At 42.1% G+C, this 576716-nt stretch overlaps 1 protein-coding gene and 1 non-coding gene across 2 annotated transcripts; one reads left to right on the forward strand and one right to left on the reverse strand.

Moving 5' to 3' along the window:
- Positions 1 to 33149: 33149 nt before the first annotated feature.
- On the reverse strand, positions 33150 to 368508 carry LOC126100429 (scavenger receptor class B member 1-like). The gene is made up of 10 exons (XM_049911034.1): positions 367685 to 368508; positions 106195 to 106286; positions 95301 to 95464; positions 77031 to 77172; positions 74320 to 74520; positions 73716 to 73953; positions 56936 to 57088; positions 49719 to 49837; positions 37138 to 37263; positions 33150 to 35664 (listed from the first exon to the last, which is right to left on the reverse strand). Exons 1-10 carry the CDS (start codon positions 367893 to 367895, stop codon positions 35437 to 35439), a joined length of 1674 nt encoding a protein of 557 aa, XP_049766991.1. The 5' UTR covers positions 367896 to 368508; the 3' UTR covers positions 33150 to 35436.
- Positions 368509 to 474087: 105579 nt separating this feature from the next.
- Positions 474088 to 474194, forward strand: LOC126102809 (U6 spliceosomal RNA). Its single transcript, XR_007523074.1, has one exon. It is a non-coding gene; the product is annotated as a U6 spliceosomal RNA (small nuclear RNA).
- The last annotated feature ends 102522 nt before the right edge of the window (positions 474195 to 576716 follow it).

Here is a 576716-nt window from a genome sequence, read left to right on the forward strand (position 1 = left end):
CACTGGTGCACTCAAATCGAAGTCGACCCAAATAGTTAATTGCAACGCATGGCGGCTGAATCTCAGCAGTATAATAACTCGGTATTGCTCACCGGAAAACCTCCCCAACAGCAGTCCACCGAAGTGAACCACCACAACAAGAATAGACGTGCCTTGGGTAGTTGAAACCACTACTCAACCTAGACATCCTGAGTGGGCGAACCTCGAAGCTCGTAGCGATCGGACAGCTCCACACAAGCTCCGACACTGCCCAGGGACTGCCAGCGGCCCCAGCCGACTGCACCGCGCGGAGAACTTCCCTCTTCCGCGACAACCGACCGACTCCGTCCAGACCCCCTTGCCAGAGACTATGCACACCAAACCAAAGATGGTACACGGCAAAAATATCGATACACATCACTGCTGCGACACGTAGAAGGAAGAAGAGCAACGACGCAACCGCGACAAGGGCGGGAAACCAAACACAGATAGACAGCGAAGTTCACGAAAACGCATAGTTGGGAGAGAGCACGGTTCAGAGGCCTGAAATCTCGTCAGATTTCAGTGTGTGACACTCCCATCCGCCAGCCACACCATCGACTAGTTTGACTTACTCATACGGCAGGAGCTCAAACGTCAAGGTAGCAGACCTGATACGTATATGATTGTCCTCAGCACAGTGAATTATCCGAGATAATTGAGATCCAGACGGTCGTTACAGCTGAGATTTCACGACCGGCTCCCCATTAAAGACCAATTCGTGTGAAAGAGTGCCCCAATGTGCAACCCTCTTATCATAAGAGTCCTGTATTTTCTCTCCAGACGGGAGTCCTCTTTTTTTCCACGCGCCACCTTACCATCAAAACTCGTTAAACTTGGAAAGTGCATCAACCCAGCCGCACCTGCACAGTTTCGTGTCAGTCACAAGGCTCCATGAGAGCACATTTCCCCACTAGCTCGTCTGCTCAATCAGCAGACCAAACTAAAAATAATATTCTTTTCCCTGCTGGAGAGGCAACCAATCCATGATTCATAAACTTCCGCACAGGGAGGAAACGACATTATACTCCAGAACTGTGTTTCCCACAGGCACTTTAGGCAGCGTGTTTGAGAGTATTCGTTTAGTCCTAAAGTGAACAACACATTTATCACAGAGACGGTTAAACGCAACAGCATGTCGGACCAGGGGCCTCGGTTAAACTAAAGTGCTTTTGAGTTCCAACATGACCGCTTCAGAGTCACTTTATTGTTGTATTTCATTGTGAAATTCTTCCAAAGGCTCGAGGCTTCCCAAAAAAAACGTGGCACGTACAGAGACGACAACACCTAACGGCACCACCTATAGTGGCCGGTTCAAGGTGTACATGGAAACTCGTGTATTGTTATGGACGCCAGCTCAATACACAATGGGCGTTTAGGACACCGTTCAAACCGCTCGGCTGGGTGACGTACTTTCTTTTCTGCTCCACTGTCCATACTGTGGCCTAACAGGCCACGTAGGCTGTCTTTCGCCTCTTCAATTGAAAACACTGTCTGCACATCGGTGTGAGAAATTCTTGGGGCGAGTACCTCTCCCCATTAAGACTGAAATGTTACCCTCCGTAGCAGCTGCATATGGCCTCCAAGCCCTAAATGTCCACTGCAATATTTTCTGTTACAAAACCAAATAGCCTGCTTGTTGTCAACTACAGACAGTACTATTTGAAGAAGAGCTACCGTAAATGTCACACATGCAATGTCACTGTACATTCTCCCATCAAAGCCTGCCCATTTTGATAACTTCCTGTCGTCTCACAAAAACGATCTTCGAAGTGTAATGCCAACATTAAAGAATAGCACTGAACATGAAAAGTAAGTGAGAGAGTGACATTCCACTAGCCCCCACTTACGGTTGATTTCCGAATAGGTAGCGTCTAACCAGAATGGTATAGTGTGACACGGAACTAGGAAATCATCAGATACTATTAAGATATCATAATGATACCATAGGTGATAATAGAAGCGACTTTGCCAAACAAGACCACAGATGATAAAGGAATCCTAACTTGATCTCATTCAGCAGAGGGATCACCCACTCACGCAAAGCTGCATGCCTGCAAGAACATATGAACATTGCTGTGAGTAGCATGATTGACGTCAAGATCGTTAGCACACCAGATAAACAATTACGAAATGGCTTAAAAGGTTTTGCGTCAGTATTTTCACTCAACCATATAATTTCTGAGGTGAGTGACGATTAAAGTCCTTAACCAGATTATTATTCCGTGAGTTCGAACCGTTCTCTACCTCAGTAATTCACCCCTGCTAAGTCATCTACATGGTTTCAGTCATACTGTAAGATTACCGTCTCGTTCTTCTATATAAATGACTCAGTGATATTTTGTTTATTGGCTCACTAATAGTCTCGCTACACATTTTACCTCATGGTTAAGAACTCTATTTCACTTGTTCTCGGCAAACACCTGAGAAACTATAATAGAGGCCAACATAGACCTTTTGCATGGGTAACTGATAATATTAATGGCACGAGTAGCTATGAGCAACACGTAAACGTAGTAGGAGCTCGTAATCTTATCATTGGGACTGGCATAGGTTCATTCATTAACTTATTCATTGAACCCTGTTGCAATTATTAATTCAATAATTGTACGAATTTTTAAAATCCTGCTGTGAAATTAGATTCATCAGTATCAGACAAAGGGAGTTTGAGCAATTGGCGGAATTAAGTTTGCTGACAATCTGCATTTATTTGTCCTAAAACAGGCAAGATAAAAATTTCAAAATTTATAATGCGTTCTATGGAACATATTCTTCACATTTTGAACTACGCCGACCTGCAATTGAAGAATTTACGAGCAATGGTCTCACTAAGTATATGATTATGGTCACATGTGCCTCCTCTTAGAAAGTAATGGAAAGGGAAATAAACGATTCATTCAACTACACTGTACACATCAAGTCAACTACGTGCACATGCAGTTAGAACAACATAGAGTGTGGACCGAGATCTACTTGAAAGCGGTGAACAAATTTCTACAAAGTTATCAAGTTAATTGTTACGTTCATTGCCAGTAGAGTGAAACATTTAATTAAGCAACACATATGCAATTTGTTTTCTGAAGTGAACAATGCAATACTTTATTAAGTTGGGTGTAGCATGTGAGAACAGAGTTAAATCTAGGCTGCGGAACAAGTGTTACTGCAGGCTGTACTACGAAAATCGGGGCAAGGTCTGATTTAAAACATAACTTAAATTAGAAAAATTATTAAAACGCTACAAAATGGCATAAAGATGGGTGGAATGCTTGAACACACTCAGTTCGTTTCCAAACTATCTCTAAAATTACTAAGCTTCATGGCTAACATGAATCACTGATTGTGTATGTAGTCTCAAATAATTTGGATTGACACTACAATTCTTTACATTCGATTGCAGAAGGGGGCCTTGACTTTTGTGTGACATGACACGTGTTCACATACCAGGCACAAACGACACTACAAAAACAAAATTCTCATATTAAATCTCTCTCACATAGCTCGTATTCTCATAATTAAGTTTTGAGGGGGCTTGACATTAAAATAAGACAGCAACAGAGAATATTCAATGTGCCACCCTCGTGCTGTAGGGTTGAACACAACATACAAAAAAAACTGCACAAATAAACTAACGTTCTCTCACAAAATTACTGTTCCGAGAAAAATTTTGAGTTTATTTTACTTTTAATTAAAAGAGCTGCACCCAGCGAGTCCGCTCATGTCTCCAGGTCCCGCTAGACTAGGACATGGCATGCTCCCCGACAACACCTCTCCCGTGGTGGGCGTACGACCACCACCCCTGTGACCAACCTGAAAACTCCTGTCCTGCCAGCTAGGTTACCTGTAGTGTTACGTTCCCTTTCCTGAACTTGCCCAACAGGTACTTTGATATTGCCTCTACTTTACTTTGTCTAGTTCTAGTCCGTCCTTATTCTGTTAAACTCAGTCTGTACTCACTCTAATCACTCGTACAAGAATGGAGAAGGAGAAAAGGTAAAAACGGGAAGGCGGCACTAACACATAATAAATAAGACAATCCAACTTTTTCTTCGCCAGGCAAAGTATATCAGTGAAAAGTACGAAATGATTATTGATATCACTTATCTATATCAAAGCTATTATTACTTGAAAATAATTAAATGAACCGAAACAAAACTAACGCTTCAATACATAATACGTAAACAGATAATAATTTTAATTTAAGAAACACACTCTTTCCCAAAATCTAAACAAGCAAGTAACGTTTGTCATGTGTTGAGCTTATTTCCTAGGGCAAGGTAATATTGTTTCTACTACCTTCAAGACATTTGCCTATCACACTTTTCAAATTGAAATTACATATGTGATTGACAAATTTCTTTATAAGTATAGCTGCATCAAAAATTTAGTCAGTTTCACAAGAAAATGTACAGAATTACATTAAATCAAGAGTTACTCAAAACATTTTATCACTCCATCCGCAAGAGTCCCTGGAGAGTCAATTTACTTTTACAAAGCTACGTGGATAAAACACGGCACTAGACACACGCACAAATTCTCTCTGGACTGGCGGGGACATGAAGGTGCAGCGAGTTCGAGCAAGAGTAATGGTTGCCCTTCACTCAGCACCCTATGTCAGAGCAGCAGAGAATGGCTCTGGTCCCCCATCTTGTCCTTGGCAGTATCAGGACAGCACCTGAGCTGCTGGCATCATCTCGACCTGGCGTAGTTGGCACTCTGGCACGCTGTCAAGTATGATGTGCACGACATCTGGTGGGAGAAAATGAAACACTGGTGTAGATGGACAGCACCCGACGTCTTCAACTCAGGAAATGACATCTCTGCCCCTATCCTGTCTCTCTAACAGGTATATAAAGGAGTGCATTCTTCCCTCCGATTATTTGGAGAGACAGTGTTGGATTTGGTGCACAACATGTCTCCTAGTGGCGAGTTTTTGCCCCTCATTGTGACATTGGGTAGTTTGTGATGATTCCACAATTGACAACACTCGTCTGTGTCACAGTGCATGACTGCAGGAGAAAATCGTCTATAGAGGGGTGAGTCTGCTTGAAGGAATCCTCAGGAACTTGTGGCGCCGGCTTGTCTGCAGGTCCCTCGAGGGTGAGTCGTGATGGCACGGATGAGCCGCCTGTCTGGTGGGTCCCAGTAATCCAATCGCTAGCTGGATGGTTGCTTTCGGCTTCCGTTACTTGGTGCCAGGCCATCTGCAAGAGTGTCGAGAGTGTGGCGTGACGTCAACCATGGGCCACTCTTGTCCTGTGGGCCACACCCATTCGTAGCTGCCCAGGGTCAGTTGGATTATGGCGGCAGCGGCATTGACACGACTCCCTATCCACTCTCAGTCTCGTTTGGTTGCAAATGCAGCTGGCTGGCCCCCAGGTGTCCTGGCATTCATTCAGCACTGTTGACTATCCATCCGCCCAATGCTGTCCTGCGCTGCACTCGCCGCGGGTGTTCTTCAAGCTGCCTTGTGGTCGTCGTCCCGGCCCCAGACTGTTTCCTCGCAGTGCCCCACGGGGTATGTCAATACCAGCTTTGACAGCTCCAAACATCTGCACTGTCTTCATAGTATGCTTCAGTGCCATATCTTTACATCAGTGTTTACATATAGTTTCTTATAAACAGAACAACAACACAAAAATGAGCTCTTTTAAATAAATACTGCATGAACATATATGTGGTTATTTGAGTGACTGTAATAAAAGGAAAAGAAGAAATTTTATCATATTGATTAACCATGACATCCTTAACAGTTACAGTTATCTTAAGAAGGCGATGCGAATTATCTCTGGTCTGCGTGTCATTGTGTTAGTACCATTTCACGTCATGCATATCTCTATGTTAGACTAGCACTGCATCCACTCATAACTCAAACATGCTGATTCCACACAAGACATAGTATAAATTTATTTTCTTTACCCATCACCTGTCAGCTTTACCTCTAAAGCCTCTCTGCTCTTAGATTACGACAATACTACATACATTCCGCCTGTTCTTAGTTCTCCTGGTGGCCTTGTCACCGAATGCCAAAGTGGTCTCAAACCATGCTCCCGTTCGCCTGCATAGATGCTCTGTCTTAGGAAAACTGCTCCTCGATTCGCACATCTAAAACATAAGTGTCATTATTTCTCGCGTACATGTTCCTTAACATACTACAAAAATGCCTTCAGTCTTCCCCTTGTTGGATCGCCACATTAATAAAATATGAAAAGTTGAAATAGTTCCCCAATGTAGGCTGATCTACATCCTCACCAGTGATCCCCTTCTAACTACTGCATTCTTTATCCTGAGCCTGACGTACGCCACACCACCTCGACTCGCACTATACGTGCTCGTGCCTCATTATATACATTTCACCCGCGGCATTCTCATGGCGCCGTTAAAATACAAAACTTATACACTTGTACCTGAGGTTCAGCGTACAATGGCCATGTCTTACGCAAAAAGTTTCAGACCTGTTGAAACCAGTTGTCTTTAATAAATCTTGCCATCTAGACTGTCAAATTATTTTCAACAAACAAAAAGATCAGTGGAAAGGTTTCATCGATCGACTGGCGATGGCCCAGGATCCTAGCGGAAGTACCGTCTCCACGTACCTAATGCGTGGGCAGCTAATACCATTCATAACGCACTCGAAAATCGAGACAAACACGCGCAGTGGCATGACCGCAATCTCGTCACAGCAAAGCAGCAGAAAGCAATGCACACTCGCCTCTTGGGCAGTGTGTAAGATACATCGGAAAAAGGACGGAAATAATATCACAGACAACAGTGATATTGCCGGCCGTAATGGCCGAGCGGTTCTAGGCGCTTTAGTCTGGAACCACAAGACAGCTACGGTCGCAGGTTCGAATCCTGCCTCGGGCATGGATGTGTGTGATGCCCTTAGGTTAGTTAGGTTTAAGAAGTCCTACGTTCTAGGGGACTGATGACCTCAGAAGTTAAGTCCCATAGTGCTCAGAGCCATTTGATCCATTTGAACCATTTGACAGTGATGTTATAGAAAACATTGCGACAAAATCATACAGCTCAATTAGATGTTCGTAATGCGAATTTTCTCGTCTAATATTCTTCCTCTCTTTCGAGAGTGATATTAGACAACGATAGTCTGGTCTAAGGATACAATGGCATTTTACCATACAGGTAAAATGCTGGTTGGACAAAGAGTTTAGTTCAGCAACGTGCATGGGTTGTCATGCCACAAGAAAGTGCCAATTTATACGGGTAACAGTCAAAAATGGTTCAAATGGCTCTGAGCACTATGGGACTTAACATCTGAGGTCATCAGTACCCTAGAACTTAGAACTACTTAAACCTAACTAACCTAAGGACATCACACACATCCATGCCCGAGGCAGGATTTGAACCTGCGACCGTAGCGGTCGCGCGGTTCCAGACTGAAGCGCCTTTAACCGCGTGGCCACACTGGCCGGCGGGTAACAGTCACTTATGACGAATTTCTATTCAATCCTAATTTTCAAGTAGACAGTGAAAGCAGCCGCTCGGGATTAGCCGAGCCGTCTGAGGTGCTGCAGTCATGGACTGTCATGGCTGATCCCGGCGGAGGTTTGTGTCCTCCCTCGGGCATGGGTGTGTGTGTTTGTCCTTAGGATAATTTAGGTTAAGTAGTGAGTAAGCTTAGGGGCTGATGACTTCAGCAGCTAAGTCCCATAAGACTTTTTTTTTAAGAAAGAAAAAAAAACAGTGAAAGCATTAACACGATGGTGTAACAACCATACAACTCATTCGACCACATTCCACAAGGAGTCATACCTAAGCTAATACATGACAACAGCAAATACAAGAAATACTGACATACAATAAACGTATAATCTAAACGACGCTATGCAATATCTCCTAGTTCTATGTACAAATTGATTATTTAACCTAAATGAACTAGTGTATATACCTTTTCCACAAATGGTTTCACATGATAGATATGGTGAATACCGAGAAATTTCCTTGATTTCACGGTCTCGAGTTCCAGTGTGTTCATGTGAGCTGTCCTGCAGACTCAGACAGGTCCACAATAGGTAGGGTAGAATTTGTGGCATAGATGTTTCTGTCCGTTACACAGATGGAAACTTTTAACCAACAACTTTTCACCAATGCGGAATTCTTCTATCTATGCCTTCCTTTTCACTCCGGCCTCTTGCAATCTCCCAAATGCCAGGTCAACAAGTTGCTCGTGTAGCCCTAAAGTTCTCGGGGAAAGTCGACTTCACGGGATAGGTCTCTGAGATGCCTTTTCTTGACAATAGTCTCTGGTTCTGTCTTAGTCACTCAATGTGGCAACTCGTTCCTCATGTCCTGGAAATAGCGTAGGAAAACATCCCAGGTGGCATGTCATTTCACGCATTATATATGGCAAAGGTTTCCCAGACTTATCATTACCCTCTCTGGCGGGAACGATTGTGGATGCCACATGGATGCGTATATTCGTTTGATTCTGTGGTTTCTTAACACTGTTTCCCGCCTCTCTGACGGCACCTGGAGGTATATTGTCAGAAAAATCCCTGCCTACATGACCGACATGGGTCAAGCAATTTTTGCAGAAGAGTATGCACACTGTCTGTGTGGCTGCCTTTTTCTGGGGGTTAAGGTGAAATATTCTAATGTCAGCTCCACTACTACATCCTCCACCTGTGCAGACAAGAGGACTCATTAAATCAGTTGCTTGGGGATGTTTTCGTTTAGATGGAATTATTGGATGCAAAGGTGCATGTGATTTCTGACAGGCTTGACACACTGCCAAAAGTTTCCGAATTCTTCTGTTCACAGAATGTGACACAGTGGCCGTAATTTGAGGTAGCATTTCCTGGCCCCAAAATGTGCGTAGCTAAGGTGAGTGTGCCAGATGATCTTGTCCCTCTTCTTTGGAGCAAGTAGGACAAGGTTCTTGTCTTGTTCCCTGTTGATGTTCTTTAGGCTCATGGTGTTATAATTCTTATTTTTCCCCTATACAAGAAAAATCGAAATGTATAAAATGCATATTTGAACCATCAGTTGTTTTTACTTTAAACCCAAATTCTACCTGTTTCGGTCTTGGACCATCTTCGCGGATGAAAGTTTAAAATAGTTTAAGCCGTCATATCGCATTAGACACTACTTAAACTATGCTGTGCGTTTCACGAATATAAATATATTCTTGAAACGCACTACACATTTTAAGTAATGACTAAAGAAACATGGTGGCTTAAACCACTTTAGCTCTTCATCCGTGAAGATGGTCCAAGACCGAAACCGGTAGAATTTTGGTTTAAAATAAAAACAACTGATAGTTCAAATATGCATTTTATAAGTTATTTAACGACTGTCGGCAGTCATCTTCCAAAACTGTTTGAAAAACCGAAAATTTTTCTAAGCCAGGTGCGACAGCCAAAGCTTCCAACGTGATTACAGATCAGTTTCTCTAGCATTTACTGGGAATACAGCTTCTAAAAGTGATGTTCTTATATGCCTATTTTCCCTCTTGCTGATATCTCTGGAAGATCACTGCGACAAGCCAGAGTATGAGCACCACCGGGTTAGGGTGCGACAAAATTGGAGCATTAACCAGCACTGATTTGAGGGTTTGGAATTCATCTTCTGCCATGTTGCCCCAGTCTTCTTGCTAGTGAGTTGGCATAATCGTGCTCTACCTAATTTCTTCAAATGATTGAATCTCTTGCAGAAATTTGCAACACTGAGAATTCCAAGGAGTTGTTTCTTAGTTATTGGCGTTGTAAATTAGGCTATTGCCTCGATCTTGTCTGATGAGATTCCTTCCGCTGTGATGTTATGACAGAAATTTTACTCGTGAAGTCCCAATGCATGACTTCGTGACGTTTGACCTCGTGATGTTAGCAGCTACGCCACATTGAATGTCTGTAGTATCTCTCTTAAGATCACATTGTGTGCTCTCCACGTCGGTTCCGCAATCAAGTGGTCGTCTACGTATGTGGTGATTATTTGTTTTAAAGAACCATTTAAGACACTATAGAGTTCCCTAAGGCAGGCATCTCAGGACACGTTTAACGCGAGTGGTAGCCATTCGAATGGGTAACACCCATGGAAGGCGAGAAATGCAGTGTATTTCCTGCCGTCTGGGTGGAGTGTAGTTTGGTTGAAACTGTACCACAAGCCGAGGGACAAGAATACTGTTACGTCATGGAAGTTTTGTAGGAGTTCCTCCAGCTTCTCGGTACAATCAATTTCTGGTACTAAGATAGTATTAATCTAGCGTGAATCTAGCACCAAACGGTTTGAGCCGCCGGACTTTTCTACACCGTGAGTTGATTGTTGTATGTGGAGGATGCATTTTCAACGAAGTCGTCTAGTATGCTCTTTATCTCTAAGAAAACTCTGCGACGGTAAGCGAGTGAAATCTGGTAAGGTGGCATAAAGAATGTTGTGTGTTCGTGCACTCGGAATGCGTATTCGAAATTTGGGATTGCTACCGTTTTCGGTAGAAGTACATCAGCCTTTTCAAGAAATACTTCTTCTAGATCATCCTTGTCGTGCGCTGGAATAATCTTCTTGGCCATTGCGTCTGCGTTCACGACGCCACGGCAGATTTCTACCTTCGTCCCATTTTTCGGTGTAATTTAGATTGAGACATTCGGCAGGAGTTTGCTCACATATTGCGTGATCAGCAAATGTAATTTTTATGACTCAATCTCCTTGTAACGTGAGCTCTCCTCATCGCACGTCCAATATGGACTGATGGTTCAGGAAATTCATACCGCTACTGCTTTTGTTGCCAGCGAAGGGACGGCCATCGTCGTAGCTTTCGCTGTTCACCCGTGTGATTGACGTTGTCTTCGGGGACGAGAATAATGGGATGTTGACCCGGTCGTGTCGTTACTTCTTTTTCAACACGCAAGAGCTCTCTTGTGTCTTCGTATTCTAATATGTTGATGTTGCATGTTCCGATATTTTCTGCAGCCTTGTTTGGAGCTGTTTTTGCAACAGCCGAGCATCAGTTTTTATTTATACTTCTGCTACGTTTTCCCTGTGACAGGTTAGGTAGCCTCATCCGGGTATTTTTATCTTGTTAGTTATTTTGCTGACTGTTGTTCTCACAGTTGTTTCTTTGCTGCTGTGGTTCTCCAGTGCCCTGCTGGAACTGGTTTGGATATTGTGGCTGTTCACTGCAATTATTTTTGTTAATTGCGTCATCTACTTCTGTTCTCCAACAGCGGCTGGTTATTCCCTCTATAGTTCCAGTTGTTGTTTCCCTGTGATCGGTATTTTCCACCATTTCAACTGTCGTCGTTCCCTTCTGATGAGCCTTGCGAATTGCCTTTTCCTGTCTCTTACGTTTCGTATTTCGTCAACATGGTCTAATTAACATAGAGCACTCTTGAATGATTCAATGGAATCGTTGCACTGTCCGATTAGGAGTTGGTAGTGTAGAGGTAACCTGATATTGCAGTGCCTCATAATTTCCTTGGGACTGTACAGCTGGTGCAAAAATCGATTCTTCTTAACTACCGACTCAAAGAACTTCACCAGACTTAGGAAGTCTGACACTTCTGAGTCTTTGCCCAGCATAATCCCCTGGTTGATTTTTTCTTGCGTGTCCTGTGCTTAGGGTCACGTCCTTGATCTTTTTGTATGAGCGACCACACTCCGCAAAACTGCGCATATTATCCAGCTTGTATTTCGGTGGCCACGATTCTGATATCGTATTGAGCTATCCAACATTTGGATATAATGTATAATTATTCTCTTTATACACTTAAAATTTTGAATGGATAAAAACTGTTTGTGGTCGAATGGTTACATATTTCCTGCGAACTAAATTTCCCTCGTTTCTGGAGCACGCATGTCCACAAATCAGTATCCAATCGACCCTTGTGCACTGTTAAAGCCTCCTCTTGTGTCGTCAGATTTACTCAGTAATGTTTCTGATCGTAGAAGGCGTACTCAATTGTGTTCTGATTCGGTTTCTGCAATACGTTGCACCTCCTACGGGGTGTTCTCTGTCACCCTGTGAGGGCTGGAGAGTTCCCCTTCGGCATTCGCTTTTGTTCTGGTGCTGTAGCCTCATATTGAGTATCTAAGTATCGTAGTACATGCTCTTCTGTCCTACCATGATCACGAGTTAGTGCTGATGGCAGGACGTCTTTTGCTTGCTCGTCTTGCTGTGAGGCGATCCGGTTCTGCCCTCCTTTGTCCTCTGATACTTATCTCTGTTTGTTCACGATATGGTCGATGCGCTTTACGTTCTCGCTAATTCTTTCCAGCGGTTCCTGGACGATACTTCTTCCCTGATTATAGAGCATGGCAAGAACCCTTTTGGCTTTGCACATTTTGGTTTTGGCCTGCTTTACTTGTTCTTTAACTAACAAAACGTTCTGTCGTGCTCCTTGGGACTTCTAATGTCACCGCTCTGGCTTCGCATTTTGCATCGTTCGCGACCTTTCGTATCTATGTTGATGTTATCTTGATGTTTGCTACCTCTTCCTTAATACCTGCGACTTCCTTCTTAACCTGCTCTATACTTTCAGAAAACTGTTCAGCTACCATTCGTATCTCCTTCATCTAATTAGTGACTTCATCTCCTTCACCTCCTTAGTAGTTCTCTTTTGTCTCTCCTGCCTCTTCCTCACTGCTTCCTGTGTCTTCCTCTTCTCTTCCTACGTGATGATTTCAGCTGTAAACGGAAATAATAAAAAAGGTAGGAAGATTCTTCTGTTTGGCAACAGTGACAAAAAGCAGATTTCAGGGTATTTGACGGCTCAACACAAAAGTTTTGTCTTAAGTACAGATAGTGTTGAGGATCAGTGGACAAATTTCAAAACCATCGTACAATATTCATTAGATGAGTATGTGCTAAGCAAGATAGTAAGAGATGGAAAAGAGCGACCGTGGTACAACATCCGAGTTAGAAAACAGCTGCGGAAGCAAAGGGAACTTCACAGCAAACATAAACATAACCATAGCCTAGCAGACAAACAAAAATTACACTAAGCGAAATGTAGTGTGAGGAGGGCTATGCGAGAGGCGTTCAATGAATTCGAAATTAATGTTCTATGTACTGACCTGGCAGAAAATCCTAAGAAATTTTGGTCTTATGTCAAAGCAGTAGGTGGATCAAAACAAAATGTCCAGACACTCTGTGACCAAAATGGTACTGAAATTAGGGATGACAGACTAAAGGCAGAAAAATTAATTGTCTTTTTCCAAAGCTGTTTCACAGAGGAAGACTGCACTGTAGTTCCTTCTCTAGATTGTCGCACAGATGACAAAACGGTAGATATCGAAATAGATGACAGAGGGATAGAAACAGAATTAAAATCGCTCAAAAGAGGAAAGGCCGCTGGACCTGACGGGATACCAGTTCCATTTTACACAGAGTACGCGAAGGAACTTGCCCCACTTCTTGCACCGGTGTACCGTAGGTCTCTAGAACAGCGTAGCTTTCCAAAGGATTGGAAAAGGGCACAGGTCATCCCCGTTTTCAAGAAGGGACGTCGAACAGCTGTGCAGAACTATAGACCTATATCTCTGACGTATATCAGTTGTAGAATTTTGGAACACGTATTATGTTCGAGTATAATGACTTTTCTGCAGACTAGAAATCAACTCCGTAGGAATCAGCATGGGTTTCGAAAAAGACGATCGTATGAAATCCAGCTCGCGCTATTTGTCCATGAGACTCAGAGGGCCATAGACGCGGGTTCCCAGGTAGACGCTATGTTTTTTGACTTCCGCAAGGCATTTGATACAGTTTCCCACAGTCGTTTAATGGACAGAGTAGGAGCATATGGACTATCAGGCCAATTGTGTGATTGGATTGAAGAGTTCCTAGGTAACAGAACGCAACATGTCATTCTCAATGGAGCGAAGTCTTTCGAAGTAAGAGTGATTTCAGGTGTGCCGCAGAGGAGTGTCGTAGGACCGTTGCTATTCACAGTACACGTAAATGACCTTGTGGATAACATCGGAAGTTCACTGAGGCTTTTTGCGAATGATGCTGTAGTATATCGAGAGGTTGTAGCTATGGAAAATTGTACTGTAATGCAGGAGGATCTGCAACGAATTGACGCATGGTGCAGGGTATGGCAATTGAATCTCAATGTAGACAAGTGTAATGTGCTGCGAATCCATAGTAAGAAAGATCCTTCATCCTTTAGCTACAATATAGCGGGTCAGCAATTGGAAGCAGTTAATTCCATAAATTATCTGGGAGTACGCATTAGGAGTGATTTAAAATGGAATGACAATATAAAATTTATCGTCGATAAAGCAGATGCCAGACTGAGATTCATTGGAAGCATCCTAAGGAAATGCAATCCGAAAACAAAGGATGCAGGTTACAGTACACTTGTTCGTCCACTACTTGAATACTGCTCACTCGTGTGGGATCCGTACCAGATAGGATTGATAGAAGAGATAGAGAATATCCAATTGAGAGCAGCGCGCTTCTTTACAGGATCATTTAGTAAACGCGAAAGCGTTACGGAGAGGATAGATAAACTCGAGTGGAAGACTCTGCAGGAGAGATGCTCAGTAGCTAGGTACGGGCTTTTTTTAAAGTTTCGAGAACATACCTTCACCGAAGAGTCAAGCAGTATATTGCTCCCTCCTACGTATATCTCGCGAAGAGACCATGAGGATAAAATCAGAGAGATTAGAGCCCACACAGAGGCATACCGACGATCTTCCTTTCCACGAACAATACCAGACTGGAACAGAAGGGAGAAGATAGAGATACTCAAAGTACCCTTTGCCACACACCGTCACGTGGCTTGCGGCGTATGGACGTAGAAGTAGATGTTGAATCGTATGAGCGACTCAAATTGAGATCATCCGTAAATACCTCCAGGACCAGAGGTACGCAATTCCATTGCTATGTGACGCTTTGTTCGCGAGTCTGATCTGCCACTCTCGCTAACCGTACGTCTTGCTGTGCCTGCAGACTGCACATGGCGCTGTGCTGCGGTTTCACCTTCGCTCTCATTGCCTGACTGAATTATCACGTTATAATCAGAAAATTCTGCATTCGACATATCCGCACGCTATGCTACTACAATCGACCGATAATTGTCCGCAACTTTCTCTCAGTCAACACTAGCGGGCTGACGTTGATCCATTTGTGATGAGATTCTAATACTCACACTACTTTGGAGCAAACGTCTCTTGCTTCTAGCAAGTATGCATCCCGGTTCCTACTCCTGAGAGATTTCAATAATTACTCATAGCAATGCCATACAATTCTAGCTTGAAATTTGGTCTAGCGAGCCACAAATTCTGAATCCCTGACAACGCATATCAAATAAAAATAACACCCATCTACTACAACATACATGAGCCTCAAATAATATGTATTACACAAGTAAAAACAACGTCATTCTTTGTCAAGAGGAATCAACAACACTATGCCACTATTATACAACACTATAACATTATTATTCAATCATTCACCTAATTTATAAAAAAAATTTCTATTAAATTTGTCATAACGTAACTGTGATATGCAAAGACTACATCTAAAGTGTGATAATGTGATGTATAATTAACTAAATAAATATTTTGTCATATTTTAATGAAATGAAAACGTTTGTGTATGTAATTTTATATATTTGTGCAAGTTGTCATTTGTATCACATGGAACACGCATAGGGACAATGTGCAGAACACGTGTTATGCAAGGTTAATGTGGGAAGGTATCTTGGGTTCTTGGCGCTACCTGTAAAGCGAGCGGGAACGAAGGGGCCACAGTCTGCAGACGACAGTGAAAGAGGCAATACTTAGACGTAGCAGGCTATATCCTGCCCGGAAACTGATACACAATAGCCTCAGACGACGATTGCTGTACTATTACGGCCTTTGTATAAGTTTTTGTGTTATGTTACGGACGTTAAAACGACGCCAAAGAGAATTAATTAGTTCATATTTAGAGAAACTTGTACCCCGTACCATAACTAACCGCCACATCCAACGACTACAGCCAACAGTTACGAACTGTATAATTAGAACTGAAGAAACGTGAAACATTAACTCAAAATAAACCTTTTTGTTTAATTTCTATGATAATCATAAAGTTTGACGCACCTAATTATCCACCTACGTATTAACCTTTCCCGGTGTCTGATTTTTCCGAGTAATCCGGTTACAGAAACATTTGAAGATCCTTATTCAATCTACATGCACTTATTTTCGTCGTTGAATAAATGTCTTAAAGTGAAATGTTGCTTTAGCACTGAATAGAAGTTTTCAGACAAATTTAACGATTTTAATATTCTTACTCTCTTTGTGGTAATAAGTAGAGTGAAAGTGAGTGAATAAGTATTGCTAAAAGATGAACTTATTATGTGTAAATATTGAAGTTTTGCTAACTTAAGTTTCGAGTAATGTGCAGACAAAATTATTTTAGTTGTAAATGAAATTCAGCAAAGTACAAAGAGTTATAGGAAGAAAATTGTTTATGTGGCTCAGTAACACTGCAGTAGAGTTGCATAAGAATACTGAGTGACAATATACACGGACCACACAATACATTTAGCTTTTGACAGATCATTTGTTAAGAGACAGATGTAAACGCAGTGTTTTGATAAATTTATATGTGTGTATTATGGTATTAAAATATTTAAGTATTTAATTTGTTGGTTATACAACATGCAAAGATAGAGGTCCTCCTCCTGGCCAGTTTCCTTAGCACAAAGTGACGATTAAAAACTCGTGTCCTTTCTAGATAAAAACTATATACACTCCTGGAAATTGAAATAAGAACACCGTGAATTCATTGTCCCAGGAAGGGGAAACTTTATTGACACATTCCTGGGGTCAGATACATCACATCATCACACTGACAGAACCACAGGCACATAGACACAGGCAACAGAGCATGCACATTGACGGCACTAGTACAGTGTATATCCACCTTTCGCAGCAATGCAGGCTGCTATTCTCCCATGGAGACGATCGTAGAGATGCTGGATGTAGTCCTGTGGAACGGCTTGCCATGCCATTTCCACCTGGCGCCTCAGTTGGACCAGCGTTCGTGCTGGACGTGCAAACCGCGTGAGACGACGCATCATCCAGTCCCAAACATGCTCAATGGGGGACAGATCCGGAGATCTTGCTGGCCAGGGTAGTTGACTTACACCTTCTAGAGCACGTTGGGTGGCACGGGATACATGCGGACGTGCATTGTCCTGTTGGAACAGCAAGTTCCCTTGCCGGTCTAGGAATGGTAGAACGATGGGTTCGATGACGGTTTGGATGTACCGTGCACTGTTCAGTGTCCCCTCGACGATCACCAGTGGTTTACGGCCAGTGTAGGAGATCGCTCCCCACACCATGATGCCGGGTGTTGGCCCTGTGTGCCTCGGTCGTATGCAGTCCTGATTGTGGCGCTCACCTGCACGGCGCCGAACACGCATACTACCATCATTGGCACCAAGGCAGAAGCGACTCTCATCGCTGAAGACGACACGTCTCCATTCGTCCCTCCATTCACGCCTGTCGCGACACCACTGGAGGCGGGCTGCACGATGTTGGGGCGTGAGTGGAAGACGGCCTAACGGTGTGCGGGACCGTAGCCCAGCTTCATGGAGACGGTTGCGAATGGTCCTCGCCGATACCCCAGGAGCAACAGTGTCCCTAATTTGCTGGGAAGTGGCGGTGCGGTCCCCTACGGCACTGCGTAGGATCCTACGGTCTTGGCGTGCATCCGTGCGTCGCTGCGGTCCGGTCCCAGGTCGACGGGCACGTGCACCTTCCGCCGACCACTGGCAACAACATCGATGTACTGTGGAGACCTCACGCCCCACGTGTTGAGCAATTCGGCGGTACGTCCACCCGGCCTCCTGCATGCCCACTATACGCCCTCGCTCAAAGTCCGTCAGCTGCACATACGGTTCACGTCCACGCTGTCGCGGCATGCTACCAGTGTTAAAGACTGCGATGGAGCTCCGTATGCCACGGCAAACTGGCTGACACTGACGGCGGCGGTGCACAAATGCTGCGCAGCTAGCGCCATTCGACGGCCAACACCGCGGTTCCTGGTGTGTCCGCTGTGCCGTGCGTGTGATCATTGCTTGTACAGCCCTCTCGCAGTGTCCGGAGCAAGTATGGTGGGTCTGACACACCGGTGGCAATGTGTTCTTTTTTCCATTTCCAGGAGTGTATGTATCTGGGTGTACTAGGTGAAAGATTCCTGTGTCTTTCTTAGAAACATGTTCAGAAATGTTATAGTTATTTGTGATGTTATTTTAGGGAACTGCAGTAAAGTAGGCAAATTTCCTTCATCTGCATTTCTGAAACTTAACCATTTCTTTGGCTATATAGACTAGCGAAGGTAAATCCATTGGACGCAACACTTAATGAACTTGGTACAGAAAGGTACTAGATATGATATTATTCCATTTTCACTCCGTTTCTTTCTAACAACTAGAAAACTCTTAGGAGAAGAACTAACAGACTGATTTCCATGTCCATTAGTCAAACATCATGGACAAATCCCGTAAAAGTGGTTGTAAAGTTAGACGACAGTTGTGGAAAGTAGGCATATTTATGACGTGTATACTATGCGCAAAATTCCACTTAAAATAGTGTTTCAACAGGAGAAAGCTGAAACGTTATAACAGAACTTGCGTTTGACGATCACAGAAGGTGTCATCAATTCAGGATCATAGCCAGCAGTCGCCAAATTGCAAGACTACACTGTTCTTGCGGTTTGATTTGAAAGACCACAGCGACTGCAAGTTTACACAATGACAGCAGTCGCTTTAACTTGTGATCGGAACCACTTGTCTAGCTGGGCATGCGTCTGATAAATTGTATCTGCCCTCTGATAGTGGTTGTTATTGTTTTAAATAAAAATTGAATACTGAGTAAAATTAATAAAACGTTTACCCTTTAATTCTTGTACTCAGTTAGAGATGGCTGATATATGTATTCCAACTCAGGTTTAATATTTATAAAAATGGCAAGAGTTTATTAATCATAAACAAAAAACAAACAACACAAGTTAAGTGAGATGAGAAACAAACTATGAGCTTATAGTATTTCTGCCGGCCGGTGTGGCCGAGCGGTTCCAGGCGCTTCATTCTGGAACCGCACAACCGCTACGGTCGCAGGTTCGAATCCTGCCTCGGGCGTGGATGTGTGTGATGTCCTTTGATTAGTTAGGTTTAAGTAGTTCTAAGTTCTAGGGGACTGATGACCTCAGATGTTGAGTCCCATAGTGCTCAGAGCCAGTTATATAATATTTCTAGCTTTGTAGCCATAGTATTCGGCTACAAGAAGCTATTTCTTAGGGCAGTTGAGAAGGCAGCTGTGGCAAGATGACGTACAGATGACAGATGATATGTTCCGCACGCGCTTAGTGAGGAAAACCTCTTAAATTGTGGTCCTTCTCCGCGATTGGTTGCTGCGTTCGGCAAATGGGCGCCAAAATGACAATCTTCTGTTATTAATATTTAACTAGACAGCGTATTTACTTGCATTTTGTCTTACAGCATCTCTCAGTAGTGTTCTTCATTCCGTTATTTCACAAGTATTAGTAACCAGCAGAATAAAAAACAACTGAGTAACGAAAACGCAGACGAAGCACTTCTTCGGATCGAGCCTGCCGGACGAAGTTGTTCGGCTGTAAGACCAGAGCTGGTTCGGCGGTGTCGGAGGACAGATATGTCGTCTGCCGTGGTCGGTGTTAGTTAAGTCTTTGTTAATAACCATATACTTGTTAACAGAGCTGCTTCGGTAGTCTCGGAGGACGGACATCGTGTCCGCCGTGGTATCGGTTTGCAACCGGTTGGCAGATTTTTACATATTTTTCAAATTTCTGTATACGGTTGCTGCAAACGTCAGCCATGTTCAAAGTTGTATAGTCTGTAGCTGTGTTACCTGATTGGAAAGCCTTGGAGGACAGACATGTAGTCTGCCACGGTCAGTGCCAGTTAAGAATTTATTAGCAATGTAAGGTAGTTTGGAAATACAGTTGAGAGCAGTGTAATACTAATTACGGAAATATTCAGTTCATCAATTTGTTGAACAATATAAATGATTTGTGACTTTAAAAAATAATGTAATTGTGTAGTTTCTCGTGTTCTGCCAATAAAAATCGAATGGCATCCCCTATAAAGAAACTGATTGGAAATTTAATCATTTATAAAATAACAGTTCCTCGCATAGAGTTTCTTACAGCCTCGAGATTACGGATCCACGACCCTTACGTGCTGTTTTCTGCGCAGGGGACAACAATCATAGAAGGCTGCAGGTTGGTGAACACTTATTACAACTTATTCATTCCACTCAGTGCGGTGGAAACAAATAGGCACCTCGCGTGTACTGGAGTCTTGGTACAAATGGGATCAGTTACACATCATCTGTGGTAACACGGAGGAGGTACGAAGGAGAGAAATATTTTTGAGGGGGAAGTTTATCATACACACATATTTTTCAATTCTCCCTCACTCTCTCTTTCTTAACTTGCCTTACATGGCATCCCTTGTGGGGAGACTAGATTTTATTAGCGAGAACTGTGAACTGTAACGAACCAGCGAACAGTGTAAGGACCGTGATTCGTGTGAACCCTAAATGACCAGAGGATCGCATAACATCTGTGCTAAGTAGGCTTTACACCGTATTTGAACTGGTTTAAACCTTAGGTTAACTATAATAACTGATGCTGCAAGATAAATTTTCATTTACACTGAAAGTAATATCCACTCATGCTCATAAATTAAGGATAATACTGATACATGGTGAAGAAAGGCTCTGGTGGGCCGTTTGTGTGTTTAAATCACCTCGGGGTATGACCATGCGATGCATTTGACCTACGGTCAAGGCACGGTGGTGCTGGGACAATCCACATACGCAGAGGTGTGTTGGCGCATGTCAGAGTACAGTGCAGCGAGTAAGTGTGCAGACGTTTTCAGACGTGCTAATAGTGATTGTGTGTTGAAAATGGCTCAAACAACGCATATTGATGACGTTATGAGGGGTAGAATACTAGGGCGACTGGAGGCCCGTCAAACACAGAAAGTCGTAGCACGGGCCCTCCGTGTGCCACAAAGTGTGATCTCAAGTTTACGGCAACGATTCCAGCAGACAGGAAACGTGTCCAGGCGCTGCAGTACGGTACGTCCACAGAGTACAACACCACAAGAAGACCGATATCCCACTATCAGTGCCCGCAGATGGCCACGGAGTACTGCAGGTAGCTTTTCTCGGGACCTTACCGCAGCCACTGGAACAGTTTTCTCCAGACACACAGTCTACAGACGATTGAACAGACATGGTTTATTCGCCCGAAGACCTGCAAGGTGCATTCCACTGACCCCTGGTCACAGGAGAGCCCGTAAAGCCTGATGTCAAGAACACGGTACATGGTCATTGAAACAGGGGTCTCAGGTTATATTCACGGACGAGTCCAGGTGTAGTCTGAACAGTGATTCTCATTTTCATGTGGAGTGCACCAGGAACCAGATACCAACCCCTTAATGTCCTTGAATGGGAGGTCGTGGATTTATGGTGTGGAATTGGATTACGATTGGTGAAAGTACATCCCTGCATGACAGAGAAACTGTAACAGGTCAGGTGTACCGGGACGTCATTTTGCATCATTATGTCCGCCTTTTCAGGGGTGCAGTAGGTCCCACTTTCCTCCTGATGGATGATAACGCACGGCCCCACCGAGCTGCCATCGTGGAGGAGTGCCTTGAAACAGAAGATATCAGGCGAATGGAGTGGCCTGCCTGTTCTCCAGACCTAAACCCCATCGAGCACTTCTGGGATGCTCTCGGTCGACGTATCTCAGCACGTCTTCAAACCCCTGTGACACTCCAGGAGCTCCGACAGGCACTGGTGCAAGAATGAGAGGCTATACCCCAGCAGCTGCTCGATCATCTGATCCAGAGTATGGCAAACCGTTGTGCGGCCTGTGTACATGTGCATGGTGATCATATCCCATATTGATGTCGGGGTACATGCGCAAAAAACAGTAGCGTTTTGTAGCACATGTGTTTTGGCACGGTTTCTCAACTTATCACCAATACCGTGGACTTACAGATCTGTGTCGTTTGTGTTTCCTATGTCCCTATGCCATTAGCGTCAGTTTTGTATAGTGCCACGTTGTGTGGGACCACATTCTGCAATTATCCTTAATTTATGAACATGAGTGTCGATGTAAACCGAAGGTGGTATGTGGTTAAGTGAAGTGAGAATTAAAGTTAACATTGTGTTCGCGGTCCATAAGATTACGTTATTAGTAATCACTTCAAGATACTTCGTGCTACGAAGCGGTGCAACGCGCAGAGCAGAGTGAGGTGCGGCGGCAGCAGGCAGAGGCCGGCGCAGTTAACACTGCACAGCGTGTTTGGAGGGTCAGCTTCCGCACATCGAGGCCTGTGTTGCAGCCCACAGCAACGAGAATCAGCGGCAGTGCGTCGAGGGATAGAAGTGTTGCGCTGCTTATAGCAGTCTAAGATTTGTAATTCGAACATTAGGATGACTGGAGAAATAGAAATGAGATACGCTCTGAGAAGTATCTCACAGCAGTAGTGATGCACTGCTGGGACAGATAGAAATAAACGATGGTGACGTCAGATATGGTTTAGTGATATGTCGAATGTACTCACAAATAACCAACACGAGGATCTTAAGTCAAACTTTGGTGACGAGTCCGAAACAGAAAATCCAATAACCAATAATTACACTAATAATTCTGAAGTACGCATTAATGATTTCACTGAAAATGTGAAGTTAACTAATACTGAGGGCAGTGGAAACGTTGATTCAGTAGCAAGCAATGACAACGTGAACTCAGGATTTGTAGTACCAAGTCAAAACGAAATGATTCATGGGAATGACGCTGCTAGAGAACATGACTATGACGCTGACATTACTAATGAGCCAATAGTTGAGTTACGTACATTAAGTCATGGTACAGAATTAGCTGACACTTTACCAACTAGGGAAGATGAACAGGATCTAAGGTCGGTGCTAAAATTGAATTCGGAAGAACAAAGAGTGGTACGTAAAGCACAAAAGAGTAAAGAGGAATTAAGAAAATCACAACAGGAGATAGGTAAGGTATTAAAAGAAGTCAATGTAGGAATAGATCAATCTAATTTGAAACAAATCACATATCTTGAAGCTAAAACCGAGGGATGTTGCAGGAAAATAATTTATGAAACAAAATATTGGGGTAAAAAATTAGAAGTTTGTAAGCCAGAAATAAATCAAAAGGTGGACTATGAAATTAAAGTCACATAAGAATTTGCAGGATCAAAATGAGGTGATAGAAACAACAATTAATGAAATTAGTAGTGTAAGATAAGAGCAAAGCAAAGCTACCAGAGAATGTCAGGGTAAACGTACTATACAGTGCAATAATGTACAAAGTATCAAAAACGGCCATAAAATACTTAATCCTAATATTTCACATGTAGATCCTCTTGTAAAGGCAACACAATTGGGTTTCAAGACAAATTGAGAGAAATAGAGCAGCAGGTTCTTCCTTAGATGCAAGACAAAATAGAAAACGAAGTTAAACAAAAAGTAAAAATTTGGTGTGAACAAGAAAGAAGAAATGTGTTATCCAAGTAAATGACGTGACAAATATATACAAATTTCATCATCTCTCTAGTATGGGTACTATACACACAGTAGCCTCCATTAAACAATTTGATGGCATCTTTCCTGAAAATATGACAGAACAGTAGATAATAAAATTCGTGGCCAGAAGGTTAGAAGGCAAAGTAATATCGTGGGGTACAGATCAGTAAGACAAGTAAAACACATAAAGAATTCGTGCAAGCATTTTTGAATAATTACTGGTCTACTAGCACTCCAAACAGTGTTAGGAACGAAGTTTTTGAGGGCAGAAGCTATGCAAGTAGTCTTTGTACCTACTATAAGGAATTTTTTCATTATTGCTCGGAAAAGAACTAATAAATAACCGACATATTAAGAGAATCTCACCTAACAGAAATTATAATAGTTAAATTCCCAGTATCAGTACAAGAGAAATTAATCAATGTAAATAAAAGAAATGTCAGTCACCTAAAGCGCTTGCTGGAGCAATTAGACGCGTTGTCTGGAAACAGGCAACTACCGGAGCGTTGGAGAAAGAACAGGTTTCGGATAGACCGTCGTAATGACAGAGAGCAAAGTTGAAACAAAAGGAAGAACCTAAATGACGAACGGCGTAACTGGGAGGAAAACAGACAATCGCTTCACAGTCGCAGTCCGTCCACAAGAGGGAGCGGCAATTTTGAAAGGAGGTTGTTATGGCGGAAACAGGCAGTGGTGGTGGTAAGTTCCTATGGGACGAAACTGCTAACTTAAACTAATTTACGCTAAGGGCGGCACACACACGCACCCAAGCCCAAGGACTCGAACCTCCGACGGGGGGGGGGGGGGGGGGGGGGCGTGGGGGCGCGGAGCCGTGGGAACCGTGGCAAGGCGCCCGCCCAGACCGCGCGGCCACCCCGCGAGTGTGGTGCAATCGCAAACGGCCGAATGTAATGGACCATTAGTTTATGATGAAAGGGATGGAGTAAAAAAAAGTATGACGAATGAAGACAGGGAGGAATTGAAGGAAATGTACCAACCAACAATTGAAATTGGAGTACAAAACAAGAAAACTAATTATTGCTATCCTAGATTCAGGTAGCGAAATTAGTGCTGCTTCTAGCAATGTATATGAAGAAATGAAGAAGTATACAGATGTTCCCGAGTTATCAGTACAACGAGTTAAAATGGTCACAGCATGTGGATCTACAAGTAGAATGATAAAGAAGCAGATTTTAATAGAATCTGAAATGCAAAATGGATCATTTTCAGTGTAAGCCGTGTTGTTTCCAGGACTGTGCTTCAGTTTGAGTTTGGGGACAGATTGGCTAATAGCTAATAGGGCAATGTCCACCCCTGGTAGCAGAGTGTTCAACGCGATGGAGTCATAACTAAGGGCCCAGGTTAGATTCCCGGCTGGGTCGGAGATTTTCTCCACTCAGGGACTGGGTATTGACCTTATCATCATCATTTCACCCTCTTCGACACGTAAGTCGCCGAAGTTGCGTCAACTCGAAAGACTTGCACCAGGTGAATGGTCTACCCGAAGGGAGGCCCTAGCCACACAGCATTTCCATTAGAGGATGTAATGAGGATAAGAGATGAACAGGAGCAACACGTATTTAAATTTAGTGGAAATGAGGCTTCATAAAATATAGGTGATGATGCAAGAGTACAGATCATAAGGGAACAGATATGATCGAACTATGAACCAAAAGAAAGTGTAAGTTTGTACGTGGGGGTGGCCCGAGATGAAGAGGTAAGTATAGAGGTTAAAATCAAGGAAAAGTCGGAAGTATTGAGGGATTAAGTGAAGCAGAGGCACACAAATTTAAAAAAAAATTACTACAGCAACAAAAAACGTTTTCAAAGAAACCATGGTGCATGAAGTATTATGAATATTGTTTCCACTCAAAACCACATGATACAGTTAGGTTTGAACCGTGTTCCATTCCGTTGGCGAAAAGGAAAGCAGTAGATAAAGAGTTGAAGAAAATGATTGGATGGAGAATTAGCGAGCGATTTCAGAGTAATTATTGCAGTTCCCTTGTAATAGTGCCAACGAAAGATGGCTCAGTACGCATAACTTTGGATGCTAGAAGCTTAAACAAAGTCATTTTGCCACAGATGGATGGGCCTGAGGCACTAAAGGGAGCTGTACTGAAATTCAATGTCGTCAGGATATTAACACGTGTAAAGTTGACCGCCAGCTTCTGGCAGGTCCCACTAGCAGAAAACTGTAGGAAGTTTATCTCATTTGTTTACAGGGGATGAAGTTACCAGTTCAGAGTATTGCCATTTGCCTTGAAGATCTCGACAGCTGCTTTCATATGTATTTTATATAAGGTGCTGGGAGAGCAGATATTGAACCAAATTACAATATACATCGACGATATTTTGATTGCTGCAAAAACATGGTAAAACACAATGACGTACTGTGTTAAGTGTTGTGTAACTTTGAGAAGAGGATCAGTGTAGTCTGGACCGATCCGAATTTTGAAAAGGAGAAATTAAATTCTTAGGGTATATCATACTGGCTGAAGTTATTAAGCCAGACCCAGAAAAGTTAAATGCTATAAGAAAATTTCCAAGACCTAAGAATAAAAAGGATATGAAAGGCTTTCTCCGTTTAATGAGATTCTATCGCAAATTCGCGAATAATCAGCACTTAAGCCCTACCTCAATTACCGAAGAAAAATTTCACGTGGATCTGGACCCAGGAGTGCTAACGAGAATTTCAAAAAATTAAAGATGAATCATGTAATAGTATTGTTTTGTCACATCCAGACTTACATGTACCTTTTTGCATTTTATCTGGCACCAGTATTATTTCCCCAGTAATGTGTTGAGATGTTTCTCTTCCTAGCAGTTGCACGTGGCTTCCAAGCCCCGAATGTCCAGTGTAAGTTTTATTGTTAAATAACCAAGCCGCCTGTTTGTTCTCAATCCAGAAAGCCTATTCAAAGGAGATGACTTGTCCTCTCTTAATATTTTGTCTTGAACACTGACACAGCAATCAGCACACACTCGTATAAGGAAATAAATACACAGATTTTAGCTATGAAAGCAGGCTGGGTTCAGAGTTGTGTAAAGTTGCTCATCGTCAAGCCATATTGAGCAGCGTGATGAATACTAAAAGTCCTTGTACCATACCAACATAAAAGCATAATGGTGTTTCACATTGGCAGCATCAAAACATTAATCAAACAGTACTTGACATGGTGGACATAGCACTGGCTAATTTTTTTATTTCACATGATTGACAACACCCTGATGGAATTGTGAGACGAATCAATGTGGGGTTAGGGATGGCTCTGAGGACAGTAAACTTTGCTCATCTTTCTCTGGTGCCTGTTGGGACTATCAACAGATGGGGTTTCACTAGGCATGGCCTACATCTAAACAGGACTGGGAAGAGAAGATTGGTATAGCTAATTCATGGAAGTATAGTGGTGGATCTCGGGCCACACATGGTCAAAGACCAGTTCTCATAGGTAGGAAAAGTAGGTCTTCTTTAGGATAAATCCAGACAACAGGTTTCCCTGTCTAAAGAGTATCTACAGCACTTCAAAACATACTGAAACAATCACTCATAAGACAGATTTTAACACCTCAAACAGCACATATACCAGATGTCACAAAGAAAAACAAACCACTGGAAAGAGTAACAAGGGGCATTTCACAGACTTAACAGTCTATCAAAACATGCAATCAATAAAAAATAAAATACAACTATTAGAAGTTGAGCTCCAATCTTTGAACTGCACAGTTGTTTACTGAGCACTGGTGTAGAGACACAGAAATCCAGCATGTAGTATTATCATTGTATGAATAGGCAAAATCTTACTGCAGAACAACTTCAAGGGGTGGAGGATCATGCATTTATATCAGAAAAAGAACAAAGTTCAACTCAAGATATGACCTTAGTGCCGTAAGTGAAGAGAAACACTTTGAAATATCAGCTATTGAACTAACAGGGCTTGATATCACCAAGGAATTAATCATTTTGTGTGAGTATATATCTCCCAGTGGTAGGGTGGACACTTTTTGCAATAAGTTAACAGAAGTTCCAGATAAAGTCTCAAGAACAAAGGTCAATATAATTCTGTGTGGGGACATTAACATCAACACTAACTTCATAAATGAATCCAGCAACACCTTCATAAGCATTCTTCAAAGTGCGACAAGGGTTACCACAACGACTTCGTCAGTAACTGACCATGTGGCCACAAATATGGACAGTGAAAAATGTGATGTATCTGTAAAAGATCTCAGACTATCAGACCATCTCTGTCGAATAACAACAGTAAAGTCAGGCATCGAATCATTCCTTAAACTATGAGCCTGTAAACTACATCTATCAGAAATCAAAATAAAAGATTTTCCAAAATAACTAGAAAAACATGGCTGGGAAGAAGTGTATAAGGAAACCAATGTGAATATGAAATTCTCTAAATTCTCCACATTGTTTAAATTGAACTTTGGAAAGGCATTTCCAAAGTCTGTATCAACATCTCAACAAAAAAAAAAGATAGATAACAGCAGGTATTAAGAAGTCCTATCAAACACGTAAACACCTCAGTTCCATGAAAAAGATTCGCAATGATCCAGAATTCTTAAATTTATATCATAGATACCAAAAAAATCTATAGGAAGGTGCTGATTGCTGCAAAAAAGTCATTTAATGACAAAATAATATACAATGTAGAGAATAAAAGCAAAGTAGACTGGGATGTTATAAAAAGGGAAACAGGGAGACGCAAACAAACACAGAATAACATACTGCTAAGGGGGGGGGGGGTTAAAGTAATAAATGTTCAACAGCACTTAGCAAACTATGTAAAAGAGCATTTTTCAAGTATTGTAGAGAAGTTACAGCAAAAATTCCCCCAAACAAATATAACACCTGTTAATAATGTTGCACTAAATACAATGATGTTACTTCCAACCACATAGAATGAAGTCAGTAAAACAATTCAGAAACTGAAAAATAAAGAGCCAGTAGGCTTAGATGAAGTACCAATGTGTGTACTGAAACTATGCATAGGGATTATAAAAGGCCCCTTAACAAATATAATAAATGAATCCTTCACATCAGGAACTTCCAACCACATAGAATGAAGTCAGTAAAACAATTCAGAAACTGAAAAATAAAGAGCCAGTAGGCTTAGATGAAGTACCAATGTGTGTACTGAAACTATGCATAGGGATTATAAAAGGCCCCTTAACAAATATAATAAATGAATCCTTCACATCAGGAACATTCCCAGAGCAGTTAAAACAGGCAAGAGTTGTACATTTGTATAAGAAAGGTAATGCAGAAGACATAAAAAATTACAAACCCAATTCCCTGCTGTCAGCGTTCTAAAAAATAATTGAAGCAATGATGAAAGACAGATTAATGAATTACTTGAACAAATACAATCTTTTAAGCAAATCACAGTTTGGTTTCTGAAGTGGCAAAATATAGATTCAGCCATAGTAGAAGTCACAAATTTGTACTTGATGCTCTTGATAAAGATTAGTGTGTCACAGTCATATTTTTGGATCTTTCAAAGGCGTTTGATAAACTCGACCACAAGATTCTATTAAATAAATTAGAAGCATTAGGAATAGGAGGGGTAGCTAACGACTGGTTTTGAACACATCTAAAATATAGGGTACAAAGAGTAGAGATAACACATACTTCAAATAGAGATAAACATTTAATAAAACACTTATCACAACCAAAATACTTTAATATAGGCGTTCCACAGGGTAGCATATTAGCACCAATACTGTTCCTGATATACATCAATGACTTTGCCAGTAGTGTTACTCATGGTGAAAGAATCCTCTTTGCTGATGACAGCAATATTATAGTCACTGAGAATAGAAGAGAACTCTTGCTGAGAAAGCAAATGAAACTATCAACGATGTTTATGATTGGTCAATAAGTAAGAAAGTGACATTGAACATAAAGAAAACGAATGCCATGAATTTCAGTTTGAAGAGGAAAAATGACAATGTTATATATAGATGGCACCTCTATAGACTGTGTAACAAATGTAAAATTTCTAGGAATGAATATTGATTCTCAGATGGAGTGGTGTGAACACACAAAGGCACTTGCAAACAAAATGTCATCAGCATGTTATGCCCTTAGAATCCTATCATCAGTGTGTAACATGTAGTGTCTTTCCGTTACATATTATTCATATGTACATTCAATTCTTAGCTATGGAAATCTTTTTTGAAGAACAAATACACAAAATATGAACACAATTTTCAAACTCCAGAAAAGAGCCATAAGAATAAAACACTAGTCGAGCTCATTGTAAAGATGTGTTCATCACACTGGGGATTTTAACTGCTCCATGTGAATACATTTATCAGTCAGTTGTACACATCAAAAATAGCATTGGTAATTACTGCAAAAACAGCTCTGCCCATGACCACGCAACAAGAGATAGACTCAACTTACTTACCAAGACAAAATAAACATAAAACTCAAAACAGCATTTTCTACCAAGGAATAAAACTGTACAATAAATTACCAAAAGAGATTAAAGGAATTGCCAAAACACTTATTTAAAAAGGCAGCTAAAAAGTACCTTTTATGCAATATGTTTTATACATTGAAGGATTACTTAGCTAAAACAGAGTAGGGGTTTGATAAAGAATGTTATACAAATAAATAATAGTAATAATGATTATAAAGTATCCAACATTTCACATAACAACTTCGCTTTATGTTTTTTCTTCTTTTTTTCTTTTCTAGAAATACTTAGCCCCAAGTTATGCATAGCACAATACTAACACCTCTTCCTCATTCTGAGCACAACATCTCACTCATTATGGAACGATGCTGACTCAGGTTTTCAGGGTAGAAATGGGAAGTTGCAGTACAGAAAATGGCCCAGAGATCACCAGTGTGTGTGTGTGTGTGTGTGCGTGCATGTGTGTGTGTGTGTGTAGTGAGTGAAGTGTTATGAAACAATGTGTGCATAGTGTGTGCAGTGACTAAAAATGAGATATGAGTGAACAATGTGGCATTACATTATTTAATAAGTTATTTGTAAAAAAAATATATTAAACAAGGAGTAAATCTAATGATTGTATCTAAATAGAAGTCTGTAAATATATGTGTATACGAATTAGCTTATTTTAAATTGATCTAAATTTGTAAATACCTTGACATGTCCTATATCCTTGTTAAAATAGATCTACAGATGAACAAAGCTGCTACTACTACTACTACTACTACTACTACTACTAAAACCTTTGGGCGTTCCTTTGCTTCAGACAGTGAGTTACATGTATTAATCTTGTACAAACTAAACAGAGGATGAGGCGGATGAGGGATTGATAGGTGTGGAGGATTTTGGAGGTGTCCAGACCCCATGTGTGGCCAGAAAGGAGCTTGAGGAGGCGGAGTCGAGAGTGTGCCTTGGCATGGATCGTCCGGAGATGGGGGTCTAGGAGAGGCGACAGTCAAGGGTGACGCCAAGGTACTTGAGAGTGGGGTAAGGTTAATAGGATGGCCATAGATAAAGATCAGGGAGGCGGGAAGATGTGGAGGTTCTGCCCACAATGATCGCCCGGGTTATGGAAGGATTGACCTTGAGCAGCCAGAGGTTACACCAAGTTGTGAACAGGAGAAGGTGCTGAGAGCATTGCAGGGTGGGGGCGAGGGCAAGGAAGACTGTGTCATCGGCGTATTGGAGCAGGTGTAAGGGGGGTGAAGGCTGTGGCATGTCTGTTATGTAACGAAGGTAGAGAAGAGGGGAGAGGACAGAACCTTGGGACACACTAGTGGAGGAGTGGAAGGTGTAGGAATCCGTGTTATGGATGGTGACATAGGAGAAATAGGTGCTGACATGTTGCGGGTAGCTAGTAGCCATTGCCGTTCTTCTGTATGAGTACTATGTTTATAATATTGCAACTAGAAAAGTTCTTTCATGTTATATTGGTTAGGACGCATGTATGCTGTTAATAACAGCAACTCAGTGTCTTATTTTCATTGTACTTAAAATCTGTACGAAGTGGCACAAAGATCAGTACTCTCAACATCCGTCATGGATAGGTAAATCACACCAACGGCCTATCTTGGTGATATCTGGCACCATCTATGAACTATTCAATAAGTAATGTAACCCACTTACCTTCCCGCCTGATTATATACAGGGTGTTACAAAAAGGTACGGCCAAACTTTCAGCAAACATTCCCCACACACAAAGAAAGAAAATATGTTATGTGGACATGTGTCCGGAAACGCTTACTTTCCATGTTAGAGCTCATTTTATTACTTCTCTTCAAATCACATTAATCATGGAATGGAAACAAACAGCAACAGAACGTACCAGCGTGACTTCAAACACTTTGTTACAGGAAATGTTCAAAATGTCCTCCGTTAGCGAGGACTCATGCATCCACTCTAGGTCGCATGGAATCCCTGATGCGCTGATGCAGCCCTGTAGAACGGCGTATTGTATGACAGCCGTCCACAATACGAGCACGAAGAGTCTCTACATTTGGTACCGGGGTTGCGTAGACAAAAGCTTTCAAATGCCCCCATAAATGAAAGTCAAGAGGGTTGAGGTCAGGAGATCGTGGAGGCCATGGAATTGGTCCGCCTCTACCAATCCATCGGTCACCGAATCTGTTGTTGAGAAGCGCACGAACACTTCGATTGAAATGTGCAGGAGCTCCATCGCGCATGAACCATATGTTGTGTCGTACTTGTAAAGGCACATGTCCCGTATGAAATCATGATAACGTGCTTTATTGAGCGTAGGTGGACGAATCTAAAATGAGCTCTAACATGGAAATTAAGTGTTTCCGGACACATGTCCACATAACATATTTTCTTTATTTGTGTGTGAGGAATGTTTCCTGAAAGTTTGACCCTACCTTTTTGTAACACCCTGTATACAAGTCAATGTCAGTAGTTACAGCATACATCATTCGCCTTCTAGTTGTATTTAAATTTTGTATGTCTGATTTAGCCTGTGTTTTTAGAGATTAACAAAACAATTGACTCACAAGGGGTGAATCAAGAATTTGTATATCTTATAATGTTTACAGTTAAACATGGCATTAAGCTACTACAGCAACATCAACAATATTACCTCTATTTTATTTTATTCCTACGCAACATTTAAATTTTATTAGAGACCGGAATTGCTTTATTATGAAGGTTATGTATCGACAGAGGGCGTCACACAGGCAACTGATGTGTTCTCTGCAAAGGATACCTTCAGTACACAGAGACATTAATCAACTGTGGCAAGAACCTCAACAACAGGTGTACAAGTACTAGAGAATGCGTAACAGTTCCGAAATACTGGTGCATAATTTAATGCACAAGCTATGTAGGGTACTTCATGAGTTGTAATTTTTGTATACTACGCTCTCACTATGTACTTCTTGCATTCTTAGTGTTTATAACAGCTAGTTGCTAGCCAAAATTTGGATCTGTTACAATAAAGCTAAAATTTTGAGCCTTCCTTTCATGTTTTTTTTTTTTTAATTATATAACTGCTACTGAACGATAACTCCAGATTACATGTGTAGGAAAATCAAAATGCACATCTCTTACAAATTATTTATTGTCACCTTTATGAAGACAGGAATAAGATTTAAAAACATCATAAAAACTTTTATTAATGTCTTTCACTTGTCTTACATGAAGTATATAAATTCCTCTGAAAGTATAATTCACTTTTAATAAAATACATAATTATCTTAGAGTACAATTGACAAAGTAGATATTCGAGTAACCAGAGAGGAAATGGGTTCTCACCGTTTCCAAATCAGAATAATCACTTTTCTTTTGTCCAAAGATACTTTCTACTTTCATACAAATATTCACGCACAACATATAGGAACTTAGAGAAGCAAGTCCTGACTACACAGAAACTTGCCATCAGATATAATACAAGAGATGAGGACCACGTGACGATATGTTGCTATTGTGGTATCGAGGTAGACTGGACTTATTTATTTGAAAAGATGAAGCCATTGCAGACTGTTTAAAGTTATGTGAGGAAAAACGAACGGATCACGTTTTAATTGGAACATTTTCTTATTTCCTGTACCATCAACACAGTTCAGAAATTGATTGGAGGACTAGTCGGTATAGCAGGAGACTGACAGTGCACTGATTCTTTTACTAGGAACAACAAGATTCAGCGACTTAAAAAGAAAATGAAAGCATTAGTAAGCAAAATATGTAAGAAGCAGTGGAGCGATGGTTGGGTACAGAAAGGTCTCACCTATAAGAACAGGAGAGAGAACGTGTGCCAAAAGCAGGAAATAACATTAAGGAAAACTGACAGGGATAATCCGTAAATGGTGGCACTTACAGGACGCAGTGGGAACTGCTACTGGACGAAAAATTCAAGTCAGATTTTCGTGCGTCATCCATTACCAGTAATAATATTACTGCAACAAGTGCACTTCGTTCAGATTCATAGGCGCAATAATTAAAAAGAATAGGTTTGTCTCTTTCTCAGTGCGGAATGCTGACAATGATGAAAGTAAGTTGTTGGAAAGGGCACAAATAAAAAATCTACAGCATAAAAACTGTTTTATAAACATTTTAAGTCGGGTGATATTTACACTACTACTGAAATAATGTCAACACAGGACACTCAGCAATCACTAACTCACAGTGTATTAATTTCCAAGTCACAAAATTCAGTGTGATATCTACTACTGCGAAACAGAGCAGGATGATAATGTATTGCAATAAGCATATACAAAATATATTCTTTCTGCACTTTATAAGTGGAAATCTGTGTTGTATGAAGATGTACAGGAACGACTGTGAAACATAAATATTCTGTGGAATACAAGTAGTCGGTAAGAAAAAACAAAGGTACTATGTAGATGACCAATATGTCTGCCAAAGGTGAAGTGACTTTTTAAGAAGTGGTTGTCGATTATTGTTTGATAAGTCTTGACCACTGTGAATTGCGTGTGTTGTTCTTAGATAACAAAGAACTTCCGCGGCAGTTGAGTAAAGAGACTGCAAGTATGTTCTCTGTTTCAAAGTAAATTGGTACAGGCCGAAATATTTGCGCGCAGGTAATATGCTTGTAATTCATTAGATGCAATGTATTATGTACCTAAAACGATTCTAATCGGTCACTAACCAAACAATTAAATTCTGTCGTAAATAGTAAATGTGCAGTAAATGATAGTTGTGGTACGCCATACCGACACCCGCAACGTACGCAGAATAACAGACTGTTTTTCCTGCCTTCTGCACGTGAAAGTCCTTCAGTCCAGACTTTCATAGCTAACGATGTTAGTTCATATTGTGACAATCGGCAAAAAATGTTGTCTTACTAGTTACATACACATTACGCGCTCTTTTTTCCAATGTGACCATCACATGTGAAGGAAGTGAGATCATATAGGGACGTGGAAGCTACATGACAGTTTTCAAGTATGAAATATCGATTTAAGCATACGTTGATAAAATTCTTTCTAGAATATCGCGTTAAGGGCTTAACAACCCACCAGAGATTGGCGGGTGCTCCTCGGCCATTGTCAATTCTCCCATCCCCGTGAAGTCATGTACTCGTACACAAGCATAGGTTTGTAAATGCTGCTGTACAAATGTTTGAAACTAATATTCAGTACAGAGCATTACAGAAGTACCATTCACGTCAACACACGCTTCTATTTTCACAAGACATTGTCTGTCTGTGGTGAAGATTGCCGTCAGTGGTAACCGCTCACTAATAGAACGATCCAGCTGGACGGCTATAGATAATCTGTCACCGAATCAAATTCTAGGTGCACTGTTTCTTGGAAACACTTTGAGCACACTTTTTTGGCATATTCGTTGACTCCGTGAATCCTGAGGTCCTAAAGTGTCACCTAGAGCTTTTATCACAGTAAGTAACAGAGTCCAGTCAACACTCGGACGAAGACGTTGATGGCATTAGATCCAGCGAACTGTATGCGCACTTAGGTTTATGCGTCGTACGCCGCCTGTTGAAGATTACGGCAGTCACCCCTAGAATGAAGGCAGAGCCGCCTAGTGTCGTCATGAAGAAGCTCATCCACAGCTGCAGCTCAGGGAGGATGTTCACAGTGAAATACATCAGGTAGTAGATGTACCCCGGCAGGCTCACCTGGTGCTGAAACAAACGGGTTGTCAAAATTTAGGCTATAAATACGAAAAAACTTTAGAAAGCAGTAATAAGTGGCCGGGTTCGATTCCCGGCTGGGTCGGAGATTTTCTCCACTCAGGTGCTGGGTGTTGTGTTGCATCATCATTTCATCCTCATCGACGCGCAGGTCGCCGAAATGGCATCAAATCGAAAGACCTGCACCAGGCGAACGGTCTACCCGACGGGAGGCCCTAGCCACACGACATTTCATTTTTTTTTCAGTAAGAATGACTGTTATTTTATCCAATGTGAATCTAGTTCGCATCAATTAACGGTTGTCAATGAAGAATGCAACCTGCGACAAATAGGTTTAAAGGGTTTTACTGTAAGGAAATTGCTGGTTTCAAGCTATCGCGTCCATCTTGAGACAGCCAACTCTCTTATTACTGTAATGTATTCTTCAACAGTATGTCGGCCACTCCTGCATTGCATAGAAATATTTGATTATTTAGCGTCACTTTACACTATTCTATCAGAAATATACCGAAAGCTATTCGTGGCCATTGATATGTGTTGACTCCTGCCTTTTCACTTGTGACTGCTTGAACCTTGCTGGGGAAATCTTCTGTGAGGTGTTTGAATGTTTGTGCAGGAATAGCAGACCATTCTTCCTCAAGAGTCAAAACCAATGAGGGTAGTGATGGTGGACGCTAGGATCTGTAGTGAAGCCGAACGTTTTAGTTCGTTCGAAAGGTGTTCCACTGGGTTCAGGTCTGGAACCTGAATGGGCCAGTCCACTTCTGTAATGTTACTGTCCACAAACCATTGCCCAAGAGTTTCTGCTTTATGACAGGTAATGCACTGAAAGCCTGAAACAATCATCGTCTCCGCATTACTCCCGTCCCATAAAATGTGTTCATAACCTTTTGTATTTAACGTTTTCTCAAGCACTGTAATAGATAAGTAGATCTAATTACTAATGAGGGCGTACCGAATATAACTGGGGAGAAAAGGCAGTATTTGAGTAAAAGGTGGCGTAGGCTAAGGTATGAAGGAATATTTAATTTGGTAATGGAGGGAAGTATGATGGGTAACAATTTTAGGAGACTTAGCATTGACTAAAACTGCCTAATTCAAAAGGATTTATGTTGCAGAAAGTATCTGCAGATGAAGAGACTACCATGAGATAGACACGTGTAGAGACATACACCAAACAATTCTTCGGAATGGAAACCACAATGACTGCAAAATAATAAATTTGAAATTGTACCTCATGGCTTCTATAATTCAATTATGTCTGGGCTGTTGGAAATCCAAACGCTATTGCTTAACCACTGAAAAAAGTGCTAATATTCAGTGGTTTCAAATTGTGATCCAGTTCCTCTTTTAAAAGTTTGACAATTACAAACAGTAATATTCTGTTACTAATAATCCTCATTTTGTATTAAGCATTTACATCAGATGATATCAATTCTAATTTTATGGAGGCATTATACTTACATATTCTGCCCAGAACATTGGAACCGCGAGGTCGCTGAACCTTTGCAGCTTAGGCATCCCAGATAGTCGTCTTACAATTAAATTTGACTGACTTCTTGCACAACTTTCCATAGGTATCCCGGTAATCTGCAACAAAATATAAAGAATGCAGAAACATTTTCACATCTTACAACACAACCTCTCACCATGAATAATGCATGAAATATATATATTGTTTACAGCATAAGAAATATTGTAGTTCGCAAAGAAGACATTTGGAGTGATCCCTTCTGTTTTGAGAGTATTTTTAGTTATTTTGTTATGGACTGATACATGTTATCTTTCAACAGAGTAAGCAGACTTAACATACGTTTTTGAGTGGGGTCTGCCTTTAGCAAAATACAATTTTGTTTTTTGTTCCAGATATTTTTCACTGCAATTGCAGTGCATCAGTGTTTTTTTTATTATTATGGCTGTTAAACATAAGGAATGTTCTTCACCGTTTAAATACATATAAATATTAGTTTCTAAATCGTAAATAAAGGTTTTTGGAGAGCACATAAAATTTTATATTCACACCTTCTTAACAAATGGTTTGGTTTTCCTGCTGTATTACGTTTTTACAGTGACTGTTATCCTTTACACTTTTGTCACCTGCAACAATATACAACTTAATGTAGGCACAACATTTACGCAAAAATTACGATTTCTAAACTTTTGTGGCTATGCCTGAAATTAATAATTCATGTGAAAAGTTGTGTGTGTGTTTATCTATTTACATTGATTCACTTACGGTTCCTTTTTTCGTCATTTCGTCATCTTCTTCATTGTCAAATTAGATGTATTGACTTGTCCCTGTTACTGTTACTGTCACTGTTTACCAGTTGTAATAACAATATGGCAGACGGTGGAAGAGTAGAAGGTGTGAAAACGAGAGGGCAGAGAGTGGAACAGTTGAAGATGTCATAGGCGGAATTAGTGTGTGTGTGTGTGTGTGTGTTTGTGTGTGTAATTGTGTGTGTGTGAGAAGAAAGAGGGGGTGGGAGAGAGAGAGAGAGAGAGAGAGAGACAGAGAGAGAGAGAGAGAGAGAGAGAGAGAGAGAAGGAGGGAGAGAGTAGGTTTGAGGATTTATCATTATTATGCTTATGTATAAAATTCTCTTGTCACAGTGGTACTTGTCATACTCCTCTGGAACGGCTCGATAGATTGTGATAAAATTTTGCATGTATATTCGGTAGGTCTGAGAATCTGTTTTAATCTATTTTTCATGCCCCTAAGTGATAAGGGTGGTGCACCCCAAAAAAAAATTTCTAATTTTTTGGAAAGAACTTTTTATTATTATTTTTTGATGACGTGAAATTACAAAATACACACAACCCTAAATTTTTATCCTTCTACCACCAACCCTTATTTTTAATAGCGATTTTAGTAATTTAATAATTTTCAACCATGGTCGATAACTGATCAATTATCAGTTGTTTTATAAGTTGAAATAAGAAACTGAAAGTGAAACACACACACACACACACATACACACACACACTCACACTCACACATGAAATATTAATTTCAGCGATAGCCATAACAGTTTAGAAAGCGGAATTTTTGCTTAATGTTGTGCCTACATTAAGTTGTATATTGTTGCAGGTGACAAACTATAAAGGATAACAGTCACTGTAAAAACGTAATACTGCAGAAAAACTACACCATGTGGTAAGAAGGTATGAATACACAATTTTATGTGCTCTTCAAACACCTGTAATTACTATTTAGAAACTAATATTTATATGTATTTAAACAGTAAAGAATACTCTTTACGTTTAACAGAAATAATAATAAAAACCCACTCATGATGCTACCACTGCAGTGAAACATGTCTGGGTCAAAAAGAAAATTGTGTTTCGCTAATGGCGGACTCCACTCAAAAACATATGTTATTGTTAAAGCAAACACAAAAAATAGAGCTTCAACATCAAGATGATAGACTTTCTACAATTCATAAAACTAAGCCAATTGAAAATTATGTCAAAATACTAATATAAACTTTGCAAAAAAGTGGAAAAACTGTTAGAAGTGGACCTAGGATAAGAGTAGTTTACATTCTGGAGAAATGCAGGAAAATATGAGGGAATACTCTCCCTACAACTTCTATTTGAATATTGGTTAACCAGATGCAAACCTACATCAATGGCACTTGTGGTAAGTTTTCCAGAGTGTTGACTGAAATACACTCATTAAAATTCAGAAGGGAGCAGTTGCAAAATGCAGGGAGTGAAAGGTTCTTTACAAATTCTACAGAAAGATTCAAAAGGTGTGCAGTGGTAGCAGTGAGTGAGAAGGGAATGAGGCAGGGTTATAATCTAAGCCCAATGTTATTCAACCTGTATATTGAACGGTTAGTGAAGAAAACCAAAGGAAAATATGGAGAAGGAATTAAGTTTATGGATAAGAAATAAAAACTTTGAGATTTGAGAAAAACACTGTAATACTGCCAGAGACAGCAAATGACTTGGAAGAGCTGCTGGATGGAAACAGCAATGTCTTAACAGAGGGATATAAGAGGAAAATAAAAAAAAGGTAAAGAAGGGTAATGGAATGTAGTCAAATTCAGTCAGGTGATGCTTGGGGGAAATTGCTAGGAAATTAGACATCAAAAGCAATAGATGGGTTTTGCTATTGGGACAGTTAAATAAATGATGATGATCAAAATAGTGGGAGTATGAAATGGAGATTGACAATGGTATGAAAAGCATTTCTAAGGAAGAGCCATTTGTTAACATAGAATTAGATGTAACTGTTAGGAAATATTTACTGAAGTTACTGGATAATTAATTGTTATTGGATGATAAACAGCCCAGACAAGAAAAGACTTAGAAATTTTATGCTATAAAAGAATACAGAAGACTAGCTGGGTAGATAATGAAACTAATGAGGCAGTATTGAATAGAATTAAAGAGAAAAGAAATTCGTGACACAATGTGACTTAAAAAAGAGATCAGTTGATCAGACACATTCTGAGACATCAAGGGACCATCATCAGTTAAGTAATGGAGGGGTGTGTGTGGGGTAAAAATTGTAGAAAGAAATGAATACAGGAAGCGTGTTATAATCGATTTAAATTACAGCAGGTATTTGGAGATGAAGAGGCTTCCCTAGTATAGAGCAGCATGGATACTTCCATCAGACCAGTCTCTGGACTGGAGTCGATGACGACGACAACAACAACAACACCTTGAGATATAGAATGAAATGTTGAAAACAAAAAGAAGTATTTCATGGAACAGTATATAAAGATGACCAAGTTAATTTTATTGAGGTGATTTATGGGACAAAATTATTACTGTAACATTTTTGCAGAGCAGAGGAAATGTTTCAATCCAATCCAATCCCAAATAAAATGGATTGACACCTCGAAACAATTTGTTCTTACATTTACATTGATTCTCCAAATCAGTCCATGACTTTACTTTAGTTATATCCGCACTTGTCTCAGGCTTTGAATATGTAACAAATTTAAAACGATTCCTCCTACTGTACTTGCGCCAAGGAACGCCTGAAGAACGTTCCGGCCTTAAACTAAACGGACCTAACTTATTACTACAAGCAAGCCTAACTTTCTCCAATGCACCTTGATCTTCGAAAATTTTGTTATTTGCTCTGTCATCAAGTGTTAGTCTCTCTACTCTTACATTAATCCTATAGATTACTGGAATTTATGTTTGAAAGTATAAATGGTAGGAAAACTGCTTTAATATATATCACCAAGTCAGATGCACAACCAATATCAAATTGTAATGACTCTGCCTCATCATTTAATGTCCGGCTTCGTAGATGGGCAGAACAGACTGAGTATTGCTCCAGTAACTTACTGTCCATAAACAACTTAGTATACAATAACTATGAACTTATTAACGAGAATATTTCCAAAATATAGAGAAAGATAGAAACCTATATTAGGTAATGACATTTCTTAAGGAATGTTAGACTTTTCTGGGAATGGAATAATAAACATTTGTTATGAAAATAAAATACGTGAAATACTAACAGAGACTCATTGGATTAGTATTTCAGCAGGAAGTTCTTGATAACATCGAAAAAGTATTGAATAATCTGTGAGTATTAGAGATAAAACACTGAGAAACATAAATAGTTGTTATTGCTTATAAAAATCAAATGAGATGGTAAATATGGAAAATCGAGAAAAAATAGTTCTTGTTATAAAATTTTCTGCTACTGTTGTTACTGTTTCCTTTCAACTATTGTGGGTAAAGGAATGCTGGTTGCAAATTAGAGAAAGATTGTTTAACAAGGGAGCTACACATTGCTTCATTTTGCATCATTTATGAGTTTGACTAACTGATCAGTCTCATTAACACTTATTTCAAGGTCAGAAGAATGTAAACTTCAGATGTCAGTACTACTTTCGTTTCGAGTTTTTCACAAAGGTATCTTGAATTAATCAACATTTTATGGGTATAGGATTAATTAAGACATAATCCCAACTACATTTTATTCCTACTCTTGATTGTGTTGCTTAACGTAATCAGAATGTTCGGTACATAAAAGTGTGACTCCACATGTAACAGTTGCTATTTCTTGCGTTCTTCACTCGATGGAGCCACAGAGATGTTGTGAAGCATATAGTAATGATAGATAGCTGATCTAAATTTTCAGTGTTACATTATAATATGCAGTGAAAGTCGTCTAATTACCTTCTGAGAAACTAAAATATTCAGTATGGTATAAATAATGCGTTCGACAACTACAATCGATACTTGCAGTAAGTTTTCAATTTTCTAGAAAAGAATCCAGTTTGGTATTCGAGAAGCACAATCGATATCGATGGTTCCATTTTGGCTTTTTAGGGGTGCAGATGATTAAATTGCATCCAGATAGCAAAATTGTTAAAATTTTTTCTATTACTGTAAAAAATTACTAGGTCAAATGCCCACGATATTTGAACAGAAAGGAATCGCCACATCACTTATAACAGTAAGATATGCTATCAGTCACTTCTAGAAAATCAAAATCCATATTAAGATAGCCACTGAAGACCACCATCTTCCTTTCACACATCCCTCTCCCCTAACAGGGCACACACTGTTGAATAACAAAGTACTTTCTCAATATCTTAATAGATCTGGTATTTAAAGATCTTTTTAAATTTTCCTTATTGTTCATCTGAAAATGATTTTATCAGACATGAAAACTATGACTGGGAAGAGAAGACAATAAGAAATAATGTAATGATGAAACTGGAACTTCTCAATATATGTACTCTCTCTGAACCTTTTATTTTTAAGCCAAATAATTTGTGTGATGTGAATTTTAGGTGCAGCAGTAATTAGTGAATTAGCAAAGACAGAATAAAAATATTTTTAACAGGTAATCACCCACAAAAGTCGCATTAGTCATCACAGAGAACCTTCCATAACTGTTAAAATTCTGTGCAATACCTCTAGTCGAACCAGAGTTCTAATGTCTTCCAGCAAAAAGTACTATCTGAGTAGCTGATATCATGGCACATGTCCTCTATTATCAAATTTACACCATACAGTGGACGAATTAATAATATTTTTTCAGGAAACAAGGGTGATAATGGTTATGTACAAGAATTCCCTTTCTAAATATTAGACAAAAATAATAAAAAGAATGCTAATAACTTTTATCAAAGCCACCTCAGTGATACAAAAATTTTAGAAACAGCTAAGAAATAACTTAAAGGTGAAAATTTAGATACAATGGAAGAGTAAATAACTATCACAGCAAAAGCGCAACAAAACAAGCCTGCTGGGGTACACAAGTTAAATGAATATGTAGAGAACTTTGGAGCAAGATTAACAGTATCATCTAGCAATAAAAACCAGTAAATGATGCCCACACTGGTTAAGCTTAGCATTCATGACTATATGAAATAATTATTCGTATTTTTCTGCTATCAGTTTATTTCTACATGGATTTAAACAGTATACAGTTAATACAATGTGGCAGTCTTGTACTACATTGATGACACTCTCTTCATAACAGTGATGTATCTGAAACTGGCAGTTGGTAACTGGCAGCATTTGTTGCACACTGGCACGTCCTAAGTCTATTCCGTAAGAGCTGAAAAATTTTGAGTTTTTTAATTCAGATATCTTATTAAGAACATTATCCTAATTTTTCTGTATTATGCAAGAATATTTACGTTTCTGCCATGGTATCCATTCTCTTCCATTCTGGTTTTGCACAAAATTTCAAAACTGCCTTCGATTTTAGAACTGTGGACAGTGTCTGTAATTATGCTGCTACTGCTTATTTATTACAATTCTTCAGTATGTAGCAGTCTGTATTTTTCTTACATCAAGTTCTGAAAGACTGTCAGGCTTATTTGTCGCATTGGCTGCATGCAATTTGGTAAATGGTATATACTAATATGTGACCGGCGGTTTTATGTTGTGAATCAGCTTTCTACTTAGGAAACATGGAGGAATATGACTCAAGACAGCAATCAGCAAAGGAAGCTTGATAATTAATGAATGGGAAGCAAGCTACCTACGAATAAATACATAGATAAAAACAGTAACATCCATAAATTTTTATTACTAGTTCTAAATGCAACAGACATCTCATTAAATCAGACTGAAACAGCACTGCTAAATCAGGGCACGAAGCCTAGCGTAAATCCAAATAACAATCACAACAATACAAAATATACCATATGCTTACTAATATATCTACATTTCTTGCAAAACTTGATAACTCAGAACAAAGAGTGCTAGGTCACAAGGACAGTGAAAGAATACAAAAACACATAACATTAAAGCAACAAATGCAAATAATATTGAGATAAATGCACTTAAATCCATCAGTAACAATCTGTAGAATCATGAGGCCTTGGCTGCCATAGCTGATAAAGGCTCCAAAGTGGTAGTTATTCTGAAAAATAATTATATACTGGAAACAACTAAATTCTTTGCAAACAACCACATACCAAATTTTAAGCTGAAATAAACAAGTGCCTCAGCAGAAGAAACTTCCTCTCCAATAATAACGATGTATGTGGCCTTACTGTAATGAATCCCACAGCCTCTACGCTCAGACTACAACCAAAAATTCATAAGATCATCATAATGATCAAATCTGTTGTCAACACAATTAATACCCTATCTCACAAATTAATGAGAGGTTTACGTGACTTGCTAGTTGAAAAACACATACTTAATAATCTTATTCCATAAAGAGAACTAGACATATAATAGTAGGAATGAGCTGACTATACCATCTCAAGGTAAGTTTTTATCCCCACACATTGCAAAATTCTACGGCAGTAGAGTGGTGAAGCATCCATTAAGACTCTGAGGCTGAACCTACCCAAAAAATTCCAGATTAATTCGTCCAAATTTTAATTTAATCTAATCTGGTTACGTATCCTCGTAAATGTTTTCAAATATTTTACGTTTGCATTTCGGATATGCACCCACCATTAAACTGCGTTACTCCTCTACGTTCGCAACCAATAGCACATCGGAATTCCATGCTTGTTAGCAACATTTCTGTCACATGGCGGAATGAGGTTTCTACAGCGTGGATACATGTTTCAGAAGCTGGTGTTTCATTTTCATCTGCTTCTCGCTAGTAGGTGAATAAATGCCTAAGTGGAATGACAAGTAATTGAGCAGTTCCCTAACAGATAGTGCCCTTTCGTGACGTCCAGTACGTTAGCAGAAAACCGGTCAGAATGAGAGACCATTAAATCTTAATTTAAGTGATTATTTAAATCAGAAAGAAGAAAAAGACATTCACAATCCATAGAATATAAATGTGAATGTATCATTGAATGTTGCTGCAAGGTGATGGAAGATAATCTATATATTTGTATTGATCCTCAGATTGAAATTTAGTAGCCTTTCTTATTTCAAACTGTGATAGTTCTGCAGCGTATCTGTAGGTTTTCATATCAACAGTACTAGATGCGCTTGTGGTGAAAGCTGGAACATGAATTCTGTTGTTACAATGCAGTAAGCATTGGTAGTGATTAACTTATAAGTGTAGTATATTTCATTGTGCTCTATGATGTGTGAGGTGTCATCGTAAATTTGTCTTGTCGTTGTGTTTCTGAAATGAAAACTATAAGGTGTCTAATATTTAAATTATTATCTTGTAATGCATAATATTGCTGACTACCAAAAATTGCGTTTATTTCATCACAAGGTTCACTGAATTCTATAATTGAAAACCCTGCACTATTCTCTCGTCTTTGTTTGGAAGATGAAATCGTGTAAAAAGAACGAAATCCTACGCGAAGTCTGTCTATTAAAAAAATCTTACGTAAAATTTGTAAAACGTTTCCAAACACAATGTCACTTAGCAAAACCGTCTTTAAGTGATAGCATTGTAAGAAACAAACTGTCTTTGCTTTCTTTGCTTTTGCAGTGTACTATTTGGAATAGGTAATGACGGTTTTGTATGGAATAAGTGGGGGGGGGGGGTAGGCGAAGAGTGTCTTTAACATTTCCTTTAGACTTTGAATTTTCAGTTCACATATTATAGAAGCTATTCAACAGAATCATCTAGGTACAGTAAGTACTCAGAACGTTGTTTCAGATGGAACACTCCTGGAAATTTTGAAACATAATGGGAAGCTTGATCAAAACAGAAGTATAACGATGAGACTTATTTCGACTGCTTGCCTTTTAGCACGACAAGTTAGTTCCTCGAAATCATAACAAAGTTGAGGTATATGTAAATAAATGAAATTATTTACAATTTGGGATTTCTTGGAAGAAGAAGAAGAACCATACATGAATGGTCATTCAGTGTCTGATGGAGTATTTAAAAAGCACTTTCTTTGTCACACAGAATGAGTTAATAACTTGTATTATGGATGTTGTTAAACAACAAATTTCAAGTGATGTCAAAAGCATATGAGAGATTCGTAAGATTTTATGACGGATCCGAACACCGGGGTGCACAAGCCACAGCCACTGTTTTGTTGCAGGTGCTAAGCAGTTGGAATATTGACAAAACATATTAGTATCACAAAAGACAGCAGCAGTGCAATGGCAGGGAAACATTACGGTATCCATTCTATTGTGAAACAAACATATCCTCGGGATCTCTTTATCCACTGCTACTCACATCAGTTAAACCTAGTCGTCCACTCTGCTTGTAAAAAATTACGCAAGAAAAATTTTTTGTGGCAAATGTATTAGGTTTCATGGAATTTGTATCCGTTCCAGTAAAAGAAGCGAACTTCTGAGGGAAAGGGACTTTAAACTAAATCGTTTATAACTCCGGAAATGCATATTCTCCTACTTCCATCTATTGTACTGTAAATTTTTTCCTTATTTTGTTACCTGAAGAAATGACATTTCTGCGTCTTTATATGTTGCAATTGTTTTACAGTTACATGCTTTTATGTAGATGTATAATTGGTTTGTTTTGTAAATATTATTTGTATTTTTGCTCTTGGTCTTGCCTAGGGAAAACTATGCTATCGAACCTCCAAAGGTCCGAGGCATTTTGCTCTCATTGTTGCCAGCATCATATTTAAAGTATCAGGGAAGCAGGTTGCTAGCCTTACTTGCCCCGAGTCCCATTGGGTTTTACCCCTAACGGCTGAGGGACTAACCGGTGGATTTGGTAGTCTTTGCCGTATGAGCACAAAGGTGACCACGACTCAGAATATGTCCGAGATGCCCAGCCTTATTCCAAAGTAACTGGTATCCCGACTGTCGGGACCACTTACTTGGCCACTCATACGTTGCCCGTGGTTCATGAACTAGGACATGACTACAGGAACCCACACAATGAACCATGACTTTTATAATATAAAAATTTTGCGTTTGCCATGACTTTCCTAGCTCACTAAGGAGAGTACTGACAAAAGGAGGGGCTACATATTGAACGATGAATTACTCTTGCGGATGAGTAAAGGAACTCTGTTGTACGGTAAAAAAATGCATTCAACACAGTTTTAAACTGTTATACAATTTTAAAAAGGACACTGATGTAGACATGGCTTTAAAGGTGTGCTAGAAGAATGAAAACATACATCATGAAAAGTCATGGGATAATGTCGAACTGTAGCTTGTCACTGACCATTCATCCATGACAAAACATATAGTAGAATGTAATAGGAAATTCGAAATAAATGAATGATATTGACTAAATTGCTGACATTAAGCCAAAGCATAACAAGTTAAACATGAGAAGTTCTGGTCAGAAAGAAAAGTTACTTTGTGTGACTGCAGTTCAAAGTGAAGAATATCTCGGTATTTATAAAAAGAAACAAAGGTCTACACATTATACACTATGTGCTCAAAAGTATCCGGACACCTGGCTGTAAATGACTTACAAGATCGTGACGCCTTCCATCCGCAATGCTGGAATTCAGTATGGAGATGGCCAACTCTTAGCAGTGATAACAGTTTCCACTCTAGCAGGCATACGTTCAGTGAGGTTCTGGAGGGTTTCTTAGGGGAATGACAGACCGTTCTCCACGAAGTGCTGCACTTAGGAGAGGTATCGATGTCGGTCGGTGAGGCCTGGCACGAAGTCTGCGTTCCAAAACATCTCAAATGTGTTCTATAGGACTCATGTCAGGACTCTGTGCAGGCCAGCGGATTACAGGGATGTTATTGTTGTGTAAGCACTCCCCCACAGGCTGTGCATTATGACTAGCTGCTCGGTTGTGTTAAAAGATGAAATCGCCATCCCCGAATTGCTCTTCAACAGAAACAAGAAGGTGCTTAAAATATCAATGTAGGCCTGTGCTGTGATAGTGTAACGCAAAACAATAAGGGGTGGAAATCCCCTCCATGAAAAGAAACGACCACACCATAACATCACGGTCTCCGAATTTTACAGTTGGCACTACACACGGTGGCAGTTGACGTTCTCCGGGCATTCGTCATAAGAACACCCTGCCATCAGATCGCCACATTGTGTACCGTGATTCGTCAGTCCACGCAACTTTTTTCCACTGTTCAATCGTTCAGTGTTTACGCTCCTTACACGAAGCGAGCGTCGTTTGGCATTTAGCGGTGTGAGGTGTGGCTTATGAGCAGCCGCTCGACCATGAAGTTCAAGTTTTCTCACATCCTGCCTAACTGTCATAGTACCTGCAGTGAATCCTGATGCAGTTTGCAATTCCTGTGTGATGGTCTGGATAGATGTCTGCCTATTACACACTTCAACTGTCGGTAGTCTATGTCAGCCAACAAACGAGGTCGGCCTGTACGTTTTTGTGCTGTACGTGACCCTTTATTTTTCCACTTCACTATGACATCGGGATGTTTGAGAGTGTGGAAATCTCGCGTACAGACGTATGACACAAGTGACACCAATTACCTGACCACAATCGAAATCTGAGAGTTCCGCAGAGCACCCTGTTCTGCTCTCTCACGATGTCTAATGAGTACTGAGGTCGCTGATACGGAGTACCTGGCAGTAGGTGGCAGCACAATGGACCTAATATGAAAAACGTATATTTTTTTGGGGGGCGGGGGTCCTGATACTTTTGATCATATAGTGTATACTAATGTAAAAGAAAAAATCCAATGTTGTTGGACAGAAGAAAAGAAGACAGAGGCATCACACAAAAATGAAATATAAATTTCGTGTCATGTTTCGTCCTTATGAATTACAACTAGAGAACTTGGACACGTAACTGTCTGCGTGACACTAGGGTACCCCTGTCGCCAGCAAAGTCCGTGATACAAAATGTGTGACGCCAGTCTGGACGTCAACTGTGACTCCAGTGCCAATAGTCAGCATGTCAAGGACTATTTACAACAGCTGAGACCCATGTTGCCTCGGAAGAAGGTACAACACTTTTGTCACCCTTTCCAATCCGTGCATGGATCCAGGCCAGAGGGGGTCCTACGTCACGTAGATAAGAAGGATCGTACAGCGCTTTGAAAATTTGACTCCATTTTGCAATCCCTGAAATAACTTTACATAGGCTCTCAACCCTTGAACTTTCATTTCGTTTTCTCCTGCCTCTCCGGCTGCTTCACTTTTTTTGTTATGTAATGTACTGTATGTTTAAATTGTCATGGTTCAGTGTCAAGCAGAGTTTTTTTGATGGACATCATATTCGCCTTTGACTGTTACAGTTTCGGCCTTTGAGCCTTTTCAAGTCGTACTGCAAAAGATTTTGCTTTAACCTACTGCAATTTCAGCCTTTGGGCGATTGTCAAGTGTACTGCAAAAGATTTTGCTTCAGCTAGTCTGACATGCGCTGAAGGAAAATGTTTTGCAGTACCAGCTGAAAATGAGCCAAAGGCCGAAATTGCTTTAATGAAATGAACAATTTCTACAGCAAACGGCAAATATGATGATATTTAAAAATACTGTATGCATGTTGCTTTTTAAATACAGAATCACGAAATGATCAACATGTACGTTTTTTATGCAGAATACATATCTATAATGTAGCATATCGTTTATAGAACAGTACTTGAAAGACATCTGCTCAGCTCACGTGATTTCCACATTATTTCGATCGATATAGGAGGAAAGGAAGACATGAAAAGCATTTCAGAGACATGCTGCTAGATTTTTCTCTCCCTCTGAGGAGTGATAGACTCTCATTATATTCCAAATGTTTACTTACTGGTTCCACAACTGCGAAGGAGCCATGCAGCTCCTTATTTGGTGTAAGGCCTTCTACAGCGTCTAGTAATTTAGTTTCGGCACTGTAAAAGTGGGGATGCGAAGCTGCTATTGGGAAATCTAAAAATGAAGACAGAAATTTCATTATTATTTCTTGTTATGAACTACAATAAGTGAACTGTAGTAATAAGTTAACTTGATAACTACAATTGTAGAAACACTTCATTACTATATATGAAATCGAAGCGCATTTGTTGAGAACGAACAACTTTCTCTGCAGGAAGCAGAGGCTGCGTTTATCAGTTCTCACTCGCTACAACGAAATCTTAAACCTACATACACAGGGTGAACCAAAATTCCAGCACTGAGATGAAACAGTACAAAAATTTCTCTTACAAAAATTCGTCCCTTGCGTATTCTCAGTAGAAAATGTACGTAAAATGAAGGTCATTGGCAACAGTGTAATCTCGTGCATGACGAGTGTCTTCAAACAATGCAATGTGGCTGTGATACCCGAATTAGTGCAGCATGTGGGGTTTTTACGTTTGAATCCTCCAGTTCATGAATTCGACGATGGATGCCGGTGCGTTTTTTACCGTGTAAGTTTGATACGTGCAATAATGCTGCGGTATACTGATGTACACTGTTTCTTGGGTGTTACATAACACTTTCTCTTTTTTTGATTTAAACCGTGAACAACACTATTACTGATGAGAAATGTCTGTAACGTCTATGAAGAGTCATAATTACTTAGAAATAATACGACAGAAATAATTACAAAACTTACTAATGTGGAGACGTTAAGCTTACTACAAGCTGTAATACTTTAAACTGTTACCTGTGAATGTGCACACATATCAGGTATTCCTTTACGATGAGTTATGTCTGTACACGCGATAACATCAGTTGGCTTCATATGTGAGGATGTTCGGGTTAGCATAGCTCGAGGTGTACTTCTTGTTCCCCTCCCCCCCTCCCCCTCCACCCAAGCTCTCCCATTGCCCGATGCTTCAGTATGCGCAGCACCGCTGCTGAGCAATGCCTAAAATGGCCTTGGGCAGGAATGTCTGTCTATGAATTGTGCTATTGAATTAGCTGTACATGTACTACTTGAAGGTCACATTATGCAAAAAATAGAGTGAAATTACGGTTTAAACGCATTGAAGATTGTATGGGCATTGTACTTATTACTTTAAATCGTATCACATAGCACGTATTAACCAATAAAAGCGTCTTGCAAATATGATAAATACCAAAATCAAAAAGTAAGTAGCTTTTTAAAAGAGTAAATATTTATCCGTAATTTGCGTATGTTCTTAAAATCAGTAAGTACCTTGTAGCACACACTCTCTAATGTATTATGAGGTCTTGAAGCGAAATTACTGCACGGCACAAATAACAAGATGAAACATTCACACCATATTAATTCAGATACGTGCCCTTGCCAATTTTTAACAATAAATCAGTATCGTTTTACGCAGTTTAATTTTTGTGACATCATATCTACTGAATTATGAGACATACGGAGATACAATATTGTACGTGCATTCAGCGGCGTAGGTATACAATATTGCACGTACATTCAGTGGCGTAAGTGAATACTGTGTGCGTGCTGTGTTGCGAATGCCGTCAGTAGTAAAGAAGAAATAAACTGAAACATCATGCATGATGGGTCAGTTTTCCGTGCGTCTCAATGCTTACGACGGTATATATCCTGAAGTACAGTATATGTCGTACAATGATATTCAGAAGAATGGAAAGTAAAAATGAGGATGTGTTAGATGACTATCATTTAGGCTTTAGGGAAGGTTATGGGGCACAAGGAGGCAGTTTTGACTTTGTGCTTGATAATGACAGCAAGACTAAAGATAAGTCCAGAACTTGGCGACCTGGAAAAAGCGTTCGACATTGTCAAATGGTGTTCAAAATTCTGAGGAAAGCAGGGGTAAGTTAAATGAGGGACGAGTAACATTCAACACGTACAAGAGCCAAGAGGGAATAATAAGACCAAGAACGATGTGTTCGGATTAAACAGGGTGTACGACAGGGATGTGGTCTTTGGCCCCTACTATTCAATCTACACACCGCAAAAGTAATGATGGAGATCAAAAGTTAAAGAGTGGAATCAAAATTCAAGGTTAAAGGATACCAATGATACAATTCGCTGAAGACATTGCTATTCTCAGTGGAAATGGAGAAGAATTATAGAATCCGCGAAGTAGAATGAATAGCCTAATGAGTACAGAATATGCATTGCGAGTGGATCTAATAAAGACGGAAAGAATGAGACGCAGTGGAAATAAGAACAGCGCTAAACTTGACGTCATCAGTGGTGACCACGAAGTACATCGAGTTCAGGAATTCTGCTGCCTAGGCAGCAAAACAACCAATGACACATGGAGAAAGGAGGACATCAAAAGCAGACCAGCACTGGCAAGAAGGTCACTCCCGGCCAAGAGGAGTCTACTAGTATAAAATACAGGCTTTAATTTGAGGTAGAAATTTCTGAGGATGCACGTTTGGAGCACAGCATTGTTTAGTAGTCAAACATGGACTGTGGGTAAATCGGAACACACGTGGATCGATGCATCTGTGATGTGACGCTACATACGAATGTTGAAAATTCGGTGGACTGATAAGGCACACAATGAGGAGCTTATGTGCAGAATCGGCAAGGAAAGGGATATCTGTGAACCATTGAAAAGAAGAAAGAACAGGATGATACGACGTCTATTAAGAAATCAGAGAACAACTTCCATGATACTATAGAAAGCTATGAGTAGGAAAACGGTAGAGGGAGATTATACGCAGCAAATAGTTGGGGACGTAGGTTTGCAAGTGCTACTCTGCGATTAAGAGGTTGGCTCAGCACAAGACTTCGTGGAGGGCCGCGTCAAACCGGTCAGAAGACGACTAAAAAAATGCATAATTTTGCAGGTGTACAGTTAGTAGTACAGAAGAAATCAATTAAAACGTCGTACCTGATACGACACATTCTTTGCATAAAAAGCGAAAACGTTGTAAGCAGCAAATCTTTTTTTATTTGGTCATTTTGTGGGGGCTGCCAGCGAGAGACAGATTCTTAAAGGTCTGAAATTACATGTAAAATTTGTTGCAAGTCACTAAATGCTCTCATTCTCAAGTGTTGTATGAGTAAAGTAGGGTTACGCTAGCATCGTGGCCTACATTTCTCTTCGACCCCCACCGCTTTGGTATGCAGGGGGTTTTCATCCCAACTGCTACTCTTTTCGCACAGTAAGTGTTATGTGTACAAAGTTTGGTTGAAATTGGTCCAGTTGTTTCGGAGGAGCTGTGGAGGATATGTAGGTACTTAAATACATACGCTTTTACAATATGTATGGATACTTTTTTATCTTGTGATCCGATTTTCATGAAATAAACTCTATATGTCCTCCAAGGTATGCTCAAGTTACGCGTAAGAACCCTATCAAAATTCGTATAGTAGTTTTGGAGTTTAGGGAGTTCAAAAAACCAGACAGTATCAGTGACACGAAGTATTTCTCAAAACATACATTGTCTTCAGAGCAGGTGCTCAGAGCGCCTTCCCACGTCTCCATTTAGCGAGTCGCAGGAACATGGTTCTGTGATATCTTCGCATCCACAGTTATTAGAGCAACACAAAGTGCACGCTACCAATTCGCTATCTGTGTAAAAGCGTGCGTCGAAGTGGGCCGTTGTTCCTACGCACATTATAGCTATTGTTTTTTGGAGCATTCCCAAATATGGAGTCATGGTACTGAAATTTTAAGTTGCAGCGCATTCCATGACACCCGTGTGGAGTTGCTAGTCTCTCATCGGGCGTCTCCCCAGGTGGCGGATTCAGGAATGTTCACCAGATATGGTGGACACTGGGGAAATAAAATACCCGGGGCGGACCAAAACTAGCAAAACAATAACTGCTGCCTTGCAGTTGGGAGTTGGGTCTCCAAAGGTTAAGGGAAGAAAACCCTGATTAAAAATCACCCGTCCCCTGGTAGGGGTTGGACGCACGGTTGACAGCCTGCTCTGTAAAAAACAACTGTTGCGAAACTTCTACAAAGTAAAGTCGGACGGATGAAGGAAGACGGACCTGGTATGGAAAAGGACAAAGAGGATGGAATACAAGTAAATAAAGGAGGGAAAATTAGGAAGAAGAGAAATGTAAGGCGTAGATCAGATATATATATATATATATATATTGGTACTTGGAATGTGAGATTCCTATATCGACCAGGAGCAGTGAAACTAATGCTGGATCAAATAATGAGTCTGAAGCAAAGTATAACAGCACTACAAGAAATTAGATGGACAGGGAGTGGAGTTTTAGAAATGAAAGAGGCGAATATATTCTATAGCTGCGGTAAAAGAAATCACCAGCTGGGGACAGGATTTGTTGTACATCATCAATTAAAGCATTTGGTAATAGTGTTTACACCCATTAGTCCAAGATTATCAACACTGAGGATAAAGGGAAAATTCTTTACCTACTCCATAATTAATGCCCATGTACCAACAGAAGAATCCGAAGAAGAAGAGAAAGAAGTATTTTATGAATCTTTGGAAAGAGTATATGAGGAGTGCCAAGGGCATGATATTAAAATAATATCTGGAGACCTAAACGCTCAAGTTGGGAAAGAACAGATTTATAGACCAATAATTGGCCCCCACGGCAAACACGCAACAAGTAATGATAACGGAACAAAGCTTATATTGTTCGCAGCATCTAGAAATATGGTAATAGGATCAACACTGTTCCCACATAAAGAAATTCATAAGGGAACATGGAACTCACCGGATGGAAACACAGTAAACCAGATCGACCATGTGTTGATAGATCTGAGACACAAATAGGACCTGTTGGACGTGAGGAGTCTCAGAGGCCAAAACATAGATAAAGATCATTTTCTGGTATGGGCAGGGGTGAGGGCAAGGATATCTAACGCAGCGAAAGGAGACCGACCCAGGGCACAGAAATATAATATAACAACTTTAGAATCAGTGGAAGTAAGAGAACAGTATCGGGAGAAGATAACCCTGATTCTGGAAAACGCTGGAGAATATAACAATATTGAAGATCAGTGAGAAGCGATAAAAACGACGGTGGAGACATCGGCAAGAGAGATACCTGGAAATGGGACAAGACAAGTAAGACCATCATGGTTTGATACTGAATGCGAAATAGTAACTGAAGAAAAGAACAAAGCATATAAAAGGACACTGCGATCACACTGTACGAGGAGGATAGTAGAAGAATACAAAGAAAAACAGAGGATTGAAAAGAGGACTCACCAAAGAAAAAAGAGAAAATGGATGAAAGCAGGTGTCAAAGAATTGGAGCTCATGAGAAGCAAAAATGAAATAAGAAAATTCTATAGAGAGGTGAATGTGGCACGGAAGCCTTTTGGTAGCAAAACAAGCTTAATAAAAGATGAGACAAGGAATATAATAAGTGAAGGGAAGGGAATATGCGAAAGATGGCGCAGGTATTTTGGCAGTCTCCTCAACCCTAGAATAACTATACCAGAGAACCCAACAGACACCAATGGGGAAGAGGACCCAGACAACAACACTACCCCACAAAATATAGAAGAAGTAAAACTGCCATGAAGAAATTGAAAAACAACAAGCCGGCATGGACAGATGGTATCCCAGCAGCACTGTTTAAGCAAGGAGGCAGAAGCTGGAACAAAGCCTTCTGAAAATGAGATTAATACTGGCCAACAGAGCTTATTTTGCCCTAACAAGACTTCTATCCTCAAGGCTCCTGACTCGCACCACGAAATGAACTATGTATAAATCACTTATACGACCAGTGCTTACATATGCCTCTGAAGCCTGGACTTTAACAAGTAAATATATTGAAACACTGGATGCATTTAAAAAGAAAGGTACTTAGATGAATTATCGGCCCAATCTGTGAAAGAGGAAGATGGAGGAGAAGATACAACCATGAGCTGTATACAATATACAAAGACCAATCCATCAGAAGGATAGTGAAATCATCCAGACTGAGGTGGGCGGGACATGTGGCTCGCATGAATGATACAGAAGTACCAAAAGGAGTATTACAAGGAAAGCCAGGAGGGCAGAGAGGATGTGGTCGTCCAAGAGCCAGATGGGAAGATGGAGTAATCGGAGATCTTAGGAAGATGGGCTATAGAAACTGGAGAGTATTGGCAAAGGACCGAGAGAGATGTAAGGAAATTGTAGAAGAGGCCAAGGCTTATCGTGAGCTGTAGAGCCAAGAAAGAAGAAGAAGCATTCCATGAAAAAGTCAACGATGTGAAGATTTTCAAAACACTTTTGGAGTGGTCGTTAATTAACGTATCACAAAACAGACATGAACCACTAAAATGTCAGCCATGATGTCAAGTAGTTGTCTGCTCTGCGTGTGATTCACGAGTAACCGAAGTACAGTTTTGTTCTGCATTCATCAAACTATCAGTGTTACTCCTAAGAAGCCTAAGAGTCGAATTATGCCGTTTCACTGGCGGCAAAGCACAAGATTTTTTCAGGCCAATGTAGCCACAATAATAATAATAATAATAATAATAATGGTAATAACAATAGAATTAAAGGTAAAAGTCACAATTAATCACTACATCATGATGATACAAAAACAGAACCACAGACGAGTAAATACTTGTGAAGCGGGTTACTCTGCTTCATATTGATGTACTGTCCTCAACAAATGAGATGGATATGACAGTGATAAGCACGATGGACTCTTTACTAATCGACAATAACCAGTATCGGAGGGTATATCAGGAATTGAGTTCGAATGTTACTGTTGAAGTAAAGCAAAACAGTCAAGCTAGAGTGAAACACTTAAGCCAGACACCATATCACGCAGTTTAAAAGAAGAAACTGAAAAATGTACAGGACCTGGAATAGAATTCGAGTACTGTAAGGCAAAACTCTGCCTACTGCAATAACTAGGCAGCGTGACACAAAACTATACTATGAAGACACTTGTCGTGCTGGGCTTCATATGACGTCCGAAAATATGCATGGGACAAAGTTTTCTAACAGATATTTTTGTACTGTTGGTATACAAGGAATCGCGTTGGTTCATACCGTATAAAATAACACGTATGGATGCACCCATGCAAGCATGTTACATTTTTTGGAGCAAATGAAAATGACGCTGGAATATAGGTACTTAGACTTGACAACAAAGTGCTTATTATTCTGTAAGGAAGCTAACGTGGTATTTACCATGGTAGCACGGAGAAATGTCAGTCAGCCCTGATGGCAGCAGTGGTGTTCCCGGAGCTCTGTAGCATTCTTCTTCTGGGTTCGCAGGACGGTCGTACGTCTCTCCCGGGAGCTCGAAACGGAAAGCTGACACTCCATCTCTGGTAACGTCGCCTGTGGGAAAACACTCTGGTTGTAACAACTTCAAATACAAGTTCAAAACATCGGATAAACAAGCGTCATAGGATTTAAATAAGTTCACAGGACAAAATATTAGTCATCCCTACAGGAATCATTACAAGGGTCGTTTAATACCCTGTAATACCGCCCCTGTACTTGTTAACCGCCTGGATTTGGTTACGAAATGAGTCCAAAGGGCTGCATACGTACGTCGCATCAAATTGAGGCCACTCGCTGAGGATTTAGGCGCATTTCCACAAAACTGCTGGGATGCCGACGTCGGCGCTTTACTCACTGTCTCGGCATGTTCCGCAGATTTTATATGCGGTTTAAGTCAGGTGATTTTGCAGGGCAATCGAAAAGTAACACGGTTGGAAGTGTTAAAAAAAAAAACTTACATATTCTCCCACCCCGATGAAATTTTCTGTTATCGTCTTGAGTAGTAGGGTATCAGCAGTATGCTTACTAGGCAGAATTTTTAAATAAACATGCTGATTCACATTAATGTTCACTTTCGATATCGAGCCCTATTAATGATAAGAAAAACACTCTCTAAACATCACAGATCCACCTGCGGTATGAACCTGACGTTGTATACATATAAGATGAAATGTTTTATTAAGCCTTCGTTGCACTCGAAGACATGCGTCATTCTTCAGACTGGATCACATCCAATTTCGACGGCCTCTAGCCCATTCCAGACGTGCAAACGTATGTGCCTGTGTGACCGACTCCAAATATTCATTGTATGCCGTTAACGTCGCAATATTCTCTCGCTAATACGTAATTCCTGACAGGTTACGAAGCGATTTCGATTCACAAGCCGAGAAACGTTTCTCCAGTCCCTCTCCGTCAGGATGTATTTCGGATCACAATTCTGACGTCGTGTTTCGTGACCATGTGTGTTACGCCACTGCTTATAGACAAATTGATCAGTCCGCCGTGAAACACCAAAAAATCCAGCAACTTTGTACACCATGTGGGCACAGACACTGTGGAACACGACTGTCCCTTTTTTACCGCTCAGTCACATCCTTACATGTACCCATGTTTACGTACAATGTCCACTTGAAACATTAATGTCTCCCTGACCGCTACTTCCTTATGCTTACGTAGGGGGCAGGGCGCGTGTATTCTTCAGTTATAATGGAATATTTCAAGAGCAAAGCCTGTTAGTAATACGAGTACAGATCCTTTGTATGTGTAAATGTTAGGTCTTAATACCCTTACAGATTCAAAAACACTACAAGAAATGTTAGCAGTGTGCAGTAAATTCCAGTATGTCATTTTTTATCGGAAGCGTACATAACGGTCACATATACGTCAGAAACATTGCACTGTGTTCTATGGCATGTTCAAGGATGGGATACAAATTGGTGGTGTGGGAATAAAAGAAGGTTTCTACTATAAACAATTTGATCTAGTGAGGTTGATAAATTATGTACTGGACGAAATGCGAGGGAAGGTCACATGCAGATTGGAGACAAATTGTACCTGGATATGTCTTGCATTGTGATGATAATTTATAACCTCTGGTTCATACAGATGCTCGTCAGTGGTCAATATATGCTGTCGAGGCAACACGATGGTACCACTATTCTGAGTTCCCTTTCATTTGAGAAGGTAGTATCACAACATAGTGAATCGAGAAGCCTTTATTAAGGTGGTGTGTGTACGAGGGATCGGCAGTGTGTACATCGCTCACCGCTCCTCATAAGAGCGAGTTTTTGCAGGCGACTTTTAAGAAAATACGCCAAACTTCCATCAGTGGAGAACAAATGGATGGTGTTCACTATAGCTTGCCAAGTGATAACACTCATGATATCTCCAGACGTGACTTTGGCTGCTCTTACAAGTGCATTTGTGTTCTTAACAAACATATACCTAAAGAATGGACAATCTTAAAGGCCTCACCAGTACACATGAAATGGAATGAAGTAATTCACTGAATTATAGACCCATTGAGATCTATTTATAGTACAATTTTGAAACACGTACCGTGTTCCAGTATTTTGAAACATCTCGAGAAAATGATCTATTCTTACATGACTGTCTCAGATTAAGAAATTATCGTTCAGGTGAAACACAAGTGGCTCTTTATTAATTATAAGTAGTGATGACTCCGACAGGAAGTCTCACGCAGACTCCATAGATTTTCAGAAGAGTTGTGACACCGTTCCACGGCTAATAACCAAACTGCGTGTCTCTGGAGTATTACCTGAGTTGTGTTACTGCATTTGTGACTTCCTGTCAGAAAAATCACAGTTGGTAGTAACTCATGAAATGTCGTTTGTCGAAACCGGAGAGATATCCGGTATTCCTCAAGTGCTACAGCCACTTTCCTGTTTTTAAGCTATGTAAAAGATTTAGGAGAAAACCTGTTTAACCCTGTTAAGCTGCAGGCACAGACGCCATCACCAGAGGTCACCTGATAACTTCAGTCGTCGTCTTGGTCACTTTGCGTTCAGTCTCCTTCTGTCGGGGTGGATACAACGCTGCTCACGTGTTTAGAGACGAGTCCTGTATTGCGACTGTTGCAGCTGAAACGACGCCAAATGTATGTGAATAAACCATACCTCTCTCGAGAAGAACATGAAAAGTTCCATTTGTCTCATCTGCTAGAACAACAAGCCAACTTTTAGGAATATATTAGAATGAAGAGATAAACGTTCTACTACGAAATGATTCGTAGTGGCATTGAAAAATATATCAACTACAGAAAATGAATTTCAGCGGAAGAGGGGCTAGACATTTTCTTTTACTCCTTCTACGTGTATTTAATACCATGCATAAAAAGTTCTCAATTTACTTGTCGTACCAATTCCGGATACAATTCCAAGCTTTCAATGATTGCCTCCATCATTATTGTCGGGGCTAAAGCGGACTGTCCTGAACTGGCGAGGCTCCACTTTTACACCAACGGGAAAGCATCTGATTGCCTGTATTACATGATGACTAAACGGATATGGTGCGTATTGAGGTGCCGCACCCTATATCCAGAGATGTCGTTCGCACTCTCTATCCGTCGTTGCTTGCTGCAGCACCCAATCCCTCCCATCAGGCGGTAAGCTGTGGGAAGTCTTCCTCTGTGCTTTTTCTTTATCAAGTGCACGCTTCCGTGTATTGCTTAGTGCACCGTGCAGTGCTAAGTGCATATCTCGTACCTCTATTCACGTTGTTTTCACAAAGTCTAATTTCAATTTCTTCCGCAATCACAGAATCCCAATCAGTCGATATGTGAAAATACTATGCTTATTTAACAGGCCATGCTCTGCAACCACTGTTCCGGCTTCCTCTTTAAACTCTAGACTTCTGCAGTTCCCACAAATTACATTCGCCTCATGGCATCCTATCTTTCGAAACGCCCATCTTATGTCACCATCAACAACACCAAATCCCGTATCTTCCATCCCAATGCAGGTGTGCCCCAACGTTCTGTCCTCTCACCTCTCCTGTATGTCTCTTCACTGTCGATATGACAAAGCCCCCTCCTTCTCTTCATCTCCTCTAGTGTGCCGATGACACCGCCTTCCTGGTCCTCTACCCTACCCTACAGAATTTTCAGACCCCAATAAGAGTGTACATAATGGTGGATGGAAAATATCAGGTTTTATCAGAGGATAAGGAGAAGGTGCCGAGATGGTGTACATCTATTGGGACATCTTGCCGCATCATCATAGAAGAACGAACTACCTTCTTCCTACACTCTCGATATACCGTGACCATGTCGGCCTTTCCTACACAGGTAAATCCCATCGACCACTCGCGACCTACTGCTTGGAATGTCATACACTAACTAACTAGCAATTCGCAGTGCACTCAAGGAACATACTATCAGCAAACATAACAACATTGTATCTAGCAGGTTGAATGGCACAAACGAGTGTCGGTGCGGAAACTGCACAGTATGACGACTCACACTAGACTCTTGAAACACATACCACTAACATCCTAATTTCCCATACTGTTTGTTAATGTCAATAGGCATTGCTCCACTTAAAGAAGTGTATGTTTGCACCAAATTACACTTCCTAGGTATTGTTACAAACTGCTGATTGGCTAACTATGAACCACTGACTGCCAATCCATTCGGTGAAAACCGCACATCAATAGCACTTGCCATTTCTCATACAGATGCGCTGAAAGTTTTAGGGGATTCACCCTGAATACGTCGTTGTACCGTGTTAACTGTGAAAAATATGTCGCTATTGTTAAAAGAATGTTACTCTCTTATTATGCACTGGCAGATTTAAGTACAACAGACTTGTGTAACTCTTAAGACTTCTGATTCTGCTAAAAGATCTTTATCAGTAGTGCCATATGCATTCTGCGAATATTTTAATAAGTAATACAGAAAATTTAGATGTGGCAGTATTTAATTTTAAGCTTCATTGTGCTTGCAAAGTGTGAAAAATCTCACATGTATTACCATAAATGATAAATAATTATAATTTTTTCTGATATATCGTCTCTGACATTCATCTACATCTACACTGATACTCTGCAAATTACATTTAAGTGATTTCCAGAGGGTTCATCGAACCACCTTCACAATTCTCTATTATTCCAATCTCGTACAGCACGCGGAAAGAAAGAACACCTATATCCTTCCGTACGAGCTCTGATTTCCCTTATTTTATCCTGGTGATCGTTTCTCCTTATGTAGGTCGGTATCAACAAAATACACTCCTGGAAATTGAAATAAGAACACCGTGAATTCATTGTCCCAGGAAGGGGAAAATTTATTGACACATTCCTGGGGTCAGATACATCACATGACCACACTGACAGAACCACAGGCACATAGACACAGGCAACAGAGCATGCACAATGTCGGCACTAGTACAGTGTATATCCACCTTTCGCAGCAATGCAGGCTGCTATTCTCCCATGGAGACGATCGTAGAGATGCTGGATGTAGTCCTGTGGAACGGCTTGCCATGCCATTTCCACCTGGCGCCTCAGTTGGACCAGCGTTCGTGCTGGACGTGCAGACCGCGTGAGACGACGCTTCATCCAGTCCCAAACATGCTCAATGGGGGACAGATCCGGAGATCTTGCTGGCCAGGGTAGTTGACTTACACCTTCTAGAGCACGTTGGGTGGCACGGGATACATGCGGACGTGCATTGTCCTGTTGGAACAGCAAGTTCCCTTGCCGGTCTAGGAATGGTAGAACGATGGGTTCGATGACGGTTTGGATGTACCGTGCACTATTCAGTGTCCCCTCGACGATCACCAGTGGTGTACGGCCAGTGTAGGAGATCGCTCCCCACACCATGATGCCGGGTGTTGGCCCTGTGTGCCTCGGTCGTATGCAGTCCTGATTGTGGCGCTCACCTGCACGGCGCCAAACACGCATACGATCATCATTGGCACCAAGGCAGAAGCGACTCTCATCGCTGAAGACGACACGTCTCCATTCGTCCCTCCATTCACGCCTGTCGCGACACCACTGGAGGCGGGCTGCACGATGTTGGGGCGTGAGCGGACGACGGCGTAGGATCCTACGGTCTTGGCGTGCATCCGTGCGTCGCTGCGGTCCGGTCCCAGGTCGACGGGCACGTGCACCTTCCGCCGGCCCCTGGCGATAACATCGATGTACTGTGGAGACCTCACGCCCCACGTGTTGAGCAATTCGGCGGTACATCCACCCGGCCTCCCGCATGCCCACTATACGCCCTCGCTCAAAGTCCGTCAACTGCTCATACGGTTCACGTCCACGCTGTCGCGGCATGCTACCAGTGTTAAAGACTGCGATGGAGCTCCGTATGCCACGGCAAACTGGCTGACACGGACGGCGGCGGTGCACAAATGCTGCGCAGCTAGCGCCATTCGACGGCCAACACCGCGGTTCCTGGTGTGTCCGCTGTGCCGTGCGTGTGATCATTGTTTGTACAGCCCTCTCGCAGTGTCCGGAGCAAGTATGGTGGGTCGGACACACCGGTGTCAATGTGTTCTTTTTTCCATTTCCAGGAGTGTATTTTCGCATTCGGAGGAGAGAGTTGGTGATTGGAATTTCGTGAGAAGATTCCGTCGCAACGAAATACGCCTTTGTATTAATTATGTACAGTCCAAATCCTCTATCATTTCTGACACTCTCTCCCATATTTCGCAATAATACAAACATTGTCTTTGGAGATATCACATCTCTCACTGTTAGTGTTTTTGGTCATCTTTTGTCAGTATGTGTACAAACAATCCATGTCGTTCTGCAGATTAAGTGATATATCGTAATAAAACATCTTAGTTCTTCCTAAAATCGAACACTTTATTCCTTTCCGTCCTAAAAAAAAACTGTGCTCTGTGTGTGGTGATACGTTTATTAGATATTGGTGTAGTTGATCACAGGTTTTTTAGTGAGCCATAATCCAAAAGTAGGGACAGTTTGTTTGCCATATTTGTCATCGATTGAATTTTTTTTCCGTATGGTGCATCGAGTATGAAGTGAAACACATTTTTCTAGTGATATCTTCTTTCTCTCCTACCCTGATATATAATTTATAATGGTGATGGATATAATCGTATGTGGAATAATAACCTGATGCAAACACTGAGCTACAGCACACACCCCACTGTAGAGTGAAAGTTTCATTCTGGACTCCACCTAAGTACTGAACTTTTTGCACAAATCGAATACACTTTATGTATCTAGATACTGCTACAATTTAAACATTACATTTTCTGGTGCATTTTGGAATATTGTGACATTCTTGACAAGCATCACAGCTCAGGAAAAATAATTAATATGTAACTCACAACGTTTATTTGAAATTAAGCTCATATTCGTTATTACCAGTTATTACACCTTTTGGTGACAGTGACAAGAGCTCTTGGTGTAGTAATTTAACTCGTGACGCTTTAACAGTGCAGGCATCTTTTGGTGATGGTAAGCAACTGGGATGTAAGGAAACAATTGTTTTTAGTGGCGTCTTCTTTCTTAAGGAACAACCTTTAACGTAAAACTCATGTTTGACAACTACTTATTCCTATTTCTTTATTTATGTTCTACAAGCAAATATTGATTTTAATCATTAATAGGGCATATTTTATATACTAGGTACAACATTCCATATCGAATGATGTATTTACTCAAATGAAATTTACGTATGTGACTGGTTAACGATATTCTGGAAGTCAATAACGCAATATAGTTGAGAACATTTTCAGTGTATTAGACATTTCCGATCCTTTGACGTGTGTCTCAAGAAAAAAGTATTTTCTGTTAATATTAGTGCAGCATAACTGGGGTTCCATTGTAACCCTCGTCTGACTGAAAGAGAGAGTGGCATTTTATAGTTCACCTCATGTCCAAATGGGACTACTTGTAATTGGCTCTTGAATTTTAATACTAGGCTCAGACTAGAAAAGAGGAGGGGGTCGTGGAACATTGTGCAATGTCTGTGCGCCATTGTACGTGTAATATGCATGTCTTTGACCCTGCATCCTTTTAATACTTGGTCGGAGGTATATATGCATGCGTAAATAATGTAATTTCACATTATTTTTAAGTCAGATGTAAACTTCTTTCATAAATATAGACTGTCTCTGCTTTAATTTGAGGGTTACGTAATTTTTGCTTCTTAATTGTCATTTTTTAAGTACTTTGCTCTGACTAACTGGAGATTCGGAAGTTTATCTCAGAAATAATGTAATTCGACACCGTTTCTATGCTTCACTGGAGATACTGTACTTAGTAGTAGATAGGGGGAGGGGTGTTTAAATTTTTCACTAACAAAATAGGGGAAGGGTGTTTAAATTTTTCACTACACAATAGAACAATTTCCTCCATCTGGGAATTTTTAATACTTCTCAATGATTGGATGGTGATGTAAAGGGGAACGTGCCTATTCACTAACACGGATAATGTCACACAGTAACACAGTTGATGATATCATTGATGAGAATGACCATGTTGCTAGGTCATTGATCTAGGTCAAATGTCATAAATGTGAATATTGCATATTCCGACGCGTTTTAGTATATTGTAACATTCTTCACAAGTAAATGAAATTATCAGTCTAAATATAAAACCACGCACAAAGTAATACATATACAATATAATTTAATGACGAAAACAGTTCCTTATTTAGGAAGTAACCTACGACATATAATACGAGAGGCAGTTACATGAAAATGGGAGAGATGAAAAAAGTATGTAAATTGTTTATTATTCTAAAAGTAATCTCTGAAACCGTTAATATATATATCGTACTTTGAGACAAGCGATCAGTGCCATGGTTGGGTCCATACATTGGCACGGTTGTTTCGACTACGTTGTAGAAGTTTCACAGCGAAGCCGTTGTACATCCTCGATGCAATCCCGAACTCTCCCCATACGATTTACGTATTTTTGGAGTCTTGAAGGAAGACGTTCGAAGCCGTAGATTTGCTTCGGATGAATAGTTGGATACCAAGTACAGTCATGGTTTCGTAGGCAACCGCAAAAATTTTTCCAGGTGAACATTGACCGTCTTGTCCCTCAGTGGAATATTGATTAACACTTGCTGTTGAAATAATAAGCAACTTACTTACTTTCCCCATTTCTTATACGATGATATACTCGCAAAGGTTACAAGAAAAGTCGTAGAGGCAGCTAGGGAAAAGAATTTCAGACACAGTGACCAGAAATGTTATCATAAAAATATTCTCCAGTTACGATAAATGTAACGTAAACATTAACTACATATATTACGTGTTGTTCTCTTCCCTAGCTGTTTCTGATATTCTCAATGTAATCTTTGGGACTCTATCACTGTGCTTTCAGTTTCAGGTAGCTTTTATTATAATACGTTGTAGATAAGTAACTGAGATATGTAAGCGTTCGTAGTAGATGAAGCTAACATTCAGATTATTAGGATTAAATATGTCGATCTGTCTCCGGGCCAAGCAATTGATCGTATCCAGTCGCTCCTCATTCACATCACAACCTTGGCTAGATTAATAAAAAGATTTCGACTTTATAATATAAATGTGCTGTGTTGTTTTTGAGACGGTTCAGAATTTTGGTTGCTTAGCATAGGGGGTGATCAGAAAGTTTCCGTTTGAGGATGTTGCTGTTGCGCATATGCAACCCCGCGCGGCTCCGATGGGGTATGAAAGCATCGACATATAGGCAGGGGGTTCGAGAAGCTTTCGAACGCAAACCTTTTGCTTCCCCCTTATAGACGTGGACATATTCACAATTATTTTACTATGTGTAAATACTGTACACGCTGTATAACTTGATGTGTACCATTTTGTCGTTGTTTACATAGAACCTATTTAGAACGAAAGATTTACCAGTAATTTAGTAGTACGCGAATAAAGTATATAACATGCATAAGCACACATTATCGCTAGACGTCTGGATTATCGTTGAATTTATCTTTGCCTGAAGTTAATCAGCTGATTGCAACCGCAGTCTGTATGTTGAGTAGTTTGTTTTTCACACGTGACATAATGTGGTCTTGTAGTGAAAGGACAGTGTTTTCTCCCTTGAGTAATAGTATATATTAACTGTTTCATATATAGCTTCACATGTGTATTGGTAATCTAATCTGTATGCGCTATCGCGTGTGACATAGCGAACATTGTTAACCTATATGTAAGTAAGGAAGATTTCAGACGAAATTTATAATATGTTTGTGAGTTCTCCAGAATGTGTATCAGCTACGTAATATTATTCTATGTATGAGATGGCAATCGAAATTGGCCAATCGCGTGACAAATAAATGACATTAAGATTCAACCTATAACAGACAATATTTTCTTTAACGAAAGTTTTTGAGATTGTATTCGTGCATTTAAACAAGAACATCCAAGAAATAGTTTACATACCGTGAATTGGAATTTTCAACTTGTGGTTTCCAATAAATTAGTGACTTCAGCCCATAGATTCGGAGGTACGTCGCTGTTATGTTATTTATCATCTTCAAGATGCCACTAACTACCTATTTCCTGCACTAAAGTTATCACTTTTCCACAATTCATGTTTTTTGTGCGGGAACGAACCCGATTCGACTTAAGAAAAGAACCTGATCTGTATTACGACGGCCGCCATTTGTGCGATACGGTGCTGAGATAGGTTGCTCTTAGACCACACAGGTACTGGCGTACTGATTTGAAAAGACCGGCTGTCGTGGACGGTTATTGGTCGGCGTTTGAATCCGCCAAGGTCACTGCCACTGCCGCAGATAATATTGTCGTCACCCGTGTGCTGATGTCCTTAGTACACTTCTGGAAATGGAAAAAAGAACACATTGACACCGGTATGTCAGACCCACCATACTTGCTCCGGACACTGCGAGAGGGCTGTACAAGCAATGATCACACGCACGGCACAGCGGACACACCAGGAACCGCGGTGTTGGCCGTCAAATGGCGCTATCTGCGCAGCATTTGTGCACCGCCGCCGTCAGTGTCAGCCAGTTTGCCGTGGCATACGGAGCTCCATCGCAGTCTTTAACACTGGTAGCATGCGCGACAGCGTGGACGTGAACCGTATGTGCAGTTGACGGACTTTGAGCGAGGGCGTATAGTGGGCATGCGGGAGGCCGGGTGGACGTACCGCCGAATTGCTCAACACGTGGGGCGTGAGGTCTCCACAGTACATCGATGTTGTCGCCAGTGGTCGGCGGAAGGTGCACGTGCCTGTCGACCTGGGACCGGACCGCAGCGACGCACGGATGCACGCCAAGACCGTAGGATCCTACGCAGTGCCGTAGGGGACCGCACCGCCACTTCCCAGCAAATTAGGGACACTGTTGCTCCTGGGGTATCGGCGAGGACCATTCGCAACCGTCTCCATGAAGCTGGGCTAACGTCCCGCACACCGTTAGGCCGTCTTCCGCTCACGCCCCAACATCGTGCAGCCCGCCTCCAGTGGTGTCGCGACAGGCGTGAATGGAGGGACGAATGGAGACGTGTCGTCTTCAGCGATGAGAGTCGCTTCTGCCTTGGTGCCAATGATGGTCGTATGCGTGTTTGGCGCCGTGCAGGTGAGCGCCACAATCAGGACTGCATACCACCGAAGTACACAGGGCCAACACCCGGCATCATGGTGTGGGGAGCGATCTCCGACACTGGCCGTACACCACTGGTGATCGTCGAGGGGACACTGAATAGTACACGGTACATCCAAACCGTCATCGAACCCATCGTTCTACCATTCCTAGACCGGCAAGGGAACTTGCTGTTCCAACAGGACAATGCACGTCCGCATGTATCCCGTGCCACCCAACGTGCTCTAGAAGGTGTAAGTCAACTACCCTGGCCAGCAAGATCTCCGGATCTGTCCCCCATTGAGCATGTTTGGGACTGGATGAAGCGTCGTCTCACGCGGTCTGCACGTCCAGCACGAACGCTGGTCCAACTGAGGCGCCAGGTGGAAATGGCGTGGCAAGCCGTTCCACAGGACTACATCCAGCATCTCTACGATCGTCTCCATGGGAGAATAGCAGCCTGCATTGCTGCGAAAGGTGGATATACACTGTACTAGTGCCGACATTGTGCATGCTCTGTTGCCTGTGTCTATGTGCCTGTGGTTCTGTCAGTGTGATCATGTGATGTATCTGACCCCAGGAATGTGTCAATAAAGTTTCCCCTTCCTGGGACAATGAATTCACGGTGTTCTTATTTCAATTTCCAGGAGTGTAGATCAAAACGGACTAGACAATGATTTAGACAATTTATCTGTTTGTGTGAAAAGTGGACTTGATCTAAACAATAAGGTGTGAGGAGAGCTAAAAAAATCGGTTAAATCTTGATTATGCAATAAATCACACTACTTTAAAGGTTGCCCACTCAATTAGATACCTAGGGACTGCACTTTTAATTGGTACCATCACTTGGAAAATGGTGTGGAGAAAGCGAACCAGATACTCCGTTTAATGAAAAACACGTTATTCCACTAGTCTGTCTTTTAAAATATCTAATTTGTACTCAAGTTTTGGACATTGTCCATTCTCAAGAGCATCTGCACTAATAGATATGGATACATCGTTGGCAGTTCATTAAAAATTTACAAGATATGTACATTTCTGCACAGCGTGGAACGTGATTTTCTAACTAATTGACCAAGAGGTATCCACATCTGTTACTACAGGCACATTTACAAGTGGATAGTGTACGAACCTATTAATAGATTCAGATATTTTAAAACTCAGCCACATTCAATAATCTCCTTTAAAATTTATTGAGGCTGTTGGAGAAAACAGATGCAACAGGTCTATTAAAGAGGCTGCCTGTACTACGCGTTCCGGCCTGTCTGGGATTTTTATCACAGAAGATTGACGCAGGCCATAGGAAAAGTTCAAAGAAGGGCCACTCGCTTTGTATTATCGTGAAACTAGGAGATGGTATCACGGATATGACAAGCGAGGAGGGGTGTCAACCATTAACGCAAAGGCGATTTTCGTTGCAGCCAGATATTTTCCGACTATTTGAGTCGTTAACTTTCTCATCCGAATATCTAAATATTTTGTTGACTTCCAATAACAAAGGAAGGAAAACCATCGCTACAAAATGAGAGGAATCAAACGTACGTAAGCATTTCGGTGTACACTTTCTCCACGTCTTTTTCGAGAGTGGAACTCTTGAGAAATAGTACGAAAGTAATTCTATAAAAACTTAGTTCTGTGACCCCTCTGCCAAACACTCGAGTATGAATTGCAGAGTAATGATACAGATGTGAGTGAGAAGATGTTGAGACGGCGTTGTTTTTAGTCATATATGTCCTTCCACCTGTTCAGGAGGTGGTTTCATGCTAATACAGAAAGTCCACCCACGGAGAAATTTTGAGGTACACGAATACATTGAACAGCAACCCAAATCCCATTGAGCACGGATGTGGTTCGCTAAGTAGGTGTGTTGAATTTTTCCTCTTCAGAGCGCTGTTGTTCTGAGAGTAAGTTTCCTAGAAACCTATCATTCACTTCTTATTTCTCGTGGAATTCATGAAGGGCAACATTGAAGCATCACATATGTGACGGACAATAATCTAATGACGCTGTGGTATAGTACGAGAAGATTCGTCGTTGAGTTACTGTAGAAGAATACGAGGTGTCTTAGACAAAATTTTTATTTGGTGTGATGATTGGCAGCTTGTTACAAACGTCGAGAAATATGAGTTAATGCAAACAAGTAGGAAAAAATTTCTTAATGTTCAAATACTGCATTCTAGTGTGCTGCTTGAAAAGCCAGGTCGACTGAATGATATGAAATGGGACGATGACGTAAGTACGTTAGTAGGAGAGGCGAATGAGCGACTTCTGTTTATTGGAAGCATTTTACGAAAGTGTAGCTCATCTATAAAAGAGACCACCTATAGGTAACTAGTGCTACTTATTCTTCAGTACTGCTCAAATATTTGGGATTTCTACAAGGTCGGATTAAAGGAAGAAATCGGAACAATTCAGTGGCGGGCTGCTAGATTTGTTCGGTTCAATCAGCACCCGAGTTGTACGGAGATGCTTCGCGAACTCAAATGGGAATCGCTAGGGGGAAATCTGCGTTCTATCCGCGAAAAGCTACTGAGAAAATTTTGAGAGCCAGCATTGGAAGCTGACTGCAGAACGACTCTCCTGCCGACAATCTACACATCACGAAATGACCGCTAAGATAAGATGGCTCGTAGGCTCGTTTGGGGGAATATAGAGAGTCGTTTATCCCACGCTCTGTTTTTGAGTGGAACAGGAATTGGAATTATTGGTAGTGATGAAAGATACACTCCGCCATGTACCAGACGGCGGCTGGCAGATTACGTATGTAGATATGGGTATAGATGTTGTGTATATGAAGCAGATGCTTTCGTTATGTATATTTTAACACGTTTTATGGAGCAATACTACATCTGGTAGTGTTTCTTTCTGTTTTTTAATTCGGTGCCACGTGGTCAATACTTCAAGTTAACTTTGGATAGTTCTTCTTGGTTTACGAAAACCTATCTAATTCTATTCAAGGACAACATAAACAAAAGAAAACTTAAAATGAACTCTGAAATATTCAACTACAAAGTTAGAAGCAAAAATAATATCTATGTAGGCTATGCTAGGGTTCAGAAATGAGTTTATTCAGCTGAAAAGTACTAACAGATTGTCAGCAGAAATAAAAAAAGGGAAATCCCGAAATAGTCAGACCTGAAGAGAATTAGTAGGCTATTACTCACTCTTCCTATAGTTTGTCAGCATATGTCGGATGTGTAAACTCTGTTCAACACTAATTTTTAAATTGAAAAGGATTTTAATTTATCAAGATACAGATAGCTGATGATGTTCACAGTAATCTCATTATGAGCTGGTTATCTGTATTTCCTGTAGAAGTAGCCCAACTAGCTGCAGGTGCTAACTGATGTACTGTCTGTCTCATTCCACTTCCCTTTAGGCTCTCGTCGTCGAATGAATGGGTGACTGACAAAGCCCGTATACAGAAATACCTATGTTGCGCGCGCGCGCGCGCGCTGCGCGTTTGTGTGTGTGTGTGTATGTGTGTGTGTGTGTGTGTGTGTGTGTGTGTGTGTGTGAGAGAGAGAGAGAGAGAGAGAGAGAGAGAGAGAGAGTTACCAGTCACTTACGTGACCTTCCAGCTCCTCCCCCAGCCACCCCTCCCCCTATATGACCCTTCAGGTCCTTGGTAACCTTAAAGGTGGAAATTGTGATCAGATATAAAAACAGGTAAAAAGCGACAGGTGGTTAGTGACATTAATTTTTGTAAAACCTTCAGAAAAATTTTTGGAACAAACTCTGTAGACACTTCAAGAATAAACTTAACCTGCAAGAAATAATTTCTCGAGTACTATACTTTGTGAGAAATTCTTCATCTTCCAGTTGATACTCAATGTACACACCTGCATATTAATGTAGAGAACTTGGAGGACTCAGGGGAAAGGTGAACTATGGTAAGGAAGTGTCATTTGTTGAATTTTGACAACAAATATTAATACGGTGTGTGTATATAGCACCACATAGTAAAAATTATCCACAGATCTCCACATTTTACTATCTAGAGACCCCACATTTCTCTCTCACTTTTAGTGCCTGTTAAGGCGTAGGTTTCACAATAATGTATTTATTCTTGATCCTCATGAGTAAAGGTGGCAGGGGTAAAATACAGGGAGCGAAAGGCTATTTACAATTTGTACAGAAACCAGATGGCAGTTATAAGAGTCGAGGGACAGGAAAGGGAGGCAGTGGTTGGGAAGAGAGTAAGATAGGGTTGTAGCCTCTCCCCGATGTTATTCAATCTGTATATTGAGCAAGCAGTAAAGGAAACAAAAGAAAAATTCGGAGTAGGTATTAAAATCCATGGAGAAGAAATAAAAACTTTGAGGTTCGCCGATGACATTGTAATTCTGTCAGAGACAGCAAAGGACTTGGAAGAGCAGTTGAACGGAATGGATGGTGTCTTGAAGGGAGGATATAAGATGAAAATCAACAAAAGCAAAACGAGGATAATGGAATGTAGTCGAATAAAGTCGGGTGGTGCTGAGGGAATTATTTTAGGAAATGAGACACTTAGAGTAGTAAAGGAGTTTTGCTATTTGGGGAGCAAAATAACTGATGATGGTCGAAGTAGAGAGGATATAAAATGTAGACTGGCAATGGCAAGGAAAGCGTTTCTGAAGAAGAGAAATTTGTTAACATCGAGTATAGATTTAAGTGTCAGGAAGTCATTTCTGAAAGTATTTGTAGGGAGTGTATGAAAGTGAAAACATGGACGGTAAATAGTTTGGATAAGAAGAGAATAGAAGCTTTCGAAATGTGGTGCTACAGGAGAATGCTGAAGATTAGATGGGTAGATCACATAACTAATGAGGAAGTATTGAATAGGATTGGGGAGAAGAGAGTTTGTGGCACAACTTGACCAGAAGGAGGGATCGGTTGGTAGGACATGTTCTGAGGCATCAAGGGATCACCAATTTAGTATTGGAGGGCAGCGTGGAGGGTAAAAATCGTAGGGGGAGACCAAGAGATGAATACACTACGCAGATTCAGAAGGATGTAGGTTGCAGTAGGTACTGGGAGATGAAGAAGCTTGCACAGGATAGAATAGCATGGAGAGCTGCATCAAACCAGTCTCAAGACTGAAGACCACAACGACAACAACATGAGTAAATTAAAATGTTTTTATGATCAGTTTTCATTTAGATTAATTGTAATACGCTAACATTTTGCCTTTTTCATTTGTGCACTGTAATCTTATTTTTAAGAACACATAAATAAAACATTTTTGGATTTGCGGTCTACACATATTTAATTTTTTCCCTTTTTGATGGCAGATTAGGATAAAATGTGGTTAGTAATGTAAAGAAATTGTTATAGTTGTAACAGTATGAGAAATCGATAGAAACAACTAGCAACATGTAGTGGTGCTTATCCCTAAGTTTCTGTATCATTACTGTTCCTATCGAGTTACAACAACACCGTTATATACGTTAAGATTTTGATATTTACCTTTCTTACAAAAAATTCACAGGAATATACAAAAGACTACTTTCTAGAGTCTGTTTCAGTACAGATAGAAGAACTACTGCATAAGGAAGTGATTTTCGAAGCGGTATGACTACGACGAGCAACTCTTAATATCTCATGTATAAAATTTGTTGCTTATCGGTTTCAGTTACATAACAGATATGAGAGCCTTACCTGTATAATAGATAGGAGTGATCCTACATATTGTCTTGCGGAAGTATTTAAGGGTGTCATTCTTTGTCAGGTATTGAGGGTAAACGACCCCTTCGGTCGCCCCAGCAACTGCGTCGCACTTTTCGCCAGACCAGTACCCAAACCGAGGGCTACCATGAAACTGGTCCATTGTAAAGAACCTTCGAGCGTTTTCTGGACCTATGAAAACTGTAACGTTGTCTCGGAAATCACTGTATATCTGCAAACCACAAAGAGGATTTCGTTATCGTAAACAAACGGAAAACAATATAACAATGTTCACACAAATCCTACGTATTAGAGAGCTGTAACAAACACCTTCGTTGTTTCGCTCTTTTTTAAAAATTAAAATCACTGAAAAGAAATTTTTAATATTAACTTAAAGAGGTGGGTTATCAGAACGGGATTTAACACAAATAAAAACTAAGCGATATGGGAGTTCCACTGAAAATTTTTTAACGTTGACCTGTGTTATAATTCTTAAAGTTCACATAAAAAATAAGCAACTCTCAAATCTGCTATCGAACTGCAGCAACAAACAACAAACAGTATGTAATAGAGAACTGTAATTTAATATGTCTTTTACCATGTGTAGGATTCCGATATTTGTGACTGGGACCAGATTTGGGACAATAGTCTGAGCGAAATGAAGCACTGGATCTGTGAAATTCCAGAAGTAATTGTACACAGTCGTTTTGACGAATGGCTGAGAGTCTAGCCTTCGCATAAGTATGTTGTACCCCCATTTGATGAAAAATGAGGTATCCTGTAGGTACGAAGCAATGCCCTGGAAAAGACAACACAAGAATTTTAGTCCAACATAAACAAATATACACTCCTGGAAATGGAAAAAAGAACACATTGACACCGGTGTGTCAGACCCACCATACTTGCTCCGAACACTGCGAGAGGGCTGTACAAGCAATGATCACACGCACGGCACAGCGGACACACCAGGAACCGCGGTGTTGGCCGTCGAATGGCGCTAGCTGCGCAGCATTTGTGCACCGCCACCGTCAGTGTCAGCCTGTTTGCCGTGGCATACGGAGCTCCATCGCAGTCTTTAACACTGGTAGCATGCCGCGACAGCGTGGACGTGAACCGTATGTGAAGTTAACGGACTTCGAGCGAGGGCGTATAGTGGGCATGCGGGAGGCCGGGTGGACGTACCGCCGAATTGCTCAACACGTGGGGCGTGAGGTCTCCACAGTACATCGATGTTGTCGCCAGTGGTCGGCGGAAGGTGCACGTGCCCGTCGACCTGGGACCGGACCACAGCGACGCACGGATGCACGCCAAGACCGTAGGATCCTACGCAGTGCCGTAGGGGACCGCACCGCCACTTCCCAGCAAATTAGGGACACTGTTGCTCCTGGGGTATCGGCGAGGACCATTCGCAACCGTCTCCATGAAGCTGGGCTACGGTCCCGCACACCGTTAGGCCATCTTCCGCTCACGCCCCAACATCGTGTAGCCCGCCTCCAGCGGTGTCGCGACAGGCGTGAATGGAGGGACGAATGGAGACGTGTCGTCTTCAGCGATGAGAGTCGCTTCTGCCTTGGTGCCAATGATGGTCGTATGCGTATTTTGGCGCCGTGCAGGTGAGCGCCACAATCAGGACTGCATACGACCGAGGCACACAGGGCCAACACCCGGCATCATGGTGTGGGGAGCGATCTCCTACACTGGCCGTACACCACTGGTGATCGTCGAGGGGACACTGAATAGTGCACGGTACATCCAAACCGTCATCGAACCCATCGTTCTACCATTCCTAGACCGGCAAGGGAACTTGCTGTTCCAACAGGACAATGCACGTCCGCATGTATCCCGTGCCACCCAACGTGCTCTAGAAGGTGTAAGTCAACTACCCTGGCCAGCAAGATCTCCGGATCTGTCCCCCATTGAGCATGTTTGGGACTGGATGAAGCGTCGTCTCACGCGGTCTGCACGTCCAGCACGAACGCTGGTCCAACTGAGGCGCCAGGTGGAAATGGCATGGCAAGCCATTCCACAGGACTACATCCAGTATCTCTACGATCGTCTCCATGGGAGAATAGCAGCCTGCATTGCTGCGAAAGGTGGATATACACTGTACTAGTGCCGACATTGTGCATGCTCTGTTGCCTGTGTCTATGTGCCTGTGGTTCTGTCAGTGTGATCACGTGATGTATCTGACCCCAGGAATGTGTCAATAAAGTTTCCCCTTCCTGGGACAATGAATTCACGGTGTTCTTATTTCAATTTCCAGGAGTGTATATTACCTTATGGCAAACTAACTCTTTAAATTGAAACTCCACTGACAGATGAAGGCTGTTTGCCACACGGAGACGCGAATCTCTTTTCACAAATTTTATGCACAGTCTTTTTTTAGGATATTCTGGTGTATTTAGAGTGGGATGGTAATGGTGGTTCTAACGGAAATAGTTAATTCTCCATTTAACGAGTATTGAAAATTTCTGTTCAAGGTCTAAAACACACAAGATCCGTAATGAAAGATGAAAAACAAGTATTGAATAGGAGCAACTGCTGGCGGCCTTATTGAAGAATAACACGAGCTATGTGCTTCTGTACATATTAAACGTACTTCTGGCTGAGGCTTAATATGAAAACGTTGCTTTATTTAGTTCTGTAACAGCGCTTGATACGATACGAACCTCGCTTTAGTACAAATAATAAAATAATATGGTCTCTCTTTTTTAAACCACTTATTATGTAATTTCATATCGTAATTAGAATGTATTGGTAACCTCGTGACACACAATCGAATTTAATACATCTTTGTTTAGAATAATTGCTACTGTTATGGTTATTGTTTCATGAATCTTAGAGAAAATTAAGATGTTCTCATACTACATGCAGTGATGATAATACTAATCATCCATTCCAGAAACTTCGAATTAATTAAGTAATATCTGAACAAAGATACTGAATAGGAACAAGTCATATCCCAAGATATACGAGTTGAATTATAACATACTTTACAGACAATACTTACATCATATACTGTGCCATGCATGCCCGATTGCAGTGGTCGTGCCTTTTATTCGTTTCACATAGGCTTAAAGTAATTTTTTGCCAAATTGAATCCGAAAATGGTTGTTTTTTTCAACCCAAACTAATTACCTTATTACTGTTATCTACTTGCTGTCTAGACATTAACACGTTTTTTAAGTACATCGCTTCTTTCATCGAGACAGTTTCTGATAGTAATAAGGATAAACCTATTCGAAAATGCTTGTATCAGAATTGAACGTAAAATGAAAATACACTTTTTACAGTTGCTGACATACTTACTAATACAGCTATGTTTGGCACAATGATCGTGTCGTTGAGGCTGAGGGTGTTCTTTTCTGGCAGCCAATGAGGCGAGCGCACTCCCGTGTACGTCATCGTATTGTTGTCGTGGTGGGTGACATTGTGGTGTCTGAGCCTCTCCCTTTAGCAATGAAATACAATAAAGACAAAATCAAAGCGTTGATATTTTAAACTTTTTTGGCTGTGCGCTCAGCAACTGTGTATGCAAATATATAAAATCTGACAGTCAGCCAACCGGTTGCACACAACTTTAAAAAAAAAAAAAAAACATGATCAACGTTTCGATAGCTCAGACTATCTTCACCAAAATGGTAAACTTTACATGAACTAACATAACATTTAAATTTTCAGCAACAGTAAACTTGTGCCGCCGCTTGCAGCTATGACTGTATTACTCTTTTTTATTATGACCTACATTCTTGACTCATGAAACAAAACCATGTCTTTTGACGATAGCACTATAGCTGAACATTTGAAAGTTGTTATGTGAGTTCATGTAACTTTTCACATTCTGATGAAGATAGCCTTAGAGGTATCGAAACTTGGCTAATGTGTTTTTTAATAAAGTTATGTGCAACCTGTCAGCTGACTGTTACATTTCATATACAATCAAAGCGACTAAAACTATCAATCATACTTCAGTACGAATCAACCAACGTACCTCTCCAGAAGAGTAAAACGTACGAAGACGTGCTGAAAATTAATGTCTCCGAATTTTTTATGGAATATCTCTTAAAGCTTTTTAAATAAATCAAACGTTATTAGCATTCTACGTCTTTATTCTTCGTGTCTACATGTTTTCAGCCCTCTGCCACTAGAGGGCTCCGAATTGCAGCGTGTAACATGATGGTATATCACGTGACTATGTCGATGCGAGAGAAACAGCCTACTGTAATTAAGTTACGAATTCTAAGATTTCGTTTATGCACGAAGCGTCCTCCGCTTGAGCATTACATTGGCAGATCACACTGCTCCGGTTCACCGTCATCGAGCATCCTCCACGCAGTCCCGACTTGGCCTCATACGATTTCGTCTGTTTCCAAAACTTAAAGAACACCTTAGACGACTCACGATGGGAGAAATGTTTTCGTCGTAGGGCGACTATGTAGACAAGTAAATATGTAGACATGAAGAACAAAGTTTTGAAATGTTCATAAGGTTTTTTTTATTAAAAAAGCCTGAAGATTTATTACGTAAAAAATTAGGATGCGATACTGTTCAGCACGCCCTCGTATAAGTACTTTGTATATTCTTCGTATCCTCCGATTCTTCGCTTGCAAACGGAGAATTGCCCCTTATTTCCCTCCTTATTTCTCTTCTTTTTTCCTTATTTTGTAGATTATTAAATGAAATTTAATATTGTCCTGTACTACAGTATATCTGCTTCGCAAACATCCACTACAGTGACACAACTTTCACACTAAGCCAATCTCTTTTAATGGAATTAAATTTGCTGAATAAAATGAAATGATATCAGTGAAAAACATTCAGGATTCTGCTTCGAGTATAAAACCTAAAACAAACACTTTGAATATACCAAAGCATTTACAGTGTTCAAAGCGGAATGGGAACAAAATTTATACTTGGTCACTCAAAAACTACCTATTAAGGTGTGTTGGATTGAAAAACAAAGAATTTTTAAGAAAGAATAGGCCGTTTCGGGTGCAACCGAGACTGCCTATTCTTTCTTGGACATCTCAAGAGGTTGCTGTACCATTAGCCGAAAGATGGAGTATTGTCGTTTTAATAAAGGATTTTAATTGTGAGGCGAAGATGTTTCGAAGTTAATCCCTATGTAGATAATTTTTGTTGCAGTTTCGCAAATTCTTCGTGTGTTAACAAATAAATATTAAGTTAATTTCTTAATGTATAATAGATACTAAATGTAATAGCCTGTCGAACATAAAACAGACGCACATGGAAATAGAATTTTTTTAAATGTCACAAGTCACTTAGCAGCTACTGTATACCCATCTAGTTACTGTAAACGTCGTTTCTTTATAAACTATAAAAAGAAAAGAAAAAAAGAATTACGAGAGTTAATCATGAAAGTCATTCATCCTAACTCATATCCAACGTTAATAGCATTTTAGACACACGTTTTATTTCACTTCTTGAGAAAGTGACTTTATAGATGAAAGGTCATCTGAACTAACATCTTCTAACAGAAGTACACTAAAATAAAAACTGAATGGAAGTAAATGAACCACAAGAAATGAACCGCAAGACAGCTGTGATTGGTGACTTTTTATATTCATAACCTGTTTCGCTGCATTAAAACAGAATCCTCAGGTGAACTAGATAATAGGGAAAGGATCCCATATAATACATATGATCAAATTACTATAAAGAACTTTCTAAAACCGTTTTTAAAAAATTTGAATTGTAGAAATAAGACAATGTGGTATTTTTAATAACTTTGTCTAGTATATTTACCTTTCTTGGAATGACTATTTCATATGTCTAAGAAGTGGATTTCAATTTCATCTACTTTGTGATTCTATTTATTTTTTCCATTACTTTTTTCATCTTATATTTATCTTTCTTTGTATAAGCAATTGTTACCTTTAACTTTTTTATTGCTCGATCTTTGGATACATTCTTTCACTTTTAGGACATTACTCAACCCTCCGTAGTCAAAAATTCCGCCGCTTGTGGTGTTACCGTCGTTCACTAGCACCTCCAGTTGTATGTCAACATGGCATGTCAGTACACAATACACCGCCTTCCGTGGTGTACCCTTGCAGCGACCACAGGGTATGTATAGATTCCTGTTTATGTTACTGCAAATTATCTTAGTCCTTAGCTCTCTTATTATCTTACATTTCTGTCGTGGTTCGGTGTAACTATATCAGTATATTGCGGTTCGAAGCTAGCGTCATACATTTCATGGACTTCACATCGACACGCTTATCGGCTTGTACCTCCGTCAGCCTTACAGACTTGACATTTATTCATAATTGTGCGAAGGTTGGTGAAGGGGGGAGGGTGTGAGAAAGGAGCGATGTCGTGGAGGTGGGGGTGGGGGGGAGATTGGTTATCTAGCTTGCTGAAGGTCCCAGTTCTGATCATTCCTTACCAATGACTTTCATTTTCAATCATTGTACTTATATATGTTTTTCTTCTTGTAGTGCGCCACAACCCTATCCTCTCCAATGTCCTGTTTTATTTATATTGATAACTTCCCCTCTTTATAGGTTTAATTTTTGACCACGAAAGTTTTGGACTTCTTGGTGTGCTAATGTGCCTCTGTTGTAAGTAAAATTTTGTAATTTTGATGTTTTCTGCCATTTTAAACACGCCACATAGGATCTATAAAAATATTTAAGAAATTTCTTAGAATTTTCAGAAGAAACTAAAATAACCTCATTTTATTTTGATCATATGGATTACATGGGATCTTTACCTTGTTATGCAGTTCACCTGAGGATGTTGTTTTAATGCAGCGAAACCGGTAGTGACGATGAAACTCCAAAACCAAACTCCTCCTTCACAGTCCATGAAGGCCGACCGGCCGCTGTGGTCGATCGATTCTAGTCGCTTCAGTCCGGAGCTGCGCTGCTGCTACGGCAGCATGTTCGAATCCTGCCTCGGGCATGGCTGTGTGTATGTCCTTAGGTTAGTCTGGTTTAAGTAGTTCTAAGTTCTAGGGGACTAATGACCTCAGAAGTTAAGTCCCATAGTGCTTAGAGCCATTTAAACCAGCCGCCGTGTCATCCTCAGCCCACAGGCGTCACTAGATGCTGATATGGAGGGACATATGATCAGCACACCGCTCTCCCGGCCGTATGTCCGTTTCCGAGACCGGAGCCGCTACTTCTCAATCAAGTATCTCCTCAGTTTGCGTCACAAGGGCTGAGTGCAGCTCGTGTGCCAATAGCGCTCGGAAGACCGGATGGTCACCCATCCAAGTGCTAGCCCAGCCCGACAGCGCATAACTTCGGTAATCGGACGGGAATTGGTATTACCACTGCGGCAAGGCCGTTGGCTACGAGGCCCATCTAATGGCGTTCCGAGCCAAATTTTATTCAAGTTTGATGGGTTTACTGGAGAACCATATATGGTGCGTGCATGGGTATTGTCTCATTCGGCGTTGCGGTTACGCAGCAGAGTTCAAAAAGCGCTGGGATCGCCTGTAGTTCGGAAATCTTAGCAGCCGTATGGACTGTGGACAGCGCAATCAGACTTTTCATTCATCACATACCAAAGTCTTCTGACTCTGTAGGACATCCACAAGACACTGATACTGAGAACCTTCTCAGATTATTACGAGTGACGTGATGTGCATAATTCATCCTCGTAAGAGACTGCGTTTGAAACTTTTAACGATCGTGTATCATCTACAGTGAATAGCTGTATTCATTACATGCACTCTGATTCACCTATATTACCAGCTATCGATCATTTCCGCGAGTATAAGGTCGTTTCAGCCCACGAATTACGTCAGAACAGACGTCGAAGAAAGGCAGACCTAATTTAACAGCATCAGTCTATTTTGAAATTCTAAAGGTAGCAGGGAAAAGAAAACTTAGAACTTGCTCAAGAACTACACTGCGATTATAAGGGTCGGAGGCTAAGAAGGTTAAGCAGTTGAGTAGTGAGACAAGGCTATAGCCTCAATCCTCGATGTTATTCAGTTTGCATTGAATAAATAGTAATTGAAACACAGGAGAAATATGAGAACTGAAATAGAGAAGGAATAGAATTTTGAGGGAGAATGGCAAGAGGAGTGTTTCTGCTGAAAAAAGGAAAATTTGTTGACATCGAACGTAAAAATTAGTAGCAAGAAATTCTTTCTGAAAGTATTTATGAGCAGTGTAGTCATGTACAGAACTGAAATGCAGTTGATAATCGATTAGGCCACGAAAAAAATGGTTCAAAAGGCTCTGAGCACTATGGGACTTAACTTCTGAGGGCATCAGTCCCCTAGAACTTAGAACTACTTAAACCTACTTAACCGAAGGACATCACACACATCCATGCACGAGGCAGGATTCAAACCTGCGACCGTAGCGGTCGCGCGGTTCCAGACTGTAGCGCCTAGAACCGCTCGGCCTCCCTGGCCGGCTAAGTCAAGAAGAGACTAGAAGTTTTTTTTGAAATGTGGTCCTACAGAAGAATGCTATTATATATGTGTGGGTAGATCGGGTAACTGATGGCGGGGTACTGAATATAACATGGGAAAAAATAAATTTATGACAGAACTAGACTAAATGAATGGATCGGTACAAAAGCCACATATTGAACCATCAAAGAATCGGCTGTTTGGTACCGGAAGGAAGGGCGAGGGGTAAAAATTGCAGAGGGAGACCAAAGAATGAATACAGAATTTTCTCGCTAACGAAATTTTAATATTTACCAAACCTCTGTTGTACACTCATGCAACGGTCTAGGGCGCTGCAGTAATGGACTGTGCGGCTGGCCCCGGCGGAGGTTCGGGTCCTCCCTCGGGCATGGGTGTGTGTGTTTGTGCTTAGGATAATTTAGGTTAAGTAGTGTGTAAGCTTAGGGACTGATGACCTTAGCAGTTCAATCCCATAAGATTTCACACACATTTGAACATTTTTGAACACTCATGCTGATAAATTAAGGTTCATGCTGATACATGGTGAAACAATAATCTGGTGGGCGGTTTGCGGGTTTAAATCACCTCGGGGTATGACCATGCGGTGCATCTGACCTGCGGTCTTCGCACGGTGGCGCTGGCAGCAGTCCACATCCGCAGAGGTGTGTTGGTGCATGTCAGAGTATGGAGAAGCGAGTAAGTGTGCAGACGTTTTCAGACGTGCTAATGGTGACTGTGTGTTGAAAATGAGAAAACACATACTGATGACGTTATGAGGGGTAGAATATTAGAGCGGCTGGAGGCTGGTCAAACACAGCAGGTCGTAGCACGGGCCCTCCGTGTGCCACAAAGTGTGATCTCACGATTATGGCAACGATTCCAGCAGACAGGAAATGCGTACAGGCGTTACAGTACGGGACGTCCACAGTGTACAACACCACAAGAAGACCGATACCACACCATCAGTGTCCGCAGAAGGACATTTTTCCATTGGTAAAAGATTGTGGAATAATCTTCCTTTCAGATGTCTGTGAGAGTACTTCCAAGGAGGAGATAACCGTGAAAGAAAGGGTTACATTATAAAAGGTTAGAGCACGGAATGTCAGATGCCTTAGCGTAGTAGCGATGCTAGAAAAATCTGGGAAGCGCAAAGCTCAATACAGATATATTACAGTCAATGAAATGGAATGGAAAGAAGATAAGGGTCTCTGGTCCGACGAATGTAGGTTACTATCAGTAATATATGAGCAGGAAAGCAGGACAAAGAGTGATATACTGTGAACTGTTGAATGATAGGATTATAGACATCAGGCTCGACAGCAGACCAAGCAAATAACAACAGTTAAAGCATATATGCTGACGTCACAAGGAAAGAACCAAGATGTGGCGAAAGTATATGAGCATACTGTATTAAGTGTTTAATGGGAGGTAAAAATCTAATAATCATGGGGGATTGGAGTGTGGTAGCATTGGAAGAAACAGATTGCAAATTCCGGGAAGATATGGGCTTAGCAGAAGGAATGAGAGAGGAAAACTGAGCTCTGGATTAAATGTCAGACGTTAACAGTAAACACTCTGTTCAAGATTCAGAAGATAAGGAGATATACTTGGAATAGACCAGAAGACACGGGAGGTTTCCAGCTTTATTATATCGTGAAAGAGATTTAGTAGCTTGATTTTAGATTGTATGGCCCAACAAGAAGATATATATCAGCCAAAACATTGTGACCACTGCCCACTGCAGCGTTGCATGCCTCTTGGTGGCGTTGAGGGAACGTGACGCTGTAAGAAAACTATGTAAGCCGAGCAGAAAAGGAAAGGGGGATTACCATAGCGAAGAATACGCTACAAATGAAGAAATACCCTGCGATAAGCTAATTTATCAAAGGGAAGATTATTATTACGCAGAACATGTGAACGAATATCTCGAAGACGGCGAAGCTTGTAGGATGTCCACTTTCTACTGCCGTAAGCATCTACGGAAAATTGTAGAAGGGCAGTGGAACTAAGTGGTTGGATGTCCACGACTCTTCACAGAACGTGGGGTTTCGAGTTTTGTCGGATCTGTAAAGTAGAATAGATGGCGATCTGTGGCACCTCTGGCGAAAGAGCACAACGTCGGTGGGCGCACACGGGTTTCGGAGCACACCATTCAGAGCACAGTGTACGCAGCAGACGACCTCAGCATGTCCACACGTTGGCCCAACGACATCTTCAGTTGCGGTTGTCAAGGGCTCAGGATTATCAAGATTGGACCGTGTGTACCTGGAAACGTGTTGTCGAATGAATCACGTTCCTGCTACAGCAGGTTGATGGTCGTCTCCAGAAAGGCCGTCATCAAGGTGAACGGCTACTTGAAACATTCACTGCGACTCGAGCCAAACTGGTGGAAGCAATATTTTGCTACGACAGGCATTTTCCTGCAACTGCACGGGACCTGTGTAATAATCGAAGACACCACGTCAGCTACGGACCGCCTGTGCCCTTCGCGCTTGATGTCTTCCCCGACGATGATGTCATTTTCAGCAGTATAATTGCCATATCTCGAAGCCAGAGTCGTGCTACGGTGGTTCGAGCAGCATGATATTTAACTCACGTGAGGGTCTTGGTCACCAAATTCGCCCCTAATGTAAATCCGATGGTTCCGATGGTTCCAATCTGGGTAGCTAACGAGCGCCTTCATCACGTATGCAAATCAGCGGCCAGTTATTTACGGGAATTATATGACTTGTGGGTAGACACTTGATGGCATATAGCTCCATAAATCTACCATCGAACTGTAGAATCGACGAAAGGCAGAAACTGATAATATATTGTATTACAAAGATGGCCCAATAAGCTATTGGCAGGTGGTCATAATGTTTTGGCTCGGCAGTGTGTGTGTGTGTGTGTGTGTGTGTGTGTGTGTGTGTGTGTGTGTGTGTGCGTGTGCGTCTATAGGATGTTCCCTGCACAAACCTCTAGGAGATCTAGAGAGGAGTGAGTAGATAATATATAGGATTGAAACTCATGTCCGAAAATGTACGGTTCCCGTGCTACAACCATTTGAAAATATGTAGGTAACGCGACCACTTTTCCAAATAATTATTTGCCGTGGCTCATTACAGCACTTGTTTTACAGTTCCAGTCATTAATAGCCAAACTGCTCCTGTACTCGTTGACAGGTTCTCTTTAAGGCGATGCGGTATGGCCTCTTCCAATTCGGGTGCGCCGTCTCGTTGGGGCACCACAGTCGCGCCTGCTGTCGGGAAGGTACCTTTCCTAGAAGTCGTTGCATAATTGTGGCGAAATAGATATACGATAGGGTCGGACTTCGTGAAGATCGATCTTGATAAAGGCGACGAACAGCTCTTCCATTACCGTCAGCTTCTCCATTCAGAAGGATCAACTCGGTGTATTTTGCAAATGTGTACTCAGACATGTTGCTCTCATATTCACGTGAATGAGGCTCTAACCTGGCCAGACACGTAGGACATACGTCAGATAACATCAGCCAATCCGACGTAACTACCACCGCCCCCCCCCCCCCACACCGCCCACCATAACCACCGCCAACATCACCACCATGACTATCCTGTTGCCTACTCACCTAGCAAACGGCTATAGCAGGCAAACGGTACGTTTCCGGACGTGGATACCTATTCAGATGAAAAATACTGCCAAAAATTTCGCATGCCATGTGCTCCTGCACCATAGCGCTGTGTACAAACTGAGCTCCATGGTCAACCAGGTTCGCGACGTCCTGTCAGAGCCATTGCTGTCTCCGGACTTCTGTTTGGAGTACTAAAGGACAAAATGACAAAGCACAAAAGGTTAGAGTAACGATGCAAAGCTGTAGACGCATGCCTGACTAAGGAATGATACGAGAATTATAGAAACCATGGAGAAAAGAGGAGCAGGTGTCTGTCAAGAGCAGTGGCAAACAAGAACCTAGGATTGGAAGCCTGAAAAGTGAAAGGAATATATAGAGTGACTGTACAAAGGAAAGAGAATATTAAGTGCCGGCCACGGTGGTCTAGCGGTTCTAGGCGCTCAGTCCGGAACCGCGCGACTGCTACGGTCGCAGGTTCGAATGCTGCCTCGGGCATGGATGTGTGTGATGTCCTTAGGTTAGTTAGGTTTAAGTAGTTCTAAGTTCTAGGGGACTGGTGACCACAGATGTTAAGTCCCATAGTGCTCAGAGCCACAATATTAAGTGAGTGAAAATGGGAGTGGATAAAAATGAAAGATATGATAGTGCAATAAGAATCTAACAGAGCACTGAGAAACTTATGTCGAAAAAACGACTGAAGTGGATGACATTACCTCAGAATTAATGAGCTCCTTGGGAGAATATAGGCTGCCATGAGGAGACTATTCCACTTCGCAAGCAAGATGTATGAGATAAGTGACGTACGCTCAGTCTTTAAGAAGGATGTAATTATTCCAATTCGGAAATCGAGGGAATTAACAAGTGTCAACATCATCGAAGCATAAGTCCTGGTTGCAAAATACCGACACGATTTTTTGGTAGATTGGGAGATTTTGGTTGAAGAATGAAAATACTGGTAGGATCCCATTTCGTGGGAGATTTACAACAGGTAAACCAATATTAATAGCAATTATTGGTTTGCTGAAAGCTTTTGATAATACTGCTTGAAATAAGCTCTTTGAAATTATGATGACAGAAAGGATAAAATACATCTAAAGAAAGGTCAGATGAAATTAGATGAGAAACTAAAACATTAAAATTAATAAATAATATTTGTTATTTAGGCAAAAAAATAACTGGAGGTGACCAGGAAGAGACAATTTAAAACGCATACTGACAACAGGAAAGAAAACGTTTCTGAAAAAGAGAAAAATTGAGAAAGGACTAATATTTTTTAATGTCAGGTAGTATATTCGCAAGGCATTTGTCTCGGGCGTAGACCTATACGGATATGAAACGTGGACGATTAACAGTTCGAACAGACTAAAGGTTTCCATTGTGTGTGGAGCTCCAGAAAAATTCAGAAGGTTAGAGAGGTAGATCGAATAACGGATGAGGACTTAGTGAGTGGAATTGGAGAGAAAAGGAATTTGTGGCACATCTCGACCAAAATAAGGGGTTCGGTGATAGGACAAGACCTGAGGCATCAACGATTCGACAGTTTGGTAATGGAGAGTAGTACGGAGTGCAAACACTGTAAAGGGTGTCCACGCTTGCAGAGGGTGGTTTGGAAAACTTCATAACATCTACATCTACGTGATTCGTCTGCTATTCAAAATAAAGTGCCTGGCAGAGGGTTCAATGAACCACTTTCAAGATGTCTCTCTAACGCCGGATATTACTTCTGTTTTACTCGATGACTTTCCGTCTGTTACTACGAAATGTGACCTTCCTGAAAGGAAATTACGAATCCAGTCGCACAACTGAAGCGATACTCCGTAGGCACGCAGTTTGGTTAGAAGACGCTTGTGAGGAACGGTGTTGAAAGCCTTCTGGAAATATAAAAATATGGAATCAATTTGACATCCCCTGTCGATAGCACTTATTACTTCATGAGTATAAAGAGCTAGTTGTGTTTCACAAAAACGATATTTTCTGAAAGCGTGCTGACTGTGTCAATTAATCGTTTTCTTCGAGGTACTTTATAATGTTCGAATACAGTATATGTTCCAAAACCCTACTGCAAATCGACGTTAGTGATATAGGCCTGTAATTCAGCGGATTACTCCTACTTCCCATTTTAGGGTATTGGTGTGACTTGAGCAATTTTCCAGTCTTTAGGTACGGATCTTTCTGTGAGCGAGTGCTTGTATATAATTGCTAAATATGGAGCTATTTTATCAGCATACTCTGAGAGGAACCTGACTGGTATACAATCAGAACCGGGGGCCTTGCCTTTATTAAGTGATTTAAGCTGCTTCGTTACTCCGAGGATATCTACTTCTATTTTTCACATCTTGGCAGTTGTTCTTGATTGAAATTCAGGAATATTTACTTCTTCTTCTTTGCTGAAGGAGTTTTGGAAAACCGTGTTTAATAACTCTGCGTTAGTGGCACAGTCATTAGTGACTTCTCCGTTCTTATCACGCAGTGAAGTATTGATTGCGTCTTGCCACTGGTGTGCTTAACGTATGACCAGAATCTCTTTGGGTTTTCTGCCATATTCCGAGACAGAATTTCGTTGTGGAAATTATTAAAAGCATCTCGCATTGAAGTACGCGCCATATTTCGAACTTCTGTAAAACTTTCCCAATCGTGGGGATTTTGCGTTCTTTTCAATTTGGCATGCTTTTTTCGTTGCTTCTGCAACAATGATCTGACCCGTTTTGTGTACCATGGGGGACCAGTACCATCACTTGTTAATTTATGTGGTATATATCTCTCAATTTCTATCGATACTATCTCTTTGAAACCATTCCACAACTTTTCTACACTTATATGATCAGATCGGAAGGGGTGAAGAGTGTCTCTTAAAAAGGCGTTAAGAGCGTTTTATCAGCATTTTTAAATACATACACTTTGTGTTTCTTTTTGATGGTTGTAGGTGTTACGGTATTCAGCCTAGAAGCAACTGCCTTGTGGTCACTATTCCCTGTATTCGTCACAATACTCACTGTTTGTCCAGGACTGTTTATTGCTAAAACGTCAAGTATGCTTTCGCAACCATTTACGCTTCGAGTAGGCTAATGAACTAATTGTTCAAAATACTTTTCTGAGAAAGCATTCAGTACAATTTCGGATGACGTTTTCTGCCTGCCGCCGGGTTTAAACGTATAATTTTTCCAGCATGTCGAGGGTAGACTAAAGTCACCACCGACTATAATTGTATGAGCTGGGTACTTATTTGAAATGAGACTCAAGTTTTGTTTGAACTGTTCAGTAACTAAATCTTCTGAGTCGGGGGCTCGGTAAAACGACCCATTTAATAGTTTAGTCCGATTGTCAGGTATAACCTCTACCCATCTATTTCACACAAACTATCTACTTCAATTTCGCTACAAGGCAAACTACCTCTGACAGCAATAAATAGTTCACCACCAACTGAATTTAATCTATCCTTTCTAAACACTATTAGATCGTTTCAAAATATTTCGGCTGAACTTATTTCCGGCTTTAGCCGGCTCTCTGTACCTATAACTATTTGAGCTACAGTGCTTCCTATTAGGGCTTGGTGCTCTAGATCTTTCCCAACACAGCTACGACAATTAACAACTACAATACCAATCGTTTCTACAACTACCTTACTGTGTTTTACCTGCCCACTTTTAGACGGACTCCCTTCCTGTGGTTCCCTCAGATCCTCTAACCTAAAAAGCCGCCCAGTTCCTGCCACACAGCCCCCGCTACCCGTGTAGCCACCTCTCCGGACTAAAGACTTCCACAACAACACTATACTTCATGACAGTTTGAGGTTTGTCGCGTGCCTTCTTGATGCTATTGTAATTTTAATATCCAGTTGTACACATTGCTTTAGTCAACTGGGACATCTGCCTATATTAGTGAAAACTGTAAAACTGGTGACAGTTTTTACCGATTATTTTTTATATTATTAATTATCAATACACGACTCCTATTTTGTAACATCCGATTAGCTACGAAAAGCAAACCACAGTGAAAATCGAAAACGTTTATCTGCAAAATTACCTACACCTTCCAACTATTTTACGACGTAGTCGTCACTCTGACTTGGTCATTTGTCGATGCGTTGTACCAACTTTCCAATACCCTTACCACAGAAGGAAGCCACGTATGCTTTCCGCCAGTTCCCTACATCAGTCTGCAGTTCGTTGTCTTTGTCAAAATCATGTCCTCATAGCCAGCTGTTCATTTGAGCAAAGACATGAAAATCACAGGGAGCCAGGTCCGGGTTGTGTGGTCGTCCTAAGTCCACTTGCAATGTGCCGCCGAGCATTGCCACGAAGAACGAAACGCATGACCGTTACGTTATGTAGGCTGCATAAATTCTTGCGGAACCCCTCAGCAGGCACTTTACATTCTTCGGGAAAATTTGTTGTTCTAAGCATTCTTACATGCTCTCTGTGCAGAACTAAAGAGTATGACGTGACACGCTCGACGGGCATACTGGAGACACTATGCAATACATCTTTGCGAAGCTTCAACGGATGTTCTCTGTAGTTTTCATTTCGTGACCGATCAGAGATTGAAAAAATTTGCCCTTACAACAGCGTTTAGTGTAACAGACCTTCTTAGAAGGCAAACTACAGAACTAAAAACGAAATATATCTAAATAAAACATTTTGTATTGACTAAGACTCTCTCCAAGTCTGTGTATTCGAAAAAGGTACCGTGATTTCCATTTATTCTACTGTGTTACTCAGCGATAGGTAAGAATTGTTCTTCTTAAATCTTAATTCTCTGTGTAGAGTACTTATTTGATTAATCTTACTATTCTTATTCATATTGTAACAATCTGCAATTTGGAAGCGAATGCGAAATAATTATTTTATAGTCATGTAATATATTCTAAGCTACGAAGACATTAGGGTAGTGCTCCTTTTTCCAAAATTAGCTACATAGTGTGTAAGCTGCGTATCTCTGCATGAAACTATCGATGGTCTGCCGGTAGCGTCGCGTTTGTCTCGGTTGTAGTTTGGGTCGCTTGTCGGACACGGGTGTAAAATGACGTTAAAGTGTTTATTTAACCGGTAAAGACACCAATTATTTTGTGTTTCGTGTGTATATGTGCCGTACAATATTGCAAATGACCAATTTCAGTGTACAGTACAACAAAATTCGGGCGTGCGTTAATCGTTCGGAAAGGACACGTATAGGGACTAAGGAGGGTAAAGTGCCCACTTCATTCTCTTGGAAATGGCTGCAGCTTTGTGGCGATAGTTCTGAGCGATTCTCTGAAAACAAATATTTCGTGTTTTCTCTACGTCCGATGTAAGGCTTGTAACTAATTCGTTTGCATCTATCAAGAAATATATATAGTGACGATTAATTGCTATAGCGTTAGCAAACGCTATATATTTGAATGTATTTATCATATTTCAAAACAACACGATTACTTATTGGTACATCAGTGGGAAACACAATCAGTACCTCCAATGCGCGATACCAATGGTAATATTGCTGATGACAGTGCCACTGAAGCAGAGTTACTACACACAGAAAGAAGACGAGGTAAATATTTTAGAATTCGAATCGAGAACAATTGCCAACATGGGCAACTTAGGAACTGATATCCTTAAGGTAGCGAAGCAGCTCAATGTGCTTACTAAAAGTAAGTTTTCCGGAGCAGATTGCGTTCCAATAAGGTCTCTTTCAGAGTATGTGATACAGTCGTTCCATATTCAGCACATACACAACCACTCTCTCGAGAAAAGACTGGAAAGCTACACAGGTCACACCAGTACTCAAAAAAGAAAATAGTAATAATCCACTGAATTACAAACACATATCACCAACGTCGATTGTCAGTAGGATTTTGGAACACATGCTGTGCTCGAACATTACGAATTACTCGAAGATAACGGTGTATTGAAACAAAGTCAGCGCGAATTTAGGGAATCGTTCTGGTGAAACACAACTAGCACTTTATTCTCACGAAATAATGAATGCTATAAAGAGCGGATGTCAAATATTTTCTACAGTTTTAGATTTCCAGAACGATATTGATACCGTTGTTCACAATCGACTTCTAATCAAATTGCGTGCTTATAGAGTATGACTTCAGCTGTGCGACTGGATTGGTGATTTCCTCTCAGAAAGATAACAGTTAGTAGTAAGCACATTTCGTAGTAACTGACAGAAAGTCATCGAGTAAAACAGAGGTAATATTTGGCATTCCCCAATGAAGCGTTATAGGACACCTATTGTTCTAATCAACACACACTATTGAGAAGACAATCTGGTTCGCAAATGGCATTTCCCGTCTTGTAAAGTCGTCAAAAGATCAAAACCAATTCTAAAATGACGTAGACACGATGTCTGAATGGAGAAAAAAGTGACCGTTCTGTCTCAATAAGGAAAAGTGTTGGTTCGTCCACATAAATACAAATAGGTATCCGTTAAATTTCGATTACACAATAAATCACACAATTTAAAGCCTGTCAATTCGGCTAAATACTTAGGAATTACAATTACGAACAACGCAAGTTGGAACAAGCTACTTAGGTAATGTTGCGTGGAAAGAAAACCAAAGACTACGTTTTATTGGCAGAACATTTAATAAATGCAACAGGTCTACTACAGAGAGTGCCTACACTACACTTGTTCGTCCTCTGCTAGAGCCATACTTTTCGGTATGGGAGCCTTAGTAGACGGGATTAACGGAGGACGTCGAAAAAGTCCAGAGAAGGTCATCTCGTTTGTATTAAAGCTTCATAAGGGAGAGAGTATCATGGATACCATAAGCAAATTACGATGGCAATCATTTTAACAAAGGCGTTTTCTGCTGCAGTGAAATCTTGTCAAGAAATTTCAGTCACCAACTTTTTCCTCTGAATGCAAAAATATTTTACTGTCGGAAAATTATAAAGGGATAAGATGATCATCATAATAAAATAAGATTTAAGACTTCATTTTTATCACTTGCTGTTGCTGTTAGAGAGTGGTACACAGGGACATGTTCTGGAGGTGGTTCGAAGAACTCTGCCAGGCAGTTAAGTGTGAACTGCAGAGTAGTCACAGCTATACATGAGATTATAAGCAACTACCAAATTACCATTGAATGGGAGAAGAGACTTAACGTCAAATGCTGCCCAACAATGCATCCTGTGAAGAAAAGGCCGCCACCTAGTTTCAACCTCCCTCGCAGACAATGGTCCACACTAAACAGAATCCGAACCAACCATGGGAATTTTGCAGCCCCCCACTTCAAGTGGAACATAACTTCAACGCCTGAGTGTGACTGTGGTGCTACACAACAGACGTTCCAACACATCATCACCGAATGTAGGACAAGAAAGTATAGTGGCAGTGCTAGTGATTTTGCTCACGCGACTCCACAAACTATAGACTACATTCGTAATCTAGACATACAAGTGTAAATTTCAGTCATGACAGGTGTTGTATCTCTAGCCTTACGCTAAATGAATAATAAGTGAATCAACAGCTTGTTGAAAAGCTACGTTTCCTTATAACAGGTACCTGTTAAGATGGCGTCAAATTACGTAAGGCTAACAACAGGCATTGGGTGCTGCAAGAAAAGAAGAGATGTCGTTTGCTACAGTAGCCAGAGTATTCACTGTCTCACGAAACACACGTAAAGAATTTAAAACGTAAAACGCGCTGGAACTTCAAACGTGTATTCAACAAAGAGCATGAGTAAGAGCTCCTTAATAACATTTCTGGTATGGCATGAAGATATTAAGGCATTTGAGCCTGCTGAACGGAATAATCTACAACACCCATTCAACAAAGACGGAAAGATTGCAGGCATTGATAGGGTGACACAGTCTGGGAAGAGACATCCAAATATAAGTCTTGGAAAACCAGATTCCACTTCTCTTATTTTTCATTTTATCTCTTTGGCCACATTTTCCTACCTACCGAGCAAACTGGCCGTATTGACGGCTTTCACTTACAAGCACTTTTCTACTTCAAAATGAAGTTTCTAAAAATAATATATTTGTGTTTCAGAATGTATATAGTTTATACAAATGTACTTCATGTGCTTCTCTATGACATGATATGTCCAGCTTTCCCATACACATCCCGCACGGCGGTGATTGGACATTGATTGGTACCATAAGAATTAGCTGTGGAAATAGCGCGCCGTTTATTATACTGTAACAGTGCAAGTATCATTACCATGTTAAGAAACGAATTAAGTGAATGCCGCAGTAGGAAGAACTCGATAAGACTCACGAAAAAGCAATCGAGAGATTTGTGTAGCTCGCGAAAATTACTCCGTTTTACGTACGAGAACAGCGCCTGAACAGCACAGCCCTATGAAAGAACAATTTTCAGAACTGAGTTCATATTACAAGAACTGTATTGCTTTAATCGGTATAGTAGTGCCCCACTTCCTCTGAGTCTAAACTTTTGTATTGTATTGTAACATTTCAGAATTGCTACGAGTAACAGTGCCACGGAAGAAGGAGCGACATCTGTTGAAGTGCAACGTAGGCAACGAAGTTGCGTATGACCTACCATGTACTGGAGTGACAAAAGTCATGGAAAACCTCAAAATATCGTGTCGGATTTCCTTTTGACGGGAGTAGTACAGCAACTCGACATGGCATGGGCTCAACTAATCGTTCGAAGTCCCCTGCAGAAATATTGAACCATGCTGCCTCTATAGCAGATGTTTTGCCGGTGCAGGATTTTGTGCACGATCTGAACTCTCGATTATGTCCCATAAATGTTTGATGTGATTCATGTCTGGCAATCTGCTGGTCAAGTCATTCGCTCGAATTATCGAGAATATCCTTCAAACCACTTGTAAACAATTGTGACCCGGTGACATGGCGCATTATCATCCACAAAAATTCCTTCATTATTTCGGAACATGATAATCCCCAACTAGCCGAACGTAACCAATTCCAGTCACTGATCGCTTCAGTGTGACCAGGGGACCCAGTACATTCCATGTTCACATAGCCAACACCATAGTGTAGCCACCACCAGTTGTCACACTGCGCTGTTGGTAACTTCGTGTCTGGGCCAATTTCGAACCCTACCATCAGTCCTTACCAGCTGAAATCGAGACACATATGACCTGGAAACGGTGTTCCAGTCATCTAAAGTCCATTCGATATGGCCACGAGCCCAGTAAAGACGCTGCAGTCGAAGTCGTGCTGTTAGCAAAGGAACTCGAGTCGGTCGTCTGCTTCATAGCCCAAATTTAGCCTTACTGTCCTAACGGATGCGTTAGTCGTACGCATAGTCCGTGCAGAGAGATGATGCCTGGAATTTGGTATTCTGGGCAGAATCTTGACGCTGTGCTTCCCTAACGATTTCCGAAATAGAGTCCCATGCGTTTATCTCCATTCTGCGTTCAAAGTCTAATTCCCCTCGTCTGCCGTTATTTCACGTCGGAAGCCTTTTCACATGAATCATCTGAGTACAAAAGCCCCGGCAATGGATTACCCTTTTATACCTTGTGTACGCGATACTACAGCCATTCGTGTATGTGAATATCGCTACCCCATGATTTCTGACACCCCAGTTACTGCATATTCTTCCAGCCGTGCTGCTTACAAGAAAGGAAGATTTAGGGTTTATGTACGAGTAAGCAACTTACAGGTATACGTAAGGCCCAATTTCGTCCACCTTGAGCTTGTCGTCGTCACCGGCCATGAACTCCTCGCTGTTGGTGATATTGAAGACGCGCACCCTCAAGAGGACCTCATCTGGCGGCGTCTTCCACCACTCGAACGGCGGCAGACCAGGCATCATCTTCAGCCTCTGGAAGACACGAGTTGCAAATGAGTACAGCTAGACGGACTCATCTTCTGGACGAAACTCTACGAGGGTTTCGGTTATCACTTCGAGAAAGCAAAGTTGTACTGTGAAACCTGGTCTTACTCTTTCTGAATACATTCACCGTTCAATGCGACACGTCATTCCCAATGAGGAATGTGGCTGTTCAGGAAAAATTCCACGTTCCAAATCACGTCTTCATCATTCTGGAAATGCCTGGTTCGCTATGGCTTCTTCACTCGAATCAAGGTTATGGGGAGGGGAAGGGCAAAATTGTGGTAGCCCGAAGAGGCTGTATTTGTGACTACGTCCCCTGTCATGCAGCAAAAACACGCACTAGGCTAGTTTATTTATTTATTTAGTTTGGATCATTTCATTTCCGTCGCCCGACGTGGGCGGGAGGTGCCGTATGAAAGCTTTCCACTTCGATAGGGTTTAGGATCTCTCTCCCTTTTTAATAGATTTCCACTGCCGTAGAAAGTCACTTGAGCTCGTAAATTGGATATAACCTATTAAATGTAAAGCGCAAAGGAATTTGGAAATAATAATTACACATGACATCCAGGGAATGGGTTGCATCAAAATTCTCTATTCAAGACAGCGGCGTTGTTTCGAGTGATCTTACATTAGCAGTCCGAGGATCACAACAGACACGTGGGGGGACGAATGAACATTGAATTTCCTTCCTTGAGATTTAATATTTATCATTGTTCAATATCACTTTTCGGAAAGTAAGGTCCGATCGATCACGAAAAGGAAACCACTGTGAAAATCAAATCTGTTTCATTTGTAACAGTTAGCTACAGCTTCCAGCTACTTCCTTACATAGTCGACGCTCCGACTTTGGAAATTGTCGTAGCGTTGTACCAACTTTCCAATATCCTCGTCGCAGAAAGCAGCGGCCTGTATTTTCCATCAATTCTCTACGCTGGTCAGCAGCTCCTCGTCTGTGCCAAAATGTTGTCTTCATAGTCAACGTTTCATGTGAGCAGAGATGAAACAAGGGAGACAAGTTCGGGCGGTATGGTGGGTGCTCAAACACTTCCCATCGAAAAGGCTGCAGGGGTGTTTAATTGCCGCTGCAAAGTGAGGCTGAGATTTGTCGTAATGCAGGAAACACAACACAGTTATGTTATGTGGGGTGTATGACATCAGGCGAAATATTGCCCCAGGCTCTCATACTTGGTGGGAGACACTATTTTCTAGGAATCTTTATGTGCTCACTGTGCGCTCAGATCTGAAAAGATCGGCATGACGCGATCGACGAGTACGCTAAAGACATTGCTCAACAGATCTCTGCAAAGCTTCATCGGATTTTCACCGTGGTTTCCATTTCGTCCCCGATCAGACCTTACTTTTCAAATAGCTCTCGTAAAAAGCAAAACTATTATCATCGTTCCTTAAGAGGTGTGGGATGAACTTTCAAATAAAGTAAAGGATGGAAACTTGGATGCACCTGGGAAAGTAATAAGCTGAAAATGTTTGCAATATCCTCGCATTTACTTCAAATGGCCGGGCACTGTAGCCGAGCGGTTCTAGGTGATTCAGTCTGGAACGACGCAGCTGCTACGGTCGTAGGTCCGAGTCCTGCCTCGGGCATGAAAGTGTGTGATGTCCTTAGGTTAGTAACGTTTAAGTAGTTCTAAGTCTAGGGGACTGATGACCTCAGATGTTAAGTCCCATAGTGCTTAGAGCCATTTGAACCACTTTTTACTTCAACAAAACTACGACAGGAAAGGGCACAACTAGTGGATGATACCACTACAGATGAAGGAAATGAGGCCTGAAACTAAATTCCACGTAGTGGGGGAGGTTCTAGTGTTCACCACTGAGTCTCTCCGTGCTTGGCTGCATAGTGCTGGTGTAGGGAACTCCAGTATGTCAACATTATTAGCAAGCCGACACTCTAAGTTATTCTGCGAAAAAACAGAAATTCATAAATATATTAAATATATTCGCAATTGCGAATTGGACACTCATCAGCTGTATAATGGAATGACGACAACGAAAATTTGTGCTGGGTCGGGAGTCGAACCCTGATTTCCCGCTTCTCGTGAGGGGTCGCCTTACAATTTGGCTATCCGAGCCTGCTGACGACCAAATCCAACCTTCCATATATATCTACAAACCGTACTCGTATATCCGTTATGTATGTTCTCCCGTGCTGAGGAACATTTTACTTGAAAGCCGCTAGCCTGGTGTCTGAGGATAAACACGATATTTTAATGCCAATGTTATTCCAAATTACGATGCAATGTTCTGTCGGACACGCATGTTAAATACGAAATTGCAGTGCCTGTGTCATTCCGAATTCCGTTGCATGTCCGAGGGAAATTTGCATCGTAACTCAGAACAACATAGGCACTACAATATCGTATTTATCCGCTGACAACAGTCAAGCGCAAGCGAATTTCAAGTGAAATGTCTTTACGCGGTTATACATAATGGATGTAAGAGTACGGGTTATAATCACATGGTTTCCGGCATAAGAAAGTTTGGGACTGGTCGTGAATCGTGCTCGGATAACTCAAGTGTAAGGCACAACTTTTCATTCAATTACACAGTTGATGGTTGTCCTATTCGCAATTTCGAATACATTTCATGACTGCTGTAGCCGCCGCAGTGTCTGTTCCTGTGGAAATGCATGGATCTCCAAAGGAACATTTCATCGTAAATCTGAATAACACAGGTACTGCAACATCAGAAATTCATATATGTCGCCACACGCAGACTACATATCGATTGTAGTACACATATTGCTACGGAAGACGTGACAAACCGTTAGAGTGATAATTTGATCCATGGGAAGTGGAAAGGCAGCAGATCATATTAAAATTTTATACTCCATGAGCTACAAAGGAATTTAATTAACGAAACTGCATGAACACCACCTTTATCAGGTTAATGAATAACTGAACCGATACTGCAAAGGTCCGACTTAACTAGGAGCGCTCGTAAGATAATGTCTTAGAAAACCACTTAAGAGGCGTCTTTTTCAGGATTAGGGTGGTATTCGGCCAATCACAAAAAAGCCCTGGCGGCTCCAGAAACTCACCGAATCTGCAGGACGCCAGAAAACCGCCAATAACCTTGCGCTATGCTCCCACGGAAATTTACCGAGAAAATTCGAACAGGAAACTCAGTGGAACTTTCCACAGCTTTCAGCGTATGCTCTAAACTGGCATTTTACGGGGGATACCTTTTTAAAAAGAGCCTGAAGGTCGTTGCCTACGACTATCCCAAGTTACAAGCCAGATCTGAAAAATAAGATTCAAGTGAAAATAACGGAGCCTCTACAAATAAGAACCAAAGACGAGCTACCCTGTCTGTCTACCTACAAATAAATGCGCACTTACTTATTCATCCACATGTTATGAGGTTATTCTCGAAGAGAAATATGGTAAAAGAAAGGCGCAGGATGCTAATACCAAAAGTAATGAAATGCTGTACAATGGTTCCGTAGACAATCTGTCTCCTAGCTCTCAAATGGTTCAAATGGCTCTGAGCAGTATGGGACTTAACATCTGAGGTCATTAGTCCCCTAGAACTTAGAACTACTTAAAACTGACTAACCTAAGGACATCACACACATCCAAGCCCGAGGCAGGATTCGAACCTGCGACCGTAGCGGTCGCGTGGTTCCAGACTGAAGCGCCTAGAACCACTCGGCCACACAGGCCGGCTCTCCCAGCTCTCGTTTAACGTAAAGTAACACCAGCAGATTAGTCTGCTAGATTAACCGAACTTAATTTAAATTTTCCGGAGAAATATTATTCGAAAGGAGGCTGATACACTACCCTTTCATCTTGGATGCGTCCCATAAGCTCCTCAAGAGATTTCTATAGAATGATTCTGTAAAGGTCTACTTTGTACAAGCATAATCTGTTTGAACCGTACTAGGACAGTCCCAACAAACAGCATAAACTTAGCCGACGATGGTGGTGTCTTCTCCTCTTTTTGTCTGCAATCAATCCACATGTTTCCGCAGACTGCTTTACTCCGTAGTCTCGATGTCTTAGCGACACACTCAACACTCGTCCATGTCGATCAAGCAGCTAAACAAGTCTTCTGGAACGACTTGACACAGCAGCAACATTTTTCTTGGTAGCGCTATTCGGCTGGTTTTTTGAACGGGTTTGATCGGTATCTAAATCCAATGATTGACTACTCTGACGTGCTCTATACGATGTAAAGATTTTGAAAACTTATCAGTGAGTGAATTTGAATTTTTACATTTCCCATAGTGATGCGCCAATCTTCAAGCTCCAGGGGATCCTCTTGCGTTTCCTGGGTCTGAGATGGTGTTCGTCTACATTCTTCATCGCTCAGACTTGTTACGACTCACTCGAAGCGTCTACCCATCTAATCAATGTGCCATACGTTTTCTTCTGACTGGTGTGATACAGTCCACTATGACTTACTGGCATGTGTCAAAGTCCTACAGTAAGAGTAGCGCATACATCCAACGCCCTTTATTATCTGTAGGGTATATTATAATTTCTGTGTCCCCGTAAAGCTTTAGTCATCTACGGCTCCCTCTTGTAACACGGAAGTAATCTCTTTATATCTCGAAAGTATTCTTCCATTCCTTTCTTCTAATCAGTGTTTATCATAATATGTTTCCTTCCTACCCTATTCATGGAGAAGTTTATCGTATTATCAGCTCCTTAATTCTTCTGAATCCTTCTGTAATACCGGAAATCAACGCCTCAATGTTATTCTTCTTATATCGAGGGTTAATCTTCACCGTAAATGCAGCAATCACCACGTTCAGCGGAAAGTAAGTAAGTCGTCGCCTTGTTGGTAGGCATACTGCACTACTTCGGTGCATGCCGTGTGAACTGATATCCCGGCGAACGTCTCCATACTACGTGGGCTTACAAAGCTCACGCGACCTTCATACCAATGTAAATGGTAGTCAAATGATAACAAGAAAAATTACAAAAACTGTTTATCATTTCAACAGTAATTGCCATAATTGTTAACACATTTATCCCACAATGAGGCAAGATGCTTTCACGGAAAAATGTTTGTGATTGCCTCCGGAACCATGATCGTACCGCGGCGTGGACCTCTTTGTTCGAAGCCAATCGGCGGTCTTTCATGGCTCCAGAAATATGGAAGTCACATGGGGAGAGATCGAGACTATACGGAAAATGTGCAAGGACTTCCCAGCGAAAAGTCTGCGGCGTACTCGAAACTACCTTGGCAACATATGGAGTACCTTTTCGACTGTTGTGAACCATGTCACTTTGCTTTTCTTATCTTAAAAACAGCTTAAAATCCTTTAAGGTATCGTCGCTGGGGTCACACGTACCACGTCGCTATAAAATGAAATCCTTCATTTCCAATTCGTGTCACTTTCCTCTTCTATGTGTTTCTATTGTTATTATTGAAAGGTAGCGAAATTATACCGTCGAGGAAACACGTCATATCTCGAAAACTTCTGAATTCACTAGAATCTTTTTTTTATTAATTATCAATTAATTACCTCGGTAGCCTACAAACCTTTCAGAAGATGCTCACACCATTGCATTTGTTACGTATAAACGTCTATAAATGGTGTCGTTTTCAAATTTTGTGAATAAGTCGAATTAAGTACGAAGTTAAATCTCTATTTCTTACGAAAATCGTGTAAAGTTTCTAAAATTCACGTTTGGTATAGATCTCCACATCCTCTCTAAGCATATCAAAGCATCCGTTTCTAGTTTTAATTTTGGGGCCAGAATTAGGTTTAGTTTTGATCAGCTGAATCATTTGCGCCTAGATGTTTTGTGCTCTTGAAGTTGCATGACAAATACTTGGCGCAACGAAGCGGCAACACAGAGATAGCCGACAAGCCAGTACACCTCCCATTTCATTGTTGACGGTAACACACCAACCCGTTATCTGTCAAATGCCAGCTAATTTCAGTCTAACTACACATAACTGGATCTGACTGTTAGTGAAACGTTCTTACAAGTGGTTTTTGCAGACATCATCAAGAAAACCGAAACGAATAGATGACATACTTTATGAGGAACGATAATATTTAATAAACTTGTTGCATGTAAGAGAAAGAAAGCGGAAAATCATAAAATTCAATTGGTGACGGCAAAATTACTGTGATACAGCAAATAAAGTGTTTACCCACAAATCCCAAGTTGAGAATGATATGATGTATCCGAGGACTTCTAAGCCAGCGCACTTCATAGCTGGCGCCTTGCGGCAATATTCTTAAGCTGGTGTCATAGTACCGATTTTTGCCGCTAGAGTGAGTTGGGTGTGCCAGTTACGAACGAACTGTGGGTTCGCCGATGCTACACACACTTGATTAGCAGCGTTAACACGAAATTTATGTCCAGCAAATCTAAGCAGAATTTACTCAACACGATCTTTTTCCACAGTCAAAAATAATGTCTCATTTTGAATTCCGTAGGAATGTTGCAGTGACAAACTGGCTTCTAAGCAGTGTGGTACCGAGAGAGTAGCGAAGTAGGCCAGCGCCAAAGACTCAAATAAGAGTCAAAAACAAGCAAAAAAGAAAACAACTATAGGGAAGGGTTTAACAATTAAGTAGTGCTTAGAAGATGCTTATCCAAACTTAAAAATAGCGTTAAGGATATTTATGACAACGCCAGCTCCTGCTTCATCTTCTGTACTCAGCTTATGCAAATTAAAAGATATAAACAACTACTTAAGGTCAAGTACCTTGTCGACAAAATACGACACAGCTGGATAAAATCTTCTCGGTTTTCAAGCCGCGTCGATTCCAATTGGAATCGACGCGGCTTCAATACCGTGAAGATTTTATCCAGTCATGCCCCCGCGAAAGACGCCAAGGACAAATACGACACAGCTACTACATTTGACATAAGTAACGTAATTGGTAAGTTTCCTTAGCTTCAGGCAAAGAAACACAAAGCAAAATTATAATACGAATATAACTTCCAGAACGAGATAGTTTGTGAACTGTCAGTTATAGTCCCTAATCAGTAAATTAATAATTTATGAGGACTACGTTATTATACATTCTACTTTATTACACATTGTACTAAATCAATGTACTGTACAGAAGCTGCCATAACATAAGAAATAGAATTTGTTTTATTTTAATGTTTTTCGTTAAATTTATACTGTCTGTAATTTACAAAATATTTGATCACACGACCTTTATATAACAAAAATCCGTCTCAGTTGTCGGTAATTTCTAATTTATAGGACGAACGAATTTGAAGCTTAAAGCTTCATCCTCAGGTGTCATCAAGTAATTATGGAAATATACCTGTAAACGTGTTGCTGTTGGGCCAGTCAGATGGGGAGGGGGTCACATCCTCGACAAAATAAACGCATGGGAGCGTAGGAACAGAACCCCCCCCCCCCCCCTCCTGAACAGCACGACACGAAAATGAGTACAGCTGAAGATGAAGCTTTAGAAGTCGAAACTGGTCGTGTAATACATATTACTACCAGCTGATGAGAAATTCTATTATAAAAACCTGAAATTTATTAATCTAAGCAACATAGTGAAGCAGCCAGAATGGGAGAAGGAAATGGAATGATATTTATGAACTTGTAAGGCATGTCATGTTATTTCAGTTGTCAGACTGTTTGAAATAACGCAGAAATCTGTGTGGAACGTACGAAGAACGTATCCGGTAGGACAGTTTGGCGAAATTTGGTGTTAGTGGGCTACGGAAACAGACGATCGACCCGAATGCCTTTGGTACCAGTACCACTTCGCCTGCAACGCCTCTCCTGGACTCATGACCACGTCAGTTTGGCCCTAGACAGCTGGAAAATCATGGCCATGTCAGATTAGTATCAATTTCAATTGGTAAGAGCTGATTGTATGGTTTGAGTGTGGACCCAAGCTGTCACAAGGTACTGGCATGCTGGTGGTGATTCCTTAATGGTGTGGACTGTGTTTACATGGAATAGACTGGGTCCTCTGGTCCAACTGAAACGATCATTGACTGGACATGATTTATGTTCTGGTGCTTGTATCCGTACATCCGGGATATTTCACCAGGCGATTTTTACTTCCCTAGCGACCTGAAGAAAGGTATACTTGGAGGTCGAGGAAGTGCAAGAGTGAGTGTGGTTATGCATCCGCAAGCGCCCTACCGCGTTCTACGAGGCAAAGCATGAATTGACCGTCTCCCAGTGGAATCAATGTCTTCACGCGTGTGGTAATTTAATTTTGGATGGAGCCGTCTCGTGATCCTGTTGTGGCGGGTGTTCGCTTTTCATGTGAATGTCCCTCATATTGCAGTAAGACAGTGTAAAACACCTGTACCAACACTGTTACACCGCAGCCAATCTAGCACATGATGGCCGGCAACCCATATTACGCCACAGAGGACGAGGTTGTCTATATCCAAGGCGTACCAAAATCAGAATGGTAAACACCGGCTATTTACATACAAGATAATGGAAACAGACTTTCCGAGCACTACTTCCAGCAGGCGGAGCTCGAGCCACGGCCTGCAGGAAGTATCACTACGCCAAAACCTGATTGGCAGGAGACAGCTATTTAGGGGCTAGAACCAGCCCCGAAGTTCAGTTCACTCCGGATGCCGACCTCGTGTACTTCGACCACTGACGATTACACCTTCATCTCTGAACTGGACCCTTATTAGTGTGTGTGTGTTACCACGTACCTTTGTGAAAAATTAAAAGTGAACTTTTGTTTTCCTCAATTAGGAGACTTTTGCTGGCATCGTTATTGTTGCGTTTCTTTTGTTGATCAGTGTTCAACCTGATAGTGTTTGTGAAAAATTGGGAATTGTCAGTCACAACAAACACTACTCGCACAATATCTACAGAATGAAATCACACAGAACAATATAAACACATAATGGGAAAACATCAAGACCAGCAGTGGAAGCTGTAGGTAAGAAAAAAAATTAGGTACAAGAATGGTTTCAGAATACGGAATGATAAAACATTGAATTAGCTTGAAGGAAAATAAAAAGCTTACCTCATAAATCTACGTGATAATACCGAGGAGATTCGAAAAATATACTCGTATGTAAAAAAGCGTAACATACCCAAAAGATTAGTAAGGTAAGCTCATCAAGTATCGTAGTACAGATTTATGTCACCTATAGAAAATGACGCGCGTGGTAAATAAGAGGTGACCTATAAAAACAAGCTCAACAAGCAAGATAAATATGCAGCAAGAATAAATGACACAAATGAAGATACTTATAGAAAAAGCTACCCAAAAACTGTGGAGTGAAGAAGATGACAAAGAGAAAGAAACAAAAACTCTAGAGGATGAAGGGGACATACTTGTGTATCAGGGAGTGACATGACACGCTGCATGAGACAGGAGACGCCCTGAAAGCGGCAGAGACTGATGAAGTAAGCGTAGAACTCAAATGTAGTGGATTGAAGTTACAAATGAGGATCGGAGAGTTCTTAAACGAGTGTTGAATGACGAGGGTGGTGTCTGAGTCGTGGAAGACAGCAGAGGTAGTACCGGGAAGAAGAAATGTCGGTGAAAACTGTGGAGGAGTGAGCCTGCTAAATGGTTCTGCTAAACTCTATGCAGTAGAATGAGAAAGATATCTGACGGCATCCTAACGGAAGAACAAAATGGCTCTGGATAAAGACGATCTCGTAATAACGATGTTGGTATTGCACGTCAGTTATCGAGAAAGATGCGAGTACAACTAGAGACTCACATCACATTTATAGATTATGAAAATGGTCTCAACATGCTGAACCGAAGTGAGCTTTCGACATAAGGCTCGAGGTTATCCGAGACCCTCAATGCAAGTAATAAAAACTTTGTATCAGCGCACAGGAATCAGAGTAAATATGTATTACATTCGTCACATACTCAGCCGACGTTGTTAGACAGTGTAAACTGGAAACTAAGCAAGGTGTCATATTAGTACCAATACACAGAAGTAAGTACTCTGCTCTTTGCCGATGAACAAATAATTATTCAGAAGATAGACAATGGCCTCTAGTTTGCAACACATCGTTTAAAACAAATATGTTAGGACTACCATCTAAAAATTTCAGTAACAAAAACTGTAAAAACAGAAATTTTCAGCTCTCTCTAAAATAATACTAGATGAACACAAAAATACTGTCACCAATAAATTAAAAATGTTTCAAATGTTTTGTAGATCAATAAATAGAACGCTGGGTGGCAAGGAAAGGAAGAACTTAAAGTTAAAATTTTACAAGGTAATGGCTGTCCCTATTGTAACAAATGGAAGTGAATTTTGGAACTCAACTAAGAAATACAAAAGAATACTGTCGTCTGAAACGAAATCTTCAAGGAAAATACCCTCAGACATCTAACACAAAACAATACCAGCGCCGAATATGCTTCTGTTTACAAGACTGACCAAAAGGTGGGATACCAGCAGTCTCATTTTACCTTTCACAGTACCTTTAAAAATTTTGTCATTGTTGCCTACAAAACTTCAAGTTCACGTTAGAGTGGCCCAACTGAACGTACATATTACCATATTGTATCGTCCACAAGGGGTTGCTTAAAAGCGGGGAGGGAGGTGGTGGTTGAAGGGGGGGAGGGGTGTGGAAGGGTGTAGACATTTTGTCTTCAGGAAAGTTATTCCTATGATGTGATGTGTAAATACGTATTAAGAAAAGACTTTTAAGTACCCTGAATGTTTATGGCTTAAGTGTGTGGTGGTATGGACGTGCGTATCCAGACCACCAATGTCGCAATTAACTTTAAATCATCATCTTACCTCGTTCATCATAATGTCGAACGGCGTCCATATAAGACTTAGACAGCCAAACAGCAGGCTAAGTCCACCTCCAATGACGAGCCAAAGGATACCTGTAACAATGAGTGAATGGTTAATATCCATGAGTACGGCTAAATCTGTCGTTGTAGAAGTGTTTCATGTATCTATCAATTGCATATTCGACTACAGTGGAGGTATATCATTTAGGGGCAATAACTAGAGATTACAGTGAATCTAGAAAGGAAAACATGTGAGAATCATGTTCAACAGAATCAGTACATCGAAGTTTCGAAAATGTTTGTGAGTGCATCTGTGTATTGATATTATCACAAGACTGTTTATGAATCCTTGTACAATCGCGATGCCCTGTGCACTATCAGTGAACAGTAACCTGAGAAGTACATTTCGCTGTGAAATAATTAATATTTCTGAAAAGAGCAAGTTGAAAGATCTCCATCTATTGAATGCTGTTACTGTGTAGATAAAAAGCTGTTGTCAATAGATATATGTTACACTCTACTACTCGAAAAAAGTTGACAACAAATAGTAATCACCACTATGCAGACGCTGAACTGTTGAATTTCGGGAGGAACAGGCTTTAAATCTATTTTCGACTCTCAAGAATCGAGTGCTAATATTTTTTCTGCAAATAATGTGAGACGAATGGCAGCCATACTTTTACACAAAGAACATTAAGGATCAACCTCGATTATAAAGCGAGTTCGTTAGAGATAGACTGCAAGCTCTGAATGTGGCGTTTTCCAAAAATTGTTTAGAGAAATGACGAAAAACCTAACTATGGATTATAACAGCTACGTTTATGACGTGGCTCCGTATTTCTACAAGTCGAAGCAACAGCGAAACGAAGAACGTCACAAAAATAGACTTATAGACGTTCATCCTATTTTAACATATTTATATAATACTATTTTAATACATGTATTACATAGGAATCTGAAAGGACTCCGGTTGTGCTCTTCTAAAAGAGTCTATAAAAAACTCATTCGAAAACCATGCAATTCTGTTACGAATTAAGCTAATATTTATGGAACATCAAGTAAAATTTCACATTGGCGCGTTTCACACTTCTCGCTAATTTGACAGTTACAGTATTTTTGCATCAGATATATGTCTTCAGTCAACTGTTGCATACTGTCGTCTAAACAATTTAGTTTGTAGGCTCTCAATTTTATTTTGTACGAAGTATCTCAAGTGGAAGGAGATAAAATCTATGCATCACGTTATAACTTTTGAAGTTTGTGGTAGTTGTGGTTAGTTTAGCTACTACAGATTTTGAATACGATGTTCGTTACCAACGAAATTGAACTTAAGTGTCTCAGTGCCAATCTGGAGTTTCTAATCGTCCAGCAGAGTATTTTTTGTCCGTAGAAGGACCTGTCTCGGTTAGAATCCCAGTCGCCACCAATTTTTACAGCAAACGAAGAAAGTAATATAAAGTGGTCATGCTGAGATCTATAGCCCCATACGAACAAAGGAGTGCAGCAACTACAAAGGATACTACAAATAGTCAATAGCAATGAATACAATGTTCTGGATATGCTTGTCATTATAAAATGTGCAGATACGCAACATTCCGATAACCTTCATTATCACGATCTTCAGAATCAGCTAATTGATGTGACGACTACGGTGGTCTCCTTTTATGATCGGTAATCAATGTATAGCTGTTTAAAATTGCCACTAAAATCTCATTCAGCCAGCTACCGGTCAAGTAATGGTTGTAAAAGCGGATTTACTCTACTCGAAAAGCAAAATACCGACGCAATATCTGGTGTCACGAGGAAACGTATTTTATAAAGCGACGTAGAACGGAGAAATATGTTATAAAGTCTCCGTTATTATCAGAAGGTTTTAGTAGTATTAAAACACATGCTAAATTTTCGTGCATGTCCGGTATGAGGCGTCAAATTAGTTTTACATTATTTCAGCTTCAGATAACTAATCAAGCTTTTGATGACCCATAAAGTATTTTTTCTGTTAGTTACATGTCTTGCTGTAGCAGGGAAGCGAAGGGTACTAAAGACAAAATATTCCTTTTGGAACGCAAAAAAGCCTAATATGGTACTATTTTAAAATACTTCCTGAAACGTGGGGTACCAGGTACCTTGTAACTTACTCAGAACTTTCCAAAATCTCCCTACAAATTTTGGTATGCGAACATATCAGCACGTTTTTATGCTGAGAGTGGAGACAATGGTAATGGGAAAGTGACAGAAATGTAATAAATTTTGTAACATAGTAGACTGTGATATATAAAGACGGAAGGAGACAATGGCAATGTAAGAGAAAGAGAGGAGGACAGTGGCAGTGGAACTTTTTGACAGGGACAGAACAGTACTAGCAAAAGAGTGGTGGGGAGAGACAATGAGAAGGAGAAAGTTGAAGCGGATGAGAGTCAGTGGCAATGAGAGAGTCTGTGACAATGACAATGAGGAACAGAGGGATTGTGACAGTAAGAAGAGACAGCAGGAGTGGGAAGGAATGAATGAGATAGTAGCAATAAGAGAGAGCAAGAGGGAAACATTGTCTGCGAGAAGAGACAATAGTATTAGAACGAAGGAAACAGTGGCTGTGAGGTGAAGAATGACAGAAAGACACAAAGAAATAGTAGCAACTCCTTAAGCTGAATGAATGAGAGAGAATGGGCAAGTTGGAGTGGATGGATATGAGTGATTTACAGCGATGAACTAATCGGTGTGAGTGAGGTATAATTAGAGGTGCTTGTCAGAGTGAGATGTGAGCTGTATTTAAAAAGTGTGCAAATACGTTTGCATGTCAAAATTTCTGGGACAGTTTTTAAACATACTGAGGAGGATAGAATGAGGCAGCAGGTACCCCACTTTACAATCAGATTCCTTAAAACAGCAGTATACTAGCTTTTAAAGTGCACCGATTGGAGCATTTTTTCCCCTGGTAATGAATGCATCAAACGCTTCGTCCACAAGAGGTCAAGGGATGTGTTAAATAGTTCCAACATAATAATAGTAACAACAATTTTGTGGGAAAATAATGGTTAAAACATTTTATATTTCCGATCTTTATTTTATTGCATGGACAGGCCGCAAACAAGAACTAGCACTGTGCTGTCCTGACGAATACCACTTCAGCCGGCCGGTGTGGCCGTGCGGTTCTAGGCGCTTCAGTCTGGAACCGGGTGACCACTACGGTCGCAGGTTCGAATCCTGCCTCGGGCATGGATGTGTGTGATGTCCTTAGGTTAGTTAGGTTTAAGTAGTTCTAAGTTCTAGGGGACTGACGACCATAGATGTCAAGTCCCATAGTGCTCAGAGCCATTTGAACCATTTGAATACCACTACGGATTCGATTGGTCGCATTTAGTGTAAACATTCGCGAAAAGGTAAACACGCACAAGAGCAACGCAGTGGAGAGGAGGGTTCAGGGAGGCGGGCGTTACGCAACCGCCGTCCTTGCAGAGACAGCGAGAGTCGTCAGACGGCAGCGGCGTGCCTCACCTCTGTGACGTCACGCCACATGCCGTAGCCGGCCGGCGCTTTCACGGTCAAGGTGACGGCGGCGCCCACGGGAAGCGCTGCGTTCCCTCGCATCACGTAATGCTCGGCGGCCAACGCCTCTTGCGAAAGTTGTTTGCAACGGTACTACTAACGGCCGTAGCGTCGAGGTAAACAGCAAACTTTGCTGGCGTAGAGGACACACAGTTGCTGCGACAATCTAAGACGGGAATGACGGCCCGGCCTGCAAGGCGATTTCCCTGAGAGCTGAGTGACCTCTTCTGAAACTCGGAGGTGCAATTTCGGTCTGTTCGTGTCAGCTAGGTGGACGCGTTGCACCGCAATAACAAAGGCAGAAAATCAGACACTGTACCGGATCACATAGATCTGACATCGTACGCACTAGGCCAACGAAACCAACCGAACGTCAGTGACTACTAGGCCGAAAATTGGTCACCAGTGTTTGGCTTCTCATTCACTCTAAACGAAGGGCTTGAGTCCAATTGATTCGCCCATGTGAAATCGCAGTTGACTCTGGTGGCTTACAGACATTGCTCCTGTTTTGTTATTGTTAAAAACTAGCGTTTTAGTTACAATTTCACTGGCCAATATTATAAGGAAAGAAGAAGATTCAGCAGTCGCCGCATGTGCAGCATTTTTATTTTATTGAAAGAAGCTTATCAACTGTAAAAGAAGTAGATGAAGAAATATTGCTGGTGGAAGACGTCTCCCTTAAAAAGTAGGGAGCAGTGTGGTGGAACGAAATTAATGTCTTAAAGCTGAATTGGACAGTGGACTATTTCATAATTTTTTCTCTAATGAGAGCTACAGATTTCGAACTGTTATTTAATTGTGTAGGCCCGAAAATTTCCGAACGTAACACCTTTTAGGAGAGCTATAGCTACAGCAGAAAGTTATTAGTCACTCCCTGTTTTGTTTGTTTCTTTTTCACGGCGAGAAGATGTCAATAAAGATACAATTTTCTTTTTCACGCCGTGCGTATCACTTTCTGAAAACTAAGTTATTTTCCTCCAGGCGTGTAGTCTTTTCAGTATATTTTTATAATTGCAGTTCATAGAAGCCTATTGGTGTTCACTATTAAATTTTGTCAGCTTTAACTTCTTTCCATATTTCACACTAAACTCTAGTGTTTTCCAGAGTTACTGATGACGATCTTGTTAAATTAAAGACCGAAACCGATCAATAAAACATTCTGAGTGTGACATTCTGAATGCGACCTAAATTGACACCCGTTACAGAGACATAACAAAAAGCAACTGGACTAATGAACATTCAAAGCAGCGTCCACACCAGAGGACCAGTCAGAACGCCAACTAACTGGCAAGGCTTTGATCTTGCCACCAGCAGATCCAACCACAACCAAGATCAACCGTTCTTTGGCTCTGATTTGCCGCCCAGAATCTCGGCTAACAAAGCACTAGGCTGCCATTCGTTGGCTTAGTGTGTACATGCTTGGCTGAAGTTCGTCGGCCTGAACTGGCCTAGTGTGTACGTGGCTTTACAGAGAAAGATCATCAACTCGACCTCGTACTTCAAGGAGAAAAAAGTACATGTGTCACATATGAGCCCCAACAACCGATCCCTCGCGAAAATTTTGGCCACTATTCCTATAGTAGGCAATTATGAACTTCTAAAGTACAGCTTGTTTGTCACTGCTCTTCTCCACTGCCCCTGTTTAATGCCACGGTGCGAAGTACTATGCAGCTGAGTAAGAGGTTTGCATTTATAGTGTCATTGAACCAAGTGATAGTGCTGCATCTCCAGAGGAGGTACGGAACGACAGCCAAATTGCAATGTTAGCTATTCGGCATATGTACAAGGCAAACGAAAGGTTATGGGGCCTAATTTGTGCTACTATTTTCATATTTAAATTTCTTTAGAGAAACAGTAGACAACTTCACGAAGGAAGACGTGCTAGGTATAAAGCAAAATAGTGGACTGACATTCTTTGCTTTTTTGCTAGAGGACGGCGACGGCGACACCGTGGCTGCCATTTCAGTGCGGTCACATTCGTCGATCAGTGTCATTGCTACAGCGGGAGAGGGATGTGAGAATGAGGAAGTGAGGGATGATGATGCCTGCTTTGAAGATGTAATGTAGTCGGATGCAGCTTTGCCCCTGTCTGTTACAGAGCAGAATATGAAACGCTCTGTCGCCTTTTGGAAAAGACTCTCTGTAGACACACTTACTGTCATGAAACTTCCTGGCAGATTAAAACTGTGTGCCGGAACGAGACTCTAACTCGGGATCTTTGCCATTCACGGGCAAGTGCTTTACCAACTGAGCTACCCAAGCACGACTCACGCCCCGTCCTCACAGCTTTACTCCTGCCAGTGCCTCGTCTCCTACCTTCCAAACTTTACAGAAGCTCTCCTACGAACCATGTTGAACAGCACTCCTGAAATAAAGGATATTGCGGAGACATGGCTTAGCCACAGCCTGGGGGATGTTTCTCATTCTGGAAACACTTACTGTCACCTCCGGTTGAAGTTTTAAAAAAGATACCAGGACATTTGGGCCGCTAGTCAAACAAATTTTTCTTTCATGTGGATAATATTGTACCAGTCGCCTCATTTTCTGGTAGCGTCTACAACGTAAATACAGTATTTAGACAACCCTGTTGGAAGAACATCCGCAACTGAGCATTGTACTAGAGGTTGCAAATACCGCTGCGGTTATAAATTTCTCTTATAAGCCCATCCTCAGGTGTCGCAACGTGTACTAGGCGCGGTGTGCTACCTATGAGCGCAGAACAGGGAGACACCGCGTCTAGTACTGTAAGTAGGCTGTTTATGTTTTCTTTATGTAAGTAGGCTGTTTATGTTTTCTTATTGGCAACGTTACGTAGCGGTCTGTATGAAAGTCACAGGCTGTGCTGTGTGCAGTCTGTGGCTAGTTTGCATTGTTGTCTGCCATTGTAGTGTTGGGCAGGGCTGTTTACGTTTTCTTTATGTAAGTAGGCTGTTTATGTTTTCTTATTGGAAACGTTACGTAGCGCTCTATATGAAAATCACTGGCTGTGCTGTGTGCAGTCTGTGGCTAGTTTGCATTGTTGTCTGCCATTGTAGTGTTGGGCAGCGGCAGCTGGATGTGAACAGCGCGTAGCGTTGCGCAGTTGGAGGTGAGCCGCCAGCAGTGGTGGATGTGGGGAGAGAGATGGCGGAGTTTTGTAATTTGTCATGAACTGCTATATATATATTATGACTATTAAGGTAAATACATTGTTTGTTCTCTATTAATATCTTTCATTTGCTAACTATCCCTATCAGTAGTTAATGCCTTCCGTAGTTTGAATCTTTTATTTAGCTGGCAGTAGTGGCGCTCGCTGTATTGCAGTAGTTCGAGTAATGAAGATTTTTGTGAGGTAAGTGATTTCTGAAAGGTGTAGTTTAATGTTACTCAGGGCCACTCTTTTGCAGGGATCTTTGATAGTCAGATTGCGTTGCGCTAAAAATATTGTGTGTCACTTTAGTGAATGTTTGAGTACGTTCAGTTTTGCTCAGCTGTTTGAAAAGCAAATAGTGTAAGAGGTTTATCAGCACAGTCGTATATAATTGTTTCTAAGGGCACGTTACAGTACACGTCAACCGAGGCGCTCGGGGGGCCTCATCACAGTTGCGACACCTGAGGATGGACTTATAAGAGCTCGAAACCGGTCGTGATAAGAAAATATATTTACAACTGAAGTGGTAGTTTCAACCTCTAGGCAGATATACAGATGTGCAGGCAGAGTGTAGTTTCTAAAATCGTAAAAGATGACAGAAGAACAGTTTTAATTGCGGCTTCATTTTCCGGCCACAAAAGCTTGTCAGTGCATAAAGATAAAGGAGACGAAGATATTTCAGTTTTTGTATTGACGATACCATCAGGTGGAACAAGATAGTCTCAATGTAAATACATGAAACTGCAACTCTTTTACTCAGGTCTGGTAGATGGCCCGGCGCCAGCAGCCATACTATAAGAATTCCCTGCCATATTTATTATACAGGTGGCTGCCCATACAGCCTCAAGGAGATCGTATCTGCAAGCGGTAAGAAGACCACGAACTTTAGTACAGGTCAGAAGTCAGCACCGCTCCCAATGCCGAGGCCCACCTTACATTGTCCTCCACTACTAACCAAGTCAAGGAGTGGGCCGATGGCTCAGCCACTGTAACGGAGACATTGTCTGACGTAGCAGTATGTGACACACCACAGCACTCTTTTCTTAGAAACGCTTTGCCACCCACGTCGTGCTGAATACCGTGCCAGGGCACAGAAAAACCACTAACGAGACCCAAGTACAAATCAGCGTTCAGTTAATGGAAAAATATTGTGTTATAGAGGAACATCAAACTCCACAATCAAAATGCAAGATACATTTGCATATCATTACTGAGATTGTACTAGTAAAAACGCAAAAATTATCCCTTCATCCTTCGACTAAATAATTAGTTCTGTCCATGAGAATGAAACCGGCTCCAGCCTGACGCCTTTGAGATGCGACAAACCTTATTAGGCGAGCCGGTTTGCTCTCTACCACTACTATCACTCACGGATGTGGAGCATGTGGTTTTGGGTTGCTTGCTGTTACACTCGGTCACCTCTTCTTCGAGGTTGGTATGGCAAAGACGAATAAGGTCTTTGTGCTCTGTTCTGATGTCGAGAAGGAAGCTACCTTTGTCTGCTGGAGGTCCGCACTGTTGACCAGACATTGCACTGCGCCGGCAGTCTGGTGCGAACAACTCAACTGACGTACTGCGATGCAGATTAGTTGCACGTGGCAAGCCTTAGCATATACAGACATCAAAAAAAGTTTAGCATCACTCCGGTTCCCAGAACTGCTGCTACTATTGCATTGGATGACCGCTACCTGTGTATTATGGTTAGGAGGCACCCTGACAGCAACGCCACCACGTTGAATAATGCTTTCCGTGCAGCCACAGGACGTTGTGTTACAAGTCAAACTGTACGCAATAGGCTGCATGGTGCGCAACTTCACTCCCGACGTCCATGGCGAGGTCCGTCTTTGCAACCACGACACCATGCAGCGCAGTTCAGATGGGCCCAACAATATGTCGAACGGACCGCTCAGGATGGCATCACGTTCTCTTTATTGATGAGTGTTGCGTATGCCTTGAAACAGACAATCGTCGGAGACGTGTTAGAAGGCAACCCGGTCAGGTTGAACGCCTTAAACATACTGTCCAGCGAGGGCAGCAAAGTGGAGGTTCCCTGCTGTTTCGGGGTGGCATTATGTGGGGCAGAAGTACGCCGCTGGTGGTCATGGTTATACGAAAAATGAATGCCATCCTTCGACTGATAGTGCAACCATGTCGACAGCACATTGGCGAGGCATTCGTCTTCATGGACGACAATTCGCACCTCCATCGTGCACATCTTGTGGACTTCCTTCAGGACAACGACATCGCTCGACTAGAGTGGCCAGCATGTTCTCTATCGACAAGCCTGCGATAGATTGAAAAGGGTGTTTATAGACGACGTTACCCACCAACCACTCTGAGGCATCTCGGCGAGTCGCCATTGAGGTGTGGGGCAATCTGGATCAACAGCGGCTTGATGAACTTGTGGATAGTGTGCCACGACGAATACAGCCATGCATCAATGCAAGAGGACGCGCCACTTGGTATTAGAGGTACTGGTGTGTACAGCAACCTGGATCGCCACCTCTGAAGGTCTCGCTTTATGGGGATACACAATGTTTATGTTTATCTCTCTTCCAATTCTCTGTACAGGTTCCGGAACTCTCGGAACCGAGGTGATGAATAACTTCTTTTCATGCGTGTACTACTCCGTGTCTAGATATCCGTGTTCGTGTACAATGTAGTGCCATCACGAACTGCCTGGATGATGGTTGTTGCATCACATATTGCCTTAATGCACTATTGCCTGACTTGACTCATCGTAACCATAAATTCAGAGGTGTTAGGCGCTCATGAAATATAAAACGGAGCGCCTCGTATGCCCAATTAATACAAAGCACCCAGTGAAGGATTTTCTGATTCAAAAATTAAAAATCTCGAAAACTAAAATCGATAGTGCAGTGCAACAGAAGGTATTTTTAGTGTGAAAGCTGTAAGAATTTTACACAGAAATTTTGTAACCGCTCGATAAGCTTTTAATAGATGTTTCCGTACGCTCTGCAGCTCGTACAGTATCAGCTTCCATAATTAAACTCGACCTCTGTAAGCAGTCTTTGCAGTTACATCATAATCTTTTCGAAATGTCCATCAGTCTCAGTACAGAGGTGGTGGAAATGAACAATGAAATTTTCCGTGATTTTCTGCAGTGTCTCAAGGGAAATGGATTCAGATGATACACAAATTGTCGATTCAGGCTAATCCATCGTTGTGGAATGATTCTGATGGAATGTCTCTTTCGTGAACCGCAAGATGTGGACACACGGAGTCATATGTGGTGAATATGGAGACCAATCCATCTCTGCGCCAGTAAATTTGCAATAACCCAAGGCAGAGACTGTATTCACGAAGTATTCATCAAGAAAGGGAAACACAAGTTCGATGCGACGTGGTTTGGTGCCATGTTGCAATAACCACTCTCTGCCTAGTCGATCCTCCAATGATACCTGTGTGGCGACTAATTGTTGCAAAATCCAAGGTAACGTTTATTAAGAATCATTTATCGTGTCGAAAAATGCCAGTAATGCCTGCATACTGTAGCCCAAATGCGATCCAGTACCTCGCTTGCTCGACAAGGACCAATCTAAGCAAGCCAGCTGCGTTGCAACATTGTCCTTTTATGTTTCCAGTTTAGTTCCTCGAAACATTAACGCGATACTGACAGAAAGCGCAAAGTTTCTCGTTCTCTACTGCTCACACCAACTTGATGTAGCCACCAATGAAACTGCTATTATGTCGGACAATGTCAAATACAGCGATAGACTGTTTATATATAAGAAGCGGAATTAAAATACAGCGGTGTACCAACAGCACCTAGAGGAAAGACCAAACAACCTTACCGGGACATAATAGCTCTGAGCGCTATGCGACTTAACTTCTAAGGTCATCAGTCGCCTAGAACTTAGAACTACTTAAACCTAACTAACCTAAGGATCTCACACACATCCATGCCCGAGGCAGGATTCGAACGTGCGACCGTAGCGGTCACGCGGTTCCAGACTGTAGCGTCTAGAACCGCACGGCCACACCGGCCGGCTGACATCATAGCCAAGCGACGATCGCAATGAAAAACAGCCAACACCAAAAGAATTGTGTGGCTGCTAAAATGAGTTTTTCTGAGTTGATACTTGATTTAGATTAGTTAACAGAGAAAACACATGTAGTTGGAAACAAAACAAACACAATTAAGAATGCATAATCGCGATTTTTTGGTGTTCAGCATATTCAACATTGGTAGCAAATTTCTAAATACAACTGCTCACGTCTTTGAAAAATGCTTTGTTTTCCTAAGATCTCTTAGGAACGTCTGGAGCATTTTTAAATGTGCAGTAATTGTTCAGAAAACATTCACACATTTCCTATTAATATTTTTATAGAAAAACAGTGAGGCATGCACGTCACAGTCAGTTGTATTCACACAATTTGCTGTTACCAGCACAACTGCAAGAACAAATTCCATGACCAGATTTTTTTTAACGAAACTCATTTTGAATAGACCGCTACTTCTGATAGATTGTCAATATCAGTATACATTAAGTAATAGAACTGCACATATAGATCGATTTGCTTAAAAATGATACATTCTTCTCTCAATATTTTCACACATTTCTTTTGTAAAGATATAACTTTATCTATCAGTTCCTGAAGGCTGTTATATGATATTGTTTTTGATTGTTCGTTATGGCTGGCTACACCAATCTTGATGCCTCCCACAATGCCGCGGTCTCCAGTGTGTTCCTTTTTTCTTACGATTCCTCTCTGGATGGTCATGCAGCTGAAGATAGGTAGGCTAGGCAGATCGGTAAAATGTATGGCACGGCATTTGAATCAAGCCGTCGTTTTGAAACTGCGAGAGTTACAGTTTTTCAGTCTGTACAGGTAGTTCCCAAATAATGTCGCTAGTTTTGAAATGGCTATGGCTCACCTGAAGAGTGAGTAGTGAATTTTAATATATTCAAGCCAAATAAACCAGCAAACAATAATGTACCAGAATGAAATTTTCAGTCGGCAGCGGAGTGTGCGCTATTATGAAACTTACTGGCAGATTAAAACCTTATTCCGGACCGAGACTCGAACGCTATCCTTTGCCTTTCGCGGGCAAGCGCTTTACAAACTGAGCTGTAATTGCGCCAGTACGTCATCTCCTGCCTTCGCAACTTCACAGAAGCTCTCCTGCGAACCTTCCAGAACTAGCACTCCGGGAAGAAAGGATACTGGGTACTGGTGGAATTAAAGCTCTGAGGACGGGTCATGAGCTGTGCTTGGGTAGCTCAGTTGGTAGAGCACTTGCCCACGAAATGCAAAGGTCCCGAGTTCGAGTATCGGTCCAGAACACAGTTTTAATTTTCTGGGAAGTTTCAATTATGTAACATAACCTAAAACATCCATTAGCAAATTGTATTCAAACCCTATGTGAATGTTAAACTTACCATTGAATATTTAGTAACTGCGAAATCCATTGAAATTGAATGGAGGCATTTTTGTCTCATTATATATGTTTGGGAATCCATAACACATAGAACTTGTTTTCGCCTGTGTAATTTCATTTCTGTACGCAATACTTTGGATCCATAATGCAGATGAAATTGCACCAGCGTATTTTACATTACGCTAAACTCACACAAACACAACTTAGTAACACGTAATATGATTTCTGTGTACTCAAATAACAATTGCGTAACGAACACGTGGGACAACAAGTTTTTTAAGCCAAAACGTTGTTATACAGCACAAGACAGCTGTTTACTTTCTCCACTTCTCGCTGAGATCACAGCTTCGATTTCTCTGAGTTGTGTCTTCTCAGATAGGTGGTGTTCGTTGCACACGCCTTCAGATGGGGCAGACTTGAGTCTCGCACGGGTCACGTAGTGAATTCCGTAGATTACTGCTGGCTCACTCCAGGGTGGTCGTTTCAACAGGACCACAATCGTTGTGTTAGAAAGGTTTTGTAGAAAAGAATCAATTGCTCTGTCTTCAACAGATTTCTAAGTCTACAATTATATTTAACATATTCCCAAGAAAGCCAAACTTAGAACGAGAAGATAATATTCGATTAGTTTTCTGACTTGAGGCAGATTGTCCACTAAGTGTTTGTTTCTCAAACTACCACGGTTAAATAGCATTACGACTCACAACTAAATGCACAAATGGTTCAAATGGCTCTGAGCACTATGGGACTTAAACATCTCAGGTCATCAGTCCCCTTAGAACTACTTAAACCTAACTAATCTAAGGACATCACACACATCCCTGCCCGAGGCAGGATTCGAACCTCGACCGCAGCAGCAGCGCGGTTCCGGACTGAAGCGCCTAGAACGGCTCGGCCACAGCGGCCGGCTACTAAATGCACAACACTCTGAAGTATTGTAACAGTACAAGTACCACAAGTTTTTCTTTACACATACTAGTCAACAATGGTCCGCTCATCGATATTTAGGGATAAAACTGAGTCAGAATTCTGGTGCTGTAACATGGCCATACAGTATCTCAATCTTATCGTAAATTAAAATGAAAGCTGTTATTTCCGTAAAGAAATATGTTTTGATGTGCGTCGTGCTACAGAAGCTGTGAAGAGCGTTAAGAATGAGTGGAGCATGTCGAATTTTCCCGTTTGGTCAGGCAAATATTTGCAATGGAATAATTGCAAAGTCCTGTCACATTTGAGTAAATTTCGTAGAAGGACAACGGCGAGGTAATGTGTGTTGCAATTTTCTCAACAAGTTTCCTTTAGAATGAGATTTTCAGTCTGCAACGGAGTGTGCGCTGATATGAAACTTCCTAGCAGATTAAAACTGTGTGCCCGACCAAGACTCGAACTCGGGACCTTTGCCTTTGCGGGCTAGTGCTCTACCAACTGAGCTACCGTAGCACGACTCGCGCCCGGTACTCACAGCTTCACTTCTGCCAGTACCTCGTTTCAAGTTTCTTTTACACTGAACTATCGTTTTTGTATGTCACGTCACGCGGTTTGTAGATCTTTCAGTCTGGTGGCAGCATGTGTCCACGCGCCGTTGTTTTTGGATGGAAGCCAAGGAGTGAAGGATAAACTTTCCATACACGTTTCTTTTTTTCAAAACATTCCTAAAATGTCTTGAACACTTGATTTAGAGAACACTTTACAATATCGCAAGTTTCGCAAAAACAGTGCTAAGTTATTAATGAAAACACGTCTTACACGCTTCGTCATAAATGTCAAAAGACAGGATTAGATGAGTGTGATCTCCTGCTAGTTCTAATTTGCTTAAAATGTTTGGTCGCTTTAATGGATCAAGTAAAGTGTCTCGGAGGTGGCTGACGCTGTTCTCTGACCGACAGCTGGCAGCGTTCGCGGTTCATTTACGTATTTCTGATAGAACCAACCACGACATAATTCAGAATGAAACTGTTATCTGCTTGTTTGTTGATATTCACTGACCTTCAAGACATAGAGACAGTGTGGAGTAAGATTACAAGTGCGTCACGAGCACGGATCACGCCACTGGAATTGCGAGAAAATTACAAAAGGGCCGCCGAGTTAATCTCTGGGATACAAAAGAACGTGGTTCTTCTTCTACACGTTTGTAAAAGTACATATGTTTTACAACGTATGACACAGCTTCCTAGGCAGTTTTAATTATCTCAGATGGCATAATGAGAATGGAAGACGAAGAGAGAAATGTTCAGGTTAAAAAACTACTGAGGTAGGGATGCAGCTTTGTCCTCTGCCGTTCAGTCTGTAATAAATAAAATGTTCCAAACACTCTATAACTCCCAATTTTCGAGAATGGATTAATAAAAAAAGACAAAAGTTAATACGGTGGTTTTAATGCTGCAGATGCTCTTCGTGCTCCCGCTACACTTAAATACAACAACAGAGCGTTCATACAAGTACGCTCAACAGTCAGTAAATCCTTCGTTGGGATTTACGTGTTACAATCGCTCATTCTTCGGTCTTCGTGAACCATCAGAGAGTTTCCGCTCTTCACTGTTCTCACTTGTGGTAGTCTGGTATTGGTAACCCAACGTCTCGCCACACGTGATGATTTTTTTCCAGAAAAGATTTGTCCGCGTTCCTTTGTCTTCAGTCAGGTGCCAGCTTTCGGCCACGAGTCGTTGTTTTTGGTTGGAAGTCAAGGAGTGAAGGATAAACTTTCCATACACGTTTCTTTTCTTCAAAACATTCTGAAAATGTTGAGTTGGTAGTCCGTTACTCCATTGCGATTTCGATTTGCATCACAATGACGTTGACACACTACAGCCGCGCGTCCAACTGCTTCATACTCCTTGCTCATAACTGACTGGCCGATTTCACATCTTTTGTTTAGAGGTGTTAGTTCAAGCTGCCATCGTAGCTAGTGCGCTGACGTCGTTAACACTCAAGGACAGTTTGCATTGAAGGGACTATGAAGAAAATAAAAGTTCAGACGCAAGATTAAAATACAAGCTAAGAAAAAGCAATCTCAGAAATAAAATCAAGGATAAGCATCGGATTTATATTCATGATTCACTGACACCGATGATAAGAATCGCAGTTAATTTGGTACCTTTTGTGAAAGTTAGCAAGAACTGCAGGTCTTATTGAATGAAATGAACAAACAGCTGAGCACAGAACATTGATTACGAAGAGATCAGAGAAAAGAAATAACACACAAGGGTAAAGTTATGTTTGGTTTGGGACTGCAGCCTTTTGAGATGGGAAGTGGGGGTATTGCCTGTCACTGTTGCCCTATCAGTAGACAAAGTCATTGCGCCCCCCCCCCTCCCCCCACCAAGCTATCCATCTGTCACCTGATCACGGAGATAAACTTCACCATCTACAGCAGGGGTTCTATGGGCTGTATAAGTGAGTTAAATAATGAAGGGGACAGAGAAGAACTACAGACAAGTAACTGACAGTGAACGAAAGTTAAAACATTCACGATAAAAAGACATAAAAACGACGTAGTTTTGTCTCAGAAAGTAGGAATTAGCCATCCTACAAGTCTGGGACACATGGCGAGCTACCGATTTGCTGTAGGACAAGGTAAATACGCATAAAAACAATGAGAATCAAACGAGAGAAACAATAACTCGTCCAGGCCCTAGAAAGAGTGATAATTGGACGAGCTGAGATGAATTGTGGGAAATGAGAATCGTGAAAGAAATTATTTGACCATGGGGAGTCACATAATATGAACATATATAAAGGGGCAACACGACAACTCTTTAGTATCGATGGAATCATAATGCTGGTTGCCCACGGTCCTAGTAGCGTATTTGCATTCTAAACATGTCTAAAGTTGCCACGAGAATTCTAAGGCGAAACATCTTGAATACAATTGATTTGAATCTACATAAGGTTGCTCCTAAATGATGGAAACCTGCACATGTGTCCGCAACATCTACTCTACTACCAGAAACAAAAGTGAAGTTGACGAAGAACAGCAACAATATGTGGTAAGGAGAGAGCCTCTCTACGGTTTTTTAACCTCAGGAACATCACAGCATTGTGCCTCCTCCAAAGGATAGGGTCTCTATATTCGACTGGAGACGGCAATGAAAGGGTTTCTGCTGGTTTTTGTCAGAGGTGTGGGTCGGCCTCCTCGCACTCAAATTGGTGACTCTGTGGTTGTGATAATTCTCTACAGGTGAGCAGGGCCCGTGTTTTTATATGCCGAGGTGCCTGCAGCTTGCAAGTTTCTGAATTAACTGATTGGTGTACACAGAAATTTTTCCATCTCGACCATTGGATGGTCTTTTACTCAGCATTACCATCAATGGTATTAGTTGGCTGGAGAAAATTGATTTCAGTGCATAATTTAGCTGACTAATTTCATTACAGTTTCATAGGACAGTGACTACCATCACTGAACTCGTGGTTACCTAAGCAATACGAATCAGCGATTGCAAATGCGATTTTAATCTAATTCAGATCTCTTTCTTTGTAATGGAACTGGACTGGACAGTTGCTCAGGCTTCTTCACGTACTTAATACATCTCAGAAAACTCGCCGCGTTACATAGTGACAAACGTCGAAATTGAGAACCACTTAGTAGACGAACTGAACGAATTCTGCTAGAATAATAATAGCATCCGAAGACTGGAGAAGGTAAGAGGATTATTACAGGAAAAGAGTGAATTCCTCAGCAAAAGAAGTATTTTAGTATCAGACATAGGACTTACACTGTGCAGTCATATTAATGTGACCACCTGTCAAAATCCGGAACAACCACACTGTGCAACGTGGACTGCTGTGAGACGTGGAGGGAGAGTGTCAGTGACGTTCTGGAAGGTGCCACAAGGGATGTGGAGCCATGCTGACTGCAATGCCATGGCCGTTTAATTTCTCGCCTGAGGATCGATGGCGTGAACAGCCCGATCGAGGTGTTCCCATAGATTCTCTACTGGGTTTAAAGCCGGGAGTTTTGTAGCCAGTGTTGTACGGTTAACTCATACTGCATTTTTTTAGAACCACTCAAGTTCACTGCGAGCCGCGTGCTGATGAAAAACAAAGGGTGGACATGGACCCCAAGGATAGATGCATACTTGTGTTGCTACATTGTGCCTTTCAGACTGACTCAATCACCCAGGCAACGCACGAAAATGTTCTCCAGATTAAACTGCCCCGACTGGTTGCAAGGTGTTTCCTTTCAGACGTTTCACGCCGTACACGCCAACCAACGACCACCTGCCCGATTCGCCCGTACAACTCTGCGCAGCTGCCATCCATCCCTGTAATCAATTCCCGGTAGTGCTCCACAGTTATCTCGGCGCCAGTTTTCGATACTGCTATTTTGGCATGCAAGGTATACTTTAACCACGTTGACACTTAACCACTTTCGGATATGCTCCCACCCTTGGCCCGGAAGCAAATGATCATTCCCTTTTGGACGTCAGATAAATCGCTCCATTTCCGTTTCACGACAATAGCAGCATCCAGGTCATTGTCCACCCGACACACCCTATGTATATCCTTCACTGCTGAGATGCTATCTGCCGTTTGTGAGTGGTCACTGCACGATCACGTCGAACATGGGCGGTAATCATATTAATGTGACTGGACAATGTATTTTGAGAAGCAATTGCTGAGGATGTGTGTGCGGACCACAGCAGTGTATGGAACGGAATCATGGACAGCGGAAAAACTAGAACGGAAAAGAAAAGGCTCGAAGTGTCTTGGAAGTAGTGTTGCACAAGGATGGTGAAAATTAAGTTGTCTAATGAAACGAGAAATACGCTCTCCCCAAAATGGGCAAATAAAGGAATACATGGAGAGCACTGACACTAAAATTACTGACACAACTGATGCTACGAAAGCAGGTCGCTTTGCTTGGTTAGCTCAGTGGTCAAGGGTTGGTTGGTTGGTTGGTTGGGGAAGGAGACCAGACAGCGTGGTCATCGGTCTCATCGGATTAGGGAAGGAAGTCGGCCGTGCCCTTTCAGAGGAACCATCCCGGAATTTGCCTGGAATGATTTAGGGAAATCACGGAAAACCTAAATCGTGATGGCCGGACGCGGGATTGAACCGTCGTCCTCCCGAATGCGAGTCCAGTGTCTAACCGCTGCGCCACCTCGCTCGGTAGTTGTCAAGGGGAAGGATGCTATCTCAAGTCTAGGGGTAGCACATACAAGGGAGTTCACATTATTATGACAGGCCAAATGGAAGATGTAATTTGAGATGAAATACAGCAGCGGCACACAGGTTTCTGTTTACTGAACGTAGGCTACCGCAAATAGTTCAGCGACCATTGTTTTGAAACCAAGATATAGTTCATTTTCCTTCGTTTTCAAATACTTGACTGAGCAAATATACTAGAGCTTCAATGACGATTGACCCAATAACTCTGCTCATATGGGAACATTTGGCGTGAAAGTGTATTTTTATTCGTCATTGATGTTTCCTTTATATTTTAAAGGCTAACAATAAATTTACCGTAAACCAGTTCGTCTATATTACCCGTAGCTACAAGATAGGAGAGCGTCAACGTTTGTCGCTTCTTACAGAATGATTTATTTTTAATCACAGTCGCAAAAAGATTTTAACCTATATGGCAGAATTCAACACCTACGTCATCTTTCATTAACCTTCTGTAAGGAGAGCGTGATTAACAGTCATTAAGGAAACATAAACCTAAATGACAATCATAATTAAAAAGGATTCTCCTACTTTATCACGATTATTTTGTAGGTTTTTCCTTCCCTAATAGTTCAATATCTAGTAGAGATGATCTTGCGCTGTATAGAACAGGGTATCTGAAGATGTAACTTCTGAAACCGGTCAGTGCTGTTCTAGTTTTTTGTTATTACAATTGCAAATATTACTGTTCTGCGTAAACTAGTTCGTTTCTCCCATAAAGTCAAGTCTCTGAACGTGTTAAATGCTGGTGAAACTCATGGATTTGTTATCTCTAGATGAACACAATATTCATAAACTGGGCGACTAGACTCCAAATAGTTCATGAACTAATTCCAAATCCGCCTTTACCGCGTCAGCCAGTTGTAACTCTACTGGTGTTTTTGACTACATGTTATGTCAAAGCAGGGAAAAAAATCCAGGTCTCATGAAACATTTATGTATGCCTAAACAAGCATATGGTTTCGAGTGGCTCTAAGCACTAAAGGACTGAGGTCATCAGTCCGCTAGACTTAGAAGTACTTAAACCTAACTAACCTGAGGACATCACACACATCCATGCCCGAGGCAGGATTCGAACCTGCGACCGCAGCAGCCGCGTGGTTCCGGACTGACGTGCCTAGAACCGCTCGGCCACCATGGTCGGCTAACAAGCATAGTGCAGTCATTATTACGACATGTCAGAAACGGTTTGCTAAAAGCGTCATTCAGTACATATTATTTTGCAAAAGTTTGTCGAAAATATTTGATACTGTAACGCAAGTGGAAGCTCGAATCAATTCCGTGGGATATTCAGCTCCACTATCAAAAGAAATTTAATAATTTCGTACTCGGATTTACACACTTTGCTAAAATTATGCATCACGAGCTGTCACGTATTACTGAAAAATTTTGCCAACAAACGATTATGGTAAATTTCGTGAAAGCTTGCTGGTGGAGTAACTATCGTCAGAGAAAATCACTGATGAACTGTGGCGTTTTTCACAGACTCATAAGACGTCACATTACGCCGAACGAATATATTCGTTGCAGATGACGTTACACGCTGGGAGACACAGTAACTTTACAAAAATATCTTAATGTGATAGTCATCGCACACTGCAGCAGTCGAGAGCTCTGTAAAGCAAATAATATATCAAGACATTCCTGTTTCTTATACAAGTTTTATTGTATGTATTTCTTATTTTTGTACCGCCTTATTGTATTCTAGTAGGAACAATCTGGCATTTGAGGAAGTGTTAGAAACGAGAATAAGAATGAATGGATTAGGTAAACAATCCTAACTTCACAGGAGTGAACACTTGTTTCCACTATTTGAGTAATTCCTGCGAACGTTAGTTACCGTAATACACTCAAGCCGACTTAAAATACTCATAAATAACCGTATAATTCTACTTCTCAACTCATTACCGTAACGTGACTCAGTCGACAAAATAGATGAAAAGAATCATCTCGCCTGGACAAGTGCTTTGTCACTAACACCCATCACATTGTGTGGAATGATAATGAAAATGTATGTCTCTAAGTAGTTCACAACTTTTGAATAGTACTCTTACTCACAACTAAAGGACTGTCTCTCTCACTTGTGTTGATTTGCCTGCCCATACATGTAAAGGTTACAAACTGCATGCAAGCTACAAGGGGATTATTCGTCACAGTGGCGCCACTCTGTGATCATCGTCAATACAACATCTTTTATTGCAACTGACAATTAGCTGTCAACGAGATGATGTTTCTCTGGAAAGCATAACTTGTTATGACATTCTTTTTATGACCTAAATCTGTAATATCCAACATCGTAACGATATTTGTCTTCGCGGGGAAGCATTGTCATGTAGAACTTTTTAAAAGAACATTTTGTAAGTCCATCATTTTAGCAGGACGTCTCTGGTACAACGGCCGTTTATTATCGCGACAAATAAAAATATCTACAGCCGTCCTTATGATTTTATAAATGAAGCGTCAAAACTGGTAGCGACAAAATAAAATAAAATCGTAAGGGCGGCTGTAGGTGTTTTTATTTGTCACGATTTTAAAAGAAACTTCTGTCGTTTGAATGTAAATTACTATTAATTTATTTCACGCAATCGAGATTCTAGCTCTATGCCGTTCTCAAGTACAAACTGAACTGAAAATAAATAAACCGTACAAATCACACAGTGCAGGGCACAATGGGACAAAAAAGTAATTATATATTTGAGGACATTACTTACAAATGACATGTCGACGTCGAAAACTTCCTTGTCTTCTCTTTTTTGGCTCATCAGTCTGCTGACTATTTTGATGCCGCCCGCCAAGAAATCCCTTCCTAAGTCACCCTTTTTACGTTATCTCGGAGTAGCATTTGCTGCTTATGTCCTCAGCAACTCGCAGGATGTATTCCAACCTCTATCTTCCCCTTGAGTTTTTACTCTTTGCAGCTCTCACTAGTACTGTGGAAATTTTGCCTCAATATCTTAAAAGATGTCCTATCATACTGTCCCTTCTCCTTGTCAGTGTTTGCTATGTGTCTTTCTTCGCCGGTTCTGTGGACAAATTCCTCACTACTTACCTTACCACTTCACCTAATTTTCAACATTCTTCGGTAGCACCACGTTTCAAACGCTTCTTTGGTTCTGTTCTGTTGATACAAGTAGATTTCTTTTGCCCAGAAGTTCTCCTTTTGACAGTACTAGTCTGCTTTTTATGCCCTCCTGGATTCATCGGTCAACGGTTATTTTGTCTCCAAGGTGTATTACGTGACCACCTATTTTGACTTAAATTTCTCACTATTCTCATTCCTACGACCTCTCTTTACTTTCATCTTCGGTTTTACTCTCAATCCATATAGTGTTTTCATTACTTTCTGCTTCGGTTCTACCGTCAATCAGTATGACGTTCTCTTTACACTTTTCATTCCAATGAACAGATCATCTAATACTTCTTCGCTTTCACTAAGGATACCAATGCGATGAGCAAGTCTTATGACGGATATCCTTTCACGCTGAATTTTAATCCTACTCTTAAACCTTTCTTTAATGTCCGTCATTTCTTCTTAGATGTAGAGATTAAACAACAGGGGCGAAAGACTACATCCGTCTTACACCCTACGACCGTTTCGTTCTTGTACATTATATTCGTAGCTTAGTCATATTTTCTTAGAATTTCGAACATCCAGCACAATTTCACATCATGGAACGCTTCTCCTCTGGTGTCTATACTTTTCCTGAAATTAAACTGAACGCCATCTAACAGATCCTTAACTTTCCTTTACATTCTTCTGTACATTACTTTTTTCATCAGCTTACAAACATGTTGATGTTAAACCGAATGTGCAACAGGTTGCTCACTGTTCTTGCTATCTCTGGAATGGCATGGATAGTACTTTTGCGAAAGTAGCTCTCCAGTCTTACAGAATTTACACATCAGTTTGAAGAGTCATTTTGTTACCACATCCCCAGTACAATGGAAGTTTTGCCTTGATATCTGAAAAATTGTCCTACCGTAGTCCCTTCTTCTTCTTCTTCTTCTTCTTCTTCTTTTGATGGAATGCCTTATTTGATCTTAAGTCATCAAAAGCCCTTTTAAGTTCTGACTCGAATACTGACTCATCTGCCTAACCATATCGACTCTAACATCTTCTGTTAAGTCATACTACTTAACACAGCCAATTTGGCCTTCCTTGAAGTCCTTGAATCACGTAACTCTGTTGCACGAGGCAGTGCATTTTCACCGTACACTTCCTGCAGTTTTCCGTATGTTTTTGTGGCTGTATGATTTAAACAAACACAGAATTTTACTGCGCCGTACTTCTCCTCTCGCGTCACCCCCATTGTCTGGCGTACGAAATGCAAAGAACGCCTGCGAAATAGAGTACTACTACCATCCTTCCAGTACGAATGTGCTGCCACTTATAGGCATAATACCTAAACCCATTTCCTTCAAATATTCGAGATACAGATAAGGAACTATGTAGAAAGCTACAGGAAAAAGTCAGTCTCAATCTCTGTTGATTCGCCCTCGTACTTCTTTCCTTCGACATTCAATTGAAGTATTTCTTATGTTAGCCACGTCTTCTTCTCTCTTACATTACTTTTACCTATGTTTGTCTTCCAGTATTTCTTATCGCAGTATCCTTAGCCAACTTCAAATGTGGTTCATCACTCCTTAGTATTTCAGCGTCCCTTTTCCTTCCACGCTGATTCTTCCGAACGGTCCTCTTAAACTTCGATCTGCTTTTCATCATAAGTAAATGGTTACCTGAGTCTGAGGAAAATGGGGGGGGGGGGGAGGGGAAGGCAAGAGAGGTAGAATGATTTACTGCATTAGATACTTAACCACATATAGCGGCACCCTGTATTGAACACGTATATATTTCAATTAAATTTAATGTTACTATGGTCTCAATGTAACCCCATAATACAGAAAACCGTAGAAGATATAAAACAGTTTATATACAGTAATAAGATACCATACAGATAGTATCATATGGGTGTAGCAGGAAATACGACACATCAGTACTGACTTATACATGGCATGCCACACTCAACAAGAAGGGCTACTGGTTTAATAACATCATTACTTAAACAATACGGACCTTAAAATATCTAGAGCTTCTTACTGCACAATTCTAGTTCATAATTTAGTAGATAATTTAGAGAATTAATCACCAGTTATATATTTCCGTTTCCTCTATTACATTAATTTTCTTGATTTTTGGTAGCGATTTCGTAATTAGTATACCCTCATCAATCTCTTTCACTTGGTATTAATTTTCCCTTAAAAGGTCACTGAATGAAGTGCGGCTCTCTGTTTTCATAAAGTAGTCTTTGAACCTATAGTGAAAAGCACGCTCCGCTTTTCCAGTGCAGTATTTATTGCAATTGTAAGATATGATATTGCAGATACCGGATCTACTCATAAACTTGGATTTATTCATACTATATCTACGGATACATTTAGGAAGAGCAGCCTTTTTGTAACCTGTAAAAAATGTTTCCAAATATTATGCCTTGTTATTCATTTTCAGTTCAACTTGAACTTGAGAATGGCTACAAAGCCGAAACCATAACGGTTTGAAATAAATGAATAGTACTGTACAGCAAAAAATTTACTTCACTGTTTTTCAACAAAAAACATGGCACCGGAAATAGCTGCTACACTGAAAGGCGACATAAGGTGTTTTACAAGGATGGGAGGCCTCAGAATGAATCCCTGAGGAATACCTTCCCGCCCCCCCCTCACACACACACACACACACACACACACACTTCATCCAGTCATCCTTTCCCCGTTCGGATTGTGTAACAGTGTAAAGAAATTTTCTGCTTTCAACTACTCAAACATCATCTATATAGTTAATCTGTGCAGGAATCCACTAAGCGCGCTTCTTTTACCTGAATAAGCGTAATGCCGCTGAGTCACTAACAACTGTTAGGAGCATTGTGTTACATTATTTGGTAGAAATTATACGTGTAAGGATGTAGTTAGCCGTCACTGATAAGTGCGAGGTTAGTTATTATTTTACATATGCTGCTTCCGTAGTGATGATCTACAGCTGCTCTGGAAAATCCAGCGTTGGATGGAGAAGTGTTATTACTGTGTCTCATGTTTTGTAGTTGTTCTGATTGTATTTAATTTTGGGAGACGAGACTGAGACAGGACTGTAGCATATCCCCAACGTAATTAAAACTGTATTCTGAATTAAGGAAATTTAGGGGAATTTTAGAAAATGAAGTAAAGTTCGAGGAGAATGAATAACATTTGCCGGTATCACTGTAACTCTACGGTAGACAGCGAAGGATTCTGAAGATAAACTGAACCAGATTTGACAGTTTCTTGAAGAGATTATGAGATGGATACAAATAAAAGAATTACGAAATGTACTCGAATTAATACAGATGATTTTAACGGAATAAGGTTAGAAACTGAGTCACTGACTGAAAGCAGCGGACGAGTTTTGCTATTAGCAAAATGCGGACAGCAGAAGTAAAAATCATATACCATTTAAACTAGAAACTGAAAGAAATGTTTTCCTGAAAAGTGAAACACGTTGTAATGAAACATAACTCTAAGTGTTAGGAAGTATTTTCTAAAACATTTTACTTTTGACGTCGTAATTTTGCTAACTCGTCTGCTGCTTTCAGTCACTGACTCGGTTTCTAACTTCATTCGGTTAAAATCACTTGAATTAATTCATTCAGTAATTTTTGCATTTTTTATCAAGCTTATACTCTCTTCAAGAAGCTGTCGCATATGGTACATTCATAGCCACAAGCGTGTTACATGATTGATGCGTATTTCCAGAACATACAATTCACGCCCTTTGTCAATCGGAAGCACGAAATATCGTTCTTCTAGGGCAAGAGCTGTATTATTATTCTTGTATCTATGTTTCCTGAATCTGGTAGCAAAATCCATAACAGTCTGTCCTGCATAAATGCAAGATCCACATCTGATCTTATACACACCAGATTTTTCCAATTTTCCTGTGTCCTCACGCAAGGAATTATGCAAGATCAACCCGACTTCTTGTCGTATCTCCATGTAGTAACTTTTACATAAATAAATTACTACTTGCAGCTATTTGTTTTTCAGATCGAAACCTACGTTTCCCCTCAGCTGGTCCGCTCGCACACAAACTACACATAAACACATACAGAAATAGAGAGAGAAAAAGAACAGAAACGAACAGTCGTTAAAAGGTTTTACATCACGTGCTTCGTCAGGTGGGCAACGATTACATAAACAAATAAGAAAAAAGAGACAGCATGTGAACATCCACTTACCAAAGAAACCACACACAGTTCTCGTAAGAGAAATATGCAGTTAGTGCCAGGAGAGCATTGGTGTTCCACAACCATTAGCTTACAAAATATAACAACTACAAAGCAAAAAGGTGACAAGAAAATACGACGGTTTTTCATAAGTGACAGTACGCCCTTTATGACTAGATGAGGGGAAGAAAGATTCCTGCCGGAAAAACAAAAAGCTGTTGGTATCAATTAATTTACTGTAATCTATCAATATCGCATGTAAAAAAAACTATATTACTGCAGATAAAAATCCGCTCAAGATGCGTTAAAGTAAAAGATGAAACGCGACTGGAGCAAATAGAATACGTTGTAGCAAGACAAAGGTGTTTAAGTTTATAAAATGAATAGTTAGATGGTACTTATAAATTACACTCTTCTTAGCAGTAGAACTGAAAAGACCTATAAGTATCAAGCTGTGGAATTAAAGTACCTGATAACAAGGCGAATAAAACGGTCTTTTGTGATGATTGGCAATGTCTAAACTGTAATGTCTCGCTGCAAAGCTACCTATACGTTTGTTTTTGAGAGTTAATTTTCGTCAACACTCAGCGTGCTTTGACACGTCTTACAACGTTAAATCACCATTGATCTGATCGCCGAAGGTAAGACAGCTCAATTAGGTGTTGTGTCAATAGCTCAGCAAGCCGCCAGGCAGCCTGTTTACGACATACAGTGCATCACCTGACTCACATAGTGGTTATATAAAAGGGTAGTGAAAGTAGTCCCGCGTGGAAAGGAGTCGGGGCAGTGGAACGGAATAACGTAAGAGGTTAAGTACACCCAATTTCACGCCTGTTCCCGGACCTTCTCTTACACATCCGAGAAGGACAGAAGTAGCTGAAGAAACAATATGGGTCACTGGAACCGAAATCAAAGCAACATCACCAATATTTTCTCTTAGACACAAGCGAAATAGTGGTATTTCTTTGCCAACAACTGATAAATTCATTTACTTCTGAAGGAAAAATTCATTATATCATGTCACTGCTTACGGCAGAATTTGAATCAGAAAATAACGTATGAGTAGAAAATGACGACGAACGGTAAAAACGTGTGTTCTTAATTCTACAGGCAACAGTCTCTAATCTAGTGAGCAATATAGAGTCGTAGATCTATCTTCTTCTTAAGTAGTACATTCTTCGCTGTGGATTGCCACACGTCTTGAAGTAACATTTACTGCGAAAGTCATTAATTATACCAGTACGGTCGTAGGTAACTGTTTCCTTGTTGAACTGTACCATTATGGCTTACTTTTTATTTCAGTAGTTGAAAAGCCTCTATGTGGGGAAAAAATGAATAGCTGTGAGTAACATTGTGTCATACTATTTCTATGATAATATCTACTTGTGTGAATGTGTTACTGAGCAAAGCGAAGTGTTAATCTCGTCAAGCTTGGCGCTGAGCACTATAGGACTTAACATCTATGGTCATCAGTCCCCTAGAACTTAGAACTACTTAAACCTAACTAACCTAAGGACAGCACCCAACACGTAGCCATCACGAGGCAGAGAAAATCCCTGTCCCCGCCGGGAATCGAACCCGGGAACCCGGGCGTGGGAAGCGAGAACGCTACCGCACGACCACGAGATTCGGGCCTCGTCAAGGTTGTATCACCGTTGTGTTTTCACCGGAGGAACAGAGAGTTCAGTATGGCAGTACATTTCAGTATTGTTAAGAGATGAAGCTTTGTAACACTCGGCTCGTGTACCACTGCGTTTACACGCCACACGCTTTTCCGAAGACGTAAATCTAATTTCGAAATCCAAATGCGATGTTCGTTGCCTTATTCACATGTTAAGGTTGAATCTATGTTGCTAACCCGACAGAATATCTGTTTCAGAGTGTCACTTGTCTGAATGGATTATGTAAATCTGCTGTTCTGATTTAATGAAGTCTGTGAAGTGCGATTTTACCATCACAGACGTCGGTGTTTTTTTTTGTTTTTTTGGTTTTTTTTGTTTTTTTTTAAAGAACGAGATGAAGTTATTCAAGAAGAGACCTTTAACAGTCTGATCCATGTGTGAATGTTGTATTATTCCTGCCAGACTACGCGCATTATGGAAAATAATGCCGGACTGACGGCTGGTTGAGCACTATTGTACTCGAATATTTTAGACGCTTACAATGGCTAGAAATATTCCGAAGGGGTAAAGGCATTGCGAATAATCAACAAAAAATATTTTTCATGCTGCCTCTACAGCATTAAAATTGATGCTGTTGTCCAAAGCAGCGGCAAAGATTAGGGTTTAAGATATACTCGACACGTGGGGTTCGACTACCTTCAGGTGCTTTGAAATTTTTATTTCTAAATATCTATCAAAAAAACTTCTCATTATCTTCACTCAATTAAATGTATTTATTTTATTTCTAGTCCACTGCTGCGTCATTCAATCTTCGCATTAACTTTTTTATTTGCCGAACGCCTTGTAAATGGTTTCGAAACGTTGATTCCACTTTTCCCCTTGTGAATTACTGACTTTTATGTCACCTCCAAATTATTTTGGGCCAGAGCCTCTGCCAGCAAGTCTAATAATTTACAAACCATTCCGCGTATAAGGATAAGCTGTTTTCAATTAGTTTTGTTTTTGTAACTCAGGAGATATATCAGCACGTATGTATCATTCTTCCTTTGTGTGTCCATTCTGTCCGTTGTTGCTTTGACAATTCTTGAGGGTATTTTGGTTCTGTTGTTGCAACTACAAAAAATGCAGGTTTTTTTCACCAGACGCGTTTCACTTTATTGAGTTAAAGTATTATCTGTGGTCGCTAATTAAGTTATTTACATTTTTATTTGCTTTAAGGAACGAAAAACAGTTTGTTACCAATATGTTGGTTTTTTCTTGCGGTATGTATCACCTCAGTTGCAGAGATTGTGAGAAGATATACATTGGAATGACTGGTAGGACATTCGACACAAGATATAAAGAATATGTCACAGCATTTAAATACGGTACAAACCATGCAACATTTTCATGTCATCTATAACAAGAGCACCATAGTGCAAGCAATATTGAGAAAATATATGAAGATGATAAGAACCAGTAAAGATAGGCATCTCCTGCCTTTCCTAGAAAATTTCCACATACACAAAGCGTAACACAAAATAAACAGTTGCTCAATGTCCAAATAAATATAGGCAACCAGACTCTATGTAGAATAATTAATGAAATTACTAGAAAAAGAAAAGAACCTTTCCCATCCTTCAGTCCCTCCCACTCTCCAACCAAAAAAAGATGTCGATGACTGTTCCTTCCCTACCCTTACACAGTCTATAAATACACAGCAGCATAGTTAAACAGAATTATACACAACAATAAAGTAATATAAAAAAGAGTAAGGTTCAAAGACAAACCAGTAGCAAGGTTATGTTGGCAACACTACAAAACACAAACCACAATACACAGAAATATAAACAAACAGAAAGCAAAAGCGTGCGACAAAGTGTACTGTGAAAAACATAAAAAATGAATAGTGCTGCAGAGCATCTGAACATCATACCACAACTATCAGTGTCTAAGTAAGAAAAATATCATCGATGTGCTAGCAGACGCCATTTCCCGGCGTAGACGAGAAAGGAAGCAGAAATCACCGTAAGTAAAATGTCTCAAATGGATCTGAGCACTATGGGACTTAACTTCTGAGGCCATCAGTTCCCTAGGACTTAGAACTACTTAAACCTAACTAACCTAAGGACATCACACACATCCATGCCCGAGGCAGGATTCGAACCTGCTACCGTAGCGGTAGCGCGTTTCCAGACTGTAGCGCCTAGAACCGCTCGGCCACTCTGGCCGGAACCGTAAGTAAAAAGCAACGTATTGTAAACGAACTGTTTTTCGATCTTAAAGCAAAAAATGTTAATAATTTAATTACATACCATTGGTGATATTTAGCTCAATAAAGCGAAACGCGTCTGGTGAAAATACACGTGTTTTTTATAGTTGCAACGACAGAACCAAAATATCCTCGAGAATATGTGTATCATGTTTCGCCCAAGAAAGATAAAATGTGATTCGCCTTAAATAATAAAGACTTCATCGTCAGCACAATGCTATTTTCTTCACCCCACACAAAATCGCTTAACGTAAAGATTCGACAGTTTAAAAGCAGAGACCTTGTAGTTTAGCGTCGCAGGTATTTTGGTTTTTGATTCATATATAAGAAGTGAACCCAAAATGAAACCCTCATCACTGCCTACATGCAGAGCAATTATACTCTGACCAGCACTTTCATTCGACAATATTGGTCCCGTACTATCACTTTGCTAACATGTATTTACAGTGTAATGTGCGTGAATCCACTGGCCGCTTGAAATCTACTGCTTCAGTCTTCCGTTAAAACCTAATGTAGTGTGCCCGTTTTGCAACTGTGTCCTCTCGGTCACACATAACACCACGTTTATTTTGGTATCTTTTATAACTGAATCCCACAGACAGAACACTTTTTCTAAAAGTTTCCTTCCCAGCCTTGAAGTTCAGTACTGCTTGTTAAAAGCTGCGGTTTTCGCAGAGTTGGTATTTCTTCGTATTGTTTGTAACAGTGTCAAAAATTATCGATATCGTCAATGTAATACTTATTTTGTGCACGTTCATTCTCCTTCTTTGATGTAAAAGCTTAAATTTCACTCTTCCTGACTGCGTGTGCCTCCTTCCATAATTTGCAAACCATCAGGTCGCTCAACTTCAGCATTTTGGATGCAGGTCAAGTCGCCTTGCCTGCCGGCAGGATCACTAGCCGTGGAGCTGCTCGTGAAGAATTTTTCCGCTTTCATCTTCATGCGCGCACTGCGGCGTAACAAGGTCTACAACTTTAACCGGAATGTGGTCGCACCTAGTCGCGAGGTCACGTTAGTTCCTGATACAGCAGCATTACCACTTCGACTAGCAGGGCAACAGTATCTGCTCGCTGATATTTATGAATGAGACTGTGAGATTCTTATTCATTTGCTGCTTATGGACCCTTGATATGTAGCAGAACCGTACAATATAGCGTTCTTTGATGAAGCGTCTTATTGCTACGTCTTCTTATTTCTGCTATGATTGTATCTCGTGTTGTGCCATTTTGTTTCTGAACTATGTCTCAAATGTTTTATGCATCGTTATGAAGGAAGCATTCTATGATTTTCCCTATTGAAGTAGGCGCTGTGAATAATGAGATTATTTCGAGCTCATTCACTTCGATTGATGCCAAGTATTGGCGGGAATATTTAGCAGTGGGGTTAGCAGTAACGTGTGTCCATGTATTGTGTCGAATCCGACATGTTAGCAACGAGAGTGGCTCACTGTAAGTCGATCTTATGCGTAATAATACTACACTGCGATTTCAGTCAAAAATTCTGGGCCGAAGCGACCACTATCAACGTCACCCAGCATAGTTAACAATACCACAAGATCAATAACTCATTACAACGCTGAATGGAAAACTTGTAAGTAGGCTGTTTAGGTTTTTATGTTGGTAACGCCACGTAGCGCTCTGTATGAAAATCACTGACTGTGCTCTGTGCAGTCTGTGGCTGGTTGGACTCATTGTTGGAATATTCGCTTGTGTAGTGTTGGGCAGTTAGATGTGAACAGCGCGTAGCGTTGGGCAGTTGGAGGTGAGCCGCCAGCAGTGGTGGATGTGGAGAGAGGGAGATTCCAGAGTTTTGAGAGGTTACTAAAAGCGGATGATCTGGACGCGTGTCCGCCAGAGAAAGAAAATTTGTAATGATGGTTGTCATGAATTGATAGATATATATGATGAATTTTGAACATTATTAAGGTAAATAAATTGTTTGTTCTCTATCACAATCTTTCATTTGCTAACTATGCCTATCAGTAGTTAGTGCCTTTAGTAGTCAGAATCTTTTATTTAGCTGGCAGTATTAGCGCTCGCTGTATTACAGTAGTTCGAGTAACGAAGATTTTTGTGAGGTAAATGATTCATGAAAGGTATAGGCTATTGTTAGTCAGGGCCATTCTTTTGTAGGGATTATTGAATGTCAGATTGCGTTGCGCTAAGAAAATATTGTGTGTCAAATTAGTGATGATCAGAACAAGTAAAGAGAGAACTGTCTGAGTACGTACTGATTTACTCAGCTGTCTTTGTAATAAATAACATATAAACACAGGCATTCACATTTTTTCTAAGTGGACGTTTCAAACTGTAGGAGAATCTGCACGGTACTAAGAAAGTTACAGTAATACACTGATAATAAAGTGCAAATGCATCTTCAAGATGTCCGAAAACTTTAAGGTTCAAAATTACTATGATAGAGGCGTATACGACTGCTTTGAGGTAATGAACTAATGGCTGGAAGTTGTTTGTACTGAAATCAAACACTCCATATACCAATTATGTTGTAGTTTCATACACACAACCGTTTTACAACTCACTTATGAGTCATTGTCAACTGTGTTGTCAGTTTGCAACGACGCACATTTTTCCAACATATACATTTCTTATATAAGTGTGCTGTCCTCGGAATATACATTTCTCTGACTTGAGTATGACTCTCAGCTGTATGAAAACTAGCAGACAGACGACAATAGAATCTTTGGTTTCAGTAAACATCAGTCAACAGTTGAGGAAGAACCCTAGCGCTTCGAAAAGTGGTAACGCAGCAAGGACACATTGAAAATTCAGATAGCAATTCTGCAGAGGGACGAACAACCGTGCAGCGAGACTGTTGTTGCACTGCAACAAATTCCTTTGAGAGCGCTGCACTCTGTGTTCCAAATCATTTGGTCGCATTGCTTGCACATGTCACGTAATTAGATCCCCACCGGTATAACCGGAACACACTGCATTCTTTGGAATGTGGATTTCTTGGGTACATTGACAGGTACGTATTGATGAATCTCATCCCACACCTCTCGAATCTCTTCAAACTGTGATGTGCGAGCGTTATTGAATGATACGGGTTTGTTTTTTCGTATCACAAGCGGCATTATAAAAACGCAACACAAAATAGACTCCCTTATATTAGTAAACAGTATATGTGCCCGGCGTAACATAATTCGTCCTGTTGCTACAGATAACAGTAAACAAATGGAAACATAAGGAAAATGCACTCTGGTCACTTAATCAATCTTCTTCACACCACAAAGAGAAGGTAGATATGCTTCTCATTCTGACATAAATGTATAATATATAGCTTAAAAGTGCTTCGGTACTATGCAACGTGTACCCGCATTATAAGTAATAAAACATTAATGCAGTTACTTTTCCGCTAAATTACAAACTCCACAGATGAGAAGCATTTCAATTTTGTCTTCGTAGATGTGTATCGTATTCATAGAAACATTCAACTAAAGGGAAAAGTCGTATGGCATGCTTGACTGGGAGAGCACGAAAGACCAAAAATACTACCACCACTCTTCAGTAGATCCCACCATACCTTACACAACATATTCGTTTGTCGTTTGAAGGTCTTTGGTCTATTGCTAAATAATGTAACATTATTCGCTCAGAGCCAGAGATTTATGTTTACTGATGACAACATGCTGTTAATAGTCCCCAGCCAGATATCCGTATGAAGGAATAACTTAAATGACGAAATTGCATCGAGGAAGACATCATCATCATCGCAGCATACAGCTGCATGTACTCGGGAAGAACAACGTTCGTAGTTTCCCGCTGCTTTCAGCTGTGCGCAGTACAATCATGGGAGGGCCATATTGGCAATAGTTAAAAAACACGTTAGTCACTGATGCAGAGGTTTATAGGTAAATAACGTTGAAAGATTGTGGAACAAATAGATCTCTGTTCTTTAAAATCATATTTGTTCGGTTTTTACCATTCGAGTTGGAGCGAGCGATATAGCATCATGTGATGCATCTGAATTACAGCTTCCATTCAAGATAATTTGAAGCTGAAAATAGTAGCACAACTAATGTAAATACTTTTCGTGTTTTTCCTTGTAATAATTTCTGATTAAGTAACTAAAAACAAGATACTAGTAGTTTCGACTCATCTCATAATCACTTCAGAAAACAGAGCAAAACTTATCCCATGATATCCATCACGAATGGCGACGTAGTCCCATGAAAAAAGTATTCGTGCGAAACTTTGTAGACGACTTGAGTATGCGATTCCCAAGATTTCGGTGAAAGATAATTCCGTTACTTTATCGAGTACATTTAAATGCTGTGAAATAAACATAAGAACTTTTGTTTCCAGCTAGATTCGTTCTCACTAAATCCAACTGCAAAACACCAGTGCAGTGAGTGAAACTACAAAAGGGTATCGCCATCTGTGCAGGTTATCGTTGCAACCACCAGTGTGGTTGGGCCGGTTTTAACGTTCTGGAGGCGTGATCCAGTTTCACGATTAAAATCCACGCTCTGTTTCGCTGCCCCGCTATAATACTGTAAGCTGAAAGAAAAATATCATCTCTTAGAATCGGGTGCACTGCCGGTAGTTCGCATCTTCACATCTTTTTCGACGTCGTAACTCGACTTCTTCATCAGGTGTTTCCTGAGACTCGAAACGCCTGATAAAGAAACAATTACGACGTCGAAACATCACATCGGGAAGACGCGGGCCGCCGACCGTGCATCCGATTCTACGAGACGATAACGAACCGTCAAGAAACCCTAAGAAATTTTTTATGTCTCAGTTCGTGGAAGAAAGAGGGAACGAAAGTGCACTTTTCCTTTCTTTCTTAGAGGGGAAGTACGCTACAATTATGGTGAACTGTTAACGTCATCATGATTTAGCCCAGTCTCAGCCAGTACCATTCCTAGTGACTCTTCCAGCTAACGAACAATTTTAAACAGGTATCATACATATATGAACCAATACCAAAGGATTGCGCTCGACCAAACGCCATCATGGAAAAATGTTTGCTGTTGCTTATGGAGATATGATTGAACCCAGGGCCCCAAATATGGAAATCTCTGTATGATGTGTAAGGGCTTCCCAGCGAAACGTGTGCATCGTAGTCGAAACAAACTTGGCAACCTCTGGCGGTCATTATTTAACAACAGAATGAAGCCGTATGTCAACCCGCTCCTCGTTGACCTACTGGAACACTCCGCCATAATTAACGCACAACGGTACGTGGACATTTTGCAAAAATAGATTCGCGCCACCAAGCCAAAACGGCAAGAAATGGTGACGGGTGGCATCATTACGTTACAGGATAAGCCCACTTACACGTTGCCAAGACTGTTTTGACTATGCTGCAGATACTTCACTGGGAAACCCTGACACATCGTCCATACGGTATTGGTCTCTCCCCGCGGGATTTCAATATTTGTGGGGCCCTGGTGAAAGACATCCATGGGTGTGGTTTGGTTCGGATGAAGAGGTGCACGCTTGGAGACAATCATGGCTTCCTAGACATTTGTGAACATTTTTTCGTGAAGGCACAGGCCGTCTTCTCTCACATCGACATAACTGTATAAGCAATTTACTTGCCCTTTTCCATCCTTAACTTTTTCATCTGACTGCCACTAGTAGATGTAGGTGTTTCTCTACTAGCCGAGTCTGCGGAGTGCCTCCTCATTGCCGTTTTTAGCAGTCCATCCAACTGTGAACATCCTCGTACAGCATTTCACCTCAGACGCTTCAGCTTTTACCGATTTTTCCGCAATCCATGACTTACTTCCATATAATATTGTGATTCAAACGTAATTATCTTTTAACTTCAAATTAAGGGTAATGTTTGATATCACGCTGCCCAGTCTCTTTAACATGGCCACCACCTGTATTCGACGTCACCTTACAATAATCACTCACAGACAGCAGGTGAAATCACTAGCAGTGGAGGGCAACAAAGCGTGTCCGGAACAGTGCAGTCGTTGTCGTAAAGAGGAAGTGGAGCACTTTAACTGACGCCCCAAAGTCCAAGACCGCTGGCCGAGGGTGAAAGCATTTCCGAAACGACTGAATTTGTGTACTATTCTCATGTGGCCGTGGTTAAAGTATACCGTGCATGGAAAAAGGCACTAACAAAAACAGCGGCCGAGGCAGCTGTGGTGAACTACAGACCATTGCCTACAGGAGTGAAAGACGGCTGTGGAGATGTCTACGGGCGAATAGAAGTGCAACTATCGAGCAACTGTTGAGCAATTGTTGACCACCCAACTAAACCAAGGGGCAACCAACAATGTCTCCTTAACGACCGTTCAGAAAACGTTGCTGCTTAGGGACCTCCACAAAACCTGGTTCATGCACCCATGCTGACTCCTGTTCATCGGTGACGAAGGCTGGAAATTGCAAGCCAGTACCGAAACTGGACGCCCACTGAGTTGCGACAGAGTGGCTATTCACATGAATGACGTTTTATGCTCCATATGATAGACGACCATTGGTGCATATGGCTTAAATATTTAATTGTGAAGGGAACTGCAATTCGATAGCGGGAAAGAAAGAACAGCAGTAGGAGATCATGACCTAAGGAGACGAAAGAAAGTAGCCTAGCAGAGTGGAGTAAAGTAAAAATTAATAAATGTTAAAACTTGGGTCAGTAATTATGAAACAAATTTGTACGAATCATATCTAATTGGTTATTGAAAGAAGATTACGACTGAACAGAGTGCAGGAAAGATGGAATTAATTATATGGGACATCGATAAGTTGAAACAGTTTCAGAAGAAGCATTAGGCGATTGACCGAAATAGGCGAAAGAAATATCATTTAAAATGAATGCTTAGCTTTCTGAGATGAAATAGTGAAGGTACCAGAGGAGTAACTAGGCAAAAAAAGATTTAATAGGCATCCTCAACATTGCTGAAAATGTTAAATGTAATTTTAGACAGGAAGAAATATAAAACACAACAAAATGGAAAACATGCGTCTAACATATAAAATTCGCAGAAAGAGAAAATTAAAGGGTTAGAATGGTTATAGGAGGAAAGAAAATCCGACTAGCCGTCCCATCCTTGTCAAACTAGAGCAGTAAGTATCCGAGCATAACCCTGCCACATCTGTTAATAACTGCGCGGATGCGGGACAAAAGCACAAGGAAAAAAAGAATGTAATAGTACCAATAGCAAAAAGTAATGTGCTGATTGTTACATTCCGAACCATCAGTATAGTAAGTCATGACTGCATAATACTCGCCGAATTACTTACACAAAAATTAACGGTAGAAGCCGACTTCGAGAAAAAGCAATTAGGATTACGAGAAGCAACATACACCCTACAATTTATCTCCGAAGAAAGGTAATCGAATTGGAAAAAGTTTGTCTTAATGTTATAGAGTGGGCTCTCTGATATTCTGAGTTTATGATGAATAAAATACAGGAAGCTAAAGTGTTTTTACATCTTGCGCAGAAACCAGAGAGCAGTTAAAGATAAAGAAGGCAGTAGTTGTGAAGGGAGTGAAGCTCATTCCCTATGTTCTTCGATCTGAACACCGAGGTCTAGAGGTAGCGTCTTCGATTAATAATCAAAACCTCATCGGTCCCAGATTCGAAACCCGCCAACGCTTATTTCTGATTATTAATCAGCATTGGCGGCCAAAGACTTCCGGCATAAGAAATCACCCTCATTCTGCCATCGGCCTCACCAAAGAGGGCGGAGGGGCGGACAGACATTTAGGGCGCACTCCTGTCCTTGGGTTGGGAAACTGCCCCACAAGGAGGAAGAATCAGTAATGATCAACGGCATGAGGATGCAGAAGTCAATGGAATGTGTATCCAGAGGACATGTGCCCTGTAATAGAGAATGTATCATGATGATATCCCTAGTGGCAAAAGTTTCCGGACTAGTCCCCCATTTGAGGCTCCGGGAGGGGGCTGACAGGGGGGAGGTCACCATGAGAAGTATATTGAATAACCTACGAAAGGATAAAGTTCTACGAGTCGGAACGTGCAATGATGAAAGTTTGAACGTGGCAGGGAAGCTAGAAGATCTTAAAAGGTAAACGCTAAGTCTCAATCTAGATACTGTGGCGGTAAGCGAACTGAAATGGAAGTAAATATTTCTGGTCATGATGTAAGGAGAGTAGGATTCGTTATGCATAGGAAGGTGGTACTGAGAGAGTGTTTCTGTGAACAGTTCAGTGATAGGGTTCTTCTTATCTGTACCGACAGCAACTCAACACCAACAACAATAGTTCAGTTGTACATGCCGACGTCGACAGCTAATGATGAAGGGATAGAGAAAGTATATGAGGATGTCGAAAAGGTAATATAGCACGTAAAGGGAAATGAAAGTCTAATAGTCATTGAGGCTGGAATGCAGTTGCAGAGGAAGGAGCAGAAGAAAAGTTTACAGGAGAATATGGGCTTGTGACAGGGAGTAGACTAATTAAATTCTGCAATAAAGTTCAACTAGTAATAGCAAATACTCTGTTCAAGAATCACAACAGGAGGATATATACTTGGGAAAGGCCAGGTGATGCGGATAGATTTCATCATGATCACCCAGAGATTCCGGAATCAGATACTGGATTGTAAAGCGTACCCAGGAATAGATATAGGCTCAGAGCACATAATGCAAAGAAGTGGGATACGGAAGTACTTAGAAATGACGAGGTACGCATGAAGTTCTCTAAGGCTACAGATACAGTAATAAGGAATAGCACAGTAGGCAGTAAAGTTGAAGAGGAATGACTATCTCTAAAAAGGGTGATAACAGAAGTTGGAAAGAAAAACATAGGTACAAAGAGGATAACAGAAGAAATACTTCAGCTGATCGATGAAAGAAGGAAGTAAAAAAGTGTTCAGCGAAATTCAGGAATTGAGAAATACAAGTCGCTGAGGAATGGAATAAATAGGCAGTATAGGAAAGCTACGAGGAAATGGCTGCATAAAAAATTTGAAGAATTCGAAAAAGAAATGATTGTCGGAAGGACTGACTGAGCATATAGGAAAGTAAAGAGAACCTTCGATGAAATTTTAAAAGAAAGGATGGTGACATTAAGAGGGGAATCCCACTGCTAACTGCAGAGGAGAGAGCGGATAGGTGGAAAGAGTGCACTGAACGCCTCTATAAGGGGGAAGATTTGTCTGATGTGATAGAAGAAGAAACAGGAGTCGATTTAGAAGAGATAGGGGATGTAGTATTAAGAGCAGAATTTAAGAGAGCTTTGGAGGACTTTGATCAAATGAGGCAGAAGGGATACAGTCCATCAGAATTTCTAAAATCAAACGAGGCAGAAGGGATACAGTACATCAGAATTTGTGAAATCATTTGGGGAAGTGGCAACAAAACGATTATTGGCGTGTAGAATGTATGAGCCTGGTGACATACCATCTGACTCTCGAAATAATATCATCCACACAATTCCAAATACTTTATGAGCTGAAAAGTGTGAGAATTATAGCACAATCAGCTTAACAGCTCATGCATCCATGTTGCTGAAGTGAATAATATGCAAAAGAATGGAGAATAAAACTGAGGAGGTGTCAGATGACGATCAATTTGGCTTTAAGAAAGGCAAAGTCACCAGAGACGCAATTCTGACATTGCAATGGGTAATGGAAGCAAGACTGAAGAAAAATCAACCTAAAAAAGTGTTCGACATTGTAAAATGGTGCAAGACGTTCGAAGATAAAAATAACGGTAAGTTTTAGGGAGAGACGGATGACATACGATATGTACCAGAGCCAAGAGGGAATGGTAAGAATGGACGACCAAGAACGAAGTGGTCGGATTACAAACACTTTAGCCTCTACTGCTCAATCTGTACTTCGAAGAAGCAATTATGGAAATAAAAGAAAGGTTCAGGAGTCGAATTACAATTCTAAGTGAAAGGATATCAATGATGCGATTCAGTGATGACATTTCTGTCCTGAATGAAAGTGCTGAGTGATGTGCTAAACGGAATGATCAGTAATGGGTACAGTTCATGTATTGACAGTAAATCGAAGAAAGACGAAGGTAATGAGAAGTAATAGAAATGCGAACAGCAAGAAATTTAACATCAGGATTGATGGTCACAAAATAAATGAAGTTGAGGAATTTTGCTACCTAGGCAGTAAAATAATCAATGACGGACGTAGCAAAGAGGACATCAAAAGCAGGCTAGCAATGGCAAAAAGGGCATTCCTGGCCAAGACAAGTCTATTAATATCAAATATCGGCCTTAAATTGAGGAATAAATTTCGGTGAGTACGGCATTGTATGATGGTGAAACATGCACTATGGGATAGCCGGAAAAGAAGATTATCGAAGTATTTGAGATGTGGTCTACAGACGAATGTTGAAAATTAAATGGACTGATAAGGTGAGTAAGGAGAAGGTTCTGCACAGAGTCGGAGAGGAAAGTGATATGTGGAAAACACTGACTAGGAGAAGGGGCAGGCTGTCTGTTAAAGCAGCAGGGAATGATCTTAATGGTACTAGGGGAGATGTAGAGGGTAAAAACTGTAGAGGAAGACAGAGGTAGGAAGACTTCCAGCAGATAATTGTGGGCGTAGATTGCAAGTGCTACGCTGAGGCGAAGAATTTGGCGCATGAGAGGAATTCGTGGCGGGCCGCAACAAATCAGTCAGAAAACTGATGACCCAAAAAAAAAAAAAAAGAAATCGAGAAAGTATTAAGGAAAGCCTATGTGAAATTTGTTAAATAATTAAAAGGAGAAGAAATGGAAAACCTTAAGACATTCCAATGACTTTGCAATTCTGTCTTACATGACAAGGGATTTTCTAAGGCCAATTTAATTACAAGAATAATCTCTTGAACTATGTAACGGAGTGTAGTCCAGTTAATCAGACAATGATGAGAGAATTAGACTAGGACAAGCTATACTGAAAGCATGGATGAGTTTTATTATATGGGCAGCATACATAACTGAAGATAGCCGAAATTTAGAGGATATAAGACACAGACAGGTAACTACAAGAAAAGTGTATCTGAAAAAGTGGAATTTCTTAACATGGAATATAAATTAAATTATTAGAAGTCCTTTCTAAAAGTATAACGGCGATAAACAGTATATGGTATTAGAGAATGTTGCTGTAGATTAGATAAATAGAGTAACTGAAACGAAATGAGGAAAAAGAAACTTTTTAATTTGAAAAATAGGGATAGGACGATAGAACACATCCTGAGATGTCAATAAATCCGTACAGGGGAGCATGGAGTGACTATTCGAAGCAGGTTCAGTTCTGACGCAGTAGCTATGCAGAAATAAAACTTCTTGCACACGATAGACTAGCATGAAGAGCTGCATCAACCCAGCCTTCCGGCTGAATGAAACTACAACAATGAGATAAGTAGGCTCGATCAGTCCTCAGTATTTAAAAACATAATTCCCAGTTGTCACTGGTTCCTCGAATCCTGTTTCTGTTTACATATCAACATATTGTTGCACCTAACGTTTTTAACGCAACGTTTCTAATTTGCATCTAAATGATTACACTGCAATTTACAAGTAAGTGCCTGGCAGAGGGTTTATCGAACCACCTTCAAGCTATTTTCTATCGTTCCATTCTCCAACAACGGCGGGGAAAACGAAGACTTAAATCTTTCCGTATGAGCACTGATTTCGCTTGTCTTATAACGATGATCATTTCTTCCTATGTAGGTGGGCGGCAAAAAAATATTTTCACACTCTGAGGGAAAAGTTGATGATTAAAATTTCACTAGAAGGTCTTGCTGCAAAGAAAACGCCTTCGCTTTAATGACTACCACCCCGATTCGCATATCATATCCATGGCACTCTCTCCAATATTTCATGATAATACAAAGCAAGTTGCCCTTCTTTGAACATTTTCGATGTCCTCTGTCAATCCTATCTCACGCGAATCCCAAACCGCACAGCAATACTCCAGAGTAGGACGGACACGTTTGGTGTAGTAGACCGGCTGCATTTTCGTACTTCCATTAAATCGCAGTCTTTGGTTTGCTTTCCTAACTACGTTATCTATACTATCGTTTCCAATTAAGTTATTCGTAATTGTAACTCCTAAGTATTTAGTTGAATATATGATCTTTAGATCTTTGTGAGATCAATAGTGAAGAGTCTTTTTCTTTCGATCGTGCGGTGTGTCTTTAATTTTTGACGTCATCAGCGGCAGGTGTGACTTGTAACAAGGTTATAGCTTCCATGCTTTGAATGAAATTGCTTTAAATCATCTTATCCAAAACATTCTATTTTAGCATTCTAGTGCATACTTGTACCGCGCAGTTACAAACAAATGCTCTCTAGAGGAAAATTCTATCTACACATTGATATACAATAAGTATTTGCTGTCAGAATGGTTGTCAGAGGCGTTAAATCAGTCTACGAAATGCGAGATGTGTTCACACACAATATTTGAACCGCATTGCTTGCAAATGTCGCACGTTGGTGGAATGAGCACAGTTCATCACATCTCCAACTTCTCGAGTAGACTGACGTGGATCATTGAAGATTGATGCGTTTAACGGGTATCCATCAAACTTCCTGAACGTGGAGAGTCACTAATGTCAAAACTACTTTCCTTAAAACTAGAAAACCATTTTCTTGTCTTACTCTGGCCAACGACGTTATTCCCATACACGGTGCAAATGTTTCTGGCTACCTCCGTTGCCGTCATCCCTCTGCTGAACTCAAACAGAAAAATATGTCGGTGATGTTCTGATTTCTCCACACTGCATTCTATATTCTAGCGTTTACAGCTCCAGTCATGATCTCCAAATGACAAAATGACAGTATGTAAATCCATATAGCAACAGTGATCTGCAAAAAAAATAAAATAAAAAGAAGAATACTAGCAAGGGAAACAAACCTATGCAATACGAACTTATAGACTAATCTAATATAACGTAGCACTTTCGTTTGCTTTTCAGAAATAATGCATACACCAAACTTCATTTAATACGTTGTAATAATTGTAACCACCGTCATGAGAAATAGCCGTCGATCACATGTAACACGTGAGTTAGTTACCCACAGACAAATCGTAAGTGATCTTGATGGGCACATGTGCAAGGCGTTGTGATCTGTGATTTACAGCTGCTGGAAGACAACGTTTAACCTGTAATGATATTCAAAATAAGGAAGGCCCTACATTACACCTCAATAGCAGTCATGTAATTAACAAGTAAAACATGACGGAGCAACTTCACAGTGTGTTTCGTGCATCATTCGAATAAAGGGAAAGTGGACTCGAATTAAGTCAATATCTTGTACTAGAACAATTTCTGTAGATATTTTGCTTTATTCGACCGGAAGCTACAAGGACTGAGTACAATTACGAAAGGCATACTACGCAGGGGATATCTGTATGTATTCAAAGTCACGACCTAGACCCACGTACAGCGCAGTAACTTTTAATGAGGGAAACACGTCAATGATAAGTTCAGACATAACGCTGAGTCTTGATAAGCGTCTCGTACAATGGAATTTTATGCTGGCGCACCAGATCAATGATATTACGTCACGCAAGCGCTAATAAATGAAATATTCTCAGAATCAGTTCTCTTTTATTTTTGGAAGATGTTCTGGGGCAGACCTTGACCATCGATCAGTGACGCATCTTCGGTTTCGCTAGAGCTCTGCTTGAACTGAATCACTGACGAAGTTCACCGTAGGAGATAGGTACGTCGAACTCCTACTGCTTTTAGCCCCTTATTATACTTCTAATGGCATCGCAGATAACATGAATGCGCCGCTCCATTCCCTGCACGTCCGGGATGGACTTCTTTCAGGTGCTCCACAGGCGGAAATGTAAATGTTTAACAAGTTTGTTTGTGTGGCCATCCTCCGCAGCAAGCATATAAAGACTTGTTTTGTAAATAAAACTGCGTTTTCCTGCTGCTACTTACTTTATTTATCCCATACGCGTTTCCCCTTCTCCTTTCCTAAGGCATCATCAGTGTGATCTACAATGATACGATTTTGTTAGTTTTAGATTATTAAACAGTTAACTTCGCGATTTTCTTGTAAAAAAAGTAATTACTTACAACTTGCTGATCTGCGTATCCTCACATCTGGTCTGGAGGTCGCACTGCCACTTTTATGGTTTAAATGGCTCTGAGCACTATGGGACTTAACATCTGAGGTCATCAGTCCCCTAGAACTTAGAATTACTTAAACCTAACTAACCTAAGGACATCACACACATCCATGCCCGAGGCAGGATTCGAAACTGCGACCGCACAGTCTTGCGGTTCCGGACAGAAGCGTCTAGAACCGCTCGGCCACCGCGGCCGGTCTGCTTTTATCACTGCCATATAATCACATCTTTGCGTTCAGGCCTTCTTCATACTTTTCACCATGTTTCTCACTCTTTTCTGTGGTGGACTATTATTGTTCTTATGTCATTCGATACAACTATTTCGTTGTACACTTTTTTTCACAACGTAAATATTGCGACTCCACTACGCGTTTCATCTTCTTTGGTATGTTTACCCTTTTCTTGCCAACTTAACGAAGTATATGTTTGAGACTAACTTTTATTTATGATGTTTATAGCGTGTCTGTGTATGAATGAGAGAGATAGGGTGTACTAGTACACCCCAGCCTCCCACCCTCCTCCCCCCAAAAAAACAAAAAAGAAACTCGTCAGCTCTATCTCCCTCTCTCTCTCTCTCACTCATACACAATATGGTTCAAATGGCTCTGAACACTATGGGACTTAACATCTATGGTCATCAGACCCCTAGAACTTAGAACTACTTAAACCTAACTAACCTCAGGACAGCACACAACACCCAGCCATCACGAGGCAGAGAAAATCCCTGAACCCGCCGGGAATCGAACCCGGGGACCCGGGCGTGGGAAGCGAGAACGCTACCGCACGACCACGAGATACGGGCCACTCATACACACACACGTTATAAAAATCATAAATAGAAGTTAGTCTCGAACATATACTTCGTTAGGTTGGTAAGAAATAGGTATATATACCAAAGATGATGAAACACGTAATGGAGTCGTAATATTTACGTTGTGAAAAACAGTGTACGACGACATAGTTGTATCGAGTGACACAATAACAATAGTCCACCACAACAAGTATGGAAACGATTAAGTGCCACTACAGGGCAGTCTAACAGACTGGACTACATCCTCGGATCCATCGAACGCGTGAGACGTCGAGACGCCTCAGCACGGAAACGGGTAAGTGAGCTGGGGTAACCACATTACCTTTCGTACCACCCAGCAGCAGAGACCGAGCCACCTGCGTCACGTCTGTGAGGCGTTGTTGGAGGATGAGTGGTGCTATGAGGCGGTCGCCGACAATCCCAACTCACTGGGGCTGAAACAGTGCTGACGGTTTGCTGGCATGGGATTCTCTGTTGCCCTCGGGTAGGTGTTGTGAAACATGATGGCAATGCGCGTCGTAAAGGTTGTCTCATACATGAATAGGGTGGACGACGGAAATCCCAACACAATGGTGGCTTGCGCGACGAGACAGTGACAAAGACGTCGTCACGGAGACAAATCGGTAGGTAGTCAGCTCTGAAGGCATTGTAAGTAACGGATAGCGGCAGCTGTAATGGAGCATTTTACATAAGGTCGTTAGGCTTATCCCATGCTGTAGTGCCCCCTGCCTGTTGTGGATACCGGAGTCATATTCTACAGTTTTCATCTATTTCTTCAAGACCTTTATGTATACCAGGCGCTACCTCATTTATTGGCTACCCATTCCCGCAAACGAGACACTCTCACACAAGCGACTCAACTTTGTTTGCAAACTGTTTGTGGTTCGGTTGCTGTCGGTGGGGCTATTTTGCTCAGTACGGGCTGTACTTGCGCTCACTCGTCGTCATTTGCCTGTTCGTATTTGAAGATCGTGTCGGCCAGTTCCTGGTTTGTGTACTGGGCCACCGCCTTCAGCGCTGCTCTACATAACACACGCTCGCAGCAGAGATTGCCAGTAACAGCAGTGAAGCGGATGCCCCTAGCAACGGTGTGAGAGTGCACTTACGTTACGGCCAACATTACACTGCTCTTGAAAGTGAAGCTAAGAAACCACAGACAGAACATTCTCACTTGCCTGGTGTATTCTCATGGGTACTTTCAGTCACTGAAAACCCACAATGACAAACATCTTGTATCTCTACTTCGAGTGTGTGTACTTCCTTTAAAACGCATGTCTGACGATAGGTCCACATGACCTTTTTTGCTCCTTATCCTCCCAACGGCCGTTTCCTGCAATTTTTTCACCATTGATAAAATTATTAAACAAAAGTTCAAATGTGTGTCAAATCTAATGGGACTTAACTGCTAAGGTCATCAGTCCCTAAGCTTACACACTACTGAACCTAAATTACCCTAAGGACAAACACACACACCCATGCCAGAGGGAGGTCTCGAAGCTCCCCCGGGACCAGCCGCACAGCCCTTGACTGCAGCACCCAGACCGCTCGGCTAATACCGCGCGGGGATAAAATTATCCACTACAATAATTGCGACAACTTGTCAGAGTCCTGAATTACAATCCTTAGTAGCGCAGGCCGCTGTGACATACAAGAAGAGATTCAATGATGTTCTGCAAGGTGCCGACAGGGATGTGGTCCAATGCTGACTTCATTGCCGTGGCCAGCCGCCCTACGTTTCTCGACTGCGGATGCTTGGTTCCCAGATTCTCTATTGGGTTTCAATTCTTCAGGTATGATGGCCAGGGGTATACAGTAAAATCACCATGATTCTCTTCAAACCATGCACGTCAGGCTCTTTGACACAATGCATTGTTCTGCTGGTAGAGGCATCGTGCCGAGGAGAAACTGCATGTAGGGGTGGAGGCGGTCCTCAAGGATAGCTGCAGTCCTATGTGGATCTACTGTGCCTTCCAGGCTGCCGGAATCACCCAGGGAATATCACGAAAACATTACCCACACCTTAATGCATGCAAGATGTTCGCTTACAGATGTTCCACAACGTACACGCCATTGGCTGTGTGTCCAATGGAGGATAAAACGTGATTCATCTGAAAAGATTATCTGTCGCTACTCAGTGGACATTCAGTTGTGGTATTGGCGTGCAAATTCCAGCCCTGTTGCAGAGACCCATATGCCGCAGCGTTCCCTATATGCTCGTTGAGGAGACACTGTACACATCTCCACAGTCGTAGTTAAACCCTGCCATTTATGGCCTGTGATGCACCACAGCTGCATAGGCCTCTGTTTCGGATGCAGTCATTTTGCCATCCACGGTATACTTTAACCACGACGGCACGTGAACAGTTTACAAACTTTTCGGAAATGCTTCCACCCTTGGCCCGAAAGCCTATTATCATGCCGTTTTGGACGTCAGATAAATCACTCCGTTTCACATTACGATAAGGTCTGAACTGTTTTCCGCGTCCCCGCGACACCTGCCGTCTGTTAGCGGTTATTCCACGTTGACGTCTAACATAGGAGGTGGCCGCATTAATGTGACTGTCCTACCTAAGATAGCTATAGTCATTCTATGTTTGTTGTTCGATTTCTCACATTTTCTTTTGACGGTGGTTTTTGCTTGTTGTGTGTTTAGTTTCCAAGGTTACTGGCGACGCCACGTGCGTTATACAGACCAACGACGATCATCAGTCTTTTATCCTGACGTGCCGCAAGAAAAATTTACTTCATACGAAGTTTTGTTATTTCGAAAAGAGAGATCTCGAAGCTGCTTTATATTGCAAGCTTCAACAAAATTGAGATTGCTGGTCGCATTATAAAGGTTGTAGCAAAACGACACTAGCAATTTTTCACGGATAGTGGAGGGTGTATCTACAGTATTGGGTTTAGTGGATGGAAGAGCCGTTCTCCCACTTGTGCACTGTGAGTTCTTTTGGTGGTTTGGAGTCAGGAGCGACATGAAACCTGAAGAGACACTGAGGCGCGCCCTTCTCAGCTGCAAATTCCTCGAGATGATGATTTGAACGATCGTCTCCTTCCTGGGTCAGCAAGATCATTTTAAAACATGAGTAGTGATCACCAAATCTTTATCATAAATTTATAGCTTTTTAAATAATCAAAATGATGAGCGGGAATTTGTTTCGGTAATAACCAACGCACTCTTTAATGTTTAAGTTAAGAAAAAAGCTGATAACAGTTGAAAATTTCTGCTAGTGTAGAAGTTTAAAAGTGTAGAGGCTGCATATCATGTCAGTTGCATATCTGTACTGGGCTTGAAGCTGAAGTCCATTACAACGGAAACTCCGAAATATGTTTGATGTACGACAGCGATCTTGTGCTTATTGGGCTTTACAAGTATCGTATTTCATAGAGCTCACGAAGAGGGATCACTTGGATGTGGAAAGCAAATATACGCGTAAGTTAAGTAGAATTACTTCGCATTACTAAACACTATCGTATTACAGTATTGATTCTAATTATAAAATAATCTAAAACATTACATTTCAAAGCTTCTGTGAAGATGCTTTTCAGTGGAACAGATGGAGGTGTTCAAAAGAAATTTCTTTAACTCAGTCTTAAACTCCAGCAGATTACACATGTGATATATTTAATGTGTCCCCCTGTATTTGTGTCTTCTTTTTCTGTTCTAATGCCTTTCCAAAGGTTGTTTCTGGTCCTTGTGTTTTGTTCTTGTGTTTAACTTTCTTTTGACAACAATAAATTTAGGTAATAACTGTATATATGGTGAAGCAATTGTATTATTATTCTTTCTTTCTTTTCTCAGACATTATATGTGGTCAAAAATGGAAAGTGACGCGGACCTTGATCAAGCGTGACTTCCCTTTAACTGTACGGTATATGTTATATTGCATTTAGGAACTTTCGGGTAATTGAACATGTATCAATAATTACGGATTTCTGTAGTTGTACATACAAGTTTGGATGTAGCTGTATTGCATTGATGTACTGGTGGATATTGTGTGGTATGACTCCTGTAGTTGATAGTATAATTGGTATAATGTCAACTTTATCCTGATGCCACATGTCCTTGACTTCCTCAGCCATTTGGATGTATTTTACAATTTTTTCTCCTGTTTTCTTTTGTATATTTGTTGTATTGGGTATGGATATTTCGATTAGTTGAGTTAATTTCTTCTTTTTATTGGTGAGTATGATGTCAGGTTTGTTATGTGGTGTTGTTTTATCTGTTATTACGGTTCTGTTCCAGTATAATTTGTATTCATCATTCTCCAGTACATTTTGTGGTGCATACTTGTATGTGGGAACGTGTTGTTTTATAAATTTATGTTGTAAGGCAAGCTGTTGATGTATTATTTTCGCTACATTGTCATGTCTTCTGGGGTATTCTGTATTTGCTAGTATTGTACACCCGCTTGAGATGTAATCGACTGTTTGTATTTGTTGTTTGCAAAGTCTGCATTTATCTGTTCTGGTGTTGGGATCTTTAATAATATGCTTGCTGTAATATCTGGTGTTTATTGTTTGATGCTGTATTGCAATCATGAATCCTTCCGCCTCACTGTATATATTGCCTTTTCTGAGCCATGTGTTGGATGCGTCTTGATCGATGTGTGGCTGTGTTAGATGATACGGGTGTTCGCCATGTAGTGTTTTCTTTTTCCAATTTACTTTCTTCGTATCTGTTGATGTTATGTGATCTAAAGGGTTGTAGAAGTGGTTATGAAATTGCAGTGGTGTAGATGATGTATTTACATGAGTGATTGCTTTGTGTATTTTGCTAGTTTCTGCTCGTTCTAGAAAGAATTTTCTTAAATTGTCTACCTGTCCATAATGTAGATTTTTATGTCGGTAAATCCCCTTCCACCTTCCTCTCTGCTTAATGTGAATCTTTCAGTTGCTGAATGTATGTGATGTATTCTATATTTGTGGCATTGTGTAAGTGTATTGAGTGCTTCTAGGTCTGTGTTACTCCATTTCACTACGCCAAATGAGTAGGTCAATATTGGCGTAGCATAAGTATTTATAGCTTTTGTCTTGTTTCTTGCTGTCAATTCTGTTTTCAGTATTTTTGTTAGTCTTTGTCTATATTTCTCTTTTAGTTCTTCTTTAATATTTGTATTATCTATTCCTATGTTTTGTCTGTATCCTACATATTTATAGACATCTCTTTTTTCCATCGCTTCTATGCAGTCGCTGTGGTTATCCAATATGTAATCCTCCTGATTAGTGTGTTTTCCCTTGACTATGCTATTTTTCGTACATTTGTCTGTTCCAAAAGCCATATTTATATCATTGCTGAATAGTTCTGTTATCTCTACTAATTGATTGAGTTGTTGATTTGTTGCTGCCAGTAGTTTTAGATCATCCATGTATAGCAAATGTGTGATTTTGTGTGGGTATGTTCCAGTAATATTGCATCCATAATTTGTATTATTTAGCATGTTGGATAGTGGGTTCAGAGCAAGGCAGAACCAGAAAGGACTTAATGAGTCTCCTTGGTATATTCCACGCTTAATCTGTATTGGCTGTGATGTGATATTATTTGAATTTGTTTGGATATTAAGTGTGGTTTTCCAATTTTTCATTACTATGTTTAGGAACTGTATCAATTTAGGATCTACTTTGTATATTTCCAATATTTGTAGTAACCATGAGTGGGGTACACTATCAAAAGCTTTTTGGTAATCAATGTATGCATAGTGTAGCGACCTTTGTTTAGTTTTAGCTTGATATATCACCTCTGCATCTATTATCAGTTGCTCTTTACATCCTCGTGCTCCTTTGCAACAGCCTTTTTGTTCTTCATTTATAATTTTGTTCTGTGTTGTATGTGTCATTAATTTCTGTGTAATGACTGAAGTTAATATTTTGTATATTGTTGGTAGGCATGTTATGGGGCGATATTTAGCTGGGTTTGCTGTGTCTGCTTGATCTTTAGGTTTCAGATAAGTTATTCCATGTGTAAGTGTATCAGGGAATGTGTATGGGTCTGCAATGTAAGTGTTAAATAATTTAGTTACATGTGAATGTGTTGAGGTGAACTTCTTTAGCCAGAAATTTGCTATTTTATCTTTTCCAGGGGCTTTCCAATTGTGAGTAGAATTAATTGCTTGGGTGACTTCATGTTGCAAAATTATCACTTCAGGCATTTGTGGTATCATCTTGTATGTATCTGTTTCTGCTTGTATCCACCGTGCATGCCTGTTATGTTGTACTGGATTTGGCCATATGTTGCTCCAGAAGTGTTCCATGTCTGTTATGTTTGGTGGATTGTCTATTTTAATGTGTGTGTTATCTATTGTTTGGTAAAATTTCTTTTGGTTTGTGTTGAATGTTTGGTTTTGTTTCCTTCTATTTTCACTTTTTTTGTATCTTCGAAGTCGTTTGGCCAATGCATGTAATTTCTGCTTCTTTTCATCTAATTGCTCTATCGCTTCTTGTAGTGAGATTTTACCTAACCTTTTTCGTTTTTTTCTCCTGACATTTCATTTCCTATAAATTGTGTTAGCTATCCGATGTCTTTTCTCAGTTTTTCTATTCTGATCTGTAGCCTGTGTTCCCATGCTGGTTTTGTGGGTTTCTTCTGTGTGTTGGTTGGTTCTGATCTCTGCCTAGTGTGTATATTTAGTGTAGTGAGTGCTCCTATATAAACCAGTAGTTGTAACTCTTCCATAGTTGTGTTTTCATTTATTTTGTTGTGTATGATTGTGTTGATAGTTTTTATTGTTGTTTCGTCTTGTGGGTTATTTGGCAGTCTATGCAAGAATGGTCTAATGTCTGTATTTGTGTCTTTGTATTCTATATATGTCAGCTGAAATTTTTCTTCTATATCTAAGATGTGTGTTACTTCGAGTTCTATTTGTGCTTTTTCTGGTGGCTATCTTAAGATTTCGTTTTCCTCTGATTCTTTAATTGATGCGTGTTGTTCTTTGTTTGTTTGCTCTGGGATGTTTGAGTCCATTACTGTATTTTCTTCTTCTTCTTCTGATTGCACATTATTTTGTTCCAGTATTTGTTGTACTTGTTCTTTGATGTTTTCTAATTCTGACTGTGGTATCCTGTTATTTTTTATTATTACATGGATCTAATCAGCTAGTCATTGTTCTGTTAAAATTGTTAATTGTGGGTATCTGATAATAAATGTTGTGCATACTTGTGATCTGTATCCAGTTGTGTTGGTTCCTAGGTTTGTTGCTTGGTAATAACAGGACATGAGGTGTCGATTAACTTCATCTGACCATCTCATCCTCTGTCTTTGTTTTCCTTCTAGGGTGGTTGCAGGAAGCATATCCTGCAAAACACCTCTATTTGGATTTAAATCATTTTCCAGTTGGCTAGCAGTGTCGTTACCACTGTGGGCGGGCATAGGGTTCAAACGTCGTCCCCGACCATGACGGCGCTTGTCCGAGGCTTCTTTAGTTCTGTTCTGAACCAACTAATCATACTAAAAGGGTGGTTAGCCCTATTAGTGATTTGTTCTTTAATAGATTCACAGATTAATTAATAAGAACATCTTGTTGCAAAAAAAAAAAATAGAAAAAATCAAAAATCGAGGTCTTTGCGGATGTTCAAGAAGATGATTAAGTAACTCGTTAGCGAGTGGAAATATATAGAATAAATCAATTTTTTCATTTTTAAATTTCTTATAGCAATAATCAAGGGTACTAAAAATGTCACATATTTTAAAATTTAGGTTGTTATCTATAATTTCAAAAACTTAACACTTTCTACGTTTTTATCTCGTTCTTTAAGCAATGTATTTCTTATGGCTTGTGGTGTTCTACGATGAGTAATGACCTGTGTGTACGGAATATTGCTATAGTTTGTGCGTAACTCATTTTTTTTGAATCATCTATAGATGGTTTTTTCCAGTATTTCATTAGCTGCCTTTTTATTACTTTATTCCTTGTGTCATCTGCAAGAAAACATAAAAATCCTTTCCTGACTTTCTGAATATCAACATTGTTGTATCGGTTAACTTGTAAAGACACATACTGTTACGAAGAGCGGAAACTTAACGTACTGCAGTGATACTGCGAACAACAAACATTAACGGCTCGAAGTCTCATAGTGCCGTAAAGCCGAAACCGTAGACGATGACTGGCAGTCGGCTCTCCGTCACCGGCGGTCCGGTTCGGTTCTGTGTCAGAACGACGTGAAATCTGGAAAGTTGTAGATGTAAGCTGGTCACTGAACGGTCCAGGCGTTCTGTGAAAGGGAGGACCGGTTGGTTACCGGCAACGTTCTTTACCAGTTTCACAGTTTCGCGAATCTGGTCCCGCTGATCACGTAACACCCTAACCGTGCACACATACTTCGCAGTTTAACAGACACAACGAAGCAACACAGAATTCTGTTCACATATACCGTTATTAATTTTCTGTAACTACTTTCCTGGAGATAAATGATGATTTCATTACTTCAAGATTGACACTACCGGCAATTATACAATATCCTGACAGCAAACTTCGTTACGGTGAAACAACTTTTGGCAAAGTATTAAGTATTACAGTGCAAAAGGATATCTGAGGTGATACCTATTTTTGGATAATGTTTAATTTTGATTTATTTGAGATCTGTGGTATCACTGTCGTTTGCAACTGATTCCAACATATGATCAGGACTACTCACTGCTTGCTTGTCTAATTTGTGCGAGGTGTAGTGGTCAAGGTTTAATTATCACTTTCAAAAATTAAATATGGTTCATTTTCTAACTACCCTTGGCCGACATCCATTAATCTACTGAATCCATCCGCCCGCTTTTACAACTAATATGTAATTTGGATAGTGTCCCAATATTTGCAAGGTAAGTTGAAACGATTTTTTCTGTTTTTTATACAGTTCGAACACCGGTACTGTTACAATATTAACGTCATTGCAATACATGTGGTACACAAATAATGCGCATAGGTGATAAGTCTATTTTTTATGCAGTTCGAACACCGGTACTGTTACAAAATTAACGTCATTGCAATACATGTGGTACACAAATAATACGCAGAGGTGATAAGTCCTATTTGAAGTCCATTTGAACATTTGGTACATGCCTTGATTACATAATTACGATAACTCGGAAAAGGTCAGCCATCTAGAGATTTTTACCTTTAATTAAAGTAGAACTTGTTAGGATAATAATTGTAAACATTAATAGAAACCACGTTCTTTGGTAACACTTGAATTTCTGCATTTCAATGTACCTGAAAATTAATCAGAGTTTAAATTCTCATATCAATGTAACATATTTGAAAGTTATCTTCGATACATTATTGTCCCTGGTAGTATGTTGGCGCCAAGTGTTGCAGAGAGAATTGTTTTGGGTTGTAGTTAAGTTACGCACTGTCTTGGAAAGGTAATGAATACGTCATGATTAGTGTTTGATTTTAATATAATAAGATTTTGGGAAGTTTATGTGAAAAGAGTTGTCAACTTTTTGTATGTGGCAGAACAGTTTGTAGTAAAAATGTACAGTTCTAAGGAAAGTATTGCAGTCATTTTGCAGCAAGCCCAGAACTCATTTTCGGGAATTTAGCTATCACTGGACACTGTCGCAGCAAGAAAATGAGTCGGTCTTTTTATGTTTTCTAACACCCCTACTGTTATAATATTCACGTCATTGAGGTAAAGTGGTATTCACATAATATGGAAAACTGATAATTCATCTACGAAGTTCTTTACTAATGACTGTTCAACAGCACTCGTGGCTTTAGAGTTTCCAGGTACAAGTGTCCAGTCCAGCTGTGATGACCTCGCGCGACGATACTGTTGCAGCCGGCCGTTGTAGCCGAGCGGTTCTAGGCGCTCCAGTCCGGAACCGCGCTGCTGCTACGTTCTCAGGCTCGAATCCGTCCTCGGCCATGGATATGTGTGTGTCCTTAGGTTAGTTAGGTTTAAGTAGTTCTAAGTCTAGGGGACTGACGACCTCAGATGTTAAGTCCCATAGCGCTCAGAGGCATTTGAACCATTTTTTGATACCGTAGCACACTGTTAGGATTCCCAAAACGAAATGGCGCAGACCATTGGTTGACTGGAGTACCGTGCGCTTGTCCGTTTTGTGTATTTGACGGAGAACAACGCTATAATAATGTGTGCTATGTTGGTGGAACTCTACGGCACCACCGTAACCATAATGCGATACAGTGGTTAAGTATCGTCTACACTTTCAGTGTAGTCAAACAATTCTGAACGACGAAGAACGAAGTGGAAGACCACCTGCCTGCGAAGAACCACGAATCACAAGGGAGGTGGAGACCGCGCTGCTCAATGACCTGCGTACCACAAACGATGCGATAATGCAAAAAGTGAATATCGGTCATGGACCAGTCTCTGACAGCTTGCATCCTTGAAGATATCAAAGATCGCCGCCTACGGTGTTCCGGACCTCTCATACCCACTCGAGAAGCACACCGAGCGAAGGAAGTAGCGAAGACGTTGCACCTGCGTCAGGGCAAAGGATACGACTTTTTCAGCCGCGTATTCAGAGTGCTGGGTGTAGCTCGGAAATAGTCAATCACTTCAAACTCGTCTAAGTAGTTGGGTGACATCTCGGCAACATAACAGAAGGAAACAAGTGACGACAAAAGAGGGGGAAATTAATGTTCTTGCTGCTGTCACAGTTGATCCACACGTTAGTCCTCCAGCAATCGTACGAGGATGTGGCATTAGTCAGGCAAGTGTCCAAGGTATTGTCCACCGATGTAGATTCCATCCCCATCACAACCTTCTGACAAAGAGAATCATGTCATCATTTGTACAGGGGCATTAAGACAGAATTCTCCAGATGAAGCACGTATCTTGTTTAGTGATAAAGCCACATACCGATAATGGCCCGGTAAACCGCCGAAACATGGACTATTGGTCAGGTGGAACTATAGCGCCCATGTGGTTTGGGATACTGAACCATCAGATGGCAGGGCCAGTTTTCATAGACTGAGTACTGAATGCGCTCAAATGTCGCATCCTCATAACACACCACGTTCCACGGATGCTAGAAGACGTTCCTCTGCAGACTATGAGAAACCTGTGCTACCAACATGATGCCTGTCCAGCCCTTGGTACTACAGCATTTACTCAAGAATGGTCTCGAAGTTGTACTGAAGCAGAGAACCTGTACCATGGGCACCCTGTTCCCCGGATTTGGCGCCTGAAGACTTTTATCTGGGGGGAAAGCTGAAAGCGTCTACAAGGACATATCATCTACACCCGATCATATGCAATGACATACACTACTGGCCATTAAAATTGCTACACCACAAAGATGACGTGCTACAGACACGAAATTTAACCGACAGGAAGAAGATGCTGTGATATACAAATGATTAGCTTTTCAGAGCATTCACACAAGGTTGGCACAGGTGGTGATACGTACAACGTGCTGACATGAGGAAAGTTTCCAACCGATTTCTCTTACACAAACAGCAGTTGACCGGCGTTGCCTGGTGAAACGTTATTGTGATGCCTCGTGTAAGGAGGAGAAATGCGCAACATCACGTTTCCGACTTTGATAAAGGTCGGATTGTAGCCTATCGCGATTGCGGTTTATCGTATCGCGACATTGCTGCTCGCGTTGGTCGAGATCCAATGACTGCTAGCAGAATATGGAATCGGTGGGTTCAGGAGGGTAATACGGAACGCCGTGCTGGATCCCAACGGCCTCGTATCTCTAGCAGTCGAGATGACAGGCAGCTTACCCGCATGGCTGTAACGTATCGTGCAGCCACGTCTTGATCCCTGAGTCAACAGATGGCGACGTCTGCAAGACAACAACTATCTGCACGAACAGTTCGACAACGTTTGCAGCACCATGGACTATCAGCTCGGAGACCATGGCTGTGGTTACCCTTGACGCTGCATCATAGACAGGAGCGCCTGCGATGGTGTACCCAACGACGAACTTGGGTGCTGGAATGGCAAAACGTCCTTTTTTCGGAAGAATCCAGGTTCTGTTTACAGCATCATGGTGGCCGCATCCGTGTTTGGCGACATCGAGGTGAACGCACATTGGAAGCGTGTATTCGTCATCGCCATACTGGCGTATCAACCGGCGCGATGGTATGGGGTGCCATCGGTTACACATCTGGGTCACCTCTTGTTGCATTGACGGCACTCTGAACAGTGGACGTTACATTTCAGATGTGTTACGACCCGTGGCTCTACCCTTCATTCGACCTCTGCGAAACCTTACATTTCAGCAGGGTAATGTAGGTCCTGTACGGGCCTTTCTGGATACAGAAAATGTTCGACTGCTGCCCTGGCCAGCACATTCCCCAGATCTCTCACCAATTGAAAACATCTGGTCAATGGTGGCCGATCAACTGGCTCGTCACAATACGCCAGTCACTACTCATGATGAACTGTGTTATCGTGTTGAAGCTGCATGGGCAGCTGTACCTGTACACGCCATCCAAGCTCTGTTTGACTCAATGCCCAGGCGTAGCAAGGCCGTTATTACGGCCAGAGGTGGTTGATCTGGGTACTGATTTCTCAGGATCTATGCACCCAAATTGAATGAAAATGTAATCACATGTCATTTCTAGTATATTTGTCCAATGAATACCAGTTTATCATCTGCATTTCTTCTCGTTGTAGCAATTTTAATGGCCAGTAGTGTATTACTGCAGGATGCTCGGCATCTCCGCTGAAATTTTAACACGTCTGCAGCAGTTGTTCCAGACGGAAAGCGTGTATGTGAGTGCACGTGTGTTGTTCTTTAGTGTGTGCTACCATTGTAAAGTATCGCTGTGGGAACTTTTCAAACTACAATGTCTCGTAAATGGCTCTAAGCACTATGAGACTTAACATCTGAGGTCATCAGTCCCCAAGACTTAGAACTACTTAAACCTAACTAACCGAAGGACATCACACACATCCATGCCCGAGGCAGGAATCGAACCTGCGATCGCAGTGATCGCTCGGTTGCAGACTGTAGAGCCTAGAACCGCTCGGCCACTCCGGCCGGCTGTCTCGTTAACAATGCGTAATAGACTCCTGCAACAAACTACTGACATTCTGAGTTACCATACTTTTAGATTGTGAATGTCAATAGGCATTGTTCCATTTAGAAAAGTGTGTGCTTGTACAAAAATATACATTTCCTGAGTATTAATGCAATCTGTTTATTGGTTAGCAATATGGTTAGACGTAATGGTGTCTTCACTGACGTGTCTCAGTGAATGTGTGGCGCGGTGGGATTGATGACCAACTCACTGGTCAAGTTATTTTAGATAACCGTCTTAATAGAGTACGGTATCTTGATTTCCTTCAAAACGTCTTCCTTTGGCAGCGCTGTCGTATGAACGTTTAGTATGACAGAGCTCCTGCACATTCCGTACGGCCAGTCAGATATTATCTCCCTGAAACATATCCTGGCGTTTGACCTGTCGCCGTGAATATTTCTTAGTCACCGAGTTTATCCGATATTCCTCCATTAGGTTACTAATTGTGGGGTTGGCGTTAGTGCGGTCTACAAACACAGAGTGGACACAAAGGAGGAATTTCTCGCTCCTATTTTACATGCGTGTGCTCGAGTAAAGTAAAACTGGAATCAGCTCATATTATTAACACAGCAGCTGTCTACAAGAGCTGCAAAATGCAGTTGATGGTGGACTTCTTGAACACCTTTGTGAGGAAATGTATATAATTAAATTAATTATTAGATCACAGTGTTCCATTTACTGTCACCTGCATTTGTCCGATCCCTACTGTTTCCATTAATTTCTTGAAAACTGTTAAGAACAGGTAATCGGATGACGTCATTTGTTCAGAATCGCTAATAGTATCTTCTCTTCAAAGCATATACCTTCCCTCTCGACTCTCCACATATATTAACGCCCTGTCAGCCAGTAATAACTATAAACTATGTCTCTTTACAGAGGACGACGTCATCTATTAAGCATTATCATCTATTAACAGCTGTACAAATACTTTGCCTAATAAAATGTATTGCTGACACTATTGAAGACTTCCTTCAAATGCATAGAACTATAAAATAGTGGGTCTGGGACATCACAGAGAGTATAATCGAATAAATGTATTACAAAAAATCAGAATTGGATCAATAATGAATATGAAATGGAACAGTCACATAGGCTGTCATACGTAAAACAGGTGGCAGAGCTTGGTTCATTGGTAGGATAGTGGAATAATGTAATCAGTCTACTAGAAACATAGTTGGTGAGATCAATCCTATAATAGGTTGGTTGGTTGTTTTGGGGAAGGAGACCAGACAGCGTGGTCATCGGTCTCATCGGATTAGGGAAGGATGGGGAAGGAAGTCGGCCGTGCCCTTTCAGAGGAACCATCCCGGCATTTGCCTGGAGTGATTTAGGGAAATCACGGAAAACCTAAATCAGGATGGCCGGACGCGGGATTGAACCGTCGTCCTCCCGAATGCGAGTCCAGTGTCTAACCACTGCGCCACCTCGCTCTCAATCCTATAATATTTTTCACATGTGTGCTCCTACACTCAATAGGACCAACGTCGTACATTAAACTATACAAAGAAGGGGAGCAGAAATTGTCACTAGTTTGACACACCAACAGGACAGCGTCGCAAGAATGCTGAAACTTGAAGTGGTGGACTCTTCAGTATTATTATCATGCGAATATGTAATTACAAAGTTACAAGAAACAGTATTAGACCAAGAATCTAGAAATATACCACAGTACCATACGTATCACACTCGTGGGTGTATTTGCGAATAAAAGGGGAAAAGCTCTAATACAGTAGATGGTACAATCATATTCACACTACTTTGCAGAGCATCGATGTAAAGTAGATTCTGACAAATTTTACTTCAATCATGGAATCATTTAGATAAATATAAAAGAAATATTAATGTTTATAGAATTTAATGTAATTAGTTAAATAAAGTATCCTTAAGTTCGGGTCCATCAACAAGGAGTAAACTAAAGAAATACGGAAATTCTCTCGAGCAATAATGATGATGTAAAGCCAAATGAAAGTACAGCACAAGAGATAAACAGTTCTTGTAGATTATTGTAACCGTCTATCATAGGTATTTTAAATAGGCTAATCCATTATTCTTATCAGGATATCAGCCGTAAGCTGCTGACGCCTTCGCATGTTAGCTTGACACGTTACAGACGCTTGCTCAATTTTGTCGGTGGCCCGCGACACTGTGTATCTGAAATGAGATCGCTGGCGTGGGCACATTTTGGCCCACCCTGTACCAGGTCGGGGACGTAGGGGACCGTGCTCCTTCCCAACACCTACCGTTCCGTGTCTTTATTCATACACTTTTCTCAAAGTTCGCTGAGTCCGTCGCTGCCGTGGTTCCTTTCCTTCCTTTCATATCTATGTTCATACACTCAGACTACGGCAACTGAAGACGAACAAACAGAAAAAGAAAGTAATGGTAGTACGGAAGAACACGGGAGAAACTAAAACAAATATGAAAACTGATGGCGTCTGAATTGACAAGGTATAACAAACTTTTTATCTCAGTTGTATAATCACTGAAAACAATAGATGTTTGTATTCCATCCTTTTGACTGGAAATATTGGGGACCGTGGCCGTTCACTACCGTAAAAAGATGGAACACCTACAGCTGTTCTTATGATCTTGTTTATTATGTAGCTATTACCTTCGGCGCTTCAGTGCGTCATCTTTAGGCCTTAGTTGATGCCAAAGAGGTTATCACGATCCATATATACGTTACATCAGTGGCCAACGTAACTGATTAACGTAGACAATCTGTAACTGTGATGTAAGCACTCCAACCATCAACTGCCAACTGACTCGATGTTATGTTATTAATTGCTTTTATTCGCACGGTAGAGAACATGTCCTATTAAAAGGAATATTTGTAGTTTCAAACTTTGTTCTGATGTAATCCTGCGACTCATTCCCGTTCTGAATCTCAGTTAGTCAATGGTCACTTAATGACAGTCTCTTGTACAGTTTAGAAAAATAGAAATAATGACAGATTGAAGATACTGGAATATTAAGTCCTACAGTACAATAAAAAATAAATTCAGGATGATACTGGTTAGAACTGCAATAGAAAACGAATTACATGAAAACCTTACTTAGCGACGGTAGTCTTGGACACATTTTATAATAGTAACGTCAGCTACGATTTTAAATAAACAAGTACGTATATCTTCTACAGTCACATATGATCCCAAGTACGTATATCTTCTACAGTCACATATGATCTAAATTCGTTTGGGAATTGGACAAAATAATAAAACAAATTTAGATTTTAGCTATATAAATGATTTTTAATAAAATACAATAATTGCAAATGTCATTATTCCCACCAGTTTCCGCGCGACTGCTACTGTCGCAGGTTCGAATCCTGCCTCGGGCATGGATGTGTGTGATGTCATTAGGTTGGTTAGGTTTAAGTAGTTCTAAGTTCTAGGGGACTGATGACCACAGATGTTAAGTCCCATAGTGCTCAGAGCCATTTGAACCCACCAGTTTCTTCGTACGTTGCTCCACTGCCTTGTTGGTAAGACGTGAAAATGAAGTCAGGAACAATTGCAAGACCTGTTAAGTGAAATGGCGTCCAGTGAGCACACACTGAGGACTGACAGTAAACCGAAGAAAGGCGAAAGAAATGCGGAGAAGCTAAAAGCCAGCAAGCGATAAACTTAACATTAATGTCACCACAAAGCAGACAAATTTAAGGAATCCTGCCATCTTCGAAGCAAAATAACGCATGGCACATGAAGCAAGAAGGGCATAAAAAGCAGACTGTTACAGGAAAAGAGGGCATTCTTGGAAAAGAGAAGCCTTCTAGTATGAACCATCGGCTTTAATTTGAGGAATTTCTATGACCATATCAGTGTATGGAAATTATAACGGAAAAGTAAAGAACAGCAGCATTTGAGTTGTGATGCTGTAGACAGATGTTGAAAATTGGGTGGCCTGATTAGAAGAGTGGAGGTTATCTGCAGAATCAGCGAAGAGGGAATGTGGAAATCACTGCCGAGAAGAATGGACCTGATGATAGGAAATGCGTTAAGTCGTCAAAGAATAACTTCTACGGTACTTTAGAGAGATGTAGAGAGTAAAAACTGCAGGGGAAGGCAGAGACTGTAATATATCCAACTAATGATTCAGGAAGTTGTGGGTAATTACTGTTTTGAGATGAAGAAATTAGCACACGATAGGAATTCGTGGCGGACCTTATCAGATCAGTCACAAGACTGATAACAAAATTTCCAAGCGCTTCTTTAGGCATAAATCGGGCATCTCTTGTTTAAGAAGGTATGTACAGATTTTATTCCCGATCCTTCCTCACTTCGAGTTAGCATCCCATGTCTAATGAGTTCGTCATAGACGATAAACCCTAAAATTATGACCCATTTTAGTAAGTGTTTACAGGACATGCTGAAATAATGAAGCGTGCCTCTTTAAATACAATGTCAGATGTGTATATAGTAACATGGATGACTGACTAGTAATGAGTTTGTGACGATGAATACATACATATTCTAAAGGCTGATCTCTTCTCAGTGCCTCCAATATTTTCTGTCACTGGCTGTCCGTTCTATTCTTACCTTTCTGTTTCCTTTAATAATATTCTCTTTTCGTGTACTTCGCTTGACTTGCAGGTAGGTTTTCTGTTATTTCCAGGTCGCTCTTGCCATTTACAGCTGCATGCCCATTTCACCCGCTTCAAATCTGTTCATTTGCAGATTGCCAACAGACGAACTTTCAGTTCCATAGAAACGTGCACGCCGCACAAATGATTTTGCAAAGGACTTTCTGACATCTAAAATCTAGTGTTTGCTGGTTAAAATATTTACCTTATTCATAAATGCCTGTTTGCCAACACAATCATTTCCACTTCTACTAAGCCTCTATTGTCTTCTGGTAAGAAAATGAAATGCCTACAGCCATCCTTATGATCTTACTTGTTATGTAGCTACCAGTTCCGGTGCTTCAATGTGCCATCTTCAGGCATTAGTTGATGGTGAAGTGGTTGTGACGGTCCATATATACGATGCATCAGTTGCCAACATAACTGGTTTACGCAGACCCTCTGTAACTGTCAAGCCAGTACACCAACCATCAACTGCCAACCCCTGTTCAAAAATTTAGTAGTGTATTAAAAGATTGCTTTTACTCCACCTAATACTTCTTACTCGATATCTTTAGGGCAATGAATCACCAGTCATTAAATTTAGCGGGATGTGCTTAGGTCAATTAAATTTCAGGAATTCATTACTGAATTCTGTTGTGCAGTCATATAAATAAACTCGAATAAGAGATATTTAGTCTCCTCATGATAGCTAAACGTTCTCTGTCACCATTGCCGAAACTAAAAATCTTCTACAATCTATATGGTGTTTCCGTAAGAGGGTTCAAACATTGAACAGAACGTAGAGGATGCTACACGGAATAATTTGGGGTAGGGAACTTGGGGTCGGAGAAGCAATCTTAATGAGATAATAGGAACAGAATCACATTACTGTGTACTTTTTTATTTACATTAGTTATCTGCAAATACTATCATTAACACAAAGAACGTACCGTTTTTACTGTATCTTACGAGCTGAATGTTACGGCCATCAACCACAATGCGAGCATGGCATTGGCGAACAAAATAATCACGCACCCTGACAAATATCCGTGGCGTGTTTCGAATCACATCACAGACAGCTACAGTTGTGACTACTAAGCGCATCTCCGTATCCAGTGGGGTCTTATTCACAAGTGACTGTAGATATCCCCATAGGAAATAGTCAAAGGTATTCAGGTCAGTGGACCTCGCAGGCCATGGAATTATACCACCTCATCCAATCAAGCAATCAGGAAACACTGTACAGGTACATCTCCATCGTACTGTACTGTACGTCTCTAAATAGCTTTAAGTAATGAATGGGTCTGTCGTTGATTTATAGCACGTTCTGTCATGGAACAATGTAACTACGATACAAGAGAGCCACCTTATGCACAAGTAAAGTAAACAAAACCTGCATCATGACTTCCTGGTAATCATGTTAGTCCTCCTCGTTTCCTAGCAGGAAATAAAGAATGTTCATGTCATTAAACAGAACAGTATGTGTAAACTTATATGAATATTAGTTTTAAATAAGCTGTAAAATAGCAATGGTTGACAAAGCAGCAGACAAGTTTAATTCCATTACTCCTTAAGCTGGCTCCTCCGACCCCAAGGTCCCTACCTCAAATTGTTCAGTGGAGCATTTTCTACGTCCTATTACATTTTTCCACACTCTTACTGAAACACCCTGTACATTCAACGCCAATACTAACCTAAAAGGCGGAATAAATTGCTTTAGTCTTATGAGTTTCCATTCGCAGTCGACACGATGTATAATATTTCATAATGTTTCGCACGGCCTCTCTTTCCACATTTTTGTATCAACAATGGAAACGTGGTTCTCGAATCACGCTGTCCGTGCCGAAATATATGGACCCCTCTTTGACCACTGCTGTAATATTCTCATGGTAATGAAATGATAATTAGTGAAAATTAATTACGCTCTAAGGGGCCAATTTATTTGCCGGGTAGTGAGGCGTAAAGCAAAAACTGCAGTCGGCAAGTGACATCCGCAACGCAATATGTTACTCTGTTGAAGGACGTAAGTGAGTGGGTTGTCTGCAAGAAAAGTTAAATACCCCTTATTACTAAGTAAAAGACAAGGTTGGACGCCGTGTAGGATGATGCGCTGTCAAGGTTTTACTCAGCGCAGTTCTTTATGCAACTCGGATTACCGCCTTGCCGACGAAACCATCTTCCGGGTTGTGCAACAGCCACCCCACTGCCAGAGGTGACTTTTGTCCACTTCGTTCTCTGTGCATCTTTAGTGTACCAGTAATCTTTAACGCTCTACGTAATTGTTTACTGTCAAACTGAACAAAATCATTGTTATTTTAAAATAGCATTATCTGGTAAATTTAATATCCTGGGAACAATTGACATAGGCAGTCAGTGTTGCAACCATTGTTGCAGACTCTATGAAATTACCTAAGCGTGGAGAACTGCGAAGTCGTATCCGTGAAACTTGGGTTCCATCCTGCTCCATGGGCTTTTAGCTGATTGAGATATTTCGTGTAGTTTTATACATGGTTCTCCCAACTTCTGCGTGGCTACAATTGCTTTCTAGTTAACAGACTCCACGTGCATAAGAGCACTGGATGAAGAGAAACTGTAGGAGCGGGCTTCAGAAAACCACTCCTGATAGATAAACAAAAAAATATACGTCAATCTATGACTGAAAATTGATGTTTTCTATGATAAGCTCACGGGTTCAAGTATTAATCAGATTGAATTTAAGAAAGAGAAAGGATAAACAGATTAGTTTAGAAATATGAACTAAGAAGAACATTAAGAGCTATGCGTCATTAAAACTCTAGACACAGTTGTCTAGATGTTATTGTTTGGAGGACTGAGCAAAACTAGAATAGACTGGAGGGATAAGAAGTCTCTGATGATTTCATATGAAGACTGTTGGCAGCGTAACCTGATGATGTTTTCTTCCAATGAAACCATTCACGAGAAAATAAATGGTCCAGTCGCATTAATGAGACCACTTGTCAAGAACACGAATAACCACCTATTGCAGCACAGAAATGCAGGAAGAGAGTAAACGAGGTTGTGGAAGGTACCGACACGGATGTGGAGCCATGCCGACTATAGTGCGAACAGTAGGATCAAGGTGGACCGAAAGGTTCTCGATTGGATTTAATCCGTGGAGTTTGGTGGCCCACATACACAACGAGCTGTGTGACACGTTGCATTGTACTGCTGGTAGTTGCCAACGTGCCGAGGAGAAACAAATTGCATATAAAGGTGAACATCGTGCCCAAATATGCATTCATTCTTATATTGATTCACTATGACTTCCAGAATGACGAGGTCTCCGGGGGTAAGCCAAGAAAACATTCTGCAGACCATAACACTCCCTCATCCGGTCTCGACCCTTCCGACGATTGTTGCAGGGCCGTACACGCCAAAATCCTTCCGATGCCGCATCTGGAAAGGCTACCTGTCGCCATTCAGTGGTAATGGAGTGCAAATGCTAACATTCGTCGCCAATGGACAGCATTCGGCGTTGTCTCATGAACCAGGCGTCAGCCATCTCTACCACCTATGACCCATGGTGCACCGCAGTAGCCTGGGCACTGGTTTTCGATGGTGCCATTTTGCCACAATTTAACCACGGCGGCCCGCAAACACGTTAAAAACTTAGCCGTTTCGGAATGTTTCCACCCTTAAGCCAATCATCATGCCCTTTTCAACGCCCAATATATCTCTCCATTACGACAAAGACTGCACCGTTTGGTGCGTCTCCGAGGCATACTTAATATATCCGCCATTGCTAGTGGTACCACCTGCCGTCTGTGAGTGGCTATTGCACAGTGACGTCGAACAAAGGCTGTGGTCACAGTAATGTAACTGGACCGTGTATACAGGATGTCCGTAAATTCCCCTTGCAAATTTGTAGGACATGTAGAGAAGAGTGAGTAGATAATATTTTGAATTGAAATGTATGTACGGAAACGAAGGGTCTTTCAAATATTACGCAGTTTTTGAATTTAGTGGTATAATTTTGTTTTCAAGTATACAGCACTGTATTTATTACTTTAACTATCGATTGTCATTCCGATTACTTGATGAATCACTGTTTGTGTCTTTCAGGATCTCAGTTGCCATGGACCGGTTTACAAAGGAGGAACATGTTATCATTGTAGAAACCCTTAACAGAACCGGAGAGTGATAAAATCGCCCGGACGAAAAAGTACGGTCCGTACGGAACAAAACCCTGCATCGGTGAGGCATAGCGTGGTTGTGAGCCCTCACAAGCCGAGTGACGTCGTTCTCAGCAACTGAGAATTTCGAAAGTCTCTTTGCAAGGAATTCTGAAAAAGGATCTTCATACGCACTCATACGAGACTCATTATGTTAAACCCACAGATTATTTGAAACGGAGAGATTACACCGAATGAATTGTCGCAAGATAAGAAGACGAGAACAGCGTTGCAGAAAACATAATCTTCAGCAGGGAGGTACATTTTCATCTGTGTAGGTTCGTCGACCGACAAAATTACCCTATTTGAGTCAAGAGAGTCCTAAAGGGATCGAAGAGAGCCACGTGCATCCCTTACGAAACACAGTTTGGTGTGGCTTAAGGGCAGGTGGTGTGCCAGACCCCTCTTTCTTTTCTTATTTTTTTTCTTTAAGATATCGACGGTAGTGCAGCAACGGCAGTGAGCGTTATAGTGAAATGGTCAGAAACAACTTCTGGCCTGCTCGGAACGAAGTGAATACAGCCAATATGTGTTTTCAGAAGAACAGTGCAACGTGTCTCAAATCCCGCGAGACAACAACCCTACTCCCTGAAAAATTCCTTCAATCTATGCCTCGTGACGGCTTGGAATGGCCTTCCAGATATTGTTACCTTATTCCATGTGACTTATTTTTAAGGGATTATGTGAAGTGCAATGTCTGCAGGAACAAAGCACAAACAGTTGCCCAACAGTTATTCAACGACATCAACAGAGTTGTCTGTGAAAGCGTCATCACGAACTTCATAGACTGAGTATCTGCCTGCCGAGACAGTGGAGGTGGACATATGACTGATATAATTTTCTGCACTCAAATGTGGTTGTATGTAGATGAAAACAAAAAAAGAATTTTTTTATTTCCGTGCAATTTTGACTTAATTGTTGTACTTTTTAAAACTTTATGCTATATGAAAGACCCCGTACAACCATTTGAAAACATGCTGGTAATGTAAATAATTTTAGAAGTAATTGATTAGGCGTGATACAATATATTACTTGCTTTACAATTCCTTTCATTAATTGCCAAAGGAATTGCTCGTGTTCTCGTTGACGTGCTCTCTTCAGCATGAAGCAGCACGGCCTCTCCCATTACTGGAGCGCGGCCTTTCTTTGAAGCACCACAGCCGTACCTGACGACCCTGAAGGTATCCCTCTCCCGAAGCCGTTGCGTAATTGTGGAGAAAAGGGTATACGATCTAGTCGCACTTTGTGGAATGCGATCTTGATAAAGGCGACGAGCAGCGCTTTCATTACCTTGAGCATTGCTATTCAGAAGGAGCATGTCGTTGTATTCTGTAAACGTGTACTCAACCATGTTACTCTGACTCTCACAGAATGAGGCTCGAACCAGGTCAGAGATGTAGAACAGACGTCAAATGACATCAGCCGATCCTACGTAAACAATCCCCACCATGACTATCCTCTTGCATACCAGTGTAGCAAAAATGTTTCATACAGCTGTAGCATGGGAACGGTACGTTTTCAGACTTGGATCCCTATTCGAAATATTATGTACTCATTTCCCTATACAAGTCCTAGAAGACTGTAAAGGGTATTCCCGAACACCCTGTATATGTGTCAACAAAGCTTTTGTGGTTCTTATCAATATTACAACGAGAATTTCTTATTTCATAAAAGAACCAGATTACAGAAAGAGGCATTCATGGCTGCATTTATTTAGTTTGTTAATAGGGAGCGGAATAGAGACGTGACGGAATGAGTAGAAGGACTAGGTCGATGTGGGTCTGATAGGCCAGTGACATCTATTGCTTTCTGAATCTCGACCAGAGCCTCCCTCGATTAAACCACGGCCACCCAGCTCTTCGTCGCGTCCAGCGAAGTATATCTGATTGCACAACCCCCAACAACAACCTTAACACATTGGATCACTCTACGGCTGCCGCCACCGTTGACGACACCGAGCAAGGAAACAAGAACGTCCAGGGCTTGGAAACTGTGTTCTCTGGCCCGTAGGCCCCATCGATGTCGTTACACTGTAAGTTGAAAGCTGGAGCCGGACCCCGGAAATTACAGTGACACATCCGGAACCTCCTTACAGCAAAGAAACGCCGGGACTGGCACCAGACACGTGCACACCTCAACTCCACCCTCCCTGTCAACTCCTCCAAGTACTGGTCAGCCTTCCACCGCATTACCCTATTACCCACGACAATCGCCCTTTCCCTGACAGCCTCAGTAAGGCTAACCATTTTCCTTCCCTCTCTTCTGTCTTCCAAACGCATCCCCGCCCCTGATCTTGATAGCGTCACCTACCGTCACATCAAGGAATCCCCCCCCCTCCCCTACTTCCTGGCTGCCCTTGCTACCCTGTACAATGTCCTCCTTTCAACTGGCTTTTACCCCGACCAGTAGACTTCCCGTGTCCTGCTGTTCCCTAAACCCAACAAACCCCCCTCTGATACCTCTTCCTATCGTCGCATCTGCCTCACCTCTGTGTTCAGTAAGATCTTTGAGACCATCCTCTCCCGCCGTATTCACCATCACCTTAAGCAGGCTCACCTCCTTCCCCTTACCCAGAGTGGCTTCCAGCTTTCCTTCTCAGCGGACGACCAGTGACTTCACCTTACCAATCTTCTTTCCCTCCAACTTAACTGCCGTCACTCCGCTATCTTTGTTTTCCTTGACCTCAAGATCGCCTACGTCCGTGTCTGGTATCCCAGGATCCTCTTCAAACTCCAGACCTATGCTCTCCCCCATCAATTTCGTCCATCTCGTTACTTCCTTCCCCTCCTGTCACCCATCCTAAGTCACTATACACAATTGCAAATCCTGTACCTTCTATCCCTCCACTGGCATGCCCCAAGTCTCCACCCTTTCCCCTCTCTACTTACTGTTCACTGCTGATATGCTCAAACCTCCCCCACAGTGTTCAACTCCTCCAATTTTCTGATGACACCGCCTTTCGAGCCCTTCATCCTACCCTTGAACGGTCCCAACATACCCTCCAAACCCTCCTTGACAAGTTTACCGCTAGGTACAACCAATGGTTCCTTCGTATCAACCCCTCCAAGACCCAGGCGATCATCATAGGCCTCACCACCCATTCCTTCATGATTTTTACCTAAACATTTATGGGCATCCTATCCACCTCACTCCTAACCTCATACCGTGGCCTCACCCTTAAGGTGGTGACCTCACCTGGACTCCCCATCTCCTTACAATCCAACAAAAAGCTCACAACAGACTTCATCTCCTGAAACCTGTCCAGTCCGACATGAGGACTGCATCCTTCCACCATCCTTCACACCTACAAATCCTTGACCCACCCCAGCCTTTGTTATCCCAACAGTGCTTGAATTTCTGAACCTCCCAGGTTCTATAAAGCCCTCCAAATCCTAGAGCGCCATGCACTCCAACTCGCCTTCCATATCCACCTTCCTCCCCCATGCGCACATCCTATATGGCCTCATCCCCTTCCCCAACTTCTACTTTTCCTAGAACACTTTTGCTCCCTGCATATTGTCTGCCGACTCGATCCCCACCCCCTCCCCCACACCCTAGTCTCCCCCTTCCTCTCTGCCATCAGCCCATCGCTGAGCCTTTATTGTTTTGTCCCGCTATCTCTCTATCTCCACGTATTCCACATTAGTCCCAACGCAATTTCCAGCACATACGCCTCCCAGATGATAAGCATCGTAAGCCCCTCCTACCAACTCTAACCTCACCTTCCTCCTGTCTCCTCCTCAGGGCTCCCTCTCCTCCCCCTCCCTTCTCCTGAGTGCCTTTCCCCTCCTACAGCCCCTCTCTCCCATGTGTCCCCTTCATTGTCTCTGCACTCCCTATTGGCTTGTCTTCCCTCTTCATCTCCCGCCCTGCCTGTCTCCTGCCTCTTGGTGCACTTCATGCCACCTTTGTTTCCTCTTCCTCCCACCCTGTGGTGTCACCGCCAGACACCACACTTGCTAGGTGGTAGCTTAAATCGGCCGCGGTCCATTAGTACATGTTGGACCCGCGTGTCGCCACTGCCAGTACTTGCAGACCTAGCGCCACCACATGGCAGGTCTAGAAAGACGGACTAGCACTCGCCCCAGTTGTACGACAACTTTGCTAGCGACTATACTGACGAAGCCTTACTCTCAATTGCCGAGAGACAGTTAGAATAGCCTTCAGCTAAGTTAATGGCTACGACCTAGCAAGGCGCCATTTGTAACATTGCATGTACCTTAATGAGTCTCACTTGTATCATCAAGATTGCTGTATACCAAAGGATGCATAAAAGTTAAGTGTTCTAGTAGCTACGTTCTTTTCTTTATCGCATTCACTAATTATCCCGTTCCAGAAATCACGCCAGTCGGCGTGTGTGTACGCGTGCCTTTAAATCGGCTACCCGTCACTGTGGACTGGCTGCCTTGACAGTCCACAACACACCCTCCTAGCGGCCCCCCCCCCTACTGTACCTACCTCCCCTCTATTTCCCTATGCTCCAGCCTCCAGTCCCTTGATAGGTCCATTTCCAGTGGTTTTTGTAAGTGTCTTGCTCTGTATGATTTTTATCCTGTGGCCTGCTTTTAACTTGTGTTTGCCTCCAGTGGTTTTTTTAAGTACACTTAGATTTGCCAGCGGTGTTCTTTTAACTTTACGTCGACTTTTTAACTGTCCACCAGTGCCAGCCCTCCCCTGCCCATATGGGGCAGAGGAATGAAATTACAATAAGGAAAAAAAGTGTGCTATTGTCAATTCACAGCTGGCAGCTTCATTTAGGAGGCACCACAGTCACACTGGTCACGCAGCGAGGTGGTTTAGCACAGTGCGCCACAGTTCGATTGCGTTGCAACAGTGACGACTTTAGAGTTGGCACAAGAAAATATAATAGAATTATTAGTTACCAGATTAATTACATTTGTTTTCCAGATGGTACTGTAAGCACAGCACTGGCAGAAAAGGTGACGGATTTGCAGGTAAATTTTTTTAAATAATAGCCTCATACACCACGTTGTAAAATGTTTGCTTAACCGCATATGGAGACCCACCCTAAGCACGAAAATCATCCCCATACCGTAACATCACCGGCTTGGTACATCAGTGTTGGGAGTAACGTTCTCCAGACATTCGTCAGACCCAAATCCTTCCATCGAAGTGCCGCAGGGTATAGCGAGACTGATTACTACAAATCACTCGTTTCAAGTCATCCACTGTGCTGTAGTGTCGCTCTCTACACCCTATCAATCGATGGTTACAGAAGCGAGTCACTTACGAGGAGATACACGGAAATTGTACCCCATTCTTTTCAACTGCCTACGCACAGCCAATGTGCTACCTGGAATGCTGGTAGCACTTTGAAAATCAAGACTGATTCCTTCTGCTGATTCCATGCGATATTTTGCAAGCACCGTCTGCAACGTCCAGTGGTTACTTTCTGCAGGTACATGAGCCTTGTCTTGCTACTTTTTTGTTTTTAGTCATAAGTCATCTGGTTTGATACGATCCGACACGATTTCCTCTCCTGTGCCAACCTCTTCATCTCTAAGTAGCATTTGCAACCTACGTCCTCAATTAATTGTTGGACGTATTCCAGCCGCTGTCATCCTCTACAGTTTTTAACCTCTACATCCTCCTCTAGTACCAAGGAGTTTATTCTCACATGTCTTAACATATACCCTGTCTTCCTGTCTTTCTTCTCATTGGTTTCAATATAATCCTTTCCTCGCCGATTCTGTGAAGATCCTCCTCTTTGTCTACCTTATCAGTCCACCTAATTTCCAAGATTCTTCTGTAGCACCTCATGGCAAATGCTTCGATTCTCTTCTGTTCCAGTTTTCTCACAGTCCAGAATCCACATACTCTTAATGATATATGCCACAGGAGATAAATAACACAACGTTTTCCCCTTAGACAGTCTCGGAATCGCTTACTGGCAATCTCGTATTATTTCTATGCGGTGCTACACATACTCTCATGCTAAATGAAGGTCGCCGTCCTATGCTATTAGTTCTCTTCAACAATGCCTGGACATGTTTACTAACAGCTGCACAAATTTATTATTTGTTTTCTACCGGTATTGGTTGCAGTGATCATCTTAACAGGAAGAAGACATGCTGTGAATTGGATGGATATGCAGTTCCACTTTCGATTGCATATCCATCTAATGCACAGGTTCTTTTCATTCTGTTAAGATGGTCGCTACGACCGAAATTGATAGTCTTCTTTTTTACTAGGTGTTTCGAATGGTTATGCGGCCTGCCGCGAATTTCTCTCCTGTAGCTACTTCTTCATCTCAGAATAGCGCTTCGATCCTACGTCCTCAATTATCTCTGTAGTCCTCTACAGTTTTTACCCTCTACGCCCTTCTCTTGTTTCGTTGAAAGTTCTCCCTTGGTGCCTTAACAGGTGTCCTGTCATTTTTCTAGCATATGTTATCCCCTCACCGATTCTGCGGAGAACTTCCTCATTCCTTACCTCATCAGTCAACCTAATTGTCGACATTACTCTGTAGCACAATATCTCAAAGGCTTTGATTCTCTCCAATTCTAGTTTTCCCAAAGTCAATGTCTCAGGGCCATACAATTCTCTGCTTCAAACGTACATTATCAGAAATTTCTTTCTCAAGTTAACTATGTATGATACTCGCAGACTTCCCTTGGCCAGGAATGCCTGTTTCGACAGGGATAGTCAGCTTTTTATGTCCACCTTCCTCCGTCCGTCATAGCTTATTTACTACCTAGGAAGCAGAGTTCCTTAACTTCGTCTATTTCGTATTCCCCACTTGTAATGTTAAGTTTCTTTTGTTCTCATTTCTGCTACTTTTCATTACTTAGGTCTCTTTTCAATTTACTCTGAATCCGTATTCTGTGCTCAGTAGACTGCTCATTCCATTCAAATCATCCTGCAATTCATCTTCTCTTTCGCTGAGGATAGCAATGTCATCAGCAAATCTTGTGAATGATACCCTTTCACCCTGAATTTTAATACCACTTTCGGAAGTCTCGTACAAATTTATTCGCTTGGCGCCGGCAACGCTAAGTCGGATTACTTGGCTTGTCGCCGGCCGCTTGTCACCTTTCCGTTGATGACAAGCTTCAAACACAGTGACTTTTGCGCTCTTTAATTTTCCAGAAATCCTCTATTTTGCCGTATCGATACACAAACTCGAATTTTCTTGTCAATTAACTTCTCTGCAAGTTCTACACTGTTATAACAGTTATCCATGCAGAGGTGATGCCACTTTCCATCAGAAGGTGTCAGTAGTTCCGTCACCGTTTTTGCTAAAGGCTGTCCAGCGGCGGAATATATCTTGAATGACGAAATGTATCCCGTACTCGAATCACACAGCATCCGAATGAGTATGCCACATTTCGTAATTTTCGACTGATTGTAAACTTTAAAATTTAGCCGTCCATGTCAAGGTATCATTCCTTCATCAGTTGAGATGTATTGATTAAACGTTTCTTTAAACTTTTTGGAAAAATAATCAATTACGAATTGCACTTTGACATGCCGGTAGACATTATCCAGTTTGTTGTTGCTGTCGTAAAAATGTAAAAATGATAATATTTGTCTCAATCGGTTGCGGGACATCGTTTTGCGAAATATCGGTTATCAACGGATTCGTTGACCATAATCACTGATCCTTGCTTTTCTTACAATTCCCATAAGGATAGCAAGCCCAAAGCATTTTCTACGTTCGGGTCCCGCAACGTCGACAAATTTGGCATTCTTTTAATCCAGTTTCCTTCTATTGCAATTTTGACTGTAGTACTTTTGGGTTTCTTTGCTAATATATTCAAACAGATCGTTCCCAATATGTAATTGTACGATATCCTCGACGCTCTGTGCATCTTTGGAAAATATGTTTGGACCCGGGGATCCTTCAAATTTATCATTGGTCCTCAGAAAAACAAAGTCTGGCCACTGTGCACTGTCTTCTTTATCTGATTCAGCAGAATCAGTTGGCAACCGTAGCGTTCGCTGAAATCTTCTTCGACGTATTTCACTATCTTCCTACGATTCTGCTTTACTTTCTTTTTTTATATCCAATATCTTCTTCCCAATCGGCCAAGTTGTCCCGAAAGTCAGACAAGACGTCCGCTCATTCATCGTAAATAATCATATTGTCTCTATCGTCCGCCATGATGAAAGGGCACCTTACAAAGACGAAACACATGTTGACGACCGGCCGGGGTGGCCGAGCGCTTCTAGGTGCTACAGTCTGGAAACGCGTGACCGCTACGGTCGCAGGTTCGAATCCTGCCTCGGGCATGGATGTGTGTGATGTCCTTAGGTTAGTTAGGTTTAAGTAGTTCTAAGTTCTAGGGGACTGATGGCCTTAGAAGTTAAGTCCCATAGTGCTCAGAGCCATTTGAACCATTTTTTGAACGACATGTTGACGTGTGTAACTTATTGTTACCTAAACAAAACACCAACAGAACACAAAAGATACTAACGTGCTGTCGCTGGCCACTGCTCGATACTATGCTCACCACTCTGGTGTCGCCGGCCACTGAGCAATACTACGCACACGACACCACTGTGGTGTCCTCAGCCGTTGGCCGCTATTTCGCGCACTACACCGTCGTGGTGTCGCCGGACGGCATTGTGTTAAAATTCAGGGTGAATTTCCGTCATTGCTTCTTCTATGCATAAACTGAAAAGTATGGGCGATAAACTACATCCCTGTCTTACACCCTTTTCAATCTGAGCACTTCATTCTTCCGCTCCAATTGTTTTTGTTCATACTGTATATTACTCGCCTTTCCCTACAGATTACCCCTATTTTTCTTGGAATTTCGATCATCTTACACTGTTTCACATTTTCTAATGCGTTTTCTGACAAATCTTATGAACGTGTTTCAATACTTCTTCAGTCTCGTTTCCATTGTCCACCGCAACGTCACAACTCCCTCTCTGGTGCCTTTGCCTTTCCTTAAGCCTAACCGATCGTCATCTAACAGGACCTTAATTTTCTGTTTCATTCTTGTGTGTATTATTCTTGTCCACAACCTGGATGCATGAGCTGTTAAGCTGAATGTGCGATAATTCTCGTGTTTCTCGGTTCTTGCAGTCTTCGATATTGTGTGGATGATGTTTTTTTTCCCCAAAGTCTGTGATATTCGCTATTTTTGACGTCATTAAAACAGCAAATACGAGTAGTTAATACTTTCAGCCAGAAGGCAAATACTTGTTCATAAATAATGATTTATAATGAGGCGTCGCATGGCGACGGTGGAATTTTCTAGATAGTGTGATTCGTCGTCTTTGGGCGGCAATATAAACAGAGGGATGCGGATGGATGTGCAATCCTTCACTATTTTGTTCGCTGGAGAACAAATGAAGCCTTGAGCACTAAAATACTTGTACTGTTTTTCTCAAGTAAGACGGATGCAGATTTGTGGCAGTCTGATCTAATTTTTACTAAATGTATAAAAACTTGTTATGTCTAAGTTTGAGTGAAGTGTAAAGAACTGTTATAACTTACCGTGACGACGCTCGAGCGACTCAAAGAAGACAATGGCTATATAAAAGAGCGCTCAATGGACATGATACGGACATAAAAATCTACCGTCATTGTAGTACTAAGCTTAAGGTACGATATAGGTTTTAGTTATAATAAATATTTGTTCTGGGAAAACTCAATCATTTAGCAGTGCTCATTCCTATTATCTCCTCAGTATTATTTTCATTTTAATTATGCATTTTGCTAATATTACAGACACCAAGATCAGCAGTCCAATGTGCGTGTTACATTGATTAAAAGAAAACTGTTTTATCGTCTTCTTGCATAAGCTTTAATATTGAATTTCCCTTTTGTGTGATGTTACAGTGGTTTTTGCGCCCTTAAGAACTTTCTGGTCCCTTAGGAAATTTTTTTGTCATAACAATAACTTCATAACCGGGTATGATCGTATCTACGATCATGAAGTAATTAGAAAGGCGATAACTCAATTTCTTAATCAATAGCACGCTAGTTGTGACTGCCTCAAGCCACGCGAAACTGCAAGTAAAAACTACTCACATCTCATAATGCAACATTTTATGACAATGGTCAATCCATGATTCTTACGCCAATTGTGATTGATAAAACAGTAAGCTAAATCTCAATTTCCAACTTTCCTTTGAATAACAACATCACCTTTGTTTTGTAACATCACAAGTCTCACAGTTCTACACGTCAGCGTGAATAGTCGTATTGGTGACACTTCCACCAATGATTTTAGAAATTCCTATGGAATGTTATCGATCCCTTCTGCCTTATTTGATCTCAAATCCCCCCAAAGCTCTCTTAAATTCTGAGTCCAACACTGAATCTCTTGTGTCTTCCCCGTCGATTTCTGTTTCTTCTTCTATCGCATCAGACAAGTGTTCCTCTTCGCAGAAGCCTTCAATGTACTCTTTCCACCCATACGCTCTCTGCTTTTCATTTAAGACTGAAATTCCCATTGAACTCTTAATGTTACTGCCCTTGCTTTCAGTTTCGCCGAAGTTTCTTTTTACTTTCCTGTATGCTGAATCTGTCCTTACGACAATCATTTCTTTTCCGATTTCTTCACATTTTCTATGCAGCCGTATCGTCTTAGCTTCCCTGAACTTCCTACTTCGTTCCTAAGTGTCATGTATTTCTGTATTCTTGAGTTTCCCTGAACATTTTTGTACTTCCTTCTTTTGTCGATTAGCTGAAGTATTTCAACTCTTAAATACGGTTTCTTAGCGGCTGTCTTCCTTGCACCCATGGTTTTCTTTCCAGCTTCTGTGGTTGCCCTCTTTAGAGATACCCATTCGTTTCTAACTGTACTGCGTACTAAGCTATTCATTATCGCAATTTTTATAGCCTCAAAGAGCTTCAAACTATCCATTTCTTAGTACTTCGGGATCCCACATCTTTGAACATTGATTCTTCCTGACTAGTCTCTTAATCTACAGCCTACTATTCATTATTACTAAATTGTGAGCTGAATCTATATTTGATCCTTGATCCGCCTTACAATCCAATACAAGATTTTCAAAACTACGTCCTCAATTATTTGCTGGATGTTATTCAGTCTTCCTTTGCAATTATTGCCTCTACAGCTCCCTCTGGTGCCATGGATCTCAGTCTCTGATGTCTTAACAGATGTCCTGTAGTCCTGTCACTTCCCTTGTCAGTGTTTCCACATACTCCTTTCCTCTCCGATTCAGCGCAGAGCCTCCTCTTTCCTTATCTTATCTGTCCTCTTGATTTTCAGTATTCGTCTGCAGGAACACATCTCAAATGTTTCGATTCTCATCTGTTCCTGGTTTCCCACAGTACGTGTTTCACTGCCATAGAATGCTGTGCTGCAAATGTACATTTTCAGAAATTTCTTCCTCATATTAAGGCCTATGTTTGATACTAGAAGACTTCACTCGGCCACGAATACCCTTTTTGCTTTGTCTATCATTTTGCTGCCTAGGTAGCAGAATTCCTTAAATTCACCTGCGTCGTGACCATCAGTCCTGATGCCAACTTTCATATCTGCTGCTTGTCATTACTTTCGTCTTTCTTCGATTGCTCTCAACCCATATTCTGTGCTCATTCGACTCCATATTCCATTCAACAGATCATTTAATTATTCTTAACTTTCACTCAGTAATGTCATCAACGAATCGTATCATTGATATCCATTCACCTTGAATTTTAATTCCACTCCTGAATCTTTTTTTTTAAATTCCATCATTGCTTCTTCGATATACAGATTGAGCAGTAGGGGCGAAAGGCTACATCCCTGTCTTAGATCCCTTTTTAATCCGAACACATTGTTCTTGATCGTTCACTCTTACTGTTCCGTCTTGGCACTTGTACATATTGTATATTACCGGTCTCTCCTTATAGCTTACCACTCTGTATCTCAGAATTTTGAACATATTGCACCATTTTACATTGCCCGACGCCTTTTCCAGGTCGACGAATCGTATGAACGTGTCTTGATTTTTCTTCAGTCTTACTTCCATTATCAAATGCAAAATTAGAATTGCCTCTCTCGTGACCTCACTTTCCTAAAGCCAAACTAATTCTTATCTAACACATCCTCAATTTTCTTTCCATTCTTCTCTACATTTTTCTATTCAGCAACTTGGGTGTATGAGCCATCCACCTGATTGTGCAATAATTCTCGCACTTATCATCTCTTACCGTCTTAGGGATTGTATTTTTTCGGAAGGCAGGTGGTATGTCGCCAGACTCATACATTCTACATACGAAGCTGCATACTCAGTTTGTTGCCTCTTTCCCCAATGATGTTAGAAATTCTGATGGAATGTTATCTATCCCTTCTGCTTTGTTTGATCTCAAGTCCTCCAAATCTCTCTTAAATTCTGATTCTAATGCTGAATCCCCTATCTCTTGTAAATCGATTCCAGTTTCTTGTTCTATCACATGAGACAAATCTTCCCCCTCATAGAGGTTTCCAATGTATTCTTTACACCTATCCGCTCTCTCCTCTGCATCTACAGCGGAATTCATATCACTCTTGCTTCAAATTTCACCGAAGGTTGTCTCGACTCTCTAAAATGCTGAGTCAGTCCTTCCGACAATCATTTCATGCTACATTTATTCACATTTTTCATGCAGCCATTTCGTCTTAGCTTTCTCGCACTTCCTATTTATAACATTCCTCAGCGACTTGTATTTCTGTATTCCTGAATTTCCCCGAGCAGTTTTGTACTTCCTTTTTTCATCGATGGTTTCTTCCCAGTTACCTTCTTTGGAGCTATGGTTTTCTTTCCAACTTCTGTGATCGCCCTTTTTAGAGACGTCCATTCCGTTTCAACTGTACTGTCTACTGAGTTGGCCGGCCGGAGTGGCCGAGCGGTTAAAGGTGCTACAGTCTGGAACCGCACGACCGCTACGGACGCAGGTTCGAAGCCTGCCTCGGGCATGGATGTGTGTGATGTCCTTAGGTTAGTTAGGTTTAAGTAGTTCTAAGTTCTAGGGGACTTATGACCACAGCAGTTGAGTCCCATAGTGCTCAGAGCCATTTTTTTTGTCTACTGAGTTATTCCTTATTGCTGCATTTACATCCATAGGTAACTTCAAGCATATCTCGTCATTCCTTAGTACTTCCGTGTGCCACTTCTTTGCGTATTGATACTTGTTGATTAATCTCTTAAACTTCAGCCTACTCTTCATCACTACTACATTGTGATCTGTGTCTATATCTGCTGCTGGGTACCCCTTACAATCCAGTATCTGATTTCGGAATCTGTCTGACCATGACGTAATCTAACTGAAATCTTCGCGTATCACCCGGCTTGCGACTAAGAAGCAGCTTGTAAAACTAGTGACATTGTCACAGCTCTACGCGTCCCTCTGCTTACATATACCTTTATTAAATGTTGGACCTGTTACATTCATTGAAACATACTGAAAGGGATGAAAGCTTATACGTTACCCGGTGTACACTAAGCCACATTGTGTACTACAACATGCGTTGCACCGGTGTGAATGTGGTCGAGGCACGTATCGTACCTTGGTTGAATCTTCGCTGTCGCAGAATTGTTCGGCCTTACGTTTATCGCTTTTGAACCATTAACGACCTTACATCATCACGCTAATCCCCTCAGGAAAGTTTTAAAATTCCACCTACTCCTCCCCTCGTTGAGAAATCTCGAGAGAAACGTTCCCGGCGTAGTCCGAGCTGCCCTGAGATGCGTGTCGCACGCGATTCGTCTACGCTACGTAATTAGCCTGCACCGAAGTCCGCATAGGAAACGTTTACTGATGCTCCCGGATTTACTTTTTGCACGCTTACAGCTATGAAATAATTGTGACACGCGTCTTCAGGCTCACTTAGGTACGCGGGACAAGGTCAAATAGTTGCATCTCTTACACAACAGATTATAACCCTGCTGCTAACGTTTTGCTCCACTGAAAGGATCATGATATGGACATTAGACAAGAAATGATACAGAACAAAAAATGTCCTTCTAAGATGTAAATCTGATTCCCTGCGATGACGTCGGAATGTCGGAAAGGTAAGGAGAAAAAAGAAACACTACTGATATCTTTGGAGGATACGTACATCTGAAAACTGAAATTTGTGAGAAGTGATGAGCTAAGCAAAGGGATAGGAATGGAAAGAAGTTTACGGGAAACTCTTACAAGGGGCAGGGCATGTCAGTCCGTGTACAGGGTCAGCCAGGGGTAAAGTTCCAAGCTTTGAAAGGTGATAGTGATAGCGTTAGTGATTCTGAACAAAAAATTCCATTTGAACATATGTCCTATTACGAATGGCTTCCGAGATAGAACACATTTAGTACCACGTTTGTACGTTTCTCTTGAATAACTCGAGAATCATACTCAACAACGCTACGCTGTCATAGTACAAATTTCAACTATGGTAAATTTCCTACAAAAATGTGCTATCATTTTTTCTCTAGGATCAATAGTCTTCACGAAGAGAGCGCCGGAATACTTAAAATATCGCGCGACGCGCATGCGCTGTAACTTAGGTACTTTAAGTAGGTCAGTTTGAGGTAGTTTCCCGACTTGATAGATAGCAAGCTTTCTGTATAAAACTGTTCGTCTCAACTTCCCCTACACTACTGTGGTACGTTTTAAGCAATGAAAACGGCTGAATGATACAGAAAACAAATAACAGTTTTCTATCTCTGAAGCCATTCGGAATAGGGAAGCTTTTTGGTTGAGAATCACTAGCACTGTTACCTCTCAAAGCATGTAACCTTCGTCTTGACTTACCGCGCATGTTGCACTATGCAGAACATCAAGCCGTGTCAATACAGGGAAAACATGCAAAGAGAAGCACTAGAATGCACAAAACCTATTTTACAGACTGTTGAGTATAGTTATTGAGTAGCAACTTACAGATGTGTGAAAGACAGAAATATACAAAGGAAGTGAAACATTTTTACAAGGTGGTGCTCCACAGCTGTAATATGTTTAATGAAGGGCATGTTTATACTCGGCGATTCTGCCAAATTGGGAAAAAGAGCAGGAAACCACCCTTGAGATGAGAAGGAGCATAAAAGGTCGTATGGGCATACGAATGGAAATGCGTTCCAAGGTAAGTTCCCGACTTGAACGTGGTGATGCAGATCTTTGACATTGTAGGTGTCAATGAGTGGAAGCACACATGAGGGCATCACAGAAAAATGGGAATGTTCTGTTTGTACTGGTGCCTTAGCTCCGCACTAGAGAGGGCAATTGCTTGTATTATATGAATGAGCAGAGAGAGTCGGCAATAGCAGTGAGGCGAACGCCCCGAACACCGATATGTGAGCGTGCGTTTTGGACAACACTACTTTGAATGTGGAGCTAAAACACCGTTACAGATAGAACATGTCCATAATGCCACCCGCTGATGTTTGTGATTTTGCCACAGAGGATGCGATACCCACACACCCGACTTTTGAACCTTCCATACTAAATGCAAATGTCGCGCGGTGGTAGAATGATCGCAGTTCATCACATTTGCCAGTTCTCAAGTGTCGTGAATCATTGTGGATCTTCATCATATCCCGAAAGTCTTCCTGAACGTTGGAGTCCCTAATGTTAAAACGATTCCACTTAAGGCGAGGAAATCATTTTCATGCCATGCTATGTCCAATGTCATTATACCCATACACTTCGCAAATGTTTCTGGTTACGTCCGCAGCTGTTACCCCTCTATTGAACTAAATCAGAAGAATACGTCGGTAACGTACCGATTTCCAAACTTGGCACACCATTTTCTAGCGTCCACACCTTCACTCAGTACCTTCAAATGACAAAATGACAATAGGTAAATTCAAATAGCAACAGTGAACAAGTATAAATAACAATCGATAAATAAGTCCATAGCAACCGGAATATCAACATGCAAATCAAAAACGCAATGAATATGCACCTACCTAATAACAAGCACCGTCTGAGCATTAATGTTAGTCGTATGTGCCAACCACAATATTCCGTATGGATCACCAAGTTACTCTAATTACGCTCATATCGCAACTGTAGCTAAAAGATGGTCCACATAGGCTTAAATTATGAACAGATTTCAATAAAATTAATGCTAATTGAGCGACTCACAAACCAAACGAAATTTCTGCAGTAGCAGATGATCTCCATAAACATGTCTTTCAGCAAAAGGTAACAAAGCTATTAAATGACTGAGCTTATTAGCAGGAAAATATATGCTTAGGTGTCGGGAAAGACATTACCTGTCGTCTAATAGACCATCTCAGTTCCTCATCATGGAAAGTCCAGCTGTTCAGACAGGCAAGTCCGCTAAAAAACTCTACTCGTATTCCCAGTGCTCGCTCGCTGAAGACTAAAAGCATTTGACTGTCAAGGCGGTTTAATTACGTTGCAAAAACCGTACTTAATACCGTTGCGTTTATTGGGTGGAGAAATTTCGAGAGACATTTATCGCCCCATAATACTGTGTTATGCCGTCAGTTATAGCGAGGAAACTGGGCAATGAGGAACACACTCGACTCGTTTTTGTGAGGAGTTTGGTTCAAATCACTGTGTGGGAATTTGTTTACTGTGTCTTACCCAATTTCTTGATGTTTCCTCCCTTCTGTACCCTTATGAAAATCCGACTAAATACCCAATTAGGTTTAGATTCCTGGACGGACTTTCTTCGTCACAGTTTGTGTCGTTCACTCCCGACAGTGTTTTCTGTGTGTGAAAAATACAAATTGTAGCTTGAATTACTCGCTGTGTTAAACTGCGAGCTCCTAAATAGTTTATTGCCCACAGTCAAATTGTCAAGTGATCATCCAGTTTTCTATTGTTTAAAAAAAAAAAGTTCAAATGAGTGTGAAATCTTATGGAACTTAACTGCTAAGGTCATCAGTCCCTAAGCTTACACACTACTTCACCTAAATTATGCTTAAGACAAACACACACACCCATGCCCGAGGGAGGACTCGAACCTCCGCCGGGACCAGCCGCACAGTCCATGACTGCAGCGCCTGATACCGCTCGGCTAATCCCGCACGCCTCTATTGTTTCCCTAACTCGATTATGACATATACCGGGTTGGTTGCTTTCAAAAGGTTACAGCCCATTTCATTTTCAATCCTTGCCCAGTTTTAATTTTTTTATTTCCTGTTGGACAATTTCGACCTATGCGTCGTTTTCAGATGTTTCAAATGGCTCTAAGCACTATGGGACATAACATCTCAGGTCATCAGTCACCTAGAGTTAGAGCTACTTAAACCTAGCTAACCTAAGGACATCACACACATCCATGCCCGAGGCAGGATTCGAACCTGAGACCGTTGCAGCAGCGCGGTTCCAGACTGAAGCACCTAGAACTGTTCGGCCGACTACGTCGTTTTCAAGCACACACGGATAAACATCACAAGTTATATCACATTAGGCGTGGCACATAATTCAAATTATTTTTCGACACTTCGACATTTTACATGACAATAGATGTAAGCTGAAGCAACTCACTCTGAAAACTGCATAGCGAGTACCTACAGCTAACACGTATTTTTATATGGCCATGCAAATGTAATAACATGGTTTCACTCACATTTCATGTTGGATACGGACTATCTAATAAAAATGATTATAGCCTACTATGGGCCATGTGTTCCTTCACAGAATTTTTAGAGGCTGTGGCCCTACACGAAAGCAAAATTACAATATTGTCGTCAACGAAACGTAGCTTTTCGGGTAACACATTTCACATGACGGAGGAAGACTGTTGAAGAACTACGGTAATTTAAATCTTTTGCTACCTGCTGGCAGTCTCACTTTTCACGAGACCGAATTTCGAAAGTTATGTACGCCACATACATTCGTTCAGCAACAACGAGAACACGCTTAATCTGGTCGCTCTCAGAATCACCACCTTCCCCCATTTCCACATAGCAATCGACTCACATCGAACAGTATACATGGCCCGCACGCGGTATGGTCGCACAACAACGAGCACTAGGCCCACTCTGTGTTAAAGCAATATGTCCGCCAAAATATAAGTTTTGTAATTTAATTTTTATTCGGTTAGGCGCATACATCAAAACCTACCTATCTGTTGGGCGTGTCATAATAAAAATATAAGCCTCTGAAGAAAGGTTTTCTGTAGAGTGGTTATTCGAAATTCAAAAATAAAAATAATGACAATCAAGAACTACTTGAGACATAGATGTATATCACGTTATAAGAAAGCAAACTATCAAATGTTTCGGACATATTGGAAGAAGGGACTGTACTAGAATCACCAATAAAATTATTAATAATCCTTGAGAAAGATGGAGAACAAAGCGCTCAAGACACAACCAGTATTAGAAACAACTTAGTTATCTTTCTGGGGTTCTACGAGTCAGAACCAGTATCCAGGAAGGGACACCATTTGACTGAAAAGAAGAATGTAGAAACAAGCGTAATAATTATAGTATAAAAAATCAGAAACCATAGGAGTTATCCATATGGTAAGAAATTCAGTAAGTATAACTGCGTGGCGCTTTACTTCATTTTAACTACTAGTTTTTTTTCCCTTTTCATTGTTTGTGCCGAAGAACAGGTCGAGTATTTTTAGATTCTGCCCATTTTGGAGCTCGGTTCCATTCAGACAAATCCCAGAAGAGGTAGTAGTAGGACAGAGTAATCACTCTGTTCATCCTTTGTGGACATGGGACAGCGATTGGTCAAATATTATCAATGAAATTCTCCAAACAGCCGTGAAATGAAAATTTATTTTATTTGGTCTACCAGTTTCGCAATTCGTTATGCCATCTTCAGGCCCCATATGCACCTCTAAAAAATAAGCGATATTGGCATTTTGGGCCCATATGTTTCTGGATGTCGTGAATTCGTAGGTCAGGTGCTTCGATCGAAGATCTGATTGCAGAAACCTATGACCCCCGTATGCCAATACAGATTACTTTTGAGAGGTGCACATGTGGCCTGAAGAAGACATAATGAATTGCCGAAACTGGTAGCGAAAATAAATTAAAATAACTTTTCAATTGCACGGCTATTTGGCGAATTTATTTGTTAAATATGTGACCATCCGCTGTCCCATGTCCATAAAGGATTAACAGATATTACTGCTATAGATTTTCTCCGCAAATATGTGATATGGTGAGGATGTCAATGACCTAAGCGCGCCTGATGTTAATCCTATGCACTTTCTGAAAGAAACTTCCTGGTGAAAGTAATGTCGAAGAATGAATCCAAACTTTCTACTTTATATTCTGTATGTCACTCCGCACCCTGCAGCTAATAACAGACGAATTTATATTTAACTTAAAACTCCCCCATAATTTGTTCGATATTACAGGAAAACGACCACTTTGGTTCTTACGTCTGGGCACGTTTGAGTAACTGAGAGTGGCAAGCCCTTCCAAGACCCAACGCTTGTCCAAAGCTGCCACTCCAGACCACCTCCAAGTTTAATTGAAATGCGCTTTGTCAACTCATAACTAATCCACGCACCCCAGTTTGTGTTTAGGAACGGAAGCCTGGTTTCTTTTCATGAGCTGTAAAGAAGTAAATGTTACTGTTAACTGTTAGAACGTAGCAGCACCTGTCCAAGGTACAACAAACGTCAGTCAGTGGCATCCCACACGTTTCATAAGGTGTCCGGAAGCTGTTTAAAAGACTAACACGGATTCGGCCCTTGTTAACAAACAGGAGAATCATCGGCCATAGAAAATGGTGGAAACCGCCATTTCGTTGCACCAGTCGGTTTCTGACACATGTCTGCTCTGCATACGCATCTGCTGCATGCTCTGTCCCGAGTACTTTGCTGTATCACTACGTTTGAGAGGATCAGACGCGTGTGGTGACCAGTTGACTGCAACACAGGATGGAGTTGGAGATAAAACAGTGCGCGTTCATTGTTCAGTGTCATGCAATGCAGAGTCCCTGGAAAAAGTGTGAAAAAAAAAACTTGCGCAATAGTTTAAACCGAGATATGATTTGGCAATTTTACAGAAAAGTCTACAACCAAAAACTTTGTGGAATGGACTGTATAACTAAACTAAAAAAGTAGGGAAACATTAGTGAAAGTCGGTGGTAAGAAATGATTGTGTCAAAACATTGTCAAAAAGGACGTGCATCTACATGTATATCCGTACAGCTTTTCTGTCTGACGTCTAGACGAATTCTGGCATGTTCTGGTGATTGCTGAGTGAAGTGGAATCAGGGCTTTTGGATCCTCAGGTTTTCGTTTCTTGAGATTAGGCCTGGTTCAGCCTGTCACTGTATGGGACCTCACAGAGTACGTCAATTATGCATCAGAAAGTCTCCATTGGTACTTTGAAGAGCCGTTGCATAACATCAAGACTAGTGTTTGGTGCACAATGCCTGATATCCGCATTATGATTCGAATCTATCACGAAAGTTAGAAAACTTTTAGTCCATATGTGTATCAAATCAGAGAAGGTGGATGAGTGTGTGGATATGTGCTGGCGTAAGCACACTGGTCGGCAAAGATGAAGCGTGAAGTTCGATAGTAGGGGCTGGGTCAAGCGGGAGAGGCCAGAGACACACTGACGAGGAACACACCGCCAATGCCCTCACGACAGCATGTATTTAGCAGCCGCCGCTGACCAGAGGGCCTCACTGACTCACTATTCCAGTTTGGCGGCTGTCAATACCTTCTAAGAGCGGGTCACAGGCTTCGACAGTACATAGTGACAAGATTTGTGACTGCAGCAAAATTACCGATATTGTCTGCCAGAGGACTGTTACTGATGAGCATGTACATCACATGGACTCTGTTCAAGACAAGTAAATACTTCAAGTTCATGTAAATAGAGAACCATATCAATCCAAGTGTGCATTTGGGTTATAGATAGAGGATACTGGCCACCCATAACCACACGCTCTCCCTTCCTTCCTTATGGTACTATACAGGATATTTTCATCAGGATGGAGCAATAAACCACTAATGCAGGAAGAGAGAACAATTGATTAGGAGTCAACAATCAGCAGGGGCAGTGGGCAGGATAGAACAGCAGGGAGCGCTGCATCGAATCAGTCTTCAGACTGAGGAGCACAACAACAACAACAACAACATGCAGTGAATATTCACTTTTTTTAAACGTGTGAAATATGCACTATGCTAGAGAATGGATTTTTCGGCTACAACATGTACGTGAGTCACGGAGTATGAGTAACACAACTGAAAGCACTCTGCGAATTCACTTCCACCAATTAAGCATCAGCAGAGAAAGCAAGCAAGAAAATCCAGATGGTATCTGCATGGTCGCACTTCAGAGTACCACCAACCGTCTACACAGTTGCATAACGTGACAGGTGTCTCAACGAATGACCCAGTAACCTCCACTGCGCCTGTTTCTCCAGTTCTGGCATCGCTGTACAGGTTTCTTGTGGCGAAATGTGGCTCTCCTTCCTCTGCGTTCTCTTCCTTTCCTTACTGCCGGTGATGCTGTAAGCTTACAGACGGACTGTGATCAGCTACCTCACCGAGGGGGAAAGGGAGAATGATTCGTGGTAATCGGGCTTAAGATTTCACTGGTGCGGTATTCACATTTCTACAAGAGGGCGCGTTCCGACATCCTTACGAAAATCAGTAGTGTAGTTTATTTTTAATTTTTAACGTGAAATTTTTTAAATTTGAAAAAAATGATATGTGTAATTTAAAGTGAAAGAAAGCGTAATACTTGTGAAACATATATAAAGCACCTAACCAAAGAAGACATTACTAAATAATGAGTCTTCACACCAGCTTATTCTCCTTTGGTATATTTTCAAACTCAGTAGTACCATTTGAGACATTATGTCTATTTTATGCACAGTACGATATGGCCAGGGACTGTGCTTGTTATGAGCGGACACAAGGAGAGTTGGCTGCTGTCCGTTAACAGCTGGAAGCTGCGTTGGCTACCGTCGACAAGCTTCTAGCTAATGCTCGAAGTTGGTGTGACGTCGGGACACTAGTGACGAGACCCGCGACACCTTTGGTGCTACTGGAATCCCCTGATGACCCGGACGTTGCTGCGGCATCCGATACGCAACATCTGACCGGTCCACCGACACTCCAGAGTGGGTGGCAGACAGTGGTGGGTTCGCGTGTCACTGGGCGGAAGGCGAAAGAGGGAGCAGGTCGTGCGACTGGCTCTCTACGTCTTAGCAACAGGTACGAGGGGTTTCCCAATGTTGATTATAACTCACGGGATGCCTCTCCTGTTGAGCCAGCGGTCGATTTTCCTGCCCAGTCCAGACAAGTACAGAGGGTGGGTATGTTAGTCATTGGGAGCTCCAATGTTGGGCAGGTGATGGAGCCCCTCAAGGAGATAGCAGGCAAGGCGGGAAATAATTCCAGAGTGCATTTGGTATATTTGCCGGGAGGTCTCATCCGTGATGTGGAGGAGGCCCTGCCAGCGGCTATCGTGCTCACTGGGTGCAACCGGCTGCATGTAGTGGCACATGTCGGCACGAATGACGCCTGCCGCTTGGGTTCTGAGGCCGTCCTCGGCTCCTTTCGGCGGCTGGCTGATTTGGTGAAGGCAACTAGCAAAGTACGCGGGGTGCAGGCTAAGCTGTCGTACCAAGGGTGGATCGCGGTCCTCTGGTTTGGAGCAGAGTGGAAGGTCTAAACCAGAGGTTCAAACGGCTCTGCGGCGATATCGGATGCGTATTTCTCGACCTCACTCTCGGGTGCGGTTCAAAATGTTTCAAATGGCTCTGAGCACTATGGGACTTAACTTCTGAGGTCATCAGTCCCCTAGAACGTAGAACTACTTAAACCTAACTAACCTAAGGACATCACACACATCCATGGCCGAGGCAGGATTCGAGCCTGCAACCGTAGCGGTCACGCGGTTCCAGACTGTAGCGCCTAGAGCCGCTCGGCCACTCTGGCTGGCCTCGGGTGCGGAATTGTAGGGTTCCCCATAATAGTTCACACGTGCACTACACGCAGAAAGCGGCTACTTGGCTGGCGGAGTACGTGTGTCGTGTACATGGGGCATTTTTAGGTTATAGGACTCCTCCCTTGGGAGAAAAGACGATCTGCCTATCAAATCAGCCACAGCAACCCAGAGAATCTTCGTCCTCGAAGATCAGAGATAGAAAACATTGATATGATTTTAGTAAACTTCAGGAGCATCCAAAGAAAGGTCCCAGAATTAGTATCGCCTACTGAAGGTTATAATGCACGGATAGTATTTGCAACAGAAAGCTCGTTGAAGCCACACGTCAATGACAACGAAATCCTAAGTTCAGACTGCAATATTTATCGTAACGATAGGTTAGTTGCCAATGGCGGCGGCGTGTTTATTGCAGTAAAGAATTCGATAAAATCTAGCCAGGTTATCACGGATCCTGAATGTAAATTAATCCGACTGAAACTGGGTATCAAAGTACGGTCATAAATGGTGATCGGATGCTTTTATAGACAGCCTGGATCAAGATCTGTAGTTGTAGAGCGCTGCAGACAGAGGAGGAGGAGGAGGAGGAGATTAGTGTTTAACGTCCCGTCGACAACGAGGTCATTAGAGACGGAGCGCAAGCTCGGGTGAGGAAAGGATGGGGAATGAAATCGACCGTGCCCTTTCAAAGGAACCATCCCGGCATTTCCCTGAAGCGATTTAGGGAAATCACGGAAAACCTAAATCAGGATGGCCGGAGACGGGATTGAACCGTCGTCCTCCCGAATGCTGCAGACAGAACTTGGAGAATTTCATTAGTAATTCTCCTGATCATGCCGTTGTAGTAGGGGGTGATTTCAACTTGCCAGGTATAGATTAAGAATGTTCTGCCATCAAAACTGGTGCCAGAGACAGAGAATCGTGTGGAATCTCTTGTCCGAAAATTACCTTGAGCAGATAGTTAGACAACCAACTCGTCGGGGTAATATCTTAGACCTCCTGACAACAAACAGACCTAAACATATCGCGTCAGTTAACGTACAGGAAGGGGTCAGTGATCATAGGGCTGTGACAGCATCTATGACGACGGGTCCTACAAGAGACGTAAGAACATATATTTGCTCAGCAAAGGTGACAGGATACAAATTTCAGAATATCTGATCAATCAGTATCAAATATTCGGTGATGAGGACGAAGATTTGGAGAACAAATGGAAAAAAATTGAAAGGCATCGTTCAATATGCCCTAAACAAGTATGTAAGGTTTTTAAGGGTGAGAAGGATCCACCATGTTTTAATAGCCGTGTTAGAAAAGCGCTATGTAAACAAAGAGAACATCACAGATCAAGACTTAGCTGACAAATAAAAGCTGAACGAAGTGAAAATGAGCATAAGGAGAGCAATGAGAGAAGCGTTCAACAATTTTGAAAATAAGACGTTGTCAACCGACCTGAGTAAAAACGCTATGAGATTTTGGTCGTATGTAAAATCAGTAATTGGGCCAAAAACATCTATTCATTCTCGCAGCGACCACACCGGCACCGAAACGGAAGATAAGAGAGAGGAGCCCGGAATACTGAATTCGGTCTTCCGAAGTTGTTTCACCACGGAAGACCGTGACACTGCACCTCGTTTCAGTTGTCGCGCGAACATCGAAATGGCAGGTACTGAGGTAGCCGATCGCGGAATTGAGAAGCAGCTACGATCGCTTATTAGTGGAAAGGCTTCAGGACCCGATTAGATACCTGTAAGGTTCTATAAAGATTATGCGAAAGAACTTGCTCCCGTTCTAACAGCAATTTATCATAGATCGCTTGAGCTACGAAAGGTACCTAAGGTCTGAAAAAAGCGCAGGTCATTTGGGTTTATGAGAAAGGCCGTAAGACAGATCAGCACAATTATAGAGCTATATCGTTGACGTCAATCTTTTATAGAATTATGGAACATGTTTCATGCTCAAGAATTGTGACGTTCTTGGAAAATGAACATTTCCTCTATAAAAATCAACATGGATTCCGCAAACAGAGATCCTGCGAAACTCAGCTCGTTCTGTTCCTCTATGAGATCCACAGCGCAGTGGACAACGGCGCTCAGGTTGATGTCGTGTTCCTTGATTTCAGCAAGGCATTTGATACCGTCCCGCATTGCCGTTTAATTAAAACAATAAGAGCTTACGGAGTATCGGAGCAGACTTGCGATTGGATTCAAGACTTTTTTGCAGACAGAACTCAACACGTCGTTCTTAACGGAACTAAATCGACACATGTAAATGTAATATCCGGAGTACGACAGGGAAGCTTAATAGGATAGTTGCTGTTTACAGTATAAATAAGTGATCTAGCAGAAAGCGTCGGATGCTCCTTAAGGCTATTCGCATATGATGCAGTTGTTTATACCAAAGTAGCAACGCCAGAAGGTAGTGAGGATTTGCAGAACGACCTATAGAGAATTGGTGAATAGTACAGACTTCGGCAGTTAACCCTGAACGTAAATAAATGTAACATATGTGGTATACGTACGAAATGAAATCGACTACTGTATAGCTACGCTGTTGATGACGAACAGCTAGAGACAGCATCTGTCGTAAAATATCTAGGTGTAACTATTCACAGCGACCTTAAGTGGAATGACCCCAAGTAAAACAGATATTGGGAAAAGCAGACACCACACCCAGATTCATCGGGAGAATTTTAAGGAAATGTAACTCATCCACGAAAGAAGTGGCTTATAAGGCGCTTGTTCTTTCGATTCTTGAGTACATCTATCTGGGATTCCTATCAGATAGGACGGATAAAGGAGATAGAGAGATGCATCACTGAGAGATTTACTAGTGAAATTTCGGGACAGCACTTTTCAGGAGGAGTCAGACAACATATTACTTCCCTCACATACATCTCGCGTATTGACCACCACCAGAAAATTCGAGAAGTTATAAGCAATACAGAGGCTTACCGATATTCATTCTCCTCAAGCACTATTCGTGAGTGGAATAGGGTTGGAGGGATCAGATAGTGATACCGAAAGAACCCACCGCCACACACCATTAGGTGGCTTGCGAAGTATGATGTAGATGTAGAATACATACAATCACAAACGTAAGTGCGGCGCAGTTACAGCATTTAAAAGACGAACAAAAAGATCATTTTAAAATAAATTATTTTGCAAGCTACAAAGGAGATAAAAGATTTTTAAAGCGAACAATTCAAAAAAGCCATTACAAAGTACCTGTTAAGTGGAACACTCTATAGAGTCAAGAACTGCTTATGAAACATAGAGCCGGCCGTTGTGGCCCAGCGGTTCTAGGCGCTTCAGTCCGGAACCGTGAGACTGCTACGGTCGCCGGTTGGAATCCTGCCACGGGCATGGATGTGTGTGTGATGTCCTTAGGTTAGTTAAGTTCAAGTAGTACTAAGTTCTCGGGGACTGATGACCTTAGATGTCAAGCCCCATAGTGCTCAGAGCCATTTGAACCATTTTTTGAAAACATAGAGTGGCAATAAGGTAAAAAGTATCACACAAGTAAATAGTGTTCAAAATAGGATCCTGATAGTCCTGCATACTCGGGATCTATAAACGCTTGATTTTTAGAAGCTTTGTTTAAAAATAGGGTGTAAGCAAAAATTACACTGATGAGCGAAAACATTTTGACCACCTGTTTAATAGCGTGTTGATCCGTTTTTCGAAGAAAAAAAATACAGCAGCTATTCTGCTTCACATGGATCCGACAAGTCCTGGTAGGCTTCCGGAGGAATGCGACATCATTTGTCACCGCTCAGATCGGGCAATTTCCGTTAACTGCGAGGCGGTGGATTGTTTATGCACAGCTGACGCCCGATATGTATAACAACTGGTAAACATCAGGGGCATTTGCTACGCAAGACATTGGTGTCAGTTCACTGTCATGGTCCTCAAACTAGTAAATCACGATTCTAGCCTTGTTACAAGGACAGTCATCCTGCTACTTAATCGCCGTAGGGGAAGAAATCAAGGATGAAATGATGCAGTTGATCCTGAATAATGTTCACGCAGGCCACAGCTTTCATGGTACCTTCGATTATTACCACAGGTAACATGGAAACCCAACTCACCCCATCCTGTAATTCTGCCCTCACCGGCCAGCATCTGTGGCGCGGTACATGTTTCAAGCAGCCATTCTTCTGGATGACGACGTGTAAAGGCAAAACCATCGATCTGGTCTAATAAGAAGTGCGATTCATTTGGTAAGGTCACCCGTGTCTATTGGTCCATGATGGAAGCTCAGTAATGCTGTGCCCGCTGCATCGTAAGTGATGATGTCGTTGGGTCAACACGGGAAAAAGACGTCGTTTCGGGAACAAGTAGGGCTCGCGTCCTGAGGAGATCCATGCTCAACAATGGTCTGTGAACGGTGTGCTCCGAAACACGTATGCCTACTCCAACACTGTATTCTGTGGTCAGATCTGCCATAGATCTCTGCCTATCCTACTATACACAGTGGGCGACCCTCCGGTCTTCACGCTTTGTTATGAGGCGTGGATGTCCAATACTATAAGACCTACTCGTTATTTCATCATCCTTTAATCACTTTCCACACGTGCTCACGACAGTGGTACGCCAACAGCCTACCAGCTTCGCCGTTCCAGAGATTCTCGTTCCCTAGCTCAGGGACACAACAATCTGTTCTCAATGTCGCTTATATCAGTGGCTTTCCACCTTTCCGGTCGGTATCCTGTCTATAACAACTACCCATTCGTCTCTCATCCACTTATATTCTTTTCTTACCGCGTCACTTAATCATAGCCGGCCGTTGTGACCGAGCGGTTGAAGGCACTTCAGTCTAGAACCGCGCGACCACTACAGTAGCAGGTTCGAATCCTGCCTCGGGCATGGATGTGTGTGATGTCTTTAGGTTAGTTACGTTTAAGTAGTTCTAGGGGACTGATGACCTCAGATGTTGAGTCCCATAGTGCACAGATTCATTTTTTCACGTAATCACAACACTGCGATAAGGCGTTACTCGCGATGGGCAATGGTCATAATGTTTCGGCTCAGCAGTCTATATTTTTAATGTAGAGTAACAAGTAACTTTATATTAAACACAACAAGAGGGATTACTGTATTAAAAATTAAAATTAACTTTTACTTTTCAATAAAAATAGAATTGCATTAAAAGGTGAATACTGTACTGCTATGTTGAAGCGATTCATGGCTCAAAGTTTTAGAAAAATTTCCGTATATATAAGTAACTTTTTGTTCGTCAGTTACGGAATATAGTAAGAACATTGATTTGTGCAGATCGAGAAGAATCTACAAAAAATTGTTACCCAGTGTTTTGAGCAGTTTAATTCTAATCACTGTCGTTGGGAACAGCACAGATATCTGACGTGTCGAAGGAATCGAATATGTCGCTTTGATGGTTTACAAAGAGATGCTGACTCACTTTTCAGGCTAGCAGATGGGAGTCTGTGGTACATAGAGGGGAAACTGAACATTTTCGCTATGGTCCTGATTCCAGTTGACAGTATGTGTAGTCTTACACTATGAAATAACGTATGTGTAACGCATGTAATGTGTGCAGCGTCTATAAGTGAAAAATTAATGAACAGTGTAGCACTGGCCTTTTACGTTACTAACAACTTCTTTGCAAAAGAGTACTGTACAAGAGGATACTCTAGGGATAAATCGAATGAGGCAGGACTGTCTTAAACAGACTGGACTTGTATTTGGGAGCGTGGAGGTTCCAATCTTCGTCCGGCAGTCTTGATTCAGGTTTTCTCTCTGTTCTCTAAATCACTTCAGGCAAATGACGAAATGTTTGCTAATACAAGGCCACGGCAAACCACATGTGCTATTCTTGTCAGCCTGGACCTGTAATTACGTAAATCCCTGTGCATAAAAATTATTTTTTTTTGTTCTTAAACTATAATTTATTTATTTGAATGAAGTTATTCACACTGAAATAAATAAATAAAAGATTATGGCAAGTACTGAAACCTTAAGTTAAAAGAATAGATATCTGTTTTATACATTGCACCTTTTTATGAAAAACGCAGGTCACTGTGTGCCAGACATTCCAATACATCGGTGATGACATCGTGGATGTCTTGAAAGCATCATTGTAGTACGTATCGTGGCAAATCAGGACCAAGTGGCCAACTCTTTGATCTTCATCTTCACATCCGTCGCATCGTGGACCCACTGAATTACACTCTTGTTGAAGATTGATTTTTGTGAATTCTGTTGATGCTGCACCTCTGTCTTCGTGGAAGAATCCAGTTACCTTCAGAGTTGGGTCCGTGACAAGGTGGGTGCTCGTGACATTCTTATGTTGCCACAGTGTTGTTTGTCGACCGCTACAGGTTGATGTCTTGATTTCAGTCTCAGTTGATCGCTTGCTACCGTTTAAGGAAATCTGCAGTGACGTGAACGGGAAAAGATGGGATGGGGGTTCATTTTTTGAACAGTGAGTCGTCTAGTGTGGGGAAGGTGCGATATTACTCAGTGATGGTAGCAAATGGAGTGTACTTGTTCTAATATTTCCACTTATGGTTCACACTGTCTGGTTTAGCTGCGTGTCGACAAGGTTGAATGGCGGATATTGATGCAGACAGGTGCACAGTACTCTGCAATGGAATGTTCGAGGGCTATCGTGTTAATTCACAAAGTTTCGGGGGTAGCACCCCACGACGTATTGGCCAGCTTCTGAATTGGGTGAGTTGTAGTTTTGAGTTTTGCTAATAATTTTTTCAGGTGTTGTTTCAAGGTGATCGCTCTGCCGAGAGTGACACCGAGGTACATAGGGAACGGATTATGTTTCGTTGTAACTCAGTCTTAGTGAAAGACAAGAGTTCTTTGAGTTTGTTATTAAGGTGACACGACATAACTTTTGTTTGAATTCTGCTGAAGCCGCCAGTTTTGGAAATATGCACTGATTATGCTAGGGATTTTTGCTAGTACAATCTCAGTTTGGGCAGAGCTCAAACTTTGGACAGCAATGGTGACATTATCAGCATAGAAGAATTTCCCAGGTTTTCTTTTCGGTATATCTGAGATGTATATATTAAAGATTAGGGGAGCTAGTGCAGATCATTGTAATAGGTCATTTTGTAGTGTAATTACATGACACGTACCTTATCCTTGTGAAAGTGATCCAAGGATGAATAAAATCACTGCTACAATGACTACTACCACTGCTACTACCACCACTGTAGCTACCGGACAATAAAAATGAGCACAAGAATCTTTCTTGATCTGTTATTTTCGAGGACGATATACGCCAGGTGAATGCGTAGGCAAGTAAGTAGGTAAGTAAATAAGTGACTAATCGAGTACGGTCAAAAGAAGAGATATAGATTCTGTGGCAGTGTCTAATTTTAGGTTGTATTCGGGTGTTTAGCGATTGGAAGCTAAAGGAAAAAGAGGTTAGGAACGTATCCAACATCTTTTGAAACGAAGACCAGAACTGCAAAAAAGAGACGCAGTTAAGATTGCGTGTGCGGTAATTCCAGTGTAACTGGTCGGCTGTGTGCTAACCGACCCCGACAAGTGTGCTGTAGAGGAAAGCTGCCGGAGCTACAGCGGGTCCGGAACACTCACCACTACTGTGAAGAAACAAAACAGTGATTCAAGGACCAGCCAGCCTATTACATCACGGCTCAGCAGCTCTCCTGCAAACTTTAACGGTACGCAGGAACAAAAAGTTGATACAGAAGGTCAGGAAAATGAAATGATACTATATATCATGTTACCTCTTACAATAGCAATGAGGAAGTTTATTATGACCTTGTTTGCGGGATTTTCTAGCACAGACTACTTAGGTTCCAGTGAACATACACAGTTAGAAGAGCAGTTTGTGTGTGTGTGTGTGTGTGTGTGTGTGTATTTGTGTATGTATATTAGTCTTCTGGCTGTGTCATCCTGCGTACAGCGAGCGAAAAGAAGAGATTTGAGCTCACACGGAGGGTTATCAGCAAACGTTCGACCCCCGAACCATTCGCGACAGGAATTACTAACCAAAACGTCTGGGTACCGGGTTCGTGCACAGCCACTGCTTAAAGTTATCACCAATAGCGGCCGAGGGCTTGCGACATAAGAGTTCACCCTTGTTCTGCTAAATGCCTTGACAAGTGGCGGTGTGGGGTGGGGTGGGGTTGAGGGAGAAGTGGATGGTTGTTCAGGGCACGCTACTGCTTTTCGGAGCCGGCCGGTGTGGCCATGCGGTTAAAGGCGCTTCAGTCTGGAACCGCGTGACCGCTACGGTCGCAGGTTCGAATCCTGCCTCGGGCATGGATGTGTGTGTTGTCCTTAGGTTAGTTAGGTTTAATTAGTTCTAAGTTCTAGGCGACTGATGACCTCAGAAGTTGAGTCGCATAGTGCTCAGAGCCATTTTGAACTGCTTTTCGGGTGGGAAGAATCAGCAATGACTAACCTCCGCAGGCGCGACTACTGTTGTCACAGGAGCAGGTGCGCGTTGTAAAATTTACAACACGGTCATCTGTCAGTAACAACAAACTTATCTTAAAGTATTATATTTATTGAATAAATACGTTGACATTCGCTATCTTCAACATTTACAGCAAAAGCTTACTCTCTTTTCGTTCTTTAAATAACGATTTAGACAGTTTACTGACATCACTTTCCTTTCACAGACAATTTGTTTGAGAATTAATTTCGGCAATGTTCAGGAAAATGAAGAAGTAGCCAATGGCCAACACCTTGTAATTCTTGAAAAGGAGTATCAGGCACAGATTTTAGCTACAACGTCAACTCAATGCCATGTTGTATTCAGTTATGATTTTCGGGTTCGTTTGTTTCTTCATCCACTATCGCCATATCATGCACAGCAGTCACAAGTATGACAGTACAATTTTTACAAGGAACATATGAAACTGAGGTGTTATCCTACTGGCTGGCCATTTGTGGTCGAGCGGTTCTAGGCGCTTCAGTCCGGAACCACGCGGCTGCTACAGTCGCAGGTGCGATTCCTGCCTCGGGCATGGATGTGTGTGATGTCCTTAGGTTAGTTAGGTTTAAGAACACTACTGGCCATTTAAACTGCTACACCACGAAGATGACGTGCTACAGACGCGAAATTTAACCGACATAAAGAGGATGCTGTGATATGCAAATTATTAGCGTTTCAGAGTATCCACACAATGTTGGCGCCGGTAGCGACACCTACAACGTGTTCACACGGGGAAAGTTTCCAGCCGATTTCTCATACACAAACAGCAGTTGACCGGAGTTGCCTGGTGAAACGTTGTTGTTATGCCTCGTGTAAGGAGGAGAAATGCGTACCGTCACGTTTCCGACTTTGATAAAGGTCGGATTGTAGCCTATCGCGATTGCGATTTATCGTATCGCGACATTGCTGCTCGCGTTGGTCGAGGTCCAAAGACTGTTAGCAGAATATGGAATCAGTGGGTTCAGGAGGGTAATAAGGAACGCCGTGCTGGATCCCAACGGCCTCGTATCACTAGCAGTCGATATGACAGGCATTATATCCGTATGGCTGTAACGGATCGTGCAGCCACGTCTCGATCCCTGAGTCAACAGCTGGGGACGTTTGCAAGATAACAACCATCTGCACGAACAGTTCGACGACGTTTGCAGCACCAGACAGGAGCGCCTGTGTGGGTGCACGAATGGAAAAACGTCATTTTTTCGGATGAATCCAGGTTCTGTTTACAGCATCATGATGGTAGCATGCGTGTTTGGCGACATCGCGGTGAACGCAGATTGGAAGCGTGTATTCGTCATCGGCATACTGGCGTAACACCCGGCGTGATGGTGTGGGGTGCCATTGGTTACACGTCTCTGTCACCTCTTGTTCGCACTGACGACACTTTGAACAGTGGACGTTACATCTCAGATGTGTTACGACCCGTGGCTCTACCCTTCATTCGATCCCTGCGAAACTCTACATTTCAGCAGGATAACGCACGACTGCATGTTGCAGGTCCTGTACGGGTCTCTCTGGAAACAGAAAATGTTCGACTGCTGCCCTGGCCAGCATACTCTCCAGATCTCTCACCAACTGAAAACGTCTGGTCAATGGTGGCCGAGCAACTGGATCGTCTCAATACGCCAGTCACTATTCTTGATTAACTGTGGTATCGTGTTGAAGCCGCATGGGTAGCTGTACCTGTACACGCCATCCAAGCTCTGTTTGACTCGATGCCCAGTCGTATCAAGGCCGTTATTACGGCCAGAGGTGGTTGTTCTGGGTACTGATTTCTCAGAATCTATGCACCCAAATTGTGTGAAAATCTAGTCACATGTCAGTTCTAGTATAATATATTTGTCCAATGGTTTATCATCTGCATTTCCTTTTGGTGTAGCAATTTTAATGGCCAGTAGTGTGATTCTAAGTCCAGGGGACTGATGACTTCAGATGTTAAGTCCCATAGTGCTTAGAGCCATTTGAACCATTTGAACATCTTATCCTACTGAAATCCAAACATTAAAATTCCAATTTCTTTGTTTTGTTTGGGAGAAATTCTGGAAGAATTTCACGTCTGTTCGTCATTGTGCCAATGAAAGTGGTAGTCTTGTACAGCAAATATTCAGAAAGGAGTTAGCTTGTGTACAGATTGTCAGTTGTAACGTTCCTGTTAGAGTTTTGTGTAGGTACCACATATATTTTCACTATGTGCTCAGGAGCATTAGATACCAGATACTGTCCTTTGGTCACATGTCGCTAGAAACCTCCAGATTACTGCAATAAAATGTTTTTCCAATACACCGAGAAAACATATCTGTCCCATATTTAGCTGGTCTGCTGGGTGTGTACTGAATCCATCTACAGCGGTCTCCGTAGGAGTGAAGCATTTCATATAGTGTGGTGAATCCACCAGGCTCTAAGAACATTCACATTTATCAGCAAAAGTATCCAATACTGTAAAAATGGCAACCAACTTATCAGATTTCCTCCTGTCGTACAAGAGCATGCAGCTTAGAAAAAACAGAGATTTATTGTAACTCATTACAGTTCTAAGCATTAGCATTCCTGTCCCGTCTGCTGCCCATAGTTCGAGTACATTAGCATGATAGCGTTTTCTGCTTCATCTTCTTCTTCATCATCTTCAAAAAAAAAGAAAAACCCGTACGCAACCAGTATTTTGTCACTTTATTACCTCTTTTGTGCGAGAATTGATGAGTGTCTCGCTGTTTATTTATATAGGTATTTGTATAGTTTACGATTTCATCAATAAAGTAAAGGTCAATTACATTCAAAAAAATCACTAACTTCATCAGTTATACCCACCACCTTTCTCTTCGGATTTGGTGGAATTTGCACAATGTTTTTTTGTGTTGGTTTTTGACGTTTTAGCACACTCGCTTTTACACCAACGTGAAACTGTCTTTACAATAAAGAACCCTGTCTCTTCGGCATCATCACTATCCTCACCTTCAAGTTCAGATTCACTGCCCCATGGTCCCACTCAATGTTTTCGTCACTCTAATCTACTTTACTTTCTTCCAAGTCTGAAAAGTTTGCACGGACTTTATCATCACCTTCTTCGGGCAATTTGAAATTTCTTCGTCTGATACACCCTTTCAATTGGAGAAAAAACCATCAAAGAAATGAAATGAACAAGTACATTCTAATAACAGTATAACCAAAGTAACGGTTAATGTGCGTCAATAAAAAGTAAAACAATCACAAGCAAGTGATCTTAACTTTTTAGCACACTTTCTTCTGGACCTTGACAGCTCGAAAAATGCTTGCAACTGTTACACCAGCAGGTGCACGTTGTACTTTTTACAATATTCGTCACGTCGTTGCTTGCAATTCTGAAAAACTGAGAAAGCTAACGAAATGAACTGAAGTAGCTGTACCAATATCATGAAAATATCAACGATGGAATATATGGGAGCAATGGTGCAACAGTTTAAGGCATCGACATAAAAACTGCGTCTGCTATACTTTTTACAACAGTGCGCCTGCTCGAGGGTTAACGGCATCATGATGCAGAAGGAATCTGGAACCATTGTATTAAAGACACATAAAATATGACGATCTCTCCGTTCGCAAAACATTTCGGACTAGTCCGCCGTTCGGATCTTGGGTAGGGAACTGCCAATGTGGAGGTGACCATGAGAAAAAGATTGAATAACCAACGAAAGGATAACGTTCCATGAATCGGAGGATGGAATAAAAGTTTGAACGCAGTAGGAAACGTAGAAAATCTGAAAAGTTAAATACGAAAGTACAGTCTAGATAAGGTGGTCAGTAAATTCAAATGGAAATAAGATAAGGATTTCTGGTCTGACGAATACAGTGCAATATCAATAGCAGCTGAAAATGTAAAATGTGTAGGATACTTTATGGATACGACGGTAGGAAAGACAATAACCTGCTTTTAACTCTTCAGTGATGGTGTTGTTTTCATTAGATTCGACAGCAAACCAACGCCGCAAACGACAGTCCAGGTACAAATGCTGACGTAGCAAACAAAAGATGGACACACAGAAAAGTATATGAGGATACTGGACGGCTAATTCATTATCTAAAGGAACATTATCTAAAGGAAAATTAATAATCATGAAGGACTGAAATGCGATTCAAGGACAAGAAATAGAAGGAGAATTACGGACGGATATGGTACAGGCGAGTGGTTCCCAACCTTCCTGAGAACAATCAGATATTGGCTAGTAACCTTCAAACGCTTCAGTTCCCTTCTGTTACGGTTTTCCCACAGTCCACGATTCACTGCCATACAATACTGTGGCTATAAGGTGATGAAACCAAAAGCAAAAAAAGAACGAATGGAAGAAGCGATCGATAGCTCAAGCACTAGACAGTACGCAGTCTTTTCTAGTCTTATCTTTCGGCGTTGGTTTGCTGTCGAATCTAATGAGGACAAGACTGTGTATCGTTACTTTCCGGTGTTTTTAAATCACTATCTTGAATTTTTACATTTGTACTTAGATGACAAATAAGGGAAGACTGTATGACGACACAACAACCTCTATTTTCGGAAAGATGACACTGTGAGTGACATATGCATCAACATACAACGGTTGCTGCAAGTGTTTAGCATTTTGAAAAACTATGTCTCATTTATGAGTGCTATAAAATCTTTTGGTCATAACTGTTAGTTATACGGCATAGTTTTATCAGCGAGTTGTGCATCTATAGTCTTTAGATTGGGTAACTTTATCGACCGCTTTTTCCATTCGTTTTATTTGCTTTTGGTTTCATGACCTCATAGCCAACAATAATGTATACATGTCAGTGACAGCCATTAGTTCAAATGGTTCAAATGCCTCTGAGCACTATGGGACTTAACATCTGAGGTCATCAGTCCCCTAGAACGTAGAACTACTTAAACCTAACTAACGTAAGGACATCACACACATCCATGCCCGAGGGAGGATTCGAACCTGCGATCTTAGCAGTCGCGCGGTTCCGGACTGAAGCACCTAGAACCGCTCGGGCACCACGGCCGGCACAGCCATTAGTGTTTACATTATCTACGTATACATTTAACCACTAAAATAGCAAAAGCATAGTTTTCATAAAATTGTATTTGTACACTATGCAATATCGCTTATACTCAAATGCAGGGATTTGCAGAATAATGAGCGTGATGTGTACTAGCATAGAAGTGCCTCCATATTTTGAAATTAGTTTTGTTTGGTTTTAGGCATTCGGACTACGGTACTTCATTTACACGTATACAAGGCACTCCACATAATAGAAAAACCGCTAACATTACAAGATTAACTCAAAATATCTGAAATGTATTTGTTGATGAAATTACACGGAAGGGTTCATATTCGTATTCTTTATGTTTGTTTAGGTACTAAACATTAATTATCACTACTCTTTCCGTTAACTGAAAAAGAACTATTTACGGTACTTGGAAAGAGGCGTATACGGACATAAACTTTTAAATTTTGTTTTGTACGGCGCCAAGTACCGGAAAAATGATAAACTCTCACGCGGTTGGCACTGTTCCAACTAGTAGTCTAAACTGGTAGTACTTCCGCCGCCTGGAGTGAACCAAATCTTAGGCACACAATCGGTTTATCTGTGGGGCAGAGATGAGGGAGTTGAGGGAGTACGGAATTGATTGAGGTTGATTGTTGTGCCATTTGCCTCGTGTACACGCCGCCAGCAACTTGTTGAAATTTGAACACTGGGAAACTTTATATTTAGTGTTAGTGCCCTAGTGGGTCTGTAGTACGGAAGAATGTGAATGTATATTGCATGTGTAGTATGTGTAGTATGTGTAGCCTGTGGAGCCGGCCTGATCTGCTAAAACTCGTCGTGTTAACAGGTACTCGCCGGGTTCTGTGTTGAGTCCACCAGTAGACTGTGTTCATTTCTTTGAAGCTCAGGGTGTGTTTTTTTTCTGTTGACTCTGACACACTGCACGTTATTAACTGAATCCAGTCTTGGCCTGCGTAACTGACAGTTACTTGGATATGTACTGGTATATTTGCGGAGCCACATTTCTAGTGAACAGGAGACTTTATGAACAGCCTTGATAACAATAAAAATGATTACCCGTTATTAACTGCAGCTTGTTGCAGGTCTGATTGCCTATTGCATATAATTCTTGGATTAATCGATGAGCTCAGTGCTTATCACATATGGGAAGACAACTACGCCAGTGCGGCATGCAGTGAATAAGGGAAGCTAATTTTGTTAATATCCTTAAAGTAACCTAAATGTGCGGCAAGCCTTCGAATAATATTTTGTTCACATGAGTTGGACATGTTGGTAAGAGAATTTTCAGTGATTACTTTAACAGTAATCAAACGTTTCCTTGATTGTCATACTAATATATGATAATTTTTTTTTCTTATTGACCGTAATTATACTTTGAATATTGGCATATTTATGAAGTTATCCTTTTCCAGTTAAGTGTTACTCGCCAGCCTATTTTAAATAACTAAAATATTCTGTTTAGTCAATTAAGTGATGGCAAACCCGCTGGAATAATTACATAATACATTGCCCAATACCTTGCAACTAAGTACTACCTGCCAGTCTACTTTCAAGTAAGTATTTCTAGAATAACAGATCGATGTTTTGGCTGTTGTTTTTAATTATGTGTTACATGCTATCCTACTTTCAACAACTAAAAGTGTTTTCTGAATTAAGTGCAGCTAGCAAACCTGTTTGAATAAATGGCAGGTATATTGTCAAATGCTGTCTTAATGGATTGTTTCTTGCAAACCTTTTGAGTAATTAGAGAACAATAATAGTCTAGTGACAGTTACCAGCTTCTTCAAGTAACTGCAGAACTAATGTTTCTTAAATAATCACTGTTGTGTTTCGAACACTAGGTGTTTTTTAATAGTTCCTTACACTAGTCTATGAGTCCATGTTGAGTTGAGTTTTATTCTGTTGGGTTATGGTCATGTCAAATTTCATTAAAGTTTTCAATAAATGTGATTATGCAAAATGTGAAGCCCAAGCACAAACAGTCGCTCCTCCGTTTTATCCTAATGGCTCAATATCCTGCTACAAAATGTACCCAACGTTGAAAAAACGTCCTAATAGACCTAAAAGTTGATAAATCACATCACAGTCGATATTACATATTACATTTTTTTTTTTTTTTACGGTACGCTCCAGAAGTTTTGTTAGAAATGTGCAGCGAATTGCTCTGCACTCTCTCGATGCTGACTATAAAGTGACTGATAAGCAGTCATCACACTGCGGACGGATCCAAATTTTGCTCGTGTTCCACGCGCCATCCATTACGGAAGTATCTCGAGATAATTCGTATTTTCTACACGCTATCTGCAGATGCCATTTGCTGTGATATACACTCCTGGAAATGGAAAAAAGAACACATTGACACCGGTGTGTCAGACCCACCATACTTGCTCCGGACACTGCGAGAGAGCTGTACAAGCAATGATCACACGCACGGCACAGCGGACACACCAGGAACCGCGGTGTTGGCCGTCGAATGGCGCTAGCTGCGCAGCATTTGTGCACCGCCGCCGTCAGTGTCAGCCAGTTTGCCGTGGCATACGGAGCTCCATCGCAGTCTTTAACACTGGTAGCATGCCGCGACAGCGTGGACGTGAACCGTATGTGCAGTTGACGGACTTTGAGCGAGGGCATATAGTGGGCATGCGGGAGGCCGGGTGGACGTACCGCCGAATTGCTCAACACGTGGGGCGTGAGGTCTCCACAGTACATCGATGTTGTCGCCAGTGGTCGGCGGAAGGTGCACGTGCCCGTCGACCTGGGACCGGACCGCAGCGACGCACGGATGCACGCCAAGACCGTAGGATCCTACGCAGTGCCGTAGGGGACCGCACCGCCACTTCCCAGCAAATTAGGGACACTGTTGCTCCTGTGGTATCGGCGAGGACCATTCGCAACCGTCTCCATGAAACTGGGCTACGGTACCGCACACCGTTAGGCCGTCTTCCGCTCACGCCCCAACATCGTGCAGCCCGCCTCCAGTGGTGTCGCGACAGGCGTGAATGGAGGGACGAATGGAGACGTGTCGTCTTCAGCGATGAGAGTCGCTTCTGCCTTGGTGCCAATGATGGTCGTATGCGTGTTTGGCGCCGTGCAGGTGAGCCCCACAATCAGGACTGCATACGACCGAGGCACACAGGGCCAACACCCGGCATCATGGTGTGGGGAGCGATCTCCTACACTGGCCGTACACCACTGGTGATCGTCGAGGGGACACTGAATAGTGCACGGTACATCCAAACCGTCATCGAACCCATCGTTCTACCATTCCTAGACCGGCAAGGGAACTTGCTGTTCCAACAGGACAATGCGCGTCCGCATGTATCCCGTGCCACCCAACGTGCTCTAGAATGTGTAAGTCAACTACCCTGGCCAGCAAGATCTCCGGACCTGTCCCCCATTGAGCGGTCTGTACGTCCAGCACGAACGCTGGTCCAACTGAGGCGCCAGGTGGAAATGGCATGGCAAGCCGTTCCACAGGACTACATCCAGCATCTCTATGATCGTCTCCATGGGAGAATAGCAGCCTGCATTGCTGCGAAAGGTGGATAGACACTGTACTAGTGCCGACATTGTGCATGCTCTGTTGCCTGTGTCTATGTGCCTGTGGTTCTGTCAGTGTGATCATGTGAAGTATCTGACCCCAGGAATGTGTCAATAAAGTTTCCCCTTCCTGGGACAATGAATTCACGGTGTTCTTATTTCAATTTCCAGGAGTGTATTTTAACAACTTCATCTCCACAGGTGTAGTCAATGTGTGAAACTTGATTTCCTTTCTGTACTTTTTGCTTATTTAGTATTTTGATTCTATTTTGATATTTCAAAGAGTTTGTATTTTCGTCTTGATGTTTCTTGTGCTTTTAGAAATATATTCAGCAATCGGATGGAAATGAAGGAAGCTGCAATACTTTGGCAGGTTTTTGTCGATGATTCTTTAGATGTTCCTAGTGAGAATGAAGATTGAGGTGACTGCGTGAATTAATGATTTTATGGTTCTGAAGACAATGCCGGTGACAGGCACATCATCAGATTTGTATAGAAGCCTAAGGTGACAGTGTTTCCAAGTGATGCCGACTGTAACGATAATCGTGGTTCTGTTCTTCTGAACAGTTCGTTATGTCACATCATTAAGTGCGACTCACTCATAGAAAACCTGCAAATGTGCTATAATTACAGTTCCTTGTGGTGTCTCATTTTCAGATAAACACGAACATGATCAGAAACAAAAACTGTGCTTCGTGTGCGCCACTGCAAAAGCAGCAGACGTGGTTTGGAAAGGCTAACGGCCATGTTCCCAAACCAGTTTTATCTGCTGTCGATCGTTCGTGGATCATGAGCCGTTGTGAGAGATCTGACGCACTCTATTGCGTAAGTGTGTTACCTGACGATGGAGTCGAGTTCCTAAGTTTGGCAGTACGGTAAGAAAGAGAAGGACACCCTCTTCTGTCATGTTGAGCATGGAAGAGAACTGGAAGAGACCGTCCAACAGAAGAGAGCGCACTACGTATTGCGTTACAGGAACTCTCCCTCGGTCGATCGTTCAGTGAACTCGAGATTGTAATGATAAATTACACTCTTTCTAGGTCTTTCTTCGTGCCTAAGTTGTACACATTTCATACTTGACGTAGAAGAACTTTGCATGTGCTGATATTATCCAGAAACTACACCGAAGACCTAAACAAGAGGTGTCCTGCCACGGCCCGTGGCGTGCGACCCAAGAAGTGAACATCTGTACCAAATGATTGGTAAAAAATTTTTAAAAAGCATTTTCTCGACATACAATGCTATTTTCCCATTGGTCCATTCCCTTTTTTCCCTGTAATAGTGTTACATATGTTACGTGCAGGCCGAAATATACTAGTGTCTTTCCACTGTGGCCCACGTTAGCTAAAAGACTGGATACGTCTGACATAAACGATGCATAGTAATAACGGCAATATTCGTTTTCACCGTATACGCAAATACTGGATGGTTATAAAAGTGCAGCTACTCGTAAAGGTTCAGTGTGGGCTGCCATTATCGTATGGTAACGAAACTTGGTTCATATGCAAATGTGCTAATGCAAAACCGATTGACGTTTGAAAAAAAATAGTTCCAATTTAGGCCAGCAGATGAAAATCTGGCGCTGTACAGCAGCTCGCCGACGTCTCTGGTGCTCATGTTGAACAAATTTGTAAGCAGCGGTGGCCAAAATTGGAACTAACTTTTCCAGCGTAAATCGGTTCCACATTAACATCATGACCACGTGAAGTTGTATGCTGGCCGGTGGCGCCGAGGGTACGTGACGCGGAAAGTGAAGTATATAAGCGGAACAGAGACGAATGGGTATTCATTCTAGCGATGATAAGTGGCGAGAGTGTAGAAATACACTCCTGGAAATGTAAAAAAGAACACATTGGCACCGGTGTGTCAGACCCACCATACTTGCTCTGGACACTGCGAGAGGGCTGTACAAGCAATGATCACACGCACGGCACAGCGGACACACCAGGAACCGCGGTGTTGGCCGTCGAATGGCGCTAGCTGCGCAGCATTTGTGCACCGCCGCCGTCAGTGTCAGCCAGTTTGCCGTGGCATACGGAGCTCCATCGCAGTCTTTAACACTGGTAGCATGCCGCGACAGCGTGGACGTGAACCGTATGTGCAGTTGACGGACTTTGAGCGAGGGCGTATAGTGGGCATGCGGGAGGCCGGGTGGACGTACCGCCGAATTGCTCAACACGTGGGGCGTGAGGTCTCCACAGTACATCGATGTTGTCGCCAGTGGTCGGCGGAAGGTGCACGTGCCCGTCGACCTGGGACCGGACCGCAGCGACGCACGGATGCACGCCAAGACCGCAGGATCCTACGTAGTGCCGTAGGGGACCGCACCGCCACTTCCCAGCAAATTAGGGACACTCTTGCTCCTGGGATATCGGCGAGGACTATTCGCAACCGTCTCCATGAAGCTGGGCTACGGTCCCGCACACCGTTAGGCCGTCTTCCGCTCACGCCCCAACATCGTGCAGCCCGCCTCCAGTGGTGTCGCGACAGGCGTGAATGGAGGGACGAATGGAGACGTGTCGTCTTCAGCGATGAGAGTCGCTTCTGCCTTGGTGCCAATGATGGTCGTATGCGTGTTTGGCACCGTGCAGGTGAGCGCCACAATCAGGACTGCATACGACCGAGGCACACAGGGCCAACACCCGGCATCATGGCGTGGGGAGCGATCTCCTACACTGGCTGTACACCACTGGTGATCGTCGAGGGGACACTGAATAGTGCACGGTACATCCAAACCGTCATCGAACCCATCGTTCTACCATTCCTAGACCGGCAAGGGAACTTGCTGTTCCAACAGGACAATGCACGTCCGCATGTATCCCGTGCCACCCAACGTGCTCTAGAAGGTGTAAGTCAACTACCCTGGCCAGCAAGATCTCCGGATCTGTCCCCCATTGAGCACGTTTGTGACTGGATGAAGCGTCGTCTCACGCGGTCTGCACGTCCAGCACGAACGCTGGTCCAACTGAGGCGCCAGGTGGAAATGGCATGGCAAGCCGTTCCACAGGACTACATCCAGCATCTCTACGATCGTCTCCATGGGAGAATAGCAGCCTGCATTGCTGCGAAAGGTGGATATACGCTGTACTAGTGCCGACATTGTGCATGCTCTGTTGCCTGTGTCTATGTGCCTGTGGTTCTGTCAGTGTGATCATGTGATGTATCTGACCCCAGGAATGTGTCAATAAAGTTTCCCTTTCCTGGAACAATGAATTCACGGTGTTCTTATTTCAATTTCCAGGAGTGTAGATTGGTGTGGCCCAGTGCCTGGGAGCGAGAATCTCTGGAACGGGGAAGCTGGTCGGTTGCTCGCGTGCTACTGTCGTCAGCAACTATAGAAAGTGGTTGAAGAATGCTGAAACCATAAACAAGCGACGAGAAGTTGGATGTCCATACCTCATCATAGAACATAGGGATCGGAGGTCTGCCCGCCCTCTAAAGCAGGACAGAGGGCATTCTGTGTCAGATCTGATGACAGAGTACAGCGCTGACGCAGGCACGAGTGTTTGGAGCTCACCGTTCAGCGCACAGTGTTGAACATGGTGTTCCGCAGAAGAGGACCGTTACGTGTTCACATGTTGACCCAACAACATCGTCAGTAATGATTACAGTGGGCACGGGACCATCGGGATTGGACAGCAGATCAATCGAATCGTGTCACCTGGTCGGGCGAATCTCGTTTGTTGTTCAGTCAGGTCGATGGTTATGACCAGATACGCCGTCATTGAGGCGAACGGCCGTTCTAAACATGCAGTGCCCCACGGACGCACACCGGCAAGAGTAGTATTATCTTACGGCGTCATTCACCAGGACTTCCATGGGTCCTGTGGAAGTAACTGACGGCACCATGATTGCTGTCGACTACTTGTAACCACTTATGCTTGATGACTTTCCCAACAGCGACGGCATCTTCCATCAGGATAACTGTCCGTATCACAAGGCCAGTATAGTGCTGAAATGGTTTGGGGAGCATCATAGTGAAATCACGTTGAAGTCTTGGCCATCATATTCGGATTTTCTGAATCTGATGAAACCCAATTGGGATGCTGTTTGGCTCCAGCTCCGAGCACCTGGTAGGCGCCTGGTGTCACAGACTTCTGGAAACCTATTACGTATTTGTCGTATCCATGACATGTAGAATCACTGCTGATTTTGCGTTCCAGAGGTGCACCAACACACTCTTAAGTAGGTGATCATAATGTTTTGGCTCATCAGTATATCTACCAAGTTTTGCTGCCACATAATAGTTACAGCCCACACTGGACCTGTTGGAGTAGCTGCAATTTCATTACAATCACCCGATATCTGCCTCCAAAAGTTTTCTGAGCAACTGTTTTCACATCAGCGATGTCAGTGAAAGCGCCATCTAGAAAGATACGTAAGTTTTTGCATGACGAAAGTCGCAATAATTTCTTTTACCGAGTACAGTCGTCGTGTAGCAATGGTTACCGTTAACTGGAAAAGTTAGGCATCGTCACGTCTACTAAACGGAATATTTTTATTTTTCAAGTGCTAACAACGGAAACCTAAGTACAGGACTCTGTGTGTCTCACTCATCTCACTTGTTGTTACGCTGATAGCCATTAAAAATGCAACACTATAGAGGTGTCACGCAACTACTGTCAAACTGGCATTAAGTGTACTGCACACCTGGATCTGCAGATGATCAGCGTTTCAGTGCAAACGTAAAAACCGAGCGAGGTGGCGCAGTGGTTAGCACACTGGACTCGCATTCGGGAGGACGACGGTTCAATCCCGTCTCCGGCCATCCTGATTTAGGTTTTCCGTGATTTCCCTAAATCGTTTCAGGCAAATGCCGGGATGGTTCCTTTGAAAGGGCACGGCCGCTTTCCTTCCCAATCCTTCCCTCACCCGATCTTGCGCTCCGTCTCTAATGACCTCGTTGTCGACGGGACGTTAAACACTAACCACCACCACCACCAAACGTAAAACAAATAGTTGGCGTAACGGCATCTTTTATACAATGGAATATTACGCGTTGGTTTTCTCATACAGAAATCGCATGTGTCACTAAATTTTGATAAAACGCAGTGTACACAGTTCTGTACAGAAAGCGGCATAACACTATTGATAAATATAGACTTCGAAAGGAATTCTGTTGCTAAGGCAGATTATTCAAAATTTCTGGGTGGGTGCATCGATGAGAAATTGAACTGTAACAAATACACTGATCGTCTGCTGACTCAAACGTGTCAGCAGACGATCAGTGTATTTGTTACTTACGCTACTAGGCCTATAGCAAATTTTGGTGATAAACATATCAGTAAATTAGCCTATTATGTCAGTTTTCATTCACTGCTTTTATACAGCAGCACATTTTGGGATAATGTTTCGTTAACAGAAAAAGTATTCATGGCACAAAAGTTTGTAATCAAAATAATAGCAGGAGCCCACCCACGATCACCTTGCAGACATTTAAGGAAGTAGGGATATTCTCAGTGCCATCACAATACATATATTCGCTGATGAAATTTGTTATTAACAAGCCATCATAGTTCAAAAATAATAGCGAAGTACATAGCTACAACACTAGAAGAAAGCATGATCTTCGCTTTTCTGTCTTTGGCTCTGCCACTAAAGTGTTTGGTCATTTACCTTGTAGCATTAAAAGTCTGACAGAAAACCAATCAGTATTAAAAAACAAATTAAAAGGATTTTTGAATGACTAGTCCTGCTACTCAATACATGAATTTGTAAACATGAAGTAGCACTTACAAAAAAAGAAAAAAAAATCGTGTAAAGAAAACATATGTTAAACTGACATATTTCGCATCATTACGAAATGTCGAATTCTTGATCTATGGAACAAGTACTAATATAATGTAATGCAATGATTGTTTGTGACAGGTGATATTGCCCGCATCTCGTGGTCGTGCGGTAGCGTTCTCGCTTCCCACGCCCGGGTTCCCGGGTTCGATTCCCGGCGGGGTCAGGGATTTTCTCTGCCTCGTGATGGCTGGGTGTTGTGTGCTGTCCTTAGGTTAGTTAGGTTTAAGTAGTTCTAAGTTCTAGGGGACTTATAACCACAGCAGTTGAGTCCCATAGTGCTCAGAGCCATTTGAACCATTTGAACAGGTGATATTATGCCTCGTGGAAGAACAAAATACTTGCTATTTTGTCTAAAACTGACATGGTGAGACCGTGGCTGCGTACAATTAATGTAGGTTAATTCTTACAAAGAAGAAAACAGCTACCAGCCACTATTAGTGGCTGGTTGCTGTTTTCTTCTTTGTAAGAATTAACCTACAGGTACATTAACAAAATACGTCTTCCAGCAAGCGTCGGAATTCGACATTGACAAAATCACGCCTTATCGACAGTATGGTTTATCGTTCCATGTCACTACTGCTCACATTCGTCGGATCTTGCGACTGTCTTGCTAATATGCAATTCAATGTGCTTAGGAGAGCCATACTCAATGCCGTGCAGTATCTCGACTGTTCGTACGAGTAGCGCTCGGCAGAACAGACGTGGTGCTCAATTTCACGACAACCTGAACGAGTGAGTCCAAGTCATGGTACGAAAAACACCTTCAAAACATTACAGAATCACCTCTGTCCTGAACTTCACACTCCACACACTACAGGTGCAGGTTAATGGCCCCATGGGGCCACTGGAAAAGGAAGTCTGTCTAAAGGTAGAGCTACTATCAGCTACTGCTCAGTATGGTCTAGTGAAGACGTGCAGCTTTAACTGTCGTCGATAGTAACAGCCTTTTCTTACGTACCCGACTCCAAATGTCCATTGCTTGAGTTCCCTTGAGATTAACCTACTGTTCCTGTCGGTTAGGATCTTTCCACCACAACTATTCATACGCCACATCGCGTGGCTACGAGTCGCACACCATTCCTTGCAGACTGGTTGGAGAGTCCATTTTGACACAACAATTGGACAACTTCTTTGACGCTATGGTCACGACCACGTCAAAACACCACATCTCCTTTCTTTCATTTTGTCTCTTCTCTGCGTCGATTCATCTTTCGGCACTGATTCCATACAACCAACTGGCAGATAGACGCAATTTCATTGCCGTAACTTTCGTCGACGATGGAGGATAACATGACCGCCTAGTTCCACTTTTCATAATCAACATTGCTCAAAACCGACTGTTTCAACAGGCGTTAGTCTATGTGCTGTATGTTACCGGCCAAAAGTAAATCCAGCGACTGTGTAAAATCCTGATATCCTTCTTGGACGCCAGTATGAGTTACTGTGCCACGTTCAACGCTTTCACTTTACCGTCATGACGAAACTGGAAAGTCTTTCCGTGGAAGGCAATTTCGGAACTGTTAGCTTTCAAGGAACCATTTGTACCACGTGTCAAGGATGTAGGCGTCCTAGCCACGTGCGCCGGAATTTCCCACATTCAGCGCCCGGTCCCCGTAGAACCCGTCGAGCGATCATGCGCTCCTCTCTGACCGACAGCCACCAGACCGGCTGCTGCGCGTGACGTAACGAGTGTCGGCGAACTCGGGTTGGCTGCCCTGCCCTGGCGCGGTCGGCTGCTGCCCACAAGCTCCGCATCCTGTCTACACACCGGGAAGGAGGGCAACCCCGACGGCCAACAGCTGACGCCGTCACACTGCACCCTTCTTCTATACGAACACTCTGGAGGCTACGAATCTGGGTGCAGTGAACCACTCCTGCAGTTGATATACAGCCATACTATGCAGGGCTTCGGCAGAAATGTGGGAACAAGCGAGGCAATTTGCAGCTCTTTATGCTGTACAAGACTCTTCATCTCCGAGTAGCTACTGCAACCTGCGACTTCTGAATCTGCTTACCGTGTTCGTCTCTTGGATTCCCACTGCGATTTTTATCCCCCACCGTTTCCTCCAGTACTATATTGTTGATTGCTTGATGTCTCAGAATGTGACCTACCAACCGATCCCTTTCTCTAGTCAGGTTGTGCGACAAATTTAATTTCTTCCCAGTTCTGTTCTGTACCTCCACATTAGTTACATGATCTACCCACCTAATCTTCAACATTCTTCTGTAGCACCATATTTAAAAAGCTTCTATTCTCCTCTTGTCTGAGCTGTTTATCGTCCATGTTTCACTTCCTCTCATACAAATACTTACAGAAAAGACTTCCTGACACTTAAATTTACACTCGTTGTTAGCAAATTTTATATTCTCCTTACTTCGACCATCATCAGCTATTTTGCTACCGAAGTAACAAAACTTCTCTACTGCTTTGTCTCATTTGTTAATCTAAGGCCGGCTGCTGTGACCGAACGGTTCTAGGAGCTTCAGTCTGGAACCGCGCGACCGCTACGGTCGCAGGTTCGAATCCTGCCTCGGGCATGGATATTTGTGGTGTCCTTAGGTTAGTTAGGCTTAAGTAGTTCTAAGTTCTAGGGGACTGATGACTTCAGAAGTTAAGTCCCATAGTGCCCAGTGCCATCTGAACCATTTGAACCATTGGCGCAATTGTGTGATGCGCTGAAGCAGCGTGGTGTATGTCTCAACTGTGAATCAATATAAAGGTGAGTGCCTTCAACTGTGTTCGACTGATGTTCTCTCAATCTCTAAACTATGTAGGCTGTGTATTCCCACGCACTTCATTTATAATGAGGCCTGCGTGAGGTTTAAGTCCACAGGCTGAGAGTGGTTACCTGTCGTTCCAGCAAGAATAGGAAACCCAAAACATTGCCTTTTTATAAGCAATTGGGGACCTTGCACAATGTATCAGTAAATTAATTCAAAACACACTCATAACATTTCAGCGATCGTTATCTCAGTGTGTCAGTTCTCCTTCCGAAGACGCAGACGCACCACAGATGGTGTTCACTGGATCGGAACGTCGTTAATGGCCGAATATCGGTCTTTCCTGGCCGATGTCAAGCGATTTTTATCGATTCATCGACTTCCATCAGACTCCTTGCCAAGCATTTACTTAGAGTCCGCATGTAGTGACGCTGACTTAGGAATAGCAAGACATTCGTACAGTCGGAAGCCATCACCATCACAGGAGAGACGAGTAAGGCTAACAGACGGTCAGAGGAGTTGAGATTGCTCAGTCCATTAAAGGAAAAATGAAATAACAGGCAAGGTAATAATGAGTGATATTCGGTGAAGTGATGTGTTTCAAAGGGTCTGCAGACGATATGGAAGCATGGATATATCGCAGGACTCACCCTACCGTGTGGTCGACTTGCTACAGAACGTAAAGAGTAACTAATGAAATTCTTCAAAAATAAAAATAAATAAATACATAAAAAGACAGGTGCCTTCCTCAGATTAATGAGACCTGTAAGCGAGTGCAGTGGAGCAAGGAATTCTACATCCAGGGTTAATAATAAAATCAATATCCAAAGTAACGTAACTGATGATTAGGTAAAATAGTTATGTTATGGTGTTAGTAGTACCTGTGGATGTTACTCCAAGGTGCTGGTGTAGTAATAAGTCCCTTTACCATGATTGTTGGACTTGCGACAGTCGCACAATAAGTTGCTTCAGTCGCTATTTAGGTAATAGCACCGATAGTATAAAGTGAAAAAAATTTCTTTAAAATAAATAAAAACGGAAGGAAGATTGGGAAACACCATGACACACGTGACCGGAAAAGGACGCCCGACTACGAACATAAAGTAACGCATTAAAAAGCTCCATGTAAATTAGAGTGTAGGTATGAACAAAATTTTAGAATTGTAGTTGTAGGAGAAAAGAAATGCGACACATTCAATATGAAAAATATTGTAAATCAGGTTGTTATTTGGCGCAGAACAAGAAATACTAAATTTTAGATGTAATATTAGATACAATGAGCGTCTCAAATGTTCGGTGAATTGTCTCAGAAAATAAAGGAAACAGGAGTTGCAAACAAAATACCTTCATTAGAACCTCGACATAATCACCATTAGCTACAATACTCACTTGACATCGGTTGTAATGTGTTGGAAAGTGTCGCCAAAAGCTTCTTATGGTGTCTTTGGAAGCACCGTGGTCAGATGTTGTTGGATGTCAAAATCGTTACAGGAGATGAGACCTGGTGCAACCAAGTGACAGTCAGTGGCATGGGATTCATTGTCCTCCACAACTACCCCTGGTAGAAATTCTAGGGGGATCAAGCTCTCGCTCTCAAAGAAGGCGATCAACGTTTTAATCTTATGTTTTGTCAGCCGACTTGTATTGGGGGCGGGTAAGCCAAGGAGCACCACACCACGCCATCGTCTGTCACTTGGTCTGTGGATCGTACTCGTAGCACGAAGTCTCATCTCTTGCAATGAGGCGTCACCATGGTACTTCAAGATATTCGACAAGAAGCGTTTGCGGACAGTTTCCAACAGCCTTACAACGGATTCAAAAGTGTTTTGTAGCTAATGGTTATTACTTTTAAGGCCAGTCAAGGTTGTTTGTAACTCTTGTTGCCTTGATTTCGTAAGACCATTTGCAGTACTTCTCAGGTGCACCAAGTAGTTCATTGATTTAAACGATTACCTGGTATTATCAGTTCTTCAGGAGGCGAAGTGCAATTATCAGTGCTGTAGTCTTCATGTGGGAACAATCAATTAGCCAAAATTGCAAATATTTGTAAAGCGATCATTGGTAACAGCAAATTAAATTGCCAGCTTCATATGACTTAGTATAATATAGCAACGTCCACATACAGTCCTGTAGTTAGACAATTAGTAAAATTAGCGTGTTTTACAATTTTGCTCACAGCAAAAGCATAGTATTAGGGGGGAGGGGGCGGGCGAGGGTAACATAATAATACCTTTACTACGAGTAAAATTATAATATGCGGTATGATAAAGTCTCTGAAATATTTTTAAGATAAGGCCTTCAGCCGTCTTAAATTAAAATTTGAAGATTCATTTAATTAAAAGGATTTTTTTATTAATTTGCTCTGTCTGAAATTCTTGTTATCCAGGCCCTAAGCCCTGAGTTGTTTTCTTGTGTGCGGCCTTTAGCCGAGTATTTACGTGAAATATTTTTTAAGTAAGGCCTACAGCCGCGTGTATTCTTTAAAGCAATTTTTTATAATTTGTGTTCAGGTCTCCAGCCGTTCTTGATTTTGATGTGGTCTTGCGCCCTCAGCCTAGTAGATATCTCAAGTTTTCTTAACTAGGCCTTCAGCCATATTCTTTTATTTTGATCCTTTTAAGGTAATGTGTAATTAAGTGATTCTTAGGAAAATAAAAGTTTGGAAAAAGTTTGTGTGTTTTGTGCGACTGACAGTAACTGATTACGCCCCACGCCCCCCCCCCTCCTGCACACACACACACACACACACACACACACACACACACACACACACACACAGGCAACCATAACCTGATCCGCTCTAACCTGCGAACCAGATTTCACTCTCTAGTATCAAAGATCGACGTACACTACTGTTAGCTTGGTGCATAAGTTCGTAGCGTTTTCCCATAAATTTAATAAACTAACAGATACACATAACAGAGTATTTAATAATATAATCTCATTAACTGTTTACAACAGTCTTGCAACGCTAGAGTAGCTTTCCGATTCCGTCAATGTAGGAATAACGTGGTTTTGAGACGAAGAACTTGTCGGTCCATGTTCGGAAAGCATTTTCATCCAGAAAGAAAATTCCTTGAAGGCTGTTCGATAGGTAGCGGGAAAGGTGAAAATCTGAGAACACAAAAGCAGGTGAATAAGGTTGGTTCGGGCAGTTGCTGCTTTGTTGGGGGAAAAACGCTCTTTCCTTTTTCTTATGTTAGCATAAAGACACCATTTCTCGCCATCAGTAAAAATAAAGAATAGGAATCGATGGTGTCATTCACGAGGCAGTTGTTCACGAGCAGAGATACTCTTTATTCGCACGAAGTAATGGCCGCTATCGACAGGAGATCTTAAGTTGATTCCATATTTCTAGATTTCCGGAAAGCTTTTGACACCGTTCATCACAAGCGACTTCTAATCAAGCTGCGGGCCTATGAGGTATCGTCTCAGTTGTGCGACTGGATTAGTGATTTCCTGTCAGGAAGGTCGCAGTTCGTAGTAATAGACGGCAAATCATCGAGTAAAGCTGAAGTGATATCAGGTGTTCCCTAGGGAAGCATCCTGGGACCTCTGCTGTTCCTGATCTGTATAAATGACTTGGGTGACAATCTGAGCAGTTCTCTTAGGTTGTTCGCAGATGATGCTGTAATTTACCAAGGTCAGCCGAAGACCAGTATCAGTTGCAAAGCGATTCAGAAAAGATTTCTGTATGGTGTGGCAATTGGCAGTTGACGCTAAATAACGAAAAGTGTAAGGTGATCCACATGAGTTCCAAAAGAAATCCGTTGGAATTCGATTACTCGGTAAATAGTACAATTCTCTAGGCTGTCAATTCAACTAAGTACCTGGGTGTTAAAATTACCAACAACTTCAGTTGGAAAGACCACATAGATAATATTGTGGGGAAGGTGAGGCAAAGGTTGCGTTTCATTGGCAGGACACTTAGAAGATGCAACAAGTCCACTAAAGAGACAGCTTACACTACACTCGTTCGTCCTCTCTTAGAATATTGCTGCGCGGTGTGGGATCCTTACCAGGTGGGATTGACGGAGGACATCGAAAGGGTGAAAAAAAGGGCAGCTCGTTTTGTATTATCACGTAATAGGGGAGAGAGTGTGGCAGATATGATACGCGAGTTGGGATGGAATCATTACAGCAAAGACGTTTTTCGTCGTGGCGAGATCTATTTACGAAATTTCAGTCACAAACTTTCTCTTCCGAATGCAAAAGTATTTTGTTGAGCCCACCATACATAGGTAGGAATGATCATCAAAATAAAATAAGAGAAATCAGAGCTCGAACAGAAAGGTTTAGGTGTTCGTTTTTCCCGCGCGCTTTTCGGGAGTTGAATGGTAGGGAGATAGTATGATTGTGGTTCGATGAACCCTCTGCCAAGCACTAAAATGTGAATTGCAGAGTAATCATGTAGATGTAGATGTAGATGCGCATATAGCCATCTGCTTATGTTTGTGATTTTGCCTTAGCGCTTGTGGTACTTATACACCCGACTTTTGAACCTTCCCCACCGCCTGCAGATGTCACGTGATGGTAGAATAACCACTGATCATCATACTTGCCAGTTCTAGAGTACGCTACGTGGATTATTGTGGATCAATGCGTTTAAAGTATGTTCATCAAAACTCGAAGGTCTTCCTGCACTTGGAGAGTTACTAATGCCAAAACGTTCCAATTGATTCAATGCGGGCCACCACCAATTCCTCTTCTGTGGCAACTTCTTTGTCTCAGTGTAGCACTTGGGACCTACGTCCTCAATTATTTGCGGGATGTATTCCAACCTCTGATTTTCTCAAAATTCTTTACCGTCAACAGCTCCCTCTAGTACCATGGAAGTTATTCCATGATGTCTGAACAAATGCCCTATCATACTGCCCCTTCTTCTTGTCACTGTTTTCCACATAGTCCTTTCCTCTGGAGGACCTCTTAATTCCTTACCTTTTCAGTCCACTTATTTGTCACATTCTTCTGTAGCACTACCATACAATGCTGTGCCCCGAACGTACATTCTCAGACATTTCTTCGTGAAATTAAGTACTATGTTTGATACTACAGACTTCTCTTAGCAATAATTACCCTTTTTGCCAGTACTAGTCTGCATTTTTGTCCTCCGTCCGTCATAGGTTACTTTTTTTTGGCTAGGTACCAGAATTCCTTAACTCCATCTACTCCGTGATCAACAGCCCCGATGTTATGTTTTTCTTTCTACTTCTCATTACCTTCGTATTTCTTCAATTTGCTCTCAGTTCGTATTCTGTACTTATTCGGCCGTTAAGTTGAACGGCATGGGCGAAAGACTACACCCTGTCTTGCAGCCTTTTTAATCAGAGCACTTTGTTCTTGGTCTTCCTCTCTTATCTTTCCCTCTTGGCTCTTGTATATTAACCTTCTTCCCCTATAGCTTACCCCCATTCCTCTCTGCCGGCCGCGGTGTCCGAGCGGTTCTAGGCGCGTCACTCCAGAACCGCGTGACTGCTACGGTCGCAGGTTCGAATCTTGCCTCGGGGATGGATGTGTGTGATGTCCTTAGGTTAGTTAGGTTTAAGTAGTTCTAAGTTCTAGGGGACTGATGACCTCAGATGTTAAGTTCCACAGTTCTTAGAGCCATTTTTGAAATATTCGATCATCTTGCACTATTTGACATTGTCGAACGCTTTTTTGAGGTAGACAAATCCTATGAACTTATGTTGATTTTTCTTTAGTCTTGAGTCCATTATCAAACTTAACGTCAAAATTGTCTCTCTGGTGCCTTTACCTTTGCTAAAGTCAAACTGGTCGTCATCTAATACATTGTGTGACTTTAATGCGGCAATTTCCATTGCGTTCCGTATCCTCATGCCTGCCGCCTTTAGGAGCAGTATTCCACCTCACGGGCAAGAGAGTCTCCTGCGTCCGCTCTTGCGCCCTCTTGGCTGAATGAGGGCGACTTCTTATGACGAAAGTCTTCGACCGCCAATACTATCATCTGTACTCATAATACAGATAAACGGGACGGAGGACGTTTAGATTATTAATCAAAGACGCTACACTTAAATCACAGGTTAAAGGTATCCTCCTTAAAATGGAAAACTATTTTTTTGGCTGAGCTCCGTCTAATGGCATTATCTCCACACAGGTAGAAATGTTTCTGGCCTTCTCCGCTGGTGTCACCTATCTACTGAAGTCAGATAGAAGACTATGGCGGAAATGTTCTGATTTCTCCAATTGGCACTTTATTTTCTAGTGTCCTCAGCTCCACTCAAGATCTCCAAATGACAAAATGTCAATATGTAAACTCAAATAGCAAACTGACAATCCGTCAACAACCCATTGCAACCGGATTGCCAACATGCAAAACGCTACGAATTTATGCACCATCTAATACATTGTAGTAAGTAATATGAGAGATGTCGGTTTTATTTGGCGAAACTAGTTACAGATGTTCAGTTATTTGCATCTCGGATAATAACGTGTGCGCGCAAGAAGACTACAGCGTAGACTTAATTTAAAGTTGAAATAACATTTATAGAAAGTGGACTATAATGAGACAATAGACGTCGGAGTGTCTGCTGTCTCACAATAGCTCTGGCATTGCAGTGGCTGGAGGCCGTTCAAAACGAAGAAAACACCAGCAAAGCAAATTATGCATTGCTTCCCAGGTGCACTGGTTAACGTCAGTTAGGTGAACACTAAAATAAAAAGGTAGTAAAGCAGTGTAATTTAAAGCACTGGTCACGACAATGTGTTCCCACGACAGCATAGCAGTGAAAATTACCAGCAGAAAGGTAGACCTTGGCATGTGTGCATTCCGTGCAAGCATGCAGGCGAACAGGTCCTTGGGCGATGCTGGAGCGGCCTCGAAATTTTTGCTCTTAGAGAAAAACAGTAATCATTTTCAGGAGATCGTAATCGTTAGCCATTTGACGTTCCCACCCATTACAGTCTTCAGCTGCACACCATCTGATAAGTATTCAGAGAATGCTGTGTAATGTGGAAGTGACCACTAGATATCACGAGAGGCCGACCAACCAGTATAAAAGGCTAGGTGGGTTGCGTGGTCAATAGAGAGGCAAGACAGCAAAAGGGTCACTCAGAAGATCGCAGTGACTTTGAACGTGGACTAGTTGTTGGTTGTCACCTGAGTAATAAGTCCATCAGGGGCGTTATTACCCTTCCAAACCTGTCCAAATCGCCTGTTGGTGACGTGACTGCAAAGTGGAGACGTCACTGCTACACCACGCAGACGTCATCCCTTGATGGACAGGGACCGTCAAGCACTGACGGCGGGGGCGGGGCACGTTAAAAAAAGCGCATGAATTCAGCGAATGGAATCACTCTTGAGTTACAAAGGACAGTCAGCAGTCCTGTTAGTACAATCACAGTGAGTAGGCAGTTAAAAAGATTGGGGTAGAATGGTAGAGCAGTTCCCCGCCTTTATGTAGTGAATGCTAGGCAGCACTCGAGTTGATGTAACGATGCCACTGGACAGTGAATGACTGGGAACGTGGATGAATTATGTTTCTAAACTATCCTCCTAAGAATCTCAGTCTGGGATCTGCTTTCCCTACTATTTGTTTTATGTAGTCATTCTACTTAAGACCGGTCTGCATAGTTACTCCTAGATATTTTATGGTAGATACAACGATTTATCATCGATAGTGAATTTGTACAGTATTGGCTTTCTTTTCTTTTTATGTGCAGTATGTTACATTCAGAATGAAGTCTTCACTCTGCGTCGGAGCGTGCGCTGATATGAAACTTCGTGGCAGATTAAAACTGTGTATCGGACCGAGACTCGAACTCGGCGCCTTTGCCTTTCGCGGGCAAAAGCTCTACCATCTGAACTACCTAAGCACGACTCACGACCCTTCTTCATAGCCCTAATTCCGGCAGCACTTGTCCGCGACAAACAAAGGTCCCGAGTTCGACTCTCGGTGCGGCACGCACTTTTATCTGCCAGGAAGTTCCATCTTACATTTATTTATTCAACTGCCACAGCCCATACCATTCATCAATGCGGTGCAGGGCATTCCGTAAATCGATAGTGTCTTTTGGCGTTACTACTTTCTTATAGACAACACATCATCTGCGAACAGTCTTAAAAACTTCCGACGTTTTCTACAAGATCGTTTACATACATTATGAACAGTAGCATAGTATCACATTTCCTTGGGGTACCCCGGAAATTATCTTTACAATCGTCGGCTTTATTCCGTTGAGAGCTACATGTCGAGTTCTGCCTGCAAGTAAGTCTTGAATCCTGCCGCAAATCTGGTCCAATACTTGGTAATCACGTATTTTTCACTAAAACGAAGTATCGCAAAGTAGTAAAAAATACTGTTAATGACATAAAAGTGGATAACGATGTTGTTAAAGTGTGTCGTAACCTCAAGTACTTAGGAGTGACACTGTAGTCAAACAGTACAAGTATCGATGACGTACACAATAAAATTGTCCAGGACAAGCGTGCCATAAAGGAACAAAATGGTATCGCAGAGTTAAATGTGTCATCCACCATTCCATTGTTGAAAGCAGAGCGACATATGATGCAGAGCTGTGGAGTCTGACTCAAAGGCAAAAAGACAAATTGGTGGCCGTCGATACGGATTTTCTCAGACATTATGGATATCCAGGCTTGATCATGATAAAATGACAGAGTCGGAGATATCATGAAAGTAGAAAGTAAAATTCTACATAGCGTAGAAAGGACTACTTTGGTGTGGTCACGTACAACGTATGCAAAACACTGGATAGTCAAAACGAATGTAGCAGTGGACTCCACAACAAAGAATAAAAATGGCAGAGATGTCGGGAAGATGACGTCACACAAGCAATGGCGGTGAGAGCCTTAAAGAAGGAGGCTGGAACGACCTCAAGCGATGGAAGGTGGGATGCGAGAGGTGGCTGCCGTAGAAAAGTGATGAGAGCTTTAACGGTATTCTTTATGGAGCCTAATAATTTCTAGATACTTTGACCGCTTCAAAAGATTGACTTTATGCCTCCTCAGCGTAACATGTCACGTAATCGCTCCAGATCGGGAACTGAACCGCAGCACTATTGTTCTATAGCTTTACCTCTACATGGAGGTCACCATAACTAACCAATAAATGTTTATCCCGTATTAAATGTCGACATGAAACTGCATAAGATGTTTCTAAGCGAGTGCGTCTGAAGCAGAGTTATTTCAGAAGTAATACTTTGATGGGAAATCGTGAAAACAGTAGTTCGTGGACATTTGCGTAGTTGTGCTATCGATGATCGAATAAGGCAGGAAATGAGGCACTAAAATTATTAAGCGAAGAAAATCATTAGAAGAATAGGAGACTGTTTATTAGGCTACTACTACAGCACCCAGGAATAAGTCTCAGCAATGTAGGGCCCTTATTATGGGAATAAGCGTTTGGAATGATCATCTCATTCCCTTGACCTGAAGTACACAATAGTTTTGGATGGTACGTTGCTGCTACGGGTTCTCCCGATATTATCCGCAAGTTACTGAATAACAGCCTTTTCATACTATGAGACTAACAGAGACAAATAAAACTAAAACAGCCTGAATATGCTTAATAGGCTGTTTTAGTAGACCACGCCCTCGTTAACATTATACTATCAGCGAACTAGACTCTAGCCGGCGATGTTTCGTGGCGTTTAATTTGGTTTATGCATACGAACTCTCTACTCTACGAGGGCATGGTCTACAAATAAAACTGAAACAGCATGAATATGCTTAATAGGCTGTTTTAGTAGACGATTCTCTCGTAGACATGTTATAGTATCAGGTATATCTTCTGAAAAAGGCTCAATTACTTGGGCTGAAACCTAGGTAAAGGTTGGTTTCATTACCGCACTCGAGGCTGATAGTTTCTTATCTATTTTGGTTTAGTGTTAATCTTATTGGAAAAGGTTCAATTAAAGTTGCAGACACTAAAATATTGTTACCAGAACTGCTGTTACGCACCTTGCTGCTGTAGCATTCGAGGCGAAGTAGTTTAAAGAATTGTTAGTTCCACGGGTGGAAGTTTTCTCGGCGAGCCTCTGTACCCTAATAAATCTCTGAAAATGCTAGGATGAAAACGAAAAGTAAGGAAGAGGAGATGAGTTTAATACCTCGTCAATGGACGTCATTAGGGACTATGTTGACAACGAACAAGAAGAAAGGCTTGATGATCGTTTTACTGTATCTAGTATTATCATACTACAGATAACAGAGAAAGTTAATTTTAAGGCAAGCATAGGAAATTCAGTATTTCCTCCATTATTCTAATATGGAAATGTTTCTTGGAACGTGTCCATTCATGAACCGAGCACCTATACTTCCAAAATACAATTCAACCCCGGAAGTACTTGTTGTTCGGAGTTTTTTTGGATTGTTCCCGTTACGAATCAAATCACATGCTAATCACTTACCAAAACAAACTCATTTGCATAACGAGTCTTAGTATCCTCTCATGATTACTGTCATTTTCGGCATTGCGCTTTCACAGGGTAGCCAGGTGCTAATTACGAGCAGTACAATATCACATTGTTTCGAAAGTGAATAACTTTTAGTCACGCCCTTCTATGTTCGACAGGTACCTTAGAATTTATTTCGTCGTAAGCGCTCACACACCGCTGTTTTGCCACTACCTTGCATATGGATGATATTAATAAGCGATAACAATGCCTAATGTTTTCGCAAGCTTTGGCCCATGCTTCTTGTGTAGAAAGTTTTGATTGCCGGGTTCGGGTGACCTAATTACGACAAGCGAGACGCTGTTACTCATGCGTTACTGTAGCTGTACGTGTTACCCAAAACTGCCTTCAAGTGTCCGCTCTGTCAACGGGCCGTTTGCGCTAAGCATGCATCCTCTGACAAGTTACATGTATACGCATAATTTACAAATCGCTATACAGTGCATCATCAGTGTGCATATACAGGCTATCCAACAAATCTTACGGTCAAAGATATACAGATGGTAAAGGATTCTAAGATCGGTACTTTAGATGAAATATTGAACAGAATGGAATATTTAGTTTTTTTATTGCTATAACCAGCTATTACCTCAGTGTAAAATCTCTCGCTGCGGATATTCAATGTAGCGACGTGTATGCACTGCAATGTAATTCACCGAGAGAACTGTTGTTAAATAATTAAATGGTTTCTTTTTTATTTTACGACCAATTCACAATTACCTTTGTAGACAAACGGTTTCGAGCGTCTTAAACGGTCTTCTACAAAATCAAAATATAAACTTGTGTATAATATGAGACAACAAGATAATGAAATTTTAACTAGTATTTTTATGTCCCCGATTTTAATGAAGCAGTTTAACACAAGCAATTTTATTTTTATCGCAGTTTTAGCCACCATAAGACATCGATAGTGGCTGGATTTTTATTGTATTTTTATTTTCCGTTGTATAAGATGTAACAGAATTCTTTCATGTTAGCGAGAACGCGTGGTCTTCTTGTGCACCAAATGGGATGAGAATTTTTTTATCTTATTACCTTATGATAGCAGCTCGTGGTCTCGCGGTAGCGTTCTCGCTTCCCGTGCTCGGGGTATCGGTTTCGATTCCTGGCGGAGTCAGGGATTTTCACCAGCCCCGAGATGACAGGGTGTTGTTGTGTCGTCTTCATGATCATCATTATGCTCGGAGGAAGGCAACTGCAAACCACCTCTATTAGGACTTTGCCTAGTCGGCCATGTGGGCCTGCCGCATCGTACCCCTAAGCTCTGTCAAGAAGCGTGGGACTTCATTTCTTTGTCATTTTATAATACTAAGTATGCGCGACATGTATTCTCAAATTATACTGAAATTTTTATTTTCGTTCTTAAATCTGACGACGGCCGTCTGTGAGTATAATAGTGACGGCGTCAGAAAATAATTTTATCTACTTGACCCCTTAGCTTACACTCGTTGTTTATTATGCGGGTCTAATTTCACGCGCAACTCTACTCCGCACACTGTATTCTTCGAAACGTACGCTTTACTGGCAAGCTGATGGGAGCTTACTGCCAGAGCGTTTCTCACACACTTAACGTGTGTCTGCGAGTTCCGTTTCGAAGTAACCTTCCACGAACAGCAAACAGTAGTAAACTCCACCGCACATTCATCAAAGACAACTGTCTATTTATTTAGAAATAGCTTCACCAAGCTCGAAAAGTTTTTAAAGGAAATTTGCGTTCCATTTCTCTTCAAAAGAGTTGCCAGTCAAGACATCGCACCGCCTGAAATGTACCTTTCCTGCCATAGGTTTCTTGACTCAAAAACGATTACAGCCGTTAACACTACCACCCCCGAGTCTGTAAAGAATCGAACTCCCCGTTATTTTTTCAGGCATGTCGTTGCTTATGAAATCATATCCCCCGATCAGTGCGAAATGCAGTTGTATAATTTCTTAGGTACACACAGTGGCATACGCGGGTGCTGTCTATAAAATAATGTCGCGAATAGATTTAGTAGTAACTAAGTGATAAAGTAAACCGTCTTGCCTCCTGGTGAAGTTCTACTTCAGGAACAGTAAAGCGCTGTGAGAGAGACATTTTTTCATTCGATTATTTTTTAGGGGTTCAGTGAGAAAAAAAATTGTACAGGTCTCAAGGTTGGTTTAAAGTTTGTAGGAAGTTATTCTCAAATACCAGATAAGTATAGTAACTGGGAAACTTGCACGGCGTGGGTTAAGCTGCATCAAGACGTACAAGTAGTATCCAGGCGTACAAAAGACTTAAGCTAGTCATTGCACACCACTCGAGTAACAAATACATCATGGACATTTCAACCATTCTAAAGCTGCCCAAATCAAGTACTGGTCATGAGATAGAAACGTGAGAACACAATGGCACAACCATAGCTAAATAAAGCCCAGGTAGGCCTCATGCAATAGTGGACAGAGACCGAGGAGCGTTGCGGAAGATGGTTGTACAAAATCATACTATATCAACGAAGAATCACTCGTGAGTCCCAAAGTGCTTCCAGCACCCAGCTAGTACAATGCCGGTGCGTAAGGAGCTAAAAACAACGGAGTACAACGGGCGAGCAGCTCATTATAAACCACACGTTTCTCTCGTTATTCCTAAGCGACAATTGAGGTGGCGCAAAAAGTGACGCCACTCCGCACTAGATGATTGGAAATAAGTCAGTTTGAGTCGTGAGTCAAACTATACTATGAGGCAACGCGATGTAACTTTTTTGATATGGTGAATGGCTGGAGGACGTTACTTGCTATCATGAACAGTAGCGCCAAAAGTGGAGTATGGTGTTACAGTATGGGGGCGGTCTTCGTGGTTAGAACGAGGTCCCCATATTGCCCTTAAATACATTATTGTATACTGAATACACCAAAGGAATCGTTCGGGGACAATGATTCTTTGTATCAGATGACAAGACTCCGTCTCATAAATCAGAATCTGTGAGCCAATGTTTTGTGAACAATAATATTCGTGAAATACAATGACCTGCTAAGAGTCCCGATCTGAACCTAGTGCCATGTATCGGAATATAAGAACGTAGGTTTCCGCGGCCGGTGTCATAGTGATTAAAATTCTTCTGGCTATTATGCCGCGTCATTGCTAAAAACTAACAACAATAATAAACTAAAACCGACGTTTCGGCCGCATTGCAACGGCCTTCCTCCGGTCACGACTGATTTTGCATGGGGATAGGTGCTTCTATTTATTCCAGACTATCGATGTCTGACGTCACTGTTGTAAAGCTTTTAATTGGTCCTCTAATATGACTGGTTAGTCATGGACATCCACGAATAGCCTCTTTCCTTCCATCTTCCCATCATGACTAGCCAATCATATTAGAGAGGCAATTAAAAGCTTTACAACAGTGACGTCAGACATTGATAGTCTGTAATAAATAGAAGCACCTACCCCATGCAAAACCAGTCGTGCCCTGAGGAAGGCCGTTGCAATTCGGCCAAAACGTCGGTTTTGGTTTATTATTGTTTTTAGTTTTTAGCAATGACGCGGCATAATACCCAGAAGAATTTCAGTCACTATGAATCGGAATGTCGACTGCATTGCGGACCCCAGCGTCCTACATCATTACCGTCCCTTGCTTCGGCTCTTGAAGCAGAATAAGCTGCCATTCCTCCACAGACATTCAAACTCCTCGTTGAAAGCGACACCAGCAGAGTCCAAGACGTCATAATGACGAAGGATGGACACACCCAAATTAATGTAAACTAATAGGTGTCCGGAGACTTTTGATCAGATAGTGTGTACTTCTTGTGTTAAACTTGTAAGGTAAGACAGTGCGCTTTATAAGTAGATTATGACCATATTTTCTATTTTTAGATTCAGTGAATAATTATACGGAACACGGAAAATTAAATTTCTGTTGCCCCTGGAAACGCAACTGGGACCATTTTAGCTGTTCAGCAATTTAGATCCTCTTCTACATGTAAGGGAAGGGGTATGACTACCGGGAAAATAACACTCGTTAGCCACTGTGGCAGAACTTGGTGATAGAAATACCTGTCGTATACTATTGCCTCTCTGTTCTCGTTTGGCCTTCACGTGAGAAAGCGTTTTCGTTGGAGTCGAGAGTAACAAAGTTATGGATTATTTACTTAACACAGAATGGAGTTTGTCAAAAAATGTAACACAACTAAGTGATTATAGTAATAATGATGCTGCACAGAAGTACTAAAAATAAAAAGTGTTATGAAATATTTCAAGAAAAAAAAGAGAGGGCTAAAAGTGGAAAAAAGTGCGATGTAAAAATGACAATGCTCAAGAAAAGCAAAACAGTAAGATGAACTTCAAGCGAACAGAAAGGAACAGCAAGTATAATTAGAAGCACTAAAATAGTTCTTAAAAATAGGAAACTTGCGGAAATTGAGGAAAACTGTACAAAAAATACATTGTAAAATAAAAACGAAAAACAAAAACGAAGGAATTATCTGAATCGAGTGGAAATCCCCAGATGTGATGTATATGTGCAGACAAATAAATGCAATTTCAGGAAAAATTTCATGATTTATATAAAATAAAGAGCTTCACAAGCTGAGCAAGTCAATAATGCATTGCGTTGATTGCCTCAGTTGTTTGATGTCCTCCTGAGTGATAACGTGCCAATTCTGTCCAGTTGGCACGGTGGATCACCAAAATGCCAACTCAGACGTGTCCAGACAAACCTTCGCTGGTCATCTGGACTCAGTTGGAAGCGGGACTCATCACTGAAGACCTATTCCAGTCAGTGAGATTCCAGGACGTTTACTGCAATACAACTGAACTTGATCAGACATTTCAGAACGTACTGAAGGCATACTAAAGCCCAAGTGTATTTCATAAATGAAGCTGGCAGTTTAGGCTTAAGCAACACTGAAAAAAGCAGTATACTTGTAAAATATTTTGATTAGCTTCGTAATTGCCCAGGACCTATACGCAAGCTGGAATCCTCAAATTCTCATAAAAACCTAGAAGAAGAATTACTTTCGACTATCAAAGAAATTGGAGAAGTAGTTAAGTCCTTAGAAAACAACAAAACTAACAAAGAAGAGTCTTTTATAGCAGAACTTTTAAAATAAATCTTCGAGGAAAACTCGAAACGTGAAAACAAAATTCCAGGAGAATGCAAGAGTAGCCTCGATACATCCATTACATAAGAAAGGCAATAAACGTTAACAACTAAATTGGAATTTCTTTTTTCCCACTTTCATATACAACATTTTCGAAGATTTTACTAAACAGAATAGGAAAAACACTAGGCAGCCATTTAGATAAATATCAAGGGGGTTTCAGGAAGGCAGATCATGTTTCGAAAAGTATTTAATTTGAAGTGAATCCTTCGCCATAGATTTCTGAAATCAAAAGATTAATAATGTTTAATAATTTCAAAAAGGCCTTTGCTTGTGTTTACAGGCAAACCATAGATAAAATTTTCCGAACATTAGGTGCAAAGTATAAGGTAGAAGATATAGTTCGTGAAATGCTTACACAGGTAGTGTCTGAAGTGAAATTTATGGGACAAGTATACAGCCTTTCCAAATAAACAAAGGTAATGGCCTAGCCCCAGTTCTTCTTTTTGTGTTGTAGAAAAATAAAAACAGTGAGAATTTGGAATGAAAAACGGAAAGAATAAAAGATTTCACCGAGAAGGTTGGGAAGAGGAAACAAAAGTAATGGAATAAATTATATCGTATTTCTAGATGACTTGGCTATACCGGCTGAAAATCTGTCATCTGCTGTAGCACAGTCCTTTAGAAGGAAGAGCCAGTAGGATTAGCTTAAGAATCTCTGCAGAATAAACAATGTTTTTACAAACATTAAAAATGCGTCAAAATGCTTACACGGATATTGAGTGAACTGAAAAGGTTAAAAAATTTTGATATCTTCGGAAGATAACCAAGAAAATTGGAAAAAGCTTCTATAGATCAAAAGGCAGAAAACATGGGCAGGGCATGTAGTATAACCCCAGATTTGTATGACAAAAAATGCCTGTGTAAAAATGCGCAAATGCGGCATCATAATACAGTAGTGAAGCCACTGTCTGTATGCAAGCGAATGTCTAGATTTCAACTATAATTAGGATAAGTTAGAAATACCACATAAGCGAATCGTAAGGAAAATATTGGGCCCACAAAAAGCTATGGAAAGTTGTAAATTACGTAATAGTGACGAAATTCATAGAAACATAAAAAAGACAAGTCATGAAGAAATGGAGACCTTTTTTGGGAACTTATATAGTATGAAAAACAATAAATTAACCAAATAGAATGTTCAAATATTAGTTAATATGTAGACAACAACAAGCTAGACCCATGAAATAAAATGAGATTTTGGAAAAAATAGCAGAATAACTGAAGAAATAACTGATGGAAATATCCCAAGGGAAACATATTGAATATAGAAGAAGAGTAAAACAATAGTCTGGTGAGAAGACTGAAAGAAAACCTAGTGAACAAACGAAAGACTATTGGATGAAAGGAGATCAGTGAATGAAGAACTGAAATTGGCATGTGGTCCTTAGTCGGCCCATCGGGGAAAAAAAAGTCCATCATCTTTCACTTCACATAACACCATGTGTTTCTCCCTTTTTCTTTTCTTCCTTCTTTCTTTTCCTGATAATCTTACTTCCAAAGGTCAGCAACGTATAATGCTAACAACTTATGCTCTTGAGTTCAACATCTCACTCTTTATAGATGAATGCTGACTGAGTTTTTCAGGATAGCACACGGAAAGCTCGGCACACAAAATGGAAATCAAATATCATCGCTATGGTCAAAATGTCAACTAATAATGTGGGTAATATTAATCATGAAATAACGTGTGTACAATTTGTGTAGTGACAGTGTAGCGCTAGCCATTTACATTGCTAAATAGCTTCTGCGGAAAAATAGTTCAACATTAGTGATAAGTGAATGAGATAACTCTGTTTTAAACTGATTGACCTTATTTTACGTAGTGTGGTGGTTCCACTATTCAGTCGGTCATCAACATTTACTGTAGGCAATCACCTTTTAGATCTGCAGCTTTTGTTCTTTCTTCCCGCGTTTCCAGTTAAATTACAGGATATGAGTACCACCTCTTTGCAAACACAACCTAAGATATGCTCACTTTTTACAGTTTTCAATAAACAGAAACCCCCTAATGATGGCACAGAGGTGCGGAAACATGTTTGGGTAAAAATAAAAAACAGTGTGTTTGCAAAAAGGTCCAACCCATATCCTACAATTTACTGTATGGTTTCCGTGGCATCCATACATTACTTCAGGCATATGCTGGGACGGTTCCTACTATAAGGCCATGGCTGACTACCTGTCCCATCCTTGACAAACTAGGCTTGAAAGTATATAAGTATCTGTCCTTATGAAATTTGTTATTTTGGTTGTTCTTAAATTGTGATACCATAAAGTTTTCAACATCCTTGTAAAAAAACTGAACACATAAGAAAAAATTAATACTACTAATGCCTTGTAATTCATGCTGTTTTAACCGAACGGCCAACGGACACAGCAGTTTAATTTAATGTACTGATCCCTAGTCCACGAAGTGGCAGCTGTCATTTGGTGGACATACCGATGCATTTGCAACTAGGGAACTTTCGGGCAAGTGTGCTCACCATTGCGGGAGTTTATTCAGAAGTGCCTACTAACGGACAACAACAGTAGAGAAGGCATCAAAGACATGTGAAATAACGGGAATATGCCTTTACACTAGTGGTTATTCGCCTGGAGGATTGTGCCCTTTCCCGTGGAACAGCTAGAGAAGAAAAAAGCTGTTCAGATCAACGCGTAGAATGACACAACTTGACAGTGAAGGAAGCCCAGCCAGGAATTTATACGGATGTACTAGCAATCAGGTCCACAAGGGTCCAAACGCATACGGCCATTTCTGCCAAAATTGTCGTGTTGACAGAATAAAATTCGGAAATTCACTCTCCACCACAGGTGAATACTACTCCAGAACTGCACACTGTGACAGACATAAAAAATGATGACATGAGGCCTTTACGCACCGTGAAGTTGGAGGACATTATATCTCACACCTTTGATAAAGAATTTCAAGTGTGAACTCATTCCCAGCTGAATGGGTGCTCGTGTCCGCTTGTGCAAATCAGACTACACGGTTAACTCTCACATACTCTCACCCTAACTGTATCAGCCTTAACAGTAAAAAAGGAATTTAATTTCACAATGATTAATATGTAGAAGATTAGTGTATAAATAGTTAAATTACAATAAAGTTTGAAGCAGAAATCCACACATGTCCTTCAACTGTCAACTCTTACCCGAACATCCCTCATGACAGTTTTGAAACTTCTTGCGCGTTACAGAATGAATACAGCATTTTTGTTCGAAAAGTGACGGCGATCTGTCTTTCGAACGAAAATATAATGGTGCAGACCGTTACTCAATAACTAAATCCCACATTTTTGTACTCGCTTCGTCTTATGCTTTCCGCTATCAGTCCAGTGCCCCTGATACACAACTGGCCATTAAAATTGCTACAGAAGCGAAATTTAACCGACAGGAAGAGGATGCTGTGATATGCAAATGATTAGGTTTTCAGAGCATTCACACAAGCTTGGCGCCGGTGGCGACACCTACAACGTGCTGAAATGAGGAAAGTTTCCAACCGATTTCTCATACACCAACAGCAGTTGACCGGCGTTGCCTGGTGAAACGTTGTTGTGATGACTCGTGTAAGGAGGAGAAATGCGTACCATCACGTTTCCGACTTTGATAAAGGTCGGATTGTAGCCTATCGCGATTGCGGTTTATCGTATCGCGACATTGCTGCTCGCGTTGGTCGATATCCAATGACTGTTAGCAGAATATGGAATCGGTGGGTTCAGGAGGGTAATACGGAACGCCGTGTTGGATCCCAACGGCCTCGTATCACTAGCAGTCGAGATGACCGATATGACAGGCATTTTATCCGCATGGTTGTAACGGATCGTGCAGCCACATCTCGATCCCTGAGTCAACAGATGGGGACGTTTGCAAGACAACAACCATCTGCACAAACAGTTCGAGGACGTTTGCAGCAGCATGGACTATCAGCTCGGAGACCATGGCTGCGGTTATCCTTGACGCTGCATCACAGACAGGAGCGCCTGTGTGGTGTACTCAACGACGAACCTGGGTGCACGAATGGCAAAACGTCATTTTTTCGGATGAATCTGGGTGTTGTTTACAGCATTATGATGGTTGCATCCGTGTTTGGCGACATCGCGGTGAACGAACATTGGGAGAGTGTATTCGTCATCGCCAAACTGGCTTATCACCCAGCGTGATGGTATGGGGTGCCATTGGTTACACGTCTCGGTCACCCCTTGTTCGCATTGACGGCACTTTGAACAATGGACGTTACACTTCAGATGTGTTACCACCCGTGGCTCTACCCTTCATTCGATCCATGCGAAACCCTACATGACAGCAGGATAATGCACGACCGCATGTTGCAGGTCCTGTACGGGCCTTTCTGGATACAGAACATGCCTGGCCTGCACATTCTCCAGATCTCTCACCAATTGAAAACGTCAATGGTGGCCGAGCAACTGGCTCGTCACAATACACCAGTCACTACTCTTGATGAACTGTGGTATCGTGTTGAAGCTGCATGGGCAGCTGTACCTGTACACACCATCCAAGCTCCATTTGACTCAATGCCCAGGCGTATCAAGGCCGTTATTACGGCCAGAGGTGGTTGTTCTGGGTACTGATTTCTCAGGATCTATGCAGCCAAATTGCGTGAAAGTGTAATCATATGTCAGTTCTAGTGTGACATATTTGTCTAATGAATACCCGTTTATCATCTGCATATCTTCTTGTTGTAGCAATTTTAATTTCCAGTAGTGTATTTATATCGATCAGAGGCGCGAAGCCAGGACGCTATAAGAGATTCACTGGTTGCGGAAAATGCATGTAACTACAGACCAGCGAAGAAAGCAGCATTTCAAATCGAGAGCAAACTTAACCATAATAGAGTTTAAACAGTGCTATAACGTGTTTTCCCTCCAATGCAGTGGAGCGCCTTAGTCTGGTTGATGCAATGCTAGCTGTAACGCAAAGAGGGAATCCTACGTCAATCCAACGGAGCATGAGGTCAAGGCAAAGTGCCTAGATAAACAAGGTTCGCTGCCTATCTGTCGCTACTAGAGCTGACGGAATAACGCTTCAACTCTTGCCCTGTTATCAGAGATAACTTCAGCACTGCAGCTTCCGCGAGCCGGACCCTTTCTCGCTAACATTTCAACACATACCTGGAGTTGACACTCGAGTAATCAGTCAAAGAAAATTTCGGTCTGAGGCGGGTAACATTCCCGTCCCCACGCGAAGCAGAATAGTTCTGTATGGTACGATGTGCCACATCTTGAAGGTCACATCGGCTAGCAACACACGTTACTCCATGTCCGTAGTCTGGCAAGTTGAAGATTTTTCACGAGGCAACGTGCCATGATGGTACTACGAGAACAATCTTTTGGTTGAAACATTAGCCAAATGTGTCAACTGCTGCGTAGAGGACTGCAGTGACCGTCGAATAAATTTAATGGTATGATTGTGTGTGCGTGTGTGTGTGTGTGTGTGTGTGTGTGTGTGTGTGTGTGTGTGTGTGTGTGTGTGTAAATTCCTAAGGAACTGAACTGCTGAGGTCATCGGTCCCTAGACTAACACAATACTTAAACTAACTTATGCTAAGTACATGACACACACCCATGCTCGAGGTAGGACTCGAACCTCCGGCGGGAGGGGTCGTGCAATGCGTGACATGGCACCTCAAACGCGCGGCCACTCAGCACGGCAAAATTTAAATTAAATTTAATTGTAACTGCTGGTAGTTCATTAACAAATTGTTCATTTCCCATTAATGTAATCAGGTATGTAGTCAAATCAATAAATTTCGTAGCTATGGCGTTAGATGACGATCAGTTTGGTTTTTGGAAAGGTAAAGGAACCAAAGAAATAGTTCTGACGTAACGGTTGATAATACAAGCAAGACTGAAGACAATCAAGGCACATTCATACGATTTGTCGACTTGGAAAACGAGTTCGAAAATCTAAAACGGTGCAATATGTTCAAAATTGTGAGAAAAGTAGGTGTACATATAGGGAGAGACGGATATATACAACACGTACAAGAACTAAAATGGAATAATAATAGTGGAAACTCAAAAATGAAGCTCTCGGATTAAGCAGGGTGTAAGACAGGGATGTACTCCTTCGCCCCTACCCTACAATTTACACACCGAAGAAGCAATGACGGAAATAAAAGGAAGGCTGTAGAGTGGAATTATAGTTCAAGGTGAAAGAATATCAGTGATAAGTTTCGCTGATAATATTGATATCCTCAGTGAAAATGAAGAAGAATTACACGATTTGTTCAATGCGTTGAACCCTCTGCTGAGTGCAGAATGTGGACTGAGAGTAAATCGAAGAAAGATTAAATTAATAAGAAGTAGAACAAATGGTAACAGGGAAAAACTTTACATCAGACTTGGTGATCACGAAGTGGATGAAGTTAAGGAATTCTGATACCAAGGCAGCGAAATAACCCATGACGTACGGACCAAGGAGGACATAAAAAGCAGACTAGCACAGCCTGTCAAAGAGAAGTCTACTAATGCCAAACATAGGACTTAATTTTAGAAAGAAAGTTCTGAGGGTGTACGTTTGGACCACAGCTTTATATGGTAGTAAAACAAGGACTGTGAGAAAACTAGAAGAAAGAATCGAAGCATTTGAGATATGGTGCTACAGAAGAAAGTTGAAAATTAGGTAGGCTGATAACGTGAGGAATGAGGAGGTTCTCCAAGGAATCAGTGAGGAAAGGAATAGAAAACACTAACTAGAAGAAGGGAAAAGTTGATCAATTTAACAAGGCATCTGTTAAGACATCAGGAATTAACTTCGATAGTACTAGAGGCGGTTTTACAGGGTATAAAGTGTTGGGGAAGACAGAGATTGGCAAATAATTGTGGTCGTGGGTTGATATAAAGAGATGAAAAGGCACAGGTGAAGAATTCGTAGCGGGCCTTATCAAATCAGCCAGAAGACTATTCTGTCTAGAGGCGTGTGTCCTCCGCGTCTCTTCAAATTTGTGGTTTGTTTCCTTCTTACCTAACTCATTAAAAAAATAAATAAACGTTTAAAATACTTTCGTAAAAAAAAGACAAATAGTTTCCGGTAATGTATTAGTTTTAGTCTATGGTTCAATTTTTTTCCTTTGTCTGAATGTTTCGAGAAATAAAACATGGGAACTGGTTGTGTTGGCTAACCTGTCAGTATGTAGGAAATAAGCAACAGGCCCCAGTGAGATACTGTCTCCTGTTCGTTACCCTTTATAGAAATACAATTAAACAACAACTGGTATTATCCTGGGCCGAGGATGATCTAACAGATTGTCCTAGTCTTGAAATTGGACAAACTTCCGGGTCAAACCATTCCCTACACGATGATTAGCTTTATATCAATCTTAAGTAAAGTACGTAATGTTGTTGAATCCGTCCTCTTCGAATACACAAACAAATTTCTCGAAAAACGGTACCCTCTTACCATCCCCCTGAGTGGCAACAAACTCCACGTAGTGCATCTTCTGCACCAACTACACAAACAACAAGTGTAGTACTTCGTCTCCCTCTACACAGACTGTGTATGTCATTCTAAACTCCTGTAAAATAGCCATCGCTATGTGCCTCCAGTCAGTTGCAAGGGCCAAGCTGAACCCTTTCTAACGGTCCATCTGACGTTACAATAAAAACTCCCATTTCCGAATTGTTCGTCAAACTGGTGATGTGCCATTGAGGATTCAATCTTCCATCGCTCCTGTATGTCCCACACGCAGGAACTGGCTATTGCAAATACCAGCTGTGTCTCTCATGCCAGGCTCCGTAGTCACAGGCGCAGGAAGATAGATACAGTGTATTTCCCATTGAACCTGCTTCATACGCTACAGATGTAGGGCCACTTACGAGTGTTGTAAATGGAACTGCCTCTAACTTCCGGTGCATGTAAAGGAGCCAGGGAAACTATTCCAGATGTCTGTAATTACAAGTAAACGGTCGAAAACCTTGATGTAACAACCGAGCGTGATGTGACTGCCCGGCTTGGTGCGGCCAATTCCTGCCACCTTGCCAATTTGACGATCTTTCTCAGTTTCAACGCTAACATCAATAATCGGTGTATTACCGTACTCACGTTATCAGGACCCCTCGATATGTAAGTTGATCATGTTATTTTTATTTCTGTTCGTCATCGATGTGCACGTCAGAGAAAGAGCAAGTTACATTGCTGTTAAACAATCTTTGGTCTTGTTGTAGCATAGCATTTACCTCTGCACCCTCTGATACATTCTCAGTTGAAGTGTAGTAGGTGGTGGACTTATTCAGTAGTGCTGTGCTGGCTTTTTATGGTATCTCTTAGATACAGAAAGATTGTAAAATACAGCAGGGATGAGTAAGATGAATACATTAGAAAGCAAGAGAAAATAAATTTTGAATAGTTTTATTATTTTTGAAGAGAAGAAGTCAGGTAAAACTGCAACATTGCGCAGCTCGGAATGATTGTCGTCAGTTAGTTAACTTGCTCCGAATTGAGAGGAAGACCACCCAACTTCCCTGAGACAAAAAATCGTTGAAATGGCTCTGAGCACTATGGGACTTATCTGAGGTCATCGGTCCCCTAGAACTTAGAACTACTTAAACCGAACTAACCTAAGGACATCACACGTATCCATGCCCAAGGCAGGATTCGAACCTGCGAGCGTAGCGGTCGCGCGGTTCCAGACTGTAGCGCCTAGAACTGCTCGGCCACTCAGGCCGGCCCTGAGTCATGCATTAATAAATTAACTGATTAAGCTGATTGGTTTTTATAGAAACTCTCTGTTTACATCGTACACTTTTTAAATCAATATTCACTTTGTCAAGCATAGTATTGTTCAGACCAATGGGCATGTGTGAAGATCACGCGAAGTTTTATTGTCTTTTGGAATACATACTTCATTCTAAACTCGTTGTCTTAGAATATCATTTCATAGGAATAGGCACTCTCCCCATCCCACTTTTTATCAATACGCATTACCACATGCAACTGCTTGAATATGTATTTAGAAACAGAAATCTAGCTTAGGCGCTGTTTTCTTGTTGTCTGCTGTCGCTCTCCAGAAATCTTCAACAATGTTGTCAAGACGCGAGGTAAGCGGAAATTTTGATTAGGGCCAGATCACTGTTTTACTTCAGTTAAGCATATAATATAAAGAGAAGCTGCATTCAGATCAGTTACAGTTCAATTCATGTTAGGTTCTATTTAGTCAAAGTTAAGCATACGAGTTTGAGTTGGATAACAGTTTTTGTGGACATACTTCGAGTTTATAGAGTGGGAGATAAATTTGGGCTAAATTCCATGCAGATACAAAATATTGTGGGGAGGTTACAGTATCACTTTATTCGTATAATCAAGACCACTCGAATGCTGGTACAGAAGTATACCATTTCATTCGAAAAAACATACTTGTTTCAGATTTCTATTGACACAGGATATAAGACTACGTGTCCCTCTTCCAGCTAACATCTGTCGAAATCTTCTTTCGATATCTTGAATCACTGACGAAATAAAAGCGGTTCTAATTTTAAAGTGATTCGTGCTGCATCTCATACAGTGTAACGCTCTCTAATGGCCCTGAAGGCCTCACAGCCCGAGTGCGATGGCGCAAAGCTTCGTCTTAACCTGCAACCGCATTTTTTTCGTTCCTCTTGGAGTCCTCCTTTACGGAATCAGGTTCAAGGTGCCTGCACAGTTCTAGGTGTCCCCAATTACGACAGACAGCCCTCGTTGCTCACGTCTCTTTTCTAGCTCTTCATCAGCAGTCGTTCGAATTATACGCAACTGAATTTCCTCCTTCTGATTTGTAAAGAATTAAAGACATTGATGACGCTTTCTCAGACGTTACATATTGGATTCAATAGATTAGGCGTGGACTACAGTTCGTCTCAAAGGAAATTGAAATAAAAAGCTTTTAAATAGACCGGACAATTATTCAAATCTACAGTATATAGACGAAATTAGCTTTACCATCAATAGAAGTGGCTGTACGTTCGTTGAAGAAGACAAAATGATCCATTAACATTAAATATGAGGAAAAGTCTTCATTTCTTCGTTTCCCGTTGTTCCTTAATTGCTTCCAAATTCATATTTTTGCCATACGCGTTTCGCTTCTTTTATTTATGAAGTATCTTCAGTGGGCTCGAATACAGAAATGCGTTATGTAGTAGTTACAACTATCTTAATATTTTATGATTTCTCGTGTTACTTTCTTGTTTTTCAATTTAAAAACAGATTTTTGCAACGTAAGTTTCGTGACGTCAAATTTTCTTTTGAGGTTACTTACATTTTCCAAGACGAAACTTAAATACAATTCAAGAGCCAAGATCGCACAAAATATTTCTTATTGAAGACAACAGTCAAGACTGTTGAAAACGGTTAGTTTCTATAAAAATGTTTTCTGCGTTCTTGGTTATTGAATGGCTTTCACCAATTCAACAGAACATCCTTCAATACTTTAATAACGACAAAATTCAATCAAAAGACGAAAGATAAATAGAAAGAAGCAGTTGGCAACATTACACATTGCAAACACACAAACTTTTCACATACAGTGAAAAGAGCAAGTACTGTAGTAAATCTAGGCAGGAAACGGCGAAAACCGGCTATTGGTCTATAGAGACCGAGTAAACACATATCCAGGATGAATGGTTCAAATGGCTCTGAGCTCTATGGGACTCAAGGGGTGCCGGAGGTGCCTCTGCTGCCCATGTTAAAATCACTAAGTTTGAGGAACATTTATGAATAAACTACCAAATAGAAAAATTTGATTTTTTTTACATATAGAGTGGTTTAGTATTGCAGTTATGACAGAGGGATTTTGGAGTATCTTTTCTAGTTTCCTTTCAATTATTTTTTTTTATTAGTGACACAAATTTTTTTACAAATAATTGCTTTATAATTAAACTGAAATGAAAATACTGAACATATTGCCAAATGGCTGGGCTAAAATGTAAGTTAGACCACTAGGAGTGCTGCATAAAAATTTCATCTCTCTAGCTTCACTGGAGTTTGAGAAAATGTTCCTTATATTCGAAATATTCTAATTTACAGGAAATGGCTATCAAAGTTTCTCAATACATTCCTGCACTATAGGATGCATTATCAGGGTCTTCATACTCCAAAAGCTTCCTCTTCTGTCGTCTTTTCTGGCCTGTTGTTCCATCATACTTCATATGCCTTTCTCTTCTTTCTGCTCCTCTTATCCTTTCTCTGTCAATATTTCTTAGTGCTTGTACAGTGTTCACCCCAGCAGTAAATCCTAATGCCTTCAGAACTTCACACTTCACACTGTTCCCTTGGTTGTAGGTTGCTATTGCATCATAAATGCCAAAGTGCAGTGTTTTTATGCTTACAAACACCCTTTTAGGAATCAATTTCCAATTCAAATTGCTTACGCTCTCATTAGGATTCTGCGTCTTTCCGTGTAGACATTTGTGTAACAATTCTGACTGTGCTAAGTCATGAAAAATTGGTTTTATTGCATTTATCACAGCTGCTGGCAAACCATGTTTGTGATCATAGTCCTTTTTGGCATTATATTTGCACCAGGAATCTTTTGGGCACAGGCTGTGTTGAGGGTATTCATTGGAAGAGGTAGTATGAAGGAACAATACCCACACTGCTTTTCGCATGTTACTAACATTACTAGTATTTTGCCTTATAGCATACCCATAGTATCTCTGTAGACGTTCAATCACCTCATCAGTAAGCCTGCCTCTCCCTCCTATTGTCTTTCCATCACTGAGCTTACTTCAACCCAAAGTTTGTTTGACCCTTCGAAGCCGTGCACCCATACGCTTTTGCACATGCCCAATGCATTCCAACTTTTCAACTACAAATTCATTTCCATATGGTTTCAGTTCCTCTATAGTCTTGAAACTTTTGGAGTCACCATCCCCAAGATAGTATTTGTACCTTACGTTGTATCTGGGAACTGAACGTTCAAAAATTTGTTTCACTCCAATCACTTCCATTGCTCCACTTGATCCACTAAAATTTGCCTGACAGGTTCCACTGTGCTCTCCTTTGATTTTATTTTTGCACCTACAATGTTTTGATAATATTGCAACATCAATCACTTTTGCACTATCACCACAAGTAGCAGTTACAACCCCATTCAGGGATTTATGACCCCTCTTTTGCCAGGAACCATCTAATACCACTACCAAATCCCTAGAACCACCGTCATTTCTACAGATTCCTCCACTGCTTCCTTCATGGTTTTCAAAGCCACATCTTCAACAGAGGATCCTACCAGTTCACAGTAGTACCCAAATTTGCTTGGAGGCGATGGCAAGTTCATAAAACCACAAAACAGTTTACCAGCAGCAGACCCTTTTCCAATGGATCGAAGTCTATACACAAGTCGAACATTCACATCAAACACTGTAGATCGTCCATTTTCACCAAAGAGACTTGCATGTGAATTGTAGAAAGTCACTTGATACTTGCAGCATGCACAGATTATCTTCATCTCACAAGCTAAACCAAAGTGCTTTGTTATCTCTAGTCCCACTCCTACACTTGAACACATTTTGCACAGAACACTTTCTTTCAGCACAGAAGATAACAATCCAATATTCAGTACTTCGTTAATATCATCACTGTCACTAACATATTCACGAAATCTGTCACTTCCACCAGTCAGCTTCTTGCTAGAAAATGTCACAGGGCTACGGCCAGCCATGTGTTGCTTAGCAGAAGAACGCACTGTTTCAGTAATTGTAGTATCGCAACTTGGTATTAGTGTTAATTTTCTTTTCCCTACGTTCTTCCTCTTCTTATATACACGGTTACTAAAACGTGGCATCGTAACCAGAACAACGCTTTACACAAGAAGTATAGTACTACCAACAACAGGCGCAACACTGCACTAATTCGAAATGGTAAACAGCAAAGAGACGATGTTCCTCGCTCTTAGCGCTTTATTTGTCACAGGAAACAATGTAGCCAACCCTTGCACACTCGCTGTATGCGTAACATAAGGCGCTGTATGCGTAACAGGCCGAGAAAATCCCAAGCAGTTCGCCAGGAAGTCACGAGAGGGTGTTAGATGTATTCAGTGGCCGCCCATTTCCTCTGCAGGTGTGGGGGAAAATAGTAACAACTCCACTTCTAGGGCGAGTAGAACCATAATTCAAAGTTTACATTAAAAGGAATGTTCCAATTAATTTTCGGTAGCAAAAAAAAATCGTAATTTTTTGGATTTGACCACCTCCAGCTCCCCTTAACATCTATGTTCATCAGTCACCTAGAACTTAGAACAACTTAAACCTAACTAAGGACATCACACAACACCCAGTCATCACGAGGCAGAGAAAATCCCTGACACCGCCGGGAATCAACCCAGGAACCCGGGCACGGGAAGCGAGAACGCTACCGCACGACCTATCCAGGATGAAACGCATGAACTAACAACACTGGACATCGTAGGTTACACCAGACGATAATTAAACCACACGAAACTTGGTACTTCAAAAGTTATTTCTAATCTGGAAAACGAAAGAGTAACATGAGAAAGTGTAACATATTAATATACTTATATTTATATAATGCATCTCCATATATATAATTGCTACACCACGAAGATGACGTGCTGCACGCCCGAAATTTAACCGACAGGAAGAAGATGATGTGATTTGCAAATGATTAGCTTCTCAGAGCATTCACATAAGGCTGGCGCCAGTGGCGACACCTACAACGTGTTGACATGAGGAAAGTTTCCAACCGATTTCTCATACACAAAGTTGACAGGCGTTTCCCGGTGAAACGTTATTGTGAAGCCTCGTGTAAGAGGGCGAAATGCGTACCATTACGTTTCCGACTTTAATAAAGGTCGGATTGTAGCCTATCGCGATTTCGGTTTATCGTATCGCGACATTGCTGTTCGCGTTGGTCGAGACCCAATGACTGTTAGCAGAATATGGAATCAGTGGGTTCTGGAGGGCAATACGGTACGCCGTGTTGGATCCCAACGGCCTCGTATCACTAGCAGTCGAGATGACATGAATCTTGTCCATATGGCTGTAACGGATCGTGTAGCCACGTCTCGATCCCTAAGTCAACAGATGGGGACGTTTGCAAGACAACAACCGTCTGCACGAACAGTTCGATGACGTTTGGAGGAGCATGGACTATCAGCTCGGAGACCATGGCTGCGGCTACCCTTGACGCTGCATCACAGACAGGAGCGCCTACAATGGTGTACTCAACGATGAACCTGGGTGCACAAATGGCAAAACGTCATTTTTTCGGATGAATCCATGTTCTGTTTACAGCATCATGATGGTCGCATCCGTGTTTCGATACATCGCGGTGAACGAACATGGAGAGTGTATTCGTCATCGCCATACTGGCGTATCTCCCAGTGTGATGGTATGGGGTGCCATTGGTTACACGTCTCTGTCACCTCTTGTTTGTCATTGACGGCACTTTGAACAATGGACGTTCCATTTCATATGTGTTACCACCCGTGGCTCTACCCTTCATTCGATCCCTGTGAAATCCTATATTTCAGCAGGATAATACACGTCCGCATGTTGCAGGTCCTGTACGGGCCTTTCTGGATACAGAAAATGTTCGACTGCTGCCCTGGCCAGCACATTCTCCAGATCTCTCACCAATTGAAAACGTCTTGTCAATGGTGGCCGAGCAACTGGCTCTTCACAATTCGCCAGTCACTACTCTTGATGAACTGTGGTATCGTGTTGAAGCTGCATGGGCAGCTGTACCTACACACGCCATCCAAGCTCTGTTTGACTCAATATCCAGGCGTATGAAGGCCGTTATTACGGCTAGAGTTGGTTGTTCTGGGTACCGATTTCTCAGGATCTATGCACCTAAATTGCGTCAAAATGTAATCACATGTCAGTTCTAGTATAATTTATTTGTCCAATGAATACCAGTTTATCATCTGCATTTCTTCTTGGTGTAGCAATTTTAATGGCCAGTATATATATATACATGACAAACATGTATTACAGGCCACTGAAGATATATCATAAATAAAAGGCGCAAAACGCGTATGGCAAAAAAAAACTGCCTTTCATTTACGTGCATGGATGGAACATACCTCCATGAATAATGAAATGGTTGGCCACTTAGCGAAAAACCCAGCTCAAAACGGCACAATAAAAGAATTTTACTATCGCCATCAGACCGGAAGACTATATTATGCAGAAGAACAACGCTCCGACGGCAAGACGAATATCAAACATGGATACGCATTAAAGTGATTTATGATGGACAGAACAATTCTAACAATGCCTCGAAGCACAGGTTCCAAACAATTAAGGCGAATGAGATTTACTCATACATAATTCCCTAGCCATCTGCAAAGAATACACGTTCGAGAGTGTGATGGAGTAAGAACAGGAAATATCAATCAAGTTCTTTTCCAACTGTAAACTGTATCCAGATTAGCAAACTGATATCATAAAACAGTACATCAGATTCCATCAAGCACTATCAATTAATATAGCACACATTCTTGCTCAAAATAATATATTAAATTTAAAACTAATTAACGAAATTTTTGGGCAAATGTTAAATTTACTCTACAAAATTCCAAAACACATAATTTTAAAACATAAAACATAACTGAACGAAATTTCCATAGTTGGTATCTATGAAAACTGCAAGATGAACGTGAAGAAGTGAGATTCGTTCCGCGAGCGCTATCTGGTAAACGGAGAGCCATTCGTGTTACGCACGCAGGAAACTGAAAAGTCTCAATTGTCATTTGACATGTTGTCAGAAGGTATTAGAAGTGAGAAACCGTGGCTTTAGGGACCTCACGCTAAAACCATGTTATAACCGATCGAGTGGAAGACTCCACCACAATGACCGAAGAAAGCGAAAGAGAACTGACCTGGAAACTACACAGGTTTGTTATTTCGAAGTGGAAGGGACAGTCCACCATGAAGTTGCTACACATGTATCATAGTTGACCACCATTACTTCTATTTTGAAAGAACCACATCCGCCATTGTAGAAATCATTTATTTTCACTATTGCAGCTTCGTTCTTTAGGTCATTATCAAGTTGTATATTACCGAAGACTGAGATGCAACACATGTCGAACGCTAAAAATCGTCCGACATGTACACATGTCGACGCCGTATCTGAGCCTCTACAACGTTATCATCCTTAACATAAGTCCCACTAAATCGTTACTCTTGTACAAGAAGTTTCGCCCACTGTTCGTGGGGCATCATCATTGGATAAGTAGTGGAACAGACAGAGCAAGCGAGGATGAATTTTTATTTAATGACTAAATTCATACCGCAGATATAGCTCTTTGGTTGCTTGTACTCTGCGAGCAGTCTTCCTTGTTTGAAGAAAGACACGAAGCTGGAAGCTTAGAGCCTTCATCTCTCCTGGAATTGTATTCATTAGTAGAACCTTCAACTACTTCTCGAACTTTCTCTCTATAAACGTTGCATTCCTTAGCTAGTCCTCGTACGTTGTTGAGATCAATATCTTGAACGCAGTTGTCTTCAAGTTCCGCCACCGCACATTTCCTACTTTGTTTTAACCTCTAATACTCTTTTACTGATGCTCCAGTTTCACCACTTTAGCCACAGCCACACGCTCAGTCTGGGAGATTTATTCAGGAGAAAGAGCCCCAGCAACTCAACGCTTTCGATTGATTGATGAGAGTTGTTTTATATCCTGTTGAGAAATATCACTCCAAATTCTATCCAATTTGAGCCTTAGATCCTCAAAATCACTGGTGGGGCTGGAGGGTTCAGCCAATAATGCTCCAACCGCTCGCAATTACAGTTCCGGCGACAGAAACTCTCGCCGTGTAAAGGCGGGCATTATCTTGTTGAAATATAAGCCCAGGATGTCTTACCATGATGGGCAAAAAAACGGGCCGTAGAATATCGTAGATGTGCCGTTCTACTGTACAGGCACCGCGGCACATCTTAGATGGTCATAGTGACCCAGTTCGATGCGGGACTGACCACTGAAGATAATGAGATTCCCGGCCGAAGACATGTAAAGTGAAAAAATAGTTTTCATGGTCTACATATTTTTTTACAGTCTTTGCAGTCATATCGCGTTACTAATTTGATTCGTAGGTTTAAACATTGTGTTTGGACATGTTTGTTATTTAAGGGCATATTCGGACTTATTTTGATAGGTAATTCGTATTTAAAGACCTACCGAGAATCTTACAACCTGACTTCAATGTCAGTAAGCAATACGGAATAGTCTCTGACTTCAGTGTGAATGTCTTTGAACCAGCTCAGGTCAGTCTCCGTATGTCGCTAATGGTGGTTGAAGTGACGCAGCTTAGAGTCGAGCGGTAACCTGTAAGTTACGATGCTCATTTTACGCCTGCAATAGATTACTGCATTACTCGCACTTTTCAAGGAATAAAACGTTTGTTAAACATCTTTTGGTTGAAGATCTTTTGTCCGTGTTTGCTTTAACAATACGTAAGTTTTCGGATGGGGTCAGCCTTTACCAAAACACAGTTTTGTTTTTTATCCCAAACACGTTTTACTGCAGTTGCAGCATCATCAGTGGGCTTTTTTTGTGCCTGTTAAACATTAAGAATGCTCTTTATTGTTTGCATACACGTTAACATTAGTTTTTAAAATCTGTATAATAGTAATACAGATGCAGTAAATATTTCTGAAGTTCAAATCTGCTCACTAACAAGAAAAAAACTGCTCTCACGTAGTGACAGAAATTTCATCCATATCGGAGGGGCGTTCAATCAGTAATGCGACACAGTTCCTGAAAGCGAGTTGGTTTTATTCAGGATTCCTACACATCATATTTTCCCCACTCTTTTGGTTACCAAATCTTATTTTTCAACATAATCTACGTTCGGTACGACAGCCTTACGCCAGTTTAGCCTACTGGGATGGCCTGTATGCCCGCACTACTAGTCGGCGTGGGAGCAAACGTCTTGCTGCATATATCCCCATTATCCTCGTACTGCTAACCGTGCAGTGCTCCTTCATTGGGGCCAAACAGATGGAAGGTGTAAGATACAGGTTGTAGGGTGGAGATCGGACAGACATGCGCGATCTTGGTACGGTGATGGCAGTTGCCTCGCACAACGACTCTCCACGCATTTTTATCACTCCCGGGTCTCTGTACACATTTTTCAAGTGCCTATGGGCACCTGCGGTGCGCAAGTAACCCTACCCAAAGGATACAAGTAGATTTTGGTTAGCTTTAAATATATTGCACTCGATTTTTTTTTACAAGTGCCCTTACGGCCGTTAAGAATGTTGAATGTCCGCTTGAAAACAACTGAGTTTCATATTCCTGAATGAAACAGTAACAGACATACTAAAACTTGTAAATAAAAGTTCTATGGTTTTTTATGTACATTACAACGGTGAACCCAGATCTGTCGAGAACATCATTTCTGTCGAAGATATGACCCCTCCCTTCCTCCCTCCCACCCCCTCCACGATGGTATTTTGTTCTTTAGTTCAGCATTAGACAACAGCAAAACGCATGGCATAATTACTATCAAATTCGATCATATATGATGAAGTGGTATTCCAAAGACGCATTTGGCAGCAATAAGCTACATATATTTCTGTATCGATGTACGCGCCTCTGCTTCAACATCACAATCAAAGAACATTCTGCATTTTTCTTTTACCTGAATAGTTCTGTCGTCCCTCATTGTTGTTCAGATTTCCAATAATGTAACTATAATGTACAAACAATTTCAAATATAAACTAATTAAATCTGAAAAGGTAGAACTTGAAAACAAAAGAGATACGTCAAATTTTAAGAAAAATTAAACACTAATACTAATACAATATTTCATAAAATTAAAAGAAAAATATATATATATATATATATATATATATATGTGTGTGTGTGTGTGTGTGTGTGTGTGTGTGTGTGTGTGTGTGGATCTGGAGACTTATTCAAGAACCCAACATGACAATTGACATTGAAGCGGTCAGATATCGAGCACAAATGCGTCTTAGGAATGTCACTTCATTCTTCATTATATATGGTTTAATTTGGTATTAAGTATGTTATACGTTTTGCTGTTAGTCAAATGTCGACATGAAAATCAAATTGGAGGAGGGAAGGAGATTTCAAAAAAATGTCACTTTCGGCAAATCTCTGTTCACCGTTCTAATGTACATTAAAAACTATAGAACTTTTATTTTAAGTTTTTCTTATATCTGCTATCATTTCATTCAATAATGTTAAATTCAATTTTTTTAAAGAGAATTTTTCACCCCCTTGACGGACATATGGGCACGTATTAAAGAAATGTGTTTTTTTATTTTGCTTTACACTGCAACATATTCAAAGCCGATCAAAACGGAAATGTATCCTTTGAATAGGTTTACTTGTCAAGACAACGAACCTGCGTTACACACGCCATTTTGAGCACTACGAATAGCGGCTTTACCTACCGGAACTTCATGAAACTATAGGGGCAGAAGACGGAATATTCCACGACGTCCCACAACAAATGCCACATTTTTTCTACTGGAGTTGACCGAGAATAAAACACGTGTTGCATCACTTATGGAACGCCCTTCATGAATAAAATAAACATAATTGGTGCCAAAAAGGTGTACTTTATTTAAAAATTTATTAATGTTGTCTGTGTACCATTTTCTTAGTTTATAAGTTACTAACACAGGGCAGTAATGATGTACAGGATGTAAAACTTTAATTTGTATCTCTCAACAACGATTTAGCTTTTATTCCGTTTTCCAGTAAAAGTACATATTAACAAGGATAACGCGAAGAAAACGAAGAAGTATGACTTTCAACAACTACTTATGACAGCCTTCCTCAGAAAAAGCTTTTCCGCTTATCTAATACCATAATTTAGTGACAACAAGTGCTAATACCCACGCGAGGGATCGCGCGGTGCTAACTACATGCTGTGCAGAGCTCGCCAAGGCTGCTGGGTACACTCGAATATAATTACTCGCTTCGCTTGCACCATGTAATTGTCCTTGAGGACATACCGAGCCACAAGAAGAATAAAAACTAATTTCTAAAGACAAGAAACAAAGCTTCGCATTTACGAAACCGGAAACTGCGCCCTCTTTCGCAGCTGACAAAGAGGTATATAGGTTTTCCAGCGTTCCTTCCATAACTAAAGCTTTTTTTGTATATAGACGGTTATACTAATTTCAACAGGGATGTTTCTGGCTTCATACATCGACGTACTAAATACATAAAACGATGCCCCTCTCCCCACCACCATCGTTCCTCTTCCTCCCCCCCCCCCCCCAATAATACCCTCCACCCAAAAAAGAACTAGCATGAAAGTAAGGGATTCCAAACTAAATCATTCCCGCTACTTTGAAGCGATATATTAAAGTTAAGCACCAGACCTGGAATCGAACGCCGGCGCTTGCTTGCACGCTACTGTACATCTTGATGTGAATGAATGTCTTGAGACGCAGAACTATGGGTAACGTAAGACTAGGTCTCATTTATGAACTGTCGTCCGTACGAAGTATTTTCTGGCGGCAATAATCGCATTTTCAACCAAATTTTTTGGTGTAAGGTGGAATTTCAGGCTGACAGCCCTTTTACGCCTCCTCACCAAAGGTGGAATTATGTTAGGTTTGAATATAATAAACTTCCTTGAAATATAAAAGCTTCTGTCCAAAATCAACGCAGGTTTAGAAAGCGTCGCTCGTGACAAACGTAGCTTGCTCTTTTCTCACACGATGTTCAGAACGATGGATGAAGAGCAACGAGCAGATTACGTGTTCCTAGACTTCCATGAAGCGTTTGGCATAGTTGCTAACTGCAGATTGTGAATGAAGGCCCGGGCATATGAAATAGTTGGGTAACTAGAAGACTTCTGAAGTAATCATCTTCTATATGAATAAAAACGTGCGTGTTCGTTTGTAAAAAATGGTAAATATCCGAAAGCTCTTCACCGATCGCTTTGAAATTTGAGCATTCGAAAACACACCTGTCTTTATGTACTTAGCAACGTGCCACATATAATATTAAAAGCGCTCTAATACAAAACGACGCTCCGCGAGGGAATTATCCGAATTGGACGGAAATAGGTACATGTGTTGTACATGTGCAGCCAAAAAAAAAAAAAAAATACAATCTCAAAACAATTGGATGACTTATTCAAGAGAAAGAGCTTGACAAACAGGTTTACAACGGTTTGGTCCAGCTCTGACCATTAAGCAAGAAGTTATTTGTCTTGGCATTGATTGACAGAGTTGTTGGGTGTCTTCCTGAGGGATATCGTGTGTTTCTGTCCAGTTGGTGCGTTAGATCGACAGAATCCCGAGCTTGTTGAAGGAACCTGCCTATAATGTTTAGAGTTTCTCAATTAGGGAGAGATCCAGCGACCTTGCTGGCCAAGGTTGGCCTGCAAGCACAAGACCCTCGTCGTGCGTGGAAGGGTATTATCTTGCTGAAACAGGAGCTCAGGATCGCTTGCCAGGAAGGACCTTGTATCTTAAGATGACGTGTTAGTCTGTCCTGTCACGGAACTGAGCCGCATGTGATGCAACCCGGAACACCCTCGAATTGTAATCTTAGTATGAACGACCGTATTCAAGTAACAATAACGGAGGAACCCTGATCCTCTCCCCTGATCCTGAAACTTGCAATATTTAAGTTTTCCCAAGATTAAATTAACGTTGAGCTCACGCAGACTTAAATAACTAAGACGAGCAGTGATATCTGAATAACCGCAAATAGACTCACATTTACCAAATTCTAAAATTTCCCACTACCTAGATATTTTACGAAAGAGTAGTTGTGGTTGTTTGCTGGCGATAAGGTTAATAAAATAGTTCAAATTGCTCAGAGCACTATGGTACTTAACATCTATGGTCATCAGTCCCCTAGAACGTAGAACTACTTAAACCTAACTAACCTAAGGACATCACACAACACACAGAAGGTTAATAGCTGACACTGCACATGACGTGTATTTTCTTGACAAACGGCAATGATCAGAACGAAAATGGACACAAAACCAATGCAAATACAGTTAATAAAGCCCGTAAAACTATACATACGTAAGAAACAAAAGCGAATAAAGAAATGAAGACTATTGACTTCAGTATTACTTCTAAGTAATAGTACTCATATGCAATAACCAGGGCGGTATCGGAGTACAATAGGTGTGGGAAAAAAACATAGAAAAGTATTTCATGTAACGAAATAAAGTACTGAGAAATGCTGTTAAAAACAGAGTGAAATTTCTATTATTTGACTGGCAGTGACAGTGAGAAACTACACTACTGGCCATTAAAATTGGTACACCACGAAGATGACGTGCTACACACGCGAAATTTAATCGACAGGAAGAAGATGCTGTGATATGCAAATGATTAGCTTTTCAGAGCATTCACACAAGGTTGGCGCCGGTGGCGACACCTACAACGCGCTGACATGAGGAAAGTTTCCAAACGATTTCTCATAAACAAACAGCAGTTGACTGGCGTTGCCTGGTGAAACGTTGTTTTGATGCCACGTGTAAGGACGAGAAATACGTACCATCACGTTTCCGACTGTGATAAAGGTCGGATTGTAGCCTATCACGATTGCGGTTCATCGTATCGTGACATTGCTGCTCGCGTTGGTCGAGATCCAATGACTGTTATCAGAATATGGAATCCGTGGGTTCAGGAGGGTAATACGGAACGCTGTGCTGGTTCCCAACGGCCTCGTATCACTAGCAGTCGAGATGACAGGCATCTTATCTGCATGGCTGTAACGTATCGTGCAGCCAAGTCTCGATCCCTGAGTCAATAGATGGGGACGTTTGCAAGACAACAACCATTTGCACGAACAGTGCGACGGTTTTGCCGCAGCATGGACTATCAGCTCAGAGACTATGGCAGCGGTTACGCTTGACGCTGCGTCACAGACAGGAGCGCCTGCGATGGTGTACTCAACAATGAACCTGGATGCACGAATGGCAAAACGTCATTTTTTCGGATGAATCCAGGTTCTGTTTACAGCATCATGATGGTTGCATCCGTGTTTCGCGACATCGCGGCGAACGTACATTGGAAGCGTGTATTCGTCATCGCCATACTGGCGTATCACCCGGCGTGATGGTATGGGGTGCCACTGGTTACACGTCCCGGTCACATCTTGTTCGCATTGACGACACTTTGTACAATGGACATTACATTTCAGATGTGTATGACCCGTTCCTCTACCCTTCATTCGATCCCTGGGAAACCCTGCATTTCAGCAGGATAAAGCACGATCGCATGTTGCAGGTCCTGTACGGGCCTCTCTGGATACATAAAATGTTCGACTGCTGCCCTGGCCATCAAATTCTCCAGATATCACCAATTGAAAACGTCTGATGAATGGTGGCCGAGCAACTGGGTCGTCACAATACGCCAGCGATGAAGGGTGGTATCGTGTTGAAGCTGCATGGGCAGCTTTACTTGTACACGCCATCCAAGCTCTGTTTGACTCAATGCCCAGGCGTATCAAGGCCGTTATTACGGTCAGAGGTGGTAGTTCTGGGTACTGATTTCTCAGCATCTATGCACCCAAACTGCGTGAAAATGTCATCAAATGTCAGTTCTAGAACAATATATTTGTCCAGTGAATACCCGTTTATCATCTGCATTTCTTCTTGGTGTAGGAATTTTAATGGCCAGTAGTGTAAAATAGCATTAACACAAATGACAATTACAAAATTCTTTGCAGTAACATTTTGCTGGGGTTGAGCTTTCCTGGCATGTATAGAGTCAGTCTTTACTGCGACTGTCGTCGTATCGTTATTAATGTTCTTGGTACAGCGTGCAGTCCAGTAGTTACGACGGCCATCATGCTAATCCTCTTGATTTTGGCCGCCTGTTTTTGGATGCAGCAGAAACGCACGATGATTGTCGAGTCCTCTTTATTAGCATATTTACAACTAGCTACGTAGGTAAGACACCCTTTATTCACTTAACACGTGACATCAACGTTTGTTAGCCGTTTATAGCCACAGTTTTGAATTTGCTATTTCCCGTTTGATCGTGTCACGAAACATAAAATGTATGACAGCCCCCAATGAGTAAGTCTATTAATATATTTATTACTTTTATTTTGCAATCAGTGTGTCGCGCCAAACGGCCGACCTCTTCACAATGGAGACCGATCATCCACAGCAGTTATGCAGAGATCGGCACAGCGTATATTCAAGATTTACGTTCTGAATATCAGTCGACGATAAGAAAGCGCGTACCGTACACGTACAGCATTCACGCCCCTTGGCGATCTACATACCATAAAGATTAATGTCGCTAATATCAGCTCAGAATGAGAAGCAGTGCGACACGTTTGGTTATTAATTTGGGTTACTACGGTACACACCGATACAAAGACGCGAATCACTGACCAAACAGTTTTTTGACATCGGTCAAGGACCCAGCAGTCGCGCATTCAAACGCGACACGACAGTCAACTCTACAGCTCAAAATATCTCGCTTAGTATTAGACCGAGTACAATAATTTACTATCTCGTATAAATCCGTAGTAGCATGTTGCCTGGTTCATGAAAAATATTTTAACAATATGCTAATAAATGTACAAACACACATCAGTAAAAAAATAGTAGTGCTATAACTTATACGGAAACAGTGTTACAAAAAACACTGTAATAAATCTTGCAAGTGTCAAAAAAGAAAGCTAGAAAGACAAGAATAGGAGAAAATACGGGAAAATGGGAAAAAATATTATATCGAATTGTAGTGTTATCTACACAAAGAACGTGTTATAAAGATGAGCGGAAAAAGAAAATGATAACAATGGGAATAAAAACTAGTTCCCTCTGTGAAGTTGTTATCTCATACCTCTTCCACCACTATTGAAACTATTAGATTAACATTCTTCAGTACTGACAAGGCATTAGAAATTCATTAATCGTTTTCTATTAGAACCATGTCCGTAGTATCACACGTCATTTTCCATTTTCTTGTCGTACCTAATTTAAATCATTGGTGCAAGTTGCAAAAAAAGACAACTTACGTTGGTGTGTAGAATGTGTAAGACTGGCGATATATCATCATACTTCCAGGAAAACGTCATACTCACGATTTCGAAGAGAAACATCGCACAATCAGCTCCACCGTTCACGCATCGAAATTGCTGACACGAACAATATACAGAAGAATGGAAGAAACAAACTGAGGATCAGTTAGATAACGATCTTTGGCTTTAGGAAATGTAAAGGCACCAAAAACGCTGTTCTGATGTTGCGGTTGATAATGAAGGCAAGACTGAAGAAAAATCAAGATAGTTTATAGGAGCTGTTCTCCAAATACAGCGTTCGACAATGTCAAATGGTGCAATTCTGACAAAATATAGGGGTTAGCTATGGGGAAGGGCGTATAATATACAATATGTACAAGAAGCGAGCGGGAACAATAAGACTGGAAGAGCAAGAACTTAGTGCTGGAATTAAAGAAGGTGTAAGAGACTTACAGTTCTATCTGTGCATCGAAGAACCAATGACGGAAATAAAAGAAAGCGTCAAGAGTGGGATTAAAATTCAAGGTGAAAAGATATCAAGATTCAAGGATGAGATTGCTGTCCTCAGTGAAGGTAAAGCAGAATTACAGTATTTGTTCAACGCATTGAACGCTCTAATGAGTACAGAATATGGATTGAGAATAAATCAAAGAGTGACTAAAGTAATGAGAAGTAGAACAATGAGAACAGCGAGAAACTCACTTCAGGATTGGTAATCAGGAAAAAGATAAAATTAAGGAATTCTACTACTCAGGCAGCGAAATAACTAATGACTGACAGAGCAAGGTAGACATAAAAATGAGACTAACAACGCCAAAGAGGGCATTTCCGGCAAGAGAAGTCTACTAGTATCAAACATAGACATTAAATTGAGGAAGAAGTTTCTGAGCAAGTGCGTTTGGAGCAAGGCATAAGAAGACTGTGGAACATAAACTGTGGGAAAACTGGAATAGAAGAGAATCACAGCATTTGAGATGTGGTGCTACTGACGAATGTTGAAAATTAGGTGTAACGATAAGGTAAGGAAAGAGGAGCTCCTCCGCAGAGTCGGGAAAGAATATGTGGAGAACACTGACAAGGAGCACGGACAGCAGGATAGGGCCTCTGTGAATACATCAAGGAGTAACTTCCATGGCACTAGAGGACGCTGTAGAGGGTCAAAACGCTTGAAAGGCAGAGTTTAGAATACATCCAGCAAATAAATGAGGACATAGGTTACAGTTGTTACTCTGAGATGAAAAGGTTAACACAGGAGGAGGTACCAGTCAGACCTATTTTGATCCGTCAGAGTAATCTGTTCATGAGACATCTGGAAAATATAAGGTCGCATCCACTGCCAACTGTATTTTTTGCCATTTAAAAACTAACTTCTCCCTACAGTTTGCCATATTTTGACTTTTACGATGATCTGGGTCAGTACGCAGAGAGAAAGCGGTTTACTGTTCAGTATGTTGCATCGTTTTCCTGACAAATGGAAGATCAAACATTAAAATCTATCAGGGTCAATGCGGAACCAATTTTTGCTGATAAAAATGATCTAAAATTTTGTCCACCAGCTGCAGATATAGCGAGGTACAGCCTCTCATCAACGTCTCTGGTGGCAAATGGGAAACTGAACGTTCAAATCTCTCACAGTAAATGCTAAACCGATTTATGCTGGAAAAAAAAGTTAAAATTTGGACCACCAACTGCAAATATGGTGAGGTGCAGCATCTTACCAACGCCTGTGGTGTCTACACTGAACAAACTGTGAAAGCGGCGGTTTATAGTAAGATAAGCACTACACCTTTCTCACTTGCCATTTGTTTCTGTCCAAGTGCCGTTCCTAATCCATTACGTATGGAAAAATTTCTATACTTTTTTCTTACATCCGTAGTGCGAGATATTTGCACCTGGTTTTTTTCCTAGCATAAATCGGTTCCGCATTAACGCACTAGAATATCTTCCAAGTTTCGCTGCCATGCGATAATTACATCTCTGACGTCCTCTGTGTGTAGACGCACATTAATTACAACCAACCGGTACTACATGGGCCCCTTACTTCCCAGGCACGTCTTATTTCCCGATCTTTACGTCACCGGCGTTCAGCCAGTGTTTATCCGTTGATTGTCCAGACAGACAGCAACTACTCCACCCTGCAGTTCGGCAGCGCACAGAACGTTTCCTCTGCAGCGACATACCTCCTGCGACGCAGCTTGGGTGCTACACAGCCCTTCCCATTGTTCTCCGCTTTCAATGCTATATCCGCACCTCCTCCATTCATAAACCCAATGCGAGCCTTAAGCGCCACTTCCGCAGCACATTTACTCCTTCTTCAGATGTGTTCAACTACCGATATGCAGAAGCTTTTGGCACGGTTCTTGAGATTGGACGCTATCTAACTGGTTCAGGCTAGACATGGAACTAATTTCCCTTCGTTAACCTGAGTATTACACCGTTACTGTATACGAATTACTCCGAGTAAGTAGAGGATCAAATTCCAAACCTAATTTTGACGCTTATTCTAATATTTCACGAGTTCCAACTGTCGATTTTATTCCACTTACTGCCAAGCCCTTGAGCAGTTTTAGGTTACAGCCATAAGAAATGCGTGATCGACAAGGTTTTCCTTTCAGAACGTCTGAAATTATGTATCTGCTGTTAAGTTCATTTCCAGTTCCGTGAAAGAAGGAAAGAATGATGATCTCTAACAAATCACTGAAAGAAATCACTAAACTCTAACCGGTACAAAAACTTAGAAAAAAATGCAGTAGTTGAACTGGTTCTCAAGTCGGGAGATGCAACGTTATAACATTTTTAGCACGGCAATGTCTAGTAAATACTGACTGCTGAACTTACAGAAGAATACCAAAAATCATTCTTTCCGCCGCGAGGGGTAGCCGAGCAGTCTGAGGCGTGGCTCCCACCGTCGAAGGTTCGAGTGCTCCCTCGGGCATGGGTGTGTGTGTTGTGTTTGGCGTAAGTTAGTTTAAGTTAGATTAAGTGGTGTGTAAGCTTAGGGACCGATGACCTCAGCAGCTTGGTACCATAAGACCTTACCACAAATTTCCAATTTTTCAATTTTTCCGCCTTAATGCGCGAATGAAATAAAAAAGAGGAAAATGACGCTGGTAACCTTTCCAAACATGGAGAAGTGGCCAAAAAATAGAAATATTAGTCGATACATTATCAACCGAGAGTAGACACATGTCATTGACAGCATGTGAATGTTGATTGCTGTTAACTGCTTTATGCGTTGTGGTTATTAATCGCCAAAGTTTGGATCAAATCTAGCTTGCCAATTGCTTACAGGACCCGGAGGTAAGGAATGATTGTGTGTATCTAGAATCTCTGCTCAATGACACAGGAAAAGGTGATGAAGAAATAAATAGAAGAAACGTCGTAGGCCTACCCACAGTGATTAAACTCATGGATATCTGGCAGGATTGGGTAATATCCAAAAGAACAACGAAGCGCTGGATGTAATCAGTGGTGTCCTCCGCGTTCTTGTACGGCTGCGAGACCTTACTGTGAAAGCTAGTGAAAAGAGCCGAATAGATGACTTCGAGATGTTGGCGGAAAATGCAACGCGTACCACGAACGGAAAGAAAAACCAATACTTCTCTTACAGAAGAACTTGGCGTCGTAAGAAGTTTGTCTTCCCGGATCCGTCAAAGGCACTTTCACTTCCTTGGGCACATTTTCAAAAGGGAGAAATGTTCAAATGTGTGTGAATTACTAAGGGACCAAACTGATGAGGTCATCGGTCCCTACACTCACACACTACTTAAACTAACTTATGCTAAGAACAACACACACACCCATGCCCGAGGGAGGACTCGAACCTCCGACGGTCAAAAGGGAGAAGGATAATTCAAAAAAGGCATGTTGCATGGCAAAATCGAAGGCAGATGACCACGAGGAAGAACCACAAGCACGTGGTTAGATCAAACAAAGCAGATTGCCAGTATACCTCTAAATATGATATAAAGAAGAGTTGAAGGTCATTGTGTGTGGAGACGACTGGTCATTCGTTTATTTAAGAAATGACTGAAGAAATGCGGTCACGACACGATCATAAAGCGTTTCCGATAGAAATCTGATCTGCATGCCAGCAATTAAGTATCAAAATACGTTTCATGATTTTCATCCGTCACCTGAAAAATAAATAGTCTGATAGTCGTTTACTTCTGCTACGCTATACACTGACTCGAACTACATGGAAAGATTTATTGTGGAAGGCCACGTCAATCTGACAAAAAGGAGTGGGTGTGGTATAGCCAGATTAGTATTCGTCGGAAGTGTTCTACGAAAGTGTTATTCAATTGCGATGGTCAATTCCTCATCGACGTAGATTAACGGAAGGGAGAAAATCCAACGCGCGTCTCGTTAAGGAGTATGATTCGTCATAGAGCGAGCGTCTGAGTACTGTCCGAGAGAAGAATGACCGACGTACTGGAAAATGGTGGTTTTCAGCTTGGGAGGCTTATGTTCAAAGTGCCAAGAGCCTACGGTCCCATATGGGTCAACGAGCATATTCTTTCCTCCAACATTCTCCGCGCGTTACAAAAATAGAACAGGTGGCACCGACAGCAATGCTGCCCGCACATCGAAGGATTAATACGACTCCGATACACTATTCACCCCTTGCGAGTTGCACGTGCAGTACGTAAGAAGTAAATTATGCTGTCACCATTTATGACACAGACAGGTGCTCCCTTATCACATGTTTAAGGAATCATTGGACAACGATGTTGGAAGTGCATGCGGTCAGCAAAACCCTCTTCCGGCCGCTAATGCCGGATTTCGGAAAAGGAGCCGCTACTAGTTTTGACAACAGCGAATGGAAAACGTCTTGACGGTGATGTCTTCCCTGTGACGATACCCCTCAGCTAAGAAGGCGTACATCGATAATAAATAATGTATAACTCCTTTTCAAATGTATGGAATTTTGTAATCGTTCTCGTTTACATCAAACTTCACCTGTCACTGTACTTTTTAGGCACAGACGAGGAAATTCTTACAGTACAATGTAAGATGTGAAACTATCGGCTACGAGCCGAACTCAAGAAAAAGTGCTTTCAGTATTGTGATGGTTTAAGCAGAAGCCTACGATCTAGTTTTCGACTTTGAATGAAAATCTAGCCCAAGCGACACAGTTAGGGAAACCATGGGAGACTAGACAGCAATGGAAAATGCCGAATTTTTCAACAAAAAATGGTAGGTGAGCAACTGTTCCTTCTTAAAGGCAAAACTGGTAGTTGTGAAAAGAGCGAAACTGATGTAGTAATCATATACCTGTAGCACGGAACCTGACAATGGGGAACTGCATACTGCTTCACAATTTCGCTGTCAGCACGGAGTCGCCAATTACACATTATTTTTCTCAGAGATACTCAGAGCGTAACTGTGACTGAAAAGATGAAGAAAAGTGAAGTGTTGAGATGGGAGGCACATTTGTCACCCTAATACTGCTGTGTTACGTCTGTATATGACGCAGTACGTTCAGATAACCGTCGTGGGAAGTGCCTTTTCTTCATTTCCGGCCACCTGACTCTTGGAAGTTGCCAAGGACGTGCCGCTCTAGAACGCTGGAAACTCTTTCTCCCTAGGCGGAGCTCGCTTTCCTCGTACAAAATTTCAAAATTCTATTTCTGTTCTCGTATAAAACTGCGACCAGTTGTACATTTTTTGGAGTTCACTACAAAAATGGAGTCCTGTAATTGTCGTTACGCCCCATTTCAAGTGCTGTTCCAGAATGATGAAGTTTTATTGTGGCATCATAGCCAATGAAATGCAAGAGCTTGACACGTAAGTTAACGCCAGATAAAGTTACGATACGCTTGTCACTTAGGAACAGTCGTACGGAGTAAAACATACAATTATCAGCTGTAAATAGACATTAATGTATTCATTCATAAGTAGATATCTTTCTTTGTCTACTACTAAATGCGAACAAAATTTCGTTACTTCATCATGTGAGTTAAGCCTTCCTGCCTGTCTCATTAATAACAGTCTTCTGAGACAGACAGCAGCAGCAACAAAAACAAGGGCCAAACTGGCTTATTTTTAAATGTACTATAAGCCTGTGAGAGGATCTTTCGTAAGTTAAATAATCCTCTCGAAGAAGTAAGAAATGTAAGCATACTAAATTGAAGACGAAGACAACTGGAGCTAAGCTAGAGCTGCATCATGGAACAACAAAATGAAAATTAGGAGGAGGACGATGACGAAGAAGAAGAAGAAGAAGAAGAAGAAGTAGAACGAAACAGGCAGAGCAGGAGGAGAAAGTATAATAAGAATAGTAAGAAGAGAAATTAGAAACAGAGGTAGTGAAGAAAATACACGAAAAAGAGGAGGAAAAAGAGTAGGCAAAGGACTGGCAGCATAAGGTGAAGAAATAGTAGAACTATAGGCATTGTATTCGTCATGAGGCAAATCAGCTGTAGGCTATTTTTTATGTTAAAAATATGGTTCAGATTTTGAATGATTATAACATTCAAATAGTATTTTCGGTCAATATCCACACAAAACATCTGTTCATTTTATACAATAATAGATTAAAAATCAATAAAATTTCAAGATTCGGTCTCGCGGTCGAAAACGCTCTGTTACTGGCTGAAGATCTGTTGACGTCACAGGCTACGTGGAAGACGAAGCTATACGTCTATTATAGGAGCCATAACTGAAGTTACTAGTTATTCTCCGTATATTTTCTGCAAACACTTAGTTATTTAGCGATGGAACTCGCATTTACAACTTTTGAACAATAATGGAAAGGAATTTTGTAAAGGCAGATAGTGTGAAAACTTCCGAAATTTGATACAACTATGGTCTCTTCGTTCTACAAAAACTGCCCAGATTCTTAGGTTCCGTAAATAAGAAACGCGAAAACTGCATTGCATAGCGACTGGGACGGAAGTGCTGTGATACAGCATTGTTGTTGTTGTTGTGGTCTTCAGTCCTGAGACTGGTTTGATGCAGCTCTCCATGCTACTCTATCCTGTGCAAGCTTCTTCATCTCCCAGTATCTACTGCAACCTACATCCTTCTGAATCTGCTTAGTGTATTCATCTCTTGGTCACCCTCTACGATTTTTACCCTCCACACTGCCCTCCAATGCTAAATTTGTGATCCCTTGATGCCTCGAAACATGTCCTACCAACCGATCCCTTCTTCTAGTCAAGTTGTGCCACAAACTTCTCTTCTCCCCAATCCTATTCAATACCTCCCCATTAGTTACGTGATCTACCCACCTTATCTTCAGCATTCTTCTGTAGCACCACATTTCGAAAGCTTCTATTCTCTTCTTGTCCAAACTAGTTATCGTCCATGTTTCACTTCCATACATGGCTACACTCCATACAAATACTTTCAGAAACGACTTCCTGACACTTAAATCTATACTCGATGTTAACAAATTCCTCTTCTTGAGAAACGCTTTCCTTGCCATTGCCAGTCTACATTTTATATCCTCTCTACTTCGACCATCATCGGTTATTTTACTCCCTAAATAGCAAAACTCCTTTATTACTTTAAGTGTCTCATTTCCTAATCTAATTCCCTCAGCATCACCCGACTTAATTTGACTACATTCCATTATCCTCGTTTTGCTTTTGTTGATGTTCATCTTATATCCTCCTTTCAAGACATTGTCCATTCCGTTCAACTGCTCTTCCAAGTCCTTTGCTGTCTCTGACAGAATTACAATGTCATCGGCGAACCTCAAAGTTTTTACTTCTTCTCCATGAATTTTAATACCTACTCCGAATTTTTCTTTTGTTTCCTTTACTGCTTGCTCAATATACAGATTGAATAACATCGGGGAGAGGCTACAACCCTGTCTTACTCCTTTCCCAACCACTGCTTCCCTTTCATGCCCCTCGACTCTTATAACTGCCATCTGGTTTCTGTACAAACTGTGATTAGCCTTTCGCTCCCTGTATTTTACCCCTGCCACCTTCAGAATTTGAAAGAGAGTATTCCAGTTAACATTGTCAAAAGCTTTCTCTAGGTCTACAAATGCTAGAAACGTAGGTTTGCCTTTTCTTAATCTTTCTTCTAAGATAAGTCGTAAGGTCAGTATTGCCTCACGTGTTCCAACATTTCTACGGAATCCAAACTGATCTTCCCCGAGGTCGGCTTCTACCAGTTTTTCCATTCGTCTGTAAAGAATTCGCGTTAGTGTTTTGCAGCTGTGACTTATTAAACTGATAGTTCGGTAATTTTCACATCTATCTACACCTGATTTCTTTGGCATTGGAATTATTATATTCTTCTTGAAGTCTGAGGGTATTTCGCCTGTCTCATACATCGTGCTCACCAGATGGTAGAGTTTTGTCATGACTGGCTCTCCCGAGGCCATCAGTAGTTCAAATGGAATGTTGTCTACTCCCGGGGCCTTGTTTCGACTCAGGTCTTTCAGTGCTCTGTCAAACTCTTCACGCAGTATCTTATCTCCCATTTCGTCTTCATCTACATCCTCTTCCATTTCCATAATATTGTCCTCAAGTATATCGCCCTTGTATAAACCCTCTATATACTCCTTCCACCTTTCTGCCTTCCCTTCTTTGCTTAGAACTGGGTTGCCATCTGAGCTCTTGATATTCATACAAGTGGTTCTCTTCTCTCCAAAGGTCTCTTTAATTTTCCTGTAGGCAGTATCTATCTTACCCCTAGTGAGACAAGCCTCTACATCCTTACATTTGTCCTCTAGCCATCCCTGCTTAGCCATTTTGCACTTCCTGTCGATATCATTTTTGAGACGTCTGTATTCCTTTTTGCCTGCTTTATTTACTGCATTTTTGTATTTTCTCCTTTCATCAATTAAATTCAATATTTCTTCTGTTACCCAAGGATTTCTATTAGCCCTCGTCTTTTTACCTACTTGATCCCCTGCTGCCTTCACTACTTCATCCCTCAGAGCTACCCATTCTTCTTCTACTGTATTTCTTTCCCCCATTCCTGTCAATTGTTCCCTTATGCTCTCCCTGAAACTCTCTACAACCTCTGGTTCTTTCAGTTTATCCAGGTCCCATCTCCTTAAATTAGCACCTTTTTGCAGTTTCTTCAGTTTCAATCTGCATTTCATATCCAATAGATTGTGGTCATAATCCACATCTGTCCCAGGAAATGTCTTACAATTTAAAACCTGGTTCCTAAATCTCTGTCTTACCATTATATAATCTATCTGATACCTACTAGTATCTCCAGGATTCTTCCAGGTATACAACCTTCTTTTATGATTCTTGAACCAAGTGTTGGCTATGATTAAGATATGCTCTGTGCAAAATTCTACAAGGCGGCTTCCTCTTTCATTCCTTCCCCCCAATCCATATTCACCTACTATGTTTCCTTCTCTCCCTTTTCCTACTGACGAATTCCAGTCACCCATGACTATTAAATTTTCGTCTCCTTTCACTATCTGAATAATTTCTTTTATCTCGTCATACATTTCATCTATTTCTTCATCATCTGCAGAGGTAGTTGGCATATAAACTTGTACTACTGTAGTAGGCATGGGCTTTGTGTCTATCTTGGCCACAATAATGCGTTCACTATGCTGTTTGTAGTAGCTAACCCGCACTCCTATTTTTTTTATTCATTATTAAACCTACTCCTGCATTACCCCTATTTGATTTTGTATTTATAACCCTGTAATCACCTGACCAAAAGTCTTGTTCCTCCTGCCACCGAACTTCACTAATTCCCACTATATCTAACTTTAACCTATCCATTTCCCTTTTTAGATTTTCTAACCTACCTGCCCGATTAAGGGATCTGACATTCCACGCTCCGATCCGTAGAACGCCAGTTTTCTTTCTCCTGATAACGACGTCCTCCTGAGTAGTCCCCGCCCGGAGATCCGAATGGGGGACTATTTTACCTCCGGAATATTTTACCCAAGAGGACGCCATCATCATTTAATCATACAGTAGAGCTGCATGTCCTCGGGAAAAATTACGGCTGTGGTTTCCCCTTGCTTTCAGCCGTTCGCAGTACCAGCACAGCAAGGCCGTTTTGGTTAATGTTACAAGGCCAGATCAGTCAATCATCCAGACTGTTGCCCCTGCAACTACTGAAAAGGCTGCTGCCCCTCTTCAGGAACCACATGTTTGTCTGGCCTCTCAACAGATACACCTCCGTTGTGGTTGCACCTACGGTACGGCCAACTGTATCGCTGAGGCACGCAAGCCTCCCCACCAGCGGCAAGGTCCATGGTTCATGGGGGGGGATACAGCATTAAGTCACAGAATTGTCTTAAAACTGAGGGAATCTGGAACTGGTTTATTTGCCCGGACCACGCTGAAAAGATTTATCAGGACAACTTGTAAAACCAAGCACAATAAAACACTGCGAATATTTTTTTTCATTCAGAAGACAACTGTTTTTTAATGGCTGTGATTGTTGCCAATACTGATACCTTTTTTTTCAATTTTCCGACAGTGTAGTAACACTAACGGGAAACTGCAGAGAGTCATCGTTCTGACCTCAACAGCTTTAAACGTAGCAGTTTTTCTGTTCTTCCAGGTCTTTAATTTAATCCACCGGAAAATCATGTCCATAAGATATTCAGTTGACGCAGCAGAACCTTGAAGTATCTGTTGTTTTACTTAAGTCAAACTGATCCTCACAGAAATAAACATACAAATTGACCACTTTCTCATTTGGATCTATGCGAGCGAGTTGTAACCATATTTTAAACAACTTCTCATTCTTTGGAACACACGAAACAATTTGTTAGGAGTTTTTATAGGTGCATTTGTATTATGTGAAACGACACAGCATTAGAAACACATTTTTCGAATTGTAAATTTCAAAACTAGACATCACTGTGAAGGAGTTTTACGACAGTAGGAGCAACATGCTAGCTTGTGACGTTAGAAGCATCACATGACTCAAATGGAATTTTATAGCGGAGTTTCAAATTGAATTTCATTTCCGTTTAAAAAAAAATCACTGAAAGTCATGACGAAAAAAGCATCTTGTGATCATAAATTGACAAAGTTAAACATTTAAGACGATTTCCACAAAACAGTCAAATACCATAACGGTTTGCTACTTGAAACAAAATTATATATCGTTTATTTATCCAGTCTCAGCTGCACGTTTTTTACAGTATGAGAGTTTTCCACCACACGCAGTCATTCTCCAGTCCATATAAAGACAGTATTCTGGAGTGAAGTTCTATACAGACAGGACAAGTTGCCTAAGCAACTTCACATATCTGAAAATGGCCGAATGTGGTCGAAACCAGTCATATTACAAAATGTGAAACTGAGGCGGGAAAAATAATTGACGTATAAGAAATTTTAAATTAGAAATAATAGTAGGTAAATGGGAAGAGGAGTAAAATGATAGGAGTAGTGTAGGTTTTCTCCCGCCGTTGGTTCTCTTTGAACTGCAAGTGGTAAGCATTGTTTGAGCTGCGTGGATTTTGTCAATGGGCAGTGGTGTGGACGTAAGGCGCGTGGTCATGTTAAATATTAAAACGGACATAATAAAGTCAGTTAACACTACATTTACGCAGAATGCATTTCAAATGGTTCAAATGGCTCTGAGCACTATGGGACCTAACTTCTGAGGTCATCAGTCCCCTAGAACTTAGAACTACTTAAACCTAACTAACCTGAGAACATCACAAACATCCATGCCTGAGGCAGGATTCGAACCTGCGACCGCAGTGGTCCCGCTGTTCCAGAATGTAGCACCTAGAACCACTCGGCCACTCCGGCCGGCAGATTGCATTTCACAATGAATGTTTAATATAACCGGAAGTATGATCGATGGTAATGAACTTATGCGTACGAAAGGTAGTATTATGCAAGAAAGATGCGTGTAAGGACAAGAAATCTTATTAACCTGAACTGTTATTATTCCATATGATCACAGTCAGTAATATAACATACTAATAACAATCACTGTAGCTGTAGTCATATTGGTTACTTCTGTAATATGCTAATAGACCCTACACTATCGAATAAATGATTGTTTATTTCATCACAGCAATACGGCGAGATATTGTTACCAATGTGTTTATTTCATCAGAACCATATAGAGAGGTATTGTTTACGATGTAGCACTGGGACTATATTTGGCAACTACTTATATTTTCGCAGTCCAGTGACGTTGTTTTCATAACTTTTAAGTGTTTAATATTGAATTTTCCGGATATAGCACACATTTCAATTATTTTCTGACAAATTTTTGCGAATCATACCAGTTTTTAATTTCAGTATTTCAACCTTATTTTGCCCAAGAACAATGCATTGCACAACAATATAAACTGTACATTCACAAACTTTAGGCAGAGGACCGGAGATATTGTAATCGGGTGCGCACTGACAAGTTCTTTGTAAATTTGACTCGATTCTGCATTCAATGAAATAACTTCACACACCCTCTCGGCCTGTGAAGTTTCATTGTCTCTTCTCTTTCTGCCTACTTCACTTTTTGTGAGACAGTGTAATTAAATTATGATAATAATTTATTAGTATTGGCTACAAGAGGCAGACGTTGAAGGACAGGGTGAAGACGGACGAGAAGAAGAAGCTGTCATGGGACAACGTAAATACACAGAACCACCTTGTGGAGAAGTACAGTAAAAGAAAACGGCATCATGGCATCCGCGCGGGGTAGCCGCGCTGTCTATGGCGCCTTGTCACGGTCCCTGCGGATCCCCCCGCCGGAGGTTCGAGTCCTCCCTCTGGCATGGGTGTGTGTGTTGTCCATAGCGTAAGTTAGTTTGATTAAGTAGTGTGTAGGCTTACGGACCGACGACCTCAGCAATTTTGTCCCTTAAGACCATACCAAAAATTTACAGTTTTTTCGTCGTAACTTCCTGGTAATCAGGTTCGTGCTCCTCGTTCCTTGCAGAAAATAAAGAATGAACACATTAATAAATAGCACAGTACGTGTAAACCTGTACACATATTAGTTGTAAATAAGCTGGATAATAGCGCTAGACAAGTTTACTTCGATATCGCCTTACGCTGGCTTCTCTGACTCCAATTTATCTCGAATTTTTCAGTGGAACATTCTCTATGTCCTGTTACATTTTTGTAGGGAAACACCCTGCATAAGCACGTCTAAAATTTTCAAACTCGTTTTTGTGTGTGTGTGTGTGTGTGTGTGTGTGTGTGTGTGTGTGTGTGTGTGTGTGTGTGGTTTGAGTTTTGAGGTTTTCGGGAGCTAAACAGCGTGGTCATCAGCGTCCAAACGCATAGAAACAGGAACACATGCGGTGAAGGGACGAAGACGGACAGCGAACAAGGAGAACGGCTAAAAGACACAGGCCTGACGCAGTTCCAAATCCTCACATACAGAGGCAAAACAAGAGGAGAAGAAACGCACTAAAAAAGGAAAGGAAACACAAGGAAAAGAGGACAGAAATCGAAGTGAAACAAGTAGGTGATCGTGACTGGCGGATCTCTTACCTAAAACCTGGGTGAGCCAGTCACCCAGCAGCACATTAAAATCCTCTCCTTAAAATCCGAGGCAACAAATTGGACAGGACACAAAACCGTAAGACCTTAACCACAGTCGTTGCGTCGTCTTGCAAAATAGAGGGCAAATCCGGTGGCAAGGAAACCACCGCCCTCTGGTCGGAGAATAAAGGACGGTCAAGTAAAATGTGGCGGACAGTAATCTGGACGCCACAAGCACTGCAGATTGGGGGGTCCTCCCGCCGGAGTAAAAAACCATGCGTTAAGGGACTGTGCCCGATGCGGAGGCGAGTGAGGAGAACCTCATCCTGCCTGCACGACTGGTAGGACGTACGCCATGGCCGCATGGTAGCTGTTGTGGACTGTCAAGGCAGCCAGTCCACAGTGACGGGTAGCCGATTTAAAGGCACGCGTACACACACGCCGACTGGCGTGATTTCTGGAACGGGATAATTAGTGAATGCGATAAAGAAAAGAACGTAGCTACTAGAACACTTAACTTTTATGCATCCTTTGGTATACAGCAATCTTGATGATACAAGTGAGACTCATTAAGATACATGCAATGTTACAAATGGCGCCTTGCTATGTCGTAGCCATTAACTTAGCTGAAGGCTATTCTAACTGTCTCTCGGCAAATGAGAGGAAGGCTTCGTACGTCTAGTCGCTAGCAATGTCGTCCGTACAACTGGGGCGAGTGCTAGTCCGCCTTTCTAGACCTGCCATGTGGTGGCGCTAGGTCTGCAAGTACTGACAGTGGCGACACGCGGGTCCGACATGTACTAATGGACCGCGGCCGATTTAAAACTACCACCTAGCAAGTGTGGTGTCTGGCGGTGACACCACAGTAGCCTTGACCAAACGCAGCTTATTTTCACCGACTGCCAGCCACTCCTCTTCCCATTGACGCATAACACGAAAACGCAAAAGGGAGGTAACAGCATGGAGGGGGACGGCACCTTCAGCAACGTGAGGGAGGGAACATGCATCTTTGGCAGCCACATCCACCAGTTCGGTTCCCCTAATACCCACGTGCCCCGGCACCCAGCAGAAAGAAACCTCCTTCCCCTGCCGTTGCAGGTGGAGTAGGGCATCATGGATGTTCTGGACGACCGTATCCGTTGGGTACAAGTGTTGCATGGTCTGAAGGGCACTCAGGGAGTCAGAACAGATGAGAAACTTAAGACTGGGAACAACTCGTTTTTCTCGAAAACGGTGGAGAGTTGTGAGTTCTTGTTTACAAGCGTCGAAGAAGTAGTCGATCCCTGCAACATCCTGTCAACGTGAATCACATCGGTGAGGGGAAGTTCGTACTGTCCCATTGTAGTCGTTTCCCCACACTTCATAAGGGCACTGACGAGCCGATCGTGTCCAGTGTGGACAGTGTCGGAAGCGCCCGAACGGGAACGCCCGGAGAAAGCGCCCTGCGTTCTTCTGCGGCCCACCACGTTCCCGTCAGGCGGCGGCGCGTCCTTGGGACGGCCGTCCCCGCTGCTCGGACCTCGGGAGCCCACACATCCCACACACCCCGCCACCGCCTCATTCCGGCTCCGCCGCGCCTGCGCCACTCGGCTCCGAGACCACGCGAGACAGCTTAAGACCGATATTACTCTGTCACATTTCTTTAACAAAGAAGTATGATCAAATATTTATAAAAATTCTTTGACAAATATCTTCGAAACGGCGCTAAAAATGGGTATTACTCTGTCGTCATATTTTTCGTCAAACAACAACAACTTGTTTTTATGCGTTGCAGTTGCTTGTACCACAATTGCATTGTGTGTGCATTTAAAGAAAAGCGGCGGAAAAAAGGAAACACAGTTGGGTGCAACCATAGGTATGGTAAAAGCGTTCAGCAAAATTTATTCCGAGAGCTGCTAGTGGAGGACGTCAAATTTTATGTAAAATACTTACGAATGGATGAGGGTGCATTTGAGTATTTGCTCAGTAAAGTGGCTTCTCACATTACGAAACAGAGCACTCACTTGAAAAATGCTATCTGTGCAGAAGAGAGGCTTACCGTGTAACTGTTAATTCTTCGCCGGCCGAAGTGGCCGAGCGGTTCTAGGCGCTTCAGTCTGGAACCGCGCGACCGCTACGGTCGCAGGTTCGAATCCTGCGTCGGGCATGGATGTGTGGTGTCCTTAGGTTACTTAGGTTTAAGTAGTTCTACGTTCTAGGAGATTGATGACCTCAGATGTTAAGTCCCACAGTCCTCACACCCATTTGAACCATTTGTTAATTCTTGATACAGGAGAGAGCTACTCTAGTTTACAATACATCAATCGAATACGACAATGCACATTAACCAAAATAATTCCAGAAACGTGTGAAGCAATTTATAAAGCACTGAGGGCAGAATATCTGAAGGTAACTAATCATTTACTATACTCTACAGGCAATAAGAGCTATTTTTATTTTTTAATAATGTAAGTAACAGAAATTGCGCTCCAACAACAACAAAATTAAAAGAAAGTACGAAACAGATGACGTGCTTTTTAAATTGTGGCACCCAGAGTTCAAAAATAGGCAAAGTGGAATGGGAAGGTAAGAAACTTTTTTTTTTTAATTTTAGAGTGTGACCACATCCTCTATCCCAGCTTTCTGATAAGCTGCCTGGATATTCCAGATGTAGAGGTGGATGATTGTAGCTGTGATTGTGCATATGAAGTCCTAAACATCCACACATAATTGACAGCATACACTGTGCCCCTTGCTCACCCCGCCCCCCACCCATCCCCCGCCCCGTCGAACCAAGGTTATTACAAAGAGTCGAAGAATCACACCAACTTCTGAAGCAATGTTTACAAACGCAGATACGTCAAATAGCTGTAGCGATGCCAGCGCTCCAACCGATTACTTTACACATTGCAGACAACAGAAGCCGAACGACTTTTATGGTCAAATCTCAATTAATTGACTAACAGCGAGATTTGACAAAGTTCCCTATTACATTGTCAGATTTCTTTGAGTTAAACATTTGTCATGTCAACTTTGACAAAGAAATATGATAGTATGAGATTTTCACTCTGTAGCGGAGTGTCCGCTGATATGAAACTTCCTGGCAAATTAAAACTGTGTGCTAGATCGAGACTCGAACTCGAGACCTTTGCCCTGGAAACATCCCCCAGGCTGTGGCTAAAAAAGCCATGTCTCCGCAATATCCTTTCTTCCAGGAGTGCTAGTTTGGCAAGGTATGCAGAAGAGCTTTTGTGACGTTTGGAAGGTAGGAGACGAGGTGCTTGTTTAGCTCAGATGGTAGAGCACTTGCCCGCGAAAGGCAAAGGTCCCGAGTTCGAGTCTCAGTCCAGCACACAGTTTCAATTTTTGCCAGGAAGTTTCAAGTGTGATAGTGTAATATCGGCCTAAACAGTCCTCACAAGATGCGTTATTGGAGCTGTAAGAATTTGGTAACGTCGCTTCCTGTTATTTTGCATTGAGGAGACATTCCCTCGCGTGAATCACAAAATAAGTTTCCACGATATTTCGGCAACGCGCTACGAAAGGTTGAACCAGTCAGAAGCAAAAACGCTATCTACATCGCGGGCAGAACTTGCGACACACTATTTTTTTTATCGTTTCTCGTTGAAGCACATACAGGGTGGCTATGACTATCGCCACTTGAGATTGCCCCCATTGGAAACGAGCCATGGCAGGACAGTGAAACGTCGGAACACTTGTCATGACCTGCAGTGCAGCAATCGCAGCGGCAGCAGAGAGCTCCTCCGTTCACAGTATGCACCCGGCCGTTTAATCTGCAAGAGGTCACTGCGCTCGCCCACTTGCCGACATCAATGGAGGTACCGGGAAGCGAGCGTGTGACGTATGCGCCGCGTGAGAACTGGGCCGCAGCCCATCCCGGCTGCCAATCGCTGCCAATCACGAAACAGGGCCGCTGCTACTCGTGGCGTCACGACTCGGATCCCACTGCACCGTTTCGCAGCACTCAGAGTAGGTCTGACTCAGTGATTCCAGTTAGAGAATCACTTTCCATTTGTCACAGTGCAGGACTGTGTCCAGAAATGTACTCGGGCTAGTGCCAGTCACTTTGCATTTAGAAGTATCAGAAGCAAATAATACTGTTAAAAATCACCTCACCACTTATTTGTAACTGAACTGTATTCATTTCTACCTGTGGATTATCTAAGATAGGAAGAGTAATGTTATAAGGCCAATGGTACGTTACGAATCCTACGATACCAACGGGTATCAGTAGTTTCGTTTACATAACAAATATATTCATATAAATCCATGTTCGTAAATATTAGTTATTTCAAGTGTAAATATTTATGTTCCACGTATTTAAAATAAAGCTGAAGTATTTTTCATAAAATTTTCTCTATTTTTTTCTATTACTGTCAATAGAATTCTTCTGGGTTTGTCGCCGCATTTTCAATGTCTAAAACGTCCGGCCTTATATATGTATACCGGGTGGTCAAAAAGTCAGTATAAATTTGAAAACTGAATAAATCACGGAATAATGTAGATAGAGAGGTACAAATTGACACACATGCTTGGAATGACATGGGGTCTTATTAGAACCAAAAAAATACAAACGTTTAAAAAATGTCCGACAGATGGCGCTTAATCTGATCAGAATAGCAATAATTAGCATAACAAGGTAAGACAAAGCAAAGATGATGTTCTTTACAGGAAATGCTCAATATGTCCACCATCATTCCTCAACAACAGCTGTAGTCGAGGAATAATACTGTGAACAGTACTGTAAAGCATGTCCGGAGTTTTGGTAAGGCATTGGTGTCGGATGTTGTCTTTTAGCACCCATAGAGATGTCGGTCGATCACGATACACTTGCGACTTCAGGTAACCCCAAAGCCAATAATCGCACGGACTGAGGTCTGGGGACCTGGAAGGTTGCGGCTGAGCACACGATCATCACCAAACGACGCGCACAAGAGATCTTTCACGCCTATAGCAATATGGGTGTTGTGTACATAGTTCCGCGCAGTCAGCGCGTACACAACTTTCCCACTAGAGCGCGCCCCGCTAAGCACAACAGCACTCGTCCGTCTCCGCACTACGAGATGGCGCTGTCTTAGAGACGGACCAAATTCTGCTTCCGCCGATCCGCGAATTAATATGTAACGCAGCCAATGAGATTGTGGCTAACGTAGAACCTTTTCTCCTCACGGATCACACTCGCGCAGTGATACCTGAATGCGCGAGGTATTATAACGAGTGTAAAGACCCCCGATTAGTCAGTCTGCATTTGTCTGCATCAGTCTGAACCAGTCTATAGTCAAGTTTCAGCCTGCGCCTAATAAGATTACCATATTCCTGTACATAGCCATGAAGATAAATGAATAGACACTTTGCCACGTATCAGAGATATGTGAGAATAAGATTAACGTACCAAGACCAAAGGAACTTCCGATTGTCAATTGTAAATAGCATCCAGAACCAAGTTAAGTTATTTTTATGCTTGTTATTATTTTAATAAATGTGTGTGAAAATTAATCAAGTTCTGTTTAAAGTTCGTCACCGTCAATCTGCTACTCTAAGCGTGCAAGTGGCATTTCTATCGTCTGACCTAACGGCAGAAGATAAACACGCCACGATAAGACCACGAGACATATTGCAGACACTCGCCTACTTCGTTAGAGCGACAAGTCAAATAATTTGATGGTGTGTGTACCGAAGGTCTTACAGTACGCACACCACAATGGGGTGGAGCGCCGTCCTGCATCAGCATCGTACGTTCCAGCAGATGTTTATCAGCCAGGCTGGGGATGATGCGATTCTGTAACATATCGGCGTACCTCTCACCCGTCACGGTAGTAGTTTTGCTGTCCAGCGCCATCTGTCGGACATTTTGTGAACTATTTTTTTTGTTCTAATAAAACCCTATGTCATTCCAAACATGTGTGTCAATTTTTACCTCTCTATCTACATTATTCTGTGGTTTATTAAGTTTTCAAATTTATACTTCCTTTTGAGGAAGGCCACTTAAAATAGTGGCCAGAACTTCGGAAGTCTTACACACTGAAACTGCGGTTACAAACAGGAATTTTACTGGCTGTAACAATCGCCGCGGAAGCTCACGCTTACATTTCATTTTTATTTATTTTGCTGAATATGTGCAATCTATTATCTCTGACGAAGATGCAATCTTCTTGCTTTGTAATACATATCTGTTCTTCCTCTTTGTAAACATACGTGGTGGGAAGGGACTGCAAACCTAGTCGTTTGTGGGGCTCCAGAAAGCGGAACTATTATTGGCTGTGTTTGTTCAAATTGTGTCTTCATAATATCTGAAATGTTTCAGGATACAGACGTTTAGAAGTTCAAATACTTTACTTTGTTCAGTATTTCGAGAATTAGGTGAATTTCGCAGTCCTTTGATCAGTTAATTTTATCAGTTGGTTAACACACTGGACTCGCATTCATGAGAATGATGGTTCAAATCAGTCCCGATATCCAGATTTAGGTTTTCCATGATTTCCCTAAGTCGCTCCACGCAAATGCCGGGATGTTCCTTTGAAAGAGCATGGGTGATTTTATTTATTTTCCATCTTTGAAACAATCGGAGCTTGCGGTCGTCTCTCATGACCTCGATGTCGACGTAACGTTAATCTCTAATTTTGCTTCTTCCTCTTAATTTTGTCCGCAATAGAAGAGGACCAGCAGACATTATCATGCTTCTAAAGAAAAGAATGAAGCAATCATCAAGATAGTCAGTTAAGTGAAATTTCATTTTCTTCATATGAGGATGTGTCCTCTGACGCAACACATTTCAAAACTGCTGGTTTGGAGAGCCAAGTCACTGACTTTACAACATTGATATAATCAAAAACCTTGGGCTTACTTTCGACAGCAACGATGCGGAAAACAGCTTATATCATCCATCCATAAAAACCTGCTAATAGCCTACACTGGAACAGTGAGTATGTCCGCCTTTATACGCTCTAATACGTTCTATGATATAGTTAATCCTCAATATTCTGAAAATAAATTCTGAGAATTCAGTATCTTCTTTCTCATATGGAATACTCTTGGCGTTCCTCAGTCGTATTTGTTTCATCATCGTCATCATCCTGTCACTGTAACAAATCTTCTCTGTTATGTAATGCCAGCTTCAGTGCTTGATAATAATCACACCTTTTTAGGGTTCATTACCTCATTCGGTAAAAACAGAGCCGTTATAGGATCACTTTGTACTCCATCTGTAAAGACCAGTTTTTTTCCTCAGGAACGGGTAGAGATATGAAGCTGAAATTTAAGACCAATGCTAAGGTGTACGGTTGCTTGGTGGTGTAAAAACTTTAACCTTCTAAGTCTGTGCATTCAAAAGGTACGACCATTTATGTCACATACTTTGATACTCGCAAACTCATTCATCGAAACCCGTCAGGTACTTCGATTCGTCTAGAAACATGAAATTTGGCAAAAAGCAAGGTTTCATAATACAACTAAAGGAAAAATCTCAAAACTGTTTCTATGTATCTCAGATGAAAAAAAAAATTTATACACATAACTGAATTTGTATGGAACCCGCAGAGGGCTAGTCCACGTAGCCTGATATTTTTCTTCTTGTTTTTTTTTTTTTGTTCTTTCAAGAGATCTTCGATTATTTCTTTGTCTCCTCTTGCTTTTCTTTTACAATTGTTTTTCCTTCCAATATGTCGAGAATTGGTGCAAAAGTCGCTACAATGAGTAAAAGAATATAAAACTATTCAGCTGCAGAAAGGCATCAGAGCAGATGGTGACTTTCACAGCGTTAAGTATTTGTAGATGTTGGAGAACATTAAGAAAATAAACTCTGTACACTTGCAGCAGTTGCTGAGGAACATCATTAAAATCAGTGAGCATAGTTTCTAACATGAGGGAAATACACTACTGGAAAACGGAATGTACTGACACAATGAAAAAAAAAATCACAAAATAATAGGTCTGTGTAGTTAAAAGATAAGTTAGTAAATTAAAAAAGGTAACATAGCTAAACAATGATGAGTGTGAGTAATATTGCTTGTCTCTGTAATTATCATCTACCTCCATGGGTGAGGTTGGTATTGCGGAAACGCGCTTTCTCTCATGAAACTATTCAATCAGAGAAGCTTTCGTATTTGGAAGGATGGAAGATTAGGGTTTAAGGTTCCACCGACGACGAGGTGATCAGTGACGGTAGACAGACTTGGATGGGGTGGGAGCGTGGCAAGGGAAACATTCTCTTTCCTTTTAAAAGGACCCATTTCACTATCTGCCTTCAGTGAATTAGGGAAATCACGGAAAACCTGGATGGGTAGATGTGAGCCGTAAAGACTCTCCACTGAATCCACCGTCGAGGCGAACCACGCGCAATGTTTTCACCACCTTCTGCGGGGTGAACATACGGCCAGTGTGCCATTTTAATGTCGCAAAAACAGCACGTCACTCGCCATATTAAATGTATTTTTGCTCTGTTGTTTCTTTGTCACATCCACAAAAGATATCACTACGTCTCTTACAGATCTACTATTTACTCCATGATTTCAGCATGGGTCCGCGTTTTGCAAGTACGCAGTTATTTGTTGCTTTAATACCCAAACATGTTCGACCACAGTTGTGACATTTTCAGTGGGTATTTTCTTTTTTTTCTGAAATACGTACGCGACTTTTTTCCTATTTTTTGTTGTCCGATAGTTGGTTTAGAGGCATATGCCTATATTTTACCCTGATATGTAAAAGATTGGATTACAAACAAAAATTCCATACAGACGATGTCCTAGCATTCCTTACGCTTGCAGATGAAAGGATGTACTAATTTAGAACTGTGGCACATTTCGGTGAGCACACGAACAATGTAATTTAAATAACAAAAAATTCAGCGAAACATATTACCTTAACATAATCCTCATGAATGTATTTTAGCAATATAGAAGAAAGAGCCAACGGATGATGTTACAACGTTACAACTGTGGTAAAACGTGTTCGGGTATTAAAGCTAAACAATAATTGTGTACCTGCAGAAACGTGGACCCATCCTTAATTCAATATTACTTTCTGCAAGAAAGGAAACTGTGCTCAGAATTGCGAATGATAGAAGGCATGATGTTTATATCACTTTCGACGGGGTAAACTTACGGTGAATGCGCCATTCTAACGGTTGCCTTTATTAAAGGTATTTTTACGCCTTTTTTGTCACAGCTACAAAAAGTTATAAAAGTGTCTGTAAAACAGAAAAGAGTTGATGTCTCTGTGTCGGTGATACATGAAATTGTAGAAGTAAATCAGTATTTCTTTTGAGGTCTCGGCCAGTTTTCGTTTAGGTGAAAAGCCATTATAAAGATCTTGAAAGCATGAGAAGTTTTTTGAGGTAAGGAAGTTGAAGCGTGTAGCCCTACGGAGCTACTGCGGGAGGGAACACTTATCGCTCCTAGTATCGCAGCTACCGAATCAGATCCAAATTTATGCCACACTTCCCACAGTAGAACCCATTGGTAAGCTATTCCCCTAGTCCTACATAGCATAAGCTCATATAAAATTACATCACAGGCTCCGTACATAGTACGATGTTCTGTTTTTCCTTTTTTATGGAAGATCTAAAATGCTCAGCTCGCAGTTTGTGTCTTCAGATTATGCTTCTATTCTGTATTTGCGTTTGTGACAGTACTTGTGTACTGAGAAGTGTCAACCTGTTTCATACACAGTTTTCACGAAACATCTAAGAAAACATTGTAATAAGAAAATCGAACAATAATTGTGTCTATTAATATTTTTATAATGTTTTACGGTTTTGTTAAAACACGTCTGTTTTACTTGCCTCCGTACTCTTGGTATAGGTCTTACGTTCGAGCCTTGGCTTGGTCGCGAGTAAGAATTTTACACCTGCCGTTTATGAATGGATCCTCTAAATAGAGTCCACTGTGACACAGAAAAATGATTGGATTCGACCTTCAGTTGTTGAAGACTATCGGAATGGACAATGTAAGAAGAAATATAATTTACACTGGAGTTTTATAGTCCAACGACTGTAATTAAGTTTCCATGCACACTAAAATCCTAAAGGGCGATGTCGTTGTGTCAGTAGAAGGCATACGTATGTGTCGTCTACTCACCTTTATAGTGCAGACAGGTCTATGATAACCATGGCCTTTGGTAGAAAACAGACGTCCGAAACTTTGTCGTCTAAAAGACGGTTCACCGTTACTCTCCCTCTTTTGACAACCGGTGAACAGCCGACAAATCTCAGCGTCGTGTACAACCCCAATCACCGTGTCATCAAATGGCTCTGAGCACTATGGGACTTAACATCTGATGTCATCAGCCCCCTAGACTTAGAACTACTTAAGAATAACTAACCTATCACACACGTCTATGCCCGAGGCAGGATTTGAATCTGTGACCGTAGCAGCAGCGCGCTTCCGGACTGAAGCGGCTAGAACCGCTCGGCCATAACGGCCGGCCCCGTGTCATCGCAATGTGCGGAGTTATTAAACACAGTTTTCCGAAATTCGTTCACCAGGGAAGACGAATGGAATATTCCAGAATTTGAAACACGAACAGCTGCTAGCATGAGTTTCTTGGAGGTAGATACCTTAGGGGTTGCGAAGCAACTCAAATCACTTGATACGGGCAAGTCTTCAGGTCCAGATTGTATACCGATTAGGTTCCTTTCAGATTACGCTGATACAATAGCTCCCTACTTAGCAATCATATACAACTGCTCGCTCACCGATAGATCTGTACCTACAGATTGGAAAACTACGCTGGTCGCACCAGTGTTTAAGAAGGGTAGTAGGGGTAATCCATCTAACTACAGACCTATATCATTGACGTCGGTTTGCAGTAGGGTTTTGGAGCATATACTGTATTCAAACATTATGAATCACCTCGAAGGGAACGATCTATTGATGTGTAATCAGGATGGTTTCAGAAAACATCGCTCTTGTGCAATGCAGCTAGCACTTTATTCGCACGAAGTAATGGCCGCTATCGACAGGCGATCTCAAGTTGATTCCGTATTTCTAGATTTCCGGAAAGCTTTTGACACTGTTCCTCACAAGCGCCTTCTAATCAAGCTGCGGGCCTATGGGGTATCGTCTCAGTTGAGCCACTGGATTCGTGATTTCCTGTCAGGAAGGTCGCAGTTCGTAGTAATAGACGGCAAATCATCGAGTAAAACTGAAGTGATATCAGGTGTTCCCCAGGGAAGCGTCCTGGGACCTCTGCTGTTCCTGATCTATATAAATGACCTGGGTGACAATCTGAGCAGTTCTCTTAGGTTGTTCGCAGATGATGCTGTAATTTACCGTCTAGTAAGGTCATCCGAAGACCAGTATCAGTTGCAAAGCGATTTAGAAAGATTGCTGTATGGTGTGGCAGGTGGCAGTTGACGCTAAATAATGAAAAGTGTGAGGTGGTCCACATGAGTTACAAAACAAATCCGTTGGAATTCGATTACTCGATAAATAGTACAATTCTCAAGGCTGTCAATTCAACTAAGTACCTGAGTGTTAAAATTACGAACAACTTCAGTTGGAAAGACCACATAGATAATATTGTGGGGAAGGCGAACCAAAGGTTGCGTTTCATTGGCAGGACACTTAGAAGATGCAACAAGTCCACTAAAGAGACAGCTTACACTACACTCGTTCGTCCTCTGTTAGAATATTGCTGCGCGGTGTGGGATCCTTACCAGTTGGGATTGACGGAGGACAACGAAAGGGTGCAAAATAGGGCAGCTCGTTTTGTATTATCACGTAATAGGGGAGAGAGTGTAGCAGATATGATACGCTAACTGGGATGGAAGTCATTACAGCAAAGACGTTTTTCGTCGTGGCGAGATCCATTTACGAAATTTCAGTCACCAACATTCTCTTCCGAATGCGAAAATATTTTGTTGAGCCCAACCTACATAGGTAGGAATGATCATCAAAATAATATAAGAGAAATCAGAGCTCGAACAGAAAGGTTTAGGTGTTCGTTTTTCCCGCGCGCTGTTCGGGAGTGGAATGGTAGAGAGATAGTGTGATTGTGGTTCGATGAACCCTCTGCCAAGCACTTAAATGTGAATTGCAGAGTAGTCATGTAGATGTTTGTCAAAGTCTTGCTCTGCACACACTGTCGACTGAACGATTTCATTGTCGCGCCACATGCGTAACTCCTTTCCTGTCACGTGTGTCTCCGGGTGACCTAGGCGTTCTCATTTTCACTTTATGGAGGGGGAGGGAGTTGGGAAGGGAAGCGGAGGAGGGTGACCACTGCGTATCACGTTAAGGATCTTATTTTCCAGTGAGGTTCTTCAAGTGCTTCTTACGGAACCGTGGCCAGCTACTGATGGTCACCTGACTTCAGCCCGCCTCGTGTTGGTGTGGTATGTGTCATGTCGGCAGTGGTTGGGCAGCATCGGGCAGTGCGCGCCTTTCACTTACATCGAGGCTACCACCTTTCTTGCCGACGATAACCTGCTCTTACGAAACCCGAAACTCCCCAGCATCGCTGGTCACGTGGCCGGGAAGGCTAATGTAGCCACTTCAGCCTCTTTACAGAAAGGCGAACCCGTTGTGTGAGTCACTCGTAACCGCACTAATCACACACTCACGAAAGAAACAAGTCACCATCTTACGTGGTACGTGAGGTAAGATAATACGGGTGCTAATCTAGCATTGCACTTCTTGGTATAAAATGCAACAACAAAACTACCTTCTTTCACTAGAGACTCTTGGGTCTGACCTGTACAAATAATTGCATATGTCAGTGATATAATTTTCCTACGTCAATACGAAAGGCACGAAAGGAATCTTAATTTCTTAGTGTCGATTATTTTTCGTACGTTCCTTGTCCTCCGCTGCTTTAGTGTGACTTTAATGTCATAGATGAGACAAGGTACAAATATTTAAATTCCATTGCACTCCTTGTGGTAAACACCCACTGACAGTTTACTGAATATACGTATTATAGAACCGATGTAGAATTATATTATCTTGTGATGCTCACATTACAATTTTAGTATAAATTTCCTTTACTTTACGTCTATGGTCACAAACGTTTCGTCAACAGATTACCGGTTTCGGTCTATAATGACCATGTTTAGACCTGTTTTATAAAAACAGACCTGAAGATTGTCCTTACAGACCGAGACCGATAATCTGTTAACGAAATGTTTGTGAACATAGGCGTAAAGTAAACGAAATTCATTCTATATTTCGGGTCACTGTTTTATTCGAGACAAGGTCGCAGCTTGTGACAATTTTAGTATTTCGTCCATCTTCAGCAACTGTAGTATTATATAATGAAATAATAAGCAACAAGTTCCATATAAGAAATTTTATATATATATATATTAGGACAATGGTATTGTGTTGTATAAACTTTATTATTGACACTCGCAAATAATGCGTTAGGCATAACCTTCTGAAGAAGGGCACTAAGTGCCCAAAACCGGTCAAGAAATTAAATTTCTTATATGCTGCAGGTTACTTATAATTACGTTATATTATCTCATTAAAATGTATTTAAAAATAAATCAAGGATTATAGAGTTGGGGATGAGTGAATAGTTGGTTTCAGAATAGAAAAACTAAAGTTGCTTTACATTGTCGTATACCAGAAAACTACGTAGCATCCACAGGGAAAGAGTGAAAAAGGGTTTACGTCAGTGTTTCATACTAGGGCTACCTTTTTCTGTAGTAAATCTTTATCATCACTCGATGAATTTCCATTGTCTATGAACCATCTTGGAACAAAGAATTTCATGGCGAAAAGCAAACACATAACGATCAGTTCAAGGACAGTACACATTAAAGTAGTCCGCTAATACAGATGCACACTACTCCAGCTACTGGGCAATACTTACCAGGATGAACATAAAAGTTGATGAATACCAAAACCACATCTGTGTAACAGAAACATTTTAGTCTTGCGGTACTGCGTACACATTAAATTTCAGGCTTAAACTTCGGATTACAGAATGAAAAACTAATCAGATAATCATAAATATCTTCTGGATCTTCGTCTACATTTGCATCTATACTCAGCAAGTCGCCCTCCGGTGTGTACCACTTTCACTTGCCTCTTTTACGGTTCCAGTCGTGAAGAACGACTGAAAAGTTCAGAACTGAGACTAAAAAGATATAGGCCAGTCGCCAGTAGGACTAGCGCACTAAGGGCTCCGTAAGGGCTTGAGCCTCTTTAATGGTCTTTTCGCGAGATATAAGTAGGACTAAGCAATATATTTGTTGACTCTTTTAGGAACGTACTTTAACAGTAAACTACAACGTGATGCAGAACGACTTACTTGCAGTGTCTGCCAGTGCAGTTGGTTGATCGTTTCGGTGACGCTTTCGTGCTTACTAACTGAACCTGTAAGAAAAACATGCTGTTCTTCTTTGGACCTTTTCTATTTCCGGTATCAATCCTATATGATACGAACTTCATACTAAAGAGTGATATTAAAGTACTGGTCCAATGAGGGTTTTATAAGCTATCTCCTATGTTGACGGACTACATTTCCAGACGATTCTTGCAATGAATTGCAAATTGGCATCCACCTTTCCTGTGATTTATTTTACGTCGTCTAAACACTTCGAGTCGCTGAGTACTTACTCTCCTAAGTACTGTATGGAAGTAACTGCTGACCCTGATTGTTATGAAATCGTAATCATACAATAATGGATCATTCTTTGTACACGCAGTACGTTATATTTCTTTATGCCGAAGGTCAGTTGCCACTCCCTACACCAAACGTCCACCTTTGCAGGTCCTGCTTGCATTACGCTAAAATTTTGTTACGCCGCGAATTCTGTGCATAAAACAGTTTTATCCACGAAAAGCCTCATGGAACTTCCAATAGTGTCTATGACGTCATTTATACAAATATTGGGAGGTAATGAAGCTGTAACACTCCCCTGGGGTTCAGCCGAAGCTACTTTTATGTCTGAAGTTGTCTCTGCGCTCGGAGTGATATGCTGTGCTCTATTTGCTAAGAACTCTTGAACCCAATCACACATTTGGTCTGGTATTCCATAGCCTCGTATTTTCTTCAAAAGGCGGCAGTGCAAAAGTCTATCGAATGGCTTACGGAAGTCAAGGAACATTTCTTATTTTATCAGTGCACGTAATCTTTCTAAAAACCGATTTTAATAGTTTATCTTCGTAATGAGCGACAGGCAAGAAATTAACATGTCGTACTTTTTCACTCCCTGGCTATAACACCGAATTGTATTTGAGAACTTAAGAACTGTGACTAGAATGATATTGGTCAGGCGCCAGTAGCACTAGCGCACTAAGGGCTCCGTGCAAAATACTGTGTTTACAATATATGTAAATGATCTAATAGAAAACGTCGGATGCTCTTTAAGGCAGATGACGCGGTTGTCTATAACAAAAGATAGTAAACAACTGCAGAACGACCACATAAAACAATTAGTGGGAAAAGCAGATGCCAGATTCTGGTTCACAGGAAGAATCTTGAAGAGATGTAACTCATCCACGAACGGTGTGACTTATATGGCGCTTGTTCTACTGATTCATCTATCTAGGCTCCTACATGATAGGATTGATAGATGAGAGAGAGAGAGAGAGAGAGAGAGAGAGAGAGAGAGAGAGAGAGAGGGAGAAAAGATACAGCAAAGAGCGGCACGCTTCGTCACGGGATCGTTTAGCCGGCGTGAGAGCATCAAGGAAATACTCAACAAACTCCATTGGCAGACGTTACAAGAGACGCTGTGCATCAACGATGCTGATGAGGTCCCATACTCCGAGGAGCGTAGGGAACGATGCGGGAGACCCGCACCGCCTACTAGGCAAGATCCTAGCGGAAGTGGTTTGCCATTGCCTTCCTCCGACCGTAATGGGGATGAGTGATGGTGATCAACACGACACAACAACACCCAGTCATCTCGAGGCAGGCCCCCGACCCAGCCGGGAATCGAACCTGGGACACCGCGCGCGCGAAAAGCGAGAGCGCTACCGCAAGACCACGAACTGCGGACTGTGCATCAAGGAGAGATTTACTATTGAAATTTCTATAACTTTCCATGAAGAGTCGGACAACATATTACTACCCACCACATACGTTCCACGCAATGACCACGAGGATAAAATTCGAGAAATTAGAGCCAATACAGAGGCTTACCGACAATCATTCTTCCCACGCGCTATTCGCAAGTGTAACAGTGTTGAAGGGCTAAGTTAATGGTACAAAAAGTCCCTTCCGCCAGACACCATTAGGTGGCTTGAGGAGTATAAAATAGATGTAGATGAACACAGTTCATCCATCCTGGCAATCGAGGATTTTTGCCTGTTATCCACATTGACACTGGCAAGACATCGGCCCCATCGATTCCAAGGCTTTCGAGAATGTTTTAAGTCTGGAGTCGCATAACAATATGATGTAATCACAGATTAACAGTTTTCACATTTTTCTCTGATTACTTGTACTGTGAACCCTTTCTTCTTGTCAAATTTCATGATTATACTTCAAGTGACGTAATCTATAGGTTTTAATGAATCTGCGAGTTTCAAAATATGTGACAGAAATATTCTGAGGGCATTGACTTACAAACTAGAAATTTCTACATCGCCAAGAGACAGCAATTCTCAATACATAACATAAGTTTCCACTCAATACGTCTATCCATTCCCCAGAAAAAGGGTTTTGAACAGTCGGACATACAGACAGACAGACAAATGGACAATAAAGTGGTTATATAAAGGCTCCGTTTTTACCGATTGAGGTACGGAAATATATAATGAGTTTGTTTCAATATGTTTCTTATTATTCACAGTCCCAGCTATTGTGGGAAACATAAATGTTTCGTATATGATAGAACAGGCTGACGATCTGTTTGGTTTTAGGAAACGTAAAGCCACTGGGAAGGCAGTTGTGACTTCACACTTGATAATGGAAACCATATTGAAGAAAATTTAAGAGACACTCATAGGATTTGTCGACCTGCAAACAGCGTCGGACGGACCAAATTGGTGCATGAGAAAAATTGCAGTTCACTGTATGGAAAGACGCGCAATGCACAACAACGAATAGGAAACAATTATACTGAAAGGGAAAGAGCGAAGTGGTCGCATCATAAACGGGGTAAGACAGGGATAAAGTATTTCACGCATACTGTTCAATATATGTACCTCGGAGACGCAGTGGCAGAAATAAATGAAAGGTTCAAGAATGGGATTAAAATTCAGGGTGAAAGGACAAGAATGATAAGATTATAAGATTCGCGGATGACATTGCTATCCTGATAGTAAGGAAGACTTACAGGATCTGCTGAATGGAATCAGTAATCTTATGGTTTAGAATACATACTGAGAGGGAATCACAAAAAGATAAAAACAACGAGAAATTACAAAAATGAGAACGTGGAGAAACTTAGCATCACAGTTGATGGTTACGAAGTAGAAGAAGTTAAGGAATTCCGCTACCTTTGGAGCAAAATAACTCTTGAGGGGAGAAGCAATGTGGACATAAAAAAGCAGATTTGAGTTCCCTCCTGAGTAAGAAAAGTTTACTGGTACCAAAAATAGGCCTTAATCTGAGGAACAAATTTCTGAGGAAGAAAAGTTCTAAGAATGTGTGTTCGTAGCGCAGAGAACCGAAGCATTTTAGATGTAGTGCTACAGAACAATGTTGAAAATTAGGTGGACTGATAAGGCAAGTAATGAGGAGGTTCTCCGGAGAATCGGCGAGAAAATGAATACATGGAAAACACCGACAAAGAAAAGGGCCAGGATGATAGTCCATGTTAAGACATCAGGGAATAACCTCCATGAGTCTACAGGCGAAAAACAGTAGAAAAAGGCGAGCGAATTGGCACAGTGATTACCATACTGGATTCGCATTCGGCAGGATGACAGTTCAAATCCACGGCCGGACATCCTGATTTAAGTTTTCCGTGATTTCCATTAATCTCTTCAGGCAAATTCCGGGATGGTTCCTCTGAAACGGCTGACTTCCTTCACCATCCTTCCTAACACGATGGGACCGATGATCTCGCTGTTCGGTCCCTTCCCCAAATCAACCGACCAACCAACAGAGGGGGAAGACGGACTGGAATATATCCGGCAAATATTTGAGGAGATAAGGTGCAAGTTCCACTATGAGACGAAGAAGTTGACGCAGAGGATGGTTCTTGGCAGGCTGCCTAATATGCAAAGTCTGGAAGAGGGTGTGGAGGACGAGGAGGCGAGGCAGCTAGCTGAGCACCTGCGAGCGCTGGCCCACGGAGCTCCCGCTGTGTTCCACGGCGTGGCGCCTGCGCCATCCGCTCCGCCAGACGGGTCACGTGACTGCCGGCAACAGGTTGTTAGCCGGCATTGCGGTAGGTCGCGGCTGGGTGCGCCTCTCCGACCTCCGACCCCATTCTTACCGCAGCGACCCACGCCGGGTTCAGCGCCACGCCACGCCACGCCGATCGGCAGTGTGTTCCCAGTGCGGAAAAGGAATCCTCTTTTGAAAGCCACGCACTTCTTCTCAGGAAGAAAGACTCATGCGTTGTGTAATGCATTCTCGGTTTACTGGCCGCATCGCATCGGGGTAAAGTCTCGAGCGTTCGACGATATCCTCCATAGTTTTCGCCAGGAAAAAGCGCGACTGTCGTGGGTGTTTTTTGGTGTCTATTTATACCCAACTGATGGCTTGTGTCTGGTTGACTGTGAATGGTCACTACACTGCAGCCACGACAATCTGGGAGACGGCTTGGAACCATAATATCGATACTTTACTCATGAGTAGTATTGTAAGAAAAGTTTATCTTGAAACATCCCCTTAGAAAAATTATGAATTACTGTGCTGGTAAACTTCTTACGTTATTTGCTTTTCAAACAGCTGAGCAGAACTGAACGTACTCAGACATTTCTCTCTTTACTTATTCTGATCAACACTAAACTGACACCCAATATTTATAGCGCAACGCAATTTGTCTTTCATTAATCCCCACAAAAGAATAGCCCTGATTAACAATAACCTATACCTATCATGAATCACTTACCTCACAAAAATCTTCGTTACTTGAGCTACTGGAATACAGCTAGCGCCAATACTGCCAGCTAAATAAAAGATTCTAACTACCGAAGGCACTAACTACTGACAGGCATAGCTAGGCTATCAAATGAAAGATTTTGTTGGCGAACAAACAATGCATTTATCTTAATAGTGTTCAATATATACATACATACATACATACATACATACATACATACATATATATATATATATATATATATATATATATATATATATATATATATATATCAGTTCATGGCATCCAGTCTCACATATTTCCTTTTTCTGACGGACACATGTCAAGATCGTCCGCTCTCAAAACTCTGCCATCTCTCTCCCACATCCACCACTGCTGGCGGCTCACCTCCAAATGCGCAACGCTACGCACTGTTCACATCTAAATCCCCAACGCTACATTAGCGAATATTCCAACAATACCAACAAGCCACAGATTGCACACAGCACAGTCAAGTGATTTTCGTACAGAGCGCTACGTGGCGTTACCAACATAAGAACCTAAACAGCCTACTTACAAGCTTTGATAAAAGTTTCGACACCTTGAAGTATCTAGTTTGAGTCTATCGGTCCCAATCTCTACACTTCTGTTTTTAAAAACACTTTGCACTGCCTAAAAATAAAAGTAAAACAGAGAGTAGACATGGGCGAATGTTAATGTTGGAACGCTGTTCATTCATTAAGGTCCGACCGAGGACGAAATGGAAACCACAGTGCAAAATCTATGACATTTGCACAAATGTGTTACATAGTTGGTAGTGACTGACGGAAGTCTGCCGGCACAATGGTAGGTCACGGGTATCTACATCTACTTCGTCGTGATTATTCGGTAATCCACAGATAGGTTCCTGGCCTAAGGTTCATTGAACCATCTTCAAGCTCAAGCTAATTCTCTGTCGTTCCACTTTCGAAAATCATTCCGTAAAACGAAACTTACATGTTTTCGTGCGACTTCTGATTTCCCTTATTCTATTACGATGATCATTCCTATGAAGGTCAGCACAAACAAAATCTTTTCGCATTCGTAGGAGAAAGCTGGTGACTGATATTTCGTGAAAAGATCCTACAGCAAAGAGAAACCTCTTGGTTTTAATGATTGCCACACCAATTCGCGTCTCACATCTGTGACAATCCCTCGTGATACCACAAAACCTTTTGAAACTTTCCGACGTCTCCGCCAGTCCTATCTGTTGCGGATCCCACACCACGCAGCAGTACTCCAGAGGAGGCGGGCAAGCTTAGTGTGGGCGGTCTCTTTAGTAAACCTGTTGTGTCCTTTAAGTGTTCTGTCAATCAAACGCAGTCGTTGGTTCGCTTTGGATAGTTCCTTTGAAAGGGCACGGCCGATTTCCTTCTCCATCCTTCCTTAATCCGAGCTTGTGCCTTAATGACTTCGTTGTCGACGGGACGTTAAACAGTAATCTCCTCCTCTTCCGCTGCACTTCTAATTTGGCAACTGTTTTGGTTCGATTTCTATAACATTTACTTATTTATTTCGTAGTCTCTGGTAAAGGAATTTTAGAAAATCTTGTTTAGTAACTCCGATTTAGTGGCACTTTCATCGGTAATATTACCTTTGCTATTGCACAGTGAAGTATTTACTGTGTCCTGCCGCTGGCATACTTTACATAAGAACAGTCTCTTCGGATTTTCTGTAACATTTCGAGCTTGTTGCGGAAGCTACAAGAGGCAGTCAAATGAAAACGAAACAGAGGGAAAAAAGTAAGACTAGAGGTACACTATCAGACTTTCAAAAAAATAACATCCACATAATATTGAAGGTAGCGAGAATCAGCTTAGCAGCTCAGATATCAAAACTCCTGACAAGAAAAAATACATAAGTATGGAAAAGAAAATTTAGGATGTCTTAGATGACAGTTAGTTTGGGTTTAGGAACGTAAAGTCACCCGAGAGGTAGCTATAAGGAAATTCCTGGCCGATGTCAACCAGTATGAACGTAGGCCTTCATTTGAGGAAGATATTTCTAAGAAAATGCGTTGGAGCATAGCACTGTATGGTAGTGAACTATGGAAAGTGAGAGAAGTGGAGAAGAAGTATTTGTGATGTGGTGCTACAGAAGGATGTTGATAATGAAAGCAAGACTTAAGAAAAATCAAGACACTTCCATATAATTTATCGACCCAGGTAAACGGCAGTGCAAAATGGCGCAGGATATTCGGAATTCCGAGAATAATACGAGTTAGGTACATGGAGAAACGAATAGTACACAATGTATACAAAAAAAACAAGAGAATACAGTAAGCATGGAAAATGGAGAACGTAATGCTCGGTTCAAAAATGGGTGTAAGACGCGGATGTAGTCTTTCGCATCTCCTGTCAGATCGAAACAGCAGTGCACTTGTGTAATGTAATAGCGACAATGAAAGCTTTTGCCCGACCGGGAATCGAACCCGAATTTCCCGCTAATCGCGAGTGGTCGCCTTACCAGTTGACTACCCGCGCATGACTCACCGTCAGACTCATACCTCCATATCTCGTCAACAATGTGTCTACAACCTGTACTCGTACATCCTTTATGTATATTCCAGTACATGGGAGACATATTTACTTAACAGTCGCTTGCCCAGTGGATGTACAAGAACACATTGCAGACACATGGTTGACGACATGCGCAAGTTTGGGTCTGTCCCTTAACCATGTTCGGATAGCCAAATGATAAGGAAGTCACTCGCGATAAGCGAGAAATCAGTTTTCGAGTACTGGTCCGGCACAAATTTTCACCGTCTCTATTGCATTATACAACTGAGGATAGCTCATATTCGTAACTGCGAATACATTTCATGTATTTCATAACGCCTGGAGTTGCCGCAGTGCATGTTCCTTCGGAGAAACATGTATGTCCGAAGGAATTTCGAATCGTAATTCACAGTAACACAGGCACTGCAATATTGTATCGTATCGTATTTACAGGACCTGTTGACTGGTGTGATCTAATGAGTAAATCGAAAAAGACAAAAGTAATGAGAAGTAACAGAACTGAGAACAGCCAGACACTTACCACCAGAATTGGTGATCAGGCAGTAGACGAAGTTAAGGAGTTTTCCTATCTATGCATCAAAATAAATGACGGACCGAGCAAGGAGGTTTTGTTGGCAGAAGAGCTAACATCTCGTTACGAGAGGAGGCCGAAATGCACGCGTTTTAGCTCACGCAGGCTGGCGTGAGGAGGGAAGAACTATACTGTCGTGAAGTCTGGAACATGACAAGGAATTATAATTCAGAAAGCGCACGTAATTAGTTTGATACTTGAAACTTACTGGCAGATTAAAACTGTGTGAAGACGGGGCGTGAGTCGTGCTTGGGTAGCTCAGTTGGTAGAGCACTTGCCCGCGAAAGGCAAAGGTCCCGAGTTCGAGTCTCGGTCCGGCACACAGTTTTAATCTGTCAGTAAGTTGCATATCAGCGCACACTCCGCTGCAGAGTGAAAATCTCATTCTGGAGTTTGATACTTAACTTTAATCCGTTAATGATGAACGTCGCTCTTGACGGTACATGATTCACAATATTATCTGTTCAGAATACATTCATAGTAATTGAATATGGCGCCTTGCTGGGTCGTAGCAAATGACGTAGCTGAAGGCTATGCTAAACTGTCGTCTCTGCAAATGAGAGCGTATGTAGTCAGTGAACCATCGCTAGCAAAGTCGGCTGTACAACTGGGGCAAGTGCTAGGGAGCCTCTCTCGACTAGACCTGCCGTGTGGCGGCGCTCGGTCTGCAATTACTTATAGTGGCGACACGCGGGTCCGACGTATACTAACGGACCACGGCCGATTTAAAGGCTACCACCTAGCAAGTGTGGTGTCTGGCGGTGACACCACAGAGGACATAAAAAGCAGACTAGCATAGTGAAATGGGGCACTGCTAGCCAAAAGAAGTCTGCTGATAGTGAAAGTAGGCTTAATTTGATGGTTGTTTGGTTGGTTTGGGGAAGGAGACCAGACAGCGTGGTCATCGGTCTCATCGGATTAGGGAAGGATTGGGAAGGAAGTCGGCCGCGCCCTTTCAGAGGAACCATCCCGGCATTTAATTTGATGAAGAAATATCTGAGACTGTACGTTTGGACTGCATCATTGTACGATGGATAACACTGACAAGATGAAGGGACAGGTTAACAGGACATGTTTTCAAACATTAAGGAATAAGTTACGTGGTAATAGATGGGAAAAGCTGTAGTAGGAGACAGAGACTGGAATACATTCAACAAATACGTAATTGCGGACTTTGGGCGCAAGTGCTATTCAGAGATGAAGAAATCGGTACAGGAGAGGTATCTGTGTCGGGCAGCATCAAAACAGACAAGACTACTGGATAAAATGACAAGTACAAGGCAGATTTCAACATTTTCTGTCCCACGAGAGCGTTTAACGTTGGAATGATGTCGCTGTGGAGTACAGTAATTCAAAGGGAAACCTCCCATGCTGACAGAACTACGTGTACACTGTGCGAATGAACTGACCCTTCGAGGCATATTGATGCATTTTGTACACAGATTTCATTGCCCCTGGAGTCACTACACTTTTTGCTGAACAGCACTGACAATGCTGGCTGACTTTAACGTCCATTCCCTGGATGAAATTTCACAGTCAAAAAGTATTGAGAAGTGAGATAAAGGTTCACGATAACAAATATTATGGGGATGCTCCGAACCATTTCTTTACTGCAGTTGCTACTGGATTACTTCAGTCTTATTTGAAATGTCATCAGTTTTACTGGTTCTCTCCAGGTCTCTCGAGCCACGAGAAAGCAGGAGGGATGAATTTCAAAAGAATTCTGTGACATTGGAAGTTAGTGGTAAGTTCTATGGGACCAAACTGCTAAGCTCATCTGTCCCTACACTTACAGAATACCCAATCTAACTTAAACTAACTTACGCTGAGGGCAACACACAGACCCATGCCCAAGGGAGGACTCGACCTCTGACGGTGTGTTCAAATGGTTCAAATGGTTCTGAGCACTATGGGACTCAACTGCTGTGGTCATAAGTCCCCTAGAACTTAGAACTACTTAAACCTAACTAACCTAAGGACATCACACACATCCATGCCCGAGGCAGGATTCGAACCTGCGACCGTAGCGGTCGTGCGGTTCCAGACTGTAGCGCCTTTAACCGCTCGGCCACTCCGGCCGGCTGACGGAGTGTGCTGCGCCAACCGTGGCAAGGCGCCTTTGAACGCATGGCTAAGAACGCTATGAAACAGATAAGGCTCGCTGTCGTCATTCGTTACAGGATAACATGTAACGCCGGAAATGCATATCCTCCTATTTCCATCTATTATACTATAATTTTTTTCCTTATTTTGTTACCCTGAAGATATGACTGTTCTGTGTATTTTATATTTTGTAATTGTTTTACAGTTTGTACATATATATTTATGCATTTATGTAGATGTATAACTGGTTTGTTATATAAATATTATTTGTATTTTTATGCTGGGTCTTTCCTAGGGAAAACTATGATACTGAACGATTACATCGATAGGTCGTGTGGAGAACCAAAGTGTTTAGGATCTTCGGGAGTGTTAACTCTACCGCGTGGAGCGCGGGCAGAGCAAAGTCTGGCTGGAGTAGGGCGGTGGAGCAGGTGTGTTGAGTGACGCTGCCGCGAGTTGCCGCGCTTTCGGGGTTTGGCAGCATGTAATTGCGCTCGATTTGCTATGATAGTTTCTGGCACGGTGTCGCGGACGGGAAACATTAGCTGGCACATATCAAGAGCCCGTTTCGCCTGGAGACCGTCTCGAGAAGAAGGCGCGCCAACATCCAGCTCCTGCAACAGCGACGGCCGCCAATAAGTGATCCTCCTCGATCGACGACTTCAAACCTTCAATCGACCAACAAGGTAGACTGAAAGCACGTAAAGTTTTAGAACTGTATGGCGCACCTCAGCTATTCAAACTGTTCCATTTGCATCACTAAAATACAGCAACTTAGCATGAACCTTTGTTGCTCATTCACAAAATTCCATTGCCAAGCTGGGTCCCTTCCTTTTCTGAAATGAACCCGAGTGTAGTTGAAATTCAGACGCCAGTATTAAAGTAACATCATTCCATTTCACTGTTTTAATTTCACAGTTCAGTTGAAGTATTCATAGCTGGCTACAATAACCAAACAGAACAATATTTAGGTTAAGCAAAAATTAAATGTGCGAGTTTTGTTACCATATTTTGCCTTACCAGTGACTGCAGCTCAGCTTGGTACGTACTAAATTTTACCATTATTAACTGTTCAAAATCACTTAATTCAAGTTCATAGTTAAATCTCTTGTTTCTAAATTGCGTAGATTCAAGTTTGCTTTTGAGATGATTGTTGAGGTAGCCGAAGACCAACATTATTTAATTTAATTTCGTAGTGCTTCAGAAACAAAGTTCACTATTAATTTCGGTCACTAAATTAACTTTCAATTTTCTGGTTTTATTAATTCTTTTGCTAAATTAAGTCAGAGTGTAGCGAAATTTATTACTTCTGACAAACATTCAGTTTTCACACAACACGTGTCAACTTTCAGTTGCCATGCTTTTAGTGCTAATTATATGTGCATTGACCTTTCTTTTTCAATTATTATAGTAGTTGTCCATAGTACTGGCGACCGTAATTTTCCCCAAATTTCTAATATCCAATTAGTGCCAGTTAATTTTTAACGTAACGACCGCACATTTACTTCCTTTATTAACTTTACCCTTTTTCAAAATTAATTTCCACCAATTTCATTCGCATTTTTCCTTTCATTTACATGTAACCCTTCCTCCCTCTTTACTGACAGATTAATTTCGGTGACGACTGCTTTTCCCAAATTTCCATTAGCTACACGCGGTTTAATTTTTCACTGTGATTAAGGTCGATAAGTGACGGAGGGAGGTTACAAATAGGGGCAAGTAACAGAGGGAGCTTGACAAGTCGTTAGTATGGCAATGAGAATGGGAAACTGTACATTCCTCCCTAAAACAGGGTACAAAATAATCTCTGTGGAAGGCAGTTTTGCTCGTAAGTGCAAAAAGACTCAATCACTGCTTCTCAGAACCGTTACATCTGTTAGCTGTTAAACGTAATAGGTGCCTTTTAGCGGTGTACGTTGTCTGGCTGTTGCGACAAACACGTCACGCAAAAGGCGCGCAACACCGTTCCACTCACCTCATTCCTCACGAGGTGGACCATCCGCTTTTTTGCTCTGCTCCAGCGCAGTGCGATCGATAGAGCGATGCAGATATTACGCTCAATTTACGTCGTCAGGTGGCTGCCCGGCTGCTTGTATAACACACAGCTGCAAGCTCGACAACTTTCATCCAGCTTCTCTTTGTTAGCGACTAGTTTTTTCTAGTTGCGCTCGTTAGTAAGATTGCTTCGACCTGAAAGCTTGAAGTTATTTCGTAATATGGAATTACGTTTCCAGACAAGACAGGAACCGTAACTTCGCCTCTTCACGATGCCGTAGTATTACCTGGAAAATTAATAATAGGAAAATACGTCTCGCCTTGAAAATGACCTCAGGGTTTGTGTTTAGCTTGTGAAACAGGAGCTGCTGCTTTCGAGCCCCAACTGCTAATAGAACTTTTTGCTCACTTAACACCACATCCGGTTCCGGCAAAACTTTGTGAAGCTAAACAAGGAGCATTTGTGATGCATTTACTTATTTTTCACTTTCTAACACGCAATCGCTATCTAGTCATGAAGGGTGTAATATAAAAGTATGTTCAAATATTCGGGATTCACTGCTCGCATACTTAAGGAGAAAATTAATCACCGTATGTTAAAAGCCCTTACTCATTCGAGAAAACTAATAAGAACGTAATTATATATCAAAGATTCTTTATTTTCTATTGAAACAATATGAGTAATTCCTAACATTGGCGTGAAAGAATAAAAATTATGGACATAAAATAAATTTAATAATAGATGCCTTATGTCCTTTTAGAAAATTTAGAGGTTTCTTATAGCAGTTACTGTTTGTCAACATCAGGTTTAGTAATAAGCATAAATTACAAATGTATTACAAAATATTGCACTGGAGTTGTATGTAAAAAGCACCATATTACTGATATGAAAGTGGATTTTTTTGTCTCCTTGAACACTTCTACTGCGAGTTCCAACTGAAACACTATCTTCTTGTAACATCGCAGTATATATATATATATATATATATATATATATATATATATATATATATATATATTTTCTGCTTTTGCTGGAATTTCCTATGAGGTTTGTCAGTTCATGTATAGTATAGAACCTGCCATACTTTGTAAGTTCTTTTTGATTGTGCTGAAATTCCTATTACCGGAAAAAAGCCCCTGACAGGGCAACAGTTTTCAGTTTTCTCAATCCTGTTACAGTCAGTCATTGCCAATGACAGTGTCGATACACTCTGTGTTGCGTTGTCGGAATATGAATTCAGCTCTAGAGAAAAGCGCATAGTTCGTTGTACCGTTGTTTTCGATTGCCCTTATGATATATACATATACAATTGTGCATTTTTGTAATTGCATGAATAGAAAACATATGAGGTATCAACTGTGGCGGATGAAATCCGTCTTTTACAGGAATCTGTGGAACTAGGACATTTTGCATTTAGTCTAACAGGAAGCGCATGGGACTCATCTGTCGTTTTAGCTTCTTCTGTATGCATAGTATAAAATTTTTGCGCCCTTCTGTTGTGAACCATTAGCTCTCCAGTGGCACAGCGCTCTACAACAACATTAAGGTGAGGGCTTCTCATTTTCAACTTCAGCTCTCCACATGTACAGCAGCAATCTGTACGAGGGCGTCCGAAATACTGAATAATATGATCCTTTTTGGGATGTTCCTTAAATAACTTATACATCAGTAGAATGTTATGTCTGGCATCTAAGTATTTTATATCCTTGCAGCATAATGACTCCTTTTTACCGGAAACTGTTTCAGTGAGTTGCCGGATAGATTCTCGTCTATAAGGGCTTCAGTCAGTGACTGATGCTCTTCTAGTATGTCAAGGGAGCCCTTCCAACAGAAATAGTTTCTGTTGGAAGGGCTCCCTTGACATACTAGAAGAGCATCAGTCACTGACTGAAGCCCCTATAGACGATAACAAGATGTAACTCCTTTCCTGCTGCAGCCGAGCGTCTAACTTCTAGCATTACAATATGCGACTATCCTTCAGTATCACGTCAATGTACTTAAATCCATTTTTGATATTTCCTAGGCGAGGCCCTTTCAGCATGTGACGATTCAATTATGTTATAAGAATATGTGTCTGGAAACACCATAGTTCGAGATGACAATTCAGTTTCTGCAACTGTTGGTAAGGCGACAACCACGGAAACGTGGAGGAACAAAACGTAACAGTATACCACATGAAACTCTTTGTTACATCAAATATTTAAAATGCTTCTGTTAGTATTCATTCATACCTAAACCCACTGTCGCAGCGAATACTGCATGTGCTGATATTGTTCGGATTATTGCCTACGGTTTTTTAGTCTTCTACAATGCGAGCACGAAGTGTCTCTTTATCTTGTACCGCATTATGACGCACAAGAGCTTTCAAATCCCCCTTGCAAATAAGACTCTAACTGGTTCTGGTGCGGCAAATCTGAAGACCATAGAATTTTTCCATCTTTTCATAGCAGTTTGTTATCTTGATGAGCCTAAACATTATGATAATTGGCTGTTGCTAGACAGAATGCCTCCCGCTGGTGCTACAGGACGTTGCATGACAAGGAAAGTTTACAGGTTTTTTGTGGCATAACTGTAGATATTTTTATTGGTGACTCACTACAGTGTACTGAACAAGAATGAGATTTTCACTCTACAGCGGAGGGTGCGCTGATATGAAACTTCCTGGCAGATTAAAACTGTGTCCCGGACCGAGACTCGGACTCGGGACCTTTGCCTTTAACGGGCAAGTGCTCTACCGCGAAAGGCAAAGGTCCCGAGTTCGAGTCTCGGTCCGGCACACAGTTTTAATCTGCCAGGAAGTTTCAACATTACATCAGTATTTACTTCATTGACAGACTAATAATTATAGCTGTTAGGACTTTTTACTCTTGTTACTACCACCAAGTACATGTGGGTAGAGCAAGTCATTCCCTGGGCAGTGGGTGCGGCGTTGAAGTGCAGTCGCCTGGACGCAAAACGGTTAGTCTATACCGACAGGCGTAGCTCAGTCAGTGGTGTAGTTACGACAGAGCATGAAACATCATGTATTAAATTATGTGACTTGTTTGCGGGAAGACTGCTAGGCACAGAGAAGTGGGTACATATTAGAGTACCAACAATCGCAAAATCTGCACTTCTAGCATTAACGCCCTATGCAGAGAAGAATGGTAAACCATTGTAGGAACGACACGGGCCGCTAATGGGGAAATACAGTGATGTACGCATCTCTGACAAACAGCTGCTGGTTATGGCCCGGCGTCTGTGAATGAACATCTCAGAGAAGGTGAAGCTAGGCGGCTGTTCGCGTGCTATTGTCGAGAGCACTTAAGGCAAGTGTTGAAGGTTACAAGGTGTCACATGAGTGGGTTACGAGGTGTTTAACGTCCTAACCATCATAAAACGTGGTAGGAAACAAGCTCGTTTTGTAAAGCAGGCTATGCGGCGATGTCTGGCAGACGTAATGGCAGGGTACAGCGATGATGCAAGCACGAGCGTTTCGGAGCGCACAGTTCAACGTACTCTGTTGAACATGCTGTTTCGCAGCATAGGAGCCCTGTATGTTCTTATGTTGACCCAAAGACACCATCAATTTACGATTGGAGCGGGCACGGGACATGGAGAGAAGACCGTGGATCTACGGAAACTTATCGCCTAAATCACGTTTATTGTTACTCTTGGTCGATGACCGCGTGTCCGGTCACGCAGTCATCCAAAACATTCTCCGCGCTACGGACGCAGGCGACGGCCGAAAAGGGGGGGGGGGGGGGGGCGGATGGTTGGGTGGTTGGAGGTGTTCCTGTCATAGTAGAGCTTCCGTGCATCCAGTAGTAATCCATGGCAGCATAACAGCTATGGACTGCGTGAACTTTATTGCATCCGTTAATGCTTGTCTTCCTGCCGGCAAATCCGTCAGTAGAACAACTGTCTGCGTCACAAGACGAGAATAGTGCTACAGAAGTCTGAGAAGCATGTTAGTGAAGTCAATGTCTTAAGCATCTAGTTCCCTCTGGTCTGAATCCGACTGAACAGATCTGCGACTTTGTCGGACGCCAGCTAAGGGCCCACAAACCACCAGTCCACAATGTACTAGGTTTGCTTGATTTACGCGTTAAACATCAGTTGGCGCATAGCTCAGGAGACCTATCAAGGACATTTCCAATCAATGACAGACAGAATATCTGCTATGTGGCTCTCCAAATACACCGTTATGCAAGTGGAGATAATATTTTGGCTCGCCGATGAATTTATAAGCTGATGGGCTTTAACTCAGAAATGATGCGTTAGGCCATGCATGAAGTACACGTTTTGTCGCACTAATAAAGGCATACGTTCTGCCACATCAGATACAATATATTAATAGCAATCAACATAACTACGTTCTATGCGACTGTGGTTCAGCGATGAGAAGTTGTAGAAAATTCGCTGTATCTCCAAAATAAGTTTCCGGTTTCGGACCATAACTTTTTTTTCTGCTGAAAGAGTGCCCATTTAACTATATTAAACGTTACAAAAGAAGTAACTGCAAAACGTAAAAACATTTCACAAGGAATACAACATGAGATTTCAACGTCGGATTGTCTGAAGTCTAAATCTAGAAGATTTACGAAATCTAACCAACTTGAGAATAAAGCGCATACCCTGGAATCGATCCCGCTCGAAACGTTTGGCCATAATTAAGACAGTACATATTTACGACCCAATGGAAGTTCCAATTTTATACTTTCGGGCAATCCGATTTCATGTCACTCGGTGGGCCCCACTGCAGCCACCTGATGTTCGAGCTGGATATATTGTACAGAGGAGTGAGTAAGCCGTTTGTCAAACAGTATTTGACATTTCTAACATGCTTGGTTCGCAATGTTAAAGTGTGCTGTTTCCAAACTGAAGCGGATATTTGAGATCTCTTTGCTTTGAACATTTTTATATTCAATTCACAAATGCAGTGTAAAGGAATGAAATGAACAAATGTGTCATGCTACTTAGTTATTAAAGTCGCTGTTGTGTGTTATTTTCTATGAATTTTAAAAGTACCTCTTTTAAAGTGAATGACTTTTGCATGAGATTCTCTATCTTCTAAGTGATTGACATGATTAAATTGTAAAACTGAAGTCGTCACGTTCATTTGATGATAATTCTTTGTTTACTTAGGTTATTCATTTCGATTTTGGGACTTACACTACTGGCCATTAAAAGTGCTACACCAAGAAGAAATGCAGATGATAAACGGGTATTCATTGGAAAAATACATATTGTACTAGAACTGACATGTGATTACATTTTCAACAATTTGGGTGCATGGATCCTGCGAAATCAGTACCCAGAACAACCACCTCTGGCCGTAATAACGGCCTTGATACGCCTGGGCATTGAGTCAAACAGAGCTCGCATGGCTGCCCATGCAGCTTCAACACGATACCACAGTTCAGCAAGAGTAGTGACTGGCGTATTGTGACGAGTCAGTTGCTCGGCTACCATTGACCAGACGTTTTCAATTGGTGAGAGATCTGGAGAATGTGCTGGCCAGGGCAGCAGTCGAACTTTTTCTGTATCCAGAAAGGCCCGTACAAGACCTGCAACATACGGTCGTCCATTATTCTGCTGAAATGTAGGGTTCCGCAGGGATCGAATGAGGGGTAAAGCCACGGGTCGTAATACATCTGAAATGTAACGTCCACTGTTCAAAGAGCCGTCCATGCGAAAAAGAGGTGACCGAGACGTGTAACCAATGGCACCCCATACCATCAAGCCGGATGATACGCCAGTATGGCGATAACGAATACACGCTTCCAATGTGCGTTCACTGCGATGTCGCCAACCACGGATGCAATCATCATGATGCTGTAAACAGAACCTGGATTCATCCAAAAAAATGACGTTTTGCCATTCGTGCATCCAGATTCGTCGATGAGTACACCATCGCAGTCGCTCCTGTCTGTGAAGCAGCGTCAAGGGTAACCGCAGCCATGGTCTACGAGCCGATAGTCCATGCTGCTGCAAACGTCATCGAAATGTTGGTGCAGATGGTTGTTGTCTTGCAAACGTCCCCATCTTTTGACTCAGGGATCGAGACATGGCTGCACGATCCGTTACAGCCATGCGGATGATATGCCTGTCATCTCGACTGCTAGTGATACGAGGCCGTTGGGATCCAGCACGGCGTTCCGTATTACCCTCCTGAACCCATCGATTCCATGTTCCGCTAACAGCCATTGGATCTCTACTACCGCGAGCAGCAGTGTCGCGATACGATAAACCGCAATCGCGATAGGCCACAATCCGACCTTTATCAAAGTCGGAAACGTGATGGTACGCATTTCTCCTCCTTACACGAGGCATCACAACAACGTTTCACCAGGCAACGCCGGTCAACTGCCGTTTGTCTATGAGAAATCGGTTGGAAACTTTCCTCATGTCAACACGTTGTAGGTGTCGCCCCCGGCGCCTCTACTACCGCGAGCAGCAGTGTCGCGATACGATAAACCGCAATCGCGATAGGCCACAATCCGACCTTTATCAAAGTCGGAAACGTGATGGTACGCATTTCTCCTCCTTACACGAGGCATCACAACAACGTTTCACCAGGCAACGCCGGTCAACTGCCGTTTGTCTATGAGAAATCGGTTGGAAACTTTCCTCATGTCAACACGTTGTAGGTGTCGCCCCCGGCGCCAACCTTGTTTGAATGCTCTGAAAAGCTAATCATTTGCATATCACAGCATCTTCTTCCTGTCGGTTAAATATCGCGTCTATAGCACGTCATCATCGTGGTGTAGCAATTTTAATGGGCAGTAGTGTATATGTAGGTGCGTACATCAGTACGAGAATATGGTTCAAATAACGTATATGAGCGTGAGGCTGACATATTACATGTTGCTATTACATATTATTTTAAGTGTTGAGTGACATGTATTCCATGTCATGTATGACCTGTGTATCATATTTCAAAACATGTTGGACAGATGTGAAGCCCTACCCCATCGCCCTCATCCTCCCTCGAAGAAGAGGGCTATGGCTGTGAGTCCGCTGTACAATACCTCGCGCTCGGACATTAGCTAGCTCCAGTGGCGCGGAGCCAAGTGATACAAAACCGGTACGCGGGATGGTCTAAAATCTGTACTTTCAGAAAGCCGTAACTGCGATCTGTCATAACTACGGCCCGAATTATCGCGCGGGGTCAATTTCTGGGGCTCATATCTTGCACGGAGCTCTTTCCTCCTCAAAATATGAGGTCAAGATTATGATGTTTTATTAACATGGTTATGCAACGCAATTTAAACTAAGTATTTCTCTCCAAATGGCGTCCACGAATGTGTTGACAGATCGTATCAAATTTGCGACCTTCGGCTGCTACAGTTGGACATCTCTCGGGGTAGCCTGTATCCTGCGTTCTCTGACTCCTCAGCCGAATCACAGTGCTCAAGCGAGCAAAGACCTCCTTTGTGCGCAAGCCGAGCGATAAAAGTGGTCGCGACCCGAAGCTGTGCAGATAAATACGCCCCGACACGTGGTGCGTGCCGCTGAAGGAGGAAGGCGAAGGGCAGATACCGGGAGGCCATCGCCCTGCGCGTCAAGCGACGAAGGTCAATGTAAATGCTGCGATATGGCGACTTTCGTATCGCTCAGCAGCTGGCTCGCGTCCATCATGCACTGGATGGATGAACGTCAGCTTTGCGATCGTCGGTACTCGTGACCTCACGAAGATTTTCATTAGAAGTCCCCTCGGATAACCTGTGGCAAAGAAACTGCGAGAGAAAGTCATATGAGGTGTCACACGTAACTGTGTGCGAGAGTAGGAAATAATTTATCTATTAAGAGAAATATTTCAACAACAACCTACACCGAGGCCTAGCGATAGTCAATGTAAACACGGAATTGTTTTGTATGGCAGAGGAAAGGATCGCAGTGTACCTATCGGGGTTGCGCCGAGCTTCCCTCCCATTCGTACAAAGGCCTCGTTCAAATAATTACTCAAAACAATGAATGCATATGCCGCCGACAACAGAAATAGGATTTTTAGCTTTGAAGTATCAATTATTAAATGTTTGTTTGGGCAATGGTTTTTTTTGTATCTATTCAAATGGTGTAGCTTTATTGCAATGTAATGTTAGTGAGATTCGGCGACATGTAAACATCGGAGAACTATTCTGCTGCACATGTGAATGCTCTGTGTTACCCTCAAGGTGATGGATAAGTTCCTCGTGAATGCGAGACTTTTTCTTGTAGTTGATTCGTAGGTAAATAGCTAAATAAAAAGAGAGAGCTACAGTTATTCATTTTGAATTATAAATTATTGTTTCCACTTTGTTTTACGGTACTAACAGTTACCATACCGCCGGCCGAAGTGGCCGTGCGGTTCTAGGCCCTACAGTCTGGAGCCGAGCGAGTTCTAGGCGACTGATGACCTCAGAAGTTAAGTCGCATAGTGCTCAGAGCCATTTGAACCAAGTTACAATACCATTGAGTGCACCGCATTTTTTCACTATGTGTTGAAGAATTAAAACTTTATCTACAATTTACTTTTTCGGATTAAAAAGGGGTAAAAGAGGGATGCAGTCTTTCGCTCCTGCTGTTCAGTGTATCAGTCAGAGAAAATAACGGAAATAAAAAACAGTTCCACAGTGGAATAAAAAGGCAGGGTGAAAGTATAGCAATAACAAGGTTCGCTGATGATATTGCAGTCCTCAGTGAAGTTGAAGGAGAATTATACCATCTGTTGAATGGATAGAACAATCTAATGAATACGTAATATGGACCGAAAGCAAACCGAGAGAGACGGAGGTAATGACAAGTAGCAGAAATGAAATTAACGAGAAACTTAACATCGCAATTATTGATTACGAAGTAAAGCAATTCTGCTACCTGGGAAACAAAGTAAGCCTTGACGGATGAAGCAAGAAAGACATAAAAAAGCGGACTAACACAGGCAAAGAGGGCACTGCAGTTGACCGGCGTTGCCTGGTGAAACGTTGTTGTGATGCCTCGTGAAAGGAGGAGAAATGCGTACCATCATTCCGACTTTGATAATGGTCGGATTGTAGCCTATCGCGATTGCGGTTTATCGTACCGCGACATTGCTGCTCGCGATGGTCGAGATCCAATCACTGTTAGCAGAATATGGAATCAGTGGGTTCAGGAGGGTAATACGGAACGCCGTGCTGGATCCCAATGACCTCGTATCACTAGCAGTCGAGGTGACAGGCATCTTATCCGTATGGCTGTAACGGATCGTGCAACCGCGTCTCGATCCCTGAGCCAACAGATGGGGCCGTTTGCAAGACAACAACCATCTACACGAACAGTTCGACGACGTTTGCCGCAGCATGGACTATCAGCTCGGAGACTATGGCTGCGGTTACCCTTGACGCTGCATCACAGACAGGAGCGCCAGCGATGGTGTACTCAGCGACGAACCTGGGTGCACGAATGGCAAAACGTCATTTTTTCGGATGAATCCAAGTTCTGTTTACAACATCATGATGGTCGCATCCGTGTTTGGCGACATCGCAGTGAAATCACATTGGAAGCGTGTATTCGTCATCGCCATACTGGCGTATCACCCGGCGTGATGGTATGGGGTGCCATTGGTTACGCGTCTCGGTCACCTCTTGTTCACATTGACGGCACTTAGAACAGTGGACGTTACATTTCAGATGTATTACGCCCCGTGGCTCTATCCTTCATTTGATCCCTGTGAAACCCTACACTTCAGCAGGATAATGCACGACCGCATGTTGCAGGTCCTGTACCAGCCTTTCTGGATACAGAAAAAGTTCGACTGCTGCCCTGGCCAGCACATTCTCCAGATCTCTCACGTCTGGTCAATGATGGACGAGCAACTGGCTCGTCACAATACCCCAGTGACTAATCTTGATGAACTGTGGTATCGTGTTGAAGCTGCATGGGCAGCTGTACCTGTACACGCCATCCAAGCTCTGTTTGTCTCAATACCCAGGCGTATCAAGACCGTTATTACTGCCAGAGGTGGTGGTTCTGGGTACTGATTTCTCAGGATCTATGCACCCAAATTGCGTGAAAATGTAATCACATGTCAGTTCTAGTATAATATATTTGTGCAATGAATACCCGTTTATCATCTGCATTTCTTCTTGGTGTAGCAATTATGATGGCCAGTAGTGTAGTTGTGGCGTCTTCTTGAAGAATGTGAAACTGACTGAAAAGGAAGAGGAAGGACGAAAGCGTGTGTCCGCTCCGGTGTTCTGTTCCAATTAACTTAAAGGCAGAGCCGGGTAGCGTTTCTTCGTATCCGACAAGTTTGCTCGCGAACGGCGGAAGTTCCGCTGCCAGCCAACGAAACTCGTTCCTATGTCGGATGAGGAATTGCACACTTTCTGCCGGTTTATCAACATGGATGTCCACCACTATTTTTAACCAGGAGTAGGCTGAATTAAGGAAATTATGGAATGACTGATACACGGATCTATAGCAAACTCGGTCACAAGTTCGAATCCTGCCTCGGGCATGGTTTTGTGTGATGACCTTAGGTTGGTTAGGTTTAAGTAGTTCTAAGTTCGAAGGGACTGATGATCTCAGAAGTTAAGTCCCATAGTGCTCAGAGTCATTTTCATGGCAAAATGAGGCACTGTATCAGTTCTTTGCCCCTATTACGTAATAGATTTATGTTTTCAGCGGTGTAGACAGTAGAACCATGCTTGAGCCTGTAGCTCAAGATGTAATTTGTGACGTGCGTTAGCAAGGTAAATGTAGAAGAAGCCATTCTTCAAGTATTTCGCTCATGAATAGTGGAAGGAATTGATCCTAGCTGCAAACAGGGACGACACTGGAATCTGCACGAGACGGGCAGTATTTCTGAAACCCTGAAATGTACTGTTCGTATGCCTCCATGGTGAAAGTATACCGTGAATATACTAGTGACAACATTAAACTGCATGTGCCACTAATGTATCAAGGGAATTACGAATCTGACGCTGCATGGATGCCAACCGAGATGCGACTGCGGAGCAGCGAACAAGTGAAACAAACAAGGCCGTAGGCCCCTCTTCCACACACACACACACACACACACACACACACACACACACACACACACACACACACACACACACACCTTTTTCCCGTGAGAGAGTGAAAGCCGGCCGCTGTGGCCGAGCGGCTCTAGGCACTTCATTCCGGAACCGCGCTGCTGCTACTGTCGCAGGTTCGAATCCTGCCTCGGGCATGGATGTGTGTGACGTCCTTAGGTGAGTTAGGTTTAAGTAGTTCTAAGTCAAGGGGATTGATGCACTCAGATGTTAAGTCCCATAGTGCTTAGAGCCATTTTTTGTTAGGTGAAAACCAGAGTTAGAAATTCCTTTCTAATATCTCCCAGTTGGCATTCTTCTGCTCGACACCCCGTCTACAACCAGAATGTACCACAGCAATTCAGTGAAACATATTGCGTAGGGTACTTCTAAACACTTTGGTTGTGTCTGCATCTATCCAAACAACAATTAATAATTGGAAATAGACTATTGAACATTAAATGTGATAGACCGTAAGGAATACTAAATCACGACGCTTTATTTAATGTATGCGCAGAATAGTAAGAAGAACGCATGCTTAAATATTTGGGCTGCACGATGTGAGAAATTAGAGCTGCCACATCTGGCAACGAGGGACATTAGGTCGAATGGAATTTCGTTGACAAATAAAATGAGAATGGCCTTCCACGCTGCTTAGTGTAAGAGATGAAGTACATCATTTTTATTTACTGGTACTAAATCTGTTAGTTTTCTACCTATCACAGTTGTCTATGACACTAACCACAACTGTTTTTTTCCTATTTTCTTTATGGTTTTCATCACTTTCATCTATACTAGTGTGACTCCAATATACCAATAACAGCCTTAAAATATATGTAATGCAGGAGTGGTCAGCATTCAGAGATATGACAGAAAAGATTCGAACCTCGAGTCTGAAATACGAATCGTGAGTGCTACGAGCACGTCATCTTCAATCTTGTGAAAAACATCTCTTCTATTGCCAGCTTTTGATTGCCATATTTTGAGGAATAAGGAACAAAACAGAAAAAACTTTCCAGTAGACGTACAGTATGTTATCAAAAGTATCCGGAAACCTGGCTGAAAATTTGTAAGTTCGTGGTGCCCTCCATCGCTAATGCTGGAAGTCAGTGTGCTGTTGGCCCACCCTTAGCCGTGATGACAGCTTCCACTCTCGCAGGCGTACGTTCAATCAGGTGCTGGAAGGTTTCTTGGAGAATGGCAGCCCATTCTTCACGTAGTGCTGCATGGAGGAGAGGTATCAATGCCGGTCTGTGAGGCCTGGCACGAAGTCATCGTTCCAAAACTTCGCAAAGGTGTTCTGTAGGATTCAGGTCAGCACTCTGTGCAGGTCAGTCCATTAGGGGGTTGTTGTTGTCGTGTAACCACTCCACCACATGCCGTGCATTATGAACAGGTGCTCAATCGTGTTGAAAGATGCAATCGCCGTCCTCGAATTGCTCTTCAACAGAGGGAAACAACAAGGTGATTAAGACATCAATGTACGCCTGTGTCGTGTTAGTGCCACGCAAAACAACAAGGGGTACAAGCCCCTCCATGAAAAAGACGACCACACCGTAACATCACCTCCTCCGAATTATACTATTGGCACTACACACTTTGGAAGATGACGTTCACCGGGCATTCGCAATACCCACACCCTGCCGTCGGATTGCCACATTGTGTACCGTGATTCCTCGCTCCACACAACGTTTTTCCACTGTTCAATCGTCCAATGTTTACGTTTCTTACACCAAGCGAGGTGTCGTTTGGCATTTGCCGGAATGATGTGTGGCTTATGATCAGCCGCTCCACCATGAAATCCAAGTTTTCTCACCTACCTCCTAACTGTCGCAGTACTTGCAGAGGACGCTGATGCAGTTTGGAATTCCTGTGTGATGGTCTGGATAGATGTCTGTTACACATTACGATATACTTTAACTGTCGGCGGTCTCTGTCAGTCAACCGACGAGATCTTCCTGTACGCGTTTTTGCTGTATGTGTGCCTCCACGTTTCCACTTCACTATCACATCGGAAGCAATAGACCTAGGGATCTTTAGGAGTGTGGAAATCTCGCGTATAGATGTGTGACAAAAGTGACATCCAATCACCTGACCGCGTTCGAAGTCCGTTGAGTTTCGCGGAGTGCCCCATTATGCTCTCTCACGATGTCTAATGACTACTGAGGTCGCTGATATAGAGTACCTGGCAGTAGGTGGCAGCCCAATGCACCTAATATGAAAACCATATGTTTTAGTGGGTTTCCGGATACTTTTGATCACATAGTGTACATTAAGTGCATACCTTAAGAGCTACGATTACTTGTTTACATTCGGTACTCTGAAACGCATCTCTTCTACTGAACAATTTCACTTTGAGATGACGAATGATAAATGGTCAATGGTGGAATTAAATTGATGATAAGAACTCATTGGATAATAGTATTCTGTGAAGAATGCTTATAGTGAAAAGATTAGCAGTAACAATCAAAATCAAAGTGTTCCCCTACTCAGGAAATGCGCTTACGGTAGATGATGCAGGAATCCTGCATCGCCGTTCTAGGCGTGGTATTGGGGTAATGGTGTACCAATGCCTTCCTATAACCTGTTACGACGAATCCAGTGTATATCTGTGCCGTGTGGATGACTGTGGTAAGTGCGTGTACAGTGTAGTGCCTGGTCTGTGTTGTTACGGACGAAAGAAAGAGAGAGGGTCGACACATACCTACATACCCTGCCGCTCTCGAATAGTACCAAAGGGGCCGCCAAGCTCAACGTCCTTTCCGACGGACGGATTATCAGAAACAGTCTCATATGCCCTCACTTCATAAGACGCTGCGGAGAGGTCCTGAATTTAATTCAGGACATTGGCGCAATGCCTGCTGATCAGGAACTTTAAGCCCGCCTGCACCTCTCCTCCCCTCGAGGGCCGAATACTTCAAGTGAACTTTTCCCACCGTCAGGATTCCCATCGGCTTATCTCCGAAATGAGCTCCATTACATAGGCTTGCGTTAGAGACGGATATAATATTAACAATAAACTGTTACTATCAATGTGAAACCTCGTGTAAGACGTTTTCATTCATACCAGATTTTGCTTTGGGCAAGAGGGAAAGAAGAGAACTTGGAGACGGCAAACAACGCGATTATAACGTCTAGAACCTTACACATGGTCTAGTCCACCACCGCATTGGTGGATATATAAAGCGAATCAGGGGGACGCGGTAAACAGTACAGTCATTGTCGTAACGCTGAAACGGAGCGATTTATCTGACGTCAATGGATTTCGGCCCCAGGGTGGAAGCTCTTCCGAAACGGTCACATTTGTAAACTGTTGACTTGCTCTCTGGTTAAAGTTTACTGTTCACGGCGAAACGGCGCTATCCAAAACGGACATCGTGACAACTGTGGTGCAACACGGGCCATAGACGACAGAAGTGAATGGTGGCTGCGGAGATTTGTAAGGGCGAATTGACGTGCAACTCTTTAGCAGCTGACCGCAAAGATGAACCAAGGGGCTACCAACAATGTCTCCTCAACGACCGTTCAGCGAATGGTGCTCCGCATGGGCGTCTGCAGCGGGTGCCTGGTACATGCACTCATGCTCAATGCTATTCGTCCGCAACGCTGGCTGGAACTTGCACGCCAATACCCGATGAGTAGCGAGAGGTGGCCTTTCAGACGAGTCCGTTTCATGCTACATCGGACAGGTAGCAGAAGCCCTGCAGCGAACTTCGGAAGGATCCAGGCCGGAGGAGAGAGCGTTGTGCTCTGGGGAGTATTTTTGTGGGATTTCCAGGGCGCGCTCGTCATTCTGGAACGCACAATCGATCAACACCAATATGCATCTATTCTTGGGTACCAGGCACACCTCTGCGTGCAGTGTGTCTTTCCTTGCTACAATGGCATGTATCAGCAGGATAATGCTAAGTGTACGCTGCTTACAACGAACCAGGCTACCAAAATCCACAGATTAAAAACTCTAACTAGGTTCTGTGGGACCACTTCAATCGCGCTGTTCGCGCCGCGGATTCTCAGCAGTGAAACGAAGCGGAGCTGGCCACAGCAATGACGTCTGCATGGCACCACATCCCTGTCGGTACCTTCCAGAACATCAGTAACTTTTTTCCTGCACGTCCACGCTGCAAAAGGTGATTCTTTAGGCTTTTAACAGGTGGTCACATTAACGTGAACAGACTGTGTACCATCTACTAATATTTGCACTTTGTTGTGGGCTAGAAACATCATTGTGAGGATTTACTTGTTTACTAAACAGACACGGAATGGCGATAACTGCAATACTGCTTATAAAAGGGCGGACGCTAAAGAAGAGGAAGGAAGAAATATTAGGGTCTGTCTCCCATGGACGCTGTCGTTACTGGCAGAACACAAGCTCGGATTGGGAAATAATGGGAAAGGAAACCTGCAACGTCTTTTCAAAGAAACCATCTCAGCATTTGCTTTAGGCGATTAAAGGAAATAGCGGAATATATTTTTTTGTGGATAGCAGGAGGAGGATTTGAACTGACGTACTCACGAGCAGGAGTTCAATGTCTTACCACAGTGCCATCTCGGTCGGTGAAAAAGTAAATGTTTGCCATGAACACGTGTTACTGATTAGTAGCTCACCAGTCAAAAGATATTCTGCTGAAACAAAGTGACGCCGAATGAGTACGGCTTGACGGCGAGAGGTGGATAACTGGGATGTGTGCAGTCCGTGACGAAACAAGCTGTGCGGTGTGCTCCGGCAACCAGTTTGCCAGCTGGCTGCTGTGCCTGCGATCGTAATAGGTCAGCTCTGCAAGTAGTCTGGGTTGCAAGATTGCTGCAGGAACGTAGAGCCGCCCCTCCACCAGCACGCGCTATCTGAGATTGGCCCTTTCCCTGAGGTCGGCCCTTTCCCTCACGTCCACTGGTTCCACCCCGATCGCAACGATGTTCCGCTCCGTTACTGCCGATGGAGGTTTATCGCTCTTCGGTGGCGCAAACTGTTTGGGATGGCCGCTGTCAGATTACACGAAATATCTAGCCAATTGCCGTAGGTGTTTCTGAAATTAGCTGTCAAAATTACTAATATGGAAATAGACACTTTCTGTATTGAAGCAAAAGGAAGGAACTTAAAATTGAGGATGTGGTAGACGACGATCAGTTTGGCTTTAGAGAAGGTAAAGGCACCACCGAGGCAATTCTAACGTTGCGGTTGATGACAGCAGCAAAATTAAAGAAAAATCAAGACACGTTCATAGGATTTGTCGACCTGGGAAAAACGTCCGACAATGCAGAATGGCGCGGGATGTTCGAAATTCTGCGAAAAATATTTATATGGGGAGACGGGTAATATACAATACGTACAAGAGCCAAGAGGGAATAATAAGACTGAACGACAAAGAACGAAGTGCCCGGATTAAAAAGGGTGTAAGACAGAGATGTAGTCTGTCGCCCCTTACTGTTCAATCTGTACATCGAAGAAGCAACGACGGAAATAAAAGAAAGGTTCAGGAGTAGAATTAAAATTCAAGGTGAAGCGATATCAATGATACTATTCGCTGATGATGTTGCTATCCTGAGTGAAAGTGAAGGATTACATGACATGCTGAATGGAACGAAGTCCCCAAGTACAGAATATAGATTGAGAGTAAATCGAAGAAAGACGAAAGTAATGAGAACTAGCAGAAATGAGGACAGCGACAATCTTAACATCACGATTGATGGCCACGAAGTAGAAGAAGTCCGTGTGATGGGAAAGTCAGGCTACGAGCTGCTGTTAGAACAACCCGAGTGGAGTATGTCGTGGAATGACTACACCTTCGCTGTGTTTTAGCCCCCAGACGTCCTGGTTTTTACCGGTCGGTTTTTCCTCCCCTAGCCTGGCATAAGCAGCGCAAAAAGGAATATGCATTATTAATCGTTTATCAGACCATGAGGCTGTTAGGGTATAGTTTAAAATTAGACTACGAGCCTTTACTACGTTTAATCCGCTTTTTCATCAACACAAACACGAATCTGCATTATTCACTTGTTAATCGTGACACCGACGTTGTTCAGTTAAGGATCCGACACAGTACAGACATACAAGACGCTGAAACGGCGTCCAGTCGAAAGTTCACGCCCAATTGCGAACCACACGGAAAACGAAGCAGGAGGCACAATACCTAATACTTCCCATACGAGTTAATTCGAGAGCTACTTGGATGATCAATCACGCTTGCATATGCAAGGAAGAGGCAGAAAAATGGTTGTACTACGAAAATTTGTTATAATTCAGAAAAGGTAAACGCACGTGGACTTGGAATTAAGTGCTTAACAGTGGTAAGACTAGAAAGAACTAGCAGATCATAAAGTAAGATTAGGTAATGTTAGGAGGAACAATACGTTTGAAATCAAGAGCAGACTATGGATGAAGCACAAAGAGGAGCTGTAAATTAGAAGTTTCGTAGAGAGAATAATAAAGCATACAAGGAAGACAGATTCGTGTTACGAATGTCGAAAAGTAGGATTGCATCTTACCGCAACTTCTATTTAATATACTTCAAAGACTTCTGAACGAAGTGAAAGAATTTCAAAAGATGAATATATATACAAGGAAATGTATATCAACGCTCAGTTTCGTAGACGCCTTAGCACTTCATGGACGAAAATACGAAATTCTTGAAGAGAGATGTTCAATGGAATGGAAAATTGACTTTGCAATCAAAATATACCGTGGCTGTGAAATGTAAGCAATGAAGAGCGACAAAACGGAGAACAGTTCCTCTCTTATAACATCACAATTGTGACAGACACAGCAGTAGAAGAAGTCGAAGAAATGTACCATCTAGATAGTTAATTTACTCCAGACAGCAGCAGCTGGAAAAACTTCAAAAGCGGGTTGGCGCAATCAAACCATTTCGTAAGAAAAGCGCTCTGTTTAGCTCGTATACTCATGTAAAATTGAAGAGTTAACTCTAGAAAGTGTCCTCCTGCAGCATACTATTTTACAGAATCTCGGTGTGGGCAGTGAAAACCCAATTCATATGTATTGCGAAATATGAGGTATGAACTGAAAATAGGTTTAGAAGGAATTATCGGGGGAAAAAGTCTATCAAAGCCCTAAATAAATGATAGGCTTCCGGGAGATGCTACACAACATCTACATCTACATCTACAAACCTGCCCCGCAAGCCACAACAGGGTACATGGCGGTCAATGGAGAGTGCCTCCGTAAGAGCCCTAATTTCTAATGGGAAAAGTACGTTGACGGTGGTAGAATCGTACTGCAGCCACCTCTCCCTAATTTTTTCTCATAGCGCTTGGCGAAAAGAGCATCAACTTCCCTCCAGGGATTTCCTTTGAATGTCATGGAGTATTTTCTTAATACTCGCTTGTTGACGGAACTGACTGGTACCCAACGTAGAAGTATGCCTCTGATCTGCTTCGATGAGTTCCTGTAATCCGACCTTGTGGAGATTCCAAACACTCGAGCAGTACTCAAGCATGGATCGCAGAGCTGTACCTGGTCTCCTCTACACATGAACTCTTCTCCTAGAACTCACCCTATAAACCAGACTACCACTCGCCTTCCCATTTATCGATTTACTTGCTTATTCCACCTCACACCGTTTTGCAGCGTTACTCCTAGGTATTTAGCAGACGTGAAAGTTACAAGCTGCACACAACTAATATTGTTTGTTAACATAAAAAGTCTATTTTCCCACTCATCCGCGTTATCCAGAACTTTTATACATCTAGATTACGAGCTGCCATTCGCCATACCAAATATACATTTTGTGTAAGTCATCCTGCATCCTCCTACAGTCGTCCAACGTTGACACTGTCCCGCACACAACAGCACCATCAACAAACAGTCGCAGATTGCTACTCGCCCTACCCGTCGGATGTTTTATGTGTAAAAAGAACGAGAGTTATCCTATCACACTCCCTGGGACACTCCCTCCTTGAAACAGGAGTGGCTTGGGCTGTCTTCCAATCACATGGAATGCATCGCTTGCTGCAGCGATCCACGATAAAATGCAGTTAGGAGTTGTGCCAGGTCTGTTACATATTCAAGGAAGCATCTTAGAGGTCAACGTCCTGTCCAAATCGAGTCCATTAGAGAAGCAATACTAGCTCACCTCTACAACGACAAAGGAGAAAAGTTGCTGCAACTTAGATCTGACGTAGGAAACTACGAGACGTCTATATCAATACGGTCGCACAAAGGCTTGAAACTGAAATAAGACTGCAATGCTTTAACAACAGCACCACCACGCTGATCCAATAGGGAATGAGGTGATGAAGTGGTTTGCACAGCACTCACCTTCGAGAGAAGAATTGTTTCAAACATTTTTCTTCCATCTTAGGTAGTTTTTCGCTACTATTTAATTAGATGACAGATGATTTGCAGATAATACATATCAGTAACAAAGGCAAGGAAATGGACCTCCTAGAGGTCAGATATACAGTGACGAAAAAATCGCAACACTCAAAAATGGCTCTGAGCACTATAAGACTTCTGAGGTCATCAGTCCCCTAGAACTTAGAACTACTTAAACGTAACTAACCTAAGGACATCACACACATCCATGCCCGAGGCACGATTCGAACCTGCGACCGTAGCGGTCCTGCGGTTCCAGATTGTAGCGCCTAGAACCGCACGGCCACCCCGGCCGGCTCGCAACACTCAAGTATTAATTAATGTAGGGTAATGAAATTTTGTAAATACATTTTTGCAGGTGATTTATTTAAGTAATTAACATTGCAAGATCACAGGTTAATGTAAGTGCGAGATAGGCCAATGTAAATGTGAAATGCTGGTACATTAGTAACTGGTGTAACTGCCAGAACGTTTAACATAAGCATGCAAACGTGCCTGCATTGTGTTGTACTAGTGTCGGATGTCAGTTTGTGGAATGGAGTTCCAAGACTGTTTACCTTTGGTCGGTCAATACAGGGACCGTTAATGCTGTTTGTGGATGATGCTGGAGTTGTCGTCCGATGATGACCCTTTCGTGCTAGATTGAAGAAAGATCTGGTGATCGACAACACGTCGACACTGTTGTTGGGTTACAACAGCGGTATGTAGGCGAACGTTATCCTTTGGCCCCCTAGAATGCTGCTCTTGAGTGGCACAGGTCAGGGTGCATGGTATAACCAAAAGTGTGCTCCTGCTGTCATAGGAAAACGTAACCCAGACAATAACTTCATGCCTAGGCACCGAGGCAGACACAGCTTGCATCAGAAAACACAACAGACCTCCAACATGTCCTCCAATCAGCTCTTGCTTGACACCACTGGAGTCGCAAATGGGGATGGTTTGGGGTTAGTGGAATGTATACTAGTGGGTGTCTCACTCGGAGCTGTCATTGAAATAAACAAGTTGTAACAGGTCGTTGTGTCTCTGTTGCGCCAGCTACTGCTCACATTGGCGCAGCAAGATGCGCCAGAACTGTAGGCCGAATACGACGGTCTTCGTTCATGGTAGTGACACATAGCCAGCCGGAGTCCGAACTTCTTGCGACCCTACATTCACGTGTTCACTGCGCCAGCAATCAAGTTCATTGGCTACATTCCTGCCAAGTATTTCTGCAGTACTGCAGAAGGAACATCCTACTTCTTGTTGAACTGTTACACAACCCCGTTCAAACTCAGTGACGTATTGATAACGGCGTCTTTGTCGCCTTAAAGGCAATTTTGACAAACATTAACTCACCACGTCCAGCCTCAAAGGCCGTTACAGCGCGTATTTAATGTGTACCTGATTTGATCCTCGTAGTGAAGCTACTAGGCGACAGGGGTGAAATTTGAATAGAAGTCATCCTTCAGATGTAGAAATACAGCCGTACTTTTCGTTTAATGTAGCACAACTCCTTGTTGGTGCATCTCACAATACGTTCTAAACCAGCAGCTGGAGCTAGCTAATAAATAGTTTATAACTTCCTTAGGTTGTTAACACGAATAAAACACAATATAGACCGCGAAAAGTTAGAAATCAGTACAACAATATCCTAACCGCAATTGAAAAAGCCTGCGATATGTAACATCCAAACATCTGGTGTAGAAGAAATCAAGAAACACAGAATAGCCTAACGCAATTTTTTTAAATTTAAACGCTGCCAAAAACATGCTACGAAACTTGCAAATATGTATATTTGTAGTAACCTGGATATGTTAACACTATAAAGTTGCGTAAATCGAAACTCTGGTGTTGAGGAAATGTGTTTGCCCTCATTCCAACCTCCGTCTTCTTAATTTCAAACTGCCGTCAACTAACATATAAATTATAATGATCAACAAAAATTGTGTATATATAAATGGGTGTACATATATGTCTAATTTATAGTATGCAATCTGACGGCTTTACAATATTTCCGCTGTCAATTGTCGAAACAATAAAACCTGAAAACAACTTGTCCTACAGTCCTTTCAAAAGCTCACTTTTAACTGCTATTAGGCTGTAAATAATATTGACAATATTTCCCGGGTGCGCACTAATACTGACCGTCTGGGAGACAGATTCAGAGGTTGCTCGATAATACTGTTAACTTTGGAAATATATTACACTACCTGCAAATAGTGTGTCGTCTGTGGGCAGTACTGACAAATCCTTGATGTTCTCTCGCATGCTATCAGGACAAAGGTTAGGGTTTTTGTTCTGTCGAAAATGAGTTCAAAACAACACGAAAGAGCATTATTACTAGAGTACATCTAAATGTATAAATTATTGCCGACATTGTGGAATGTAAGGAAAGATGAACGCAAAAACAAAAATGTTGACACTGATGAATCATATGATTTGTTGCTCAGGAATTAAAAATACCGTAGGAAAAGTTTTTATACATTTATTTTACTTAATGTAAAGTTTTGAATAGAAGTACTATGTGATCAAAAGTATCCTGACACCCCCGAAAACATAGGTTTCTCAAGTTAGGTGCCATGTGCTGCCACCTACTGCCACGTAATCCATATCAGCGACCTCATTAGTTCAAATGGTTCAAATGGCTCTGAGTACTATGGGAATTAACATCTGAGGTCATCAGTCCCCTAGAACTTAGAACTACTTAAACCTAACTAACCTAAGGACATCACACACTGCCATGCCCGAGATAGGATTCGAACCTGCGACCGTAGCAGTCGCGCAGTTCCGCACTAGAATCGCTCGGCCACCGCGGCTGGCACCTCATTAGTCATTACACATCTTGGGAGAGCAGAATGGGACGCTCTGCGCAACTCGAGGACTTCGAACGTGGTCAGGTAATTGGGAGTCACTTGTGTGATACTTCTGTATGCGAGATTTCCACACTTGTAAACATTCCTAGGTCCACTCATTGCGATGTGTTAGTGAAGTGGAAAAATTAAGAGACACGCAGAGCACAAAATCGTACAGGTCGACTTCGTCTGTTGACTAACAGACAGCGCCAACAGTTGAAGAGGGTCGTAATGTGTAATAGGCAGACGTCTATCCAGACAAACACACAAGAATTCCAGACTGCATCAAGATCCAGTGCATGAACTATGACAGTTAGGTGGGAGGTGAGAAAACCAATTTCATGGTCCAGTGGCTGCTCATCCCGCCTGTAAATGCCAAACGATTCCTCGTTTGGTGTAAGGAGCGTAAACATTGGATGATTTAACAGTGGAAAAACGTTGTGTGGAGTGACGAATCACGTTACCCAAAGTGCCGATCCGATGGCAGGGTGTGGGTGTGGCGAATGCCCGATGAACTTCATCCTCCAACGTGTATAGAGCCAACAGTAAAATTCGGATGTGGAGGTGTTATGGTGTGGTCGTCTTTTTCATGGAGGGGGCTTGCAACCCTTGTTGTTTTGCGTGGCATTTTCACAACACAGGCTTACATTAATGTTTTAAGCAACGTTTTCCTTCCCACTGTTGAAGACAAATTCGAGAATGTCGATTGTATCTTTCAACATGATCGAGCACCTGTTCATAATGCACGGCCTGTGACGGAGTGGTTCCCTGTAATGGACTGGTCTGCACAGAGTCCTGACCTGAATGCTACAGAACACCTTTGTGATGTTTTGGAACGCCGACTTCGTGCCAGGCCTCACCAACCGTCATCGATACCCCTCCTCAGTGCAGCACTACGGGAATAACGGGCTGCCATTCCCCAAGACACCTTCCAGCACCTCATTCAACGTATGCCTGCGAGAGTGGAATCTATCACCATGGTTAACGGTGGGCCAACACCATATTAAATTCCAGCGCTACAAAGGGAGGGCACCACGAACTTGTAAGTAATTTTCAGCCTGGTGCCCTGATACTTTTGATCACATATTGTATATGTAGATATTTGTCTCTGTGGCTACGTCACATACCTCAATATAATTCCTTAGTGCACATACTCTTCCATGATACGTTTCCATTATTGCGCCTGAAATACTGTAACGCGAGGCTGCACCTAAACTTCACACGCATTTTTCAAGTCTTCGAAATAATTGCCAGAATCAATGTATCATAGCGTGTTGTACAATTAGTGACTTCGTGTATCGTTCTGTTTTGTTGTGACAGTGGGGATATGTGTGTACGCAGACATTAATCCGTCGCAGCAGGTGTGGAACCGGGGTGGGAGGCGGGGAAGTGGCTCTGTATGGAGACACCACGTGTGGGGAGAACCATTTCCAATAATGTATCAAGCGTTGGATCATCAAAAAACAAAACGTTTTCGTAATCTTCTTCTTTCTCTCAAGTTGAATAGTCACGAAAAGTTTTGGTTAAAGGCGTTTGATGCTTGTTGAACCAATTTTTCATTCACCTTTTCTTCTCCTTGTAACGTAGTAGAGGAATTATCACAACAGAAGCGTCTTTATTGCCCAGCATACCGAACCACACGCTGCTGCTTTCATGTTGCTCAATGTTATTGACAGCATTATTGAAGTCTGCGGAGTATGTCCATAATATTTCACAGTATTATTTTGCAATATTATGGACCATCCAGGGCCACTTTAGAGAACAAACGTTTTTCTGTGATTAACACGTTGGACATCCCACACATATTTTCTTAGTTTACATCTTTGCTCAGTAGGAGATAAATGAAATGTTCATATCTTTGTGTAATCGACGGGCATGTCGTTGAAATTGTCAAACAGAAAGGCTTGCATCACGCTGCCGAACAAATCCAAACTGTGTCTCCAGCCAATAGTCATCAACATCGTCATCATTACCATCATCATTGCCCAAACTGTATAGAAATTGCACACAGACTCATCGTGTGTAAAGCACAGGTGTGAAGCTCAGTCTGACGTAAAGAATAGTACGAAATGTGCCACAGTGATTTAATTACAATGCGTCTGCTGTTTGAAGTGAACCAGCTTATCCCTCGTCCTGGAAAACTATAAGGACCACAACAAAACAAAGCGCCATCCACTGGAATAAGTGCTTACAACTACACTCCTGGAAATGGAAAAAAGAACACCGTGAATTCATTGTCCCAGGAAGGGGAAACTTTATTGACACATTCCTGGGGTCAGATACATCACATGATCACACTGACAGAACCACAGGCACATAGACACAGCCAACAGAGCATGCACAATGTCGGCACTAGTACAGTGTATATCCACCTTTCGCAGCAATGCAGGCTGCTATACTCCCATGGAGACGATCGTAGAGATGCTGGATGTAGTCCTGTGGAACGGCTTGCCATGCCATTTCCACCTGGCGCCTCAGTTGGACCAGCGTTCGTGCTGGACGTGCAGACCGCGTGAGACGACGCTTCATCCAGTCCCAAACATGCTCAATGGGGGACAGATCCGGAGATCTTGCTGGCCAGGGTAGTTGACTTACACCTTCTAGAGCACGTTGGGTGGCACGGGATACATGCGGACGTGCATTGTCCTGTTGGAACAGCAAGTTCCCTTGCCGGTCTAGGAATGGTAGAACGATGGGTTCGATGACGGTTTGGATGTACTGTGCACTATTCAGTGTCCCCTCGACGATCACCAGTGGTGTACGGCCAGTGTAGGAGATCGCTCCCCACACCATGATGCCGGGTGTTGGCCCTGTGTGCCTCGGTCGTATGCAGTCCTGATTGTGGCGCTCACCTGCACGGCGCCAAACACGCATACGACCGTCATTGGCACCAAGGCAGAAGCGACTCTCATCGCTGAAGACGACACGTCTCCATTCGTCCCTCCATTCACGCCTGTCGCGACACCACTGGAGGCGGGCTGCACGATGTTGGGGCGTGAGCGGAAGACGGCCTAACGGTGTGCGGGACCGTAGCCCAGCTTCATGGAGACGGTTGCGAATGGTCCTCGCCGATACCCCAGGAGCAACAGTGTCCCTAATTTGCTGGGAAGTGGCGGTGCGGTCCCCTACGGCACTGCGTTGGATCCTACGGTCTTGGCGTGCATCCGTGCGTCGCTGCGGTCCGGTCCCAGGTCGACGGGCACGTGCACCTTCCGCCGACCACTGGCGACAACATCGATGTACTGTGGAGACCTCACGCCCCACGTGTTGAGCAATTCGGCGGTACGTCCACCCGGCCTCCCGCATGCCCACTATACGCCCTCGCTCAAAGTCCGTCAACTGCACATACGGTTCACGTCCACGCTGTCGCGGCATGCTACCAGTGTTAAAGACGGCGATGGAGCTCCGTATGCCACGGCAAACTTGCTGACACTGACGGCGGCGGTGCACAAATGCTGCGCAGCTAGCGCCATTCGACGGCCAACACCGCGGTTCCTGGTGTGTCCGCTGTGCCGTGCGTGTGATCATTGCTTGTACAGCCCTCTCGCAGTGTCCGGAGCAAGTATGGCGGGTCTGACACACCGGTGTCAATGTGTTCTTTTTTCCATTTCCAGGAGTGTATTTCACATTGCATCCAAATAAACGCAGGCACATTAGCATATTTTTAATAATAGTTCTTAATATTAAATTATTCTTACGTACTGCAAAAGCAGACTCTATACTACTGGCCAAAACATCAATATAATTGCAAATGTTACCTATCTGAAGATGGACATGATAGTTCGATTATGGCATGAAATATGCCATTTGAAAAGTTCCATTGATTGATGGAAACCATCTCAGCTGTATTATTACGCATTTATTGTACTTTGACCTGTTTTGTTCATAGAACACCTTCAAAAGTATTTGTGGCTGGTTGCGATATCGACCACCAAAACCACGAAAATTCGAGAAGATTGAGCAAGGCGCTTTAGAACTGCGCTAAAGGAAACTAGACAAGTCCTTTGGAAGCTCTCATATTTCTTTAAGTGTGATGGGGACATCAGTACGCAATGCCTGCCGTGCGTTTACCTGTTCCCACAAGAATCTCGCAGCACCATTTACGGTCAGCGGCCCCTGCGGTGTTTACCCTGACCCATCGGCGTTACGAGTCACGTCGCCGCGGGACCATGGAAGGTCGCAGTTAGTTTCAAGAGTGAACTCGCGTCGTGTTGTGTTACCTTCTGAATATAGCATCAGTCCTGGTGCAAATGGCTGTCGCGCCGATCCAGCAGCAGCGCGTGCAAGCAATAGATCGCGCGCGCCTAGCGTTAGTTCTGCGTGATGGGCCTGAACTGCAACTACCGCTTCTGTCATTTACTTCTGTGGTGTCCATGCATATAACAAAGTGGATGTACACTTATCAGCCAGAACATTATGACCACCTATCTAATAGCCGGTATGTGCATCTTTGGCACGGATAACAACGGCGACGCTTCGTGGCATGAAACCAATGACGCCGTGCTAAGTTGCTGGAGACAGTTGGCACCATATCTGCTCACACCAGTCACTTAATACCGTAATTTCCGGAGAGGAGCGTGATGAGCTCTGACATCACGTTCAATTACATCCCAGTCGTGTTCGATCGTGTTCAGATTTGGCGAGTTGAGGAGCAAACAAATCAACAGAAATTAGCCACTGTGTTCGTCGATCCACTCCATCACCCTCCTGTCCTTGTGACATGGGACATTATTTTGCTAAGAAATGCCACTGCCGTCGGGAAACACGATCGTCATGAAGGGGGTGTACGATACTCCATGGCCGTCATGGCACCTTGTACTAGCTACACTGGACTCATGGATTCCCACGTGAATGTTCCCCACAGCATAATGGAGCCGTCGTCAGCTTGTCAGGTATCAATTAGCTGTTCCCTTGAAGGCGACGGATTCGCGCCCGCCCATTGGCATTATGAACAAAGTGTAGGGATTGATCAGACCATGCAACGCTCTGCCACTGCGCCAATATCCAGTGCTCATTTCATTCGTAGTTGCCGATGTCGTGAAGTTACCATTAGCATTAGGAGTGTTCGATGCACAAACCAATACTCTGATCAGCATTAAAGTGTCTGCCGAGGTAGCTGAGTGGTTGCCAGCGCGGTAGCTCAGCGTGTTCGATCAAAGGGTTAGCTGCCTTCTGTAATAATAAAAAAAAAACTGAGTTGATGAATCAACGACGGACTGAAACGGGTGTCTTGCGACGTCCGCCACGAGCAGATGCAACGAACTAAAACGAACAAAATGAGATTAAATAAACAATCTTTAAGAAAGTGGTCAGCGTGACAGATTGCCAATCCTACGGGCGCGGGTTCGATTCCCGGCTGGGTCGGAGATTTTCTTCGCCCAGGGACTGGGTGTTGTTTTGTCCTAATCATCATCATTTCATCCCATCGTCGCGCAAGTCGCCGACATGGCGTCATATCGAAAGACTTGCACCCGGCGAACGGTCTACACGACGGGAGGCCCTAGTCACACGACATTTACATTTTTAGCATTAAAGTCTGATGTTAGTTTCGCCACAGTTCGCCGCCCTTCCTGTTTTACCAGTCTGCCCAGCCTACGACGTCCGACATCTGTAATGAGGGGTACCCGCCCAACCCCACGACGTCTGTACATGGTTTGACCTTGCTTTCGCCACGTATTGAAGACACTCACCGCAACACTCGAACACCGGACAGGTCGTGCAGTTTCCGAAATCCTCGTTCCCAGTCTCTGGGCCATCACAATCTGCCTTCATTCAAACTCAAATAGAACGCGCACCTTTACCATTCTGCGCGCGGACTGCACACTCACTGATACCACATGCACCGTGTGAGTGTCGGACGAGCAGTCATTCCTCGCCAGGTGACGCAGTTACCGTCTGGACGGGTTTATATCAGTAATAGGTTGATAGTCATAATGTTCTGGCTGATCAGTGTATTTCAACCAAACTTGGTGTACGTAGCACTTACTGTCTCGAAATCACCGTTGTGAGGATAAGAATCACCTAGCTGTAGAAGTGACGGGCGTAGGAGTGAAAAGGCAGTGTGGCCTACGACGCGCGAATACACATAATTTAGTCATCCAGTATTTCAGGGCGAGAGCACTCAGAGACTTACAACATACTTTCAACATAGTTTGAAACATTTACGGAAATTTCTGTCGATGACGACTCCCACAAATGATGAACTGAAAAAAGGTTATCGTTTACTATAGTCTAACTGGTCATTTAGTAAAACTGCAGCATGAATCTTGAAGTTCTAATTTATTACTTCATTACTACTAATTCTATTCACAACGTATTCTGCAGGCAGTAGCCATACATACCACTGGATGTAGCTGAAAAATTATGTAATTTTACAGCACATAGTTCATGAGATACGATGCTATAAACCTTCAGCTGCATGAAAATGAAACTGTAGGACGAATTTCCAACAGGTTAAGCTGCTATAAGAGCAAACCAATACATTGCCCCCAGCTACGTATAACTCGTGAAACAACTATGAAGGTACGAGGATTATTCGGAATGTAAGGAACGATCGGTCGCGAAATGGAAACCACAGTGAAAATCCGTCGAAGTTTTGCACAGGTGTGTTGGGCAGTGTTTCTAGTATGAACGTCGATCGCGTTACGTCTTTCTTTTAATTCTGAGCACACAGGGAGCACATAAAGGTTCCTAGAACAATAGTGTCTCCCGCCAAGTACGAGCGCCTGGCGAGAAATTTCGCCTGAAGATATGCAGCCAACAATACGTAACTGTCGTGCGTTTTCTTCTTCAAGACAATTCTCAGCCGCGTTCTGCAGGATCAATGAAGATGCTCCTGCATCGTTTTCAGTTGGAAATGTTTGATTACCCACAATAAAGCCCGTAATATTTTCCCTCTGAGTTTCACCTCTGCTCTCGTGAACCGCTGGCTATGAAGACAACATTTTGGCACAGACAACGAGCTGCAGGCCAGCGTAGAGAATTGGCGGAAAGTACTGGCTGCTGCCTTCTATAACGAGGGTATTGGAAAGTTGGTACAACGCTACGACAAACGTCTAACTCGGATCGGCGACTATGGAGATAAATAGGTGGAAGTTGTAGCGAACTCTTGCAAATAAAACAGTTTTGATTTTCACTGTGGTTTGCATACTTTCTGTATATCCCTCGTAAAATCAGAGAGGTTCGAGCTCACAGACAGGATCATCAACAAGCGTTCTTACCGTGGACCATTAGCAACTGGAAAAAGAAAGGGATTAAGTGAGAGTCATAGCAAAGTACCCTTCGCCACAGACCGTATGGTGATCTGGAGTGTGTACACGTAGATGCATATGTGGATTTATATTATTTTGGATGAGCAATAAGGTTAAAGAGAATAAGGTCGCGTGTAGAAGCACATAATCATTCTTATCTGGCTCCATACGCAAATTGGTATTATTAGTAGGACGTACTCCTCAGCTATGCATTTTCCACTGCTTTTCCAAGTATAAACATAGGTAAGAATTTCTACGTGGAGGATGCATAGTATTTAGTCCAATAAAACTGTATATCATTCAACTACGAAGCTCATTACACAGGAAAATGACGAGAAGTGAGGAGGGAAGTGGGATGTATAAGCTAGAGACTTCTACGTTACTTGGCCGCGGCTAGAACCTTTAGTCATCATCTCTATTGAAATTTTGCTGGAAATCTCAAAATGTTTCCCTGCTTTCGTACTATAAATGTTCCATTCCTAGGTTAGCATTCTTTATTGTTGAAATCTATGCTCCGTTACTGCAAACACACGCCCGTTGCGTCCGTGCTCCACGTTGCTTTACTGCCCTTGCAGTTTCGTCCATATGCAGTCTACCGTAACCGAACGCAGCTTGTAGACTCCCGCAGTGTGTACGTGATCAGGTTCGTCCATTTTGCCTTGGAAAACGCCTTTCATTTTGTTCCGACCGAGAAATGTAGTCTTTATCCCACGTTTCCGAAGACTTCTGCTTATGTCATCAGTAACTAGAAAAAGACAGCAACCTAAGAGAGTAAGGGGCGGTTCCTAGCTATTCTTAAGCATAATTAATGCTGTTTCATTTGAAATTCTTATCTGTGCACAAGCCATCATAGCTGTTGGCATTCAGCGTCTCCTTTAGAAATTCAGCTGCGGTTCCAAGTTGTTATTGTAACTGATACGGAAGACATAGGTAAACAGTGTGTTGAGCACTGCTAGCGTCCGTACTGTGTGGCGGTGCGGAGCGGCAGCTAAATATATCTTTGCGTTAATAGGCTTTCATACACTTTATGCCCTAGAATATTATCAGATCTTCTATACACCAATACATCTTGGAATGGAAGACCGACCTAACTCTAACCTTGAAGATGACCACGGGTCCTAAATACCGCAGACTCACATAAAAGGGATGTAATCAAACTCGTGATGATATCAGAGGAGGTTCTTGAGTGAGAAGTAAAGCGTTAAAAGTTTGGAAAGCTTATAACAGGTGGAAGTGTAGTGTGCTGGCCACATATCCCTTAATACCATATATTGATGGCACAGTTGGCATAGGACAGCGTAGCGTTCGGTCGCCATATACGGATTCATCACTGGACACACGGAATTTGTGTTTACTTTTATTTATTTATTTATTTATTTATTGAAATTCACCATCTACGTGGTATAATTTTCAATTTGATTGTTCCACATTGCCTCTGCCCTGTGGCTGACCAGTCGCGATTTTTGCTGGGCAGGTGGACATTGTCCAAGTCCATTCTGTCTCACAAGTACTACTAAGCATCTACAGAAAGGCATCGTTAACAGTTGAGAGAGGTGACGCACCAGGGAGAGTCGATTTTCGATTGTCGTCGAATTGTGTTTAAGAAAGAAGAGGAGACAGTTTGCGCTCCGCATTGGGAGAAATCTAGAGCATGTTTGTGCCGTTAGTTTTAGTTACCAATATTTGTTCAACTCGCTTCTTCTCTTGCTACATACTGGAATTCGAGCCCTCTAGTTGGGACGATATTGCCAATATGTATTATCATATCAATAGTACCCCGACAAATTTATGTGATGCGGGATTGACTGCCGGATGTCACAAGAATCGTGCCCGGGACGGGGAATTTGTTGAGAGAGAAGCAGTAACAGAAGAATTAGCAGCTCAGGAGAGGTCAGTGATATTGTTTCTCACCTGAGTGACATACACTATGTGATCAAAATTATCCGGACACCTTGCTGAAAACGACTTACAAGTTAGTGGAGCCCTCCATCGGTAATGCTGGAATGCAATACGGTGATGGCCCACCTTTAGCCTTGATGAGAACTTCCACCCTCGCAGGCATACGTTCAATTAGGAGCTTGAAGGTTTCCTGGGGACTGACAGGCCATTCTTCACGAAGTGCTGCACTGAGGAGAGGTATCGATGTCAGTCGGTGAGGCCTGGCACCAAATCGGCGTTCCAAAAGATCCCAGAGGTAGGATTCAAGTCAGGACTCGGTGAAGGCCAGTCCATTACAGGGATGTTATTGTCCATTATAATTATCCGGGCTGTTATGCCGTGGTCGGTTGATGAATTCTGTGTCGATTCCCAACGTTTCGTCTCCGACTGCGGGAGACATCTTCAAAGGGGTCCGTAGCTCAATGGAAGGTCCCACACACCCACTGGCTCGAGCAGTGGCACGAGCACTGGCACGAGCCAGTGGGTGTGTGGGACCTTCCATTGAGCTACGGACCCCTTTGAAGATGTCTCCCGCAGTCGGAGACGAAACGTTGGGAATCGACACAGAATTCATCAACCGACCACGGCATAACAGCCCAGATAATTATAATGGACATGATATTTCCGGCCGTGAAAGTCTACATTTTAGGGATGTTATTGTTGTGTAACTACTCCGTCACAGGCAGTGCATTATGAATAGGTGCTCGATCGTGTTGAGACAATCGCCATTCCCGAATTTGTCTTCAACAGTGGGAAGGAAGAAGGTGCTTAAAACATCAGTGTGGGGCTATGCTATGATAGCGCCAAGCAAAACAACAAGGGGTACAAGCCCCTTCCATGAAGAAGACGACCACACCATAATACCATCGCTTCCGAAATTTACTGTTGGCACAACACACGCTGGAAGATGAGGTTCATCGGGCATTCACCGTACCCACACCCTGCCATCGGACTGCCACATTCTCTACCGTGATTCGTTATTCCACACAACGTTTTTCCACTGTTCAATCGTCTGATGTTTACGCTCCTTACATCAAGGGACGAGTCGTCTGGCATTTACCAGCGTTATGTGTGGCTTATGAGCAGCTGCTAGACCATGAAATCCAAGTTTACTCACCTCCCGGCTGACTGGCAAAGTACTTACAGTGGGTGCTGATGCAGTCTGGAGTTCCTGTGCAATCGTCTGGATAGATGTTTGCCTACAACACATTACGACTCTCTTCAAGTGTCGGCGATCTCTGTCAGTCAACACACGAGGATCGGCCTGTACGTTTTTGTGCTGTACGTGTTTCTTCACGTTTCTACTTCACTATCACATCGGAAGCAATGGACATAGGGATCTTTAGGAGTGTGGAAATCTGGCATACAGAAGTATCACACAAGTGACACCCAATCACCTGACCCCGTTCAAAGTCCGTGAGTTCCGCGGAGCGCCCCTTTCTGCTCTCTAATGATGTCTATTGATTACTAAGGTAGCTGATATGGAGTACCTGACAGTAGGTGGCAGCACAATGCATCTAATTTGTAAAACCTATGTTTCTGGGGGTGTACGGATACTTTTGATGACACAGTGTATCCATCAGAGACATTTAAGTCTTTCTGAAGGTGCCCAAGTCGACTGTTCCTAATGACATTTGAACCGGAAACAGCACAACACATCTTAACCAAGACCATGGCCGTCGAGCTTTAAAGAAATCTTATTAAATCAGGGCAAGAAATCCCAAGTGAATTCCTAAATGCTAATAGCAGTGTAGTTAGCACAATGTGTGTAGGGAGTTAAATGAGTAGATTAGCTACTCATAAATGACACATTTCTGCAGTCAATGTTAAGCGACACTATACTGGGTGTTTTCGTAAGGGACTGCAAAAATTTAACACGACGTAGAGGATGCCACACTGAAAAACTTGATGCAGGAAACCTGGTAGAAGGCAGCTTGAGTACGTAACTACAAATACCATAAATGACACAATGAACCTACCATTTGCACTCTATCATACAAAATGTGCTGATATTGACCGCCGTCAATCTCAATGCAGGCGTGACTTTAGACATCCTCATAGAAAATAATCAAGGGTATTCAGGTCAGGTGACTTTGCAGGAAACGGAATAGGACCTCCCCTTCCAAGACAGTGACCAGGAAATACGTACCGTTACTGCTTTATCGCTCTACGTCTCTGAAGAACACTGAGTAACGAATGGATCTTCCGCTGATTCATAGCACGTTCTGTCATGGACAATATAAATGCGATGCAGTAGAACCACCTTATGGACAAGTAAAGTAAACAAAACCTGCATCATGAATTCCTGGTAATCAAGCTCGTCCTTCTTGTTTCCTTGCAGGAAATAAAGAATGTATACGCAAATAAAGTGCACAGTACGTGTAAACTTGTACGCATATTAGTTGTAAATAAGCTGAGAAGCAGTAATGTTAGACACATTATTAAATAAGTTTACTTCCATGTCACCTGTTGCCGGGTTCTCTCACCCCATATTCTCTACTTCAAATTGTTTAGTGAGGGATTCCCCATGTCCTGTTACATTTTTCCACGTATTACGGAAATACCCTGCAGGTGGTGTAATGAGAGACGCCAATGGACAGTAGATGACTGTAAACAAATGATTTGAAGTTACGAGTCACGCTATACCCTGAAACAGTCCGAGAAAAGGGTTTGGGTTTCGTGAACGTCTGGATAACGTTACTTGCTACCGTCTGTAGTGCCAACAGTGAAGTGCAGAGAGGATCTGGTATTGTACTGGGGCTTTCTTTGTGGTTACTGCGCTTGACAAAACGCTATATGCGGAAGGGCGTCAACATGCTTTACAGCAATGTGTACCGAATACATTAGAGTAACAGTTCTGAGACGATGATTGCTTGTAACAGCATGGCAACGTACCCTGCCACCTGTTACACTATACCCCGTGGCAATCAGTTCGAAGGATCTGAGTCTTCCGAACACCTGGGGTGTGTCGGTGTGGGGTATTTTTCGTTGTTACAATACTGAGTTTAAGAAAATGCTAAACGTGGAAGGATATGAACACACTATATATCATTGCTTTTTGTGTGCAGTAGAGGAACAGTTCAGAGACAGTGATATCAGTATGATAATGCACTAAGTCATGAACAGCATCTGCGAGGCTTGTGCACTATAATATTCCTGAAACGGATTAGCCCTCCCAGAGCGTCCGACATTGTTACGTTCACTAGATTCGGCTTTTGAGGAAGAACAGGCTACCATTTCACCACAGACATCCAGAGACTTCGCCCCAGCATTCAAGACGTCTTAAAGGCGGAACTGGACATACCCCACATTAATGTGCAATAACACACAGCTGTCCGAACAGCTTTGATCTGAAATTGTACAAAACCTTGCGTATTACTGTCATTGCAGACTGCAAATTGCAAGCGGAAGCGTTCTTCTGTTTCAAGTTAGTTATCTGCAATAATTACCACCAGCATGCAGAGGTGGCTATATTGTGAAAAACTGCATGCACGCTTCACGCAGCCAACGTAAATAGCGATAACGACGTACTAATCTGAGGGCAGATAGCAGCTGCGAAAACAACGTCCGCGCGAGCTTCATTACTGTCGACATTTGAGCATCAATCGACGCTGACTGCGCGTCTAATCAGTTACTCACGCCTGCCAAGGCAAAGAGTCCGCCCGGCGGTTCTAGGCGCGCGACCCTGGCGAGATAACGGCGCGGGGGAAACTTCCTAGGTTAGCGCCAGAACGGCGGCGTTGCGAGGCTGCGCACACAACAGCGAAGGGGATGACGACTGAAGGGAGAAGTAGTACCTATGTAACGTAGAAAAATTACTGAATTACTGTGCTGATAAACATCTTAGGTTATTTGATTTTCAAACAGCTGAGCAAAACTGAACGTACTCAGACATTCACTAAAGTGACACACAATATTTTTAGCGCAACGCAATCTGACTTTCAATAATCCCTACAAAAGAATGGCCCTGACTGACATTAACCTATACCTTTCACAAATCACTTACCTCATAAAAATCTTCGTTACTCGAACTACTGCAATACAGCGAGATCCACTACTGCCAGCTAAATAAAAGATTCAAACTACTGAAGGCACTAACTACTGATAGGCATAGTTAGCAAATGAAAGATTATCATCCAGTGTTACAAATGTACTGTCTCTGATGGACACACGTCCAGATCATCCGCTCTCAAAACTCCGCCATTTCTCTCCCCACATCCACCACTGCTGGCGGCTCACCTCCAACTGCGCAACGCTACGCGCTGTTAACAGCCAACTGCCCAACACTACAATAGCAAACAATAACGAAAACCAGCCAAAGACTGCACACAGCACAGCCAGTGATTTTCGTATAGACCGCTACGTGGCGTTACCAACATAAAAACCTAAACAGCTTACTTACACCTAAAAAGATAAACTGCATCTGAAAAGAAATATAAAGAGGTAGTAAGTTCGTGTTCGAATTGAGACAACTTTTTGTTCATCCGATTTCCAATTAGTACATCACACCGAATAAGAAGACTTCCTAAAAAATATACAAATGTCTTAGTTATGGAGGTAATACTATGTTATTAGAATTTCTTTCTAGATAGCCCAAATTTTCGGTGTAAATCAGGAAGAATTCTTCCTTAACCATACAAGGAAAATAAAGAGAATCAGGAACCGACCTAAATCGAAATGAACTTTCGACTAATGTCACAGCTTTTGAAAACTTATAATGTATCCGGCACCATCGGAACTTCTGCTCAAGTAATGTATTGCTGGATGTCATCTAAATTTTAGCCAGAGTCGAGTTGATTCGCTTGTGTAAATTATATAGTTCTAATCTGTGGATGTTCATAAAGATTTCTGATTTTCAAATTCATTTTTTTCGTAAATCTATTCTACTTGTATTTCGATACATCAGGTACCGATCTTACACCGTGAAAATTAGTATTCATAGTTTTAAAAATGTCTGATCTGAAATGAATTCTACATTGGATACAATAATTATTATACTTCAGTCTTATCTTCAAAAAATTACCTGTCTGCATTTACAATTTTTTTAATATCTAAAATTAAAAAGAGTTTATAAAATAACAGGAAGTTTCTATTTTTCATATGTTCAAAATTTTCAGCCCTTGTTATTAATCATTAGGCCTATAAATCTTCATTGAAACAATAATTTCCGGAAAACATATGAATTAAAGCTAATAACACTTTAATAAAAAATCTACCTGAATAGTAATCTAGTCTACTTCCTATTATAAAAGGTTCGGGAACCTGAGTCCGTAACATATATATTAATTTTTTAGGCCAAATGCGCCGGAGTGGGATTTGTTTGGTTCATGTTGTTCGCATCTTATGATCTGACAGTTTTCAATGGAAGTATTTGAACTTCATGAAGAAGATACATTTTTTACATTTTGCATTTTAAAAAGTGTATACAGTATTTGGGACATTATGTATGCTCAAATGAGAAGATTAGAATAAGCAACTGTTGTGAACTGCATTCGTTAATTCTTCAGATAAAGTTAACGGTCACACCCAGCACCTCTTTAAATAGAGTATGAAGCAACAGAAGCAGAGTCCTAGATTCTGAGGCCATCTTGAAAATGAAAGTTCCTTAACCTAAGAAAGAATTTTCTGTCAAATGAGAGACGTTACGTAGTGATGTTATTACGAAAGTTTAATTCAACGAATTATTGTAAAATATTTAAGGGTGGGTTCGTTACAAAATAGAGTCTTTCCCGGGACCCCATCCGACAAATTCTGCCACAAAGAATTTACTGTGCATTCCGTAACATCACTTAACGGTTCGTGTTTGGAGCATGCGAAGTTCGTAACACTCGTGAACCTTTGTAAAACTTCTCCTGCTATTTAAGATGACAGTAGTTGTACCGGTATAGTGCTCCACAACACGTTCATGACCAAGAACAGATGTTGCCTCCGGTTACAAACGAAGCACTGAATACATTCAATAGATTGGTGTTTGACAAAAAATTATATTCCTGCAGAAAGTCTTCCCCATCGCGAATTTAAACGTCTGTGTACGTATTTGCTGTGTCCCTAGCATAAACGTAAATTTGTTCGACTGGGATGAGCGCTTGTGACATCTAGTTTATCGTCTTTGATGTGACGTTTTGTAAACAACGGAAACTCCCAATGGCAAGCACTTTGCCTCTTGCGGGGGGAACGAAGCCATACTGACAAACTTCCTTCAACACACTCGGTTTCTTTTTTGTTACGAAATGCTTCATCACGTATCCCGTGGACCATGCGAACGTTTTCAGAGCACAAAACAGCATTAAGAGCCGTTTCTTGGCGTTCATCTTAGCCGGAGATATTACCCTTTAGGTACATTGCTAAGGTTCACAGTGTCCACTAATGTCCTCTTCGGAACGTAGACACAATATCACGAAAATGCCAACTTTAAAATAAATTGTACCAGTTGCTTTCTACACTAGTAATAAGTTAGGACCCTCGCTAGTCCAGAACGTGGAAATATATAATCAAAAATTGAACAGCACTGGAATATATAAACTATTATGTCCATTTTCTCCTGCCTACTACGTAGGGAAAACATGCAGAAATTTCAAAACCCATTTCCAAGACCACATAAATGCCTTCAGACTCAACCATTTTTAAAAAAATCAGCTATTGCACTGTCTATACTAGAAATCAAATACGTGATCAACATGATAGTAGTATTATCAATGAAGCCATTAGTAAGATCCTAAATCTCCTAGAACAATTGAGAATACACCTGCACAAAATCAACAAGCCTGAATCTATGATAAATTAACAATCAAATTTTGATAGTCATAATTATTTTAGTAATTTTAAAGTCTTACTTTAAATTTATTCTTTGCACATATCAGGTTCTTAAAACTCAGATCTCTGACACTGTGCGACAAAATTCATCTTTGATCACATCAAATTAAACTACATATGTTAAGTGTTTTTAAATAGTTGTAAACAAGTGTGCGCCATGAGTGACATAACGTGACGTGCGATGTCAATATGAATATACGAAAGTAAGATGGCCTCAAAAGATTAAAAATGTGCTTATGTACTTTTTCGGTAAGTATTTCACTGTTTCTTCCATTGTTTCTCGCATATTTCAATATTCGATTCAAGATATATGAAACCCACCATCCAGCTTTCTCATGCAGGAAAATAAATGTCACCTCATTTAAGAGCAAATTGAAATTATGTATTAGGCGACTTGCACCCAAATGCATCGTGTAATTTAATAAAACACGAAAAAATTGACTCGTTGTGTTTTTATTGAAACTTCCTGTGTATAAATACACTTATCAGACTTATGTTACTTCACATCACCAGTTGCAGCACGTGCATTTAGACGATGTGCTGATGGTCACCGGTTGGGTGAAAGCGGTAGCTACATTTTGAAATTCTTATTTGGAATATTGTAGCAAGAACATAAAAGAAAAGAGAATAGTGTTGTGTCGAAAAGTTCTTTCGGCATTTAGTATGAACATAATCTAAAGAGCAGGCAGATGACAAGGAAACAATGCGAACACCAAAAACACTGCTCAAGTGGAGTAAACTACATATTTTTTTTATCGACAAATGTCTTCATCGCATTTGCCAGATTTATGAGTATCCGTTTTAAGTGACTTCAGTGAGTGCTGTTTGACGACCTTGACTCTTTACATTAATGACAAGATACCGATTGTGGTGATTGCTCGTTACAGTCTAAAATGATTAAGTGCCAAAAACTCGCCAAATGTGATCAAGAAATATGTGAGTAAATGAAGATATTTCAAATAACTTGTGTGTTCTAGTTTGATAATGTTAGTTTTCACTGGAATTAGGCGGCAGAGAAGTCCAAGAATATCGAAACGCCCGTTATATGTGCAAGTGGGAATTGTAAGATCGTCATATCACAATAATATCAAAACAGACTTACAGATTTACGAATGTTCTGTTGCACGTGATTGAAAGCGTTTAGATCAACTTGCATTTACTTAGTTTGCCAGTGGTTCCTGAAGAAAAGTCTCTGGACGTTGGAACCACCCGTTTTTACCGTTTCACACTGTCCGTATTTGTGAATTCAGTGTACACGTCTCGTTTTGCATCAGAAAGTCCTCAGGAGAGCATTAAATAGCCGTTGCACAGTACTAATAAAACCATACAATGGGAAATATTTCGAGCAAATTTTACTTTGATGACCTGGTAATTAAATGAAAATGTAAGTTACTCAACACCTAAAATTTCAGTTCTAAATTTAAATTGGTTTCGAAACAAGAACATAATTATTTACCATATAAAAGCAGACTATGTGCTATATAGTATTAATTTTGTATTACGCCATCATAATCACAAGACATACAAATTTAGTGAGACGTAATTCGAACAGACAAGTACGGTCAGGCATTAATATAGGAAATAAAATGCCAAGACAAGTAAATGAATTTTGCTATTTCATAAATACAATAACAAAATTCAAAGAAATATAACCGATATTAAAAGAATTTCAACGATGAAACAAACATGCAGAAATAAAAGTAATTCATTAACATGTAACCACTTTAGTACAGAAACAAGAAATAAATTCGTCAAGACATGCATTTGGAGCATTTTACGAAAAGGATGTGGAGGATGTTCTCAGAGCAAACAAGAAAAGAAAAAATTAGAAACAATGTAGAGCGTCCTGGGCTGAAAGAATATCTAATGACCAAATAGCCAAAGAAATTAAAGAGAAAAGCACATTGAGTAACATGACACAGAGAAGAAAAACTAAATTAATTGGGCACATCGTTCGACGTGGCGGCTTCAGTAAAACATATTGGAAGAAAGAAGGCTAAGGAAAAAATCTTGAGGCAGGTCCAAAACACCCACATTGCGAGGTCTTATGGGTGGAATGAGCTGTAGCAGCTACGACCAAAGGGTAGTTATGCCCAAGTACAGAGAAGGGTGCCTGCATCAACACGACGCTACATTTAGTGTCTGATGAGGGTGATGATAACAAGTCCAAAATATATCTTAATTAGTGAGTAAAATTTACAGAGGCGTAAATAATTGGCTTGCGTTTGCGTTGTTCGTATAATCTGGTTGCTAACCTGTCTAGGTCTGCTCATATTCCTCGAAGAGTTTCCCAGTCATTGTCTTATATACTCTTATCTTTCAACATACGCACTCTCTTTGCGCTGTAGTGCCAAGAGAAAAAAATACTCTCTTAAATGAGGTTACACGACAAGAAAATAAGATAGCGTGAACTGAATGCCTCGGCCGATTACTCACAACTGCGACAGAGTCCTTATTCAGTTTCACCTGTTCTGCTAATATCGAATGATTCTAGGTCACAGATGTGAATTGTGGCTGCTTTCTGGTACCTTGTCCTACTTCTTTCTGCTGAATTCCTAATGGCCACAATAAGTGGCTGCGAAATGCGTAGAGGTGCCTAACTCCCTCGTAGCAGACTTTTCTCGTAAAACAGCTAAGCACGCACGTATGCGCTGACTCACACACACGTATACGCACATACCTGCGCTCGAGCGCACATATTTGTCCATACACAGACGTGAAGTGTCCTTACGTGACTTAGTCACTTACAAGCGACTGTACCCCCGCCGCGCCTCAGACTTCTCTGTAGGAACTATGACGGTATTCCTGACTGCACCGCATTCGAGCTGTTAAGTACGCAGTATCAGGAGAAATCTTGCTACTTGCGTTTAGGCTAAGAGGAACACGTAGCTACTTCTCTGTGATACGAATGGCCGCAATTAGTAATATTAATTCTGGATGGCACAACGGATGGTGCAAGCCTTACAATTGCTCACTACTTCGCTGACCTGTGCATCTCTGTAAGCCACCGCAATAATACGTTCGGGGAAAGGAGACCTACAGCATAATGTGACATCCAAACCAGATGCCAATGAGACGTGAAGTTAAATGTAGGTAAATGCACCGTTGTTCGACCAGGATTAGATCCCGCGGCCGATCGATTTCCAATTGAACTGAGTATTGTGTGTTAGACCAGGGACCTATAAACGATGGAGAGGCTTCGTCCCGCCGTAGCCCTCAGTGGTTCACAACCCCACAACGGGCCACAGCAGTCCACCTACCCCTCCGCCGTCCCCCCCCCCCCCCCCCCCGGAACGTCTCATACCAGACGAGTGTAACCCAAAATATTTGCGTGGTAGAATAATTACGGTGCACGCGTACGTGGAAATGGTGTTTGCGCAGCAATCGTCGACACAGTGTAACTGAGATGCTGTAAGGGGAACCAGCCCGCATTCGCCGAGGTAGATGGAAAAGTGCCTTAAAAACCATCCACAGGCTGGCCGACACACCGGACCTCGACAGTAATACGCCAGGCGGATTGGAACCGGGGACCGGCATGCCTTCTCACTCGGGAAGCAGCGCGTCAGACTGCGCGGATAGCCGGGAGGGCTGATTTCCAGATAATTCGGAAGTTCTATCCTCTTTGTTAATGAAACGAAATTGTAGTAAGACAGGACCAGCGAGTACAAAATTATCCCTGTACTGGGCCACTGCGCCGGTGGGGCAGCGAGAATACAGTAGAGTGAACCAATTCGGTGTGCAAAAGATTATATTCGTTTTCAATGGATCGCCGGAACAAGAGAAGTTGTAGGACAAGATAAAGGACCTTAGAATCTAAGCCAAGACTGCGATTAACAGTCATTTATTTGTTCTGACCATTGACATAAATCACAATAAAATAGAGCAAAGTTATAATATGACAATAACACAGCTTGGAGATTCAAAAAGTGTGGATGAAGGTCGCACTTGCAATGTAGCCGCCACGAAACACCCCTTTTTTCTTTTACCAGGGCAAAGGCTCCGTTTATAGTTTCAAGGCTTTTACGGTACAGTGCATATGCTACCTGTGACACATAAGTAGTGTAAAACATTTATCCATTATGGATGAGGAACACTGTGACTGTGATGAATAAAGGTTTCTTGAAATTATTGCTACCAGTCACATTTTGTTCTCTTATTGACAGATTCCCGGTTTCTAATCGCCTAGCTATTCATCATCGGATGTTACATATTTGTTTTTTGTCTGCAGCGGTGTAGGAGTCCTGTAGTTGTGATAAGACGTATAAACGAAACATGTAAGCACTGAGTGTGGTGAGAACTATCCACATTATGCGATAGATTTTGTTGCTTTACTTAAAGTTATTACTATCCATATCTATCGCCTAATGTAAATAATTATCGCCACACTCAGTGCTTACACGTTTCGTTTATACTTCTTGCCACACCTACACGACTCCCACACTGCTGCAGACAGACGCTAAATACCTTCGTTGGTCCATTATGGATGGTGGGACGACGGCTGGCATGAACTTCTTTACCAACGGCCGTATTATTTGTAGAAGTTTATTTTATTTTATGAACTTCTATGTGCTACCAGTTTCGGCATTACATTGATGCCATCTTCAGGCCCCACTCGTCCTAGCGATATTACGACTATGACGAGTGGGGCCTGAAAATGGCATCAATGTAATACCGAAACTGGTAGCACATAGAAGTTCATAAAATAAAATAAACTTCTACAAATCATACGGCTGTTGGTAAATTATTGCATCAAGAAAAACGATAAATATGTACCATCTGATGATAAATCGCTTGGCGGTTCGAAACAGGTAATGGGACAATAAAAGAATTGGAAAACAAAGTCAAAAGGTGAGTAGTTGCAGTAATTTCAAGAAATCTTTAAACCATAAGTAGTGTATCAATTAAGTGCAGCAGGGTCTGCATTTATGGGCACCTCGCAAAATCAAAGTTAACTTCACAATAATAAACCACATGTTATAACCAAACGAAGCAACAAAAGTTGCATAGCGAAGTAAGCAAGTAAAAAGCTGGACAGTGTACGACTCGTGCTAACACTTACAACAGCTGGTGCGCGCCAATGAGCACCAGACAGCAGCCAGAGATGACTCCCTCACTGCGGCATCCCGAAACAGAATGGCTCTACTTTCCATAAACTCCACATGGAAGGGACTCCATATTGTTGCCAATGTGACGGGTGAGAATTGTTGCTTTCGTGTATAAGACGCAAAATTTGAAGTACTATGTAGGAACTGGACCAAAGCAGTGTCTTCATGATTGGTCAGCCTTAAATGAAAGGAACGCTGTGCAGGACGATACTGTACTATTGGCTGACCCGAATTCTTTCAAAGTACAGAAAGGCAAAAACGCCATGCTCAGTCATTCTCCGGGGGTTGTAGGGCGGCCGAACATTCACTGACGACAGAGGATGTAGGCGCCTGCCCGGCATTGTATAGCCGTGGAGCGGATCGCTTCCTGAATTCTGCAAAATGTCCATATCCCAGAGGAGGCCCTACTGACCTTCACAGACTGCCTTCTACTGGGGACGTTTCTGGTGACGCGACATCCCATTGTGGCAAGCAGAATGCTTCCTTTCCAAATACAGTACTCCAGTATCATCACTAAAATAGCTTTGAGATAGCCACATAAAATCTATCAATATCACATAGTCAATTATAAACCAGATTTTTTCTTGCTATTCGTTTCAGATATATACTGTTGACTTTACTAATTGTCAAGTGTTCTTATTACCAGCGTGCAGAGGCTGGATGGTGAGTGACATAAAGATCCTTAACTGTTTTCATTTTGCTTGTATGGGCTCAGAAGCCACCACTCCCTGATCCCCATGTCTTTTTATCACATTCACTATGTGAAAGCGTCTTTCTCACCTTTCGGCGAAGCATAGAAACAGCGTCAGAGTCGCCTTCAAACATGGTGTCCCAGAAATGCAGCAAGAAATGTCTAGGGGAGATTGGAGAACATCGTAACATAGTCATGACCGAAAACGCAGTCGTAGGCCGCTAGGTGCTGTACAACAGAGTATTCGAGGGGAACGCTGCTTAGTTGAAGCAAATGTTAGGCGCGGGACGTGGTTACACCATGATAGAATACGTCCTCATTTTGGACTAGCTGGTCGTAAGCATTTCAACATGTCATTCCCACATCAATGGATTCCCCCCGCCCATGCTCAACGATTTGGCGAGCCCCAATTTCTTTGTTTAGAAAGTCATGAAATGCCTCATGTGTCGCGATCCGGTAGAGTTTGAAATGGATCCAGTTGCAAGACTCATCTGCGCATCTGACACAATCAAAGAACTTCCAGGTGTCTTCCAGCGTGCCCGGCAGAAAATGCTCCGTCGGTCTCACACATGAACAGCGTCTGACGGAGCAAACTACGAGCGTCTTTTGTAACATTAGAGCTGTACACATGACGTACAACAAGTGTACTCATTGTTGTTGTTATTGTTGTTATTGTCTTCAGTCCTGAGACTGGTTTGATGCAGCTCTCCATGCTACTCTATCCTGTGCAAGCTTCTTCATCTCCCAGTACTTACTGCAACCTACATCCTTCTGAACCTGCTTAGTGTATTCATCTCTTGGTCTCCCTCTACGATTTTTACCCTCCACGCTGCCCTCCAATCCCAAACTTGTGATCCCTTGATGCCTCAGAACATGTCCTACCAAACCGATCCTTTCTTCTTGTCAAGTTGTGCCACAAACTCCTCTTCTCCCCAATTCTATACAATACCTCCTCATTAGTTACGTGATCTACCCATCTAATCTTCAGCATTCTTCTGTAGCACCACATTTCTATTCTCTTCTTGTCCAAACTATTTATCGTCCATGTTTCACTTCCATACATGACTACACTCCATACAAATACTTTCAGGAATTACTTCCTAACACTTAAATCTATACTCGATGTTAACAAATTTCTCTTCTTCAGAAACGCTTTCCCTGACATTGCCAGCCTACATTTTATATCCTCTCTACTTCGACCATCATCAGTTATTTTGCTACCCAAATGGCAAAACGCCTTTACTACTTTAAGTGTCTCATTTCCTAATCTAATTCCCTCCGCATCACCCGACTTAATTCGGCTACATTCCATTATCCTCGTTTTGCTTTTGTTGGTGTTCATCTTATATCCTCCTTTCAAGACACTGTCCATTCGGTTCAATTGCTCTTCCAAGTCCTTTCCTGTCTCTGATAGAATTACAATGTCATCGGCGAACCTCAACATTTTTATTTCTTCTCCATGGATTTTAATACCTACTCCGAATTTTTCTTTTATTTTCTTTACTGCTTGCTCAATATACAGATCGAATAACATCGGGGGCAGGCTACAACCCTGTATCATTCCCTTCCCAACCGCTGCTTCCCTTTCATGTCCCTCGACTCTTATAACTGCCATCTGGTTTCTGTACAAATTGTAAATAGCCTATCGCTCCCTGTATTTTACCCTTGCCATCTTTAGAATTTGAAAGAGAGGATTCCAGTCAACATTGTCGAAAGCTTTCTCTAAGTCTACATATGCTAGAAACGTAGGTTTGCCTTTCCTTAATCTATTTTCTAAGGTAAGTCGTAGGGTCAGTATTGCCTCACGTGTTCCAACATTTCTGCGGAATCCAAACTGATCTCCCCCGAGGTCGGCTTCTACCAGTTTTTCCATTCGTCTGTAAAGAATTCGCGTTAGTATTTTGCAGCAGTGACTTATTAAACTGATAGTTCGGTAATTTTCACATCTGTCAACACCTGTACTCATTACGCCCAACAAATGTTACAAATGAATTACTCTCTTGTTTCCTTTCCGACCTTCGGCCTCTGCTACCAATTACCCCTGACGCGACCATTGGTTGCTGTGCAGTCTCTGTGCTTTTGATGTGCCCCACCGCCCCTATAAATTTGGTGCAACATTTCTGGGATACCGCGTACAGTAAACACGCCGAAGAAATATCTGCCAAATATCTGGCAGAATTAATAAAGTATTTTCTGGGGCACTGTGTCAACAACATGAAGAGCCGTTACGATTTTCGGAAAATCCAGAAAGGCACCCCAATCGGCAAGGACCACTGCCAGGTGAGCTTTGGCTTAACGTCATTATTCACCCGAGCAACTCCAAAAACTTCGCTGGCGTTACTGGCCCCACATAAGGTGAGACTATTCCAACCGGTTCCGACTGCCACTGACTTTCAGTGCGACGTGTGTCGTTACGAGTAAGCGGAAGGAAGGTCTATGGGAAATACCTTAGTTTCAAGAACAGACAACGAATATGTAACAATAGAATGTTCCCGAACCAATAGGCAACAATAAGAATGGAAGACCAAAATAAGAGTGCTCGTATTAACGAGGGTGCAAGACAAGGATACAGTATTCACCTCCTAATTTTTAAAGAGTACATTACAGTCTATTATGTAAAAAAATGTTCAACGGTAGGATGAAAATTCAGGCTGAAAGACTTTTAAATGAATGATTCGCTAAATGCATTGTTATCCTCAGTCAAGGTACGGAAGTAGAATTACAGGATTCGTTGAATGGAACTAATAGTCTAATGAAGTGGACTGAGAATACTTTTAGCGTATAAAACGGACATTAACAAGCGAGAGACTGGTACTGGCTAGGAGCAACGTCCCACCAATTGGGCAAACTATAAAAAAAAAAAGCAGCATTATCAGATATCCACGGAACCGATCGCTGAAATGGGTTTTCAGGTCCTGCCAACCCACTGTATCCTCCTTATTTGGTCCTTTTAACTTCTGTACACCCTTCTCGAACCACCTTTCTGGAGTCTGTCGCACCCACCTCGGGACAGCTGCTCGCTATTCCTGGATGTGTGCAAAATTCGCGCAGAGGTTTCTTCATCGCCCCAAATAGGTTGCAACCAGAATGTGGCATGTCAGGTGAATACGGTGGTTGTGGCACTGCCTGGAATCCGATTTCAGCGATGGTAGTCATGGTTTTCCGACTCGTGTTTGAACAAGAGTTGTACAAGAGCAAATTTTATGATGGTACACACTTTCCACACACTGCTAGCAATCGCCTGTGAAGAGCCTCAGTATTTATACCTTCCTTCCGATAAAACCACCTTATGCAGCACTGTCTTTTCTTCCAAGTTGTCCTCTCACTGGATGCCTATTGTTGGGAAAATGGGTTGTGCTATACAGGGATCGCACTTTTAGTAATTTTTCTTGCCACCTACGGTCAGACCAAAGTACTACACATATACAACTGAGATTATGAGTCAAACACGCAAATGTACGCTTTGGAAAGTGTAAATCATTATGTAACTCTCCTCATAGTTCATTTCAGTGCATTTTAGGTTCTACTTTTGCTCCTCTGTTTAACTCCCTGAAAAGCAAAATCCTTTCCTTCTTCGGTTGTGCTGCAGTGCGATTCTGTTCGTATCCTGTTACTGTTGTCAGTTTTGCTTCACTTCATGGGAAGATCAGTTTGGATTCCGTAGAAATATTGGAACACGTGAGGCAATACTGACTCTACGACTTATCTTACAAGAAAGATTAAGGAAAGGCAAACCTACGTTTCTAGCATTTGTAGGCTTAGAGAAAGCTTTTGACAATGTTTGCTGGAATACTCTCCATCAATTTCAGAAGGTGGTAGGGATAAAATACAGGGAGCGAAAGGCTATTTACAATTTGTACAGAAAGCAGATGGCAGTTATAAGAGTCGAGGGACATGAATGGGTAGCAGCGGTTGGGAAGAGAGTGAGACAGGGTTGTAGCCTCTCCCCGATGTTATTCAATCTGTATATTGAGCAAGCAGTAAAGGAAACGAAAATTCTGAGTAGGTATTAAAATCCATGGAGAAGAAGTAAAAACTTGGAGGTTCGCCGATGACATTGTAATTCTATCAGAGACAGCAAATGACTTGGAAGAGCATTTTAACGGAATGGACAGTGTCATGAAAGGAGGATATAAAATGAAGATCAACAAAAGCAAAACGAGGATAATGGAATGTAGTCGAATTATGTCGGGTGATGCTGAGGGAATTAGAATAGGAAATGTGACACTTAAAGTAGTAAAGGAGTGTTGCTATTTGGGGAGCAAAATAACTGATGATAGTCCAAGTAGAGAGGTTATAAAATGTAGACTGGCAATGGCAAGGAAAGCGTTTCTGAAGGAAGGAAAGTTGTTAACATGTCAGGAAGTAGTTTCTAAAAGTATTTGTATGGACTGTAGCCATGTATGGAAGTGAAACATGGACGATATACAGTTTGGACAAGAAGAGAATAGAAGTTTCGAAATGTGCTACAGAAGAATACTGAAGATTAGATGGGTAGATCAAATAACTAATGAGGAGGTATTGAAAAGAATTGGGGAGAAGAGGAGTTTGTGGCACAACTTAACAAGAAGGGATCGGTTGGTAGGACATTTTCTAAGGCATCAAGGGATCACAAGTTTAGCACTGGAGGACAGCGTGGAGGGTGAAAATCGTAGAGGGAGACCAAGAGATGAATACACTAAGCAGATTCAGAAGGATGTAGTTTGCAGTAAGTACTGGAAGATGAAGAAGCTTGCACAGGATATTGTAGCACGGAGAGCTGCATCAAACAAGTCTCAGGACTGAAGACCACAACAACACAAAGTTTTCCACTTAAATGCTTTTGACTGCTGTACCATCGTGATAATAATAATTATTTGATGTACTAAAAATACCAAAATAACAGTAATACATGAACTAGAAACTCATTCGAATGCACTAGCTTGGTAATCTGCCAACAGCTTCCGCATAGCCACTTCCTCCCATCGCGTTTAGGACCAATTAAATTTCTGACAATGACGTTAGTTCTCTTAAGAAATCCATAGAGGTGCAATATGTGACAGTACTAGTTTCCAGCAGCATCAGTCTACGCAGTGAAACAAGGCTATTGCAATATCCCCAAACCGCTGGTTACTTTAGTATCGCAAGCAGTACACGCGAAACTTCTGTGGTGAGAAGTGGTGAGCAAACCGATGTTGCTCATAATTTTAGTATTGCCTTCGTTAAATGTAGCACCGAGAACGTTACTCATCCGATTCGATAATTTATTTTTTCTTCGTTCACAGCTCGTATAATTCAAGAGCGGTATTTTCATTACCAGTTGTTATTAATTGTCTTCCTGTTACATGTCGACCCTTGAATTCCATGAGATCTAGAAATACACAGCTGGTGTGAAACATGTCACTGCGTATAAGTCGCGACTTATCGGAAAGCTCTCAAAGTAATTTTACCATAATTTGTTGCCCGTATTTTTACTCATAACCACACACTATCTTTTAATACCAACAGTGGATATCGGGGCCAATACCTTGTTTCTGCTCGTTCTCAAATCTGAGAGGTAAAATGACGAACAAGCTGTCATGGAACGTGACGACTCATCCATTTACGCTTTCACAACGAGAGTTGAACACGTGACGTGAACGGTGATAGATCTCTCCTGACACGGTGACTCAAGAAAGGGGGCCAATTTCTGGCTTACAACGTTTTACCATTGGATGATTCTTTTTTGTGTCAGTGGGTCCATTAGCATCGGCTAGCGTGTCTTACGCAATAGCAGGTATGAGACGCTGTGTTAGAACTTTTTCTCTACGTTTCGAGTGCAACGGTCGGGCTCTTTCCATATGGGGATATCATTTCAACTGTTGCCGAATAGTAGTCTAACTGCACTCAGAAAACGATCATTGGTCATTCTACTGCATCACTTGAGCTTTTATTCGCTTGTACGGAAGTTAAAGATCACTGACTCTTAACATGTATTCTAAACGTTCTATACGAAACAGTTGGTGCTAGTATCAGTCGTTTAGAACACATTTGACCCATTACAAAGGACAGACTATATTGGAACTTACTGTCTCTTGTGTTTATTCAATTCACATACTCTCCGTTCATAGTTGCAACAGGTTGTCAAATCACCGCTGCATCTTTTTCTTTGCCTGCTCATAACTGTACAGTACTGAAAGGAATTGCTTTTGCTATCACGTCACCGTCTCCAGAGAGTTCTGCACGAAAACAGTGAACATATCGACAGCAATGGCCACCGATCTTGGACAGCGTAATACAACAAGAGGATTTTATATTCTCGAACATGAAGGCAAATGTTGGAATATATCAACATTCATTATATTTAGTTTCATTTGGTCGTACCCCATGGTTGTCATAGAATCATTATTTATTACACAATACACGATGCTGTTGTATAAAGAAAAGTCACAACACTAGAAAAATGTAGTGAAGTGTATGGAACCTGCAGACTATCGACCCTTTATGAAGCTAATCCTTTTTGTAAACAAACGTAACGCATTCCGCGTACACATTCGGAAAGATCCGTTATTACTTCATTACACGACTGCCGAACAAACACTGGAAATAGTTACGTTCATTAAATATCTGGGACTATGGGTACGGAGCAGATGGAATGTGGAGTGACCAGATAAAACTAATGGTAAGAATAGAAGGTGCCAGAAACTCATTGGAAGAATTCTAAAGAAGTGGCGTCCACCCACGAAGGACGTGGCTTCGTCTGGTACGTTGTTTTACTCTGCGGTCTGGGACCCCTACCAGAAGAGACTGCTGAAAGAAGCAATGACCAACATGAGGGTAGTATAATCCGTGATTGGTTCGTTTGTTAAGCGTTAAGGCCTCAAACTCAAGAGGCGACTGCTACAAGAGAGGCGTTGTGCATCGCAGTTTGTTTTAGTATCCTAATTATGAGAGCATAGATGCATTGAAGAGTGGACCATAATTTTGATTCCTCTCATACATATATTCTCTCCTATGGAACATGAAGGAAAAATACTGCACCAACGAGCCTGCATCCGTGGCACGCTGCGCGCTTCGAGTCGCCGTTCACCTCGGTGACGGCGTTTGTGCAGACGATCATCGAACTAGTGTAGCAAAACTGTGATTCACCCTAAGAGCCGACATGTTGCCATTGATCGACAGTCGAATCCCTATGGTCTTGTGCCGACTGCAATCGTAACTGACAATTTCGTTGGGTCAACCTGTGAACACACAGTAGTGGTCTGCTGCGCAGCTCCACGTTCAACAATGTACGATGAATGGTGTGCTCCGAGACATTTGTGCGTGCTCTACCACTGTGCTGTTTCGGCAGAGATATGCCACATATCACCACCTAACGTACTTTACACAGCAGGTAGTCCTCCGATACCCACATTCTGTGAAGAGTCGTGGACATTCAACCATTTAGCTCCTAGTGGTAGTTTCACTGTCCTATCTCTTTCCGTAGATGCTCACGACAGTAGCACGTGAACATTCGATAGGTTCGCCGTTTTCAAGATGCTCCTTCACAAATCCTGAATAATAATAGTCTGCCCTCTGTCAAAGCCACTTGTCTCAAAGCATTTCCCTATTTGCAGCCCATATCTCCACTAGGGTGATCCCCCGTCCGTGTGTGCTCCGCTTACACACTCTTGTTACGTCACGTGACCGCGACGCTACTAGGCGGCATCCTACGTCGCGATGGGCAGTGGTCAATGTTTTGGTCTATCAGAGTAAATGATAATATTACACTCCTGGAAATTGAAATAAGAACACCGTGAATTCATTGTCCCAGGAAGGGGAAACTTTATTGACACATTCCTGGGGTCAGATACATCACATGATCACACTGACAGAATCACAGGCACATAGACACAGGCAACAGAGCATGCACAATGTCGGCACTAGTACAGTGTATATCCACCTTTCGCAGCAATGCAGGCTGCTATTCTCCCATGGAGACGATCGTAGAGATGCTGGATGTAGTCCTGTGGAACGGCTTGCCATGCCATTTCCACCTGGCGCCTCAGTTGGACCAGCGTTCGTGCTGGACGTGCAGACCGCGTGAGACGACGCTTCATCCAGTCCCAAACATGCTCAATGGGGGACAGATCCGGAGATCTTGCTGGCCAGGCTAGTTGACTTACACCTTCTAGAGCACGTTGGGTGGCACGGGATACATGCGGACGTGCATTGTCCTGTTGGAACAGCAAGTTCCCTTGCCGGTCTAGGAATGGTAGAACGATGGGTTCGATGACGGTTTGGATGTACCGTGCACTATTCAGTGTCCCCTCGACGATCACCAGTGGTGTACGGCCAGTGTAGGAGATCGCTCCCCACACCATGATGCCGGGTGTTGGCCCCGTGTGCCTCGGTCGTATGCAGTCCTGATTGTGGCGCTCACCTGCACGGCGCCAAACACGCATACGACCATCATTGGCACCAAGGCAGAAGCGACTCTCATCGCTGAAGACGACACGTCTCCATTCGTCCCTCCATTCACGCCTGTCGCGACACCACTGGACGCGGGCTGCACGATGTTGGGGCGTGAGCGGAAGACGGCCTAACGGTGTGCGGGACCGTAGCCCAGCTTCATGGAGACGGTTGCGAATGGTCCTCGCCGATACCCCAGGAGCAACAGTGTCCCTAATTTGCTGGGAAGTGGCGGTGCGGTCCCCTACGGCACTGCGTAGGATCCTACGGTCTTGGCGTGCATCCGTGCATCGCTGCGGTCCGGTCCCAGGTCGACGGGCACGTGCACCTTCCGCCGACCACTGGCGACAACATCGATGTACTGTGGAGACCTCACGCCCCACGTGTTGAGCAATTCGGCGGTACGTCCACCCGGCCTCCCGCATGCCCACTATACGCCCTCGCTCAAAGTCCGTCAACTGCACATACGGTTCACGTCCACGCTGTCACGGCATGCTACCAGTGTTAAAGACTGCGATGGAGCTCCGTATGCCATGGCAAACTGGCTGACACTGACGGCGGCGGTGCACAAATGCTGCGCAGCTAACGCCATTCGACGGCCAACACCGAGGTTCCTGGTGTGTCCGCTGTGCCGTGCGTGTGATCATTGCTTGTACAGCCCTCTCGCAGTGTCCGGAACAAGTATGGTGGGTCTGACACACCGGTGACAATGTGTTCTTTTTTCCATTTCCAGGAGTGTATAACTGTAGGGTCAAATGGCATAAAATCAATCATACGTCAATGTACAACTAGGAGCGTCTACATGCAGTCCGATTCAAACATTTTGGCTAGGGCATTCAATATACACGTGACTGAGCAGCTGATTTATGTTTCCAAAACGCAGAGACTCTTTACATGCTGATGACTACGCAGTGGACTTACGTGGAGTGGACAGTATGTAGACTGCTTCCATACAAAGTCTTGGATTCTGACCATACGTAGACGGAGATTAACACTGGTGGGCACATTTTATTGTTCACATTTGACGTATGATAGATTTTACGTTATTTAATGCCACTATTACTATATCGTCACATAAGCTGTTATAAATGAGTTTAACATACCTGACGATGATCTGGAAACTGAAGCCAGTTGCCGATGAAAAAATTATTAGCTGCTCTTGGTGATTGAACTGTTATGTTCCATAAATAACAGAAATCTATACGTATTACAAAATTTAATGACAGTTTATTTGGAAAAAGTGGGAAGTAGATATTTTTCCTTTTGTAAGCTGCATCACCAGTCACCTTAAACAAAAATCATCGGTAATCGCTCGTCACTGAAGGGCTCCAACTTCATTGAATCAATGTTCAGTGGTAAGATAGACGTCGTGGAAAAAATCGAGGATAAATGTAAAAAGTGTATTTTAGTGACTTTCTAGAGCTCAGTTCTTTGTAGTCATCGAACAGTTTAATCACTATGGAAATATAATTATCTCCTAGTTCCCAAAGAACCATGTGAAATTGTTTTGAAAGATGTGCAAGCATGTAACTCAACATTCGTTTGTTTGGCATCATGGGTCTCATCTATAAACTGTTTTGTGAATTGTGTTCAGATGAAGTCGTCTTTCTTGAACTTGGTCTCACTGGTCTTGGAGTCGGCTTTTAAATGTTTGGAAGCTTCTAACAATTATTCAACAGGCCTAACTTTATGTAAAGCAGAGCCACTGTGACTTTATTTGGTGAAACTTAACATATTCTTTCCCTGGAGTATATTTTTATCTCATTGGCCGATCCATGACATTCTAGTGGTTTTTAATGTCGTAGCCATCCCATAAGCAAAGAAAGCAAGAGAAGGCTATGAGGCCAGTTTCTACATCCGTAATTAGTGTGAGAACTTTTAAATTGCGGTGGATCATCAACTCATGATCTGTATATACGATGGTCTCAAATTGCAGGACCTTGCTCTTCTTAATGAGTGAATGGGCCAAATTTACTAATGGAAGTTTATTGTCTTATGAAATAACATCTTTCATCCGAGTCAGAGACGGCTATGCACAGCAAATGACTGCAATTTTTACGATGTATTCGCAAGACCCCGATCTCGAACAGCCTTGAAAATTGTCTTCATATCTTTATCCGTTTCCGAGACACAGATATCCTACATATACACGTAAAATACGTACGTAAAATCCGGCGTGAGGCGAAAACGTAGTTTATAAAGTGGCATAACTCGGAGAAATATGCTGTAAAGTATCTCCTTTATCAGCGGGGAACCGCATGTTGTAATACTGAAGGGAATGCCTTTTATATGTAAAATTGGGTCTGAGGTTTAAAACTGCTTTTGAGTTATTTCAGCTTCACGTTAGTAAAGTACCTCAACTTTACTGACCAATACATTTCTTTTCATATGAGTTCCTCGTCCTGCTGCAGCAGGGAAAAAAGGGCCCAACGGAAAAATTCTCCTATCGGAGCACAAATAATGCGAATATTTTCCTGTTTATTTAAAAGACTTTGAACAGTGGGGCACGAGTTGCCTCAGTCTACCCTCCTCGGCACCTTTTTAAAATTCCCAAAAATTTTGACATACGAACATGTTCGCGCTTTTTTATGTTGAGAGAGAAGAAGAACACAGTGGCAGTGGCAAAGAGACGAAAAGTAATACGTAGTGGAAAATAGTAAACAGTGTTAATGTTACAGAAAAGGCGAAGAAGACAAGGTAGTGAGAGAGAGAGAGAGTGACACAGTTGCTCTAGAGCACAGTTGATGGTGATAGAACAGTGCTAGGAAAAGAGTGGAGGAGACTGTGCCATGGAGTTGGGGGGGGGGGGGGGAGCGGGGAGGTCGGAGAAAGAGAAGGAGAAAGTGGAAGTGGATGTAAGCCAGTGACAATGAGAGACCGAGTATATGACAATGACAACGATGAAGAGAAGAAGTAATGCGATATTAGCCGTAAAAGAGCAAAAGGGAGATAATGACAGTGAAAGATATTAACAGGACAGAACGAAAGGGGCTGTAGCTGAGACACAGGAGACAATAATGGACACAAAGAGTAATGTCCATGAGCTGGGCTGAATGAGTTGGGGCTAGTGGGAGTGTATGGGTATGAGCGACTTACGGTGGTGGACTAGTGGATATGAAATACGTTAAAGGAGAAGTGGGAGTTTGAGGTGAGCTGAATGTTAAAAAAAGCGTGAATATCCAGAATGAGATTTTCACTCTGCAGCGGAGTGTGCGCTGATATGAAACTTCCTGGCAGATTAAAACTGTGTGCCCGACCGAGACTCGAACTCGGGACCTTTGCCTTTCGCGGGCAAGTGCTCTACCATCTGAGCTACCGAAGCACGACTCACGCCCGGTCTCACAGCTTCACTTCTGCCAGTATCTCGTCTCCTACCTTCCAAACTTTACAGAAGCTCTTCTGCGAACCTTGCAGAACACAGTTTTAATCTGCCAGGAAGTTTCATATCAGCGCACACTCCGCTGCAGAGTGAAAATCTCATTCTGGAAACATCCCCCAGGCTGTGGCTAAGCCATGTCTCCGCAATATCCTTTCTTTCAGGAGTGCTAGTTCTGCAAGGTTCGCAGAAGAGCTTCTGTAAAGTTTGGAAGGTAGGAGACGAGATACTGGCAGAAGTGAAGCTGTGAGACCGGGCGTGAGTCGTGCTTCGGTAGCTCAGATGGTAGAGCACTTGCCAGCGAAAGGCAAAGGTCCCGAGTTCGAGTCTCGGTCGGGCACACAGTTTTAATCTGCCAGGAAGTTTCAAAGCGTGAATATGTTCGCATGCCAAAATTTTTGAAAAAAATTTGGAGGTGCTGAGGAAGGTAGAATGAGGCAGCCGATAACGCACTTTTAAATAAACAAAAACATTTTCGCATTTATTGTGGTCCAGTATGAGCGTGTCTCTCTCTCTCTCTCTCTCTCTCTCTCTCTCTCTCTCTCTCTCTCTGTGTGTGTGTGTGTGTGTGTGTGTGTGTGTGTGTGTGTGTGTGTGTGTGTGTGTTGTTGTTGTTGTTGTTGTTGTTTCTCGAAGATAAGCTTCCCAAGGCACTAACACATGTAACCAATAGTACAGAACTTAAATTTGAAATCACTGTAGTAACTACAAAAGCCCAGGTACGTTATAGTTCAAACCTTAAGTAAGCTGCTACGGTCGCAGGTTCGAATCCTGCCTCGGGCATGGATGTGGGTGATGTACTTAGGTTAGTTAGTTTTAAGTAGCTCTAAATCTAGGGGAGTGTTTACCTCAGATGTTAAGTCCCACAGTGCTACAGTGCTTAGAGCCATTTCAATTTTAAGTAAGTATCACTAAAGACGAGCTAGGTGTGCTGAAAGTTAGATTATGTGTACTGTGTGTACCATTCCCACTTCTCCTTTTCCTGTTCCAAGGGTGGGTCGAAAGAACAACAGCTGGTAAGCCTCCGAGTGAGCTCGAGTGCCCCTTACTTAACTTTCATGGTCTTGTAACTAGGAGGTGGCAACATACAGGTTGACTCTTCTAGGAACATGGTGGGCGGACTAGATATCCTGAGAATTCTTCCAATCAATCTGTCTGGCATCTACCTTTTCTGGGGTCGGTGTTTTTGCGGTTATTCCAATTTAAGTTGCTCCTTACGCATACTTACGGATATTTTATGAATCGGATTCCTTCCACTGAGTGTTCTGCAGTCATACAAAATGGGTCATTCCTCTCATTTATGCATAATGGCCGGCCGCTGTGGCCGTGCGTTTCTAGGGGCTTCAGTCCGGAACCGCGCTGCTGCTACGGTCGCAGGTTCTAATCCGGCCTCGGGCATGGATGTGTGTAATATCCTTAGGTTAGATAGGTTCAAGTAGTTCTAGGGTACTGATGACCTCCGATGGTAACTCCCATAGTGCTTAGAGACATTTGAATCATTTTTATGCATGATATGCTTCACTATGTGTAGGTCAAATGTTAATCCCGGTACCAAGCTTCAATCATCTGGAAATCTTTCTGCATTTCGTTACGGTTTTGTAGCCCTGCGACATCTCAACACAGAACAGAATTATCTGCAAAAACAAGCTCATTCAGCTTACGACATTATCCTCCGGGTCATTTATACATACTGTGAAAAATCATTATTCTACAGCACAGCCTTGGGGCACATCAAAAGTTGCTTTCGTCTGAAGATTTTTCTCTGTTAACAATGATTACTTCCGAAGGTGGGCGCAAATAAGTACCATACTCAATAAAATTTATACGGGAATACGACTGTCGAGTCATGTTGTTACAGTGACCAAGGTTTCGGACAATGTTGCAAGTGGCCTTCCTCAGGGTGGTGTGTTTGCTACGCAGTGTTTACTGCATGCCTCTCTGATATAGGCCACTTACAACATTGGCCGAAAAGGTGACCAGCATAACAACATGACGACGCTGTCATCTATCTGAAAAAGCTTTACTGAAGATGAGAAAGGCCGAGAAAGCCTACAACTACAGCTGCATCTACATTCCCGCTCTGCACAACGCTGTAAACTACATATCAGAGGTCACCTCCCATTGTACCAGTTATTAGGGCTTCTACCCGTTCCATACACATATGGATCGCGGGGAGAATGTTTAAATGTCGCTGTGCGTACTGATCTAATACTGTCTTTACGATTCCTACGGGAGCGATAACTAGGGGTTGTGGTATATTTCTAGAGTCTTATCTTAAAACCAGTTCTTGAACTATTGTAAGCCGAGCGGTATTAGCCGAGCGGTCTTGGGCGCTGCAGTCCTGGACTGTGCCGCTGATCCCGGCGGAGGTTCGAGTCCTCCATCGGGCATGGGTGTGTTTGTTTGTTCTTAGGATAATTTAGGCTAAGTAGTGTGTAAGCTTAGGGACTGATGACCTTAGCAGTTAAGTCCCATAGGATTTCACACACATTGAAACATTTTTGAACTATTGTAAGCAGGCTTCCTCCGGATTGTTTGCGTCTATCTTCACGTGTTTGCCAGCTTAGTTTCTACAGTATCTTTGTGACATTCTCCCACTGGTCAACAAAATCTGTGACTATTCTTGCTTCCCTTCTATTTGTCCTATTTGGTACGGGTCCCTCACACGTGAGCAGTAATCTAGGATGGGTCGCACGAATGATTGCGTTTCCCTCGTATTGTAGCAGTAAACTAAAATCAGCCTCTTGCGTGATCATGACATTTCATCCTGGTATTTATATGAGTTGACCGATTCCAACTGTGAGTCGTCGATACTGTAGACAGCAGCATTACTTTTTGGCTATGTGAATTGAACTATTTGACATTTTTGATTTAAATTAACTTGTCAATCCTAGCACATCTTTAAAATCTTATCTAGGTCTCACTGATGTTTGTGCAGATTTTATCAGAACGTACTTCATTGTAGTCGTAAATAGCTGCATAATTGGCGAAAAGTCTGTACTGGCTATTAATATTTTCTGCTGGTCATTAATAAACAACACGTACAGCAAGGGTCCCAACACATTTCCCTGGGGCACACACAAAGTTACTTCTAAATCTGTCGATGATTCTCCGTTCAAAATAACATTATGCTCCCTCCCTGTCAAAAAATTCTCATCCCGGTAACAAAATTTCGTTTGATATCCCATACTATCGATCTTTTGACAATAAGCGTTCTTGTGGTATTTAGTCAAATGTTTTTCCTAAATCGGAAAACACTGCGTCTAGCTGTGCGCCTTGATCCGTGGCTACCCTGATATAATAAATATTGTATACATTATGTGTCCTGTCAAAATTTCAAGGGTAGTTAAGACTTCTGCCCAAGGTGTCATTTTTGTATGGATGTTCGTCAGATGAAAAAATAGTAATGGCATCCCTTCTGAATATTACGTATGGATGTCGCGGTACGCGCAATTGCTAAGCCTACGTTCGAAAATGGCATTCGTGACTGTTCTATCCCGTCGAGAAGTAAGGTTATTTGTCGCACCAACTCCTTTTTATGTGATTTTCAGTTTTATATGTGCATGCGAACCTAACTTATAATGCGCAGATCATCTCGCTACGTGTGGTGGAGGATATTTCCAATATCATTTCTGCTTTTTTATGTTGAACTCTCAAACGAGGTAGAATTAATTTGATTTTCCCGCCGTGATGATTTCTCGGAATGCTAGTAGGAGATAATATGTTACTTGACTCCTCATGTAACGTGCATTCCAGTAATTGTAAGAGATTAAGGGTAAACGGTAACTCATCGTGCCTCCATTGTAGCTTCCACCGCTGGATATGATCAGCATCTACATTCCTGTGGTTACTAAACGAATTTCTGACAAAATGCCCTGTTCTTGTCTGGATCGTATCCATTTCCATTATTAATAAGGTAAATATAAACTGTCACATACAACATTTAAATCTACGATGCCAACGCTTCGTGGTGGTTACAACACGTACATGTCTTGTAGCTAGACATTTGTTAAATACTTGAATTTGTGTACAGAGATTGTAGAACTCCTGGAACCATGCATTTATTTCCGTTAGCTCTTCACTCCACAAACAACTTACGTGTTTGTAGTCATGCAAGCGTGCTTCTCGTAATGTGGACAATGCGAAATATCCTACAAATGGTTCAAAATATAGAAACAGGGTTGCCGACAGGAAAGCATTTTTCAAAGAGACAAATGATTTTTTGACCATACTTTTTTGCGCTACCTACATTTATTTTGAGCGATTATTGAGAGCCCTTGAAAAGAGAACAGCTATACGTCTCATTGGGTGAAACTTGTCGCAGAAAATGTTGTAAACGTGATAGTACGGAGATTTACGTGGAGGTGGAACTGTAGTCTGTAGCCGGCCGACTATCATAGCTACCATTTTGTCTACCTTTCTCGTGATAAATTTAACTTCGAACGTTAAGAGTTTTCATATTTCCATCTACTGTGTAGTGCTGTTATAAACGTGCATAGATACATTTAAAATATTGTAAGTTATATATGTCGCCTAACAAAGTTACGATCATAAAACAACAGCAAAATATGTGTCAATTTACGCACTTCGAAAAAATTGTTTCAATTTACTGAACAAACTTTATCTACTAGGATTATTCGCCATGCGCGAAGACCCTGTACATAAAGAAAAATCGGAGTCAAGTTCATTCCGATATCCTACGATATCTATGATTAACAACTGCTCACGGTAGCATTAATGTTATGATGTTCTAGAATTCTCTAAATTAATTTAATATTATTGTTGTACATCGTTACCATTTTTCTTGGTGGGTCGACAGCTGTAGATAACTATTCTTGGTTTATTGGTCGATCTTAGGTCCCAAATTTTCTCGGTGGAATTGATAATCACCGAATATCCCAATTTTCAATCGATTTCGCCAACAATATTTCGACAGCTTCCATAGTAGGGAGCATATGTCGGCTAACAGCTTTCTGTCTACCGTGGAGAAAACGAGAAAACTAAATCGAATAGTATAACTGCGTAGGCTTCCGCGACCAGAGTCAGTCTAGATAAACGTTTTCTGGGTATGCGTCAGACCCAGAAGAAAACCGCTTCAACCGTGGCCGAAACGTTGGTTTTTCTCTAGCAGCAGTAGTTTTACATATTATGACGCGGTACCATACCTAGAAAACTTTTATGTTGACTAAATCGAATAGGCTGCAAACACGAAAATCTGGAGCCTTACACTGTCAGGTCGCAACCCAATCGTTTTCGATGTATTTACTTCAGCGATAGTAATCTATTTTTACCTTTCTCACTTCAATTAAATTATTCTTTAACTTGTTTGAAGGAAGAACAAAAAGCAACCGTCGCATTTAAGCGCACCAACTAATCCTTAAGTGATCTAGACCGCTGGACGAATCACATGGATTGCCTTTCAGTTGCAACATCTCCGCTGTTGCCGAAATCCAATTACCATACACTACTCTACTTTGTCAGTAGTCTGCGGTGAGTTGTTTTGTCTGGTCTAGCGGCGTCAAACGGTCTTGTGGCGAGGCTATTTCGATGTGTACCAGGACTGTAGACACGTGTCTGCTAACAAACCAAAAGTAAGTTACATAACATTATTTCTTTGAGGTGATAGTTAAAATTTTCTGACTGTCTTTCAGAAATGTGTGCTTTCCAAAACTCAGACGGACGTTCATCGGAATTGAGAACTTCGTTGTTTGGTTCAGCTGATGACACATACCCAGATTCCGTAAAACCATCATAAGCAGTTGTTAGAAATAATGTACAGTACGAAAACTAAAAATGAAAGAGTACTATGCAAAACGTAAGAACGATATGGATACAAAGTAACTCCATGGAAATAAATGGAAGTGCGGGAGCATGTTTCCAGTAGTGCAGAAAAAAACGGACATCACATACCGTGAGGTCTGCGTGACTATAGCGTCAAATGGGTCTGGCCACTCAACACGAGGCAGTTGCAGGAACAGGAAAAGACAGGGTGTGCCGATCAGCGAGCAGTTACGGTTCACTGTGGTGGTTTCTTCATTACGACAAGGCCCGAAGACAATATTTGGATGACTATGTACGGCGAAGAATCATCGAGAAGCTGGAAGAAGAATGTAACTCAGGTCTCAGAATTATTTCACCTGCATGCGGAGGGTTCCAATCCACAGGCCACTGCTGCCCGAATGAGAGAAATCGGTCAACCACGAACAACTACACCAGTAGATTGAAGCTAACCAAGGAACCAACCTCCAAGTCTTTGAAAGCTTTGGATCCCCCTTGTGAGTGTTTTCAGGGGTTTATTAGGGCCTGACTTCATTTTTAAGAATGATAAAGAACGACCGCATTGAACAGTGCTGGTGGAGGATCATGTAGCAGAACGCGTACTGCTGTGCGTCATTATCACACACCTTTTGAAGAACCATTTCCCGCCTTTTGTAATTTACAGGGGACTGCCATAAATCGCGGTGACTGCAGTGTGATTATCCTTTTTGAATAAAAATGTAATTTCTGTTCGTCTCGTTGTTGCTCACCAGTGTGGAATTTATAAGAAACGTGTCTTAGAAGCAGCACTATTTAATTTGGAAGGAAACGCAAGTAAAGACTGAGATTTTTTGTACCTCTGTATCTAGATTTATTCACTACAAGTCACATTACTATGCGAATCAGAGATTACGTCGTGCACCACTTTAAATCGTCCTTCGCCTTTTTTCTGTTAAAGTCACGAATAGGGCGCAAGAAACCTCCACGTGAGCTCGACATACTGTCACCAAGGTAAACGGCGACTCGAAGCGCGCAGCGTGCCTCGGATGCAGGCTCGTGGGTGCAGTATTGTTCTATGGGAGACATTCTCCTGAACTTACGAGCAACCTATGGTATAACTTCATGTTTGGTGTATTCTCCGAGGGCGATCTTATCTTTCAGCAGTGTCTCGGAGTCACAGAGCCGTGCTACAGTGGTTTGAGGAGCATTAGAGTGAACTCACGTTGATGCCTCGGCGACCAAATTCGATCGATGTAAATCCTGTGGGACCAACCTTGGTCGTTATCGCGCACCATCACCCCGTACACAAATCAGCGGCCCGTTATTTAAGCGAATTACAAGATCGGTGCGTAGATATGTAATACCACATACCTACACAAACCTAACAACAAATGTATATGCAGAATCAGTGATGTGTTTCGTTCCAAAGAGGGTCAAACAAGCTGTTAAACAGGAGGTTATCAGTAGAAGCTGTAATAAATGACTGATTGTGGTACAAAGGTTGAAAGCGGATTTAATAAAGAGATGCTTGTTAGTTCCTCTTCGTTGTTTCTCGCTCGCAAAGTGTGGGGCATCTCCGTCAAACAATATAGTTTTACTTACGATTACTGGTTCAAATGGCTCTGAGCACTATGGGACTTAACTGCTGAGGTCATCAGTCCCCTAGAACTTAGAACTACTTAAACCTAACTAACCTAAGGACATCACACACAATCATGCCAGAGGGAAGATTTGAACCTGCGACCGTAGCGGTCGCGCGGTTCCAGACTGTAGCGCCTAGAACCGCTCGGCCACTCCGGCCGGCTACGATTACTGTTTTGTGTAATACGTTAACTAAATTCGTCTTTTACGTAGATGTTTGAATAATTTACGGCTTTTATGAATGTTCGCCACATTCTGGGGATGGGGGGAGACCGTAACCGCCAACGGAGCGTGCCCAGGATGGGGGAATACTCGTTAGCGGCAAACGCAGCTGAAGAGTAGGAGGGTAATAGAATGGGCGCCTTGGGTGGTCGTTAAATCGTCTATAAAATAAAGAAAACAAGAGTTACAAACGAAATACCTTTACTGGCCTTCAAAGTAACTACGATTAGCAACAATACATTTCTGAAATAGGTTGTAAAGCAGTTGGCAGCTGTCAGCAAACGTTTCTTGTGGAATATCTCGAAACACTGTGGTTGTTGTTCGATAACGGCATAGTCTGCGAATATTCGTAAGCGATAGCGCTTGCAGTGGCTTCGCTTATCTTCAACTCTTCTGCTGTTATTCGCAAAGATAGCCACCGATCGTCCGCAAGTATCCGTGGAATTCGTTCGATGTTGTATGGGATAGGCTGTGCTGACCTGAACGAGGCTCATCCTCAAGACTATCTCTAAAGCGTTTAAGTCACTCAGACACACACTTTTTTGCTCACCGCTTCAACAACGTACACTTGCACTGACATTCCATGAATCTCAGTCGCCGTTTTCCCTAATTTGATGCTGAACTTCATGTTAGCTGATTGCTTCCATTTTGCGCACAATTTTGTAGTAACATGAGTTCTACTGGTGCCTGCGGGTGACCCGCTGCTGTCTTTGAGAATGAGATCAGAATAGTTGAAGACAGGCAAAGACAGCGTAAGCACTTTCGTTCACGAACGTTCGCAGACATTGCGTATATCCAGAGAATCATTTTCTGACAGTTTCTAGCAGCTTTAAAACGATGTCAGATGTGTACTGAAGCTAATGGTGATTAACTTCTCTTCGTCGGGGTTCAGAGTCATGCATAATGTTTTATGAGACATCATATACACCGCTGACGGTAGAAATTATTCATTCCCTGTTGCAATTGCGGCCTTTGGGCCATTTTCAACAGGTAATGCAAAAGAATTTGCTTCAGCACATGTCATAGATTTTTAAGTCTGACATGTGCTTAGACAACATCTTTTGTAGTACCACTTGAAAATGTCCCAAAGGCCGAAACCGCAATAGTGACACAAATAATTTCTACAGTAAACGGAGAATCTAATGTCCTTTAAATAATAGTGGTTACTTTGAAGGCTAGTAAAAGTCTTTTGTTTGTAGCTCTTCATCCTTTACTTTCTGAATCCATTCACCGACCTTTGCATTCGCATCTTGTAAAATACTTACCGGGGACGACAAAAGCCGAAAGAAACCGTCGATACCCAATTCAAGTCCGAAGTTTTCTAGATATGTCCGCAGAAAAGCTTCAAAATTGTGATAAGGGTTTTGGTCAGAGAAACCATTAGAGATGGCGGTGAATGAGACCACGGGTGCTCAGCGGCGGCTTTAAAAACGTTCCAGGAAGATTTTCAGCTTTAGTTTCAAGTGCAAAAAGAACGTAAAACTTACGCCAACAATTGATACTAATCATTGAACGTACACCACATCTCGAAAATATTGTATCTCAGAAGTATTAGACGGCATAAAAAATGTAGTTGTATCTCTGAAAACAACACCCCAAGTATAGGTGAAACCAGACACAGAAAAAAAGTTGGCAAGGCACGGGTATTACTCGCCCACTGACGGTTCAGTACGGACTTAATTGTGTATATCTACAGGCAGATCATCCAATCTGGAAATCAAGAATCTCACCGATTTTTGCCTGTTATCGACATTCCACTCGCGAGATATTTGTCCCAGGGATTCCAGGATTTTCTTTTGGCATAATTACAAATGAACTATTTCGGTTTTTCCCTTTACTGGTACTGTCAGACTTTGCTTCCTGTCAAATTTCATGATTCTAGACCAACAGGAAGTCCCCTATAGCATTTGATTACTGAGTTTGCCAGAGACAAAACAAGTAACATAAAGGGCCGTATCTTTTGATTCCGTTGACGTACAAGCTAACATTTATTACGCCCCCAATGAACCATGGGCCTTAGTATGTCACATAAATTTCAATTTGTTATGTCTACCAGTTCCCGAGAAAAAGTGGTCTTAAAAGACAGACAGATAGATGATCTGATAATGAATGACAAAAAAATTATTGTCAAGTGGTACAGTTACGAATTGATAATTTTTTTATATTTTGTTATGGTTTCATTGCGAAACCTTGCTTCTTACCAAATTTCATGATTCTAGACCAAAACGAAGTACCCTATATGTTTTGATCAGTGAGTTTGCGAGAGTCAAAATATGCAACATAAAGGCCCGTGTCTTTCGACTGCATTGACTTAGAAGCTGACATTTATTACACCGCCAGTGAACCGTAGTCGTTAGTATGTGACATAAATTTCAACTTGATACGTCAACCTGTTCCTCAGAAAAAGGGGTCTTAACAAAAGAACCAACAGATAAACAGCCGGATAAGAAGTGAAAAAAAAATTTGCGTGTGATATACAAGGACTGTTCCGAAAGTCAGGTCCGATTGGTTGCGAAATGGAAATCACAGCGAAAATCGAAAATGTTTTGTTTGCGAGAGTTAGCTACACCTTCCAACTACTTTTCTAGACAGTCGCCGCTCTGTCTGAGACATTTGTCGTAGCGTTTTACCAAATTTCCAGTAACCTCGTCGCAGAAGGCAGCCGCCTGTGTTTGCTACCAATTCTCTACGTTAATGTGCAGATTGCTGTCTGTGGCAAAATGTTGTCTTCATAAGCAGCTCATCTTGTGAGCAGACAAGGAACTCAGAGCCGTGCTGCGTGGTGGGTGGCGAGACCCTTCCTATCGGAAACGCCGCAGGAGCCATGTCATTGCCCCTGCAATGTGCATCCGAGGATTGTCATGAAGAAGGAAATGCATGGCAGTTACATCATGTGGGAGCCGGCCGCGGTGGCAGAGCGGTTCTAGGCGCTTCAGTCCGGAACCGCGCGATTGCTACGGTTGGAGGTTCGAATCCTGCCTCGGGCATGGATGTGTGTGATGTCCTTAGGTTAGTTAGGTTTAAGTAGTTATAGGGGACTGATGACCTTAGATGTTAAGTCCCATAGTGCTCTGAGCCATTTGAACCATTTTGAACCATTGCGAGGACTGTATGCAATCAGGCGAAATCTCTCACAGTCCCTCGTACCTGGCGGGACACACCGTTGGCCAAGCTTCATTACGTGCTCACTGTCGATCAGAATTGAAAAGAGCGACGTGATGCGGCCGACGGTCATACTAGAGACAAAGTCCAACACATCCATGAGAAGCTTCGTCGGATTTTCACTGTGGTTTCCATTACGCGATCGATAGAACCTTATTTTCTGAATAGCCCTCGTAATTACAACTAAACAATTTTCGGATTTTTTTCTTTGATTGTACTGCGAAACCTTCCTTCTTGCCAAATTTCATGATTCATGGTTAACGGGAAGCGCCCTATAGCTCCTGATGGGTGAGTTTGCGAGTAACGAAAAATGTGACATAAATTTTCGTATATTTCGATTGCGTTGACTTAAAAGCTTCAATTTGTTATATCGCCAAGGGACCGTAAACCTTAGTAAGTGACGTAGATTTTCTCAGGAAAAGGGTTTTCTGCAGATGGACCACAAAAACCAATAAGGGTTCCTTTTCCACCGATTGAGCTCCAGAACCCTAAAATTTTTTCAGTTATAAGAGTAATGTTATTAACAGCAGATGGCGCTGCGACTAAACATGACAATGGTCGTACATAGTAGCAAAAGTGGGTTCGCACGAGCAGACGCTGCTGTACTTACGTTTGGTGCTGAGCGACCTCTCTTGCCGGTTACGCGGTGGCAGCGGCGGCGGTTGCTTGGAGACCTCGTCGTCTGGGTCGCGACTCACCGGCGACGCCATGAGGCTGACGGCGGCGGCATCCAAGGGGGACGCCTTGTCTGCGGCCGGCGGCGGCGCGGGCTGGCGCCTCTGTTGGCCGTCTAGGCACAGGGACTTCCCCAGAACCCTCATCTCGCTACGTCGGTGTCTACCTCTTCCCTACCGGCAGTGCGTTCGCGAGCCTTCGCGACAGACGATCGCACCTCACTGGAACTGTCGACGCACGACAAGGCGGAGCTGGCAGAATCGAAAACTTCTTTCCCTCAGTCGGCCTCCGATGCAGCGAACTTCACCGGCGAAAAGAATCTTGGCCCTAAATGTGTCTATGCAGAGCACAAAATGACGCGGAGTAGGGTGCAGCACCAATTGAATGTCTAGTATAGCACTGTCTAGTTTGCGGAAGGATATTAGCCCACCAGAAAGTGACACGATAGAACTGTAGACACGGTGCAAATGTCGGGTCTCCGTTTAAGGCACCACAACAAGTGTTCGAAATAATCAGGCCGTACCAATTGGATATGTCCTAGCTACTCCTAACTTTTTTTGGATATAGAACAGTGTTAAGATTCGTATTGCAGAAACAATTTGTCTATTTTTTTAGAAGTTTCGGTAGTATCGAAGCGTACACCGAAACCGCCGGCGTGTCCTGCGGAGGGAGTGGAGAGCGGTGGGTCGCCGCGCGGTGCGCTGGTCCAGCTGCTGGCGCCCCGTGCGTGTCTGCGGACGTGCCGTCGGAGCCAGCGGCGAGTGAGCGACTGCGACCCAGTGGCGGCGGCAGCGGCGGCAGCAGCAGCAGCGGCTACCACGCGGTCCCTCCGAACCGACCCACAGCCGCCCCTCCCCCAGCTGCAGGCAGCGGGCTGCAGCCGGAGGAGGACGCCCGCAAGGCCGTACGCCACGCAGACTGGCTGGACCCGCCCGCTCCTGTGTACACGGGCTACGTCTCTATCTACCGCCCGCGCAGCAGCGTAAATAGTGTCACAGCCGCGGCGCTTGCCCTGGGTGCCGTTTCCGTGGTAGCATCTGTGTCAGTACTCCGCAAGCGGCTTGACGGGTTGTGGCGGAGGGTACTTCTCGTATCACTAGACCATTCGCGTATAGCACGTGGGAAGAATGACTGTCGATAAAGCTCTGTATTAGCTCTAATTTCTCTCGAATTTTCTCGATGTCGTCATTTCGCGAGACGGATATGGGAGGACTACCTGAAGTAATCCATGGAGAAGAAATAAAAACTTTGAGTTTCGCCGATGACATTGCAACTCTGTCAGACACAGCAAAGGACTTAGAAGAGCAGTTGAACGGAATGGATAGTGTCTTGAACGGAGGATATAAGATGAACATCAACAAAAGCGAAACGAGGATAATGGAATGCAGTCGAATTAAGTCGGGTGATGCTGAGGGAATTAGATTAGGAAATGAGATAGTTATAGTAGTAAAGGAGTTTTGCTATTCGGGGACCAAAATGACTGATTATGGTCGAAGTAGAGAGGATGTAGACTGGCAATGGCAAGGAAAGCGTTTCTGAAGAAGAAAAATTTGTTCACTTCCAGTATAGATTTAAGCGTCAGGAAGTCGTTTCTGAAAGTATTTGTATGGAGTGTAGCCATGTATGGAAGTGAAACATGGACGATAAATAGTTTGGACAAGAAGAGAATAGAAGCTTTTGAAATGTGGTGCTACAGAAGAGTGCTGAAGATTAGATGGGTAGATCACATAACTAATGAGGAGGTATTGAATAAGATTTGGGAGAAGTTTGTGGCACAACTTGACTAGAAGAAGGGGTCGGTTGGTAGGACATGTGTTGAGGCATCAAGGGATCATCAATTTAGTAGTGGAGGGCAGCGTGGAGGGTAAAAATCGTAGAGGGATACCAAGAGATGAATACACTAACAGATACAGAAGGATGTAGGTTGCAGTAGGTACTGGGAGACGAAGAAGCTTGCACAGGATAGAGTAGCATGGAGAGCTGCATCAAACCAGTCTCAGGGCTGAAGACCACAACAACAACAACCTGAAGTAAGTAAAGGAAGAAGGAACAAAGATCAAATTTCCGTCATCTGATGAATTATGAAGAAGGCAAGAGAATTCCAGAAGGATGTATATCTTCTTTATTGATTACTAGCTCTTCCTTCCTCCTCCCTTCAGCCATCTCTTCCTCCCATCTCCACCTATTCATCTCCTTCCCTTTCGTGTCTATTTCCTCCTCCCCTCTCTCCATCTCATCTCTTCCTTTTCTCTGACAGTCTGTTCCTTCCCCCCCTGCCCCACTGCTCCTTGCCCCGTTGTTCATCTGTTTTCCCTACAATTCTCTTCCTCCACCACTCTTTTTCAATCTGCTTCTCCCCCTTTCTGTGTCCATATCCTCCTCCCCCTCTCTGTCCAGCTCCTCCTCGCCCCCTCTACATGTTCATCCCTTTCCACTTTCTGTCCGTCCCCTACTCTCCCCTTTCTCTGTCCATATACTTCTCGCCCCTTTCTCCATCCATTTCCTTCTTCCCCTCTGTCTGTCCAACTACTCCTCATCAATTTCTCTGTCCGTTTCCTTCTCCCTCTCTGTCCAACCACCCCTCATCCAACTTCATGGCAGATTAAAACTGTGTGCCGGACCGAGACTCGAACTCGGGACCTTTGCCTTTCGCGGGCAAGTGCTCAACCAACTGAGCTACCCAAGCACGCCTCGCGACCGGTCCTCACAGCTACAAATCTGCCAGTACCTCGTCTCCTATCTTTCAAACTACACAGAAGCTCTTCTGCGAACCTTTCAGAACTATCACTCCTGGAAGAAAGGGCATTGCCGAGACATGGCTTAGCCACAGCCTGGGGGATGTTTGCAGAATGAGATTTTTAGTCTGTAGCGGAGTGTGCGCTCATAAGAAACTTCCAGGCAGATTAAAACTGTGTGCCGGACCGAGACTCGAAATGAGGAACTTTGCCTTTCGCGGACAAGAGCTCTACCAGAATTGAAGCTGTGAGGACAGTTCGTGAGTCGTGCTTAGGTAGCTCAGTTAGCAGAGCATTTGCCCGCGAAAGACAAAGGCCCTAGTTCGAGTCTCGGTCCGGCACACAGTTTTAATCTGCCAGGAAGATTCACATCAGCGCACACTCCGATGCAGAGTGAAATGTCATTCTACTCCTCATCCATTTCTCTGTCCGTTTCCTCTTCCCCCTGTGTCTGTCCAACTCCTCTTCATCCATTTCTCTGTCCATTTCCTCCTCCCCCTCTCTCTCTGCCCATCTCCTCCTCTCCCTCTCTTTGTCCATTTCCAGGCCCCCAATCTCTGTCCATCTCTTCTACCTGAGCTTGTCTCCTCCTTCCCCGTCGCTGTCTGTCTCCTCGTCGTTCCCTCTCTCTCCAAGTTACCACAGTCATAGCAGTAGGAGCCGGATGGTTCTTACCTGCCACAGTATTTTTTTCCAGATTGTAACTAATAGGTGTTGAGCTTTTTACAAAGGCTTAGCCAGCATACGCACATGTCAGCTACATTTCACATATATTTAGCATTTTCACACGTATTTGTACACATATATCATCTGTGTCTCTAGGAATTTCGCCCTGCAGTTTCGTTTTCAAGCACCGCTATTGATATGACGATGTATTAGTTCAACTATTTTCTGTGCAACGATATGATTATGCAGGTACTACAATTCTCAGAAGTATCCAGACGACCTGAAACGCGCTTCGCCTGATTTGCATGCATAACTTAACTGTCTTGCAGGTCCATTAATCTCTTTGCAATACAGTCATTTAACTCTGCAAAGTGCATACCACAAGAGATCTGTTCTTTGCTATAATGAGTCAGCATTTAAGGCAACACCACGATGTTGCAAATACTGGGAAATACGTCATCAGAGATGAGACAATCGTTAACGATTGTAAACACACTTTGTTACAGTGAGTGACATTTCAGAATCACTACAGAATTAAGTAACTCCGTCACATCAGTGATTCCAGTAATCTTTGGGCACAATTAAATATTTTTATGAACAAGATATTTTCAGACAACATCTCGACTCCTTAACAAGTTTTTGGAAATTTGTGGTTAGATGTTATGGGACCCAACTGCTGAGGTCGTCGGTCCCTAAGCTTACACACTACTTAATCTAACTTAAACTAACTTACGCTAAGTACAACACACACATCCAAGCCCGAGGGAGGACTCGAACCTCCGATGGGGGCAGCCGCGCGGACCGTAATAAGGTTCCCCCAGACCGCGCGGGTACGCCGCGCGGTTCGACTCCTTATCCAAATCGAAGTATTTTAGCTCTCTAAAAGGTTTTCCACGTCTGTGAAACGCTTTTCCTGATAAGAGTGGTTCAATCCATTAATCATTTGAAAGCAAAGTGATTAACAATGGCGTCGGCCAGGGTGGCCGGGCGGTTCTAGGCGCTAGTCTGGAACTGCGCGACCCCTATGGTCGCAGATTCGAATCCTGCCTCCGGCATGGATGTATATGATGTCCTTAGTTAGGTTTAAGTAGTTCTACGTTCTAGGGGTCTGATGACATCAGACGTTAAGTCCTATAGCGCTCAGAGCCATTTGATTAACAATGGCAAGCGCTCTAGGGAAATCTGGAAATAAACGTCGTATCACCAACAATTTTTCTGTACTCACGATTGAGCAATTAATTGTTCACATTTCTGAACCTAAAACGACATGGTGACCTACTGTGTTCTGGATATGAATTGAAACCAAGCACCAATAGCCATTGTAAATAATCAAAGGATTTATGCCTGATCGATAACAGCAGTGTTCGTCATTGGTAACTAGGCATAAGGAATCGTGAAATATCGAAGTTCGTACCATTGTCAGTTAGCAAATCTGAACCAGAAAATTTGTGTGGTCCTCCTGGAATCATGTCAAGCCTCTTAACTCCTACATAATCCGACATACATGATAGACACAGCTACTAACGTACGTCAGATTCATAGGGAGATTACCGAACAACCCAAACCGCAGGTTGCTCTAACCCGCCCCTAGTCCACAAGAGAAAAACGGACCACCCAATTCATAAATAACCACCTTCCCGCGGGTGGGCTAACGGAGAAGAATCGTGGGACGACCCCATAACAAATCGGCTGGTGACCTAACCAAGAAAACAAGTAGAATTTAACAAGAAAATGAAACAACATATCAACGATTACTTAACTTCTAGCCGCGCAGGATTATCCGAGCGGTCTCAGGCGCTGCAGTCATGGACTGTGTGGCTGATTCCGGCGGAGGTTCGAGTCCTCCCTCGGGCATGGGTGTGTGTGTTTGTCCTTAGGATAATTTAGGTTAAGTAGTGTGTAAGATTAGGGACTGATGAACTTAGCAGTTAAGTCCTATAACATTCGACACACACACACACACACACACACACACACACACACACACACATTTAACTTCTAATAAACTGCGATTTCTGAAGAAGACCTGGCACAGCAGCCACAAAACGCTCTCCCGAACCGTCCTCTGCCAGCCGCTTCAACGGACGCAGGAAGGCGCGCCGATATACCGTCTCATGGCGTCGCAGCTCGCACCGGGCAGGCCGATGTCGTGGGTTGACTCCTGTTGCTCTCGTGTCGACCGCGAAGCCACTACCCCTCGCTATACGGCGCGGCACACCGGACTCACGTGGCGACCTCACATGCGCCGACGCTCAAGACGGAGAAGTCATGTTGTGTCTCAGTGCGCGACCGACCAACCGATCGATCCAACCACCAATGACCGTTGCCTGAGCAAATTCGAGCAGACTGGCGGCCTAACGCGCAGACTCAGATGCAGGAATTAAGCCCCGATCGGGCGACCACTCGCTGATTTCTCTTACTGGCGGAGTGGAAAGACTCTTATTTTGCCGGCTTTAAAGGTTTATCCGAACGAGAGACATACTAGCTCTCCGTACGACAGACAGGCACTAACTGCCTATCAAATGTGGATGAGAGACAGACTAGCAAGCTGGGGACGAGAGACTGACCCAGACTGACTCAGACTGACCAACTGGTGAGCTCATAGCGCCCCTTAAATGCACGTGGACAGGCAACCTTTCCCCTTTCCCACCATAGGGAGACACCAAAGCAGTGATTGCCACAGCGGCGCCACCGCCAGAAACGGAGGGCGAGTGACTCACACAAAGCGCTGCGGCGCGCTCTTCAAAACAGCAATTTTTACCGCGGCTCAGACGGGAACTCGAACCCAGCACGTAATCAGATCGTTAACTACGTAAAATAAGACGTAAGATATCGAAATTTTTCTGCAATAGCAACATATTCGAATTGAAAAACACTTCTTGCCTGACCCATAATCGAACCCAGCACCTACTCCCGTTGCTTTCTGTCCACAAATTGCTTGCTCATCAGTAGTGGCATGTGTGATGTTTGACTAGAAATAACAGCACCTATAGTTATTGGTGACAATACATGAGGAGACATCAAAAATAATTTACAGGTAGTAGTTCGGTGTGAATATGCTAGGGCTTAATATGAAACCATGAATACTTTTGTACTGAACCAGGATTCGAATCCTTAAACTGCGTTTCACGGAGATCTACAAGAGTTTGTAATATTGGGAGAAAAACTAAATTACAAAAACTATAGCATTCTATGTGGGCCAGATACCGCAAAGAGGAGATCCGAATTCGAATCCCAGTCCAGAACTAAATTTTTCAACGTCTGAAGTTCAAATAAAATAAGAGCCCTGTGTCCTGAAGTGACCATCGGCTCATAAATAAAATACAGTTTCTACTGTAATGAAGCTCACTGATGACAGAGTTTCTGATTGCCGCGATTTTCGCCGCTGTTATGGCCCAGCTAAAACCGGCTATTCCCCAGTTGCTAGCGAAGAGATACGACGTTTATAATACGGGTTTTGAACTATGGTGCAACCTCAATTTCTTCATGTGGCATTAATTGACCTAAAGGAGATCTGTTCGTGTGGGTTTAAAATACATAACGGAAGGGGGATGCGATCCAGATCTGTCGCCAATCCATCGTTGGGTATTTAAGCTCGACAACATTGCTGCTCTCATGACGCCTCAAGTATCGATATATCTCATGGGTTGAAGAGATTCTCGTGGAAGGTATTTGTAACTGAACATAACTAAAATCAAGAAAGAATCTCGTGATGTGAAAGAAGGCGATATTGTCCTTACCACCACCGGCGGTTCAAAGGACGATAGTAGAAGAACGTCCAGGATCGCCGACGTCATAGCGTGTTACCGTTGGTACCAGGTCCGTAGCGTTGCTCGTAGGTATAGACCGAGAGACTTGTTTCCCACATTCGTGAAATTAAGTACTCCAGAAAGGTATGGGAGAGTATTTGACCAACAGCCTCCCTTGGCTGACATAGTATCCAAAGACCGCCATTAACTTGGCAGCAATTTCATGTGGCATTGACAGTACCTGTGCCAGGTGTGGCAGTCGTGAGGCAAGATTAACTTTAGTACATTACACCCTTTGGAGTTGGTCTTGGATTCGGAGTGAATTATTGCCTACGTGCGGTGAGACGTGATGGACCACTCGTCGGTAGCTCTCCGCCGCTGATTGCAATATCCATCGGGTGGACGAAACTCCTAAGCATCGCATAATGTCCACCGTAGTAAATGGACTGTACGGAGCGCCATTCCGTATGTAGTAAGAAGAGCAAACACCTTATGTACTTCGTTCTCCGATCGGACGAGTCTCATAAAGTCGCCGGCTTATGCGCGATACGTGAAGGAACTGGCACAGAGTCGGACGCCTTTAAGGGGCCGGCGGAGAGTTTGCATCAATGGTTCGAGCGCTATTGCAAACAACATCATCGACAGGGGACATCCTTGCCTAACTGAACTACAAACAGGAATCGTTTCTATCTCCCTGCTATTGACTATCGTCAAAACAGGGCCACGAAGGAGGCAATGAGGACTGTAATGAAATCCTGGGGCATTGCCACGCATCACATGTTCGGGTCAAGGCAATGATGCTTGATCCTTCAAAAGGCACGATCAAAATCCACTGATGCGAACACCGCTCGCATGTAATATGCTTCCATTAGTAAAACGATGTCACGGTATTCACCGAAGATAGAACGTATATTCCTCCGAACTCGTAGACAAGCCTGGTCTATGGTAATATTACAGTCTTAAGCGTTGCCGCCAACATTCACGCAAAAGTATTGTAGTTAGTATTGAGCATCGCGAGCGGTCTGAACTGATGGGCGCTGATTCTGTCTGCCCATTTCAGTATTAGTATAATGATTTCCGCCATGAATTGCGACGGGATGTCCGTGTCAGAGCGCAATAACTCATTATACATCAGCACCCATTGGGACATCAATGGATCTGCAAATTCGTGACAAAATTCTAGTGTCAAACCATGTGGCCAGTAAATTTATGCACCGCACTCTTCGTGAGTACCATCTGTATGCCAATAACGCCTCTGCATCGGTACCATCCACCTCTTTTTGCATCCGTCGCAAAAGACTAGTGCTATTCTATCGTCCGTCTGCGTCCCCGTGAAAAGGTAATGTTCCGGAAACCCAACAGCTGTGTCCTGTTGTGACGTCAAGGGCCGATTATTCCCATCGTGAAGCACTGTGATCGAGGAATGGTGATTACGCGCATGTCTCCTGGACATATGTGGCGTGGCAATACTTTTTCCACCGTCGTTGTCGAAGCACCGAGCACGGATCTAAAATACCTCCTATCGACGCCACGTGGCAGATAAAATGCACACCTGAATGCGATGGACCTCCGGTTGATATTCGGGCGAGGGGTCCCTGAAGGACAGGTCACGAAGCAGCGTGTAGTGGTATTCAAGTGTGTCTCGGAGCCATCTCGCTTTTTCTTTGCCTTAACTTATAAGAGTTCTTCGAGTCGCCGGTCTTGCACATTGCATCCAACGGTTCAAATGGCTCTAACCACTATGGGACTTAACATTTGAGGTCATCAGTCCATTACACTTAGAACTACTTAAACCTAACGAAGCTAAGGACATCACACACATCCATGCCCATGGCAGGATTCGAACCTGCGACCGTAGCAGCAGCGCGGTTCCGAACTGAAGCGCCTAGAGCCGCTCGGCCACAGCGGCCGGCTCACATTGCATCCAACGTGAAAGAACCATGCACTGGGCGACGGCAAACGCATGTCTGCCACGTTCCGCTGATCCCCTGGCGATATTAGTGATACACCAATGAGTATGAATTAAATTTCCACAATCTACAGTTCCACCAGACATGCTGCCGTGGAAGCGTTAACGTAATAAATATGCAAGGAGATCCGTAAGAGCTGTGTGCCAACGTTCAGCATCTAACAAGTGATCTCATAATCTGTCAGAAACATATAGTAAATCGGATCGAGTCTGCTCGCCGAGTGGCTAGTAAAAAACGTGTAGCCCTCATGCGGCCCATGGATTTTTTCCCACATGTGCATTAGTGTCATGTCTCGGCAGGTCGAGCGCAGTGTATAGCAGGAGTTAAAATCTGGGGTTTGATCCTTCGGTGTGAAAAAACAATTAGAATCCCGTCCTACCAAGATATCATCATATCTGCTATGGAATAGGGGCGCAATCTCCTCCGGGTAGAATTGCGCACTCGATCGTCGATTGCCAGATCCGGAGGGTGAATAGATGTTGACAACACCAGTTCCATTCACGGTCATTGCCAAACCCTGAGCCGAAGTGAGGTAATCGAAATCACACACCGGAATCCCTTCACGGACTAATATCGCTCTGCCACGTCCTGCGTCTGGAGTCGGCGCTAGGTAAGTGTTGTAGCCAAGCAGGTTTATTGCACCAGTAGAATATCCAAGTCCGTGGCATATATCGTGTCCTGGAAAAGTTAATGTCTACTGTTCCCACCTTATATGCTTGGTTCGTTGTCATCCTCATGCTCGAGTCATGTCATTGTAATCTCCAAAGCCTTTAGTCAACTATTCGTGCTTAGAGGGTTGCCGCCAACGGGCGTCCCTCCGATGTGTTCGTTCTGTGGTGTGAGGCTGCAAGTGAGCCATCATCAAGTGTGAGTGCCAATTCCAGCCTTTCGACTTGTTCTGCCCAGTCACATTGGTCATCAATTTCTGAAACGCCCTCTCCTAGATTTCGATGTGGCTGCCGAGACACTGTCGCTGACTCCTCCATCGGCAGTATCGGGTCAGTCGGTGTCAATGAAGGCGAACTGTCTCAATGATAGGACATCCGGTCACCATCTTAAGGAATCCTCTAAATGGCCTCTAAAGGCACGTGTTCCATATCAAACGTCTCATCGGCTCGAGGAACTTCCATGTACCCCTGGTTGGCAAAGGGCGTCTTACCCGAACTACGGCAGCGGTTTCTGCGGCGCTCGGGCGATCGTTGTTTGCACGCTCTCCCTCACATTGTTCAGCGAGTGCTCGTTGGTCTGCTACTGCCGCCACAGTCTCGACCTCCACTTCCACGCCGCGTGCTACTCGTGAGGGTGCGCAAGGTTCCTCCCTCATCTGCCATGAGGTGGGTGCAAGGGCATTCTTCGTGTCACGTCTCTACTCCCCGAACTCGGTCCGCTCCTGCATCAACGCGTCCGTTTCACGCTCCGAACTCGGCAGCACCTCCCGGCGGGCCACCGACACGTACGTCATCGCCAGCTGCATGGGAATTTCTCGCTGTGATGCTTCTTCACATGGCAGTTGAATGACGCGCCGTTGTATGCACTTGAAGCAGATATGTCCTTCTCCACCAGAGCCAGAACATGTCCGCAGCTGGCCACTGTAATCACAATAGCTCCACATCCTCCAATACATAAATATTAAGGTTTGTTAAGGACAATCCACACCTGTCGAATGCTGTTTAGCACGGGATAGGTACTAAAACTCGCCCAGCGTTTAGGCGAATGACTGAGTACTGTTCCACATGGTTGCAGCGATTCAGCAACCATCGGTTCTGGTACGTCAAGCAGTACTACAAAGACCTGAACGACCCTCATTCCCAAGCCTGAAGGCGCTAGGTCCACTGATATGGCCATCAGAGTGCCAAAATCCCCTTTGCGCAGCGGCCATAGTTTTTCCACATGGAGCTTCATCTGTCATCTTCACGTACACTGTGCTGCTTGTGATGAGTATGTGTATCCGAACTACATCTGTAGCAGGTAAAGGAACTTTCTTCTTAAAAAAAACGTCGTTGGCAAACGTAAATTGAATAATAGTCTTTCTACAATTATGTGTCATGGCGATCAATTCTGACAAAAACACGCGTATCAGCCGAGTAAAAACTTCCTTTGCCATGCCATGCGCGCCCGCGGCCGGGGCATTAAGTCCGAGTCGGGCCACGGCCTAAGGCAGACTGTGCACTTGTACGAAGCGCTGTTACACGCTTGTGGTGCAATATGTAAGTCACACAGTTAAGTAAAATACGATATCCGGAACAACATATCCTGCATTGCAATGTGAAACTATATTTTACATTTAATATCTGAAAGCGGCATCATTATTATTATTACGTGTGATGTTTGGAGACAAAACATAATTACACGATACTCTAAACAATACTCTCAAGAAACTATTTGAGTTAACTTTTTTCAAACCCTGAATTCGGGAATTAATTTGACTTTTGAGGGGCACATAGTCTCCTCCTGCCTTGTTACTACTGATCTACTTATCTGAGAAATGTCACAGGTTGTATTCTTGCACTTTATTTAGATGGATACTGCATCAGTGCAATTCCACGTCCTTTAGGATACAGAAAATCTCCTATACATCTCTTGGAGAAGAGAATGGTAGAGGAAGGTGACGTCAAGCGTCGTCGTCGCCCTGGACGTCCACAGACTACCACAGAGGATCAGAACAACACACTCCACATAAGTGATGAAGAGCCTTTCAGAACTAGCGCAGAAATTAGAAGTGTGAGCAGGTCGACCATATGTCATTGTCTCAAGGAGAAGGGAAGGTATGGACGCAAATCAGCGGTTAAGGAAATGTTTACGGATCAACGGGGGGCTGCCAGATAAAACTGCTGTCACAGTTCGGGGATGGATATTAGCAAGTGGCTGCGACGTTCTGTAGCAACAGGACCGTCCGTATTCTAGACGTTAGTACTGCCAAATACTGGAGAACGTAATCGTTCTTCCTCCTCGCCTGGAATGTTCGGGGCCCAGAATTCTCTTCCAGCATGCCCTCATCTTGTCCAAACAGCGAAATGTGTAAAACACTGGTTTCAAACGAACGGAGACGAATAATTAAAAAAAAAAAAACATGAGGAGCACATTGTAGATACAAACTAGGTCGTCTATTTCACTATTTTAGTCGTTAAATATACTCTTAATTTTAAATTATTTTACGACCATTGCTGAAAAGAGACTGTGACAAACATGAAACAAATTTTTTGTCGTATGGCGCATGACATCTAAAAAAATCATCAGAGTAATTTGCGTTCTCTTTATTTCCATTGAGGCAGGTCACCGGTCCCGTAGAAAGCACAAAGGAGATATTTTCTTTTAATTCCTAGCAGAAATCACCATACATAAAGTAAGAAATTGGTGCAATACTGGCGCTGTAGACGTTATTCAAAAAATGGTTCAAATGGCTCTGAGCACTATGGGACTCAACTTCTGAGGTCATTAGTCCCCTAGAACTTAGAACTACTTAAACGTAACTAACCTAAGGACATCACACACATCCATGCCCGAGGCAGTATTCAAACCTACGACCGTAGCGGTCTCGCGGTTCCAGACTGCAGCGCCAGAACCGCACGGCCACTTCGGCCGGCTGTAGACGTTATTGAGCGTCAGAGTCCACTACAGCCTCAGTTAAATACTTGTGAATTCTCGAGTTCCTTCTAAACTACTACCTCTTATCCCGTATTAAGATTCATGTATGTGACAGTATTCGATCCAACTTTGCTCACTGTGCTCCTCTATCAAAACGCCATTCCACCAAACGCGCACGCTGTACTTACTAAATGGTACGATATAGTCTGTGACGTCACAGCTTTTCCACGAAGAAAAAGTGATACTCTGAGTGAAAGCGGTGCACTGCGTCTTCGGTGGAAGTTGAGGCAGTATTCAGTTCCATGAACGGAGCTATGAACAACATACGCCCCATCGGAAGTGACACGGTAGATGCGTTGCTAGGTTTTATCAGATCTGCTTGTTTTGGAGAATCTATGTGTGAGAGACTGTGAGAACTTAATAGCTCCTAATCAAGTGTCATAAAATTTCGCCGCAGTAGTGGCAAAGTTAGTCATGAGGCAATTGCTAGTGCAGAAAATAGCTTGAGAATATTTCAAGCATATATTCTATTATCATGTTTGAGATGTTTTAGAAACCACAGTTGAATTATTCACTTACGAGTCTATCTTACAACGTAAGTTGATGTAGTGATGCTGTATTTCTCAGTCATAGTTGTGAAATGATTCAAGCATATCACAAACTAATCAAAATATTTATTTACAAGGAAAATGTATCTTTTATAATGCAGATACAGGAAGAAATACATGTAAAAGTGCAAAATTTCGCTATTCAATACGTTTTTCACCTCCAGCATCACCTCAGTATGTTCATTGCTTCCTTAACGTTTGTCTCTGCCGATGGTTCCCTAAATGGCAAGAAACACAAAAATTACTACCATTAACTGCACCTTTGAGCCGTTTCTGAGTGTTGCCATCTGGTTTCAGTCCAAATTGTAAATAGCCTTTCGCTCCCTGTATTTTACCCCCGCCACCTTTAGAATTTGAAAGAGAGTATTCCAGTCAACATTGTTAAAAGCTTTCTATAAGTCTACAAATGCTAGAAATTTAGGTTTGCCTTTCCTTATTCTTTCTTCTAAGATAAGTCGTAATGTCTGTATTGCCTCACGCGTTCCAGTATTTCTACGGAGTCCTAACTGATCTTCCCCGAGGTCGGCCTCTACTAGTTTTTCCATTCGCCTGTAAGGAATTCGTGTTAGTATTTTGCAGCTGTGGCTTATTAATCTGATTGTTCGGTAATTTTCACATCTGTCAATACTTGCTTTCTTTTGGATTGTAATTATTATATTCTTCTTGATGTCTGAGCGTATTTCGCCTGTTTCATACATCTTGCTCACCAGATGGTAGAGTTTTGTCAGGACTGGCTCTCCCAAGGCCGTCAGTAGTTCCAATGGAATGTTGTCTACTCCGGGGGCCTTGTTTCGACTCAGGTCTTTCAGTGCTCTGTCAAACACTTCACGCAGCATCGTATCTCCCATTTCATCTTCATCTACATCCTCTTCCATTTCCATAATATTGTCCTCAAGTACATCGTCCTTGTATAGTCCCTCTATATACTCCTTCCACCTTTCTGCTTTCCCTTCTTTGCTTAGAACTGGGTTTCCATCTGAGCTCTTGATGTTCATACAAGTGGTTCTCTTATCTCCAAAGGTCTCTTTTATTTTCCTGTAGGCAGTATCTATCTTACGCCTCGTGAGATAAGCCTCTACATCCTTACATTTGTCCTCTAGCCACCCCTGCTTAACCATTTTTCACTTCCTGTCGATCTCATTTTTGAGACGTTTGTATTCCTTTTTGCCTGCTTCATTTACTGCATTTTTATATTTTCTCCTTTCATCAATTAAATTCAATATTTCTTCTGTTACCCAAGGATTTCTACTAACCCTCGTCTTTTTACCTACTAGGTCCTCTGCTGCCTTCACTACTTCATCTCTCAAAGCTACCCATTCTTCTTCTACTGTATTTCTTTCCCCCATTCCTGTCAATTGTTCCCATATGCTCCCCCTGAAACTCTGTACAACCTCTGGTTCTTTCAGTTTATCCAGGTCCCATCTCCTTAAATTCCCACCTTTTTGCAGTTTCTTCAGTTTTAATCTACAGGTCATAACCAATAGATTGTGGTCAGAGTCCACATCTGCTCCTGGAAATGTCTTACAATTTAAAACCTGGTTCCTAAATCACTGTCCTACCATTATATAATCTATCTGATACCTTTTAGTATCTCCAGGGTTCTTCCATGTATACGACCTTCTTTCATGATTCTTAAACCAAGTGTTAGCTATGATTAAGTTGTGCTCTGCGCAAAATTCTACCAGGCGGCTTCCTCTTTCATTTCTTAGCCCCAATCCATATTCACCTACTACGTTTCCTTCTCTCCCTTTTCCTACTACCGAATTCCAGTCACCCATGACTATTAAATTTTCGTCTCCCTTCACTATCTGAATAATTTCTTTTATTTCATCATACATTTCTTCAATTTCTTCGTCATCTGCAGAGCTAGTTGGCATATAAACTTGTACTACTGTAGTAGGTGTGGGCTTCGTATCTATCTTGGCCACAATAATGCGTTCACTATGCTGTTTGTAGTAGCTTACCCGCATTCCTATTTTCCTATTCATTATTAAACCTACTCCTGCATTACCCCTATTTCATTTTGTGTTTATAACCCTGTAGTCACCTGACCAGAAGTATAGTTCCTCCTGCCATCGAACTTCACTAATTCCCACTATATCTAACTTTAACCTATCCATTTTCCTTTTTAAATTTTCTAACCTACCTGCCCTATTAAGGGTTCTGACATTCCACGCTCCGACCAGTAGAACGCCAGTTTTCTTTCTCCTGATAACGACATCCTCTTGAGTAGTCCCCGCCCGGAGATCCGAATGGTGGACTATTTTACCTCTGGAATATTTTACCCAAGAGGACGCCATCATCATTTAATCATTCAGTAAAGCTGCATGCCCTCGGGAAAAATTACGGCCGTAGTTTCCCCTTGCTTTCAGCCGTTCGCAGTACCAGCACAGCAAGGCCGTTTTGGTTATTGTTACAAGGCCAAATGAGTCAATCATCCAGACTGTTGCCCTTGCAACTACTGAAAAGTCTGCTGGCCCTTCTTCAGGAACCACACGTTTGTCTGGCCTCTCAACAGATACCCCTCCGTTGTGGTTGCACCTACGGTACGGCTATCTGTATCGCTGAGGCACGCAAGCCTCCCCACCAACGGCAAGGTCCATGGTTCATGGGGGGAGGAAGTCGGTGTCAGATCTAATTTAAAACGACTAAAATCAAAGGGGTGACTATTAACGCGTTTTTGTTTCATCGTCATCAGTTGGTTCACTGAGAACTCCAATACAACATTCCTACAAATTACGGTGTCTTTGTGTTACCTCCTTAAGAAGAATTAATAGCTGAGCCCTAACAAAAGGCATATACTCGAGCAAAGAGCAGTGTGAACATAATATTTTGCCCCTTTGGCTCAAAAAGGTTGATGTGCATTACGAGACCCTCCCCAGCGGAGAGAATACCGACACCTAAGACACGTATCAGTCGTAATGCAGGAAAAACGACCTTCAAAACATAATCACGTTCAGATACTACACGATAACGCGCTCTTCCAATTTCACTTGACTAACCGAAGATTGCGTTTTATTGGCAGGACACTTAGAAAATGTAACAGATCTACTAAGGAAACTGCCTACACTACGCTTGTCCGTCCTCTTTTAGAATACTGTTGCGCGGTGTAGGATCCTTACCAGGTAGGACTGACGGAGTGTACCGAAAAAGATCAAAGAAGGGCAGCACGTTTTGTATTATCGGGAAATATGGGAGAGAGAGTCACTGAAATGATACAGGATTTGAGATGGACGTCATTAAAAGAAAGGCGTTTTTCGTTGCGACGGAATCTTCTCACGAAATTCCAATCACCAGCTTTCTCCTCCGAATGCAAAAATACTTTGTTTAGTCGGGCCTACATGGGGAGAAACGATCAGCACGATAAAATAATGGAAATCAGAGCTCATACGGAAAGATTTACGAGTTCGTTCTTTCCGCGCGCAATACGAGATTAACATAATAGATAATTGTGAAGGTGGTTCGATGAACCCTCTGCCAGGCACTTAAATGTGATTTGTACAATATGGATGTAGACGCAGAACTTTCCAGGAATTTGAAAAGTCATCCCACACCCACTTATTCTTCTGATCTAATGCCTTCAAATGTTTACCTTTCAAGCTCCTCACTGAAACATAGTCAAAACAGCTTCTTTCTTGACGACATCTGTAACTCAGTACCAGTAGGTTTCTACCGGATGGACTTGGCAAACAGAGCGGAGCGCTGTCAGACTGTTTTACATACTGCAAGAGAATATACTGTTAATGATTAACTTTTCTCTTAGGTTTACTGTTTAATAAAATAATGGAGAATGCTACTAAAATGTGCAGTGTCCTGATTCAAATGAAATTCAGATTACCTTGATATCATTACGACGAAATTCTATTTCAATAAAATTTAACGTATCTGTAACAAGAGTGTGCCTATATCAGCACGAATTAATAAGATATTTCTCATTCTGGGCTTCGAAACGGTCTGTGTTTACTTGCTGTCCGGTGTCACAATGAAGTAATATGTTAATGTGGCACTTTGTAAATGAAATAAATAAAATATAGTTACTGATTTTCCATCTGACTGCTTGTACCTATGTCACGATGCGATTAAATATGTACCCTTCAACGAGACTAAAACTGGGAAACAAAGCAGTCCCCACTTTGTTCTTACATTACCTGACATCCAGCAGAATATTGTAGCTCTGCGCTCTCCCTTATTGCTCCAGTGCTGCCTAGGTCAGATGGTTCAAAATGGTTCAAATGGTTCAAATGGCTCTGAGCACTATGGGACTTAACATCTGAGGTCATCAGTCTCCTAGAACAGAACTACTTAAACCTAACTAACCTAAGGACATCATACACATGTATGCCCGAGGCAGGATTCGAACCGACGACCGTAGCGATCGCGCGGTTCCGGACTGAAGCGCCTAGAACTGCTCGGCTACTGCGGCCGGCGCTAGACCAGATAAGAATGCGATGTAAAAGACAAGATTAAGCGCAAATTCTACGTCCAATGACTTTACTGGACTCAAAACCACAAACTGATAACTTCGTATCATGCATTATTTGAAAATCACTCGGATTATTTAATAGATGTGATACGAATATATCAAGTGCAGTCTGTAGACTAATTCTGTGTCATCCAGGAAGTAACTTGTCAGTCACATGGCTGCTAGACATATCCTACATTGTGGTGAAGCCTCGGTTATATGTCTAGCAGGAAGAACGGCAGCCTTGTGAAGTCCAGGAAGTGACTAAAGTTTGTGACTTAGCGGTAACACGCTCGATTTTCAATGGTCTGGCTGAAACGACTGTCGGATCAGAACTCACTGGAGAAATGTAGCGGTTTGGAAGTCATTCTCTCGCTTTCTTTATTCGATCTGCAAACGGCCAGAACGAAATTCAGTGACAAAATCAGAAGTCCTGCGTAATAGACCATCTCACAACTTCCATTCAGTACGTTGTAGGAATGAAGAGAAGAGTCTGTTTTGGAAATACTGTGTTAATTGAAAAGCAAGGCTCAGAAACGGTTCAAAGCGACATTTATTTACGGTAGTTTTTGTGTTTCTTGCCATATAGGGAATCATTAGCAGAGACAAACGTTACGGAAGCAATGAACTCTACAGGTGAGAAACGTATTGAACAGCAGAACTGCATGCTTTTTCACATCTTTCTTTTTGTATTTGCATCAGAAGAGATACATTTTTCTTGTAATTAGACATTTTGATTAATGTTTTATATACTTGACTCATTTCACAACTGTGACTGAAGCGAACTTTTTTTTCTTTACATCAAATTTTCCTCGTAAGGCAGATATCATTATATAATTCAACTGCATTTTCTGAGACGTTTCAATAATGATGTTAGAATATGTGATTCAAAGATTCTCAAGCCATGTTCTGCACGAACAAGGGGCGCATGTGTAACCTTGTCAATACTGTACCGAAATTTCATGGCATTCCGATAGCAGCTATTAAGTTCTCACACTGGCCCACATACGGGATCTCTAGAACAAGCAGATCTAAGACCTAGCATAATACCTAATGTGACACATTCAGTAAGGTTGTGTTCTTCATAAACCTGTTCATGGAATTGAAATCAGATGGACACTCTGCATTTCCGTCGAAGACTCACTGCGCCACTTTCACTCGGAATATCGCTTTTTTTCATGGGAAAGGTGTGACATTACAGACCATACCATACCATACCATACCGTTTCACAGCTAAAGCGTACACTATTGGCGGAAGGGTGTTGTGGTAAAGGAGCTCACTCTCTAAACCGCAGATAGTGAGGTCGAATCTATCACTTCCATGACTCTTAATTCGTGGTAAGAGTTATTGGTTAAGAAAGGAAACGAGAATTTCAAGTATCCGTAATTTTAAAGAATTCATAAATATATAATTGAGGATGTAGTTGACTCAGACGCTCGACTACATCTGCACCGCCAGCCTTGCACCAGTTTTTCTGCTGTATTTTGATTTTTGATTGTCATAAAAAAATGATATCTCCTCTGTGCTTTCGTCGGCTTTGGCGTCCTGCCTGCGTGTAAATAAAGAGAACATAAATTTATGTGATGCTGAGACGTGCGTGGCTCGTGTTCCCGCCATCATGTATTTTACACCCAGTTTTTAACGTACTTCCACCTCACTACGTTAATTTAAATTACTACTGTCACTGAGTTGCTGCTTTGCCTGACCGTGAGCGGCGTTAGTAACTTTGCTCGACTGCTATTACTTCCCGGTCGTTATCTGTCGTAACGGAGTTCAGGTCGCGAGTTCGGGATGCCAGTCGGAACGTGTCTGGAGCGCCGTCCGGACCTGCCAGTCAGGGAGTTGCAATGCGGCACTAGTGCAGTCGGGTTGGAACGTTGAGGTCAGCGCCGACATGGCTCGCACGATTATTGCCGCCACGCATCACTTGAGCCGGGCCACGGTCTTGGTGGATCGTCGGTCGGTCGTCCTACCGGACGACGCGTTTTGGCTCGCCGATCGTTCAGGAGTCGGCTGTGTGTATGTGTGTGCATCGACTCCCGATTTGTCTTCGTGCGTGCTTAGTTACTGTTTGGTATCGTTCAAGTCTTCGAGCAAGTGTTTGTCCAGTTGTGTGTGTAGTTGGCGTTATTTCCACTGACGATTATTTCAGATGTTGTCGGCATTCTGAGAGGAGTCGGCCGGTTGCTACGGACCAGGGAAGATATGTCTGCGTGATGCAGTTGGCTGGGTCCTCTAGCGGTCCCTGTGCAGTGTCAGATCGTGTGTGGAGCTGTCCGATCGCTACGAGCTTCATGGCTCACCGACCCAGGACGTCAAAGTTGAGTCGTGTTTTAAGTACCCAAGCTACGTCCATTTGTGTTGTCTGGTTGGTTTCGGTGGTTCGCTGTTGGGGAAGGTTTGCTGAGAGCAACACCGAGTGTTTGTATTGCTGAAATTTAGCCGCCATGCGGTGGAATTAACTATATTGGTTGACTACAATTCAAGTGCACTAGCGGAATTTTCTGCCTTGTGGCCGTTAGTGTTCCGGTTACCTGCCTGGCCACTAACGTAATTTCAGGCAGGGTCCTTTTCTCACCTGTTATCGCTGTCCAACATGGTGTGTAGTTTTGACAGCTTAATACATATTTCATTGTGGATAATCACGTTCGTAACGTTTGGTGTTTGAGTTCTCATGTACCGATTGGTGGCAAGCAAGTCGTTTTGCTTGTCAGTCCGTGGAGGTCCCTTGGTTGGTTTTCCGACGGATCAAGTGTATTTGGGCTCACCAACCCGTCTCACCTAAGTAAACGAGGGCAGACCGACCCCCTGGAGGCTTCTGAGTGCTGTTGTCTTTACTGTCTTTCTCACTGGTGTTTAATTGTCTGTTTATAATCTATCATAGGCAATGATAAAAGAAAAATTCTTGGTTTTAATGTGTTTTGTGCAAGTAAGTTTCAATTCCGGCAAGTTGACATTTGCTCAAAGGTAATTGCCGGTGTGTTGTCTTTTCTTTTAGTCCGGTTTCAGCTACTTAAAACTTAGGTTTATGGTTATATTTATTTAAAAAAAACTTTAGAAAATTGATTGTGAGCCTTCAGCCTTGGAACCTTGATCTTAAAATTACCTTTCAACCTTAAACATTGCAGCTTTCTGCCTTTGAAAGGTTATGGTAATTTATTTTAAAATCTTGAAAATTTCACTGTGGGTCTTCAGCCGTTTGTATTGCATCTTGTTTATATATGTATATATTTTAATTATTTTATTTGTAACTGTAACTGCGTGTCTTTAGTCACTAGAAATTACCTTGTAGATTTTTTAAGATTTCTTGTTTGGAGGCCTTCAGCCCTGAAAGATTTGGAGTTTGATGTGTTATTAAATTACAATTTTAAGGTGAAACTGACCCCAAGCTTATTTCGCCCTTTTGACAATCCTAATCACCTGTTCTGCCCAGCAGATTTAGCGAGCGTTTCAGATGCCTTCATCGGTATTGACGTATGCGCCATGTGACAAAAAATTAGTTTCATGTTTGTCTCATCCATTTTGATTAACTGTTATAAAATAATCTAAATAGAAGAGTCTATTTTACAACTGAAAAGATTGAAATAGATAGGTCGGTGTTTCAGTGTAAATTGCTCGGCATTGTTTTCAAAAAACGAGTTAACACAAAAGAATTTTCGTCGTCTACGAGGGAAAATAAAACTTTCATTTGTCATGACAAAACGTTGCGTCCTTGCAACACAGTAATTCAGTTCCGTGTCCAGTTACGGTCCTTCTCTACATCTGAACATAGCAGCCATGGGCTAGAGGCAACAAGTTTCCGGATGAATCTGTGATTCTGTGACAACTCTTCCCATGCGATATGAACTGCTTCGGACAGCACTAGCTTAGTTGGCGGTGCTGTTCTCCTACACATGAATTTTTCTCCATCTCTGCCCATACGTGTCCTATGCGACTATGATCAGCACCTCCGGGAGTCCAGTTCGATAGCTCTGTTCATCTGAGACCAGTGTTTTACGCAGTTCACCGTGTGCAAGGAGAACGATCATATTGGAAGATTATTCGGCCTCCAGAAAATCTCAGACGAACTGAAGGAAGCGTTGCGTTTTCCGTTATTTCACGGTAATAATGACTAGAAAACGGACGATGCTGTTGCTACAGAACGTCCTAACCAGTTTCTGATATCCATCCCCAAACTGTGATAGCAGTTAGTCCATCTCTCTGACGGATATATCTGCTGTCGAATCTCACTCCGCTTGGTCGATATCCATGGACTGCAGTATTTGGCGCAGTAGCAAACATTTTCCAGGTCGTAAATATAACTTGCTAAAAGTACTAAAGCGATTTCCACCAGTATACCAGTGCGAAGTTTAACCTGAATGCCTCCTTTTGGTCTTTAAACATTTCCTTAAGTGCTGATTTCTGTCCATACCTTCCTTTCTCGTCGAAACGACGACGAATCGTCAACATGCTCACACTCCTCTGGAGGATGTTCGTAATTTCTGTGCTAGTCTTGAAAGCTCTTCATCACCGCAGTGGAGTAAACTATTGTCTTGATCTTCCGTGGTAGTCCTTGGACGTCCAGGGCGACGACGATGGTTGACGTGGTCTTCTTCTGCCATCCTCCTCATGTAAAGATGTATCATAGATTTTCTGTATCCTCGGGCACGAGAAATGGCACTGATACGGTATTCATCTTAACAAAGTAGAAGAATGCAATCTTTATCAAATCTCTTGAGCTGTGACATTTATCAGGTGAGGATCTACTGACAAGGCAGGAGGAAAAGATGTGCGATACAATAAGGTGAGAACTTTCTTCGCCTCAGAAGTCAAACTCCTTCCCGATTCTATGCTTCGAAAAATTGTTCAATAAAATAGTTCCTTGTGAATATTGCTTAGAGTATCTTTTAAATGTATTTTGTCACTAAGCATCTTGAGTAGTAATAATAATGACGCCGTTTTCAGAGATAAAAGATAAAATTTAGATTCACGTTGTTATGCAGGTCATCTTGCTCCAGGTATCGTATTTTCGTCAGCCGCGTTACATCACACGTTACATCACAGGTCTGTAATAGCGCTTGATACAAGTGAGAGGATAGTGGAATAGGTAAAGCGGTGAGTTCGTAATGTCTTGTCATCAGTTTTGAATCCTGCACCTTCTGCTGATTTTAAATAATTGCAAACAAAGAATTGTTAGTTTAGGAGAAGAAGGTCAATTGTAATGTTCAAAATATTCATAGTATTGTAGACCTTTTTGTATACGGTTTCCAACTCTTGTGGAACGAGGACGAGGACAAAAAGTCTCCCATGATATCCATAATATAAATACAGCTCACTGTGAGAATGAACTCAGCCTTCTGTTGTTAATCGTTTTGAATTTTTAGTAGTGCCATCAGGAACACAACCCTCGATACCATCTAGGTAAACTATAATGCAGTGCTATCAGGCAAATAGATCGAATTGCCCACACTGTGCGGACTTTGAATTTAGACCTTTACCTACGTAGACAATAAGTTTCTCTTATTCAGTAAATTTGTGAACGTTGCTGCTTAAGATGTTTCAAGATTAAACTAAATTGCTTCACCGTTGACTTTGTTGAAAGCCATTTTCTTAACAGCACTAAATAGAGGTTTGCGAAATGAATACTGGCATAATTTCGCTAGTTAGATTGGAAAACGCTTACTGACCAGAAAACAATGTTCCAGAAGGAAAGGAAGAACGAAACGAAATTCTGTTGTTGAGAGGTAACGACTTTTATTTCAGTGATTACAAAATCAAGCAAAATGAACCATAATCTTGGGAATACAAGCACAGTGTTGGTATCAATGTGACATTGAAGTACATGAGTCATCAAATGATGAAGATCCAGTTTAAATCAGGAATATACAGAACTGGAAGCCACAGCACTACTAAATTCTGCAATTAGGTATGCACATCTTGAACACAAAATTATTGTTTCAGTATAGTTACAGAGCCCAAAATTTAGCTGCGAATTTTCCGATGAGGAAGTGCAGTGGTAAACTGATACTGACGTACCACAGAGTTAGAATTTCTGGATAACGACTAAGCGTAAGCACTCTGAGTTGAATGTCAGTTTTGTAGCGTTGATACATTAATCTACTTGTTGAAGTGGATACTACAGTTAGAGTAATTCCGAGAAGATGTGAACTTCGACCACGTAAAACGAGTTTGTTGCAACGAAAGCAGTCGATCTTGTGTAATATTTTCTTCCTTGCACTACTTCAAATAGATGACGTCTACCGAGTCATCTGGAGAGAATGATTGGGACATTTAATAGAAGACTTTAATATCACCTGGCTTTTAAAGCGGTTTTTACGGCCAGTTTTTGCATTTTACAAACGTTGTTGCTAAGCACTTCTGTTATGAAGTAACGTCTTCATCACTTAATTTAGTTTTAATGTAACCTTCAAGTAATTTGAAATATCTGATATTAACGTGAAAAATATTCCCTAGACATGGAAAGAACAAAAATAACTTCTTGTTGTGGACCAGTTGCCAGAGAACGACACAAACATTTACTACGAGCTAAATATTTTCGTTTATGGCAACTGCTTATAACAATGACTAGGAAGCATTAAGAGCTTCCTTGAAACACGCGTGTAGCAGCAACAGAACGAGGGAGTCAATAATCATAATGACAGTAATAATCATGATAATTGGTAACGTCATACTCTACGACGGTATTTCTCGAGCTAAGAAATTTCTTCAAATAGTGAAAATTTCAAAATGGCTTCGAACTGAGGCTTCGCTGACTAAAAGCGTCTTTACGTCCCACTGACCAGGACAATTTCCGTGTCAGACACCTGCTAATAATTAGACAGTTAATAGAGAACTGGATTTTTTTACCTTGTCTTATTTGTAAGCTAAGCGCTTCCTATGTTAGAACACAGTTATGAACCTAACAAATGCAGGCTTCAGTGGTATGGTGGAATGAACCTAGATTGCTGGTTGCAAGTTATGTTATGGATCACAGTTTCCGCATATATTCTGAACACAGACGAATAGATTTCCTTCATCTCTAGAACGTCAGGTAGCATCATAGTTCAGAATCCGCATTATAACCCCCATATCTCTTCTTTACTATCTGGGCCATAGTTGAGGCGGAAATCGCGTCAGTCTTTAACTCTGTCGCCAGTGAGCTTCCTTACATTAGAAACTTTGGAAATTGACTTGACACGTTAAAAAATTTCGTGCTGGACTGGGATTCGAATTCGGACCTCCTCTTTTGTGGTATCCGACGAACACGGAAGGCTATACTCCGATTATTTGGTTGTTTTTCCCAACATTGCAAACTCCTATAGGTCTCCACGAAAGGCAAGCATGTGAGTTCGAATCCTGGTCCAGTACAAAAATATTCATGGTTTCGCTTCAAGCCACAGCATATGCACTCAGAACTACAGCTAAGAAATAATGTTTATTTTTAATATGTGTTCATGTGTGTCAACAATACCGACAGATGCCGTTATTTCTAGTCAAACATGCACTATTCTCACTGGTAGGTGTCGGGTTCGATTCTCGGTCAGGCAAAAATTGTATCCTCATTTCAGATTTGAATATCTCTCTACTGGTGAAAAAATTCGATATCTATCATCTGATTTTGCTTCGTTAACAATTTGATTACGTGCTGCGTTCGAGTCCCCATCACAAATCTTTACATCGTAACACTTACTTTTAAACACGCGCTACGTTTGTTTGTTCAAATTATATTAAACGTTTCTAGTAGTTAGTTAACATGGAGGTAAGGTTCTAGACAGGATTCCAGACGGAACACAAAAATTTTCAATTTCACTTACTAACTGATACTGGTGAAGGCTTCGATATTTCACCACCGTTGCTGTTGTTGGCTCTCGGTCAGGCGCGAAAGCCTTGGTAAGTTACAGTGTCTGTAGGTGCCTGGTTTCAATCCAGATCCAGAACACAGAAGTTCGTCATGTCGTTTGAAGTTCAGACATGTGCGCAAATAATTGCTTCATCACGAGTCCAGAGAAATTACTGGCGCTACGATGTTAATCTTGAGGTTTCCATACAATACTTGCTGCTGCAAATCGCGTTGCTTTTGGTTGGTTTGTTCAACATCCAGTTTATGATAAACCACTCGTATCGGGAACGACGTTTCACAGATGTGGGAAAACCTTTTAAAAAGCAAATTTACTTCGATCTGTCACAGAACTTTAGATATTGTTTCAAAATATATTGTTCATAAAAATATTTAAATATGCCCAAAGTTTGCTGGAATGACTTATGTGACGGAGTTACTCATTTCAATTTCTAATGAGTGTGGTAGCGGGTTTGAAATGTCACTTGGTCTAATAAAACTGAGTTTACAAGGTTAAAGGACTGCCTCTTCTCTAATTACGCATTTCCTTGTATTTGCAGCACCGTAGTATTGTTTTACATCGTGATTGTTTACCTTAATGAACAGTGTTCGGTAGTGATCTCTTTTGGTATCCCCGAGCACGGGGTCCCGGGTTCGATTCCCGGCGGGGTCAGGGATTTTCACCTGCCTCGAGATGACTGGGTGTTTGTGTTGTCCTCATCATTTCATCATCATCCAGGAAAGTGGCGCAATTGGACTGAGCAAAGATTGGGTAATTGTACGGGCGCTGATAACCACGCTGTTGAGCGCCCCACAAACCAAACATCATCATCATCATCTTTTGGTATCGATTTTGTACCTTTAAACCACCTTTCTGCTAAGGGATTAGAGGACATGCAAGGAACGTACGTTATGTGGGTTGCATACAAATCAGGCGAAACGGATTGCAGGTCGTTGGATACTTTTGGGTGTGATAGTACATGCAGTGTCATGTGTGGATACTGTCTGTGAAATGTGTTGCGAATAGTAAGTAGCAACGTAGTAATATATTTAAACGTTTTGCATGCTGCGGCAGTTGGTCACGTCGTTTCTCATAACTATGTGTTCTACAATGATATTATATTTTTCTAGGTACATTCTACGGCAACTGTGGATACGGTCCTTGAAATTTGTTGCGAATAAAATTAGTAACAAAGAAATAATAAATTATAGATTTATGTATGATGCGGAAATTTTTTCACACAGTTCAGTATTTTACGTCATTATCTACTGATAGCAGACATGGTTATGGTCTGCGGAAAGTGTTGCGAATTGAGTTAGTAGCAACGAACTAATAAATATAAACATCTTGCATTATGCGGTAATATTTGACGCATCTCAGTATTTGTGACGTTATATATCCTAAGCTAACTGTCGCACAATGATGTAATTTTTCCAATACCAGAATGTGGTATATTTGAAGAATGTCTCAAGAATGTGTCACGAATATAGTTCGTAGTAAAGACGTAATTAATTAAAACGTCATGCTTCATTTGGCAGTTTTACTCCAGGACCAGCGAAAATGTAGTAAGCGATAAACTCTCTTCCTGTCTCCATTTTGTGAGGGTCGTCAGCGAGAGTAAGTTTTGTAAAGGTTTGAAATTATGCCTAAAGTTTGTTGCAAGTCTCTAACTGCTCTCATCCTCGAATGCTGCATGACCAAAGTATGGCTAATCTCACGTCGTGTGCTACACTGCGTTTTCACCCCCATCTCCACGGCCCCGTTAGGTGGGGGGTTCACAAAAAAAAATGGCTCTGAGCACTATGGGACTCAACTGCTGAGGTCATTAGTCCCCTAGAACTTAGAACTAGTTAAACCTAACTAACCTAAGGACATCACAAACATCCATGCCCGAGGCAGGATTCGAACCTGCGACCGTAGCGGTCTTGCGGTTCCAGACTGCAGCGCCCTTAACCGCACGGCCACTTCGGCCGGCGGGGGGTTCACATTTCCATAGTAATTCTTACCACACAGAAAACGATATGTGTACAAAGTTTGACTGAAATCCATCCAGCGGTTTACGAGATGTGTAACACACATATATACGTAAATGCATATATAAATACATATTTATAATTTGTATGGATGATAACAACGTGCAAGTGTGCTGTAGACAACATGGTTTATTCCTTAGAACAGAGGATTTTTCTGGTGTTGGTATTCCACCGCCTAGAACACAGTGTTGTTGCAACAAGACGAAGTTTTCAACGGAGGTTTAATGCAACCAAAGGGCCGAAAAGCGATACAATAAAGGATCTGTTTGAAAAATTTCAACGGACTGGGAACGTGACGGATGAACGTGCTGGAAAGGTAGGGCGTCCGCGTATGGCAACCACAGAGGGCAACGCGCAGCTAGTGCAGCAGGTGATCCAACAGCGGCCTCGGGTTTCCGTTCGCCGTGTTGCAGCTGCGGTCCAAATGACGCCAACATCCACGTATCGTCTCATGCGCCAGAGTTTACACCTCTATCCATACAAAATTCAGACGCGGCAACCCCTCAGCGCCGCTACCATTCCTGCACGAGAGACATTCGCTAACGATATAGTGCACAGGATTGATAACGGCGATATGCATGTGGGCAGCATTTGGTTTACTGACGAAGCTTATTTTTACCTGGATGGCTTCGTCAACAAACAGAACTGGCGCATATGGGGAACCGAAAAGCCCCATGTTACAGTCCCATCGTCCCTGCATCCTCAAAAAGTACTGGTCTGGGCCGCCATTTCTTCCAAAGGAATCATTGGTCCATTTTTCAGATCCGAAACGATTACTGCATCACGCTATCTGGACATTCTTCGTGAATTTGTGGCGGTACAAACTGCCTTAGACGACACTGCGAACACCTCGTGGTTTATGCAAGATGGTGCCCGGCCACATCGCACGGCCGACGTCTTTAATTTCCTGAATGAATATTTCGATGATCGTGTGATTGCTGTGGGCTATCCGAAACATACAGGAGGCGGCGTGGATTGGCCTCCCTATTCGCCAGACATGAACCCATGTGACTTCTTCCTGTGGGGACACTTGAAAGACCAGGTGTACCGCCAGAATCCAGAAACAATTGAACAGCTGAAGCAGTACATCTCATCTGCATGTGAAGCCATTCCGCCAGACACGTTGTCAAAGGTGTCGGGTAATTTCATTCAGAGACTACGCCATATTATTGCTACGCATGGTGGATATGTGGAAAATATCGTACTATAGAGTTTCCCAGACCGCAGCGCCATCTGTTGTTGACAATTGTAACTACTGTAATTTCGAAAGTTTGTCTGCCTGAAAATGTACTGTTGTCCCAAGCATATTGCAACAAACGGTGTATTTCTATCGCTGCTCATTTAGTTTTTATTACCGTTTCAAATATACCGGTCATTTTTGAAACACCCTGTATATATATATATACTACTGGGCATTGAAATTGCTACACCAAGAAGAAATGCAGATGATAAACGGTTATTCATTCGACAAACATATTATACTTATTATACTAGAACTGACATGTTATTACATTTTCACGCAATTTGGGTGCATAGATCCTGAGAAATCAGTACCCAGAACAACCACCTCTGGCCGTAATAACGCCCTTGATTCGTCTGGGCATTGAGTCAAACAGAGCTTGCATGGCGTGTACATGTACAGCTGCCCATGCAGCTTCAACACGATACCACAGTTCATCAAGAGTAGTGACTGGCGTATTGTGACGAGCCAATTTCTCGGCCAACATTGACCAGACGTTTTCAGTTGGTGAAGGATCTGGAGAATGTGCTGGCCAGGGCAGCAGTCGAACTTTTTCGGTGTGCAGAAAGGCCCGTACAGGACCTGCAACATGCAGTCGTGCATTGTCCTGCTGAAATGTAGGGTTTCTCAGGGATCGAATGAAGGGTGGAACCACGGGTCGTAACAGATCTGAAATGTAACGTCCACTGTTCAAAGTGCCATCAATGCGAACAAGAGGTGACCGAGACGTGTAACCAATGGCACCCCATACCAATCACGCCGGGTGATATGCCAATGACGATGACGAATACACGCTTCCAATGTGCGTTCACCGCGATGTCGCCAAACACATGCGACCATCATGATGCTGTAAACAGAACCTGGATTCATCCAAAAAAATTACGTTTTGCCATTCGTGCACCCAGGTTCGTCGTCGAGTATACCATCGCATGCGCTCATGTCTGCGATACAGCGTCAAGGGTAACCGCAGATGTGAGCTCCGAGCTCATAATCCATGCTGCTGCAAACGTCGTCGAACTGTTTGTGCAGATGTTTGTTGTCTTGCAAACGTCCCCATCTGTTGACTCAAGGATCGAGAGGCGGCTGCACGATCCGTTACAGCCATGCGGATGCCTGTCATCTCGACTGCCAGTGATACGACGCCGCTGTTATCCAGCACGGCGTTCCGTATTACCCTCCTGAACTTCTAGCCAGTCACACGTGATAAATCGAAAGAAGACGAAATTTCACGCCTTCAGTGTTACATGCTACGAAATGGTATAGCAACCACGCAACCAACTACACAGAGAGTTACATTTTCAGACTGATTCTAGAAGCTTAGATTACTTTTACTATGTTTATCTCGTCTTTACAGCATGTGTGTGATATAATATCTGATTCAGTGTCTTTGTTTGTATGTGTGTCGTTCACTGTGTATTGCTCATCTGTCATATGTGTTATTCTAGTATGTGGTTGCTCCTGTTTTATTTCGCATGTAGTGCTCGCGACACTTCGCCTGGTATGTTGTTTAGAGAGTTCCGGTCATTTGTGTATTAACTGTCCTATGTCCTGGTTCCTTAAACTCGGTCTTATTGGCCATAGCAGATGAGCACTAAGTGCTCAGGTGTGTCATACTCTCCATCGCACAAGTAAGAGTCTTGGGTCACATTTGTAGAGATACACAGGATACGGGTCGTGGCCCGTGGGCAAGTGCTCCATGGTCCGCGTTGTTTTTATATACTTCAAATTCATTCGCTCTCGGATACTTGGGAAGATAGAGTAGATACAGCTTGTGTTATCCGTTGTGTCCCATTCTATTTGGCATGTATCAGTTCTCCACTTGTTTAATTTCCGCTTGTTGTTTATGTCTTGTCATGTTATTTCTCTCACTTTGACGCGTCCTCCCCTCTTCAGCCAGTAGGCCGCTGCACAGTGGCGAATTATAATATCTACAGGGAAAACTCCCAAGATCATACGCAATGCCTCAATAGAGGTCGTCGCGAAAGCCCCAGAGATTCTGGCCGCGCCTCACAATGGTTTTATGCGCATCTAACCATAATCGACTAGTCACAAAACAAATTATTGACGCAAGAGTGCTGTGTCATATATCATCATTATCTGTAGGGGTAGTCTGTACCTTAAAATGTTCAGTCTTGCAAATTTATGAGTAAGTTTCTTCGCTTTGTTAATTGTCAGTCTGTTAAGGTGTAAATGTTCGTCAGTATAAATGCTGAGTTATCCTGTCATAGTTTTCCTTTTTATAGATACGTTGTTTAACACTATTATTGAATTTTTTTCAGTTTTCCTCTTAGGGCTGTATTTTCTAGTCATTCGGGTCTTTGTTCTCTGCTTTCTTGATTATAAACGCATTTCTATCCACGATATATTCGGTATTCGTTCTTCTAGTAGAGCATCATTCAGTAAGTCTACCAGGTATAGTGTAAGAGGAGCAGCTTGTTTGGTGGTTTCGAGATGGATGCCATCAGTGCCTGAAGCTTTTTTGTTACAGCCTCGAGCGACCGACGAATGGTGCACGGCGCAGAATGGGGACGCGAAGCCGCCAGGCGGGGGAGCCGCACCGTTGGAGGTATCGGTAACAAAGAACAGACAGGACAGACGAACAACTAGGGGACGACAGACGCTACGACCGACCAGGGCACAACACGAAACGAGCAAGCAAGAACTGAGGTGATGAACATGACGAGACAACAACAACACCGTAACGCTCCAAACAACGACGCTATGTCTCTCAACACACGGAACTGGAATGCAGTACAGCCAAGATACACACGCAAACTACGGCGAGTACCAGACTGCCTGGGTAACGCCGAGTGGCCGGCTAAGTACATGACTGCGGGGAACGCGATTGGCCGCCGACTTCACGTGGTACGGTTTGTTTGGTTTGTGGGGCGCTCAACTGCGTGGTTATCAGCGCACGTGGTACGGTGAGTGGCGCACTCGCACTGCGAGGTTCGCTGCCCAGGCGCGCGCCAGAGTACAGAGACCCCTAGTGCGTATCAATGTCCATACCCTCCGGTGTGAGTTCAACTTCTGCGCCATCCGACACCAGGTTTTGTCCCCTTTATTTTGTGTATTGCCAATGCAACTTCCTTGCGAGCAAAGGGGATGGCGATACCTTTGCTTTAGTATTTGTCGTAAAGTAGTCTGTGATCCAACACCGATAACGATAGTTCAGGTATACATGCTGACGTTGCGAATTGAAGATGAACAGACAGAGAAAAAGTATGAGGATATTGAAAGGGTAATACAGTATGTAAAGAGGGATGACAATCTAATAGGCATGGGGGACTGGAATGGAGTTGTAGGGGAAGGAGTAGAAGAAAAGGTCACAGGAGAATATGGGCTTGGGACAAGAAATAAGAGAGGAGAAAGACTAATAAAGTTCTGTAACACGTTGCAGCTAGTAATAGTGAATACTCTGTTCAAGAATCACAAGAGGAGTACGTACACTTGGGACAGGGTGATACGAGAAGATTTGTTAGATAGCATCATGGTCCGCCAGAGATTCCGAAATCAGATACTGGATTGTAAGGCGTACACAGGTGCAGATACAGACTCATATCACAATATAGTAGGGATGAATAGTAGGCTGAAGTTTAAGACATTAGTCAGGAAGAATCATACGCAAAGAAGGGGGATACGGAAGTGCTGAAGAATGATGAGATACGGTTGAAGTTCTCTAAGGCTATAGATACAGCAATAAGTAATAGCTCAGTAGGCAGTACAGTTGAAGAGGAATGCACATCTATGAAAAGGGCCATCACAGAAGTTGGAAAGGAAAACATAAGTACATAAAACGTAACAGCGAAAAAACAATAGGTAGCAGAAGAAATACTTCAATTTATCGATGAAAGAAGGAAGTACAAAAATGTTCCTTGAAACTCAGAAATACAGAAATACAATTCGCTGTGGAATGAAATAAACAGAAAGTGGAGGGAAGCTAAGACGAAATGGCTGCAGGAGAAATGTGAAGAAATGGAAAAAGAAATGATTGTCAGAAGGACAGACTCAGCATACAGGAAAGTCAAAACAACCTTCGGAGACATTAAAAGCAAGGGTGATAACATAAGAGTGCAACGGGAATATCACTATTAAATCCAGAGGAGAGAGCGGATAGGTGGAAAGAATACGAAAGAATGCACAAAGCCTTTATGAGTGGGAAGATTTGTCTGATGTGATAGAAGAAGAAACAGGAGTCGATTTAGAAAAGATAGGGGATCCAGTAATCGAATCAGTATTTTAAAGAGCTTTGGACTACTTAAGATCAAATAAGGCAGAAGGGGTAGATAACATTCCATCAAAATTTCTAAAATCATAGGAGGAAGAGGCAACATAACGACTGTTCACGTTGGTGTGTAGAATGCGCATGTGTCTGGCGACATACCACCTGATTTTCGGAAAAGCATCATCCACACAGTTTCGGAGAAGGCAATAGCTGACAAGAGAGAGAATTATCGCACAAACAGCTTAATAGCTCATGCATTCCAGTTGCATAAAAGAATATTATATAGAAGAACGGAAAAGAAAATTGAGGATGTGCTAAATGACGATGACTTTGGCATTAGCGTAGGTAAAGGCACGTGAGAGGCAATTCGGACGTTGCGGTTTATAATGGAAGTAAGAATAAAGAAAAATTAAGATACATACATAGGATTTGTCGACCTGGAAAGAGCGTTTGACAATGCAAAATGGTGGAAGATGTTGGAAATTCTAGAAAAAGAAGGAGTAAGCAATAGGGAGAGAGGGATCATATACTATACAATATGTACAACAGCCAAGGGGTCGTGCGGTAGCGTTCTCGCTTCCCACGCCCGGGTTCCCGGGTTCGATTCCCGGCGAGGTAGGGATTTTCTCTGCCTCGTGATGGCTTGGTGTTGTGTGATGTCCTTAGGTTACTTAGGTTTAAGTAGTTCTAAGTTCTAGGGGACTGATGACCATAGATGTTAAGTCCCATAGTGCTCAGAGCCATTTGAACCATTTTGAACAACAGCCAAGAGTGGACGACGAAGGAAGAAATGCTCGTATTAAAAAGGGTGTAAGACTAGCATGTAGCCTTTCACCCCAACTATTCAATATGTACATCAAGAAAGCAATTATGGAAATAAAAGTATGGTTCACGAGTAGAATAAAATTCAAGGCGAAAGGATATCAACGGTACGATTTGCTGATGACACTTCTATCTTGACTGAAAGTGAAGAAGAATTACATGATCTGCTGAACGGAATGAATAGACTGATGAGTACAGAGTATGAATGGAGAATAAATGGAAGAAAGGCGAAGGTAATGAGAAGTAGTAGAAATAAGAACAGCAAGAAACTTAACATCAAGATTTATGGTCACGAAGTAGATGAAGTTAATGAATTCTGCTACCAAGGCAGTAAAATAATCAATGATGGATGGAGCAAGGAGGACATCAAAAGCAGAGTAGCAATAACAAAAAAGGTATTCCTGGCCAAGACAAGTCTACTAATATCAAATATCGGCCTTAATTCGAGGAATAGGTTTCTGGGAATGTACGTCTGGAGTACCGCATTGTATGGTAGTGAAACATGGACTGTGGGAAAACCGGAACAGAAGAGAATCGAAGCGTTTGAGATATGGTGGTACAGACGAATGTTGAAAATTAGGTGGACTGATAAGGTAAGGAATAAGGAGGGTTCTGCACAGAGTCGGAGAGAAAGGAACATGTGGAAAACACTGATAAGGAGAAGGGACAGGATGATAGGACATTTGTTAAGACATGAGGAAATGACTTCCATGGTAGTAGAGAAAACTGTAGAGCTTTCTAGAGGAAGACAGAGATTGGAATACATCCGGCACAGAATTGACTGCGTAGGTTGCAAGTGATACTCTGAGATGGTTAGCACAGGAGAAGAATACGTGGCGGGCCGCATCAAACCAGTCAGAAGACTAATAACCAAAAAAGAAAGACTGCGAAGGGCGGTGTGGAGCCTGTTGTCCTGAGTATAGGACGTCAGGATGTTGTTTGTTGATAAAATACTGTGCTGTACATCTCTAGCCTCTTATAGTAGTACCATCTGGTTTCTTCAGTATTTACAATACTGTAGAGGTCTTGATATGTTCCGTCTGCAGTTTAAATGGCTCTCCCCCCTTCCCCCACCCCCATGTTCTGTAAGTTTGTCCTAACATATGTGTCGTAGAGGTCTTTCCTGGTCTTACGTCTTTGTATCGTGTTTTAGCATCGTTATAGTGTTGAAGTCTAATTTCTCATTCCTGTGCTTTCTATGAGATTCGGTAATATCGTCGTTTCTCACGAGTGTCTTTTCTTAGTTCAAATGTTGAAATGTGTATGAATTCTTAGGGACCAAACTGCTAAGGTCATGGGTCCCTAGACTTACACACGACTTAAACTAACTTATGCTATGAACAACACGCACACCCATGCCCGAGGGAGGACTCGAACCTCCGGCGGGAGGGGCCGTGAAAACCGTGATAGGACGCCTCCAACCACGCGGCCATTACGTGCGGCCTTTTCTTAGTCTTGTTAATATTGCTGACCATGGTGCCGTTTGTTTGGGTGCGTCGCATTTTGCAGGTATTGCTGTAGCTTGCGCTCTAAGTAAGACGTCTGTAAGTACGTGAGCTCTTTAATCTATGCTTCCTTGAATGAAACATGGGCAATGAGCCGTGTGCTGGTCGCGTTGTGCCGTTCATAGCTTGGCATCTTGTAATAGCGATAGTGGCGTCTCGTTTGCTTATTGTGTTGACTGACGCCACTCCGTCTGCTCAGCTTGTCTGTGCGTGAGTGGCAGCAGTGCTTATCGATAGCGCTTACTGTGGTACCATCTTTGGAGCAGCCTCTAGTATTCCTGGGTCGTCGTGTGTCGAGCGAGTTGGAGTTGGGAGAGAGCAGCAGTGAGGCCCAAACAGCCAGTACTCGCTCGACCACTGGCGACATACATACACTGTCCGAGGGAAAGATGTGGTCGCGAGAGTGCACGACCACGTCTAGGACCAGGTTCAGCGAGTTTTGGTTGACTGGACCGTGATATTCGAGTTGTGCTACCTTCACCTGGGTGTGTGTGTCGGCCCGTCGAAGGAACCCATAATGAATTACTATAATTTCGAAATTCGATTTTTTGTTCTTTGAAAGGCATATCTGTTTTTACTTGTACGTTTTCTTTACAACATATTTCATTAACCTCTAAGTTCAAATTGTCTTAAACATCTATCACAAAGATAAACTCTTCCATAGTGCTTCCTTGTTTGTTCACTAATTAGTCTAGATAGATTTTTATCTAACAATGATGTGAATTGTCTTCATCACAAATTAATAGAAGATTAACATGTTTTTCTTGTTTATTTTGTGTATGTTAAAAAGTATATACAACAATTTTATCTCTTTTTTCACCACGTGTTTCATATGCATAAACGTTAATTGAAATTTTTAATTTCTTCTCAAATTTTGGGATACCTGTTGACTGGAAAATTAATTTTCTCTTTTCCAAAAATTTCGTTTAATTCTAATCCAATATTTTTATAAATATTTACTATTTGTATGTGGTCACTTGCTGGGTATGAAGCTATTTTTGTTGCCCGCAGACACATTTTTTAACTGTGTTTTTCACTTTAGTTACTGCTTTTTGTCTTTAATGAATTTTGGTAAATCGATATATGAAGACTCAAAAATTGCGTTGTTTCTATTAACATTTAACTCCAAATTGTTTATATAAAATAGAGACCAACCAGATTGTTTTCTTTGCTTTTCTTCCATTTGTGTTCTTAGTTTATTTGTTGGATTTTGATAATATTCCTCAAAATCTGTTGTTCTGAGTAAAAGTTTATTAAAATTTTATAACTAAATTCTTGAATTACTTATTGTCTTTTAAAATTACAATGAAGTTTCATGTTAACTTTAATTGATCATGTTTGTAATAAAATATTCTTTAATTTGGTGATTATTACTTCTTTAATTTGATTAAAAGTTCTTGTAGTTCCACAATATTATCATTATTGTCAAGTCCATAGGTTATTATCTGTGAATTAAAATAGACACTTTTCTATAAATTTGTCTAGGTGATGTGAAAAAATCGTCATCATCTATAAAATTGAAACCTGGTAAATTTTATGTTAATTTTCCTGTCTACTTTCTTGTTATTTATCTATTACAAATTTTTGAAAATAATTTTCATGATCGTTATCAATAATTTTCTCGTCAGATCTATTGATGAGATCGATTAATTGTTATTTATTAAGTCTAGAATAATTTTTTAAATTTTTCATGTTGCAAATTTGATGAAGATTATTTAAAATTTTTTTACTCAAATCATCATTATTAATCTTAATCTGTTGATAAAAACAATTATCTTTTCCCAAGCTTAGAATATTTTTTTTATATTTGTAGCTTTAAGGATCTCAATAAGTTCTATAACAGACTCTCTACTCAAATCTTCGTTATCAACATTGCTTTTATTTTTAACTTGGCTTCCAATAAGATCAATCAACAATTACATTTTAAGATTGTAATAATTCTTCAATTTATCTGTTTTAGCGATTGATCCAAGTTATTTTACTGTTTTAAATTCTAGTTCTTCCTTCTCATTTTTCTTCATTTCTTCCTTGTTAAAATAGTTAATAAATTTCCAAAAATCGTTTCTAATTACGTTGGAGTAGCCGTTTTTTTACAATAAGTTTCTAAATATTTGAAAGCTAATTCTCTCTTTCCTTGACAAAAATTTTCCAACCGGTTAAATAGCTCAGTCTTGTTTGTCATAGTTTCCCCATCATGTTTAAAGAGAATAAATACGATTTTTTTAATTTTATTGTTCGCTATTGAAATGTGTTTTTCAGGTTTGAAATTTGTTGGTGTCCATTTATAGTGAATAAAATGTTGTTTTGAAGCGATAAAAGAGAATTTTTCTGAGATGAACTAATGATTTTGACAGCTCTAATTTATAGAGAACAAAATCTAACAGTGCTGAGATTCTTAAAAACGATAAAATTGAATTTTATTTTTTCTATGTAGGCAAATGAGGTTTGGCTGCTCTGATTTGTAGAGAACAAAATTTATCAGTTCCAAAAATTTTTAATATGTTTGAACTGATTTTTTTTCGAGATAGGCGAATTGGTTTGACAGTATGATTTTTTTGCTTTTTCGAGATGGCAAAGCGAGATTTTTTTGATTCGGGGGTGGGGAATGATAAATTTTTATTTGTGGAACGAGATTTTTTTATTTGGAGGAACCAGATTTTTTTTATTTAGGAGAACGAGTTCTTGGTTTTGAAACTTGAAATTTGACGCAGAGATGTGTTTTGGTCCAGAACTCTAAGAGAGATACTGCTATTCTTAATTTCATTAGATATACGTTAACATACTCATATAGCCACCTGGTCTCATTAGTGTGAATCCGAAGTGGCAGTAAAAATGATACACACAGCCTGTGCTTGTGAAATTAACTTAAGAAGCACGTCTTGTATAAAACTACAATTCCACACCTGCGCTTTGTTTGAGAGAAATAATTCTTACGTAATCGTGATTGTTAATGTGGAGATAAATGCATAACAACAAACAAGTTGTACTTTAACTGAACAGGAAATGGTTCACATCTTACAGACTAGATATGTAATATTATAAGCAACAAAAAGAAAACACTCTCTTGCTTCTTGCTCCAACAACTGGCAAGTCACGGTTCCTGCAATGTATGTGCTTATTTGTATCATTGAGTACCAGAGGCTAGCACCAATCACAAAAGGCTAGCTCTCACAGTTAAAGACATATTGACGTGCGTCACTTTACCTGCTGCACCAAATTCCCACACTTTCCCCTGCTTGGTCATCGGCAAAGAGCTGCATGCTGGTATTAATCAGAAACCGTTAACTTCTGGTACGTTATTAAATTTTAAGGTGGTCTGAAGACACAGAGGGTGTGAAATTTAATTCATAGACCTGTCACCTCTTGCAACAACGATGGCTGTAATCCAGTTTGGGCATCGAGTCGAACTGAGCTTTGTCGCCATATAGGGGTAGGCCAAGGTAATTCCACATTCCTTCAATCCTACGCCGTGCTAGCTGAGAAGCTTCCACAAATAGTAATAATAGATTTAGATACGCGTTCTTATGCAGTTTGGTCTGCTATGAACAACTATCGAACAAATCTCTTAACAGCTCATGCAGCCAAATTGATGAGAACATTAATATACTGAAGAATGAAAAAGAAAACAGAAGGTCTGTTACATTATGATTAGATTTGCTTTCGTGTCGCTCTCGGCAAGGTCCCGAGACCAGAGAAACAGCAATGATGTTGCAGTAAATAATGGAAGAAAGGCTTAAGAAAAGTTCATAGGATATGTCGACCTAGGAAACACGTTCGACAGTGTAAATCAAGAATTCGAAATTCTTAGGGAAACATGAGAAAGCTGTAGGGGAAAATGAATAATATGAAATACACTCCTGGAAATGGAAAAAAGAACACATTCACACCGGTGTGCCAGACCCACCATACTTGCTCCGGACACTGCGAGAGGGCTGTACAAGCAATGATCACACGCACGGCACAGCGGACACACCAGGAACCGCGGTGTTGGCCGTCGAATGGCGCTAGCTGCGCAGCATTTGTGCACCGCCGCCGTCAGTGTCAGCCAGTTTGCCGTGGCATACGGAGCTCCATCGCAGTCTTTAACACTGGTAGCATGCCGCGACAGCGTGGACGTGAACCGTATGTGCAGTTGACGGACTTTGAGCGAGGGCGTATAGTGGGCATGCGGGAGGCCGGGTGGACGTACCGCCGAATTGCTCAACACGTGGGGCGTGCAGTCTCCACAGTACATCGATGTTGTCGTCAGTGGTCGGCGGAAGGTGCACGTGCCCGTCGACCTGGGACCGGGCCGCAGCGACGCACGGATGCACGCCAAGACCGTAGGATCCTACGCAGTGCCGTAGGGGACCGCACCGCCACTTCCCAGCAAATTAGGGACACTGTTGCTCCTGGGGTATCGGCGAGGACCATTCGCAACCGTCTCCATGAAGCTGGGCTACGGTCCCGCACACCGTTAGGCCGTCTTCCGCTCACGCCCCAACATCGTGCAGCCCGCCTCCAGTGGTGTCGCGACAGGCGTGAATGGAGGGACGAATGGAGACGTGTCGTCTTCAGCGATGAGAGTCGCTTCTGCCTTGGTGCCAATGATGGTCGTATGCGTGTTTGGCGCCGTGCAGGTGAGCGCCACAATCAGGACTGCATACGACCGAGGCACACAGGGCCAACACCCGGCATCATGGTGTGGGGAGCGATCTCCTACACTGGCCGTACACCACTGGTGATCGTCGAGGGGACGCTGAATAGTGCACGGTACATCCAAACCGTCATCGAACCTATCGTTCTACCATTCCTAGACCGGCAAGGGAACTTGCTGTTCCAACAGGACAATGCACGTCCGCATGTATCCCGTGCCACCCAACGTGCTCTAGAAGGTGTAAGTCAACTACCCTGGCCAGCAAGATCTCCGGATCTGTCCCCCATTGAGCATGTTTGGGACTGGATGAAGCGTCGTCTCACGCGGTCTGCACGTCCAGCACGAACGCTGGTCCAACTGAGGCGCCAGGTGGAAATGGCATGGCAAGCCGTTCCACAGGACTACATCCAGCATCTCTACGATCGTCTCCATGGGAGAATAGCAGCCTGCATTGCTGCGAAAGGTGGATATACACTGTACTAGTGCCGACATTGTGCATGCTCTGTTGCCTGTGTCTATGTGCCTGTGGTTCTGTCAGTGTGATCATGTGATGTATCTGACCCCAGGAATGTGTCAATAAAGTTTCCCCTTCCTGGGACAATGAATTCACGGTGTTCTTATTTCAATTTCCAGGAGTGTATGTACAAGAGGGAACAATAAGAATATGTACAAAATGTACAAGGGGGAACAATAAGAATGGAAGACGAAGAACGATGTGCTCGGATTTTAGGGTGTAAGACAATGACGTAGTTCGCCACTACTGTTCAGCCTGTACGTCAATAGATTCATACTGTCACCTTTTTCTGTTCGAGGCCCGAATGGTGTACTGGAAGCACGACTGTTAGAAAACTTCCGTATTAGGACCAAACTCTATATCTTCATGAACTTCCAGCGTGATGTACTGTATTTAGGAGGGAGGAATATGTTGTTCAAATAACTTACAGGAATGCAACCATGTGACGTCGACGATAACCGACGATATTTTGACAATGTTATACCCATACCTTTTCAGTTTTGCCTTGAAAATGACAGGCTATGACCCCTGTTGAAGTATCAGCGGTTGTCGACCACGTCACCCGGCTGCATTCCCTTACGTAATTCGAATATTGTATATGCCGGGAGAAATGCAGGTCTCACACGGAATATGTTGGTTGCCTCTTCTAGGAATGCACGCTTTCAGTATTTTATCAGTAGATCACATTGTGGTGCGTAACGCCTATCTTGTAGCGTCTGCCACTGAAACCTCATGAACAACATAGTTACGCTCTAACAATTACTACACGAACCTGTGACGAAATGCGCCGATCTTCTTTCGATCTATTACCTCTATTAATTCTGCCTGATACGTGTCCCAGCTGAGAAGCAGTTCTCAAGTATTTTCTGACCGAGAGTATATAGCCAAAATATACATTGTGTATGGACCACACATGGGAATTCTTCCAGTTGTTCATTCTGGCGTCTCCCTTTCTTACGATTAGTTTTATGCGAGAGCTTTAAACCGCTCCGTACGCATGCTTCGTGATATTTAACGGACGTGACTGTTTCCACACCCTACGGCCTTGCCGCAGTGGTAACGCCAGTTGCCATGAGGCCATCGAAGTTACGCGCCGTCGGACGTGCCTGGCACTTGGGTGAGCGACCGTCCGGGTATACGGATTGCTGTTGGAAAGCAGGGTTCACTCAGCCCTATGTGAGGTCAATTGAGGAGCTACTTGGTTGAGATGTAGCGTCTCTGTTCACGGGAAGGTTTCAGTTAGATTACATCATGGTCAGACAGAGATTCCGAAATCAGATTCTGGATGAGCAAATACGGACTCAGATCACAATATAGTAGTGATGAAGAGTAGGCTGAAGTTTAACATATTAGTCAGGGAGAATCAGTGCGCAAAGGAGTGGGATACGGAAGTGTTAAGAAATGACGAGATACGCTTGAAGTTCTCTAAGGCTATAGATATGGCAATAAGGAATAGCTCAGTAGGCAGTACTGTGGAACAGGATTTGAAATCTATAATAAGGGACATCACTGAAGTTGGAAAGAAAAACAGAGGTAACTGCAAAGGAACCATGGGTAACAGATGAAATGAAAGGAGGAAACACAAAAATATTCCAGGGAACTCAGGAATACAGAAATACAAGTCTCTGAAATATGAAATAAATAAGAAATGCAGGTAAGCTAAGACGAAATGGCGGCAACGAGGAATGTGAAGAAACGGAAGAAAAAATTACTGTCGGAAGGACTGACTCGGCATACAGGAAAGTCAAAACAGTCTTCGATGAAATAAGAGGCAAGGGTGATACCATTAAGAGGGCAATGGGAACTCCACTTTTAAATGCAGAGAAGAGCCTTTAGGTGGAAAGGGTGCATTGGAGGCCTCCATGTGGGGGAAGACTTGTCTGATGCGATAGAAGAAGAAACAAGAGTCGATTTAGAAGGGTTAGGGGTTCCAGTAACAATATCAGAATTTCAGAGAGCTTTGGAGGACTTAAGATCAAATAAGGCAGAAGTGATAGGTAGCATACCGCCAGAATGTCTAGATTCATTGGGGGAAGTGGCAACAAAACGTCTATTCACGTTGGTGTGTCGAATGTATGAGTCTGGCGACGTTCCATCTGACTTCCGGAAAAATATCATCCACACAATTCCGAAGACGGAAAGAGCTGACAAGTGCGAGAATAATCGCACAATCAGCTTGATAGCTCTCGCATCCAAGCTGCTAACAAGGATAATATACATAAGAATGGAGAAGAAAACTGAGAACGTGTTAGATGACGATCAGTTTGACTTTAGAAAAGGCAAAGGAAACTGAAACGCAAGAAAATTCTGAGAAAAATAGGGGTAAGCTGTAAGGAGAGACGGGTAATATACAATATGTACAAGAGCGAAGAGGTAATAATAGGAGTGGACGATCAAGAACGAAGTTTTCGGATGAAAAAGGGTGTAACACGATGATGTAGTTTTCGCCCCTACTGTTCATCGAGGAAGCAATGATGGAATAAAGGAATGATTCAAGACTGGAATTAAAATTCAAGGTGAAAGGATACCAATGATACGATTCGCTGATCATACTGCTATCCTGAGTGAAAGTGAAGAAGAATTACATGATCTGCTGAATGGAACGTTCAATCTGATGAGTACAGAGTATGGATTGAGAGTAAATCGAAGAAAGACGAAAGTAATGAGAAGTAGCAGAAATGAGTACAGCGGAAACTTGACATCAGGATTAATGATCACGAAGCAGATGAAGTTAAGGAATTATGCTACATAGGCAGCAAAATAACCAGTGACGGACGGAGCGAGGAAAACATGCTGTGCCTCCTTTCTCCTGTTCAAAATACTATTCTAGTCCACAGTTAGTATGTTTTTGTCGTGAGACTGGTCTTCCACAAAGTTCTAGTAACCCAATACCTGTTTAGGACCCTTATTACTCCCAACTTTTTTTCTTTATAATTCGCAGACTTTCCTATCATCTGAATATTATTTCTGTGATTGCTAGTGTGCGGGTGGAGAGAGAGGGATGGAAGTCATAACATCTGTAAATGGCAACAGTACGTTACGTAGTGAGCTTCCCCCAATGAAATGATTGGTAATAGCTGGAACTAGGTTCGAGTCTTCTGTGAACCGCCGAATATCACCAACTGCATTGTGTCTACGATTCGATTACTCGTACGCCCCAACAGGATATACTTCAAGTTCGCAGTATGTCAAGTTTAAAAAATTACATTTTGCCGGCGTAAAATTCGAAAGACAGTATCTTCCATATGGATAAAGATAGAAACTTGACGTAAATTACAGCTTACGCCTCGAAACTAAAGCGCTATTTGTAAGTTGCCTGTTCAAATGGCTCTGAGCACTATGGGACTTAACATCTATGGTCATCAGTCCCCTAGAACTTAGAACTACTTAAACCTAACTAACCTAAGGACATCACACAACACCCAGTCATCACGAGGCAGAGAAAATCCCTGACCCCGCCGGGAATCGAACCCAGGAACCCGGGCGTAGGAAGCGAGAACGCTACCGCACGACCACGAGCTGCGGACGTTGCCGGTTCATTTGGTTACCAGTAAGGATCTACATGGTGAAACTACATCGCCCACTCCTTCACTGCACGATCGCGAGGAAGTCGAAAATTCCACTTTTCACTCTATTGAGGTACCACCGCACTGGCACCTGCGTGTGAGAACACTTCTTAGCAACCAGTTGCCTGATCGTCAGACCGGCTGAAAGGTGTGCACGAATCTCATATTGCAGTACTGGCCTCGAAAGTCGACAGACTTCAAGGTAAATAATTTTATGTGTGTGTGTGTGTGTGTGTGTGTGTGTGTGTGTGTGTGTGTGCGTATGTATGTGTCTGGGGGGGAGGGGGGGTTGTCAGAGGCCCTATGTGTCTTCTCCTTCCAACAAGTTTGAGTTACCTGCGATGCCGCGTGGCAACATCGGTGCACGCGCACATGCACGAAAAAAATGCGACATAAGTTTGAAAGTCACCAGGTGGTTTGTCTTGCGACATATGGAGGGAAAATTGAATATGTGTGAAAAGCAGATACAGACTTTTCCTCTACACGCAACTTAAAAAGTAGCCCAAGTTTATGTATGTATGCTTGTTAAAGATATACTTCAACGTTGTGTTCGGGTTGAATAGGTCCTGGTAAATAAATATACTAAGTCGATCCTAATGGGCATGAATCATCAGACGTAACAGTAGCTTCGCACATACCTCAGTGGGCTGTTATACGACGATTACGCTTCACCGGATGTGTAATAAATCTGGAGTATAGCACTGGAGGCTCCATGAGTATGTTAGTGGATAATAGTGCTTGAAATTTTATTAATAATCAGCATTGGCGGCCGAAGACTTCCGGAATAAGAAGTCTCCCACTCTGGCAACATCCTTCTCAAAGAGGGCGAAGGTTCAGGACACTCTCTTGGCCTAGGGGTGGGAGACTGCCCCTGAAGGATGAAGCATCAACAAAGTTCAAGAGCATGAGGATGCAGAAGGCATTGAAAACCACTGAATTAAAGACACATTAAAGAAGTGTCATGATGATCTCCCCTTTAGCAATAGATTCCGGAATAACCCCCCATTCGAATCTCTGGGAGGGGACTGCCAAGGGGGAGGTTACCATGAGAAAAAGATTAAATTATCAACGAAATAATAACATTCTACGAGTGGAGTGTCAGAAGCTTAAACGTGGTAGGGAAACTAGAAAATCTGGAAAGACAACTGAAAAGACTATACCTAGATACATTTCTGTGAACAATTCAGTAATAGGGTTATTCCTATCAGAATAGACAGCAAACCAACACCGACAACAGTAGTTCACGTATGCATGCCGACGTCGTAAGGTGAAGATGAAGAGATAAAGAAAGTGTATGAGGATATTGAAAGGGTAATACAGTGCATAAAGAGATATGAAAATCAAATAGTCATGGGGGAGTGGAATGCAGTTGCAGGGTAAGGAGCAGAAGAAAAGGTTACAGTAGAATATGGGCTTGGGGCAAGGAATGACAGAGGAGAAAGATTAACTGTGTTCTGTAATAAACTTCATCTAGTAATAGCGAATACTCTGTTCAGTTATCCCAAGAGGAGGAGGTATACTTGGAAAAGGCCGGGTGATACGGCAATATTTCAATTAGATAACATCATGGTCAGACAGAGATTCCGAAATCAGACACTGGATTGTAAAGCGTACCCAGGTGCAGATACAGACTCAGATCACAACACAGTAGTGATGAAGAGTAGGCAGAAGTTTAACACATTAGTCAGGAAGAATCAGTATACAAAGAAGAAGGATATGGAGGTACTAAGGAATGACGAGAAACGCTTGAAATTCTCTAAGGCTGTAGATACAGCAATAAGCAATAGCTACGTAGCCAGTACAGTTGAAGAGGAATGGGCATTCCTTAAAAGGGCGATAACAGAAGTTGGGAATTAAAACGTAGGTACAAAGAAGCTAACTGCGGAGAAACCATGGGTAACAGAAGAAATACTTCAATTGATCGATGAAAGGAGGAATTACAAAAACGTTCTGGGAGACTCAGGAATACAGAACTACAAGTCGCTTAGGATTGAAATAAATACAAGGTGCAGGGAAGCTAAGACGAAATGGCTACATGAAAAATGTGCAGAAATCGAAAAACAAATGATTGTAGGTAGGACTGACTCAGCATAAGGGAAAGTCAAAACAACCTTCGGTGACATTAAAAGGAACGGTGGCAGCATTAAGAGTGCAATGCAGAGGAGAAAGCGGATAGGAGGAAAGAATACGTTGAAAGCGTCTATGAGTCGATTTAGAAGAGACAGGGGACCCGGTATTAGACTCAGAATTTAAAATACTTTCCGAGGACTTTAGATCAAATAAGGCAGAAGGAATAAATAACATTCCATAGGAATTTCTAAAATCGTTGGGGCGAGTGGCAACAAAACGACTATTCTCGTTGGTGTGTACAATGTATGAGTCTGGTGACATACCATCTGACTTTCGGAAAAACATCATTCACACAATTCCGAAGAGGGCAAGAGCTGACAAGTGCAAGGATTATCACACAATCAGCTTAACTGCTCTTGCATCAAAGTAGCTGACATGAATAATATACAGAATACTGGAGAAGAAAACTGAGGACGTGTTAGATGACGATCAGTTTGGCTTTAGAAAAGATAAAGTCAACAGAGAGGTAACTCAGAAATTGCGGTTGATAATGGAAGCAAAACTAAAGAAAAATCAAGACACGTTAGTAGGATTTGTCGCCCTAGAAAAAGTTTTCGACAGTGTATAATAGTGGAAGATGTTCGAAATTCTGAGAAAAATTTGGGTAACCTATAGGGAGAGATGGGTGATATACAATATGTACAAGAGGCAAGAGGAAATAATACGAGTGGACGACCAAGAACGAAGTGATCGTATTAAAAAAGGTGTAAGACAAGGATGTAGTCTTTCGTCCCTACTGTTCAATCTGAACATCAAGGAAACAACGATGGCAATAAAAGAATGGTTCATAAATGGGATTAAAATAGGTGATAGGGTATGAATGATACGATGACACTGCTGTCCTGATTGAAAGTGAAGAGGAGTTACATGACATACTGAATTGAATGATCATATGGACTGAGAGTAAATCGAAGGAAGAAGAAAAAAATGGTTCAAATGGCTCTGAGCATTATGGGACTTAACTGCTGAGGTCATCAGTTCCCTAGAACTTAGAACTAATTAAACCTAACTAACCTAAGGACATCATGCCCGAGGCAGGATTCGAACCTGCGACCGTATCGGTCGCGCGGCTCCAGACTGTAGCGCCTAGAACCGCTCGGCCACTTCGGCCGGCAAAGATGACGATGATGACAAGTATCAGAAATGAGAACAGTGAGAAACTTAATATCAGGATGATGGTCACGAAGTAGATGAAGTTAAGGAATTCTGCTACCTAGGCAGTATAATAACGAGTGACGAAAGGGGCAATGATGATATCAAAAGCAGATTTGCAATGGCAAAAAGGACATTCCTGTACAAGAGAAGTCTACTAATATAAGATATTTACGTTAATTTGAGGAAGAAATATCTGAGAATGTACGTCAGTAGTACAGCATTGTATGGTAGTGAAACACGGACTGTGAGAAAGCCGGAACAGAAGAGAATCGAAATCATTTGAGATGTGGTGCTACAGAAGAATGTTGAAAATTACTTAATAAATGTTGTTCGACTGATAAGGTAATGAATAAGGAGGTTCCGTGCAGAATCGGAGAGGAAAGTAATACGTGGAAAACACTGATGAGAAGGACAGGTTGATAGGACATCTGTTAAGACATGAGGGAATGACATCCATGGTACTAAAGGGAGCTGTAGAAAGTTCAAATGGTAAAACGGCTCTAAGCACTATGGGACTTAACATGTGAGGTCATCAGTCCGTTAGACTTAGAACTAATTAAACCTAACTAACCTAAGGACATCACACGCATCCATGCCCTAGGCAGGATTCGGACCTGCCACCGTAGCATCAGCGCGGTTTCGGACTGAAGCGCCTAGAGCCGCTCGGCCACAGCGGCCAGCGCTGTAGAAGGCAAAAACTGTAGAGGAAGACAGAGACTGGGAATCATCCAGCGAATAATAGAGGACGTAGGTTGCAAGTGCTACTATGAGATGAAGAGGTTAGCACAGGAGAGGAATTCGTGGCGGGCCGCTTCAAACCAGTCAGAAGACTGATGATCCAAAGAAGAAGAAAAAAAGAAAGGACAAGAGAGTGCCCTGAAAATCTGTCCGCTTTTCCGCCCATTTTGACATGGCTGTTAGCAGAATGAGGGTCTCTTCCTAAGCCGGAAGTCTTCCGTAATACTGATTGTTAACCACAATTTAAGCAGTGGTTGGTGTCGAACCTAGGACCGAGAATGCTTTTGATTACTAATCAGAGACGATTCCCCTGAAACACGGTTATTGTAATTACTCAATGACCTATGAAAATCAGAGTTGGCGCAATGAAAATATTGTATCAAAATACACAGCATCGTGTTTAGGACGGTGCAATGCTGTGAGTTACAGTTCATCCATTATATTTTATGTTTAGTCAAAAATGCACTGAAGCAAGCAAAACACAAAATAGAACATGAACAGAGTAGCGTGGGAAACAACACTAATGAAAAATATAAACTTCGCCCAAACGAGTCTATTAAGACCCAATGACACCGACCGACCGCCATGTCACCCTTAGACCATAATGTCACTGCATGAGGATATGGAGTGAAATGTGGTCAGTATATTGCACTACCGGACGTTGCCACTTTTCGTGACCAGATCCGCTACCTTTCAATCACGTAGCTCCTCAATTGGCCTCACAACGGCTGAATCCGCCTCGCTTGCCAACAGCGCTCGGCAGATCCGGGCAGTCAACCATCTAATTGCCAGCAGAGCCCGAAATCGCTTAACATCAGTAATCTGACAGGAACTGATGTTATCACTGCGGCATAGGCGTTAGGCACTAATGTTAAAGCCGGCCGAAGTGGCCGAGCGGTTCTAGGCGCTACAGTCTGGAACTGCGCGACCGCTACGGTCACAGGTTCGAATTCTGCCTCGGGCATGGATGTGTGTGATGTCCTTAGGTTAGTTAGATTTAAGTAGTTCTAAGTTGTAGGGGACTGATGACCTTAGAAGTTAAGTCCCATAGTGCTCAGACCCAGTTTTGAACTAATGTTAAAACTTATCGGAAGAAAGAAACGCAGACTTTTAAGAACTGTTCACTAGATTATTTGCGTACTTAGCACTGAAATAAATTAAATATAAACGAAAATTAGAAACAAGAATTCTGTCTAGTATCCAATACTGGTGTGGGACTGAGTTATTTGTTTCCAAAACTATACGCCTCGACCTCAGAAATGTATGGAATTAAAGTGGAACGCTGAAAAATTAAGAAAAAATGAAGCAAAAAGCGTTTGTTGTGTAGTAGAGATATTTTTAACCTGTAAAAAGGAAATATCAACGATGCAAATTTAATTTCTAATAAAAATGACAAAGATTGTTTAGGCATGAGTCTGGGGGTTAATAATAAAATAATGACTAATAACAACAATTACTATAGTCAATAAAAACATTGTATCGAAAACTTTCGATGTAGAGGTGCAACCGCACTTTAACTGCAAGGTGCAATTTAGACGAAAAGCTTCGCTGACAGATGCCGCTTGTTTTGAGCAGATAGCGTCGCTTGGTTTAATGGTGCCAAGATCTAGCGGAATGATGCCAAGACCGAGAGGCTAAAGTACCATCGTGATGGATGCAGGCCGTTTTATCACTCGCTTGTGTCTGGGCTTGAGACGTCTCCTTGTACTTAATACATTGTTCTTTTTTTACTTTTTTTTAGAAGACCTTGGACCTTCTCAGTAGGTCGCTGGAATTCAACAGCCTTTGATCAGAATACTCTTGTCAGTCGACAATCAATCAGCCTGTAAGTATTACAAGTGCGACCTTATCTACCAATAATTTAACTTACCGACTCGGGAACTAGTACAGAGAATTTATACTGCTACAATGACTGATATATATAAAGAAGATATCCTTTATCCATCGGTCAGCGGCAATCCAAATCTCCGGGAGGGGCTGCCAACGGGTAGTTACACATGAGAAGACGAACTGAGTTCTGCAATAAATGGTCAGCTGGTGACAGCGAACACACTGAGGAGATGGAACGGCAATATTCCAGCTGGATTACATATATGGCTCAGACAGCGATTCCGAAATCAGATATGGACTGTAAGTTTTACCCAGGAGCAGCTATAGACTTAGATCACAATTTAGTGATGATGAAGAGTAGATCGAAGTTTAAGAGAATCGACGTGAAGAACCATTGCGAAAAGATGAGGGTTTTGAAGTACAAAGGATTGATGAGACGCGTTTGAAGTTCTCCAACACTGCAGATAATGTGGTAATGGGTACCCCAGTAGGCAGTTGAGTTGAAGTGGAATGGACATCTCTAACAAAGGCAATCACAGAAGTTGGACTGACATAAGCACAAGGAAACTAAACGCAAGTAATACTTCATTTCATCCGCGAAAGGAAGAAGTATAAAAACATTCAGGGAAAGACAGGAATGCAACCATATAAATCACGTAGAAATTAAATAAATAGTAAGTGCAGGGGAAGTCATGGTGGAATGGTTGTGGCAGAACTGCGAAGCAATGGAAAAATGATGGTAACCCGAAGGACTGATTCACCGCAGAGAAATGTAGAAGTAACCTCTGGTTAAATTAAAAGCAAGGGCGTCAACATTAAGAGTGCAGAGATAATCCTACAACTGAACGCAGAGCGAGGACAGGTAGAGGTAGAAAGAGGACACTTAAGACTCTTAAGTGCGGGGGGAGGGGAGGGGAGAAAGGCGGACGTGGAGAGTGCTTGTCTGATGACATGAGAGATGAGATGAGAAGAAGAAATGGGGAGTCGGTATGGAAGACTTAGGTGGCCCAGTACGAGGGCTATGCCGAAAGTTTTTAGCAGCCCTTGAACAGTAAGGCGGAGGACCATGGGGTTGTTTTCATTCGAAAGATAGATGTTTTTCGACCTTGGGACGTGCGCGCGCAGCCCCTGGCTAGCGGTGGTCGCCCCACAGCGCGGTAAGGAAGCACAGGCAGTGCTGAGTCAGAGACGGTGCAGAACGGAGCTGTTGCGCCGCGACTTTCGCGCCATGAATTTTTACGATTATAAAAAGGGTTTAAGTGCCGACGAATGCCATTCTTCTTTGCTGCGTGTTTTTGGTGAAGCTTCCCCTTCTAGGGCCTCAGTTGGAAATTGGTTTCGCGGGTTTTCGAGAGATCGGCAGTCAATTGAAGATGAACCTCGTCCCGGTCGGCCAGCAACAGCTGTGACTCCTGAAAACATTGATTCTGTGAGGAAAATGATCAAAGAAGATCCACATCTTACATTTTGCGACACTGAAGGGACCCTAAATATTGGATCAACAGCACCACAGACCATAGTTCATAGTCACTTAGGCCGTACTAAGAGATGAGCCTGTTGGGTGCCACATAACCTGACAGAAAGACAAAAGGAGGCGAGAGTGGACTGCTGTCGTTCCATGCTAGAAAAATTCAATGGAGGGAAGTCCCAAGACACCTACAATATCGTCACAGGTGATGAAACGTTCTGTGCTGTGCTTTCCAGGGGAGGAACCACCTACCAAAGTTCGACGAAGTCGGAGCTCTGGAAAAAAGATGGCGGCAACTTTTTTCACAAAGATCGGGCATCTCACCTCTGTGACCTTGGACATACGTCGTACAATCATTGCTTAATGATACGTGAACGATTGTCTTCCAAAAGTCATCACCACGTGGAAGTCACTGCATCCAAAGTCCAAGAGTGGGCACCTTCTGCTGCATCACGACAATGCATCTGCGCACAGGGCTGCCAGAACGATGGACTTTCTGGAGAAGGAAAAAGTGCGAGTCTTACCCCATCCCCCCTATGCACCAGACCTGGCACCCTGTGACTTCTTTCTCTTCCCTAAGCCTAAGGAAAAAATTCGAGGGCAGCGGTTTCCATCAGATGAACAGGCCATTGCAGCATATGAGAGTGAGATCCCAAAAGAAGCTTGGACTGACACATTTTCTAAGTGGTTTCAGAGAATGGAAAAATGTATACATGCTAATGGAGATTATTTTGAAATTTGTAATCGTTTTTTTGCAAATAAATTTTTTTTCACACATTCTGCGAAAAACTTTCGGCATAGTCCTCATATTAGAGACAGGGTGTAACATGGCTCTGGAAGACTTGTGATCGAATAAGGTAGAAGTGATATATTCATTCCTTTGGAATTTCTAAACTCATTTGGGGAAGTGGCAGTTAAACGTCTATCCAATTTGATGTGCAGAATCTATGAGACTGGGGACATACCATCAGACATTCGGAGAATATACACTGAAGAGCCAAAGAAACTGGTACACTTGCATAATATCTTGTAGGGCCCCCGCGAGCACGCAGAAGTGCCGCAACACGACTTGACATGAACTCGACTAATATCTGTAGCAATGCTGTAGGGAACTGATACCATTAATCCTGCAGGGCTCTCAATAAATCCGTAGAAGGGGTGGGGATCTCTTCCGAACAACACGTTGCAAGGCATCCCAGGTGTGCTCAATACTGTTCATGTCTGGTGGCCAGCGGAAGTGTTTAAACTCCGAAGAGTGTTCCTGGAACCACCCTGTAGCAATTCTGGACGTATGGGGTCTTGCATTGCCCTGCTGTAAATGCCCGTCGGAATGCACAATGGACATCAATGGATGCATGCGATCACACAGGATGTTTCCATACGTATCACCTATCAGAGTCATATTTAGACGTATCTGAGGTCCCATGTCACTCCAGCTGCATACGCCCCACACCATTACAGAGCATCCACCAGCTTGAACAGCACCTGCTGACAGGCTCGGTCCATGGGTTCATGAGGTTGTCTCCATACACGTACACATCCACTTGATACAATTTGAAACGAGACTCGTCCGACCAGGCAACATGTTTCTAGTCATAAACAATCCAGTGTCGTTTCGATGGGATCAGGCGAGGTGTAAATCTTAGTGTCGGCAGTCATCAAGGGTGCACGAATGGGCCTTCGGCTCCGAGAGCCCATATCGATGATGTGCGTTGAATGATCCGTACGCTGACACTTGTTGATGGCCCAGCACTGAAATTTACAGCAATTTGTGGAAGGGTTGCACTTCTGTCACGTTAAACGATTCTCTTTAGTCGTCGTTATTCCCGTTCTTACAGGATCTCTTTCCGGCCGCAGCGCTGTTTTATGGAATTCATGATGTTCATGGTACACTCGTGGAATGGTCATAAGGGACAATCTCCTCTTCTTCGCTGTCTCGGAGATGCTGTGTCCCATCGCTCGTGCACCGACCATAACACCACGTTCAAACATACTTCAGTCTTGATAAACTGCCATTTTAGCAGCAGTAACCAACCTAGCAACTGCGCCAAACACTTGTTGTGTTATATAGGCGTTGCCGACGGTAGCGCCGTATTCTGCCTGTTTACATATCGCTGTATTGGAATACGCATGCCTATATCCGTTTCTTTGCTCTTCAGTGTAGAAAGGGGATACAGAGCAGAATCTGCTGAACAACTCATGCACCAAAATTAGAGACAAAAATAATGTACACAAGAATGAAAACAAAAACTCAGGCTCTGTTAGATGACAATCAGTTTGGTTTAATGGAAGCTAAGGGCAGCAGTGGCACAGTTCTTACATTGCGTCTGATAATGAAAGCAATTCGTTGACGTAGAATAAGTGTTCCACAGTGTAAAATGGTGCTAGACGTCCGAAATTCTGAGAAAAATAGAATTAAGCTGTGGGGTAAGACGGACAACATAGCCTAGAATATATACAGGAACTAAGAGGTAAAAATAAGAATGGAAGACCAAGAATGAAATGCCTAGATTAAAAAGGGATAGATTCATCTTTCGCCCATTTTCTTCAGTAAATCGAAAAAAACAATGAACAAAGCAAAAGAACTGTACAAAAGTGGGTTTAGGGTGAAAGAATATCAATGATTTGCTGATGACAAAAATGGTTCATATGGCTCTGAGCACTATGGGACTTAACATCTGAGGTCATCAGTCCGCTGGAACTTTGAACTACTTAAACCTAACTAACCTAAGGACATCACACTCCTCCATGCTGGAGGTAGGATTCGAACCTGCGACCGTAGTGGTCTCACGGTTCCAGACTGAAGCGTCTAGAACCTCTCGACCACACCGGCCGGCTGCTGATGACATTGCTATTTTGAATGAAAGTGGAGAAGAATAACAGGACCTATTGAATGTATTGAACAGTTTAATTAACATGCACTATAGGTTAAGAATAAACCGAAGAGAGAAGAAAACAATGAGGAGTACCAGATATGCGATCAGAGATTAACTAACACGGAAATGGAGGACTGCAGTGTAGACTAAGGTAAGGAACCTCCTTTTTGAGAAGCGAATCAACACATTCCGATGTAGCAGAATTGAGATTAAACGTGGCCTAGCACAGTCAAATGGGGATTTTTGGCATCTTTGACCAAAATAAGTGACACAAAGGCCTTAATTTGAAAAATAGTGTACGTTTGGAGAACAGAATCGTATGGTGTTGGAAGAATGATTTTGGAAAAGCAGGAAAGAAGGGATTCGAAGCATTCGACATGTGATGCTAAAGAAAGATGTTAGAACTAAGAGAATTGATAAGATACGGAATACGGAGGTTCTTCGTAGAATTGACGCATTAAAAAAAATTAAAAACGGTGAAAGCAGAAGGAACCGGATTACAGTAAATCAGGGAATACCTTCCACGGTGCTAGGAGGAGCTGCTCAGGGTGAAAAATGTAGGGTAAAATAGAGATTGGAATGTATCTAATAAATAACTGAGGAAGTTGTCACAAGACAGAAATCTGATGCGGACCGCATCCAACTGTAGAAGAATGATTAAAAAAAATACTCGTTCCTCCACCAGAGTTACTGTAATTGAAAAGATAAATTTATTTCTAGAATTATTCAGATTTCCCGAGAGAAATTCAGTTGATCTCAGAACTCGAAGTGTCATCTGATTTTGTACCAAGTCTTGGAAGTGCCTCGTCAATAACTAATACAGAAGTTAGTGACTGTTCGCATGGCGGTACTCCTTTACATAATCCATCAGTAATTTTTCCTTCTCTGCAGACATTTACAAGTATACCCTCTCCTCTTCTGATTTCAGAAGAGTATATTAGCAGCGACTAGCTGACTTTATTGCAAATGCCAATTCATTTTCTCGAGGTTACCTCTCCGTTGGCAGCCCCTCACTGCTGTCCGAATGTGGAATTAATGCGGAATCTTTTGCAAATGGAGGTAACATCATCGTATATCGCGTGTTCCATGCAGTGGTTTCAATTATCTTCAGCATCCGCATGCCACTAACTATCGCTAATTCTTCTGCCTTTTGGGGGTTATTTACCACTCCAAAGACAAGAGTGTCCACTCCTACGCCCTCTTTGGCAGAAAGGGAATGGCTCCTACAGTGAAAATTTTCAGTAGCCAAAGATGAATTGTACTCAAAATTTAAACAGTCCCTGGGAATGAATCTAGGACCAAGAGCGTTTTGATCATTCGCCAAAGACGCTACTCCTAGACAACAAAGTAATACGTTTTTGTAACTCACATTTCACACCTATAGTTGATTCGCGTCTCCTTCGAGCAATCTTAGGATTTGAACTTCACGTTCAGTGACACAGGAATTTTCCTCTTCTTGTGCTCAAAATTGTTGCTGCTTTTGTGAGGCTTTTGGCTTACTAAGGTGTTTATTAAGTTCGTGGACGATGCAGACGTCGCTACACACACCTGTTAATGTTCTCCATAAAATAACTTACCTTCCGTAGCTTTAAGTATTTCAAAATTTCAAACACCATAAGGAACATAACTAAGAAAAACAGTTATTCAGTATCCACAACTAAATGAACTTGATGTACAACACTAACAATTTAAAGCATGAAACTCAGCAACGAACATAGGGAACATCATCAAAATAACTATTTATACGGTGTCCATAAGAAAATACAGTTGCGTTAAACATAATAAATAACAGTGTGAACATAACTAATTATTCCGCCCGCATTACAAAATGTTCTTTATACATAACGATGACCGGTCATAAAGGAACGAGCCATATAAACATATTTTAGGTGATTATATGTTAAATACGTAAGCTCATGCTGGTTAAGTACTTTGATATTATTTTATGTGCGTTCAGTTTTCTTGAATGTAGAAGAAAGTTACTGCACACAGGGAAAGGGATGAGGCAGCGTGATAAGTTCTTGAAAAGCTCTTCTTGTCGAGAAAGTAAAACGGCAACGAGGAAAGCAAATGGTGGACACCAGTCACTGTTCCCTCGGTTTACTTGTAGTATGAAATTGCGCAAACGTCAAGTCTGTTCACTTAACTAGGGAAAGTATAGTGGTGCAACTTCGTTCAGATTTTCCTGCTGTAATTGGTTTTGATACAACGAAGTACCGAAAGAAATCGTATATTGAACTGTCCATATCGACTGCCCTTCACCTAATGCGGAACATTCCAGTCTTATTACTATAACTTTCTACAGCAGGTTATTAACGAAGTTCAATGTGTCCGTGTAGGGGAGCAAAATGGATAAAGAAATCGCGTTATATTAGCATCTTAAACAGCGCTGCTCACCATCTATATGACAGAAGACTACTTATAAATTCTAATCCTATAAACACCAGCCCAACTGCTCTCAAAAATACTTTAATTTCCATTAACGCTTAAGCACATTGAACACGCTCAGCTGACGGGTGACAAATGTTGAGGGATGCTTTAGCACACGTGAGAACAACTTAAGCACTAGGCGGTTTTATGCCAAACCACAAGCTGGAATACTAACAAGCACAGTGTCACTTTTTTTGTTCGCCTTCTATCATGAGGCTTGCATAAACCGACAGACTATTACTTTTCCATGTGTACCAAAGAAATGGACATGATTCTATGCATCTGTAATCTGGTGGCAATGGGAAGAGTCACATCTTGGAATAACAGTCTGATGTTTATCAAAAAGTGTGGACGCGTTCATCACAAAACGTGTATGAACTAATTACTACTTCTTCCCATTCGGATATGATGTACTATCGTGTCCAAAAGTATCAGAACGGCCTAAATTAGGTTTCGCCTGATTTGTATGCAACCCATATGTCGTAACTGTCTTGCAGATGATGTAATCTCGTTTCAGTACAGTCGCATGACTGTACGAAATGGTTACCACAAGTGACCACTAAAATTCGCTGCTCGGTATGCCCTTGACTCCAGATATAAACTAGTACCTCTATACTACAAATATCAGACAATACCTCACCCTGTCATTAACTCTTTTAAACTCAAATTTACTGTAGCTCTAACACATCCGTCGTTCTTGTGTTCTTGCTCTCTAAAAGATTTTCGAACTATATATTAATCGTCGTTCACTTGGCGAGTGCTTTTAGGTTAACTGATTTCTGAACTAAGCACGATTAACAGCGTCAAGTGCTCCATCGAAACCTCACCGTCAACAACGTATCACCAGCAACTTCACTTTATTCATGATCGCACGTTGGCCTATGTTCAGTATGAAAACTATCCATCGCACTTGTTATCTAAACGAAGTGACATTAGAAATGAAAGTTATTCATATGTCTTAAGATTCGACCAGAATACTAATCGTCATTGCTGACTAACAATAAAGAGACGAGATTTAACGCATTTTAGTCAGCATCAGTTAACAAATCCGAACGTGAAGTATGGTGACATTATTATCAAATGCGCCCAAACAGGTTTAAAGTGCTGTTATTCTTTTCTTTGTTACCGAAGGACAAACAATAGTAGCCGGCCGAAGTGGCCGTGCGGTTAAAGGCGCTGCAGTCTGGAGCCGCAAGACCGCTACGGTCGCAGGTTCGAATCCTGCCTCGGGCATGGATGTTTGTGATGTCCTTAGGTTAGTTAGGTTTAACTAGTTCTAAGTTCTAGGGGACTAATGACCTCAGCAGTTGAGTCCCATAGTGCTCAGAGCCACAAACAATAGTAGAGGACAATTATGGCGAAACTTCCGGAGAACTGCGAGAACGAGTACTGCTGCTTCATGATAAAGCACGTCCACATATCGCAAAGTAGCGACACAGAAGTGATGCCATCTCAAGCGGATTATGGACTGTGCGGCTCTCCAATGGATACTTTTTGATCGCCATTTTTGTAACCGAGCAGTGAGTTTCCATACCATCCGCCTGGGGGGAGATGATGATAGACTTAACCAATCGCCCCTTTTCTTTTCACGTAGTAAACAAGCGGTTTCGGAAGAACTCGTCCCGTGATATACGTGTACAGTAATTCGTCACTCGTTCCCTTTTTTTCCGTGCTTGTGAGCCCTAAAATACGTTTAATCTCCAAAACTGCTGCCCCCGTCAATAGTCCAATGAACACTTCATGCTATGGTATAAAACAGTCAGGACTTAAAGGCAGAACAAAACTTCTGCTTTGTCAGCCACGGGACACTAAACGGAAATCTGAGGTTTCTTTTTCCTTTCGCGCGGACAGAGTAGGTGGACTGGCGCCTAGGTTATCACAAACAGTGACCACAAGTGCCATGTGAAGCCATAACTTCTGCACACTGTTAGGAGGAGATGGATCTTAACGTTATGGCTGCGCACAGCTTGTTGTTCTCCGTCAAGGAATTAGCAGTTGCTTTAGACTGTTACCCTCCTATCCACTGCTACAGTCCATGCCGGCCGCGGTGGTCTCGCGGTTAAGGCGCTCAGTCTGGAACCGCGGGACTGCTACGGTCGCAGGTTCGAATCCTGCCTCGGGCATGGATGTGTGTGATGTCCTTAGGTTAGTTAGGTTTAAGTAGTTCAAAGTTCTAGGGGACTGATGACCACAGCAGTTAAGTCCCATAGTGCTCAGAGCCATTTGAACCATTTTTGCTACAGTCCACAATACCTCGACGGCAAGCACTGACTCAAATAGGATGTTTGCCCACGGCAAAGGACTCTGGAAGCGATGGTTTCCCTTGAATTCTCGCGATACACCTTTGACAATGAGGCACATGAAAAGCCCTGGTTCTTCAAGACCTTGTAGAAACTCTGTCCTATGCGCCGACATCATGCTGTTCCTCCATCTTGCGTTCGTCTGTAACACCGGCGAGCATTACACTGACTGGTGACACCCCACCTACGTCAACAAACTTATTGTTCAAAGCAATGCATCTTTTCAGTGCAGAAGCTACCACCAGTTAGTAACCGTTGTATACAAATGCATACACTACTCTTTCTACTTAGTGTTAAAGAATGGGTGTCTAGGTGTACCCTCAGCGATTTTTCTCACAACTACAGAGGAAAAATCGTTGGGAAACTAGTCTCGGAATAAGATATGGTGGAAATATTCTTCGAAGATGAAAATAATGTACAGCGATTTTCATCAGTTGTGCCTTTCAAATGGAGGCTGTGGTGTAGCAGAATAAGTTAGCTGTCACACGCCGAAGTATGCAGGTAAGAATGTAATGTATTATAATTAGCCGTATAGTATTGTTTAATTGAAAAGTTGTTTACTTTCTTTTTTAATTTATTGTGATTGTATATTACATGATTGTTTTATTTTGTTACGTCCTGAGATCCAGTACGACGCAGAGCGCCAACTGACGTATCTTCGTTGCTGCGGCCAGAGATACAGTGTTACAGTGCCGCGTGATGTCGTCTGAAGATCGAGGTACCGTGACACAGTTGGTACTTCACCAGGGAACCACAAGTAAACAGAGTCGCTGCCAGACGCAGCGATGAATGAGAGAAGGCGTTGACACGCCCTCAGGAGCTTCCATTCGCTGCTTACTTACTGACTTACTTGCTTACTTGCATAGTCATATGTCAGAGCAGAGTGCCGTTCAGATCACTGCAATCGTCGCCGAAGACGACATAAGTTTTTCATTACAGAGCCAGCATGGAGAGAGTTGTATTACACAGAACTGTATGCAGCAAAGTTTATAGTCAATTGCACACTGCGTAGGATCCTACGGTCTTGGCGTGCATCCGTGCGTCGCTGCGGTCCGGTCCCAGGTCGACGGGCACGTGCACCTTCCGCCGACCACTGGCGACAACATCGATGTACTGTGGAGACCTCACGCCCCACGTGTTGAGCAATTCGGCGGTACGTCCACCCGGCCTCCCGCATGCCCACTATACGCCCTCGCTCAAAGTCCGTCAACTGCACATATGGTTCACGTCCACGCTGTCGCGGCATGCTACCAGTGTTAAAGACTGCGATGGAGCTCCGTATGCCACGGCAAACTGGCTGACACTGACGGCGGCGGTGCACAAATGCTGCGCAGCTAGCGCCATTCGACGGCCAACACCGCGGTTCCTGGTGTGTCCGCTGTGCCGTGCGTGTGATCATTGCTTGTACAGCCCTCTCGCAGTGTCCGGAGCAAGTATGGTGGGTCTGACACACCGGTGTCAATGTGTTCTTTTTTCCATTTCCAGGAGTGTACTTTAAAACTTGCAACTTCGGAGCCGGGCCATAACACCGCAACATAAGTCTCTTTTCCTGTCATAGACTTCGCATAGTAGTAGAAGATGTAGAAGTGCAAGACGGTAGTTCATGTCTAACATAGTCTTATACTGAAGCATATTTCTTCTTTGTACAGCAAGTCCGATGAGCGGGTAAAGATGAATGAGACTGGTCAGTAGAAGCAGAAGCAGCTGTTACCGCCAACAGTGGATGAAGAGGATTCGGCAGACAGCGTAAACACCTTTGAAAAAGGTCAGATTGTTCTGATCCTGAGCCAGGGAACTAGAATCTCTGAAACGGCGAAGCCGGTCGACTATTCGCGTACTGTTGTCATGATCATCTACGGGAAGTGATTGAATGATAATGAAATAATGCGTAGCCCACATGGTGTTGTACGCCCATGTCTTATCACAAGGCGCGGAAACCGGAGGATCACCCACTGTGTAAAGTAGGTTAGGCGGCGATATGTGACAGATCTGACCACAGAATACAATGTTGGTGTAGGCGGCACACGTGTTTCGGAGTACACAGTTCAATGGCCATTGCTGAACACGGAGCTCCTCAGCACACGCTCCCTACTTGTTTCAGTGGTGGCCTAACGACATCGTCAATGATTTCACCGGGCACAGCATCTCTGAGCTTCCAGCATGGATCAATAGGCACGGGTCGCATTTTTTGTTGCAACAGGTCGAATGGCTGCGTGAAACATGCACCACGCTTCAGATTCAGGCCGGTGAGGGCAGATTTATGCGATGGGGTGAGTTGGGCTTCCATGGGACGTGTGGTAATAATCGAAGGCACCATGAAAGCTGTGGCCTGCGTGAACATTATTGAGGACCAACTGCATTGCTTCATGCTTGATTGCATCCCTACGACGATGACATCTTCCAGCAGGACAACACTCCGTGTCAGAATCGTTTTGCACTGGTTTGAGGAGCATGATAGTGAACTCATGTTGATGTTATGGCTAGCAAATGTTCGTTGGAACTTCCAAGTATAGGTCGTGCTCAGTGCTTGTGAACCGTTGCTCCACTTCGTTTCCACAGCTAACGCTGTCAACGCTGCCTGTGTGACAATGTTGGTCACCCACATGTCTGGACCACTTGTCACTATAATTACAGGGTCCACCCACCAATACATTTCCTTACACGCAGCAGTTCTAGGCGCTTCAGTCTGGAACGGCGCTGCTGCTACGGGCGCAGGTTCGAATCCTGCTTCGGGCATGGATTTGTGTGATGTCCTTAGGTTAGGTAGGTTTAAGTAGCTTTAAGTCTAGGGGATTGATGACCACAGACGTTAAGTCTCATAGTGCTTAGAACCATTTGAACCATTTGAACATTACACGCATTTCTCCTTCTGACTTCCACAATTTAAAATCCATACTAACAGAAACAAGCTATTACATGCAGATAACATTTAAATGCTACTTTTGTTCGATTCATGCACCATCATACATCGTATTTTAAGTAAAAATAGCTATTTATAAAGTAACTGATTTTAAAAGGTATAGACGACCACAGTCCTCACTTGCTGTTTAAATGCATAATAACACCACATACAATTTAGACTCACCTGCTATCACGTGTCGATTGTCACAAATTAAGAATGACTGTCCTGTCTCTGAAAGACATTTATCGTTCACTCAGAGGGTTGTGTCATTTTCATAATTTTCCGAGACTAGTTTCGCAGTTAAGAATTGCTATTACAATAATAATACAGATTCTTCGTGCTTTGGAACAGCTACGTAAAGGTGAAAAACGTAATACAAAATCATATGTGGTAGAATTCTATCATGTTAAGGGTATTCAGAATACGCTCTGTGGAGCTAATTAACAGTATTTTTAAAGCGGGTTTTATCGTACATATTGAACTAGATTTCTTTTGTGAATAAAATCGCGCTTTCTTGCTGCAACTTATTTTTCCCAGACGCGTTTCACCTTTTTCTTACTCAATGGCATGTTCAGTGGGATCCATAACGATGTAGTTTTATTATTTTTAGATTATCACAGTTCACATCGCGCTTTTTTAACCAAATAAGTAATTACTTACAGTTTATTGACATCTACGTCTCCTCTCATCTGGTCTGGATGTTGCACTATCACTTTATTTCCGAAACATAAGAACAATTTTCTGTTCTGAACGTTTTCTTGCACTGTACACCATGTTTTGCCTTCTTGTTTGTGATACACTATTATTCTTTTGCCACTAGTTGTAGCTATTTGTTCGAACACTGTGCTTTTAACCATGTGCATTGTGTGTTATAAAGACACAATATTCATGTCGTTAGAAGCACAATGAAGTGGCAAGTTTATGAACTCCTCCTGATGATCCGAGGCCCTTAGAACATGGCTTTCGGGGGTGGTGGCTTCAGTTACTGTTCCATATGAGTGCGTACAGTATACATTATGACTGAGGGTACAGGATTTTCATCATAGACAACGCCAAGGAAGGCCATGGAATGTCTTCTGTTACATCCATCGTCCAATTGATATGATTATGGAGGGTACTAAGAAGTTCCAACTCTCAGGTTTCTCTTGTCCGAGCGGCCAGATCGTGTGTATCCTTCACTTTGATGAATCTTGTTCAAGGCTACAAGTTATTGCAGATGGTCTGAGCATCAATGACGTCGCAGCCCCTAGCATGGCTACAATCAGATCAGGCTGGCAAATACCCGACCATCAGGTACAGCATGACAACGAAAGAGGACCACTCAGCCAATAGCTCAAACAGAGATGAGTTTATACAAACGTTAAGAGAATTTAGGCACTTTCGGTATTGTCAAGAACTTGATGGCAAAACCTAAGATAAAAGTTACGTACAGCTTTAGACAAGTAAAAAGTAAGTCAATATAGCACCAGCAATATACTGTACACAAAAAGTAGGCCATACGCAGACATTTGTAAGAACAGGAGGTAACAGCGTCCTTAATAATATTCAACAAATACATAATAGGTATTGCTTAAACTACCAATTTATTTAATAATACCAAAGGCGCCGAAATTACCTAATCACTTAAGAAATAAAATATTATTTCCAATTTAAAATTCCTGCCTCAAGGATGCAAAGAGACTTCTTGAGATATCTCTCACATGTCATGGGCAACGGCACGTAAAATGGCAACTTTATCGCCCGTATGTGCGGTGAGTTCTTGTGGATGAGGTGAAGTTCCCAGGAGATACGTGGGAACACATCTGTGTTCTCACGCCTGCCAAAGATCTGCTGCTAGGGGAAAAAAGACGGCTACATCCCATCGACGGCGAGGTTATTAGCGTCGGGGAGGACATCCGCCTTGTGGTGGCGCAGCCGACACACTCGCCGCCGCAGCGTGCTGACGTCACAAAGCCAGACGAGACACCACTTTCTGGGCAGGAGACCGCGGCGTATATACTGTTGCCGTAACATTGCCGTAACGTTGCCGTCACGTTATCCTGACACTAACGTCAGCAGAGTCGTCACTGACTGACCGCCCTTCAAAAGAGACTATTATTTATAATAAGCAAATTGTACTAAGCATTCTCATTCTGGGTTTAAAGCCTGTTTATAAATGAGAGGAAGGATAAGACTGAGGTGGGTATAGTACTTTCCTTGAAAACACATTACATTGAAAGGAAAACAACAACATCCAATGTCACAACTACAATAATTAATGAAATACACAATAGTAAAACAAATTAAGTAAAACCAGTTATACTCCTCTGTTATCCATACACGGAAAAATACTGCTGTGGCATGAATAACGTTAAGACTCAATTATTATATAACTTGTCCCAAATCTGGGCATCAGCTAAATGCAGCAACGAACAAGACCACCACAGAGATGAACGTAAGACAGCCTTCTTCTCTGTAACCCATCTTCCCTTTGGCCAGTCACACTGATGGTTTCTGAACCACGACCAAAGCCTTTCTGGGTAACAAACAAGCCTCCCAGCACTGGTAGGCTCCTCCGTTGTGTATCTGAGCCAGAAAAAACAAACATGTGCGGCCAGGATGCCAGTGGGGAGGACTCTGCCGATGGTCGCTGCATGTTTCAGGCAGGTGGTGGGAGAGAACTCGTCTAGCCACTCCGTAGCTTTGTTTAGGAGGCGCCACAGTCACCAGGCTTATTCCGTATCGTTCACATCGATCGGTACGGTAGGTTAGCCTTGGTAGTGAGGTCATTTTCGGTTCGTTAGCCGAAGATGCTACTCGGCAAGCATCTGAGGTGTATTACCGATGCGTCTTTATGTCATTTGTCCAACAACTGTGCCAAGAGGTTGTCACGTTTTAGTATGGCCACTCATTCGGTTCAGTGCGATTTGTTTGCAGCTAGAATTTGTTACTTTAGAAATATTGAGAGGTTTTAGTTTCGGATTTGGTGATTATGTTTTCCTAAACAATCATCAGGATGCATCTGAGAGGAAAGTGAATTCATGATAGACTGTTTTCCTTTGTTAGCGGTATGGTTTGATTGTTGTTACTGTGAATGATTATTTTGGTCAACATTCTTGCAAAATACCTGTTACTTTTATGTAATTAAGATTTTAAAAATTATTAAATACCAAGACGTCGGCTCTGCTTACATATATTACATGAGTTTATAACTTTTAAGTAGCAATGAAAAGGAATTCTGTGACGCCCAAGAGTGGAAATCTTCCAAAATTTCATGCATTTACGGCTTACACCTCATCGTTTGGGAACGAAGTCAGCCTGCATCCCTTTCCATTAAAATCAACAGGAATAGAGAGCCCGCTGTGTAATAGCTGTCATGAACACCTGGTTTGACTGCACTGTAGTTCAGCGTGTTCAGTCAAAGTGCTGGCTGCACTCTGTAATTAAAAAAATAAATAAATAAAAACACCTCAGTGGAAGGATCAACTCACTAAATGCAACGAACGACAACAAAGAAAACGAAAAAAAAGTGGTTAACGCAAGAAACTGAAATGCTAAAGGTCGTACTTTCGCATCCCACTGAGTATAAACATTTTTTCCTCTTTGTATGTTTAACCCATTCTGAGACTTTTTTATCCGTGGAATTTAGGTATTTTTCTGCAATATTTTATTTACATGTAAGAGGACGCTTTCTCAGTAATGAGTACCTTTTATTCTGTGACTTCTCTAAGTTGAAAAATCGAAAGATGAAAGTGGTGCGGATTAAGTTGCTGTGCGTGAAACAACTGACAGTGACATTTATGTGTTTTCTTTTCTAAAATAATATACTTTTTTCCCTGATATGTAACGATTTCCGAACATATGGTTAAACAGAAATCTAAGAGCACAACATAAAATACCGCGAATGGAACTAGCATAAATCATCTTTACACTTTTGCTTGTCACACATACGTGGCTATTCAAAAAGAAGTAACAGATTTCAAACACTTATTGCTTCCAAACTCCAAGAAAAGGAAACACAATTCCACGAGATTTTCTCTAATCATTACCTGAATGACACCATTCCAGGACGATGGACTGGGAGAGGAGGAGCAGAAGATGAAATTCATCACCGGTGGCTTCCCAGGTCTCCAGTTCTAATAAACTGTCACCTTCATCGGTGAGGTTACGTAAAAGACCGCGTTTTTATTCCTCCTATGCTTGACACTCTTGAAAGTCTGCAACATCGCATTGTTACAGCTGTGAATTCGATAATGAGAGACGAGCTGCTTCATTTATGGCAGGAAATGATCCACCGTTTTGATATTTCTCTAGTCGCACATGGTGCTCACACTGAATACATAAAAATTTGAACTTTCTTCCTTCCAGGAACCTTGGATTTGTCCTTCTATGGCTTGTAGTTTGGAAGTAAAAAACGTCTGAAACGTCTTCCCTCTTTTTGAATACCCGTGTATTTATCTGCGATCGAATCCTTAACAAGTGTAGACATACATGAAATATCACCGCCATAATATTTTTAGCCTGTACCGCTATATATGAAACATTTTCATTCATGAGATGCATGTTATAAACTAGGACGAACTTCAAAAGCTGCACTTGCCACAAGCCCCGAAAAGGCGTTCTTTAAATTTTGTTTTTAAGTCCCAAATCGTTGGTGTCTCATATAGGGAAGTAGGTTACTTCATGATTTGGATCTCTAGGAGCGAGTTGCCACCACACTCTTAAACAATTTTCGGATGTTTTTATATATGTACTTGTACAATGTGGTACTAAACACCATTCCTAACTCATATTACGAAACGTAAAATCCAAAACAAGGTGTCAACGCGAATGAGAATAAAATGACATACACTGAAGGGCCAATGAAACTGGTGTAGGGCCCCTGCGAGCAACAAGAAGTGCCGCAAAAGGACTTGGCATGGACTCAACTAATGTCTGAAGTAGTACTGGAGGAAAATCACACCATAAATCCTGCAGTCCATAAATCCAGCCTAAGTGTACAAGGGATGGAGATCTCTTCTAAACAGCATGTTGAAAGGTATTCCAGATGTGCCCAATAATATTTGTGTCTGAGGTGTCTAGTGGACTGTGTAAGAGTTTACACTCACAAGAATGGTCCTGGAGCCACTTTGTAGCAGTTCTGGACGTGTGGCGTGTCGCATTGCCCTGCTGTAAATGCCCAAATCCGGTGGAATGCACAATGGACATTGAATGGATGCAGGATTTTTACATACATGTCACCTGTCAGAGTCGTATCTAGACGTATCAAGGGTCCCATATCACTCCAACTGCACACGCCCCACACCATTACACAGCCTCCACCAGCTTCAACAGTCCCCTGCTGACATGCAGGGTCCATAGATTCACGAGGTTGTCTCAATATCCGTACACGTCCAACTGCTCAATACAATTTGAAACGAGACTCGTTCGACCAGGCAACTTGTTATCATCAGTCTAGTGTCGCTGCTGACAGACGCAGGTGAGACGTAAAGCTTTGTGTCATGCAATCATCAAGGGTACAGGATTAGGCCTTTCGCTCCGAAAGCCCATATCGATGAAGTTCGTTGAATGGTTCACATACAGACACTTGTTGATGGCCCAGCACTGAAATGTGCAGCAGTTTGCAAAGTGTTGCACTTCTGTCACGTTGAACGATTTTCTTCAGTCGTCGTTGGTCCCGTTCTTGCAGGATCTTTTTCCGACTGCAGCAGAGATTTGCTATATTATGAGATTCCTGCTATTCACGTTCTCTTCATGAACTTGTCGTAAGGGAAAATCCCCACTTCGTCAATACCTTGGAGGTACTGTGTCCCATCACTCGTGCGCCAACTGTAACTCCCTTAAACCTTGATAACCTGCAATTGTAGCAATTGTAGAGAGAGAGAGAGCCTCTATGAGGGTGAAGATTTGTCTGACTGATATAAGAAGAAACAGGAGTCGATTTAGAAGAGATAGACGGTCCAGTTGTTGTTGTTGTGGTCTTCAGTCCTGAGACTGGTTTGATGCAGCTCTCCATGCTACTCTATCCTGTGCAAGCTACGGTCCAGTATTAGAATCATAATTTAAGAGAGCTTTAGAGGACTTAAGATTTACTACTGAAATTTCGGGACAGCACTTTTCAGGAGGAGTCAGACAACATATTACTACCTCCCACATACATCTCGAGTATTGACCACGAGGAGAAAATTCGAAAAATTAGATCCAATACTGAGGCTTACCGACAAACACTATTCGCGAATGGTACAGGGTTGGAGGGATCAGATGTACCGAAAGGGCCCTCCACCACACACCAGTAGGTGGTTTGCTGTGGATGGTGTAGAGATAAGGCTGAAGGAATGGATGACATTCCGCCAGAATTTCGAAAATCATTGGGGGAAGTGGCAACAATACAGCTATTCACATTGGTCTGTAGAATGTATGGGTCTCGCGACATATCATATGACTCCCGGAAAAATGTCATCCACACAATTCCGAAGACTGCAAGAGCTGACAAGTGCGAGAATTACCGCACAATCAGCTTAATAGTTCATGCATCCAGGTTGCTGACGAGAATAATATACGGAAGAACGGAAAAGTTAACTGAGGATGAGCTAGATGAAGATCAATTTGTCTCTAGAAAAGGTAAAGGCACGAGAGAGCCAGTTATGACGTAGGGGTTGATAATGGAAACAAGACTAAATAAAAGACACGTTCAGAGGATTTGTTGAGCAGGAAAAAGAGTTCGACAATGTAAAATGGTGTAATATGTTCGACATTCTGAGAAAAATAGGGGTGAGCTATAGGGAGAGACGGGTAATATACAAGAGCCAAGAGAGAATAATAAAAGTGAACGACCAAGGATGAAGTGCTCGGTTTAAAAAAGGGTTAAGACAGGGATATATCTTTCGCCTCTGTACATCGAAGAAGCAATAATGAAAATAAAAGAAATGTTGACAAGTGGAAATAAAATTCAAGGTGAAAGGATATCAGTGATACGATTCGCTGATGACATTGCTATCCTGAGTGAAAGTAAAGAATATTACATGATCTGATGAATGGAATGAACAATCTAATGAGTACAAAATATGGATTTGGAGTAAATCGAGGAAAGACGGGAGTAAAGAGAAGTAGTAGAAATGAGAGCAGCGAGAAACTTAACATCTGGATTGATGCTCACGAAGTAGCACAAATTAAGTCTTAGTAATAGTTATCCCTTTCCATAATGAATGTCATATCCAGTATTTCAGGTTCAAGCCGTTGCTTGCACGTCAATACCTGTTCTTTTTTTTTTTACGGTGGGCAGAAAGTACCGCCGTCGGTAGTACTCGTTATTAGAAGTTCTTTATTATTGGTAAGAGTATGCCGAAGTATATTTCCAGGTTCTGGACCTTAATTACACATCAGTATCTCTATAAAAGCATGTTTATAATTTGTCAACAGTTAACGAACTGTTTTATATTTTATTGCGAGCATAAAGAACAGCCCCTCTCATTCCCCTCCCCCCCCCCCACAACAGCCCACGCCCCCACAATCCTGCCCAGTACATGTCATGGAAAACCCGCTGGTATTGCTAGGGTTAACTAATACAGTGTTTGTGCTGTAGTGTTTACAAAAAAGCGATCGATATTAGTCATAGAAATCGAAGCTGTGTAAGCATTCAGTAATTTTGTCGTGAATGATACCTTATATAATCAAACGTATCCAAGCTCCCAGTACAGAACATTAATATGAGGCGTCGACACCCTTTCCCTTTTATGACGCCTTGAACTGTGGTGGAGACACTTTCATTGGGAATGTGTTTGGAGGAATGGTTGGCAATCCTTCCTCAAGAGCGCAAATCAGAGAGGGTAGTGACGTCGGCCTCTGGGGTCTGGAAAGAAGTCAACGTATTAACTCATCTCAAAGGTAATTTTTACCTGTAGTCATATCCTGTAATAGGACGTTGTTTATAAAAACACACACAGCATTTCGACCATGATATTTTATGCAGGTCTGTTAGAAATTTTTTGATATTTCTCCTTGCAGTCCGCAGCTCGTGGTCGACGGTAGCGTTCTCGCTTCCCACGCCCGGGTTCCCGGGTTCGATTCCCGGCGGGGTCAGGGATTTTCTCTGGCTCCTGATGACTGTGTGTTGTGTGGTGTCCTTAGGTTAGTCAGGTTTAATTAGTTCTAAGTTCTAGGGGACTGATGACCATTGATGTTAAGTCCCATAGTGCTCAGAGCCATTTGAACCATTTTTCTCCTTGCACTTGAAAATGGCGACAAAGCCGACATCGCGATTGTGTGGAATAAATTAATAGTAATATACAGTCAAGTTGCGGAAATTTCATTCCAAAAAAAATGTCCCAAAGAAGTTCCATTGGGCGCTGGGCAGGACTCTGGGCAGGTCAAATCATTTCAGGAATGCTATTTTTTTTTTCCACAAACCATTTCCCCACAGATGCTGCATGATGACAGGTTACCATTGTTTCCTAAATATTCCTCTCTTGTACGCAGTACGCACTGCTGTAAGATGCTTCCGTGTTTAGCGTTTTGTTAAGCGTAATAAATTTATCACACTCTAAATATGGAAAACACCCGCGGACTGTGACACAGACTCCTTTGTACTTCACCGTTGGTGCTATAAATGATGGCACGTAACGTCATACCGGCATTCTGCAACCCCATACTTTTGCATCGGATTGACACAGAGAATAGTGTGACTTGTCACTTAGTTCCAGTCACCCACAGTTCAGTGTCGTCTCTTTTTACGCCACCTCAAGCGTCGCTTAGCATTCACTCCAGAAATTGGCGGCTCATGACGCACCGCTCGACCATCGTACCCCCTACATACAATCATTGCTTCCGCTGATGTCATGCGGCTTTTTTATCACGATTCTCTGCAATTCTTGACGATTACGGTCCGTCAGCACATGTGGACTTCCTGGGCTTGGTTCAGCTGTGTTTATTGCTTCACGTGTAAACTTCACAGTCGTGTCACCAACGGTGGACTTGTGCAGTTTTGGAAGGGTTTAAATGTCCCTGATGGATATTTTACACAGGTGATATCTAATGAATAGTCCACTTCGAAGTCACTGGAATCTCCTGACCAACCCATTTGGCTGTTGTTGCTCCCATATTGACAACACAAAATAGCTACGGAATAGTACTTGGGCGTCTCTGGTGCAAGACTGAAATACAAGTACAATCCTTTCTGCTACCCTTTCTGAAACTGGCACTGGATAGATAAGGCTACGCTGTCATTCAGTTTGTCTTTGTGTGTTCTGCAAATTATATTTATATTGGCCGCAAAGTTTCCTTTTATATTATTATTATTCGTTTCCTTTTATGCTATTATTATTATTATTATTATTATCATTATTATTGGACAATTCTCACGAGAAATGGAAGACGTTAAGGGGAGACGGATGGCAATTTTTATCCCTAATCTGTCAATGCTATTTTCCCCTTTGAATAGCTACACTTTTCACAAGAACTATAAGTGATGGAACAATGAAATCTTTACTGCAAATGTGTAAAAAACATATATGACTTAATTTACAAGTAAAATGAACATCATATCTCTCATGGTTTTGAAGAAATAAATTTTATTCTTTCACTAGTAAAATTTAAATTTTGTTCAATAGTTATTATAAAACAGTCTCTGATGGTTTGGTGGTTCGCAATTTACTTGTAATAACTTATTAGCAACCGCAATACAAACACACCCAATTTAATGTTTCTAATCCCATTAGTTTATCAAATAATGGCACTTCAAAGTAAAAAAAAAAAGTAGTTTTGAGAAAAATCCATTTAAAATTTAATAATGCTATTCTAGTATAGTTATTGATCGGAATTTCTTACCACTAATATTTTTCTGTGCCATTGTATTGTATTATAGGTGAACCGGGGACCTAGAAACGACGGAGAGCCTCCGTCCCCGCCGCAGCCGTCCACAACCCCCCTCCTTCGCCCCACACTGAAGCCAGGGTTATTCTGCGGGTCGACCTCCGGTTGACCCCCCCAGGGAACGTCTCACACCAGACGAGTGTAACCCCCATGTTTGCGTGGTAGAGTAAACGTTATGTACGCATACGTGGAGAACTTGTTTGCGGAGCAATAGCCGATATAGTGTAACTGAGGCGGAATAAGGGGAATCAGCCCGCATTCGCCGAGGCAGATGGAAAACCGCCTAAAAACCATCCACAGATTTGCCAGTTCACCGGACCTCGACACAAATCCGCCGGGAGGATTCGTGCCGGGGACTAGGCGCTCCTTCCCGCCCGGAAAGCCGTGCGTTAGACCTCACGGCCAACCAGGCGGGCTTCCTGTACCATACTGAGCGTCATCTGCATCATACTGGTCTTCCTTTCTTCTCTTGGTCCCTCTTCTTTCCTGTGTGGCTTCTTTTGTGCATTTTAAATTAGCAATACGTGCTTTGCGGATTCACTCTTTATCTATTTGCACCAAGGAGTTTGCAGTATTTCCACTATTTTTATGCCCAATGCACTCTAATTTAAAATTGTGACAGTAGGACCATAGAGTTGTTCTGCACATACCCAGTCATCAGCCTTGCTGTCACCGTCCCCAGACTGCACAGAACGTCAAGAAAACCATCATATCTCACGAAAAGTTTTACATAAAACGCAGGAAAGACCAGGCAATTCAAATACGTTAAAATCTAAAAATCTAATTTTTAAAGCCCACTTGCCTTCCGTCTCCCCTTACGCAAATAACTCGATCAATTTTTCTTTGAGTTGTTCATGTTCTTCCAATAGGCTTTTATTTTGTTTTTTGTTTTTTTTTCCTTTCCGAAAAGGCATGTTTACGCTCATCCGACCACTCTGGCCTGCACTGTTTTACTTCTGACAGAACTTCCCATTTGTCTACTTTGTGCGTGTGGGATTAGCCGAGCGGTCTCAGGCGCTGCAGTCATGGACAGTGCGGCTGGTCCCGGCAGAGGTTCGAGTCCTCCCTCGGGCATGGGTGTGTGTGTTTGTCCTTAGGATAATTTAGGTTAAGTAGTGTGTAAGTTTAGGGACTGATGACCTTAGCAGTTGAGTCCCATAAGATTTCACACACATTTTTTTTGTCTACTTTGTGTCTGAAGGTGTCTCTTTCTACAATATCGTCTGGTCTTATGTTTGAATTATTTAGATACTTTCAAATTTCATCTATCCAAGGTGTGGAGTTCTTAAGTGTGGTTACATAATCTATTATTCTCTTCGTCAATCGATAATCTGGTAGTCGGTTGAGATGGCCAAAGAAATTCATTCGCTTTTTCCTAATATCAATTTTGATCTTTGAAAACTACTCTGTTGTTTTAATTGATTTAATTATTTTGTTTAATTATTATTATTATTATTATTTTCTTTCCACTCACACAGGCATTCAAACATTCACACGTTCATTCAGACTACAAAAGTACACACAGGTGAAGTACACTGATTGTTATGTGTGTGTGTGTGTGTGTGTGTGTGTGTGGTTTGAGGTTTTCGGGCGCTAAACAGCGTGGTCATCAGCGCCCAAACGCTTAGAAACAGGAACACATGCAGTGAAGGGACGAAGACGGACAGCGAACAAGGAGAACGGCAGACCTGACGCAGTTACAAATCCTCACATACGGAGGCAAAACAAGAGGAGAAGAAACGCACTAAAAAAGGAAAGGAAACACAAGGAAAAGAGAACAGAAATCGAAGTGAAACAAGTAGGTAATCGTGACTGGCGGACCTCTTACCTGAAGCCTGGGTGAGCCAGTCACCCAGCAGCACATTAAAATCCTCTCCCTAAAATCCGAGACAACAAATTGGACAGGACACAAAACCGTAAGACCTTAACCACAGTCGTTGCGTCGTCTTACAAAATAGAGGGCAAATCCGGTGGCAAGGAAACCACCGCCCTCTGGTCAGAGAATAAAGAACAGTCAAGTAAAATGTGGCGGACAGTAATCTGGACGCCACAAGCACTGCAGATTGGGGGGGGGGGAGGGGGTCCTCCCGCCGGAGTAAAAAACCGTGCGTTAAGGGACTGTGCCCGATGCGGAGGCGAGTGAGGAGAACCTCATCCCGCCTGCATGACTGGTAGGACGTACGCCATGGCCGCGTGGTGGCCTTGACCAGACGCAGCTTATTTTCACCGACTGCCAGCCACTCCTCTTCCCATTGACGCATCACACGAAAACGCAAAAGGGAGGTAACAGTATGGAGGGGAACGGCACATTCAACAACGTGAGGGAGGGAACATGCATCTTTGGCAGCCACATCCGCCAGTTAGTTTCCCCTAATACCCACGTGCCCCGGCACCCAGCAGAAGGAAACCTCCTTCCCCTGCCGTTGCAGTTGGAGTAGGGCATGGATGTTCTGGACGACCGTATCCACTGGGTACAAGTGTTGCATGGTCTGAAGGGCACTCAGGGAGTCAGAACAGATGAGAAACTTAAGACTGGGACACATCTCATCTGCTCCAATGCCCGCAAGATCGCAAACAATTCGGCATCAAAGATGGTAAACGCTGCAGGAAGCCGTAACTTGACGACTGGATCAGGGAAAACAACAGCACAACCAACAGAGTCCCCCTGTTTAGAACCATCCGTAAATACTGGTACATGGTCGGCATGCTGGTTTAAAATATCGTAAAATAAGGAGGTAAAAACAAACGCAGGAGTGCAGCTCCTCCGGTACTCTGACAAGTCTAAAAGGACACTGGGCCTCTGGAGCAACCAGGGAGGCAGGCGGGTAAAACCCTGGAGTTGGGGTGCCACACGCTCCACACCAAGGGACTCAAGCAAATGCTTGGCACGAATCGCAAATGGTCTCGTTGCCCTTGGACGACTGGAAAAGAGACGTTCCATAGGCGGTCTGGCAACAGTAGGGTATGCAGGGGAGGTAGGACAGGCAAGGAATTGACACAGCCGTCGCACCATGAGGAGTTTACGCCGGATGGCGAGCGGCGGTTCCCCTGCCTCAGCACACAGGCTGGGGATGGGACTGGTACAGAAGGCACCAGTAGCCAGCCTGATACCCTCATGGTGTACTGCGTCAAGAATCTTCAGATACGCAGGCCTCGCCGACCCATACACGGTGCATCCATAGTCAAGACGCGACCGGACGAAAGCCCTGTAAAACTGCAGCAGACGCGCCCGATCTGCTCCCCAGGACCGATGGCTCAGACACTTCAAAATATTCAGCGCCTTCAGGGCCCGCATCGTGAGGTCTTTAAGGTGCGGCAACCACGGCAACTTGGAATCAAAAGTGAGGCCCAGGAACCTCACAGTGTCTCTAAAAGGAAGAATGGTGTCCCTCAGACGCAATTCAGGGGAGGTAAAAGCACGTCGAGAACGATTAAAATGAACACACACACATTTGTCTGCAGAAAAGGTAAAACCCGTCTTCGCAGTCCATGCCTCTAATCGCTTTATCGTAAGCTGCAGCTGCCGACTAGCAGTGACAAGACTGGAGGAAGAACAAAAAACAGCAAAATCGTCCACAAACAAGGAGCACTGGGCAGGACTCCGGACAGTGGACGTGATACTGTTAATGGCGATGGCAAAGAGGGTGACACTTAAAACTCTTCCCTGAGGAACACCATTCTCCTGCACTTACAAATCAGATAGCACATTACCAACCCGATATCGAAAGAGGCGGCGGGAAAGAAAGGACCGAATGAATATGGGGAGATGGCCACGAAAGCCCCACTGATGGAGTTGATTGAGGATAAGGCGGCGCCAAGTAGTGTCATACGCCTTTTTAATGTCAAAGAATACACCTAGACAATGCTGGTTACGTAGGAAGGCCTGCTGGATGGCCGCCTCAAGCAGGGTCAAGTTGTCTATAGTTGAACGACATCTCCGAAAGCCACACTGAGACTGGCTAAGGAGCTGCCTGGTCTCGAGCAGCCAAACCAGGCGATGGTTGACCATGCGTTCCAATGTCTTCCCGACACAGCTCGTCAAAGCAATACTCCGATAACTACTGGGATGCATTCGGTCTTTTCCCCGTTTGAGGAGGGGAATCAAAATCGCCTTCCTCCACGAGTCAGGGAACGTGCCGGATGACCATATCATATTAAAACAATTCAGGAGAACTTCCTTGGATGGCAGCAACAAATTCTGCAGCATGCTGTACAGGATTTGATCATCACCTGGCGCAGTATCATGGGCCACAGACAGCGCCGAATCCAGTTCCCACATTGTGAAGGGGCAGTTGTAGGGTCCAGAATTTGGAGACCGGAAGTCCAAGTGATCCCTCTCGATGGTAGTGCGGTAGCGGCAGAAATCTTGATCACAGTTAATAGTGGCAGTAGATTCGGCAAAATACATGGCCAGTGTCTGGGCAATGTCTCTCGGCGCCGTGAGTAGACAACCCTGATGCAGCAATGCCGTGACAGGTAGTTGGCTGCGTTTCCCGGAAATCCTCCTGATGGCTTCCCATACTTTTCTAGAACTAGTGGAGCGGGAGATGGAGTTAAGGAACGATTGCCATGACCGTCGTTTGCTCTCTTTAATCACTCGCCGCGCCTTGGCCCTTGCCACCCGAAAGGCCGCAAGATTGTCAGTTGAGGGACGGCACTTGAAGCGGCGCAGAGCTGCACGGCGGGCTCGGATGGCTGAGCGGCACTCAGTGGTCCACCAAGGGACAGGGCGCCTCTTGGGATGACTTGAGGACCGTGGGATCGACAATTCAGCAGCATGGGAGATCACGGCTGTAACATGGTCGACCCATTCGTGGACGCTGGCACGGTGTTCCAAAACAGCTAAATCGCTGAAAAGTGTCCAGTCAGCTCTGCAGAGGTGCCACCTGCGCGGCACTGGTAATGCCACAGTCTCATCCAGGAGGCGAATCCAAAGGGGGAAGTGGTCACTAGAATGGAGGTCAGCGGCAACCTCCCACAGAGCAGAATCCGCGAGTGCTGGAGAGTAAAAGGTAAGGTCAATAGCTGACTACGACCCAGAAGCAGTACAGAAATGAGTGGGAGCACCAAAGTTGAGGATGCACAGTTCTTCGGATGCTATGAGGCTTTCCAGAATGCGACCCCTGGGGCAAGTAGTCGTAGAGCCCCATAAGACATTATAAGCATTGAAGTCCCCCAGAAGGAGAAATGGGCGGGGTAGTTGGGTAATAAGGTCTGTGAGAGCCTCAGAGTCTATTGCATCCTGAGGCGGTAAGTAAACGGAACAGATTGTGAGCCTCTGCCCAACAAGAAGGTCAACTGCAACTGCTTGCAAGTCCGTAACGAGAGGGAGCTCAGATGAGTGGTGCATGTCATGGACAAAAACCGCAACACCACCCTTTGCCCTTTCCCCCATCAGATCATCTTTTCGATACACGGTATAGCCCCGTAAAGAAGGAGCATCAGTGACCCGGAAATGTGTCTCTTGGAGACATAAGCACAAGGGGCGCTCTCGTACAAGGAGTTGTAATTCGGCCACATGCTTCCTGAACCCATTCAGGTTCCACTGTAATATGGGAGCCAGTGATCAGGGTGGCTGAATTTTCACCCTGCCCCTGTGCTTTGGAGGAGAGCCCGTACTGGCCGGAGATTTATTCCTGGGGCGAGAATATCGCCCCCGGTCGACATCAATGTCCATCAGCTCCGATGGCGACCCAAGGGAGATGTCAGATACTACGATGGCATCGTCATCGGACTGACCCTGACTAGTTTCCTCAAGTGGCAAAACCTTCACCTTCGGCGTCTTCGTCTTGGGGAGCTTAGAATGCAGAACCTTGTCAACAGTTGGAGCTTTACTCGCCTGGGCAGAAGGCGCCATATGGGGAGGGGCAGGAAGTACCCCAATGTCAGCAACCACGGCCTTGTCCGACGTTGCGGGGAGAGCTGCAGGTTGCAAAACAACCGCAGCAGCACAAGTGCACTGGCAAACGCAGGTATTAGTGCTGACACTAGCAACCTCCGTTTGTGTAGCAACAGTGGCCAACTGTACCGGTTTCTGCAGAGTGGAAGCGAAAGATGTTGTAAACATAGGAGGCTGCATGGCCTTAAAGAGCTTCTTGGCCTCACCATAGGGGATGCGCTTAGATGTTTTGATCTTCTGTATCTTCCGTTCCTCGAGATAGATGGGGCAGACCCGGCTCCTGACAGGGTGACTCCCAGAGCAATTCACGCACTTCACAGGCGATGAACAATCGGCTCCTTCATGGGCAGGCTGACCACATTTACCACAAGTGGCTATCCCATTGAATCCCAACGTAGTATGCCCAAAGCGCTGACATTTAAAACAGCGCATTGGGTTGGGGAAATATGGCCGTACTGGCAAACGTAAGAAACCTGCTTTAACATGCTCTGGGAGTCTCGGTCAATTGAACGTGAGAATAAACGAGTCGGATTTGACTAGGTCCTCATCGACTCGTTTCATAATATGCTGCACGTCGACAATACCTTCGTCAGCCCACTCAGATTTCAACTCGTCCTTGGGGATATCCACCAAGTCCCTACATGTCACAACACCCTTATTATAGTTCAAAGTGGAGTGGAGCTCGGTCTCGATAGCGTACTCTCCGAAACAGGTTGCTTTACTAAGAGAAGTGACTTGACAGGAACTAGAAGTTTCAACTAACAGAGTTCCATTGCGCAGGCGCTTCACAGATTTCAGTGTTCCTACAATTCCCTCAAGACCCTTGTGGATGTAAGAGGGAGAAACTCTCTCAAAGCTACCTTCCTTCCATTTGACAATCAAAAACACATTCTGGTTATCAGCATGTGCTCCTTTACGACAGTCTGATAAATCTCTAGTAACACCAGGCGCTGGAGGACTCCCAGCACGAAGTCGCTTTTTCGATTGGGTGTGTTTTCCTACCAGTGGCCCACCGAATCCACTGGTAGGGGGAAACGTAGAGGTCGAAGGTTCCATTGTGGTCCCACGAGCAGCTAGGGAACTAAAGGTCCGCTCAGACAGCGCCCCGCGTGCCTGAGTAAGCCTTATACAACTTGGGTGCGGCAGGTGCCCCAGAGGTTGCCCGCTTGCGACTGTTCCACCCCAACAGCCATGCATCTTATAGGCGCGCAGCACACCGTAAGATTGAGGGGTTTTTATAGAGGTGTACCTTCCTCGCAATCCAGGCGCTCAAGCCAAGATTACCATTCCCCGCAGCACACAACATTCCACCGCCGCGCCATGCGGTGGTCGCTGAAGCATGTCCGGGGTGTACGGTGACAGGAGACTGGCGGCGCTGAGCAGTCCCCAGCTCAGGACCCCGGGGTCGCCAAGCCCGTACTCAGCAAATGAATGCTGAGTCCCTGGGAGGACTGATTGTTATCGTAGTCCTTGTAAATCTTTAACAGCATTTGGACTGCGGAAATACTTTTTGCTGTCAAGGCTGGTGGGATGATATGAGCGATGCAGTAACTAACTTATGACTGATGGCACGGTTAGCCCCCGAAACGTAACTATAGTAAGCTATTCTGGTGATTGTGAAAGTCGTTTGGCAGGGTTTGTACAACAGCAATCATTTGGCTCTGAAGGCTGATGGGATGAGATGAATGAGGTAATATCTAACTAAGGAGTGTGGACATGAATGTCGTAAATAACTTAATTCTACGAGATTTTGTTACGGAGGTATAAGACATATACAAAAGATATAAATAGAGATTATTCTATAGAGGAAATAATACTGGCAAGGACACAGATATACACTGAGTCAGATAATACAAGCCTTCATGGGTTCACATATTTTACACATACGCTACTCCACATGGCCACCTTGCCGCGTCACTCGCAACACAACACTCCCCGCCTCCTCTTATACTGACGGTCCCTCATGTCGTGATATCTAGTGGTCAGTTTCGCATTACAAAAAAGTGTCCGGACACTTTTAATCAGATCATGAATGTTCCAATGCTTTAGAAACAGTGGATTTATGGTGACAGGTCAGTATTAACAAGGTCATTGTGGATTTTCCATGGTATGGTATATGTTACACTCACAAGAGAAAAATAACATAAAGGGTGTCCCAGATGGAATGATCAGTATTTGGCGATATGACAGGAACGATCTTCCGAAGCAAAAAAAAAGTGGGCTCTAAGACGCATTCTTCAAGCACCTATTCAGCAGAAATGTGGTTCATAATAGCTGAGATGAAGCAAGAGCTCGTTGCTCTCAAGGTGACCACTGGACGTTTTTGTCTTGTTTTGGTCCATCTATGACCTCTCTAAACATGAAATGCAACGAGTTTTCAGCATAAGGCATTTTTTTCACAGTATCGAAAATGACGAAGAGCTCATAACTCTTAATGCATGCATTTTAGATCCCTTGCTTGCTACACATTTTGCTGTGAATGGTCGTTGCTGAGATGTGCTTGAATATTGACCATGCCTCCTGCGACATGCAGTGCTTGTGTGTGTGTGTGTGTGTGTGTGTGTGTGTTTTGTGCTTGTGTTCCATGCTTTCTGTAACATTCTCGGTCACTGTTATGCTGATATCGTCGTTGCCTGTTGCTTTCGAGGACAATTTACGGATTGCTTTTCTTGTCGTATTTATTGTTACGTGTTTCTGATTTAAAGCGGCATTGTTAGTTATGTAGCCTCGGGATTCTTTCGGGAGACAGTTCTTTGCACAATGAGCACCGACTGGTGCTGAGTAACATTCATGGGTGGATTTCCCGTATGCTGGGTTAATAACGGGACAACAACTTCTGTTAACTAGTTTGATGCTGGAAACAGCCAAATTTGCAAACAAAGAGAACTGCATCTTACAACTTTGGGTGTTTTCTACATCAAAATTCTGGTTAACCGAGACCTGATTTTTTTCCAACACCCAAGCTACAGAGATTCTTCCACAGAATCGTGGGTGTCTTGTCGTTTCGCCAAAAGGAATGAGAGTGTCTGATTTTGGCCTTGTAACTTCCTGCACTTTTCTTTGCTTTCCGTATTCGAATTTTTTTTGAAACATCTGTGAGCAGCATCCCTGTTGTTCATAATTTGACGTTCGTGTATTTTTCCATAAATTGTGAACTTTCTGTTTATTTCTTGCCACTGGGTTTCCGAGTAATCAGCTGCAAGAACTTCAAAATCTGTATGCTTAATGTTCAAACAGACTGTGTTAAGCGATTTCAGTTTTAGAGACTATGAGAAATAGACCAGAAACATTACGTCGTGTGCTGTGAAGCCTGTAGCTGAGATCTCGTCTGTATGCCTTACTTTGTCAGTGTTTTTCATTTGTGCCGTGTGGTGTGTGGATTTTCATAGAATACTCACATTTTGCAACTAAATAACCTTCTCTTGTTTGTTGTGTAGGGAGAGTCACTCAGCAAGTCTATGTTCACATCCTCCATACGCTGACGTACAACAGTGCCACAAAGAAGGACCATAAACCAAGATATCGCATTGTCCCGTTGCAACGTTTTATATGGTTTCTAGACCTTCATGTAAGTCTTAGAAGAGTTGGGTTTTTATAATGTAACTGTGTTGAAAGAGTGTTCACTTGGCGGAAAATTCCCATGCCAATGAATGCTTCAACGGATGCTGCTTTGGACTAATAACTTTTGTGGAATGGTGACTGGGTGGGCACATTGGACTGCCCATGGCCAGTATGGCCATAACTGTGAACAGTATGGTTACTGTCCCCGTCTGCTTGTCAGTGCCTACCTAATACGAACTAAACTCCTTTTACCTCCATTTTCACTGACATTTATGTGAATATTCATTTCATGTAGTCTATGTGATCTAAAGTATCCGGACACCACCAAGAACATACGTTTTCCATATTAGGTGCATTTTTATGCCACCTACTGCCAGGTACTCCATATCAGCGAACTCAGTAATCAGTAGACATCGTGAGAGAGCAGAATGGGGCGCTCCGCGGAACACACGGACTTCGAACGTGGTCAGGTGATCGGGTGTCACTTGTGTCATATGTCTATACGAGAGATTTCCACACTCCTCAACATTCCTAGATCCACTGTTTCCTATGTGATAGTGAAGTGGGATCGTAAAGGAACACATGCAGCACCAAAACGTACAGGCCGACCTCGTCTGTTGACTGTCAGAGACCGCCGGCAGTTGAAGAGGGTCGTAATGTGGAATAGGATCAATTCAGACCATCATCACATAGGAATTCCAAACTGTACCAGCCTCCAGTGTACGTACTGTAACATTTAGGCGGGAGGTGAGAAAACGTGGATTTCAAGGTCGTGTGGCTGCTCATAAGCCACACATCACGCCGATAAATGCCGAACGACGCCTCGCTTGGTGTAAGGAGCGTAAACATTGGACGATTGAACAGTTGAAAAACGTTGTGTGGTGTGACGAATCACGGTACACAATGTGGCAATCCGATGGCAGGATGTGGATATGGCGAATGCCCGGTGAACATCGTCTGACAACGTGTGTAGTGCCAAGAGTAAAATTCGAAGGCGTTGGTGTTATTGTGTGGTCGTATTTCTCATGGAGGGGGCTGGCACCCCTTGTTGTTGTGGTTGTCAGTACCACACCACAGTCCTACATTGATGTTTTAAGCGCCTTCTCGCTTCTCAATGTTGAAGAGCAATTCGGGGAAGTTGATTGCATCTTTCAACACGATCGAGCACCTTTTCATAAAGCACGGCCTGTGCCGGAATGGTAACTCGACAATAGCATCCGTATAATGGACTGGCCTGCACAGAGTCCTGACCTGAATTCTGTAGAACACGTTTGGGATGTTTTGGAACGCCGACTTCGTGAAAGGCCTCACCGACCGACATCGATACCTCTCCTCAGTGCAGCACTCCGTGAAGAATGGGCTGCCATTCCCCAAGAAACCTTCAAGCGCCTGATTGAATGTATGCTTGAGAGACTGGGGGTTATCAAGGCTAAAGGTGGGCCAACACCATATTGAATTCCAGAATTACCGATTTAGGGCACCACGAACATGTAAGTCATATTCAGCCAGGTGTCCGGATACATTTGATCATTTAGTGTAACTACAATAAGTGAAGAATCGTAATGAATAAAGATAATATTAGAAATTAAAACAGATATAGTATTTACCCATTAACAATAAATAAAAATAAAATTTAAATAATGAAAATAACATGGGAAGAAGCCAAAGAACAGATCCTCGAATTACAGAAACAAGCAGAGAAAATAGGCCTTAAAATTTCTTTTGAAAAAACCAAAATAATCACAAATATAAAAAAGCCAATGAAGTATCTTAAAGTAAGAGACCAAAAGATCGAAATTGTTAAAGAATTCAAATATCTTGGTGAATGGATTAGCTGGAACGCCCTTGAGAAAAAAGCACTAGAATTAAGAAGAAACAAAGTTGAACTAGCCTTTCAGCTTACTAAAAATACTTATAATAAAAAGTCCCTCTCATGGAATTCAAAAATAAAACATTACAACACTGTCATTAAACCAGAAGCACTATATGCAGCTGAGACATTATCTATCACTAACCATGGCCCAATTGAAAGGCTAGAGATCAAAGAAAGAAAAATGTTGAGAAAAATTTTAGGCCCCAAATTTCATAACGACAAACTAATTCATACCAAAAATGAAACACTCTACAAAACCACAGAAAAACTCTCGGATACAATGAGGAAAAGAAGAATTGAGTTTTATGGGCACATTCTCAGAATGAACCCAAATAGACTTACAAAAAGAATGTTTGACTACTTCAGGAATAAAAAATCCAAACCAAATTGGTTTATCCAAACAGAGAAAGACTTAAGAGAACTACACATCACAGAAAAAATGCTCACAGACAGGACCGCAAAAATGATAAGCAAAGACAGAAAAGAGGGATTCCAGCTCCAAAATAGAAAGAAAAGAACGATTGTCATCTCTGATGAGGAAAGAAAAGCAAGATCAGAAAGAATGAAACAGTACTGGGCGAAAAGAAAGGCACAGAACACACAGAAGTGATTGATTCAACGTACCCCAAAGTTGGGTGAAACGAAGAAGAAGAAGAAGAAGAAAATAATTTATTGTTCTCCACACAGCGAATGTGTACAGATATAGGCAGAAAGAGGACAGTCAATCATGGAATCCATGTGACATGGAGACAGCAGTACTGACATTGGAGGACGGTATGGCTTTGAAAACCGCTGCACTCACTCGTCGCGTTCCAAGGGATACATTGAAGAGGGGTGTTTTGAAGATACTATACAGGGTTGCAGAACACTTTCACTTCAAAAAAATAAATAAATAAATAAAATAGAAAATAAATAAAAAAGGGGAATTTATGACCATCTTCTGCTGTTGACGAGATTTTTCAGCGCAACAGTTAAGGATCTGTAATGAGCAGCAACTCAACTGGCCCTAGATAAATTATTTTCCTCATAATTTTAGTAAGTAGGTCAAAATGGCTGGAAAGAGGTAGATTGTAGTCTCCCGGGAAAGGTTTCGAAGTTTAAGGCTGAGAGCGGCTGCTGAGGATATGCGATGTGCAGCCACAGACAGGCCGCCATTCTTGCTAACGACTGAAATGACTGTTTGTGCAAAAACCACGCCACTATTTTTTGAATCACTTTACTGTACTTTATGTTGTTCCTTATCATCAATATTTTCTTAAAAAGAAAAAGATAATTAAGTTACATAATTAATTTTTTACGCTCATCTTGTAACTCGTACTTTAAATAATTTTTCTCTAGCTACAGTTTTCAAACTTAAAACCCGTTTCCTCAATTTATGTAATTGTTAACTATGTTCCAATTTTGCCTTACCCCGTCAGGCAAAATGGTCGCTTCGGTATTTTCGGATTACTGATCACTTACATGATGCTTTCCTTTTGTACTGTAATAAAAAAATGGCCATGTGAGAGGGTAGTCCGACTGCCCAGCCTATGATTCCTTTGGAAACTGGCATCTTTTCAGAATAACACAGGTACTACAATATCGTATTATGTTGGAGTTTCTTGATAGATTAAAATTTAACTAAGAAAATCGCCAGCTCTTAGGGTAAAACTTGTGCTAGGTCTTTCCCTGCGTTTGGTGTTGCGATTGCTGTTCCTAGCCGCCGGTCAATGTCTTGTTGAACCCACAGTACGTCAAGGGTCAAAGGTAAACGTAGGTCAAGGGCAAATGCATATTCTGTTACATTTGATATCATATCTTTGTGGACTATCACTAGAAAGATGGTGCAGCTGAGGAATCCTATTACGCCTCTCTGTGGCAGTCTCCCATAATTCACGTGTCTTGTTACAGAAATTAGGGAAGATTAAACTGAGATTAAACAGTTTGGGTTTTCAAAGTTACTCCTTACATGAGTGAACACATAATCGTCTATTCAAACCAGTCATTGAGATCAAGCTTACTGATCCCTTCTTGTAATTCTGGAATCCTGAGTACCTCATCGCACCTGGACCGACACACATTCCTTGCCGGACAACAAAAGACAATTTTGCGCGCCTTTCAACACCTTGAGTTATTCAGAGTGTGAAGGACGGAGCTGTGTTTGTGAGATGTATATAATTTCCGATTTTAGCAGTTTATTTCGATCACTTCTACATCTACATCTACATCCATACTCCGCAAGCCACCTGACGGTGTGTGGCGGAGGGTACCTTCAGTACCTCTATCGGTTCTCCCTTCTATTCCAGTCTCGTATTGTTCGTGGAAAGAAGGATTGTCGGTATGCCTCTGTGTGGGCTCTAATCTCTCTGATTTTATCCTCATGGTCTCTTCGCGAGATATACGTAGGAGGGAGCAATATACTGATTGACTCTTCGGTGAAGGTATGTTCTCGAAACTTTGACAAAAGCCCGTACCGAGCTACTGAGCGTCTCTCCTGCAGAGTCTTCCACTGGAGTTTATCTATCATCTCCGTAACGCTTTCGCGATTACTAAATGATCCTGTAACGAAGCGCGCTGCTCTCCGTTGGATCTTCCCTATGTCTTGTATCAACCCTATCTGGTACGGATCCCACACTGCTGAGCAGTATTCAAGCAGTGGGCGAACAAGCGTACTGTAACCTACTTCCTTTGTTTTCGGATTGCATTTCCTTAGGATTCTTCCAATGAATCTCAGTCTGGCATCTGCTTTACCGACAATCAACATTATATGATCATTCCATTTTAAATCACTCCTAATGCGTACTCCCAGATAATTTATGGTATTAACTGCTTCCAGTTGCTGACCTGCTATTTTGTAGCTAAATGATAAAGGATCTATCTTTCTGTGTATTCGCAGCACATTACACTTGTCTACATTGAGATTCAGTTGCCATTCCCTGCACCATGCGTCAATTCGCTGCAGATCCTCCTGCATTTCAGTACAATTTTCCATTGTTACAACCTCTCGATACACCACAGCATCATCTGCAAAAAGCCTCAGTGAACTTCCGATGTCATCCACCAGGTCATTTATGTATATTGTGAATAGCAACGGTCCTATGACACTCCCCTGTGGCACACCTGAAATTACTCTTACTTCGGAAGACTTCTCTCCATTGAGAATAACATGCTGCGTCCTGTTATCTAGGAACTCCTCAATCCAATCACACAATTGGTCTGATAGTCCATATGCTCTTACTTTGTTCATTAAACGACTGTGGGGAACTGTATCGAACGCCTTGCGGAAGTCAAGAAACACTTCAGCAGGTTGTCGTCGGTTATCTATGGTCTTGCGAGAAAAATAACAGCGTTCAAGTCGCCACCGGTATAGGTCTGTTTGCGTTATTTTGTGTATTTATCTATGTAGTCAAATCACGCTCGAACGAGCTACCTACTGGACATCGTGTCTTGCCGCTGTTCTTGAAAGCTGTCACGAGACACAATTTACCTTTAGGGCGCAACACGGGGAGAGTGATAAGCTTTTATTTCTATCAACAATAGATGTGTTCGAGATGGTGTAACTGGGGAAACGTCATAGCTGGCTCTAACACTAGCCATGGTTGGAGTGAGCGCATTCGCTATTGTCGTTTTCGCCATCTACTACCTTGTTGGGTGGTAAGTTGCTTCAGAGCCGTGTATGATTTGACTGTTGATCAGGTCTTTAGCTTTATTTGGCATTTTCTGCTTTAGAGCCGTTGTAAGGAGAGAAGTGGACTCCAATAAGCATTTTCCCCATTTTGAAGTAGCTTTGCTGACGATGGTTGAAGTTACGAATATGTTCTTAGTTTGTCAGACACATTGAGACAGCCACAATCTAATCTGTAAAATAACTTGCAATGTGGTGTGAATTGTGACAGTCACAAATAATAAGTAATAAAATTGCTCATACGTGTAGCTTTGCAGTTAGTTAACTATGTATTTCCGTATTTAATATTATCCGTATGAGATTCCGTACAATATATTTGGGTCAACTGAAGAAAGGGATACAGCCCGTCAGCTTTGACCGTTGACGTCATAGGATGCTCATAGATATCAATGTATTTACTTTCGAGCCACAGATCATTACTTTCGAGCCATAGATAATAAATCGGTTGTCTGCTGTGGATAAGCGCTATCAGTGTAAATTGAAATAAATGAATGTGTTTTTAAAAGACTGCGATAGACATTAGGTAAGATTTCTTTTAGTTTGCATTTCTTTAAGTAATTGGTTCTTTCCAGTTCTTTCGGTACTTAATTTCATTCTTAGTGAATTTCAGATAATTTGGACGAATAGCTTTTCATTTAGAAGAATTCTTAGTCTTTCATTTTGGTTTCTAGTTATCGATTTATCTATTCCCATGAATATGGAAGACTTAAAGCAGCCTTTTGGCGTAGATATGATGGCAACCATTCGATTTTTGCAAATGTCTCATCTTCTTGCTGACTACGTTCGATGTCGTGAGTGCGGCGAACATAAGCGCCTGAGAACATATTTGTCTCCTCGTCGTACTCACGATTTATTCATATGGAGGTGTAGCAATGGTTGACTATGACGCTCAATTAGACGAGGAGTACGGTTTGAGATATCGAAGCTGGACTTGAAAGATATAATAAAAATGACAAACTGTTGATGTTTGAGGTATCCTGTGTCGTTGTGTGTGCATGAATCTCGTGTGAGTGAGCGTACCGTTTTATACTGGTATTCGTTTTATAGAGAAGTTTGTGGGGAATATATAAAGCATAGAGGGTCTTTGGGGGTGTTGTGCTATAGCCGAAATCGATAAGTCTGACTTAGGTGAAACCAAGTACAACAGGGTGTAAGCTGCGGTGGGATTACGGGTTTGGAGGGGGAGTGGGGGCTGTAATTTCAGGTCCACACTGTGATGATTTAGTTTTTAAAGTAGTTCCTAACAGAACGAGGAAAGTGTTGGTGCAATTAATTGAAGATCATGTTACAAAGTGTTCTGTAGTTATTTCCGATGGTTTTTCTTCGTATAGGGATTTGGAGAATAGGGGTTTTCAGCATCTTGTCGTGAATCATAATATTGAATTCACACTTCATCAATTGGAGGTTGTACCAATAGTATGGAAGGTTATTGGTCAGCCATAAAATCTGTCGTAGGCAGGGGGACGCGACGCATTTCGACACTGCAGAGCCTTTTAGATGAATATACATAACGTACCCGATACATATTGCCCGATTAAGTGTCACCTTAAACGTGTTGGGCAAATGTATCGTCCAAAATTTGTTAGTTAATCTCAGGTAGGGACGGCGGGCAGGGGGTGTAACTGATAATTAAGGAAAAGGGTTGGTTTGGTGGGGATCGTAAAAACATTGTTTTGAAATTTCTGCTATTCATCCACGATTCTTCATATTCTTATGTTAGGTAATTTTCGTCTCTGGACATTTTTGTATTATTTTACTTCATTTCGTTGATGTGAACTTTTGGGTTTATATATTTGTATGTCTGTTTTTTCGTGATATTGTGTTTCTTGTGTATGTGAATAAGTGATTTTTCTTGACGTCTTTCAAGGCAAGCTTTGGTTTTTCTTTGCGGAGTAATTTCTTTATGGTAACTTTAGTTTTCTATTGTTGTACTGAATTTTTCTATTTTGATGTATTTCTTTGTGGCATTTCATTGTTACACATTAAGTATGGGTTCTTCAGCTGCAGTACGGAATACAAATTTTGCAGTCGTTGCTCTTTTTCCTCGTACCACTACGGCTTTTTCGGTTCTATACAGGGACTACTGAAGGCGAAAAGACCGACATACGTAAAAGTTGTATCCCATACTTCAGTTGACGAGTACAGGCCAACTGAAGTTCGGGATACTGGTGCTAGATAGACGAAAAAAGCGACATTTGTAACATTGATGTCATTTACCTAAACCGGCCAACTGAAGAAAAAGATATAAATGTAAGGTATGTCACTATTTTTTGCATTCGCTAGCACTAGTACCCAATTGTGCAGTTGACCTAGATAAGTTAACTGAATTACAGGCGAAAGAAACAATACCTGCAAAATTTGTATCCCATACTTCAGTCGACCTATATAGGTCAACTGAAGAATAGGATACTAATGATAAAGAAAACGAAGAAGTTAAGGTAGGTTAAATTTGTATCCCGTACTCCGGCTAAGCTATACAGGTCGACAGAAGTTCGAGATACAACTCATATATATGTCGACTGAGATATTCCATGCTACCGTTACTTCTATCCCTTTATTTCTTTCACTTTTTACAGAAGTACTAGAACTGAAACAAGTGATATCCTTAACATTATGTTCGAAATATTACTGGTGTGATATATGCCTACCATGTGTTTTATCTCTTGCATTCCTTTGTTTACGAACCCTCGTATTCGCTGTTAAAGCTGACTAATAAATCATCTCTGGCAATTTCTGGCGCTATTGGTCAAAGTCGACGGGTTGTGTTTCGTTCTTCAGTAATCCCATATATTTTCCGCTGCTAGTTAGAATGATTGTAGCATCACAGTTACGAACGCCTGAATGTTGTATGTTCAAAACCCGTGGATTATATTTCAGTTTCCGGCGTAAAAATTTAACTGTTTTTTATTCATGTGAGAACGTACAATGCTATGTCACTTACGTCCTCAGACAACGACAGATATTCGGTATTGCAGAAACCTCTAATATTCCAATGCAAATTGTAACTTACTCATAGCACCGCTGATGAATGGCTTCTGATCCATTCCGATGTTGTTAGTGAAACACCGACTGATAATGCCGCGAAGGTATAATTTAAGCTGAAAAACACTCTTTCTCGCTCTCTCTCATTATCTCTCTCCCTACCCCACCCCCACCTCCCTCCACCCCACACAAACACACACACACACACACACACACACACACACACACACACACACACACACACAAACGCGTGCACGCGTGTGGAACATAGAGGTCATTTCAGAATTAGTGGTTGGTTGGTTTAAAAGGGAGGGAAGGGACCAAACTACTTGGTCGTCGGTCGCAGAATTAATGATAAACTGTTACAGTTGCTTTTCTAGAGCTTTATTTAGTTCAAACGACCGATTTCGGCCTTCACTATAAAAACGTGCATTCCCAATAACTGTAAACATGCTTTAGCTTAAAATAGTTGTATTCCGACGTGTTTCAGAATTACAATTGTAAGTGCTTCAAATAAAAGCTGAAAGTAATTATCTGTAATAAATAAAAGCGTAAAATAGTTACAATGAACGAGGTGCCGAAGACGAGCGGAAATGCTCGACCTCTAACGAGTAAAATTTTAACCACCGGGAACTGTTGAGGACTTCAGCATGGCTTGGGCGCACCGTGGAGTACTTTGAAAAATATTTTTACAAACAACTAGCTACGGTTGCTAACTTACGGAAAATCTTTAAAGGAAGTTGTCAGTAGCTGGACGGCACATATTCAATAAATAGCTATTCCTTACTGTACTTTGGTCACTAATCGTCCTTTTCTTTGGCTTTTTTTTTTCAAGTATGCGTAGGTTTCTACCTCTTTATAAATGCCCATAAAGTAGCCCTTCTTTGTTGTATCACAAGTTTGTTTTCAATAATGTGTACCGTATGAGTATCTTGTATAAGGTGAACTACGAAAGTTGATTTCCTTCCTATGCTTTTTTTCCCTTTAATTCCGTTCCTCCATATATCGTTGAAATTTCTTCCGCTTTGCCAGATGCAACGAATGGTTATAATTAAAATGCAGTACCGACGCAGGTCCATTGTGGGCTGTAGTTATCGTACGGCAGCCAAACTTGGTAGATATTCTAATCCGTTAATGCGGAACCGACTTACGCTGAAAAAACCTTCAATTCAAATTTTGGCCATCAGGTGCAAATCTGGCCCAGTACACTGTATGACGTTATCACATGCACTCTCATTCCATATCTCATAACGTGAGTGAACAGTACTGAGTAGAGAAACCGTACGCTGTTAGTGAAACTGTTTTATGTAAACGGCAGCAATTTTAGTGCTGCATTGAAAGAGTATCGCCGACCGAAATGTCTGAGGAGAGACCCGACGTATTAAATGGGCAAAGAGAATGATAATGAAATTCGAGTGAGTTTTTTGTGACACCTGGAAGGGGGAGGCGTCCTTTCCTGTGGAGCTTATTGGCGAGGTTGCTGTTGCTGTAATTAACCATGCGGCATGTTGGTTAAAATTGCTCTGAGCACTATGGGACTTAACTTCTGAGGCCATCAGTCCCCTAGAACTTAGAACTAGTTAAACCTAACTAACCTAAGGACAGCACACACATCCATGCGCGAGGCAGGATTCGAACCTGCGACCGTAGCGGTCACGCGGTTCCAGACTATAGCGCCTAGAACCGCTCGGCCACCCCGGCCGGCTCAGGCGGCATGTGCTAGCGCTCGTGCAGTGTACGAGACTTGTCACTCCTATAGTTAACAATGCGGCAAATCTTTCTGGGTATTTTATGCTGGTATCCGTACAAGATTCAGACGGTGCAGCAACTGAAATCTCATTATCCGCAGCAACGTTTTGAGTTTGCTCTTCAGCTTCTGCCACGGGTCTAAGTTGATGACATATAGCCGGGAAGTAGTCTGTCGACTGATGAGGCACATTTTGCACTGCAGGGTGCAATGAATAGACAGAAGCGCGATATTTGGGGTACCGTTAAATCGTGTGTTGTGTACAAAGAGGCACTGCACTGGCCGTGTATGACTGTACTTTATTTTCGCTCCGATTTCTTTTGAAGAAAATACACCTATAGGAGGTGTTTAGTGTACCGTGACGTCTACACGTCATCGAGACCTCTTTGTACAGCATGTGAATCCTCCTTTGGAAGATGGTAGCTGTGTGGAAATCACTGTTTTCATGGAAGAAAGGGCAACAATTCATGTCGCTCGCCCATATGCTTAATGCAACCTTCCTCGAATGTGTTACCTCCAGAGGTTTTCCAGATGCATGGCCTGCAAGATCAGCTGATTTAAGTCCAGGAGACTTTTGGGTTTGGGGATACTTAAAGGAATGCGTTTATCAGGTACAAGTTCGGTCTCTATCTGATCTGAAGGCCAGTATACAGGAATATTTTTTCCCGCGTAAATCGGTTCCTCATCAACGCTTTAGAATAATTATTAAGTTTCGCTGCCATACGATAATTACAGCCAACGCTGGACGTCTGTGAATAGCTGCACAGTTATTCGCCTTACAGTCAGATCAATGAATTTTGTATACACCACTGTGTTTTTCTATGTCGTGTGCAGTGGTAATGTCATGTATTAAAAGGTGTAAAAGTAATGGTTGTGGGTTTTATGCGGTTCGTAAATCAATTAAAAAAAGTTACCTAGCGTGTATGGTCATTGAAAGGAAACAAACTGTTTATTTATGTAGTAACTCTTTTTGTGTCAACTGGTACCGTCTAAATTTCGTCAGATCGTAAGTTTCATCAACGACCATGCTAATATAGCCGTTAGGTACTGTTACACTTCATGGCAAAGACCACAAGTACTCAAATTACAACACTATAAGGCTCAGTGTTGCACATGTGCAAATCATGGGCCACGACTAACAGAGATGTACAGGGATGCCTCACACATAGAGCATAATGCGTTGCCCCTGAAAGCTACAACACCAAGAATCGCTTCCCAGCTTTTGGAAAGATCAATGTGTATTTTTTTTCAAGGTCAAATACCTTATTTATGAAAACATATGGTCAAATCACCAACAAGAATGACATTTTCCCTCACATAATGTCTTTGACACCATACATAAACTGTCTCATCAGGCCCAACCTTACCCATACCATGCGTTCTTACAACAAAAGCCATTGTGCCGTTAAAATATGTGCCACTGACTCAATCATACACTTCGAAGACATTAAACATGTGATAAGTAATTACACCACGATCATTGAAGCTTTCAAGGCCACATTCCTTTTCAGCTTCCCTAGCTTTTAGTAGCAGTTTTCAAAATGGTTCAAATGGCTCTAATGGCTAGGATACTTAATATCTGAGGTCATCAGTCCCCTAGACTTAGAACTACGTAAATCTAACTAACCTAAGGACATCACACACATCCATGCCCGAGGCAGGATTCGAACCGACGACCGTAGCAGCCGCATGGTTCCGTACTGGAGCGCCTAAACCGGTCGGCCACCGCGGCCGCCAGCAGTTTTCACAGTCCGTTTTTCGCTGAAGGAAAGGAGACGTTTTCATACTTAGCAGGATGGCACGATACGGCTCGAATAACAACGCTGGAACATGTAGGCTTTCGATTAATGTTAGAAACATTTCTATGTTCATTCATATCGATAGAAGGCTCTAAGAAATTAATTGTGTTATCGTGGTGGCGCTGGACCGTAAAAGTAATATTACTGTCCATTTGCAAATTGATCAGTTTCTTGTTGTGAGCCGCGGAATAAGATGAGAATGTCAACATAAAGCCACTACACAATCAGAATTACAGGGTAATCTTTGAAGAATGTATTTTCCAATCTATTGACGACAATATCTGTCAGCATACCTGCCAAAGATGATTCCACAGCTAATCCATCTTTTTGAAAGTACAACTTCTCCTGCTCTGACTATAAGGCGAGCTACATAGGGCAAACCGGAAGAAAATTCAAAACGCGAATTAAGGAACACACGGAATTGAAAAGTAAAAGCATAGGTACTCATTCCACATTCGCAGCTCATCTTATACAAGACAAGAAGTTAAGACCAACGCTCACCTGATAAAGCCCAAGCAAAGTCGCTTAAAGAGCAGTGCACATTAAGGAGCACGTATTTCTTGGACATCTGCCGCTGAGAAACTTCCTGTAAAGATCTTCCCCTAGTTCACAGCTGTATCTAGTTGCCTGTAAACATATTTTCGTAAACCAATGACGATGCGTTCAAGCTATGCTAGAGCCCTAAAAAGTTCCCTGTGGTTCAAATTTTACTTGTTGGAGGTACGACCGGCTTTGACACTTCGTTTATTGCAGTTCGTTTACACTTTTATTAGTTCCAAATAAATACTTTCACCTTTTTTAAAAAAAACGCAGTTGTCATTTCAGAATATAACTCTTTCAAGCTAAAGCATGTTAACCGTTTTTCGAATTGTACACGCCCATTCTTCTGATGACGTCATTGGGTGTGAAACTTTCTTTTTCTTTTTTTAATCGATTTGCCTTCTACTGTTTCTATCATCTGATGTTACTCCTCTAAAACATAGTGAGTTATATTTATTTCTCCCGTACTGTACGCTTATAATTATAGTCTCCAAACTGCTATTATAAAAACGAAAACATTTGTATGCCCGTCATATCATTGCTTCATTTTCCAAGATGTTTGCCTCAGAATCGCATGTACACACATACACATACACGTGCATCTGCCTTGTATTTCAGCCATCAAATTCCATACTCTTTGCAAGTTATCTCTCTTACAATGTAATCCAGTATTACTCTGAGGAAAGCTTTATTGGCTTCCTATTTCTTCGTTCATACACGCACCCAGACATACACATCCTTTCTCTCTCTCTCTCTCTCTCTCTCTCTCTCTCTCTCTCTCTCTCTCTCTCACACACACACACACACACACACACACACACACACACACACACACACGTTTATGCCGAAAACAGTAGCTTCATCAGAAAATTTCGATGTTTATATTCTTTATTCATCATCATTCTTAATGTCTATGTCCACATCTAAATGTAATTTACATGGGACTCAAAACTATAAAAACATTTTCAATTTCTTAGGCAGTTGCAAAAGTATTCATTCAAATTATTATGTAAAGTGCTCAACTTGCGGTATTTAAAAACCCTTTGCTGGGATCTCAGCAGTATCTAAATGCTTCATTTTTTTTTTGGCACCTTGATCAAATGTTTTTATACAAAAGTTATGTAAAGAGTCTGACTTCCAGTATTTTTTATTGCTCAAAATTATACAAACGCTCTGAATTTTTAAGCACATTCAAAAGTTATATGATATTTGTTAGTTGTTATAGAAGTAGTAAACGTGTATACTTATGCAGCTACTTTCAATGGTTAATAAATTTCACATAAATCTCGTCGCTCTTTCAAAATTTATAAACCCCAAAGATAATAATCTTATGCAGTAGTCCATCACAGGCAAACATACGTAAATACAACGAAATATTTTTTTAGCATCGTTGACTTATTTCCTGTTTACTGAATCCAAGTTCGAAACTCACAAACTGCATTTAGTTTTCATCTGATTAGCAGGATATGTACACAATATCGTGTATTCGTTCTCAATTTTATCATGCTCGCCAGTCCAATGTAATTCAGCAAACATGTAGAAAAACGCTATCTGCAGTCTTATGATCATATTCCAGCAATGACCTTTAGTGGTCTGAATGCTAACATTATCTCAAAATCCGTGAAGGAATTATCAATTGGAAACGTTGAAGATATTTTAAATATGTTATATATAGTGTCATTTATGTTGAATATGGTACCATAATGTGGTCTGAGTGTTGTTGTACTAATATAAAACCTCTGTGGAAACATGGGTTTGAAAAGAATGTATTAAGTAGTCTGAATATTGATAAAATAAAGTCATTTAAACTGACTATCGGATTCCAGTGTGGCCGGAGCTAATTACATATCAAAAAGTTGTGCAAAAGCAATTAAAATGAAAAGTGTCATAGAGTAAAGACACATAAATTTTTCAAATGAAAAATGGGAGAATGTAATCTGGAACATGCCATCTCTGTACTAGTGATGTCACATGTGAGAGTGAACATCTTCAAACTATATGAATAATTTATACAAAAATTTTAAGAGAAAAATGTAGGGATCAAATTCCAAGTAAGTTACTTCACGAGAGATGAAAAACATTTTGTACGAAATATCATGTGGTTGATGGAGAGTATCCAGATATGTGACAGTGAACAAGATACAGCACTTGTGATCTCGCGGAAGATGAATTAATATAATTTCAGCACCTCATGCTAGCAAATTCGTGGCGTCTTTAGCCTCATGAACAGGGAATAAAATCACATTTACATTACCTAGTATAATTTTGCCATAAGCGGCATTATCACAATAGGTTATCAACGTCAGGACCAGAGAATTGCTCCTGATTTGTTCCAAAAGTAAAAAAGATTGACGTAGAATAATGTATATAAAATTTGTGTGAAAAAGAATTCGCATGAGAGATCATGAACTGATTATTATTGCCCTTAATGGAAAACATTATCACATTATCTACTCATTGAAGGAAGAACAAATTTTGATCATCATGTTATATATAGTGGTTCATCATAGCTGTGTAACACATAGAGGGTCAAGGAATGCATTTCTGGCTGCAACACTTTTACTGATTACATGGTGACAAATTTTTTACAGACGTGAGGTGTAATACGCACTCATATCGCCCAGAAGACCGCAGCTCTACTTGGTAGAAATGGCTACTGTCAGACATGCTTTGAGTACTCATCTGGAAACTTTTTTTCGTCCCTACCTCAGGTTCGCTCCTCAATGTTCGACACCTAGCTTGGTTCAGGTCAGTTATTTGCCTTGGCCCTGTAATGTTTTGAAGGTACTTTGGTCACCTCCTCCCTCATAGGTACACAATTTTGTACATGCAGTACACCAAAATAAATATCAGTGCAGTGATTATCACCGCTCTTTAATCACATGGTTCATGGTGTAGGTTCCTGTAGTCATGTCCTAGTTCATGAACCACGGGCAACGTATGAGTGGCCAAGTAAGTGGTCCCGACAGTCGGGATACCAGTTACTTTGAATAAGGCAGGGCATATCGGACATATTCCGAGTCGTGGCCACCTTTGTGCTCAGACGGCAAAGACTACCAAATCCACCGGTTAGTCCCTCAACCGTTAGGGGTAAAACCCAATGGGACTCGGTGCAAGTACAGCTAGCAACCTGCTTCCCTGGTACTTTAAATATGATGCTGGCAGCAATCAGAGCAAAATGCATTGGACCTTTGGAGGTGACGGAGTCCCACCTCTAACTGACAAACCAGGGACTCCTAATGTACGACTTGGCAAACAAATGGTAATGAGATGGGGAGCTATTAATATCAATTGGGGCTACTCTGGGAAGAAGGTAGAGCTGGCAAAGGCTGCAAGTAAGATGGGGATGGACGTTTTAGGCATTTGGGTAAGGGGTGAGAAAGAAGAGGAAGTGGGAGAATACAAGGTCTACCTGTCAGGAGTCAAATCAGGAATAGCACAATGGGGTGTAGGGCTTTACATCAGGAAAGAAATGGAACCTAGCGTAGTTGCAATAAGGTATGTAAACGAACGACTGATGTGGATAGATTTGACAGTGTCTAGCAAGAAAATTAGGATTGTGTCTGTATATTCGCATTGTGAAGGGACAGATCAAGATAAGATGGATAGTTTTTATGAGGCACTCAGTGATGTAGTTGTTAGAGTAAAGGACAAGGACAGTGTTCCGCTCATGGGTGATTTTAACGCCAGGATTGGAAATGGAACAGAAAGGTATGAAAAGGTTATGGGTAAATTTGTAGAGGATGTGGAGGCCAACAGGAACGGGAAACAACTCTTGGATTTCTGTACCAGTATGGGCTTAGTAATCACAAACTCCTTTTTTAAACATAAGAACATTCATCGTTATACTTGGGAAGGCAGGGGAACCAGATCTGTCATTGACTATATAATAACAGATCAGGAAATCAGGAAGGCTGTGAGGGACACACGTGTATTCAGGAGATTCTTTGATGACACTGATCATTATTTAATCTGCAGTGAAATTGGGATTGTGAGGCCGAAAGTGCAGGAGGTCAGGTCCATATGTAGGAGGTTAAGAGTGGAGAAACGTCAGGATAAGGAAATCAGGCACAAGTACATAACAGCGATCTCAGAAAGGTACCAGTTAGTTGAATGTAGTCAATTACAGTCATTGGAAAAGGAATGGACAAGGTACAGGGACACAGTACTAGAAGTGGCTAAAGAATGTCTTGGAACAGTAGTGTGTAAAAGTAGGATGAAACAAACAGCTTGGTGGAATGATACAGTCAAGGCAGCCTGTAAAAGGAAAAAGAAGGCGTATCAAAAATGGCTACATACCAGAAACCAGGTAGACAGAGAGAGTTATGTTGAAGAAAGAAACAAAGCCAAACAGATAATTGCAGCATCCAAGAAGTAATCGTGGGAAGACTTTGGAAACAGGTTGGAGACTATGGGTCAAGCTGCTGGAAAACCATTCTGGAGTGTAATTAGCAGTCTTCGAAAGGGAGGTAAGAAGGAAATTACAAGTATTTTGGACAGGTCAGGAAAACTACTGGTGAATCCTGTGGATCCCTTGGGCAGATGGAGGGAATATTTTGAAGAGTAGCTCAATGTAGGTGAAAATGCGATCAGTAATGTTTCAGATTTCGAGGTAGAATTGGATAGGAATGATGATGGAAATAGGATCACATTTGAGGAAATGGAAAAAATAGTCAATAGTTTGCAGTGCAATAAAACGGCTGGGGTGGATGAAATTAAGTCGGAACTCATCAAATACAGTGGAATGTCAGGTCTTACATGGCTATACAGTATAATTGAAATGGCCTGGGGGTCGGGACAGGTTCCATCAGACTGGACAAAAGCAGTAATCACATCAATCTTTAAACATGGAAACAGAAAATATTGTAACAACTACAGAGGTATCTCTTTAATCAGCGTTGTGGGTAAAATCTTCTCAGGTATTGTTGAAAGAAAAGTGCGAGTATTAGTTGAGGACCAATTGGATGAAAATCAGTGTGGGTTTAGGCCACTTAGAGGTTGTCAGGGCCAGATCTTTAGCTTACGGCAAATAATGGAGAAGTGTTATGAGTGGAACAGGGAATTGTATCTATGCTTTATAGATCTAGAAAAGGCATATGACCGGGTTCCTAGGAGGAAGTTATTGTCTGTTCTACAAGATTATGGAATAGGAGGCAAACTTTTGCAAGCAATTATAGGTCTTTACATGGATAGTCAGGCAGCAGTTAGAGTTGACGGTAAATTGAGTTCATGGTTCAGAGTAGTTTCAGGGGTAAGACAAGGCTGCAACCTGTCTCCACTGTTGTTCATATTGTTTATGGATCATATGTTGAAAACAATAGACTGGCTGGGTGAGATTAAGATATGTGAACACAAAATAAGCAGTCTTGCATATGCGGATGACTTGGTTGTGATGGCAGATTCGATTGAAAGTTTGCAAAGTAATATTTCAGAGCTAGATCAGAAATGTAAGGCCTATGGTATGAAGATTAGCATCTCCAAAACAAAAATAATGTCAGTGGGAAAGAAATATAAACGGATTGAGTGCCAAATAAGAGGAACAAAGTTAGAACAGGTGGACGGTTTCAAGTACTTAGGATGCATATTCTCACAGGATGGCAACATAGTGAAAGAACTGGAAGCGAGGTGTAGCAAAGCTAATGCAGTGAGCGCTCAGCTACGATCTACTCTCTTCTGCAAGAAGGAAGTCAGTACCAAGACTAAGTTATCTGTGCACCGTTCAATCTTTCGACCAACTTTGTTGTATGGGAGCGAAAGCTGGGTGGATTCAGGTTACCTTATCAACAAGGTTGAGGTTACGGATATGAAAGTAGCTAGGATGATTGCAGGTACTAGTAGATGGGAACAATGGCAGGAGGGTGTCCACAATGAGGAAATAAAAGAAAACCTGGGAATGAACTCTATAGATGTAGCAGTAAGGGCGAACAGGCTTAGATGGTGGGGTCATGTTACACGCATGGGAGAAGCAAGGTTACCCAAGAGACTCATGGATTCAACAGTAGAGGGTAGGAGGAGTCGGGGCAGACCGAGGAGAAGGTACCTGGATTCGGTTAAGAATGATTTTGAAGTAATAGGTTTAACATCGGAAGAGGCACCAATGTTAGCACTGAATAGGGGATCATGGAGGAACTGTATAAGGGGGGCTATGCTCCAGACTGAACGCTGAAAGGCATAATCAGTCTTAAATGATGGTGATGATGATGATGATGATGATTTAATCACAACAACACAGTACCTCTTGTATTGTGTTCTACTACAACATCAATAATGAGGAACAACGGTGTAGGAATGGTCTTTGCATAACTTGTAACGATGGTACTCTTAATGCTGTTTTCTCCTGCAGGAATGACCACCATGTCACCCTGTCCCGTATGTGCAGTTCATGCTTTTCAACAGTTCCCCAGGTGCTCATTCCTTAACAGTAGAAATTGGCATGAAGCCAAAGTTTTAAGTCTTCCAGTCCCATTGCAATTTATCTAGTGTGATGTTTTTTCCTGGCTTGCAGTAGGAAATACGTCCTTGGGGAACGTTGTCGAGCAGGTGCTCCCATGGGAGAGAAAGAGGCGAATTTGAATAATGTCTTTGATAACATTTTTCAAATATTTGATGGCTAAGTACATTTAATGGCTTTGTTACGTCTTTGCAGTAGAGGGTGCCATGAACTGCAGTCCAGCTTCTTTAATTTCGTCAGCACCAGCACTCGAATTGATAATTATCTCCGCTGCTCGCCGAAGGTTGTCTTTCATCTCCAATTCCGTGAGGAGTTTCAGTTTCAATTTCCCAGAAACCGACGAAAACCTATCGCAGCTACTGAAGGCATGTATAAACAGAATGTTGACTTTCGACAATTGAACCATCTTGATATTTAAGTGGCTGTAGACTGCGTCCCTTGTCTGCCTTTGCCTGGCCTCAGTAGAAAAATGTTGGGTGGGAGAATGGGGTGAGGTGGTCAGAATCACAAGAAGGCCATTGTCCTCACCAACAACTACTACGCTGTCACAGTGCTACGCAGCGTCAACAGCAGTAGCTACAGTTATTGGATGGGCGTCCTCAGTATCTCGCTTAATATTAAAGGGCTCACCATCAAGACGTGCAGCCCATAAAGGAATAAGGTGCTGTTTATTTCGTTAGTTCGACAAGAACGAAATGTTTTGGCTTGGTTATTGATCTTGTTTCATTAAACGTGACAGTAGGAGCAGTTAATTTGGTTGCTCTCCGCAACCACTCAGCTGATTTCGTGCTCCTGTTACTTGTCACATCAAGATATCCATTAAACACAATCGTGACATTTCAGCGATACCAACGCTTCATCTAATCCACATACCTCGTAATTATGGAACAAAGTAGTACTTTTGCCTAGCATGTCACGCTATGCAACATATATAGTCCATCTACAATGAACTCTGCAATTTCGATGACGATTGTGTATATAAAGACATCAAGCAACTTGTAAAACAATGCTTTATTGTGTTTTACGCATACCTACGTCCTCAAACGCGGATAGAGGATACGCGGCCAGCTCTTCCCCAAAAAGTTGCTGAAGCTCTTCATTGCTCTTTTTGTGTAACGCGATTCTGCGAAAAATCGTGATTTTAGATGTCACACACTTTAGAGGCAGGGCACGATTTGTTCTTTGAAATTTCACTCTATCACCGCTGCCGTCAATATTCTCTGAAATGCATAAATTGCCAAGTTCATCACCACAGTGTCAACTGATGTTTTCATTACCTTTTACCTTAGTGCCATTGAATATTAGATGCTCACGATCAGGAAGAAGATCATGTGGCAAAAAACAGTAAGAAAATTATTTGGCACCTGCTTCAACTCTTCACATTCTTGCATTGATACCATCAACATGTTGCGCAGTACTTGCAATAATGAAACGCCAGAGAACTGTTCAACTTGATCAAAGAAGTCAACTGCTGTAGGTACCGATGCAGTCCATCTGCCACAGTGCTATCTGCTAATCTTCTTCAATGTGTTGACCCACAACTACTCTTCACTAAACGCGTTAAGGTTTTCTTCAGCTGTCATGTCAGACCATATCTCTCCAAATTTTTATTTTTATTATTTTTATTTTTATTTATTTACTTATTTATTGCTTTTGGACTGTGAACCATCCTTTAATTACATGAAGCTCATCTTTTTGTCGATTTCTACTGCTTCTTACGGACCATATACTTCAGACAGTCCGATATCATCATAGGAACTGCAAAATCCACAAGCTGATAGGAAATCTACAAGATAGTTTGACCCACATTTTTTATATACCATTGACCCAAGACTTAGTCACGTACTGGAAACGAAGCGTCTCGACCTTGCAGCTGAAATAATTGTATACACAAGGCATTTGATTTTCGTTTTTAGCTCTCAGCGGTTTCCTTTCTTTTTTGAGCAAATAATATTTGTGAGAAGTAATTGCCGTGATTGTGGATTGTCACTTTTAACCCTATCCAACAACGTGTCTGAGGGGAGTATCTCTAGTATTTCTCCACTTGCAAACTCGTAATCTGATACCCATAATAGAAGCACCATTTTCCTTCCTTCCTGAATTTGTGTCTGGTTACGTTACATGTGTGGTGTTTTCACACTGCTTATGTTTATTAGATGTTGGTATTATTTAGTATTTTATGATAATATTAGAGACAGCCTTAGTACCATGGTTCCAACTGATAAATATTAGTCCTCGTTGAAAGTTGTTATTGCTCATGATCTTTAGTAAAATTGAATCATTTGTAATAAAAGCAGTAATTGTCAATCAGTATAATGTGTTACATTTCTCGAGTACAGAATGTGATGCATAATCGTTGGCCCTCCCCTCAACCCTCCACCCCCCACCCCACCCTCCAACCAAAAAGATGTCTGAGAAAATGGCCTTTGAGAACAATTTAGATGTGTAAATATAAAATGCGAAAATGAATTTTGTGTTACACCAGTACTAGAAGTAAATAATGGAAGTTTAATTCCAGTCATCCAAAATCCGTTATTTGCTAATACGATCGCCTAATTAACTTACTTTCTGCAGTTACAAGTCTGATCACGTTAGTTTTACTACTTTGATCTTTACATATTACTTGAATTGTTGACTGTATGTTTAGCATGTTACTTTTTCAGCCACATATGTTTAGGCGGTATAATAGCATTGAAGCACGTGTGTGCGTGTGTGTGTGTGTGTGTGTGTGTGTGTGTGTGTGTGTGTGTGTGTCTGTGCGGAAAATGACACTGTCACACTTGAGGTAAACATTGTACTTTCTGCATTGATGACGTGCTCTTACAGATTGGAACGTAACACTATGATGCTTGGAAAGCGTCATCGATACCGAAAGCAGTTTATCTAAGATTTCGTTGCACCTTACACCAAGTGTGGTAAGCAGACAGAAGTGCAAACACGACCACCCACTGGTGACGACACGCAACAGAGGCATAGAGCCACAGTCGATTTTACTTAGCATTTTCGAAGTTTTGCAGAATAGTTTTTAAAGTTAAATTAATCTTCAGTAAGCAACTATTATTAATTCATTAATTACACTGCATAAACACGTGTTGGTTTTTAACTACACTTACGGAAAAAAAATCGCAGCACCAAAAAAGAGAAAGATAATGCAGAGTTATGAAATTTTTGGTAGACATTTGTCTGGGAAACACATTTAAGTTGTTAACATCGCTCGACCACAGATTAATGTAACATCGAGATAAGACACTACAAATGCGAAATGCTGGTGCATTAATAAGCGACGTAACTGCCACAGTGTTGAAAGCAAGCATGCAAACGTGCATGCCTTGTGTTGCACAGGTGTCGATTTCAGTTTACGGAATAGGGTTCCATGGCTGTTGGACTTGGTCGTTCAATACAGGTACGGTTAATGCTGTTTGTGGGTGACGTTGGACTTGTCTGATGAGGCTCCATTTGTGCTCGATTGAGACAGATATGGTGATTGAGCTGGCCAAGGGACGTGTCAACATTCTGTAGAGCAACATCTGTTTGTGTGGGCGAGCTTTATCCTGTTGAAAATCACACCCCTTGTATGCTGTTCATTAATGGCAGCACAACAGGTCGAGTCACCAGACTTACTTACAAATTTGCAGTCAGGGAGTGTGGTGTAACCAAGAGAGTGCTCCTGTTATACGAAACTGCACCCCAGCCAGTAACTTCAGGTGCAGGACCAGAGTGTCTAGCACGTAGAAAAACTGGTTGCAGGCCCCAAACTGGCCACCTTGTAATCAACACACGGTCATCACTTGCGTCAAGGCAGAACCACCCTTCATCAGGAAACAAAGCCAGCAATTACGCACAGTGGCTACATTGGAGCCAAGGCTGTCCGCAGTATAGCGGAAAGAACATCCAGCTTCCCGTAGCCCTATTGCACGACCACATTCAAACACAGTGAGGTGTTGATAATGGCTTCCTTGTCACCTTAAATGCGTTCTTGAGTAACATTAAGTCTGAAAGGTAACCAACGCTCACGTCTGTTACAGAGTGTATTTAAAACAAACCTGATATGCATCCTCATAGTTTCGCTACTAGCTTCACTCTTATACAAAATTTGAATAGGCATCCGCCTACAGATATAGAAACACGTTTACCATATTTCGTTTGTCACACAACTCCCTGTTGGTGTTGTGATTTTTATGTGTCGGTGTATTTATGGAGAGCACGTATCATTCTCGTTCTCATATAATAGAAATACAAGTATCACAAGCTGTATTGTATGCTTGTGGTGACAACTGAGATTCGTGACAAAACATATACGTTTTCAAGCAATAAATAACTTTTGCTATTTATCTTCATGACGGATTGAGCATGGAGCATGAAAAGATGCTTCAACAAGTGAGATCTCAGTTAACTGTTAAAAGTCAGTGTACCTTTCTGTGGGTAGCTGTTCCCCTGAAATATCTGGTACAGAATCGTTGTATCAAGACTTAGAAATTTGATCAATGTGTTTCTTGACTTTTCCGTGCTGAATTCTAGCATACAGTTTGTTAGCGTTTAGAATTTTTTGTGTGTTTCAACACTCCATCTTACCACCAAAAAACGATTCTGATATGATTTCCCAAGAGATCTTTTTCCAAATCGTTTTCAGTCGAAACATAAGGGGCTTTAATGATGTCTGTATACTTAATGATATTGCTTCGAAAACTAATGCCTTAAGACAGAACAGGAAGTCCATTCAGAAGGAATCTTGTATTCAAATTTGGCCTGTTCTTTTCCTTAGAAAGTTAAACGTCGGGAATGTGCGTAAAATTATGGGTATACAATAAGAAGGGGGAGACGAGCTATTGGCAAAGGTATCATATTGTTTACTTTCGTAACACTCGTCGACGAGAGAACTAGTAAAGGTAGATCAACAGTAGTGCTCATGTGGTGTTTGCAGTGAAATGTGTGTGTCATATTACACAGTTTGATGTCAGCAACACGAGATTTGTCAGAGAATGTGAAACATTCATTCAGTGAAATCACTCTTGCTGATGTCTGTCTGACTTGTGACACCTGATAAGCATCATAGAATAATTTATATGTGTAAAATAATTAATTTAAGGCTTCGTTGTGCTTTACATCATCTGAGATATACAAATACAACTATGCACCCATACAAGTGACACTTTACGTAATTTTTGGATCATAAACATGAAGTATGGAAACGAGTACAGCATAAAAGCAACGATATGTACCCACGAGGATACAGTGTGTGATATGTCACACTGTGTGTGTGTGTGTGTGTGTGTGTGTGTGTGTGTATGCACAGTTCTGAATATCTTTAAACGATGCCATTTCACATAAATATCATTGACAGTGGCGCGTTGAAGTTTAGATCTTGGCGGTAAAAAAAGAAAGGAGATGGCTGTACAGACTTACATTGCACATTTTTTCGAAGCGAGAATGGGCGGGCCGTGCCACCACCTTAAACAGCCCAAAACATTAGCAGACTACTGTTTACGATTGCTTCTTGTTCATCATTTCTGTCATGCGCACGCAACACATGTTGTAAATACTGAAAATTATAGTGCTTACGTGAGTAGTATCAGCGTCAGGAAGGCAATTTCGAACATTTTTGTGTTCTTGATTCCTTATTTGCTCTAGTAATACGACACATTTGGCCTCGTTAACGAGATTTTTGCTGCTATATTTCGAATAACCAGAAAGGGAAGGAAGTATTGTGAAAAGTACGCTTCGTAGTCCATTTAATTCCACTTTTACTGTATTTGTATCGATGGCAAGTGAAACTGGAACTCCGAAACCAATGCTTGTTTGCTTACTGGCATCGATAATGCTGAAACTTCCTGGCAGGTTAAAACTATGTGCCGGACCGAGACTCGAGCTCGGGACCTTTGCCTTTCGCGGGCAAGTGGTCTGCCAACTGAGGTACCCAACCACGACTCACGCCCCGTCCTCACAGCTTCACTTCTACCAGTATCTGAAGCTGTGAGGACGGCTCGTTAGTCGTGCTTGGGTAGCTCAGTTGGTTGTACTCGCTTCGGAGGTACATATACTAAAATTGGAAGGATACAGAGAAGATTAGCATGGCCCCTGCGAAAGGATGACACGCGAAATCGTGAAGCATTAAAGGGCGCCGTGGTCCCGTGGTTAGCGTGAGCAGCTGCGGAACGACAGGTACTTGGTTCAAGTCTTCCCTCGAACGAAAAGTTTAAATGCCGGCACGGTAGCTCAGCGTGTTCGGTCAGAGAGCCGGTTGGCCTCTGTAATAAAAAACTGAGTGGAAGGATTAACCATCGAACTTGAACAGGATGTCTTGCGACGTCCGCAACGACAAAACACAACGATCAAAAAAAAAAAAAATGTAATGAGTAGCGTCCTTGTTCAGCAATAAGTTTTAAAAGAAAAAAAAAAATGTTGGTAGAGCACTTGCCGACGGATGGGAAAGGTCCCGAGTTCGAGTCTCGGTCCGGCACACAGTTTTAATCTGCCAGGAAGTTGCATTTCAGCGCACACTCTGCTGCAGAGTTAAAATATCATTATCGATAATGCTTTTTGTTCGTTACAGTTTCAGCTTTAAACTCATATACATAACACTTTTAGAGTTAATATTTTCAAAAAACTTACCTGCGTGTTCCTTGCTAGCCCATAAACGTGTGCAGTGAGGAAAGAAGCAAGGCATGCTGAGGTACCTTGAGCATGTCAACAAACAGAATGGCTGTAGAAACGTCAAAGAAACAGAACTGCTTAGAAGTATACCTCTGTGCAGAATAGGGTTCTTGTTTTATTACATTGTCAGTGCATTAGTCCCTGTGTAGTCTACCAATCTTCTCACTTTGAAACCTTACCTGTCATACTAATTCCATGACCGGCAATAAGAGCAATTTACAAGGTAAAAAAAGTGACATAATCATTTTAAACATATTCCAGCATTATGGTATGCTATATTCGTAAAATGGATATTTCGCTTTAACATGTATGTAAGTAACTTTTTAGTAATGATAGCATAACCTGTGTAAGATGTAGGCCAACTTTACCAACACTAGCGGATTTGCGTCTTTTCCCCATTATTTCTCGTCAGTAACTCTGTCAGTTTTTCAGGAATAACCAAGTATAGCACACCTGGGGTGTATGTCTACTTTGGTAATACACTTAGTTTTACTTTTGACTTTCAGTTTGAGGTTTTTAACGTATATAAGCCTACGCCATGCTTTGTGATATATCAATAGATAGTTACTTAGTTTCATGTTCCATGTATCATTTGCACGACAAAACGTAATAATATGGAACAAGACGTTATATATTGACATCAATGTTTTTGTAAATATGCCTCCATGCTCATCATTTATTAGTTTCTTCGTTTTTTAGTTAAAGACAGACGTATGTTAGTCAGTAATTCTCACCCTTCGCCATTTACCCATTATAGCAATAGACAATCTTCCGCAGAACAGAAGGAGTTGTCAAAGAGGAACGTTTTCAGTTTAGTTTCAAACTATACTTCAGTTTGTGTGAGGCATTTTATATCAATGGGTAAGTGATCAAAATTTGTGGTTGCAGCATTGTGAACACCTGTTGGTGTTACAGACAACCTTAATGTACCGTAATGACTGTCTTTTTTTCTTCGGCTTTTGCAGTTAAGTACATAATGGTTACTTTTGAAGTGCAGAGGATTATTTCCATCAAACTTCATCAGGGAATAACAGTATCGTGAAATGGACATATAGGTGCTCACACGCCAAGCACAAGACATGCACGAAGAGAGGAGTGTTCACATAGATTTTCGGCCAAAGCTTTCCACAGAAAAGAAGCAATGTACATATATGGATTGATACAAGCAAACGCCCAGAGGTCAAGAAATGTGAACGATGAATAATAATTACCGGTGAGAGGAATTTAGGCAAGAGATGTTCCCCCAACAATCAGTGCAGTTTTGTAGCCAGAGTTGTAGGGGGACGAGGCCGTTGATGCAGTGTGGGTCGGATGTCGGAGTGTTTGCGATGTGGAAGGCAATGAAAACACAGGAAAGGAGGGAAATAATAGGCACTGAGTAAATTAAAGCAAATGTAAAGTCAAATGACAGAAACATAACCACTACAATAAAAATAAACAGTGCAACAATAATTCATGTATACAAAAGGAAATATTGCTTGAACGGCTCCACATACTAAGGAAACGTGATTCCTTGTTTTCGATTAGTTTAGATTTACTTTCATTCCAATTGATCCGCAGTGAGGCGGTCCTCCAGAGTGTAGAACATGCCAGAAGAACAATAATACATGACAAATATTTACAACTGAAACAAATAAGCTAATGTACCCTCCACAGGTCCCAAATGAAATGATCGTAATTTTTTTAGTGAACACGATATGATAGAATCATTTTACAAGCACTAATGCACAGAATTTTTAATAAAAAAAGGTTGTTTGGTTTATAAGGTAATAAACATGAAATAGAACTACTATAATACTTATTTGCAATGAACACATTACTGCACTGAAATAGTGCAGAAGTTAGACTATATATATATATATATAATAGTCAGTATCCCTAGTTCCCTAAACAGGCTTCTGCGGAATGTTCTTGAATTCACACCATATATAACTCTTACTGCACGTTTTTGTGCCTGGAAAAAATAGCTTGGCTTCATTAATTACCCCAAAAAATAATCCCATATGACATTATGGAATGAAAATAAGCATAGTATGCCGGCTTTTTCATTTTTATACCCCCTATGTCTGACACAATTCGTAATGGAAATAGAAATTTGTTTGGATGCTTCAGCAGTTCTGTGGTGTGCTCCTCCAAGTTCAATTTATTACCAATCTCTAATCGCAAGAAATTAACACTGTTCACTTCTTCTATCTGCTTGTCATCATATGTTAGGCATATACTCGTGGGCCACCCCTTACAAGTTCTGAACTGCATGTATTGTGTTTAAACTTTAGATTACGACTGGACCGATTAGTACAGGCGTAAAGAGTGCAGGACGGCGTTTTTGATGAAACAACTACGTCTCCACGCAAAATAAACACCCATCACGGTCAAATCTTGGCACGGGAACGTCCGAGTGACGTCATGGGGAAGTATCACCACGGTGAACAATGGAAGTGTGAACGCGGTGAGGCTGAAGATTTGGGCTACTTAAAACGCAACGTCAGCTTCAAATGTGTAACGTAATGACACCTCCATTCCTTTTTTCTCCATGGCTTAGGTAATTATTTTCTGAATATCTTTCACTAGACGCAATAGGTCACCTCAGTTCGATACTGCGATGCGATTAGCTGGACAGGCGGAAGGAGACGGTGATGGAGGATGGTTCAAAAGGCTCTGAGCACTATGGGACTTAACTTCTGAGGTCATCAGTCCCCTAGAACTTAGAACTACTTAAACCTAACTAATCTAAAGATATCATAGACATCTATGCCCGAGGCAGCATTCGAACCTGCGACCGTAGCGGTCGCGCGGTTCCAGACTGTAGCGCCTAGAACCGTTCGGCCTCCCCGGCCGGCGATGGAGGACGGGTGGGAGTATTGAAAAGAGAGGGAGGGGAGAAGAAAACTTGGTGGGGCTTGTCCCGTGACAATGTTGATGATGATGATGTCACTGATAAACGTGGCGTGGCTTCGTTACAAATGTATATGAGGCGGGTCCCAATGCCCAGTGTAAACAAAACTCTGCCAAATAGCACCTATACATGATAATTAAGTGTTTCATCATAGTTTGTCTTTAAATTATCTATCTTAGCCTCTTTGGTCAGACGTCTGCTCTCTCCTTTAAAATATATATATATATATATATATATATATATATATATATATATATATACACTTCTTACTGAAGTAACATACGAGTAAATCGACATGGTCACACCGTTACCATAAAATTACCATAACAGACTACCTCTCAGAGAAACTGACACGAGTACAGAATTCCTTGTGTTTCGTACAATATGTCTTGTGGTTTGTGTTACTCCAGTCTAATTTTTTAAATTCTTGTGTTCCAGGACCATCTGGTGGTGGTGGGTGTACCAGGACAGGTAAGAATTAATGTAGCATACTTACGTTTGCTTTATAGTATTATCGCCAGCGCAGTCCTAAGTAATTCAGCTTTTACCGGTTAAGTTTAGTTATGTTTTTGTAATCAGCAAAAGTATGTTATGTGGATATAATCTTAGATTCCTAGAGTAACTAGCAAAGACAAATGTAAGGATGTGCCGAACGGGAGGGATCGAAGAGTGGTTGTGTGACAATGTTGGTTGTGAGTTCCCGGAATCTGGTTCATGTGAAAAATTGTAAGAGATACCTTCTAGACACACATTACCAGAGGTCTTACCTATATGTGAGTCTTACGTTCTATGAATGAAAAGAGCGTGGGGACTGAAGTTATGACACAGGCATAGAGCGCAGTGTCCATGTAGTGTGCTGCGCTATATCTCAACGCCTGTTAACCAAATCCCTCTGATACGAACGTCTTGTTGTCACCAGGATTCGAACCATATAGCTCTAGGTTGAGCTCCAACGCCGTCTTTTGGTAGCAGAAACTGAAAAACTTCATAATGCTTACATATGGGAGCAGCTACTAACTTATTAATGGCGTTTTATCATTGTGGTTATGGCGCAATTTCCCAAGATACACGGATACGACATAAAATTTTATTTCAGAATTATGAACTGTTCCACGCTGTGCTGCAGCTTTCTGTGGTTAAATGGAAAAGAAATAAAAGAAAAAGCACAGTTCGTAATCTTCTCTTCCCACCTCCCCCTCCCTCACTCTATCGATAACCTCTTCCCTCTTTCTCTGTCTAGCTTCTCATATCCTGCCTCTCTATATCTCTTGTCCCCTTCTCTCCTACTTCTCTCTGTCTATCATCTCCTCCCCCTTTCGCTGCATATTTTCTCCTACACCTCCCCATCTTCACCGGCCCTGTGGCTTTCATGCATCTCCTCCTGTCCACTTTCTATGTCCATTCCCTCTCACCGCTGTATTAATCTTTTCTTCCCCCCTCTCGCTGACCTTCAGCTTTGTTTATTGTTATTTAAAATGAAATTCCATATCAGTATTAAAATCGTAAACCATTATGCCACAAATACAACTTCCCTGCTTGCTAATAACGTTTGATATATATATATATATATATATATATATATATATATATATATATATATATATATATATATATATATATATATATATATAAAGTAAAATTCTGTGACATTCAACATAAAGGTACTGTGATGTCCGAGACGCCAACAATTGCTCCTTGTCTTTCTTTCCACTTGCAACGAATAGGATTGAGGTTAAGCGACTTGGATTACTATTTACAAGTACCCTCAATATCTGGAGTGATCCTCAAACCGTTGTCAGTCATGTTAGGATTATAGTCCATTGACCTCCTTAAGCTATAAGTCAGGTTTCAGTGTTATAGGCGGTGAAACGCGTTCACGTAACTGTACGGGAAGATCACAGAGCTTCCGTTTGAGGGCATTGCTGCAGCCAGTATCCAACGTAGAGCGTCTCCGATGCTGGTAAAGCCAAATGGGGGACACTAGAGCGCACGTCTTATAGCCCTGATCTCTCTCCATGTGATTATCACGCCTTGGTCCCTTAAAAAAGGCTTTGGGGGGTCGATGATTCCTGTCGGACGGGGATGTGCAGCTATCTTCACGTAGTGCGTCGGTGGGATGATTGCCACCAGGCTCACGTCCATTTCGCCTAACTGGCGTATCGATTCTGAACTGTATGGCCCTGGAAAGGAAACTTTTTGATCGCCCCTTATATAACCGATCAGCAGGTTTCCGTATCGTTCGCCTGGAGCAGATGATGGTAGACGTTCCAGCCAACCCCCCATGCGGTTTCCGACGAACTCGTCCCCTCGCACTGGAGTGCGCGAATGTGTACCACGACGCGTCACTCGTGGCGGTTTTTTTTTTTCCAAGCTCGTAGAGTTTTGGAGGTGGGACGAATGTTCATTCGTCTGATCTCCAAAGTCGCGACTACTGTCGATAGTCCAGGAAACAGTTCGTGCTGTAGAATAAGATGTGTGGTAGTGCTGTCCAGGGGCAACTTTTCAAGCCCCGTCGGAAAACCCAGTTTTAGGTTTCCCATGATTTCCCTAAGACATAAAGGAAAATTCCGGAGTGTTTATCTTGAACAATCACACTCTACTTCCCCGTAAACAGAACTTCTCATTCGTCTCTACTGACTTTGGTGGCCACTGGAGGCTGAACCGTAATCTGTCGTTCTTTTTCTTCCCTTTTGAGGGCATAGTTTCGGTGGTCTGGCGCCCAGGTTATGACGGTATCTCTGAATCGCAGTGAGCACAAGTATGAATATGGAGCGATGTCTTGTGCGCTCTGTTGGGAGGAGGTAGATCTTAACAATTGAATGCACACAGATCGTTGTTCTCCGTCAAGGAATTAGAAATTTGCACATACTTTTATCCGCCTATCCACTGCTACATAGTCGACGACAAGCACTGATCGAATACGATGTTTGCCTATGCCAGAGGACTCTGGAGACGATGGTTTAAGTTGAATGCTCGTGATACACTATTCCACAATGAGGCACATTGAAAGCCCTGGCTCTTCGAAAGACCTCGGCGAAATGTTGTCCTATGCGCCGACATCATGCAGTTCCCCCATCTTGAACTCATCTGTAACACGTGTGGCCATTACAGTGACTGGTGACACACCATCTACGCGAACAAACTCGTCGCTCAAAACAATGAGTCCGTAAGAAGCGCTTTCTTTTCAGAACAGAAGCTATCTCCAGTTACCGACGGCTATGTACAAAAGCATACGCTACTCTTTCTGATGAGTGTTAAACAATGGACGTCTCGGTGTACCTCGGCGACTCTTCTTAGGACTACAGAGGAAAAATCGATAGGAGACTAGTCTTGGAATAAGTGATAGTGAAAGAACCCTACGCTCTCAGTTAACAGCTACTGTCATCGGTTGTGCCTTCAAATTGCACTGGTGTAACAGAATACGTGAGCTGTAACATATATGTCATACCACCCGGTAATATACAGGTGATAAAATGATGTAATTATGTCACGTCATACTGTTTGATTGAGTTGTTGATTACTTTCTTTTTTAATTTATTGTGGTTGTATATTACATGGCTGCTGAGATCCAGGACGACGCGTCCCACCAACGGTAATATTTCCGTTGGGGCAACCAGAGATGTGTGATATCGTCTGCAGAACGAGGTACCATGACACAGTTGGTTGAGGGAACCACAAGTAAACACAGTCGCTGCCAGACGCAACGACGTATGAGACACGTCAGCTTAGACACGCTCTCAAGAATTTCTATTCGCCTCCCCAGTTGAACAGTTGCTTGCTTACTTACAGACTCATAAGTCAGGGTGCAGTGCCGCTCAGGACGCACCGCAGTCACCACCGAAGACTACATCATCGTCTCACTGCAGTGCCAACAGAACGAGAGTTTTATCAGAAAGACCTATGCAGTAAAGATTATATTGACGCTATTCTTATGAACCGTGTCAAGTGATACGCTATTGAGCAGTGACAGTAACAAATATAAGTAGACAGTTCTGCGGACATAGCCGCGTGGGGTAGCCGCGCGGTCTTAGGCGCCATGCCACGGTTCGTGCGGCTCCCCCCTCGGGTCCTCCCTCGGGAATGGGTGTGTATGCGTTGACCTTAGCATAAGTTAGTTTAATTCCAGCGGTTTGGTCCCGTAGCAACGTACCACCACCACTACCACCTCCTGCGGACATAGTTTATTTGAAAGGTAAGTATTTCATATTGTTCAAGTTATAATAAAGTGGTATAATCTTCTGTGTGTGTCGCACTGTGCTCCTCCAGAAGCAATCTAAGAGCCCACCAAAGCGCCTACGACCGTTTTTTCGTGCGGCGCAACACACTGACCACTGCCACAAATGAAGCGAAGGCCAACGTTTACAAGACGATTCTGCTAGCGGCTGTCGTTGATCTCGAGATATGGTCAAGATTTAATTGACTTACTACAGTAAAATGAAAAAGGAAGCTCTAGATATGTTTGTAATTTTAATGTATTGGTGTTATAAGTTACCCTATCTTCTAACGTCTATCCGTGAATGTCTGTCCACTGACATGTGTATGTTGCTATACGATGCTAGCAAAATTGTTATGAAGCTAAAGTTATTTCTCAGCATTCTTTCTCAGCAAGTTGAAAGTGTTAATTATTTTTCAAGAGAAAGCATAAAGTCAAATAGCAATTTTAGAAGAAACTGAAAAGGAACTTTTCCTATACAGTGTCTTCCTCATGTTTAGAAAGTTGTATTTCAACAAAGAGTTCATTCCAAGATTTAGTGGTGGCTTACGTCCTCGTAGAAAGGAATCCGAGCACCGTTGAACTGATTAACTGTAAATCTGAAAAATCGGAGCTGGACAATATCGCCACTACATGGATCTCTTTTTCATTCGTAGACTATCGATAGTGTTACGAAACGTAGAAGTGTCCAGTATAGTCATATACTGACGCAATGTCCTTGTTTGTGCAGCAAGTCCGATGAGCGAGCGTTGAAGAGTGAAGATTGGTCCGGGGCAGCACCTGCTGTGGTCGCGGCAGCGGCGGAAGAGGGTTCGGCAGGCAGCTCAAGCCAACTGTCAGGTAAGTGCGGCAACTTCATTTCTACACTCTGGCTACGTGCCGGACTAATTTCCAACATTACCTGAAAACGGTAGATATCGAGAAGATGACCGTCATGGCGGCAGATCTCGAATAGTTATTGCATTTTTATAGCATTGATAACAGAATCTCTTGGGACAGTGAACTTTGTAGGGAGTGCTCCGTAGAGGAGTAAACAGAATCACTTGCAGTGTTGATTTGCATTACTCTTACCTGGCGGGAAGTAATTCCGAGACTGTGTACCGTGGAAGGTCGTTTGGACTTCAGTTAGTGGGAATCATGGTGTTAGGAATTGCGAGGACTGTCGTGGGAAAACGTATGTCAGACTTGGTGTAAGGTATTGCCAGGGTGTTCCCGGGATAAGGCGAAACGGTATTGCTTGTGGCGGCATACACAACGTACGGAATTGCCGATGATGAAGATCTGGATCACGAGTCGGGTGAGTTAAATTACTGTCTGCCTTTTTGTTTCATCTTTTGTCGACTGTGTTTTCAACGTTGTGAAGAAAATGTATATCTGGTGCCATAACAGTTGCTCACCCGAGCGCTGTTGTTGTGAATGCTGTAAACAAAAGCAATAACTAATCGATATCTGTCATAATGACAGTCGCGCGCTCGATATGTGTTGCTTGTAAGTGATGATGCAAAAAGGCAGCGGCAGCACTTCCTACACTCTTGTCTTGCAAGCTCACGGATGGACGTTCGTGTCAGGTGAGCACTGCATGTGTTACTTGGAACGAAGCAAGGGGGTCTGCCACTTATTGAGGCTGTAGAGCGCCACCATGGAACGCAAACATTCTGGAAGCACTCCATGCCAAAACAGAGCCTAATTCTGCAACAACTTTTCATTCTGCAAGTATCCTTCTGTAGCCTAAAAACAGCCTCAACTATAGATCGGAGAACACTTATTGCCTTTTAACGAAGTTCCTCTTGAAACATTTCAAACAAATCTACAATTCTATATTAAATAATTCCATGATTGAGGAAACAGTGGTATGAATATAACAATTGTTTTGAAGTATTTCTTTGACTCTTTCGGTCTTATGGAGTTATTTGTAAACTGGTTAAATAATGGCAGGATTTCACTGAGCTTTGTTTTTGAGCCGCGGGAATAGTGCGTTAAATCATACACGCTCTTCTTACATGAGGTCATTGGATCAGCCCAGACATCGGCTGATAGGATGGGATGAAAAAAGTGCAATGAACTACGATTTCAAGTGGTTCCCAGATACGCTGATTCCTGTATTATGTCTCGTATGGCTTTCTTCCAAAGCTTAAAAAAGCTTTGACTCTGTTTTCCCTTCTTCTATTATGAGTCCATATCACTTTGCCCACCAACAAACAGGATTTCTTTTTTTTAATTTCTTATTTTTGTTAGAGAATATGGTGGATCTTCCGCTAATTTGCAGTTTCAGAGCGATCCCAGAGCCATTAATACTTAATACTTTGCTTAAGCTTATTTTTACACGACTCTGAAATTTTCTCCTGGTGTGTTTTCCTCTGGAACCAACGAACTCAACGCCCGCGGCGCCCTCTTCATCTTCAGATGCACTAGTTCATTCACGCGAGCTGACTTCTCCTCCAATAAGCTAGCGATTATTAATGCAACGATCCTCTACTGCGACAATGTAGGCTCCATCGACCTTTATAGCTCGTTAGGCATCCTCCCTCTGTTGATCTCAGTTCGCGTTTTATGGCGTGCACCTTTAATCATTCTACTCGTTCTCCATTACATTCTTTGTTGTACCCAACGCCGGCCGCGGCAGCCAAAACGCCACTTGTCGTAAAAAACAGACATGTAGACAGACGATGTTACACTAGACCGACAGATAGGATCTCTTGTGTAGGCTATGCCATTAATGGCCGAGAAGAATTCGACCGAGGTCTTGTGGATTTCAAACCACTTGATGCAGCTTGAAGCCCGAGAAAATTTTATCAGTGTATACTATGCATTCGTATGTTATGCAGTTGATGTTCGTCGTAACAGCCAACAGCCCTTAAAAAACTCTTCTCACTTGTAAACATCCTTCAACAAAACACGATTCCCTTATTTCTTTTAGATTACTCATAAACTGTTAAACATATAAAAAATTTAATTGGTGTTTGTTGTAATGTGTTAGTCGTATAACTTTAAGTAAGTGTCAAAAGATTTGAGTAACGCGTTCAGCAGATACATTTTTTGTAAGTAGGGAAATATTGTCACGATTAAAAACAAGTTATTATCAATTCTATGCGAAACCGAAGAGGTATGGGAGAACAGCGAGTGAACCTTTCGTAGTCAGTTGGCTTTGAAATCCGCAGTGTGATGACAAAAATAAATTTGGTCGCGAAACTTCGCGACGTTGTGGATTTATTGTAACGATGTTACACGAATGGCCGCAATTTTGACACTCTTAAACGACAAAAGAACTGTGTTTGAACCACAAACATTAGCTGAAATAATTAAAAATCAGGTCAGGTGCTTCAATAATCATGCTGATTGATTGTTGACAGACATATAGACACCATCTCATACTTGTGCCTTTAGAGAGATTAGTGCATGAGAAATCTTAACTGAGCGTCAGGAATATTATAGCTATGAATTACTCAGACGAGTACGTTTAAATTCTTCCCTCTACCAATTAACGCTCTTGCTTGCTTGTGCTGGGTATCCACGAATTTTTCGTAATTCAGACTGTATGTAGGGAAAAGTCAATGTTTTAAAAATGAAGCAAATAGCAACCAAAATTTGAGACAAAGAAAAGAGACAGATGGAAACCTAGACCAAGATGCTTCGGATACATTTACAGAAGATTTCAGTTCACCCTCGTAATTACCTATTTCGTTGTTCCGCAGTTGGAGACTGCATAAGATCGTTCACAAAAGCAACATTTTTAAAGAAATGAACTACATACAAATCCGTTTATCGGTCTTGCCCTCATTAGCCTGAAAAAATAAATGACTTTCACAAACCAAGACAAATTATATTTACGTAGAATGCAGAAGGAATTCGAAGAGAGCAGTTGAGCTGTATGCAAAAAATATTCCTGAAATACGATCTCCAACATCGGTTGTGCAAAAAATTCTTAGTGGAAGGCAACTGGAATACTAAACAGAAGATAAGGATCAAGACTGCAACTAGAGAGGAGAACAAATTACATCCTCTGGCATCTGTCGCTCATAATCCACACGTTAGCTGCAAATAAATTGCGAGTGCTTCTGTACTAAGTCAGTCCAGAATTGTTCGCATTTTGTGCACTGCCAGTTTGTGCCCGAATCATGTGTCAGTTCACAAGCAGATTAACCAGTAGGACTGCACAAGACGTATGGAGTACTGGTGCTTGGTTCTGATGTGACACCGTAACAGGAGGTTCTTTCTTCAAAGAATTTCTGCCGATGTCTTTACACATTCCGGGAAACTGAACGTAAGAAATTTGCATAATGAGACGCTGAAAATACACTCGACGGAGTAGGTTGAACATCAGAGGGAGTGCAGTGTAACGTTTGGTGCAGAATTATTGGTGGTTATGTGATTGGACCTTCCTTCCTTAAAGAGATTTCAGCGGGTAAAAGATACGCACAGTTTTCCATCGAAGTGGTACCAGCTCTCCTGGAAATAGTACCACTTGGGGTACGTAGATGTATGTGGTACCAGCACGATGGGTGCCCGGTTAGCTGCTCGCTTGTGGTAGCCCTGGGAGCGGTGCCGTTGGGGCACCTGAGTCGAATGCGGGTCTCTGTTATCGCAACGCCTTCAGATTCGCTCGTCCTTTGCCAAGCGGCACAAACGTGAAGCTGAATGGCGTACAGCGGCAGGGTCGCGAACCGCTGCTCAGAAAGCCGGAAAGGGTACTGGCCACACAGCTGCCCCGTTACGAGGCAAAGACATGTTTTCGTTATTCCTCACTGTTGATCCTTCACGGGAATCCTCATATGTTTTTGGGATAGGTTATCATTATGAGCTCGAACATTAGGTGAGCAATGGAGCCCCTTACGGAAACAGTGGGCAGGTCAGAAAACAAATCCAGTGCCCACTCTGCTACACCGGAGAAGGCGTGTTTGAGGGGAGGGGAGGGGGGACAGTCTTTATGGAAAGCTTCTTAATTTGAACCACAGGTAGTAGAAAATATAAAAAATAAACAGGTACTGCTTAGCACTGGCCTGCGACGGAATTGAAAGAGATTGACAGAAACAGGTATACATCTAGTCTCTAAAAATATGTTGTCCGATAGCGTTCATCATATTACAGTACGCTTAGTCACATTTGAATTTTACTACACAGCAAATAGACCAATTTCGTAAATTTTACTATGTTCAAAACTTGTTCATATTTCCTGTCTTGATCACCATGGATACCACTTGAATATTTCTAACCCTTTGTTCACAGTTTATGCAGACAAGAGGAACTCGATGGAGCTAGTTGGGGCCTCGGAGGAGCCGGCGTTCTGTTCGCTGGATTACGTGCTGCCTGAACAAGCTGTGTTCCGTTCGCTGGAGAGTGTGGACTTCACAGTGGAGAGCGAGATGTAGACTGGTGAGTACATGGCCCTCTGTGCTTTAATTGCTTCAGATTCAGTTTACACCCAGCCAGTTTCATTCAACAGCACACACCAAACTCGCAAATTTTCCGAAATTATTCGCTTAATTGTAATCGCTTTCGAAACTGGTCACCAATAGAACATCTTGGAGACCGTACATCCGGTCGGTAGAGCAAGCTTCTGTAACCCTGGCCAAGGTAGCACGTTACCAGTCACACAGTTAACACTAAACCACTCCTTAACCTGCAATAGCCCTGCTAGGGGCTGTGCATTGACACTTGCCAGTACGGGTCGTTTCAAGCGCCTGTGGGTCATTGTTCCTCTTCCTTTCAATAACTAACCTCTTTAGTTCTGTCTACGTGACAATGTTGGCCACCCACATGTTTGAAGCATTTGCCACACTAATTACGGGGTTTGTGCACCAACACATTTCCTTACTCCCATTTCTCCTTCTGATTTTCGTTATGTAATAGCCTTACTGAGAGACACAAGCCATTGTGTGCTAATAACATTCAAATGCTGCTTCCCTTCGATACACCACAATACATGACATTTTAAGTAAAAAAACTATTTATGAACTTATTGATTATAATACCTCTAGATATAAAATCCCAAAGCACCACATTCGCTCCGTAAATGCTTAAGCATATCAGATATTATTCATACTTAACTACCACCATGCGTCAATGGTCGCAGATGAAGAAAGGACAACGAAAAACTGTCCTAACTATGAAAGACATTAATCGTTGACTCAGACGATTATGTCATTTTCATAATTTCGGTGAGACTTAAGTTTTTAGGTAATTTTTGCTATTATAATCACAATACAGACGCATCTTACTTTATTATAGTTCTGTAAAGATGACAAAGCAATACGAAGTCATTTGTGGTAGCATTCAGAATTCGCTTTGTGAAACTAATTAACGGTATTTTTACTATCAGGGTTTATCGATAGTGTTTAACCTGATCAAGGAAGGTAAAGCTACAAATCTTTTAGGTTATTTAGTAATTTCTTTTCCAGATCCGATTTACCTTCCATTATAGTCACTTACCTGTCTTTCGGTGTGTACTGCTGTGATAGTCAGTGTCAGCGTTTATCTAATATTTCGTGGTTTTGCTTTCGTCAAATAGTTTAACGCTATCACCATATAAAAGGCAGCAGAGCTCGATTCTGTTATGCCCCTTCGTTCGTAGTTTTAGTGGTGCAGCTTTGAGTCGCGGCTGCGTCAGCTTCGTGTTACTTTGTTTCTTGTTGTGATGGTCCCCCTGTACATGGTGCGCAACATATTTCCAGCCCTAATATCTGTGGAAAAACCGTTGGAAGTCAGAAAGCTTCTAGTCATCTCATAATGGTTTTCAACAGGATATTACACAGTTTATCTTGAGAGAAAATGGCAAGATCAGGTAACGATGAGTAGACCACAAAATCTCAATAATGCTGAGAGCTGGTGACTATGGTGATCAAGGAAGATGCATCAATACATCATCGTGCTCACGAAACCAGTCCTGGACGATGCCACGTGTGTGAACTGGAACTTCGTCGTCTTGCAACACTGCATCACAGTTGGAGAAGTTGCACTATGTGATGGGCCTTATCAGCCAAGCGGTCACATAATCTTTGACAGTAGAATGACCTTGCAGAGGAACCGTGGTGTCCATGGAATACCACTGCTTTCTTCTTCTCAGAGTCATAAATCTTTTACTCCAAAAATTTATTCCTCAAATTGAGGCCAATTTTTGGTATCAGTAAACATCTCTTGCTTGGGAGTGCCCTCTTTTCCTGTGCTAGTCGGCTTTTTATGTCATCCTTGCTTCGTCCCTCAAGGTAAATTTTGTTTGCTAGGTAGCAGAACGCTTTAGCTTCACCTCCTTTGCTATCCCCTACTCTGATGTTAAGTTCCTCGCTATTCTCATTCTCCTACGCCTCATTACGTTTGTCTTTTAATGATTTACTCTCAGCCCATATTCTGTAGTCATCAGACTATTCATGCCACCCATCGGATCTCGTAATTCTTCCTCACATTCATACCACGATATGGCTGTGCAGATGATAAGTGAACACCCGACATTTTCCACTCTCGGGACGGAAACTCTTCCAGAAGTTGGAAACAGTGTGAAAGAAGACTCATCCAACCAAATTACTTTCTCACATTGCTCCAGAGCCCAGGTTTTATGGCTTGTGGATCGTGTTATCCTGTTCCGGGCATTTGCATCACTGATGACTGGTTTTGGAATTTCGTCTCAGCATGTAGTTCTCCGCTTATGAAGCTGATGTCGTGTTGTTGTAGTCCTTACACCGTGATCGGGTGCAACATTCAGTTCCATAGTGATCGTTGCAGCGTCGTCCTATTGTTTTCCTTCACAATCGTCATCGATGACCGTCTTTCGTGATCGCTCAAAACAGAATTTCGTCAGTGTCTGCTTTCTTGCAATGCTGCAATCTCATCCATCTGCAGCTTACGTTGCGTAATTCGAAGAGGAACGTTTTTGAACACTGACTCGACTGTATCTATCAATGATTACATAGGGCTGGCCTGTGAAACTCCGGCGCCGAAACAGATACGAGTAAGTTGGACGGATGTTCAAGAATATTGCGTCGATACTCTTTATTTCGTTGCTGCATATTCTGAGGATATCTTCGTTCAATCAAGTTGCTGATAGAAACTGAATTTCATTTTGAATCTGCAACTAAACTGGATACTGATGATGTGAATATTGTGTATTATTACAATGCTGCTACTTCTGAGTTTCTTTCTGTGGTGGCAAATATTATTACCTGCAGGGTGTTAAAATATACAAAGTAGTGTAAAAAAATTGCAAAAATTTTACTCTTCTTTTTGTCGGTGTCCTGCACGTGGATACATTCTGAAACTAGCTGAGATGATGATTTGATATTGTAGCCATCCTGTCAGAAATTTTCTGAAGTGTTTTAGGTCTTTTGGCAAGATTTTGGACTCCTTCTGAATCTAGAATACAGTGAATTTTGGACTTGTGGCTGAAGGAGTACAGGTACCTTTGCGTGTGTCTGGGTGTCTGATTTAGGACAGACAAGGCACTATCTGCTGTTACTTTCATCGTGAACTTGATATGGCTGTGGAAGGTACAGAGATGTTCCAGTTTTAGGTTTCTCTTGTCCTGGCGCCCAAACAGTGAGTATGTCGTCGACAACGCGGTAACAACCACTTTTCATTATGTGAGTCGTGTCCAAGGCTATATCATCAAAGTTGTGTGCAGATGGATGACCACTTGTGACGCAACTGCCTGTGACGCGGCTAAAGAAGAATGAGACCAGCAAATACGCAATGATACGTTACAACACGACAACGGCGGAATATTATTCAGTCAAAAGTTCGTGGATGTTAAAACCAACACGAGTTTATACAAACACATTATTATGTTAAGAATTAGGATTTTGGATATTATCAAGAAACATGGTGGTAAATAGAAGGCATGGACATCTCAGTATAGGCCCCAGTAACTAATCGCACACAAAAATTAGGTTACATGTAGCCATTTGTGAGACCACAAGGTAACGGCGTCTTTAACATCATTCAACAAACTCATAGTAGATATCGCTTAAAACTTAAGTCTACATGATAACGCCAAACGGGCCGAAATTAACTAACCACTTAAGAAATAAAATATTCTTTCCAATTTAGAATGTCGACATCATTTTTCAAAAGTAAATTTTTGAGATATTCCTCTTGTTTCAAAGGCAACAACATTTAAAATGGCGTCTTTGTTGCCCACAGGTGCATTGAGATGTGGTGGAGTCCCCAGCACAGCCATGGGAACACATCTGTGTTCTCATGCCTGATGAAGATCTGCCGCTGGGGACAAAAAGGCGGGAATATCCCGTCAACACTGAAGTCATTATTGTCGGGGAAGACATCACATCTCTGTTCTCGTGCCTGCCGAAGATCTGCTGTTGGGGTCAAAAAGACAGGAATGTCCCGTCAACACTGAAGTCATTATTGTCGTGGAAGACTTCACATCTGTGTTCTCGTGCCTGCCGAAGATCTGCCGTTGGGGTCAAAAAGACAGAAATGTCCCGTAGTCACTGAGGTCATTACAGTCAGTGAGGACATCACGTCTGTGTTCTCATGTCTGCCGAAGATCTGCCACTGGTGGCAAAAAGACGGGAATGTCCCGTGAACATTGAAGTCATTATTGTCGGGGAAGACATCACATCTGTGTTCTCGTGCCTGCCGAAGATCTGCTGTTGGGGTCAAAAAGACAGGCATGTCCCGTCGTCACTGAGGTCCTTACAGTCAGTGAGGACATCACGTCTGTGTTCTCATGTCTGCCGAAGATCTGCCACTGGTGACAAAAAGACGGGAATGTCCCGTCAACACTGAAGTCATTATTGTCGGGGAAGACATCACATTTCTGTTCTCGTGCCTGCCGAAGATCTGCTGTTGGGGTCAAAAAGACAGGAATGTTCCGTCGTCACTGAGGTCATTACAGTCAGTGAGGACACCACGTCTGTGTTCTCATGTCTGCTGAAGATCTGCAACTGGTGACAAAAAGACGGGAATGTCCCGTCGACTTTGAGGTCATTACTGTCGGGGAAGACATCCACCTTCTCGTGATACAGCCGTCACACTTGCCGCCGCCTAGGGGTGCTGACGTCATGAAGGCATTTGAGACACCACCTTCTGGCAGGAGACGAGACGCGGCCTGTCTACTGCTGCCGCCACTGAAGCGTTGTGTCATCCTGTCACTAATATAAAAAAGAGTCAACAGTGACTGACGATCATTTAAAACGGACTACTGTTTACAATAAACAAATTGTTTGAGCTGTAGTGAGCATTCTCATTGAGTGGTTAATGACTGTTGAGAAATAAGTGAGTGTAACGGCTATGTTGAGATTGGTGTACTACTTTTCTTCAAAACACATTACATTAAGAGGAAAACAACAATATTCAGCACCAGAACATGTTCAGCTATTACACAATGTGACTACAATAATTTACAAAAGAGACGATGATAAAACAAATTATTAAGTAAAACTGTTTTTTAACCGCATTTATCCATGCATGGAAAAATACAGCTGCGCAATGACCAACATTAAGCCTCAATAAGATGACACTTATTTTCTTAATACATTAACAGCCATGCACATTTATGAACACAGGCTATGAAACTGGTTGTATAACTTGTCCCAAAACTGAGTGCCGATTAAATACAGCAAGCTTGACTGGAGCCACCACACAAATTAACATTACTAGCTGTTGGCTGGCCACACCAGCGGTCTTTTGAATCTCGACCAGAGCCTTTCTGGATAACAAACAAGCCGCCCAGCACTTATGCACATGGAACGATGTGCATTAGGGACCACAACTGCTACAGTTAGCTCACTGGACCACCCGATGGTAGGCGTCCCCTTCGTCGATTCTGAGCCATCAAAAGACAGACATGACCGGCCGTTGGTGCAGCAAGCCGGACTCCGCCGATAGATGCTGCAGGTTCCAGGCCTTTGGCGGGGAAGAACTCGCGTGCGGCAGACGGCGGCCAGCTCCGCTTAGGAGGTGCCACAGTTGGCCTGCTGACGGCGCCAACGACAGAGGCACGCGGGGGTGTTAGAGTGTATCGGAATATTGGCGAATTTTGTGTCGGAAGAACTTTTTGTAAAAAAGCTTCGTTGAGACCAATATAGTGTACAGTATTTTAACACTACGTAACAAAATGTAGTGAAAACAGCAAAAACATAATGGGTGATCATTATACAGGAAGTCCCAGGAGGAATGGTCAATATTCAGGGATGTGACAGGAACAGTCATAAAAGAAAAAAACGTCGGGCTTTAAAATGTGTACCTTAAGAGCTCAGGAGCAGTTCTTCATCTGTGCTACTATGAAACACATCTTTGCTACTGAGCAACTGCTCACATTTCTTAAGATGTGCAATTCAGAGCTCTTCGTTACGAAGCTATCTTCCTTCCAATGATCTTTCCTCTCTTATCCCTGAATATCCATCATCCATGCTGGGGCACCCTGTAAATACAGTGTATTTTGTTTTGCTGTAAATCTGATGCGTCCCACCTCACTGAACACCACTTTCATATTGTGCCGAGAACTGCCTGTGTAAATCACAACTTGAGATGTCGAGCCAACACTTACACATTGTGCGCACTGGACCCAACCTTATTTACAGTAGCGAAAACTAGCAGAGAACCCATCGCGGAAGAAGGAAGCGATCTAATACCATGTGATAGCAAAAGAAAAAAAAGTCACAAATGATGACGTACATAAGAACCAGAGCATTAACTACTGTGCTCTCGCATTAGGTGGCCGCGTAGATGAACATTACAATGATGAAAAAATACGTCTTCAATGTATACACTATTTCTTTACTGTAGCTCTCACAACATCTCCAGCCACGAAGTCGAGACCTGAAGCCGATTTTACAGCTCCTCTTTCAAGGCAGCAAAGAAATACTGACTAACGAATTCTACTGCACGCCACTGACGTAAAAACTACGATTTTTTCACCGGTACCACGGAATTGCAATTGAGTTATCTAATTGGTCTAAGACTGGGTACACAACTGCTCCTTTTTATCACACAGCGAACTATGTTGAGGTTGCGGCAAAATGGTAGCTAGATAAAAACATTCTCTAAGTCCATTTTCAAATATTGGAAGTGCACCGTTCTGGCTCAATTCATTTTTTTATGGTTGTCGAAATTAATCATGCCGTGAAACATGAGTTTTTCTGCGCTATAGAGCTTCTCAATTTTCTCTAACGACAAGTCCAAAAAAGACACATGTTTAGTGTGGCACTACTTTACCATTATGTGTGCTCGGTTTAGCGCATTAGGAATGGCTGGACCATGAGGAGGGGGACTGTGATCTCACAAATGGCTGCATATAACCCAATTTTTGTGTGCAGTAAATTACTGTTTGTTTAAAACATCTTAGTATTTATTAGGATAAAAAGATTGTTATTATTATTATTATTACTATTAAAAAATACATATTGGGCACCGGATAATTATTGCGAATTAAAGCGATTTTAACAAGGAAACCACCATTTAATTAGAAAGGACAAAGTACCGTTAACACTTACAAAATAGGTAACAGAATTCGAGTCTTCTTTCAAGACTCCTTTAACATTTATCCAAATGTCCTAATAAACACGTTTAAGATTCTTTAGTTAGAAAAGGAAACGCGTACAATGGTAAACCTTACGAACAGTAAAAGATAAAAATACCAACATAACGGGCAGAATACAGACAGAAGTGACACCTGTAAGGTGTGACGATCAACAGCGAGGCCTAAGACCGTCAAGCCTCCCAGCCGACAAGTCGACCAGAACAGACCCACGCAACGTCCGCCCACGCCACACAGGCACACGCTAAAGCTGGCTTGAGGGACCAGATAATAGCTGCCTGCCATAAGACATCAACATTCTTTAACACAAGTGAGAAAACGCTTATTACAACAACCCTTTTGAACGTTATTGTAGAAGGGGCCGCGTGGAGGGTCATTGCAACATTTAAAGAATTCAAACACGAAATACCAAAAGATGGCTCAAATAGCAAAACATGCTAAAAAATTGCAGCAGGTGCTCTAGCCTGGACATGATAACACATTAATCCCAATGAACAGGTGAATAAAATACAACAGAAACCCTTGCCAATAGAACAAAAAGCGAGAATAAATTACATAGAAGACGGAAGCTAAGCATAGTGTAGCTAGATCGCCACGAAAGATCCAAAAGCGCAGTAAATAAACTATATGAGCACGTGTCGAAATAGAGGGAAGCGAGGTCCCACAGCACGGAAAACGGGAAAACAGCCGAATACTATTCCAAGGATTGTGCTAAGCACTCCAGTGCCCATATCTGAGGAAAACCACCAACGCACGACGATTCTTACGGCGCTCACTCAGTCTTAATAAGCCCAGGAGCAGGAATGCTTCGTCCTCCAGATAAACGACCACCAACAGCGAGTTCTGGAAAACAAAAGTTGCCAAAGTTGCCGCCTCGTTGCAGAATCCTCATTCGCGTGTTCACGCTGTTTCTCCTCAGTAGGCCAGCGAGCAACGGAGTCCTTTCGTACCGAACGCCTCGTAGCCAAAGCACGTCTCCAGCGCCTTGTACTGCTCCTCGGTGGTGGTGTGTCTCCTAAATTATATTTACTGCGCTAGCCAACAACACCTGCCAAAGAGACTACTATTAATCAGTGTGTCAAACCTGGGTGGGATGGCACTGATACACAGAGATGACAAGTGTATTCAAACGTGTAGAGTTCCGTAACGCCGTGTACTATATCAGCTATCTGCAAGTAGTTGTGAGGATGGGAAGTTTAACCAAATGCTTACCACTCGCGCAATAGCTACCGCCGAAGATGCAACTGGATCACCACTAGTAAAAACGGGTTCTGGTTTAATCGGCTAGTGTTAGCTCCTGATTGAAAATTCTAGTTAACGCATCTATCACAAAATTTTACAGGTTCGACCAGCAAACTAACACCAAAAGTAATCTACTAGTCGATGGAATCAAGCAGAAACTACAAGTCTGATTGGGATGCGCTACTTAAGTCAATTAAACCCAACTCACTGCGATGTGCCACAACTCACGGCAACGTGATCAAAAACATCGCTTACGTAACCCAACACTCCAAAGCTGATACCTGGGATTTATCTTATCTTTTTCCTAGCTTGAAAACTATCCAAAGTGGAGCTTAAGCGTTCCTTTTAATAGAACCCCACTGAAACAATCAATCTAGACTGAACTTTCTTAGATACCAGTTTCAGTTAGTTTAATTTTCGAAAGAGCACGCCACCGATATAATTTTACGTGTTGACTGAGCGTTGCTAGTCAGAGATTATTAATCCTATACAGGCACTGCACTGCTGCTCTATCCTTGCTTATTTCTTTTTACGAACTCACGTAATGGATAATGCTATTTGTACTCTGTCAATGATAATTGTTTATGCTATAACTTTCATAGTTTATTAATTCCCTATAACTTAACGTTTCCACTTTTTATCACTTAAACAGTCAGACAAAAACCTCTTTCAGATACTTTAAGCCGAACTTTACGTAATTATCGTAACAAACTCTCACTGTTACTTATCTTTGACTTTATTATTCTTTGTCCTGCTTGTACTTTACCGTTTTGATTCACTGCGTAATTTTTAACCTTTTTATTTTTTGAGATTCAAAGATTCTGTTATCGTATTTTCAAGTTATGATATATGAGGAAATGATAACACAAGACACCAATTTTCTTTTAACATGTACAGGGCCTGAGCACCATTTTATTTTGAAATTTTCTTAATTTTCAATGTCTCCACAAAGTTTCTTCAGGCGTGAGTGGTGGTGGTAAACTACTTCCCCACTAAGCGGAAGCTAGTAAAAAAAAGAAACAAAAATCCTAAGTGTCACCGTCACTTTAAAGTGTCTTTAATATTCACTCAATTCAAAGCAAATCTCTCCCTCTTCGGGCGTTGACATACGCGGACCCTCTATACCAAATTTAAAGCACTCACAATTCCAATTATCGTGCTCTAGTCAGTGAATAGGTCTTGGTTCTGTCGGTTTCGTCGGATGGAAAATTACTATTACACCAATTCGCACGTGTCGAAAAGTATCTGACACAGATTGGTTCTCCCGTTTACATTAGTCAAACTAGGACGTCCTACTCACAATACTTACACGACAGTCACAGGCCGCACTTAAATTTGAGTGTTCTTTCAGCCGAGGATTCTATTACCTTAGAACTACACCACAATTACAACCAATACAGTCTCAGAATCACGCCAAAGCTTTAGCAAATCCTTATTACAGAAGCGGCAACGGCACACGTTCCTTTGTGCTTACCCTTATTAAACCAATCACTCACAAAGTCTTCGCGTGAAGGCGATACCAAATACCCACAATCAAGACGGAAAAGACCTCCCCGTAGCACGTGACACGGAACACCTCGTTGCGAGTAACTCCAAGGTTAGCTCGAGCAAACTTTACACTATCACATGAAAACGCGAGAAAAACCAATCTCTTAGCGTGTATCACAACGAGTTACTCTTTTAAAGCAAACTCCAAAAATCATCTCACATCCCTCTACCGAGTGCGAACAATACACCTCGCGCAATAATTACATATAACTTCCCATATAGGCCATAACCTCATCACGGATTCAACTAATAACTTTACAAGCCCAAATCCGACATTAAATCACTCGAGCGCCAACTCCAAATAGGCTTACACTTCCCGATTGTGACGAAATGACTGTCGCTATCCCGTGGCATCAATGGTGACTAACTCCGCGATATCTCAAATGTAACTCTCTACACGAGATCTCAACGGTAACTCCTCTTGAAACAAGAGGCAAAACCAAGAACCAGAACTTGAACAGGATGTCTTGCGACGTCCGCAACGACAAAACACAACGATCAAAAAAAAAAAAAAAAATGTAATGCGTAGCGTCCTTGTTCAGCAATAAGTTTTAAAAGAAGAAAAAATGTTGGTAGAGCACTTGCCGACGGAAGGGAAAGCTCCCGAGCTCGAGTCTCGGTCCGGCACACAGTTTTAATCTGCCAGGAAGTTGCATTTCAGCGCACACTCTGCTGCAGAGTGAAAATATCATTATCGATAATGCTTTTTGTTTGTTACAGTTTCAGCTTTAAACTCATATACATAACACTTTTAGAGTTCATATTTTCAAAAAACTTACCTGCGTGTTCTTTGCTAGCCCATAAACGTGTGCAATGAGGAAAGAAGCAAGGCATGCTGAGGTATCTTGAGCATGTCAACAAATTGAATGGCTGTAGAAACGTCAAAGAAACAGAACTGCTTAGAAGTATACCTCTGTGCAGAATAGGGTTCTTGTTTTATTACATTGTCAGTGCATTAGTCCCTGTGTAGTCTACCAATCTTCTCACTTTGAAACCTTACCTGTCATACTAATTCCATGACCGGCAATAACAGCAATTTACAAGGTAAAAAAAGTGACATAATCATTTTAAACATATTCCAGCATTGTGGAATGCTATATTCGTAAAATGGATATTTCGCTTTAACATGTATGTAAGTAACTTTTTAGTAATGATAGCATAACCTGTGTAAGACTTAGGCCAACTTTAACAACACTAGCGTATTTGCGTCTTTTCCCTATTATTTCTCGTCAGTAACTCTGTCAGTTTTTCAGGAATAACCAAATATAGCACACCTGGGGTGTATGTCTACTTTGGTAATACACTTAGTTTTACTTCTGACTTTCAGTTTGAGGTTTTCAACGTATATAAGCCTACGCCATCCTTTGTCATATATCAATAGATAGTTACTTAGTTTCATGTTCCATGTATCATTTGCACGACAAAACGTAATAATATGGAACAAGACGTTATATATTGACATCAATGTTTTTGTAAATATGCCTCCATGCTCATCATTTATTAGTTTCTTCGTTTCTTAGTTAAAGACAGACGTATGTTAGTCAGTAATTCTTACCCTTCGCCATTTACCCATTATAGCAATAGACAATCTTCCGCAGAACAGGAGGAGTTGTCAAAGAGGAACGTTTCCAGTTTAGTTTCAAACTATACTTCACTTTGTGTGAGGCATTTTATATCAATGGGTAAGTGATCAAAATTTGTGGTTGCAGCATTGTGAACTCCTGTTGGTGTTACAGACAACCTTAATGTACCGTAATGACTGTCTTTTTTCTTCGGCTGTTGCAGTTAAGTACATAATGGTTACTTTTGAAGTGCAGAGGATTATTTCCATCAAACTTCATCAGGGAATAACAGTATCGTGAAATGGACACATAGGTGCTCACACGCCAAGCACAAGACATCCACGAAGAAAGGAGTGTTCACATAGATTTTGAGCCAAAGATTTCCACAGAAAAGAAGCAATGTACATATATGGATTGATACAAGCAAACTCCCAGAGGTCAAGAAATGTGAAGAATGAATAATAATTACCGGTGAGAGGAATTTAGGCAAGAGATGTTCCCCCAACAACCAGTGCAGTTTTGTAGCCAGAATTGTAGGGGGACGAGGCCGTTGATGCAGTGTGGGTCGGCTGTCGGAGTGTTTGCGATGTGGAAGGCAATGAAAACACAGGAAAGATGGGAAATAATAGGCACTGAGTAAATTAAAACAAATGTAAAGTCAAATGACAGAAATATAACCACTACAATAAAAATAAACAGTGCAACAATAATTCATGTATACAAAAGGAAATATTGCTTGAACGGCTCCACATACTAAGGAAACGTGATTCCTTGTTTTATATTAGTTTAGATTTACTTTCATTCCAATTGATCCGTAGTGAGGCGGTCCTCCAGAGTGTAGAACATGCCAGAAAAACAATAATACATTACAAATATTTACAACTGAAACAAATAAGCTAATGTACCCTCCACAGGTCCCAAATGGAATGATCGTAATTTTTTTAATGAACACGATATGAAAGAATCATTTTACAAGCACTAATGCACAGAATTTCTAATAAAAAAAAGGTTGTTTTGTTTATAAGGTAATAAACATGTAATAGAACTACTATAATACTTATTTACAATGAACACATTACTGCACTGAAATAGTGCAGGAGTTAGACTGTACTTATATATATATATATATATATATATATATATATATATATATATATATATATATATATATATATATAATAGTCAGTATCCCTAGTTCCCTAAACAGGATTCTGCGGAATGTTCTTGAATTCACACCATATATAACTCTTACTACACGTTTTTGTGCCTGGAAAACTTTAGTTTGGCTTGATGAATTACCCCAAAAAATAATCCCATATGACATTATGGAATGAAAATAAGCATAGTATGCCGGCTTTTTCATTTTTATATCCCCTATGTCTGACACAACTCGTAATGCAAATAGAAATTTGTTTGGAAGCTTCAGCAGTTCTGTGGTGTGCTCCTCCAAGTTCAATTTATTATCAAGCTGTAATCGTAAGAATTTAACACTGTTCACTTCTTCTATCTGCTTGTCATCATATGTTAGGCATATACTCGTGGGCCACCCCTTACAAGTTCTGAACTGCATGTATTGTGTTTAAACTTTAGATTACGACTGGACCGATTAGTACATGCGTAAAGAGTGCAGGACGGCGTTTTTGATGAAACAACTACGTCTCCACGCAAAATAAACACCCATCACGGTCAAACCTTGGCACGGGTACGTCCGAGTGACGTCATGGGGAAGTATCACCACGGTGAACAATGGAAGTGTGAACGCGGTGAGGCTGAAGATTTGGGCTACTTAAAACGCAACGTCAGCTTCAAATGTGTAACGTAATGACACCTCCATTCCTTTTTTCTACATGGCTTAGGTAATTATTTTCTGAATATCTTTCACTAGACGCAATAGGTCACCTCAGTTCGATACTGCGATGCGATTAGCTTGACAGGCGGAGGGAGACGGTGATGGTGGATGGTTCAAATGGCTCTGAGCACTATGGGACTTAACTTCTGAGGTCATCAGTCCCCTAGAACTTAGAACTACTTAAACCTAACTAACCTAAGGACATCATAGACATTAGTGCGCGAGGCAGCATTCGAACCTGCGACCGTAGCGGTCGCGCGGTTCCAGACTGTAGCGCCTAGAACCGTTCGGCCTCCCCGGCCGGCGATGCAGGATGGGTGGGAGCATTGAAAAGAGATGGAGGGGAGAAGAACACTTTGTGGGGGTTGTCCCGTGACAATGTTGATGATAATAATGTCATTGATAAACGTGCCGTGGCTTCGTTACAAATGTATATGAGGTGGGTCCCAATGCCCAGTGTAAACAAAACTGCCAAATAGCACCTACACATGCTAATGAAGTGTTCGTCATAGTTTGTCTTTAAATTATCTATCTTTGCCTCTTTCGTCAGACGTCTGCTCTCTCCTTTAATATATATATATATATATATATATATATATATATATATATATATATATATATATATATATATATATATATAATTTTTACTGAAGTAAATCGACATGGTCACATAGTTACCATAAAATTACCATAACAGACTACCTCTCAGAGACACAGACACGAGCACAGAATTCCTTGTGTTTCGTACAATATGTCTTGTGGTTTGTGTTACTCCAGTCTAATTGTCTAATTTTTTTAATTCTTGTGTTCCAGGACCATCTGGTGGTGGTGGGTGTACCAGGACAGGTAAGAATTAATGTAGCATACTTACGTTTGCTTTATAGTATTATCGCCAGCGCAGTCCTAAGTACTTCAGCTTTTACCGGTTAAGTTTAGTTATGTTTTTGTAGTCAGCAAAAGTATGTTATGTGGATTTAATCTTAGATTCCTAGAATAACTAGCAAAGACAAATGTAAGGATGTGCCGAACGGCAGGGAGCGAAGAGTGGTTGTGTGACAATGTTGGCTGTGAGTTCCCGGAATCTGGTTCATTTGAAAAGTTGTAAGAGATACCTTCTAGACACACATTACCACGAGACCTTACCTATATGTGAGTCTTAGGTTCTATGAATGCAAAGAGCGTGGGGACTGAAGTTGTGACACAGGCATAGAGCCCAGTGTCCATGTAGTGTGCTGCGCTACATCTCAGCGCCTGTTAACAGGCATAGAGCCCAGTGTCCATGTAGTGTGCTGCGCTACATCTCAGCGCCTGTTAACCAAATCCCTCTGATACGAACGTCTTGTTGTCACCAGGATTCGAACCATATAGCTCTAGGTTGAGCTCCAACGCCGTCTTTTGGTAGCAGAAACTGAAAAACTTCATAGTGCTTACATATGGGAGCTGCTACTAACTTATTAATGGCGTTTTATCATTGTGGTTATGGCGCAATTTCCCAAGATACACGGATACGACATAAAATTTTATTTCAGAATTATGAATTGTTCCACGCTTTGCTGCAGCTTTCTGTGGTTAAATGGAAAAGAAATAAAAGAGAAAGCACAGTTCGTAATCTTCTCTTCCCACCTCCCCCTCCCTCACTCTATCGATAACCTCTTCCCTCTTTCTCTGTTCAGCTTCTCATATCCTGTCTCTCTATATCTCTTGTCCCCTTCTCTCCTACTTCTCTCTGTCTATCATCTCCTCCCCTTTTCGCTGTATATTTTCTCCTACTCCTCCCCATCTTTACCGGCCCTGTGGCTTTCATCCATCTCCTCCTGTCCACTTTCTATGTCCATTCCCTCTCACCGCTGTATTAATCTTTTCTTCCCCCCTCTCGCTGACCTTCAGCCTTGTTTATTGTTATTTAAAATGAAATTCCACATCAGTATTAAAATCGTAAACCATTATGCCACAAATGCAACTTCCCTGGTTGCTAATAACGTTTGATATATATATATAAGTAAAATTCTGTGACATTGAACATAAAGGTACTGTGTTGTCCGAGACGCCAACACTTGCTCCATGTCTTTCCACCTGCAACTAATAGTGTTGAGGTTAAGTGACTTGGATTGCTATTTACAAGTACCCTCAATATCTGGAGTGATCCTCAAACCGTTGTCAGTCATGTTAGGATTACAGTCAATTGACCGCCTTAAGCTATAAGTCAGGTTTCAGTGTTATAGGCGGTGAAACGCGTTCACGTAACTGTACGGGAAGATCACAGAGCTTCCGTTTGAGGGCATTGCAGCAGCCTGTATCCAACGTAGAGCGTCTCCGATGCGGGTAAAGCCAAATGGGAGACACTCGAGCGCACGTCTTATAGCCCTGATCTCTCTCCATGTTATTAACACGCCCTCGGTCCCTTAAAAAAGACCTTGGGGGGGGGGGGGGGGGGTCAATGATTCCTGTCGGACGGGGACGTGCAGCTGGCAGTTACGGACGTCTTCACACAGCGAGACAAGGTGCTTCACCGAAAGGCTATCTTCACGTAGTGCGTCGGTGGGATGATTGCCACCAGGCTCACGTCCATTGTGCCTAACTGGCGTATCGATTCTGAACTGTATGGCCCTGGAAAGGAAACTTTTTGATCGCCCCTTATATAACCGGCCAGCCGGTTTCCGTATCGTTCGCCTGGAGCAGATGATGGTAGACGTTCCAGCCAACCCCCCATGCGGTTTCCGACGAACTCGTCCCCTCGCACTGGAGTGCGCGAATGTGTACCACGACGCGTCACTCGTGGCGTTTTTTTTTTTTTTTTTCCAAGCTCGTAGGGTTTTGGAGGTGGGACGAATGTTCATTCGTCTGATCTCCAAAGCCGCGACTACTGTCGATAGTCCAGGAAACAGTTCGTGCTGTAGAATAAGATGCGTGGTAATGCTGCCCAGGGGCAACTTTTCAAGCACCGTCGGACAACCCAGTTTTAGGTTTCCCATGATTTCCCTAAGACATAAAGGAAAATTCCGGAGTGTTTATCTTGAACAATCACACTCTACTTCCCCGTAAACAAAACTTCTGATTCGTCTCTACCGACTTTGCTGGCCACTGGAGGTTGAACCGTAATCTGTCGTTCTCTTTCTTCCCTTTTGAGGGCATAGTTTCGGTGGTCTGGCGCCCAGGTTATGACGGTATCTCTGACTCGCAGTGAGCACAAGTATGAATATGGAGCGATGTCTTGTGCGCTCTGTTGGGAGGAGGTAGATCTTAACGGGATGACTGCACACAGGTCGTTGTTCTCCGTCAAGGAATTAGAAATTTACACATATTTTTGTCCGCCTATCCACTGCTACATAGTCGACGACAAGCACTGATACGAATACGATGTTTGCCTGTGCCAGAGGACTCTGGAGGCGATGGTTTACGTTGAATGCTCGTGATACACTATTCCACAATGAGGCACATTGAAAGCCCTGGTTCTTCGAAAGACCTCGGCGAAATGTTGTCCTATGCGCCGACATAATGCAGTTCCCCCACCCTGACCTCATCTGTAACACGTGTGGCCATTACAGTGACTGGTGACACACCATCTATGCGAACAAACTCGTCGCTCAAAACAATGAGTCCGTAAGAAGCGCTTTCTTTTCAGAACAGAAGCTATCTCCAGTTACCGATGGCTGTGTACAAAAGCATACGCTACTCTTTCTGATGAGTGTTAAACAATGGACGTCTCGGTGTACCCCGGCGACTCTTCTTAGGACTACAGAGGAAAAATCGATAGGAGACTAGTCTTGGAATAAGTGATAGTGAAAGAACCCTACGCTCTCAGTTAACAGCTACTGTCATCGGTTGTGCCTTCAAATTGCACTGGTGTAACAGAATACGTGAGCTGTAACATATATGTCATACCACCCGGTAATATACAGGTGATAAAATGATGTAATTATGTCACATCATATTGTTTGATTGAGTTGTTGATTACTTTCTTTTTTAATTTATTGTGGTTGTATATTACATGACTGCTGAGATCCAGGACTTCGCGTCCCACCCACGGTAATATTTCCGTTGGGGCAACCAGAGATGTGTGATATCGTCTGCAGAACGAGTTACCATGACACAGTTGGTTGAGGGAACCACAAGTAAACACAATCGCTGCCAGACGCAACGACGTATGAGACACGTCAGCTTAGACACGCTCTCAAGAATTTCTATTCGCCTCCCCAGCTGAACAGTTGCTTGCTTACTTACAGGCTCATGAGTCAGGGTGCAGTGCCGCTCAGGACGCACCGCAGTCACCACCGAAGACTAGATCATCGTCTCACTGCAGTGCCAACAGAACGAGAGTTTTATCAGAAAGACCTATGCAGTAAAGATTATATTGACGCTATTCTTATGAACCGTGTCAAGTGATACGCTATTGAGCAGTGACAGTAACAAATATACGTAGACAGTTCTGCGGACATAGCCGCGTGGGGTAGCCGCGCGGTCTTAGGCGCCTTGCCACGGTTCGTGCGGCTCCCCCCTCGGGTCCTCCCTCGGGAATGGGTGTGTATGTGTTGACCTTAGCATAAGTTAGTTTAATTCCAGCGGTTTGGTCCCGTAGCAACGTACCACCACCACTACCACCTCTTGCGGACATAGGTTATTTCAAAGGTAAGTATTTCATATTGTTCAAGTTATAATAAACTGCTATAATCTTCTGTGTGTGTCGCACTGTGCTCCTCCAGAAGCAATCTAAGAGCCCACCAAAGCGCCTACGACCGTTTTTTCGTGCGGCGCAACACACTGACCACTGCCACAAATGAAGCAAAGGCCAACGTTTACAAGACGATTCTGCTAGCGGGTGTCGTTGATCTCGAGATATGGTCAAGATTTAATTGACTTACTACGGTAAAATAAAAAAGAAGCTCTAGATATGTTTGTAATTTTAATGTATTGGTGTTATAAGTTACCCTATCTTCTAACGTCTATCCGTGAATATCTGTCCGCTGACATGTGTATGTTGACATACGATGCTAATAAAATTGTTATGAAGCTAAAGTTATTTCTCAGCATTCTTTCTCAGCAAGTTGAAAGTGTTAATTATTTTTCAAGAGAAAGCATTAAGTCAAATAGCAATTTTAGAAGAAACTGAAAAGGAACTTTTCCTATCGAGTGTCTTCCTCATGTTTAGAATGTTGTATTTCAACAAAGAGTTCATTCCAAGATTTAGTGGTGGCTTACGTCCTCGTAGAAAGAAATCCGAGCATCGTTGAAATGATTAAATGTAAATTTGAAAAATCGGAGCTGGACCATAACGCCACTAAATGGATCTCTTTTTCATTCGTAGACTATCGATAGTGTTACGAAACGTAGAAGTGTCCAGTACAGTCTTATACTGACGCAATGTCCTTGTTTGTGCAGCAAGTCCGATGAGCGAGCATTGAAGAGTGAAGATTGGTCCGGGGCAGCACCTGCTGTGGCCGCGGCAGCGGCGGAAGAGGGTTCGGCAGGCAGCTCAAGCCAACTGTCAGGTAAGTGCGGCAACTTATTGTGTACACTCTGGCTACGTGCCGGAGTAATTTTCAACATCACTTGAAAACGGTAGATATCGAGAAGATGACCGTCATGGCGGCAGATCTCGAATAGTTATTGCATTTTTATAGCATTGATAACAGAATCTCTTGGGACAGTGAACTTTGTAGGGAGTGCTCCGTAGAGGAGTAAACAGAATCACTTGCAGTGTTGATTTGCATTACTCTTACCTGGCGGGAAGTAATTCCGAGACGGTTTACCGTGGAAGGTCGTTTGGACTTCAGTTAGTGGGAATCATGGTGTTAGGAATTGCGAGGACTGTCGTGGGAAAACGTACGTCAGACTTGGTGTAAGGTATTGCTAGGGTGTTCCCGGGATAAGGTGAAACGGTATTGCTTGTGGCGGCATACACAACGTACGGAATTGCCGATAATGAAGATCTGGATCACGAGTCGGGTGAGTTAAATTACTGTCTGCTTTTTTGTTTCATCTTTTGTCGACTGTGTTTTCAACGTACTGAAGAAAATGTATATCTGGCACCATAACAATTGCTCACCCGAGCGCTGTTGTTGTGAATGCTGTAAACAAAAGCAATAACTAATCGATATCTGTCATAATGACAGTCGCGCGCTCGATATGTGTTGCTTGTAAGTGATGATGGAAAATAGCAGCGGCAGCACTTCCTACACTCTTGTCTTGCAAGCTCGCGGATGGACGTTCGTGTCAGGTGAGCACTGCATGTGTTACTTGGAACGAAGCAAGGGGGTCTGCCACTTATTTAGGCTGTAGAGCGTCACCATGGAACGCAAACATTCTGGAAGCACTTCATGCCAAAACAGAGCCTAATTCTGAATAAACTTTTCATTCTGCAAGTATCCTTCTGTAGCCTAAAAACATCCTCAACTATAGATCGGAGAACACTTGTTGCCCTTTAACGAAGTTCCTTTGGAAACATTTCAAACAAATCTACAATTCTATATTAAATAATTCCATGATTCAGGAAATACCCCTTTAACGAAGTTCCTTTGGAAACATTTCAAACAAATCTACAATTCTATATTAAATAATTCCATGATTCAGGAAATACTGGTATGAATATAACAATTTTTTTGAAGTATTTCTTTGACTCTTTCGGTCTTATGGAGTTATTTGTAAACTGGTTAAGTAATGGCAGGACTTCACTGAGCTTTGTTTTTGAGCCGCTGGAATAGTGCGTTAAATCATACACGCTCTTCCTGCATCAGGTCATTGGATCAGCCCAGACATCGGCTGATAGGATGGGATGAAAAAAGTGCAATGAACTACGATTTCAAGTGGTTCCCAGATACGCTGATTCCTGTATTATGTATCGTATGGCTTTCTTCCAAAGCTTAAAAAAGCTTTGACTCTGTTTTCCCTTCTTGTATTATGAGTCCATATCACTTTGCCCACCAACAAACAGGATTTCTTTTTTTTAATTTCTTATTTTTTCTTAGAGAATATGGTGGATCTTCCGCTAATTTACAGTTTCAGAGCGATCCCAGAGCCATTAATACTTAATACTTTGCTTAAGCTTATTTTTACACGACTCTGAAATTTTCTCCTGGTGTGTTTTCCTCTGGAACCAACGAACTCAATGCCCGCGGCGCCCTCTTCATCTTCAGATGCACTAGTTCATTCACGCGAGATGACTTCTCCTCCAATAAGCTAGCGATTATTAATGCAACGATCCTCTACTGCGACAATGTAGGCTCCATCGACCTTTACAGCTCGTTAGGCATCCTCCCTCTGTTGATCTCAGTTCGGGTTTTATGGCGTGCACCTTTAATCATTCTACTCGTTCTCCATTAGATTCTTTGTTGTACCCAACGACGGCTGCGGCAGCCAAAACGCCACTTGTCGTAAAAAACAGACATGTAGACAGACGATGTTACACTAGACCGACAGGTAGGATCTCTTGTGTTGGCTATGCCATTAATGGCCGAGAAGAATTCGACCGAAGTCTTATGGATTTCAAACCACTTGATGCAGCTTGAAGCCCGAAAAAATTTTATCAGTGTATGCTATGCATTCGTATGTTATGCAGTTGTTGTTCGTCGTAACAGCCAACAGCCCTTAAAAAACTCTTTTCACATGTAAACATCCTTCAACAAAACACGATTCTCTTATTTCTTTTAGATTACTCATCACTTGTTAAACATATAAAAAATAGAATTGATGTTTGTTGTAATGTGTTGGTCGTATAACTTTAAGTAAGTGTCAAAAGATTTGAGTAACGCGTTCAGCAGATACATTTTTTGTAAGTAGGGAAATATTGTCACGATTAAAAACAAGTTATTATCAATTCTATGCTAAACCGAAGAGGTATGGGAGAACAGCGAGTGAACCGTTCGTAGTCAGTCGGCTTTGAAATCCGCAGTGTGATGACAAAAATAAATTTGGTCGCGAAACTTCGCGAAGTTGTGGATTTATTGTAACAATGTTACACGAATGGCCGCAATTTTGACACTCTTAAACGACAAAGGAACTGTGTTTGAACCACAAACATTAGCTGAAATAATTAAAAATCAGGTCAGGTGCTTCAATAATCATGCTGATCGATTGTTGCCAGACATATAGACACCATCTCATACTTGTACCTTTAGAGAAATTAGTCCATGAGAAATCTTAACTGAGCGTGAGGAATATTATAGCTATGAATTACTCAGAAGAGTACGTTTAAATTCTTACCTCTACCAATTAACGCTCTTGCTTGCTTGTGCTGGGTATCCACGAATTTTTCGTAATTCAGACTGTATGTGGCGAAAAGTCAATGTTTTAAAAATGAAAGAAGTGACAACCAAAATTTGAGACAAAGAAAAGAGACAGATGGAAAGCTAGACAAAGATGCTTCGGATAAATTTACAGAAGAATTCAGTTCACCCTCGTAATTACCTATTTCGTTGTTCCGCAGTTGGAGACTGCATAAGATTGTTCACAAAAGCAACATTTTTAAAGAAATGAACAACATACAAATCCGTTTATCGGTCTCATTAGCCTGAAAAAATAAATGACTTTCACAAACCATGACAAATTATATTTACGTAGAATTCAGAAGGAATTCGAAGAGAGCAGTTGAGCTGTATGCAAAAAATATTCCTGAAATACGATGTCCAACATCGATTGTGCAAATAATTCTTAGTGGAAGGCAACTGGAATACTAAACAGAAGGTAAGGATGAAGACTGCAACGAGCGAGGAGAACAAATTACATCCTCTGGCATCTGTCGCTCATAATCCACACATTAGCTGCAAAGAAATTGCGAGTGCTTCTGTACTAAGTCAGTCTAGAATTGTTCGCATTTTGTGCACTGCCAGTTTGTACCCGAATCATGTGTCAGTTCACAAGCAGATTAACCAGTAGGACTGCACAAGACGTATGGAGTACTGGTGCTTGGTTCTGATGTGACACCGTAACAGGAGGTTCTTTCTTCAAAGAATTTCTGCCGATATCTTTACACATTCCGGGAAACTGAACGTAAGAAATTCGCGTAATAAGACGCTGAAAATACACTCGACGGAGTAGGTTGAACATCAGAGGGAGTGCAGTGTAACGTTTGGTGCTGAATTATTGGTGATTATGTGATTGGCCCTTATTTCCTTAAAGAAATTTCAGCGGGTAAAAGATACGCACAGTTTTCCATCGTAGTGGTACCAGCTCTCCTGGAAATAGTACCACTTGGGGTACGTAGATGTATGTGGTACCAGCACGATGGGTGCCCGGTTAGCTGCTCGCTTGTGGCAGCCCTGGGAGCGGTGCCGTTGGGGCACCTGAGTCGAATGCGGGTCTCTGTTATCGCAACGCCTTCAGATTCGCTCATCCTTCGCCAAGCGGCACAAACGTGAAGCTGAATGGCGTACAGCGGCAGGGTCGCGAACCGCTGCTCAGAAAGCCGGAAAGGGTACTGGTCACACAGCTGCCCCGTTAAGAGGCAAAGACATGTTTTCGTTATTACTCACTGTTGATCCTTCACGGGAATCCTCATATGTTTTTGGGATAGGTTATCATTATGAGCTCGAACATTAGGTGAGCAATGGAGCCCCTTACGGAAACAGTGGGCAGGTCAGAAAACAAATCCAGTGCCCACTCTGCTACACCGGAGAAGGCGTGTTTGAGGGGAGGGGAGGGGGACAGTCTTTATGGAAAGCTTCTTAATTTGAACCACAGGTAGTAGGAAATATAAAAAATAAACAGGTACTGCTGAGCACTGGCCTGCGACGGAATTGAAAGAGATTGACAGAAACAGGTATACATCTAGTCTCTAAAAATATGTTGTCCGATAGTGTTCATCATATTACAGTACGCTTAGTCAAATTTGAATTTTACTACACAACAAATAGACCAATTTCGTAAATTTTACTATGTTCAAAACTTGTTCATATTTCCTGTCTTGATCACCATGGATACCACTTGAATAATCCTAACCCTTTGTTCACAGTTTATGCGGACAAGAGGAACTCGATGGAGCTAGTTGGGGCCTCGGAGGAGCCGGCGTTCTGTTCGCTGAATTACGTGCTGCCTGAACAAGCTGTGTTCTGTTCGCTGGAGAGTGTGGACTTCACAGTGGAGAGCGAGAAGTAGACTGGTGAGTACATGCCCCTCTGTGCTTTAATTGCTTCAGATTCAGTTTACACCCAGCCAGTTTCATTCAACAGCACACACCAAACTCGCAAATTTTCCGAAATTATCCGCTTAATTGTAATCACTTTCGAAACTGGTCACCAATAGAACATCTTGGAGACCGTACATCCGGTCGGTAGAGCAAGCTTCTCTAACCCTTGCCAAGGTAGCACGTTACCAGTCACACAGTTAACACTAAACCACTCCTTAACCTGCAACAGCCCTGCTAGGGGCTGTGCATTGACACTTGCAAGTATGGGTCGTTTCAAGCGCCTGTGGGTCATTGTTCCTCTTCCTTTCAATAACTAACCTCTTTAGTTCTGTCTACGTGACAATGTTGGCCACCCACATGTTTGAAGCATTTGCCACACTAATTACGGGGTTTGTGCACCAACACATTTCCTTACTCCCATTTCTCCTTCTGAATTTCGCTATGTAATAGCCTTACTAAGAGACACAAGCCATTGTGTGCAAATAACATTCAAATGCTGCTTCCCTTCGATACACCACAGTACATGACATTTTAAGTAAAAAACTATTTATGAACTTAATGATTATAATACCTCTAGATATAAAAACCCAAAGCACCACATTCGCTCCGTAAATGCTTAAGTATATCAGATACTATTCATACTTAACTACCACAATGCGTCAATGGTCGCAGATGAAGAAAGGACAACGAAAAACTGTCCTAACTATGAAAGACATTAATCGTTGACTCAGACGATTATGTCATTTTCATAATTTCGGTGAGACTAAGTTTTTAGGTAATTTTTGCTATTATAATCACAATACAGACGCATCTTACTTTATTATAGTTCTGTAAAGGTGACAAAGCAATACGAAGTCATTTGTGGTAGCATTCAGAATTCGCTTTGTGAAACTAATTAACGGTATTTTTACTATCAGGGTTTATCGATAGTATTTAACCTGATCAAGGAAGGTAAAGCTACAAATCTTTTAGGTTATTTAGTAATTTCTTGTCCAGATCCGATTTACCTTCCATTATAGTCACTTACCTGTCTTTCGGTGTGTACTGCTGTGATAGTCAGTGTCAGCGTTTATCTAATATTTCGTGGTTTTGCTTTCGTCAAATAGTTTAACGCTATCACCATATAAAAGGCAGCAGAGCTCGATTCTGTTATGCCCCTTCGTTCGTAGTTTTAGTGGTGCAGCTTTGAGTCGCGTGCTGCGTCAGGTTCGTGTTACTTTGTTTCTTGTTGTGATGGTCCCCCTGTACATGGTGCGCAACATATTTCCAGCCCTAATATCTGTGGAAAAACCGTTGGAAGTCAGAAAGCTTCTAGTCATCTCATAATGGTTTTCAACAGGATATTACACAGTTTATCTTGAGAGAAAATGGCAAGATCAGGTAACGATGAGTAGACCACAAAGTCTCAACAATACTGAGGGCTGGTGACTATGGTGATCAAGGAAGATGCATCAATACATCATCGTGCTCACGAAACCAGTCCTGGACGATGCCACGTGTGTGAACTGGAACTTCGTCGTCTTGCAACACTGCATCACAGTTGGAGAAGTTGCACTATGTGATGGGCCTTATCAGCCAAGCGGTCACATAATCTTTGACAGCAGAATGACCTTGCAGAGGAACAGTGGTGTCCATGGAATACCACTACTTTCTTCTTCTCAGAGTCATAAATCTTTTACTCCAAAAATTTATTCCTCAAATTGAGGCCAATTTTTGGTATCAGTAAACATCTCTTGCTTGGGAGTGCCCTCTTTTCCTGTGCTAGTCGGCTTTTTATGTCATCCTTGCTTCGTCCCTCAAGGTAAATTTTGTTTGCTAGGTAGCAGAACGCTTTAGCTTCACCTCCTTTGCTATCCCCTACTCTGATGTTAAGTTCCTCGCTATTCTCATTTCTCCTACGCCTCATTACGTTTGTCTTTTAATGATTTACTCTCAGCCCATATTCTGTAGTCATCAGACTATTCATGCCACCCATCGGATCTCGTAATTCTTCCTCACATTCATACCACGATATGGCTGTGCAGATGATAAGTGAACACCCGACATTTTCCACTCTCGGGACGGAAACTCTTCCAGAAGTTGGAAACAGTGTGAAAGAAGACTCATCCAACCAAATTACTTTCTCACATTGCTCCAGAGCCCAGGTTTTATGGCTTGTGGATCATGTTATCCTGTTCCGGGCATTTGCATCACTGATGACTGGTTTTGGAATTTCGTCTCAGTATGTAGTTCTCCGCTTATGAAGCTGATGTCGTGTTGTTGTAGTCCTTACACCGTGATCGGGTGCAACATTCAGTTCCATAGTGATTGTTGCAGCGTCGTCCTATTGTTTTCCTTCACAATCGTCATCGATGACCGTCTTTCGTGATCGCTCAAAACAGAATTTCGTCAGTGTCTGCTTTCTTGCAATGCTGCAATCTCATCCATCTGCAGCTTACGTTGCGTAATTCGAAGAGGAACGTTTTTGAACACTGACTCGACTGTATCTATCAATGATTACATAGGGCTGACCTGTGAAACTCCGGCGCCGAAACAGATACGAGTAAGTTGGACGGATGTCCAAGAATATTGCGTCGATACTCTTTATTTCGTTGCTGCATATTCTGAGGATATCTTCGTTCAATCAAGTTGCTGATAGAAACTGAATTTCATTTTGAATCTGCAACTAAACTGGATACTGATGTGAATATTGTGTATTATTACAATGCTGCTACTTCAGAGTTTCTTTCTGTGGTGGCAAATATTATTACCTGCAGGGTGTTAAAATATACAAAGTAGTGTAAAAAAATTGCAAAAATTTTACTCTTCTTTTTGTCGGTGTCCTACACGTGGATACATTCTGAAACTAGCTGAGATGATGGTTTGATATTGTAGCCATCCTGTCAGAAATTTTCTGAAGTGTTTTAGGTCTTTTGGCAAGATTTTGGACTCCTTCTGAATCTAGAATACAGTGAATTTTGGACTTGTGGCTGAAGGAGTTCAGGTACCTTTGCGTGTGTCTGGGTGTCTGATTTAGGACAGACAAGGCACTATCTGCTGTTACTTTCATCGTGAACTTGATATGGCTGTGGAAGGTACAGAGATGTTCCAGTTTTAGGTTTCTCTTGTCCTGGCGCCCAAAAAGCGAGTATGTCGTCGACAACGCGGTAACAACCACTTTTCATTATGTGAGTCGTGTCCAAGGCTATATCATCAAAGTTGTGTGCAGATGGATGACCACTTGTGACGCAACTGCCTGTGACGCGGCTAAAGAAGAATGAGACCAGCAAATAAGCAATGATACGTTACAACACGACAACGGCGGAATATTATTCAGTCAAAAGTTCGTGGATGTTAAAACCAAGACGAGTTTATACAAACACATTATTATGTTAAGAATTAGGATTTTGGATATTATCAAGAAACATGGTGGTAAATAGAAGGCATGGACATCTCAGTATAGGCCCCAGTAACTAATCGCACACAAAAATTAGGTTACATGTAGCCATTTGTGAGATCACAAGTTAACGGCGTCTTTAACATCATTCAACAAACTCATAGTAGATATCGCTTAAAACTTAAGTCTACATGATAACGCCAAACGGGCCGAAATTAACTAACCACTTAAGAAATAAAATATTCTTTCCAATTTAGAATGTCGACATCATTTTTCAAAAGTAAATTTTTGAGATATTCCTCTTGTTTCAAAGGCAACAACATTTAAAATGGCGTCTTTGTTGCCCACAGGTGCATTGAGATGTGGTGGAGTCCCCAGCACAGCCATGGGAACACATCTGTGTTCTCATGCCTGATGAAGATCTGCCGCTGGGGACAAAAAGGCGGGAATATCCCGTCAACACTGAAGTCATTATTGTCGGGGAAGACATCACATCTCTGTTCTCGTGCCTGCCGAAGATCTGCTGTTGGGGTCAAAAAGACAGGAATGTCCCGTCAACACTGAAGTCATTATTGTCGTGGAAGACTTCACATCTGTGTTCTCGTGCCTGCCGAAGATCTGTTGTTGGGGTCAAAAAGACAGGAATGTCCCGTAGTCACTGAGGTCATTACAGTCAGTGAGGACATCACGTCTGTGTTCTCATGCCTGCTGAAGATCTGCCGCTGGGGACAAAAAGACAGGAATGTCCCGTCAACACTGAAGTCATTATTGTCGTGGAAGACTTCACATCTGTGTTCTCGTGCCTGCCGAAGATCTGCTGTTGGGGTCAAAAAGACAGGCATGTCCCGTCGTCACTGAGGTCCTTACAGTCAGTGAGGACATCACGTCTGTGTTCTCATGTCTGCCGAAGATCTGCCACTGGTGACAAAAAGACGGGAATGTCCCGTCAACACTGAAGTCATTATTGTCGGGGAAGACATCACATCTCTGTTCTCGTGCCTGCCGAAGATCTGCTGTTGGGGTCAAAAAGACAGGAATGTCCCGTCAACACTGAAGTCATTATTGTCGTGGAAGACTTCACATCTGTGTTCTCGTGCCTGCCGAAGATCTGCTGTTTGGGTCAAAAAGACAGGAATGTCCCATAGTCACTGAGGTCATTACAGTCAGTGAGGACATCACGTCTATGTTCTCATGCCTGCTGAAGATCTGCCACTGGGGACAAAAAGACAGGAATGTCCCGTCAACACTGAAGTCATTATTGCCGTGGAAGACTTCACATCTGTGTTCTCGTGCCTGCCAAAGATCTGCTGTTGGGGTCAAAAAGACAGGAATGTCCCGTCGTCACTGAGGTCATTACAGTCAGTGAGGACATCACGTCAGTGTTCTCATGTCTGCCGAAGATCTGCCACTGGTGACAAAAAGACGGGAATGTCCCGTCAACACTGAAGTCATTATTGTCGGGGAAGACATCACATCTCTGTTCTCGTGCCTGCCGAATATCTGCTGTTGGGGTCAAAAAGACAGGAATGTTCCGTCGTCACTGAGGTCATTACAGTCAGTGAGGACACCACGTCTGTGTTCTCATGTCTGCTGAAGATCTGCCACTGGTGACAAAAAGACGGGAATGTCCCGTCGACTTTGAGGTCATTACTGTCGGGGAAGACATCCACCTTCTCGTGATACAGCCGTCACACTTGCCGCCGCCTAGGGGTGCTGACGTCATGAAGGCATTTGAGACACCACCTTCTGGCAGGAGACGAGACGCGGCCTGTCTACTGCTGCCGCCACTGAAGCGTTGTGTCATCCTGTCACTAATATAAAAAAGAGTCAACAGTGACTGACGATCATTTAAAACGGACTACTGTTTACAATAAACAAATTGTTTCAGCTGTAGTGAGCATTCTCATTGAGTGGTTAATGACTGTTGAGAAATAAGTGAGTGTAACGGCTATGTTGAGATTGGTGTACTACTTTTCTTCAAAACACATTACATTAAGAGGAAAACAACAATATTCAGTACCAGAACATGTTCAGCTATTACACAATGTGACTACAATAATTTACAAAAGAGACGATGATAAAACAAATTATTAAGTAAAACTGTTCTTTAACCGCATTTATCCATGCATGGAAAAATACAGCTGCGCAATGACTAACATTAAGCCTCAATAAGATGACACTTATTTTCTTAATACATTAACAGCCATGCATATTTATGAACACAGGCTATGAAACTGGTTGTATAACTTGTCCCAAAACTGAGTGCCGATTAAATACAGCAAGCTTGACTGGAGCCACGACACAAATTAACATTACTAGCTGTTGGCTGGCCACACCAGCGGTCTTTTGAATCTCGACCAGGGCCTTTCTGGATAACAAACAAGCCGCCCAGCACTTATGCACATGGAACGATGTGCATTAGGGACCACAACTGCTACAGTTAGCTCACTGGACCACCCGATAGTAGGCGTCCCCTTCGTCGATTCTGAGCCATCAAAAGACAGACATGACCGGCCGTTGGTGCAGCAAGCCGGACTCCGCCGATAGATGCTGCAGGTTCCAGGCCTTTGGCGGGGAAGAACTCGCGTGCAGCAGACGGCGGCCAGCTCCGCTTAGGAGGTGCCACATTTGGCCTGCTGACGGCGCCAACGACAGAGGCACGCGGGGGTGTTAGAGTGTATCGGAATATTGGCGAATTTTGTGTCGGAAGAACTTTTTGTAAAAAAGCTTCGTTGAGACCAATATAGTGTACAGTATTTTAACACTACGTAACAAAATGTAGTGAAAACAGCAAAAACATAATGGGTGATCGTTATACAGGAAGTTCCAGGAGGAACGGTCATAAAAGAAAAAAACGTCGGGCTTTAAAATGTGTACCTTAAGAGCTCAGGAGCACTTCTTCATCTGTGCTACTATGAAACACATCTTTGCTACTGAGCAACTGCTCACATCTCTTAAGATGTGCATTTCAGAGCTCTTCGTTACCAAGCTATCTTACTTCCAATGATGTTTCCTCTCTTATCCCTGAATATCCATCATCCATGCTGGGGCATCCTGTAAATACAGTGTATTTTGTTTTGCTGTAAATCTGATGCATCCCACCTCACTGAACACCACTTTCATATTGTGCCGAGAACTGCCTGTGTAAATCACAACTTGTGATGTCGAGCCAAAACTTACACATTGTACGCACTGGACCCATCCTTATTTACAGTGGCGAAAACTAGCAGAGAACCCATCGCGGAAGAAGGAAGCGATCTAATACGATGCGATACCAAAAGAAAAAAGTCACAAATGACGACGTACATAAGAACCAGAGCATTAACTACTGTGCTCTCGCATTAGGTGGCCACGTAGATGAACATTACAATGATGAAAAAATACGTCTTCAATGTATACACAATTTCTTTACTGTAGCTCTCACAACATCTCCAGCCACGAAGTCAAGACTTGAAGCCGATTTTACAGCTCCTCCTTCAAGGCAGCAAAGAAATACTGACTAACGAATTCTACTGCACGCTACTAACGTAAAAACTACGATTTTTTCACCGGTACCACGGAATTGCAATTGAGTTATCTAATTGGTCTAAGACGGGATACACAACTGCTCCTTTTTATCACACAGTGAACTATGTTGAGGTTGCGGCGAAATGGTAGCTAGATAAAAACATTTTCTAAGTCCATTTTCAAATATTGGAAGTGCACCCTTCTGGCTCAGTTAATTTTTTATGGTTGTCGAAATTAATCATGTCGTGAAACAAGAGTTTTTCTGCGCTATAGAGCTGCTCAATTTTCTCTAACGACAACTCCAAAAAAGACACATGTTTAGTGTGTGTGTTTACCATTATGTGTGCTCGGTTTAGCGCATCCATCATCCATGCTGGGGCATCCTGTAAATACAGTGTATTTTGTTTTGCTGTAAATCTGATGGTTCAAATGGTTCAAATGGCTCTGAGCACTATGGGACTCAACTTCTGAGGTCATTAGTCCCATAGAACTTAGAACTAGTTAAACCTAACTAACCTAAGGACATCACAAACATCCATGCCCGAGGCAGGATTCGAACCTGCGACCGTAGCGGTCTTGCGGTTCCAGACTGCAGCGCCTTTAACCGCACGGCCAAAATCTGATGCATCCCACCTCACTGAACACCACTTTCATATTGTGCCGAGAACTGCCTGTGTAAATCACAACTTGAGATGTCGGGCCAACACTTACACATTGTACGCACTGCACCCATCCTTATTTACAGTAGCGAAAACTAGCAGAGAACCCATCGCGGAAGAAGGAAGCGATCTAATACGATGCGATACCAAAAGGAAAAAGTCACAAATGATGACGTACATAAGAACCAGAGCATTAACTACTGTGCTCTCGCATTAGGTGGCCGCGTAGATGAACATTACAATGATGAAATAATACGTCTTCAATGTATACACAATTTCTTTACTGTAGCTCTCACAACATCTCCAACCACGAAGTCAAGACTTGAAGCCGATTTTACAGCTCCTCCTTCAAGGCAGCAAAGAAATACTGACTAACGAATTCTACTGCACGCTACTGACGTAAAAACTACGATTTTTTCACCGGTACCTCGGAATTGCAATTGAGTTATCTAATTGGTCTAAGACGGGGTACACAACTGCTTCTTTTTATCACACAGCGAACTATGTTGAGGTTGCGGCGAAATGGTAGCTAGATAAAAACATTCTCTAAGTCCATTTTCAAATATTGGAAGTGCACCCTTCTGGCTCAGTTAATTTTTTTATGGTCGTCGAAATTAATCATGTCGTGAAACAAGAGTTTTTCTGCGCTATAGAGCTGCTCAATTTTCTCTAACGACAACTCCAAAAAAGACACATGTTTAGTGTGTGTGTTTACCATTATGTGTGCTCGGTTTAGCGCATTAGGAATGGCTGGACCATGAGGAGCGGGACTGTGATCTCACAAATGGCTGCATATAACCCAATTTTTGTGTGCAGTAAATCACTGTTTGTTTAAAACATATTCATATTTATTAGGATACCAAAATTGTTATTATTATTAATATTACTATTAAAAATACGTATTGGGCACCGGATAATTATTGCGAATTAAAGCGATTTTAACAAGGAAACCACCATTTAATTAGAAAGTACAAAGTACCGTTAACAGTTACAAAATAGGTAACAGAATTCGAGTCTTCTTTCAAGACTCCTTTAACATTTATCCAAATGTCCTAATAAACACGTTTAAGATTCTTTGGTTAGAAAAGGAAAAGATAAAAATACCAACATAACGGGCAGAATACGGACAGAAGTGACACCTGTAAGGTGTGACGATCAACAGCGAGGCCTAAGACCGTCAAGCCTTCCATCCGACAAGTCGTCCAGAACAGACGCACGCAACATCCGCCCACACCACACAGGCACACGCTAACGCTGGCTTGAGGAACCAGATAATAGCTGCCTGCCATAAGACATCAAAATTCTTTAACACAAGTGAGAAAACGCTTATTACAACAACCCTTTTGAACGTTATTGGTAGAAGGGGCCACTTGGAGGGTCATTGCAACATTTAAAGAATTCAAACACGAAATACCAAAAGATGGCTCAAATGGCAAACCATGCTAATGGCTCAAATGGCAAATCATGCTAAAATATTGCAGCAGGTGCTCTAGCCTGGACATGATAATATATTAATCCCAATGAACAGGTGAATACAATACAACAGAAACCCTTGCCAATAGAAGAAAAAGCGAGAATAAATTACATAGAAGACGGAAGGTAAGCATAGTGTAGCTAGATCGCCACGAAAGATTGAAAAGCGCACTAAATAAACTATATGAGCACGTGTCGAAATAAAGAGGGAAGCGAGGCCCCACAGCACGGAAACAGGAAAACAGCCGAATACTATTCCAAGGATTGTGCTAAGCACTCCAGTGCCCATATCTGAGGAAAACCACCAACGCACGACGATTCTTACGGCGCTCACTCAGTCTTAATAAGCCGAGGAGCAGGAAGGCTTCGTCATCCGGATAAACGACCACCAACAGCGAGTTCTGGAAAACAAAAGTTGCCAAAGTTGCCGCCTCGTTGCAGGATCCTCATTCGCGTGTTCACGCTGTTTCTCCTCAGTAGGCCAGTGAGCTACGGAGTCCTTTCGTACCGAACGCCTCGTAGCCAAAGCACGTCTCCAGCGCCTTGTACTGCTCCTCGGTGGTGGTGTGTCTCCTAAATTATATTTACTGCGCTAGCCAACAACACCTGCCAAAGAGACTACTATTAATCAGTGTGTCAAACCTGGGTGGAATGGCACTAATACACAGAGATGACAAGTGTATTCAAACGTGTACCGACACCATAGAGTTCCGCAACGCCGTGTACTATATCAGCTATCTGCAAGTAGTTGTGAGGATGGGAAGTTTAACCAAATGCTTACCACTCGCACAATAGCTACCGCCGAAGATGCAACTAGATCACCACTAGTACAAACGGGTTCTGGTTTAATCGGCTAGTATTAGCTCCCGATTGAAATATCTAGTTAACGCATCTGACTATCACAAGATTTTACAGGTTCGACCAGCAAGCTAACACCAAAAGTAATCTACTAGTCGATGGAATCAAGCAGAAACTACAAGTCTGATTGGGATGCGCTACTTAAGTCAATTAAACCCAACTCACTGCGATGTGCCACAATTCACAGCAACGTGCTCAAAAACATCGCTTACGTAACCCAACACTCCAAATCTGATACCTTGGATTTATCTTATCTTTTTCCTAGCTTGAAAACTATCCAAAGTGGAGTTTAAGCGTTCCTTTCAATAGAACCCCACTGAAACAATCAATCTAGACTGAACTTTCTTAGATACCAGTTTCAGTTAGTTTAATTTTCGAAACAGCACGCCAGCGATATAATTTTACGCGTTGACTGAGCGTTGCTAGTCAGAGATTATTAATCCTATACAGGCACTGCACTGCAGCTCTATCCTTGCTTATTTCTTTTTACGAACTCACGTAATGGATAATGCTATTTGTACTCTGTCAATAATAATGGTTTATGCTATAACTTTCATAGTTTATTAAATCCCCATAACTTAACTTTTCCACTTTTTATCACTTAAACAGTCAGAAAAAAACCTCTTTCTTATACTTTAAGCCGAACTTTACGTAATTATCGTAACAAACTCTCACTGTTACTTATCTTTGACTTTAATATTCTTTGTCCTGCTTGTACTTTACCGTTTTGATTCACTGCGTAATTTTTAACCTTTTTATTTTTTGGGATTCAAAGATTCTGTTATCGTATTCTCAAGTTATGTTATATGGGGAAATGATAACACAAGGCACCAATTTTCTTTTAACATGTAGAGGGCCTGAGCACCATTTTACTTAGAAATTTTCTTAATTTTCAATGTCTCCACAAAGTTTCGTCAGGCGTGAATGGTGGTGGTAAACTACTTCCCCACTAAGCGGAAGCTAGTAAAAAAAAGAAACAAAAAACCTAAGTGTCACCGCCACTTTAAAGTATCATTAATATTCACTCAATTCAAAGCAAATCTCTCCCTCTTCGGGCGTTGACATACGCGGACCCTCTAAACCAATTTTAAAGCACTCAGCACTCACAATTCCAAAGAGACAATTATCGTGCTCTAGTCAGTGAATAGGTCTTGGTTCTGTCAGTTTCGTCCGATGGAAAATTACTATTACACCAATTCGCACGTGTCGCAAAGTATCTGACACAGATTGGTTCTCCCGTTTACATTAATCAAACTAGGACGTCCTTCTCACAATATTTACACGACAGTCACAGGCCGCAATTCAATTTGAGATTTCTTTCTGCCGGGGATTCTATTACCTTAGAACTTCACCACAATTACAACCAATACAGTCTCAGAATCACACCAAAGCTTTAGCAAATCCTTATTACAGAAGCGGCAACGGCACACGTACCTTTGTGCTTACCCTTATTAAACCAATCACTCACAAAGTCTTCGCGTGAAGGCGATACCAAATACCCACAATCAATACGGAAAAGACCTCCCCGTAGCAGGTGATACGGAACGCCTCGTTGCGAGTAACTCCAAGGTTAGCTCGAGCAAACTTTACACTATCACATGAAAACGCGAGAAAAGCCAATCTCTCAGCGTGTATCACAACGAGTTACTCTTTTAAAGCAAACTCCAAAAATCATCGCACATCCCTCTACCGAGTGCGAACAATACACCTCGCGCAATAATTACGTATAACTTCCCACATAGGCCATAACCCCATCACGGATTCAACTAATAACTTTACAAGCCCAAATCCGACATTAAATCACTCGAGCGCCAACTCCAAATAGGCTTACACTTCCCGAGTGTCACGAAATGACTGTCGCTATCCCGTGGCCACAATGGTGACTAACTCCGCGATATCTCAAATATAACTCTCAACACGAGATCTCAACGGTAACTCCTCTTGAAACAAGAGGCAATACCGAGAACCAGAATTTTTGAACAAACAAGCATGTCACGATAGTTGTCTCTTTTTCACAACTGTTATTATTAGATGCTTCGGTTCATCTCCAATAGCGGCCAGCTGCGCATCAGTCGATATCTTTGCCGCGCGCCACGCTGCTGCTATCGTCGCGGTTGTGTGACATCTCTCGTTCAAATGGTTCAAATGGCTCTGAGCACTATGCGACTTAACTTCTAAGGTCATCAGTCGCCTAGAACTTAGAACTAATGAAACCTAATTAACCTAAGGACATCACACACATCCATGCCCGAGGCAGGATTCGAACCTGCGACCGTAGCGGTCGCTCGACTCCAGACTGCAGCGCCTAGAACCGCACGGCCACTCCGGCCGGCTGTGACATCTCTGGCCGCGGCAGGCTCCGCTGCATATGCTCATTCTACAACATAATTTTGACAACATTTTCAAAAGCGAATACAAATAAAATAAACAACCCCTTTTTTATATCGAAACTGACTCTTTGATAATAAGTTGAGGCGACTTACGTACGTAATGCCACGTACATATACCACTCACACTACTTTTCAATTTAGGGGCATTACAGCCTCTTTGAACGACGACCACCAGAAATCTCTACGGGTGATGCCCCAGCCCGCTGTGTCCAAGCAAACCAAAGAGAGCCTCACATCGCAGCACCACAGATATACTTGTGAGTCGTGCCCGAGGTACTGGTCTTGTAGGACGGCTCAACATGCAAAAATCATACACTACTGGCCATTAAAATTGCTGCACCACGAAGATGACGTGCTACAGATACGAAATTTAACAGACGGTTAGAAGATGCTGTGATATGCAATAATTAGCTTTTCATAGCATTCACATAAGGTTGGCGTCGGCGGCGACGCCTACAACGTGCTGACATGAGGAAAGTGTGCAACCATTTTCTCTTACACAAACAGCAGTTGACCTGCGTTGCCTGGTGAAACGTTGTTGCGATTCCTCGTTTAAGGAGGAGAAATGCTTACCATCACGATTCCGACTTTGATAAAGGTCGGATTGTAGCCTATCGCGATTACAGTTCATCGTATCGCGACATTGCTACTCGCGTTGGTCAAGATCCAATGACTGTCAGCAGAATATGGAATCGGTGGGTTCAAGAGTGTAATACGGAATGACGTGCTGGGTCCCAACGGCCTCGTATCCCTAGCAGTCGAGATGAAAGGCATCTTATCCGCATGGCTGTAACGGATCGTGCAGTCACGTCTCGATCCCTGAGTAAACATACGGGGACGTTTGCAAGACAACAACCATCTGCACGAACAGTTCGACGACGTTTGCAGCATCATGGAAGATCAGCTCGAAGACCATGTCTGCGGTTACCCTTGACGCTGCATCACAGACAGGAGCGCCTGCGATGGTGCACTCAACGACGAACCTGCGTGCACGAATGGCAAAACGTAATTTTTTTGGGATGAATCCAGGTTCTGTTTACAGCATCAGCATGGTCGCATCCGTGTTTGGCGACATCGCGGTGAACGCACATTGGAAGCGTGTATTCGTCATCGCCATACCGGCGTGATGGTATGGGGTGCCATTGGTTACACGTCTCGGTCACCTCTTGTTCGCATTGACGGCACTTTGAACAGTGGACGTTACCTTTCAGATGTGTTACGACCCGTATCTCTACCCTTAATTCGATGGATGCGAAACCCTACATTTCAGCAGGATAATACACGACCGCATGTTGCAGGTCCTGTACGGGCCTTTCTGAATACAGAAAATTTTCGACTGCTGCCCTGGCCAGAGCGCCTTTTATGCCGTGACTTCGTGTGATGTAAGATTGCATTTTTACAATAAATTCAATAAGGAACTTGTAATTTTGGGTTTTATATAATGGTTGAAAATAATTATAGGTTCCCTGCCCCCTCTCTTATTATCTTCATGTTTTCCCCTTAGAGCAGATGATGGCAGCATAAACTGTTTAATCCAGTCATCTTGGAACAATAAAAATGTCTACACTGCGATCGCGACAAATGAAGTCTTTTCTTCATTTCCAACCATACCGATCGCCCCCAGCACAGCATATGCACCCTTACATAACGGGTTTATCTCGGTCAAACATAAAAAAAAGCATTCTGGAAGTTAAACTGCAACGTGCTCAACATTGAGTGGATAAAAATGGAATTCTGCAAATGTTATCGAACATGAGTTCAATGGAAGCGGTTCTTTAGTAGAGTTCTTGAATGGTAGGATAAACAGATGAAACCTGGAATTCGTAAACGAATTAGAAACTTAGCTTATAGGATCAGTGACAATAGAAGTAAAAACAGCGAAAATGTCATATGATAGTTCGAGAACTCCAATAAAAAGTGGATAACGGAGAATTGAATAAATTGAAATTGAAAATCCTAGAACTACAGGAAAGAGAACTGGTGCCAAAATGGTCACTTGCTAATATAATGTACGCATTTCAGACGAAAAATGGAGCAACTACCACCTCAGTAGAGAACGGAAATTGTACATACAGAGATTTATCGGAAATTTAGCGTCTTTCTACATCTACACCTACGTCTACAAAGATACTCCGCTAGCCGCCGTACGCTGCGTGGCGAAGGGCGCCCTTTTGACGGGAATGAGTCCGGTAATATTGAAGATGTTAAGGATTATTCCTGGAGACTGTTCAGAGAACAATCTTCAGATCCTTCCAAGACAACACGTTTACTTCGAAACTGCATGAGTTACCTCACCAGCGCAAATGCCACTAGGTTGATAGAGCCCATATTCGAAGAATAAACTTAAGATAGTATAAACCACGTACTACGAAATAGTAGTCGCACATTGGCGGCATTCCAAATGAATTTTACACTCGTCTAGTCAATCATCAAAACAGTGTTAACGGAGCCAGTGAAAGAGAAACGAAGAGTGGGTCAAACATATTGAGAAAATGAAACAGGAATAATGGCCCTTCTACAGTAAACTTCGTACCATGAAGAATACCTGAATACAGGCCAACAATGGTGCGCATAATAGACAGAGGATTAAAAAAGATTCTTCCAATATGTAATCAGAACAGCCCAAACTGCAGCGTCCCCAACAGGCAAGTCATAGTAGATGGCCTTATCTCTCTGAGAGACACTACCATCCTCTCATGTATTTACCAAAACCGAATGGTAGGGTTACTGAACGGCCATATAGAAATTGACCTGACAAAGTCAGTCACCAGCATCTAAGGAATGTGTTGGAACACTATAACTTCCCACAAATACATCTACTACTAGCAGACAGGAATCCAATTGTCTCCAAATTGCAAATAAACGGCCTTTTAAAGGGAGAATTCTGAGCTCAGCTCTCAGTCATGCAGGAATGCCCCTTTCCATGACATTATTTATAATTTCCTTCGAACCAGTGACCCACTCAACCGCCGACCAAACCTCTGGACTACACATGGGTGCACAAAAGTTCACCATTAACATTTACGCCGACGAAATAACAGTTGTAATCACCCAGCATCAACACACAGTGAAGACGTTATAAATAATGAATACTTATAAAGGAGTAGCAGCAGCAACAGTAAACAACAACAAAACACAGCTCCAGTGGTTGAACGAAATTTCACAACTCACGCCACGTCCTTTCACAAAATCGACGAAATGAAAACTCTCGGTGTTAAACCAGAGAATGACACGAACGAATTGGTCGATAATAATTCAAAATCAGTGGTGGTGAAAGTAAGAGGCGCCATAATAGCGAATAACGCCAGGAACTTAAAACTTACTCAAAGAATACCATACGTCACTATGTTCGGACTTCCAAAAATGTTTCATACAGCTCAAACAATAGCCACACAGTGAAAATATATAGCTCAAATAAAGAAAGGTAATGAACGATTCATCTGAAAAGGGGTGCTACTCCGTGTAAGCAATGACCATGTAACGAAACCGTCAAATTAAGGTGGATTAGGCTTAACAGATAGTAACCAAAAAATTACAGCGCTCTTCGTTAAAAACTTTGTAAAATCCTTGAAAAAAATCAACAGGTCAGTCGGATTTATTGCATTCCGCATGACGAATTACCACAAGAAGTAGAACTCAACGAGGGACACTAACGTACATTACTCGCACTCTTAGAGTCACAGTGGAAATTCTAGAAAAATTCCTAAATGCAAAGAACTTTATTACGAAAAATAATGTGAGACAGCTACAGAAGGAGGCTGTAGATACATTCCTCAGCCAGATTAAACGCAGAGATCTTAACCGGATGGAAGTTTTGTTTAACTTTTCGGATGCGACCAAAAGTTCAACGCTGTGTTCGGCCACTTAAAAATTCTTAAACGATCTTTCTCGACGGCGTCACGGCGAAACCACCAGACACTCGCGGTAAACACTTAACTGTTTCAAAACGTTCCTGGCTTCAAAGACGAGAACAATCACTTGCCTTATGTATTCCCACATAAACTACGTCCCAAAAATGGAGGCGAATCTGTAGCTGAATTTAAACTATACTTGTTCCAAGAAAGGGAAAAATTGTAAGTAGCAACCTTAAAAAGAAAAAAAATTGCTCCTTCATACACCTCTTACAAAAACAAGGATGTTGTAAAAAATGTAAAACAGCAATAAATTATCTTTCAGAGGCAGTTTCGAGCTCATATAGTAGCTTAGTTCCATGATTTCGAGTGACGTAAGAACATGTTTTAATTCTTGTAAAATGCTTTTTCATTAAGTTTCACAGTTAATTTTGGAAACACTGTAATCTCCCTTATCCAAAACTGAGATGTTACCTTACTCTGCAGCAAAGAAAAACCATAACCTCCAGTTTTTCTGACTGAGGCGAGAGTTGCTGCTGTGAACGTCATGTTTGCCTCACGTGCTATGAACCGAAGCCGATAAGAAAGACAGTAAAAAATAAGCTGAATCCATTTAACGTACGGTATGTATTCAGCATTGTTCAGCTTCCTGTTAACTCGTAACTGCGTGTTTACGTACAAATGATAATTGCATCTTCTACTATAATCCGCTGTTATGGAGTCTTATTATTTATTAGTCTTACAACGATCGAAACTTCATATGGCTACTAATAATTTGTTACAACTGTACTGTGTACAATAAAACTTTATCGGTTAGATGAGGCACCATACCTTTGAGGACGGTTAAGCAGTAGAGCTGCAAACGAGCTGTTATACCATTTATGCAGAGCATAGATCTTAAAATATAGCTCTTGCACAGCTGTGTATTTTATTGTAGTATTTTTAATCAGTAAGACTCTATAAAAGCAGATTCCAGTAGAATATGCAATTCTCGTTAATATGTAAATACCCCGTTACGAGTTAACACGATTAGAAACGCATTTTGTCTGCTGACCTGAGCGAGTGAGCTAGCTCAGGCCGTCTTTCGTGACGTACGCGCCGCGGCCTGTCTTTCTCGTAGGCCTTGCTGTGAACTGTACGACCATGAAAGTCGATAGACTGCTCATTCCGTCTCCGGTTCAGGGTGCGATGTCTAAATGACATTACGTAGGCATGAAGTCTTATGTAATGAGTGTTACCCTTTCCTTTACGTACCAGTGTCTTTTATTTGTTCGGTCTCAGAGCTTTCCCACCTGAGTGTCTGTCTGTCTACTTGTCTGTGTGTACCTGTTATTGTGTCATGTCTTGTAGTGTACCATGTTATATTCCTCTTACAGTATAGCAGTACCACTGAGTGGAGTACAATATGTGAGTTTGCTTTTACCCGAAGTCGTCCAATAAAGTGTACGATAATACAAGGTACGTTTATCTATGTTATCAATAGAAAATTTACTGGCAGTATTCACACGCATTAGAACTCTCATCAGGTTAGGGGCCCAAGCACTCTCACCAGGTTAGGAACCCAAGCCAAGATACTGCTATCAATAGAAAAATTATTATATTCAACAAACATGGCGACGAATTACCTGCTTAATCTGCCGAAGCTGAAAATACGCGAAAACAACGGAGATTGGGCTTTTGCAATCAAGAACGTGCTTATTCCCGAAGGACTTGCTAAATCTATATCAGAAGTAGTTGTATCAGAAGATGCCGATGTCAAGGCGAAAATAATTGTTGATCCGTCTTTGTAAGATGATTCAAAAGAAGCAAAAACGACAGTTGCAAGAATTGAAATTGTTGTTCGTCAACTTTGGCAAGAAAAAGTTGTTTGCTACAAATGTAAAATGGCAGGACATTTTAAAATTATGTGACCTAACAGTGGTGATAACAATATTGAACGTAATAGACTCTTGTAAGTCTTCAGCGCGAAATAAGTCAGTAGTTCTTTTAACAGAAGTGGCTGGGTGGATCGGGCGCTGGTGTGCATCTCACTACAAGTGAATATTGGATGAAAGATACAGTGAAGTATGTTAGGAAGCATGACACTGTAGCAGCGTATCAGACTGAAACTCCATCATTATGGGCTGGAGAAGTTGACTGAACAAGCGTAGTTGGAAATACTTCATATTGATAAACGTTGCGTGTGCCTCACAGGTGACGACAAATTTACTGTATTTGAGCAGGTTGACTGAACAAGGAAACTCGGTTGAATTTAGTAATAATGACTGTAATATTTTTTTAACAAGAATCATGGATTAGTTGCAACTGCAGATATTATTAATGGAGTTCATAAGCTGAACATTGACAGGAGAATTAATTTATTGGGTATAGTTACTGCATCTAGTTGGCATAGAAACTTAGGACATTTAAATGCAAAGGATCTTACAAAAATCGGAGATGGTGCTGTTGAAGAAATGCTGTGTGAAGATGTTAAGGTCAATATTAGTAAGCAGACTTGTAAGTAATGAAGGCAAACAAAGAATACAGACTTCTCCAAATGAAGGTAGTAGAGCTACTAAGCCACATGAGGTTATACATGCCGGTCTCTGTGGAGCAGTCGAAGTTGTGTTATTAGGTCGCGCGAAGTATTTTCTCAATTTGGAAGATGATTATAGCCGAATGGAATCTGCATATTTTCTGAAAAAGTGTATTACTTGTGAAAGACAAGATATATACTATTTGATGGTAAACTTTATTAACTGTTTTGTGTTGAAGCTGTTAATAGTGCAGTATATTTACGTAATAGGTGAGTAAGTTCAAATTTAAGGAATAAAACACCCTGCAAAGCGTGAACTGCCACGAAACCAAACATTAGTCACCTTAGGATAACTGGAAGCAAGGTCATGACACATATCCCCCAAAGGTGACAGAACAATGGGATAAAAAGGCAAAAGAAATGATGTTATTGCACTATAGCAACACTACGTAAGGCTATAGGCTTTATGATCCTGAAGCAAATAATTAGAGATGTGACTATAATGGAGAATGTCAACAATGTAGAAGTTGAAGGAAAGAATCACAAAGAAATCATGAGTTTACTGAGAGAATATGAAGAACAAAATAATTCTTATTCTACTTCAAGTGGAGACTAACATGCTGCTTCAGAAAATTCAGCCAAGTAAGAGGAACAAATTGTTCCAGAAGAGGGAGTGAAGAACACTACAAGATCATAGTGGCAGTTCAAACCAAATGGGAATATGATGATTATGAAACTTATTTTTCTGCAGGAATTTCAGATCAAATGGAGCACCCAATAACTGAGGAATAGGACCTTTCCAGAACTGATGGATAAGAATGGAGACATGCTATCAATGAAGAGATATAAGCTTTACAAAACAATGATGCTTGGGAAGAGGTAGATATTCCACAATGTGCTAGTGTTGTTCACGGTAATGGGTGTATAAAAGAATCATTAATGAAGACGCGTAGCATCGTCCCAGACGTGTGACAGGAGAATCCACTCGAAAACATGGAACTGGTTATGATGAAACCTTGTCACCTGTGGTGCAGAATTCTACACTTAGACTCATCAAGGTTTTATACGTCGAACCAGATTTGTACCTCACACATCTTGATGTGAAGGCAGCTTCTCTAGATGGTATTCTCAAGGAGGAAATTTTTATAAAGCAACCTGAAGTTTTTAGTCTTTGTAATGTCAAGGGAAAAGTTTTAAAATTAAAAAAGTTATATATGGGTAAGAACAATCAAAAGTATGGAATCAAACAGTAACTGTATAGATCTAGTCTAGAAGCTTTTATTTAGACTAGAACCTTGTTTGTTTTGAAAACAAAAGTACAAATACTTATTTACTATGATAGGTTTGTATGTTGTGGATATCTACATTTTCTCAAATGATACATGTCAGACTGAATTCTTGATACATAAGTCTGGACTTTAAAGTAAAGGATTTAAGAATAGATAAAATATTTTTAGAAACGGAAATCAAATATGACGAGACTAATATAACGTTGCTTTAAGTCGAGAGAAATATATCGATCAGTTGTTGTAAAGATCCAATATGACAGACTAGAACTGTGAAAATTCCTATCGAAACTAAGTTTGATTTTCTAACTGGAAACCCTGTGAGGTGGCGCAGTGGTTAGCGTGTGGACTCGCATTCGGGAGGACGACGGTTCAATCCCGCGTCTGGCCATTCTGATTTAGGTTTTCCGTGATTTCCCTAAAGCGCTCCAGGCAAATGCCAGGATGGTTCCTCTGAAAGGGCACGGCCGATTTCCTTCCCCGTCCATACCTAATCGATGAGACCGATGACCTCGATGTTTGGTCTCTTCCTCCAAACAACCCAACCCAACCCTCTAACTGGAAATGAAAAGAAGGTTAATGATGTTCCCTATCAAGCCCTAATAGGGAGCTTAATCTATTTTTCTGTACTTACAAGACCAGATATTGCTTTCTGTGTGAGCTGTTTAAGCTAATTTGATAGTTCATAGTCTTACAAACATTGGAAATGTGTTAAGGAATTTTGGGATATTTGAAGTCAAATAACTGTTACTGTCTTAAATTTAGAAAAAGAGATTTAGAATATTGTGGTTTTGTAGATGCAGACTGGCCAAATTTTTCCTTAGACAGGAATTCATATACTGGTTTTATTTTGAAATTATGTGGCTCTGTGGTATCATGCCAAAATCCTAAGCAGGAGACTGTTGCTCTTTCGAGCACAAAGGTTGAGTGGATGGCTCTTTCTAAGTCCTGTCACGAGGTCGTTTATTTAAGAAGTTAACTGTATGAAGTGATGGGCTGCAACAAGCGTGTAACTTTATTTAACGGTAATTAGAGTCTATTAAATATGCCTTGTGATCAATCAGATCATAAAAGTTCGATGCATATTGATGTTAGATATCATTATATAAGGGAAGTTGCTTCTAACGAAGTTGTAAAGACAGGGACACGCCAGCAGACTTACTGGCAAAAGTAATAATTTGAATGTTTTAAAACTGGGGAGCTCAATTTAGTGAAAAGCATTCAAATCAACGTCTGTGGACTTGTGTGAGCTATGATCATTGTATGTCTTTGATTTTACGTGCCAGAGGTTTGCTCAGAATCTCTATACATCCAGCTGAGTGTCCATGTACTTGCGAGTGTGTACCCGTTATTGTATCGTGTTATAATGTATCATCTTACGTTCCTTGCACATTATATCACTCAGTGCAGTATAATGAGCCAGTCTGTTTTAACCTGAAGTGGCTCAATAAATCGTGCAGTAATACTTTCATCATTGTTCTCAAAATAAGTAATTTACTGTCACTATCCACAAACGTTAGAACTCTCAACATATATTTTGTTTGTATTACTTGTAGATTTTGTGACAGGGTGCTTTGTGAGATCGTTTTTTTTTTTTGGGTATGATCATAGATCTTTTGGATTACAAATTTGTTTCATTTTGCATACCACCCCATACATGTGTTTGGAAGTGTTAATAGGAAGATATCGATAACGTAAATCTTTTAATGCTTTTACTTAGCGTTTGTTTTGAGAAACTGAATTTTGTACATTGCGAATTTTGCTCAGCGCATCCATGTATAGTCTGCTGGTTGGCGGGACACCTTAGCTGCCTGCGTTTGTGACTTCTTGTTTAAATAAATTGATATGTGCAAATTAATTTTAGCCCCAATTTATGTTCGTGAAATCATAGTAACACCTCACTATCTGTTGCCAGATGTAATCTTAACCCTATGTTAGACCTTCAGCATTATTACAACTTTAATTTATTATGCAATCTCCACTATGAACTCCTGCAAAAGAAAACGCACAGCATTGTGTTGTAATTTTCGGCATACTTAACGTAAATTCTGGAAGCTGTGGCTACATGCAGTACAAATCATTGTGTGGGTCAGGAGTGGAATTCAGTAAAAGTATGTAGATTCAAAAAATGGTTCAAATGGCTCTGAGCACTATCGGACTCAACTGCTGTGGTCATAAGTCCCCTAGAACTTAGAACTACTTAAACCTAACTAACCTAAGGACATCACACACATCCATGCCCGAGGCAGGATTCGAACCTCCGACCGTAGCGGTCGTGCGGTTCCAGACTGTAGCGCCTTTAACCGCTCGGCCACTCCGGGCGGCCAAAAGTATGTAGAAGCAACCAAAAATGTATCAATAATTCAAGTTTCTGAGCTTGCAGATAAACTAGTGTGGACACTTATTATCACTGACAGATCCGTTTATAAAACTTCCTGGCAGATTAAAACTGTATGCCGAACCGAGATTCGAACTCGGCACGACTTCGTGTCTCGGTCCGGCCAGGAAGTATCATATCAGTGCACACACCACTGCAGAGAGAAAATCATGCTAGATCGATTTATATTTGATCACTTACTCATTTGTATAGTTTTGACCTGACACAGACAGCACAATCAAGCACTTTGCATGGGTTCTCTCTAGAAGGAATGACCTGTTTATATCCTTGAGTTATTTGCTTTTGGGGTATAACTTTTTTAATTACTTGGATCAGAGCCTGCGACATACTTAGAAAGAAGCGGTGACGCTTTCTGCAGGACCCGCCCATTATTTTGCAGGGCAATATTGGGGCACATATGACACAAGTTTTGACTGTTCGATCGACAGGGCCAGACGTAAGCCCTTGTGACTTCAACTGGATTCCTAAATTGAAGGAAGCACTTTACTGCATTAGCTTCACAACTGTTACAAAGATTCGTCGGACAGTAGGCTGTTCGACGCGAACTATCAACAGAAGTAGAGCTGCTAAGGGTATTTTATGACTTCCACATCACTGGCAGTAGGTTATACACACTGCTGGTGTCTCTTTTGAAGGACAGTAAAGCTTTGAAACGAATATACTTTTGAGCCAGTCTGCTAATGATATTCAAAGATATCGGAGCCGCATGTATTGGTAACGCTTTTATCGGCGTCCCGATAGGCGAGGCCGGGATCGAGCGATGAGGCTTCAAAGCGCTGTACGCGTAGCGGATTACCGTATTGTCACCTCTGGCGAATGCCAGAGCGATTGAGTCTTTTGGAACAGCGGGGGAGCAGTTCCCATGTGGAGCTGATGTGGCGGGAGGGTTTTGTGGCAGTTTTTATAGGAGTTGCTGCAGTCCTCATCTGTGAAGTGGAGTTCAGGCTATACAGGGTTATTACAAATGATTGAAGCGATTTCACAGCTCTACAATAACTTTATTATTTGAGATATTTTTACAATGCTTTGCACACACATACAAAAACTCAAAAAGTTTTTTTAGGCATTCACAAATGTTCGATATGTGCCCCTTTAGTGATTCGGCAGACATCAAGCCGATAATCAAGTTCCTCCCACACTCAGCGTAGCATGTCCCCATCAATGAGTTCGAAAGCATCGTTGATGCGAGCTCGCAGTTCTGGCACGTTTCTTGGTAGAGGAGGTTTAAACACTTCACCATTAAGAAAAAATGTTGCTTCATCATTGAAAACAAGTTTCGCACTGAAAGCATCCTCTTCCATGAGCTGTTGCAACCGCGCCGAAAATTCAAAGCGTTTGACTTTGTCATCGGGTGACAGGGCTTGTAGCAATTGTAAACGGTAAGGCTTCTGCTTTAGCCTTTTGTGTAAGATTTTCCAAACCGTTGGCTGTGGAACGTTTAGCTCCCTGCTTGCTTTTTAGTCGACTTCCGCGGGCTATGCGTGAAACTTGCCCGCACGCGTTCAACCGTTTCTTCGCTCACTGCAGGCCGACCTGTTGATTTCCCCTTACAGAGGCATCCAGAAGCTTTAAACTGCGCATACCATCGCCGAATGGAGTTAGCAGTTGGTGGATCTTGTTGAACTTCGTCCTGAAGTGTCGTTGCACTGTTATGACTGACTGATGTGAGTGCATTTCAAGCACGACATACGCCTTCTCGGCTCCTGTCGCCATTTTGTCTCACTGCGCTCTCGAGCGCTCTGGCGGCAGAAACCTGAAGTGCGGCTTCAGACGAACAAAACTTTATGAGTTTTTCTACGTATCTGTAGTGTGTCGTGACCATATGTCAATGAATGGAGCTACAGTGAATTTATGAAATCGCTTCAATCATTTGTAATAGCCCTGTACTTGGAGTTAAAACTAAGAATTGGCAGGAGGCTGTTATGTTTGCGGCCCGGCTACTTCATCGTAGAGGTCACTGTGTGTGTGTGTGTGTGTGTGTGTGTGTGTGTGTGCTTGAATGGGATGCTGTTTCATTTAAAGGACAGCAAACGTAACGAGGGATGCCCGTGTCGTCTGATAAATTGTCAGAATGTCACCATACTGCCTGCTGATTTTCATCGTGGCAAGGAAACGACAGCGGCAATGAAAAAACGGTTAGCATTACAATTCGACACGCAAACACTTGCCAGCTTTGGGCGATTAAACTTGTTCAAGAGTCTCACAGTGTTTGGGAGTATTGTATTCAAGTATATATTGTGAGTGACTCATTATACGCCCAGACGGTAGCCCGATTTTTGCATTTCGGTTTCGGCCGAGTACCACAAAGGCTGGTTCAAATGGCTCTGAGCACTATGGGACCTAACATCTGAGGTTATCAGTCCCCTAGAACTTAGAGCTACTTAAACCTAACTAACCTAAGGACATCACACACATCCATGCTCCAGGCAGGATTCGAACCTGCGACCGTAGCGGTCGCACGGTTCCAGACTGTAGCGCCTAGAACCGCTCGCCCACTCGAATACCACAAAGTTTTGTGCACTAATGTTGATGTTTATTGGTGTAGTCTTTGTAAAAAATACACTTATATGAGTAGGCCTTTTTTTTTTGAGTCATCTGTCTTCTGACTGATTTGATGCGGCCCGGTGGGAATTCCTCTCCTGTGCCCACTTTCTCATCTCACAGTAGCAATTCCAACCTACTTTTCTGGATGTATTCCAGTCTATGGCTTACTCGATTTTATCCTCTACAGCTCCCTCTAGTACCATGGAAGTTATTCCATGATGTCTTAACAGATGTCCTATCATCCTGACCCTTCTTGTTGTCATAGTTTTCCATATACTCCTTCCCTTTCTGAATCAGCGAAGAGCCTCCTCATTCCTTACCTTATCAGTCCACCTAATTTTCAACATTCGTCTGTAGCACCATGGTTCAACGCTCCTCTTTTCCAGTTTTTCCATAGTCCGTGTTTCACTGCCATGCCATGCTGTGCTCCAAACGTACATTCTCATGAACTCCTTCCTCAAATTAAGATCTATCTTTGATACTGGTAGAGTTCTCGCGGCCAGGAATGACGTTTTTTGAAAGAGTTAATCTGCTTTTGATGTCCTCCTTCATCCATCATGGTTTAATTATTTGCCTAGGTAGCAGAAGTCTTTAATTTCATCTACTTTGTGTCCATCAATTCTGTTGTTAATTTTCTTGCTGTTCTCAGATGGTTCAAATGGCTCTAAGCACTATGGGACGAAACGCCTGAGGTCATCAGTCCCCTAGACTTAGAAACTACTTAAACCCAAGTAACCTAAGGACATCACACACATCCATGCCCGAGACAGGATTCGAAACTGCGATCGCAGCAGCAGCGCGGTTCCGTACTGAAGCGCCTAGAACCGTTCGGCCATGACGGCCGGCTTTTTCTCATAACTTTGAACATCTTGCACCATTTTACAATGTTAAATGCTTTTTCCAGGTCACCGAATCCTATGAATGTGTCTTGATTTTTCTTTAGTCTTGCTTCCATTATCAACCGCAAAGTCAGAAATACCTCCCGGGTGATTTTCCTTTTCCTAAAGCCTAACTGACCGTCATCTAGCACATCCTCAATTTTTTTCCATTCTTCTGTTTATTATTCTTGTAAGCAACCTAGATGCCTGAGCTATTAAGCTAACTGTGAGATAATTCTCGCACTTGTCAGCTCTCACAGTCTCCGGAATTGTGTGGATATTTTTCCGAAATCCAGATGGTATATCGCCAGACCAATACATTCTACAGGCCAAAATGAACAGTCGTTTTGTTGCCTGTTCGTCCAATTATTTTAGATATTCTGAAAGAGTGTTGTGTATACTTTCTGCCTTATTTGATCCTAAGTCCCCCAAAGCTCTTTGAAATTCTGATTCTAACAGTGGATTCGCTATCTCTTCTCTAACGACTCCTGTTTCTTTTATGAAATCAGACAAATATTCTCCCTCTCGATGCTTTCGAGGTGCTCTTTCCACCTATACACTCTCTCCTTTGTATTTAACAGTGGAATTTACATTGCATTCTTAATGTTAACACTCTTGCTTTTAATTTCACCGAAGATTGTTTTGTCTTTCTGTAAGCTGCGTCTGTACTTCCGACAGTCATATGTTTTTCTATTTCTTCACATTTTCCAAGCATTCTTGTCGCTTTAGCTTCCGTGAACTTCCCATTTATTTCATGCATAAATGATATGTAATTCTCTATTCCTGAATTTCCCTTAACATTTTTGTAAATCCTTCTTTAATCGGTCAGCGCAAATATTTCTTCTGTTAGACATCGTTTCATCGCAGTTGCCTTCTTTGTATACGTGTGTGTGTGTGTGTGTGTGTGTGTGTGTGTGTGTGTGTGTGTCCATTCCTCTTCAACCGAACTGTCTACTGAACTATTCCTAATCGCAGTGTCTAAAACTTTAGAGAACTTCAAGCATATCTCTTCTTTCCTTAGTACATCCGTATCCCATTCTTGCTTATTAATTCATCCTGACTAGTCTCTTAAACTTCAGCCAATTCTTCATTACTACTAAATTGTGATTTGAGTCTGTATATGCTCCTAGATACACATTATAATACAGTATCTGATTTTGGGATCTGGCCATGGTGTGTTCTAACTGAAATCTTATCGTATTACCCGGCCTTTTACAAGTATATCTCCTCCCCCTCTGATTCTTAAGCGGAGTATCCGCGGTCACAAGTTAAAATTTATTGCAGAACACTATCTTTCTCCTCCTCTTTCTCGTTTGAATTGTTTTAAAGTAAATATATTGTATAACTCTGCTTTTTGTTAAGATTAGTGAAATGTTGCCCTTGGACAGAGACGAAGAGAGACTCACACGCACACACACACACATAGAGAGAGAGAGAGAGAGAGAGAGAGAGAGAGAGAGAGCGAGAGAGAGAGAGAGAGGAGAGGGAGAAGAGAAGTGAGGGAGAGAGAGGGGGAAGAGAGACGAGATTTTGGCTAAACTGTGATTCATGTGAGGCAAGGTGATTTTGAATTCACATTGCAGCAAAGTTGATTTAATTCATTTAATGCCTTATATTTCTCCAAGAATTGGTGAAATCTTATTATTTAAGTCATAGTTAGAAAAACATTTTATTTAGTAGGCCCTCCGATTTAAAACTTATTTTAGTTCCGTTACCTGGAGACACTGACAAGGAGAAGGGACAGGACGATAGGACATCAGCTAAGACATCAGAGAATGACTTCCACCGTATTAGAGAGTACTGTAGAGGGAAAAATCTCTAGAGGAATGGATTGGAATACAAGCAGCAAATAACTGAGGACGTAGATTGCAAGTTATGCTTCGAGATGAAAAGGTTGGCACGAGAGAGGAATTCCTGAAGGACTGGATCAAATCAGTCACTACCTGGTAACTCCAAATAAACTTTGTTTTCAGATCACATTAACAATGAGAGGGCTCTCCTTTCTTTAGGCTTGTTTCATTTTGAGACACGTGTCGAAAATGTGTGTATATAAATGTATCTTACGTATGTTGTAGGTTACTGAAGAGCGTGACTGCTATGCATAGTAACTAACCTGTTTGAGACAGCCCATTGCATTTGGGAGACTGGATCCGGTGGTTACTTTGGAGCCGTTATGATCAGTTGGCTTACACAAAGCAGTTGTGTGTAGTTTAATGTTGACATTGTACATGGCTTAAAAGGGTTTTCTGGTCTAGAGGTCCGATTGCTACCTCCTCCTCAACATCTTTTTTGTAGGCGAAATCAAAAGTTAAGTCAAATAATTCTTACACCCTTTTACCTGCATTAAAGAATTTTTTCCAAAAATATTAAGCGATTATTAAACAAAATGGCACCAAGAATCGTAATACACGCCCTGCACTGGTAGGCGGGTGGACCTGGTTCGGGTAACCGGGTGGTCTGAAACAGAATAGATCAAAGAATTATTAATACTCGAATATGTGAGGGCAGCTATGGCCAGAACCTCTGAAAAGTGTCGCCCTTTTACAAACTGGCGGCTATTTGAAAAAGTAAGAAAAATCGACTTTTTTGGGCATTCAGGCATACATAAATGATTGATATTTTTAAAATTGTTTAACTTTTAGAGGTTCCGACCATAGACAATTCTCTACAATAATAGCTATGGGGGCATCAAAGTCGGTCGAGTAGTTTTTCGGCAATCCAATCATCCAGCAAATCATTTGACTTTCAGGAAATCGCGTTTAAAGCTTTGGAAAGGGTTTTCGTCAGTTTTCTGGGACTTACGATCAGTCTGCGATGCTCTGATCTCATAAATCTCGATCACGTGCACCACTTACACCCGGACCGTAGATCTGGCTTCTTTCTGGCCGTAGACGCACGGTGTTCTGAGCGTGTAAGGCAGTCCGCGTTGAGCTTTCTGCAAAATTCGAACGCCGTGTTGCCAGATCGAATGCCCACGACATTCATTGTCTGTGCGAGTGCCCTGAAGCCGTCGCTGAGGATAACTGTTGTAAAATTGTTTGCAATTTCGACTACTTCCATACCGGAATATATGTGTTTTGGGGAAAGCGTCCAAATTAGAAAATTTATAGACTCATTAGAGTTTTGAGGGTACGCGCCAACACGTCTTTCCAGTAAAATGTCATTCGATAGGTCTTCGTATACAGGTGTGATTGCCTTCGAGAGCCGTCCGCAAGCACTCGACGATGTGGGACTGCCGGTGCGATGTTCGTATATTTCGACTACATGCAATAGTGGGCAAAATGGTTTCACCCGCATGTTCTCCATAATGTAAGGCTTCGAAATATGCAATTTAAAAATCGATTCTTTGAATCTTCTATACCAGAAAACCCTCTTAAAGGAAAAGAGTTGTCTGCTTTGGGGGCCTTTGTTATTGTTTTTATTCTTTTTAACCTGCTCGTTTTAATTAGTTATTGGATAAAATAATTTTTTTAAAAAGATATTGCATGTTTAAATCTCGATATGTGGGTTTGGCTCCTTCCATTACCGATCTGAATCCTTTAACTTGTGGTAATTTTGAGATGTCTCAGTTATATGTAAGTTGTACATCAATAGTTGCCGCTATTAAAGTTCCAACGTTTGTGTATTCATATCTTTTACAAAAAGCTTCAGATGTCTCTATTAAATTGCCTTTCATGTAGTCACAGTGATAGGTGTCGTACAATACCATAAGCGGTCTGTTCCGATGATCGTTTCCCGTGCAAATGGTTCAAATGGCTCTGAGCACTATGGGACCTAACATCTGAGATCATCAGTCCCCTAGAACTTAGAACTACTTAAACCTAACTAACCTAAGAACATCACACACATCCACGCATGAGGCAGGATTCGAACCTGCGAACGTAACGGTCGCGCGGTTCCAGACTGAAGTTTCCAGTCCAAACTACGTGACAGTCATGCGATAAACATTGTCGAGCTGTAGCACTGCTTGAAACTTATGAACCACACAAATCTAAGTTGAGCTGAGATACTTTGCCCTGCGTTTCCCACGTTCCATCGTGCACCCAGTCTCATGTGAGTCACAACATATGTTGACGAACTTCAGAGCTGGCATTCCATCTGATAGAGACGGGATGTACTTCAGACACTGTTTCATCAAGATCGAGCTGCGACCGCTCTGCTGAGAACTTCTCATATTCCTGGGAATTTTTGTAGCTAATAAGCTAATATCATAGTGAATTATCGCTACGTGTATCACCAGTCTTCGTCTGTCAGGGTTAACAGGCCCCTGTAATTGTTTCATTCTTCTCAGTCTGCAAATCACTCCGACGAACCACGATTCCTGATACATCGCAGCATCCTTTCGACGCAGAAGTGTCTTCTTGGTTTACACACAAAATGGCATGTTGACGTTGCTACAGGGGAGAAGACGAAAGGTATCCAGAAAGCATTCATGGCTCTGTAGTAGTGTCACGTAGAACCTAAAACGTAGCGACTCCACCCACAAACGTAACAAGAGAATTCGAGAAAGAAGCGCAGCCTATTCAAAGTCAAATTCAACATTTTCATTGTGGTCATGTTACTGTATATTATCAGTGTAACATAATTTTAGGTGTGGTTCAGTCAAATCTAAGTGTTGCCAAGCGAAATATTCTTGACTCCATAATGAGACAGAAAAGCAAAGGAAAGTGCTACGTCCAAAAGCTGACCTCCGTGCTGTACCTTTTCCTAGTATGACGTCCATTGTACTTCTGTTGGCTTCCAAAAGTCATTCATATAGCTAACCTCTTATAGTATACATAAAGATAGAAAACAATTTAGTATACAAACTACATTCTATGTAAGTCGCACTTCAGAAACCTCCAGATTATATAAGTGAATGCAGACCGTAGACAGCAGGGATAGACGAAGAACACAGATAACCCAAATTATACGAGGCTTTTTCTTTGTTTACCAGAAACTGCTGTTTACTGTATTTAAAAAAAAAAAAGGCTTGCTGGGATACGGTGGTACTGGCCCTGGGAAAAGGAGAATGGATAAGGAAAAGAAGAATGAAAATTACTTGTGGAGGAATGTAATGAACACATAGGGTCTCCCAAACCTATGTGACAATTAAGAAGAACAACACGTCACATTTGAAATTCCACTGCTTTACATTCGCGTCACTGCCGAAAACTGACAATTCATTTACAGAACTAGCTGAAATGATTCAGCTTAGCTTCGTCTTTTCCCCATTTGTTCCTTGTATTGTGAAAAAATATGCAGTTATTCGTCTGATCTGTAGAGCCTCAAACCTATCCAACGTAAGCTCACTGGCCAAAAAAATTAGTCACTACAGTGCGCTCGCACAGATGAATCGATGAGCCTTTACTGACGGCGCAGTGATCGAGTCACATGCTGAACCGCGCACACACTGCCTCCCCATCAGCCTAAGGAAATAGCGATCTGAAAGACATTCATGCTTCAAGCGGACATTATATTTACACTGTTCTTTCAAAGAAGTTACACATGTTACAGATATGTTTGGCTACTTTGCATACAGATATAGAGGATTAAATGGATTCTACAAAAATATCTTTTCTTTTTTAAGTATATGAATGGCACCATCAGAATATTGATATGTGCACAACTTAGTTATTATATTCGGTAGCTATATATATATTTTCTGTAATTTTTCTATGTGAATGTGCTGCTGCATTGTATACAGAAATAATAGTTAAATAGATATGCACATAAATATGTTTTTCTTTTGTTTTAAAAATATGAATACACTACTGGCCATTAAAATTGCTACACCTAGAAGAAATGGAGATGATAAACTGGTATTCATTGGACAAATATATTATACTAGAACTGACATGTCATTACATTTTCACGCAATTTGGGTGCATAGATCCTTAGAAATCAGTACCCATAACAACCACCTCTGGCCGTAATAACGGCCTTGATACGCCTCGGCATTGAGTCAAACAGAGCTTGGATGGAGTGTACAGGTACAGCTGCCCATGCAGCTTCAACACGATACAACAGTTCATCGAGAGTAGTGACTGGCGTATTGTGACGAGCCAGTTGCTCGGCCACCATTGACCAGACGTTTTCAATTGGTGAGAGATCTGGAAAATGTGCTGGCCAGGGCAGCAATCGAACATTTTCTGTGTCCAGGAAGGCCCGTACAGGACTTGCAACATGCGGTCTTGCATTATACTGTAGAAATGTAAGGTTTGGCAGGGATCGAATGAAGGGTAGAGCCACGGGTCATAACACATCTGAAATGTAACGTCCACTGTTCAAAGTGCGTCAATACTAACAAGAGGTGACCGAGACGTGTAACCAATGGCACCCCATACCACCACTCCGGTTGATACGCCAGTATGGTGATGACGAATACACGCTTCCAATGTGCGTTCACCGTGATGTCGCCAAACACGGATGCGACCATGGTGATGCTGTAAACAGAACCTAGATTAATCCGAAGAAATTAAGTTTTGCCATTCGTGCACCCAGGTTCGTCGTTGAGTACACCATCGCAGGCGCTCCTGTCTGTGATGCAGCGTCAAGGGTAACCGCAGCCATGGTCTCTGAGCTGATAGTCCCTGCTGCTGAAAACGTCATCTAATTGTTCGTGCAGATGGTTGTTGTCTTGAAAACGTCCCCATCTGTTGACTCAGGGATCGAGACGTGACTGCACTGTCCGTTACAGCCATGCGGATAAAATGCCTGTCATCTCGGCTGCCAATGATTCGAGGCCGTTGGTATCCAGCACGGCGTTCCGTTTTACCCTCTTGAACCCACCGATTCCATATTCTGCTAACAGTCATTGGATCTCGACCAACGCTAGCAGCAATGTCGCGATACGACAAACCGCAATCGCGGTAGGCTACAATCCGACCTTTATCAAAGTCGGAAACGTGATGGTACGCATTTCTCCTCTTTACACGAGCCATCACAACAACGTTTCACCAGGCAACGCCGGTCAACTGTTGTTTGTGTATGAGAAATCGTTTGGAAACTTTCCTCATGTCAGCACGTTGTAGGTGTCGCCACCGGCGTCAACCTTGTGTGAATGCTCTGAAAACTAATATTTGCATATCACAGCATCTTCTTCTTGTTGGTTAAATTTCGCGTCTGTAGCACGTCATCTTCGTGGTGTATCATTTTAATGGGCAGTAGTGTATGTGCATTCTTGAATTATTATATTAATTTCTTATATATAAAATACATGCAAAGACTTCCTGATAACTCAAAAAGCAGGCAAGATAAATTTATATTCTCTGGAATATATAAAATCATGTGTTGTAAATGTCCGGCTCTGTACATAGGTCAAATAAAATAGGTCGTAACTCCACTCCAGATTCATAGAATACGTCAACGGCTTGCGATACAACACACCACACAAATCTGTAGTAACCTCCCTTATAAAGAAAAGACATCTGTACTCTACACAGAAGATGATGGTGTGAACCACCGAAATGCGTAGTGGCAAAATAATCAAGTGACTGACGCAGAAACTTATATTTGTATTGACCAATAGTCGCAGCTCTCATAATGTCGTCCCTTGTGGACGAAATATTCATTGTCTTCATCAGTTAACTTAGTTTGAATGTAATTTAAGAACAATTTCAGATGGCCGATACTAACTTGCAAAGTACTCGTATTCCGTAGACACTGAAAGGACTAAATAAGTACTTATTACGGTCCAGTTGCCACAGGACACAGAACGCCGCAACCTGCTGCTGCAAACGAAATATTTACCTGTTTCTGGGAAACGACTACAAAAAATTAGCGAGAAGCATTAAATGCTTTCTTCAAGCACGCCCATACCTGCAGCATAATGACGGAGTTAATAGCGATAGTGGTAGTAATAATAGAAGTATTTGATAACTTCATATTCTACAAAGGCATTTCTCGATCTAAGAAATTTCTGGAAATAGTGAAAATTTCGATATGGCTCGAATCCGGGCTATGGTGGCTAGAAGGGTCTTTACATCCGCCGGCTGGAGTGGCCGAGCGATTCTAGGCGCTACAGTCTGGAACCGCGCGAACGCTACGGTCGCAGGTTCGAATCCTGCCTCGGGAATGGATGTATGTGATGTCCTTATGTTAGTTAGGTTTAAGTAGTTCTAAGTTCTAGGGGACTGATGACGTCAGCAGTTAAGTCCCATAATGCTCAGAGCCATTTGAACCATTTTCTTTACATCCCGCCGCCATGAGGCTATCGTAATTTCCGCGTTCGAAGCCTCGCTATAATTAACCCGTTAATAGTGAACTGAATATACCCACCGAGACTAATTTGTAAGCTAAACACATCGTACGTTAGGACACAAACATGAATGCAGCATATGTGCACTTCGGTGGCCTGGTGGATTGATTCTAGTTGCTTACTGTAGTTACAAGGTATCGGTTCGACTCATACTTATGAGATGTATTTTAAACACAAACGAACAGATCTCCTTCAAACATATAACTCTCAGTCTCAGTTGCAAATAGAAACCAATCTTTACCAAAGTTTCGGCCAAAATAATTTGGCCTTCTCCAGAAGCTATTGACACTAAACTATTGCACGCCAAAGTTTGGCCAAGAAACCAATGTTGACCAAAGTTTCAGCCAAAATAATTTGGCCTTCTTCAGAAGCTATTGACACTAAACTATTGCACGCCAAAGTTTGGCCAAGAAACCGATCATTACCAAAGTTTCAGCCAAAATAATTTGGCCTTCTTCAGAAGCTATTGACACTAAACTATCGCACGCCAAAGTTTGGCCAAGTCAGGTATAAAGCTAAAGCACCGTAGTATATCTACATTAATTAGCTGAAGACAAGCAGCAGGCCCCACTGCGCGGACAAGTTTGGTAGGCTGCGAGAGATGCGTCGGAACTAATCGCAGCGAGCAGCTATGTACCAAGCACCACTGATGGTCATGCGCATGCGCCCGTGGATATATAGCTGCTTAACAAAAAAAAAATGGTTCAAATGTCTCTGAGCACTATGGGACTTAACTTCTGAGGTCATCAGACCCCTAGAACTTAGAACTATTTAAACCTACCTAACCTAAGGACATCACATACATCCATGCCCGAGGCAGGATTCGAACCTGCGACCGCAGCTGTCACGCGGTTCCAGACTGTAGCGCCTAGAACCGCTCAACCACTTCGGCCGGCTGGCAAAATTATTCCTCAAGTTTGAATACATTAGTATTCGACTATAGAAAGAGGAGTCAGAGTTAATAGAGGACAACCGTGTTAGGTTTAACGTTCTTCGGAAAAACACCTTTTCCGATAATATCATCCCTGCCGACTCTACACACCCCCAAGCCCACAAAGTGGTCTTTTATTCTTGCAAACACCGAGCGCTCGCCACTCCTCTTTCATTAGACGCAATGGAGAACGGGTTACAAACCCTAGAAGTTAAAGTCTTTAATAATGGATATAAACCAGATATTGTGAGACAGCTCTTTGACACAAAAAAGGTAAAATAACTGCGACCTCAACTACACTAGGTGTCGCACCAGAGGATAACTCCACTAGCTTCGTTTCTATTCCCTTCATAGGCAAAGCTTCTTATAAAATAGGGCGACTCTTAAAGAGCCACGGCCTTAAGATTGCATATTCTTCGAATAATTGCCTCAAAAAGAACTTGGTCCACTCGTTAAAGAATTCGAATGACAAATCATCTCGTTCTGGGGTGTAGAAAATTACCCGAATTGATTGCCCGAGTTATTACATCGGGCAGACAGGGAGGGCCCTCTCAGCTTGATATAAAGAACATATACCCACTAAAAGTGGTGATGGCACACATGATTCGACTTTTGCCGAGCACCTTGTTCAATTGGCCCATGCTCCCAGTCCACCAAATAACACAGAACTATTAAATTGCGAGGTTAAAGGCACTACGCTTGACATCCTTGAGGAGTTGCAAATCTTTAAACACCTGTGGCTTGATAAAGAAAACCTACTTAATGACCAGCTACAATGGAGAAATAAGAACTTTTTCGAAGGTTTTCGACCTTTGCTTCACCAGCCCTGATGTTACGTTGCCTTTTCAGTCGCCAGCGCATAACTCCACTTTATTTAGTCGAATACTAATGTATTCAAAATTGAGGAATAATTTTTCCGAGTAATAGCTAGTCCTTCTACCGGGCTCCGAATCCGTTTATAGGTTCATAATGGCTCTGAGCACCATGGGACTTAACTGCTGTGGTCATCAGTCCCCTAGAACTTAGAACTACTTAAACCTAGCTAACCTAAGGACATCACACACATCCATGCCCGAGGCCGTTTATAGGGTTCTCGTTCTCCTGAGAAGTAAGTTCGGTTACATATTACGCCATTGACCGTTTTAATGCTTATATTAATCCAATTCCTAACGTAAAGATAGCTACTGTTAAGCATCTATTCTTCCACGGGAGCATGCGCATGGCGTTCAGCGGTGCTCGGTTCATAACTGCTCGCTGCGAATAGTTCCGGCGCAGCTCTCGCAGCCTACGGACCTTGTCCACGCACTGGGGCCTGCTATTTGTGTTCAGCTAAGTAATGTAGATATACAACGGTTCTATAGTCTTATACTTGGCATGGCCAAACTTTGGCATGCAATAGTTTAGTGTCAATAGCTTCAGAAGAAGGCCAAATTATTTTGGCTGAAACATAAGTGAAGATTGGTTTCTATTTGCAACTGAGGCTGACGTGTTATATGTTTTGTGGTGTCACCGCCAGACACCACACTTGCTAGGTGGTAGCTTTTAAATCGGCCGCGGTCCACTAGTATACGACGGACCCGCGTGTCGCCACTGTCAGTAATTGCAGACCGAGCGCCACCACACGGCAGGTCTAGAGAGACGTACTAGCACTCGCCCCAGTTGTACAGCCGACGTTGCTAGCCATGGTTCACTGAGAATTACGCTCTCATTTGCCGAGACGATAGTTAGCATAGCCTTCAGCTACAATTGCTTCGAACTAGCAAGGCGCCGTATTCCATTTATATTGCGAGTCTATTATTGTATCATCAAGAGCAATGTTCTACAAATGTGGATTAAAGTTAAGTATTCCAGAAGCTACGTACTTTTCTTTATAGCATTCATTACGTATCCTGTTTCAGACCTCACGCCAGACTGCTTGAGTTTAACGCGTGCTTTTCGGCCTTCTCTAGCTATACAACATGTTTAATTATCACAGTTGCAGACGGGGCTTCACGATGTTAAATATTCTTAGATCTCCCTCACCTCTAGTAATACCACGTGAAGAACGTCTGGTTGCATCATAATTCAGAATCCTCATTGTAAAGATCACATCCCTTTGCTACCAACTGGCACAGTGTCGGATGACGTTGGGCTGTAGTAGAGGTGGAAGTCGCGGTAAACAGATACTCTGTCCCTAGTGAGCTTCCTTACACTACAAACTTCATTTTATTTAACGAGCCAACGGTCTTTTAAGGTCACAGGACTCTTACTTTATTTGTGCTTGAGACGCTAAAAAATTTGGTGCTGGACTGTGATTTGAATTCACTTCTCTTATTCGTAGTATCTGATCCACACGGAACGATATAGATCGATCACTTCATTATTTTCCGCAAGATTACAAACTCCTTTAGGTTTCCATGAAAGGCAAGTATCTGGTTCTGAATCCTTGTCCAGCACAAAAAAATACATGGTCTCATTTCAAGCCTAGCTTATGCACACCGAACTGCTAGTGATAAATATTTTTATTTTTATTGTCTGTAATGTGTTGTCAACAACAGCGATAGGTATCGTTATTCCTTATGAATCATGCACACCTCTCACTACTGGAAAACAAACAGTTCGTGGGTAGAAAATGACGACAGTACAAACCGGCTACGATTCCCAGACAGGGAAAAAAACTACGATTCCCTGCCAAGAAAAAAAAATGTATCGTCATTTGAAAGTCAGTCTTCTAGCTGCTGCTGAAAAGTTTCAATATCTAACATCTGATTTTACTTAGGTAACGCTCTTATAACATCTTTGGTTCGAGTCCGCATTACAAGATTTTACATCATGGAACTTCGTTTTAAACAATTGCAAACTTTGCTACCTGAAATTACACTACTGGTCATTAAAATTGCTACTCCACGAAGATGACGTGCTACAGACGTGAAATTTAACCGACAGGAAGAGGATGCTGTGATATGCAAATGATTAGCTTTTCAGAGCATTCACACAAGGTTGACGCCGGTGGCGACACCTACAACGTGCTGACATGAGGAAAGTTTCCAAACGATTTCTCATACACAAACAGCAGTTGAACGGCGTCGCCTGGTTAAACGTTGTTGTGATGCCTCGTGTAAGGAGAAGAAATGCGTACCATCACAAAGGTCGGACTGTAGCCTATAGAGATTGCAGTCTATCGTATCGTGACACTGCTGCCCGCGTTAGTCGAGATCCAATGACTGTTAGCAGAATATGGAATCGGTGGGTTCAGGAGGGTAATACGGAACGCCGTGCTCGATCCCAACGGCCTCGTATCACTAGCAGTCGAGATGACAGGTATCTTATCCGCATAGCTGTAACGGATCGTGCAGCCAAGTCTCGATCCCTGAGTCAACAGATTGTGACGTTTGCAAGACAACAGCCATCTGCACGAACAGTTCGACGACGTTTGCAGCAGCATGGACTATCAGCTCGGAGACCATGGCTGCGGTTACTCTTGACGCTGCATCACAGACAGGAGCGCGTGCGATGGTGTACGTACCTGGGTGCACGAATGGCAACACGTCATTTTTTCGGATGAATCCAGGATCTGTTTGCAGCATCATGATGGTCACATCCGTGTTTAGTGACATCACGGTGAACGCACATTGGAAGTGTGTATTCGTCATCGCCACACTGGCGTATCACCCTTCGTGAGGATATGAGGTGCCATTGGTTACACGTCTCGGTCACCTCTTGTTCGCACTGACGGCTCTTTGAACAGTGGACTTTACATTTCAGATGTGTTACGACCCGTGACTCTACCCATCATTAGATCCCTGCGAAACCCTACATTTCAGCAGGATAATGCACGACCGCATGTTGCAGGTGTAACAATTTTAAAGGCCAGTAGTGTATATTAAACCGCTTTTAGTTGTTAGTTAACATGGAGATAAGGGTCTTCACAGGATGCAGCCAGAGTACAGAAATTTGCAGGTTCAGATGTGACACCTGTCGCTGGTGAGAACTCCTTATCCCTAGTCACCAATGACCAACGTTGCTGTTCTCGAGTCTCGGTCAGGTGCTAAACCTTTGCTTAGTTTCAGTGTCTACAGTGCTTGCTTCCAATCCGTATACAAAACGAAAAAGTTTAAAGTTCAAATATATGGACAAATAGTTTCTCAGTCGTGAGTACAGACAAATTAATGTTGGTACGATGTTAATTCTGAGGGTACCACAGAGTGCCTTCCACTTTTAACCACGTTAATTTTAACTGATTAGTTCAATATGGTATGAGTAACTACGTTTACAGGTGTGAGAATATGTTTTAAAGAGCAAAAATACTTCGAATTGTCTTAGAACTTTAGCAGTCCATATATTGTATCAAAATCCCTTTTTCATAAAAGTATTTAATTTTGTCCTAATTTTGCTGGAATGACTTCAGTGACGAGTTAATTAAGTCAAATTCTAATGAACGTGGTAGTGATTTTGAATTTTCACTTACTGTAGCAAAATTGAGTTTGCAAGCGTTAAGGAAGCCCTCATCTCTTATTACATGTTTCCTAGTTTTTGCAATATCGTGGGTTGATTTATATCGGGAATAGTTACCGTAAAGATCAGTGTTTTCTAGTGATCTCTCGTGGTATCCATTTTGTATAGTCAGATGACTGTACTGACGAGAGATTAGAGAACCAGCAAGGTACTTACAATTGGTTGGCCGCATACAAACCAGGCGAAAGGCAATTCAGGTTGTTCGGATACTTTTGAGCACGATAGTACGTAATCAACAGAGGTATGCGGTACGACACCCACCACCATGAATACACTCTCGCATTGATTGTGTCATGCAAGCAAAGGGCCTCTGAGTGTCATCTTGAGGAAGTTCATGAAGAGTACTGGCTGGAGTGTGGTATGGAAGTATACATCTTCCCATCCCATACAGCCTGTGTGACGTGATGTCCTTTTGCATATTTAATTAATAACGACGATGGTGATGAAATGCAGTGATTGTCTCTTTGTCTTAATTGTCCAGTGCCCATGTATATATCCATGTCGAATTCTTAAACAAAAGCCAAAATTCAACAGTAGTGATAAGTGTAATATGTGTCAATTTGCTGGTAGTTTTGCCTGAAAGTCATGCATTTACTGGGTCTGGGTTTCAAATCGCTTTGCAGGATGGATATACGAGATTGGTGTTAACATTAATGAATACATTATTATTTTAGTCCTACTTACCCTACTACACTTAAAGTGTTTTCCGGTTGTCAGTATCTAAGTAGAAATCCCTCAGTAGAATAGAAGCAGTTGTCCACGAGCAATGAATTTTAATTATATTTAAAATGACATTTATTTTATTTTATTCCCTAAGTGAACAAAAATATTTGTTGCTGCATATTTAACTCCTTTCTGAGCTACTGAGAGCTTTAATAATGAGTAGTAAAGATCATTTTTCCCTCTTGTGTTGTAGATGTTCTCAAATTCTGATGAGTTATGTACGAAAAATTTCACTAGCGATTTATGTATCGTGACGGCGCATTTAAGATCTCTATCTCTGGGATAACGCAATGTATTATTCAGTTCTTTCTTTCAAAGTGATGGGTGGAAAGTATTCTATGGGACGTTACCGAGTGGAAATGTGCAAACTGTGGCTGGAGGTAGACTTGTTTCTTTCCAAGGTTGGCAATTACGCGAGCAGAAAAAGTTGCTGAACTTAATTGTTTGAAGATCTCGGTAATATGCTCCTTCCAGTTAAAGTTTTCATCAATATGTACAACCAAAAATTTGGAGCATACGACACTACTGACATTATGTATTGACTGCAGGTCGTATGCTACATCAGTCTTTGGTATGACTATTTATTGTAGAGAATAGAATACAGTTTGTTTTCTCAAAACTTAGGGAAAGTACATTTTCTGACTGTTTATAATTCTTTGAAAAATATCATTTACCATCTCTTCTGTTGCTTCCTCTCTAATTGGGTTCTTCATAACACTTGTATCCTCTGCAAATTATACAAATTATGCTTGTTGAATGTTAAATGGAAGGTTATTCACATATAGGAGGAGTAGCAGTGGATCTAAAATGGAGTCCTGTGGGATTTCCCTTGTGGTTTCTTCCCAGTTTGCTAAAATTTCGGCCCTTCGCTTTATCTGTATACCACAGGCGTGTGCCGAATACTTTGCAGCTGCAGCGAGGTCCACATTAGAGGACAGGCCAAGTCATCGAAGAAAATTGCTGTAAACTCTTTCAGCACAACAAGACAAATGAATCAACAATAGATCAAAATGCTTTATCTGCCATATGTCACAAACCTCGTTGGCAACATGTCAGTTGTGGGCAACAGTCCACACTCAGTACCACTGGAATATTACAGGGAACTGAAGGTCGCCGCTTAGAATTGAACCCAAAGCTTAAGTAATGATATTCACTGGTGTATGCGTTTGTCTGTCTATGTTTATTTGTTATATTCGTTAGTGGAAATTAATGTCCAGCTGTTTTTCAAAAAGCATCTCCCAACTTCTTCCATTGCTTTGTGTCCTGTGTGATTTTGATGCCGTAATAGTCTACCATACTTGGGCTGCTCATATTGCAACTTTCTTTCGTTTTCCTCGTCCTCGTTTTTCTTTAAGGGGCAGTTAGTCTGTTGTTATTTTTTTAAAAAAATCATATATGCGTCCGCATGATGTTGGAACTGTGTAGGTGAATTCGTGTCTAGTGTCTAATTCGTGTATGACAAATATTATGATCCCTGTGAAGAAACAGGAGGCTTTGTGCTATAGAAGAGTTGGAGAATTTCACATTGTACTAGATTCTATATACGATTTTAGTAGTGTGTATGATAACTGAAATAATAATTTGGTACATAGTGTGGACAAAAGTAGGAGTAATATAAGAGTGCATTTTGGCCCAAAAGTTTGATAAATGGGGCTCGTGACTGTAGGATACAAATTTATAATGATGCCATTACTTACCGTAATGTTTGGTTTGATTTCAATGAACTATGCCGAATTTTAAAACATTTTAATTGAACTTCAAATTGAAAATGATAAGAATTGAAATTTCAAGAACTGAGTAGTACTTTGTGTTTTACTGTCTTTCTTTGAAAGTGGTTAGTAGTGCTATATAGAAAACGATTGTATCAGAAAATGAAGGTAACAGAAATTTAGACATGATAAAGGGAGCGTCATTGATGCTGTTATACAGCACACTGGAAATGGTATCAGGCATTGTGTGGTTATGGGAATGTGCTGAGTATCAAAAATGACAAACCATCCTAAACAAACAAGTTCTGCATAGATTCGGATGTAATAACTATCAGGACAGATTTGAAAAATCATGCACCATCCTTCTTGATCCCAGGAAGACTCAGAGTATATCACAAGGCGTCCAGAAACAGAGCTGTTCTGTTTGTGGATAGCGCTGTCACTTGCATAATAACAGCCTCTGTAAACAGCCTCTGCTGCTTCCCCTTGGATGCGCCAACAGGTACACCAGGGCAGTAACCGCTGCATCTGCGAGTGTGTCTACGAGGTTGTCTGTATTTGCACATACGGTACATGCAGAAAAAGGTGCTTGCACAATGATACTCAATGAACAAGCAGTAATGGACCGTAGACCTGTGGAAACGTCCATCTCGAACAAAACTCGTGAAAACACTGTTCGCAGAACACCAGACACTAAGAAAAGTGAAAACGAAATTCATGAAAGAGTAGAGGTAATGGACAGAGACGACTATGCTCCTCTAAAGATAAATAATCATTTAGAGCAACAGAAATGGTTGTAGAGCCACATCCAGCCACCAAGTCTGATTGCAAAGTTAGATAAATAAGGAAAAGCGAACAAACTGATACAAACCCATGTCCGGCAACAGGAAATCTTCGTGAATCAGACAGAAAAGTTCAAGCATTTAAAGGCATATGCACAAGGGAGAAATATTTCTGGGAAGAAATTAACAAATTAAAAGCTATACTAGGAAAGGTGTAAAATGACAGAGAAACCTCCCCTCGAACAAGAGAAAACCCAAAGGAAATTTTAAAAGACGAAAGCCTCAAAGGCTGGTAAATTCCGGGCTAGATGGCAACTCCAGAAGTATCTTAGCTGGCGACATTCCCAACGAACAGCCTTTAAGTTGGGTAGATAATGGTGGAGGCGCAGCATCATTAGCGTCCACTCCATCGAACGAATGTCATCAAGAAATGAGAACAGGGTTGTTTCTTTCACCAAGTTGAACAGTAGCTAAGTAACAGTATAGCTGTCTCTCAGTCAGATAATCTAGACCATGATAACTGATAAAACGGCGTAGCCCCTGCTACAATTTGCGCACCATAATTCAGTCATGCCACCAAATCCTGCAATAACAATCTCTACCAGCAAACAGGTTGCATGGCAACGCTAAATACCTGCAGAAACCAAAGCGAACATAAAATAAAATGCACACAGGATCGATGTAGCACTAATAGAAGGAGTGATTCCAGGGCAACTTGATAAAATATATAGATTTGAGGTTGTAGGAAACTCCGGGAATGGCTGCGTCACTGGAACTGCTATTATGATAAAAAAAGGACATTCAAATGACACAAGAAAGTATCCTTGACTAAGGTAGTGGTATAACTTTTATAACAGTGGGAACAGGGATCGTTAATGAATAAGCACTATTTGGAAATCAAAATAGGGAAGCTCAGAAACCATTTCATAAAACTTAAATACTCAGCTTACTAGGATCCCCTAGTAACGTGGAAGAGCATTTTACAGCTCAAACTTCATTACTTCCACACCTCCTTCAAGTTTTGTGTCGATGTCAAGGTCTCCCCTCTCCTAGATCTTCTCTACTGTCCCCCACTTCTCTAGGCTGATTAGGATACACTCCTGGAAATTGAAATATGAACACCGTGAATTCATTGTCCCAGGAAGGGAAAACTTTATTGACACATTCCTGGGGTCAGATACATCACATGATCACACTGACAGAACCACAGGCACATAGACACAGGCAACAGAGCATGCACAATGTCGGCACTAGTACAGTGTATATCCACCTTTCGCAGCAATGCAGGCTGCTATTCTCCCATGGAGACGATCGTAGAGATGCTGGATGTAGTCCTGTGGAACGGCTTGCCATGCCATTTCCACCTGGCGCCTCAGTTGGACCAGCGTTCGTGCTGGACGTGCAGACCGCGTGAGACGACGCTTCATCCAGTCCCAAACATGCTCAATGGGGGACAGATCCGGAGATCTTGCTGGCCAGGGTAGTTGACTTACACCTTCTAAAGCACGTTGGGTGGCACGGGATACATGCGGACGTGCATTGTCCTGTTGGAACAGCAAGTTCCCTTGCCGGTCTAGGAATGGTAGAACGATGGGTTCGATGACGGTTTGGATGTACCGTGCACTATTCAGTGTCCCCTCGACGATCACCAGTGGTGTACGGCCAGTGTAGGAGATCGCTCCCCACACCATGATGCCGGGTGTTGGCCCTGTGTGCCTCGGTCGTATGCAGTCCTGATTGTGGCGCTCACCTGCACGGCGCCAAACACGCATACGACCATCATTGGCACCAAGGCAGAAGCGACTCTCATCGCTGAAGACGACACGTCTCCATTCGTCCCTCCATTCACGCCTGTCGCGACACCACTGGAGGCGGGCTGCACGATGTTGGGGCGTGAGCGGAAGACGGCCTAACGGTGTGCGGGACCGTAGCCCAGCTTCATGGAGACGGTTGCGAATGGTCCTCGCCGATACCCCAGGAGCAACAGTGTCCCTAATTTGCTGGGAAGTGGCGGTGCGGTCCCCTACGGCACTGCGTAGGATCCTACGGTCTTGGCGTGCATCCGTGCGTCGCTGCGGTCCGGTCCTAGGTCGACGGGCACGTGCACCTTCCGCCGACCACTGGCGACAACATCGATGTACTGTGGAGACCTCACGCCCCACGTGTTGAGCAATTCGGCGGTACGTCCACCCGGCCTCCCGCATGCCCACTATACGCCCTCGCTCAAAGTCCGTCAACTGCACATACGGTTCACGTCCACGCTGTCGTGGCATGGTACCAGTGTTAAAGACTGCGATGGAGCTCCGTATGCCACGGCAAACTGGCTGACACTGACGGCGGCGGTGCACAAATGCTGCACAGCTAGCGCCATTCGACGGCCAACACCGCGGTTCCTGGTGTGTCCGCTGTGCCGTGCGTGTGATCATTGCTTGTACAGCCCTCTCGCAGTGTCCGGAGCAAGTATGGTGGGTCTGACACACCGGTGTCAATGTGTTCTTTTTTCCATTTCCAGGAGTGTAGTTATAAACAACAGTAAATTCGGAAATGTGTGTTCCTATGTATCAGGAAATCTGGTGTAGCTTCCGTAGTTTCCAGATTTATCCAAGATGACATACCTAATATTTCACCAATATAAATGACCTATCACATACCACGACACCTCGGCTATGTTACTGCTATATTTTACTAGCTTAGTGCCCACAGCTTTGGTCATGTAGACTGTAGAGCCTTCATAGTTTTTTTTTTGTTTTTATCTAATCGAATTTTTATGTTTTTCACAAATTGCTACACGTTCTAAGCTTTTCATGCTAAGTAAGGCCTTATAAGCGTGGCCTTTTCCGAATTTACTTGTGACCAAATAGTAATTCTGGTAGCTGGAGTCCTAAGTTTTGTTACTTTTGTTTTCATGTGGACATATTTTCATAGTAACTTACACTCCCAAGAAATATTTCGTTATACCTAACTGAGAAATGAAATACTAATTTTCATAAACTTAGGTTTAAAATTATTTTAATGTGACGAAATATTTTCTTGAAAATGTTCACCCCATATTGCACTCCCTTAAGGGTTGAATTTCCAGAAACACTGTTTTGTTTTTAACTGAGAAGACAAATATGCAAATACCAGTTGTCATAAATGTAGCATTAAAATCCTTTAGTAGTTCTTTAGTAATTATTTATTACCAAAAAATCTTTCACCTTCTATTTTACCCAGTTAGAGTTGATGATAATGTTTGAGTGTGGCACAGACCCCATGAAGCCATGTATTCAAGTTGTCAACAAGGCACTGGTGTGGACTGTCTTCATACGTAATGCCCTGGGTCCTCTCGTTCAATTGAACCGGCCATTCACTGGAAATGGTTGTGTTGAGCTACATGGACACCATTTTCAGCCATTCATTGATTCTAGTACCCAAACAGCATTGAATTTTTTTTTTTTGGATGACAGTGTGCCAGGTCATCGGGCAACAGTTGTTTACAATTAGTTTGAAGAACATTGTGTTAATTCGAGTGAGTGATATGGACAACCAGATCACCCGACATGATTCTCGTCGAACATTTGTGGGACATAATCGAGAAGTCAGTTCGTGCACAAAATCCTGCACTGGCTATCCTTTCGCAATTATGGTTGGCTTCAGAGGCAGCATGGTTCACTATTTCTGCAGGGTTCGTGCAACGACTTTTTGAGTACTTGCCATGTCGATTTGCTGCACTACTCCAGCAAAAGGAAGTCTGACATGATATTAGAAGCTGTTTGTCACCTCAGTGTAGATACCAACATTACATCAACAACACGCTAAAGATGAGACACAAGGTATTTCTAAATAATTTTTGACCGTAAAAATTGAGAAAATGTTGGGAAAATCATAAATTCATGATAATATTTTTTTGCTAAAATACTTACTGCTGCATTATCATCACCGTGGACACAGTGTAAGAACGGCTGGACACAATGTAGAAACTACTGGAATTCCAACACCACACTGCCTACACACGGACACACATAATCTATAGGCACACACAACTGTTATTGCCAAAGAACAAACACACTATATGACACACAAAAGGCATTGCCACACTACACTGATAGATCTTAGTTTCACATTTAACAATCGCCACAGGTTTTTTTTTTTTTTTTTACCTATTCACACTGTACCCCCAGGTGTGTTTCGATGGACCAGACCAATGGCAATGTCTTTATTAATAACAATCACAGCAACTAGTGAGCTCAACTAGCGTGCCACAGCCACCACCACTAGCAGTACTCATCGTCTAAGAGGTGCTGGGCCGTTGGCACAGAGTAGCTGGACCTTCAGGCAATTCTGGAGACACATGACGCTGGGCCACAAGTCCCTGCAGTGTGCTCCACCCTCTATGGGCAGCTTGCACTTCAGCACGCTACCAGATGTACATGGTGACAGCTTCGTTCAGTATCCTTCCACTAGGTGCCAGTAAATGCAGAGACGTGCTTTAAAAGGATTGTCTGATTACAAAACTTATTCTGACGGTTTGAATGCTCAGTGAATAGTAGTAAACTCTATGGTGGACACAATTTATGAAGTTATAGATATGTGCTGTCATCTCCATCTTATATACTGCAGCGTAATCTTATTTGACAGCATGTGAATATGTCATTTTTTCAACGTAGTCGTCATTTCATTTGATGTATGTTATGTAGTAGAGCTTGATAAAAGAAATACTTTGATGGCGGTAGAAAACTGTTTCTTCATAATCAAGTCCATAACTTGCTTCTTACTCTGAGGATGGACAGAATCTCGCTATTGAAAGAATATAGGTAAGGCCTCTAGGTGACATGTGCACAGGATTTCTCACTGTATGCAGATCGAACAGACAATTGTTTTGACATCCATATATACAGTCCTGGAAATGGAAAAAAGAACACATTGACACCGGTGTGTCAGACCCACCATACTTGCTCCGGACACTGCGAGAGGGCTGTACAAGCAATAATCACACGCACGGCACAGCGGACACACCAGGAACCGCGGTGTTGGCCGTCGAATGGCGCTAGCTGCGCAGCATTTGTGCACCGCCGCCGTCAGTGTCAGCCAGTTTGCCGTGGCATACGGAGCTCCATCGCAGTCTTTAACACTGGTAGCATGCCGCGACAGCGTGGACGTGAACCGTATGTGCAGTTGACGAACTTTGAGCGAGGGCGTATAGTGGGCATGCGGGAGGCCGGGTGGACGTACCGCCGTATTGCTCAACACGTGGGGCGTGAGGTCTCCACAGTACATCGATGTTGTCGCCAGTGGTCGGCGGAAGGTGCACGTGCCCGTCGACCTGGGACCGGACCGCAGCGATGCACGGATGCACGCCAAGACCGTAGGATCCTACGCAGTGCCGTAGGGGACCGCACCGCCACTTCCCAGCAAATTAGGGACACTGTTGCTCCTGGGGTATCGGCGAGGACCATTCGCAACCGTCTCCATGAAGCTGGGCTACGGTCCCGCACACCGTTAGGCCGTCTTCCGCTCACGCCCCAACATCGTGCAGCCCGCCTCCAGTGGTGTCGCGACAGGCGTGAATGGAGGGACGGATGGAGACGTGTCGTCTTCAGCGATGAGAGTCGCTTCTGCCTTGGTGCCAATGATGGTCGTATGCGTGTTTGGCGCCGTGCAGGTGAGCGCCACAATCAGGACTGCATACGACCGAGGCACACAGGGCCAACACCCGGCATCATGGTGTGGGGAGCGATCTCCTACACTGGCCGTACACCACTGGTGATCGTCGAGGGGACACTGAATAGTGCACGGTACATCCAAACCGTCATCGAACCCATCGTTCTACCATTCCTAGACCGGCAAGGGAACTTGCTGTTCCTACAGGTCAATGCACGTCCGCATGTATCCCGTGCCACCCAACGTGCTCTAGAAGGTGTAAGTCAACTACCCTGGCCAGCAAGATCTCCGGATCTGTCCCCCATTGAGCATGTTTGGGACTGGATGAAGCGTCGTCTCACGCGGTCTGCACGTCCAGCACGAACGCTGGTCCAACTGAGGCGCCAGGTGGAAATGGCATGGCAAGCCGTTCCACAGGACTACATCCAGCATCTCTACGATCGTCTCCATGGGAGAATAGCAGCCTGCATTGCTGCGAAAGGTGGATATACACTGTACTAGTGCCGACATTGTGCATGCTCTGTTGCCTGTGTCTATGTGCCTGTGGTTCTGTCAGTGTGATCATGTGATGTATCTGACCCCAGGAATGTGTCAATAAAGTTTCCCCTGCCTGGGACAATGAATTCACGGTGTTCTTATTTCAATTTCCAGGAGTGTATATGGAACTTGGGGCTGGTTTCTTTTCTCTGCACTGTGAATGCTATTGTATGCATTTGAAATGTTTCATAATATTCTTGGATATTCCTTTCTCGATGCATCACCGCCATTTCATTTCATAGAAAAGCATTTCCACTCCCAGACTATCGTTATATAGACTGGCATGACAATGAGAAAAATAAACCGCTAAAAACTACTCATTCATTAGGGAAGGACACGACCGATTTACCTCTCCATTCCCACTAATCCGAACCTATGCTATACTGTCTAAAACAGATAACATATACATACAAGCTTTTCCCAGATGATTATATTTTTCACGTCTACTAGCAGACACTAACATGGCGTGTGTTTACCAGTCAACACGTGGGCTATATCCTGCTTCAATGCGACCACTCCATCTCCAAAACAGACTACACCTATATATAAATATATACTCCACAAGCTGCTGTACATTGCATGGTTGAGGTACTATCAATTTTCTTTCTTATTTCGCTCTCGAGTACTGATCGTGGAAAAATGATAGCTTGTGCGCCTCTGTACATGACCTAATCTCTTTTATCTTATTCTTATGAGCATTATGCCAGATATATGATGGTGGTGACATTGTAGGCCCTTAGACAAGATCTAATGACAAATATTTTACCTCTTTATAGAATAATTTCCTTTGCCTTCTCATTCTCTGTCAACTAATGTATCTGCGTTAATTTTCCTAATTCTGTTGAAAAAACTTTCTAATCACTCATTCTACCTTAGCAATACGTGCCTGACAGAGGGTTCATCGAACCACATCCACAATTTTCTATTATTCGAATCTCGTATAGCATTCGTAAAGAACAAACACCTACATCTTTCCGTACGAGCTCTGATTTCCCTTGTTTTAACATAGTGATCGTTTCTCCGAGTGAAGGTCGGTGTCAGCTAAATATATTCGCATTTGGAGGAGAAAGTTGGTGTTTGGAATTTCGTAAGAAGATTCTGTCGCAATGAAAAAGGCCTTTCTTTCAAATGATGTCCAACCCAAATCCCGTATCATTTCACTGACACTGTCTCCCATATTTCGTGACAATACAAAACGTGCTGCCCTTCTTTGAACTTTTATGATGTACTCCATCAGTCCTATATGGTAAAGATCCCACACCGCACAGCAGTATTCTGAAAGAGGACGGACAAGCATAGTGTGAGCAGTCTCCTTAGTAGATCTGTTACATTTTCTAAGTGTCCTGCCAATAAAAGGCAGTGTTTGGTTAGCCTTCCTTACAACATTTTCTATGTGTTCCTTCCAATTTAAGTTGTTTGTAAATGTAATTCCTTTATATTTGACTGATTTATCGTGTATCCAGAGTTTAACGAATTCCTTTTAGCACTCATGTGGATGACATCACACTTTTCGTTATATAGGATCAACTGCCAATTTTCGCACCATTCAGATATATTTTCTAAATCGTTTTGAAATTTATTTCGATCTTCTGATGATTTTATTAGTCGATAAACGACAGCGTCATCTGCAAACAACCTAAGACGGCTGCTCAGATTGTCTCCCAAATCGTTTATACAGATAAGGAACAGCAAAGGACCTATAACACTACCTTGGGGAACGCCAGAAATCACTTGTTTTACTAGATGACTTTCCACCAGTTACTACGAACTGTGACCAATCTGACTGGAAATCACATATCCAGTCACACAACTGAGAAGATATTCCATAAGCACGCAATTTCACTATATGAAATATGAGGGATACCTTGGAGGTATGTTTCAAAGGCACCCTTAGGGTACACATCCGTAACAGACGAATCAGCAAACAGATTAGACCACATATTCCTGAAAGTGCTGTCTAAACTGACTGGAAAAGAAATTTCGAGGAATAATGTTGTGAACAGCACTGTAAAGCATGTCCGGAGTGATGGTGAGGCATTGGCGTTGGATTTTGTCTTTCAGCATCCCTAGAGATGTCGGTCGATCACGATAAACTTGCGACTTTAGGTAACTCCAAAGCCAATAATCGCACGGACTGAGGTTTGGGGACCTGGGAGGCCAAGAATGACGAAGTACACGATCATCACCAAACGACGCGCGCAAGAGTTCTTTCACGCGTCTAGCAATACTTTGGTTTTTTTTGTTCTAATAAAACCCCATGTCATTCCAAGCGTCTGTATCAATTTGTAGCTCTCTATCTATATTATTCCGTGGTTTATTAAGTTTTCAAATTTATACTGACTTTTTGATCACCCGGTATTTCCAGTTACAGCGGGAATAGTACGTAGAATGGAAGTCACTGTCAGCTGGTTTGTGCAGAACGGTGAAACACATAAAATTCCGCGTAGTATAACGAAAACACCTTCAGACCAGCCTTACAAGTTGTAACATCAACGAGATAGAGTCGAAAAGTAGAGAACCGCCAGCTGATGTAATCTGCATCAGTCCTACCTTAGACATTCTTTGCGTTATGACCAAGCGAAACTACAATAGTCCAGCCATAACAGTGCGCCCTTTGATTGCTCTGGGAGATCGCTCATTGAAACTACAACGCATGAAATATTTGTCACTTCGTTGCATGAGTGATCAAAAGATTTACTTAACTTGATAAATCCCTTTTTACACGAGTGCTTGATAATTTACCACTATCACTGACTATTAAAACGCCAGTTGATGCTCTAAGTGACAAACTCTTCTCTTGAAGCACAAATTCAAAATTACAAAAATATGTTTACATCTGAAAGTTGAATAACTCTTTAACAATACCCGATGATGCTGACTGCTTCACCTGAGGTTGCGAAGTTATCAGAACGTTTCCACGTTCTGCTCTATATTGACCTTCATGCGAAGGGACTGCTGCGTGAGGGAGACGGCCTATGTTCTTTAGTCTCTCCCACTGGTCGTTGCGGATTGCGGTGAGACGTTGCGAATGTCTGTGATATCGTTGCATGTTGCCCATAGTGGTGGGGCACCACAATCTTTGGACGATACCAAACTTTGTATACTTATATAACAGAATCAGTTACAGAAAAACCCAACACCCAGGAAGGTACGCATTACAATATGTCAACAGTATACGGCCAAAGCTTAAATGGAAAATAACAGCAAGCACTGGGAAAGGATATGAGCAAACACCTAGAACCCACTGAACAGTTCAAATACACGATCTCTGTGACGAAGACTTATCCACGAAAAGATTCCCACAAACCGCAAACTACATAACATTCGGCTGATACCCTCGCCAACGTGTACTCGCTGCAACGTAAATTGTACGATATGCTGAGTAGGCTGAAACTTCGCAATGGACGTGACAAAAACTTGTAGTCACTAAGCGTACTCGTTCTTCACAATACACATACAATTTAGCAGGCATTCTATTCAGGGCAAGTCCTTTTTTTTCATAGAATGAAAACCGATGCGTTCCTCTATCTTATAGCCAGTTACACCTCCTACTACTACTCAGTTAGCAAGAAAATCGAATTTAGTCTCGACGATTGCTGGTATTACCTAAAAGCGGAGAACCACAGTTCCTGAGATAGCGAATATGATCTTTGTTTCCTAGGGTACAATCTTTTAGTTTCCAAAGAAACTGAATTTCTAATAATGTAATACGTTTTACGGACTTCAAATTCTCCACCTTTAAAATAAATTTTTTTATGAAGTTTTGTTGTTCCCGAGAAAAAAATAATTTCATTTTTTTTTCCTTGCTGAAGAGCTGATTCACACCGGCAGTTCATACGAAACGAATTTTAATTTCAATAACACTTTAACAGTAGACATCATGTCTTTGTTTTAATAAAGGAAGAAAGTTTAGTTTCACAAAAAAGACATTTATTTTCAAGTCTTACAACGTAAAGAGACACAAAAACATAAAACGAAGCTCGCCATAGAAAGAAAAGAAGGAGAAGGAATGCGTGGGATAAAGGGAGAGATTGGAGGTAAAAAAAAGGAAAAGAAACAGAAAAGAGTGATTTCTTTTTTTAGACGTATGGAGGTCTGTAACAAGGTATATTAAACCCCGTGAGCCAAATGAGGAGCTGCTCACATAAAAAAAAACAGCGTCGTCATCAAGATTCATCTACTGGCTAAAACGGCTGCATGGGTTTACGACATTCTGATCACGTGTCTCAACATCATAGATAGCTTGCTCTTACTGACTTTTAGGCAACACTCGACTTGTTGGAAAAGGTCTAAGGCCTAATCCGTGAGGGGTGATTACGTTTATGTTTTCCAAATTGCAGTTAGGGGTGGAATAAGCGACAATCCTAGGACCAACAGCTGATGTAATACCGATCCTTTGGACGCGAAGTTTGACAGCTACCCATTAAACAATTAACCACATAATCTCTCGTAAGATTAAATGAAGTTTCTAATAGTGTTAGACGAAAATTGTCAAAAACAACAGGTATAATTTCTTTACCTACAAACTAATGATTGGCTAGATAGCCCAAAATGAGATCACAAGAATTGTCACCTGACAATGGTGCAAGAATCCGAATACCAGTTTTTCAGTAAGGAGATAATAATATCAAAACATCGAGAAAGTGTTTCCTTTTCGGTTATCTTTGTTATCGCAGTCTCTTTGTTGCAAGATCTGATTGAATACCACGTAATAGTTCAAATTTTGTACTGCTGAATTCTCTCGCGATATAAAATTAGCAGAAAATTGTGTTAGTTTTCCATCCTACTCCATCCGTGGTTCAAATAGAAACAACATTAAGTAGAGTGCCATAAAAAATCTCGTCATTCACTTCACACTGATGGGCTATTTATTGATCAAACTGAAGAGATTGAAATCGATATATCATAGCTACTGGAGAGACATCACAGTAGTATGCGGACTATTTTGTCAATCAGTCTTTAATGAGAAGTGAGTAGAACGTCTTCTCTCGAAACGAGATGATGAAAGCGGGCTCTCTTTGCTGAAATAAGCTCCACAAGAGTCAAGGCCGGTGATAACGCGTCATAAAAATATTGACCTACACTGTGGGGATCACCCAGCCGGTTCTGCAGTTTCCGAAACGTGACCGACGAGTCACGCTGGGTGGTCCAGTAACCTCTACCCTCTACTCCACTTTAAACCTGATCTGCTCCCTCTAGTGACAGCTACGGTAATTAAGTTTTTAGTGGTTGGGAGAGGTTCGCCATTATTTTTCTTTCAATCGAATACCGTAAATATTGCTCTTCAGCTCCTGTTGTAATCATTGGCTGGCCTTGGGCGTTCCTTCTAAGACTCTTGGTTACTAAGTTTTTCCATAGTGTGTGAATAATATAAGCAAAGACACAACTGAATTTTTTGTGGGCTAGCAGTCTCATCGAATCCTTTAAAAGACTTCATCTTCGCCATGACTGTACATTAATCGCAATATCCACTACCGTAGTTTGGACCTTGAGGTAATTTTCAAGTATTTACAGATGCAATCAGTATATAAATCGAGGTTAAACATATTACTGACAGAAATAGATACTGCTATTTTCTCTAAAACTGACATAGTGAGACCGTGGCTGTTTACAGTTAATGTAGGTTGATTCTTACAAAGAAGAAGACAGCATCCAGCCACTATTAATACTGCTATTTATTTAAGTAAATGGCGCCGTAATCGGTTTCGATCTGGCAAGTTCATCATCAGACCGCTGTTCACATGATTTGCAAGATACACTTTACATAATCGTCAGTTTTCGATTTTTATTCCTCTGCTGTGGCGAAATATTCTTGGTGTGTTGGTGGCATCGAAAATTCCGAGCGGAATTTCCGTCACAGCTCCCGTTATTAACATAATTCCACTTTCTCTTCTTGCCATTAACCAATTACGATCAATGTTCAATAATCAGTCTAAGATATTGGGGAATTATTGTTGTGCGCGCTCAGTGTCATTGTGTTTTTGTTTAATGGCTCAGTTTGTCAACAGGGTTTATTTTCTAAACTTTTCCTGCGGCAGTCTGTGTGATTATGTTCAGTTCTTGTGCGTAGCTATCATTGCCCACTAGAGTTCTGTTCAGTCTACGTAGGAACTAGCTGAGGCCAGCCGGTTTGTGAGCTGTTGGATGGTTTGCCTGTCGTCAAGAATTGTATACTGAGAACCAGTGTTCCTAAGTTTGGTTTTCTGTTGTGATGTCTAGAAAATTTACTTTTTTGTCAGTTTCGGTTTCAAGGGTGAAGTGTATTTCTGTGTGAGTAATAGTGATGTCTCTGCAGCTTTACATGCAATGGTTCATTCCCTCATATCTATTCCATTATCTGAATCTGCCTTTCGAAGACAACGTCATGAAACGTATCGCTTCTAGTAATGGTTACATCTTTGGCCTGTTGGATAACATACTATGAAAGTAGAAAATGTGTTAAACTGCATCACTTCTGTACGCTGACCAATAGGAAGCAATCACCAGTTACTGGTGCATCATCCAACATACTTGCAAAATTTCAAATAACGTAACTAAATAGTTGAAGATGTGCATTTTATAATACCAACAGCTGATCAAAATTATTATTCAATACTACAGACAAAACATAAACTTTGCTAAGGGTTGGTGTATATTATATCGCATGCCAGCCCTGTGGGAAAATGTTTATTGGTCAGTCAGCCAGAGCTGTGTCAGTTAGGTTATCTGAACATGAGAGAAGTTGGAGGTTAACGGCAGTCTTACCGCCCAAAATGACAAAATTGAGATTTTTACTTGTATGCAGAGTATGAAAATATTTATATTTGTGCTTAATTGGTTGTTTGTTTTATTGAAATATTCGAATATTTACTATTTTAAATAAATACTTGAAAATAGTCATGCATATTCATGGTTTTCATTATTTGTGGAGAGAAAACCCTTTGTTGAATTGTCAGTTACAAAACTGGAGTGCATTAATCATGCACAGAAGAGAATGCACACCTTACTGCGTAGATTAAAATAACAACTGGGAAGTATTAAGTTATCAGATAGCCTAAGTATAAGCCGTCGACTGACTGATAAGCAAATTGATCAGACTACACAGTATTATGGTATGGCTATAAATCACTGGGATAAGCGGGGAGAGCTGTTTGGACAATTTATTTGCACCATCTGTCTACAGATGCTGAACCAGTCCCCAACCTTTGTTCCATTGAGTGATGTAAGTACCTGAAGGAAAAGAGGACGATAAGTTACTTTCTCGCTTAAAATTACTATACCAGATGCTATTTTGCCATGAAACTTGTGTTTCGAGATCTTTCCCATCCAGAGCTATTGAAGAAATGTCTGAAAGACAAAACACAAAAGGGCAACGAATCTTTCAACAATTTTGTAAGGTCAAGAATGCCATAAAATATTATTGTTACACTGGAACTTGGTGTTTTTGATGCTGTTCTTTCTTTTAATGATGGCTACTCCAGAGACTACAGATTATAAAGTATCTCTGAACTCATAAAGGTTAAAACACCACTGAAACTGTGATGGACTTGGACCAACTGCGAATCACGAAGGAAGAGACTGCAGCAAATAATATGTCAAAACAAGCCAGAGCGAAAGAAAGAACGGCAGGACTGCGTGAGGAAGAAGGAGAAGGAGGTCAAGACTACCAGCCAGGAAGACTCAAATACATTTATATGCAGCAGTTGGCATGTTTTAATTTTTCTCTTTAAAACTGAAAAAAGTGACATTTTTCAGTGTAAATGCCCGTTTTCTCTCAGAAACTTCCAAATCTACACCTATGAACTATTTACTACATAATATAGATAGTACTGTAATTTTGTACATGTACAATAGCAGCATTTACTCTGATACTTAAAATTCAAGAAAAGAAAATTGTGAAAATTTACATGAAAAATTGTATGCTTAGGAAAATATCATAACATTTTCTGTCATTTCAAAGTGACTGTAGAGCAATACATCACGTCAAGGTGGGATGGTACGACTCCCCAAAGAACGGTTCAGCCTCGGCTGATTATCTTTTAACAGAAAACAACTCATATTATGTAAAGTTGTCCATTCTGTAAAGGAAAGCAAGAAGATTAATCCACCACAACTACTGAAAGTCAAAAAATATAATGTCACAGAATCACTGCTTAATATTAAATAGTCAAACTCTGTTTCCCTCAGTTAAAATAAGTTTTAGCTGCAAATAATAAATTGAAATTTTAAATCCAAAACAATGTTTGCATCAGTTGTTAAATGAATCTTTACATAAAAAATATTTCCTTTTATAGTTAATATAACTATTTCTACATGACGAAAAGTGTAAAACTTTCTGGTGTAAACACTCTGTATGTGATCGAATGTGTATCTTTCGTATCTTCTGTATAAATAATGTCTATGTAGTCCCACATTATTTTTCTGTGTTTACAACATTGAGTTGTCACCTGAAGATCGCTTAGCAGCCGACATCCAGTTCTTGACCAAATAAATATAATTTTGCAGAACTTTAGAAAGTGCTTCCCTGTTAATATTATTATCATGTTCTGACATACTCCAATAGAAAATTCAGTTGTCGTTAGTAGGAATCCATGTTTTGGGCATAGTAAAGATGAACGACTCCTTTGTCATTGTAAAGTTAACAAGTGTGGAGTGTCTTAGCTCCACAGTCTGATGCAGCCACAAAAATAATTGAGGCACAGTCCCTCTCTACTCAGTGTCGTTAGAGCAAAGCCCTTAATTAATGATTAAATTTAGGAAACTTTGTAATGTCTAGTACTGCTTCTATTAACAATATTTTGTCGAAGTTGTACTTTTCCAACAACCTACAATCTCTCTAGTTCAGAGCACATGAAACATCACTTGGACTGTACAACGTTGACACTGAGCAGTTATATTCATGAACCACCATTCTGAGTAAATCAGAATCATGGTGACCCTTTTATTGGCCATAATATTCATATGAAGCACTGGTTACTAACTAATATTCATCATAAAAGTATCTTCACTTCAATGTTTATTCAGACGAAAAGTTAATATTCCAGTCCTCGTTTTGTCAAAACTTTGTATGCTTGCTGCGAACTGAGCTCCTGATGACCCCAGACTGCACTTTGGGTTAGTCGTAAATCACTACTCTTCTCCTCAATACTCTTTTCTGTGGATGCATTACTTAAAGCAATGATTTTTTGCACTCCTACTTCAAATATTCGTCCCTTCACGGTAATTTTTCAATCCATACATGTATTTTTAAGTGGTTCTTCGATTTAGTACACCCTGCTTTTAGTACGACCATCCCATTATTTGTGCTAACATCTACTTCCATCAATGTTTAGTAATGGCTGCCTCTTCAATGACTGTTTCCCATAATTTTCACTTCTGTGGAACTCAGTTTTGTTACTGTTGTAGTACCTGTAGTGTGAATGGTATACATGTTCACCCTTTCTTTCTTTCCCTTGTGGAAACTGCATTGTTCCTTTACCCTTTATTTAAGCTCTGCACATCACTTCCGTTTGATTATGGTCTAACATGCTCAAGAATTATATCATTGCTAATATTACATCATTTCTCTTTCGACGTGCAAGTCGCTGAAGCTGCGTCAAATCGAAAGACTTGTACCTAGCGAACGGTCTACCCGACGGGAGGCCATGGTCACACATCATTTCTCTTTTATACTTTATTGTATGTCTTTTAGTTCTTTTCAATTCATCAAACGTCCTCTATTCCTCAGTCCTTCTATGTTACTTTTCTCCCTTACTCGTCTCTATAACTTCCTTTTTCACTTAATTACTACATCTTTACTACAAAAGTACATCTGACATTTCCGACAGCATACCTATCTCATCTAAAACTGATGGTAACCTTCGTTTTCCACCTTTATTTTCTTTTAAAATAATTTTTATTAATAAAGTTCCCCACTTAGCTTTCCATAACAGATTTCAGTACCATTCCCTTTTCTTATCAATATATTACCATTACTGTCACACATTATTCTCTCTCTCTAGGCCATATATTGTTGACTTATTATCCTCTACTCAAACCGTTCCCTTTGTACGTTCCTTCCTCATTGATGTCCCACTGAATTTCGGTTCTTACCCTTTTTCTGGTTACTGTCAATTTCGGGATAGATTCTACAGTAAAAGGTCATGAGAAGATTTATAAAGCAGTGCTAGAGATAATAGATGGCAGTTCTAAAAACGAAAATGAACTAAAACTGCAGATAGCTTCGGAAGCTATATCTACTTACATGTTTTCACTCATGTGATGAACTCTCTGAGCCGTGTTTTACTTTGTCCTTTACTTATGTATTTTCAGCTCCATTACACACCGATTCACAACCACATTATTGGACTTAAGGATAAACCAAAAAATAGACATTTTGTTGAGGAATAGTATCTGATGCGTAATGTCCCTGATGCACATAAATTTAATTTTGATATCTCTGATTTCTCATGTATCCCTACCAGAACCAAGTCAACACTTTGTAGGCAATTTACTTTATTCTTTGATCATATAATTCCTTTTGTATCCTTTTATTCTCCTCAATTTTTCCTTTACCAAAGTTTTTTACTCATCATGGTTAACTTCTTCCTGGCTAAAAGAGCCATTAGTTTTTGTATTAAATTAGGGTTCCTCAATCCCGTCAACATTTCTTGGGGTGCAAAAGTGTAGCCTAACATTATTTAGCTTATCTTCCATCTTAGTTACAAAATTCCCCCAAGTTCCATTTTTAAAACTACAGAATATTCTATATATTTAGCAATCTCCACTTACAGATTGTGCAGCAGTATTAGCGTCAGGATGAGTGTGTGATATATGTGTATTACTTGTACATTTTTGCACTCCATCCTCTCCACCCAACCTCGTGAAATAGAGACGAACCATCAGGCAGAATAATTGAAGGCTTCACGTATTTAGGGACTCCTTTTCCAACTTATTAAACACAATATATTTATTCGCTTTTTCAGCGGAAACAGTCTGATAAATTCCAAAATCACTTCCGAAACAACGAAAATATGGCAGAAATTACCTTGTGATTTTGGCAATCAAGTATAAAGATCAGCAGGTATGATTTCTGTTATGTCCATGTGGTTTACACTGTGCACAGGGAGTGTATTTATCACATTATTCGATGTGAATTAGCATTTGTTGCAATACCTTTCCAACCCATGAACATACCTTTTCGTAATCTCATAATCTACATTTTTACGTAACTAAGCATCACAATTTTCGTCCCAGCATACTCATACCGTAACTGCATCCCATGTGTTAAAATCTTCAACATAATTTTTGTGGTGTCACCGCCAGACACCACACTTGCTAGGTGGTAGCCTTTAAATCGGCCCCAGTCCGTTAGTATACGTCGGACCCGCATGTCGCCGCTATCTGTGATTGCAGACCGAGCGCCGCCACACAGCAGGTCAAGAGAGACTTCCTAGCACTCGCCCAAGTTGTACAGCCGACTTTGTTAGCGATGGTTCACTGACAAAATACGCTCTCATTTGCCGAGACGATAGTTAGCATAGCCTTCAGCTACGTCATTTGCTACGACCTAGCAAGGCGCCATTACCAGTTACTATTGATGCTGTAAAACATGTACCGTCAAGAGCGATGTTCACCATTTATGGATTAAAGTTAAGTATTCCAGCAGATACGTATGTTTTTTGCTGAAGTCTAATTTCCTTGTCCTGTTCCAGACCTCACGCCAGCCTGCGTGAGCTAAAACGCGTGCCTTTCGGCTTCCTCTAGTATACAGGGTTGGCTCTCTTGCCAACCCACAACATTTGGCGACGAGGATGGGATATATTTATGATAGTAATTTAACTTGTCTATAGTAAATCAGGTCCTATCAGTGAACCAGACTGTGCCTTCTGACAGTGTTTCTCGTCTATGTGCCGAATTTGCAGACATTTTTGCACCGGGACTCGGTCGCGTTAAGAACTATAAAGCACATTTGGAACCGAAAGTCAACGCGCAACCGAATTATTTCAGAGCGCGCAATGTTCCCCACGCATTGCGTGATGAGGTCGCAAAAAGGTTACACGATTTGGAATCACAATTTGTAATTGAACGTGTGCAGGCGTCTCTCTGGGCATCACCCTTAGTAATTTTGCCAAAACCTTCGGGGAAATTGAGACATTGTGTGGACTTCAAGGCAACAGTGAATCCACAACTAGTGACTGATACTTTTCCTTTACACCGCCGGGAAGATCTTTATGACAAACTGTGCCCGGGTAAATATTTTTGGAAGTTGGACCTAGCAGATGCGTACTTGCAAATACCGGTGGACGAAGAATCCCAGCGCGTTTTGGTGGTTAACACGCATCTTGGTTTGTATCGATTCAAACGACTGCCATTCGGGTGTGCATCCGCCCCTGCATTGTTTCAGCAATATCTACAAACTGTTTGTGCGTGGGTCCCTACTGCAGCAAACTATCTGGACGATATTGTGATCTCCGGAAAGACGGAATAAGAACATTTAGCCAATCTCAGAACATTATTTCAGGTCTTGCGACAAAATGGTCTTCGCTTGCGGAAGGACAAATATGTGTTTTTTGCTCGTGACTTGCCCTACCTGGGACATGTACTCAATGCCCAAGGCATACATCCCAGTCCAGAGCACCTTCGTGCCATACAAGACTTGCCTTCGCCGCAGAATTTGAAGCAGGTACAGAGTGTGCTGGGAAAACAATTATTATAACCGTTATATCCCACACGCCTCTTCCATTTCACCTCCGCTTCATCGCTTACGCCGTAAAGGTGTTCCGTTCGTCTGGACGATGGAATGCGAACGCGCCTTTCGCCAGTTGAAAACGGAGTTGCTTTCCAATACTTGCCTTACGCCATTCGATCCCCGGAAGCCCCTTTTGTTGATGGTGGATGCATCGGATTTCGGGATCGGTGCTGTGCTTGCGCACAAAGATGGATCGCACGATCGCCCTATTGCCTTTGCGTCCAAATTGCTCTCGTCTGCGCAACGAAAGTATTCACAGATCGAGAAAGAAGCATTGGCTCTCGTATTTGGTGTTACAAAATTTCATGATTTCTTGTATGGTCGTCACTTTACCATCATCACCGACCACAAACCTTTGACATCGCTTTTTCATCCGACCAAGTCTGTACCTCCACGTACAGCGCAGAAATTCAATCGCTGGTCTATTTTCCTCTCGCAGTACCGCTACGATATCTGGTATCAGTCCACTGCTAAGCACGGAAACGCCGATGCGTTGTCCCGTTTGCCTGTTGCTTCGGATAGAGCATTCAATTCCTCCGAACTTGCTTGCATGTTCATTGATTCGGAAACCGATGACTTGGTCGAATCGTTTCCGATTGATTTTCGTCGTGTAGCTACAGCCACAGCTGCCGATCCTGTCCTTGCTACCGTTCTGCGTCATGTTGCTACGCAATGGCCCTTGTCAAAGTCACGGATCGGGGACCCGTTGGTTCGCCGATTTTTCTCTCACAAGGAGAGACTTTTTGTGCGACGTGGTGTTTTGCTGTTGCGTTCAGATAATGATCAGTCCAGGGTCGTGGTACCACGTTCGTTACAGTCCTCTGTCTTACGGCTTCTCTACCAAGGACATTGGGGTATAGTGAGAACGAAACAACTTGCTCGTCAGCACAGTACTTGGTTCGGAACCGATACCGTGATTACGAATATGTGCTCTTCTTGCATGATGTGTGCTGAACAACAATCAGCACCACCGCGGAAATTCTTTGCATGGCCAAAAGCCACTTCCCCTTGGCAACGCTTACACATCGATTTTGCTGGTCCATTCTGGAATGCTCGATGGTTGGTTGTGGTAGATTCATTCAGTAATTTTCCTTTTGTTGTCTGGATGTCTTCCATGACGTCATCTGCCACCATCCAAGCGTTATCCGCTATCTTTTGCATTGAAGGTCTTCCACAGACTATTGTTTCCGACAATGACCCACAATTCGTGTCCTCAGAATTTCAGTCCTTCTGCAAGGCCAATGGTATCAAACATCTGACGTCCGCGCCGTTTTCGCCGCAGTCAAACGGTGCCGCTGAACGATTGGTCAGGACTTTCAAGTCACAGATGTTGAAGTTGAAAGAGTTGCATTCTCGGGAGGACGCGTTATTGCTCTTTTTGTCCTCGTATCGGTCTCAGCCCCGAGATGGTCGCTCGCCGACTGAGTTGCTCCACGGTCGGCCTTATCGCACCTTGATGTCTTTGCTACATCCGCCGCATCAGGTTCCTGTGCAGCGGCAGACACCTGCTTTTGCCCCAGGCGACCTTGTCTACTACCGCAACTATCGGGATTCACAGCGTTGGCTCGAAGGGCGCATTCTTCGCTGCCCGGGCCGCGCTATGTATCTGGTTTTGGGGGGCTCTGGTGAGGTGCGTCGGCATCTCAATCAGCTGCGCCTCTGTTGTCGCACGGGATCTGCCACTCCCCGTCTGCTTTCAGCGACGGTGCCGTCCGGTCAGCGCCCTGGGGACCCATCTACTGGCTCGCCTCAGCCCCAGGTGTTACCGACGCTGCCTTCCATTTTGCCCCATGGCGACGCGCCGCCGCCGCCGCCTGTTCTTCCGCCGGCGACGCCCAAAGTGGATGCGTCGATCCAACCGCCGGGCGCCTCCCTGGGTCATGCGCCCCCGATCGCTTCCCGTGACCAGTTGTCCTCCGACATGGAACTCTTGCCCCCTCCGGACCATATGTCGTCTTCGCCCGTCGGGTGCCCCGGCCCGATGGAGGTCGACCCTTCGGCCCCTCCTGTCTCTCTGCGGGCGCATACACCGCATGTTGGCGTGCACCCTGGAACAGGTTTTCAGGCGTTTCCTAGCTCCCCCCGGTCCCAATTGCAGGGTGCGGGTGGCACAGCCTTGCCTGTTGTTAGGCTCCCACCTCGTCGCATACGTCAACATGGGGTCCTCCCCACGGCGGGCGGAAGCCTTATAACACAACCGTCCGCCGATTTGTGGGGGAGGAATGTGTTGTCACTGCCAGACACCACACTTGCTAGGTGGTAGCCTTTAAATCGGCCGCGGTTTGTTAGTATACGTCGGACCCGCATGTCGCCACTATCAGTGATTGCAGACCGAGCGCCGCCACACAGCAGGTCAAGAGAGACTTCCTAGCACTCGCCCGAGTTGTACAGCCGACTTTGCTAGCGATGGTTCACTGACAAATTACGCTCTCATTTGCCGAGACGATAGTTAGCATAGCCTTCAGCTACGTCATTTGCTAGGACCTAGCAAGGCGCCATTACCAGTTACTATTGATGCTGTAAAACATGTACCGTCAAGAGCGATGTTCACCATTTATGGATTAAAGTTAAGTATTCCAGCAGCTTCGTACGTTTTTTGCTGAAGTCTAATTTCCTTGTCCTGTTCCAGATCTCACGCCAGCCTGCGTGAGCTAAAACGCGTGCCTTTCGGCTTCCTCTAGTATACCGGGTTGGCTCTCTTGCCAACCCACAACAATTTTAGGTCAACATTATAAGTAATGTTCAGATTTTTTGCCCTCCTTCGGAAAAAAACTGAATTTTCAATTTTATAGAGTTCTTGGTTTCACCTTCCTTTTATTACACAGTTCGGTCTTTATGTATTTCTGTGTCTTGTCCTCACTTTTTTCTTAGATTCTTACAGGCTTCAATCTTTTTCTTCCCCACCACATCATCAGTACAGAACATTTTTAAAAAATCTTCACTGCGCTCAATAGGTCACCTATCTTCTATATTAATGGTTAATCTTTGTAGAGTTTCGGATAGATGAACTTGTTTTCCCAGAATATACTTCACCATTAACTTACACTGCTGGTGAAATAATGACGATCTGCCGAAGCGACGAAGCAGTAGTCTAAAAGTATTCAAAAAGGCCATTGTCTTATGATGTGTACATACGGCACTTTCTGCCCCAATACATAGTTCTGAAAGGTTTCCAAAGATCCTACAAGTTTTCAAAACGGCCATTGTCTTATGATGTGTGCATACGGCAGTTCCGTGCCCCAATACATAGTTCTGAAATTTCTTCAAAGATCCTACAACAGCTAATACCATTTCCTCTTAATTACTACAGTTATCATGTTTCTTTAGTATTCTACCCGTACAGGCAATTGTCCTTCTACCTCTGTTATATGGAAAAGTTCGACAGAAACACCACACCCATACCCACACCCACCACTATCAGTTCTAGCAGATGAAAGTGTTTCACATAAACAAGAATTCCTGCGATTTGAAGTTAATTATTGTGAATTAGTTAATAAACTCAAGGGTGACGCGTCAACACTCTGGGCACTAGCTTCTTTCTTCACAGTCTGAATGTCTTTAGTCATATCTTAGTGATCTCAACAGTCAGCACCCTCAGCAACTGTGAGGGGGCCTTTATCTTTCAGTGTCCACAGAATGGAGGAAGACAAGTAGTGTCGTTGGAAGATTATCCAACGCAGAAGGGACGCAAGCGTCGACCATCTGCAGAGACATGATGATGTCATTAATAGTTCATCGAAGGGACAGCAGAAGGAAAGAACACAAGAAGCAGATAAAGAGTGAAATACATGAACCAGATCATGGAGAATATCAGCTACACCATGTATACCACTCTCAAGAGGAAGACTGAAGACAGAGAAGCACTGGGAGCTGCTGTCAACCAACCTAATAGCTGAAAACCTAAGAAGAAGAAGAAGAAGAAGAAGAAGAAGTCCCTCGCTAACTTACTTTTTAGTTTACTTATTTCAGGTCCATTTTAATACGCAAGACACTTTAAACATCTGAATTGTCCTTCTCGCTGTCTTCGCCGGTAGGCGGCTTATGAAATGTCTCCTTATTCGGTCAACCTACTGACAACACAGTACTGCTTAATTTACATTACCTAAAACCTCGCTGTCGGAAAGTAATCAAAACTATATCTTTTTCATCATTTTAATTCACTGACTGTTTTGTAGTGAGAGGGCAGCAGTCTCTGTCTTCTCAACATTCTCCGACAGGTGCCATAAACCAAGGTGAGTCTTTGGTATCTTATTACATTACCTGGTTTGTATATATCTAAGTCACAGTTTATAACGTCTTTCAGATTTAACAACCTTTTTTTTATTTTACTTTTGTGGGAGTTTATAGCTTTAACGAGTTTTGAGAATTAAAACATGGTCCAAATAGGCTGTAATCTGCTTATCTGCAATTGACCAACTTTAACTGTGGGTCGTTTTCAAGCACCTGTAATACGTTCAATAATAGTTACATTTGTTTATGCATCAGTTGGCTACAAGCTCTTGCATATGCACATATTTTATAACCAGAGTGACTAATATATTTTATGTTTCACGCTTTATTTCACATTCTAATACATTGCTA

The sequence above is a fragment of the Schistocerca cancellata genome, chromosome 9, assembly GCF_023864275.1.
Source record: "Schistocerca cancellata isolate TAMUIC-IGC-003103 chromosome 9, iqSchCanc2.1, whole genome shotgun sequence".
Taxonomy (NCBI): Eukaryota; Metazoa; Arthropoda; class Insecta; order Orthoptera; family Acrididae; genus Schistocerca; species Schistocerca cancellata.

Excerpts from the sequence above, each read along its gene's own strand:
- LOC126100429 (XM_049911034.1), bottom strand. The coding sequence starts at position 367,895 with ATGAGGGTTCTGGGGAAGTCCCTGTGCCTAGACGGCCAACAGAGGCGC. Across the intron at positions 106,287-367,684 it reads GAGGTCGCTCAGCACCAAAC|GTATCCTTTGGCTCGTCATT; the intron begins GTAAGTACAGCA and ends TCATTGTTACAG. Across the intron at positions 37,264-49,718 it reads CCTTCGCAGTTGTGGAACCA|ATTACCGGGATACCTATGGA; the intron begins GTAAGTAAACAT and ends ATTTTGTTGCAG.